The sequence below is a fragment of the Pseudorca crassidens genome, chromosome 16 (genome assembly GCF_039906515.1).
Source record: "Pseudorca crassidens isolate mPseCra1 chromosome 16, mPseCra1.hap1, whole genome shotgun sequence".
NCBI lineage: Eukaryota > Metazoa > Chordata > Mammalia > Artiodactyla > Delphinidae > Pseudorca > Pseudorca crassidens.
In genome coordinates, this window is record NC_090311.1 from 68,831,805 (window position 1) to 69,408,520 (window position 576,716).

At 37.8% G+C, this 576,716-nt stretch overlaps 3 protein-coding genes, 2 long non-coding RNA genes and 1 other non-coding gene across 17 annotated transcripts; 3 read left to right on the forward strand and 3 right to left on the reverse strand.

Annotated features, from left to right (window-relative positions):
- The first annotated feature begins 26,976 nt into the window (after positions 1 to 26,976).
- Positions 26,977 to 60,635, forward strand: LOC137208547 (uncharacterized). Its single transcript, XR_010935656.1, has 3 exons — positions 26,977 to 27,062; positions 55,889 to 56,081; positions 59,991 to 60,635. It is a non-coding gene; the product is annotated as an uncharacterized lncRNA (long non-coding RNA).
- A 6,291-nt stretch (positions 60,636 to 66,926) lies between these two features.
- Positions 66,927 to 166,189, reverse strand: REEP3 (receptor accessory protein 3). Of its 3 annotated transcripts, none has more exons than XM_067710833.1 (8): positions 166,006 to 166,168; positions 119,511 to 119,583; positions 91,339 to 91,415; positions 88,834 to 88,954; positions 88,547 to 88,660; positions 79,223 to 79,370; positions 71,125 to 71,279; positions 66,927 to 70,439 (listed from the first exon to the last, which is right to left on the reverse strand). In XM_067710833.1, the coding sequence occupies exons 1-8, from the start codon at positions 166,035 to 166,037 to the stop codon at positions 70,383 to 70,385; spliced, it is 777 nt and encodes a 258-aa protein (XP_067566934.1). In that variant the 5' UTR covers positions 166,038 to 166,168; the 3' UTR covers positions 66,927 to 70,382. The 3 variants fall into 3 exon arrangements, with proteins under 3 accessions (XP_067566934.1, XP_067566935.1, XP_067566936.1); XM_067710834.1 differs by having other exon boundaries at positions 71,134 to 71,279; positions 166,006 to 166,163; XM_067710835.1 differs by lacking the exon at positions 119,511 to 119,583 and having other exon boundaries at positions 166,006 to 166,189.
- Positions 165,721 to 471,599, forward strand: JMJD1C (jumonji domain containing 1C). 8 transcript variants are annotated; one of them, XM_067710825.1, is made up of 26 exons: positions 165,721 to 165,844; positions 294,902 to 295,066; positions 400,278 to 400,391; positions 426,333 to 426,438; positions 428,758 to 428,882; positions 430,403 to 430,546; positions 430,644 to 430,830; positions 430,945 to 432,626; positions 435,111 to 435,283; positions 435,548 to 437,757; positions 442,695 to 442,896; positions 445,617 to 445,831; positions 446,756 to 446,908; positions 448,790 to 448,879; positions 449,863 to 449,990; positions 450,176 to 450,389; positions 450,898 to 451,112; positions 452,044 to 452,322; positions 455,119 to 455,287; positions 455,996 to 456,086; positions 456,558 to 456,688; positions 457,082 to 457,204; positions 460,494 to 460,633; positions 462,177 to 462,353; positions 470,296 to 470,427; positions 470,689 to 471,599. In XM_067710825.1, the coding sequence occupies exons 4-26, from the start codon at positions 426,432 to 426,434 to the stop codon at positions 470,776 to 470,778; spliced, it is 7,077 nt and encodes a 2,358-aa protein (XP_067566926.1). In that variant the 5' UTR covers positions 165,721 to 165,844; positions 294,902 to 295,066; positions 400,278 to 400,391; positions 426,333 to 426,431; the 3' UTR covers positions 470,779 to 471,599. The 8 variants fall into 8 exon arrangements, with proteins under 8 accessions (XP_067566926.1, XP_067566927.1, XP_067566929.1 ...); XM_067710826.1 differs by lacking the exon at positions 165,721 to 165,844 and adding an exon at positions 166,302 to 166,324; XM_067710821.1 differs by lacking the exon at positions 165,721 to 165,844 and adding an exon at positions 225,499 to 225,978.
- TRNAG-UCC (transfer RNA glycine (anticodon UCC)) lies at positions 173,170 to 173,242 on the forward strand. The gene has a single exon. It is a non-coding gene; the product is annotated as a tRNA-Gly (tRNA).
- LOC137209306 (uncharacterized) lies at positions 457,374 to 470,299 on the reverse strand. The gene is made up of 4 exons (XR_010935981.1): positions 468,975 to 470,299; positions 467,439 to 468,365; positions 461,766 to 462,386; positions 457,374 to 460,857 (listed from the first exon to the last, which is right to left on the reverse strand). It is a non-coding gene; the product is annotated as an uncharacterized lncRNA (long non-coding RNA).
- Positions 471,600 to 482,111: 10,512 nt separating the features above from the next.
- Positions 482,112 to 514,355, reverse strand: NRBF2 (nuclear receptor binding factor 2). Of its 3 annotated transcripts, XM_067710832.1 has the most exons (4): positions 514,111 to 514,355; positions 489,444 to 489,528; positions 484,970 to 485,010; positions 482,112 to 483,639 (listed from the first exon to the last, which is right to left on the reverse strand). In XM_067710832.1, the coding sequence occupies exons 1-4, from the start codon at positions 514,138 to 514,140 to the stop codon at positions 482,929 to 482,931; spliced, it is 867 nt and encodes a 288-aa protein (XP_067566933.1). In that variant the 5' UTR covers positions 514,141 to 514,355; the 3' UTR covers positions 482,112 to 482,928. The 3 variants fall into 3 exon arrangements, with proteins under 3 accessions (XP_067566933.1, XP_067566930.1, XP_067566932.1); XM_067710829.1 differs by lacking the exon at positions 489,444 to 489,528 and having other exon boundaries at positions 514,111 to 514,341; XM_067710831.1 differs by lacking the exons at positions 489,444 to 489,528; positions 514,111 to 514,355 and adding an exon at positions 489,268 to 489,337.
- Between the last annotated feature and the right edge of the window lie 62,361 nt (positions 514,356 to 576,716).

Genomic DNA, 576,716 nt, shown 5'->3' on the forward strand with positions numbered 1-576,716 from the left:
CACATATATCACTCAAACTTCAGGTTACTTTTTGGTGATTTAATTCAGGCTCCTAATCATGTGACAATACCTAGATGAAAATGACAGGTTGGAGAAATAGATCCAAACCTTCGAGGTTCGAACTCTCCACTGGACTGGTCGTCATTTGGAACTTACCTGCAGGATGCTCCTCCCTAAATCACTCAGCTATAGTATTCTCCCGACGAATAAATGCTACTCTACTAGTCCCCACTATGCTCTGCAGAAAAGTGGTTTAAAACAGTGTAGCCGGAATGGATTCTGGAGAAAACATCACCCAGAGCCCTGCTACTGAAAGAAGGTGGGAAGAGGGCAGGACAGTGGCTAGCTGTCCATGGAGTATCTAGAAATACTAGGCTTTTATCAGATAGAAGCACCTTGGAGGAATTAAACTATTTCCCCGTGTTGTTAGGTTGGGGTCAGAGGCCAGAGTTGCCTTTTAGACCACTCTTCTCTGGACAAAACAACAGCAACATTTCAAAATAAGAAAAGAGGGATTCTTCTCAAAGACAGAGGTCATTTCACAGACTTGAAATCAGACCGCACTGAAGCTTCGTCTAAAAAAATAATGGTTTTTCCTGACATTTTAAACAGCACAATTTAATGGCTCAATGTTTCATTTGACATTTAGGAAGTCATCCATCTCCAAGAAGCTTATTGGCAAATCTTCTTAGTTCCTGGAATTAGCAAATGTAGTGTGCATGTGAACACGTTCTACAATAGCCCAAAAGACTCTTGAAAAAGGAAGCCCAGGACACTGAGAACTAGCTATTACCTACACTGAGCTGGATCTGCCCCTAACCTCAGGGCCTGCCAGCCCACCTTCTGTAAACCACTGATTTCTGTTAGTCAGCCTCCTCATGACCAGAAGGAAGAAAAATCACAGTCTTAACTTGGTAAACTATTGTAGTTAAGAAGATGGCTGAGGGGCTTCCCTGGTGGCGCAGTGGTTGAGAGTCAGCCTGCCGATGCAGGGGACGTGGGTTCGAGCCCCGGTCCGTGAGGATCCCACATGCCGCGGAGCGGCTGGGCCCGTGAGCCATGGGTGCTGGGCCTGCACGTCTGGAGCCTGTGCTCCGCAACAGGAGAGACCACAACAGTGAGAGGCCCGCGTACCGCAAAAAAAAAAAAAAAAAAGAAGATGGCTGAACTAGATAGAAAGAATTAAATTATTCAGTGCACACAACAGAGAAGCAGGTATTCAGGAGTGAGACTGCTTTGGGTGGAGTTGTGGCTACTCTACAGGCTACAAGCCGTGTGACCTAGGACATATGACTTAACCTCTCTGTGACTTGGTGTTCTCATTCCTAAAATTAGGATAGTAATTAACTATCTCACTGGGTTGTTAAGATGATTAAATGGGTTAATGTTTGTAATGTTCTTGGAACAACCTGGAAGAGCAAAAGCTGTGTAATTGTTAGAAAATAATAAATGACATGTAGGTAACAACTTTTTTCAGATCATTTTTGTACTGATTCTCACTGTATGTGACCCAAGCATAAGCCAATCAAAGCATCATATTCCTCCTGGCCTCTGTGATTGCTACATGGCATATCGTCCGCATAGGGTATGAGGACCAATAGGTTATGAGTCTACTTCTGGGATTCCTGGTTCTTTCCTACTGAGCTTGAATCCGAGAGGATATAGAGTCTGGAACTGCTGCCACCATCGTTCAAATTTGAAGCAAGAATCTATCTGAGAATAACAGTGAAGCAGATCCATAATAGAGAAAACGGGTTCCATTGACATTATTTGACCTGCTAGATCATGGGATGCCTGAAATCAAAACTCCCCCATACTTCTTATTTACATGAGCCAATAATTTCCCCCATTTTCTTAAATTAGGTGCTTTTTTTGTTGTTAATCATTTGCAACAGAGGTTAAACCAAATTGATACAACTTACAATATATCTCAGGGTCCAAAGTAGGTATCACGGAAAAAAAAATTATAGTCTCATCAGCATTTAAAATATCAAGTTCCAGGGCTTCCCTGGTGGCGCAGTGGTTGAGAGTCCGCCTGCCGATGCAGGGGACACGAGTTCGTGCCCCGGTCTGGGAAGATCCCACATGCCGCGGAGCGGCTGGGCCCGTGAGCCATGGCCGCTGGGCCTGCGCGTCCGGAGCCTGTGCTCCGCAATGGGAGAGGCCACAGCAGTGAGAGAGAGGCCCGCGTACCACAAAAAAAAATAAAAATAAAAATAAAAAATAAAATAAAATATCAAGTTCCAGCTTTGTTATTTTTACCAGGTCACTTAACTTTTCCTGGTCTGTTTTCTCATCTGAAAATCCAGAAATTAAACCAAATAATCTTTAACCTTCCAACTCTAAAATTTTATGACCATGCCTTAAATTAAGGTCTTCTTTGCTACCTTCAAGACTGCTTCTAAGTTCAGTTTTCCATTCACTACAAAGCCAAGAAGAATAATTCCCAAAAAATGGTTTATTTGTTTTTTGGCTATTGGGCATTTTTAAGGCAGAGAGTGGAAGGGAATGGAACAGAGTCAATCTAGTGATGACTTACATGATTTTTCAACAGCTTTGCCTCATTTCATACATCATAATTGGAATTATGTACGTACTTTCATGTAGGAAAGACACAGGTTAGATTAAAAACACCTTTAACGAAACTTGTCAGTTCAGAAGCTAGCAGAAAGTTATGGAAGTTCTCTGTAGTTAGCAATAGATAGGGAAGCACAGAGGAAATTGTCTAGCCATCATCTGCCACTATATCCATTCCTCGTCTCCCTTGCAGAACAAATTCTATGCTGTCCCTGAATGATTGCTATTTCATATAAGCATTTGTATAAATGGGGAGGAAAAAGTAAAGAAATGCAAAATATATTTACAGAATGAAAGATAATATGATAAATCCTGTTAGCTAGAGAACACTTGGGAACTACTCAGAACATAATCAATTGGAAGAGGAGAGGAAAGGACCATTTCTGAGCAAGTTAGATAGATGTTTCTTCATCCAAGAACTAAAGATCACATGCTTGATTCATAAGAAAGATCTTCAAACTATTCAACTTAATTTTAGACGTAATTCTAATGAGTTGATATCCTCATTTCTCAGGCCACCACAAAGACAGTCACTTAGTAAGGGAGTAAGGTAGTAGAAATGGATTCACCTGGCAGCCAACAGAAAGGGAGGAGGCAGAAAACCATAAAACGCCAACATAAAATGAGAACCATGGCAGGCCAAGGCAATTTACATACACCTCAGTAACACTCGCTGGAGCATATTTATTTTTACTTAACAAACACAGAAGTACTGCTTACTATGTGACAGGCACTGTTCTAAGTCTTCTACCAATATTACCTCATGTAATCATTTTAACAAACCTGTATAGTACTGAGAGGATAAATAACTTGCCCAAGGCCACTCAATTCATTACTGGCAGAACCAGGATTCAACCCAGGCAATTTCCCTCCCAGGCCCATTCACTTAACCAGCACACCACACTGCCACAGCTGCTACCACCGTACAGCAAGCTTCATTACTATTCAGTATTCACGACGACCGCCATCAATAAATGTAGAATAGATAACCAACATATTCCGTGAAATAAAGCCAAAAAGTGAAAAATTCAGTGTAAAATATTTTATTCCAAAGTAATATACCAACATGACTAATCATATGATTGTAATAATAATATTTGGCCTTTAAAAATAAAAACTTGAGGTATCTGGGAAGTCCATTACCCTGACCCTCCTCATTCCCTGTTAATGACAGGTGAGTAAAATTGCAACGTTATAGTCCAAATTCTTTACATTTAAGCAACAAACATTATCTTGAACCTCTATAAAGAAATTTGCTTACCCTACAAAGCCTCTAAACACAAAGGCAAAAACCTACAGCCAAAAGAAAGAAAGTAAGTTGCAGTCACAGAAAAAGCTGCTGGGGGTTTAAAATTCAGTCCCTACCTGGTAATGGGATTTATGATCATCAGAAGTTTTTTCCCAGATAAAATATTAAACATATCATATACAGTAATTAATTTCAATACTTAGAGTTAGGCTATGAGAATGGAGATACGATACAGAATAAGAAAAAAGTTTTGGTCCTAGTCATCTCTTTCTTTATGGAACAAATAACTTCTTGGAATTCTCTGGAACATTTTTGTTCACCTCGTCATATTTACCACCTCTTTTACCCTTGTATTAAATTTCACTCTTAAGCCACTAATTGTAGGGTTGGCTTTATTCAATATTTTAGGAGTAGCACTGTGTGTGTGTGTGTGTGTGTGAGTGTGTGAGAGAGAGAGAGAGACAGAGACAGACAGACAGAGATAGAGAGAGGAAGTTTACAATGTGTGTGGTCAAAGCAAGAACTATTTACTTCTTTTAAAGAAGTATCAATAATGTGCATGCCAAGACGGCAGCCAAAGGAAGAGGAAGCCCAGTACTGTCTATAGAAGCAAGCCAGAGAAAGTAGAGCCAAAAATAATCTGGCTGAAAGAAGGAAAGACAACAGAAACAATGAAGCTGATGAGTGTCCGACGCTGAGAACATTTAACCTTTCATAATTATCACATGTGGATTTCCTGTAAATTCTTCAAGACTCAGATTCGGCCTACATTCACACACACACGTAAATTGAGGACCTGATTATAATATAAAAGTTCTGATTGTTTCCTTAAATTCACCTCTCCTTACTTTAGCAGTTATTTTTAATTTACCTGAGAAGGTTTATACTTTCTCTATTTGTTATGTTAAATTTATATTTCCTACTATTCTCAGTCAATATTTTTGGTGTTGACTTTCATAAGCCCATAGTTTTTCTTAAACAAGTGACTACTGCAGAACTTTGAAATTTTAACCTCAAGTGCACAGGATTGAGTTAATTATATCTTTTATTTCATGGCACCTTAGAAGGGTCCATGCAAGACCCTTCTTTCAACCACCACACCTTTTCTTCCGTGATCTCCATGCCCAATACCTGCCCCAACTGTGACACCTGATGTATTTAATATATGTATTTGAATATCCACTTATCTTTGTTAAAAGCTTACTGATATTCTGTGTTAAAAATACATGTTTTTAATTTACATAAAATTTTAATTACGTAAATGGTATTATTCTACAGAACTGATCATTCCTATATTTTTTCACTATATACTGTATATTCAGTTCTATCTGCACTGCAGTATATACATCTAGTTTGGTGCTTATAATAGTAACAACCCATGGAAATCATGCAACACAAATTACTTATTCATTCTCCTGTTATGGTTCCCTAGGTTACTTCCAGCTCCACCCACTACTATGAATAATGCTGGAATCAACGTTCTCATACATCAGTCCTCAGTTTAAAAAAAAAAACACAGACTGTTTCAGAGTTCCAACACTTTGATTTCATAGCCAAGGACACTACACTGAAAGAGGCTAAGAATGTTGTAGCCTGCATCCAAAGAAGAGAATTCAAGTTACAGAAAAGCAGTTAGTCGCAAGGGCAGGATGAAGACAAGTTCAGCTCTCAGACAGCCTGCTCTGGTACGCTTAACATACAGCAATCCCCCAAATCCTAGGAGGGTGCATTCCAAGACCCCCAGTAAATGCCTAAAACTGCAGAGAGCATGGAACCCTGGATATACCATGCTTTTTTCCTATACATACATACGTATGACAAAGTTTAATTTAAAAATTAAGTACAGTAAGATATTAACAATAACGAATAATAAAATAGAACAATTATAACAACATACTATAATAAAAGTTCCGTGAATGTGGTCTCTCTCATAAAATATCTTATTGTACTGTACTCACCCTTCTTGTGATCATGTGAGGTGATAAAGTGTCTCTGTGATGAGATGAAGTGAAGTGAATGACGTAGGCATTGTGACGTAGCATTAAGCTACTACTGACCTGACGCTACATCAGAAGGATCATCTGCTTCTGGTGATCCTGGATCATCGAGCCACGATGATGTCGACAGCTGGATGTCAGGAGCAAACAATGAAGATCCCAGGCTGGACAAAGCAAGACAGCAGATTTCATCATGCTACTCAAAACAGCACACAAGGGACTTCCCTGGTGGTGCAGTGGTTAAGAATCCACCTGCCAATGCGGGGGACACGGGTTCGAGCCCTGGTCCGGGAAGATCCCACATGCCGCAGAGCAACAAAGCCAGAGCACCATAACTACTGAAGCCCATGCGACTAGAGTCCGTGCTCCGCAACGAGGGAAGCCAGCGCAATGAGAAGCCCGCGCACCACAGCAAAGGGTAGCCCCCGCTGTCTGCAACTAGAGAAAGCCTAAGTGCAGCAACAAAGACCCAATACAGCCAAAAATAAATAAATGAATAATAATAATAATAAAAAAAAAACAGCACAGGACTTCACTGGTGGCGCAGTGGTTAAGAATCCGCCTGCCAATGCAGAGGACATGGGTTCGAGCCCTGGTCCGGGAAGATCCCACATGCCGCGGAGCAACTAAGCCCGTGCTCCACAACTACTGAGCCTGTGTGCCACAACTACTGAAGCCCGTGTGCCTAGAGCCTGTGCTCCACAGCAAGAGAAGCCACCGCAATGAGAAGCCTACGCACTACAGCGAAGAGTAGCCCCCATTCACCACAACTAGAGAAAGCCTGTGCACAGCAACGAAGACCCAACCAGCCATAAATAAATAAAATAAATTTATAAAAAAAAAAAAAAGCACATAACTTAAAACTTATGCATTGTTTATTTTTGGAATTTTCCATTTAATATTTTCTGACTATGGTTGATAGGGCTGATTGAAACCATGGAAAGCAAAGCTGCAAAAAGAGGAGGACGACTATACTTACCGGGTGTATAAGATACACTCTTTAAAAATTAAATATCTTTCATCACACAGCTATTGAAAATGGGTGTCGATGTGGCTTGTTGTTAAACACATAATGCTATATCCTAAAAATCATTAAGTTGTGAATATGTTACTATATTCTACTAACTGATAAAAAGAATAAAATCACAAGCTAAGAAGAAGTATATAGGCATTGGTGCACAGTGGTACATCGCAGGCTACAGCCATGTAATTTATTTCGAACTGTAATTTTGAGAAATAACCCAAACTCTACCTCTGACCAGCTGTGTGGTTTGTTATTTTCGTTAAGGAAACTTCCAAAGGGATGTGAGTCTGGTATCTTTGGGGGAAATGTTCTGTGCTTCTGAGCTCCACCACCTGGGAATGGTCTCATTTGTCATTTTGCATCTTACACACTAGCCCCCCTACAGAACATGTGAACAGTCATTTTTGGAATCATTGGTGGGAGGCTGGGGTGATAGAATGCAAATAGCTACATCTCCCTATAAGCCTCTGTTTCCTCATCTAAAAACAAGGGAGAGTCTGGTATGTAACAGACAATGAATAAAAGGTATCATTTTTCTTTATCCTATTTTTAGCGAAATTCCATGCATTCCACTACACATGATAACAAATGTGCTTTCAGTCTTCTGTTATGACATAAAAGTGAAATATAGAAGCCTTTATTTTCTGGGTTATACTGCTTCTTACCTTGCTGATCACTCTTAAAATTCGTGTAGTAATGTGCATGATATGTGCAGAAGAGGCTTTACCATGAAGGTGGAAAAAGCCACGAATGATGGAAGTTGTGGAGTGTCCAAGTGGGGAAGGGAAGGCAGACTCTGCTTGGAAACATTTCTACATGTGTTTCTGGTAAATTGCCTGAAGAGATCTTAGGAGAAAGGGACTGGAATCTCTAAATCTTCACTAACTTATTGTGATATTTTGTTCTATTCTGAATACTTAATTTTATATTTATAATTAATTGTATACTTTATTTTTTTAACTTTTTATTTTATATTGGTGTATAGTTGATTAACAATGTTGTGATAGTTTCAGTTGTACAGCAGAGTGATTCAGTTATACATATACATGTATATATTTTTTCAAATTCATTTCCCATTTAGCTTGTTACATATTGAGCAGAGTTCCTTGTGCTATACAGTAGGTCCTTGTTGATTATCCATTTTAAATATAGCAGTGTGTACATGTCAATCCCAAACTTCCTAACTATCCCTGTCCCCCACCCTTTCCCCCATATACTTAATTTTATATTTATAATTCTGTGTCCTTTTCTAAAAGTGTTCATTCACAAATGAATTACTTTAGACTCCACAAAACCTGGATTTGCCCTTGAATGTATGTGTAACATGGTAATTTAAGAATATGAGAAAAGCAGGCAGATAAATCTCAATTCACGTAAAAGAGTTTTCTGGAGCAGAAGGGATCCCCTGAGTTGAATCTTTGGGCAAGTTACTGTTCTTCTGTCTGGACTTGGCTATCTTGTCTTAAAACATGCAGATTTAACGGGCTCCAAAAACCCCTTCCAACCTAGAAAATCCTGACTTCATGCCTGTCTTACTATACTTTCAATAATATTTTCCAATAAATAATATTTTAAAGGAAGTCCAAAGTGAATCCTCATTTTTAAGATTGTAAGTCTTCAGTACTGTGAATAATCACATCCACCCTCCCACTAGGTATTTATTTTGTAAATGTAAATGAATGAATGAAGTTCTTAAAATCAAGCTCACTAGTTACAGCATGTCACTATAGAACTAATTTGCTTTATAAGGGCAGGAACCTTTCTTCTGTTGGCTCTAGTTCAAACTGACCAAGATAAAACTACATGCTGATCTTCATTTATATCACTACTTGAAATAACCCATTCTGAAAGAGGAAGAGGCATTTTTACAGTCTCAGTGAGACCAACTAAAATCTCCATGTAAACCAAGTTGTTTTAGAAAGTATGAACAAAATAGATCTGACATTTATGAGAAATCAATGATAGTTGTTTCTCTTCTGAGCTTAGTTAGCTGACAAGCTCTGAAAGACTTTAAAGGGGAAAAAATGATAACCTAGCTTAGTCCTCAAATGCAAGGACACAAAAAATAAGGGGTTGGAAACATTCCTTTCCAGTTGTAAATTCCAAAACACACTTCTGTTTATGGGGCACAGGGGGCAGGTTGTTGGAAATATGGCAAAACAGGTATGACGAAGTCAGGATTTCCTCAATTGGAAGGGACGTTATGGAGCCACTCAAATTTACATGTTTTAAGATAAAAAACTTGAGGCCCAGACAGAGTGTGACCTGCCCAAAGCCGCATACCCAGATAAGGTAAAACTGAGGCCAGGGGCTTCCCTGGTGGCGCAGTGGTTGGGAGTCTGCCTGCCAATGCAGGGGACACGGGTTCGCGCCCTGGTCTGGGAAAGACCCCACATGCCACGGAGTGACTGGGCCCGTGAGCCACAACTACTGAGCACGCGCGTCTGGAGCCTGTGCTCCGCAACAAGAGAGGCCGCGGTAGTGAGAGGCCCGCGCACCGCGATGAAGAGTGGCCCCCGCTTGCCACAACTAGAGAAAGCCCTCGCACAGAAACGAAGACCCAACACAGCCATAAATAAATAAAATTCTTAAAAAAAAAAAAAAAAACTGAGGCCAGACCCTGTGACCACAAAGCTTGTACAGTTTCACCCCCCACTAACCCGAGACTGCAAAATCCCTTGAGTGCTTTAATACTTCAGTGCCCAACTAGGAGCTTATGGTACAAAGCATGAAGCAATGTTTGCTCTAACCAGTGTTAAATTTTATGATAAAGTTACAATAATTAAGAGAGTAGGTATTGGTGCAAAGCTAGACAGAGACCTGTGGGACACATTGGGGTGCCTAGGAATTAGACCCACACATATATAGAATCTTGATGCATGAAAGTGGTGGATTTGTAGATTAGAGGGTAACATTGGCCAATTAATAGTGCTTGAACAAATGGTTATCCATATGGAAAAAAACTGGATCACTGCTTCTTTTTAAAAAATATTTTTTTATTTATTTAGAAATGAGCAATTTTAAAAAATTGAAGTATAGTCAATTTACAAACTATTTCAAACTATGCACACACAGACACATACACAAAACAATTCCGGGTCCATGAAATGTAAACAAAAATAAAACTTTAAAATGTTTAGAAGAAAAATAAGAGAATGGGTTTGTGACATTGGGATAGGGAAGGATTTCTTAAACAAATCACGAAATCACAACCAATAAAGGAAAAGATTTAATAGTTCAACCACATTTTAAAATATATCAAAATACATAATATTTATATATATATTTGTGAAAATTTATTGGACTATTCTTTAAGATTTGTGCACTCTGTGTCTATTATACTTTAGTTTTTTTTTACGTTTACCAAAAATAGGACACTATAATAAAAATGAAGAGGCAGGTCACACTCTAGGTAAAGATATTTACAACATCTATAGTCAACAAAAGATTATTATTCAGAATATATAAATCTAGGGGAAAAGATGAATACTCAAATAGAAAAATATGAAAAAGGTATGAACAGTCAAGTCATAGAATAGGAATCCTGAATGGACAGTAAATATGAAAAGATGTTCAGTCTAACTGGTTACAAGCAAATGAAAATGAAGATCATAATGAGAAAACATTTTGCTTACATTTAATTAACAAACTTTAACAAGTCTACTAGGACCAAGTATTGGTGAAAATGTAGAGCACCAGAAACTTTTATATATTGCTGGTGAGAGTAAAAATTGGTGAAAATTACTTAGGAAATTTTTGAAATATCCATTAAATTATGCACAAACACCATAATCCAGCAATCCCTCTCTAAGTAAATACCAAAGAGAAATTCTTTTATACATTCACAGGGAGACATGTACCAAAGACACTCACAGAAGCATTGTTTATAACAACAAAAAAGTAAACAACTGAAAAGTCCAAACAACAAAAGACCAGATAAATAAGTTACAGTACACTCAAGCAATAGAATACTGTATGGCTGTGAAAATAAATGAACTAGAGCTAAATGTATCAACATGAATAAATTTCACAAAAATAATGTTAAATGGAGAAGGGGAATTTGCAGAAGGATGCTTACAGTATGATTTCCTCCCCTTATCTTCACTGAGATGTTACCAAAGCCTTTTGGGGAGATCACATCTTGAATCCTGAGAAACACTGGGCTCACCACAATTGGGACATTTGGCAGGGTGTAGTATGGGCCAGGTACTGGACCTCAGGCAGGAATATGGTCTGTATTTGCTGCTTCTAATCTCACTTTGGCTAAACTCCAGCTCACAGGAACAGGTCCAAGCAGAACCTATATATGGGGTAAACGAGTATCCTCAACTGACCCAAGACGGAAGAGAAGAGATGGAATTTCATCTGTATGTGACCCAAGAAAGCCAAGTACAGATAAGCACAGGGCCATGCTCACCCAGCCGTTTTTAGGTCAAAAAGGCAATGACAGATATGCCTCTGAGTCATGCTGATCCAGTCTGGACTTTAAGCTTGATGTACAGTTGTCATCCTGGAAACTCCCTTCACCACCAACCTGGGGAGTCCCTTCACTGGTCCCCTGAGTTGCATATCCTGTTTCTTGTATCCTGTATCTTCCTCTTGCTTCATTCACTTACTTCTTTTGGTGCTACATATCATCCCACAACTTCCTAAGAAATTATTTTTGGGAGATAAACATTTTGAGTCTGAAAATAACTTGCCCTGATACTTGATTGATACATAGTTTGGCTGGGTATAAAATTCGAGTTTAGAAATCATTTCTTTCAGAATTTTGAAGGCATTTCTCCACCATCTCCTAGTTTCCAGTGGTGTTGCTTAGTGTAAATCTCTTTCAATTCATTGTGCTGAGGCTTCATTATGCCTTTTTAATTTGGAAAACTCTTATGTTTCAGTTCTGAGAAATGTGCTTGAATCACCTTGTTGATAATTTCCTCCCCTCCATTTCCTCTCTTACTTCTTCTTTTTTTCAGATTTTGGAACTCGACTCCTGGTTATTTTTCTCATGTGTTCATTCTCTCTTTTTTGTTTGTTTTTTGTTTTTGGTCTACTTTCTGGGATAATTCCTAACTTTATCTTACACTTCTGAAGTTTTTATTTCTATTATCATGTTTTAAATTCCCATGAGCTATTTTTTCTCTTAATGTTGCCTTTTTATATATTTCTATTCTTATTTCACAGACACAATATGTTCTCCTAACTCTCACAGGATAATGCTAGTTTTCTTGAAATTATCTTTACTCTGCATAGCTGTCATTTCTTCCAAGATGCTTTTTTTCCCATGTGGTTTAGTTTCTAGTTTTTATGTTAGACACTTTTTTTTGGATGTCTGGTAATCTTTGGTTGTCTGCTCATGTTTAAAGGTGAGAGGTAAAAGTGGATTGGAAGCTCTGAGCATTTGGGTGTAGCTTCCTTATAAGTAGGGAGGGAGCTTCCATGTAGGGTGATATGGTTGGACCTTCTATGGGGAAATTTCTGATGCAGTATCTTTAGGTTTTTCCTCCTTCACACATCAGATTTCTCAGAGATGATGGTTTCATTCTTTTGCCTGCAGGGGAAGGCGTGGCTGCCAGTATTTGGGTAGCTGAGTGGGAGAAGAGAGCTAGTGGGGTTCAGCAATCAAAACATACATTTTTTTTATATCTTTATTGGAGTATAATTACTTTACAACGTTGTGTTAGTTTCTGCTGTACAACAAAGTGAATCAGTTATACATAAACATATATCCCCATATCCCCTCCCTCTTGAGCCTCCCTCCCACCTTCCCTATCCCACCCCTCTAGGTCATCACAAATATCGAGCTGATCTCCCTGTGCTATGCAGCAGCTTCCCACTAGCCATCCATTTTACCTTTGGTAGTGTATATACATCAGTGTTACTCTCTCACTTTGTCCCAGCTTCCCCTTCCCCCTCTGTGTCCTCAAGTCCATTCTCTACATCTGCATCTTTATTCCTGCCCTGCCACTAGGTTCATCAGTACTGTTTTTTTAGATTCCATATATGTGCATTAGCATCCGGTATTTGTTTTTCTCTTTCTGACTTACTTCACTCTGTGTGACAGACTCTAGGTCCATCCACCTCATTACAAATAACTCAATTTTGTTTCTTTTTATGGCTGAGTGATATTCCATTGGAAACATACATTTATTTAATCAATCCTCTTCTTTCAGGTACGGTATCTGTACTGTTAACCAACTATATCTGGTTTTCTCCAGTTCAGAAACTTATCTCCAGAGAACAAGAATTCACACTGCTGTTGTGGTGGTAATGGGAAACCTCAGGATCTGAAAGCTTCTTAACAATCCTCTTTAGCTTTTAATCAGTCCTCTTTAGTTTAGCCCCTGCTTCCCCTCACCCTACCCTACCCCTACTCCACACCATTTCACACATCCCTAATGCCACCAGTTTTGAGGTTTCTCAGAATTATGTGGTGTAAATCCAATTGGTTCTCATCTTTTCCAGTATCAGTTTAGGATTTGGCTTTTCCAGGTTTACTAAGTCAATTCCCACTCATGCATCTGCTTTTCAGCTTCTAAAAAACAAAAAAATGCCACTGCAGGGATTCCCCTTGGCATGTGAAACAAAATACTAACCAAACCTGGACCTAAAAAGAAGAGCTCAACTAGGAATTGTCTGTTATGTTTGATTTGTAGGTAGGTTCTCACTGTTCACTTGGGAGAGACAATCATATTCTCCTTGTCATTGTAGGTTTATGCCCTTAATTAGAAATTCCTTTATGTGTAGCTCAGGAGGAATGGAAATTTTATGTGTATATTCAAGCCACCATTTTTACCTGGTAGTTTATATCATAATATAATGACTGTTTAATTCCTTATGTCTTTTATTTATCTCAAGTATCACATAATTAATTAATGAAAAGTTTGAGAAAGTACATCAAAGGCATGAAGTTTAGAGAATAGACATCATTCTGCCTCTCTGTACATAGATATCTTTAAAATTTCATCTAAGTTAAGAGAAGGCAGAATTATAGAGCTTGAAACCATAAAATCCAGCCCTTTCCCCCTTATTTTCAAGAAGGGCAAACTATCCAGGGAGTTGATGTGATTTGTTCCTAAATGTTAGTAACAGACCTAGAATTATCTGTAAAATCTCCTGATGATGGGTCAAAGTTCTTTTGCTAAGCATCCAGAGAACTCAGTCTAGTGGGGTTTTATTTTGTTTTTTTTTTTATAGTAGACTAAACTATTTCCCCCAATATTCAGTTTTTCTGTTTACTGTTTCTCCTGCTGGTAACATTCAAATCATTCCAATTTCTTACAGCTTCCACCAATTACATCATAATCAAGAGGATCTAAATTTACACACATTGCTTAAAACAATCAATCAACCAGATATTTTTATGTAAAGAAAAAAAAATCTGTTCTTAAGCAAGGGACAAAATGGGAAAATCTTAATCAGTTTCTCATGGTTGGTTTATCCAAACTAACTCAGGCCTTCTCTTTCACGCAATCACTTAACTAATAACATACATCTCTCAGATACAGTTTGCCAAGAAAGACCTGAGTATTTCACCTGGTTTGGGGTATTGGTGTTAAGTCACACGCTTTCACTGTTCCTATAGATGTCTTCAATTTTGTACTCAGACTTTCATTCTCATGGGTGATATTTTACAACATCTCCTCTGCTTTTCCACATCACCTTGGGAACACACCATCTTAGGGATTCAGGAAGCATACACCCAAAAATGGATTCAATTGTGAAAGTTCATTCCATTTAAGCAATGTTGCTTCCCTGTCTTTTCTCCTTTGCAAACTAATGTGCACAATAGCTTATAAGGTAAGGACACATCCATTTTAACACTTCAAGAACTGAGGACTCATCAGGTTTTTCAAATCAAAGAAAATAATCAGTTTTCATGTCCCAAAGTTTTAAAGTTCTGCCAGTTAACTCTATGAGAATGCCTCATACACATTCTAAGAAACTGAGCTACTGGGAAAGTATTTCTGAATAAACGAATCTTCCAGATCATTTTCTCTTATTATCCTTTTTTTCCACAGAAAGTTTGAAAAATCCACTTACTCACATTCACTTCAAGAATTTAAGCAGAATTTGTACATGCTTAAGTAAAAAGGAAATAGGACAAGCATTTTAAAACTTAGCCCAGCAACACTGTCCGCCAACACACACCATTCTCTATTGATTGTGTTAATGGATCTTAAATATTAGGCAATTTGAAGTTAAATATAACGCGAGAATCTGAAACCGGAATGCAAAATGATTCACAGATCCTTGATTTGTGATTTTAAATATAAGCATGAGAGAATATTTGGTGGGGTTTTATTTTTACCTGTGCCTGGTCCAGAGCGGTCCTGCGGCAGTGAAGACAGGAGGGTAAATGGTTGGAGAGCAGCTGCCTGCCATTAAATTTATCTGCTTCTCAAAATCATTAGGAACAGCTGAGAGTGCTTCAAAACAGCCTTGTGCTTTCTCTTAGTTCAAAGTCTCTCAGGTTCAGCCAATCTCCCCAATCTCCATCTTTCTCCTGGGAATGGAGAACAATATTCCTTTCATGAGAGCTTTATGTACATTTTGAAGAAAAACAAAAACCAGGGGACAAACAGATGTGTACCTACACAGACTTGCTCCTGCCTGTGTTTTTACTCTTCTAGACCTCCATATTCCTGTAAAGGGTTAAACCAGAAATTTTCTATATCCTAGGCTCTTTATATATGCTGTCTCATTTAACCTTTGCAAACACTACAACATGGAGACCATTGTTATCCCTATTTTATCCATGAAAAAAAATCGATACTTTGAGAAATTAAGTAACTCTTCCCAAGGTCACTCAGTCAGCAGATGGTGAGCTAGAGTCAAATCCTGACAGCTTAACTCCTGAGTCCTCACACTTATCCCATGCTTGACAGAGAAAGAATCACCTCATAGCAATTGCTAGAACCGCTTCCCCCAGTGTCAATGGCCTACTTTTCATTAAACTACAAAGGTGTTCACTATGTTACTGCTGCGCACCATGTCGAGACTAATTTGGATCCTCTATGAAAAAATTATCTTGTGAAAAGTAACTTTAGTCTATAAATCATAAAGATATGAGTATTTTTCTTTATTTTGAGTAATTTTCTTTTTAAATCAACTTGATTGAGGTATAGTTTTTATGCAACAATATGTACCATGTTCTGTGTATTGGCTGGTGATTTTTGACAAATGTTATGTACCCGTGTACACTCACCCGGACAAGCTGTACAATATTTCCATCATCTCAAGAAATTCCCCTGTACTCTTTTGCAGTCAATCCCCCTGTAACCCCCAGTCAGCCTCCGGAAACCACTGATCTGCTTTTTACCATTATAGATTAGTTTTGACGGAAGCTGTTATTTCAGATAAATGGAATCACACAGTATGTACTCTTTTGTGTCTATTAGTCTGGGCATGTTTTTGAGATCCATCCTTTTTTTTTTTTTTTGTATGTATTTATCAGTAGTTAATTCCTTTCTATTGATGAATAGTATTCCATTGAATGAAGATATACAAAAATTTTCCATCCATTTACCTGCTGATAAACATCTGGATGTTTATATTTGGGCCATCATGAATAAAGTTGGTAGGGACATTCATGTGTAAGACTTGGACTGGGATTTCCTGGATCACATGATAAATGTATGAGTGTTCCAGTTGCTCCACATCCTTACCAACACTTGGTATTATATCTTTATAATTTTAGCCATTCTACTGGGTGAGTAGTGATATCTTGTTTAAATTTACATTTTCCTGATGACTAATAATAATAATAGCACTGAGCATCTTTTCTTGTTCTTATTGGCCAAACACATACCTGTTCTTTTTTTTCGTTTCTTCTTTTTAAAGTATTCTGCAAAGGTAGCAAACACCAGTAATATTTTCTTTACAAATTAAAGAAAACCGAAGGAATGTTACCCCTATATTTTGTATCTCTCTCTGAGGTTGCAAATGATTTTTCCAGTTGTGATCTGCTTTACGAGACACAGGGCTTTTCTTCTAGGTTTGGGCAGCTGTTCATGTGAAATTGTTAGAGAAAACCTATGTAAACTTTTGCCAAGAAGGAAACATAATCTATAACCAATGTTCTAACCAATGCTTCTTTTAACTATCGATTTTTATGTTACAAAAGCATGTTCTTACAGTAAGAGCAACAACATCCACTACAAAGGATACTAGGATGAGAACCAAGAAAACCCAGAGCCTTTGTCTCACTTCTGTCACTCACTAACTTTGCAACTCTGGACAAATTATTCACTCTCCATGTACAAAACTGGAATTGTAATACGTGTTTCTCCCTCCTAAGAATAACAGGAAGATAAATGTCTGCAACAGTGCCTTGGGTTGCAACATAAACATGAGGCATTAATATTTTAGGAAAGGAAGGCTAGAAATAAATACCATATTGTCCTAACATTTTTATTATTTTAATTAGTCCAAATGTTATGGTCTCTGTGGGACTTTTACTTGGCTCTGTGCAAGAGATAGGCAAAAAAGAAAAAAGCCATGTGAAAACAGAGAAATAAGAAGAGGAAACAAATGAGACAACTTCGATTAACGTATTATGCTAAAAATTACTGTGAGAAATGAAAGGGCGATTCTAAGTCAGTTAGCTACAAGACATGAAATCCCCTTCCTGAGCTATTTCAAGCCAAAGCCCTATGAGAAAGGATGAAGCTAAACAAAGAACACATGTCATTAGAAAAATGAAGTAACAGAAAGCTCAAGTAGCTAAATGATCTCCATGATTACAAATAAAAAAGGCATATTAGTTAGTAAGAGGAACCCATTGTCAAGAAAGAGTATATAAATCCCCCCAAGGGTCAGGATGCTCTCCCCTTATTCTTTTTCAGCGTTAAAGGCTAAGCATCAGTTTCTGGCTAAGCATAAGTTTCTGGTCCTTGATCTGAATCTGAAATCCCGTGGGGCCTGGTCCTGCAGATACTTAGCCTGAAGCTTAGCCACAGACTCTCAACAGCAGCTTCACCTTCTATCACTGAGGAAGCCCACCTCCAAAGGCACCAACATCAATCTTCAGCTTTCATACCTAGTTGGTGAAAACACACTTAGCACATTTTAGGGTTATCAACAGTAGCTATTGTTTATTTTCATATTTAAAAATATTAGAAGATTCAGTACCTTTAGTCTGAAAGAGGTAAATGCTAAAATGATACAAAAGTTAATGAGTGGTATGGGTAAAAAATGACTTTGTCCTTAACTTGATAGGATAAGAGAGGCTCTGTTGAAACTGGAGCAAGGGGCACTTAGGACAAACAGAAGGAAGTTCTACTTTGAACAGTGGGATTCGTAGGCAGAAGATATACCGCATATCACACAAACAGAATTTTCTGACTGTTTGTCTAAATTATCAGTTTCTTGAGGGCTCAGTCTTAATCACTGTTGTTTCCCTAGCAACGTGGCACAGTGCCAGACACGTGGAAGGTGCTTAATAAATCTTAAATAGCCCTTACTAAGCCCACTTCTCTCTTGAAGAGTCTGTAGTCTGTGACCCAGATACTAAGATTTCTTCTAGCATTGGAAGATTGCGCAATTACTTTCAAGTTCCAAGGGTAGCTGGAGGAAAGGAGAGGAACAAATAAGCGGCACCTACTTCAGTGACTTCTGCTGTATTTCTTTTCTATTTCCATAACAATAATACTTCATCTCTCACTCGTTTTTTTTTTTTTTTTTTTTTTTTTTTCGGTACGCGGGCCTCTCATTGTTGTGGCCTCTGCCGTTGCGGAGCACAGGCTCCGGACACGCAGGCTCAGCGGCCATGGCTCACGGGCCCAGCCGCTCCGCGGCATGCGGGATCTTCCCGGACCGGGACACGAACCCGTGTCCCCAGCATCGGCAGGCGGACTCTCAACCACTGCGCCCCCAGGGAAGCCCTCTCCCTCACTCTTTATGATATAGAGAATCTAGTAAATAGCAGTCCTTAGAGGAGGCAATGTACAATTTTGAATGGGCATCTCAGACATTATTTTCTTAATTTCTGAAGACAATGAAAGTTGGTCTTTAGCTTATGTTATTTAACCAACAATGCTAACTATAAACACCACTCTTACCCAAAATAATTACCTAAAAGAATTTTCATATTAGAGATATTATTCATGATTCCAACCCAAGGGTACAACATAGCAAAGACTTAAATAATTTGGGGAAAACCTGAGACAGTTTAAAATAACAAAAAAAACAGACCTACATGTTCAGAAAATAGCTCAAATATATATTATGTATACACACACAGAAATACATATGTATATTTACGGACACGTATATAGACAAATAAATTCATAATTTAAATTGAGATGAGAATGCCATAGACAGGTAAATAAAACCAACTCTAGTAGTAGCAATAGCTGATAGAACCTAAGCCAGTGGTTCTGAAAGAGTGGTCACTGGACCAGTAGCAGCACCATTACCTGAGACCCTGTTACAAATGCAGATTCTCAGACCCCACCCCACACCTACTGATTCAGATATTTGTGGGCTGGAGCCCAACCATCTGTGCTTTAACAAGCCCTCCAATTATCAAACCAACACATTGTACACCTGAAATGTACACAATGTTATGTTTCAGTTATATCTCAATTAAACAAAAAAAAAGTGAGTCCTCCAAGTGATTCTGATGCACCACAGTTTGAGAACAACTGCCCAAATCTATACGTATTACTATGTTTATTTAACCAATGAGGGAACGTGGACTCCTACATAACCCAGCTAATGGAGCCTGGGACAACAGCCTTGTGACTCTGAATGCTGTGTGCAGTGTTAGAAGAAAAAACTCAGTTTAAGAACCCGAAAATCTCTGATTCCCAAAACGGATGCTTTTTTAGCTGAGGTAGAAAAAAATTGGTTAAAACTTCTTAGGCTTCAGGGACTTCATCTGTGACACAGGGGTAATACTAATAATGTACTAACCTCAAAGAGGTTTTGGTGAGAAATAAATTAGATAATGTATGTAACCCTAATTTTAGGCAGTAAATAGTCATGACATTTGCTCATCATTATTTTCTATAGCCTTTTGATCTATGAGGAAATGTATTCTCTGTTGCTATTCCACATTTCTAGCTACAGGATATACTTGAACTTTTAAACATGATCTACTTCTAATTTTGGTTTCATGATATGTTTTTCCTCCAAGTTATAAAATTATATGAGCTACCACTCTACTCAAGACAGAAATTACTATGACCCACATTTTTGTATAGAGAAAAGAGATAGCACTGTGGAAATTTTCTAGAAAAGAATCAAGTGATTTCAATTTTACAAAAAAAAAAACTTCTCTAAGATTAGATTGATGCATATCTTATGCTTTTTAGGTCACAGAAGTAGATTTCACTTGTAAATTACCGTTCTACCTTTATTTTATAAAACTGGCATTTTTGATGTATTACTTATTGCATCCCAAGGGTTCTTTATATAATAATCTCATAAACTATGTATGTGTTCACTTTTTTAAAATAATTTTAGTTTTGTTATATGGTATTATAATGCCATTATAAGTAACTCTGAAATTACAAACATATATATTGATAAAAAAAGGAAACAATTTAAAAACTTATATTCCTACTAATCAGCAATAGGTGCTTTTAACGTTTTTGTTTTCATCTTTCCAGAATTTTTTACATGCACACAATGCACTCATACATATTTTAACAAACAGGAGCATTTGATTTGAACACTTGTAAGTATATTGTGAAAATATTTCCAGGTAATCATTTCTACTTCATCAGTTCAAATGACTCCATTGTATTTCACTGTATGGAAGGATTGGATGGATGAATAAGGTATTAACCAATCACTTATCATTAGACATTCAGATTTTTCTGGTTATTTCATTTTTATAAACAATAATTCAGTGAACACTGCATACTGATGTAATTATCCTCTCAGAATATATTTTTAGAAGCAGAGTCCCTGGATTAAGGAGAAGCACATTTTTAAGGCTTTTGATCCATATCCCAAATGGCCCTTATAGAAAGATTACACTAACTTTTACCCTCACCAGTAGCATATGAGTGCCAGTTTTCCAACATCCTCCCCTTTGAAAAAAAATTTTTATTCTAATGTATCAAAAGTATGTCAAAATAGTGCTTCCCTGGTGGTGCAGTGGTTAAGAGTCCACCTGCCAATGCAGGGGACACGGGTTCGAGCCCTGGCCCAGGAAGATCCCACATGCCATGGAGCAACTAGGCCCGTGCGCCACAACTACTGAGCCTGTGCTCTAGAGCCCGCGAGCCACAACTACTGACCCACGTGCCACAGTTACTGAAGGCTGCGTGCCTAGAGCCCATGCTCTGCAACAAGAGAAGCCACCATAGTGAGAAGCCCGCACACTGCAAAGAAGAGCAGCCCTCACTCGCCGCAACTAGCAGAAAGCCCTCATGCAGCAACAAAGACCCAATGCAGCCAAAGATAAAATAAAATAAAAAGTCAAAATAATGTTTCATTGTTATTTTAATTTGCACTTATTTGATTGTTAGTGAAATTGATCAACTTTTCATATGAGTAGCAAACACTGTGCAGCCCTCCCATATCTCTCTGTATCCACTTCTACAGCCTCTGGTTGCTTATTCCACTGCTAAGAGTGTTTCTTCGGTTACCTAGCAGTGGAAAGCTGGGCCAGGCAAGTGGGAAGTGTCAGAGAATTAATACTCCCAGGAGCAGCCTCAACCAAGTTGAGGGATAAATACCTCAGTTGCACCCCTTAGGTGGGATAACTCTGGAGAATGTTCCACACTCTCTCCCAGAGTTCCCCAACAGGACTGAGCCCCAGTTGCCCAAAGAGGAAATGGCTTGATAACTCATCCTTTATTGGCTTCCTTCCCTTCCCTGTCTCACTTCTCCACTTCCTATCAGTGTTTTCTAGGATCATCTCTTGAATTAACTACTTGAATCCATATCTTGGGGTCTTCTTCTGGGCTGGGAACCCAACCTAGACAATGTGAGTCTTTTCTCCTCTGATTTAGTCAATGATCTGATCATTCATGCATTTTCCCCATTTTGATATTGGAGTCAGAATTATCTACTTTAAATATTAAGAAGGAAGGGATATTTACAAAAGGCAACCGTGGTTTGAGAGATCACCAACCAGGAGCTTAATAAAGAATTACAGTTACCACCAAATTGTCTTAATAAACACGTTAAGATTTAAAGTATTGCAAGTTATTAAAAATAACTATTATATTCAAAGTAATTATCCTCTCTTTATATGGAGCTAAAGATTTTCTTAGTGATATAAGTGAACTAAAATGAAGGTAAAAGGAAAAAACTAGCAAACTATGGTAAGGAGAATATTTTAGCCAAGGTGTACTAAATGTATTGATTGAGTGCTATAAGCAAAACTACATTCAACAATGTAAGTATGCTCAAAATATATTGGCATCATTTTTAGGGAGAGACTAGGATTCAGTGAGAAGTCTGCTGAGTTTTAGAACGGAGAAACATTTTGGGTCAAATGACATTTTGTAGTATCTAAAATCAATATGTTGTTAATTAAAATACCAATCTCCCAAGAAGACTCTGACAGTAAACAATGTTAAACTAAACTGGATCAGAGCCCAGAAAGTCAGCCAGACTAGGAGTGCATACAAGTAGGCCAAAAAAAAAAAAAAAAAAAAAAAACCCCACAAAAACCCAAACCAAATAAAAAGCAAACTAATCATTTCGAATGGGGAGGAAAGGGCTGGGAGGGGGTACAGAAAACAAAAGAAAATGGCCAGTTTTTCATCCTGCTCTGGGGACAGGAATCAGACAAAATCTCTCCAGCAGAATCTACGTAGAGGCCATCCTTCCAGCTGCACAATTTAAGCATTTGCTAAGGTAAAACAAGGACAGTCTAGACAACCTAACTTGCCTTGTATGGACAACGAAAGTTTTTAAAGAGGACACATGGAATACAAATCCACAACAGTCAAATGTAAATGCCTCTTCAGAACTGTGACTGCCCCAGTATTTCATGCTACCCCCAGCAGAGTTCAATTTTAAAAATGTGTGACTCAGTCATTTTAATGTGTTTTATCGGGACAGATTGTAACGTTTTTCTGAATCTACAAGATACATTAAGGCTATGCATCTACATAATAGCAAAGACCCAGAAGAAATATAGAAAATTCTGTTCAGATTGAAGTCAGTGCAAACAAGCTCAAATCTGAACGCTTGGAATATATCAAAAGATAAATGCTCAGGAATTCCCTGGCGGTCCAGGAGTTAGGACTCAGCACTTTCACTGCTGTGGGCCCAGGTTTGATCCCTGGTCAGGGAACTGAGATTCTGTCAGCTGCACAGCACAGCCAAAAAAAAAAAAAAAAAAAAGATACACGCTCAACAATCCATCAGCTCTGTACCAGTCAGATTCAAAGAGCTGAGGAGATTCCCCTGAACATTTTATCTTAAACTAAAGAATTATCTACTTAAATATGTTTATTAGGTGCTCATCCAACCATTATCACAAAATAAAGACAACTTATTACATTGCCAGCCTCAATATGTACTTAATTCTCTAAGGCAGTCAGCAGCCATCAACTAAGTAAGGATAGGGGTGGCCTTGGGCAAACTCTGTTTCAGCACAACGCAACTTCGGATTAGTCAGAACAGACTTGTTTTTTCTGTGATTACAAACCACCCCCAAATCTCAGTGGATGAACCCATCACAAGTTTATTTCAACACACTCTCCATGTGAATCAAAGACTCTACTCCACCTAGCCACTGAAGGGCTTGAGGAGATGAAGACTCCACCAGCTTATAGCTGCACCATCTGAAACACGTGGCCAGAAAGAAGTGGTGGAAGGAGAGGGAGACACTGGAGAATCCCACATATGTTACTTCTGCTCATATTTCATTAGCCAGAGTTAATCCCATGGCTCCGTCCAACCACAAGGAACTTGAGAAATGCTATGTCAGTTGTGCCTGGAAGGGAAAGAGAACTGGATATTGGAGTAATTTCTACCCCACCCCTCAACGATCTGGAACTTAGGGTGATTACCTTGTGCAATATAAGGATAGAAACAGACATTGAAAGGCAAAGCTAAGGACATGTAACAAAAAGCATGAGTCATGGCTCAGAGGTCTTAAGCCAAGTTCAAGCGTCAGCGAGGAAGGAGATTCAGAGCTCTAAGCAAAGGAGGGAGCAAACATCAAAATCCTGAGAATGTATTCCAGTGGCAAAAGCCAAACTGTCATAAATCTATTTTAGTTGATTTTGTTTTGACACAAAGTAACATTTTTCTCAGGGCATCTTAAATATGTCACTTGATATCTGACATCACCCCATCTACATTTCTCAAAGTATGGTCCTTGCATCATCAGGAACAGATAAATCTGAGGAGCTTCACAGAAATACAGATTCCTAGGACCTACCCAAAACCTTACATATTAAAATTCCTGAAGATTTTAGGTCCAGCAATCTGCTTTTAAACAAGTATCCACTAGGTAATTCGAATGCATTCTAAACTTTGGGAATCTCTGTTTTAGACTTCTGCCAGGATCCAGAGCAGGTCTGAGATCTGGGTTGGGTTTGAGCCCTGGGAGAAAGTCTCCACTTGTCGTAGTTTCTCTAGTTACTCCAGTAGGGTGGAGTCTGCCCTAGTACCAGAAAGCTTCTGGTAAGGTCAAGACTGTGCCTTTAGGCTACACGGAAACTTTCCTGGGTGAGGAAAATTCAGGAGCGTGGAAAATAAGTTGATTCTGAGTTGCTGCTGAATTTGGTTTGAGAAAGACTGGTTCAACGCAGAGGAGTTTCAAGGAGGAAAGAATTTGTAGGTAGGTTTGCCAACGGATTGACAATGGTGAGGATGGTGAGGAACCCAGAGATTCTGTTGTTGAGGTTTTGGAATGTCAGGTGGAACACTGAGGAATGTCAGATGAGGGCCTTGGGATTTCCAAGCACATGCTACACGTGCTGTTCCTTAATCAGGCTGTGCTGGGCAGGCAGGGGAGAGGAGGTGAATCCTGAACCCTCTTTGCTGAGAATGTGGGAGTGGGTGCAAAATGCTGTCATAGTTATTAGAAACTGTGAGATAATAGGAAAAAAATATATGTATATATTGGTCTCTGCTCCTGGTTACTGACACAGGAACCTAAAACCCTTGTAATTTCCTAAGTCATAAAAGCACTAGGAGTATCTTTTGTTCAAATATTTGGTCTGTGACCCTGGTTCCTGACACAAAGTTCCTACAGCCCTTGAGATTTCCTAGTTGACAACCTTGTCTTTTGTTCTAAGAAGGCGACTCTTGGTAGGCTCCTGGATAGGGACCAGTCACCCGACAGACCAAGCCATGATTAGAAGCTTTGAATTTTTGACCCAACCCCTGTTCACAAGAAAGGGGAGAGGGGCTGGAAATGGAGTTAATGATCTATCATGCCTACACAGTGAAGCCTCCATAAAAATCCCCAAAGTACAGGGTTTGGATAGCTTATAGGTTGGTGAACGCGGGGAGGTGTCGGGAGAGTGGTATGCCTGGAGAGAGCATGGAAGCTCCAAGACCCTTCCCATACACCTTGCCCTATACATTTCTTACTTCTGGGTGTCATCTGTATCCTTAATCAAACCCTTTTATAATAAACTGGTAAACAAACTGTTTTCCTGAATTCTGTGAGCCACTGCAGCAAATCTGTTGAACCAAAGGAGGAGGTCGTGGGAATCTCCAACTTACAGCCAATTGGTCAGAAGCACAAGTGACAACCAAAACAAATTGGCATCTGCAGTGTGCAGGCGGGGTGGAGGGGTGGGAGGTGAGGGCAGTTAAGGACTGAGCCCTCAACCAGTAGGATCTGACTCTATCAACGGGTAGATGGTGTTAGAATTGGATTAAATCGTGGGACACGCAGCTGATTTGGTGTAGAATTGTTTGGTGGGGGGGAAAACCCCCACACAACTGGTGTCAGAAGTGGTGTGAACATGGTTAGTAGCGTAAGAGTAAAGGAGAAGCACATAAGGACTGGGTTTTGCCTAACACAGAAACTTACCCTAAAATAAAGAGAAAAATACACACTGGGTAATTATAAAATAGAGCTACTTACACGCATTATGGGAGGGATGAGTGCAAGCAAAATGAACACACCAGAAAGCTTTGAAACTTCCACAACCTAAAATTAATGGTAAATCATGGGTTAAAATTCCCTGCTCTGAAATTTTGAGAGGAAATTCTAGTATCGAAACAAAATGGAACTATGGATCTTGGAATGAAAAATAAGGATATGAAAATAAAGAAAGGTGATGTAGAATGTGTATGGAGGGAGCATCTCCAAAATGCTATGCGTCTTATAACGAATTTGTTTTACTGTCTCAGAAGAAATCGTTTTGCTTAAATGGAGGTATTTCTTACCTGCAGAATGGACAAGCTCTCTGCCAGCTCTTCAAACCTATGATCAGGGAGTGAGCTGTCTCCGGAAGTATAACATCATGGCCTACATGGTACGGGGCCTAGGGTCTAGGAGTGGGTAAGAAGTTCAGACCATGACGTAACAAGCAGAAACAAGGACTTCCCTGGTGGTGCAGTGGTTAAGACTCCACCCTTCCACTGCAGGGTGCACGGGTTCAATCCCTGGTCAGAGAACTAGGATCCTGCATGCCCCGCAGTGTGGCCAAAAAAAAGAAGAAGAAGCAGAGACGAGATACTGGGCACAGTGGCTTTTGGTAAATAAAATGAAAGAATGGTGTACCAAATGCCAACAAACAATGATATTCCTCAAGGTAGTCAATATCAGAAGCTATTAATATGCACCCCTCCCAAGTCTCAGTTGCTTAACAATAAAAATTTATATTTTTTCCGGTTTGATTGAGGTATAATTGACAAATAAAATTGTAAGATATTTAAAGTGTACTTCATGGTGATTTGATATGCATACACATTGTGAAAGGATTCCCACAGTCTGGTTAAAAATTTTCTTTCTTTCTTACATCCCTGCCCAATACAGATTGGGCAGCTCTCCTTAGGCTCTCCTCCAGACAGAGACTCAGGAATGTAGGGTACATCTATATTACAGCTCTGCTATTTCTTAGTGCTTCCATGGACTCCTCTGTTAAATCATCACTCAACCATTAAGTAAACAGAGAGAGCAAGGAGGGTCAACCAGGATGTTTTAAAGATAAATCTGGAAGTACTGTATATTACTTCCTTTCACATTCCATTGGCCAGAACCTAGTCAAGTAACACCAACCGAACTGCAAGCAAAACTGGGACGTGAGTCTTATTTATCCGGGAAGGAGAAAGGAGGTCGGTGAGTATCTAGCCAATTTCTGCCACTCACTGACTACTAATCCATAATCTGCCTCTATCTTAATTAAAATCATACAGCTTCCTAAACTTTTTAAAGCATGTTTTACAGGGTAGCTCCTAAGATATTTTATTTAAAACTGCAGGGGGACTCCCCCGGTGGTCCAGTGGGTAAGACTCCACGCTCAGAATGCAGGGGGCCTGGGTTCTGTCCCTGGTTGGGGAGCTAGATGCCACATGCTGCAATTAAAAGCTGGCTCAGCCTAAATAAATAAACATTTTATAAAATTTTTAAAAATAAAACTGCAGTAAATATTTGAATGTCTTTATTGGAATAGCTAAGATTCTCAATAAAATTTTAGAAATGCAGGGCTCTCTGGTAGTGTGTGAATTAAAAAATAAGTATTCAAAGTTCAGGTTGGCTAAGTTTAGCCATTTGGCCCTGGAGTTTGGAGGATAGCTAAGCCCTCATTCTTATGATATGACTTGGTGTGAGTCAATTTTTGAAAAAGGTATATGATAGAGAAAAATATGAAGAATGTTTGGGCTTTAAATTACAAATCTTATTTATGAACGTCTAACACTACATTTATAATCCCAGATCCATTCTAATACTGTATCTCCCTGCACATTTATAGCAGACCCAGTAGAAAATTTGTTAACAGCTGGTTTTGAACATTTCTGAAGTATCTCCTCCACATACATATATATCATCACTGTGCTTTTTCTTCACATTCTTATTTTTCACCCCAAGATTCGTCTGCATTTTGTTTAGCTATCAGCATTTCCTCTAAATATTCTAGAGCAAGAAATTTTGACCTATGATTCACCATTAATTTTTTTTTTTTTGATTCACCATTAATTTTTGTGAGTTGTGAACATTTCAAAACTTTCTGGTAAATCCATTTTGCTTTCAACTCTCTCCCTCCCTCTTTCTCCTCCCTCCTGTAGACTACGTAATAACTATTTTATAATTACCCAGCATGTACTTTTTTCTTTATTTAAAAAGATTTGCAATAGTTATGACAGCATTTTAAAGATTATACTAAGGGAGGCTATCTAAATATGAAACAGATAAATAAGTATATCTTGGGCAAAATAACTTACAGATATGAGAAAGAAAATTAGAGGATGTATATGTTTGTGGTTGAGAAAGCATGTCTGTCCAAATGTATGGGAGAGGATTGGTATGGAGAAAGGATGACTGCACAGAAGGGTATTTTCTAGTTTTTACATAAGCAACTGAGAATTCTGGAGTGACACTCAACCTCCTTGGCTGACAAGTTATCCCTGACTAGATGCCTGGAGTTGGAAACAATTGATGCCAGGTGGGTACAAGAGAAAGTTGATTTCATTTACTTTACCACCTCATTTATTTGGGGCATGAGGCAAGAGAGACAAAAAAACATATGTAACAGCCTCAAATGATCATTGTTTTTCATTTCTTTGCAAAGCTGTCTGTGGATATTGTCATTGAAAACATCAAAATCTAAGTAAGACCAGGCTTTACACACAAAAAATTAATGTAAACCATAGATTAGAACCATCACAGAATGCATTCATATTGCCATATTTCAAATAACAAGCAGAAAGAACAACTACAAAAAGAAAAAAGAATGGTTATGGAGGACCCCAACCATAAGGTCTTATATATATACAACAGTTTCTTACTAGAGTTATCTATTTTATATATATTAGTGGATATATGTCAATCCCAATCTCCCAATTCAGCCCACCACCACCACCACCCCAACCCCACTTTCCCTGCTTGGTGTCCGTACGTTTGTTCTCTACGTCTGTGTCTCTATGTCTGCCTTGCAAACTGGTTCATCTGTACCATTTTTCTAGATTCCACATATATGCATTAATATACGATATTTGTTTTTCTCTTTCTGACTTACTTCACTCTGTATGACAGACTCTAGGTCCATCCACGTCTCTACAAATGACCCAATTTTGTTCCTTTTCATGGCTGAGTAATATTCCATTGTATATATGTAGCACATCTTCTTTATCCATTCACCTGTCGATGGGCATTTAGGTTGCTTCCATGACCTGCCTATTGTAAACAGCGCTGCAATGAACATGGGGGTGCATGTGTCTTCTTGAATTATGTTTTTCTCTGGGTATATGCCCAGTAGTGGGATTGCTGGGTCATATGGTAATTCTATTTTTAGTTTTTTAAGGAACCTCCATACTGTTCTCCATAGTGACTGTATCAATTTACATTCCCACCAAGAGTGCAAGAGGATTCCCTTTTCTCCACACCCTCTCCAGCATTTGTTGTTTGTAGATTTTTCTGATGATGCCCGTTCTAACTGGTGTGAGGTGATACCTCATTGTAGTTTGATTTGCATTTCTCTAATAATTAGTGATGTTGAGCATCTTTTCATGTGCCTCTTGGCCATCTGTATGTCTATTTTGGCGAAATGTCTATTTAGGTCTTCTGCCCATTTTTTGATTGGGTTGTTTGTTTTTGTAATATTGAGCTGTGTGAGCTGTTTATATATTTTGGAGATTAATCCTTTATCCATTGATTTGTTTACAAATATTTTCTCCTATTCTGAGGGTTGTCTTTTCACCTTGTTTAAAATTTCCTTTGCTGTGCAAGAGCTTTTAGGTTTCATTAGATCCCATTTGTTTATTTTTGTTTTTATTTCCATTACTTTAGGAGTTAGGTCCAAAAAGATCTTGCTGTGATTTATGTCAAAGAGTGTTCTTCCTATGTTTTCCTCTAAGAGTTTTATAGTGTCTGGTCTTACATTTAGGTCTTTAATCCGTTTGGAGTTTATTTTTGTGTATGGTGTTAGGGAGTGTTCTAATTTCATTCTTTTACATGTAGCTTTCCAGTTTTCCCAGCACTTATTGAAGAGATTGCATTTTCTCCATTGTATATCATTGCCTCCTTTGTCATAGATCAGTTGATCATAGGTGTGTGGGTTTATTTCTAGGCTTTCTATCCTGTTCCACTGATCTATATTTCTATTTTTGTGCCAGTACTATATTGTCTTGATTACTGTAGCTTTGTAGTATAGTCTGAAGTCAGGAACTCTGATTCCTCCAGCTCCATTTTTTTCCCTCAAGACTGCTTTGGCTATCTGGGGTCTTTTGTGTCTCCATACAAATTTTAAGATTTTTTGTTCTGGTTCTGTAAAATATGCCATTGGTAATTTGATATGGAGTGCATTGAATCTGTAGATTGCTTTGGGTAGTATAGTCATTTTCACAATATTGATTCTTCCAATCCAAGAACATGGTATATCTATCCATCTGTTTGTGTCATCTTTGATTTCTTTCATCAGTGTCTTATAGTTTTCTGAGTACAGATCCTTTACCTCCTTAGGTGGTCTATTCCTGGGTATTTTATTCTTTTTGTTGCAGTGGTGAATGGGATTGTTTCGTTAATTTCTCTTTCTGATTTTTTGTTGTTGGTATATAGGAATGCCAAAGATTTCTGTGCATTAATTTTGTATCCTGCTACTTTACCACATTCATTGATTAGCTCTAGTAGTTTTCTGGTGGCATCTTTAGGATTATCTATGTATAGTATCATGCCATCAGCAAACAGTGACAGTTTTACTTGTTTTCCAAATTGTATTCCTTTTATTCCTTTTTCTTCTCTGATTGCCGTTGCTAGGACTTCCAGAATTATGTTGAATAAGAGTGGTGAGAGTGGACATCCTTGCCTTGTTCCTGATCTTAGAGGAAATGCTTTCAGTTTTTCACCATTAAGAATGATGTTTGGGCTTCCCTGGTGGCGCAGTGGTTGAGAGTCCGCCTGCCAATGCAGGGGACACGGGTTCGTGCCCCAGTCCGGGAAGATCCCACATGCCGCGGAGCGGCTGGGCCCGTGAGCCATGGCCGCTGAGCCTGTGTGTCCGGAGCCTGTGCTCTGCAACGGGAGAGGCCACAACAGTGAGAGGCCCGTGTACCGCAAAAAAAAAAAAAAAAAAAGAATGATGTTTGCTGTGGGTTTGTCATATATGGCCTTTATTATGTTGAGGTAGGTTCCCTCTATGCCCACCTTCTGGAGAGTTTTTATCATAAATGGGTGTTGAATTTTGTCAAAAGCTTTTTCTGTATCGATTGAGATGATCATATGTTTTTTATTCTTCAATTTGTTAATATGGTGTATCACATTGGTTGATTTGTGTATATTGAAGAATCCTTGCATCCCCAGGATAGACTCACTTGATCATGGTGTATGATCCTTTTAATGTGCTGTTGGATTCTGTTTGCTAGTATTTTGTTGAGGGCTTTTACATCTATATTCAACAGTGATATTGGTCTGTAATTTTCTTTTTTTGTAGTATCTTTGTCTGGTTTTGGTATCAGGGTGATGGTGGCCTCGTAGAATGAGTTTGGGAGTGTTCCTTCCTCTGCAATTTTTTGGAAGAGTTTGAGAAGGGTGGATGTTAGCTCTTCTCTATATGTTTGATAGAATTCACCTGTGAAGCCATCTGGTCCTGGACTTTTGTTTGTTGGAAGATTTTAAATCACAGTTTCAATTTCATTACTTGTGATTGGTCTGTTCATATTTTCTGTTTCTTCCTGGTTCAGTCTTGGAAGGTTATACCTTTCTAAAAATTTTTCTATTTCTTCCAGGTTGTCCATTTTATTGGCATAGAGTTGCTTGTAGTAGTGTCTTAGGATGTCTTGTACTTCTGCGGTGTCCATTGCAACTTCTCCTTTTTCATTTCTAATTTTATTGATTTGAGTCCTCTCCCTCTTCTTCTTGATGAGTTTGGCTAAAGGTTTATCAATTTTATCTTCTCAAAGAACCATCTTTTAGTCTTATTGATCTTTGCTATTGTTTTCTTTGTTTCTATTTCATTTATTTCTTCTCTGATCTTTATGATTTCTTTCCTTCTACTAACTTTGGGTTTTGTTTGTTCTTCTTTCTCTAGTTCCTTTAGGTGTAAGATTAGATTATTTGAGATTTTTCTCGTTTCTTGAGCTAGGATTGTATTGCTATAAACTTCCCTCATAGAACTGCTTTTGCTGCATCCCATAGATTTTTGGTCATCGTGTTTTCATTGTCATTTGTTTCTAGGTATTTTTTGATTTCTTGTTTGATTTCTTCAGTGATCTCTTGGTTATTAGGTAGTATATTATTTAGCCTCCATATGTTTGTATTTTTTACAGATTTTTTCCTGTAATTGATATCTAGTCTCATAGCATTGTGGTTGAAAAAGATATTTCACACTATTTCAATTTTCTTAAATTTACCGAGGCTTGATTTGTGACCCAAGATATGATCTATTCTGGAGAATGTTCCATGAGCACTTGAGAAGAAAGTGTATTCTGCTCTTTTGAGATGGAATGTCCTATAAATATCAATTAAGTCCATCTTGTTTAATGTATCATTTAAAGCTTGTGTTTCCTTATTTATTTTCATTTTGGATGATCTGTCCATTGGTGAAAGTGGGATGTTAAAGTCCCTTACTATGATTGTGTTACTGTCGATTTCCCCTTTTATGGCTGTTAGCATTTGCCTTATGTATTGAGGTGCTCCTATGTTGGGTGTATAAATATTTACAATTGTTATATCTTCTTCTTGGATTGATCCCTTGATCATTATGTAGTGTCCTTCTCTGTCTCTTGTAACATTCTTTATTTTAAAGTCTATTTTATCTGATATGAGTATTGCTACTACAGCTTTGTTTTGATTTCCATTTGCGTGGAATATCTTTTTCCATCCCATCACTTTCAGGCTGTATGTGTCCCTAGGTCTGAAGTGGTTCTCTTGTAGGCAGCATATATATGGGTCTTGTTTTTGTATCCATTCAATGAGCCTGTGTCTTTTGGTTGGAGCATTTAATCCATTCAGGTTTAAGGTAATTATCGATATGTGTCTTCCTATGACCATTTTCTTAATCGTTATGGGTTTGTTTTTGTAGGTCCTTTTCTTCTCTTGTGTTTCCCACTTAGAGAAGTTCCTTTAGCATTTGTAGAGCTGGTTTGGTGGTGCTGAATTCTCTTAGCTTTTGCTTGTCTGTAAAGCTTTTGATTTCTCCATTGAATCTGAATGAGATCCTTGCTGGCTAGAGTAATCTTGGCTGTAGGTTCTTCCCTTTCATCACTTTAAATATATCATGCCACTCCCTTCTGGCTTGTAGAGTTTCTGTTGAGAAATCAGCTGTTAACCTTATGGGAGTTCCCTTGTATGTTATTTATTGTTTTTCCCTTGTTGCTTTTGATAATTTTTCTTTGTCTTTAATTGTTGTCAATTTGATTACTATGTGTCTAGGCGTGTCTCTCCTTGGGTTTATCCTGCCTGGGATTCTCTGCACTTCCTGGACTTGGGTGGCTATTTCCTTTTCCATGTTAGGAAAGTTTTCGACTATAATCTCTTCATATATTTTCTCAGGTCCTTTCTCTCTCTCTTGTCCTTCTGGGACTCCTATAATGCAAACGTTGTTGCATTTAATGTTGTCCCAGAGGTCTCTTAGGCTGTCTTCATTTCTTTTCAAGGCTGTCTTCATTTCTCTTCATTCTTTTTTCTTTATTCTGTTCTGTGGCAGTGATTTCCACCATTCTGTCTTCCAGGTCACTTATCTGTTCTTCTGCCTCAGTTATTCTGCTATTGATTCCTTCTAGTGTAGTTTTCATTTCACTTATTGTATTGTTCATCTGTGTTTCTTTTTGTTTGTTCTTTAATTCTTCTAGGTCTTTGTTAAACATTTCTTGCATCTTCTCAATCTTTGCCTCCATTCTCTTTCCAAAGTCCTGGATCATCTTCACTATCACTATTCTGAATTCTTTTTCTGGAAGGTTGCCTATCTCCACTTCATTTACTTGTTTTTCTGGGGTTTTATCTTGTTCCTTCATCTGATACATAGTCCTCTACCTTTCCATTTTGTCTATCTTTCTGTGAATGTGGTTTTTGTTCCACAGGCTGCAGGATTGTAGTTGCTTCTTCTGTCTGACCTCTGGTGGATGAGGCTATCTAAGTGGCTTGTGCAAGCTTCCTGATGGGAGGGACTGGTGGTGGGTAGAGGTGGGTGTTGCTCTGGTGGGCAGAGCTCAGTAAAACTTTAATCCACTTGTCTGTTGATGGGTGGAGCTGAGTTCCCTCCCTGTTGGTTGTTTGGCCTGAGGCGATGCAGCACTCAAGCCTACAGGCTCTTTGGTGGGGTTAACGGTGGACTCTGGAAGGGCTCACACCAAGGAGTACTTCCCAGAACTGCTGCCAGTGTCCTTGTCCCCGTGGTGAGCCACAGCCGCCCACTGCCTCTGCAGGAGACCCTCCAACACTAGTAGGTAGGTCTGGTTCAATCTCCCATGGTATCACTGCTCCTTCCCTCTGGGTCCTCTTGTGCACACTACTTTGTGTGTGCCCTCCAAGAGTGGAGTCTCTGTTTCCGCCAGTCCTATGGAAGTCTTGCAATCAAATCGCGCTAGCCTTCAAAGTCTGATCCTCTGGGAATTCCTCCTCCTGTTGCTGGACCCCCAGGTTGGGAAGCCTGACATGGGGCTCAGAACCTTCACTCCAGTGGGTGGACTTCTGTGGTATAATTTTTCTCCAATTTGTGAGACTCCCATCCAGCGGTTATGGGATTTGATTTTATTGTGATTGTGCCCCTCCTACTGTCTCACTGCAGCTTTTCCTTTGTCTTTGGATGTGGGGTATCTTTTTTGGTGAGTTCCAGTGTCTTCCTGTTGATGATTGTTCAGCAGTTAGCTGTGATTCCGGTGCTCTGGCAAGAGGGAGTGAGCACATGTCCTTCTATTCCGCCATCTTGAACCAATCTCTGTCTGCTGCATGTTTTTCCTCCTCAAAGTCCATTCCTGTAGGGGGCTGTGCAGAGGACTTCCACCTAACACGTCGGATTAGAGTTCCCAGGGCAGAACCACTGCATGGACACCTCAGCTCATCACACCAGACACTGTGATTCAAGATGATGACGGCAGTCCATAACGTCTTATAGTAAACTGAAAAATAGGCCTACCATCTGTAGTTAATAATATTGTTAATTATGAAGCTTTGGTCACTAACAATATTTCATATAAAGCATCTTTTTTTCCCTCCGTAATGGTTTTTCATTTTACATTTTCATCTAACCTATTGTATTAATAGTAATTTAAAAGCAGATTTTTCCCCTAAAATCGGCTCACTTTATGCACCATCTTTATGCAGTAATGGAGCCCTCCTAGGCTGGAAGTGCTGCCAACAAGTCATAATGTGGACCTTGACCTCTGGCCATTTTTGGAGGGTGACCAAATCAAGACAGAAAAATCTAATATTGCCAAAGACCAGATAGGAATTTCTTGGCAAAGTCAGATGAGAAAACAGAGTTCATGAACTCCAAGGGCTGACATTTTTAACCAATGTCTTTAGTCCTTGTTTTGGGAACCTCTTTTGAATTAAAAAAAATGTAGAAAATTCTGGAATTTTGCTTCATTTTTCCATGACCAATGTAATGGAATTGTGGAAAGAGCTCTGTACTAGAGTTAGAGTCTTAAGACTCTTTACAAAAAAAAAAAATCAACTTTATATAATGGAACATTTCAATGAATCCTTTGACCCATCACTGAGTTTCAAGAATCTTAAACTCATAACCTATCTTATTTCAACTACATCCCACTGAATTCCTTCCTTCCATATAATTTTGAAGCAAATCCCAGACATAATACCATTTCATCCATAAATACTTCAGTATGTATCTCTAAAAGATGTCTTTAAAAAAAATGATAACCACAATACCATTATCATGCCTAAAACATTTGATAATAATTATTTAATACTATCAAATATACAGTGTTCAACATGACAACTGCCTCATAAATATAATAATTTTTAATAGTTTGAATCAAGATCTAAATAGATTTCACTCATTATGATCCCCTATATGTTTCTTAGGTCTTTTAAATGTTTTTCTAGGCTTTCCTTCTATCTCTCTCTTTTTTTTTTCTCTTTGGTTTATAATTCATTTGTTGAAGAAATCAGGTCATTTGTCCTGTAGACACAGATTGGATTTTGCTGATTGTAACCCTATGGTATTGTTTAACATGTTCTTCAATTCTGTTTATAAATTGGTAGTTGAATCTAACAGGTCCTCCCATGACTAATGGAAACTTAGCAGAGCCCTCCTGCTAAGTTTCTAAGATAGTTCCAAGCTTTTAATCTGGTACAACTGATAGAGTGGTAGGAAATCGATGAAATTCACTAAGGGGATAAGAGGATAAGGAGTCATGTGATGGAATAGAAACTGTAGGGATGGGATGAAGAATTTCGTTTTTGTATGTTGAGTTTGTGATGCCTTTGGGATAGCCAGATAGAAATGTTTGGCAGACACCTGGAAATATGGTCTAAAGCTCAGAAAAACCTTGCCTGTCTGGACAGGTAAATTTAAGATTCACCAGCATATAACACTAAAGTCCTGCAGGTGGGATGAGGTCCTGAAAGAGGGTAGAATAAGAAGAGAAAGGGCACTAAGATGACTCTGTCACCATGTTTAAAGGTTCTGCAAAGGAAGAGGAATCTACAAGGGATACTGAGAAGGAACAGAGAAGTATGAAATAGCATGGAAGCCAAAGGAGGAGAGAGCTTCTGAATACACAGAGACGTCCAGGAAAATAACAACTGAAAAGTAGCCAGTGGGATTTTCAACTAGGTAGTCACTAGGGATTTCATCAAAGGCGTTTCATTGGATTGGTGAGGGTAGGAGCTATCTTTCAGTGGATGCAGAGTGAATGAGAGGTGGGAAAATAGAGACAAACAAAATTACTCTTTTCAAAAAGTTTGGTAGGGTCTGGCAGCATGAAAACTCATTATTATAAATGTGTCTCATATGTAACATAAAATCAACCAACCAATAAATATTAACTGTGAGCTTATTGTGTGTATGCCATTTTGCCAAAGTACTACTAGTGTAAAAAAGATATTCATGACATACTTCATGCTATAAAGCCTACAACTGCCAAGGAGAAAGTATGCAAATTTATAAATGCATGTTTAAAAAGAAAGCTCTTCAGAAACCCTAAGAAATCAGATTAAATAAGGCATTTAAAAAACATGTTGGGCTTTACTGTCCCTTTAAAATTGTGCAAAGAATCCACTTGCATGATTCTAAAAAACAAGAAAAATATATGTTGTTAAAAAAAGAAATATAAAATAAATCTGATGCATGAAACAAAAACAATTCTGTGAGTCAATATAGATTTCTTTTGAATAACAATACAGCACAAGATTCTTGTATCTATTCATTAAAAGGTCAGGTTCAGTTCCTCTGAATAAAGAAAAGATAATCACATTATCTCACCTGCCACAGGCAGGCTAATGCATGTATATGGATTCAGTACAGTGTCTGTGAAGTATTATAATAAGCAAATTCCTTATTAGCAGTTCAACAAAGTCAGCAGTGGCTGTCATCATTACGACTTTCAACGAGGAGGCCACCTCCTCATTCCTTTTTCCCCTTCCACTGACCTTCAATGAAGACTTTTCACATTTAACAAAAGTACCCTCATAGCTCTAGAAGTGATTTTTCACCATCCTGCTTTTGATCAGCTTTCTAATCAGAGTTTACTTCAGATTCAAGTGGAGAATAAAACTGACCATTGGAGGGCTTCCCTGGGCTTCCTTGGTGGCGCAGTGGTTGAGAGTCCGCCTGCCGATGCAGCGGACACGGGTTCGTGCCCCGGTCCGGGAAGATCCCACATGCCGCAGAGCGGCTGGGCCCGTGAGCCATGGCCGCTGAGCCTGCGCATCCGGAGCCTGTGCTCCGCAACGGGAGAGGCCACAGCAGTGAGAGGCCCGCGTACCGCAAAATAAATAAATAAATAAATAAAATAAAACTGACCATTGGCTTACAGGAGTGCTCACTCTTGTTGGCATCCTGAGCTGTGGAAGAAGCCTTCTTTTGCTGCCTCTCATGGGAGCACTTTGAAATCCAGGAACCATGTCTCGATACAGGTAAATAAGAATGAAATGATGGGCAGCACAGAGCCAAAAACAAAAAAAAAAAACCGCATCAACATAAGAGGAGTCAGAATTGGATGGCATCACCTCCTTCTCTAAGGAGGGAATGTTTCAATTTACATTTAATTCTATTATCTACAGTAAGGTTACAAATAAGAGGTCAAGGATGACAAAGAAGCAGAAAGACTTACGCAACACTGGTTACACCTGTCTTTTCCTTTCCTTCCTAAGACTCAGTCCTGGCCTTGAATTGCATAGGGTGGATATAATGGATACTGTCCCATGCTTGAGCGCTGTGGCTCCCACTGAGAGGGTTCCCTATGTGTTCTGGCACACTCGGAGGAGGGTTAGGGAAGCCTTTTCCTTGTTTCCCATTCCTTAAGGAAAAGAGACCTCGCTGGATGGTTCTAAGATTGGCCTCTACCAGTGGCCCAGGGCCAGTGGCTCTGCACACAGAGACTGGGCCAACTTGGGCAGCAAGGTGGGCCCTAAATAAGCCTTTCAAATATATTCGTGCAAAGAACTGCAGATTCATCTGTGCATTATATAATAACCTTCTTTCCTCTAGTGCCTGAGACCAGATGGCTATGTAAATAAATAAATTACAACCAAGTCTGCTCCAATGTTATGACTGTAGAATTTGAGATAATTTCTTTAATCAGCCATCCAAAGAGTTGAGTCTCCTTTGTGTCCTGACCTAGAAGTAGTTATCTTTCATGATGACTTTCAGAGTCCTTTGGCGATAAGAGATTTTCAGTATCAGTGAATATAAATTTAAGTTTTATTACTGAATTTTCTGGAGAGAAGTTAATGAAAATCTCTGAGTCCCATTTATTTCACTGTGGAAATAAATGCTGATGTTTAAGAATTGTTGCAGAATTTGGGAGAAAAATATAAAGTTATATCATTGTTTTAGTTTTAAAATAGAGATTTCAGAATAAGCCAGCTTATTAGAATTCAAAAGGGAACCTCAAAACTCAAATCCCCAACCCACAACTTTTTTTCCAGACAACCAGATGCTCATCCTCCTTTCCCATTAAAAAATATCAAGTACTTAGATAGGAAACTGTTCTACTTCTATAATTATTAAGGATTCAAAGATGAATATAGCCATGAAACAAACTATAATGGCTCTCTTAAGATTGCTGATGAAAAAATATTCTGTGAGCCCAAATGATGCTATTAGAATAAGGAAATCTTACTTTTGAATTAACAATTGATGGTCCATTAAACCTTTGTATTATTGAATTAGTTGGCTCTTGAGAAAGCAGTTGAGCAATGATCAGAAACTGTAGTGCAATAAACAATGATCTATTCTAGATCAGCAGTTGTAAACTCCGGCTATACATTAAAATCATGGAGAGGGGAGCATTTAAAAAATATTGACACCCAGGCCCCACCCCAGAGATTCTGATATATTTGGTCTATTGGGGTTCCTAATATCATATATTTTCAAAACTACTCCCACCCCTCATTCCCTATTCAGGTATTTCTAATGTGCAATCAGGTTAAAAACTCCTGATCTAGATTACTTGTCTAGCTGTTTATGATACTGAACTATTGTTTATAATTGATATAAGCAATAAAGAGTGACAGGTACATTTGTAAAATATTTCCTTTATGATAATTTATTCTAAGTCACCATTCTCTGAACTTACTGGTTTAGAAAATTATAATTACTTAGCAAACATAAAATATCATCTACATAGTATTTACAACAAGTAAGAAATATAGGTATATGTATGGATGAGATATAGATGAGCCACAAGTTGACCTTTTCATTTTTCATTGAAGTTGTTTGTAAGTGCCTTGGAATGGAATCATAGAATTTTCTATCCAAATACCATATTAAGGATCAAATTTAGGTGGCTTCTCAAGGTTCATCTCATTTATGATAGGTGCTGGTTAGAACACATGTCCCTAGATTCTCATCCTAATGTTCTTTCAGATATTTCCTTGATTTTATTTTTTAGAAAGTAAACATTACTTTTGGGGAATAATAAAAGAAACCACAATCAATTATCAGAAATGTAAATAAACAGTAGAGGCAGTTTAGGTAAACCACAGCCTAAGCCTTACTTTAACATTTACCACCTGAGAGACCTAAACACTTCTGAACCTCAACTTCCTCATCAGGAAAGTAAGGACATGATAATATAATAGCATGAGGTAGAAAACAGATAAAGGCAAGTTTCTCTCCTGCTCACATAGCATTAGTTGTTTTCCAACCCTAAGACTTAAGGAAAGGAGGGTGAAACCAGACTCTCTGTTAAATGTATTAATAAACTATAAAGTCAGGTACTGAGCCTGCGCGTCTGGAGCCTGTGCTCCACAACAAGAGAGGCCGCGATAGTGAGAGGCCCACGCACCGCGATGAAGAGTGGCCCCCGCTTGCCGCAACTAGAGAAAGCCCTCGCACAGAAACGAAGACCCAACACAGTCAATAATTAATTAATTAATTTTTTAAAAAAAAGGAGAAAAAGAAAAACACCTCTAACAATCCACATGGCTCAACTGTGAAGAGCATTTGCATAATCATAACATGTAAACACGAAACACAGATCCATCCAGAGTTATGATATAATATTGGAAGGATGGGAGGATGGGAAGTAGGGATGGGGTGAAAGAGGGGTTGGAAAAGAGGGTTAGCAATGGGAGGTCAATCCTAGTGCTCGAAACAGAAACATCAAGAAGTAGCAATATCTGGACTTCCCTGGTGGCGTAGTGGTTAAGAATCCACCTGCCAATGCTAGGGGACACGGGTTTGAACCCTGGTCCAGGAAGATCCCACATCCTCGGAGCAACTAAGCCCGTGTGCCACAACTACTGAAGCCCACACGCCTAGAGCCCGTGCTCTGCAACAAGAGAAGCCACTGCGATGAGAAGCCTGCGCACCGTAACGAAGAGTAGCTTCCACTCGCCGCAATTAGAGAAAGCCTGTGTGCAGCAGTGAAGACCCAATGCAGCCAAAAAAAATAAAAATAAAGTCAGGGACTTCCCTGGTGGTGCAGCGGCTGAGAATCTGTCTGCCAATGCAGGGGACACGGGTTCAATCCCTGGTCCAGGAAGATCCCACATGCCACGGAGCAACTAGGCCCATGAGCCACGACTACTGAAGCTGCATACCTAGAGCCTGCACACCGCAACAAAGAGTAGTCCCTGCTCACTGCAAATAGAGAAAGCCCACGCATAGTGAGGAAGACCCAACGCAGCCAAAAATAAATAAAAAACAAACAACAAACAAACAAAAAAACAATAAAGTCAAACCATATACATATCTGATGAGGGGGTTAGTATCCAAAATATATAAGGAAATTATACAACTCAATTGCCAAAAAATATTCGGTTAAAAAATGGGCAGAGGACCTGAATGGACATTTTTCCAAATAAGACATGCAAATGGCCAACAGGTACATGAAAAAGTGCTCAGCATCACTAATCATCAGGGAAATGCAAATCATAAGCCATGATGAGATATCACCTCACATCTGTCAGAATGGCTATTTTCAAAAAGACGAAAAAATAACAAATGCTGAGGAGAATGTGGAGAAAAGCGAGCCCTGGTACATCGTTGGTGGGAATGTAAATTGGTGCAGCCACTATGGAAGACAGCATGGAGGTTCCTCAAAATACTAAAAATAGAACTGCCAGGACTTCCCTGGTGGTCCAGTGGTTAAGATGCTGCGATCCCAATGTAGGGGGCCTGGGTCCCATTCCTCGTCAGGGAACTAGATCCTGCATGCTGCAACTAAAAGCCCACAAGCTGCAACTAAAGATCCCACATGCTGCAACTAAAGATCCCGCATGCTGCAATGAAGATCCTGCCTGCCGCAACTAAGACCTGGTGCAGCCAAATTAAAAAAAAAAAAAAAAAAAGAACTACCTTGTGATTTGACAATCCCTCTTCTGGGTATATATCCAAATAAGATAAAATCATTATCTCAAAGAGGTATCTGCACTCCTGTGATCATTGCAGCATTATTTACAACAGCCAAGACATGAAAACAACTTACCTGATGGATGATGGATAAAGAAAATGTGGTCTATATAGACAGTGGAATATTATTCAGCCATAAAAAAGAAGACAATCCTGTCATTTGCGACAACATGGATGGACCTTGAGGGCAGAGACAAGAAACAGAAACAAGTCAGAGAAAGACTAGTACTGTATGATATCACTTATATGTGGATTCTAAAAGCATCGAACTCAGAAACAGAGTAGAATGGTGGTTGCCAGGGGCTGAGGGATGGGAAAAATATGGAGATGTTGGTCAAAGGGTACAAACTTTCAGTCTGAATAATTTCCAGGGATCTAATATATAGAATGATGACTATAATTAATGATATGGGTCATATATTTGAAAATTGCTTTGAGAGTGAAGCTTTAATGTTCTCACCATAACAACAACAAAATGTTAAGTATGTGAGGTAAAGCCTGTGTTAAATAACCTTATTGTGGTAAACACCTCCCAATATATGTGTGTATCAATTCATCACACTGTACACTTTAAACTTATGCAATGTTATAATGTCAATGATATCTCAATAAAGCTGAGGGAAAAAACAAACAATAAAGTTCTTTACAATGGCCCATTCTCTACATTTGATCTTTCCCATACATTTCAATGGCTGGCATGCTATAATAGGGTATTAAATAAGATAATATATGTGAATCATATACAGCAATGCTTAGCATATGGTATGCACTCAACAATAGCACATTAGTTGCAATGATTATGCATTACTTAGTGTTGCTCAATGAAGCAGACAGAAGTTTTTTGTTTTGAGGGGAATGTAAATTGTGTTTGCATCCTAAATAGTTTGTATTATGTGGAACATGCTTCCATGGAGTCCAAACCACATCATGTGCATAATTAGTAATATTATAAATCAATCAGGCAGTCGGCATGTATGTGTGCAAAATTGCCAAGGAAGAGGACAACATCTTTATCCTCAAAAAATGTATAACTTGGTGAAGAGGAAGGGAAAGAAGATGAGCCCTGCCAGCCAAGTGAAGTACCAGGCTGATCAACTCATTGAGCTGGTATTTGATGCTAGTCTCCTCCATGCTACCTACTCTATCGCTCAGACATGAACTGGGCAGCATTTGGAGAATTCGGAGAAATACCATCTATAGGTTTATTTGACACATCAGTGCCATTTACACTGCATCTCTGAGGAAGGGCAATTAATTTAACCAGGAAAAGAAATATTTTGATGCCCTTACCCAACAAATAAACTGATTTTCTGCCAAATGAGTGTGCTCATGGGCCAAGAGTGAACATTACAATCAGGAAACCAGCAAAGGACAAGATGACACTGGGCTCCTTTTATAGGCTTTGTGTTTGATTAATAACACTGTCAGAGATTTAAAAAGAAAAGAATTGTACTAAAATGATGTCATCTACTTACAGAAAAAAAACTACACTGTAACATACCTGGAGTAATATCAAGGTTACAGATGACAAAACAGATACAGTATTCCAGCTAAAAAAAGAAAATTCATCATCTTATTCTTCCCTTAATTACCTTACTTTTGTGATCAAAGTTTGAAGCTATTCTATTTCATGTTTGTGAAAAATTTCTGCAAACGGTTATAACTGCTTACAACTTCATTTGAGGCGGATGAAACTTTCAAATAAAAAAGTGGGGGAGGGCTTCCCTGGTGGCGCAGTGGTTGAGAGTCCGCCTGCCGATGCAGGGGACACAGGTTCGTGCGCCGGTTTGGGAAGATCCCACATGCCGCGGAGCGGCTGGGCCCATGAGCCATGGCCGCTGAGCCTGCGCGTCCGGAGCCTGTGCTCCGCAACGGGGGAGGCCACAACAGTGAGAGGCCCGCGTACCGCAAAAAAAAAAAAAAAAAAAAGTGGGGGAAAGGGACAATAAACAAGTCAGAGAATGCCCTGGTGGCCCAGTGGTTAGGACTCCGTGCTTTCACTGCTGAAGAAGCAGGTTCATCCCTGGTCGGGGAACTAGGATCCTACAAGCCATGTAGCATGGCCAAAAAAAGAAAAAAAGTCAAAAACCCAATAAAAAACAGAGATTATTAATGAAATACAATGAAGAAAGTAAACACGGACTTTGAGAGAGAATAATGGAGGGACCTGCTCTAGATGGACGCATCAGGGAAGTACCTTTTGAAAATGTGACACCTTAGCTGAAACCTAAGTGATGAGCAGCAAGTCTCATTGAAAACCAAGGAAAGAGGGCTTCCCTGGTGGCGCAGTGGTTGAGGGTCCGCCTGCCGATGCAGGGGACGCGGGTTCGTGCCCCGGTCCGGGAAGACCCCACATGCCGCGGAGCGGCTGGGCCCGTGAGCCATGGCCGCTGAGCCTGCGCGTCCGGAGCCGGTGCTCCACAACGGGAGAGGCCACACAGTGAGAGGCCCGCGTACCGTAAAAAAAAAAAAGAAAAAAGAAAGAAAGAAAACCAAGGAAAGAGTTATTTATGCAGGAAGAACTATACACGCCAAGATCCTAATGCAGAAAATAGCTTTAGTAACTGACAGAAGGACAGATGACTAGCATGAAGGAGCAAGGAAGACAGTGGCAAGAAAACTGAGGAATAGCAGAGGTATGTCACATTTAGAGCCCTTGGCCGTGGTAAGGCGTTTGAATTTTTTTTCCTAATGACAGACATCAGAGGTGTTTAAGCAGAAGATGATACTTTCTGATGTGTTTAGTGTGTGTGTGTGTGTGTGTGTGTGTGTGTATACTTGATTTCATCTTTAAGAAAAATCCAGGTTTCCTACAATACGTGTCAAATATCAGAGGGTTATCAACATTGGTGTGACTCAAATGTAAATAAGATTTCTTTCTTGCCTGATTTAATCCTTAACTATTTGTGGAATCCCAAAGTCAGGCAGATGCTATGCTATCAAATGAGAATAGAGATGTAGCACAGAGGCTGCCGCTAGAACAATCTAGGAAAAGGGCATTTGGACCTAGATCTTTTCCAGACTGGCCTGGAAACATACATCTAGACTGAGGTGACCCCATTCAAGCTTGGTGCCACATTGGGAAGCCACTCCATGGCTCCAAACCTTATGAAGTCACTCCTCCTAGGATCTTTCATTATTGGCACGGAAGGCTGTAGAGTCACAGAAACACATTACCTCAGGGTTAGAAAGAAACTTAGAGCAGCGTTTTTCAAACAAAAATCACCCGGAGCGCTTGTTAAAATGGGGATTGTGATTAAAGTGGGACATGAAATTTTGTACTTCTAACAAGCTCCCAAGTGGACATTTACACTGTGAGTACAAAATCAAGCTATTGTGTTCCGCCCCTCTTTGTCACATCCCCTCCACTGTCCAACCCTGAGTCCTTTAGGTTAAGCTCCATGAGCTTGTATCTCCTTGTGGATCTCACTAGGGATCCTCCATTGTATCAAATAGATATTGAGGGCATAGTGGGCACTCGATACATTTTTTGGTCAATGAACTGGTGAGTGGGTGATGAACACCCCTAAGAAATATTTATCAGCCTCTGATGAAAACCTTCCAATCTCAGGATTATCAACAAAGGAAGCATTTTTAGGGGACAGTTTTGACCGTTGGAAATTCCTTATGTATAGTAGCCAGCATCTGTTTCTCTATGATTGAGATCATTGGCCCTAGATCTGTCCTTTGGAGAAACACACAGCAGCCTTCTCTTTTGACACAATTGGGACTGGTAGTGGCTAAGTTAACAATAAAAAATCATTTGAAGCAAAGGGTCATGTTTTCAAAAGATACATCCATTAAACATTTTATTTTAACATAAACATACGCATGTGCATTCATTTACCAATCTTCTAAGTAAATGCAAGGCTGGGAACACAGATCCTTTGATGATCTTTATCAGTTTATATTGTCTGTCAGCATAAACCACACCTATAATAACACATCAAACACATGTGAAACATTGCTGGAATGAGAGGAAAGTGCATTGAGGGGGAGAAATAAAAACCTGGCTTGGACCAGTGTGCAAAATATGGCTCACTTCTAGCAAAGTCATTGTATTGGATGAGGTAGAGCGAAAGCTGCAGAGAGCAAAAAACACCTGGAAGCAGTGGCCACCCAGGTCTGTAGTGGAGCTCTCTCTTTACATATATTAAGTCAAGGTGATCTGTTGCCTGTATTAGTGAGGAAAGCACTCACGATGTTTTCAGACGGTCCTACCCATATCATAAGTACTAATCAAAATATAAAGATAATCCCAAAGCTCCTAAAAATCAGGTCACTATAAAGTACTGGTCAGTTTTCCTTTCATCTAATAAGACATTTCAAGATGTACCAATTCATGGAATGCTCAGACGCTTCTTAGATTTCCATTTTGAAACTCAAGTTTCATTACATTTGCTAATAAATTAATCTGTCCTAAAATGGCTCTTTTCCTTGAATTTTTAGATTATGTTTTCCTTTTATAATTCTTCAAAAAGAGTTCATCTACCCAAACACTCAGCTTAAAACTTAAAGACTGAAAAGGTATTTTCGAGTATGTATTTGCTCTTAAAAATATAGTGATATATTTTATTTAACAGGCAGCACCCACCCCAAAATACTCATCCTCACATGAAGAGTTTAACGATGGCTTATATTTGTACATTACAGTGTGCTTTCACATTCATTAGCTTGCTTAAGTCTTAAAGCAACTGTGGGAGGTCGGCGGTATCGTTTCCGTTTTGAAAAGACAAAATGAAACTCAGAGGTGGTCAGTGTATTGTAATATATATAGGGCACCTGGTGGGAAAGTGGCAAAACTAGGGCGGGCAGGAACCTGGTCTTTTCAGTTTTTTGGCCTTTTTTAAATCTCCCAGCTGTATCAACCGAGGCCAAAGAGCAATAAATGGGTTTTCTGCCCTTTTCACAACATGGCTCTGTGATGCCCAAATGTTTTGACAAGTTCAAATAATGTTATTATTTATTTTCGTAAAGACTCTTCCTCCTTCCAAAAGTGTGTTAAAGCACTCCAAGATTAAACTAAAATCAAATTATTGAGACGTCTTCTTTTTTTAATATTTTGTTTTAGCATTTTATAATATACTGGGAAGTAGTTCGAGATAATATTCACAGTGTTTTGAAACTAGGATGGAAAAATCCCTGATGTTGATTTAGCTTTGGGGATTGGCATCATTGAAGCATGTCATTGCTACTGGCTTATGGTAAGTAATCATCCCTTCATTTTGTTATAGCAGAATATACATTAAATTTAAAAGGCAATTTAGCTGAAGAAGTAGGAGAGGGGTAAGAATAACCATAGGATGGAAGTCTCAGGGCAGGGAGAATGAATAGGTAGGAAATTAGGGGGGGAAAATCGTACCACCTCAGATTTCAGAGAAATGGAATTTAGAAAGATGTCATATAAGCAAAGGGCAACAGAATTGTGTGGCTATTTTTAATGATAACTAGGAAAATTCCTACTGGGACTAACTCGGCACAGAATCCATTCCCACCTGCATAATCCAAGAAAGACTAATTACTCAGAGTGACTTCAGTCAAAAGGGTAAGAGTAAATACATGAGGAGCCACTGTGCCTTTAGCATTACATGGAGCCTGGTTATGGTACCGACATCATCAAATTGTGAACACTGGATGCTTCTTATTCCAAGATCCAAGTCTTGATGTTTTCTATTCTAAGCCGAAGGAGAGACTGATTTCTGTCGAAGACTGAAAAAGATGACCACAAATTCTTTGAGCTCCTCTCCTCAAGAGGTGGGGTCCGTTTCTCCACCCCTTAACTCTGGGCTGCCTTTGCTGGTGCTTTGGCCAACAGAATGTGGCCGAAGTGCTACTTCCAAGGCTAGGCCTGAACGGAGGTGCCCCAGCAGCCAGCCAGCACCAGCCGCCAAGGGCGTGAATAAGGCCACCCTGGACCTCCCTGCTCAGCCAGCCTGTGCTGAATGAAGCCACGTGAGCAAGCCTTGCCCATATAAATGCTAGAAATAATAAATCGTTAAGCCAAAAAAAAAAAAATTTTTAAGGGCAATTAAAAAGTAAACTGTACTACACGTTTTACTTAGGTCAGTGGATAAATAAGGACCACAAACAGGGGGAAAAAAAAGTAATTTCAGCAACGCTGAATCATACTCTGATTTGGATCGGTCTTCGGTAACAACTTTAATGAACTTTCTTAACACTCAAATTAGGAAATTCAAAATTCGGAAGGAAAAATGTAAGAGCAAACCTATGACTCATTTAGTGTAAATTTGGTTTACATTTGGTTTACATTTGGTTTACATTTATTCCACCTAAGGGAAGTTCCATTATTAATATGGTTCCATTATTAATAATGGTCAAAAGAGCTGGTCCTAGCTTCAGACCTTTTCTGTTTATAAAGCATATTCCTCATATTTTTAGTTATAAGAAAACTATACCCCCTAACTGTATATATAATCCCTGGAGAGAGAATTCAACCATCAATTCAACCATCTTATCTCACTCAAAATAAAGAGTGAGATAAGAAAGGCCTGAGAAATTCATATTTTACCAAAAGCTCTTAGGTTCCTCTCTCAGTTACTATACATGTCATTTTCTCTGTAATGTGGACATACTTGTTGAGCTTTTCATGACTCATATAACTTTCTTTTTGGTCAAGATGACCTTCTGGCCCTGCAGCCCCCAAAACAATAAGCATAAAGTCATATGCCCTTAAATCTTTTTTAAAAAGAACGCACTGTTCATGTTTGACGAAAGATCTACATCTACCGTCATTTTCACGTTGTTTCTTTGTTTATCGTACACACTCAGAGCTTGTCTTTCTTTTTTTACTTATAATGCTACAGATTGATTCCTACCCTGACTCACATCCATCATTCTACCAGTGGTTTCTATCCCCCGGGCGATTAAGGTTTGGCTTGTTTAAAAGGTTAATGCCCTGCAAAACATATCCATACATGTCTTCTCACCAAACACCATTGACTGTAGGGCAACAAAAAACTAAGATGAATATTGTAATGCGTAAACTGTAATTAAACCTACTTCAATGTTCTAAGATCACAGGTTTTCCTTATAGCGATCTGAACTAAACAGAATGAGTCTACGCCCATTTCCAAATCTAAATGAGAGTGCAAGGAAAAAGATGATGCAGATATTGGTGGCACATTATTCAGGGCCCTTTGGTTAAAACTGGGAAGGAGGGCTTCCCTGGTGGCGCAGTGGTTGAGAGTCAGCCTGCCAATGCAGGGGACACGGGTTCGTGCCCCGGTCTGGGAAGATCCCACATGCCGTGGAGCGGCTGGGCCCGTGAGCCATGGCCGCTGAGTCTGTGTGTCCGGAGCCTGTGCTCCGCAGCGGGAGAGGCCACAGCAGTGAGAGGCCCACGTACCGCAAAAAAAAAAAAAAAAACTGGGAAGGAGGTGGGCTCTCTCTGGTACTCACACCTCAGATGCTCAGTGACATGGTGCTGTCTGCTGGCTTCCTGGGATACTGCACTGCTTGTTGAATGGAAAATGGAAAGGAGAGAACTCCAAGAGTGAGAATGAGGTCCCCAGTTAGAAGACTCTTGGTTTGTTCAAGTAGAGATGACTTTGTTGAGAGTTGTGGTGGTCATGGTGGTCATGGTGGAGATGGAAAAAAGTAGAAGAACTTGAGATAGATTTTTGGAGGAGAATTGATAAAATGTACTGATGAATTAGATTTAGGGGCTGAGGAAAAGGAGAATTCAAGGACTTTCTTGAGGTTATTTGCCTGAGCTGCTGGGTGGATGGTGGTGGTGGGTAGCATTTATTAAGATGGGAGGAACAGGCTTTGAGTATTAGAGGGGTGGAAATAAAGAGTTCTGTTTTAGACATGACATATTTAAGATACCTATTAGCCTTCCAACTGGAGATTAGAGTTGGAATTTGGGTCTGGGGAGTCACATATTTTGAGCATGTAGCCCTCTTAGCACCCAAGAGGTACCCATGGTAAGATGGATCTGGCAGAGTTGAAATATCAGGAGAGAACCCTTTCTCACACATGAGTGCTTGAAGTATAGACACCACAGTTGATATATCCCATTGCTGGCTGAGCCTACTTGCCCTTAAATCACACAACCACTTTAACACTTGACTTGGAATTCTGAGGGTGGATCAGCCTCGTTTCAGAGGGTGGAGGAGGCAACTAGATGGATGGTTCAGGTTTCTCTGATTGAGGCTCTGAGTTTAAATGACCTTGGAGGATTTGGATTTTCCATATTGAATCTCTTTCAGCTATCACAGCATTTCTCTTCCTCTGGAGAAAGGTGAGGAGAGCGGTCAGGCCTCTCTCACTGCACATGTTTGATTCATGGACAATTTAAATGACTGGAATTCACACATCAGACAACGACTTCTCCAAGATCATCCCCAGTGAGCCTCACCTCCTTGTATCTATGTCTTTGGGTAGCCTCCTCCCACACTGGATCAGGGCTGAGGGCCGCTCAGAGTTACCGATAGGTGAAGATGAGTGACTTCTAAAGCTAGGTCATAATGGCACTGAAGCTTCCACTGTGTTCTCTTGGGTTGTTCACTCTGGGGGAAGCCAGTTGCCAAACTCTGAGAACACTCAAGTGGCCCTGGAGAGTTCACAGGGAAAGGAACTGAGGTCTCCCTCCAACAGCAAGCACCACCTCACCAGCCACTTGGAACTGGATCCTCCATCCTCTGTCAAGCCTTCATAAGGCTTCAGCATCTCACTACAACCTCTTGAGAGTTACCCCAAGCCAGAACCATCTATCTAAACTGTTCCAGAATCCCTGACCTATAGAGAAACTGTGAAAGATAACACACAATTATTATGTTAAGTTTTGGGGTGACTTGTTATGCAGCAATAGATAACATCCATTTTGTCCTTTAAAAAGATAGCACTGTCGTTATGAGCAACATTATGACTAGAACTTGCTATTTTGTGATGTTAAAGACATGGAAAATAAATTCACCTGTAACTTTTCCAGAAGAGAAAAAGCCGAACAATCAACACACAGACTCTCTTAAATTCCAAGCTCCATGCTAAGAACCAACACAGCAAAAGTTGTGATTATTCGTGGATAAAGAATAGCCTAAATTTGTTAAATTGGGGTGTTTTAGGAACTCAGCCTGCATGACAAAAAAGGCACAAAAATATTTTGGATCTTTTGTTTTTATGTCACAAACAGTTCCAAAGTTCAGAGGAAGGAACTCTGGTGTTTCCTTTACACCAAAGCAAACTAAGCTGTGCTATTTTATTTATCTGAGAATAGGAAGTTAGGCGATTTTGAATTCTGAATATTGGTCAGAATTATTCACAACAAATACTTCCTAGGATGTCCTTTCTAATTAAAACCTGCCAGAAAGTAAATGTTTTTGTTTTTGTTTTTCTGGAAACTTGTCCACCTTTAACAGGAATGTGAGCTAATAGAATTTATTAAATCTTAAACTCATCCAAACATCCCCCAAACTTAAAATGTTACACTCTTCTGTACTGGCCTGGCTCTCCTGTTAACAGCTAGATGTACTTTCTCACAACATAGTGTTTAAATGGCTAAATGCTGACACTCCCCTACCATTTTAATCAGTTTCTAGTTTCTTTTGCAGCCATTATCTTATTTGAATCTTAAAACCACTCTGTAGGTGGGCAGCTCATTCCATTTAACAGACAAGAAAACAGGCCCAGAGAGATTATTCACCAGCCTCATTTAGTTGAACAATTTACCAAATTACTTTACCTCTCTGAGAAATGAGTGGGTTGGACTGCTTTCTGAAGTCTCTTCCAGTCCTAAAATTCTTTTATTCCAAGCAACTTTGCTGTGACCAAGTCCGTATGTGAGATACAGAAAGCACAGACATGGAGTTAGATCATCTGGATCATTGTTCTAAGATATGCTGCCCTTGAATACTTGAAGGAATCATTTAAACTTTCCCAATCTCAGTGGCCTTGTACATAAAAGGAGGGTTAACAAGATACACCTGATAGAATGGCCAAATGAAATAAAATATGTAAGTCACTCATTGGCTCTGGGAACTTGATCTAGTTACTCTCCCCCTGTCCCAGATTCCCATGCATAAAATATGGAGAAGGGGCAGGAAGCAGGTTCACTTTTGGTAAAATACAGTGGGTGCTGTGATACGTCCCCAAGCCCCCCTTCGTGACTGCAGCACTCATTCCCCAGCCGCCTGGGGCTTGTTGGCTAACAATTTGCATCTTAGGCCCTCTAGAAAATTGCTTGCAGCTGAAAGCAACTGCCCTCGCCAAGGACACGTCCTCTTCGCAGGAAGCAGCTCATATCCAATGACTATCATTTCAGGGCTGTAAAGGACAGGCCCTCTTCCCTCAATGTGGTAAAAATATGAAGTGCTATCCCAACTCCAGAGCTCCTTATGAGATTGGCTGAGCCCGTTGTTCTACATATTGCAGTCCAGCCTCCCTATCTGCCTGGTCTTGTTTCCTTCAATCCCTTGCAGATGCTGTTCCTGAGAGCACTCGCCCCCCAGAAACTTCTTGCATGCAAATTTCTCTCTTCGAGTCTGTGTTCCGGGAATCCAACCATCCTGTTGTAACATGACGATAATGAGATAACAGATAAGAAAGTGCTTTGAAAACTGTAGTTATCAGCAGCGTTGGATACCATTTACCATAGCATAATGAGGATTAGCTAGAAAATACTGAATTGCTGTGTATTTTTTTTTTATTCCTCACACAAACTGTGTTCCTCTGCAGCCTTTCTACCGTTATGGCCCCAGGGAAGGGAAAGGGCAAAGGTCACCTTGCCCAGAAGTAGGAAATGATGTAAGAACAGAGCCTTCCAGCCAAGAAGGGAAATTCAGGGATAGTTTCAGTTTAGGGAGGGGAGAGATGAAAGGAGAGATTCGGAAAAGGAAGTTGGATGCTGGTGCCCACACTTTACCCCTTGTGTGGTGGAATCTGTGTGGGGAGGTGATAGAAACATCCAGATAGAGTCAGGCTAGGCTGAGAACCGTGGGGCTAGTGGCTGCCTCCTCTGGGAACAGGCAGCGGGAAGCTTTAAGACAGAGGGAACTCCATTAGCTTTGTGTGGCTTAGAAGCAGTGATCTAGCATCTGCAGAAAGAGCCCCATCATGCCCTGCCCATGGCTGGTGGAAAACCGGCAATGCAGAAAGTCAGGCATGACCTCGCCCTGCTTCATCCGTAGGAGGACAAGACCCTGAGGATAGGGACAGGCTAGCAGAAGCCCTGAGTTGGGAAGAAGAGGAAGGAACTCTGTAAGACCATCAAAACACAAAAACCTGCTGAAAATATGACAAACTGACTTCAGGGAGAAATCTTGATGAGATAATGCCAGCCAGGAAAAGGATTAAAAGATTGTATGGTAGTCATGGGGGCAGAAGAAAAATCATTGCCTGCCACAGCATAGAAATAAATGTTTTCTTTATAAAAGTCATTATTAAAAACATAAATTTATAAATAAATGTAAAGTGACATATGTTTTGGTTTGTGGTCTGCTTATGTTTTATATTTTAGAGACATTTACTTCACATCCTATTCCCTTTTTAACAGCATTAATGCTTTGGCCTTGCTATGTTCCAGTATATAATGCATTCCTCATTTCTAGCTCTGATAGTTTCAGTTTTCTGGAAACTCTGTCTGTCATATTTTGCCATCTGTTGTATCGATGGGAAGCTTAGTAGAACCCAGCATTAGTGATATCTAAGTTATAACTTGTTGACATTTCCATTGTAAGCTCTAAGTTTTAATTGTTTATGCATAATTATGGTTTTATCTTACATTGGGCTGAAAGATGATAGAATTTCAGATAGCCTTTGTGAATGTTGACAGATTCATTATGTACATCACAAATTTTTTCTAAGAGCAGGGGAAAAATTGTAATTTACTTTTGTAACTAAAAAATCTTGTTTCTTAAGTATAAGCTGGTAGTTAACGTGAATCAGATTATGTTTTGTTTTAAAAAATAATACTTTTGATAACTTAGATTTTAAAAATAATTACTTACGTACAGGTTGAATCATTTAAATACATTTGGAATACTAGTTGAGAATGTTATGCTTTGCTTTCTATAATTTATACCCTTTAATTGAAGGTTTAAGAGAATAATGTAATGTGTGCAATGAAACATGACCAACATGCAGATTTTTTTCTATTTGAATGAAGTAAAATAATTAGAGTGCTTATCGAATGAATGAATGAATGAATACATTCCTTATCTAAGGAATGTATTAAGTGGTTCTCTAATACATCATTAGACGAGATGTCTTTCATTTATAAATGTCTTAATATTTTCTCAAGGAACAAGGACTTCCAGTCATTAAATAAAGACTAAATAGTTAAATGTCCCAATATCCAGAATTATAACTATACGTTTCTAAGATCATTTTTGTGCGATGTTATTTGCACCCTAAAAGCTTTATCTAGTTCACATTAAGCTTTATCTAGGTTCAAATTAAGTTTCAGAAAAGTTAGAATAGTATTGGTTCTGTTTCTCTAATAGACCTGATGCAAGGGTTTTCATAATACTAATATGGATTCAATTTGGTTTCATTGTTTCTTGTATTTTAGACTTTTAAAACTTAATTACACAAGCTTTCACTATTTAGTAGCTTTTTTTGGTGTGTAGATATATTGATGCAGCTTTAATAAGGCTTAATGATTTTTAAAGGTCAGTTTTCTCTGCTATTGCTTTCAAAATCTAGTCTTGACCAAGTGATTTTTTTTTTAAACACACAGCAATTTCATCAACTACTATGGACGGTCCATACTTGACAGGTTGGGAAAAAATATTAATTTGTGATGCTAATATGTCAATTTATTGCTAATAAAAAAGTAAAAATGTTATATTGATATTTATAGAATCATAAAATAATTTTTTGTCAAGTCCTTAATATAGGGCAAATTTTGTATCTAGTTTTAGGCCATGATGTGGAAAGCAGCATATTATAATTGCCTTAAATTGTCTCTCCCAATGTAATAGAACAAATGTTAATAGTTGCATTATGATTTTTAGACTAAGTTATTTATTGTTTATTTATTATTAAGCTATTTTATTCAAAACAAAGCAGGAAAATATATTGAAAAGGGGTTATGATTACAGAGGGCTTTTTTAATGTGCTATATTTCTGAAATGTAAACATACATTTTCAATGCATACTTAAGTAACAGTACAATAAAACAAAGAAATAAAAAATTGGGGCTTCCCTGGTGACGCAGTGGTTGGGAGTCCGCCTGCCGATGCAGGGGACACGGGTTCGTGCCCCGGTCTGGGAAGATCCCACATGCCGCGGAGCGGCTGGGCCCGTGAGCCATGGCCGCTGAGCCTGCGCGTCCGGAGCCTGTGCTCCGCAACGGGAGAGGCCACGACAGTGAGAGGCCCGCGTACAGCAAAAAAAAAAAAAAAAAAATTGCAGTAAAGTTTATGTTTTCAAATTGAACAATTTGAGTGGTCTTAACATGTATTTTTGGTTGAATATAAACTTCTATGTAGTAATTCTTGAAATATAATTTTTATTTAATATATGCCTCTGAGAATTAAAAAAAATGCATAGATAAAATGTGGCCAGAATGTACTCCAAAATGTTAACAGAAGTTTTCTTAAGGTAATTATTTCCTTTTTTATACTTTTATATTTTCCAAATTTTCTATAATGAGTGTATTAATTTTTGAGTCAGAAAAAACAATAAATGCTAACAAAGAGACTGAGAGGAATGACTGTCTGATTCTATTGGTAAAATAATCTTTAATAAGAAGACTGAAAAGTAGGCCAGAGGAGACAGTGGAACCTGACATGTCATGGTATAAGGTTGGGAGAGCTCGTGAGAGATTTGGATCTGAAAGATCAGTCTAGGTACAGTGTGAAGAATGAATTAAAAGGGAATAAGTGACAGGTGCAAAGTCCACTTAGTAGGCAGTTACAAGAATTTGAAGTAAAACTTATGGAGTCTTTGCTTATATTGAGACACAAACCTTGTGTTCCTTCTCAAATCCTCTCTTTCTTCTATCTAGATCAGAGCCTCATCTGTGCCAAGCTGCTGCTCTACTTTTGAAGTTGGTTGAAGTATCATACCTTGGGCATGGGATCTGCCCTCCTGAGAGCCAACACATGACCAGAGGATAAACCCAGAAGCTGGGGGGCATTTAGTTCTCTGCTGAGTAAACCTTCACCAATGGCAAATGGAGCCAGGAGTGATGGCGGCAGGTACACTCCCCTCCCCTCTGTCATGGGCTAGTCCGAGATGTAGTTCCTCCGTAAGCCTTCCAGAGAAGTCCCGTGCCTGCTGAGTGATTTTGGGTGGTATCATTACACAACAGTAACCAGGGTGGTAATACAATGCATCTAACCAAGTCACATCTTCCCTTGCCTCATTCCCTATTCCCCCTCACTCTACCATTCTGGGCAGGTCCCTCCTAGCTAGAATACTTCATGCTCTGCTTTCTACAGTAGCTGGGCTTAGCCAGGCTTAGCAGGGCTTTACCAACATCATGACAGGAGGAGTGAGTGGAGAGGTGAACAAAAATTCAAGGGTGCAAGGGTCAGGAGTGTATTTAAGCTGACTCCTAGGTTTCTAACTTGGACAATCAAGTGGCCAGCACTTGCACAATTCCTAACATATATTAAGCCTTCGGTCAATATTTATTGAAGGAATGGATGTATGAATGGTGGTACTATTACTAAGGTAAAGACTACAGGAGGTATGTTTATTAATGTATCATATGCAGAATAATCTCAAGGAGATTTTAACAAAATATTAGCAGGGGGTGTTTTCAGTCCTTTCTTAAGAGGGCCTGATGCAGATATGTATGAATGAGTGATCAAGGTCTTGGAAAGAGTGGTGACATGTTGAGCCTAGAAAGGTATTGACAGACTGTCTGCACTTCAAATAGCTTTTGTTCTTGTTGAATCTGAATGTGAACCTAGTCTGTTTTGTCCATGATTCACAGAGCAACCAGGCACAGTGAACATAGTGCTAAGTCCCGAACCTCTATTTCTGAGCTATTTTCATGAAAACCATAGAAAAACAGAGCTAAAGAGCCTTCCAGAGATTATCTGGCCCAGTTCCCCTGGTTCGGGGATGATTTGGCAAACAGGTTTAGGAAAAGCACTGATATTTGTTTTTCTATAGAACTGACTGACACTCAACTCCCAAATAACAATATTATGTTATAGAAAAGCTGGCCAAGAAAAGCTTACAAAACTAAAAAGTAAGGGACATCTTTTATTCAACTATAATAGAGTGGGTGACCCCCTGAAGGTGCAATTTCTTTTTTGCAAAGTTTGGGATATTTTTGGCCTAAATGGAATTTATGGCTAAGCATAAATGCTAGAGTAGAAATGGCTGTAAAATAATTACTGTTCTTGGTGCTAAAGCTAAAATTACTGGCCTAAAACCATAATGAAAACTCCAGTGCCAGTCAGAGTGGAGCAGTATCTTATGTTATAAAGTCATTGAGAAATGGGAAAATCAAGTACAGTCAAACATTTGACATGTGTTCTCTTAAAATACTCATACATAGCTAACGATATTCCAGGCACTGTTCTAAGAATTTACAAATATTATTTATTTAATCCTTATAACAATCCTATTCAGGAGGCACTATTATTGCCCCTTTTCACATATGAGGAAACTGAGGCACCAAAAGGGTAAGTAATTTGCCCAAGGTCACACACTAGTGTGGTGGATTCAGGATTCAAACTCATTTCCCAACTGCCTTGCATTTGAGCTCCATGCTGTTCAGACAAATCAGCTTGTCTTTAAACACCCAGCACAACACATTGATCATATGATTAAGAGCATAGAGGAACTGAGAGGAACTGAGGAGAGTACAGATTCATGTCTCCCATTTCATGTTTATTTCAGTACATACACTTGCTGTGTAAAATGGTAAAGAGAATTAACCACACTATTTACATTTGTATTTTTCCCCTATCTCTCTCCATCCCTCCCCTTACTGGGTGAGTGTAGTTTGATTCACATATTTATATGTATGTTGGATTAAACTCCATTTGAAGGGTTAGGTTGCATCATGGAGGAGGAACCATTGAGGAATAAGCTCATGAGGTTGGGGAAGCATGAAATGTTTTTACGCTTACACTAATTGAGGGACACCTTATTTCCCCACTGCTGTTTCAGGTGTGAAACTTTTTACTCATCCATTTAACAAGCATTTTATTAGGTGCCTTTTACAAGAGAAGCACTGTTTTAGATTGGAGATTATCTGACTTTATTGATACTATGAATAGGATCGACGAAGTCCCTATCCGCACAGACCATACATTCTTAGAGGTAACACAAACAATAATCAAGTAAACAGGCAAACATTTAAGAGATTTGGTAAGAGATATGAAGGAAAATAAGCTAGGTTAATGGGTTAGAGAATATCTATGGCTATGTTGCATCTATACTAGATGAGATGATCAGGGGCTCCTCTCTTAGGTGACATTTGAGCAGAGACCTGAATGAGACAAGGGGAAGTTATACAAAGATTTGGGGTTGAAGGCAGGGGAAACAGCAAATGCAAAGATGTTGGAGCAGGAATCTGCTTGACATTTTTTGAGGAACAGTGAGAAGGCTGGGCTGGTGTGACTGGAGAGGGAATGAGCAAGGAGAAAGTGACAGAGGATGAGGTGAGAGAGACAGGAGCCAAGTCATACGGGCCATTGTTAGGACTGTCGGTTTTATCCCAAGTGTGAGGGGAGACAATTAGAGGATTTTGAGCAGGAAGAGTGAGTACATTTCATTTATATTTTATTTTTATTTATTTATTTTTGCGGTACGCGGGCCTCTCACCGTTGTGGCCTCTCCCGTTGCGGAGCACAGGCTCCGGACGCGCAGGCTCAGCAGCCATGGCTCACGGGCCCAGCCGCTCTGCGGCACGTGGGGTCTTCCCGGACCGGGGCACGAACCCGTGTCCCCTGCATCATCGGCAGGCGGACTCTCAACCACTGCGCCACCAGGGAAGCCCCTTCATTTATATTTTAAAAGGACTGGCTGCTGTGTGGAGAATGAAGTGTAGGGTGGAGGAGTGGAAGCAGGGAGAATAATTAGAGCTGACTGCGGTAGATTTGCCAAGAAATGATATTTGGGCAAGATGCTAGTGTAGGGGGTAGTGAGAAGGGATGGGGTTTGTGATATATCTATATCCATATCCACATCTATAAATTAGGGCTGACGGGAGTGGCTGATAGATTGGATGTGGAGTGGGAGGGAGAGGAATCTAGGGTGATGGGGCGAGAGCTGCATTATTATTTGGAAAATATTTCTCAGAAAAGATGATGACAGAAGACTACATGGGAGACATTTTGAGGTACAGGGGGATTAGAGCCCTGACCACAAGGGCCACCATTCTCCTCCTTCTGTCTTGAGGGACTTTCTTGGTAACATGACATGAGGCCCACAAGAGGGCACACTTCTCTCATCCAGTCAGCATCATGGATGCCTTCTGTTCCAGTCTCTTCCTCTGCTTAAAAGTCAGATCAGTCACGGCCAGAGGAAGAAAATTCTACCTTTTTTGCAGGTAGTGGAAAAACTAACTTAAAGGAGGGATCCAACTGCCATTGCCCACAAGTCTTATTTTAGTGATAAACAGAGCCTATTCTCATTAACAGTAATAATAACAATTATGGAGTTCTTCCTATGCTTTGCCCTTTGTGTTAAGCAGTTGATCTGCGCTATCTCATTAACCCTAAATCCTTACACCACCTCTATACTATAGGTACAAGCTACATTTTAGGGATGGTGAAACCGAGGCGCCAAGCACCATGTGGTAGAGTAACTTGCCACAAAGCAATGGAAGAGCTATTATTTGAACATTGTACCCTGAGCACTTAACATCCTGTATGCTTCTGATTATTCTCAGTGAAGCCCAGCAATCTTTGAGAAAGGAAACGCTAAAACGTACTCAGTTTCAGCTGGTGACTAAGGTGGGACCAAAGGGCCTATTTACGTACTTCGCTCCAAATGGGGGAGATTTGCTGTAGGTTGAAGGCTGTGAATAGACATTTTATTTTGGAGGAGACCATGTGATGACTAAGGCTGTCAGATGGAAAAGGGCCAACATCTTTTAACATCATTTTCCTATTGGTTCTGAATTTTTTTTTTCCCTTTAGGATATTTCCTCCTCTGGTTTTGTAAACTGACACAAAACATTTGTGCAATGACCTGGGGTATTATGACAGCCTTAGATCAAAATCTAAGGACAACTTGGATGAAGGACAACTTTTAAAAAAGGACACGGTCTGCCCTCGCCTTGGTTAAACAAATCGAATGGAAACGATTTGTTCAGACTGGAGCATCCAACAGACGCAAGCTCTCTGAAACAGCCCTGACGCTTTGGCAAACACCGTTGCTTAGCGAGACGTCAAAACTCCCGCGCGCAAACAAATGCAGGAGGGGCTCATACGCCAGCACTAAGCGAAGCTCAGGTTTTGGAGAAAATCTAGGGGGCACGTGGAGTTCCTCCCTCTCCTGGTTAGGGGTGGCACGAGGGGAGTGGGGAACAGGAGAAAGAGCTCCCCGGCTAGCCTAATCTGGGCTGACGCCGCTCGCTGTTCAGGGAAGGTGCAAGGGGGGCAGGGGCTAGTCGCCCCGCAGGAGAAAACCTCTGCATCTCAGTGCAGGGCCAGGGGCAAAAAGGAGGGGGAACCCCGCCCTCAGTCCCCAGCAGGATCAGCGCGCCCCTCCCCCCAGGAAACTTGCCCGCCGGTCCCTCCCTCCTTCACCACCTCCTGGGGACGTGGGTTGTAAAAGCCCACGCAGCGGGGCGAACTTGGTGGCCGGTCGGGGCGAGGCACTGGCACGGCCCCAGCACCCCTAACACCCGCCGCCCCTCTCCGTGTCCCGCCTCCAGCCTCCCTCCATCAGACCAACACCCCTCCCCCAACCCCCCAGTACAACCACCCCAAACCGCGGCCTTAGCCACCCTCCCCAAACTCCAACCCCCCCCTCGCCCCGCCCGCCGGCCGGCCCTACTCGCGCCCCCTGGGGCGTCTCCCTAGTCTGGACCCCTGTTGTCTGGGCTACAGGGAGGAGCTGCAGCCGCGGTAGCCCCGCCCTTCGGGTGCTTGGACTACCCCAGCCCCTTGAACATCTGGGTGCAGGAGTTAGCGTTCCAGATGTGGCTCCTGGGCGGCCAGATGTGCGCGCTCCCCTTCCCCGCGCCTGGCGGCCGGCGAGTCTGGGCGGACGCCTGGGAGGGGCTGGGAGTTTTCCCTCAGAGCTGACTTAAAACCTCAGCCCCCGCGGCTCCCCGCCTTAGCCTCCAAACGCTCCCGGAAGCACTGCCAAAAGGAAAAGTTTCCAACCCAGCCCCTGCCCTGTTGCCGTGCAGCCCTCGGAGCTTCTCAAACCACCAGGGAGAGTAGAGTATCTCTACGGGATTCCCCAAAGAAAAACCCTTATGTTTTGGCCGCGCAATCCCGGTCCGGGCCGTGGGACTCCAGGTGCACAGCGAGCAAACCCCAGCTGCGGAGGAAGAAGATGCAGTTGGCTTGAATTGGGGATTTGCCCTAAGGCGCTCTTTGACCGGTTATGGATTCCATTTTTGATGTTGGAGGTCGTATTCCACCTGGTACGAGCAGTTCAGAGCGGGAGAAAAGCCAAGTGAACCCGGTGACTCAACCCCTTGGAATGTGCCTGGAATAATAAGGGGGACTTGAAAGGTTTTTATGGCCGAGGGGATAGCTGGTGGAGACTAGGTTCCTGCGCCTGCAGTTGGCCGGCGGCCGAGGGGGGCAGTATTGCCTTTTGCAGTGCTGCAACGCCTGCACACAGGACAAAAATAGTCGGAGCATCTGGTTTAAATCAACCAAAAAGCATTTCTATCCGCTTAACCCACTGTCCTACGGAACCGACAGAACAGGACAAGCCAGCTATAATCCCGGTACTCCTTTAACACTCCAGTAATAGCTAAACCCAATCACATTTTACCGCTGGGATTTCTAAGTGTCCTTATGTACAACTGTTGATATTTTATAGATGTTGCAAATTAAACTTCCTTTTCTGAGGTTGTGTGTGGGCATGTGCTCAAGCATTCACATTTGCAAGCAACACTCTGAATATGTTGCCTTTTTTTTCTTTTTGGGTAACTGACATTGTTGAACCGTGCAGCCCTAGAATAGTAAAAAGAAATAAGTATCTGAGGCCAACAAACGGGTTGCTTACGCTACTAAATATATAGCCGCATTTTTCCTCCCTTAACGCCCTACTCAGAATTCCAAAGGCAAGTTGGAACAAAAGGAAAACGTGTCTCAGTGTAAAGAGAGGACTAGTGCCAAGAATTACAGTCACAGGGTAAATAACCTTGTTTTCTCTTTCATCAGTGGCCGCTACCAAACCCCGTTCTTGGAATGTGGCCAACAGTCTGTCTGGTGCAGGGTGCTGCTAATTAGAGAGAGACCATAAACCTCTCTGTCAAAGAGGGCATATGACCTTCCCTTCAAGTCTAAACAATAAAGCTGGAGAACTGCAGACTGCACTCTCCACGCTGGCTGCCCTGCGGATTCCCTAAATAGGAACAGGATGAAGGCCAGGCTTAAGAGGTTACCATAGCTCTGCTCTCACACTTTGAGGAATCGGTCACTCCACTTCCCAGTATAACTTGTTTCAATTACACTCTACATCTATTTAGAGGAGAGCAGCTTGCAGAGAGAACTCATTGTCTAATCTAAATGAGGAAGCAATTATTACTTGCTGCAGTCTAATGTGCTTTGAGGCTGTCAGGTCAAATATCAACCAAATCTCATGTAACTTTACTTTGCACCTTGGAAAATATACCATTTTGATGACAATTATTTATCCCTGCTTTTCTGAAACGCGCTTTTTTTTTTTCTTTCTATTAAGGGTTTTTTTCCTCCCCTCCTCAGATTTCAAGTCTTTTCTAATTTTAGAATTTGTTATTCCAAGGTAAAGACCACAACTTCTTCTGTACACTGCTTAATGTTAAATACTTCAAACACTATTTTTGGCTTTTTTAATGGGCATCTTCTCAGAATATAGCAAAATAGAATTCCCCAAGTCTTCCTTTCATGTCTAATTTACCTCCCTGGGAGTGCCCTGCAAGCTTTAATTTTATACAACATGTTGTAAACTATAAATAATACAGTTCCACTTTCCTAGAACATATGGAAACTGTTGCCTGCTATATATCCCAACTGTAGTTGCTTTCAGCTTAAAGATTGAATGCAGTTCATCTCCTGTGTAAAAAGGCATTTGGCCCTTTTCTGTGTTTTGTTAGTTAAAACCCCGTATGGAACAACACACGAAAATTCTTCTTGTTGTGAACAGAGCACATAAAAGGCTTTACAAGGTGTGGTTTGAAGAGAGAAGCCATGGAGCAAATGCTGGTGGGAAGGTGAGGAAGGAAGGAAGGAAGGCACTTCCTGAGTGGGTACTCCTCCCGGTTGAGCTACATCCTCTCTTCAAATCTCTCCCTGTTTTTCTTAGCCAATAATTGATAGTAAATTTGGTCTTTATTTTTCCTATTAATTTAAAAAGCATCGTTACTGAAGTGACCCTAAGAACCAAATCTATTACCTACAGATCACTCAAAAACTTCACTCCATTTTAATCTTCTGATAAATAATCTGAAATTTTTGTTAAACGCATAAACAGTAAGAATCATTTCTATGTTAGCTGTTTAAGTATTCTGTGATTGCAAAGATAACCAAGTGTAATGGAATTAACAACACAAGAATCGGAAACTACAATTATTGTGGTTGGGGGTTTGATCACTGTTGAGTGTCGGTGTCTCTACCTGTAAAATAGTGATACTTCCCCAAGTGTGGAAACAAACAAATATACAAATCTTAGTTATCACAACCTAACACAAGGAGCATCACAAGCCTTATAAGGTATAATTCTCCCTCTCCCAAATAAAGCGTGTGCTGCAACATTCCCTTTCTTTGTAAGGTAAACTAATAAAATTCAAGATTTGGAATTTTTACATATTGAATTAGTCAAACAACTTTATATTTTAGGGTAAATAGAGTTTCCTTTGGAACTTAATTTTAAGGACATTATGATGGTTAATATAGATATACATATATATGTAATATATATATATCAGCCAGATACTCTAACCTGGCTTCGACTCTTCTCACTCACCTTTTCTAAATTTCAGCATTAAACAATGCTTAGGGGACTTCCCTGGTGGTGCAGTGGTTGAGAATCTGCCTGCCAGTGCATTCGAGCCCGGGTCCGGTAAGAGCCCACATGCCACAGAGCAACTAAGCCCATGCGCCACAACTACTGAGCCTGCGCTCTAGAGCCCGCGAGCCACAACTACTGAAGCCCAGGCTCCTAGAGCCCGTGCTCTGCAACAAGAGAAGCCACCACAATGAGAAGCCTGTGCACCGCAACCAAGAGTAGCCCCTGCTCGCCGCAACTAGAGAAAGCCCATGTGCAGCAATGAAGACCCAAACAGACAAATAAAAACAAACAAACAAACAAATGCTTAGAAGAGAAAAACTTCTCTTCCAAGGCTGATGTGCAAAACCATCTGCTCTTGCTTTTTTTTTTTTTTAATAAATTGATTTATTTATTTAATCTTTGGCTATATTGGGTCTTCACTGCTCTTCACAACCTTCTCTTTTTGTATTTCCCCAAAATACAGTTGAAAAGATAAGAAACTGTGACAGTTCTATGGAACTGAAGGTTAAAAGTCACCTTGAAAAATTTGCAAGGCTACAAAAAATGTAGTAAAGTTTCAAGAAGTTCTGCCTTAAATAACATTTATGCCCTGAGTACTCCAGGTGAAAGATGATGATGGCTTAAAATAGGGGAAATGAAGGGGAGGTGATTTTAATGGTCAAATTCAGTATATATTTTGGAGAGAGCCGAAAGGACTTACTAATGTATCAGATGTAAGAGGTAAGGGAAAGAAGAGAACCAAGAATTAAAAAAAAAAAAAAACACCAAAAACCAAAACCTGCTTTGAGAGAAACCAAATAAATTATTCAACAACCTAGGAGAAATCAAAGCATAAATAATACTCCATCTGAACATTTGGTAACAATGAATTTGTTATTTTTAAAGCAAGAATTATTTTCCTTAAATTAATTGTTATGCTATCCTACTTGGACATAGGTATTGTGCAGAGCTACCATACACAGTAGACACTCAAGGAATATTTTTGAATGAAAAAATTATTTGATTTGCACATAGTGCCAAAATACCATATTTTCCTTTTTTTCCCTCTTTCCCCTTGTCCTTAATCTGGGATTGCCAGGTAAACTAAGAGTAAATGGGGTGATTTTCCTGCTTTTTTGAGCACAGTCTCTTAGTATCCTATATTTATGGACAGTTATCAATCTTGTGTGTTAAAATTTCAGTTCAAAGCATCGTCTTATAAAAATCAATTTAAAAAATGTTACTAAAACCAGACCATAAGGAGAGAGTTTCAAGAATAGAATACTGATGGGTAGGTAAAAGGCAGAATGTTTTCCAGGGAACAATGAATCAGTCTCTGACATGATTTTTTTTTTTTTTTTTTTTGCGGTACGCGGGCCTCTCACCGTTGTGGCCTCTCCCGTTGCAGAGCACAGGCTCCGGACGCGTAGGCCCAGCGGCCATGGCTCACGGGCCCAGCCGCTCCGCGGCATGTGGGATCTTCCCGGACCGGGGCACGAACCCGCGTCCCCTGCATCGGCAGGCGGACTCCCAACCAACTGCGCCACCAGGGACGCCCTCTGACATGATTTTTGTTCCATGAATTTCTTTCTGAAGAACAGTGAACCACTAAAAGGGAGAATAAAACTCTGAATAAAATGCTGCAGTTCATATATTCATTGTATTCTTTTGAATATTTAAATTTCTAACTTCTTTGGATTAACACAAGGATATGTATCCTAATAAAAGCAAAAATATAACTCCATTTGGAAATACATTAAAACATTATATATCATAATGAAGTCACACAAAGAAACTTTTTTAAACACAGGCTTTCTCTTTAAAGTTTAAATGCGAGGCAGACATCTGACTTTAAAACAGATGGAACCCCGGAACATTTCCAGGATACATAAAATTGAATTTTGTGTTATATTTTATGTCTGAGACAGCTAACAATATAAATTGATGGCTAGGGTTTCTGTACTGGTTGTTTTTTCCTACCTTCTTTTTCTAACATTCAATTTAACAGTTGTTTCTTTTGTAATCCTATGGATGAGCATTCCAGAATGTATGATTTTTTTCAGTTATACATGTATATATTTTTTCAGATTATTTTCCACTATAGGTTATTACAAGATATTGAATATAGTTCCCTGTGCTATACAGTAAATTCTTGTTACTTACCTATTTTATTTTATTATTTATTTTTGGCTGTGTTGGTCTTTGTTGCTGTGTGCGGGTTTTCTCTAGTTGTTGTGAGCGGAGGCTACTCTTCATTGCGGTGCATGGGCTTATCATCGTGGTGGCTTCACTTATTACAGAGCACGGGCTCTAGGCACGGGCTTCAGTAGTTGTGGCACATGGGCTCAGTAGTTGTGGCTCGTGGGCTCTAGAGTGCAGGCTCAGTAGTTGTGGCGCATGGGCTTAGCTGCTCCATGGCATGTGGGATCTTCCTGGACCAGGGCTTGAACCTGTGTCCCCTGAATTGGGAGGCAGATTCTTAACTACTGTGCCACCAGGGAAGGCCCTCTATTTTATGTATAGTAGTTTGTATCTGTTAATCCCATACTCCTAATGTATACCACACCCCTTTCCACTTTGGTAACCATAAGTTTGTTTTCTATGTCTCTGAGTCTGTTTCTGTTTTGTATATAGATTCATTTGTATTATTTTTCAGATCCCACATATGAGTGATACCATATAGTACTTGTCTTTCTTGGACTTAACTTCACTTAGTGTGATATTCTCTAGGTCCACCCATGTTGTTGCAAATGGCAATATTTCAAAGAATGTATATGATTTTTATAATTTGCTCTATGATTTGTATCTTAAGTGTGTACCTATGGTGTCTACTATTTAATCAAGAGACACTCAGTAATAAATAATGTAATTTCATGGAACCTAACATATATATTCTGACACAGGAAAAAAAATACAAGTTACCACTAATAAAATGAGTTTATTTTATATTAAAGTTTTGAAAAACCACATTTGTAAAATTACCGCCATACTAGGCCTAAAGATAGCCTTTACAAAGGGATTAAAAATTGCAAAACTGCTTTCTCTTAACTACTAAAGTACATAGATTTAAAAGGTGTTAGAAGAGAAAACGTTAATTCATGGTCAATGTTTAAAGAGTTAAAATACATTATATCTGTAGAAAACTACTAGAAGATTAAATCTTAAAAACATTAAGAGAATAAATGCTGTACTTTCCTTTCAGAAAGCTTTACTCTTAAGTGATGTTTACTGAGAAACATACACTGCATACCACAATAACGATCTTATCAAAATTTATCTAACTGCTTTGCATATGGATCAACTTAAACAGAAACATAGGAAATTGCTTTTCAATACATATTAACTTCTTATTTTTCCTGATAAAAGAAAATCAAAATAAAAATTTAGTTCATTCCAATTAAAAATACAAATTACTAATATTTAACAGTTGTATTATTTCTAATAACACAAAAGTTCAAGCATTCCAGAGTACAAACTGTTACTTAAAAAGAAAGAAAGAAAGAAAGAAAAACATTTATCTAACCAATGTTTTACAGAAATTTGGAATATTTACATATAACACTGTAGAAATCTTTGGTGGTGACATATGGATTAAGTTCCCTGAAAACACTTTAATAATTTTGTTCCATCAATCTGTGTACTCAAGTATTTATAATTGGTAATGCTGGCACCATCATTTTCTACCCAATTCCACATACATATAGGGAAGTGTGTGGAGGGAATCTTATGCAGGGTCTATGGGGGTTTACATAATTAATTCCTTAGCAATAAGGCTTATTTCGGGCCCATTTTTATACCAGAAAAAATATGGTGAACTAAAGAATAGATCAATTAGTACTTCCAAACAAACCCTGGAAATAGTTAATATTATGAACAAGTTGAATGACTATATAATAAAATAAAACACCAGCTACAATTTCTGGATAAACTTTAACAGCTACCAAAACAGTGCCCTAAAGGCTCGTGCAGCATCCAAAGCCCATCTGCCAAGTGGTAAGCAATGGGGGAAGCAAGGCACTGTGCTCTAGGGATTAACACACCTCTTTTAAAAGCATTAGACTTAAAAGCAGAAAAACAAAAAATGACCTGTTCCACCTTAAAAGAAACAAAAATTTACGTTTATTATACAAAATTCAAAAGAAAGCATGCTAAAACACACATAAAAGAAAAGAAGCAAATTTAAGAAATGTAAGAAAAGGAAAGAAAGGAAATGATAGACCAGCAAAATGACATTGACTGTATATAAGGATATAACAAACACATGAGGGGAAGCATTGTTCAGTGTAAAGAGACACAATTAAACAGAAGGACTTGCATTATCTCTTTGAAACTAGTGTTGTCCTCCATTAAACGTTTTGATTCTAGAAGTGTAGAGGGATAAATAATTCCTCCAACTTAGGACAGTATTCATGAGTTTACTATAATTAAAGAATAGGTTTAATACTGAAATTAGACTTGAAAAAAAATACAGTGGTGCAAATCAGCCCCCAAAGGTAATGTTTTTGATACAAAGTCACTTACTTACAATGACCTTGTCAGGCAATTTGAGATGACATTGCCTTTGTGTAGGAAAGATAAGCATGGCACAGGTAGCATTTATACTGGGAAGTCTAGTACTAGGCAAAATAAATAAAACTCTCTTCCAAGAGTTTATAACCAGAATTCATAGAAATTTTGAACACAAAGAGTCTTTCCAGAAACGAAGAGGCTAAAAATTAGTCAAGGTAAAATAGATGAAGATATTCATGGAATTAAACTTTGGGGGAAAATAAGTTGAATGAAGTTTTAGTCGGTGGTACTTATCAAGAATGTGAGATGATCTAGAAGACATTTTAAGACTTGTATCAGGAGAAATGTATGAATTATATTAAGGTACTCCTGAGTAAACATTCTGTTCTCTACCAACACTCTGAGTAGGTCCTGAATATACATTGCTAGCTGGCTTCATTTCTTAGAAGGTAGAAAGGTCAAAGATCTTACAAATCTCTCTCACTGCTTTTTCTTTTGGACAAATAGAAAACTCAAGTAAATTATCTGAACAAGTATAATAATACAAATTTGATTACTGATCACTAAAACCATCATCAGAAATATATTTACTTAAGAGTTCATAATGCATAGTTACCTATGCCACCTAAAAAACCTCAAAGTTCAGTAACTCAAATTCTCTTGGATTAAAAAAAATGGTATTTTTCTAAAATCTATTATAATAATTTCTAACATGTAAGATTAACAACATTTGTATTTTGCATTGGCAGGTATCTTCAGGAAATTATTTCAGCTAGAAGTGAAGTGATTCAAATGGTTCTAGTCAATGCCAGATTTATAAATCAGCAGCTCGTATCAGTGCCAAGCTTGTGAATGGATTGGCTGTTGGTTAATTTCATGAATTAGAAGATACCTCAGTGCTATACTGGTCTATGACTCCATTTCACAAAAGCTACCACTTTTAAAAGCTGAAAACATAACCAGTGTTAACAAAAACATGCTAAGTTCAACTGCACTATAGAGCTAAATATGGGAAGCTGGTGAGTTTTAAAATAACTTCTTATCTGTAAAGAAGGTAAGTAAAAATAGTTAAAACTGAAAAATAAGCTCTGGTTTTTATTATTAAAATTAAATGAATATAACTAATGAAACCCACAGGAAAAGAGATGATGTAATTCAAGGCATAAATTTGACATGCCAGAATATGACAAATAACAATAAACACAGTGTTAATAAAACTTAAAATAAATGTACAGTTGTAAAATAAGTAAACAATTTTCAAGTGTGCAAAACTAGTCAGGAACGAAAGTGCTATGTAGATACCTGGTTTTCAAACATTTGCCTTGAAAACTTTCAGTTGATGGTGGAAAAACTAGAAAGTATTAACAAAGTAAAAATTTGAAGACTATAAAGCGTACTTTATCTTACATTATACCCTTGTTCTATCACTGCTGGATCAGAGGCCTATTTAATTACTATCCTCATGTGATAGAGAGGATAGTAACAGAAATACAGGTAAACACAATACAATATCACAAAGTCTGGTGTATCTTGAACCATAAAAAGACTCTTTTCAAGTATACTGTGGGTTTGTGTTTCACTTTACATCACAGGCACTCAGTGTTCTGAAGAATGTGACAATAGATAACACAGTATTCTATTATTTCTGATATATCTATCTATCAATTTTTGTATAACTACCTTTAGTAGTCAAGATTTGGAAGTAATTGTTAAAGAAATAAAAGCTATTTAAATAGATGAAAGTAAACCCTATCACCACCACAATTTAAAGAATTATTTTAATGTATAAATCCTGAATATATGATGTTAGAAAAAAAGTTGATGTATTAGCATAATTTGTCTTGGGATACTTGACATGTACATGACTAAAAATAAACTTGTGGTCTCTTCTTCACTTTGTATTTCAGTGACCCATACCGCACCTGAAGAGAGAAATGTGTTATTATTATGACTTAGGTTTTGAAATAAGACAGGACTTAATAGCTCATAATCACAGTAATAATTTTTTAACTTTTCTGATATAAACAATCAATTATGCGCTAAGTGTGTACTCAATAGACAGCACTACCTATATACTCCAAAATGTAGTTGGCATTATGTTGCATATATGCACAATTAACACTGATAAAAAATGAAAACTTATTAAAACTGTTATTAACTGTTATTATTTATGCTTTGCTGGGTACATGTCAATGAACATTGCCACAATAATCTGAGGTCATTCGCTGAAATCCTCCACTGCTTTCTGGGCACAAAGACAACATATTATTATGGATAGACTTTTACTATTTAATCCTTATTTAGAGTTGGTTCAGAACAAAAGTACATACTTAATACTGCTTTTTCTTGCATATACGTAGGGCTGGCACTGGGTACTCACATCAACCGTAGGATTTTGCTGTGTGAGAATACCATTTTCTACTTAGAGTGGAAGACTAGGAATCTGCCATTTTCTAAATTTCCAGAGATCGTAATCCATCTGATCTGAATAAAGAATTTTAAATATAGCCGGTGCTCTATTATTCCGACCCTTCATCTACGGATACCCTAAATGCGAATGCAGCAGGAAACCCCTTAATAGTAATCACTGGGAAAACAACTCTATACCTGACTAACCTCTTTTCGGCCTTTCACGGTTTTCACAGATTTCATGCTTTGTGATCTTCGTAGCCCTTTGTGTGTTAACATCTCATCATCTGAATATGGCCCATCCGCTTCTTCATCTGTTTTCTCATCTCCATCTCTCAGTGGAATTCCATCACCTAAACGAGTTGTCAAAACCAGTATGTTTTGGTAAAAGGATGCCAGTCAGCACCGCCTCTTCACCCTGTCTATTGGCGGTTCTCTGCATTTGCCAGCTTGCTCTTCTCCCTGTCTCATCTGGAAGGCGTTCCCTGCCCTTTACCATCAATCTTTGCCCCTTGCACTATTCTAGAGGAGGCTCATAACTCATTTCTTCCAGGAAGTTTTCCCTGGCCATTCCTATTTTTACTATGCATTTTTCAGAATAATTAAAAATACTTTATTTTTTAGTAGGTTAACATGGTTGTCTTGTTCGAAAGTCAAAGAATATAAATAGATACACAGTGAAAAGTCTCTTCCTGCCCTTTCTCCTTTTTGTGAACTTTTTTTTTTTTAAAAATATTTATTTATTTATTTGGCTGCACCAGGTCTTAGTTGCAGCATGCAGGATCTTTAGTTGTGGCATGTGGGTGGGATCTAGTTCCCTGACCAGGGATCAAAACCGGGCCCCCTGCATTGGTAGCAAAGTCTTAACCACTGGACCATCTGGGAAGTCCTCTTTTTGTGAATTCTAAGCAACCTAAGCAACGGTGTGTTTTGGTCTGTTATTTGTACCTTTGACTTTAATTAGGAACTCAGGGTCCTTCTCACTCCCCAACGTGTCAAACCTTTTTTCAAGACCAGAAATGGTAGAGTGAACTTAAGGAATCATATAAAACCCAAAGGGGATAGAACTATGGGCAAGATAATTCACTGGGGGCAGGTGATGGAGAAGTTAAACTAACACTGTTGCAGCTGCTAAGATAAAACCCAGCCAGACAGGCTACAGTAATTGGAAACACCACAGGCTATGATGACTGATGTTAGTCAAAGAAAATAGCCAGCATCAGGAGGGTCAGTAAGAGATGGATCCTGTGGGTGTGCTAACAGGCTGCTATGTGTAGCAACGAAGACTTAACATTGGCCAATATGCAAACATCTAGGCAGTCAGGCTGGTTACTGTCAGGAAATCTGAGAGCACCCTGAGAGGCTGGGATTCAGGGACAAGAACACTCCCATTCCTGAAGCAGTGGTTCTCAAACTTTATTAGAGTTTATTAGCACAAACTTATTAGCACCTATTAGAGTCACCTGGAGAATTTACTGATCCACACATTGCTGGGCCTGGTGTGGGGCTGAGAATCTACATTCCTAGCAAGTTCCCAGGTGATGCTTATGCTACTGGTCCCGGGCCCACACTTTGAGAACTACTGCCTGGATGGCGCAAGAGAGGGGCTCAAGTCTAAGGCAACTGGAGTACTAGGTAGGTTATAAAGACAGGGGTGAGGGACTTCCCTGGCGGTCCAGTGGTTAGGACTCTGTGTTTTCACTGCCGAGGGCCTAGGTTCCATCTCTGGCTTGGGAACTAAGATCCCATAAGACATAGGGAGCGGCCAAAAAGAAAAGAAAAAAAGAAGAAAGACAGGGGTGACGTTACAAGGCCCCATTATGTTTCAAATTCTCCTTCAATAAAGGTAAGGAGCATAGATACCTTCTTCAGATGAGAAAAAAGTAGCAGGTTTTCCAGGCTCAGGAGGGGGCAAGAGATGGACTTTTTGCATGTGAAGAAAAGTATGCTGAATAATTGTTTATTAATCTGCTCTCATAGGACATGAATAACTTGAGCATCACTAAGCAAACTATGAAGAGTTATAATGGGAACATACTGTATAGCACAGGGAACTCTACCTAATGCACTGTGGTAACCTAAATGGGAGGGAAGTCCAAAACGGAAGGGATATCTATATGTGTATAGCTGATTCATTTTGATTTTGTTGTGCAGTGGAGGCTAACATAACATTGTAAAGCAACCATACTCCAATAAAAATTAATTAAAAAAAAGCTTCCTCGTCTCATAATAAGATAAACATCTTTAATTATATATTTAGGAAGTACAATTTTATACTGCCAGACTTCTAGGCTAGAAATCAGGAAGGATTTGGAAGTAGAATCAGTCATTACATAGGTCAAGATCCTTTGCTTTCCTGCAGCAGTCGGAGGAATTTTGTTCTAGGTAGACATGATAGCATGTGCAAAGGCCCCGGGGCATTGGGAAGCATAACTGTGTGGAAGAGCTGTGAGGAGGTCAGTGTGGCCAGGGGAGGGAATGGGGTCAGTAGTCCTGGGAAAACCCTCTTGGTGCAATATTAAGTGGAAAAAAATGTATGTATAGAAACAAAGTGTTGAAAAACATAAAAATGAAACCATTATATCTGTTGGAAGTGGGCTTTTAAATTTCTTAATTTTTCCTTTTTTAAAAAAAATTGCCAAATTTTTATTTAAAAAATTGTATTACTTCTATAAACGGGGAATATAAACCAGAAAAAATATTTTTAGATTGCCATTTGTAGATTTTTCTCTATTGCTGTTGCTTATATAATACCCCTAATCCCAATATAATAAAACTAAGGTAAAACATAGAATAAGGAATCAAGGAAAGAATCAGAAAGGAAGCAACTGTGATCAAAAAGTTCTCTAAGGCCACAGATGAAGCATAAGGCTACATTTCAACAAACACGGCCCTTGGATTTCAACTGCCTCTCACTTCATGTGATTAGGAATTGGACTTGCATTCAAAATGATAATTATATATACATCTTATTCTTTGCTTCCTAATTTCAACTAAAAAAAAATCTTAGTTTTCTAAATATTGTTTCAGGAAAAGTGATGGATTGATTTGTTATTCCACAAGTATTGAGATATATATATATATATATATATATATATATATATATATATATATTTTTTTTTTCCGGTACACGGGCCTCTTACTGTTGTGGCCTCTCCTGTTGCGGAGCACAGGCTCTGGATGCGCAGGCTCAGCGGCCATGGCTCACGGACCCAGCCGCTCCATGGCATGTGGGATCCTCCCGGACCGGGACACGAACCCGCATCCCCTGCATTGGCAGGCGGACTCCCAACCACTGCGCCACCAGGGAAGCCCAAGTATTGATATTTTAAAAATATTACTATGTGTGAGGCAGTGTACTAAATTATGGGGGATACTATCTTGAAAAACACACAACTGTCTTCTTCTACCCTAAGAAATATATAGTCCAGTAGAGGAGACAGAGTCTAGTGGGCATGACAATACTGTAATAAATGCTATAAATAGAAGACAAGGCCAAGGTGCTACAGGAGCACACAGTAGGGGAAGTGGGTGGTAAGAGAAGACTTCTTGTAGGAGGTGGTGGCCAAGCCGAATCCTGAAAGACTCATAATTCTATACACCGAGCACATGAAAGAGTGTGATGCCAAGTCTGGGGAGCTAATATACCACACGCTATTGAGCTTGGGCTTCAGAGAGCAAGGGGGAGGGGGCATTGAAACATTTTAATCGGAGGGCGACATGATTAGATTTTGTTTCTCTAAAGGAGTCTTCTTGTACTTTGGAGAATGAATCAGAAGTGGCTGAGACTGGAAGCAGGGAGGTTACTGCAGTACAACAGGCCAGAAATGATAAAAGAGTCCAGGGATTGAGGAGACAGGAGCCAAATTTGGGATCTGTTAGGAGATGAAGTCGACAAGCTTAATTTAGCAAGTTATTAAACTAAACTGCATCAAAAAGAGAGGAGTCAAGTCAAATATCTTCAATAAAATATTCATTTTCTATTCCACTTAAAAACCCGAAAATGAGTATGTATGAAAATTCTGCTGTGAGTGGTGGAAATAGTATTAATCAAAGTTGCCCGAGGATTTTAAAGACTTCGGAGGAGGGGGAGACCCGAGATTACGAGAAAAGCCCGAATATGGACGCCCTATCTGAACAGGAGCCCAGCAAGCTGGCTGAATGGTTTGCAGGTCTTCCAAGCCCAGGCAAGGGGAAGCTGGTGGGGTGCTGCTGGCGCCGACAAAGGTGATGCCAAGGGCGGCTGCTTTCCGTCATCAGTCTAGACTGGGCAAAATCCTCAGAATGGGGCTGTCCATGCACATTCCTGAGGGGGAGTGACTGAGGACCTAAGAATGAGGAGTCTGTGTTGCCGGGGGCCCTGAGGCCTAAGGCTGCAGCTGTTTGACCACCTTCGGCCCAGTGCTCTGTTACCATTTTAGGAAAAGTAGCAGATGCTTTTGCAAACTGACCTGGTTTTATTCATAGCTCGTACATCTTAGAATTGGTATATTTTAAGTCCCCCCTCCCCCCTTATAATAGCCAATACTGATCCAGTACTTAGCATGGACCAGGCACTGTTCTAAGCAGTTTCCATGTATTAATGTAAGTGCAGAATCATGGAAAGTTGACTTGGAAGCGGCCTTAGTTATCGTGGTGGAAGGGGCCCTGGATCCATGTGAGGAGAAATGAGTACTTGGCCACTTAACAGCTGTTAAGACCTTGAGTGAGTCTTGCCTCTCTGGGTCTCAGTTTTCCTATCTGGTAAGCTGTTGAGGCGGATGGGAGATGAATATGTTTCTACGTGAACGCCAACCCTGAGCCAGTTGAGCTGTCTGGGGCACTGTGTTGAGAGGGATTCTGAGCCAGCGTGGGAAGGGCCACAGTCCATTAGCAATGGCTGCCATGGGCACAGGAGCAGAGAGGAGGCATGTCACTTATTTGCCATCTTTGACTAAAGCATCTCTAAGGTCACCCCTGCCAAATTGTTTGAATTCATTGTTCCAGCCCAAGTGTCTCACTAAGTGCAGTCTCTTTATAAAGTAAAAAAAGAGTAAGAATTAGGTTAGGAACCTTGGATACTTCATTTCTGTCATTGAGTATGTGGTCTGTGACAAGTAATTTAATCTCCTTAAGTCTCAGTTTATTCATCTACAAAATAAGGATAAAAATATTTAACCTGCAGAGTCATCTTAAGGATTAAATAAATATGTAAAGCATCAAAAATAAGACAAAACAGAAATCTCTTTATGTGCTGGTATATTGAAACTGAACATTGAACCATTTTTAACTAATATGGGAGCAGCAGGTTCTTTGCAGAAAAAATATTTCCATTTATCAGAATGTGGTGTTCTTTCTAAGGAAGTGAACATCATGTTCAAGGTGTCTATTTTCTTACAAAAAAGCATTTGGAGGGAGCTCTTTTTCCCATAGTGACAACATGCGGACTTGAGTAACTTCATCAAAGCAAGACTTCTCTCAATCAGCTAACCTCAAACCGCTCAGAGCAAGCCATTACTAGTTTTCAAAAGGGAACCACTTTTCCAAATATTTGAATTTGCTTGTGTTCTGAGCTAACTGTATTGATTACACGAAATATTAGTAAACAGACTTTGCAATATAAATATACTTCCCACACTAAAAAATGTACCAACTTGCTTTTCTTGAGGAAGTTTGGAAGTAAATAAAATAGAAAAAAATTCATGATATAAAAAAATGAATACCTTAATTGTTTTCAAAACAAGAAGTAGGTTTGTCTTATTTCTGATTTTAAGGGTAACAGGTTGATTAAAAAAAAATCACTAAAAACCCACAACTCAGAGGTAAATGCTGTTAACATTTTAGTTAGCAGCATTTAGACTCTCTTCCAGACTCTCCTCTATGTACATGTATCTGAAAAACAACTTCACATATACTGATCCATTTCATCGTCTATCTATTGTTCCTCTATGGTATAGGATCATAACACACACATTGTTTCACTGTTATTGTTCTCCCCCGCCCCCAATCTGGATATGTTTTCATGTCAGTAAGTATAAACTGACATTATTATTTTTCACGGCTAATAGCCACCTTTTTTCTTACCCATTTCTCTTAGGAATTTGGTTTGTTCCAATATTTTGTTACTATAAACAACAACAGGATGAACATTCATACATCTTTGTACCTGTATCTTTGAACACTTGTCTGATTATTTCCTTATGACATGTTCTTAGAAGTTTCTTGCTGAGTTAAAAAGAATACATTTTGATAATTCTTGCCAGACTGTCATCCATAACGATTATTCTACTTTAAACTCTCATAAAAAGTGTATCAGAGTGTTTGTTTCCCAACTTTCTTGTTCTTTTAATTTCATGGTTTAAAATTTAACAGAAGAACTAATTAACACCTCACTATCCTAAAATATTTTAGTCACACCATTTTAAATTTAATAGATGGATACCATAAAACTAGTGTCATGGATTTTCAAATTTATAATCCTGGTTTTATTTAAATAATTGGAATACAATTCTTAACCAATTCTAAGGTATAATTATGAATAAACTGCTGATAAAGGACTCAGATTACTGGTCCAAATCAGCAAAATATATATAGCAGTCCCCATAAACAAAATCAGTATACCTCATTTTTAAAATGCATATTAAGAAAATGCCTATTAGGGACTACTTTTACATGATTAAAGTATTAAGGATGATGGTTCAAGGTTCAAAGTTTCCTCACTCTTAAAGGCATTAGTACCTTAATCAATGGCCAATACTTAATTACTACCTCTTAGATAATAGCCACCAGCTTTTTAAAGTTATTCATTCTGGGGAGAACTTAGAAGAAAGTTCACTATTTTTCCTTTGTAAGAAGGGACTGTTCTTTTCTTTCTTTCATTTTTAAAATTAATTAATTCATTATTTTTGGCTGTGTTGGGTCTTCGTTGATGCACGCGGGCTTTCCCTAGTTGTGGTGAGCAGGGGCTACTCTTCGTTGTGGTGCGCGGGCTTCTCATTGCAGTGGCTGCTCTTGTTGCAAAGCACGGGCTCTAGGAGCACTGGCTTCAGTAGTTGTGGCACATGGGCTCAGTAGTTGTGGCTCACGGGCTCTAGAGCGCAGGCCCTGTAGTTGTGGCACATGGGCTTAGTTGCTCCGTGGCATGTGGGATCTTCCCGGACCAGGGATCGAACACGTGTCCCCTGCATTGGCAGGCGGATTCTTAACCACTGTGCCACCAGGGAAGTCCCTCTTTTTTTTTTTTAACATCTTTATTGGAGTATAATTGCTTTACAATGGTGTGTTAGTTGCTGCTGTGTAACAAAGTGAATCAGCTATACATATACACATATCCCCATATTCCCTCCCTCTTGTGTCTCCCTCCCACCCTCCCAGGTGGTCACAAAGCAACAAGCTGCTTCCCACTAGCTATCTATTTTACATTTGGTAGTGTATATATGTCAATGCTACTCTCTCACTTCGGAACTGCTCTTTTCAAATTGGTTTTAATTATAAAGGATGATTTTCAGTCTCCCTCAGAAGAAAACTTCTACTTAAAAAACAAAAAAAAGAGATCAAGTAGCCCTGCACCTTATGAACCTAATAATACTTTAATAAGAAATATCCTGAAGATCTTAGTTCTCAATTAGGTCTTGAACTACAACTTTCTTATATGCAAAAAAAATGACTAAGGGACTATGTCTTTTTGTTTATGTGTATGTTTCTAAGACCACAAAAATTTACTAAAATTTTAGAACGTATCAACTATGACATGCTTACAATTTACATTAGAACAAGGTAGTTCTTAGTCTACAAGTCATGATTTCAACACATTTTTCCATGGGAGTAATCCTATTTTCAAACCTGTCATCTTTTGTCACCTGCTTAAAACTTTTTATCTTATAAGTCAATATCCTTCTTTGTTCACAGCACTTACATTAAAGAGGGTTTAATTATAAAACTCAGATGCCAGTACATAGTTTGAGTAGCAAGTTAGAGATCACAGGTCAGAACTAGTGCTGGTGGTAGAGGGTAACCACATCCACTGCTTTCAAAAATTCATGGCAGCACAAGGCGCTACTGCTACTTTCTTAACTGGATTATCTCCAGAGTCAACAAAAAGCAAGCACTAACCTTATTTAGAGAAAATTTAGAGAAGGAGACCTACATACAGTTAAGTGTGAAGCTCAAGAAAATAAGCTTAAAAATAAATGTTAAAAAAAAAAAAAAAAATGTTGTTTACCCAAATTCAGCTAGCGACCAGGTATTATTTTAGTACCCATCTTGACTCAAGATCCCAATTATGAAAGAACAATACATTAAAACAAAACAAGCACACCTGGTGATTCACCGGAGGCTGGTTTACTTTTCTTTTTTGTTTCTGGGAGAGGCTGGTATGGTCTTTGTCCCACAGGCTCATCACCTTGGATAGCTGTTAGATCATGCATACTGAAACTTCGTAAACGTTCAGTTATTGCTCCTTGGCTCTATTTAACAGAGAAGTGATAGATCCGAGAAAAGAAATGCACTTTAAAATACTTAATATGTTTCCATTTAACTTTCCTCCAACATTTTATCATGAAGCTTATTCATTTTAAAATGAAACATTCAGAAAAGTTGAAAGAATTCTACAGTGGATACCCATATATCGTTTATATTTTGCTATATCTGCTTTACCACATATTTACCATCTATCCATCCATCAATCAATTTTTAATGCATTTCAAAGCAAGTTGTAGACATCAGTACATTCCACTCCCAAACATTTCAGCTTTAAATTTAATTCAAGAATGTAAAAAAATGTATAATGACCTTATCCCCTCTGTAAACATCATCCATAATATTTCTCTCTCCTAAAAGCAGCACTTTGAGGCTTACGTTTATGATTCAGAAGAACTTTTTAAAGTAAAAGAGATGCTGTTTTTTTTTTTAAACATAAATTCTACTTTATTATAACATAGCCTATACCTAATTTTCTTTTTCTTTTTCTTTTTAACATCTTTATTGGGGTATAATTGCTTTACAATGGTGTGTTAGTTTCTGCTTTATAACAAAGTGAATCAGTTATACATATACATATGTTCCCATATCTCTTCCCTCTTGCGTCTCCCTCCCACTCTCCCTATCCCACCCCTCCAGGTGGTCACAAAGCACCGAGCTGATCTCCTTGTGCTATGCGGCTGCTTCCCACTAACTATCTACCTTACGTTTGGTAGTGTATATATGTCCATGCCTCTCTCTCGCTTTGTCACAGCTCACCCTTCCCCCTCCCCATATCCTCAAGTCCATTCTCTAGTAGGTCTATGTCTTTATTCCTGTCTTACCCCTAGGTTCTTCATGACATTTTTTTCCCCTTAAATTCCATATATATGTGTTAGCATACGGTATTTGTCTTTCTCTTTCTGACTTACTTCACACTGTATGACAGACTCTAGGTCTATCCACCTCATTACAAATAGCTCAATTTCATTTCTTTCTATGGCTGAGTAATATTCCATTGTATATATGTGCCACATCTTCTTTATCCATTCATCCGATGATGGGCACTTAGGTTGTTTCCATCTCCGGGCTATTGTAAATAGAGCTGCAATGAACATTTTGGTACATGACTAGAGATGCTGTTTTAAAGCTAAGTCAGGAGTGGTAATGGCTCTACCTAGAACACAGTAAAAAAAATTTAAGAGCCAAAGAATCTTGAGTATGAAAGATATTCAGTTAATGAATTCACCATCCGGCAAAGCATATCTACTAATACACACAATTTAACTTTAAGTCAATTTAAAGCCTTAACAATATGGTAGACATTAGGTACAAGTGGGTATTTAAATTTAACTAAAATTAAATAAGTTTAAAAATTCAGCTCCTTAATTGCACTAGCTACATTTCAAATGCTCAATAGCCACATGTGGCTAGTGGCTATTGTATTGGACAGTGCAGATACAGGACATTCCCATTACTGCAGAAAGTTCAATGCTTTTCATCATTGCACAGCTTTGAAAGGGACATTTCTGAACTTCTCAGACATAACTACATTTCCCCCCAAAGTATAAAGTTTTGTAAAGAGAAAAAAATAATTTCTAAATTTACCCACTTGAAAATTTGCATAGCATACAGATGACTCATTTCTTATTTATAGCTGGATTAAAAATATTCTTCTAAAGGTTTTTTTTTACACTTATTATTTCTTCTTCTCACACATGTGAATTTATGATTGCCTCTAGTTATAATGTAACTGTAGAAACTCATCCATAATGGTTCATCTCTAAATTTCAAAGCCTAGGGCACTATAAACATTCCAACATTACTGCTAACATGTATTTTACACTGAAGAAAAAGGTCTTGTTTCATGAGTCTTGATTTAGCTACTCCGAGTGAATGATATCCTATTCTGTCAAACCCAAACACCATTTTCATACCCCACTTAAAGCTTTGTAATTTCTACCATATTTTTTGAATTATGAAAAAGAATTATTAAATTAAAGGGTCTATATCCTCAGTAAAAATAATTGGATTCCACACATCTTTAAACATTCTTGACAAGGTTTAATTCATTATACTCTCTTTTTATCGGATACGATTTGCTTCTTAAATAGAGGATGACAGAAGACTTCAGACACACACTAAAAGGAAGTGATCAGTGCTCATCTGAAACAGATGCCTTGTTTTCTCAGAACTGTCATTTTCTCTATTCCTACCTTTGTATTTCTGTGCCCTCTCTCAGCAATTCTTGACTGTTTGCCTATTGCCAAATGAATGATAATATACGTCCATGATACCCTCTACTGTAACTCCCAAACCCTCCCACTCAAGAAAGTACATCTCAGCATGCAAATGAGTCAAAGTGCCATTGAATAAGTCTAGCTTTATAGCACCCACAAACTTTGGTATCTTTAATGATTATAATCAACTAATTACTTCGGGCATATCTCACAAATGAACTCACAAATTAATGTTAGTTCTATTGCTGTACTTTATATATTTTGCCTCCAGAGCAAGAGTTTAAGAAACTAGAGAGGGACAAATCTTCAGCTTCTTCTGTTCTCTGAGTGCACATGGTATGGGACTGATACTGAGTATGTAATAAGTAAACTAAATACTCTTTTTATGCCTCTTCTTTTTCATTACTCTTGACTGTTGGAAAGTTCTCCATAGGTTGCAGCATGTTTTAATGTAAACACTGGAGTTTATATAGAGAGTTTCAGCACCAAACTACAGGTACAGTCATGGGTATCTACATGGGTAGATTACACCATCCACTAGGCGTCTGCTTCAGGTTTACATTAAAGGTGAGCAAGGACCAACCCTGAGGTATCTGGGTGATCTATATACAGTATGTATTTTAATGTAGCTCTTGAGTAACCAACCCTCTAGCCCCAAGTATTATCAATCCCCCAAAAAGGCCTGGTACTGTAGACAAAAGCAAAAAGGGGCTGTACCCTCCTTGAAGACCCATGGCACTTCAACAGCCATTATCACTTTGAAAAATCATTTTTTTCCACTGTATATTTTCTAATGGGTCCAGAATAGAACTAATATGGGGAGAGAACTATTGCACTATTATGAACTTCAAAAATATTACATAAATTATAAGTATCTAATGTGACCACTTTAAAGGAGAGGTGTCATTATAAAATAATTGCAGCTAAAGGCAGACCTATTCCCTGTAATTTTTATATATTTAGCACAAGAATTCCATTAATAAGGGAATTATGTTTGCAATACAATGTTAAGTGGAAATACCTACCCTCCACCTCAGAATTCTAAATCATGCAAAATATGGGCACAAGTATGCAGTATGGTTATAGTTAGGGAAAAATATTAAAAAATGAAAACAGTGTGATGTTTAGGCAGATGAGCGATTTTTTTCAAAAATTTCTTCATATTACAAAATTAGTCACAGATGGTATAGCGAAGTTTTAATTGTAACATAGTATACTATAAGAATTTCTGATCCATTTCTTGATCATTTTTCCAATATCTAAATCCCTTACTCCCATAATTAAAAGAAAAAAATTGTTTCTACATTTTGAGGGCATAAACAGGGAATTATAGTCACTTGTCAATAACAATACAAAAGATATTGAGATTTTGTTTAAATTAACAATGCCTTTTCAGAAACCATGGAGGACAGAAAGCACTGGGATGACATATTCAAAGTTTTGAGAGAAAAGAAGTTTCAAATGTGTATTCACTATCCAGCAAAACTGTCCTTTAAAGAACAAATTCAGACAAAGATTTTTAAAAACTAAGAATTTGTCACTAGCAGCCCTCCCCTATAACAAATACTAAAGGAAGTCATTCTAGCTGAAAGGAAAGGACGCTGGACAGTAAATATAATAGGAACCATGTGAACAAATAAAGAGCACTGTAAAGGCTTCCCTGGTGGCGCAGTGGTTGAGAGTCCGCCTGCCGATGCAGGGGACACGGGTTTGTGCCCCGGTCCGTGAAGATCCCATATGCCGCGGAGCGGCTGGGCCCGTGAGCCGTAGCCGCTGAGCCTGCGCGTCCGGAGCCTGTGCTCCGCAACGGGAGGGGCCACAACACTGAGAGGCCCGCGGACCGCAAAAAAAAAGAAAAAAAAATGAAGACAGGTTCTAGTCTGAGGAGGAAAATACGTGTGGAAAGAGCAGTCTTAGTCAATAAGTTGGAAGGGCGTTACCATCCACAAGGTAATTCTATATCCCAGTATTTTAGATCCTATTCTCTACAGAAATGTATGTACACTGTCTGTTAAAATTGGTCCTAAAAATCAAAGAGAAGGTAACAGAAAGATTATGATGAGAAAGCAAACGTCAAAGTATTTAAAAAGCATTCTGTAGAATATTTCACATCATTAGCAGAAGTGTTCCTGCCTTCAGGTAACTCTGAGTTCTCGGGGTTTGAATTTGGAGCCCAGAACATCCATTTAAGAAACTAAGAACACTGTAAGGGCTGACTGGGTGGGAGGGCTGGGACCAAATCTAACACATTCAAGCTCTGGAAAGAATCCTTCAGCTGAGAAGCAGCTTCCCGAGCTGGCCTCACACAGAGCTCACTTATATCCAAGGGCACTAGAGAATCTGAATGTCTGCTCAAGCATCCAAGTCTACAGTTGGCATCTGTGAAAAGGGACCCTGCATGTATGACTAATTCTAACTTCTTTATACCCAAACGATTCTGCCTTTGTTTAAATACTTCATATCCTGGTTATATATTACATTAAAGTTACTATATTTTGTGTTAAATAAGGGGAATTTACCATGCTTATCAGCATCTTTGTATAAAACCTCAACCTATCCTCTTCACATTTTTAAATTAAGAATTCAAAAACATAATCAGCAATGCTTTATAATCTTACAAGCATACGAACAATCTTTTATGGAACAATTTTTATGATACTGTTCAATAATGAATAGCCATGAAGCTCTATTTCTTGTTGATCTTTGACATACTACATTATAACTGCAGATAGGGTCAGTCCCCAGTTTTTAGGGAAATGGCTTTTCCCTGTGGACATTTAACACAATCTGATCAAGCCTAGAATGGAATTGATTGCATTTGCATTAAGTGAAAAATATATTTTAGTGGTTTTAAGATTAAAGCAATATATATTTATTGAAGAATGTTTGTAACAGAGAAAAATATAAAAAAGAAAGATTATTTGTAACCCATCACCCAAACTACCTATACATATTTATGTATTCTTTTAGCCTTTTCTGACTCATCATATTTTTAGAGCAGGGTTTCTCGACTTCAGCACTAACGCTATTTTGGGCTAGATAATTCTGTGTGTGGGGGGGGGATGCCGTCCTGTGCCTTGTAGGATATTAAGCAGCATCCTTGTCCTCTACCTGAGATGCCACTGGCAGCACCCCCCCTAACTTGTGACAACCCACAACGTCTCCAGACATTGCCAAATGTCCCTTGGAAGGCAAAACTGCCCCCAGTTGAGAACCACTGTTTTAGAGCATAAGGGGTTTTAGAAGTCAGTTTTTACCCCTGCATTTTACGGGTAAGAAAATAAATACTTAGAGAGATCAGTGCAGATGACTGCCCCAAATCTCACTGCTAATTAGTGGCAGAATCAGGGCTAAAAAATGCTGACAACTCAACTGCTATAGAATTCAACTTTCATTATAATATTGTGCTTTCCTAGATTGCAGAGAAAAAAATATGATCTTTCTTCTTCATTGTCTAAAGAAGTGCTCCCTTTTTAAATGGATGATACTAAGCAGCTGAATCTCCTCAAATCGTTTCACAAACAGAAAGCCATTAAAACAGATAGCAAGATGTCAGGATTTTTGACCTAATCGTCATCATTTACAGTCAATAAGATTTCAGAAATTTTAACTTTAATACTCTCATTTCTGTGATAATTGATTTTTTATAATATCTGCCAAAGAATTCACCAGGAAGAGGCTGCCAAAGAAAATCCCAAGAGATGGTTAATACGACTAAAAGTACTTTTCTTCATCTGTCCTTCGTCTGGCAGGAGTGTTGCTCATCTGTACAAAAGCCACCCGCATTTCTCGTGTGAAAGCTATGGGATGTTGAACATCCTCAGTAAAATCCTTGAAGCTCCTTCATATGCTTGTGCTTTGCTCAGCCAAAATAAACTTGGACACTGACCTTGGTAACAGATGCTTGGTAATGAGGTCACAGAACTGAGTAACATTTTCAGAAAATTGCTTTACGGTGTAATAAATGTTCTGATTAGATTCCTATTTTCATCTTTAACATGCTCAGGCGGTTCAACCTGGGGAAACTAGTCAGGGGTACTGCTGATCTTTAAAGGTCACACTGAGAGTCCAATATTTTTAGCCTGAAAGATATTTTTAACAAACCATATATTGCAAAAAAAAAAAAAAAGTTTAATAATTCTCAAGTCTTTCTATTAGCTTTCTTGCAGTTTCTCCTTAAACTTGACCTATTTCCTATTTCAGCTTCAATTTACTCTTCAGTATGAAGTGTCTGGTTCAGTGATTCTTCCATCACACTGCCTTTCTTTGACATCTCCAGAGATGAAACTAATTTCCCCTGCTTTAAAATAGGCACAGTAAAACTTGAGGCAAATAGTGTTAACATTATGCTGTGTTCAGCATATTTAACGACTATTTCTAATGAATAAAATCCAGTATGGTTGATGCCAACATTCCTGTGCTCATGAGGAGAATGGTGAGGGTTGCCTCATACGGTGAGCTTGATAACAAAAGGATCACGAGATCACAAACAAAAGAGAGCATTCCAAAGTGAATTCAAATCACAGGATGTGTGTTTGATTGTTCTGCAGTGGTAACTTAGATGACTTTTATGATCTGTTTCCTGCCTTTGAAGTGGGGAGGTGGTTTTGATTTGTTAAATGTATAAATAAAAACAAACATTGAACAACAAAGAAGCCAGAGAAACACAGGTATAGAATTACTTTTATAGCCTTTCTACAGCAAAGTGTTTCTGTGAGACGATGCTTATTTTTATTTTATTTATTTTTTTGGTCTGCACCGTGAGGCTTGTGGGATCTTAGTTCCCCAACCAGGGATTGAACCCTGGCCCTCGGCAGTGAAAGCACGGAGTCCTAACCACTGCACCGCCAGGGAATTACCAGATAATGCTTATTTTCATAGTGGAGGGCAAGGGGTAGGCTCTAAGCAACCAAAGATGAGGTAAAATTTTCAGTTAGTGAATACAGACATTCAGCTTGACAGTAGTAGCCTGTGAGGGTAAAGACTGTATCTATTTTGTTCATTGCTGCATCCCAAGCACCTACCATATGGTAGTCATTAAATACATACATAGGGACATCCCTAGAAGTCCAATGGGTAAGACTCTGGCTCCCAATGCAGGGGGCCCGGGTTCAATCCTTGGTCAGGGAACTAGATCCCACATGCTGCAACTAAGACCGGGTACAGCCTAAATAAATAAATAAATAAATATTAAAAAACATACATACATATAGATGTTAAATACATTAAATACATATATGTTGAATAAATATATCGGATGTTAAATACTGATGGCAGCAAAGTATGTATAAAATAAAAATAAATAAGAAGGGAACCAGGATAAGATAATCTAGTTGGGGTTTCTGATTCCTCACACAGAGTTTGGAAGTAGTAAGTCAAAATAAAATAAATATCCTACAAAATAGTGACAATATGTGGGGAGGTGTCTCACAGAGTATGCAGGATTATAAACTATATTTAAGTGTTAAAGTGAAGAGAGCAAGGACTTCCCTAGTGGTGCAGTGGTTAAGAATCCGCCTGCCAAAGCAGGGGACGTGGGTTTGCACCCTGGTCCAGGAAGATCCCACATGCCGGGGTGGGGGTGGGGGCAGCAACTAGGCCCGCGCACCACAGCTACTGAGCCTGCGCACTATAGCCTGCAAGCCACAACTACTGAAGCCGGCGCGCCTAGAGCCCATGCTCCACTACAAGAGAAGCCACCGAGATGAGAAAGTCCACGTACCGCAAAGAAGAGCGGACCCCGCTCGCCCACCGCAACTAGAGAAAGCCTGCGCACAGCAACGAAGACCCAATGCAGCCAAATAAAGAAAAAAAAAAGTAAAGAGGGCAAATGGGATTTGTGTGCTTCTATGTTTCCTAAAACAATGTTCTAAAATGTCTATATTTTCTAAGCAATTTTTTTTTCTAAGCAATTTTTGATGTTGAAAGTTAATTTTTTGCCATAGAATCACGTTGAATGTTGCTTTTAAGTATGGAAAACTCAGAAAGCATCTTCTTTGGGGTGTAAATAAATACACGTACTGCATTTGTAAAGTTAAATGATGCTAAATTTTGTAACAAAAGAAAGCAAGAAGCCCTCGGTCCCCTTCTCTCCATCCCCCTGCAGGCAACCACTTTAAAACCTCTACTTTCATATACAGCAGATGAGGACTTTAGTTCTCTTCCACCTCATTTTCTCCTCCTCGCCATCCTCCCAATTGAGAAGTTAAGTCAATCACCGATGGTTACTTAGAAAGTCACACTCAGCACTTTCTGGATCTGAAACCTATTTTCCTTCCATACACTACACACCAAAACCAATTATGCTATGGTATTTAAAATAAACCACACTAATTACTACATGCAAAGAAATCCAAAAGCCATAATGCGAATTTTCACAGAAGGCATTCATTCCTTTGATAATTTGGCTTGCAAAACACAACACATGACATTAGTAATTGGCTAAGTAAAATCTTAAGTTTTAAGAACAGAAATTTTTCATGCCTTATTTTGAATAATCAGTTACCTCAAACTGGTTGAAGTATGGGTGCAGAAGTAAGCCAGAAATCCTACCAAGATATTGCCATGGAGAGAGAGAGGGAAAAAACACCAAAGACAGAGAAAGAAAGAATGGTCATCTTTACTAAAGGTGATTTACTCAAAACTATTTTAAGGTTATAAAGTAGGAAAATTATGACAAAATGACATTTTCCAGTATGTTTTACTTACTAACTAGCTCTCATTTTGTCATCAATTAAGAGTTTCAAAATATCCAACAATTATAGAAAACACATGTTAAAATGCCTTTAAAATAATCTACTTGTTTTTTTTTCTAGTATTACAAAAATAAACAGAAGGTAAATTTGTGCCAGAATTTTATAATGATCTGAAGTAAAAAGCCACCCTACTTTATTCATTGACAATGTGACACTGGATTAAAAAAAAAAAGGTAAATAAAAAATTACCTTCACTGCTGCAGTGACAGCAGCAGTAGCTGCTAAATTTAAACCTTGCCGCCCAAAGTTTACCATAGTTTCATAGCCTCGTTCCTTTGCTTGTACAATATAATCATCAATCTCCTAGAAAAAAAATCAAACCCACAAATATTAATTTTATTTAAAAAGAGTGTCAAGAAGCTGAAAACTGGGACTTCTCCCCCTTAACATAATAGTTTCACTCACTTTATAGCATATAGCATGTGATGATATACCTTTCTAATAAGTGATTTGTGGAAATAATCTGTATATCTTACCCTTTCCTTTGAAGAAAGTAGTGGATGAAGGAATTTTCTATATATTAAACTTGCTCCTTTGGTATAGGGAGAGAGCAGCCATATGACAAAAGCAATCTTAAGCTCATAGTACAGGGGGAACCTAACGAGAAAAAATCAGAAAAAAACGCCAGTGAAAATAAAGTACAGACCATGAGGAAACTGCAAAAAAACCTTTTTACAGTCACTGGGTTAAGTTTTCACATGTAAAAAGTTGTGATCAGGGAAACAACCATGTTTGAATTGACAAAATCTCATTAACTATACAGATCAGAGCAACCTGACCCCTGGAGTGATTCACACCTTCTAGTACAAGATTGCTCCGTTTAGACAAGCACAGCCAAGCTGCCAAACTGACTGTGGCAGTTCAGAGAGGGCATTAATAGCATTTATAACCATGATAGTAAGGTACACCCACCCTGTCTGCAGAGCGTAGCTGTTATGGCATTACCTGGACACACCTCCAAGCATCAGGAGTCACCTTTATAAGCACCAAGTGTACAGTGTTACACCATATACACATCTCCTTCCCTTAGAACTCCCAGAAAACGTCCCCTCCAATTTCATTTGGCCAGAACCGCAGCACTTGACAGACCTAAACTGTTCACTTGAAAGGAGAATGGAATTGCCATTGTGGTAACCTGGGAATTAGGGTAATATACCAATGCCCCTTCCCACTTGATTTTTCAGTGCCTTCTCCGTAGGCTGAATACACTTCCTCAAGCAATGACCATGGCTTTAGCCAAGTGACCTGCTTTGGGCAACAGAATGTGAGTGTGACATATGTCACATGCAAGGAGACGCTTTAAATGCCCTTTGACTCCCTCACCTCAACACCCCCAACCTCTTGCTTTCAACTTTTGCTTTTTGCCACGAGAACAGCTGCTTCTTCAGCCTTGGTCCTTGAACAAGACACTTAAAACTGAGCTGAGCCCAGTAAAGTTGCAGCCAACCATTTGTCCTCAAATAGCTTGAGCAAGAAATGAATGTTTGTTTTTCTAACCCATTGTGCTTTTAGGGTTGGTTGTTGCCACAGCAAAAGTTAACTAATACATCATGAAGAGACCAGCATCTTGTGGTACATGAAGTACTAAGATACATGACAAAAAGAAAATCTGGGCTCTTCTGATGAGACAGATGGGCAGGGGCAGTGAGGAATGACTCTTGTGTAGTCTACAAAGGGTCTCTGCAGTGCAGTTACAGAGGAGTTTCTGGACTATCATTGCTCGTGGTAAGCTTTTTCTACGTTGTTTACTTTTTAATAGTGTATATGTGCTACATCTGCAATCAGGAAAAAAAAATAGAAGTCTTTAAAGAGAGAGCATTGAAATTTAAGAGACCTAGTATGGCTTGGAATCTGTGTTCTGCCACTTAAAAACAAACAAACAACCAACCCTCCCCAAACCCCTACACCAAAACATAACAGGTAAATAAATGAGCTGTGGGACAGAGGAAGAGAAAGATCAATGCAGATACAGAGAAGTTGAAAAATAAAGGCAGGTCGTTAAGAACATTTAAGCCTGATGACTTCTGTTTTTTCCTAGCAATCCAATGTGACCTAGTGTGCTATGAGAATATGATGAGAATAGCAAAGTCAGAAAGACAGTTTAAGCAGAGAACAGTTAAATGTTTGAAACAGATGCAGGAGGGAATGGAAGTAGCCACTGACCAAAAGCAAGTAAAAGGAATCGTGACTTTCAAACTGATACCAATATGAGCAGCTGATTGATTTTTTTCAGCTCAACTGGTAGCCTGGGTAAAGAAGCAAAGAAAAGCAATTGTTGGGCTAATTTAGGATGAAGGTTTGTGCAGCAAAGGCGGTTGAAGATAGTGGCAAGGTAGTAAAAGTTTAAAGAGCTTGAAAGGAGGATTTCTCCAAGTGATGGAAAGGTATAGATGGAAATACACTACTGAAATACAGCACAAGGAGATTCAAGTTGTTCCATTAAGTATTGCTCCTCAGTAAAATGTTAAATCCTCGAGGATATAAACATGCTTTAATTTTGCCCCATACTGTTTGGAATAGAGCAGTCAAGGAGCTGGTGTTGGGGGGTGTTTCTGTGTGGATTTGACATCATCCAGTTTGAATGTTTGTAGATGAGACTTTTAAGGATGGGGAGGGAGCGCTAAAACCAGATGCTGTGGGATTCAAAAGAGGAGTCGTTTAGGAAGTAATCAAGAAAAAATAGTCTGAAGTCATCAGTGTGGAAAAAAGATAACGACAACCAAGTTTTCTCTATTCCAAGGTAGTGGGAGGTGTGTGGGAGATGGGCAGGGAGTGGCACGTGGGGAGGATGAGCCGCCTTCACCTGGAGGATTTCAAAAGGAAAGTAATGTTCTTGTGGGGAACCCACATGAAGAAAATGATACAATGGATAATTAGGTAGACTGATCAAATTCACTCAGTTAACAGCTGGAGCAGGATAAGAACTCAGGACACCTGATCAAGAGTCTATAGTCTGGCCTTTTGTCAACACTAGAACTTACCAAGCAACTGTCTGATCTGCTACTGTTTCAGTCACAGTATAGAGAGCAAAGACAATCCAGTACATCATCCATCGAACCTGTAAAACAATAAAAATATGTATGAAATAATAGACCAAAGTTATCTGCAACTCTGAAAAACTGTATATATCATACATAGTACGTTGGATTAAATGCAGAAGGCGATGGTTTAATTCTCAACAGGTTTTATGCCTGAGTTCCTCACATCACTACATCAGTAGTCTTGGGATATAAGAATCAAAGAATAACAAATCTCTAGGCTTTGATACAATATAATGTAGGAACCGAAATGAGAGAATTGAAAAAATAGGACATGTTTTTCTTAACTGGAGGAAAATTCTTTAAAAGATCTTATCTACATGCTCCCTTATGAAGATTACTAGCTATTTAATTATTATACAAATCATATAGTATATGTATGATATGACCACATTTAATCTTTATTAGTCTTTCAAATTTTGCATTCCTTATTTCTCAATATATAGAAACTATTCGGAAACCAAAGAACAATCCCGGGTTTGTTACACCCATAATGCTAGTCATCCACTTTGCAAGTCTAAGGTTAGTGTCTTCTTCCTCTTGCCCTAAATACAAGCCTGTAATCTTTCACATATCCTTTTCCTTCGACTCCAATACCACAAGAGTAGTTGCAATAGACCAAATGTTTGTGTCCCCTCAAAATTCATATGCTGAAATCCTAACCCTGAATGTGTACCAGAAGGTGGGGCCTTTGGGAGGTTTTTAGGTCATGAGGGTAGTGTCCTCATGAACGTGAATGGTGTCCTTATAAAAGAGACCCCAGAGAGCTCTCTCTGCTCTTCCACCATGTGAGGACATATCAAGAAGATGGCCTTCATAAACCAGGAAGTGGGCCCTCACCAGACATGGGGTCTGCTGGCACTTTGATCTTGGACTTCTCAGCCTCTTAAACTGTGAGAATAAATTTCTGTTGTTTATAAACCACCTAGACTATGGTATTTTTGTTATAGCACCCTGAAAGAACTAAGACAGTAGTTCAGGACATCTTCACCTCTTGCCTGGAATAGAGCATCCTAAAAGGTCCTCAAGACTCCGGTATCTCTGTACCAATCCTTTTCATGGAATGCTGCCATATTAATTTTATCTTGAACTCATTCTCACAAATGAGTGAGAATACACCTTTCCACCTTCCTAAGCACAGAGACTCTCATCTCTCATGTAGGTTGGATTTTCCTTAAGGGTTAAAATCTCTGCTTTTCAACCTAGGTGTCCATCGATAGATGAATGGATAAAGAAGATGTGGTACATATATACAAAGGAATATTACTCAGCCATAAAAAGAAACAAAATTGAGTTATTTGTAGTGAGGTGGATAGACCTAGAGTCTGTCATACAGAGGGAAGTAAGTCAGAAAGAGAAAAACAAATACCGTATGCTAACACATATATATGGAATCTAAAAAAAAAAAAAAAAAAGGTTCTGAAGAACCTAGGGGCAGGACAGGAATAAAGATGCAAACGTAGAGAATGGACTTGAGGACACGGGGAGGGGGAAGTGTAAGCTGGGACCAAGTGAGAGAGTAGCAGCGACATATATATACTACCAAACGTAAAACAGCTAGCTAGTGGGAAGCAGCCACATAGCACAGGGAGATCAGCTTGGTGCTTTGTGACCACCTAGAGGGGTGGGATAGGGAGGGTGGGAGGGAGGGAGACGCAAGAGGGAGGGGATATGGGGATATATGTATACGTATAGCTGATTCACTGTGTTATACAGCAGAAACTAACACAACATTGTAAAGCAATTATACTACAATAAAGATGTAAAAAAAAAACCCTCCACTTTCTCAATAATATAATAATGGCTAACAATAATACACAAAACCATGACAACCATAGGCCAGGGACTGTACTAAGTGTATCACATATATTAATTCACTTATCCCCACAACAACATTAGGAAGTAGGAAACATAATTATATGATTATAAGGAAACGGTGGCAGAGAGAGGTAAAATGACTTATTCAAGCTGCCTGACTCTGGAATTGGTGCTATTAACCAATTTTGCCACGTATAGAAAGAAATGTGAGGAATTGCTGAATGCGAGGTCCAAGAATAACCACTACTTCCCTTGTTCTCATCCCAATAAGATGACAAAAAAACAAAAATTAGGTCTCTATAATTAGCTAGAATTGACCTATTTAGTTTTAATACAGATGCTTGTTTGGGTATTCCATAAACAATAAGGAACTATAACTCAGGTAGCTTTAACAGTTTTCTATGTTCAGGGAGAAATCAATTAATAATAGCCATGAAAAACTTTTGAAGCAATGTGTTGTGACATATGCGTAATAATTTACCCAAGAGCTTAGAAAATTGCCTGAAGCAAATAGTAGGGCACGTTATCTCTATTTAAAATACAACGAAATTGGTTTATAAGATTATCATCTCAAATTAAAAAAGAAAGTTAGACCAAATATTCTCTTTAGTTTTTCACTTTTCATAAGTTATCTTAAATCCCTCACTGCTGCCAGTTCCAAGCTTTTGTCCCAATATGGGGATTTTCTTCCAGGGCTAAAATCCTATGTGTTTTTTCTCCCCGCCCCTTTCCATTTAAAGGAAAGTGAGGCTCTCACATGAGTTCCTTCATTTAGCTTTTCCAAATCAAACAGTAATTTAGTACTCCTACCGTTCAACTGTATTCACAAGGTTATCCCCTCAAAAAGAAATGAAGAAAAAAAGCCCCTGCAAACAAAACAACGCACTTTCACTGAGCCAGAAGGGACCTTGGTGGCGATCAAGTTTTTTGAACTACATAAGCCTTTATTGAAAAAAACTGTAAAACAATTACAAAAAAACCAGCTCTGGTTGGTCCTCCCATTCTATCCACCGTCGGACTCTTGAGGAAACTCCAAGAAACCCTACTGCTCCATGGGGCAGAGTTCGAAAATAAGTAACCTGGCAAACTCCTCTCATTTTACTGAGGGCCAAAGTAAGCGCGTTGTGCAAGGCCGCCAAGCTGGGAAATGGGCGCAGGAGGGCACAGTCTACTTTGAAGCCTGAACCAGGCAGATTTTCAAACAAGCAGCTGCCATCAGACCAATCTTTTCAGCTCTCTTTTCCCTCTCCGGCACTCAGCCTGGGGATTTCAGTGTAAACGTTACCACCTTCTTTCCCGGGAAAGTGGTGGCTTGAGTTAAATGGTCTCTCTCATAGGAACTTTAGGCAACTTTCAGAAAAATAAATGATTTAAGTCAACGCTTGTTATTTTTCATTATTTTACTATTTCACAACAGTCATTATGGTTGTGATCTTCCAAATGGATAACAACGATAAAAAATACCCCACAGGGCTTCTCTGGTGGCGCAGTGGTTGAGAGTCCGCCTGCCAATGCAGGGGACACGGGTTCGTGCCCCGGTCTGGGAGGATCCCACATGCCACGGAGCGGCTGGGCCCGTGAGCCATGGCCACTGAGCCTGCGCGTCCGGAGCCTGTGCTCCGCAACGGGAGAGGTCACAGCAGTGAGAGACCTGCGTACCGCAAAGACAAAACAAAACAAAACAAACAAACAAAAAGAAACAACCCACAAATAGTCATAATTTACCTGTTAATAGGGTTGAGTAGAGGTGAAAGGAACTGCACAGATAGCTAATGTTTGGTGATACTCCCTGAAAGACTACTTCTCAAATAGACTAGAGCTGCTACAGTCCCACAGGTTTCAAAAGCACCCTGGCTTCAGTAAAGTCAAGTGTTAATTCAGTTTTCAAATTCATTTTAAACCCCACCAAATAAATAAGTACTTTCACGTATATAATGTTTATCTCTAAAAAGAAAAAATTTATTTAGGTTGTGAGAGTATGCAATAATGCCAAAAATTAAAAAAGGGAGAAAAGAAGAAAAAGAAGGCTCTATCTTTTTAGTTAAAAAACAACAACAAACTATATACTCAATAGGGTATTCCTAGACATTTTCCTGAGGTATCGGCTACAATTTTATATAAGCAAAACTCCATGGTTCTAATTTATCTTTAATGAATATATTCTTTGACAATCTGCTCTCATAAACTTATGGATTTTTTTGTTGTCCTCATTAGAAAGATGGACCTTAAATATAGTTGAGTTGAGGTAATAATTAAATGAATTCAATGAGTGTGTGTTATTCACAGGAACAAGCACAAAGAAAGTTAACCTTGAAAAGATATTGCTTTCTTTTTTCTGTTAATGGTTGGGATTTTATACCAAACGATTACTCAGCAAAGCTTTCATTAAAACTATACCTCAAGGCTGCTCAGCCTACTGTTTAAGGTCTAGCCCAAAGGAAATAACAGAAAGAAGTCGAGGAGAGAAAGAAAAGAAGGAAGAAAGGAAGGAAGGAAGGAAGGAGGGAGGGAGGGAGGGAGGGAAGGAAGGAAGGAAGAAAGAAAAAAGAGCAAGTCACAAAATTAGAATTATAAATATGTGGAGATAAAATATTCTTTAGATCGACAGAAAACATCAATAACAAAATGCAATACTAAAACAAAAAACTAGTAGGAAAACAATCACACTGATAATCTTATGACTGTATATAACCAAATATAATAGAAATAAGTGTCATTAAAATGTTATGCAAATGAAAGACTGTAACTTAAAAGGTAACTGTAATAAACCACAATCTACCTTTAAAATTACTGGAAAAAAGAATTGATGTTCTTAAGATAGTGGGAACAAGTACTATTTCTTTCCAGTTCAGAAACAATTGGTAAAATCGACAAAACTGTTGTTTAGGTATCTTCATGAGAACAATGAGTAATAAGAAAGCTACTCAACTTTTTCTTAAAATTCTCTTTGATTCCAGGGAATTAAATTATCCAGCAAAGTGGAGCTTATACCTATAAGCACTAAGATGGACACACACACACATCCTACTTTTGATACATCTTTCATATCAAACATAATTTAGACTATTCCTAAGGACTCAGGTGGGCTCATTATATATAACACTCATTGACACAACTGTAGCAAACCCTACCTACTTCACATCATGGGAATAGAAACAGGAATATAACAGCTTCTGTCCTCAAGGAGTTAACATTTTACTGGGGAGAAAAACGGGTAAATAACAGTGATTTTAAAAATGTTCTTCTGTTTTTACTACATTAGATGCCCTAGTTCCCAGTATGAGTCAAGAGCACAAGTTTGAGGAAAGCTTATTAAAGGGACTATTTATAAAGTTGTGGGTGAGGTTCAGGAAAACCAACAAAGGATAGTAGTTCACCCTTGAGCTAGAGACAGCAGGAACTGACGTTATCCCCTTGGTGTGAAGAAGGGAGGACAGGGAAGGGTTTCATGGGATCCAGACAGGGTAACCGTAGGGGAGAGCTGTAGCCTCAGGTAGACAGTCACAGCCAACCTGCAGTGGCAGGGAGACCAGTACTCCGACTGCACGCTCACCCTGCCATCTGATCTTCTGCAGGAGCCTCTCATGAGCCAAACCCAAAGGGAAGTCAGACATAATGCAGCCTGTAAGGACTGGCCTCCTGGGCCCCAAGTGAGGCAGAGCAAGGTGGAGCGTGGGGAAGAAACTCCCCTGGAGGGGCAGGTGGTAGGTCCCAGCGCTATTCAGCCTGTCCGCTCTTGGAAACATATCAGGAATCAAAGTCATTTCTCACCCTTTCCACAGACACCTCCCCAGGGCACATGACCATCATCTCCTGTCTGGATTATCCCTATAGCGTCCTAACTGATTGCTCTGCTTTTTTGGGTCTTTTGCACACATCACTGAGTGTCTCCTTAATGAGCAGGTCATTCCTTTGCTCAAACCCCTCCGATGACCCCTCCTCAGGATTCTTACCTCAGCCTACAAGGCCCTGTGGATCTGGCACCTCAGCTGCCTCTCTGGCCTCATCTTCTCCTCTTCCTCCTTCCCTTGTTCTGCTCCAGTCACATTGGCCCTTTACTGTCCTTCCTGTGTAAGGTAATGTTCCTGCCTCAGGGCCTTAGTACATGCTATTTCCTTGTTGAAATGCTCTTCCCTCAGTTTCTCACTTGCTTCAGGTCTCTGCTCAAATATTCATCCAAGAGGCCTTTCCTGACCACTTGTTTAAAGTAACAATGTCGTTCTAACTCCCTTATCATGACTTATTTTTCTCTTTAGCACATATCACATATCATAGACACATCTAACAAATATTCAATTTTTTTCCTGCCTTTCCTTACTAGAATGTAAACTCCAAGAGGACAAAGACTTTCATTTTTTTCACTACTACATTTTTTTCACTACTAAATCCTCTGCGCCTGCAATTCATAAACATATGAATTGTTGCATGAATATGGGGCTGCTTAGTGTGCTCCTTTACGTCAGGACTGCAAAAGGCTGGACAGTAGACAAGAGGTAAAGACATGACAATTAAATATAGAGGAGTCTTTTAAGAGACCTGGTTTAAAAAGAAAAAAAGGGGAAATAAAAAATAGCAGGAGGCAAAAGGAAAGCATGTGTACAGCCTCAAGGACTGAACATTTTACTGGAGAGATAATGAGATTCAAATTATGAGAAAGCAGGAATACTTAATGGAACAAGATCTTGAATGAGACAGACAAGAATAATATTAGAAAGAAGAGTGGGATCAAGAAAGAAGCAGGGGGACTTCCCTGGTGGCACAGTGGGTAAGACTCCACACTCCCAATGCAGGGGACCCAGGTTCGATCCCTGGTCAGGGAACTAGATCCCACATGCATGCCACAACTAGGCGTTCGCATGCCACAACTAAGAAGCCCACGTGCCACAACTAACACCCGGCGCAACCAACCAACCAACCAACCAAATAAATAAATAAATGTTTAAAAAAATAAAAAGAAAGAAAGAAACAGGGATGCATCTTCCTCTGGGATAGAAGGAAAAGAATAGTGGCCATGCTGGGAAGAGGGCTGAAGTGGTTCATAGTTGAGGACCTCTATCTTTACTCTGCAGTAAGAGGGCAGGTCATCTTTTAAGGCTGGGGATGGGTGGGAAGGAGAGTGGACTTGAAAAGAGTAGTAAAGGTTTTTACAAGTTGTCTATATGGATGGAAAAAGACCTGCCTAGTGTAGAGATGGAAGAGGTTATGTGACCAAGGATGCTCTCCACTGCTCTGGGTGTCAGAGCTAGTGGGCTGCAAAGAAAGGTCTAGGATGGTGAAACCAGACAGGTGTGGAGGTGACAGCTTGCTGTCCATAAAAAGACAGAATAATGGAGTGGTGGCTGGGGAGTGGCCCAGCCAGGGCCGTGCTTCTCAGTCTAACCTCTGAGGGAGGAAGGGCCACGTGTCCTGTTCTCACCGACAGAATCTTAGCTGAGGCTTTTGAGTAGGGCTGGGTCTCCCCCACAGGCTCTCTCCCTTCCTGTGGCTGGGAGGGCAGGGGGCAGAGCAACCTTGGAATCTATTTGTTCAAGATGGGCAGGGCCCTAGTTCTTACACGGTTGCTTGAGAAGCATTTCTTGCTGAAGTCAACACTAACCTGGACCGTCATGTGAGAGAGGAAAACATTTCTGTATTCCCTCAGCCATTGCATTTTTTCCCGCATTTTGTGATTATAGCAGCTTAGCCTACCCTAATATAAAAGGCTATCCTCTAGTATCTATGGAGAGTGAGAGGGCAAGGCCATAGTAGCCACGGTTCCAGAACTAGGTGGACATTGGTCACAGTGCCATTGGCTGCCATCTGTGACACAGCTAATGCCCTGGTTGGCAGTGATGGGTGCTACTACCACAGTGATCTGGAAATGGAGAAGAGGACTTTCCTTTTAAGAAACTCTGGCTGAGATATCCCCAGGGGACTCTCAGAAGTATTGGGGAAGAAACTGGAGGATAGGCAAGATTGATATTCTCATGCAGCAGACTGGGGCAGAGTCAGAGAAATACTATTTCAAATTACTACTGTGATCCTTTGGCAAGTGTGGCTTCTATCTGGGTGAATTTGTTATCATTTGTATTGTCAGTATATGTGACTTAAGGCAATCCCCTGCTGCTTTCAGTAGGCCAAGGAATCAGATAAATAAGCTCGTTAGAAATATGCATAAAGTTTAAAATCATTATATTCTGAGTGGTAGGCCAAGATATCCAAAAAATAAAATGCATAAAAGTCGGTGGGAAGACTACATGAAAAAAGTTGTTCAATGGTCTATTCTGCCTACTTTGCTTTGTTTTCTTTCCCAGGAGTACACCTAATGCCTACTACAGTACCTGGTACAAAGTAAATGCTCAAAAATATTTATTTAAAGAATTAGTGACCTGGGCTAACTTATAAGCAAGAATATAATTTCCATTTTCCCTAAGTATTTGGTAATAAAGTTCTTTTGAAGTGGTCACAATGAAATGGCAATCACTTATCGATTTTGGGACACTTTACCCACTATATGTTTCATTACTAGAGAAATGTGATGAATGTTTTAATTAAAAATAAAAGATTACTCAAATAGAATGTTAAAATCATTTAAATATCAAAATGAATTTATTTTCTAAGAAAATGTACTCCTGTAATTAGGCAAGTTCTTCTGAAAATTATGGAGTCAACTGTGATATAAATAAAACCACAGTATCTAAAATTACATTCTGGTTTACATAGTGCATGGATCAGATTATCCTACTTAACAAGCCAGCACTTGCTTTATTACTCAAAATCCATAAGGCTTTTATAAAGACTTAGCATTTCGGAAACCCAGACAGTCACGTGATAGTGTTCTTGCTTTACTCTCTGAAAGGAATTAGGAGAGTTTAAGCCTGAGTGAATGCTGTAAAATGAATGTACTCATAGGCTAAATCTACTATCAAAAGACCATGCTCCATTTAAGAGGTATGCATTTACCTACCCCTGATGCCAAAAGAAAAGGAGGCCTCATTTCATGGGTTTTAAACATTTTTAAACAAAACAGGTTTTTATGATTTAACATTCTTAGACAAAATTTTTAATGAAATTGATTTAGATCCCAGGACAAACAAATAGAGCAAACAAAAAGTGAACGGTGACTAAAATAATCCTCATGATTTCCATCACGGAAGTTGAGACCAATGCACAGGCATGTTTATATACGGGACTATCATGTTCTGGTGGGAGGCTCGTTGCTATAGATTTGCAAGAGTTATGGAATAGTGGTTAGGGCATATTAATTAAAAAGCATTTTTCTTAAATTGTGTCTTTATATAAGTTATTCTTGCTATGCTATGAGCATTGTGATATTATGACAGCAATGATATTAACAATGATGTATGTTAAATCAGTGGTCCCCAGCCTTTTTGGCGCCAGGGACCGGTTTCGTGGAAGGCAATTTTTCCACGGATGGGGGTGGGGGATGGTTCAGGCAGTAAAGCGAGCGACGGGCAGGCGACGGGGAGAGGCAGACACCTCCTGCTGTGCGGCCAGGTTCCTAACAGGCCGTGGACCGGTACCGGTCTGCTGCCCAGGGGTTGGGGACCCCTGTGTTAGAAGATATAACTGTACTAAATGATACTTGCACGATGAAAGAAAAAGGTGATATATTAATTTGACAAATATTACTCAAGGCCTATTACAAACAAAACCCATTGACATAAAATAGTCATAAACCTAGATGTCAAGGCATTCCTACCCTCAAGAAGCTTTCATGGGAGGGATGAGTAAAAGAAGACACATAAAAGGATAATAATAAGCGATCACTGGCGCCTGTGTGTTGGATCCAGCATATAACTACTAATATTTTTTATATATTATATATTCATTTGCCTTGTATGAATGAAATTTCTTCATTTCCAAAGGAAAGCCTTCCCTAACTGCCTCTACCCCTCTCCAAAGGTCATATATAATTTTTGTGCACGCTACTTTCTCTTTGTGGCGTATCTGTGAAACGGTTTGTATAACATCTGTCTCTGCTTTTTGACCCTAACAACCAATAGGGACTGAAATTGTCTTCTTCATCATCATGTTCCCAGGACCTAGCACCCCCGTGCCTAGTAAAGCAAAAACAGGGGGAGCCTTTTACTTAACAGCTTCTTAATTTTAAGATCTGAATTGATGTAAGATTCAAACAAGTAACTCTGGACTGCAAACAGCAATTTATAACATACAGCATAGTCTATTTTGTCAAAGTTGTTTTCAAAGTTTTCAGAGATTAAACAACTTTCCAATGTCTCTTAATTTCAGATTCTTTGAATTATAAAGCAATTAATGCTTGTTTTTAAGAAAGAATGAAAAATAACACATGCCTAATGATTTCAATTATAATCACGCTAAGTAAATCCAGGGCATAAAATGCTAAAATATGCTTCACTGGAAAAAAATATCCTTGCTGAGGCTGAAAAGAAATAAACACTGCTGAATTTCAGACCACCCAAAGAGAACTTTATTTTCCGACCATCATTAGTTATTCCCTCAAGTCAGTTCACCTAAAACACTCATTCTATACCACATTTCAGAGACCACAAACAGATCTTCTAATAGAGATTTCTTTAGAAACAGTATAGAGTTGAAAAGATTTCTCCTGTTTCACTAACATTATGCAATAATTTGGTTACTTCATAATGATTTTTCCCCATTAAAAACAAAGGAACAAAATGTGAGAAATCAAATAGAAAAACTCCCTCTTTTATCCAACCCAGATGGCTCAATTATGGGATTTTTCCCAGAGCTGTGCTAAGTTAGAAGCATGCTTGAAAATAAGCTAGTTGAATTTCAATCCACCGTGAATAAGACCTTGGTTGAAATAGTTTTTTTTTTTTCTTTAAAAAGAGGGAGGGGCTTCCCTGGTGGCGCAGTGGTTGAGAGTCCACCTGCCGATGCAGGGGACACAGGTTCGTGCCCTGGTCCGGGAAGATCCCACATGCCGTGTAGCGGCTGGGCCCGTGAGCCATGGTCGCTGAGCCTGCGCGTCCGGAGCCTGTGCTCCGCAACGGTAGAGGCCACAACAGTGAGAGGTCCGCGTACCGCAAAAACAAAAAAAAAAAAAAAAAAAGAGGGAGCATGTGTTGGAGGTGAATATGTTAGACTAGGACTGATTTGGACCTCCTTGACTTTGGGGTACTTCTTCCCCCACTGACCCACTGTCTTCACTTTATAGCTTTCCAGGACTTGGATGTTTGGGAATCGGTTATACTTTCAGACGCTGAACTTGCAGCAACATGGTTTACCTGCAGTTTCCAGACGTCACTGCCGAAGACCTCACAGAATATCCTGTTGTTCTAAGGAAGAAAGCCTCACATTATACAGATGTATCTGGTGTTAAAATCAATTAAAATGGGGTAGATTGTAACTAGAAATGGATATTCTTTCACAAGATTGCCTTGGTCTTTCTCCATGTTCTTGAATCACAGAAGCCCCATGTATCTCATCCCTGACCTCAGTAGTTTGAGAAACTTGAGAGAAGGAAAAAGTGCAAAAATGTTTAAAAACTAGATGATAATTAATTTAAAAGGGGTGTTGAAAAGAAGATGTAAAAAGCAGGAATTGCTTACAGGAACTGTTCCCGGGAGCAGAATTTAGGAAGGAATGACCTCTTTGTTCAAAATAACTCTCTGCATCCACACTGGCTGAGAATTTGCACTTCACTTTTTGTATTATTTAAAGTCCTATTGATTTATGTGGGATAATAAATATCTAACAGAGACACCGTTCCACTTTTGACAGAACCACACAGAATTTCTCAGGATTTTAGCCTGGGACAGAGCCTATCCAGACAGAGAGGAGTAAACGGGGCTCAATGACCATCCTAATTGTCATGTTTCCATGCTAGATTGTCATCCTACCTTCTTTATTCCCTTAGTGTTCCCAAAGTCTTGGCCCATTACATTTCCTATTTGAGGCATTCCCAAGGGCTGGCACCACTTCTTAGGAACGTAGGTCCTCCAGTTCCTCATGCATCTTCACATGGTCAGTTCCACCTTGCTATTTCCACAAGTGAACTAACCTAGCCACTAAAAGGTATGCTCTTTTCTCCAGGTGACTGACAGGGCTATGACTGACACAGTAAACGAAAATTTTCCTTCTTTAGGTAAGATACCACTTTCTATATACAAGTTGTAGCTTTATGTTATAGGCTCAACAGCATGCTCTAACATACAATAACCATTCAAACAGTAAGAGCCAGCCTTTATACCACATGGGAAAACAGCATCTTCTCGAAAAGCAAAGACTGGTAAAAAAAAAACACCAAAAGCTCCGGCAAGAGTAAATCTGTCATGACTGAAAGTGAGTCTGGGTTATCAAATTACTTTCCTTCAAAAGCATGTGCAGCCAGCCTCACACAGAGAACTGAGGTTCACATTTGGGTGAATGGAGAGAGAGGCAAGTTACAGAGCACTGGATAGTTGGGGTAAGGAAGGGATGGACGTGTGCCAGAGTGCAGGATAGTATGAAGACCCCAAGTAAACACAGTGAGAGGAAGAAAAAAGTGGGAGGAAAGGTACAGGAAGAAAGGTGGATGATTCTCAAGAAAAACTTCACTGATGTAGAAATTTTGTGTATGGCCAGCCCTACAACATGGAAGCTAGGAGAAAGTGCAACTCAATATCCTTACCCCCTTAATAGTATTATACGGTTAATTTTGTTAAAGTATTATTTTTCTATGATATACTCCAAGTTGCTAGTCCATTTACATACAGATGTTTTCTAAAACAAACTATTTGTTATTTCATGCCCATCTTCCTACATAAACTTATACTAAAAAAAGCACAACGTGGTAATTATTCACTTTTCACAATACAGTAAGATACTTCTTAATCAATGCTTTTCGATTTGGCTGTGGATAAGAATTACTTGGGGATTAAAAAAAATTATGTAGGGCTTCCCTGGTGGCACAGTGGTTGGGAGTCCGCCTGCTGATGCGAGGGGACGCGGGTTCGTGCCCCGGTCTGGGAAGATCCCACATGCTGCGGAGCCGCTGGGCCCGTGAGCCATGGCCACTGAGCCTGCGCGTCTGGAGCCTGTGCTCCGCAACGGGAGAGGCCACAACAGTGAGAGGCCCGCATACCGAAAAAAGAAAAAAAAGAAAAATTATGTAGATTCCTAGACCCCATCATCACGTGCAGAGAGAGGGCAGCTAGGTGTTTAAAAGGCAAGCTCCAAAAGTTTTTAATATGTAAGCAGACTTGAGAACATGCACAAAATTCTTGCTACCTGAAATGCGGTCTACAGGCCAGTAGCATTGGCATCATCTGGGCACCTGCCGGAAATGCAGACTCTCAAGCCCAGGCCAGAACTACTAAATCAGAATCTGCATTTTAACAAGATCCCAGGGAGATTCCAATGCTCCTCAAAGTTTGAGAAGCACTGCAGCAGGAGGCTGTTCTGTGTTTTTTCTGAAAATATCACTTAGAAGGAGGTGGTATCATTCATGAAAAGAATGTAAGAAGAGCCTTGGGTTTGGAGAAAAGATGAACTCAGTTTTGCATGATAATGCTGTTTAGATGTAAACAGCATTGTTTAGATGTAAACAGTTTAAATGTACCCTTTTTTTCATAACACTGTTTAGGCACATCATCATTACAAAAAAAAAAAAAAACTGAAAAAAATAGAAGGAACTGAGTCTTTAGCCTACTTCTCAGAGCATTGTTTACCACTATCAGTTGAACAGACAAAAGCTTTGAGTAAACTACCCAGGGAAGGGCAGCCTACAGGCTCTTCTACCCAGAAGTTCCATGTGGAATGTCCCTGTTGTCTACTCATCCTAAGAGCCTGGAGCTATCTGCACACTGACCACTCGATGGAAACTCTCTCTCCCCAAGGTGGAAGTGCCCTTAGATTCTTCTCCTTAGGAGTAAACCTAAATCTGCCTCCTACAGAGAGAAAGTAAGAACGTTGATGAGTAGGCCGAAATTATAGTCAAACATGTCATTGGCAAAAACGTCCTTAATTGGCTCTAATAATTTATTCTGGCAATCTTCTTAAGAAGAATATAACATAATAAAACGGAATTGTTAGATCTTCACTTAAAAGATGCTATTGAAAACCTTTGGAAGTTAATATAATATTTTAAGATAAAATTACTCAACTCAATCTACTTCTATGACTTTTCAAGACCTTTTGATGAATTTTTCCATTTTACCTGCAGAGTTTGGATCTGTGGTTTAAAAAAAAAAGGAATCAGTCTATATTTATCCTGACAGACAAGAGATAGACAAAATTTCATATATTTGTATAATTCAATATATTTTAAAATTTTAGTTTTTCAAAAGGACTTCATCTTTTTACAATCTATTACATTTCTGAAGTAACATCTCTCTCATGAGCTTTTAAAATTACATGAGGTTTTCTGAAAGATTTTATTTTTCTTACTTAGCTAAAATCTTCAGGAACAGCTCTAGCTTTTATATTTTTAGGAGGACCCTTCACAGTGTGATGGCAATCTGGCTGACAATCTGATTATTACAGCTGTAGTTGATGAAGCACTATATTACTAAAATTACATAATGGGAAGATGATGTACATATCTGAACATTCCAAAGGTAGATCCTGGTGTTGTGTACAAGAGGAAACTTCTCTGCTTAAATAATGTAAACTTTAGCTGAAAAGGAAAAAATAAAGAATAGGTATATCTTACATTATTAGAAAACATCCCATTTTTATTTTATTTACTTATTTTTTAAAATTAATTTTTATTGGGGTATAGTTGCTTTACAACGTTGTGTTAGCTTCTACTGCACAGCAAAATGAATCAGCCATACATATACATATACCCCCTCCACTTAGGACACTACAGCGCATTAAGTAGAGTTCCCTGTGCTATAGTATGTTCCCATCAGTTGTCTATTTTATAAATAGTATCAATAGTGTATATGTGTCAATCCCAATCTCCCAATTCCTCCTACCCCACCCCTTTCCCCCTTCATATCCATAGATTTGTTTTTTACATCTGTGTTTCTATTTCTGCTTGGCAGTTAAGGTCATCTATACCATTTTTCTAGATTCTACATATATGTGTTGATACAGGATATTTGTTTTTCTCTTTCTGACTTACTTCACTCTGTATGACACTCTCTAGGTCCAAAAAAAATTTATTCTAAAATTTTAGAAAGAACTATGTTATGCATTCATTTAAAGCCCTCCATTATACAGTCTTAATTTTCTGTCACTTAAAGTTTAGCATTGCTTGCTTAAACCCTTTCTTGTTTATTTTGTCAATCCTTTTTCTACTCTTCTCCATACCTTAAGCTATTTCAAGTGTTTATCTTACTAGACTCATTGAAGGGAACAACTCTTAGATACTGTAATTCTCTTGGTTTCGTTTTTATTTTTATTTCTGCTTTTTTACTGCTTTATTCATCCTACTTTCTTTACAGATTCTTTTAATTCTGATATTCTTCTTGCTTTGTGAGTTGAATGTTTCATTATTCTTCCCTCCTGTTCAAAATAAAGGCGTTTAAAGCTATTACATTGAAGAATATAAATTGTAATATGTATTACTGTCATTTTTATTTTTGAATTCGTCTAGTACTGCACTTTTGAACTTCTCTTGTACTCATTATTTCTCCTTTTTGGAACTTATTGGGGGTTTTCTTCAAAGTAGTGAGGTAATGGTTTCTGAACAGATACGGGGGAGGCAGAACACTGGCTGCCTCTGAACACAGTTCTCCTGCAAAGAAGGCAGGCGGTGGCAGTCGGGTTTTTTGGTTGCTGTAGCTTTTATGATTTTAAGCTGTTCCATCACTAGGGATTAGGGTGGAGGTGGCTAGGTCTCCCTCCAATTTACTGCTTAACAACATTTCCTTTAATGGAAACAACGGTTTCTGTCCCTGTTTTTAAAAGTCTATTGCCATTGGCACTACAGTTAGTAAAATTCTTCCTAGATATTAGCAAAAGCCTGACTTAGCCTGTTAGGTTTAAATGTTACCATGAGAATTTTTTTCTTTCCGTAGGTTTTGCAAAGCATTTGCATTGGAAGCTAGAAAAGGACAAGACAGCTGTGGTTGGCTAGCTCCGTCTTAGTGTGAAAATTGTTGGAATCCTTTCAATTTACTTCCTAAAGGTCAAGGGGTACTCTAATTCATATATATATATATATATATATATATTTTTTTTTTTTTTTTTCCCGGTATTCAGGCCTCTCACTGTTGTGGCCTCTCCCGTTGTGGAGCACAGGCTCCGGAAGTGCAGGCTCAGCGGCCATGGCTCACGGGCCCAGCCGCTCCGCGGCATGTGGGATCTTCCCGGACCGGGGCATGAATCCGTGTCCCCTGCATCGGCAGGCGGACTCTCAACCACTGCGCCACCAGGGAAGCCCCCAAGTGATTTTTTTAACTGTCTCAAGTAGAAACTGTGATTTTATCACAACTTGATTTGTGAACTATAACTCAAAACAAGATATACATGTATTCATTGCATGTCAGCTAAAATTGAATTTTAAAATTGTCGAGGATTGAATAAATGATAATATGTATTACTACTTTAAACCTATCTCCTATGCGAACACATTTTAAAAACCAATGTTAATGGTAAAACAAGTCTTATTTGATATTACAGTATAAATCAACCACAAGTATACCACTCACAAAGTCAATTTGGAAACATGGGTAAAGATAGTAGAATGAGTACACACATTTAATTGCATTCCCCACCACAAATCTCTTTAAAGCAACAGTAAAGTGATTTTTCAAAAACATTTAAGTCCAGAAAAATATAGAAGAGAAGAGAGCATCAACATTTTTGGACCCAAGAAGGAAATGGCTGAGTAGTAACTGACTCAGGAGACCTGAGAAAACGGAATACTAAGTGGACAATGGGAAAAGCTGAGAAGCAGCCCAACTTCACACTGCAGAGCTTCCAAAAGGCTAAAAAATTGGTAACACAATTCTTGGCAAAAAAGGCAAAAGAAGGATGGCTGTAAGGATACCTGTAAGGAGCAGGTGGGCCCCTAGATGTCCTCCCACTTGAACTGTGTGGTGATGCCCCTCCCTCCCCTAGCAGGACCCTGAGGCTTATTCTCTGGAAAGGGTGAATCAGAGGATCGCTGGATTTGCAAATCTCTGGCACAGCTGAGAGTAGGGCTAATAGGGATTAAGTAAAAGTTTATAAAATATTGAGGGCCCCCAACCCTTATTTTCCCACCAGAATGCCAGCAACCAAGTACCTTTCAGAATGGAACAGTCTTCTCTGAAGAATCTGCCTGGCACAAAAGAAAACACCTAAAGATATAGACATTGATAATTTTTTAAGGAAATGATTGTTATGGGTTGAGATGTGTCCCCCAAAAGATATGTTGAAGTCTGTTATAGACTGAATTCTGTCCCCCTAAAATACACATGTTGAAGCCCTAACCCCCAGAGTAACTGTATTTGGAGACAGGAACTTTAAGGAGGTGATTAAGATTACATGAGGTTGTAAGAATGGGGCCCTAATTCAACAGAACTAGTGTCCTTATAAGAAAAGTAAGAGACACCAGAGACATCTCTCTCCATGCATGCACAGAGGAAAGGTCATATGAAGACACAGAGAGAAGGTCTATAAGCTTTCTCGAGGCATCACCAAAAACCAATCCTGATGGCACCTTAATCTTGGATTTGCAGCCTACAGAACTGTGAGAAAACAAATTTATGTTGTTGAAGCTATTTGGTGTGTAGCATTTAGTTATGGTAGCCTGAGAAGACTAATACAAAGTTCTAACCCTCAGAATGTGACCTCATTTGGAAATAGGGTCACTGAAGATATAGTTATATATAGTTATATATATAGATATAGTTATATATAGTTAGGATGAGGTCATACTGGGGTATGGCAGTCCCTTAACCCAATATGACTGGTGTCCTTAAAAGAGGAATAAGAGAGACTCAGAGACAAAGACACAGGAGGGGAGAACATCAAATGATAATAGAGGCAGAGACTGAAGTGGAGCAGCTGAAAGATAAGGAACACCAAGGATTGTTGGCAACCACCAGAAGCTAGAAACAGGCGAGAAAGGATTCTCAACAGGTTTCAGAGGGAATGTGGTCCACATCTAGTCACCAGAATGGTGAGACAATACATTTCTATTGTTTTAAGACACTCAGTTTGTGGCACTTCCTTATGGCAGTCCTAGGAACAAATTTTTTTTTTTTTTGCAGTACGCGGGCCTCTCACTGTTGTGGCCTCTCCCGTTGCGGAGCACAGGCTCCAGACGTGCAGGCTCAGCGGCCATGGCTCACAGGCCCAGCCGCTCCGCAGCATGTGGGATCTTCCCAGACTGGGGCACGAACCCGCGTCCCCTGCGTTGGCAGGTGGAATCTCAACCACTGCGCCACCAGGGAAGTCCCCTAGGAACAAATTTAATTGCCTAGTCAGATCACCCTGTAGTGAAGATCACATTCAGCAAGCCTCTTCATGGGTATAGGACTTCGAATCAGCTTTTCATTATAACACTCAAATATGAGCAGAGAACCAAGGATCATCCAACATCTCAGAAAATCATACATGAAAAACAGAGATTGAAACAAACAAAAAAACCAGAACTCAAAGGACAGAAACTGTAGAAAGAACATGTCTAAAAAGAAATCACTCATATCCTCAGACAAAAAAGGAAGTTATTTTAAACAAAATAAGAATAGAGCGCTATCGAAAAAGGGAACATTCAGAGAATAAAAGGAGCTCTTAGAAATTAAACACATAAGAGAAGATAAAATTGAGGAACTCTACCATAAAATAGAGCAAAAAAGATAGGAAAGAGAAGAAAAAAAGGTCAAAACATTAGAGAATCAGTCCAAGTGGCTTTCTAACTGAGTAAAAGGAATCCCAGACAGAACAAATAGTGAAAATGAAGTGGAGAAAATCATAAAGAAATAATTTTAACCAAATTTCCCAGAGCTGAAAAACAAAGGATTCCCAGATTAAAAGAGCCTACTGAGGGTTTAGCAAAATTGATTATAATTGGCTCACACCGAGGCACGTCATCATGAAATTTTAAAACAAAGGGGACATAGAAAAGATCCCACAAGCAGGTAAGAATCAGAATGCCTTCAGACATCTGCACAGCAACACAAGAAGCTAAAAGACAAAATTCTGAAGGAAATTCTGAAGGAAAATTATTTCCAGCCTATCATCTCAAAAAAAATCTACCTCTTGGGCTTCCCTGGTGGCGTAGTGGTTGAGAGTCCGCCTGTCGATGCAGGGGACACGGGTTCGTGTCCCGGTCCGGGAAGATCCCACGTGCCGTGGAGAGGCTGGGCCCATGAAGCCATCGCCGCTGAGCCTGCGCATCCGGAGCCTGTGCTCCGCAACGGGAGAGGCCACAACAGTGAGAGGCCCGTGTACCGCAAAAAAAAAAAGAAAAAGAAAAAAAAAAAATCTACCTCTCAAAAAGCCTTCTCAGGAAGAAGGCATTGCATCAAAATGAGGAAGTAAAATAAGAAAGAGGAAAACAGGAGATCAAGAAATCTAAGGATCTAAGACAAGAGTCAGTTCAGAGGGCTTCCCTGGTGGCACAGTGGTTGAGAATCTGCCTGCCAATGCAGGGGACATGGGTTCGAGCTCTGGTCTGGGAAGATCCCACATGCCGCGGAGCAACTAGGCCCGTGAGCCACAACTACTGAGCCTGTGCGTCTGGAGCTCGTGCTCCAAAACAAGAGAGGCTGTGACAGTGAGAGGCCCACGCACCACTATGAAAAGTGGCCCCCACTCGCCGCAACTAGAGAAAGCCCACGCACAGAAACGAAGACCCAACACAGCCAAAAATAAACAAACAAATAAATAAATAAATAAAATAATAATAGAAAAAGAGCCAGTCCAGAATATCTAACGGATGAGAATGCACTGAGAAGAAACTCACACAACTGTCACAGAATTTGAGTCTAAATTTGCAATGAGAACAGAGGATACCAAAGAAGTGAACAAGACAAAACAAAAAAAACAAAGACAATACCACAGAAAACAAACTATTGGGCAGAAGAAGAATGGTCGCAGTAGGATACTATAGGGATCAGATGCAAATAGTGTTTACATTGTGAAAAAAATCTTATATAACAGGTACTGATTTAAATATTTTGTGTTCATTAACTCATATAATCCTCACAACCACCTGAGGAGGTAAGTACTACTACTGTTCTCATTTTCCAGATAAGGAAATTGAGGCAAAAAAATAACTTGTTCAGGGACTTCCCTGGTAGTCTAGTGGTTAAGAATCTACCTTCCAGGGCTCCCCTGGTGGCGCAGTGGTTGAGAGTCCACCTGCCGATGCAGGGGACGCGGGTTCGTGCCCCGGTCCGGGAAGATCCCACATGCCGCGGAGCGGCTGGGCCCGTGAGCCATGGCCGCTAAGCCTGCGCGTCCGAAGCCTGTGCTCCGCAACGGGAGAGGCCACAACAGTGAGAGGTCCGCGTACCGCAAAAAGAAAGAGAGAAAAAAGAAGAAGAATCTTCCTTCCAATGCAGGGGACGTGGGTTCAATCCCTGGTCAGGGAACTGAGATCCCACATGACGCGGATCAACTAAGTTCGCGCGCTCTAGAGCCCGCGTGCCACAACTACTGAGCCTGTGTGCTCTGGAGCCTGCTCGCCACAACTAGAGAGAAGCCCGCATGCTGCAATGAAGATCCCGCATGCCGCAACTAAGACCCGATACAGCCAAATAAATAAATAAATAAAAACTTGTTTAAAGATACAGCTAGTAAGGGATAGGGCCAAGACGATAAGACAAGCAGCCTGGTTCTAGATGGTTCTTTATATTCTATTGCTTCTTTCTAACTTAGCCTCAATAGTGTAAAGACTGAATACTGATCCAACCCAAATTACAACCTAATGACACTGGGAGGCTACAGGGAAATTATGCAAGTATACAGTGACATTGGGTAACTACTGAATCATCTTTAATAGAAGGAAGTCAACTGACGAGATCCCTCTGAAAAATTAAGAAGCAGCAATATGAGCATGTATTTAGATGTGGAAATAAATACTAAAGGATCTGGATAAAAGAATTCAAAGTAGTTGCCTCTAGAGTCAGAAATAGGGATGAGGAGGGTGGGGAACTACAGTTTTTCATAATAAGCCTTGGACAACTGTTTGATTTAAAAATTATAAATAAGTACAGCTTTGATAAAAGCAAAAACTAAATTAAAAGTAGATCAGAAAAGAAAATAAACAGGAATGTGGCCCTGACAAAACTAATTTTCAAAAAATTAAAAAAAAATCCCCCTTTAATCAGTGAGTTAATCTTTACACTCCCCAAATTATTAAAACCTTTTAATCAAATGAGTATTTTTAATCCAAAATATGAAAAGATGCCTGGGGAGCACTTTTGACAATAAAGGAAAGTTCTTTACTATGTTTTTTCACTATGTTTTTTCCCTTATAATGAGTAGACAAACTTCTATCTAGTAGACAGAATTAGTAGACAACTTCAGATTTTACCAACTGACAAGAACTGTAGAACTAGCATGTAGCATATTTGACCACTTTCATATCACCCAAATATTCAGTCACAAATTAGGTCACTTTCAAAAGCCAAGTCAACAGTGTTTTAGAGGGCCTTTAAAAAAGTAATCTCCCAGGGCTTCCCTGGTGGCACAGTGGTTGAGAGCCTGCCTGCCGATATGCAGGGGATACGGGTTCGTGCCCTGGTCCGGGAAGATCCCACATGCCGCAGAGCAGCTGGGCCCATGAGCCATGGCCGCTGAGCCTGCGCGTCCACAGCCTGTGCTCCGCAATGGAAAGGGGCCACAACAGTGAGAGGCCCGCGTACCGGGGGGAAAAAAAAAAAAGTAATCTCCCAGAGTTTTCCCTGTTCTTTGTTCTTGCTCATAGTAAATCTCAGGACCAAATGTCTGATTCTGATTTGTAAGTGCTTTTAGCCAGTCTTTTTCATTGCCTCTTTCTCCAACATTCTTAGAGTAAGAACATTGTTTTCCTAGAAAAGTGACAGCAATTATACACGACTTGGAAGTAAACACTCTATTTTCAAGTCATGAGACGGTATAAGCTTGAAAAAATTTGCAAAACCATTCTAATTCTTCAGTGAGTTTACATTTCAATTACTGCAAGACTGAAAGACTTTAAGTAGGCCATATCAGCCACACTACACAGGAAATTATATCCTAGGAAAGCTCCGTTTTAAAAATAGGCAAAGGAAGAAAGGAAGGTTGCCAAAATACACAGCACTTTCCATTTGTTTTGATTTGAATACAGCATCTGTTTTATCAGGTGCAATCTACTATTTGCAGGCTTAAGGGGAATGGTAGTAGTTACGGTTCGAAGAAGTAAATTAATAAAAAATGTTTGCTTTCTGAAAATAATTTTGAAGTAGATATCAGTAGAATTTAGGTAACAACCAAACACGACAAAGTAACTGGGTTTAGGGATAAGTCAGATTGGACTGTGTACTCCTTAACCCAGTAGAATCAAAGCTGAGTAACTAGACTAATCCACTTAAGAAACGTACATGCTCTTGAAACACTATTTAATATTTCTTATATACTTAGAAGTCAACTCTTCTTTCTTCTTTTATTCACTCATTAAAAAAATATTGAGTACTTACTATGTAACATGTACTGTTCTAGGTACAGGAATATAGCAATTAACAAAGCAACAGAACTCTCTATGGAGCTTATCTGGTGGGGAAGACCAACACAAACACATATAAAAAATACAATACAGATAGTATAAAAGAGTATTAAAAATATAACAGGCGAATTTTAAGAAGGTTAATTTTACTAAGAAACTACCATATACAAAGCAAATTTGGATGGGATTACCATACAAGAGAACTTTGTGAGAACAGAGTTTTGATAAAACTTCTATAAGTCAGAGGTAAAATTGGATGACTAAGTTTAGGTGAGACTCAGCAAGAAAATGATATTCAAAATTTTTGTCGGCCAAAAAAAAAAAAAACACCAGACCATCCAGAAAAAGATTTGCTACCTTTAGTAAAACACTTTAAAAAAAATTTTTTTTTGTCGGAAGTAAATTTAGGTTGGAAATATTTAAAGAACTGCCAAGACTATACAGAACTTTCAAAAACTTCCCGTTTCGTCTTTAACCATTTTGATCACGGTTGATTTAGATGCTTATGGGTCCTGCCCTAGTACTGGTTAAGCTGCCTCATTGCTCTTCTTAGAAAATATCCATACAATTGTGGCCCCTGAAGATCTACCTTGGAATTAATCACAGGCATATTCACTGGCTGGTTGTGAAAGCTCTTTCAACTTTTTCGTGAAGATAGAATCCTCATTTACTTTTCTAATCTGGTACCATTCCTGCCTTAATGATCCACGTGACTCTGGGCAAGTTAATTCACTTCACTGAGCCTATAATATTCTAATATTCCTTACTACTTTATAGAGTTGTAGTGAGGGTCAGTGAGATATTGTAGTACGCAGAATAATGTCCCCCACCCCAAAGATGCCCACGTCTTAAGCCCTGGAACCTACGAATATGTCAGGTTGTGTGTTAAAGGAGAAATCAGGCTGCAGTTGGAATTCAGGTTTGCTAATCAGCTGACCCTCAGACTGGGAGAGGAGCCTGGATTACTCAGGTGAATCCAGTGTAGTCACCAGAGTCTGTATAAGTGGAAGAGGAAGGCAGAAGGGAGAACCAGAGAGTTGGCAGCTTGAGAAGGTCTCAGTCAAGTGTTCCTGGCTTTGAAGATGGAGGCATACAGCCATAAGCCAAGGAGTGTGGGCAGCCTATAGAAGTTAGCAAAGATAAGGAAACTGATTTTCCCCTGTAGCCTCACCAAGGAATGTAGCTGTGGATCCATTTCAGATTTTTGACCTCAGAGACTGTAAGAGAATACACTTGTGTTGGTTTAAGCCAGTGTGTGGTAATTGTTATAGTAGCAATTGGAAACAGTAATATACAAAAGTATTTTGAAATTGGGAGGAAATTATATAAATGTAAGATGTTATCTTTCTAGTATTATATCTGCTTAGTCTCTTCAGCAGACTTGATGGCAGACAACTCGGTCACCAGGAGGTCTCTAGAGCTGTATCAAATTTCCTTGTCAAAAGCAGATTCCTGCCTTTCCTGTTTCGGTGTCTATTTTTGTGATCGCTCTAGCTCTCGTTTAATTTGTGAAGCAGAGTTGATTACCATGCAATAATCAAACCAATGCCAGCCACCTGCCTTTCTAGTTTCTCTTCAATTACTCATGATTCTGATATTCCCAAAGGGATGGTTAAGAAAACTTTTTCCAATAATAGCATTTAAGTCTCAGCAGTTACATCTTGGGGTTGAATCCCTTACTGAGGATAGCTTTGAATAGGGGAACACCTGGACATTCTTAGAAGCTTTAGCTCCTTGATGTTCTTTCCAAGATAATTAAGACTTTCAGATACCCTGGTTAATATTGTTCAAAAATGCTAAAAACTTCCTTAAAAAACGGAAAAGAACAGGCTATAGATAAAAAAAGGCTTTTAAATGACCCTAAAAGTGATATAATATGCTCTGGGGCTGGAATAGGAAAGAGATACTAGAAATCTTAATGATATAAGGTTAGAAAAAAAAATTCCCTTGTTGATTTTGCTCCATCGCAGTGTCAACAACAAATTGGCCCTTGCCATTGGTACTTGCCAACAACAACAAAAAACTTTTTCCAGATTTGTAATACTGTAGCAAGATTATGTATAGATAATTCTTAACTTTGTTTATGAGTTATTCTGTAAAAGCTGTGCAAGGCAATAGGTGAAGTATATCTCCAAATAAGCATATACGCAGATATGTATGTATATCAGTACATGTCAAGTCTTATAGTTTTTTCATCAGTTTGAATAAGAATGTTAATAGATTCTCTTCCATAGGTTACTTTACCTTTAACTTATGAAGGAGAATTAAAATTTCAGGGTTAGGGGGCTTCCCTGGTGGTGCAGTGGTTAAGAATCCGCCTGCCAATGCAGGGGACACAAGTTCAAGCCCTGGTCCAGGAAGATCCCACATGCCGTGGAGCAACTAAGCCTGTGTGCTACAACTACTGAGCCTGTGCTCTAGAGCCTGAGAGCCACAACTACGGAAGCTCGTGTGCCACAACTACTGAAGCCCGTGCGGCTAGAGCCTGTGCTCCGCAACAAGAGAAGCCACCACAATGAGAAGCCCGCGCACCACAACGAAGAGTAGCCCCTGCTCTCAGCAACTAGCGAAAACCCGCGTGCAGCAGCGAAGACCCAATGCAGCCAAAAATTAAATGAATGAATAAATTAAAAAATTTCAGGGTTAGACCATTCTTATTAATCCCAAATTTATAAAATAATCTAGTAATAAAAATTTATAGACCAATCTAGTAATAAAAATTGAGTGTTGCATTAAGGGATAAAACTCACAAATCCATGTTTTTAAGTCCTTAAAAGTTAACATTAATAAAGTTAAATTGACGCATAGTAAGACATAGACTAATATTTTTATAATGGTTCTTAGACCAACACCTAAATAACACCATATTTTCTGCCCTTTTAGCATTAATTAAGACATAACGGGTCTGTTTCTTTTTATTATAATTTGTTATGAATACCTTTATATTTCTTCTTGCTAACTTACCTTTTATTTTAGGAGATGGTTATTTGTGTGCCTGCTGATAATACCCTTATATTATTAGAGCTTCATTTTCAACTTGTACTTAACTTTTTTTCCCAACAAAAACATTGCACATTTGGGAAGGAAGATAGGAGAATACCTCAAGCAGAAATAGGTACACAAAGACACACAGAGGCTTACCAGTTATTGTTTACCCTGGGTGTATAATACTCTATAGGTAAGATGGACCCAGAGCTGAGAAACATATCACCATGTACTTCAACTATATAATTAATTAGGTTCAGAAAAAGGATCTCATTTAATAATAGTATCATAAACATTTCAAATAAGGATCACTGTTTTGGCCAGTACAATTATTAAGTACTAGCCAGTTGTATACTCCCAGCTCATATTTTCGTGGTGTTTGGAAATGAAGAGCAACTCTTATTTTTATCTTTCAAAAGAGAATTCCAATTAAATTCAAATATGACACCGTAAGGCAAAGTGTTGTCTATGGACTAGCGCAAGGCTGTGAATTGTTGCTGTTTTGCTTTAAATACAAAATTGTCAGTAATTTCAGGTCTACTGAATCTAATAATAAAAAAAAGGTGGGGGCTTCCCTGGTGGCACAGTGGTTGAGAGTCCGCCTGCCGATGCAGGGGGCACGGGTTCGTGCCCTGGTTCGGGAGGATCCCACATGCCGCGGAGCGGCTGAGCCCGTGAGCCATGGCCGCTGAGCCTGCGCGTCCGTAGTCTGTGCTCCGCAATGGGAGGGGCCGCAACAGTGAGAGGCCCACGTACCACAAAAAAAAAAAAAAGAAAAAAAAAGTTGGGGCTGTATTTCGTATGTTCTTGGGGTTTCGTTTCATTTTTCTAGTAATTATTTTTAAATTTTATTTTAAAAAGTATTTGTCTATGACTTAATGGAAATTATTTAAAAAGAAAACAAAAAATCCCAAACTGGTCCTATACCACAGGTAGCTTGAGAACCACTGTTAACTGAAGAAACTTGCTTGTTTCTAAAAACTAAAGTATGTCAGTACCATAAAACAATATTTGAAGAATTTATTTATTAATACATGGCCTTTCAAGCCATTAACAATTACTTTAAATTACTAGGACTTAATGTGGTTCCATCTCTTAAGACTGGACCAATCTTAGATCCAAGAGATAAATATATATATTAAAAGGACAGAAAAATTTCAGAGCTCAACTGAATAACCTCTCTACCTCTGCTAGGTATATTCCACCATTCTAATTAATTTGTATATACTTTACTTCAAAATTAGTTTTATACAGAAGATAAAAAGTGAATATAAATGTTCAATAGGATGGGTTAGCTCTAAAGGTTTCAGAGCCTCCCCCTACTCAAAATACAAGAACAAACTACCCTGAACAAATAGAATAAAGAATATGTTCTCTGGTCATTCAATAAGTTGGATGACAAGGCTACCATCCAAGATCCCTTGTAAAGAACCATGGCTATATATCCAAGAGAACTGAAATTAGATACTCAAACAAAGCCTTGTACACAAATGTTTATAGCAGCACTATTCGTAATACTAAAAAGCTGGAAACAATGCAGTTGTATGTCAATGGATAAATGCAGAAACAAAATGTTCTATGTGCATACAGTTTTACTCAGCCATAAAAAGGAATGAAATAATGATACATGATATAATGTGGATGAATCTTGAAAACATCCTAGGTAAAAAGAAGCCAGACACAAAAGGTCACATATTACATGATTCAGTTTATATGAAATACCCAGATTCCATACAAACAAAGCAGACAGGTGGTTGCTAGGGGCTGGGGGGCAGGGGCAGTGTGACAAGTAACTGCTTAACGGGTATGTTGTTTTATTTTGGAGTGATGAAAAATCTTTTGGAAGTAGATAGAAGTAGTGTTTGCACAAGATTGTGAATGCCACCAATTGTTCACTATGAAATGGTTAGTTTTATGTTACCTGAATGTCACCTCAATTAAAAAAAGAACCACTGCTACTGATGTGCAGTTCTCAGTGTTGACTGCTTACCCCTGTTGATTAACCACTCATAAGCTATGCTTTTGCTATTCTCTGAAAATTCCCTTCATCACAAATAGTAAACTTATGCCAGGATTTATAGGTGGGGAAGCCCATTTACCATTGAACATTATGGATAAAATTGGGAGGGAGAACTTACAGAAATGTGTAAATAAATGAATGAATAATAAAGAAAGGAAGAAAATTTTAAAAATTAGTGAAATTAAAAAAAACAACAGTTAAGGAATGGGGAAGAGGAAAGTAAAAGAGAAAAGAAACATTGATGACTGAAGAGGAAATCATTACAAATACAGTATGATTCAAGAAGAAAAAAGATTGTAATTGTCAGTAGTCATGAGGTATCTGTGTATTTAAATCAATTAGAAAGGGAAAAAACAACTATGAAGGAAGAAAAAAGGTTTTGGGACCAGAGAGATATTCTTGGTGTACCTATCCATTTACAAGACTAAAAAACAGACAATTTCCCAACCTCTTATTTTACTGGGACTTAAAGTCTGAATGAATAAGAGATCCAGTTACTCATTTGGGGATCATACTTATTTAAATGCCAACTGACAGCAAACTATTTTTGAAACTCCACTTTGCAATTGTATTCAAAATTAGTTTTAAAAAAAGACTAACTTTATTACATTTATATCACATTTTTAACCCAAAACATTATTCCAGCTGTTTCTAAAATAATGGCAGTTTTTCTAGTATTGTATATAATGGATACATTCAACTAGAATTGATCACTCACAAAACTATACTTACATACTCCTTCACATTTTTTGTTTTCACAGCTTTGTATGAATAATATGCAGGATAAAGCATTCCAAACACCAACCTAAAAGTAAAAAGTACAAGAGGACTAATCAAACATAATAATGCTTTTAACAGCTCATGAAAATTTCACCTAATAGAAAAGTAGCAAGTACATGGAGAACGTATGACAGTGTAAATGTGTATGAAAACTTTGTGTATAAACTAAATCCACTGAGAAAAGCAAACTACACACACACCACATCTCTATCCATTCTAAAGTAACTCTTAAAGCATTCATAAAATGACAATCACTAATAGGACTTAATTTAATGCTCTCTGTTACAATTTTTTCACCAAATTCCATATCCAAGAAGGTGTGTGTGTGTGTCAGATATAGAGATGGAATGACACAGTTTATATGGTTTACAATTGGCATTTTCACATATCATGGAATTTTTTGTCTTCAAATATTAGTCTACAGTATTAATACCTTCATTACATTCCACATTGAGATTCACATAATTTATTTAAACAGTCCCATATTTATAGGCTTTTGGTTAATTTCCAGATTTTTGCTATTGCACATAATACTGTGAAAAACATTTCTATGCACACTGATACACACTTCCTGGTTGCGATATTGCTGCTTCAAAGAGTACACACATTTCTACTTATTACCAAAAATGCCCTCCAGAGAAGTAGTTCCACTTTGCATTCCTATACATTGCCAATCGTGTGTATCATCATTTAAAAAATGTTTGCCAGCTAAATAGGAGAAAAATAATTGCCTTATATGTTCTAATGCGCATTTCTGAGCACCAGTAAGTATGAGTTTTTCTCAAGTGTTCACTGGTTTTTTGATACATGAGTGTATGATACTCTGTTGTCTACTTTTCTTTCTTTAATCTATTTTTAAAAAAGAGTATTTTAGCATAGTTTTATTTTTACAGAAAAGTTGGGAAGATGGTATAGATAATTCCCAATACCCTACACTGAGTTACTTCTATCAATAACATCTTGCATCAGTATGGTACATTTACCATAATTAATAAATCATTATTAATATATTATTAACTAAAGTTCAAACTTTATTCAGATGTCTTTAGTTTTTACCTAGCATCCTTTTTCTGTCCCAGGATCCCATCCAGGGTAACATATTATATTTAGTTGTCTTGCCTCCTTAGGTCCTCTTGGCTGTAAGTTTCTCAGACGTTGCTCGGGAAATGATCTTGATGGTTTTTTTATACCATGTGTTTTTTGTTTTCTTTTAATTAATTAATTAGGTTGCGCTGGGCCTTAGTTACGGCTTGCAGGCTCCTTAGTTGCAGCAGATGGGCTCCTTTTAGTTGGGGCTAGCCGGCTCCTTAGTTGTGGCATGCAAACTTTTATTTGAGGCGTGCGTGTGGGATCTGGTTCCCCGACCAGGGATCGAACCCGGGCCCGCTGCATTGGGAGCACAGAGTCTTAACTGCTGTGCCACCAGGGAAGTCCCTGATGTTGACAGTTTTGAGGAATATGGGCCAACTACGCTGTAGGAAGCTACTCGACTGGCATTTGTCTGATGTTTTTCTCATGATTAGACTGAGGTGTGGGTTTGGGGGAGGAAGATCACAGAGGCTAAGTTCCATCTCATCATATTAAGGGCACATACTATTAGTATCGCTTATCACTGTTGATGTTAACCTTGACCACCAGGCTGAGGTAGTGTGTGTTAGATTTGGTAACTTTAAGCTTACTCCCACCACCTCCATGCTGTAGTCTTTGGAAGAAAGTCACTATGCACAGGGCACGCTTGAGTGGGGAGTTGCCCTCTACCTCCTTGAGAGTGGAGTAGCTATATAAATTATTTGGAATTCTTCTGCACGGGAGATTTGTCTATTCTTCTCCAGTTATTTATTTATTCAATAATGTATTTATGTCAATATGGACTCATAGGTTTATTTTACACTTTGGATATTGATCCAATAATACTTTATTTTGTTGCTCAAAAGCTTTGAACATTGGGACATCTTTCGGTTAGTTCCTGTGTCCCTTTGACATACCTCCATAATTGTGAGGGATTTTTTCTTTCTTTTTTTTTTAGCAATTTGTTACTTTCTGGCACTACACGTAATGCGCCAGGCTCATACTGTGTACTTCCGGTCGCATTCCTAGAATCAGCCACTCCTCCAAGAAGCCTCGGTTCCTTTTATTGGATGATGGTATTTAAGACCCAGATCTGGGTGCTAGGTGTGCTCATTGTTACTACAGTGTTGTTGATTTGAGGCCCTTCTTTGTGTGTTTTGTATGTTAGCCAATATTTTTCTAGGTTATTGTTATCTTTCAATTTTGTTTATGAAGTTTGCTGAAATACATACTGTATTATGTTTGCTAGGGCTGCCATAATGAAATATCACAGACTGGATGGTTTAAACAACAGATATTTATTTTCTCATAGTTCTGGAGGCTGGAAGTCCAAGATCAAGGTGTTGGCAAATTTGGTTTCTTCCTGAGGCCTTCCTCCTTGGATTGCAGACGGTCACATTCTCACTGTGTCCTCATGTGGTCATACCTTGGTCCATGTGTGTGTCCTAATCTCTTCTTCTTGTAAGAACACCAATCACATTGGATTCAGGCCCACCCTAAATACCTCATTTTAATTTAATTGCCTCTTTAAAGATCTTATCTCCAAATACAGTCACATTCTGAGATACTGTGGGTTACGACTTCAACATACAAGTTTTGACTTCAACATACAAGTTTTGCGAGGGGGACATAATTCAGCCCTTAACACATACTGTATATTTAAGAACTTTTACATTAAATAAATGTTTCCATTTATATTAAATAAGCATTCTTACACTGAGAGCAAGTAAATATTTATATCTCTATATAAGAGATAAAGAGAGATTTTTTAGTTTACTTACAGATTACTTGGGGGAGGGGGATGAGCTATAAATCCCTGGTGACTTTCTTATCCTTCACAAAGCTGAACCCTGGGTTTGGGGCTCGTGTAACCAGGTTAGAGGAATACCAAGTCTTCTCCTGTTGCAGGTTTTATCCTCACCACCTGGAAGCCACTTGATAAACATTCTCTGCCTTACCTAACGATGCTACCCTGTGAATGCTATTTCACCAGAAGCCAATACCCAGACTCTGGATATGAGATTTTTAGCTGTGCCACAGAGCCTAGGGCTTTTCAGTTTAACACAGGCACCCCACAAGGCACAGAGGCTTTCCAGCTTAGTGACTTCTAAGAAAGCGATTTACCTTAGGACCTGAGGTGTAAACAAGAATACAACTCTCAGGTCTGCTATGTGTTTATCCTCACTGCAGACCTAAGGTATAATCTCGAAGTTAGCCACCACAGTTATAGTTTACATATTCAAGTTAGCCATTTCCATCCACTTCGTATTTCCCTTGAGAATTTGGACACAATCAACATATTATCTTCCATATTCCCATGCAATCAAGTACCGCTGGATTTAAATTCAACATGAGATTCTCCATCACTCTCAGTGTATGGATCTTTGACGCCTCCTTCCCCTGCTACATCGTCCATCCAATCTGTAGCTCAGTCCTGTTGGTTCTTCCTTGGTGAGCACCCACACATCCATCCTCTTTTATTTTCAAATCACTGGCCAATGATACATTTAGGCTCTTGCCATCTCATCTGACTTACTGAATGGTTTCCCAACACAGTCTCTGGCTCCAGCGTCGGATCAATCTTCCTAATATTGATCTACTCTACTACCTTGCTTAAAGACTTCAGTAGCTGGTCTCTTCACCCCTTTGCCAACAAGCCCATGTAGGGGCTCATAAGAAGTTATTATGAAAACCACTGCCTTATATAAACCATCTGTTTCAACATGGTTTCCTCAATATGCCTCCTGTATGATATTTCTACTTCAGTCCTGCAGTGTGTGCTTTTGCCTGCAATGTCTCCTTCCCTCCTTATCCTCCCTCCACTTCTTCCATTTTTTTTCTTGCTTAATTAATTCACTTTTTTTGCTTCAAGATCCCACCCTCCTCCACAGACTTCTAAATTACTTTTATTGTGAATTGTAGAATTTGTCAGGATTAGTCATTTTGCCTTTAGCATATTCTATTTTATTTTTTTAAATACTTATTTATTTTTGGCTGCGCTGGGTCTTCGTTGCTGCACTCAGGCTTTCTCTAGTTGCAGCGAGTGGGGGCTACTCTTCGCTGTGGTGCATGGGCCTCTCATTGCAGTGGCTTCTCTTGTTGCGGAGCATGGGCTCTAGGTGCATGGGCTTCAGTAGTTGTGGCACGCGGGCTCAGTAGTTGTGGCTCGCAGGCTCCAGAGCACAGGCTCAGTAGTTGTGGCACACGGGCTTAGGTGCTCCACAGCATGAGGGATCTTCCTGGACCAGGGCTCAAACCCATGTCCCCTGCATTGGCAGGCGGACTCTTAACCACTCTGCTACTGGGGAAGTCCCTAGCATACTCTATTTTAGATCATTTGACTTTTTAATGTATATATAACCAACTTCCAAAATAGATAATTTTCTCACGTATAGTAAGGTTTGGTGCTAGTTGATGCGATACATACAGGTGTTTTGCTTTTATTTTTTAACCTCTGTATTGAATAGAAACAGTCAAATGAACAAACACAACGTCCCTAACACCTAACTTTTGTTAAGAGTAGAAAACAATAATGTATTTCATTTGGAACGATGGAAAGATTAAATGTCTTAGTGAATAGTGGGACAATTTTTAAGGACCACCACTGTTAATATTATAATTTATTACGGCTCCAATGTGAATATTACTGGATAATTTATTACTAACATCTGTAATATTTTCTAGGTTATTTTTTGGTTCATTTTCTTTAATATTGGCTTCTGCTGGAGATGTTTGCAACCTGGGAGGTCAGGCATAAAGCCAAAGCATGAGCACACACTGTATAAAATCAAATAAAGTTTATTTTAGAAGGCCACCTACAAGATAAACTTACGGTTTATAAAGGGAGTATTTTCTACAAATAAAACTGACCTATAAATTTGAATATCATTTCAGTTATAGAGGTAGGAAGAAATAGCTACTCATTTACTCTTAGTCTTATTTCTGCCTACAGACGCGAGAACTTTGCCAAAATACTCATAATACCCTTCCCTCCCACTAAGGTAAAGTTGCCTATACGAACACTGGCTGTGTTGAAAAACACTATTTAAAAAAGGAAATAAAATTTATGGGAATGTAGTAGTGAAGACGGTTCTTATATCATTTTTCATATACGGAAAATACTTGAAATACCTATTTTCTGGACAGATGGTACGACACAATCCATCCTTCACCAAAATTGTTTTAGAGAATTATATCATGTTCAAAGGCAAGTCTAAGAAGCAACGAGTAAAAGTGCTTTCAATACTAGAATTAATGTCATTAAAGCATAAAAGTTAAACATCATTTCATAAAAAATTGATTAACGCTTTTTCTGATTAAGATTTTAAAAAGAACTTGTAGAATTTTTGTAAGATGTAGAAAAGTATAAAAAAGACAATAAAAATCACAAGTAGGGGCTTCCCTGGTGGCGCAGTGGTTGGGAGTCCGCCTGCCGATGCAGGGGACACAGGTTCATGCCCCGGTCTGGGAGGATCCCACATGCCACGGAGCAGCTGGGCCCGTGAGCCATGGCCGCTGGGCCTGCGCGTCTGGAGCCTGTGCCCTGCAGCGGCAGAGGGCACAACAGTGAGAGGCCCGCGTACCGCAAAAAAAAAAAAAAAAAAATCACAAGTAATTCCATTATTGGATAAACCATCTTTCTTTTTGGTAAAGATTATTCCAAATATATGTTTATGTATATTTGTTATAATTTTTATCAAACGTTTCACAAGTCTGATATCACTCAAATTCTTTGAAAACCTTAAAAATGCATCAATAATAGTTAAATAACAACACTGATCAAGAATTAATTTACATTTAAACAAATTACAAAGCACTAATTCCAAGGATTTAAACTTCCTTTTTTATCTATTATTCTTGTCATTCTTTTAAAAAACATTATGAAAAATGAAGTTATACACAAATAGTATAGTATTAATAAAATAAATCCCCCTATCCCTATCACCTAGTTTTAAGAATCTTTAACAGTGATCCAGTCTTAACATTTTGGTATTATCTTTTCAAGTTTTTTCTATAATCATTTAAAAACATTTTAAGACATAACATTTTAAAGACTATTTTAAAAACATGTTCTAATAAATATGTTATAAAATACTAAAAACAATCAATTGACATCTGAGAGCATATAGATTTTTGTCCTGCCCTTCCACTAAATGTTAGATTATGAACATTTTCTTATATCTTTAAATATTCTTTAAGAACATCATTTAACAACTATATAGTATAATATTCCTTCATATGAATGAAAATCATACGTTCCTGTATGTGTACTATTTTAATTAATGCTATGATGAACAATCTTTCTCTGATTACTAATAACAGAAATTATTTATCAACATTTTATACTAAGCAGGATGTTAAGCACTTTCTGTATATGACTTCATTTAATTCTCACAATAACACCTAGAGATACGTGCTATTTTCATACCTATTTTACCGATGAAAAGACTGAGCCTTGGGGCTTCTCTGGTGGCGCAGTGGTTAGGAGTCTGCCTGCCAACACTGGGGACACAGGTTCGGGCCCTGGTCCGGGAGGATCCCACATGCCGCGGAGCAACTGGGCCCATGCACCACAACTGCTGAGCCTGCGCTCTGGAGCCCGCAAGCCACAACTACTGAGCCCGTGTGACACAACTACTGAAGCCCGCGCGCCTGGAGCCGGTGCTCCACAGCGGGAGGGGCCACCGCGATGAGAGGCCCGCGCACCACACCGCAGCGAAGAGTGGCCCCCACTCGCCGCAACTAGAGAGGGCCCACGCGCAGTAGCGAAGACCCAATGCAGGCAAAAATAAATAAATAAAAATTAAATAAATACATTAAAAAAAAACAAAAAAACGACGGAGCCTTACAGAAGTTAAGAAATTAATCCGGGGTCCATAACAGCTTATTGGCTAGATTCAAAGCCGGGCACTCTCACTCCAAGATCCACCCTTAAAAATCACTATTTCCCAATGACATTATCCTAGAAGGGGAATAGCTAAGTCAAACGGGCTGAGATTTTGAAGATCTTTGATACATATTGCCAAACTGCTCTTCAGGAAAGTAACATCATCTTATATTCTTACAAGGAATGTATGAAATACCCATTTAAGGACTATTTTCTTTAATAAGGTAAAAAAAAAGTCAAACAGGTGAAATAGAGTAGGAGAGTCAGTAGGCATTTTGTCCAACAGATGAACTGTGTTTTTAAGGTAATATGTGGATTAGAACAATCATGCAGTGTATAAATTGCTATGAAAAGAGAAAAACATCCCAAAATATTATAGTTAATGATATTAACATTTAATTTCAGAATTATTTTAATTCCCCCTAAATTGTCTTTAGATTACAAGTTCCTGCTCTAATAATAGAAAAGAATTTACATTGTAGTTTGTTAAAAGGAAGCGTTACAAACAGCTTATTGCTGATAATCAACTATATAATGCTAATACGTAACGTGACCATGCTCATTGGCACCTGGTGTTACTCATTCAGCAAATTCTCCTCATTCCACTGCATTCAGAATCATGCTCCCAAACAAAAAAAAATTATGGTGTTCTATTACATTAAAGGACAAACTCAATGAGACGAGAGATTAACTAAAATGGGATAACTAATATTAAAGAAACAAAGCATAGGATGAAAAGTCAGAATGATGAAAGACAGATGTACCAGACTCGTTAGGATTAGTCACAATGAACATAGATACCATGTACACTCTCAAAGAGCAACGTAAAATACAATACTCTCCAGGCCCTCATCAAAGAGTAAAAACAAACTCAACCTGTCTGTAATCCAGTTTACACTAAAGACCAAGACCAGTGAAATGTACATAAAATAGCCTGGCGTAAGGATGGCAAACATGAAGAGGTCTCTCTGCTACTCATTTCTGTGACCAAGAGAGAAATTGCTAGTCATTCACTGCAATCTTTTCTGCTGACCCTGGTCTCTGAATCCTTGTCAACACAGCACCAACATAAGCTCACAACAAAGGACGGAAGCTAAGTGGACTTATTTGCCTATTTTTTTTTTTTTTGCCATCCTTGTTCTAAATCTTTATTTCTGTAGGCGGTGTCACTCTAAATTTGGATCAAGCTCGACTACCAGATTATATTCCTAAACATGATACCTATCTTCTTTGGGGGAAAATTCACTTTAACTGAGTTGTTTTTTAATATTACATTCTTGTTTTTACTTGAAGTATATTATAAGAAACTGCCATGTGAAACCCATGGCTATAAATACTAGGGGAATAGTATTAAGGGCATTGTTTATTATATTGATATCCCTATATATGAAATTTCATGTGTGAGATTTACTTTGGAATTCAGTACAATGCAATGCTTAGCTTTCTTTGAGAAAATGATGCCCTTCCTTCTGAAGAGAATTATATTATTCCTTTCCCCCTGCCCCCACTAATTGCCAGGAAGCTCACAGGCAAAATCTGTTGTTCAATATGATGGGCCTTAAGTTTGGCATATTTATATAGTACTTGTATTCACCAGATTTTTATTTTATATTTTGATTGCTATTTTTCCTAGTCTTAATTCTCTTATTTTTCTTTACATTCTAACATATACATTTGGAAAATGATTTCTCACATAATTTGAAAGAACATAACAGAGCATAAACAAATAGTTAAAATGCACTGGGCACTGCGATTAAGCACAGAATTCAGCTCTATGGTGCCAGAGAACCAAGAAACGCATTTTTTAGTGTAGGTAGCTGTGACTGAGACCCACTGTTGGTTCCCCAGCTTAGCCACACATGAAAATATTTTGGAGAGCTTCTTTTTAAATACTATTTTTGTTGTTGTTGCTTAAAACTTTTAACATAGGTAATCTAAAAAATAAAGTAGAAAATGCAAAGTAAAAGTCTTCTCTCATTTTGAAACAGTCTATTTCCCCACAGAAGCATGGGAACAATTTCTTGGATATCTTACAATCAACTAATTTAAATATATAAAACACATTAATAGCAAAACAGTAAATACTCAAACTCCTCATTTCCTAATTATTTTATTCCTAACTACTTTGACTACATTTTGCTATGCTCTTGAAGTTATTTACACACTATCTGTATGGTGGAAATACTAAGTATTCTGTGTGTGTCTCCTCCCAGCTCCACATTTGGTGACATCACACTGGTAGCTTGAAATAGGCTATTATTGTAGGGAGTATTTACATCATGGAAATTAGCAAATGATATGAATCAGTCCCTTTGCCCCAGTTATTAAGCATTCCCAGCACACCACTGCCTATATGTGTTTTAGCCAAGGGAAACTATAGTATGTTTCTATTAGGAGAACAATGAAATACTATATGTAGAAAGAATTCACAGAATTTAGTGAAATCAAAAAGGCCGGCTATTCTGGCAATCAAGTTTATAAAAGGCTTCATGCAAGATGAAGAGAAAGAGGGCAAACGGTTTTTTGCCCTTTATCATAGTTCAATTCTGTTTGAAGATTAGGTCTCTAATATTAACACAGACTCTGGTGAATTTTTAAAATAAAAGCAGAATCTTAAATATTAGGGAATCGGACTTCCCTGGTGGTGCAGTTGTTAAGAATCCATCTGCCAATGCAAGGGACACGGGTTCGAGCCCTGGTCCGGGAAGAGCCTACATCCTGGGGAGCAACTAACCCCATGCGCCACAACTACTGAGCCTGAGCTCTAGAGCCTGCGAGCCACAACTACTGAGCCCGCATGCCACAACTACTGAAGACTGCACGTCTAGAGCCCGTGCTACACAACAGGAAAAGCCACCACAATGAGAAGCCCACACACCTCAACGAAGAGTAGCCCCTGCTCTCTGCAACTAGAGAAAGCCTGCGTGCAGCAACGAAGACCCAACGCAGCCAAAAATAAATAAATAAAATATTAGGGAATCCTGGAAATCCTATGGTATAACAGTAGTTTTCTGAATTTTTTCAAAGCAGTATTCTCCCCCCAGAGGAAATCTTTCTTAGGATCATCAAAAAATAAGAAATGAATGCAAATAAATAAGAGACAAATGCAATTAAGTTGTCCTTAGAGAATTTAGCTTCCATGATTGTAGAATCCTCTGAGGAATCCTAAACCCTTGAGAACTACTTGAAAAGCATCCTCTATAAATGGTTTAGAAGCTTGCAAATCTGTCTGTATATAGAAATCAACTGGGAATGAGAATCTTTGGAAGTGGGGTCCAAGAATTTGAATTTCTGAATTCTGCATCTTCAACAAACTAAGGTGTGACAACATTAGGTTACTTTAGTCTTGGATTAAAACTGATTATGATTAAGCAAATGTTGTCCGTATGCTAAGCTCTAACTGTATTTTTAGAAGTAATGTGACTATAGGTTATCTTGACTTTTGTCAAACTCTGTCTTTACTTAAATTCTAAAATAAATGTAAGAGATCATAAGGGAAAACAGATGTACAGAGTAAAGTGGCAAAAATTAATAAATCTTTGAAAATAATAAATTTGTGCCTGTTTAAGGCTAAATGATTACAACTGGTACAAGGTCTGGTGATAACCCATGTATCTGTGTATATTCTTTCTAAATGAATCATTATGCCACTGTTTCAGCAGCCATCATGTAGCAAAAGTTCATACATGATTACTGAAAATAATATGTAACTTTTGTCTTATACGATTTCAAGAAAAGATCTGTTGTTAAGAATCTCTACTAGTAGAGAATTCCCATTTAGTAAAACAAGTTAGGTGGCTTTAAAGAAAAGTATGAAAATTACAATCACGAGGAAAAAGTCAAACCCATGAGGAAAAACCCAAATTCTGAATTCTTTAACCAGTGATACAGGTTTAAAACTGCCAAGGAGAGAAAAGCACAGTAAAAAATTCCTTTGAAAGATTTTATACATGTTTTAATTATAGTCATCATGAGCTATAAAGCTTGGAATTTTCATGTTGTCAGAGCTAAACTTCTAATTTTACTTCAGAGCTTCTAATTTCTACTCTAAAAGGAAAGCTAAAGATAAAACTAAGGGGAAATAAATCAATTCACAGTAAATCAGACTAGTATTTCATCATCCTCTTACTCTTTCCCCTAGCCACCACCTCACCCCCCAACCACCAGGGCCTACTATGTGGTAGGCCCAGACCAAAGAAAAATGTTTAAAAATAATGTTCAACTCGGGGCTTCCCTGGTGGCGCAGTGGTTGAGAATCTGCCTGCTAATGCAGGGGACACGGGTTCGAGCCCTAGTCTGGGAGGATCCCACATGCCGCGGAGCAACTAGGCCCGTGAGCCACAACTACTGAGCCTGCGCGTCTGGAGCCTGTGATCCGCAACAAGAGAGGCCGTGATAGTGAGAGGCCCGTGCATCGCGATGAAGAGTGGCCCCCGCTTGCCACAACTAGAGATAGCCCTCGCACAGAAACGAAGACCCAACACAGCAAAAATAAATAAACAAATTAATAAACACCTACCCCCAACATCTAAAAAAAAAAAATAATAATAATGCTCAACTCAATACAGAATATGCTATAGAACTACCAACTTTTGAGGCCTTCAAGGAACTAGGCATCCTGTGGACAGGGTTCTACAGAATGCCATACATGACTAAAAGAAGACAAAGGTCCCCAAAATCTACAGCATTCCCCAGTTTACCAGGTGTAATTTTTCCATTCTGATTGTCACTACAAATAAGAAATTCATATGTGGGGTAGATATTATTGCTCTATCTCTACAGATAAGGCTCAGAGACTAACAATCTTATGAATTAAGCACCCACTAGTGTCGAAGGCAAAACAAAATAAACATAGAACTTCTAATTTCAAAACCTGTGCTCTTTGCTCTATACCAAAAACACTTTGTAATTTATACAACGTGTAACTCATAGCAAACATCTGCAATGTTAGTAGTTGAATGAAGTCAACATTCAGAAGTTATCTAAGTAACTGTGAACTGTGACCCATCATATATTAAAAAAAGATATCTGAGACCCATTTTCTAAAATTTTTTAAATTGAAGTATAGTTGATTTATAGTGTGTTAGTTTCTGGTGTACAGCAAAGTAATTCAATTTTTTAATATACATACATTATATATATATATTTTTTCCATATTCTTTTCAATTATGGTTTATTACAGGATACTGAATATAGTTCCCTGTGCTATATAGTAGGACCTTGTTTATCTACTTTATATACAGTAGTTTGTATTTGCTAATCCCAAACTCCTAATTTATCTCCCTGCCCCAATTCCTTTGGTAACCATAGATTTGTTTTCTATGTCTGTGAGTCTGTTTCTGTTTTGTAAGTAAGTTCATTTGTGTCATATTTTAGATTCCACATATGTGATAACATATTTGTCTTTCTCTGTCTGATTTACTACACTCAGTATGATAATCTGTAGGTTCATCCACACTGCTGCAAATGGCATTATGTCATTCTTTTTTATGGCTGAGTAGTATTCCATTGCACATATGTACCATATCTTTATCCATTCCTCTGTCCATGGACAGGTAGGTTTGCTTCCATGTCTTGACTATTGTAAATACTGCTGCCATGAACAAAGGGGTGCATGTATCTTTTTGAATTATAGGTTTGTCTGGATATATGCCCAGGAGTAAGATTGCTGGATCATATGGTAATTCTATTTTTAGTTTTCTAAGGAAACTCCACACTGTTCTCCATAGTGACTGCACCAATTTACATTCCCACCCACAGTGTAGGAGGGTTCCCTTTTCTCCACACTCTCTCCAGCATTTATTATTTGTAGACATTTTAATGATGGCCATTCTGACCAGTGTGAGGTAATACCTCATTGTAGTTCTGATTTGCACTTCTCTAATAGCGATGTTGAGCATCTTTTCATGTGCTGTTGGGCATCTGTATGCCTTCTTTGGAGAAATATGAGACCCATTTTTTGATTGTGTACAAAGTCTACATAGAGGAGTATTGACATGTTTAATCAACATTCACATGCTCTCCATTCCTATCAAACTGGTTAGGTGGCTATACTTGGCGTGATTACGAATTACTCATATCATCGGACCAACCCCTGACCCCTGAACGACTCTTAACTCAGAGGAACTGTTTTCTTTATTTAGCCCCTTAAGCACAGGATCTGTTAAAACCCAAACTCAGCTTTAGCCCCATCGACATTAAAGATAAGGAGAGTTCAGTTGTAATCTAAAGTTTAAAAAAGGTGCTGGTGAAGAAATATCACATACAAACCACTTCTGAATATGTTGAGAAAACTTCCTCTCTTAAAGTTCATGCCTCTATACAAACAAGTAGGAGATGAGTAAGAAAAGCCATAAATATGGGTTCTAGCCTGATCTCGAAGTGAAATTCCCTGAATTGAACTCAGATCTAAAATTTCTGCCAAGTCCTCCCACTGGGCATTCATATTTACTGTGCAGTCCATACTACGATCCTCTGTAGTCCGCTCACAAATGAGCATAACAACTCTATTGGGCTCCAACCAATCTAAAGTGAATTTAATATTTTGCTTTCAAATAATCTGTTAATTTCTCTCCAATATACAGAAACAGATATCACTGATGGCATACTTTGTGCCAGGCACTGTATATTCTAGCTCTAAGGATACAACACTGAACTCCCCATTGTTTTATTTGTTTATTTATTTATTTGGTTGCACTGGGTGTTAGTTGCAGCAGGTAGGCTCCTTAGTTACAGCTCGCGGGCTCCTTAGTTGTGGCATGTGAACTCTTAGTTGCGGCATCCGTGCGGGATCTAGTTTCCTGACCACAGATAAAACCTGGGCCGCCACATTGGGAGTGTGGAGACTTATCCACTTCACCACCAGGGAGTCCCCCCCCACCCCATTGCTTTTAATTGTAACTAAATTTGTGATGATCTGGAAATCAAAGCAGTTTATTTTCATATTTCTTAAACCACTTCCTTCATTTCATTTGTTCACATCTTTCTAATACTTCTATTATCTCCAACTAAGTAACTTTTCCTCATGCCACTCCTAGAGCTAGAATAATCTTCCTCTTTACTGTTGAGAACGCTCCCTCTTTTCATAGGCACTCTGCATGTTACTCTTTGATTAATGAGGTTTGGTCTTCTTATTTTGTAGAGCAAATAATCAATAACAGAAATTACAAAACTAACAACCAGAACATAAAAATAAAGCATTGTAAAAGCATTTAAAGATATTCTCTGTTGTCTTGAGGCGGTCAGCTGATCAGAGAATGTCTAAGTAGTTTCTTTGTACAAGAAAACCAGAGATGAGGGAACTTTATGCTGTCTTGGGCAACTCATTAACAGAAAAAGAAAGCAAACATGTGCCACAAGAACTATACCACCATCTGATTTAATTCTGACATCAGTAATTACAGCAGGGAAACAGCACGCTGACTGTTTGGCACTAGCAAGCTCTTGGGCTCTTAGGAAACATCACTCATTGTTGCAGAAATGCAGTTCTGGATGATCCTACTCCCACTCCTGAGAAGTGATACAGAATCCACCAATTCTGAAGCTGTGGCTTTTTGCTCCATAAAAAAAAAGATACAGGGCTTCCCTGGTGGCGCAGTGGTTGAGAGTCCGCCTGCCGATGCAGGGGACACGGGTTCGTGCCCCGGTCCGGGAGGATCCCACATGCTGCGGAGCGACTGGGCCCGTGGGCCATGGCCGCTGAGCCTGCGCGTCCGGAGCCTGTGTTCCGCAACGGGAGAGGCCGCAACAGTGAGAGGCCTACATACCGCAAAAAAAAAAAAAATCTTACAATACTATGGTACGTTTGCACCATTAATGAACCATTAACAATACATTAGAATTAATTAAAGTCCCTATTTTATTCAGATTTGCTTAGTTTTTACATGTATCTATTCTAGGATACCATCTGGGATTCCACTTCATTTGTGACATGACATTTAATCACCATATCTCCCCAAGCTCCTCAAAAAGTTTCTCAAACTTTATTTTTGATGACTTGATAGTTTTGAAGATTACTGGTCAAGTATTTTTTATAATGTCCCTCAATTTGTATTTGTCTTATGTTTTTGTCAGGGTTAGATTAGGGTAAGGGTTTTTGGGAGGAATATCACAAAGACGATGTATCATTTTCATGACATATCAAGGGTACATACGACATACCCTTATCACTGATAACTTATCACTGATGATGTTAACTTTACTTGGCTGTAGTAGTAGTTATCAGGTAAAGTTACTAAACAGTCCCCACCAAAACACTGTCCTGCTTCCCATACCACACCTCTTGGAAGGAAGTGACTATATACAGCCTCTGCTTAAGGAGTGGCAAGTTATATGCTCCACCTCCATGAGGGCAGAGTATTTGCATAAATTACTTGCAATTCTTCTGCATGGGAGATTTTTCTCTTCTCTTCCATTCATTGATTTATTAAATCATTATATCATTATGGACTCATGGATATTATACATTTTGGGTTCTAACACAAGAGAACTTTATTTTGTTGCTCAAATTGTTCTAGATTTGGTCATTGGGATCTCTTTCAGTTGGCTCTTGGGTCCCTTTGATATAACCCCATCATTGTTTTTATTTGTATGTTTTTCCAGCACTTTGTTATATTGTGGCACTAAAAGATGGACCAGGCTCATACTGTATACTTCTTGTCCCATTCCTAAAGTCAGCTATTTCCCCAAGGAGCGCTGGTATCTTTTACTGGAGAATGTATTTGAAACCAAGATATAGGTGTTAGGTGTGCTCATTACTATTGGAGTATTGTTGATTCCAGGCCTTTTTTTGGTCTATTTTGTATCTTAACTAATAGCAATTTTGTTTATGAATTCTGCTAATATGAATATGTTGTATATTTGTACACCTTGATATTAAATGTTTGCACTTATATTAGATAAACCTTATGCTGAGAGCAAGTAAATATTTGTATCTCTATCTTTTGTAAAGATTTTATCTTTTTTTAAAAATTTATTTATTTATGTATTTATTTTTGGCTGCATTGGGTCTTCGTTGCTGCGTGCAGGCTTTCTCTAGTTGCGGAGAGCAGGGCTACTCTTCGTTGTGGTGCACGGGCCTCTCATTGCAGGGGCTTCTCTTGTTGCAGAGCACAGGCTCTAGGTGTGTGGGCTTCAGTAGTTGTGGCACGTGGGCTCAGTAGTTGTGGCTCACAGGCTCTAGAGCGCAGGCTCAGTAGTTGTGGCACATGGGATCCTCCCGGACCAGGGCTTGAACCCGTGTCCCCTGCATTGGCAGGCGGATTCCTAACCACTGCACCACCAGGGAAGTCCTACTCTCTATATTTTTAATGCATTTATAGTCTGTTTTATTTGAGGGGGGGATGGGCTGTAAATCCCTGATGACTTTCTTATCTTCTACAAAGCTGAACCCTGGGTTTGGGCCTCATGTCATCAGGTCAGAGGAATACCAAGTCTTCTCCTGCTGGGGATTTTATCCTCACCAACTGAAAGCCACATCATTAAGTCTCTGCCTTAACGATACTACTCTGTGAATGCTATTTCACCAGAAGCCAATACCCAAACTCTGGATATAAGATTTTTAGCTGTGCCACAGAGCCTAGGGCTTTTCAAGTTAACACATGTACCCCTCAAGGCACAGAGGCTTTCCAGCTTAGTGATTTCTAAGAAAGCAATTAACCTTAGGAACTGAGCTATAAACAAGAATACAACTCTCAGGTCTACTATGTGTTCATCCTCACTGCCAATTTAAGGTATAATACTAAAGTTAGCCACCACAGTTATAGTTTACATATTCAAGTTAGTCATTTCAATCTACTTTGTATTTCCCTTGAGAATTTGGACACAATCAACATTATTATTTTCCATATTCCAATATAATCTAGTACCGCTGGATTTAAATTCAATATGAGATTCTTTTTTTAATGCTTTAAAAATGCCTGTTTTGTTCATAAATTATAATTATGATGAGTATCTTTTGTAAAACTGAAGACCTTACAGGACATTTTGCACTAAGTTGCCATGAAGAAGTCCTGTTATGTTGCCAGTCTGAAGTGGTTCAGCTCACTTGGTCTGTCCATGGGTGGCAGCAAGTTAGTATTTCTTTTCTTTCGTTTTTAAAAAAATGCTTAATTCTTCCCCTTTATTTCTATTTTTAATTGATGTATAAATGACATATAACATTATATTAGTTTCAAATGTATTGATACAACATGATTTGATATTTGTATATACTGCAAAATGATCACCACAGTAAGTCTAGTTAACATCTGTCACCATACATAGTTAGAAAAATTTTCTGTGATAACTTTTAAGACCTACTTTTTTTTTTTTTTTTTTTGTACGCGGGTCTCTCACTGTTGTGGCCTCTCCCGTTGCAGAGCACGGGCTCCAGACGTGCAGGCTCAGCGGCCATGGCTCACGGGCCCAGTCGCTCCGCGGCATGTGGGATCTTCCTGGACCAGGGCACGAACCCACGTCCCCTGCATCGGCAGGCGGACTCTCAACCACTGCGCCAACAGGGAAGCCCTTAAGACCTACTTTTAAGACCTACTCTCTTAACAGTTTTCAAATATGCAGCACAGTGTTATATAACTATGTCACCATGCTGTGTATTACATCCTATGACTTACTTATAATTGTAAGTTTTATACCTTCCAATCCCTTTACCCATCTCTATCACTGTATTGATCTTTGACGCCTCCTCCCCCTGCTACAACATGCATCCATCTGTAACCCAGTCCTGCTGGCTTTTCCTTGGTGAGCATCCACACATTCATCCTCCTCTTTTATTTTCAAACCAGTGGCTGATGACACATTTAGGTTCATGCCATCTCAATCGATTTACTGAACAGTTTCCCAACAGAGCCTCTGGCTCCACTGTCAGGTCAGTCTTCCTAATACACCTGCTGTACTACCTTGCTTAAAGACTTCAAGGTCTCTTCGCCCTCTTACCAACCAGCCTATGTAGGGGCTCATCAGAGTGTAATTTGGAAACCACTGCCTTATATAAACCATCTGTTCCAACATGGTTTCCTCAATATGCCTCTTGTACTTCTACTTGTCTTGGAGTGTGTGCTTCTTGCAATGCCTCCCTCCCTCGTCTTTCTTCTTTTCCACATGGATCATTTAGCTTCCTCTCCTTGCTTATGGGTAACTGCCATTCCAACAGTGAGAAACATTTACTTAGTTGTTCGATTCTAGTATACATGTATAGTGATTTCAGAACTGTTAACCCATACCTTCATGGGATACAACTTTATCAAGTAGAGTACAGAGCTATATACAGTTATTTTTTACTTCAGTCATACAGCTCCCAGTAATTCCCAAAGTTACTTAAATAGGCCCCCTTTTTCCTATACTCCCTTCAACAAGGTTGTTTAATATGTTTGTAATATAGTTAAGATTGTGCTGTCACGTTCTGCATCCCATCCTGTAACCCTCAACCTCGTAAATGCTTTTTAAAAATTTGCATATATTAAGATATATTTGCATATAAAATATAAATAAATAAAATATGTTATATAAAATAAAATTTTATATAAATAATTAAATATAAAAAAATTTTATATAAATAAGTAAATTAAAAATAATTTATATAAAATAAAATTTTATATAAAATAAAATATAAAAATTTATATAAAATATAAATAAAAAATAAATAAATAAAAATAAAATATATTTGCATATATTTATTGCATAAATAAAAATTTGCATATATTAAGATTCACTCTTGGGGTTCCCTGGTGGGGCAGTGGTTAAGAATCCGCCTGCCAATGCAGGGGACAGGGGTTCGAGCCCTGGTCCGGGAAGATCCCACATGCCACGGAGCAACAAAGCCTGTGTGCCACGACTACTGAGCCCGTGTGCCACAACTACTGAATCCCACGCACCTAAAGCCCGTGCTCTGCAACAAGAGAAGCCACCGCAATGAGAAGCCTGCACACCGCAATGAAGACCCAATGCAGCCAAAAATAAATAAATATAAATAAATAAATAAAAAATTTCACTCTTGGTGCTGTAAAATTGTATGGGTTTTGACAAGTGCATAATGTCATATATCCACCATCATAGAATCATACAGATACTGCCCTATAAAAAACCCTTGCGATTTACCTATCTAACACCTCCAACCCCTCGCAACCACTGCTGTTTAAAACTCTCTATAGTTTTCCCTTTTTCAGAATGTCATACAAATGGAATTATGTAGTATTTAGTTTTTCAGACTTGCCTCTTTCATTTAGTAATATGCATTTAAGTTTCATCCATGTCTTTGTGTGGCCTGATAGCTCATTCCTTTTAATCACTGTACAGTGTTTGTACGGATGTACCAGTTTGTTTACCCTAGTAAAGGACATCTTGGTTGCTTCCAGCACTTGGTCTGATATGAACGTTCTATGAACATTTGCATGTAGGTTTTTGTGTGGACTTCAGTTTTCAATTCAGTTGCATAAATATATAGAAGCACGATTGCTAGATCTTATGGTAAGACTATGTTCAGGTTTGCAATAGTCAAACTGCCTTCCAAAGTGGCTGTACCATTTTGCATTCCCATCAGCAGTTCTTGCTGTTTTGTATCCTCTCCAGCAAATGATATTGTCAGGTTTTGATTTTAGATATTTAAAGGTACCAATAGGTGCGTAGTGGTATCTCACTGTTTTAATCTGCATTTCCTAATAATGACATGTGGGATGTAGTGCATCTTTCCATATGTGCATCTGCCATCTATATATTCTCCTGGGGTGGTATCTGTTCAGTTCTTCTGCCCATTTATTTGGGTTGTTATTGTTGAGTTTTAAGAGTTCCTTGCATATATTTTTCTCTTAGTCTGTGAGTTGTCTTTTCATTCTTTTAACAGCATTCTTCACAGAGCAGAAGATTTTTAGTCCAATTTATGAATTTTTTTTTCTTTCATGGACCATGCTTTTGGCATTGTACCTAAAAATTCATCACCAAATCCAAGGTCATCTAAAGTTTCTCATATATATATATATATATATATATATATATATATATATATATATATATATTTTAGGAGTTTTGTATTTTGGTCTTTGATCCATTTTAAGGTCATTTTGGTGAAAAATGTAGTCTTCGTTTAGCTTTTTTTTTTGCACAAGGACATCTAATTGTTTAGTACCATTTGGTGAAGCAACTTACTTTTAAAAGGTTCAGGAAAGTCAAGGGTAAAAAAAAGCTGTTGTTATTGCAGTACGTGCATATGTGTATACAGAGAGAGAGAGAGAGAGAGAGAGAGAGAAATCAACTGTGACAAATTGTTAACAACAGGTGCTTCTAGGTGGAGGGTAAATAGTGTTCATTATACTCTTAAATTTTCTGTAGTGTTAACATTGTTCAATAAAAAGCAGTGAAATACTTCTACAAAGAAGGTAGGAAAGAATGAAACCCATTTTAGAAGTATTTTCATTAAATTCTTTGTTTCTCAAAAGGTTAAGTTTCATTTATATAAAAGACTGCAATTATGTAGAAAACTGGAACATCTAACAACTGGATTAGCTACCATACTCCTAGTGAAAAGAGTAAAAGATAAACAGTAGGAACTAAAGACAAAAATATTGAAAATATTTTATGCTAAATTCCTACCATAACTATGGATTCATCCATTTCCTCTTGTAGTTCAGTACGTTTTTGCTTAAATACCTCTTGAAAATATGTAACGAGATTTGTCATGCTGTCTAAAATCTGTCTTTAACTAGAATTGTCAGTCCATTTATGTTTATTGCTATTCTGATACATTTAGGTTTAAACGTAACATCTTATTTGTATTTGTCCTACCTGTTCCATTTCTCCCTTTCTCTCTCTCTGTTTTTCCTTCTACAGAATGAATGAGACCTAGTTCTTTGGTTCTCTGGTTTCTAGCTTTATGCTACTAGACTGCCTATATTGGATAGACCCTTGGTGTTGTTTCCTGTCTCATCATGCCTCGTGAAAACAGGAAAACCAAAAACTTAAGGTCATTAGGTTTCAGGAAATGCCTGTAAGTGAAAGCTAACTTTAGTGCTCGCTTTACCTTGCTAGGCTTTTGGCCTCTGAGCAAACTGTACTTCCTAGTCAGTTCAGTGGTATATTCAAAAAAAAATAACCTAGAAGGCATTTATTTTGATTCTTAGAGGAGATCACCTCCGAACATATTTCCAATCCCCAGCCATTACATATAATGGTAGTATTTTCTTTACATAATCTTGAATGGTTATAAAGTTTTTGATTGATCATGTTGTCACCCAGTATTTTATTTTCATTTTATTTATAAGAATATGCATGGTCTAAATAGCTTTCATCAATGGTATATTTTAAAATGTTATTAAATAAATATTTTATCTAGCATTTTTCTTGTTCTCAATGGGTGGGCCCATCACAGTTATATTTTTGTCCACCAGACCACTGAAAATGACTCTAAATTGCTCTCTAAATTTTCAGAGGCTTTGTTCTAAAAAGGACAATCAGAACAGTCTATAAGAAGAAAGGAAATCAGTCTCTTACGAGGCACTTCTGGGGCCAGATGACATAAGTTGAGATATGGGAGTTGCCTATATCTGATGTGAATTATGTAAATCAGTCACCTAAACTACTGCTTATACATGAGAGCTCCTAACATTATTTGATGCTTATGGTAAAAGATCTTTTCTTAAAATTGTAATCTTAAGTTCAGAGGTAGATTTTTTTTTTCCTTGAAGTGTACAGCCATTCAAGTTTCAGGCCAAATTTGAACAATGTCAATTTCTATTCAATCCTAAAAATTTAATAGTATAAAATAAAACACTAGGAAGCTCTAATTCTTCCCCCAAAGATATATAAAGAGGATGGAAATGTGGTTCAGCGTTACATAATGTTGCCACCCACTCTAGAAACAGAAATGAGTGCCTAGCAACAGGAAAGGGTCATCTCAGGAGACTGCTGATTGCTCATTGGAGCATTCTAAACACAGATGCTTTTCTATCCTTATCACTTCCAGTCCCTGCTAAACACATGCTGGTTACCTTGGATCCCAGTGCCATCTGATGAGAACCTTCCTCTTATGACAACCAATAACTGCCACTCAGGATAGCTTCTACCTTTAGGTTACATCTTTAAAAATAATAATAATAAAATTTGAAACATTAATAGAAAATAAGAATTTTGTGTGCATTTTCTTCCCCAGTAATCATATTTCTTTCAAGATATGTTAGTGTCCCTGTTGGCATTTTTCTGACTGCACCCTCCATACCCACAAGTGTTTTTTTTTATTGTTAATTAATTAATTTATTTTTGGCGGCATCGGGTTTTCATTGCTGTACGTGGGCTTTCTCTAGTTGCGGCGAGCGAGGGCTACTCTTCGTTGCGGTGCACGGGCTTCTCATTGCAGTGGCTTCTCTTGCTGCAGAGCACAGGCTCTAGGGCATGCGGGCTTCAGTAGTGGGGGCTCACGGACTTAGCTGCTCTGTGGTATGTGGGATCTTCCCGGACCAGGGCTCGAACCCGTGTCCCCTGCATTGGCAGGCAGATTCTCAACCCCTGCGCCACGAGGGAAGTCCTACACCCACAACTTTTAGCAGCAAGGCAGAATCATCTATTTCTTAATAAAGAGGTTATGCATGAGTGTGCCTAATATTACTTATGCTTATGGTAGGAGAGCTTTCTCAAAGCAGTAATCTCATGTTCAGGAATTTGTTTATATTTTTCTTAAACATATAGCCATTCAAATTTTAGATTAAATTTGAATAATCTCAATTCCTATTCAATCCTAAAGATTTACTAGTGCACAACTAGTACAAATAAAGATCCAGGAAGCTCTAGTTCTTTTCACAAAGATAAACAAAGGGGACAGAAATGTGGTTCAGCATCACATAATGTTGCCACCACTCCAGAAAGAGAAGTGAAAGCACCTTTTCCTAAGTTTCTTGGCTATTTGCATGTGTCTCCCTCCCTCTCTTTGGTATAAGGTCCCTTGTCCATTTTTCTTTGTACATTCTGAATATGAGCCAATTTTCACTTTCATATGTTATAAATGTTTTCTCCCACTCTGCCTTTTTTCACTCTCTTAATGATGTCTTTTGATGAAGAGAAGTATTTTAGTCTGTTTCAATTTATCATTATTAGACATCTCCTTTATGACTAATGCTTTTTGTGCCCTGTTTAAGATTGGTTTTCCTTATTTCAAAGTCATAAAGATATTTTTCTATATTACCTTCTAGAAACCTGCATTAACTTTTTCTCTGTAATCAGACTGGAATTGATATTTTTGAGTTAGGGGCCAAGTTGAGGGCCATGATTGTATGGATATATGGATATCCAGTTGACATGGAACCACTATTGTAGATAACAACCTTTCCTCACTGCTCTGCAGTACTACCTTTTGTCATAAAACAAGTATCCATAATAGATGTATGGGACTCTTTCTAGACCCTAAGCTCGTTCACTGGCCTATTTGTCTATCCTTTCTCCAATAGCACATTGTCTTAATTGCTGTACCTTTATAATAAATCTTTATCTGATTAACTCATCCTACTATTAATATCTGATCAAATGTGTCATCCCACTTGGTTCTTCTATTCTTTGCTCTTCTGTTTGAAGATTGCCTTGGCTATTCTTAGTCCTTTGCATTTTCATATACATTTTAGAAATAACCTGTCGACTTTCTTCTTTTCTCTAGATATACTTACTCCCTAGGTAAACTCATCCAGTTTCATCACTTTGGATATCCACAATCTGTCAAACAATCCTGTGCATTTAACAATCATTAAAATAAATCCAGAATCTGATGACTATTACCAATCTGGTCCAAGTCACCACCCATCCCTCACTGGTTTATTAAAATAGCAGACTATTTTAATAAGCTTCCATCCTTGCCCCTTTAGTTGATTCTCCATGGTAGAGAGATCTTTTAAAATAAAAATCTGGGTCTTCCCGGTGATGCAGTGGTTAATGTAGGGGACACGGGTTCGAGCCCTGGTTTGGGAAGGTCCCACATGCCGCAGACCAATTAAGCCTGCGCGCCACAACTACTGAGCCTATGCTTCAGAGCCCGTGAGCCATAAATACTGAGTCTGCAAGCTGCAACTACTGAAGCCCGCGTGCCTAGAGCCCATGCTCTGCAACAAGAGAAGCCACTGCAACGAGAAGCCTGCGCACCACAACCAAGAGTAGCCCCTGCTCGCTGCAACTAGAGAAAGCCCACACGCAGCAACAAAGACCCAATGCAGTCAAAAATAAATAAACAAATAAAAGATAAAATAAAATCAAATCTGATAATGTTGCTCCTCTGGTCAAAACTCATCTCATTCAAGAGTAAATTCCAATGTTGTTAACAATGGCCTACACAGCTGGCCACACTATTGCTCTGTCCCAGCCATCCTGACCTCCCAGGTGCTGGGCAGGGCCCCCCCTTAGGGCTTGTACTTGGTCAACTCCCTTCCTGGGAAGCTCTTCCCCAGTCTCTGCAGGGCTAATGCCTTCACCTCCTTCAAGTCTTTGCTCAAATGTCAACTCCTCCCTGAGGCCTTCCCTGATCACCATATTTAAAACTGCAAGTCACCCCTGAGACTAGATGAACACTCTAAACGAAATGCTATCCTAAACAAAATGCTTTACCTTTTAACAGAAACACAATAAGTATGACCCATAATAACGGATCAATTTAAAATGCAAAGTTTTGTTATTTTCACATGGCCAACTCTGTCTTCCTTGTGTTTGTTAAATATAAGACAGCCCTTAAGATTAATCTCACATGATAACGGCCACAGAGTGGCAGACGCCAGCCTCTTCTGCTGGCCATCCATCTCATAGTTCTTTTCTTTCTAATTTGTAATTTTTAACGTGTGGAGAAAGGACTAGGTAAATCAAATGGTCTTTGCTTTAGTGGCATTTAGCTAAACCACAGTGCATACATGTGCAAGAATTGGGAAGTTTCCTCCGAATCTTAAGAAAGTAGAGAATTCCCTGGGTCCCGTGGTTAGGCGCCACGCTTTCGCTGCTGGGGGGCGCGGTCGGGGAACCAGGATTCTGCAAGCCTCGCAGGACACCGCCCGCCCCCCCCCCCCCCCCCCCGCCAATAAAAGGTATTGTTTCCCTTATAGCAGTTTCACCAAATGTTACTTTTGAACTTTACTCTGATTGTATGAAATTTCTTCCTCCTCCTCACATCCAGTCACCGAGTTTCCTCCAAATCCCCCCCGGACCTCTCTCATGCCGACATGTCTGTCCCCACAGCCCTGACACTTACCTCAGCCTTAACTCCGACCCTTCTTATTTTTCCTGGGGACTATCTGTCCTCCTCACTGTCCTCGGGCCCTGTAGCCATATCGTTGATCCTTGAACAATGCAGGGAGGGGTTGGGGTGTGGACTCTCCGTGCGATCAAAAGTCTCTCCTATAACTTGGTCGCCCACCGGTTCCTCCATACCGGCTGTTCCCATATCCCCGGATTCAACCAGCCCTGCATCACACAGTGCTGTATTATTTACTGTTGAAAAAAATCCATTTGTAAGTGGACCCACGCAACTCAAACCCATGTTGTTCAAGGGTAAACTGTACTTAAAAGCTTTCAGCTGTTTCTCCTTGCTTTCTCAATAAGGAAACAACTCATCAGGCTGTGCAAGACCTAATTGATCTAACTCTTCTGACCTCTCCAGTCTATGCTTTTGCATCTCTGCTCCAGTGATATTGAACTCCTTGCTTTTTCCTGAGAGTCAAGTTATTTTTTTTCTGTGTGGTGGCATATTTTTCCTCTCTGATTGAGGCCTCTGAAGGCCATTTTTCTCTTAGATTTCCTTGCCTCCTCTGTAGGTGAGGAACCCCTCCCCTCTGTTCTCACAGCATCTTAAACATACTTGATGTGACACTACTAGCAGTGTGACATTGGGCAAGTTATTAACCTTCCTGCGCCTGTGTGCTTTTCTGTAATGCAACGGTAATAGGGACTACCTTGTTGTGAGCATTAAATGAGTTAAGCCATATAACAATGCTAGGCACATGGTACACAGTCCATAAATATTAGCTACTACGATTGTCCAACAATTTTATGTTCACTGACTTTCCATCTGCTGTCTGTATCTTGGCTGTTCAGTTAGGACAAAAACTGTACCAAGTTTAGCTCCACCTCCCCAAGGTCTAGAACACTCTCTGAAACATAGTAGGTGCTCAATATATATTGACAGAAAGAACAAAATAAAAAATAAACTCCTTTAGTGTACATAGCAAGGCAGGACTGAATCACTTATAGGCACAATCTAATATATGAATATAGCCTAAGCTGAGGCCAGAAAATGAAAAAAGTGACAAAGTACTAAAGAAACTTAAATTGATAAAGTACTAAATATTCAACCTAACGGTTCTATAATTTTCTTTCATGGCCTTAAAAAACTGCAATGGCCATTTAGGATTAGTAAGTTATGACAGCCTAGCATTTTCTTTCAGTGGGTTAAATGTAATCATCACTTAGTTAAACATATGTGTCAGCAATTTAAAATTCTCCATTTGACGCACAAAGGTATCTTTTAATCATAATTTATTAAATCATAAAGTCAAAAACGCCATAAAGTCAAAAAAGTAGTAACAACAACAACAAAAAGAAAGGAGTAACAGAAGTCTAAGTTCCTTCAGTAGCAGAAATCTCAATGTCAACATACATACAAAAATGACCATATTTCCCAATGTTATATTAACTTGGATTTGTGGTTGTTTTCCTCATGTCTGACTCATTCCAATTTTGTGGAGAGCATCTGCTCTCAACTTACTTAAAATGTATTTGCTTCATTAAATTATTTTCTTTTCATGGAATGTTTTTGTTATTGGTTGGTGGTCAAAGATTTTACCTTTTATGTTTTTTCCGTATTTTTTTAGTTTCCAGAGCAACACACTGAACTATACTTTAAATACCATAAAGCTTTCCTCAGGGAAGAGACACAAAAGAAAAGTTGGAGAAATTTCAGCATGTTTTAAAAACATATATACACATATCAGTTACAGAGAAACAAGACTCACAAAATGAAACTCCTCCAAATATTGTTTGCTAGAAATAGTATCATAACAAATTGTGTGCCCATATTTGTCACTCAGAAAAAGTCACTTCTAGAAAATATATTCTCTTCTTCACCCAAATGTTTAAACGTGATAAGTAAGATTGTTTCCTGAGAGATTTATTCTTTAACAATCAAGACAAGCTTTTCAGTAAGCTGAAAGTTAGCTACTTTTACTAGTAGGAATAATGATCACCTAAAAACTGACAAATGACCTATTCTTTTAACTTAGAGTAAGTTTTATTTTCTTATTGACCAAATAAAGGCAACTTAACCAAATCATCCTAGAACTTGAGTCAGTTTATGAGAAAAAGAGAGAGGGAAGAAAAAAAAGGTAGGATTTGCATACAAGGAAAAAATGGTCAGTTAAATACTTAAAGATGACACCTGCAAATTTGTTTTTCCATCATTACATGTAAGACTTTAGGTCTACTAGCACTGGAAAAAAACTGCAATGCACCAAAAACCTTCTAATGCATGAAACAGCTTTAAAAATTATTCCAAACAAAAGAAGCTTGCTATATGATCATAACATTAGAAAGATTAAGGAAAGCTGATGTTCTTTTTCATGTAGAACAGCATTGAGAGATATAATAAAATGGTTTTTATTTTTTAAAGCCACTAAGTTTTGGGGGTGGTTTGTTACGCAGCAACAGATAACTGAAAGCAGCAAGGAACTGCAGGTGGCCTTAGTGGCAGCGAGCACAGACTTGGAAGTCAGAGGAGAATTAGTACTGCCTGATGCATGTCTGGGGGGACACTGGTGGGCATAATGAAGCACAGAGGAAGGCGGGATCAACAGCACAAGGAACAGTCACAGCAAGAGGACTGCAGGGCTGCAGGTAGTGACTCTGCCTGTATGTGTAGCATCCTGTACCCTTGAATGCACCCAGGGAGATGGAAGTGAGGAGCTGAGGTCTTAACCTAAGTTAGATGAGTTAGGGTTAGTAATCTATTAGACTCGGGGGTCAAACTGTTAAAGTGACCTTACTTAAGGTCCACGAGTTGGTGGACAGCATCATTTACAATAGCCAAGATACAGAATAAATGTTCATGAGCCATAAAAAAAGATCAAATCTTGCCATATGTGACAACATGGATGGACCTTGATGGCATTATTATGCTAAGTGAAATATGATAAATACCGTATGATTTCCCTCATGTCGAATATGAGAAACAAAAAACCAAAATAAATGAACAAATGAAATAAAAAACAGACATGTAGATATAGAGCACAGTGTAGTGGTTACCAGAGGGGAAGGGAGGGGAGGGCGAAATGGGTAAAGGGCATCAGCTGTATGGTGACTAATGGAAACTAAGTTTTTGGTGGTGAGCATGCTGTAGTGTAGACAGAAGTAGAAATATAATGTTGTACACATGAAACAGAAAATGTTCTAAATCAACGTTATTTCAATTAAAAAAGAAATAATTTTTAGTAGAAATGATTTATATTATAGAAACATTACCAAAAAGAACAAAGTAGAAATCTAAGACTCACCCCCAGTTCTACTGACCAGAAATAATCAGTGATAACGTCTGATAATCCAAACATCTTTCTGTACTATTAGTAGAGAAAGAAGAGTGACAGAAAAAGTATATACAAGTGGAATATTAAAACATATGGGATTTAAAATAAAAATTCTAAATTACATGTTGCTTAAATTTAACAGACAATAAGTAAAACTGAAGGAATAAATATAATCTTAAACGTTACAAATGTCAGGGTCTACACTAATCCTTTAAGGATTATGAAAGGCTAGCGTTTCAACCCTAAATAGCACCTGTCTTTCTGCTATGAAAAATTAAATCTGCCCTGATGCTTCCTCCCATCTCCCCACCCCCACCAGATTCTCATTACCTATTTTTTTTAACTAAGACATATAACACATTCTCATATACAATATTAACGCTGTGGAAACTTTTAAAAGGCATGGAATGATTTTGATGAGTCTATGTTTAAAAATAAACATAAAGCCTCATACTGACAAATTTTACAAATGATCTTTTTAAGGCAGCATAGATGTGTACTGCTGCAAATGTGCTACTCGGCCAACCTGACAAATGTGATATTTTGCTGTTTGCTAGACTTTGTTCACATACTAGCTGGAAATATGAAATGCATTTCCAAGTGAATTTCATGAAGCACAAGAGAATGCTGTAATAAAATCCAGATATTCCTTCCACTACATTCCTTTCCTCTAATACTTCTGTAATTCAATCTGAAAAGACCAAGTTTGTCTAGAAAGATTACTTCTTCATAGGCCACTAATGTTGCTTATTGCTTAGCTTCGGACATTTTCTAGGTACTCAAACTGCCTTAAAAATCATCAAATCACTGAAAACCAAACTAAGGATATTGTACAATTTTTGTTTCCTTGTTTTAAAATGATAACAATATTTAGCATCTCAATTCTGTGATAGTTTCCTGACACTATTTCTCAAAAAAATCACCACGTGGTTTTCTATCTCATAACCTCTACTGTAATGGTTTTCAAACCTGGTTGCACACTGCAATCACTCAGGTAGCTTTAAAAAATAAGGATGTCCAGCCCCAGCCCAGATCCATTAAGTTAGAATCTTTGGGAATGGGCTCTGGGAAAGGTGTTTTAAAAGCTTTTAAACATAGTACAGGGCTTGGTAAGCTCTTATTTTAAATGAAGAATCTAAGTCATCTCTATGAAAATACTCAATCTATCATGTGTTCAGTTATAGTGAAAATAATTTTTAGATTTTTAAGAGGTGAAAGTTATCACTATCAATCACATTTCTCAAATTAAATGATGGCATCAGTTTTCAACAACCGTAAAGCTATAGAACTGCTTTTCTGGTTCAAAACTGTAATTTTAAAGTACCCCATCATACAAAACTCCTTTTTAAAGGGTGAATGTTAGGAAATTTTGTCCCTTTATTGACAAGTTTTATGATTAGTTTGAGGGATTAAATGCTAGCAAAACGTAAGACTCTGACGAAACAATAATGAAACAAGAATCTGGCTAGGAGTAAAAGGAATAAATGGTCTCTGATTTCAGAGCCCATTTGTAGGCTAAGATGCTTTTGTTTTTTAAAATGTTTTTGTTTATCTCAGCTTCTAAACCTTTTCTTGTTTATATTAGAAGTTCCATTTTATCTGATGAGTTTCCAAACATCTTTTTTAAAAAAATTATTTTATTGAAGTTTAGTTGATATACAATGTTGTGTTGATTTCTACTGTACAGCAAAGTGATTCAATATACACACATAGAATTCTTTTTCATATTCTCTTCCATTATGGTTTATCACAGGATACTGAATAGTTTCCTGTGCTGTACAGTCGGACCTTGTTGTTTTCCAGTCATCTTTAATAAGAAACGTTCCATAATAACCCACTTCCTTTATCCCACTAGTATATGCATGGGCTTTGGGCAGTACTCCTTCTCTTGTAGAAGCTGACTGATGATTCATTTTCTAATTTCCTCGTCTTAAGCCATTCTTACGAAATCCTCCAAGATTCCTCAATCAAATAGGCTAACATTCTTCACGTTTAAAAAAAAAAAGTGTTAGACTAGCTGGCAATCTTACTGATGTTTCTGGGTGACTGCTGGGGTAGTACAGGAATATGGATAACTTTTAAAGTTAAATATAGTAAACTTATTTACTTTGCATTCTCAAGCTAGAAATCTCCACAGACATAATCTGCACATCTACTAGCTAATGTCTCATAATCATGTTCCTGAGGTGCTGCGAGGCTTTGAATGTCCTCCTGTAATGACCAAGTGAGCACAGCATGTGGAATGACCAGGGAGCAAGGGGACAGCCTAGCAGGCCAAATAAATCCTGGCCATCAGTGGGTGACAGATGTCTCAGCCAGATCACCCCCACAGCAACACTGACCACACAGAAAACACACAACTAAATTTAATATTTTCCGTTTCCCTCCCCTTCTATAAGTGATGCTCAGGGTGCATAAGGAATCAGAGCTACACATTAGTATAAAATGTTAATATTAGGTGTTATCTTCCATTGATAGGTTCAAACCCACCCCAGATTCTAGAACTAATGTCATCTCCTTTTTAATAGTGGGGAATTGCTCTAAAACACATAACCTAAAAGCTAAATTATTCTTGTGTAGCTATTAGGGAATTTCAAGCAATGTAACATATTTTGACAGCGACATTTTTTTGTAAACGATCAAAATGGACAAGCAAAATCATTAAGAACACAAAGCAGTGGTTGTTAAGAAATTATTCTACATTTCAACATCAACACTATCTCTTAGGTCTGTCTTAATCTAGAAGTAGCTATGTGAAGGCACATTGATTTATACAGTTTTTTTGACACTGAATTACTTTTTATAGCAATATCCCATATACCAAATGGACAGACAAGGAAAATACTGTTATCTTAAAGTAAGTGGGAAAAAAAGAGAAAGCTCTTAAGTGGCCATCTATGTACTTACTTCTAGAACCTTGAAAATCCTTTGGATAAATAAGAAAGTTGACATCTTCACTGGACTCATACCAGCTTTGAGGGGAAAAAAAAAAAGGGACCAGAAACAGCCTGCCTGGAGGTTTCACAGAGGTTCTGGCCTTCTGTTCACATATCCTTCATGACAGGTGCAGTTCCTTCCCTCCCTCCATCTGGGGCCTGGCTTAGCACTTAAACTGGCCTCTACACCAGCAAGAAGCATATGGGCTGGGACAGAGGCGATATCTCCTTTCTGTTGGTATCTGCTCTGTGTTGTCTTAAGCTTGTCCCTTCAGTTACTGTAGATACCTTGGTCCTGACTCACTGTATGTGTTAAGCATTTTCTTTTTTTTTTGGCTGTGCCACACGTCTTGCCCTGACCAGGGACTGAACCTGCGCCCTCGGCAGTGAAATTGCGGAGTCCTAACCACTGGACCACCAGGGAATTCCCCTAAGCATTTTTAAAATGTAATAGTTGCTATAAAGAAAATATCTGACATACACTTCTAAATCGGGGAGCATAATGAAGTGAATCAGTCATCCAACTTCAAAGTAGAACACCACCAACACCATTGTCCCAGCACCCCTTCCTCTGTCAGGGTACTCTCTGAGTTAACCCCTATCCTAAAATTCATGTTTATTATTCTCTCTTTTTTGAAAAATATGTTCCATATATGTATATATCTCTAAATTATGTATTGTTTAGTTTTACCTGTGCTGGAGCCTTTAAAATGGTATCACACTAAATGCAATCATATCAGGCTGTTTTTTTTTTCAAAAAACACACTTTGTCCTAATAGTCATCCACACTGATGCTTGTAAGTGGTATCTCATTCAGTTTTACTGCTGTGTAATATTCCATTATGTAAACAGACCGGCATTTATTCACCCATTCTCTTGTCCATGTATGTTAGTATTCTTGGTAGATTTTTGCTTTAAGACTTTCCTATAAATATCCTTGCAAATGTCTCCTGGTACACGTGCCAAATTCTACCTAGTTGTGGAATTGCTTGGGTTATAGGTTACGTGAATGATTAACACTATGAGTTAGGGCCAAATTGTTTTCCAAAGCAGCTACAGCATCTTACTCTCTGACTGGCATTGCAAAAAAGGATCCTGTTGTTCTACCCATCCTTGCCAACACTTGGTATTTTCAGACTTCTTAATTTTTGCAAGCTAGAAGGTGTGAAATGGAATTTCAATGTGGTCTTAATTTACATTTTCCTGAAAACTAATGAGTTTTGTGCATCTTTTTCCATGTTTAGTTGCCACTGGTTCATTTGTACATTCTTCTTTTAGACTGTCTATTTTCTTATTGATTTTAAAGAATTCTTACACCTTCTGACTATCATACTTTGTTAAGTTACATATGTTACGGAACTGTGCAATTTTTGCCCTCATTGGGCCACAATTCTAGTACTGGCTTCTTCTATCATACCTTCCTTCCCTGCCCTCGAGCTATTGAGGAATTGAGAAAATAGCAGTATGAGTTTCTAAATGGAGTTTTAAAAATTCTATATCCTGAAAAAGATATTTAATATAATTAGATATTTCTTTTTCACATAGATTGGCAGACAAATTTATTGCCAATGTAGTGAAAATCAGTTACCACTTGTTGAGAATGTAAAGTGAAACTTGATGGGGTGGTGATACATGAGTGTACTATTTGACAAAACTCACTGAAATTATTATATGTAAATTATATCCCCAAAATGCTGATTTAAAATTAATAAAATAACAGGTGTAAATTATAACACAGGGAGGTGGTAGAGCACATTAAGGTCTGGTTCTAGAACCAACCTGCCACTTAGCTCTGCCACTTAGTACGTTACCACCTTGGGCAAGTTATTTCATATCTTTAACCCTTGCATTTCTCATCGGCAAAGTGGGGATAACAGCAGTACCTATACTGTTATATTATAAATGTTACAGTTTTCACATTTGGGCAGGTAATCCACTGGTAATTTATTTTTGAGCTTGCTGTGAAGTAAGGCTGTAGTCTCATTCTTTTTTCTGAGAGATAACCAAGTTGTCACAACACTATTTAATTATCCATCCTTGCTCACTGATTTTGAATACTACTTCTGTCATATCAGATTTCCTTATAGGCATCATTTAGTTTCTGGATTCTTGATTGTGTTTCCTTAAGTCTATTGTCAAGCACTGCACCAATACAGTACTACACTGTCTCAATCACTACAACATTATAATTAATCTTGATATATAACAGGACAAGTTTTCCTTCCCTGTTCTTTGCTGCTATCTTATTGATTCCTGAGCTTTTGTTCTTTCCTATGAACTACAGATAGTCTATCAGGTTTCATGAAACAAAACCAAAAAATCCTGTTGGAATTTCAGAGAATTCATAGATCTATTTGGGAAGAATTGATAATCATCAACTAATATTGATCCATTATTATGAGCTATCCATTTATTTAGAATTTCTTTTATCTTTCAATCACATTTTGTAACTTTATAGGTTTTTTCCCAGTGTTACAGTCTGTCTTTTAACAGAAAAATGTAATCTGTTTACATTTATTGTCTCTATTGATATTTTTGAACCCATTTCTACTATCTTTTTTTGTCCATATGTCTCCCACACCTTGTCCCCTTTATTTTGGTCTTTTATATCCCTTTAGCCTCTTTTTTTCTCTGTTGGTGTGGAGACTATAGATTATATTTATACCCTTTTAAATTACTGTATCTCTGCACATGACAGAGACCATTCCATTCTCTCCTCACCTTTACTGAGAGTGAAGGGAAAAAGAGTAAAACTAGACAAAAAGGTGAGGAAAGCATAAAAGAGAGGACAAGAGCCAGTGATGACATACTTTGAAGTGGGGGACCAAAACTGAATTCTTCAAAGGAAGAAACTGAATGCTTTCCTTCCTCGTGCAGTTCCTCCTCTTATCACATATTTAGATAGGCAGTGCCATTTTTAGGTTACAGGTTATATGATATTCAGCATTTCCTTTATACTTCCCAGTCACTCAAGGTAACCCAGGTCTCTTTTATAACTATTATAATAATTATAACTATTATAACTAAATAGTTATAATAATTATAACTATTACTCTTAAAATGGTTTACCAGCTATGTTGAACTCATCTTACTTTTAGGTGAGTTATTTTAGTTAAAGCACTATAAGAATTTGTCACCAGCAAACATTTAAGGTAATTGGGTACAGAGTTACTGGAAGACAGTACATTTAATTTCTTTTTAAAAAATTATGTATTTATTTTTGAGGTATAGTTGATGGATAATATTATATAAGATTCAGGTGTACAACACAGTGATTTATGGTTTTCAAAGGTTACACCACATTCACAATTATAAAATATTGGCTATATTCTCTGTTGTACAATATATCCTTGTAGCTTACTTATTTTATACATAGTTTGTATCTCTTAATCCCCTACCCATGGACAGTACAGTTTATTTCTTAAACTTAGAGAAGACCAATTGAAATAAAGTAGTATTTGCATCACATTTATTTACCATATAAAACAAGATGTAGAGTTTAGAAGTTCCTAAAAAATATTTAATCATAATTACAATGCATAAACTTTGTGGGAAGGGAAAGTTTATTTCTAACTTGCATATTTGAAACTTTTACTTCGCAAGAAAAAGACCAGATATCCTTTCACAATATCTTTACACAAAGCTTTCAGACCACGTTTCTCATATAGTTTTATTTAACACTTTAATATTTTTAGATTAAGATTTATACACTAGCAAGTCTCTTTTATATGGACCGAGAGGTATATCTTTAGAGAACACTTTGTCCTATACATTCATGATCCATTAAACACCTTAAAACCATTATCATTTATATTGGCAAAATTAGCCTAGGTTTACAAAGTGAAAACTGAAAGGCCCCATATTTCAGAAAATCAGAAATAGAAACTAAGGTTGATGAAAATTAATGATTAAAAAATATAATGCAAATAAACAAACATCAAATGAACAACTGGGAAGTTTGTTCAGCAACAGTGAGATTGGTCAGTGTTCCCATAGAAAACACAGGCACAAAGCAGTGAAGAACTGATCATGGCTGTAATGACACCCATCAGGCAAATATCACTAAGTTTGTTCTATTCCCATATTCTTTAAGTCAGCACTCATGGGTATCTACTGCTCATTGTTCTTGAGGGACTCTCAAATGTTAAAGAAAAAAAATCAGTTGATCCATTTTTTGTTTGTTTGTTTTTTGCGGTACGCGGGCCTCTCACTGCTGTGGCCTCTCCCACTGCGGAGCACAGGCTCCGGACGCGCAGGCTCAGCGGCCACGGCTCACGGGCCCAGCCGCTCCGCGGCATGTGGGATCCTCCCGGACTGGGGCACGGACCCGTGTCCTCTGCATCGGCAGGCGGACTCTCAACCACTGCGCCACCAGGGAAGCCCCAGTTGATCCATTTTTAATGTTTTATAGTTCTAGCGTGTAAGTCTTTGACCTCTACTTGGTCAGGTTTATTCCTAGGTATTTTATTTTACTTTTTTGGTGTGATTTTAAAAGGTACTGTTTTTTTACATTCCCTTTCTGACATTTCATTGTTAGTACAACAAAATGCAACCAATTTCTGAATGTTAATCTTGAATCCTACTACTTTGCTGATTTCATTTATTAGATTTAGTAGTTTTTGTGTGGAGTCCTTAGGGTTTTCTATATATAGTATCATGTCATCTGCATATAGTGACAATTTTACCCCTTCCCTTCCAATTAAAAAAAAAAAATTTATTTGGCTGCACCGGGTCTTAGTTGCAGCATGCAAGATCTAGTTCCCTGACCAGGGATGGAACCTGGGCCCACTGCATTGGGAGCATGGAGACTTAACCACTGGACCACCAGGGAAATCACTTTTTTTTTTTTTTTTTTTTGGCAGTACGCGGGCCTCCCACTGTTGTGGCCTCTCCCGTTGCGGAGCACAGGCTCTGGACGCGCAGGCTCAGCGGCCATGGCTCACGGGCCCAGCCGCTCCGCGGCATGTGGGATCTTCCCAGACCGGGGCATGAACCCGTGTCCCCTGCATTGGCAGGCGGACTCTCAACCACTGCGCCACCAGGGAAGCCCGGGAAATCCCTTTTGTTTGTTTTTCTAGTTTGACTGCTGTGGCTAGGACTTCCAACACTATGTTGAATAGAAGTGGCGAGAGCGGGCATCCTTGTCTTGTTCCAGATCTTACTGGGAAGGCTTTCAGCTTCTCACCATTAAGTATTATACTAGCTGTGGGTTTGTCATAAATGGCTTTTATTATGTTGAGATATGTTCTCTCTTATACCCACTTTGGTAAGAGTTTTTATCATGAATGGATGCTGAATTTTGTCAAGTGCTTTTTCTGCATCTATTGAGATGATCATGTGGTTTTTGACTTTTCTCTTGTTAATGTGGTGTATTACACTGACTTATTTGCATATGTTGAACCATCCTTGTGAACTTGGGATGAATCCCACTTGGTCATGGTATATATTCTTTTTTTTAAGTGTTATCGGATTCAGTTTGCTAATACTTTCTTGAGGATTTCTGAATCTATATTCATCAAGGATATTGGCCTGTAATTTTCTTTTTTGGTGGTATTTTTGGTTTTGGTATCAGTGTGATGGTGTCTTCATAGAATAAAGTCAGTTTATCCACTTCACAGTTTTGGTGAAAGCGCATTCCAAATTTGGGGAGCCATTAAGATTGATCACACTTTGACAATGAAAAAGTGTCACATTACTAGAAGCTTTAGCATATAATTGCTGTACATAATCACGCTGTTTTTTTAATGCCAAACAATGCTGTTTATTAATTATTCTTGATATTGTTGTAATACAAGGTTAATGTATTCATTTAAATATCTAAGTAGTTTTATTAAATACAAAATGCTTCACAGTACTTCATCTACGATTCTCCATAGGAAGGATACAAGTAATATAATCAAGATCTTTAACTAGCTTTCTACTCTCCCTTTCATGCCTCCAGTGATGGAGAACACACTGCTCTCATGAGACTGTCAGTCTCAATGTTGAACAACTCCAGGTGTTAGAAAGTTTTCCCTAACACTGAATTAAATTATCTTCCCTATAACATCTACCTATTGCTCTAGCCTTGCATTTCACAGTTAAGATAGAAAAATCAGTATTCCTTCTCCCATGTGACAACTCAAATTATATTAAGACAGCTATTTTGTTAGTTTTTTCCCCTACTTTTCTAATCCAATCCCTCAAATTATTCCTTGCCATATACTAGTTTTCCTCAAGATATATAAAAGAGATTGTTGTGTCCCCCTAAAAAAGATATGGTGACCTTATTTGGAGATTGGGTCTTTACAGAGGTAATCTAGTTAAAATGAGGTAATTAGGGTGAGCTCTAATCCAGTATGACTTGTCTCCTTATAAAAATGGGAAATTTGGACACAGAGACAGGCACAAAGGGAGAATGCCAGGTGAAGATGAAAGCAGAGATTAGGGTGATGATTTACAAGACAAGGAACACAAAGAAGGCCAATAAAACACCAGACTAGGAGAGAGATATGCAACAGATTCTCCCTCACAGACTGCAGAAGGAAGAACCCTGTTGACACAATAATTTTCTTTTGTTTAAGCTATCCACTTGGTGGTACTTTGTTGTAGCAGCCCTAGAAAACTAATACATTACTCAGAAATGTGACATGACAAAAGGTTAAGGAAATTTTCCACAGCCAAATTGCTTGGTTTTCTTTATGAGTGAGAATAATTCTTTCCTAAAATGGACATATCATTATTGAAAATATTAATGCTCTCAGCAATGATATATTTGAATATATTCTGAAATTATACTCTGAATTTCTGGCCAGCACAAGTCTATTATGTTTAGATTTTTCCTATGACTTTCGTTTTCACGATTTTTCTTTGGTAGCTCTGCTTTTGCAGAGTTGATGACACTGTTAATAGTAAAGGAAGCAACATACTTGTAACCTTTGGCTCTGTATTCAAATCCTAATCTAGGACCAGGAAAACTGTAACTTGTAAACCACATTTCATTCATAAATTTAGAAAAGAAGGACAATAAGAGTGATATGCAGAATATGTGATTATAAAAATTATTTTCAGGGCTTCCCTGGTGGCGCAGTGGTTGAGAGTCCGCCTGCCGATGCAGGGGACACGGGTTCGTGCCCCGGTCCGGGAGGATCCCACATGCTGTGGAGCCGCTAGGCCCGTGAGCCATGGCTGCTGAGCCTGCGCGGCCGGAGCCTGTGCTCTGCAACGGGAGAGGCCACAACAGTGAGAGGCCCGCGTACCGCAAAAAAAAAAAAAAAATTATTTTCAAAGTGTACCGTAACAGCGATTTTCATCAATGTGGGGAATTTCTCTGTAAATACTGAAATAGAAATTAATTTTGAAATAAGTAATAAAAAATTATGACAGATTGATCTGCAACAGTATTTTATACAGAAAATTCTTAAGCGATATCCTAAGATGCTTATGAATTTCCATATATTATTATGGGTTATAATTTCTCCCATAGAAGCAGCAAAGAGTAAACGACAAAGCCATTTTCCGATGGGGATGCTGAGCAGACTGTATGTGGTAGAGGACCATTCCAAGAGAGCCAGGCAACACCTGGAGACACTTTTGGCTCTTAAACCTGTGCGGGTGCTACTGGCGTCTTGCGAAGAGAGGCCAGGGATGCTGCTACACTGTCTACAATGCACAGGACAGCCCCCACAAGAAAGAATTATCCAGTCCAAAATGTCAATAGTGCTAGGTTAAGAAACGCTGACATATTTAAAGGATCTTCAAATGAAATAAAAAATACTTTGAATATAGATATGAACAGCTGTATAATATTCCAACATTAGCTAGTCTGCTCTTCAAATAATCTTTAGCCATGGTTAAATAATTTCATTCCAACTGCTACTGCTGTCTCTGTCCACAGTATCTTAGTGAGTACGCCATCTCACCAGATTTTTAGTCATAGTGGGCTCTGTAATTCCAACATGACTGAAGCTGGTAAATTTACTTTAGTAATAGAGGTAAATACGCTTAAACCCTTAACAGACAGTTTTGTAAAAATAAAGACACTTATAACAATAATTTTTATTTTAACCTTTCAATTAACTTCAAAAAATGCTATGAAAGGGGTAGTTTAGGGCAAATGCATAATCAATGACATACAAATAAGCTCATGTTCTGCTAACAGAGACTCAGCAGTAATCTTTTTCCATGTGATGACCAAAACAGTAATATCGTATTTATTTAAGACATTTAAGTTACCCACTTATGCTATTATTATTGTAATGTACTGTTTAAACATTTAAATCTATACTGAAAGAACAGAATATAAAAATCTCTACCCTAAAAGGGTTAAAAAAATCTACTGGAAAAAGAAATAGCTAATATAGCAGCAGTGACAAAAAATGGACAAAAGCAAATTGTTTCTGAAATGAAGGCTAATAAAGGAATCTTGTTGGAAGTTCTGGCCTATGCAATGAAAACAAGACCCAATAGTTTAGGATGTGTTTTCTGTCTTAAGCAAAAATGACCTCTTTCAGGACCTTCACAACAAATTACATGTTTAAGATTTTTAACTTGTCCAATTTCCTTGAAAAAATCATGGCTCCTATTTTCCTTATTTCCCATGGTCTAAGAGCAGCAAGTATCCTATTCCTAGGCACAACTCATGAACATTTACATGATGGAGCTCATCAAAACTGGTAAATAAAGTTAAAATCTACCTTAACCTAACTGAAAGAAACTATTTTAGCCATCATTGAGATTTTACAACCATTTAAAAATATTTAAAGCATATATGAAGGAAGAAAAATATCACTAGTAAATTGTGACTGCACTCAAAGTTCCCAAGGATTTAAAAATTACTCAAGATCTTTTTCATTAATCCTGTCATAATCTTAACCAACACGTACACGAAGTGTAGAAACAGGTTGCTTTTGTAACAATACAAAATGTAACAATACATTTCAGAGATGATTGCTGGCTTGGGCTAAGGTAACATAAGTAAAGGTGGTGAGAACTGCGTGGATGCTGGGTATATTTTGAAGGTAGAGTCAACAAGATTTACTGTAGTATTTAATGCAGGGAACAAGAGAAAAAGAAGAATCAAGGATGATGCCAAGGTTTTTGGCTTGAACTACTGAAGGACTGAGTTGTCATTAATTGAGCTGGGGCAGGCTGCCAAAGTCAGATCAAAAAGGAAATTCAGGAGTTCAGTTTTGGATATCTTAAGTTCAAGATGACTTCTAGATGTTTCCGAGTAGAGTTAAGTAAGCATTTAAAAATGTATATGATCATGAGTTCAGCAGAGGTCTGGGTTGCAGATATAAATTAGCAAGAGTCCTCATAGGTGTGTAGATAGAAGAGAAAAAAGGTTTAAGAACTGAGCCCCTGGACACATCAACTTTAGTAATTCAGGGCATGTGGAGGAGTGTGGCAAGGGAGACTGGGCAGGGAGTGGCCAGTGAGTTACAAAGAAAACAAAAAAAGCAAGGTTTCTGGGAATCCAAGTGAAGCTAGTACTACAAGGAGAGAATGAGCAATTGTATGAAAAGCTGCTGCTAAGTCAGATGAGGGCCAGTTTGGCCACGTGGAGGTCACTGCTGACTTACAGAAAGGTAATTTTAGTGGAGTGGTTGGTGGCAAAGCCCAAACGGTAGGGGTTCGAGAGTGACCCAAAGGAGAGGAAGTGGAGAAACTGTGTATAGACTATTCTTTTGAGGAGTTTTCTGCTTTAAAGAGAGGGAGAGAAATGGGTAAATGAGATGAAAAGTATAGTAGGCTGAAAGAGGTTTTTTTTTGTTTTTTTTTAAGATGGGAGCAATAGGGGCTTCCCTGGTGTCACAGTGCTTGAGAGTCTGCCTGCCGATGCAGGGGACACGGGTTCGTGCCCCGGTCTGGGAAGATCCCACATGCCGCAGAGCGGCTGGGCCCGTGAGCCATGGCCGCTGAGCCTGCGCCTCCGGAGCCTGTGCTCCGCAACGGGAGAGGCCACAACAGTGAGAGGCCCGCGCAATAAAAAAAAAAAAAAAAAAAAAAAAGATGGGAGCAATAATAGCATGTTTGCATGCTGACAAGAAAGATCTAGCAGAGAGGGAAAACAGATGAAGTCGGAAAGAAAGGGGAAAACTGCTGGAGTATGGTTTTTTAGGTATGTTAATTTAGACTCTAAAGATACCCATTAACTATAATGGAAGAGGATCAATTAAAGAAAGAAGACTTAGGTTTTACTAGTACTGCCAGATAATAAAATTATGGTAAAAGGAAAATTAAAATGTGTTTAAGATGTAAAAAGGGAAATGCAGATTTATGGAATTTAAAAGGAATTCTCCAAATTTATCTAATTCTGTATGAGAAAGTAGTGCTAATCAAATATCTGGAGTAAATACTTTAGAAGTGAAAAAGAAATCACAAAGTAAAAAATGAACAAGTTGAACTGTGAACTGTGTTTAAACTGTAAACTCTCTATATAAGTAAAAGTAAAATATCTAAAGAGAAGTACGGTTAGATTGAGAAACATACTTGCATCAAATAGGATTTAAGGTTAATTTCTTTATTATGTAAGGAGCTCAGACAAACAAGTAAATTATTAGCTAACCAAGAGATAAATGGGTAAAGTGCATAAAGATTATTTGCACAATATGTGATATAATAAATATTAGAACAAATATTAAACCTTGCAAATAAGAAACAAAATGCAAAAGAAAACAGTGAAATCTGTTATATTCATTAGGAAAGTATAAAAAAGATTAAAGCCTCCCAGTCTGGCTACACTGTCATAAAGACAGTACTCATACATTGTTGGTGGCAGTGAAAAATACTAATATCCTTCTGGACAGCAATGTGGAAATCGGTATCAATGGTCATAAAAATATTTATAGCCTTTGACTCAGAAATAGTCCTCTTGGATATTATCCTAAGGAAATACTAAAAAGTATATATGAATGATGTCCATTGCAGCACTATAATTACATTGTAGCATTACCTATGATGAGATATTAGAAATGATCTAAAAGGAAAATTAAAACATAGAAGAATGGCTATGAAAATTATGAATACTGCCCTGATCAAATAGAAGATATAAGATTTCAGAGCAACACAGACGATGCTTACCATATAACAATTAATGGCAGTGTAAAAAATATTTTACTATACTCTTAATTACAAGTATGTCACCTACACAAAGAGACAGAAAGAAAAATGTAAATTGAAAATAGTTTAAACATTCAGTATGCTGGGACTAGAGTGAAATACGTTCTTCCTTGTTCTAATAACAACTACTAACAGTTACTGAATACTTACCATCTACCTGATGATGGAGAATGGACATTATTGTATGCGAGCACATTTAATCTTATGGGGTAGGCTACAGTCAATACTAAATGGCAGAGCTGATATTTGAATTCAGGCAATCAGTCTTTAGTCCTGATCTTCACCACAATCTATGCTGTATACACAAATTAAGAAAAGGTAGAAAATGGGGTTTCCCTCAACTTCTAAGAATCATGTTTTAAAAGGTAAGGTTATGGGTATCACATATTGTATCACATATACTATCATTTGGTAGTCTCAGATTACTATCCCTTAATAATTGCTAACTAACCTTTCCATTTTGCCTGTAAAATTAAGGTAAGTTGATTTTAAACAGACTGGAAAAAAAATGAAAATCCTCTCATAGCATCACAGAATGCTACAGCTGTACAAAAGAGTTTGGAGGGTCTTCACTGGCAGTCCAGTGGTTAAGACTTGGCCTTCCGATGCAGGGATGCGGGTTCGATCGCAGCCAGAAAACCAAAACATAAAACATAAGCAATATTGTAACAAATTCAATAAAAACTTTAAAAATTGTCCACGTCAAAAAAATCTTAAAAAGAAAAAGATTTTGGAGACTACCAGATCCCTCTACCTCTACAGAGTAAGAAACGGAGGTCTACTATCAGTGACAGGTTGACTCAAGGTCATTCAGCTGGTTAATACAACCAAAGCTAGTTCTAAATTCCAGGTTCTCAATGATAACAATAATGAGAATCATAGTCCAATGATACTTCTTGCTATACCATCTTACTCCTCTTCCTTGTTAAAAAAAAAAAAAATCTATGTACATATTACGTTTTAAGGGCACAACAAATGCCAAGCACCACATTTGGTGTGCTTTAAACTAATTTAATCTTTACAACAGTTTCAAGGAGGTAAATATTATAACCATTTTGAGACAAGAACAATGAAGCTCAGGTTTAGTATGTTGCCCAGGACCATGCAGTTATTAACTGGCATCCAGGTCTGATAACCAAGTCACTGCTCTTCCCAGAAATGGTCTGCCACAGGGCTTGGGGAGAAAGTGCTCATGCACACAGGGAGCTCTGGTTAAAGAGGGTCCTTATGTTCCCCGCACATGCCACCAGAGGTTCATGTTGAGAGAACTGTCTGATCTTTCTTCAGGCTGAGGATTAGCTGGCTGTTCCAGTAGATTAGAAAGAATGTAGTTAATCTATCTGCTGGTGTGAAAAAGGTTTCCAAGTTTGTGTAAACCCTGGGGGTTGATCCTTTGTGCTGTTATGGGTGATCAAGGGAGTAGAAAACATTCAGTGCTTAGAGAGTAGGGGCAAAATATAATGATGGTTATATTCCCTGACAAGTGTGCTTTTTTTTTTTTTTTTTTTTTTTTGCGGTACGCGGGCCTCTCACTGTTGTGGCCTCTCCCTTTGTGGAGCACAGGCTCAGGACACGCAGGCTCAGCGGCCATGGCTCACAGGCCCAGCCACTCCGCGGCATATGGGATCTTCCCGGACTGGGCCACGAACTCGTGTCCCCTGTATTGGCAGGCAGACTCTCAACCACTGCGCCACCAGGGAAGCCCCAAGTGCTCTTTTTTAATATGCTAGTTGTTCAAGGGCTCATGAAATACATTTCCAGACACCTGATAAACACCTTCCCATGACCTTTTCTCCCTCACTATTTTGCTCCCTTTCCTTTTCCTCACACTTTCAATTCTGTAGGTTCTAGCATTGCGGGTTTTAATCCTCTCTCTCCAGTTAGGGAACCCCTTAAGTGGTCTCCCCATTTTCAGAGTCTCTCCATTCACAACCATCTCACACAGGGAGAGAATCTTCTAAAGCAAGGCCATTGCTGCCTAATAATAGCTATCAATTCTTCATGACATTCCTTGAAAACAGGCCCCAGCCTACCTTTCCAGCTTTCTCTCTCCTCAGTCTCTTAAGTCCTAGGTAACTAATCTGGGCTTTCCCTCCTCTGTTCTTTGGCTCACAGTGATCCCTTTATCTGGAATCCTCTCCATTTTCATCTCTGGCTGTCCAATTTCGGTCTGTCCTTTAAGGCCCATCTCAAATGTAATCTCCCTTGCTTTTTCTGATTCTCCAACCAGATATATTCCCTTCCTTGTCTAAACTCTATAGCTCTGGGTGTAACTCTTAGAAGACTTGACCTGTACTGCAGGTATCGGTGTATTCCAACTGGCAGTTCCATTAAGATCAGTTATGTGTTAATAACCTCTGTGTTCTAGATAGCACCTAGAAAAGACACTCATACTCATAGTTAATGATCAAAATCAAAAATCTGATTTTCAGTAATGAAAACTAAAAGTGCTTCACAATTTTCTGTCAGTTAAAGAACTGGTTAAAGGAACCCAGAGAATAAAAAAAAAGATGTCTTAATGGGATACTTGATTTCCTAGGTGCTGACACAACAATTGATAGACATCTTCTAGGTCTGGAAAGGTATGTCTGTGTGATGAAAATGTAGGCTCAAAGAAGGCCCCCAAAGGCTAAAAAAAAAACCAAAACAACTTAAGACATCTTTGCTATGCTTTCATTTTTTGAGTTTTAGTTTTGTACAGATGAACATGGGACACTCTGAAGCTTTAAAGCTAAAAACTATACCGAGGAAGAAAAAACTGATTAAGACAATCAAATAACACATTTTGAATACTACTGTAAATCAGGTTAAACAGGGCTACTAAGCGATTAATTCACTCTCCAAAAAACACACAAAAAAACCAAAAAACCCAACAGAAAAATTAGCTCCTTTTCCCCATTGAGAAATAAATTAAAAATCTGGTAATTTTTCCACATTATAAAGCTAATCAGAGAAGCCTACCACCTCATAAAAACATTTCATAAAGGTACAGAGATAATACTACTCCTACAGACATCATGATTAATGAATCCACGGGCCCCTGGCTGTAACTACGTCATTGTTTACTTCGTGACTTTTGTTTTCGAGGAGGAGGTTAAGTCAGGGAGGATGGGAGGAAATTAAATTGAAACCCAACAAATACCTTTACAGAGTAAACACCACCACTCAACTAATTTTTTTCTTACGGGCCTGTAGCACTTGTTGGTAAAAACACAATGAACCGATAATTTGAACAAAGGCAACAGGCACCTGCAGCCTCTCAATCCCTTTGCAAATATTTCCACTAAGATAGGGCCAAATTCTGGGGTCTGGACGAACAGGCGAGTGTCACCATTCAATAATGAGCTCCTTTCTCGATAAGCTGTAAACCTCGAGGCACCTGAGACCCTTCCCAAGGATCTGAGCTGGGAGCGGTCTCGGATTTTTAGACAAATCTCTCCTCCTACCACACGTGATCAGCCACCCTGGAAGACCCGCAACGCACGATACAAAGGCTCGGCGCTGCCACGGCATCCTCAGGAGGACCGCGGAGCCTCCCGCGCTCAGTTTCTGAGGAGCTTGCGCAGGGCGCCGCCGCCAGGCGCGCCGCTCCCGGGCCCGCAGGGCGGTGCCGCGCAGCGCGGGGAGCGGGAGCGGGGAGCGCGCGCCGCCTGCCCTGCGCGCCTGCCCACCCAGCGCCGGGGAGCAGGGCAGACGAGCTCTACGCAGCCCGGCCGCGCCGCAGCCGCCGGGCCCTCCGCCGACGCAGGGAGCCCCGCAGCGACGTGGACTAGGGTGAGGAGGCCGAGGGCTCCCAGACCCCGGGCAGGCCCGAGGCCAGGCCAGCCCACCCCGCCCAGGCCCCGGCCTTGCCTTCTCCTCCTGGCTCCTAGCCCCCCCCACCCTTCCCCCGGGCCTCGCGTGGGGGGTTCGGGGGCGCAGTGAGCGGCACTTACACCACGGCTCTGGAGATGATCCAGGACACCATCTTCCCGGGGGCTTGGACCCCACCTCGGGGGCGGGTGGGCGCCAAGCGTGGCGGACCAGGCCGCCAACGGCAGGCCGCGCGCTCGCCGGCTCCTCGCGCTCCCCGGGGCCGCGCTGGCGCCCTCGGGAGCTGGGCCCCGTGTCTGCGCGCGGCGGCCCGAGCTGCGCTGCGGTCGGTCCCCCGCCCGTCCCCGCCCGCCGGCGAAGCCGCCGCCGAGCCAGCCAGCCCCGCCCCTGCGCTCCGCTGATAGGCGGCGGCGGCGGCGGCGGCGCGTTGGCCGAGGCCAGGTCTGGGTTGCCGGGCTCCGGGGGCTGGGCTGGCGGGACCCCGGCCCGCGCCGGATGGCGTTGTGGCTCGGATATCTGGGCTCTCACTTCCCTCTTCCTGCCCCTTCTGTCCCTGGGAAGTCCACCTGGCGTGGCGGGGGGGGGGCGTGGGGGGGGCGTGGGGGGGTGGGAGGCGGAGGCTGAGGAAGGGGACGTGTGGATAGGGGTTGTGAGTGCCTGTGTGAAAAGCAAAATAGTAGCAGCAACTCTGTGTCCGATAGAATCCTCTAGACCAGGCCCTAGATTCTGGAGAGGAGAGATTTTGAGATGTGTTTAGCCACATCCGGTGTTCTCACTGTTCACTGAGGCCCTGGACGTCCTCAAAGTACCGCATTTTAAGGCAAACGTCGGGAGGATCTTTGCACAGGCCTGTGTGTATCAGGAGTCTTCTGGTGCGTGGTGCAGTGCAGGGAGGGGCAGAAGGAGGAAAGCATTGGATTTCAAGTTTGCAGTAGTGGGTGTATAGATACCACTGTTCTGGGCCTCTTAAGGCAACTTTCCATCACAACATCTGCAAAGCCTGTTTTACAAACACACCTCTGACCTGCTAGATACTCAAAGTAAAAGTTGGGCCTAGGATTCCTGACCTGTCATGCTATTTACAGCTGTCTATTTTTGGGGAGGTTGGATTACTGCTTACACCTTACAGCTCTTTCAGGTATGATAATTTAAGGAGACAGAATTTAAAATCTGATTTTTTTTGGTGGCAGTACCAAGTCGAGAAAGTGATCTTAAAGTTTAATTATCATCTTATTTTTTTTTCTGTTAAGACGATGATAAAAGATAATTCTAGTATTCAGATGGTGCGAAGAATAAAGGATGAAATGGGCGCTTTAAGCCTTTAATTGAAAGTTGAAAGCCCCAGGAAATATAACAACTTATTTTGTGACCATACTCTAATTTATTCTTTTTGTTCCTCAGTTTCCTCATAATAAAAAGAGGCTGATAATACTACAGCTTACCTCCTGCCTTCCAGGGATGACATAAAGCATGCTAAATACATGTTTAGAAAGTTCTCCCACTTGCTTGGGAGAAAATCAAAAGCAAATATAAGATTGTCTTGAATTCTTTTAAGGTCCCAGATTCAATACATTTAATAATATTTTCATTATTTAAGGAATGAAATCAGAAACTGCTTTCTGCTCTTGGGTTAGGTTCTTTTGCTTATTTACCCATATTTAGAAAGTATATTTTAATTTCAGGGATCTCACTAGTGAAAATTTGCATTTGTTCAGAATCTTATTTTTGGCCATTATTCAACATTATTTGGGGATCACATGTGCCACATAAGCACCAGTTTTCTGGAAAATTCTCTTGCCCAGTAAAACTCAAAGTTACTTGAATGGCATTCAGATTCCTCCGTAAACAGGTCCTGAAATGTTTTTTACAGCCTTAATTTTTACTGCCCTCCCAACCTCTAAAGTACCCTTTCCCTACCATTTTTCTCTGAACCAAGCTGTATTTTCACCCTCAGTGCCTATGCCCAGACTTCATTTTTTATTTAATGATTTGCGTCCCATTCTCTACCTGTCAGAGTTTTTCAGTGTGCTCTGCCATGAAGATGTCCTTGATTTTCATAGTTATTCATAATTTTCTCTAGGTCCCCAGAATTTATTACTTGAATATCTATTTAATACCTGTGTCATTCTGCTTTATATAATGGTTATGTTTTACCTATGCCTAATCTACTGGATGGTAAAATGTTTAAGGACAGGTATGGTATATTAGTTATTTGTGTTTTCCTAGTGTCTAGAATAGGGTAATTGCCCAGTAAAAGTTTGAATAATGTTTTTTAGTACAGTCACTCTCTTAAGTATGAAGACTTTATGAAATTTCAGCCTTGAACAGTGGAAGTCTCTTAAAGCTGTCTTTCTTGCCTTCTTATTTTGGAGGGGTCATCATTCTGAATATTATTTCACTGCATCACAATACACTAATGCTTTCAGGGGTTGTTGAGATATATAGGACTGCTCACTGCTCTCTGAAATGTCTGTAGGCTGCTGTGTGTTAAATTTCATCCTGTATGCTTGTTATATCTTCAACCTCCTCCATATTCATGTCACTTTTTGCTGCTCTCAATCTGCAACAGCCCCCTTCTTCACATCTCAATATGCCGTGTGTTGGAAACCACCTACCCTGTGCTACAGACAATTTGTGGAGTCAACCTTTTACAACTCAGAGCCTAGGTAGTGTTTATTCCCGTTTTGTACACTGGAAACTGAGGTTTAGAGAGCTCACTGAATGGCCAAATAACGCATAGGTGATAGAACTGGAACTCTAATCCACGCTTCCCGAGTGCTCTTTACATTATACTGTGATAGTTGAATTGTGTTTAAGGCAGTGGGTCCAGATGGGGGTTCCCTCTAGGAGGAAGTTGGGAGGCATTTTTGGGGGGTTGTTGGAGTGATTGGGGCTAACCACTAGCATTTGATGGGTGGGGGCCAGGGATGCTATATATATATATATATATATATATATATATATATGTATATATACTCTTTGTAAATGCATGGGCTGTCCTGGACAAAGAATGTTCCCATGTCCTGCAAGGTTTAGGAATATCCTGCCTGACATTTGTGTAATACGTGTAATTATATGAACCTGGAACCTCCATTTTACATATAAACCATGGTTTTAACTGAGACTGAATTTTCCAGTGTCTGTTTCCATGCAACTGCTGTGCGAAAGAAAGATTTGTTTCGTTCACAACTTAATCAAGAGTTGTTTACAGTTTTGGAGAATTGTATCACAAACTACTTTGCATTCATAGCTGTCATGGTTAGCTACTAATTACTCTTGTATGTCTTCTAGTTCAGTTTTGTTTCAAGATTAATATATTGAAATACATATTATCTTATTTTAAATGATTTTCATTTCGCTTTTCCATTCATATTTTATTTAGGATACGTGGGTTTGTTTGAAGTCTGTAGGGAGATTGTTTTAAATTTCATTTCAGGGTGATAAAGCAGAAGATAGAAAATATTTTATGAAAGGGGGACATCAAGCCTGATACGGTTGAGAACTCTTAGCCTAAACAAAGAGTAATTTCATCTGAGGAGAAGTCTCACATGGAAAGTACCCAGATTTTAGTAGTGGGTGTATAGTTGAGATTTAGTAGTACGTGGCCATTAGGTAAGTGCTTCATGGTGTAAGACAAGGCTCTGGAGACAGTGGGAGAAAAGGAAATACATTACCTGCTGCCTTTTAAAGCGTGGTCTCTTTTGGTGTACTTGAGATCATTTCTTGTTTACAAGATGGAAAATTGTTTCTTTAAATACTAAACTTAATTGATTTTTAAAAAACATATTACTAGTATTCATTTGAGCACTTCCGTCATTGTATTCTACAAAGACTTTTCTTTGGGTATTGAGTTTAATCATGGTGGGATGCAGCATATTTAGGGCAAAGGACATCAGGAGACCTATTTTAATTGCCAGTAATGTGATATGTGGCAGGTCGATCTGTTTCCTGTTAAATGGGGATGATAATGTTATGATGATCCAATGCAAGGGGTTTTAAAAACTAAGGGTAATTAGACTATTAAAAAGAATTGGTTTCTCTTCTGCATTTTCACTTAGAGTTCCTGGGAGATATGTGGATTATGTGTCTTCTACATGTTAAAGGAGTTTATTTATTAGGAAAAAAAAGAGAGTGGGAAAGTATCTAGGAGAGCAGATAGTGAGAGAATTACAGGGTACAGAGATAGTATCTAATCTATATAATTAATGAGTATGCTATTGAAACTAAATACTAGGTCACCTGCACGTTTCTGTTGGAGGAGTATTTTCAAGTGCTTGAAAATATTTTTATTTATAGAAAGGCTAAAATGACTAAATGAGTCTACCTTTCATAGTTGTTTAGAAAATAGTGTGAGGGAGAGGATCTTAAAGAGAATGACTTAAAAGACAAAACCTGTTGTTTTTCCGTCTGCTGCCAGATGAATGTTTTTTGTCTTAGCCAGTTTGCTTTATGGTATTATGGTTACAACAGAGGTCAAATTTGGCAGATGACATTGAAATCAAATTATAAGAAATAATATTGAAAATAAAGTAATTGGATTGCATTAGAATAGAAAGATTAGATTCTTTTTTTTTTTAACATCTTTGTTGGAGTATAATTGCTTTACAATGGTGTGTCAGTTTCTGCTGTATAACATCAGCTATACATATACATATATCCTCATATCTCCTCCCTCTTGCGTCTCCCTCCCACCCTCCCTATCCCCCGCCTCTAGGTGGTCACAAAGCACGGAGTTGATCTCCCTGTGCCATGCGGCTGCTTCCCACTAGCTATCCATTTTACATTTAGTAGTATATGTAAGTCCATGCCACTCTCTCACTTTGTCCCAGCCTACCCTTCCCCCTCCCCGTGTCCTCAAGTCCATTCTCTACATCTGGGTCTTTATTCCTGTCCTGCCCCTAGGTGAAAGATTAGATTGTGAATTAAGTATTTGATAGTTATTAGCTAACATTCCATGAAAAAAGCAAAATATGTCTGTGATGGCTGGATCTAGGGAACACATATCTGAGGTTCTTATACATTTGAGGTAGCAGCTTTGCTTACAATGATTATGGATTTAGACATATTTGAGGCACTTTTACTATTCATTTAAATCATAGTTCCCAGTTTTGAAATCAAGGTAGATCTATGATTTCGGGTATTATTCAGGTGCATATGGGGGTTGTTATGATGTCATTTACAGAGAGCTGAAATATTTGATAATTCTGTTATGTCTAGTAAGCAGAACTTTAAACAATTTTTGTTGATGTTTTTGAGTGGTAGTTGAAAGCACCCGGAATAAAATTCAAAAGGGTGAACAATGAAAAGTTAGTCTGTTAGTCTTCTTCTATCACCTGTCTCCAGCTATCCAGTTCCTTTAGAGGCGTATCTCTGTTGCCAGGTTTTGTTTTGTTTTGTTTTTTGGCCAAGAGTAAAGACTAGAACGAGACCCAATTGTATATAGGTATTTAGTCTAAGATAAAGGTAGAATATTACATCAGTTGGGACATGATAGATTTATTTAGTAAATGATTTTATGGTAGCCAGGTAGCCATTTAATAAAATCTGAAGAAAAAGTAGTTCTGGATGGATAAGAACTGTAAATGTAAAAACTAAAAGTACCATGAAAGTATAAAAAGAAAACGTGAAGGTAATAAAATCATGATAATAATGGAAAGCCCTCTCAAAGCATGCCATAAAATCAGAAGCCAAAAAGGCAAATTTCATAGACTTGATTGCATAAGAATTTAAAAACCCTATGCCTTCAAAAAACAGTATAAATAAGATTTCAAGACAAATGACAAATTGGGGAAAAACATTCGTAAAACCCAACAAAGGTTAATATTCTTAATATACAAAGCACTCATTAAAAAAAGCATTAATTAAAAATGTGTCTCAAAATCCAGAATCTCTGGTTTCCAGTCGGGGATGTAAGAAGCAGCTTAGGAGTTGCAACTCTAACAACAAGTAAAAAGCTGAACAAACTAAAAAATCAACAATTCTTCTTAGATGCTTCAGAGAAGTAAGGTCATAGGTCATAGGATAAACTGCTGTCTCCCAAATTTGAGAAACAGGCAGATATGGAGAATCACAACTCACTGGAGTGGAAACCTCTGCAAGAACCAGTGCCAGGGTAGGAAAACCTAAACTGTAATTGAATCTGGAGGCTCAGGGTGGACAACTCTGAGAGTTAAAAACTGCAAGAGAATCCAGTCATAGGAGCTCTACCCGATCTTCACAGTTAGTATTGAAGAAAAATTCCCCCTGCTGGAAGCAGGGAAACGAAAAAGAAACCATTTTGAAATATACCAGTGCATGTGCTCTTCTTAACAAAGTATGCCCTCGGGAGAAGCTCTTTCACCAGAGCCTAACCTAACTGGCGGAAGGGAAATACCCCACACCAGCCAGCTCTAGTCTTCCACCGGGGCGGGGGGAGGGGAGGAGGGAAAAACTCAATTTGAGCCCCTCTAGCCATACATGTAGGGGAAGGGAAATACATAACTCCTGCCCCCTCCAGCCATCCTGTCCCATCTAAGGGAGGTGGGGACTGAGAAGCATTGGTGAAGTTTACAGTCCAGAGGTTTAGGGTCACTGGAAGACTGAGACCTAATCATAGGACTATAGAATGCTCCCCCTTCCCCACCATACCACTACTTTACCACAGTTCCTTTTACCCAGTGCTTCATGTCTGTCTTTCAACAAAAAATTACAAGGCATCTAAAAGGCAAAAAATCCATTTGAAGCGACTGAGCAGTCATCAGAACCAGAGTCAGATGTGGAAGGAATGTTGGAATTATCAGACCAGGAATTTAAAGAAGAACTATGATTAATATACTAAGGGTTTTAATGGGGAAACTAGACAACATGCAAGCATAGATGGACAGCGTAAGCAGAGAGGTAGAAATTCTAAGAAAGGATAAAAAAGGAGTGTCCCTTCTAACCATTGCTTTTCAGCATCATACTGGAAGTCCAACTTAATGCAATAAGATAAGAAAAGGGAAAAAATTATACTGAATGGGAAGAAATAAAACTGTCTTTGTTTGCAGTGTTATTTCTACATGATTGTGTAAAACATCAGGAGTAATTGACAAAAAGATTCTTGGATTATAAGTGATGATAGCAAAGTTGCAGGATACAAGATTAATATAAAAAAGTTAATTGCTTTCCTATATGCTATCTGTGAACAAGTAGAATTTGAAATTGAAAGCACAATATCATTAACTTTAGTGTCCCCCAGATGAAAAACTTAGGTATAAACCTAACAAAATTAAGATGTATTTGAGGAAAACAATATAACTCTGATTAATTCCCTGGTGGTCCAGTGGTTAGGACTCTGCACTTCCACTGCTGGGGGCCCGGGTTCAATCCCTGGTCAGGGAACTAAGATCCTGCAAGCCCCACAGGGTGGCAAAAAAACAGAAACAATAACAAAACCCCAAAACTCTGAACGAAATCAAAGACTAAGTGGAGAGATATTCCATGCTCATGGTTAGGAAGACTCAATAGTGTCAAGATGTCAGTTCTTCCCAACTTGGTCTGTAGGTTCAGTGCAATCCAAATCAAAATTCCAGCAGGTAATTTTGTAGATATTGACAAACTGATTCTAAAGTTTGTATGCTGAGGCAAAAGACTCAGTAGTCAACTCAGTATTGAAGAAAAATAAAGTCAGAACTGACACTACCCGACTTTAAGACTTGCTATAAAGCTACATTAATCAAGACAGTATGGTATTGGTGAAAGAATAGACAAGTACATCAGTGGAATAGAATAGAGAGCCCAGAAATAAAAGCATACAAATATAGTCAACTGAACTTTGACACAAAGAAGCAAAGGGAATACATTGGAGCAGAGATATTCTTGTCAACGAATAGTGCTGGTACAACTGGACATCCACGTGCAAAGATGGATCTAGACATAGACCTTATGGCCTTCCATAAAAATTAACTGAAAGTGTATCATAGACCTAAATGTAAAATGCAAAACTCTGAAACTTCTAGAAGATAACATAGGGGAAAACTTAAGTGGCCTTGAATATGGCAATGATTTTTTTAGGTATAACACCAAAGGCATTATCCATGAAATAAATAATTGATAAGCTGAACTTCATTAAAATTAAAAGCTTTGCAGATGAATAGGCAGAGGACAGAGGATTTTTAGGGCAGTGAAACTATTCTGTATGTTGTTACAGTGGTATAAATATGTCGTTATACTTTTGTCCAAATCTATACAATATACAATAGAGTGGATTCTAATGTAATCTGTGGACTTTGGGTGATAATGATACGTCAATGTAGGTTCATCAGTTCTAACAAATGTAACGCTCTGGTGGGGATGTTAATAGTGGGGAGGTTGTTATGTGTGTGGGGACAGAAGGTATATGGGAACTCTTTGTCCTTTACCTTCAATTTTTTTTTTTTTTTGCTGTACGCAGGCCTCTCACTGTTGTGGCCTCTCCCGTTGCGGAGCACAGGCTCAGCGGCCAGTGCTCATGGGCCCAGCCGCTCCGCGGCATGTGGGATCTTCCCGGACTGGGGCATGAACCTGTGTCCCCTGCATCGGCAGGCGGACTCTCAACCACTGCGCCACCAGGGAAGCCCCTCCCCTCAATTTTTGTGAACCGAAAACTGCTCTAGAAAATGAAGCTTATTAATGAAAAAAAAATCTTGGTAGAAAAAAAATGCACAAATATCAACACATAATTTATAAAAGTGGTGCAAATGGCCAGGAGAAACTGTAATCCTAACTGATTTACGAATACACTTGGTCCAAATTCAGAACTGGGTCTTGTTCAAGAAGCATCGTTCAATCCCAAAAGTTACTAAAAAGGAGTTCCATTTTTTCTTCAAAGAGCATTAAAGGGAATTTAATTCATAAACCAGATTATTCTTGCAAGGTCTTTTCTCCTCCCCATTTCTCTTACTGCCCTGGGGCTTCTTACAGGTCACACTCTAAAGCTTTTTCCTCAGATCCCAGCTAACAAGATCACTTCCCCCCAACATTTCTTACTTGTTGCCTTTATTATGTTGGTCAACTTAGTATCAGCAAGTCATTCCTTTTTAAGAAAGAAGGAAGTGGAAGGAGGAGGGCTGTGGACATTCACATGTTAATCAAATTTTCCATGTCATACTAAGAAAATGTTTTCAGTTTCACTGATTATTAGGAAAATCCAGATAAAAATTTTCTTTCTTATTGCCAAAGTGTCAGATAGAGTATTATTGCTTAGCTGTTGGTGAGAGTGTGTGGTACTCCTAAGTCCCTATTGAAATTTTTTTGGGAGAAATAGTACATGTTTATATGTATGTTATATTTACATATTTGTAGGTGACAGGCCTTTAAGTCCCCGTTCTAAGAATTTATCCCCGGCCTTTTAGTTCAGTCTGTGTGAGTATGGGCCCATCAAGTATGTATTTAAAAGGTTTATTTTCATCCTCTTTCTGTTACGTTTTCAAAAGTGACTCCAATGTATATATCTCAAAATTGTTTGTGCAACCTGTGTTCAAAACCTATGATGGTTCTTAAAGGAATAGGTTCCAGTTTCTATTCCAGACCAACTAAATCAGAATCTCTGGGTATGGCCTAGGGATCTTTTTAAACAAGCTAACATAATTAGATATAAAATTAACTATATGGTTAAATAATTAGAGCCATTCTTTCGGGCTCTCAAGTTTGTGAACTTCTGCTCTGATCAAGCTCCAATCCCATCCACCCTAACCCTGGAAGGACTTGAGTGGAATACTTGTCAAGCCTTAATTCTTTGAATTTCAGTTCTCCTTACCTTACCTTGAAATTCCTTTACATAATTTACCACCCTCCTTTTTTAAAAAAAAAATATTTTATTCCTGGTTCTAAGAAATCATGTACCCCTTGCTAAAAATCACTCGAAGAAGCTCTTCATCTTTCTTTCACAACTCCTTCCAGATACTCTGTGGTCTTTCTTCCTTCTCTCCTTCCCTAACACCTTCCCTTCTTTACTGCATCCTATTTTTGAGACTTATCCTGTTGTTACTTGTGACTGTAGTTCATAGATTTCCACCACTATGTAATATCCATCATATGTAGTATATACAATATATTTTTCATTCCAAATAAGGATATTTTGGATGTTTGAAAAACTTTTTTTGCTCCAGCTGCTTATGTTAAGGTTTATCTAAGGTGTGTGATATGTAAAGCATCACATTTAAAGCATAATAAATATCATATTTTAAAAATTGTAGATATGTTTATGATTGTCATCCTTCCTACTAGGTTTTAAGCTTCTTGAAAGCAGGAGTTGTGTCTAACACATCTCATCGTGCGTTACCAACCTTACATATAATAATAAATATTTGCTTAACTGAGTTGAATTTTGTTCTTTACTGTTCATGCAGCACCCTCTTAAAAACCCAGTTTTCTATAAGCCTCAAATTTCACAAGAGAGAACTATTGATAAGCAAAATACTTAGCCATGTTGTAATACGTGAAAATCGCATTAAAAATTTCAGCAACTTGATCAAAATAAATATGAATTAGCAGGATAATGTCAAGAATTCTTAGTTCTTATTTGACAGTTTTAAATTGGTACATTCTTGAAGTCTTTTAAAATATTAAGCTATCACTTTAGTTTCTCTTTCTAGAGATGGAAGTAATAACCTCTAGTTAATTGTGTAATATTTAACTAGTGTTTACAAGCAGCTTTCATTTCTCCGGTCTAGAATAATAGGAATAATGTTAAAAATTCTAACAGAAAAAGAGAAAACTGGTTATATTTTTAAACATTAAGGAATGTTTAGCTTTATGATTAATTTTATTATAGGACTTGTACTATTCTTTTAATTTTTATTTTATATTGGAGCATAGTTGATTAACAATGTTGTGTTAGTTTCAGGTGTACAGCAATGGCCTTGTACTATTATATTAAAAAAAAAACTGTTGCTAATAGGGTCATATTGGTACTATGTTGAAAAGTTTCTTGAAGGCAGCGCTCTCATGCTTTTTATTCACCTGTCCTGGGCCTGGCACATTGGCTTCAGTTCACGATAAGCACTGTACTAAGGAGCCTGGTTTTATGATCCCAGCTCTAGCTCGTTAAATGATTAGACCTGAGCAAGTCAGTTTACCTCACTGGACTTCCGTTTCCTCATCTGCAAAATAAAGGTAAAACTTCAGACTGCTTGTTGTTGTTTTTTTAACATCTTTATTGGTGTATAATTGCTTTACAATGGTGTGTTAGTTTCTGCTTTATAACAAAGTGAATCAGCTATAGGTATACATATATCCCCATATCTCTTCCTTCTTGCGTCTCCCTCCCACCCTCCATATCCCACCCCTCTAGGTGGTCACAAAGCACAGAGCTGATCTCCCTGTGCCATGCGGCTGCTGCCCACTAGCTAGCTGTTTTACCTTTGGTAGGGTATATATGTCAATTCCACTCTCTCACTTCATCCCAGCTTATCCTTCCCCCCTCCCCTTGTCCGCAATTCCATTCTCTACGTCTGTGTCTTTATTCCTGTCCTGCCTCTAGGTTCTTCAGAACCTTTTTTTTTTTTTTTTTTTTAGATTCTATATATATGTGTTAGCATATGGTATTTGTTTTTCTCTTTCTGACCTACTTCAGACTCTAGGTCCATCCACCTCACTACAAATAACTCAATCTTGTTTCTTTTTATGGCTGAGTAATATTCCATTGTATATATGTGCCACATCTTCTTTATCCATTCATCTGTCGATGGACACTTAGGTTGCTTCCATGTCCTGGCTAGTGTTGTGGTCAGAAAAGATACTTGATACGATTTCAATTTTCTTAAATTTACCAAGGCTTGATTTGTGACCCAAGATATGGTCTGTCATGGAGAATGTTCCATGAGCCCTTGAGAAGAAAGTGTATTCTGTTGTTTTTGGATGGAATGTCCTATAAACATCAATTAAGTCCATCTTGTTTAATGTATCATTTAAAGCTTGTGTTTTCTTATTTATTTTCATTTTGGATGATCTGTCCATTGGTGAAAGTGGAGTGTTAAAAGTCTCCTACTATGATTTTGTTACTGTTGATTTCCCCTTTTATGGCTGTTACCATTTGCCTTATGTATTGAGGTGCTCCTATGTTGCGTGCATAAATATTTACAATTGTTATATCTTCTTGCATTGATCCCTTGATCATTATGTAGTGTCCTTCTTCATCTCTTGTAATAGTCTTTATTTTAAAGTCTATTTTTTCTGATATGAGAATTGCTACTCCAGCTTCCTTTTGATTTCCATTTGCATGGAATATCTTTTTCCATCCCCTCACTTTCAGTCTGTGTGATTCCATTGCTGTCTGAAGAAGGGGGCAGGAGGTCTTTGCACCTGCTAGTGTTGGAGGATCTCCTGCAGAGGCGGGGGGTGGCTGTGTCTCACTGCGGGGACAAGGACCCTGGCAGCAGAAGTTCTGGGAAGTACTCGTTGGCGTGAGCCCTCCTGGAGTCCGCCATTAGCCCCACCAAAGAGCCAGACTACTTGTTTTTATAGGGTTATTAAGGTAATCCTTTAGACTGCTTGTCTTCATAGGATTATTAAGAGAATTAAACAAGGTGTATGAAATCCCTTTATAAGCTGAACACTGTGATGGGGATATGAGATATTATTTTTAGATTAGTAAAAATCCAGCACAAATATTCAAGACCACCTTTTAACACTGAATTTGGGAGAAGCGTACTGTCATGTATGGGAAAAAGAATATTTGCAGATAACCACGGCCCAGGGTAATGTGCCAGGCAAAAACGTTTATTGATTTTGAAGAAGTTCATAGGAAAGGGAGAGATTGCTCTGTTTGGGGGAAAGGACTCAGATGCTTCGAAAGATGATACTTTGGTAGGGTCTTATACTAGTAGAAAAGAGAGAAGAGAACACAGGCAAGGAGTCTTGAAAGTTCAGTGCAATGCTGGAAATCAAGTAGAAATACTGTATTAGAGAAGCGGAGCCTGGAGTGTATGTCTGTCAGTGCCATACTATCTATAGGCTATGAGGAACCCTTCCAAGGACTTTAAGCAGGGGAGTATTGTTAGATGGGCCTTTGTGATCCTTAATCAGGATGAGCGATGGATTTGAGGAAATACTGGAGGCAGGGTGATCAGTCCCAAGGCTATTATGTTAATCTGGGGGGAAAATGATCAGGGATTTAACCAAAGGCTCTTAACTTGGGGTCTACAAATTAGGTGTTCCTGGATAGAATTCAGGAGGCCGTGAACTTAGAAGGTGAAAAATTGCACTTTTCCCCACTACACCTTTCCTGAAAGTTAGCATATCCTTCAGCTATGAATGTAGGAAACAAACGACGGGAATATTTGTAGTACTTTTAACTTTTTGTCAATAGAAATAACAAATATTTTCATATCCCATTAAAATCGTTGCAGGTGTCTTGAAATATTACTTACACCACACGTCGTTACTCTGAAACTATGGTAGTTATTAGGTCTGCTCTGAGGTCTTATTATTGAATGAGTTGATAAGGAAGCACATATAGTGTTACCAAATCACATTTTCTTTTACTGTTTTGATAACTGTATTTCAATACAATTGGTTTTTTTGTAATCCCATACTTAAGAAATTTCTTAAAAAACTAAAACGTTATTTTGATTCCAAGTTTGATTAGACTACTAAAGGGGCTTATGATACAAAAAGATTAAGAACTCTTGGTAAACCGAGGCAGTGGCTCTTCCAGAATGTACTGGTACTTTGTGATTTTTGGCAAGTCACATTAACAAGTTTGAGTCACTTTACTTCTCTAGAATAAAGTAGTTGAACTAAATGATCCATGAGATCTCTTCCAGCTCTAAAATTCTGCTCTTGACTTGACCCCCTCCAAACCAACATTTCCATAGGCTGTCCCATCTCACTAAACTACGCCACTCTCCAGTCAGTACATCAAGTGAAAAATGTAGGACTTATCCTTGATTTCTTTTTTTTCTCACCTGTCCTCACCTGTCTTCTCCAAGTTCTCTCAGTTCTACTTCCTAACCTTCTGAATCTCTGTACCTTTCTCTCTCCACCACCTCTCTCAGCTGGACTACTGCAAGCCCTCTAATGGATCTTCCTATTTCTGTTCTTCACCTGCTATAGTCTGTAACCTGCATAGCAACCAGAGGGGCCATTTTAGTACACAAATGATAGGACTTTGTAAAGCTTAAAACCCCCTCCAATGACTTTCCTTGCACTTGGATTAAAAACCCTGGGTGAGCTGGCCCCTGCTTGTCTTTCCAGCTTCATCTGCTGTCACTCTCCTCCTGGCCCCCTAAGCTTCAGCCACACTGGCCTTTTTTCTGTTCCTATAAACATGTCATCCTACTTTCTGTCTTAAGGTCTTTGTATTTATTGTTCCCTACTCCAAAATGAGCAACTTTCCCCTCCGTATTGGATTCTTAATGCCATTCAGATTCCAGGGAGCCTCCTTCATGGATCACCCAATCTAACATAGTCACCTAATCACTCCTACATCATCCTATTCCGGTCCTCTACAGTAGTACTCACCACTGCTGCTGTTCTTGTTTTCTGTCTCCTCTACTTAGAACGTAAAGTCTGTTAGAGCAGGAACATTGTCCTGTTTTGCACTTGTTATATTCCCAGCACCTAAAAATAGATGTTGATTGAAATATTTTGTATTATTTCATTACATTAAGTCTTAGTCCGTGAATATTTCGGACTACACTAATTACTATGAGAATATTCAAACTGGTTGCATTTTAAAACTCACAGGGGCTAGTGTTAGCTTGAAGAGCGGAAAAAGTGTCCAGAGCAAGTAAAATGGGGAATGAGAAAGAGTTCATAGTTATTGACGATTTGATAATGTCATTATATAGGAAATAAAAATAATACTAAAGATTCCAAGGAAGTGAATCATAAGTTGTTTCATTCAGAGAGTTGGGGATGGGGCGGTTGTGAGTCAGCTGTATAACATCCTTTAGGATTTTCATTGGTTAACTCTAGCTAAAAAAGTACAAAAGTAAATAATGACTTTATACCTTGGGTATGATTTTTTTTAATTTAATTTAATTTATTTATTTTTTATACAGCAGGTTCTTATTAGTTATCTGTTTTATACATATTAGTGTATATATGTCAATCCCAATCTTCCAATTCATATTAATAGTTTTTTTTTTGCCGCACCACACGGCTTGCGGGCTCTTAGTTCCCTAAACAGGGATATAACCCAGGCCCTAGGCAGTGAAAGCACAGAGTCCTAACCACTGGACCACCAGGAAATTACGGATATTAAAATTTTTGTTCACAAGCTGCCCATAGCATTTTATGGAGTGTGTGCCAACCAAAATCAGCTATAATATTATGGTCATTTTAGAAAGTCATGGTAGAGTATGGCTTGTAGCAGCTCAAGTGGAACTAGCAAGGAAGCAGAAAAGGGAAAAGAGAGCACTTATGAGACACAAGCATGTGAACTCTGGTGGAGTTAGGTACTTCTTAGTCCATCAGTATGATCCAGATCCCAGAGATGGGGGCCGGGATAGAGACCCAGTGATCATACCCTGAGCAGCTTCCAGGAGGTGGTCAGTAGTTGAAGAAGCAGAGCTAGGCAATTGGACAGAGGGTAAGTCAGTCAGCAAGTAGTGAGGAGAATCAGAAAACAATTGCAGGAAACCAGGTAAATTAAAGAATTGTCCAGGGCTTCCCTGGTGGCGCAGTGGTTGAGAGTCCGCCTGCCGATGCAGGGGATGCGGGTTCGTGCCCTGGTCTGGGAAGATCTCACATGCCGCGGAGCGGCTGGGCCCGTGAGCCATGGCCACTGGGCCTGCGCGTCCAGAGCTTGTGCTCCGCAACGGGAGAGGCCGCAACAGTGAGAGGCCCACGTACCGGGAAAAAAAAAAAAAAAAATTGTCCAGGATTCATAGCAAAGAATAAAAGTTGAGTCAACTTCAGCTGCCTTTATTCAGCTCATCCTAGTAATTGAGAGCTAATCTCAAAGTTTCCTAGGCCTGCCAATGGTAATAAAAAGCAGCTGGTGGGTTATGAGTGTGAGATTTGGAGGGAGGAAGATACTGGAGTAAGGGTGGAGCAGACATATTTCTGGGGTAGAAGCGTTTGTTAGGCAAAGAATCAGACGTTGTTAGATCCATCTTAGATCGTTGAGGTCATTTAGTCCATCGTTTCCCCAGATTTTCACACAAGATATCTCTTAAATTGTTTTCTCATTTTGAATCCCATATTACAAAAATATTTTTCCTCAAAACCTTCGATTATTAATGATTTGCCTCCCCATTTTTTTACCAAAGACTGTAATTAGAGCAGCACATGCTATGCATACTGAATTGACGTTAAGTTCAACTAAAGGAAAAAAAAACAAACTACAATTTTAGCTACCTTGTATGGCATTTACAGTTAAATGGTTTAATTGGTTGTTTCATGTAGATTTTTCAAATATTAAAAATAACCTATGGCTTTAAGAGGTTGAGAGCTTTGGAGCTTGGCCATTGAAGCCCTAAATTTATTTCTCAGGCCCTTTGACTTGAAATCTTTGTCACTTAAGAGTATGTCATTTTGCATAGGGTACTTAGCTCTAAGACTTAGTTTCCCCATTTGCAAAATGAGTATAATAATAGTATCTACTTCAGGAAGTTATTTTGAGGATCACGTGAGATAATGCTTTTAAGCACTGGCATATTGCCTGTTACATAGTACAGCTTCAATAATTATTAGCCATTATTCTATTTTTATAATTGTTATTGCTATTTGGAGCTATGCAGCTCATATTCCTGGGATTGTAGATTTTGGTTTCAAAGTTTGATCTTTTTATCCCCAGGAATTGATTCCCTCTCCTTTAACCCCAGGAAAGATGGAATTGAGAAAAGAATTTATTATATTGGCAGCTGTGACTGGAGGGGGAATGAAGAGCTGGCAGGTTTGTAAAACCTCTAGCCTTTTCAAAACAACGGCTGTGCTCCATTCACTGAGCACAGAGCGAGGGGAAACAAGCCTCAGCTTCAAAAATAAGTGGATTATGGAGGTGCCGTAATGAGCTGCTGCTGATGTTTTAGAGGTTATCTTATGTTGAAGTAAGGAGACAGAAGGGGTGAGATTTGCAAATTGGCAAAATTTGTAAAAATGATGCTCGCCTTAAGTGTGTTTCATGCACTCCATTTTATTGCAACACACTTCATAATTGGAATCTATGAAAATGAATGTACATAAAGTAAAGTATATTTCCTTGGTAGCTGTTGGCATGTTATTTTAACATGGGAAGAAAAATGTTTCCCTTAGAAGTTGTATTTCAGTCTTACTCATTTTAGAAAAGATTATTAAATGGTGAATTAGCTAGATTTTAAATACTGAAATGAAGTCTTTACCCTCTCTCTACCTCCTTCCCTCTCTCCCTCTCTTTTCCTCCCCATAGCACCACGAGTTTGTTCTCAGGTGGTGATTTTGCTGGAGAATTAATAAAATAATCGCCTGGCAGAAATAGTGGTACTATTCTTAATAAAATGATTTTTTTTATCGTGAAAAGAATCTTATATTTAACACCTTTTAAGAGTAAGTACAGGGAGAAAGAACTGAAAAATCTAACATGGTAATACGGTTTTTTAACTTTAAAATCAAAGCACAATTAACATCAGTACCTTTGGTTTAGTCCTGCAATGAATCAATTTTTGTCTTCTGCAGTACCTGTGTAGCTGGTGTAAAACTTACTGATGCTGATTGTACGATTAAATTGCTTGCCTTTCTGATTCTTAAAACGAAAATAATATAAACTCTCCTCATAGTATCCAATAAGGTGGCATTGAAGGGAGCTGATAATATGAGCATTCGTGTAACCTGATTAAGGTACAAGGTCCAGCAGGTCCAGGAGCTCAGACCTGCATTCAGGCTCTGGCCCTACCTATTATGACTGGGGTTCTTGGGCAGGTTACTCAGTTTTTGAATCTTCTGGTCTTCATCAGTAAAATGGGAATTATGAAATCAATCTCATAGGGATGTAATAGTTCATATGTGCTATAATTCTAAAGTGCTGTTCAGAGGGGGAAAACATTATTTATTTAGTGCAGTATGTTGATTAGGTTTGGTGGTTCTCTACCAAGTCACCTTTGATAGTTAAATATTCATTTGTTATGGACAGTTCTAACACATGAATTATATGACTATCCTCTTACTGGGTTACTCATATTTACCCCTAGTTAAGCCATAAAATGTGCCTAATTAAAGGCTGATCTACTTAATGGGAATATGTTTAAATAGACTCGGTACAAAGTAAATTACTAAATATTAAGTAGTAGAGTTTATTGGGGTGATAGCATTATCCCAATCTTTTTTTTTTTAATCAGAGCAAATTTTAAAAAACTTAGATACAAGGGACGTATAATGTTATATCAGTTTCAGTTGTACAGCATGATTCCATATTTGTATATCTTGTGAAATGGCCACCACAATAAGTCTAGCTAACATCCACCATGACACATATTTACAGTTTTTTTTTCTTGTGACGAGAACTTTTCAAATTTACTCTCTTAGCAGCTTTCAAATGTACATACATTACAGTATTAACTATAGTCACCATGCTTTACATTACATACCCATGACATTTATTTCTCTTTTTTAAGTTGAAGTATAATTGACATACAAAATTATGCTAGTTTCAGGTGTACAATATAATGGTTTGATATTTGTATATATTGTAAAATGATCACCACAGTAAGTCTAGTTAACATTCATCAGCATACATGGTTACAGAACTTTTCTTTCGTGATGAGAACTTTTAAGATTTTTTTCTCTTAGGAACTTTAAAATATACAATACAGTATTAACTAGCATTGTCATGCTGTGCATTACATCCCTGTGACATTTATTTTATAACTGGAAATTTGTACCTTTTGACTCCCTTCTTCCATTTCACCCACCCTCCACTCCCACACCCTCCTGCCTCTGTTCTCTTTATCTGTGAGCTTGTTTTTTTTAAAAAAATAGATTTCACATATAAATGAGATCATATGGTATTTGTCTTTTTTTGTCATATTTATTTCACTTGGCGTATGCCCTTAAGGTCCATCCATGTTGTTGCAAATGGAAAGATTTCTTGTCTTTTCTTTTAAACGGCTGAATGATATTCCATTTTATACACACACACACACACACACACACACACACGCACACACACACACACACACCCCCACAATTTCTTTATCCACTTACCCATCGATGGACACTTGGGTGATTTCTGTATTTTGGCTATTGTATGTCATGCTGCAGCAAATGCGAGGATGTGTACATTATTTTTAGCGAGTTTTTTCATTTTCTTCAGATAAATAACCAGAAGTGGAATTGCTGGATCATATGGTAGTTCTGTTTTCAATTTTGTAGGGACCCTCCATGTTGTTTTCCATAGTGGCTGCACCAGGTTACATTCTTATCAACAGTGCACAAGGGTTCCCTTTTCTCCACATCATTGCCATCACTTGGTAGTTCTTGTCCTTCTGATAATAGCTATGTTAATAGGTGTGAGATGGTATCTCATTGTGGCTTTGATTTGCATTTCCCTGATGACTAGTGAAGTTGAGCATCTTTTCATGTTGGCCTTCTGTATATCTTTTGAAAAAATGTTGATTTAGATCCTTTGCCCATTTTTTAATGGTATTATTTTTTGCAAATGGTATTTGTTGCATGAGTTCTTTATATATTTTGGAGATTTACCCCTTATCAGTTATGTGATTTTCATTTTGTTGATGGTTTCCTTTGCTGTGCAGAAGCTTTCTAGTTTGATGTAGTCCCACTTGCTGATTTTTGCTTTTGTTGCCTTTGCTTTTGAGGTCATATTTACTTTATTGTCTGTGTTTTCTACTAGGAGTTTTATGGTTTCAGATCTTTCAAGTCTTTAGTCTATTTCAAGTTATTTTTGTATATCGTGTAAGATAGTGGTCCAATTTCATTCTTTTGCATGTGGCTATCCAGTTTTCCCAACACCGTTTATTGAAGAGAGTGTCTTTTCCCCATTGTGTATTTTTGGCATAATTAATTGTCATAAATTAATTTGTGATAAATTAATTGACCATATATGCTTGGTTTTATTTCTAGGCTCTCTATTGTGTTCCATTGATCTCTGTGTCTGTTTTTTTTTTTTTTTTTTAACATCTTTATTGGGGTATAATTGCTTTACAATGGTGTGTTAGTTTCTGCTTTATAACAAAGTGAATCAGTCATACATAAACATATGTTCCCATATGTCTTCCCTCTTGCGTCTCCCTCCCTCCCACCCTCCCTATCCCACCCCTCCAGGCTGTCACAAAGCACCGAGCCAATATCCCTGTGCCATGCGGCTGCTTCCCACTAGCTATCTACCTTACTACGTTTGTTAGTGTGTATATGTCCATGAGCTGTGTCTGTTTTTATGACAATACCATACTGTTTTGATTACTTTGAAATCAGGGAGTGTGATGCCTCCAGCTTTGTTCTTCTTAAGATTGCTTTGGCTATATGGGGTCTTATTTGGTTCCATACGAATTTTAGGACTTTATTTTATTTCTGTGAAAAATGCCATTGGAATTTTGATAGGGATTCCATTGAATCTGTAGATTGCTTTGGGTAATATGGACATTTAACAACATTAATTCTTTTTTTTTTTTTTTTTTTTTTTTGCTGTACGTGGGCCTCTCACTGTTGTGTCCTCTCCCATTGCGGGGCACAGGCTCCGGATGCGCAGGCTCAGCGGCCATGGCTCACGGGCCCAGCCGCTACGCGGCATGTGGGATCTTCCCAGATCGGGGCACGAACCCGTGTCCCCTGCATCGGCAGGCGGACTCTCAACCACTGCGCCACCAGGGAAGCCCAACATTAATTCTTTCACTCTCTGAGCACAGAGTATCTTTCCACTTATTTGTATCTTACTCAGTTTCTTTCGTTAATGTTTTATAGTTTTCAGTGTACAGGTCTTTAACCTCCTTGATTAAATTTATTCCTGGGTATTTTATTCTTTTTGGTGCAGTTGTAAACGAGATTGTTTTCTTAATTTCTCTTTCTGATAATTTGTTGTCATTCTTTAGAAATGCAACAGATTTCTGTATGTTGATTTTGTCCTGCAACTGTACTGGATTCGTTTGTTAGTTCTAACAGTTTTCTAGTGGAGTCTTTTTCTGTTTATAATATCATGTCATCTGCAAATAGTGACAGTTTAACTTTTCCTTTCCAATTTGGATGTCTTCTATTTCTTTTTCTTGCCTAATTGCTCTTGCTAAGACTCCCAATACTACATTGAATAGAAGTCCCCTTCAATCTTGTATCTATTTATAAATTTTCTTTTTAAATACTTTAATGATATATAGTTGAGAAGTTTGAATTTATTTTTAATTGATTTTACTCTGAATTTGTTTTTAATTGATTGAGTTTTTTCCTTAGTATTTTGGTGTGCAACCTGTCTTTCAGCCATGGCTGAAAAGATATTCTTCAGTATTTTCTGAGTTGTTTTCCATGATATCTTTGCTATAGAGACTATTATAAATCTGTCTTTTTCAATTGACAAGAAATCCATAATCTACATTAGTGCATCGAGCTTCAATCAGTCTTGCCTATAAATTTTACACAAGTTTAGAAGTTCGGTTGTCTGATTTTTGTAGATTAAAACTAAAAAATTAATAGCTTAAGACTTATAGAGAATTTGAATAATACCGTGTCTCTTTTTTTATCTGTTTTATTCAGGTGTTGTGTGATAGCTTGGCAACAGCTTTTTCCAGGAGTGTGTTGTTGTGTGGGTTTTTTTTTTTTAATCACTTTATTGTTCATAGTTATCTGCGCTTGATACTTTAAAATAATATGACTCCTATTAAGAAAGCATATTGTGCTAGTGCTTCATTATTGAACAGATAGCTAAAACAAACACAGGTTTTGAATTAATGTCAATGTATGATAAATTTCCAGTTTCTTAAGATCTCTAACAAATGATTTGAAGTTATTTAGTTCTACACTGTTAACTAGGGATGTTCTTTGATATACTTAATCTTTATTTTAATAAGAGTCAATGTCTCACTCTTTTCCATACAGAATGTCTGTTTTCTTTTGTTTTTTTTTATCAAAGTATAGTTGCTTTACAGTGTTGTGCCTGTCTCTGCTGTACAGCAAAGTGACTCTTTTATACACATATATACATTCCTTTTTAAAAGTTCTTTTCCATTATGGTTTATCCCAGGAGATTGGATATAGTTCCCTGTACTATACAGTAGGACCTTGTTGTTTACCATTTTAAATGTAATAGTTTGCATCTACCAACCCCAAATTCCTAGTCCATCCCTCTCCCTCCCACCCGTCTACCTTGGCAACCACAAGTCTGATGTGTCTGTAAATCTGCTTCTGTTTTGTAGATAGATTCATTTGTGCCATACTTGAGATTCCACATATAAGTGATATCATATGGTGCCTTTCTGACTTACTTCACTTAGTATGATAATCTCTGGTTGCATCCATTTGCTGCAAATGGCATTATTTCATTCTTTTCATGGCTGAGTAATATTCCTTTGTATATATGTACCACATCTTCTTTATCCATTCCTCTTTCGATGGACATTTAGGTTATTTCCATGTCTTGGCTGTTGTGAATAGTGCTACTATGAACACAGGGGTAAATGTATCTTTTTGAATTATAGTTTTGTCCTGGTATATGCCTGGGATTGGGATTGCTGGATCATATGGTAATTCTATTTTTAGTTTTCTGAGGAACCTCTGTACTGTTTTCCATAGTGGCTGCACCAACTTACATTCCCACCAACAGTGTAGAAGGGTTCCCTTTTCGCCACACCCTCTCCAGCATTCCTTATTTGTAGACTTTTTTAACGATGGCCTAGCATGTCTATTTTGTTATAAGGCATTATTAATTAATCAAACAAAGAATTGAAGCTTACTTTATAATAATTTAGAATTTTTAGCCTGGGAGGATGTGAAAATTGTGAGGAGCAGACAAAGTGTCCAAACAAGTGTGTCAGTTTGTTTGTTGAGCCAGGCAGTCCCACACTTTTAACTTCACTAACTCCCCAGGACATCACCCTGATGTTTATGGTGATGACCTTAGCTAATTAAGCAAAGGCAAAATTAAACAAAATTTACATTCTTTAGGAAGGCTAAAAAATGTTACATATTTTGGAAGTGGAAGATTTGGAAGTAAAAGATTACTTTTGCTAGTGGTTAGAATAAAACTAATTTTAATGCTAATCAGATAAGGGAACTTTTTCAAATATTTGAAGCTCTCTGAAGCCCCCTGCTTCTTGTGGATGAGAGATTAAAGACAGTGGAGTGGTCATTATTGTGATGATACAGATTGTCGATGAGCCATCTCTTATACAGACTACATGGTTGGCCCCATCCTCAAACTACTGCTCTTGGTCTCCTTTCTCTCTTTTTTTTTATTAGATTAGTGACTTGCTATATTTTCAGAGTCATTTTATTTACTTACTTGAGGTATAACTGCCAGTATCTGACTCTTCTATAGTGTGTGCTTGTGATGTTTTTATCGTGAAGACCGTATCACTCACTCTTTCATACCTATCGCTCTCTCTTCACAATGTGCCCCTTCTAATCCCAGTATTGACAATGTACTTTTAAAGGTCATTAGGCAATATAGTTTAATGATTAAAAGTGAGGATTTTAAGATGAGTGACACAGTTTGGGTTCTGTCCTCATCACTTGCTGACTCTGTGTGACCTTTGGTCAGATACTTTGCAATCTAGGGGTGATAAGACCTCTCCTATGGGCTTGTCAGAAATTAAATTAGCTAGTGTTTGTGTAATATGCTTAGTATAGGGCCTGGCAAAAAATAGTTACTATTTTTTTTTTTATTATTGTCAAACTCAGTGACAACTTAACACCATTACTTGATTGTCCAGTTTCCTCAACTAGTTTGTAAACTTGTTGAGAAAAGGAAGACGGTGTAGTTTTTTTATGTGTATCTGTCACTCTTCCTATTCTGATACTTTGTATGCAAAGATATCATTCTTGTATTATTTGTTTCAGTTTTTTGAGACCTTGATGGCCCAGGAGTTAGTAATTTTTATAATTTTGTTTAGGCACAAAATTAGAATTTCACATACGAGGGAGCCTTGTGTGTAGGAATGAGTCACTCCTCTTCTTCCCAACAAGTATATACAACACTGCTCTTCTTCCCAACAAGTATATACAACACTGCTATGTTTACTTTACTTCACTATATAGGCAAAGTTAGGTGCCATTGTTTTACTTCCAAATTTGGGGAATTGCAAATGGTTGGGAGATAAGCTTTACACATCTTAAGGCCCACTGTGCTCAGTAAATACTTACTGACTGATATTTCACCAAGGTGAAGAACAACTTGACTGTACCTTCGTAGAGAACAACTCATAGTGATTGGTTGCTTTGACATTTAACAAAGGTTTCTGGATTACTTTCTTTTTGTTCTCTGAAGGCTTCACTTTTTTGAATCCATATCATGTGAAAGTTACATTTAGAATCAATTAAAAATTTTTTTTTTTCTCTGAGCTTTTGTCCTGAGCTTTTTCTAAAGTATGCTACTTACTTACTCTTTTGTAGGTACTTAGGAATTTTTACTTAGGTTGTTACTCCAGTGATGTTCTCCTGGTTTACAAAGAAAACTTGTATGGCTTTAGAGCAGAAAATTGACTTATTTCATTTATAGTGATTTAACTTTTAAAAACCATCCATTTATTGACTTTAAAAATAACAGCTTTGTTAAGATAAAATTCACATTTCATGTAATTTACCCTTACATTAAAGTGTCCAGTTCTGTGGTTTTTAGCATATGTACAGAGCTGTGCAGCTTTCATCACAATTAGTTTTAAATCATCCTAATCATCCCCTAAAGAAAATCCATACATTTTAGCAGTCACTTCTCATTCATAGAAATGGAATCATACAATACATGGTCTTTTTTTTTTTTTTTTGGAATATGGATATGTAGTCTTTTTTGACTGACTTCTTTCATTTAGCAAAATATTTTCAAAGTTCCATCATTTGTACCACATATCAGTACTTAATTCATTTTTATTGTTGAATAAAATTCTATTGTATGGCTAGACAACATTTTATTTAATCCATTCATCAATTGATGGACATTTGGATTGTTTCTACTTTTTGGCCATTATCAATAATGCTGCTATAAAAATACATGTACAGCTTTTTGCATGGAAATATGTTTTCATTTCTCTTGAGATAATTTTTTTAATGAAATAAGTTCTAAAGGAAAAAAATTATGTACTATTTTTAGAAAAATCTTTTGTAGATATTTAAAAATTCTATCTCTTTTATTCCCATATATTAGTTAGCTTTTGCTAGGTTTGCTGTGCTAACAAATAACTTCAAAATCTCAGTAGTTTACAACAATATGGGTTTGTTTTCTGCTCATGTTACATGTTAGTTGCAGTTGGCTGGGGCTCTTCTTCGCCCATCTTCTCATTCCAGGATTCAGGCTGAAGGAACAAACTCTATTTGGGACATACCATTTTTATAACTGAAGGAAAAAGAAACAAAACTGGTAAAACATGCATGTAAAGCATTTGCTCGGAACTGGCATACATCACACTTCTCACATTATATTGGCTTAGTTAGGCAAGTCATATAGCAAACCTGACAGTCAGGGAAGTATAATCTGACTGTAGTAGGCAATGCAAGTCACATGGCATTAGGTGGGGATAAATAGCCTTCTTACATGTAATGAGGCACAGATGATTTGAAACAGAAATTCAGGTTATCACACCTCAGAAGGAAATAATGAAACTTAGGGAGGAAAGATGAGAAAGATGGAGGTGAAGCTGGTGTAGCTCCATGTCTTTTGAATTCAAGGAAATATCCCAGAACTTCACAAGTAAAGGGAATGTCTAGCACTAAGGTCACGGGATAACCAACTTCAACCAGTAGTATCTAAAAGTGAGCCAGAGACCCATGCAAGAGCATGAGAGTGGAGGTGAGGCAGAGATCCCATCACGACGAGTGTTACGAGATAACTTACCAGAGAATAATAGAAGACTCACTCCTGGGTGTAGTCTTTTTTTTTTTTTTTTTTTTTTTGCAGTTCGCGGGCCCCTCACTGTGTGGCCTCGCCCATTGCGGAGCACAGGCTCTGGACAATGCAGGCTCTGTGGCCATGGCTCACAGGCCCAGCCGCTCCACGGCACGTGGGATCCTCCCGGACCGCGGCACGAACCCGTGTCCCCTGCATCGGCAGGCGGACTCTCAACCACTGCACCACCAGGGAAGCCAGAAATTAGGTTTTTTATTCTGTAGAGTTTCCCTCAGTCTAGATTTTGCTAATTAAATACCTGTTGTGTCATTTAACTTGTTCCTCTGCCCCGGCATTTCCTACAGATTTACAGTTAGATTTAGAGATTTGAGCAAGTTCAGGTTTGAGGTTTTTTGCACAGCTGCCTCATAAATTTTATCGTGTATGTCCATTAAGGGGCACATAACGTCTGTTGGTAGCCATTGATGGTCACTGTATAGATCCATTAATTCACTAGGAATTGCTAAGTGGTGATATTCCTTTTTTTAAAGTCCATTCTTTCTCATGTTTAACAATTAATATTTTTTAAGTAGAGAAATTTTCCTTGTCAACTATTTGTTACCCCAAAATAAAGTTTAAAAAGGAAAGGAAGTATAAATGCTCAATTATATCCCTTTATTTATCAGTTTTCAACCTAATGAGTTGGTTCCTTAGGATCCTCCAAAGATGTTGAGTGAATTAATTTTAGTATCCTTTGATGAATTCGAATTTGATGATTTAAAAATATTTAATGTTTTAGTCCATTACTCTACTTGTAGATATTCAAACTGGTGAAAGGCTCTTCAAGTTGGCTCTTACGTCCTCTTGACATGACCTTAGTCATCCTTGATTGCTTCCTTGCTTTTTGGTGTGATAAGACATTCCAGGATCATCTTGTAAATGTCCTGACCCAGACCTGGAATCAGCCATTTGCTCTAAGAACCTTGGTATTTAGAGGCTACAATCTGAGTGCTTGGGGTGCTCATTGGTACTTGGTTTTTCAGTGAACAGATCCAGGAAATACGTTTTTGTTTCTGGTTTTGAATACCTAGGTACTGTGTTTGGCACTTGGAGAAATAGATATAAAACACGGTCCCTGCTTTGTAGATAATTAAAGCATGGTGTTATAAATACTAGAATGTGTTGGGCTTTTGGTATAGAAGCTCATAGGAGGTCACCTTACATAGAGGGAAGATGGGCATCAAGGAAGGCTTCTTTGAGGTGATGGCACTTGACCTCAGCTTTGAGGAATAAAGTGAAGTGAAGGTACTCTTGGGAATTGTCTCTTTAGGACATGTATGTGGTATGCCTTTGTCTTTGCACCAGTATGAGCCTCAGTCTCCTCATCTTTAAATTTATGACATTTATCAACATATATTTTGCCTTTCTTCAGGCTTGCTCTGTCAGTAATAATACCACAGGAAACATCATTGTGTGTATACTCTTGTGCATTTGACTATGTATTTTGAGAGGGCAAGATTCCTAGAAAGAAAATTGCCGTGTGCAAGAGTAGGTACATTTTAAACTTCGTTATAGATACTGCCAAATTGTCATCAGAAAAGGTTGTAACAATTTACAACTTTTACCAATGGGAGGCTAGTGACTGTTCTTCACATCCACGATAGTGTGTCTTTTAAAACTAAATTATTTTCATTAATTTAGTATCATATTTTTTAAAACTAAATTATTTTCATTTATTTAGTATCATATTGTGTTGCTTCCTTCCCAGAATATCAGGAAGTTAATTTAAATATGTTTACCTCTTGCAAGTATGGTGTTAAGATTACATTTAAAATTTAAGATATTTTCAGCACTAGAAACTTATTTTATAATGGAACTTTGTAGTTCTTTACTGTGGATTAATAATTATCTGTATTTTGAAAAGTATCAGTAATTGAAAGTCAGCATACCAAGAAATCATGTACCCTGCTTCTGACCAGCTGCAGGAAGAAAAGACCTTCTGATGTCACACTTCTCTCTCTCTCTCTTTTTTTTTTTTTTCTTTTTTTGAAATGTGATCTGGAGATGTGGATTAGAAAGAAAACATTCCTAAGGTAGTTTGTGAGCCTTCTAATTTTATCAGACTTTTTCTACTTTTCTGACTTTATTATCTCCATTTATAGTAGCCACTTGTGTGGTCTGTGAAAATGGATAAACCATAAATTAATTTATACATGAAAGCAGAACATTTATGCTCTCTCCTTTATGTGCTGTTGAACTTATCATTTTAATAATTTGTACTTTCTGAAATTATGTTTTGTTCCTGTCTACTTAAAAATAGCCTGTGATTCTTACGTAGGTGTCAATCTACATTTTAATATTATCTACTTAAATTTTCCTGCTATAAATGTATAATTTTATCAGGTTAGCATACGCAGAGAATTTTCTTAAATTATGAATGGTGTTGAAAAAAGAAGATAAGGGAAAGAATAAATAAAGAAAAGCAGGGAGAGAAATTGAAAGAGAAATCCAGACAATTTTAAATCATGTTCCTTTTTCCCCCCTTTAAACAGAAAGCTAACCACTTATCTGACACTTCTCTTGAAGATACAGCTGTTACACAGAAAGTTAGTTGCCCTTTCTGTGTGCTGCCATCTGTCTAGTCATCCATCTATTTAATATCTTCTCGTAGATTTCTCACTTAATATCAAAGGTCTGTATGTCTACTGTGCTGTAAACTTTGGGAGAGCCGAGACCGTGTCTTTCCTGTTCACTTTTGGATCATCGTAGTAAACAATAGTGCCTGGCATGTGGTAGGGCCTTGACAAGTATTTGTTGAATAAATGAATAGATTTAATTTTTTTGTTAAATTGAGAAAAACATTAATTCATTCATATTACACTTTTACTTAACAGTTACTCTGTGCTAGGCATCATGTCAATTGCTGTGCAATATTGAAAGGTCCCCAGTCCCTGCTTTCAAAGTGCTCTGGTCCACTTGTGGAAATAAAACATGGATAGTGATGTTTTCCTGAATACGAGTTCTCCTAATTTGAAATATGAGGAAATTTGGATATATCTGTAATACTTTTTTGTCAATTGTGAGAATTTTATTCCTAGGATAAGATGTCACTCCTCTTCTCACTGTTCTACATTGAGCTGTCACAGGTTCAGAAGAAGAAAGAAGATGTTGGCCTTGAGAAGGAGTGACGGGATATCTTTTCTCTGATTTTCTCTTCTTTTTTTTCTGCTACTATTTTTTTCTGTTTGAATAAAGATTTATGAGGTGAAATGGAGGTTGGAAGAAAAATCTGCATTCTCTGACGACAGCCTCAATCCAGGGGACTTTGAAAGAACAGGTATAGAAGGGAGAGCACAGAAAGTATTTCAGGAAGAACCACAGGTACTTTCCTCTGTGTTTTAATAGTCTTCATAGTAACATTTTCCTTTTAACAACAACAAAAACAATAAATACCTAAAATTTACTGAGCCCTGACTCTGTGCTTGCCACTGTGCTAGTTGTTTTATGTGAATTATTTCATTTAATCCTCATGAAGCTAGTGTTTTTATTATCCCTTTTGTGGTTGTACCTCTATTCCTGGATTTTAGTTTTTAAAATCTGTGCAGCAAAGAAGAGGTAATTCTGAGAAGTTCTTTTTAAAAGAACCCATTATGTCAAATGCTAACTCATCCCTCCAGTGGATGAGGGTAGAGGAGAACAGAGCAGCATGAACCCTCACTTGCCCTAGTGTCACGAGAATTCTCTGTCATGAGGATTCTCTGGGCCTTATAGTAAGGGAACCAGGAAAACTGAGGAGACGCTTATCCTTCCTTTTTTTCTCATATTTCCCCTGTGAGACTGACTACTGTAGGAAATATGTCCTTATTATCTCTGAATCAAAGGTCAATGGAAACTAAATATACAGTATGCACTCTAGTCAATTTTAGATGATAGTTGGAATGGATATTTTCCTTATCTACTTTTGTGATTTTTTAAGAGAATATAAAAATGTTTGTCATTGCTTTCATTGGTTTGATCAAGATCTTATATTTTTAACCCTCTTTATTTTTTTTTAAAATCCTAAATTCTTCAACTACAGATTCTCCTATCACAAAGGCCACAACTGAAGTTCAAATAAGTTCTGTGTTTGTCCTGAGGAGAGAGGGACTAAATGCTAGGAGAAAGGTGTTGTTCATCTGGGAAAGTTACATACACTAAAAGTTATATATTCAAAAATCGTTCAATGAGGATAGCAGTATTATCTCAAAAGATAAGAGTTCTATTGCTTCCCTGTTTTGAAACAATGTTTCTTAGAGTCCTTTGTAGGGAAGCACATTGCAGGTAGTGAGTGTGAATTGTTGGCTTTGGAGACTTGAGATCCAATCCTGATTCTGTACTTACTAGCAGTGTTATTTAGTCACATTGTTCTTTCTTAGCCTCAGTTTCTTCCCCTTAAAAATTGGAGATTATAATACCTCTTAAGGATATTGTTAGGATAAACGAGGTAGTTTGTGCTTATCACAGGTTTCATAAATCTCAAGTGTTGCCAAGTGTGAGGTATTCTTTTGTTGAAGTGCTGTGCTGGTAATTGGCAACATAACAGTGTGTCTGGTTTAAAGGGAAGATATGATTAAAAATTTCAGTCCTTATGCCTAAGGGGCAAATTTAAAATGAGACAGTGTTTAAAAAAATGTATTAATGAATTACATCCTTTTGTTTTGTGCAGAGAATCGAGTGAGTGTAAAATAAGACACCAGTGGCAGCCTTATTTGCAAGTATTATCAAGATACTAAAATGTATTGTAGGCAGGCAGTTAATTCACCTTTTTTTGTGAAGTTTTCAAGGAAATAGCCAAAAAAAAAAAAGCGGGGACGTGGAAACCTGGTTGTTATTATAACCCCTTGTTTGTTAGAAGTAGAAGAACTTTTCTCACAATCTAGAGCAATTGGGGGCGATTTTGTTCCCGCAAAGAATTAATGTGTTTCAAAATGTCGGTAGTGCTCAAGCTACCCCTGATTTAGACTTAGGGATCAGCTTATTTGAGAAGCTAACATTATGTTATGTTTTGTGGTGAATACTTTGTAGAAATGACTGGATTTTTAAAATATTTTATGCTTCACCTGTAACTGAAAATAGTATTTTATCCTCTTTAAATTGGTATTTTCATGGGGGAATTAAAATAATAAATTTCTTAAATGATTACTTCATTGTCTTCGTGATGAATAATAAACAGTCTAGTTGACCCATTTTTTAAAGACTATTTGGATTGTTTTATATTTCTTTTACATAAGATTTTATGGTTATTACAGTTTAAGATGAGTTCCTTTATAAAGATAGTTATTTAGACTAGAGATGTTGAGATTTTACAAAATGATCATACCTGGATTAGATCAACTCTATATGGTAATTAGGAATTTAATTTTTAAAAAATTAGGAAGCATTTTACTGGTTTTAAAGAATAAATGAATGGGCCATTACTGACATTTCTTGGAAATAGCTAATATTTATTGAGTGCTTCCTTTGTGCAACTCTGTTCTAAGTATGCAACATTATATTCACTCATATCATCCTCACAGCAATTTCTTTACATAGGAACTATTATTATTTCCATTTTACAGATGAGGAAACTGAGGCACAGAGAGATCATGTTACTTGCCCAGGGTCGCACAGCTAGTAAATGTTGGAGCTGGGATTAGAATTCAGTTTAGTTGGAGTTTGCTCTCTTAACCACTATGTTACTTTATACTGACTCTCAATAAAGAAGTTAAACTATTTTCTGATTAATTACATCTCTGTAGACTTGATGAATATATATAGCTAAAAGTAAATTGAAAGATACATAATTTTAAAATATTCTTGTGGCATTGGCATGTACTGTGTAATATAAGTTCATATGCTTAGATTAGGATGTGAAAGAATGGAAATCTGAGTTTACCTCCATCTCCATGCAGCTTCTGGTGTGCAGTTGTTCGTCCAAAGGAAACCTACTATTCTCTCTCTAATTTAGATTTTTCTTCTCCACATAACTTCCTTCCAACTTCTGTTTGTCTCTTCCTCCTCTCATGTGTTTTACTACTTTGGTTGGGGGGTTTTGTTTGTCCCCTGATTTCTACCTTCTTTCCATCCCCCAAATGATCTTAATAAACTAGAGATTAATTTATTTCTAAAAGTAATATTTCTGTTACTAAGTGAGGTCATGGAAGAGGTCCAAAAGCATGCTGGGTGGCAGGAGAAGACAACAAAAATATACAGTTAACAAACCATAAATGGATGGTCTGTAATTGACTGTGGTTTACTTCAGAAATATCTTTTGTTAAATGAAGCTTCTAAGTGAACTCTCAAAGCCACGGAATTAAGAAGGCTATTTGTTTAGTTTGAGTACTGCTCATATTTTTATAAATAAATTAGTAAATAAATAAATAAACAAATTCGGTTAATTTTAAAAGGAAATAAGTGTCTGCTATTTTATTTTATTTTATTTTAATTTTTTATTTTTTTTGAAAGGTGTCTGCTATTTTAAAACATAAATATCCAGTAGATATGTTCGTTGTAATTAATACGATCCTGGACATATTCTAGCAGTATAATGCCCAAGTGAAAGTTTCTCAAATCCAACTTTAAAATTAAGGTATCTTTAGTTTTTTTGAAATCTGAAAACATGAATTATCTGAAATAACATTAAAAACTATTCTATAGTGTTTACCAACCATTAGTCTAGGAAAAGACTTCCCATTATTTCTAACTACGTGTAATCAAGGAAATCCTATCTAGTTCCTGAGGAAAAACACTTAGTTAATTTCTCAGTGAGTCTATTGAAGCTTCATAAAACATATGAAGATTCAGTGTACAGTAATGTTTAAAATAATTCTATCAGCATATGAATAGCATTCGGAAAATTTGTAAATACGAGCCTTAGTTGTTCTGATGAGTCTACAGTGTATTTATATCAGTTTCTCTAGCATACACATATGAGTTACAGACTGGATGATGAAAATGCTTACAGCCCCCCTTCCCTTCTGATAATTAATTTCCTGTATTACAGAACGAGAGTAGGGAAAGAGCTGCTGTTGAGACTCACAAAAAACATTTTCTGGTATACTGGTAGCTAGGGTCCTGGGCTTTCTTGTTTGCCATCCATCCATTTTTTAAGTGATGTATCACGAAGGTAACCAAAAAAGCTTTGAACCGGACTCCTCTCTAACAGAAAGGGTACCTCTATCTGTAGGCATACAGACTACCTGTGGTGAATCATTATTAGTCTATAATAATATTTTAAAATTGTTAATAGCAATAAAAATTGTTAATAACAGTTGTTAATTGTTAATAATAAGCAGTGAGTGGAGCTTGAGTGCATCCACCCGTAATCATTGTGTTCACAGTTTTCGGTGTTCCCAGTTTAGAGTGCCAGGCCTTAGCACTCTAAGGCCTTACAGAGGCTGTAAGACAGCCTGGCTGTAAGACTACATTTTAGGCTGTTTCTGAAGGATTCATTACTACCCCTGTGGAATATATCTTGCAGACCCCCAAAGGTCTGAAATTAGGGTCTGAAATTGCTTCAGAAGATGGGCTCTGTATGTCTTCTGCTTCTCGATTAAATCTGGATTGTTCTTAACTGGATTAGAACCTTTTATACTAGCCATAGAACAATGCTGTTTGATTGGATAGCCTCTAGAATAAAACTCACTGTACTTTAAAAAATACTGTTTTTTAAGGTGATTTTTTAAATTGTCAAAGTAACAGATATTCATTCTTTTATAGTAGTTTTCCAAAATCCTGTATTTGGAAAATCCAGAGAAGTAGGAAGCACTTCAAACCAACCAACCAACCAACCAACCGACTTCTGGTAATTCTACTACCCAAAGGAAGCCACTGATACTATTTAGTCCTCTCAAAAATCTCTTCCCACTTTTTGGTTACTGGGATCCTCATAGTCTTATTCTCCCAAAGTAGAAACCTGGGGCTCATCTTTGATTAGTTACATTTAGTAAATAAATCCTGCTAGTTCTGTGTCTACTGTGGCTCTTGATTTTGTCCAGTCCCTCAACTCCTGACTTACTCCTTTTCACAGTGCTTGTCTTAGATGTTAAACTAGTCTTCTCTATCTGGTTTTTCTGTTTCTGTTGTCTTTCCTCTTTTATTCTTTACAATATTAGTAGATTTATTTCTCTAAGAACCAAGTCTGATCCTATCACTTAGCTTAAAAACATTTTGTGTCTCTGCATAAAGTGTGGACAATATATTGTAGCATATATGAAGTGTTAGAAGATTATGAAACATTTCACAGTGGCCTCATCCATAGCAGTCCCTCAGTAGGCACTTTATATGTGACTTATATCATGTAACTTGCTTATGCCTTAAATACAACGCATATTTCCAAACACCAGTGTCATGTTTTATGCTATTTTTTTCTGCCTTGAAATACTTTTTTCTTTTTACCTTACCTCCCACAAAAATGCTTCTTAACTTTAAAAATATAACTTAGACATCATCTTCCCTGGGAAGCATTTTTATTTATTTTTATTCATTTTTTAAAATTTAATTTTTTAAAAAAATTGTTTTACTGCAGTATAGTTGATTTACAGTGTTGTGTTAGTTTATGGTGTACAGCAAAAGTGATTCAGTTATACATATATATAATAGTTAGCATTTGCTTATCCCAAACTCCCAATTCATCCCTCCCCCACCCCCCAAGCCACGGCAACCACAAGTCTGTTCTCTATGTCTGTGAGTCTGTTTCTGTTTCGTAGATAAGTTCATTTGTCTCATATTTTTAGATTCCACAGGTAAGTGATATCATGTGGTATTTATCTTTCTGTTTCTGATTTCACTTAGTATGATAATCTCTAGGTCCATCCATGTTGCTGCAAATGGCATTATTTCATTCTTTGTTATGGCTGAGCAGTATTTCATTATATATTCCATTTTATACACACACACACACACACACACTCTCCACATCTTCTTTATTCATTCATCTTTTGATGGACATTTAGGTTGTTTCCATCTCTTGGCTGTTGTAAATAGTGCTGCTATGAACATAGGGGTACATGTATCCTTTCAAATTATAATTTTGTCCAGATACATGCCCTGGAGTGGGATTGCTGGATCATACGGTAGTTCTATTTTTAGTTTTCTGAGGAACTGAGATACTGTTTTCCATAGTGGCTGCACCAACTTATATTCCCACCAACAGCGCAGGAGGGTTCCCTTTTCTCCACACTCTCTCCAGCATTTGTTATTTGTAGACTTTTTAATGATGGCCATTCTGACTGCTGTGAGGTGGTACTTTATAGTAGTTTTGATTTGGTCCCATTTGTTTATTTTTGTTTTTATTTCTATTGCCTTGGGAGACTGACCTAAGAAAACATTGGTACAATTTATGTCAGAGAGTGTTCTGCCTGTGTTCTCTTCTAGGAGTTTTATCATGTCATGTCTTATATTTAAGTCTTTAAGCCATTTTGAGTTTGTTTTGCCTGTGGTGTGAGGGTGTGTTCTAACTTCATTGACTGACATGTGGCTGTCTAGCTTTCCCAACACCACTGGCTGAAGAGACGCTCTTTTTCTCCACTGTATATTCCTCCCTCTTGTCGAAGATTGACCGTATGGGTGTGTGTTTATTTCTGGGCTCTCTCTTCTGTTCCACTGATCCATATGGCTGTTTTTGTATGAGTATGGCACTGTTTTGATTACTGTAGCTTTGTAGTATTGTCTGAAGTCTGGAAGGGTTATGCCTCCTGCTTTGTTCTTTTTCCTCAGTATTGCTTTGGCAGTTCTGGGTCTTTTGTTGTTCCATATAAAAGTTCTGTGAAAAATGTCATGGGTAATTTGATAGGAATCACATGAAATCTGCAGATCACTTTGGATAGTATGGCCATTTTAACGATATTAATTCTTTCAATCCAGGAGCATGGATAACTTTCCATTTCTTTGAATCATCTTCAGTTCGCTTTATTAATATTTTATAGTTCTCAGCATATATATCTTTCATCTCCTTGGTCAGGTTTATTCCTAAGTATTTGTGTTTTTTGATGTGATTTTAAAACGGTTTGGTTTCTTACTTTTCTGATATTTTATTGTTAGTGTAAAGAAATGCAACTGATTTCTGTATGTTAATCTTGTATCCTGCTACCTTGCTAAATTCATTTATCAGTTCTAGTAGTTTTTTTGCAGTCTTTAGGGTTTCCTATATATACTATCATGTCATCTGCATGTAACAACAATTTTCCCTCTTCTTTTCCAGTTTGGATACCTTTTATTTCTTGTCTGATTGCTGTGGCTACGACTTCTAATACTGTGTTGAACAGAAGTGGTGAGAGTGGGCATCCTTGTCTTATTCCAGATTTTAGTGGGAAGGCTTTCAGCTTCTCACCGTTGAGTATTATACTGGCCGTACATTTGTCACGAATAGCTTTTATTATGTTGAGATATGTTCCCTCTATGCCCACTTTGGTAAGATTTTTTTCTCATGAATGGATGTTGAATTTATCAAATGCTTTTTCTGCATCTATTGAGATGGTAATGTGATTTTTGTCCTTTCTTCTGTTGATGTGCTGTATCACACTGATTGATTTGTGTTGAATCATCATTATGACCCTGGGATGAATCCAACTTGGTTGTGGTGTATAATCTTTTTTATATGTTGTTGGATTCGGTATGCTAATTTTTCTTTTTTTTTTTCTTTTTGCGGTACGCGGGCCTCTCACTGTTGTGGCCTCTCCCATTGCGGAGCAACAGGCTCCGGACACGCAGGCTCAGCCGCCATGGCTCATGGGTGCAGGCACTCTGCGACATGTGGGATCCTCCCAGACCGGGACACGAAACTGTGCCCCTGCATCGGCAGGTGGACTCTCAACCATTGCACCACCAGGGAAGCCCCGGTTTGCTAATATTTTGTTGAGGATTTTTGCATCTATATTCATCAAAGATACTGGTCTGTAAGTTTCTTTTTTGGTAGTGTCTTTGGTTTTGGTATCAGGGTGATGGTGGCTTCATAGAATGTCTTTGGGAGTGTTCCCTCCTCTTCAATCTTTTGGAAAAGTTTTGGAAGTGTCAGTATAAGTTCATCTTTGTATGTTTGGTAGAATTCCTCTGGGAAGCATTTTTAAACTGTTCCAGATATAATTACTTACTCTGGTGTTCCAGAGGGAACTAATTATACTGCTTTAAAACACTTCCCATGTTGTATTATACTTAGTTATATATATCATGTACATTTCTGCTTCTCTAGTTAGTTAAGGGAGGTATAGATACCCTGTAATTTGGAATCACAAGATGATTTTTAACTGTCAGAAGGTAATTGTAGGGAAGCAGATTTTGTTTCTCACCTGTGACTTTCTCTATTGCTTATTTTATTATGTTGCCTTTACAGTTCTTCTACCTGCAGTACACCTAGAGTATTCACGTTGAATCTCTATGTGCAGTCAGCCCTCTGTAGCTAAGGTTCCACGTCCATGGATTCAACCAACTGCGGATCAAAAATATTCAGAAAAAAAAATTCCAGAAAGTTCCAGAAAGCAATACTTGAATATGCTGCACTGCAACTATTTACATAGGATTTACATTGTATTAGGTATTATAAGTAATCTAGAGATGACTTAAAATATGTGGGAGGACATGTATAGGTTATATGCAAATATGATGACATTTTCTATGAGGGATTTGACTTGAGTATCTATGGATTTTGGTACCTGTGGGGTTCTGGAATCAGTCCCCCATGGATACAAAGGGATGACTGTTCATCCATGCTTTGTGCCGAAGATATCCAAAAGATTTTGAAGAAGATTTTAGGGGAGTGAGGAGGAATGTTGTTTTGGAATAAAAAAAAAGTCTAAGACACCCTCCCCCTAAAATTTTGCTTTGGGTTTCTTGGTGCTACCTTCACTGCTGTCATCGTTCAGAATTGTCAGTTTGTGAAGGTGGCCCTGTTAAAATTACACAGTACATCTTTTCAGTGTTAATAGTTCACAGTACTTCACAGTGACCTATTAGCATTTAGGAATTGGTCCAAAGAATTCTGAATGTATTATCACTATGTTTATTTCTATAGAATTGAGCAAGATGACACAACTTAGAAGTTAGTGAGAAAGACAAAAAGCAATTGATATGAGTAAATAGGTATCATAGCTTTTGAAGGTGCTAGATCGCCAGTTCATTTTCTGAGAAACTGTAAATGGAACGAGTCAAGAATTTACACTGTTTTTCCTGTGTAAACTGCATGTCAGCGTATCTAAATAGTTATTTAGGGAAAGTCCTTTTTAGAAGAATTCCAGATAATAAGTGCAGATGGAATGATAGAATTAGCATATCACTTTTGGGCAGCCCTTAAATAAATAATGGAGAATGATCATTGGGTGAATCAGGCCGGCAACACTTGAATATAGTAATCAATCGAAACATTACTTTAAGTGGGATAACCAGATATTACGTTTTTTCTAATGTGATGGATTAGGAAAGTACATGTATCATCTCTGGAGTATGCTTGTCAAAAATTTGAAAATGAATCACGTCTCTAGATCTTACTACAGTTTACTGGAAATATGGGGAATGGAGGAATAAGTTAACACTGTAAGGAAATAGCTAAATTTAGGATATGAGAAATTCTACAGGACAAATGACTTGTTACAGATTAAATGAGATTTGAAGAGATATAGCCATCAGATAAAGTGTGTGGTTCTTGTTTCATTCCTGGTTTAGACAAATCAGTAGTAAAAGTTTCATTTTTGAGATGATTGAAATTTGAATATGTACTATGTATTAGAGGATATTGAGGAATTATTGCTAATTTTGTCAGATGAGATAATGGAATTATAGTGTCAATTTAAAGAAAAGTCTTTAACTGATAGTGATACATTCTTGACTAGTATGGGTGAAAAGATATGATGTCTATGACTTGCTCTAACTCCAAGCCCCAAGCCCCTCCTCCCCCAAAGAAAAAGAGAGAGAGAAATGGTAGGACAGGAGAAATGAGACTGTTAACTTGCATGGCCTTTCATTCTACAATTATCTCCTTACTTACATATGTATTTGAAAAATTTCAGAACCAAAGATTTAAAACAATTAGCCTAAAATATGTGTATCATAAAGATTTCTAGCAGCCAACATAGAAAGAAAACTAGGTCAGTAACATAATTCATAGTGTCTATGCAATAAAAACAAAGCAACTTGGGGAAAAAGCACAATTATTCCAAACATTTATTAAGACCAAAAAGAAGTTTTCCTTGACAGTGTTCTTGAGGACACTATGTAAGGTAGTGTGAAAAGCATTTTAAACCACATCCCTCCAGTAAATAGAATCAATTTTTTGTAGCATTCCTCAAAATGGCCAGTGAAATCCCATCCATGATTAATTCCAGTGAAACCAGCTTTATGGGGAGCCAATATGATACATTCGAGGAACCTCACTTCCCAGTAGAATTCATTAGAGGTCTCATTCCCATCCCTACCACTCCTCCCCTCCATTTCTGTAATGATTTCTTCCCCTAACCCTGTTTCAGATTAGTTAATATAACATAAATTTCCTTATAGCTGTTACTGTTGGCCAAACAAATTTGATTGAATTTTGTTTTCTATGGTTTGTTTCCAAAACAAGTATTGTTTAAAATGTAAAAATGTTGTCTTAAAATAAACATTTAAAATACCATAGTCGGCCCTCACTCCCTCTTGTGAGAGCACCGGAATCACAACTAACTGCTGAACAGTCATCGACAGGAAGACACTGGAACTCACCAAAAAAGATGCCCCACATCGAAAGACAAAGGAGAAGCCACAATGAGATGGTAGGATGGGCGCAATCACAATCAAATCAAATCCCATAACTCCTGGGTGGGTGACTCACAAACTGGAGAACACTTACACCACAGAAGTCCACCCACTGGAGTGAAGGTTCTGAGCCCCACGTCAGGCTTCCCAACCTGGGGGTCCGGCAACTGGAGGAGGAATTCCTAGAGAATCAGACTTTGAAGGCTAGCGGGATTTGATTGCAGGACTTTGACAGGACTGGGGGAAACAGACTCAACTCCTGGAGGGCACACACAAAGTAGTGTGTGCATCGGGACCCAGGGGAAGGAGCAGTGACCCCATAGGAGACTGAACCAGACCTACCTGTTAGTGTTGGAGGGTCTCCTGCAGAGGTGGGGGGTGGCTGTGGCTCAATGTGAGGACAAGGACACTGGCAGCAGTTCTGAGAAGTACTCCTTGGCGCGAGACCTCCTAGAGTCCACCATTAGCCCCACCAAAGAGCCTGAGTAGGCTCCAGTGTTGGGTCACCTCAGGCCAAACAGCCAACAGGGAGGGAACCCAGCCCAACCCATCAGCAGACAAATGGATTAAAGTTTTACTGAGCTCTGCTCACCAGAGCAACAGCCAGATCTACACACCACCAGTCCCTCCCATCAGGAAACTTCTGCAACCTCTTAGATAGCCTTATCCCCCAGAGGGCAGACAGCAGAAGCAAGAAGAACTAAAATCCTGCAGCCTGTGGAACAAAAACCACATTCACAGAAAGATAGACAAGATGAAAAGGCAGAGGGCTATGTACCAGATGAAGGAACAAGATAAAACCCCAGGAAAACAACTAAATGAAGTGGAGATAGGAAACCTTCCAGAAAAAGAATTCAGAATAATGATAGTGAAGATGATCCAGGACCTTGGAAAAAGAATGGAGGCAAAGCTCGAGAAGATGTAAGAAATGTTTAACAAAGAAGTAGAAGAATTAAAGAACAAACACCTAGAAGAATTAAAGAACAAACAAACAGGGATGAACAATACAATAACTGAAATGAAAAATACACTAGAAGGAATCAACAGCAGAATAACTGTGGCAGAAGAATGGATAAGTGACCTGGAAGACAGACAGGTGGAATTCACTGCCACGGAACAGAATAAAGAAAAGAGAATGAAAAGAAATGAAGACAGCCTGAGAGACCTCTGGGACAACATTAAACGCAACAACATTCGCATTAGAGGGGCCCCAGAAGGAGAAGAGAGAGAGAAAGGACCCGAGAAAATATATGAAGACATTATAGTCGAAAACTTCCCTAACATGGGACAGGAAATAGCCACCCAAGTGCAGGAAGCGCAGAGAGTCCCATACAGGATAAACCCAAGGAGAAACATGCTGAGACACATAGTAATCAAATTGGCAAAAATTAAAGACAAAGAAAAATTATTGAAAGCAGCAAGGGGAAAATGGCAAATAACATACAAAGGAACTCCCATAAGGTTAAGAGCTGATTTCTCAGCAGAAACTCTACAAGTCAGCAGGGAGTGGCATGATGTATTTAAAGTGATGAAAGGGAAGAACCTACAACCAAGATTACTCTACCCAGCAAAGATCTCATTCAGATTTGACGGAGAAATCAAAGGCTTTACAGACCAGCAAAAGCTAAGAGAATTCAGCACCACCAAACCAGCTCTACAGCAAATGCTAAAGGAACTTCTCTAAGTGGCAAACACAAGAGGAGAAAAGGACCTACAAAAACAAACCTATAACAACTAAGAAAATGGTAATAGGTACATACATATCAGTAATTACCTTAAATGTGAATGGATTAAATGCTCCAACCAAAAGACACAGGCTCACTGAATGGATGCAAAAACAAGACCTATATATATGCTGTCTACAAGAGACCCACTTCAGACCTAGAGACACATACAGAGTGAAAGTGAGGGGATGGAAAAAGATACTCCATTCAATTGGAAATCAAAAGAAAGGTGGAGTAGCAATACTCATATCAGATAAAATAGACTTTAAAATAAAGAATGTTACAAGAGACAAGGAAGGACACTACATAATGATCAAGGGATCAATCCAAGAAGAAGATATAACAATTATAAACATATATGCACCCAACATAGGAGCACCTCAATATATAAGGCAACTGCTAACAGATATAAAATAGGAAATTGACAGTAGCACAATAATAGTGGGGGACTTTAACACCTCACTTACACCAATGGACAGATCATCCAATCAGAAAATTAATAAGGAAACATAAGCTTTAAATGACCCAATAGACCAGGTAGATTTAATTGATATTTATAGGACATTCCATCCAAAAACAACAGATTACACTTTCTTCTCAAGTGCACACGGAACTTCACCAGGATAGATCACATCTTGGGTCACAAATCAAGCCTCAGGAAATTTAAGAAAATTGAAATCATATCAAGCGTCTTTTCTGACCACAACGCTATGAGATTAGAAATAAATTACAGGGAAAAAAACGTAAAAAACACAAGCACACGGAGGCTAAACAGTACGTTACTAAATAACCAAGAGATTGCTGAGGAAATCAAAACATACCTCGAGACAAATGCCAATGAAAACACGATGATCCAAAACCTGTGGGATGCAGCAATAGCAGTGCTAAGAGGGAAGTTTATAGCAATACAAGCCTACCTCAAGAAACAAGAAAAATCTCAAATAAACAATCTAACGTTACACCTAAAGGAACTAGAGAAAGAATAACAAACAAAACCCAACATTAGTAGAGGAAAGAAGCCATACAGATCAGAGCAGAAATAAATGAAATAGAAACAAAGAAAACAATAGCAAAGATCAATGAAACTAAAGCTGGTTGTTTGGGAAGATAAAGATTGATAAACCTTTAGCCAGACTCATCAAGAAAATAGGGAGATGACTCAAATCAATAAAATCAGAAATGAAAAAGGAGACGTTACAACAGACACCGCAGAAATACAAAGCATCCTAAGAGGCTACTACAAGCAATTCTATGCCAGTAAAATGGACAACCTGGAAGAAATGGACAAATTCTTAGAAAGGTATAACCTTCCAAGACTGAACCAGGAAGAAATAGAAAATATGAACAGACCAGTCACAAGTAGTGAAATCGAAACTGTGATTAAAAATCTTCCAATAAACAAAAGTCCAGGACCAGATGGCTTCACAGGTGAATTCTATCAAACATTTAGAGAAGAGCTAACCCCTCTTCTCAAACTCTTCTAAAAAATTGCAGAGGAAGGAACACTCCCGAACTCGTTCTCTGAGGCCACCATCACCCTGATACCAAAACCAGACAAAGATACTACAAAAAAAGAAAATTACAGACCAATATCACTGATGAATATAATGCAAAAATCTTCAACAAAATGCTAGGAAACAGAATCCAACAACACGTTAAAAGGATCATACACCATGATCAAGTGGGATTTATCCCAAGGATGCGAGGATTCTTCAATATATGCAAATCAATCAATGTGATACAGCATATTAACAAATTGAAGAATAAAAACCATATGATCATCTCAATCAATGCAGAAAAAGCTTTTGACAAAGTTCAACACCCATTTATGATAAAAACTCTCCAGAAAGTGGGCATAGAGGGAACCTACCTCAACGTAATAAAGGCCATATACAACAAAGCCACAGCAAACATCACTCTCAATGGTGAAAAACTGAAAGCATTTCCTCTAAGATCAGTAACAACACAAGGATACCATGTTCTTGGATTGGAAGAATCAATATTGTGAAAATGACTATACTACCCAAAGCAATCTACAGATTCAGTGCAATCCTTATCAAATTACCCATGGGAATTTTTGCAGAACTAGAACAAAAAATCTTAAAATTTGTATGGAGACGCAAAAGACCCCGAATAGCCAAAGCAGTCTTGAGGGAAAAAAATGGAGCTGGAGGAATCAGACTCCCTAACTTCAGACTATACTGCAAAGCTACAGTAATCAAGACAATATGGTACTGGCACAAAAGCAGAAATATAGATCAATGGAACAGGATAGAAAGCCCAGAGATAAACCCACGCACCTACGGTCAACTAATCTATGACAAAGGAGGCAAGGCTATACAATGGAGAAAAGACAGTCTCTTCAATAAGTGGTGCTGGGAAAACTGGACAGCTACATGTAAAAGAATGAAATTAGAACACTTCCTGACACCATACACAAAAAGCAACTCAAAATGGTTTAGAGACCTAAATGTAAGACCGGACACTATAAAACTGTTAGAGGAAAACATAGGAAGAACACTCTCTGACATAGATCACAGCAAGATCTTTTTTGATCCACCTCCTAGAGTAATGGAAATAAAAACAAAAATAAACAAATGGGACCTAATGAAACTTAAAGCTTTTGCACGGCAAAGGAAACCATAAACAAGAGGAAAAAACAACCCTCAGAATGGGAGAAAATATTTGCAAACGAATCAGTGGACAAAGGATTAATCTCCAAAATATATAAACAGCTCATGCAGCTCAATATTAAAAAAAAACCCAATCCCAAAATAGGCAGAAGACCTAAATAGACATTTCTCCAAAGAAGAGATACAGGTGGCCAAGAAGCACATGAAAAGCTGCTCAACATGACTAATTATTATTGAAATGCAAATCAAGACTACAATGAGGAATCACCTCACACCAGTTAAATTGGGCATCACCAGAAAATCTACAAACAAAAAGTGCTGGAGAGGGTGTGGAGAAAAGGGAACCCTCTTGCAGTGTTGGTGGGAATGTAAATTAATACAGCCACTGTGGAGAACAGTATGGAGGTTCCTTAAAAAACTAAAAATAGAATTACCATATGACCCAGCAATCCCACTACTGGGCATGTACCCAGAGAAAACCATAATTCAGAAAGACACATGCACCCCAATGTTCATTGCAGCACTATTTACAATAGCCAGGTCATGGAAGCAACCTAAATGCCCATCGACAGACAAATGGATAAAGAAGTTGTGGTACATATATACAATGGAATATTACTGAGCCATAAAAAGGAACAAAATTGGGTCATTTGTAGAGACGTGGATGGATCTAGAGACTGTTCCACAGAGTGAAGTAAGTCAGAAAGAGAAAAACAAATATCATATATTAATGCATATATGTGGAACCTAGAAAAATGGTACGGATGAACCAGTTTGCAGGGCAGAAATCGAGACACAGCTGTAGAGAACAAATGAATGGACACCAAGGGGGGAAAGTGGCAGTGGGAGTGGTGGTGTGATGAATTGGGTGATTGGGATTGACATGTATACACTGATGTGTATAAAGTGGGTAACTAATAAGAACCTGCTGTGTAAAATAATAAATACAATTCTAAAAACAAAAATTGTTTATGACATAGAGCTAGAAAACATCTTAAGTCACCTAATATTTTTCCTTGACTTTAAAGAAGAGCATAAATTATTTTATTTTTGAAAATTCTGAAGGGTATTTCACAATTTCCTTCAGTAGCCCATTTTAGTATCTAAACATACCGTTTTGAACTTAAAAAAGATCAAACTCTTCTGTTTTAGCAACTTGAGACTTAGGTCAATTACCCCTAGGCTAATAAAAATGCTAATCTTTTAAAAATTTTGAAACAAAGGGTGATAAAGAATAACTGTCTTAATCCTGGTCTGGGATATAAATTTTGTATAACAAAATTTACAATATTTTAGGAAGAAATCAGCATTTCTGATAAAATGTTTTATAATCATATGTTCAATCTAATGGAATTAAACATTTTGAGAAACTAGCTCTCTATTGATTATCAGGCAAAAGTTTAATAGTTTAACAAAATATTCTCTTTTTGTATTAGTGTAAGCAGTCTGTTTTTGTTGTTGCTGTTGTTTTTACTGGATGTCTCTAATTGGACTGAATCTTTTAGTTGACTTGTTTTAGGTCTCTTGTGGCAATTTTGAAATAAAACTTCATACGTGCTCATAATTTTAAAAAAAATACCATACTCATCTACTTCCTTAGAGCTTTTTTTTTCCTTAGAGCTTTTGCTGTTAACTCCTCTCCCTCTCCCCAACCACTCTAAGTTTTTTTTTTTTTTTTTTTTTTTTTTGCAGTACGTGGGCCTCTCACCGTTGTGGCCTCTCCCGCTGCGGAGCACAGGCTCCGGACGCGCAGGCCCAGCGGCCGTGGCTCACGGGCCCAGCCGCTCCGCGGCATGTGGGATCTTCCCAGAACGGGGCACGAACCCGCGTCCCCTGCATTGGCAGGCGGACCCTGAACCACTGCGCCACCAGGGAAGCCCCACTCTAAGTTTTTGAGTAACTAGATCAACTGTATGAAGCATCCTGCAGACAGTTCTCCATAAACATTGTTTTGTGTGGAGCTTTTCCCGGGTAATGGGCAGGAGTGAATTGAGATTTTATTTGCTGGCAACTTGCTGAAATGCAGGTCCTCTGTGTTACTGATTAAATCTGAACCATTATTCAGTGAAAGTTGTGTTAAGGTTCACATTCTTTGGTGAAAGTTGAAGTGCCTAACAAGAACAGGACATTTACTGTAATTTGAGATGAGCCATTATTAAAGCCAAGATTCTCCAGAAAATAATTTCAATTACTGGATTACTTTTCTATTGCTGTGTAATAAATTGCCAGAGTTAGCAGCTTAAAACAACACAGACTTATCATCTCACAGTTTCCGTGGATCAGGAGTCTGGGCACAGTTTAAGCCGAGTCCTCTGCTCGGGGACTCACAAGGCTGCAAATCAAAAGTGTTGGCTGGGGCTGAGATGTCATTGACACTGGGTCTTCTTCCACGTTCACATGGTTGTTGCCTGAATTCATTTCCTTCCAACCGTAGAACACAGGTTGACTTGCATTTTCAAGGCTGGCAAGAAAGTCTCTGACGTCTAGACCCTTGTTTAAAGGGCTCACCTTCTCAGGTAGGCCCACCAGGGGAAAATCTCCTTTTTGATTAATTTAAAGCCACCAATTAGGGACCTAAATTACATCTGCAAAGTATTTTCACCTTTGCCATTTAAAACAACATAATCATGGGAGTGATATCCCATCACCTTTGCCATATTTCATTGGTCAGGAACAAGTTGCGAGTCCTACCCACACTCAGGGAGAGATGATTGTACAAAAGCATGAAGCTTATTTTGTTTGTTATTATGCAGACAATATTAATGGAACTTGAAGTAGAAGAGGAAAATAGTCACCCATAATCCTGCCAGCCGATGACTAAAAATGTTTTCCTTTGGCTGTGTGCATGCATAAATTTTATAAAGAACCTATAGAGCAAAGATCCAATTTTCTGTTGCTCTCTACTTAGGAAAGGCATTTGTTTTGTTATTTACCTAATATTTATACTTGCCACTTTTAAAGAATGAAATTGTTTTAGGTGACTATGTATATTACTGGTTGTCTTAGGTTAATCAAGGTATAATTCACAAACAGTAAAAATCATTGTTCTCTGTGTATAGTTTTGTGTTTTGATAAGCACATGTATTTATGTAACCAGCATCACAATAAAGACATAAAATATAATCTTGTGCCCATTGGTAGACAAGCCCTCCCCCCCTGCATCCCAGACCTTGACAATTACTGGTGTATTTTCTATCCCTGTAGTTTTGCATTTTCAAGAATGTTGTATAAATGGTATCATATACTTCAGAGCCTTTTGGGCTTTTCCTTTCACTTAGTACAATGCATTTGAGGTTGTGTAGTAAAGGAATAGCATTCCTCTGACATAGTAAAAAATACATATTTTGTCTTTGTCCCTGGTTCCTGGTCTAGAACCCCTAAAAACCCTTGAAAGGAACATTTTCTGTTATTCATAATAAGCCTTTTCCAACCATGTCTGACTTGAACTCTTGGTGGGTCCCTAGATAGCTTCAGAATGGTGGCTAGTTGCCAGAGGAATCAACAATGTGATTAGAGGTTGGAACTTTCAGCTCCATCCCTGGACCTCCGAGGAGGGAGAGGGTTTGGAGATTGAGTTCAGTCACCAGTGGCCTATGATTTAATTAATTATGCCTATTTAGTAGAACCTACATAAAGACCCTGAAACAGTGGGGTTCGGAGAGCGTCAGATTTGGGAAACACATCCACTTGCTAAGAGGGTGGCACACTCCCAACTCTGTGGAGACAGAAGCTCCTGTGCTCAAGAACCATCTGGACCTTGCCCTGTGTGCCTTTTTATATGACTGTTCACTTGTATCCTTTATAATAAACTGGTAATAGTAAAGTTTTCTCTGGAGTTTTGTGAGCCATTCTAGGAAATTAATGTACCTGAAAGGGGGTGGGGTTTATGGGAGCCCCCCCCCCCCCGCCCTCGACCTTGTAGCCAAGTTGAACAGAAGTATGGGTAACCTGGGGACCCAGTACTTGCAACTGGCATCTGGAGTGGATGTCTTGTGAGACTGAGCCCAAAAGCCTGAGGAGTCTAATACTGACTGAGTAGTTAATTGTCAGAATTGAAGTGAATTGTAGGACACCTAATTGGTGTCTGGAGAGCTGGAGAATTAGTTGGTGTGAGGAAAAAATGCACACATGTGGTGTCAGAAGTGTTTTGAGTAAAAGTCGCTCAGTTGTACCTAAAGGTGCCTAAGGTTTGGCCTTGCCCAGCTCCTGGGAGGTAACCTTTAAGCCCTTGGAACGTCCTGCTTAATAAGGGTGTCTTTGTTTACTTGGGGGCATTTGGCCACCCCAGACTGCCTATCCTGACAATGTGGCTGATAATTGCGTGGACGCCTTGGGCTGTGTGGTATCAGTTTGACCTATAGACGAGCTGAGACTAAAGTCAGCCATGCAGATGGTTAGCCCTACCTATGTTTCAGACCTCGGATAAAAATGCTGGACACTGAGCCTCGGGTGAACTTACTTGATTGCTTATACTCCATGCACATTATCACAAGTTCTTGTTGGGGGAAGTAAGCGCTGTGTACACAACTCCACTGGGAGGGGACAGCTGGAAGCTTGGTGTCTTCTGGACCCTGCCGTATGCCCCTCTTCCCCTTATTGATTTTAATCTGTATCCTTTTGCTATATTAAACTGCAACCCTGAGTAAAATGGCTTTTCTGAGTTTTATAAGTCTAGTGAATCATTGAACATGAGGGTGGAGTTGGGGACCCCTGAATTGCGGAGGTTCATTCATATTATTTCATGTATATGAAATATTGAATTATTTCAGTGTTGAGTAGCACTCCAAAGTTTGTTCATTCCCCAGCTGAGCCGGTTGCATCTAGCTTTTGGCAATTACAAATAAAACTTCTATAAACATCTGAGAACAGGTTTTTGTGTGAACATAGGTTTTGATTTTACTTGGGTAAAAATACCTAAAAGTGGGATTGCTGGGTTATATGAAAAGTTTAACTTGATGAGAAACTTCCAAGCTGTTTCACGAAGTGGCTCTACCATTCTGTACTCGTCCCAGCTACTACTGTATGAGAGTTCTAATTGCTTCTCATTCTCCTCAGTATTTGATAGTGCCAGTTTTCTTTTTCTTTTAGCCATCTTAATAGGTATGAAATGGTATCGCATTATAGTTTTTCTTTCCATTTCACTAATAACTAGTGATGTTGAGTATCTTCACGTACTTATTTTCCATTTGTATATCTTACTCGTTGAAGTATCTGTTCAAATTTTTTGCCCATTGAAAAATTTTAAAAATTATTGTTTTGAGAGTTCTCTAAATTTTCTGGATACCAATCCTTTATCACATATGTGTTTTGCAAATATTTTCTCCTAGTGTGTGACCTTTGGAGAGGAATTTTTAATTTCAACAGTGTTTAATTTTTAATTTTATGGGTTTTATGGATTTTAAGAAATCTTTGTCTAACTCAATATCATGAGAATTTTCTGTTTTCTTCTAAAAGTTTTTTAGCTTTTCAAATATTTTACATTTAGGTTTTTTATTTATTTTGAATTGATTTTAGTATATGGTATGAGAGATGGATCAAGGTTCTTTTTTTGGTGTATGAATGTCTAATCGTTCTAGCACTATTTGTTGAAGGGATTATCCTTTCTCCATTGAATTACTTTTTTACGTTTGTCTATCAATTGACTATATATGTATGAGTCTGTTTATGGACTCTCCATTTTGTTCTATTCATCTATATGTTTACTCTTCTGCTTATGTCATGCTGAGTTGATTAATGAAGATTTACAGTATAGTCCTGAGGTAAGATACTATGAGTCTTTTAGTTTTGTATTTTCAAAATTGTTGTGAAAAAAACCTGTTTTGGTTGTTCCGGTTTCTTTTTCTCTTTTTTTAATTTTTTAAAAAGTTATTTTTATTTGTTTATTTTTGGCTGCATTGGGTCTTGTTGCTGTGTGCGGACTTTCTCTCTAGTTGCAGTGAGCGGGGGTTATGTTGTGGTGCATGGGCTTCTCTTGCGGTGGCTTCTCTTGTTGTGGAGCACGGGCTCTAGGCACGCGGGCTGCAGTAGTTGTGGCTCGCAGGCTCTAGAGTGCGGGCTCAGTAGTTGTGGTGCACGGGCTTAGTTGCTCCGCGGCATGTGGGATCTTCCCGGACCAGAGCTCGAACCTGTGTCCCTGCATTGGCAGGTGGATTCTTAACCACTGCACCACCAGGGAAGCCCCTGTTCCAGTTTCTTTACCTTAACTTACTGATTTTAGAATCAACTCGTTGATTGCCAGCATCAAAAAATTTGCTGGTATTTTAATTGAGATTACTTTGAATTTGTAGATAAACTTGGGGCTGATTGAGTCTTCTAATACATGTTTATGGTATATCTCTTCACTTATTTAGGTCTTCTTTCATTCATCAGTACTTTGGAGTTTTCAGCATGGAGAGCTTGTACATATTTTATTACATTTACACACATTTTTATTTGTTTGGGTGCTATTGTAAATGGTACTGGTTTTAAATTTAGATTTCTAACTTTTTGTTTCTAGTGTATGGAGACATAGTTGATGTTTGCATATTGATCTTGTATCCTGCAACCTTGCTAAACTCATTTATTAAAGTTCTAGAAGCTTTTTTGAAGGTTCTTTATGATTTTCTATGTAGACAATCATGCCATTTGCAAATAGAGGCAGGCTTATTTCTTCTTTTTCCAGTCTGTATGCCTTTTATTTCTTTTCTTTTATTGTACTTTCTAGGACTTTGAGTATGTTGTTATTGAATAGGAATGGTGACAGCTGATGTCCTTTCCTTGTTCTGAATCTTTGGAGGAAAACATTTAGTCTTTTACTGTTAAATATGATGTTAGCAGTAATTTTTTAGTAGATGCATTTTATCAGGTTGTTTAAGTGCCCTTCTCTTCCTGATTGAGAATTTTGTCAGGAATGAGGGTTGGATTTTCTCAAATGTGTATTTTTTGCATTTGTTGATGCTATCATATTTTTCTTCTTTAGTCTGTTGATCTGTTGAATTATACTGATTGATCTTTTAATGTGGAATCAACCTGCATTCCTGGAATAAACCTGCATTGGTTGTGGTGTTATCCTTTTTATAAATTACTGAATTTGATTTGCTAATATTTTGTTGAGGATTTTTGCATGTATGAGGGATAATGAGTTTTCTTTTCTCGTAATTTCTTTGTCTGATTTTGGTATCCAGGTTAATGCTTACCTCATAAAATGAATTTGAGACTTTCCCTCCTGTTCTATTTGTGTAGACTTTTTTCCCACTTTTTTTTTTTTTTCCTGTTTAGTTTCAGCTTTGGTAATTTCTTTTGACCTGCCTTCAAGGTTATTGATTCTTTCCTCAGCTGTGTTAAGCCTGATGAGCCAGCCAAAGGCTTTTAAAATTTGTTACTGCAGTTCTTGTTTTCAGCATTTCAATTTCAAAAATAGATGTTTTTGTATAATTTATAGAACAGGTAATGGTAACCAAACATGCAGGCACTGCCTTGGTGATCAGGGAAGTCACCCCCATGGCTAGGCTTATAAATTTTGATTGAATGCCAGCTATCATTGGCAAGGTAAGAGAGATTTAAGTATACAGTATTTATGCCAAGAAGTAGGCATGACTCTTATTCCATTAAGCTGTTAACATGGGGGGTTGAATCAGTCTTGCTTGAAGTTGATGAGGTTTTATGTTTTTTTGTTGTTGTTGCTCTGGTTACCTTCAGTGTATCGTCAACTGTAAACACTTCTATCATCACCTCATGCTTAAGGTGAGAGTTGATTTGCTGGAAAGTTTAACTCAATATTTTTACTCTGCCTCTATGTTTAAGCCTTACTTGTATATCTGAGAAGCTCTCTCTGTACTCTTTTGTTCCTTCTCTACTAGTAGAATGCGGTTACTTATTACTGGGAGCTCTTTTGCCTTGTGGTAGGCTAGGGCCCTGGGAACTCTAGCTTTGTGGTGGTGGGCATCAGGCCTTACTTTTTTGTCCTAGATCAGCGTTAGTTTTAGACAGGCTCTGTTTCCTTCTCTTCTCAGTAATCCTGCTTTTCTCCTGATAATAGTAGACCTTTATTGTTTGGGGCCAGGATGATTTCCTGTCCCTCTCTCAGGGGTAGATATTAGCCTCTAATTTGAGGGAATTATAAAAATTTGAATCATAAAACTACCAGAAGAAAATACAGAATATCTATGTATTTTCTAAGCATGGCTTAAGGCCAAAACAAAGATTTTAGCATATTTGTGTAAAAACTTAAAACTAGTGAATATCAAAAACAAAGTGCAAGTGGGGAAAGAAACATCCATGAAAATTTAGCTGTGAAAAGCAAATGAAACAATTGACTTTAAGATAATTTTTGTAATTAGAATAATTGAAAAATGGATTTTTAGCCATTATAAATAAAGAAGAATATAAAGGCATGCAAGCCAGAGGTTTCTAATATAGAGGTTACTTGTAATGCAGAGTATCTCAAAAATTCCTCCATTTGGAGTTAATTCTGCTAGGTTATTTTAATATGATAGTTTTAAGAGCAAATTTGGAGAGAAGAGGAAAGAAGTGATTCTACAAGGGTGTTTAAAAAACTGTTGTGTAATTGGGAAATCTTTTGGTCTGTATTATTAAGTTTGTATGTATTAAATGATTGATATGTATATCTTCTGTGAGAGCTTTGAGATAGAAACTTTCTGGCTAAAAACATTTGTTTTCCTAAGCAAAATTACTTTTGTCAATCCTTTAACATTTTTCAGGTTTGAACCTAGCATGTATCAGGAGAGTGTACTTTGCTGCTTGCTGGATTATTCAGAAGCTTTAGAAGCAAATTTTTAGGAACTTCATTGATTATATTAGCCTCTACTTTTTCTGTATGATTCCTAGAGAAGCAGAGGGGTTTGCCCAAAGTGTACAGTAGTTAGCAGTAGAAGTAACTTAGACTTCTGTGACTCTTGCTCTTTCATTAAATTACATTATGTGACTGATAATTTTAAGTTTGCTATATTTGAGATATACATCTTAAAATACCCGTTTGTAAATGGCTCTAAGGCATGGAGATTGACCAGTTTTAACCTAAGTGTATTTGCATACTTTGTGAAAAGAGAAGTTGGCTAGTTTTCTGAATATTTCTCTTGGCCATTTAATCTTAGATAATATCAAAATGTGCCTTGAAGTAGCAGAATGTTTTGGGGATGTTGATTTGGATTTTAAGTTTGTAGTTAAAGTTTTTTCCAGGTCTCTTTTTTATGTGTGTCAATTTTGATTTTTGAAGAAAACATCTAGGGGCCTCCAAATACTGAGCTTCTGTGAACATAGGCCTTGGAATTGGAACAGTATTTTATACACGCTTTAATTGAATAAATAAATTATATGTAATAGTGAAGCACACGTGGAGCCAGAAGACAATGCTTTCCTTTATATAGAGTAATTTATTTTTATTGGATATTTATGTTTTGTAGTATGTTATAAATCTCATTATATGTAATCATGTGGCTTTTTCTAGAATATGCCAAAGAAAAGAATGACTAAAGATTTCCCATATTTCACTGCTAGGTCTTGTTTTGTTTTGGTTTTGTTTCTTTGAAGACAGATGCCATTAATTTAAGAAATGTGTCTCAGAGCAATGTGTACTTGACCGTGAAGTTTCGTCTGTGGGGAGGAACTTCAGTGGAGTAAGCATGCTGAGATTTTGAGTCAGTATTACTTTATTTACTTATTTATTTGGCTGCGTTGGGTCTTCGTTGCTGTGCGCGGGCTTTCTCTAGTTGCGGTGGGTGGGGGCTTCTCTTGTTGCGGAGCACGGGCTCTAGGTGTGCCGGCTTCAGTAGTTGTGGTGCAAGGGCTTAGTTGCTCTGCGGCATGTGGGATATTCCCGGGCCACTTTTTAGCTTAGGTTTTACTTTGACTTTCCCTCATTTGTAGCTTTAAATACAAGTATAGACGCTCTTTTACTTAATTAACTTCCATGGATATAAACAGAGCCATTCTTTGGGATTTTTAGCTTTGCCACTACTGACACGTGGTAATAGTGAAGGCTTGTGAGAATAATACATACCTTTAGGAACCTGACCTGTTGATAAATGAAGGAGCTAATGTAACAATTGAAGATGCGAAGTGCAAACTGCCATCTAGCATATGCATATTTTAATGGTAGTTAATAGTGGAAGCATTTGTGTGAGGGGTGACAAACAAGAAGTCCTATGGGACACACCAGGAAGACTCTTGCTGTATGCTCAATGGCAACTTTTCATTTATTCTTTTTCTTATAGTTGCTCATTCTATAATGAGAAATTTTCAGTGCTATTATGTTCATTCTTTCTAAATTAAAAAAAATTATCATTGAAAATCAGATTTGAAGTCTCATTTTTAATAGAAAAATGTTGAAAAGAAGTGGTAGGTTCCTGCACATCCAGAATTTAAATTGGAAACTAGGTAACAAATGTGGAGGCCCAGTAGAGATTTCTTTATTTCTCCTTTCTTCCTTTCTTTTCACCTTCTTTTCGTCTTTCTCCCTCTTGCTCCTTCCACGTGGCATCAAGAAGACAGAAAGTTATGTTTGTATGTTACCTTCATCAAAGACATTATTTGAGACTGTTCTCTTTGGAATACTAAGAATAGACTGGTGTTTTGCATATATACTTATAGGATCGTTTGGGGGTTTGCGTTAAATTGGTAATTTGGTAACAGTGAAAGTTTTTCTTGTGAATTGTAACCCTTTCTCTGTATCTCTTCTTTAGAAAGTATCCTCAGGAACCACCTTGCTTTTCTGGTGAAGCTCAAGTTTCATGAAGGCTTTACATTGTACTTCCATGATGAAATGAGATAATGTACGTAAGACATTGTTTTAAAGGCGATGAATAACCCTATAGAAAGAACATGAACTCTTGTTTATGACCCTCAATTGAGAGATTCTAAGTTCCTCTTAGTTGGGTTGGATTTAGAAAAAGGTACATTTTTTGCGATGTTCATTCGTTAATTCAGTAACATGTATTGAGTATTTATTCTGCTCAGGTCTTAGTGGGTGCTGGGAGTATTGTTATGAACAAGATAAATTGTCCTCGCTTTTATGGAGCTTATAGTCTGCCAAGGGAGACAAATATAAAACAGTCTTTTACACAATAAATGTTATAAATACAATTGTGATAAGTACTAAGACAAATGGGAAAAGTTTTGAAAATCCATAATTGGGGATTTGATAATCTTGGAATCAGATAGCTTCCTTAAGGAAGTGACATTTGAGTTACTTTATCATTATCATAAATGTGGTTGAGGAATTCAGTTTAAGTGCTTAGGGAAATACTTAGATAAATATTAGTTAAGGTTTAATAATAAGCATGATAACAAATTTATATTCCATTCTACTCTTGGTCTTCCATTTGCAGAATTCAGTTGAAACTCTTGGCTTTCTTCATTTTAACATTGGCTTCCACAGTTCCTAGATATACTCATATAGTCTGAGCTCATAACCCAATCCAGTCTTTACATTTGGCAGTAAATAAAAGCCTCCAAGTTATAATAGATTTGAAAATTATTTGTTAAAATGCACTAAACTTACCTTATATTCCATTCCAGGAATACTTCCTTAAATATTAAACAAACCAAGGCATTTCTATTGTCTATCTTTCCAGATAGACTGAACTTCTTAAGGACAGAGGCCCTATCTCCAAAACCTTGCAGGATGTGAGACACATAGTTAAGTGTAAAATAAACAAATCCGTTATGAATAATCTGTGTTAAATAAGGAGGAAACAACTTGGCTACTGACCTTCCTGTTTCTTTTAAGTTACTTTTTAGCATAATACAGAGGCTTTGAATCAGAAGGTCTGGTTTTGAATTCCAGTTCCTTAATGTGTATTCCTAGGCAAATAACTAATTAAACTTCTGTAAACCTCATCTTCTTCATCTTTAAAATAAAGATTTATTTACATGCGATTACATGTGTAAAGTACTTCGCATAGTGTCTGGCACATAGTAAGTGTTTCACAAATGGTGGCTAATATTATTACAAGATACAGATCTTCCTTGGCTTACGATGGGGTTACCTCTAGATAAACCCATCAGAAGTTGAAAATATCCTAAGTTGAAAATGCATTTAATACACCTAATCTTCAGAACATCATAGCTTAGCCTTGCCTACCTTCAGCATGCTTAATATACTTACATTAGCCTACAGTTGGGCAAAATCATGGAACACATAGCATATTTTATAATAAAGTGCTGCATATCTCATGTAATTGATTGAATCCTTTACTGAAGTGAAAAACAGAATGGTTGTAAGTGTATATCAGCTGTTAACCATTGTGATTGCATGGCTTGACTAGGAGCTGCAGCTTGCTGCCATTGCCCCGCATCAAGAGGGAGTATGGTACTACCCTTACTAGCCTGGGAAAAGATTAAAATTCAGAATTCAAAGTAAGGTTTCTCCTGAATGCATATTGTTTTCACATTGTCCTAAAGTTGAAAAATTCTACGTTGATCCATCTTTAAGTTGGGGACTGTCTGTACATGCACTAAACCTTTTTACATATTTGTTTTATCTGTGATGTTTAAAATATATACCTATAGTGATGCAGGATACTGGTATGTGTTAGAGCAGATAATTGGCCCTTTCTATAGTTAAACCAAGTGAAAAAGTAAAAAATAACTAGTTGGTTGTTTATGAAACTAAATTTGATGAACTACTCATTATTGATAATTAAGTGGGTAATGGTGGCACTTATCATTGTAATGAATACATTGTCTTCCTTTATAAGTCAGGTTTTTTAATAAATCAAGTAGATTTTATAAATAAATTTTTGTAGACTTTTCAAAAACAAAACGATCCCCCATTTTATCTTGTATATAGATTAAGATAATTGGATGTACGAAATTTGCCTGAATTGATGTGTATGTGTGTGTGTGTATATATTTAATGTACATATTTGGGTTTGGGGATGGAAAGAGTAGAAGATCTAGTCTATATATCTAAATTTTCAGCTTCTGTAAACTTAGTTATTTTAAGTACTTCTGTGTCACTGTCTTCATCTATATAGTGAAGTACTATAACTTACAACTATAGTATTATAACTTCTTTTCTTTATAGTTACTAATCCTGGCATTTTCTGAGGATCTTTATGAAAGTAAAGGATGTAAGGGAACTAACTGAACAAACAAATATTTTAAGGTTTCAAGTCTGACTTTAAATTTATTTTTATTCCATGTTATTTACAGTTATGAGTTGCTGGCAAAAATAATGTAACTACAGTTGACTGTTGAACAACTCGGGGGTTAGGGGCACTGATCCCCAGTGCAGTAGAAGATCTGAGTATGACTTTACAGTTGGCTCTCAGTGTGAGAGGTTCTGCATCTGTGGATTCAACCAGCTGGATGGGGTAGTACTATAGTAGTACTTAAACGGAAAAAAACCTGCATGTAAGTGGACCCACGGTTCAATCCCATGTTGTTCAAGGGTCAACTGTACTCCCTGAAACAAAGCAAAAAAATGCCAGCAAACAAACAAAAATCCTTTAAGGCCGTTTTATTTTACATTTTAAAAAATGCACTTCAAGTTTCTCCAAAAGCAAAACATCCACACATTAGTGATTTGTTGTTGTTGTCATTGAACCCTAGGTACTGGTTGTAGTCAAGGGATTCCTAGACTGCTATCTGGAATATAGTTCTAAGAATATAAGATGTTTGAAGATATATGGCCTTCTGAAAAACTTTTTGTTTTTTTATTTGAAATGTTTTGATTGATTTGGTTGATTGACATGCTTTTCAGAGTACTTGAAAGGACAGCATTCTACATATAGAGAGGGTTCCTAGGGTCCATTTAGAGGAGCTTGCCTACAAAATTAAAATCAGCTGGCAGTTTTATTAAGGCAACAGGACAACCTATACTCTAAAAATATAATTTAGTGAATGGTATTTATGTGATAATATGTGCATATTATATGTGCATCTCTTTTCTCAAACGACTTTATATTTTCTCACTTGCTCCCAGACTATCACTGAGATTAGGAAGCAGGCAATTTCAGTTGTAGCAATTGTGTCATACCAGAGATCACAAAGCAAGTCATTGATAAATTGGTATCTGAATTTAGATCTTACTTTTTTTCTTTCCACGTGTTAGATTATTTTCACCAGGTTATTTTACTGGCTCCTTAATCCACGTTGAGACTTTAGAAATCTTAGTCTGTAGTTCTCAAGGTGATTTGCTAAGTATTATACAGTGTGTGCTAAAAGAGTGGACTTGGAAATAAGATGGCACAAGTAAAATTAAATTTTTCTCTCAACTTGCAAGTATGCATTTCTAGATATGGTTTTCCTTTGTTATCTATTACAGTTCTACATTTGGTCTTTAGAGTAGCAAAATTAGACAATGATGATTAAAATCTGTCTTGCAATTTTGGTTTTTAACCTGTTAGCTGCGGCCATGTATTTTCCATTTCAAACAGCTCAGCTTGGGTGTTGTAAGAAAGCAGATAAAAGCCTTATGTTTATTTTAAATATTCAAATTTCTAGTGTAAATTCCTTTTAAAAAGGTAACTTTTTTTTTATGGAGGCTTAGAAAAATCTTTAAGAAACCGAAATTTAGAAAAAGTTTTTATTGGACTAGAAGAATTTTGGGAGTTTATGTAATCAGTAGTGGCCGTGAAAAAAACCCACAACTGGGATTTTGAAAACTACTTTTTAAAAAACACTGTAATGTATGCCTGAAATCGAACTTCTCACCGAGATCTATAGAGGTTTGATCTAGAAGAATTGAAGGGTTAGATCAAAGAAGGAGTAATTGTTCTAAGTTGGAGATCTGTACGTGTATGGGTTACAAAGTCCTGTTGTGATTGGACGGGAAGAAAACATAATTTATTTTCCTGAACTATGATTGGCCAAAATCCTTTTCTTTCCACGGTATTTTCTAACAACTGAATCTGGAGCCTTTCTCTGTTTTTATTATCTGATCAGTGAGTTTGGCGTATGTACTAGTACTAAAAGTACTCAAATTGGTGCAGAGACTGTGAATTTTAAGAATGTTGACAAAAAGCCCTCAACCGGATGTTTGGCTTTCTTACAATAAAGCAGTATCGCGGTGTAAATCTCTGAATAGCTCAAACCCAGAATGAGTATCTCCCCAAAACAGGAAGAATGAAAGGATGACAGTGTTATCTTCATTTTCATTTAAAGTCGTGGACTGTGTTTCTGTCGTGACCGAGTTCTGTGGGCTTAGTTTTCATTTGAAAGTGTTGCTCTGCTTTGCAGCCTGGACTACGGGACTGTTAATTCAGGCAAAATTGCGGCTAACTAAGACTGCAGGCGCCATGTGTTCTGAAAAACATCACTCTGGAGATGCGGCTTTTAACCTTGAGTTTGTTTTGTGACCCAGAGTGGAACCAGCACACTTCACTTTCACCTCACCCCCAACTCCCCCACTTCTCAGGGAGCGACGAGTAGAGAGGTGGACGTCAAACACTACGTTTCTGAAGGACTGCACTCCTTTCTCCCGCCCCACTCTGTTTTTTTATCCTGGCTGGTCCCGCAGACGCTGCTGCAGCGTCGGGCACTACTTTCCGTCTGCGGTGGTTCCTCCGACCCTCTCCCGCGGCTCCCTCCCCCAGCCCGCGCCGGCGGAAGGAGACGCGCGGCGCTCCTTCAATCACGCTAGTGGATGGGGAGGCGGAGTAGTACTGGCCGCGGCGCGGTGGCGGTAGCGGCCGGCGCTGCCTCGGGGCCTGAGACGGCCGTGTGGAAATTTCTGTCCGTTTCTTTCTTTTATTTGTGGAACTGCAGCCAGAGGCTGCAAGTCGGGAAGACCAGGGGAGCGCTGAGGACTGTGAGAGACCGAGGTCGCTGTGCCCTTCTGGGCAGAGCGTCCAGTGCGCCCCCGAGCCTGCGCTCGCTTGCGGGGCCGCCGCCTTCCCTAGGTCAGCTGTCCTCGGCATGGGCGGCCGGTAGGAGCGGGGTTTCGGTGATTTCCTGGCAGCTGAGGAGGCAGCGGCCACTTCGGCAGCGACGGCTATGGCGGTGGAGACGCGGCCGGAGCTGGTGGGGAAACGGTTCCTGTGCCTGGCGGTCGGCGAAGAGGCGCAGCCGGAGCGCGGGGAGAGCGGACGCTGCTGCCGGGGCTGGCGAGCGGGGGTTATCCGAGCGGTGTCACATAGGGACAGCCACAATCCCGACTTGGCGGTAAGAGAGCGAACTCCCCTCAGTCTTTCGCCCGCGGCCGCAGCCCCACCCCTGGTCTCGCAGCCGCACCTTGTGGGGTTACCTCTGGCACCTGGCTCAGCCAGGCCAACTGGCGGTCACGCCCCTCTCCTGCGCTCTGGGCCGGTTTGCCCACGTGCCCTGCCAGGATCGCCTCCTCCCCGCGAGGAACTTCCTCTGCGGGGGCGGTGACCCCCTCGGGACTCCCCGGCGCCCGCCCGGGCCCTTTGGCCGCTATCCGGGAGGGATGCGGCCGCGGAGACCTTACGGAAAGGCGGGGTTGCCAGCCGGGTGCTGCGTGGGCGGTTGGGGGTGGGGGCGGACCCCTCGCTCGTGGCGGTAGGGGCCCAGCCTCACCTGCCTCTCTGTGCGAAAGTCTTAACGGTGCAGGCGTTGGAGACTGAAAACTTATCCCGTAAGATTGCTGAAGGGGAGGGAGAAAAGGAAAGAGACAGAGCTTTGGTTTTCCAGTCTGTCCTGGGATTCTTGTGTGTTTTCGAGGCAAAGGCCCTGGCAGTGGCGGGGGCCCTGATTCAACCTTTTCCTACAGTAGATGCTTGGATTTCTAACAGAAAACGATGAAAATGAAAACTTTTGGTTTGGAGGGCCATGGAAATTATTATCTCCCTCCCTCTCTCCCTTCTTTTCTTCCGTTTGTTTTTTCCATAGTGTTGTGTTTTTTTGTTAGAAGGGAATAGTGCGTTAAAGTCATCCATTCCTGGATTTTATATGATTTTAAATGAAGCAAGAAATATTGTAAGTTAAAACGTTTAAGATTCTGCAGAACCCTAAAGTGTCTTTTTCTTTGCTTGCTTTTCCTCACTTGTGAGCACTGCCAGTGTTTTCTTTCACTAGTGTAGGAGTGTGCAAGATTCTGAGACAGGATATGCTGTTAGTGTTCCAATAACGTTTTCACTGGGGGACATGTTGGAGTTAAGGAGCCAAGGAGAGGCGAGACACTGACTAGGCTTTGAAAGGTTGATTTATGAATACATAATCCATGAAATTTATTGGTAATACTGTGGGGTATTTAATTTTTCCGTGGATATTTAAAATTTGGGAACTTTCTTTTTGTTTATATGCAGGTTTACAATTCCGAATTTACGTGTACATATGTATCTTAATACTTTTGTTGGAGTTTTTGCGTGTTTCTGTTAACTCCGGTTTCATGAACGTAGTCAGTGATATGGTTTCTTGCGGAGTGTGTTAATGTCAACTTGATACTGCAAAATATATTTGCAGAATAGAAGTAATTTTGGAGATTCTGGTTGGTTATTCTCGTTGAAAAGAAGAAAAAGAGAATCTTCCTTAAAAAAAAATCCAAACATTTCTTAATGGTTCTACAAATTGTGGCAATTCAGTGTTTGTGTAAAAAGCATGTGCTTATTTTATTTTTCCTCCTTTTACTCTGATATGTAATTGTCTTGGCTTTATGTGGAAGATAGATTATGGGTCAGCTTTTTTTTTTTTTTTTTTTTTTTCCGGTAAGTGGGCCTCTGACTGTTGTGGCCTCTCCCGTTGCGGAGCACAGGCTTCGGACGCGCAGGCTCAGCGGCTATGGCTCACGGGCGCAGCCGCTCCCCGGCATGTGGGATCTTCCCGGACCGGGGCACAAACCCGCGTCCCCTGCATCGGCAGGCGGACTCTCAACCACTGCGCCACCAGGGAAGCCCTTGGGTCAGCATTTTTTAATTGTTTCAAAACAAACATAGAATGATATTTTGTGTTTTCCTAAAAATTTTGTGTTTTGTTTTAGTAGATACGTGAAAATTGGGAAGTATAGTGTTAAATTACGAATGTCATTGGCGACGGTCAAGTTATCGAAGTTAAATATATTAAAAATTTTTTTGTATGGGAATTTAAATTATATGAGGAGGGGGGTTTACACATACCATGTTTGAAAAGGCAAGATGATAAATTGGGTATTTAAAAATGAAAAGTGTACGTGGATGGAGGGAATCAACTGGAAAGAAGAGGAAGGAGTTTCCTCAGATGATGGAAACGTTTTGCATCTTGATTGTTGATTACACGGGTGCATACATATGTCAAAACTCATTGAATTGTGCACTTAATATCTGTGCATTTCCTATATGTAAATTTTACCTCAGAAATGTGTTTTGAACTATTAACTATGTGAACCTTTGACAGTTTTCCTGTAACAGTCTTAATTTCAAAAATTTATGTTGTTACAGTGTAATCTGAGTTTTTTAGCCTGGAACCTACAGATTTAGCGTTACTTCCAAACTTTCTTATATTTCTTTTTTTGCATTCATATTTTCTAAGTTAAACTTGGGACAGTTTAGCATCACCAAAATGCAATTCGCGTTGTAGACTTTTGTTACTGCAGAATAAATCAAGCCCAAAGGAGCGCTTTTTAAAAAAAATTAATTAATTAATTAATTTTTGGCTGTGTTGGGTCTTTGTTGCTGCTCGTGGGCTTTCTGTAGTTGTGGTGAGCGGGGGCTACTCTTTGTTGCGGTGCGCGGGCTTCTCATTGTCTTGGCTTCTCTTGTTGTGGAGCATGGGTTCTAGGAGCACAGGCTTCAGTAGTTGTGGCACGTGGGCTCAGTAGTTGTGGTTCGCAGGCTCTAGAGCTCAGGCTCAGTAGTTGTGGCGCACGGGCTTAGTTGCTCCGCGGCATGTGGGATCTTCCCGGACCAGGACTCGAACCCGTGTCCCCTGCATTGGCAGGCAGATTCTTAACCACTGCACCACCAGGGAAGCCCCCCAAAGGAGCTTGATCAATTACTTTTGTGTATTTTTTTTGGTTACAAATATATGTAATTTAAAAACTGCAAGTTCATTAGGAATCTCAGATATGTATGTATTTATGGCACATGATTTGGAAGGATAATTATCAGAACTTGAAAGTAGTTTAGGGGATGCTTGGTCTCAAAAGTTAGTCAGTTATTCTTATTTTTGGTCTTATGTATGAGGAATTTCCACATGCATTAATTTCCTATACTACTGTTAACTAATTATCACAACCTTGGTGGTTTAAACAATACGAATTGATTATTATAATGGTTCTGGAGATGATAAGTCTAACTTCTGGGTCTCCATGGGCTAAAATCAAGGTGCGATTAGAATTGTGTTCTTTACTGGAGGCTCTAGGTCTCACTTTTAGAAGCAGCCCACATTCATTGGCTCGTGGTCCTCTTCCTCCTTAAAAACCAGCAGTTTGTCTCTGTTTTTCTCTAGTCACATCTCCCTCTTGACTCTCCTGCTTCCCCTTACACTTTTAAGGGCCCTTGTGATCATATTGGGCCCACACAGATAATCCAGGATAATCTCCCCATCTGCTAATTAACAACCTTAATATCATCTGAACCCTGATTCTCCTTTGGCATGGAATTTAACATAGTTACAGGTTTCATGTATTAGGACATGAGCATCTTTGAGGTGGCATTATTCTGCCCACCACACCATGGTAGCAAAAATATTCTTTTACAATATGACCATGATTTGATACAAATAAATTAAGGCTAAAATTATTGTACTTTTTCCTGCTGTGAGTTTTAGCAATATCACTATGTGATCTCTTAAGTAAATGAGCTTAATTTGTAGAAGCTGTACTCAGCTGTGCTTGTATAATTTCACCTATTTTGTTGGTGACTTTTAAAAAATGGCTTGAAAAATCTTCTGGGATATCTTGGAATTACATTAACCAACAAAAGACTTTATCTGAACCCTTTTAATTAAGGAAGACCAAGTTGTTGATTAAATTGAAATACATAAAATACATTGTGAGCCCTCAGCATGTTTTCTTTTTTGTAGCTCCATTGTTTAGAAAGGTTCTTGAGTTGTTATACATGTTGAATGTTTATTACTGCCCTACTTTTTCAGGAACTTTCTAGAAGATTGATAGTATTATGGAAGGAAAGCTGACAGTTGAGACAAGTATGGTTGCATAATATTCAACCTTGAATAATATTGTCATGCTAATTATAGAGCAAAAATTGATTTACTCTTTGCTCATTTTACTACCCTTGCACAACTTAACAGCCCTTTATTTATTTACTTATTTATTTATTCATCCATTCAGTCACTTACCCACCTACCTTCCCTTGAAGCTTAATGTGATTGCATCATTGTTTCACGCTAATCCTATCCAAAGTGTGAATATTTTTAAAAAATATATCAGGTTTTCATAAAACATTCCAGGTTACTGTGACATTTTGCAGTGTCATTGAAAATCATTTTTAATCTGGTTAGAGACCTCCCCACTGGGATTCCTCATTTTGGATGCAGTCATCTATTTTCCTTTCCCACAAAAGTTTCCACTTTTCCACACTCCTCTTTTTTTCTTTTATCTTGGACTTTAGTCTTCCAGATTAAAATCTAAGAGTGTGCTGTTTGTGTTTGAGTCTGCTTCTTGAGAATAAAATTCCCAGAATTTTGCACTCGACTTTGTGCTGTGTTGCATAAGAGGTTAGATATTTGCTGAGTGAATGAGAAGTTGAAGTACATTATACCCGATAGATCTTCATACCAAGGACCCAGTCCTGTTTCAAATGAAATAGAAACTGCTCTGGAGCTCCTGAGAATGGACACTTAACAGATTCACACTTGGGATGTCTGGATCTTGGGTCAGTTATTTTTTTCCTCTGTAGAATAATGTTTCCATCATTTCTATTTTTACACAAGAATCCTTTTGAGTCAATCTCCTTTATATTAATATATTGCTTGAAACAAATACAGAGTCAGGGAAGAAGTAAAGTCATAATAAAGGAAGGAAAATATTAACTGAAGTATTCAAAAATTCAGGAAGGGATGCTAAGAACTGAATTACATCTTGATTGCAACATAAAAGAAGAACACAGATACAACAACAAAGGCAACACACACACAAATAAAAACTTCCGTTTCTTGGTGAAAGAAGCTAACTCTTTTTTAATGTCAGTAGAGAAATATGAAGATATTTTGTGTACATTGAAAAAAAGCGGTTTTACAATCATGGAACATTTTTCTATAGCGCTTATAAAACTTTACTCCTGGCTACCATTAATACTAAATTTGATAACATCTTGAGTTCTTTGGGGACTCATTATTGGATAGAAAGGAGCAAATGCACACAGTTTCTGAATGCTCATACCAAGTTGCTTTATGAGTGATATAATATAATTTTAAATCTCTTTCACAAGAACAGTGTTCTCAGCAAATGTTTTATTTGAAGTACAATGAATCAATGTGAAGTTACTTGAAAATAGTTGTTATCTAATAGTCCCTTGTCAAAAACTCAGATTGAAAGTTTCTTGTAGAGAAATGAAAAGTATGGCAATTATTGTTACCTATTTTTTAACTTGAAAATTACTCTCTAATAAAAAGCATTCTACAATTAAAAAAAAAAAGTACCAGGTATTAGGACTTCCCTGTTGGCCCAGTGGTTGGGACATGGCCTTCCAATGCAGGGGGTGCAGATTCAATCCCTGGTTGGGGAGCTGGGATCCCACATGCCTCATGGCCAAAGGACCAAGAACATGGAATGGAGTCAATGTTGTAACAAATTCAGTAAAGACTTACAAATGGCCCACGTTGGGCTTCCCTGGTGGCGCAGTGGTTGAGAGTCCGATGCAGGGGACGCGGGTTCGTGCCCCGGTCTGGGAAGATCCCACATGCTGCGGAGCGGCTGGGCCCGTGAGCCATGGCTGCTAAGCCTGCACGTCCGGAGCCTGTGCTCCGCAACGGGAGAGGCCACAACAGTGAGAGGCCCACATACCGCAAAAAAAAAAAAGGCCCACATCAAAAAAAAAAAACAACAACCTTAAAAGAAATGTTATCAGGTTTTTTCAGTACCCAAAAGGAACAAAAAATCATAGTATTGTGTTTTATAGACCAAACATGTAAATTTGTTTGTATTTGGGGGAATTTTCTAAAGCTCACTTAGTGAGGAGTAGCTAACTTTGTAATATAGATTTTAAGCTGTTCTAAACTGTGTACTACCTGTAGATTAAAGTTACTTTGCAAATCTTATATGTCCTATGTAAGTATCTTAAATATGAAAACTGTGTTTTTCTGCTTAGCTGTCTCTTCATTTAAGTTTCATATTGAATTGGTGGTATTTGATTCTTTAAGTTTTGTTAGGATAATTCTTTAGGTAAGTCTAAAATGTATATCGTAATATTGCTAATACTAATTTCTGGTCTAGGCGCACAGTGTTGAATGAGTTAATGAATGTATTTTATTTCATTGCTCAGTATGACCTGGATAAGTTAACCATAGGGAAAATTGGTTTAGCTGGTAGGTAGAAAAACTTTTATGTCTGATTTGAGTACATACAGGTTCCGCTGCCACCCCCCCCGCCCCGCCCTTGAATTTATATTGTGATTGGTCCTAAAGACTTATGTACAGGAAAATAAGTATGTAAACTGTAGCTGTGGTGGTACGTAACTTGTGCAGTTGTAACCACTAGCTGGTTTTAAAAGTAGACAGCCAACCAGTAAATGGTGTGAAGTGTATGTTTCTGTGTAAAACTAAATAAAGGATCTTTTGTTTTTTCCCTTTTAAACAGTCATAGATATATCCTGGCACGTATTGTGATGCCATTAATTTAAAATAGAGAATGTGGGCTTCCCTGGTGGCGCAGTGGTTGAGAGTCCGCCTGCTGATGCAGGGGACACGGGTTTGTGCCCTGGTCCGGGAGGATCCCACATGCCGTGGAGCGGCTGGGCCCATGAGCCATGGCCGCTGAGCCTGCATGTCTGGAGCCTGTGCTCCACAACGGGAGAGGCCACAACAGTGCGAGGCCTGCGTACCGCAAAAAAAAAAAAAAAAAGATAGGAGCAAGTGTACATGGTTTCATTCCTCCCACTCATATGTGATCAACCTGAGCATCACTGAAAGAAAACCACACATTATGAATCTACTGGCAATATATGGTAGGAAGTACACCAATGAAATATTTGTACTAAAAATGAAACCAATGAAGTATTTGTACTAAAAATTATTGAACTTGAGTATAATCAAGCTTCTACATTCAACCACTAATTTGCAGGACATATGAGGGTAGAGGAGCATGTTAAACACCACCATGAGGATACAGTCAACTAGATCCAGGATGTGGGAAATTCTAGAACTAGAGCTGTGCTGTTGAATATTGTGGCAAGTTAAATTGATTAAAATTGAATATCAGTTCCTCATTCACTGTAGCCAATTTCAGGTTCTCAGTTGCTACATCTAGCTAGTGACTATGGTTTTAGACAGCACAAATAAGAAAATTTCCATCATTGCAGAAAGATCTATTGGATGCCACTATTCTAGAGTAAGCTTTAAAAGAACAGGCAACTTATCATACAGACTAGTAGAAGGGGAAAAAAATGGAGTGATAAAAATAAAAGAAGGCAGGAAGAGAGACAAACATAACAAAGGTGAGACAAACAGAAATCACAAAATAAGAGATTTAATTTAAACCCAGATATATCAGTAATTACATTAAATGTAATTGACTAAACATTTCTATTAAAAGGAAGGTTATAAAACTGGGAGGAGAGAACCCACAAAACACACTTACTGGGACTTCCCTGGTAGCACAGTGGATAGGAATCTGCCTGCCAATGCAGAGGACACGGGTTCGATCCCTGGTCTGGGAGGATCCCACATGCTGCGGAGCAACTGAGCCCATGCACCACAACTACTGAGCCTGCATTCTAGAGCCCGTGAGCCACAACTACTGAGCCCACGTGCCGCAACTCCTGAAGCCTGTGTGCGTATGGCCCGTGCTCCGCAACAAGAGAAGCCACCGCAGTGAGAAGCCTGCACACCGCAACGAAGAGTAGTCCCTGTTTGCTGCAACTAGAGAAAGCCCACGCGCAGCAATGAAGACCCAACGCAGCGAAAAAAAAAAACAACCCACGCTTATTTGCTGTTTATAACAAATCTATCTAAAACATAAGAATACTTACAGGTGGTTGTAAAAAGATGGGGAAAAAACTTCCATGCAAATACTAATTAAAGATAGTTGACATGGCTATGCTAAAGACAGTGTTTCAGAAAAGAAGCGTTATTTGGGATAAAGAGGCTTTGTTTACCATGGTAAGAGTTTATTCAGCAAGAAGATATAATTTCAGTTTTCTAAGTATCTGTGACATGACTTAAAATACATAAAGCTGGAATTGATAGAACTATTAGAGAAAATAGACAGATGTATAACCATAGTGCGAAGTTAAATAGCTGATAGAACTGGCAGTAAAATAACAGTAATAGAACATTTAGAATAATAAGTACTTGGCTTTGGCCATCTCACAAGGCAGTTGTGTGAATGAGGTAGTATATTTAATAAATATACCGTCATTCAATATGAGTAGGTATTTAACATGAATAAATACTGAAATACTTTTATTCAAAAAATATTTGAGCACCTTCTAATGACTGGTACTGTTTAAGACATGTGTTTTGTAAGTTGTGCAGCCTTAATCAAATGTAAGATGTTGTCAGGTACAGTTACCAATTTTAAGTGCTTAATGAATGATAAGCAGTAATATCTGTATGGATTCATAGAAGTGAGTGATACAGATTTGAAGGATGCATTCGTTGAGGAAACAGGATATTTTGGGCCCTGAAGAGTGACTGGCATAATACATTGGGTTGGCCAGAAAGTTCCTTCGGTTTTAAAGTAAAAATAGAAGACACATTTTTCATTTTCAGCAAGAAATTTATTGAACAACGTATTCACCATTTTGTTCCACTACCTTCTGCCATTTTTCAGACAACTTCATAATTTTCATCTTACCAAAACTTTTTAATCTTTTTGAGCAAAGAACTGGTCCAGGTGCCTTTTCCAGTCTTCCAGGGAATTGAAATTTTTTCCATTAAGAGAATTTTGTGAAGACGGAAATAAATGGAAATCCGAAGGTACAATGTCCGGTGAATACGGCGGATGACTCAGAACTTCCCAGCCAAGCTGTAAACAGTTTTTGCCTGGTCATCAGAGAAACATATGGTCTTGTATTACCCTGATGAAAGATTATGTGTTTTCTGTTGACTAATTCTGTACGCTTTTCGTTGAGTGCTGCTTTCAGTTGGTCTAATTGGGAGCAGTACTTGCTGGAAATAATCGTTTGGTTTTCCGAAAGGAGCTCATAATAGAGAACTCCTTTCTAATCCCACCATATACGTAACATCACCTTCTTTGGATGAAGACTGGCCTTTGGTTTGGTTGCTGGTGGTTCATTTTGCTTGCCCCACAGTCTCTTCCATTCCCCATTATTGTACAGTTATCCACTTTTCATCGCTGGTCACAATTTGTTTTAAAAACGGTACATTTTTGTTGTGTTTCAGTAGAGAATTGCATGCAGATATACGGTCAAGAAGGTTTTTTTTCGCTTAACTTACGTGGAACCCAAACATCAAAGCAATTAACATAGTCATGCTGGTGCAAATGATTTTCAGTGCTTGATTGGGATATTTTGAGTATGTTGGCTGTCTCCCACATGGTATAACGTTGATTGTTCTCGTTGATTGTTCTCAGTTAATGTCTCGATTTGATCGCTATCAACTTCAACTGGTCTACCCGCCCGTGGAGCATTGTCCAGCGAGAAATCTCCAGCACGAAACTTCGCAAACTGCTTTTGACACGTTCGATCAGTCACAGCACCTTCTCCATACACTGCACAAATCTTTTTTTGCGTTTCAGTTGCGTTTTTACCTTTCTTGAAATAATAAAGCATAATGCCAAAAATGCTGCTGTTTTCTTCCATCTTCAGTATTAAAATGGCTATACAAAAATTCACCAATTTACAAAGTGAGAGAGTGGCATGGACATATATACACTACCAAATGTAAAATAGGTAGCTAGTGGGAAGCAGCCGCATAGCACAGGGAGATCAGCTCAGTGCTTTGTGATGATGACCTAGACGGATAGGATAGGGAGGGTGGGAGGGAGGGAGATGTAAGAGGGAAGAGATATGGGGGTATATGTATATGTATAGCTGATTCACTTTGTTATAAAGCAGAAACTAACACACCGTTGTAAAGCAATTATACTCCAAGAAAGATGTTAAAAAAAAAATTCACCAATTGTGATTTTTTTAAATTCACGCTGATATGACAGCTGTCATGGTACATGCTACAAAATTGTTTTGAATGAAGTTAAAGACACCTAAGCGCTACTAGAGCCATCTTAACGAGGAAACTGAAAAACATTATAGCCAACCCAATAATAATATTAGAAGAGGTATAAAATGGTTTTGGTAGAAAGAATGGCATGAGGAAAAGCAAACCACTTGGCTTCAGAGAGGGTTCATATTGGAATAACAATAAGAAAAATAATGTGAAAATTAGGGCCAAATTGTAATATCAGATTGAGAAATTTATGCTATGTCTAGAGTGGTTGGCTGAAATGAATATCCTAGTACTTGTGTCATTTCCCAATTTTATGAATACAGTTGTCCCTAGGTATCCATGGGGGCTTGGTTTCAGGGCCCCCTCAGATACCAAAATCCAAGGGTGCTCAAGTCCCTTTCTTAAAATGGCATAGTACAGTTGGCCCTTCGAATCTGAATATGTAGAGCCATAACTGTATTTTTGAAGGTAGAATGAAGGACCTTTAATTTTGGTCGCTGAAACAGCAGACTAATTTCCATACAGATTGTACCTGTTTACAGCTGCAGTTTATGGAAGCACCAGTTTTCCCACACAAGTCTCAACACTATTGGATATTGTCAGTCATAATTTTTGCCTAATTCGCTCCCCAAAAAAGGTACCTTGCTTTAATTCCTGTTTATGTGTTTTTGAGTCTCATGTATTTATTGGCCTTATTTTAAAAATATATAAATAGCTTGCTCGTAGTTTGGCCTTTTTCTTTTTTTAATTATTTATGTATTTTATTTTTGGCTGCGTTGGGTTTTCGTTGCTGCATGCGGGCTTTCTCTAGTTGCAGCGAGCGGGGGGCTACTCTTCATTGCTGTGCGCAGGCTTCTCATTGAGGTGGCTTCTCATTGCGGAGCACAGGCTCTAGGTGCAGGGCCTTCAGTAGCTGTGGCTCAAAGGCTCTAGAGCACAGGCTCAGTAGTTGTGGCTCATGGGCTTAGTTGCTTCGCGGCATGTGAGATCTTCCCGGACCAGAGCTCGAACCCGTGTCTCCTGCATTGGCAGGCGGATTCTTAACCACTGTGCCACCAGGGAAGCCCTGGCATTGGGATTTTGATAGAGGTTATATTGAATCTGTAGCTCTCTTTGAGTAGAATTAATATTATTAACAATATTAAGTTTTCTAATCTATGAATACAATATTTCTTTCCATTTATTTGTGTTTTTAATTTTTTTCAGCAACATTTTGTTGTTTTCAGTGTAGAAGTATTTTGCCTCCCTGGTTATGTTAATTCCTAAGTATTAAATATTTTTAATGCTATTGTAAATGGAATTTTCTTAATTTCCTTTTAGGTTGCTTATTGTTAGTGTATAGAAATGCAACTGATTTTCATGTGTTGATTTTGTATACTGCAACTGCTGAATTTTTTTCTAACAGTTATTTTCCCCTGTGTTTGTGAAATGTTTAGAATTTTCTGCATATAAGATCATATCTGCAAGTAGATATTCTTTCCCATGTGGATGTCTTTTTAGCTTCCTGTCTAATTTTCTATTTAGAACTTCCAACACCATATTAAATAGGCATGGCAAGAGCAAGCATCTTTGTCTTGTTAATCTTAAAATGTTTGTAGTTTTTTACTGTTGAATATGATGTTAACTGTGGAATTTTCATATATGGCCTTTATTATGTTGAGGTAGTTCTTTCTATTCCTAGTTTGTCGTGCACTTTGTATCATGAAATGGTGTAGAATTTTGTCAAATGCTTTTTCTGCATCAATTGAGATGATCATTTTTTCCTCCCTTTCATTCTTTTTTTTTTCTCCCTTTCATTCTTTTAATATGGTATATTACATTGATTTTTGTATGTTGAACCATCTTTGCATTCCAGGAGTAAATCCTGCTTGGTTATGTATATTACTATTTTTAGTGTATTTAATTAAAAAAAATTTTGTAACTCCTTTCATTTTCTCCCCTTCTCACACATATATTCTAGTATAATTTTGCTTGGAATTGTGTACGTCTTTATAGACAAATTCAGGAAGAAAGAACACCTTTCCACTGAGTCTGAATTGCAAATAGCATGGAATATCCCTCCAGCTATTAAAGTTTTTTTTTTAAGTTCTACAGTTATTTTCCTCATTTAGGTCATGTGCTTTTTTTAGGTTTATTCTTAGACACTTTATATTTTGATTTTTTTTTTTTTGCGGTACGCTGGCCTCTCACTGTTGTGGCCTCTCCCGTTGCGGAACACAGGCTCCGGATGCGCAGGCTCAGCGGCCATGGCTCACGGGCCCAGCCACTCCGCGGCATGTGGGATCTTCCCGGACCGGGGCACGAACCCGTGTCCCCTGCATCGGCAGGCGGACTCTCAACCACTGCGCCACCAGGGAAGCCCTATATTTTGATTTTTAAATGCGTGTGGACATACCCTGAATCATTAATACAGACCTTTATAAGTCACTGATTTCTTTCCCCAAACATGATTTTTGGACTAAAAGTAATGTTCCTATTCTTTTCCCTGTGTATATTTTTAGCTCATGTAATTGTTTTCTAGTTTTTTCACTAATGGGCTTAACAAAGTTACAGTAAAGGTTAGTGTCATAAAGAAAAAGTGAAATGATAATGTTACTAGTGTCTTAAATCTTTTGCTTAAATTCTCAGGAGGCTGTTGAAGATGTTATTTCTTTAACCTGTCTTTCATTTTATAATTGTAATCAGTGGAAATATAAAGTTTATTTTATAGAGCTTTACTTTTAGGTTAAGTATGTAGCAGTTTATCTTCAGATAAAATTATAACAAATTACCATATTCACAAATACAGATAAAAATATTTTGGTGGCAGTTACTATACAAAAAAGTACATATCAGAATTCTTAATTTTAAAGTGTATTTAAATTACTTCCCTAAGGTATCAATTCTTTTAAAACACTACTGTTTCAAAATGCTATATTTATGACATAAAATTATAATCCACTAAAAACGGTGTGTGTGTGTATATATATATATATATATACACACACACCCCGTCTAAAGTGTTCTTTTTTTTTTTTTCTGGCGGTACGCGGGCCTCTCACTGCTGTGGCCTCTCCTGCTGCGGAGCACAGTCTCCGGACGCGCAGGCCCAGCAGCAACGGCCCACGGGCCCAGCCGGTCCGCGGCACGCGGGATCCTCCCTGACCAGGGCACGAACCAGCGTCCTCTGCATCGGCAGGCGGACTCTCAACCACTGCGCCACCAAGGAAGCCCCTAAAGTGTTCTTTTTTATCTCTTCTGCAATATCTCTTTTTTATCTCTTGATTTCTCACCTGTGTTAACCTTTTAGAGAACTGTTCTATTTTTACTTCTCAAGAACGGTACTGTAGTGAAGGTTAAAATTTGGAGAATAGGAAACTGACCTTATGTGCACTGTCATTTTTTTAATGTGCTTTCTTCAGCTTTTGATATTTTGAACCTTGGTATAGCTCAGGAAATAGTAGATCAAAATTATCTATTTTAAACAACAAATGGCTGTACTTTCTGGATTCTTGACTGAGTCACTTACCTGTGAAATTTTAAAACGTGTGAGGAAAGTGTTCAGTTTTACTAAATTCCAAAAATGCAGAAAGGGTTGAAGGGATAACAGGTGCATTTGGTACTAATTTTTTGTCTAGTCTTTCTTTTTTATTATTTTTTACATAGAGAAAAAATAATCCAGGTTTTGGCAAAACTTTTACTTAAACTTTGTTCTGAGGAAGTTTTTTTTTTTTTTAATTAATTAATTAATTATTGTCCACATTGGTTCTTTGTTGCTGCGCATGGACTTTCTCTGGTTGTGGCGAGCGGGGGCTACTCTTTTTTGTAGTACATGGGCTTATTGCGGTGGCTTCTCTTATTGCGGAGCACAGGCTCTAGGCATGTGGGCTTCAGTAGTTGTGGTATGTGGGCTCAGTAGTTGTGGCTTGTGGGCTCTAGAGTGCAGGCTCAGTAGTTGTGGTGCACGGTCTTAGTTGCTCCGTGGCATTGTGGGATTTTCCCGGACTAGGGATGGAACCCGTGTCCCCTGCATTGGCAGGCCGATTCTTAACCACTGCGCCACCAGGGAAGCCCTGTTTTGTTTTTTAAAGCAGTTGTGACTCTGGCAAAATTAACAATCAATGGACATATTTAAAAATCTTGAACTCTTTGATCTTAGTATCTCATCTTCTAAATGAAAATGATCTTTTTTCTATTGTAATAAAACAGTAAGTTTTTTTTAGATTAGTTTTTTTTCCCTTCCACCTTCTCCCATACTTCAGAGTTATGGATAGTGTACTTATACTGCTGATTCTTTTTAGTTATAATATTAATGGCACAGAGCCATAGAAAGTAAGATTTAATCTCTTCAGAGCATAAGCTATTACCTTTATTATTTCTGTCCTTTTAAGTAATATGGAATATTATGATTCATGTTAGAGTTAGAAGGAAAATGTACAGGCTCAATGAAATTCGACTGCTCACCTAGGAGTACAAAGGAAATGAAAGAGGTCGGAAATACGTTGATTTTGATTACAGGAAAAAAAGGGGGGGTGTAATCTAAATCCAGTACTATTTTGTACCCTTTAAAATTATATTTATTTTTTCTTCCTCTGTTCTACAGTCTTCTAGATACTATAGGCTGTTTTCTGGTGAAAAAGAGGAGGTTTCTAAGAAGTTTTTTTTTTTTTTGAGAAGCTTTTTAGAAGTAATGTGGGAACATGAGGAAGAACTGAGTTGAGGTCAGGGAAGCTATAAACCTTTGAGCGTTTTTGTGATGTGCTGTGCTCTGTGGGAGGCACTCAAAACGGTCAAGCTTGAGAAACTTGCTTCTTAACAATGTGACTATTAACACTTAGCGTACCCTATTTTTGTTGAGTCTATTGGGAAGATTTTTATTTAAAAGTTGATTGTATCAAAAAAAAAGTTGATTGTGTCTTGTGTTTATTTATAAAATGCTTATATTTTGTTCCTAGAGTTATACCAATTCCTTACAAATAACCAAAACACAAATATAGCAATAACAGAAAAACTTTGTTGCAAATGAAGAAATTTCACGTTAATTAGAAGGAAATTGGAATCTCTCCTTTGTAAAGAAAGTAGTCTTTGTTGTATCTTTGACATATAAGTTGTTTGGTATTATTCTCAGTTTCTTGACTTCTGTTACCTCTTGAATCCACTCTACCAGCCTTTTGCCCTGTTACTCTAGGGAAACTGCTGTGATCAAAGTCACAAATGACCTGCTCCTTTCTAAATCAAATGTCATTTCTCACTTCTCACTCCTCATCTTACTTTGACCTATCGGCAGTATTTAATATGGCTAATCACCCTCTCTTCCATTAAATATTTTGTTCACTTTGCTTCTAGGATATTATGCTCACCTGATTTTTCTCCTACCTCTCTTGCCTCTCCTTTGAAGTTTCCTGTCCTAATTTTCCTTGTTTCTACTGCCTGTTAAGTGGTCAGTTCTTGGACCTCTTTTCTATCTAAACTTTTGTCCTTGGAAGATATACCATCTATATGCTGATGATTCCCACATTTATATCCTTAGTTTGGACCTTTCCCCCAAACCCCACACTCATAGACTCATATTGAAGCACTCCCTTCATGTCTCCATTTGGGTGCCTAATGGGCATCTCAAATGTAACATGTCCACAACTGAGCTCCTGTTACTATCCCCCTAAGCCTGCATTGCTCTGTGTTTTCACCATCCAGTGAATGGCAGCTCCATCTTTCCAGTTCAGTTCCTTTGAAGTCATCCTTGACAACTTACTCTCGCATCCCATATCCAAAGTATCTGCAGAATATTTTTGGTGCTGCCTTCAGAATACAACCGGAATTCCAGTACGTCTCACCTCTTCCATTATCATCCATCTAGTACAGGCCATCATGATCTTTTGCCTAGATTTTCCAGCAGTTTCTAACTAGTTATGAGTAATAAATAGGTGCCTAACTTGCTTTCTATTTCTTCTTACCCATAAAAGTACCTACAGCAGGTAGTCAGATTATGTCACTCCCATAATCGAATGCTTCCAAAGTCAACCACACTGATTTAGAGTTAAGAACCGAAGGCCTTAAGTGGCCCGAGAGGCTCTACATTATGTTGTTCCTCATCAGGCCACTTTGACCTCATCATCTATTACTCTCTGATTTATGTATTCTTTTCCAGCCACATTATTGGCCTCTTTGCTGTTCCTTGAATATTCCAGGTGTTATCCTCGCTTGTGGCCTTTGCACTTGTTTCTCTGCCCAGAATGCTCTTCCCCAGGATATCCACATGACTCGCTCCCCCAGGTAGGTCTCTTCCAGTGTCAGTATGCTTGCTCATTGTGGTCTTCTCTGGCCACCTTATCTAAAATTGACTCCCTCCCTCCCTTCCTTCTTCCTTTAACATTTTCTGTTTGCTACCCTACTCTACTTGACTTGTCTGTAATTTCATTTGACTAAACATTTTATTTATTTTTCTGCATTAGAATTAAGCTTCATGAAATGGGTTTTTGCCTACTTTGGTAACTGCTATTTTCCCATCACCTAGAACATCGCTTAGCAGCTAATGGGGATTTAAAAAATATTTGTTTAGCTAAAATACAATGAAATGTCCTAGAATTTTCTGAAATTTAGCTCTTATTCCTGGAGTTATATTAGTTTATAATGAAAAACCTAATAAAGTCAGTAAAAGAGAACTTTCTAATATGCAAATATGAAATCAGAACACTCTCTGTGTCATTTTTTGTTAGGTGTTGCCTCTCAGTAAATTTATTGAATGAATACACACCAAGTATCTATTATGTGGTTAGCGTTGTAGGCTAATTGAAAATTTAAGAAATAAACTCACTCTCAAGGAATTTATATTTCTAGTGGAGGGGGATGACTAACATTCAACTGTTGATTTATACTGTAGTATACAGTTGTGGTATAATAAGAAATATATATGTGATTTATGTCACTGGTTCCTGGCACTGAGCTTCTAAAATCCTTGGAATTTCCTGAGTGATAAAGGTGATGGGAGCATCTTTTGTTCTAATGAGGTGACTCCTCATAAGTCCCTAGATAGCTTTAGGTTGGAAGCTGGTCACTGAAAAGACTAAGCTTTGATTAGAAGCTTGGAACTTTCAGCCCCAACCCCGAGCTTTTGGGGAGGTGAGAGGGGTTGAAGTTTGAGGTAATCACCAGTGGCCACAATCATGCTTTTATAATGAAACCTCCATTAAAAACTCCTAAGCTGGAATTTGGAGATCTTCTGGGTTGGCCAATACATCAAGGTGCTGGGAAGGTGATACACCCAGGGAAAGTATGAAAAACTCCGTCTCGGGCTTCCCTCGTGGCGCAGTGGTTGGGGGTCTGCCTGCTGGTGCAGGGGACACGGGTTCGTGCCTCGGTCTGGGAGGATCCCATGTGCCGCGGAGCGGCTGGGCCCGTGGGCTGTGGCCGCTGGGCCCGTGCGTCCGGAGCCTGTGCTCCGCAACGGGAGAGGCCACGGCGGTGAGAGGCCCGCGTATAGCAAAAAAAAAAAAAAAACAAACTCCATCTCCCGCTCACCTTGCCCTATTAATCTCTTTCATCTGGCTGTTCATCAGTTGTATCCATAAACCAGTTGTAAGTAGGCTTTCCAGAGTTCTGTGAGTAGTTCTAGGAAATTAGTGAACCGGATAAAGGGGGTCATGGGAACCCTGATTTACAGTTGGTCAGTCAGAAGTACTGGTAACTCATACATTTGACTGGTGACTGAAGTGATGGCAGTCTTGTGTGACGGAAACCTTCAACCTGTGGAGTTTGATGCTAACTCCCTATAGTTAGTGTCAGAATCTAATTGAATTGTAGGATACCCACTTAGTATTGGATTGTTGGAGAAGTCATTTTGGAAAATATACCACCTAATTGATGTCAGGAGGGAAAAAGCCAGCCAACAATTAAGGATTAATTATGTGGTGATGTTAAGTGCTGTAGAAATTAAGAGATGGGGCATTATGAGAGTGTGCTACTATTATACTTTTTATGATAGAAAGGCTTCATGGAGGAGCTGGATTATAAAAAGGGTAGTCATTGAATGAAGAGACTACATTCCAGAGAAGGGAATAGTATGAATATTGCCTTGGGGACAAGAAAAACTTTGGCATGGAAATAGAAATACTTAACAAATTTTTATGCCATCTTTTTCTTTAAAGCCGTCCCTTCATTTTCTAGTTGGTTATATTTTACACTACAGAGCATCTAATATTGCATGCACACTAACATATGCCTAACATTCTAATGAGTCGCTAGAAGTTACAGGGAATATAATGAACCAAGTCTTTTTTCTTTTTTAAGAAATTTTAAATTGAATGGCCCTTTGGAGTCAAGTAAAAATCCAAAAGAACAAATATGTATGGAGAATACACACACACATACACACATACCCAAAACTGTCTGTATTTTGCATGTGCATATAATGTAATTAACTGTGTTGTAAGTTAATTGGTATCCTAGTTTTATTAAGAATCGCGTATCCAATTGTTATATGCCCAATTTGAGGATTGAATTAGGAGGAACTTTTATGGCCGGTCCAAACATTATTTACTTTTTTCTCCCTGGCAATGTAGGACTCTTATTTCTGAACTCGTTGATTCAGATTTTTAACCGATAATGGGAAAACCTAGCTTTGTACTAGATCAGCCTCCGTGAATCTTTGGGCAGTAGTTTTGGTTGCTTGTCCGCATCATTTTACCAAGTATGACTGTTTCTTCTTGATCTCACCAGTTATCATTGTGTATGAGTATCATCTTAGTTATATATATATATAGCCCCAGAATAGTGTTTAGCAAATAATAGGTGCTGCATATATATTCTTAAATGTATAAAATATTGGGTAAAATTTATTTGCTCACCTCTCCCATGCTTCAAGAACACCAACAGTGTAACAGTGAGAAGAGGAATGAGAGAAACAGAACAACAGAGATTTATCGAAGGTGACTAAATCCATAAAATAACTGAGGCCAAAGAACTGGAAGAGATTCAGTAATGAGAATAAAGTTGAGTGTAGTAATTCTAAAGGGGCAAAAGTCAGATTTTTCTCCACTATCACCGTATATTGGAGTTAACTTTTTGAGTCACCAGCTGGCTGCTATGTGATTTTATTGAAAATAGGGTGATGCTTGAAACAGGAAAACTGAAAAGAGAGCTTTTAAGTGAAACTTAAGAATAGAGATAGGAGAGAATGCAAAATGAGAAGATTGAGGGAAGGACTGAAAATTAGGCCAATAGGAAGGGAAGAATGATTGGTTCATAGTGGTAATATTTCTACTTACATAGCCCTTGCCCTGTACCAGCCATTATCTTAATGTTAAACAGTTTACATGTATTGACATTTTATCCTCATAGAAACTTTTTGAGTTAATCGCTGCTGTTAGTACCATTTTACAAATGTGGCAGCTGGGGAGTATATAGGCTTAGGAAATTGCACATAGATATTGTAAGTGATGACTAGGTCACCCAGGTGCTGTGACTGCAGAATCCACATTTTTCGTGTTATGCTGCCTCTCAGGCACAGCTCTTCCAACGAGGTACTTCCTGACTGTAGGCACTTTTCCTTCTATCTGGATGAGTTAGGTGACTTGGGGAAGGTCTTATTCATAATTACTACCTGTGTGTGTGTGTGTGTGTGTGTGTGTGTGTGTGTGTGTGTGTGTGTGTCTCTGTGAAAAATGATTTGACTTTTCTTGGTTTTCTCATGTATATAAGAGGGAATATATTACCTAAAAGGGTTATTACAGGGATTAAACTATGTAAAGCACTTGTCATAGTGCCTTTTATGTTGCCTTTACTAAACCTGATTGTTCATGTAACTGTTTGGGGGACTGCTGTGGACAGTGTAGTAAAGGACAGTAATTAAAGGCTCAGTCTTCAAGGAAGATATCTGGAATCAAAAGATCTAGGAATAGAGTGGTAAAAATCTGGTGGTTCTTTTCTTACTGAGAGTTAGTTGGTCACTGGGTTACTAAATCGTAGTCTGTACAAACTGTGTGAAAGCAGCATCTACTGTTGTTTGGTGGATACTCAGAAAATGCATTTTAATTTTAATAATAAAGTAGAAACTTTTACAGAAAAAATGTAAGTTGAATCATATGAGGTATTACAAAGGCAAATGTGATTGCTTGGATGATTATTTGTCTGCTTATACTTTCTTACTGGTTTAAATAACACTGCTTTAATTAGTAGTAGACATCTTTAAGATCTTATTGATAAATTTTGATACTTTATCTGTAATGTGCCCACATTTCTGTTTGTCTGTACTGTATAGATTAATATTGCTTTCTTATTTCACTGTCACCTTAAGTGAAATCATTGCATTTCATTCCCTTCCTTTGCTTATGTCTAGCTGGAAGTAATACTATCCTTCTTGTGATTTGTGGAAAAACAACAAACTTCTTATTTATGTTTAATTTGGCTACTCCTTAAGTATTTTTAATGCTCTTTAACACCCCCATCTCCCCCATTTTTTCTCTAAAAGCCTGAAATTTCAGTGGTTTATTGAGGTTGCTTGTTTTTCCTATTTCTTTTTTTTTCTTATTGAAGTATAGTTGATTTACAATATAGTGTTAGTTTCAAAATTATATTTCATTGTAGGTTATTACAAGCTGTTGGGTATAATTCCCTGTGCTATACAGTAAATCCTTCTTGCTTATCTATTTTATGTATAGCAGTTTATATCTGTTTATCCCATACTCCTAATTTAGTCTTCCCCCTCCCCCTCCCTCTCCCCTTTGGTAATCATAAGTTTGTTTTCCCTGTCTGTGAGTCTGTTTCTGTTTTTTATATAATTTTTAGAGTCCACATATAAGTGATATCATACAATATTTGTTTTTCTTTGGGTGACATTGCACTAAGCATAATGTTCTTTAGGTCCACCATGTTGCTATACATGGCAATATTTCATTCCTTTTTATGGCTGATTAATATTCTATTGTGTATATATACCCAATTTTCTTAATTCAGTCATCTGTTGATGGGCAGTTGGGTTGTTTCCATGTTTTGGCTATTGTACGTAGTGCTGCTGTGAACATTGGGGTGCATATATCTTTTCAAATTACAGTTTTCATTTTTCCCATATTTATACCCAGGAGTGGAATTGCTGAATTACATAGTAATTTTATTTTTAGTTTTTTTAAGGGACTTCCATACTATTTGCCATAGTGGCTGCACCAGTTTACATTCCCACCAACAATGTAGGAGGGTTCCCTTTTCTGCACATCCTCTCCTGCATTTATTATTGGTAGACTCTTTGATGATAGTCATTCTGGCCAGTGTGAGGTGATACTTCATTGTGGTTTTGATCTGCATTTCTCTAATAATTAGCAGAGTTTAACATCTTTTCATGTACCTGTTAGCGATCTGTATGTCTTCTTTCGAAAAATGTCTATTTACGTCTTCTGCCCATTTTCTGATTAAGTTGTTTGATTTTTTTGATACTGAGTTGTATGAGCTTTCTTGTATATTTTGGATAGTAACATCTTGTCAGTCACATCATTTGCAAATATTTTCTCCCATTCTGCAGGTTGTTTTTTGTTTTGTTGATGGTTTCCTTTGCTGTGCAAACACTTTTAAGTTTGATTAGGTCCCATTTGTTTATTTTTGCTTTTATTTCTTTTGCCTTGGGAGACTGATGTAAGAAGGTATTGCTATGATTTATGTCACAGAATGTTTCACGTGTGTTCTTTTATACGAGTTTTATGGTGTTGTGTCTTAGATTTAGATCTTTAAACCATTTTGAGTTTATTTTTGTGTATGGTGTGAGGGAATACACTAATTTCATTGTTTTACATGTAGCTGTACAGATTTCCCAGCACCCTTTGTTGAAGAGACTGTCTTTTCTCCATTGTATATTCTTGCCTCCTTTGTCAAAGATTAACTGACCGTAGGTATGTGGGTTTATTTCTGGGCTCTCTATTCTGTTGCATTGATATATGTGTCTTTTTTGTGCTGATACCATGCTGTTTTGATTACTATAGTTTTTTAGTGTAGTCCAAAGTCTGAGAGGGTTATCCCTCCAGCTTTGTTCTTTTTTCTCAGAATTGCTCTGGCAAGTCTGGGTCTTCTGTGGTTCCACATAAAACTTAAGATTTGTTCTAGTTCTGTGAGAAATGTCATGGGTAGTTTGATTGGGATTGCATTAAATCTTTAGATTGCTTTGGGTAGTATGACCATTTTAACAATATTAATTTTTTCAATCTAAGAGCAAGGGATATTTTTCTGTTTCTTTGAATCATCTTTAATTTCCTTTATCAGTGTTGTATAGTTTTTAGAGTATATGTATTTCACCTCCTTGGTTAAGTTTATTCCTAGTTTTTTTTTTTCCTTTGACAGTTTTATTATTTATTTATTTATTGTTTGTTTGTTTGACCATGCCTTGCAGCTTGCAGGATCTTAGTTCCCTGACCAGGGATTGAACCCATGCCCCCTGCAGGGGAAGCACAGAGTCCTAACACCTGGATGCCAGGGAATTCCCTGATGTGATTTTAAATGGAGTTGCTTTTTTTTTTTTTAACTTTCTATTTCTGATATTTCATTACTAGTGTGTAGAAATGCAATAGATTGCTGTATATTTATCTTGTATTTTGCTACCTTGCTAAAATCATTTATGCTAATAGTTTTTGTGTGGAAACTTGAGGGTTCTCAGTGTAGAAGATCATGTCATCTGCAAATGGTGACAGTTTTACCTCTTCCCTTCCAGTTTGGATACCTTTTATTTATTTTTCCTGTCTGACTGCTGTGGCTGGGACTACCAAAAGTATGTTGAATAGAAGTGGTGAGAGTGGGCATCCTTGTCTTGTTCCTGAATTTAGCAGGAAGGTATTCAGTTTTTCATTTGAGTATTATGCTGGCTTGTCATAAATGGCTTTTATTGGGACTTCTCTGGTGGTGCAGTGGTTAAGAATCTGCCTGCCAATGCAAGGGACATGGGTTAAATCCCTGGTCCGGGAAGATCCCACATGCCATGGAGCAGCTAAGCCCGTGCACTGCAACTACTGAGCCTGCTCTCTGGAGCCTGCGAGCTACAACTACTGAAGTCCACATGCCTAGAGCCCATGCTCCGCAACAAGAGAAGCCACTGCAACGAGAAGCCCGCACACTGCCACGAAGAGTAGCCTCCGCTCACCACAACTAGAGAAAGCCTGCGTGCAGGATTGAAGACCCAAAGCAGCCAAAAAAATAATAAATAAATAGTTTTTATTATGTTGAGATGTGTTCCCTCTATACCACTTACAGTTTTTATCATGAATGGATGTTGAATTTAGTCAAACGCCTTTTTGTGTGTGTTGTGAGATGATCATTTGGTTTTTGTGTTTCCTTTAGTTAATGTTGGTGTATTACATTGATCGATTTGCCTATGTTGAACCATCCTTGCGACGTGTCCATTGACGTTTAAAGTAATTATTGACAGGTGTGTACTTATCACCATTCTAATCCTTGTTTTACAGGTTTTTGTGATAGTTCTTTGTTCATTTCTTTTGTTGTTTTTCATTTTGTGGTTTGATGATTTTCTTTTGTAGTGTGCTTAAATTTCTTTCTTTTTGGTTTCTGTGAATCTGTTGTATGTTTTTGATTTGTGGTTACCTTGGAGTTCACATATATATCTGCTTTAAACTGATAGTCATTCAGGTTCAAACACATTCTAAAAGATGTACATTTTTTTACTCCCCTTCCCCACATTTTGTGATTTTGAAGTCCTGTTTTACATCTTTATGTTTATCCTTTTACTGTTCATTGTAGGTATGATTGTTTTTACATTTTTTTACTTGTTTTTTAAATCAGTGTACTGCCTTTTTTTTTTTTCCCGGCTGCATTGGGTCTTCATTGCTACGCACGGGCTTTCTCTAGTTGTGGCAAGCGGGGGGCTACTCTTTGTTGTGGTGCATGGGCTTCTCATTGCTGTGACTTCTCTTGCTGTGGAGCACGGTCTCAGCAGCTGCAAGGCATGTGGGATCTTCCTGGACCAGGGATCAAACCCATGTCCTCTGCATTGGCGGGTGGGTTCTTAACCACTGTGGCACCACGGAAGTCCCTGTACTGCCTTATTTAACTGATGGTCAAACCTTAGTGTACATTTGCCTTTCCTATTGTGATTTTTTTCTCTCCTATAGATTTTTTGCCTCTTTTCCATTTAGAGAAGACCCTTTAGTATTTCTTTTAGGGTGGGTTGCTGAATTCTTTTAGTTTTTGCTTGTCTGAAAAATTCTTTCTATTCTAGATGATAATCTTGCCAGGTAGAATATCCTAGGTTGCATGTTTTTCCCTTTCAGGACTTTGAATACATCATGCTGTTCCCTTCTGGCCTGCAGAGTTTCTGTAGAGAAATCAGCTGATAGCCTTGTAGTGGTTTCCTTGTAAAAGACTCCTGGTTTTTTCTCTTGCTGGCTTTAGAATCCTTTCTTTTGCCATTTTAAGTACAGTATGTCTTGGTGTGAGTCTGTTTGGGTTCATTGGGACCCTCTTTGTTTTCTGTACCTGTATATCTGTTTTCTTCTTTAGATTTAGGATGTTTTCAGCCGTAATTTATTAAAATACATTTTTGATCCTCTTCTCTCACTTTTCTCTTTCTATATCCCCTATTATGTGTTGGTTTGCACATTTTATATTATCCTATAGATGTCATACATTGCTTTCACTTTTCCCCCTTCTCTTTTTGTCTGCTGTTCTGATTGGATGTTTCCATTATTCTGTTTCCCAGATCACTTATTCATTCTTTGCTTCAATTTTGTCAGCATTTCATTGCTCTTAGATTGCTTTTTATCTCAGATATTTAATCACCTATTTTTGATTGGTTCATCTTTATAGTTTTTAGTTCCTTATTACATTGATTTGCATTCGTATCAATAATCTTTAATTTTCAGTTTTATTACCACCTTTTTGAAGTAGGAGTCTGATAGACTCGTGAGTTCTGTTTCATTATTTGTTCTTTCAGGGGATTTCTCTTGCTTTTTTAATCAGGAGTAGTTCCTCTGCCTTTTCATCTTTCTTAACTTTCTCTGTCTCTATAAATCGAGGAGAAGCAGTTATCTTTTGTGGTCTTGAAGGGGGTGTTTTTATGTGGGAGTGTCCCTGTGTAGACTGTCCAGTATTTTTGGTGTACATGTTTCCTCAGGATGTGTTGGCCATGATTACTTTGATAGGGTGTTTGGTTGGTGTCGGAGGATCTAAAGCCTGTTCAGGGTATGAGGTGGGACTTCTCTGTTACCTGGCTGTTGTGGCCCTGTCCAGGTGGTTTATTTTCCCAAGTTGTCAGAGTAGAAGCCCTGAAGTTTGGGCTTGATCAGCTTCTGTTCCCTTTCATTTCATGCCCTGTCCCACAGGAGGGGATTACTGAAGCAAGTGCATCCCATGCACTCACAGAGGACCAGTGTGCCACCTGAGTAGGAGTCTCCATCTCCACACAGGCACAGCCCAAAATCACATCTCTTCTCCTGTCGTATTCGTCCCAGATCTACTGCAGGGTTGTGGCATGGAGTGTGTGGAGCTGGAGGTGGAGCATTTACTGTGCTGGGGCTGGGGCTTGAGGTGTTGTGGCTGCAGGAATTGAGGTGGCCACACTGCTGCCAGAGGTCTGGGCTGCCTCTGTGACAGTCTTTTCCCAGGACCTGTCTGCCCTAGGTCCAGTACCAAGCTGTGGGGTGGAGTGGGAGGGGCCAGAGTATCTGCAGAGCTGGGATAGGAACCGTAGCATGTTCCTGGGGTGCTGACTGAGTGAGTGCTGACAATGGCTGCTGCTGTTGTCCTACCCAGACTACATCCAAGCAGGGCACCCCCCTCCATCTGTCTCTGTACTATAGCTAAATAGACTTTTTGCCCAGGACCCAGGTAGCCCAGATCTCGTGCCAAGCTGTTGTGTGGAGTGAGCGGGGCTGGGACATTTGCCCCATTGGGAACAGGGAGTGTGGTGAGGCAGCAGACAGCTGTGAAAAGCTCTCTTCGCCCTGATTGTTAGCAGGCCAGCACATATGCACTTCTCGAAAGTAGAGTCTGTGCTTCTCCAGCCCTTCTGTCTGTCACAGGTGTTCTCTCAGCACCCACGGGGGCCTGTCTCCTCATTGCAGGACCCTGAGGCTGGGATGCCCATCTGTGGCTTCAACCTCTTGCTCCCCAGGATGAGGGTCTGCCTTGCGGACCTTCTCTTCCTTTCAGATCCCTTTCGAGGGTGGGAGTCCCGACACTATGCTTTTTTTCTGTCCTACCCAGTTACGTGGAAATCTTTCTTCCAGCTTTGTTTGTGTAGGAGTTCTGCCAGTTTCTGGTCAGTTTTTTTGTGAGAAGTGTTCCACATATAGTTGTAGTTTTGATGTGTTTCTCCGGGGAGGTGAGCTTCATGTCCTCCTACTCCGCCATTTTCATCTCTCTCTCTTTCCTCTTTCATAAATAATAATTATCTCACAAAGCTGTGTTTTCATAGAGGACTATAAAAGTATTCAGGAGATACAGATAAAAATATCTAAAAGTTTTGGCTTTGAATCTAGAACTTAAGATTTTTACCAGATTGGGTGTCTGTTTAGAGGGTACTTAAGCATTTTGATACCACTCTTCAAGTCATTCTCACTCTGTATTAGAGAGTCACTAAGAAGGGCTTTGTGAGTCAGTAAAATATTCCAAAACTTAGAACTCCATATGAATCCTCAGGAATTAGAAATTTCTCCTCCTCCAGGTTTTTTTGTTCTCCATTTTTTTTGACATTTACTGTTTTGTTTTTTTTTTTTTTTTTAAGATGTTGGGTGTAGGAGTTTATTTATTTTTGCTGTGTTGGGTCTTTGTTTCTGTGCGAGGGCTTTCTCAAGTTGTGGCAAGCGGGGGCCACTCTTCATCGTGGTGCGTGGGCCTCTCACTATCGCGGCCTTTCTTTTTGCGGAGCACAGGCTCCAGATGCGCAGGCTCGGTAGTTGTGGCTCACGGGCCTAGTTGCTCTGAGGCGTGCGGGATCCTCCCAGACCAGGGCTCGAACCCGTGTCCCCTGCATTATCAGGCAGATTCTCAACCACTGCGCCACCAGGGAAGCACTACTGTTTATTTTTTATCCTGTAAACTCTCCATATTAAAGTTTGATTTTGTCTCTCTTCTATTTATTTGATTTAGTCGGCTATTCCCTCCCAGTTATTCAGGTTTTCAGTCTATTAAAATGTTTCCTTTCTCAAAAAAAATTAATAATAAATCAAAGGTAGCAGCTATTAAGTAGGGATTTTGTCCATTTTAGTGAATGAAAGTGAACCTGACCAAAATAGCAATGTGTTATATATTGGTACTTATAAAGAAACAACAAATATATTAATATATGAAAGGCACTATGGTAGATAATAAGTGTAAGGTATAAATGTTGAATGATTAAAGGTACTGGTCAGGAAATGATTTATACCCCTTGCAAATACTTGAATCAAATGTTCGCAAGTAAATTTTTTTTTTTTAATAAATTTTATTTATTTATTTTTGGCTGCGTTGGTTCTTCATTGCTGCGTGAGGGCTTCTCATTGCAGTAGCTTCTCTTGTTGCAGAGCATGGGCTCTAGGCACGCGGGCTTCAGTAGTTGTGGCTTGCGGGCTCTAGAGCGCAGGCTCAGTAGTTGTGGCGCACGGGCTTAGCTGCTCTGTGGCATGTGGGATCTTCCCGGACCAGGGCTCAAACCTGTGTCCCCTGCATCGGCAGGCAGATTCTTAACCACTACGCCACCAGGGAAGCCTGGAAGTAAATATTTTTGTCCAGGCTGAGTGTGTCACAGAGGATATGAGATTTTAATTGACATTTCAAAGATTATGGTATTGGTATAGGGAGCAGTGTGAGCAGGATGTTTTAGGCAAAAGGGATTATGAGAGCCAGAGGCAAAGGTAAGAGAGAGGAAGGGCTTTTTAATACTAGAAGTAGAGTAGTTGGTCTCTGTGAAGAGGTAGTATAGCTTTGAAGATTCGAACGGTGAATTTATGGAGCTTCTTGAATGCTAACCTAAGGAATTTAGACTGTTAGAAAAAGGGAACTCTCAAGGGATTGCACAGAGGTCTACAATTATTATAGTGTGTGTTTTAGGGAAAGGAATCTGGAGATGTTGAGTTTTAAAAGGGGGTCAGAAAACAAAATAGAAAACCCTAGTTGTTACACTGCAGTTCAGATTGCTTAAGCAGAAATAATCAACAATCTTTTTGACAGCATTCAGTTTGTAGTCTCTGGGCTTGGTTTACATGGACTTGAATGGGCATGTATGATTAGGTTACAGTATTTTCCCTCTCTTATATTGTTCATTTCTTAGAAATGCAAATGCTTCATATGCTGCTTTTCCCAGTCTTTTCTCAGTGTGAACACAAATACGTGTACACACATTTCTATTTTGTATTGTCTTGTACTGCATTTGAATTGGGTGAACATTTGTTTTTCAGTCCTTCAGGTTTACCTTTCTCATCCCTTTTCCTACTATTCTTAAATAATCCTCTTTAAGATACAATTAAGAAAATTTATTTTCAGTGAAAAAAGATGAAAATTTTTTGGTTTGTGCTTTTTTTCGATCTAAGAATGTTCAGCAGCATTGTTGAGCTATACCTGAGATACAATAAACTGTACATATTTAAATGACATGTATAAAGATACATGATTCCAAGATAAAACTAACATAATCAAGAAAACAAACACATCTTGTGTTTCATATACATCTGTATATACTCATACACAGAGTGGAATATTATTATTCAGCCTTAAAAACAAATGAAATTTTTCCATTTGCAGCAATGTGGATGGACCTAGAGAATATTATGCTTAGTGAAATAAGTCAGACAAAGATTAATACTGTATATCATTTATATGTGAAATCTAAAAAATAAAACAAAGGAATGTATATAGCACAACAGAAATAGACTCAGATTTAGAAAACAAACTGTTGATTAACAATGAGGAGAGGGATAGGGAGAGGGACAAGATAAGGTTATGGAATTAAAAGATACAAACTTCTATGTATAAAATAGATAAGTAACAGGGGTGTATGTAGTACAACACAGGGAATTATAGCCATTATCTTGTAATAACTTTTAATAGGAGTGTAATCTGTAAAAATACTGAATCACTGTGCTGTACACCCGAAACTAATATAATATTGTTATGTTAACTATACTTCAATTAAAAAAAAAGAAAAAAAAAAACCACCTCAGAATCCCCAAAATTTCTTTGGAATCTCTTTGTAAATCTCGACTCCCACCCCACAATCTCAGGAAACTACTCACTGCTTTTTGTCACTATAGACAAGTTTGCATTTTCCAGAATTTTACTCAAATATAATCATATAGTATATGTTTTGTTTTGTCTGGCTTCTTTTGTTAGCATAATTCTTTTGAGATACATCCATATTGTTACAGGGATCATTAGTTCATTTAAAGTTGCTATGGAAATATGCTTTCATTTTTCCTGGAAAAAAATACCTAGCATTAGAATGTCTGGGTCATACGATAGTTATATGTTTAACTCTTTAAGACAGCGCCAGACTTTTCTATGTACCAACACTCTTGTTATCCTTGGCTTTTAAAAACCTAAACTTGAAATATATTTTATCTAGATTTTTAATTGTCACAGCGATGGTAATGATGGTGGTATGAATTATATATAGGAAGCAGAAACTTCCACATGGTGTTGATATTTTGATTATTTGTTTGCATATGTGTCCTTCAGGTAGAGGTAGCTTGCATTGTTTGTAACACAGCTCCTGGTAGTGTCTGATACATTAGTATATAGAAAATATTGAGTGGCTTTAGCAAGGCTTTAAAAAATGTTATGTAGACAGACGTTCCCTTGAGCCATCAAAGAAAAATGAGACTAAAAGACAAATGGTTTTCTCTCTTGTAAAACCTTCAGTACAGATCTTAATAAATTTGTATGTTATGCTCTTGGCAGTGGAAGATCATGGAGAGATTTCTGAACAACCGTTTAGAGCTTTTTAAGTGTTGTTAACGGGAGATTAATTGGAAAACTGTGCAGTATAGATTAGATATTTTGTCAGGATGCATGTTACAGGTATCCTTTAGTATGGTAATTTTGTGTGGTCGGCAAACCAGTAGCATCAGCATTACCTGGAAACTTGTTACCTTTCTGTGATGATATTCTTGTAAAATATTTAATGTAGTCTCAATCTTAGGCTTTCTTTGGAGTTAAATTGTAAACCTATATAAAGCAATGAAGCTTATTAGAGCAAAATAATCATAATAGTTGAGTTCATTGAAAAATAAAAACTTGTCTGTATTACACAGGAAAGTGATGTGGTTCTTATTTGACAATAACCTGGCTTCTTTCAGCTGACTTACTGAAGTATTGGATTGTTTAAGACCCAACTTTTCTTAGTGATAGTCTGGGTAGAAGTAAGTTCTCTATTTTTCATTGTTTGGAAGGAAGTAATTTATGTCTATAATATGATGGAAGTTCCTTAGTATATGGTGTAATCACAGGTAAAGTTTTATGATCCATCTATTTTCTAGTAGCTTTAGCATATTTTTATATGAGAGAAGATCCTATGCCATATAAAAATGTTGACATTAAAAAAAAATGTTGACATTAAGTTTTTTTTAAAAAGCTTCCAATAGTCACTTGATCATTTAAACATCGGTCACTAATTTTCTGAGGGCCTTTTGACAAAGTGTTTCAATCTAAGATTTAAAACTGTCCATTCATTATTGGGCAGGCTTATATAAAACGGCACATTCTTTATATTTATCATCATTTTGTAGCTTCAGTATTTTTATCAAAAATTTGGCAGCAGTTTGAGTAATTAACACTAGTGTGGTACTTTGAAAGGAAAAGTAACTTTTAAATTTGGCTTTAATATTTCTGCTCTTAAAAAACGGAAGACCCAGTAAAGGAGTACCTCATCTATATATGTGCATTGAGAATGCTTCTTATGACATTTAACTATTATTCTTTGGTGATCTGTTGTGTTTCATTACTCTATTAAATAATTGATCAAGTTCCCAAAGTTGTAGCATATAGAATGTGTTTAAGATGACTTGGGTCAAAAGTTTTTCAGAGTAGGTGACATCAGTCTCTATGATCATAGAGAAATCTGAATGTTTCTATGACAAATTTAGTTTCAACATTATATCTTTTTATAAACTCAGTCATCTACTAATGTGAATTTGTTGCAAAATGAATCGCTCAATTAAGTGACCTACTATTACAACTTTCATATTTGTAAAAAAATAATAACTATAAATATTTATTGTTATGTTAAAATTATCCCTAAAATTTCATTTGGACATATAGCACCTCTGTGGAGTGTGAAACTAAAAAATCAATTATGTGTTTTTTACCAAATTGAATGTAGAGTTTTATATACATATTTCATGAATATAATAAACATTTTAGAATAAAATGCAAATAGAATTTTACAATAATTTTAAATGTATGAACTCTGTGATAAGAAAGGGATAGACTTTGCTACAAGTTATTATTACAAAGCTAAGGTTATGTTTCATTACTTATGTAAAATAGTGTTCTGTGTTTAGCTTCTTATAGTGCTAGGAGAATTGTGTAGTTCTATTGATTGGTTCCATGCATTGGAAATCTGACCTTAAACAGATGTTTGAGAAATTGCCAGCTCAGCATGATCAGCCAAGTAGACAGTTTGCCCCCTGTTGCTTGACAGGCCTTTAGTGGTTTAGTAACATGCCAAGGAAATTTTAAACTTTTTTTCATAATATCAAAAGCTTTCTAAAATATTAAGAACACATTGGAAAATATTGACAAAATGAGGTATGTTATTTTTCCCCAATCATGGATTACAGTTCAGGTAATTTTAAAATGTGTTTGTTTATTTCAGGAAAAAAACAAAACAAGAAAATCCTATCTGTTGAGTGAATAAGATTTTACTTTTTTTATTTAAAAATTTGCCTATGAAATTAATTGTCATTAAGGATTAAAGCATGTTTCTTTTGCGTTGGTCATATTATTCCTTGTGCAGTTTAAACATTGTACATTTCTCTTATTTTAGTGTTCTTATTTGATTGTTAGTATCTTTCAAAAAATACAGAATTTTTAAATAGAGATTAAATGTGTCACTGAATAGTTATCGTATCTGGAACTCCTGACTAGGAGCAGGATGCTGCATAAATGTGTGTTAAGCCTGTTGTCTGAAGGACAGCCTTTTTTAGAGTGTGTAAGAGATCCAGCTGTGTAGTGTGGGGGTTTGGCATGAACACTCTAAGCTCTGTTTTCTTCAGTTACATCCTTTGAGTGTGTAGGAAGGGGGAAAAGGAATACCATAATGTTTGGGAATCAAGTGTTGAATTGATAGTACCAGCAGTTGCCAGACTGGATCTTTTCCTTGCAGGTGCTGCTGTTCCATACGGCATTATAGTTGTTTTTCGTTGTGTCAGATTTGGAAAAAAGATTTTATTTTAAGGAAAGTTTAAGAAATATAATCTTACATGTAGTTCTGTTTTTTGGTTTTGTAACAATTGTGTATGCCTTAAGATTATATACTGAACTAGTTCTTTAAAATAAAGGATTACAATTTGTGATGAGTTGGTATACACTTATATTTCACCTTAAAAAAATAAAAAGGCTTTTTAAAAAGTCATCAGGTATTCTAAGAATAACTATGCTAAACCAAAACTTTAAAAAACAAAACATCTGTGCTCTAGTTTTTCTGAATCCACATGAACCACACTTAATGGCCAATACCAATTGCACTGCAAGTGAAAGCCAATTTTTTGTTTATATATAAAAGCTTTAAAGAAAACAATATAGATAATTATTTCTCCAGTAATGTTATCAAATTACAGTAACTTTTCATATTGGTGCTTTCTGATAAAAGTCACATATGAAATTTTATTAGGTGGGGAAAGTTATTAGTAAACTGGTAGCTTTTAAAAATATGTATATGGATAGGACACTAAAACTTATAGGTAAAATTCTAATGAAGCTTGTCTTCATTATGCCTGTGATATTATACATACTGATACTAAAGTTTTGGTGAAGTCACTTTATATGTAGAAAAATTACGTTTTTAAGTGAGATATGGTAAGTAACCATATTCTTACTCATACCCATACTGCTACATTTACTCATTTTCAAAACCAGTAAAATGGAGTTGTGTCTTAAAAAGAGGGGATTAGGTTGCAGTGTGGGCAGCAGCAGGGGAAAATGCATCTAATCAAATTCACTCCTAAAGCCTTTTGGGGAAAACTAAGCTGTTGTTTTTCAATTCATCCAACACAGCTGGCTTTTTTTCTTTCATTGTCGGAATAATTTCTTTTTGTATATTCGATAAAGTGTTTTTCTTTTCATTCGTATCTTTCTTGTATCTCTAAATACTAGAATCATACTCATCTTTTGGGGAGGGTGGTCATATAAGAGCCTTGCAGAAGCTGTGAGGAAGGTTTGAGCACCTAACCTTAGGTGATCTGGTTAGCCTTGAGATCTTTAAACTGAAATTCCTAAATCAGAAAATACAACACACGGTCATGTGCTTTTTTTTTTTTTGATTAATTGATGATTTATGGCTGCATTGGGTCTTCGTTGCTGTGCGCAGGCTTTCTTTTTAGTTGCAGCGAGCAGGGGCACCTTTTCGTTGTGGTGCGCAGACCTCATTTAAGATGGCTTCTCTTGTTGTGGAGCACGGGCTCTAGGTGCGTGGGCTTCAGTAGTTGTGGCATGCGGGCTCTAGAGTGCAGGCTCAATAGTTGTGGTGCACGGGCTTAGTTGCTCCACGGCATGTGGGATCTTCATGGACCAGGGCTCGAACCCGTGTCCCCTGCATTGGCAGGCAGATTTTTAACCACTGCACCACCAGGGAGGCCCTCGTGTGCTTCTTAAAATTAAAACAAAGAACTCTTCACTAAGTAAGTTCAGTAGGTAAGGTTTCCTTAATTATTAATAATTTTAGAACATATAGTATTCTGCGTACATTTTAAGAAGTCTAAATATCTTTGTAAAAGTGTGAACTTTTCAGTCTTTCAGTATTTATTGATCACTCTTTACTCAGGTTCTCTCTCAGATTTGGATAGAATCAGTCAATCTTTTTTTTTCTTCATTGATTTGGGATTTATCGGTTTTGTAATTTTGAAATTCTCTAATTTTCATCACAGATATTTGTGACTGTCTTCCATTCACCTTTTAATCTGACTTGAGGGACAAAAGTTAAATGCTTGCAAAAGTTAAAAGAATTGCTTTATTTAGATTTCTTAGCATTTCTCATCTCTCTGTCTCATGTGCGTACACACAGACACATACACACATACAACACATATACAGAGCCTCTGCCATTATCTTACCTCCTGATTTCTTTCTTTGTCTCCTAGCAAAACAGAAAAAAAAAAAAAAAGTTCAACCTAAGGCAGCTGTGAAGGGCCTTTTTCCCCCCAGAAAGGAGTTTAACCAACTATTTTACTAAATTAGTCTAACTATTTTCTCCTTTCCAATAGTTGCCACTGTTTACATAAAAATTTCCTGCAATATGAGGTTGTGTCTCTTCTGTTACTCTCTCCTCAGGAAAACCATGCTTAAAAATCTATACATATTAAGCTAGAATATGTCATATTTTTAAGATGTTATTAAACAGAGGTAAGTTTATTTCATCACTATGTATTTAAGGTGGCAAAACACAAATAAAATAATATATTTTGGTATTTAGCACCAGACCTGTTAAGTACAAATAATTCTGTGACATCAGAATATTGAAGAGTGCTTGTCTTTGACCTATTTTTGCATTATCTCTTTAAGATAAATACATAAACACATGTATTGAAAGATGAGAGTAAGTATTTGGAAATGATATGTCTTTTAGTCTGTCTGATTAAAATGGTTTAATTCTTAAGATAGCTCTGAACTAGTCAGTCTTTCAATAATTATTTAGCAACTATTTTGTGATTATTGTTTTGATGTTTCTGCTCTGTGTTGTGGTCTTATCCTTATTTCTTTTAATTAAACCATGTCGTACAGAATATATTCTGTTCTTCTTACTGAACCCAGTTTGGGTCTGCTCACCTGCTGTTCAGCAAGCCAATCTACTGACACTGGGTCATGGTAAAGGAAAGTTCCGTGTTTATTGCAGGGCACCAAGCAAGCAGAAACAAGCAGCTCATGCTCACAAGACCTGAACTCCCCAATGGCTTTCAGGGAAGGGTCTTTTAAGGCAACATTTAGAATGAGGGTTGCAGCCTGTGGACTTTATTCCGATTGGTTTATGGTGAGAGAGCAGGGTGTTGTTTTGGGAATCTTAACCATCAACCTTCTGGTTCTAACCAGTCTGGGTCAAATTGTTTTGTATATCCCTTGAGGAGGAACTAAGATTCTGTTTTACCTCTGAACTGTTGTTTCAGCTATCATCATTTTTCTTGCTTGACAGCTTTTACTTTGTTTCTTCATTTGTCTCTTTCCTAATTAGTAACTGCTTAAGACTGCTCTTTGGAACTCGGGGAATACCTAGGAGACTAAGACCTTTTTTTTTTTCTTTTTCTTTTTTTTACAAACAAGAAACAGGGATCACGGAGGGGCTTTTGTACCTGGGTGGGGGGCCCTGAAGGGTCCTGCTTGGTTTCATTTCCCCTTTTTCTTTGATACTCCTCAATCCTGAGGGGAGCAGGGTCAGGAGAAGAAAGGGGATAAAGTTTTGGATAGAGAGGTTAATCATAATCTCGGCAGGGTAACTCAGCTTTTGGAAGACTCAGTTTCATTCTTTGATCTTTAGAAAATACATTTTTATCTATTCATGTGACTACCACCAAGATCAAAATACAGAATAGAATGTCTCCAAGACATTACACTTACCTTAGTACCCCTTCCTGATGCTGAAACTCAGCCTCTGTGCGCTGGTGCCAAATTGAATCTCAGAGAGGGGTTTTGTGTGAAGTAGAAAAGAAAAGCTTTATTGCTTTGCCATGCAAAGGGAGGACACAGTGGGCTATTGCCCTCAAAACGTTGTGTCCCAGCCTGAGGGATTTGGTGATGAATTTTATAGCAATGGTTCAAGGGGTGGGGTTGCTGATAAGGATCAGGGTATGTGCAGGGCCAACCTTCATTCCTTTAATCTGGCCTCAGGTGGTCGCCTGGTGAGCTTCTGTCATTCTCACGGTTATCAAAAGTAGTTAATATCTTCCATTTGTTGGGTGTTTTAGTTTTACAGAAGAGCTCAAAGATACTGTTATGTGTATCTCTTGAGGTGGAACCAGGACCCTGCCCCAAGGCTGCACTATTGTTTCTTGACTGCTTCTCCCTTGTCTTTGCATCTTTAGCAACTTTTTGAACCTGCCCTTTGGAACTCAGGGAAGGTCATGGAGGCTGAAGCCTATTCCCTACAAACAAGAAATGTGGGGCACAGAAAGGCTTCCATGCCTCGGAGCCCCACAGGGTCCTGCTTGGTTTCACTCCCAGTTTATACTGCTTCTCTATTCTGCTTATCTGATTTCTATCCCAATAGATAGTGTTTTGGTGATATATTAATGCAGCCCTAGGAAACTAAGTCATTCATTAATGTTATTGGATCTACCAGAAATTTATTCTTTTTATTGCCATGAAATATTTCATTGTGCGAATACATCACTATTGAGCTCTTCTCCAAATACAGGTATTTGGGTTGTTCCCAGGTTTTTTGGCTTTTGTATAAAGTTGTATTCACTTGGAAATTTTGGCTATTCTCATGGGTGTGTAATAGTATCTAACTGTAATTTTAATTTGCATTTCATTGGTGAGTAATTTGTTGAGTACCTTTTCATATGCTTATTGGCTGTTTGGATATATATCCTTGTTTTTCAAGTCCCTGATCAAGTCTTATGCAACTGGATTGTTGTTTTTTTCTTTTTGATTAGTAGGAGGTCTTTATGTATTCTGTATATGAGTCATTGACAGCAGGATTTGGGACTAGAGTGAGACAAGTGAGGTACTTAGGGTACAAATTTAAAGAGGCATCCACTCTTGGAGTTGAGTTCCCTCTGCTGCTGGATTGCTTTTCCCCTAAAGCATTCCTGTGGTTCAAAGCATTCCTGTGGTTCACTTTCTAATTCAAGACTCTATTCAAATGTTGCCTCATTAGAAAGGCTATGATATCTAAAATAGCACCCCATTCCGCTGTCATTCTATCATCCTAGATACCTCTGTTTTTTTTCATAGTACTTATCACCAACTGACATATACTTATGTGTATACTTTTTTATTTTTGGTTGCCCTCCAGAAGAAAATATGCTCTGGAAGAGTTGGGGCTTTCTTTTTTTCCCCTGCTGTTTTACCAACTTACTAGAGCAGTGTTTGGCCTCAATAAATATTTATTAAATATTAATAAAATAATGAAGTTGAGAGGAGCAAGTATCTGAAAAAAAGGTGAGTTGCATTTTAGACATGTTAAATATGTATATGGGATTGATACAGATAAGAGATTGAACTAGGTCAGGGATCAGCAAACATTTCCTTTAAAGGACCAAATAGTAAACATTTTATGCTTTGTGGACCTTATGGACTATGTCACAGCCAGTCAACTCTGATATCAAAGTGAGAAAGCATCTGTGGACAATGCGTACATTAATGAGGGTGGCTGTGTTTCAGTAAAAACTTACAAACAAAAACAGGTGATTGGGGACTTCCCTGGTGGTGCAGTGGTTAGGAATCCGCCTGATAATACAGGGTAAAACAGGTTCGAGCCCTGGTTTGCGGCATCCCACATGCCACAGAGCAACTAAGCCCGTGCGCCACAACTACTGAGCCTGCGTGCCACAACTGCTGAAGCCTGCACGCCTAAAGCCCGTGCTCCGCCATAAGAGAAACCATCACAGTGAGAAGCTTGCATACCACAACGAAGAGTAGCCCCTGCTCACTGCAGCTAGAGAAAGCCCTTGTGCAGCAATGAAGACCCAACACAGCCAAAAATATAAATAAATAAATAAATAAATAAAACAGGTGATTGGCTTATGGGCCGTATTTGCTGACCCTTGGAATATGTAATAGAGACCTATGAATGTGAGATGTAGGAGCTTGATCTTGACTCAGAAGGTAGTCATGCATATTTTACATTATTAAAGTGAGATGATGAAAGGAACTGTTATAAGAAAATTAGTCTGGTGGTATTAGGTAAGCTGGAGAAAAAAATGCGATTGGAGGTGTTACTGACCTCAGGTTCAGCTGCTCGCAAGCCAATACTTGAGAGAAAAGCATTGGTAGGAAAGGAAACGTTGCTTTATTCAGGAGGCCCACAGCCCGGGGAGATGGCAAACTCATGTTCAGAAACCAACTCTGAAGATTCAGCTCAACAATGAAAGTTTTTAAAGGAAGAATCACGGGTTGGGGGGGCGGTGTGCAGGGAGGGGGGGATCAGAGTCTTAGTTGTCTTCCACTGTGTGCAGACTTTTTTTTTTTTTTTTTTTTTTTGGCGGTACACGGGCCTCTCACTGTTGTGGCCTCTCCTGTTGCAGAGCACAGGCTCTGGGCACGCAGGCTCAGCGACCACGTGGGATCTTCCCAGACCGGGGCACGAACCCGTGTCCCCTGCATCGGCAGGCGGACTCTCAACTACTGCGCCAGCAGCGAAGCCCTGTGTGCAGGCTTTTTTCTGATTAGTTAGTGGTGAGGTAACAGGGTGGTGTTCCAGGAATCTTGTGCTCAGTCTGAAGTTACCATCCTCCACCTGGGTGGGGGCCTTAGTTCCTGCAGAAGAGCTCAAAGGTATCTGTTATGTATATTCCTTGAGGAGGAATCAGGACTCTGCTTTATTGCTGCGCTAGTTTCTTTACTGCTCCTCCTTTGTTTCTGCATTGCCTCTCTTCCCTGATTAGCAATTGTTTGAATCTGCCCTTTGGAACTCAGGGAAGGTCAAGGAGGCTGAATGAAGCCTATTTCCTACTGACGGGAAACCGGGACATGGAAAGGATTTGTACCCAGGAGGGCCCCACAGGGTCTTGCTCTGTTTCAGAGGCAGGGAAAACAGTTATGAAACAGGCTTATATAAAGCTTACTTTATGTGAGGCACTGTACTTCCTTTGCCTCTCTCTCTTTTTTTTTTTATCAGATTATGTTCCTGAATTCCATGTCTTGGTTTATTCTCTTGTATTGGTGGAATATATCCTCCAGTAATTTCTTTAAAAAGACTGCCTGTTTGGACATTTTTTAATGGCTTGTTCATCTGAAAGTATTTGTATTCTGCCCTCAAACTTGACTCACATCTGACTGGATATAAAATTCTGGATTAGAGAGTTCTGAAAGCATTGATATAATATCTTCCAGATGCTGATGTTGCTTTTGAAAAGTCATATCATTCTGCTTTTTGATTCTTTCACAAGAAAGAAGTGTGTAGGATCTTCTCTTTTGTTTGTGCTTGGAAATTTCACAGTAACATTTCTAGATGTACATGCCTTTTCATCTGTGTGCGTAGCTCTTCAGGAGTTGCTTTTCAATATGGGAATTTACGAGTTTCAGTTCTGGGAAATTTTCTTGAATTGTTTACTTAATTCCCTCTTTTCTGAATTCTTTTTTTCTTTTCTGGAACTTTTGTGTTGGGATGTGGGACCATACTGGTCCTCTTTTTACCATATATTTTCTTTGCCTATGTTCTTTTTGTTCTATGAGTAGGAGGAATTTTCAACTTTATAGTCTAAACTTTTTCTTGTGTTTTTCATTTCTGCTCTCTTAATTCATTTTCCTTAAACTTTTTTGTTCTCTGAATGGTTATTTTTAAATAACCATTTAAAATTTTTGTTTCTCTCTGTGTTTTAATTATGTTGTTTCTGTTATATTATTGAGACTATTAATATTAGTTTTTGCGTGATTTTTTGCTTCTTTGTTTTCTTCTCCCTTCAGAGTCTTGTTTTCTTCTAGTCTCTTTTTTCTCTGTGTAATTTAGTCTCTAGGTTTTATATTTGATGTTTTCCCCGCATGAAATACTTGATGATTCTTTTTGACTACTCATACTTAATAGCATAACAATTAAAAAGCACTATGGGAGCTCTGAGCATGTGGGCAGGGTTTGTTGACCGTAGTCCTGCCTGTTTGGAGATCAGGCCATGTCCTTGGGGAATACCTAATGTCTGTTTATTTGGGTGTCTTTTATCTTAAACTGGTCAGGTTTCCCATAGAAGTAATAAACCAGTCTTTTCCCTAGCTCTCAAAAGTTAAACCCTTTGAGGTAAAAAAGAGTGGGAGTGGGAGGGATGGGGTTGGTTTTCAACGTATTTAATTATGTATACTGTAACTTCATCGTCCTATTTCAGTAATAATCTCATATTATTTTATAAATAATACAAAGTAGTATGGTCCTTGATCCAGAGACCCTCTGATAACTTTTTTCTAAAAACTCTTTTTCTGCCAAAGTGGGAGAGGAGACAGTTGCTAAGCTAGAGCCAGGGAGAGATCTGTGGGTCTGACTGTTGCTGAAATAGACTAATGTAATTCTTCCTATTAGCCCTACTTTACTCTCAACCAATTTTTGACCCTTTGTGGGCTTCTCTGCTCTAAACTGGAGTGTTTATCGTTTATCAGCTTTCCCAAATTCTGGCTTTAGCTTAAGCTAAGCCTCTTTTATTTCATGAAGTCAGCTATGACTACTATTGCTGTTGTTTTAATATTAGTTGATTCTACCATTTTCCAATCTATTGAAATTGTTTTGAAACTTCATGTTATCATCCAACATGTTAATTATTATTCTTAAATTTGAATCCTATTGAGTCATCTGTCTTGATTAAGGTATGAGGATAGAGGCCTGTGGATTACTTTTGAAGACATTTAATTTTACTCTAGTTCTTGGTAAATACTGTAAATTATGGTGATTTATCCAGCTATGAGTACATATAGTGTTATACTAGCCTACCTAAAAAGAAGAAATTTACTGATAAAGAAGAAGTTGAGGATCACTTATAGCGAAAAAACAAAAATGCTCCAGGAGTAACCTTTTTATTTTTTTAGTGCTTACAAGCCATCTTCAAACAATAGTCTTTGTACTTTGGATACAGATTGACATTAATGGATTTTCAAAAGCGTTTTAAACTAAAAGGCTACATGCTTTTTTGATACATAATTCTCTGCAATTTTTTTCTTTCAGTATCAGTGCATTTTAGAAATTGCTTTCTTACGATGTTTTACAGATTATACACATTAGAGGTGCATGCCTAATACAGGCTCTGTAGACAAAAACTAATTTAAAAAGTGGCTAGGTATTCTCTTACAGTCTTCTTTACTCATTTCAACTTCATTTACTTTTTAACTATGTTTCTTCTACCTTTTCCAGTTTTCTACTCAATTCTCCTTGGTGGAGAAGATGGATGCAAAAGAGAAGGTGTGAGTAGTTCTTTATTCTCTCTGCATCTGTTAACATTACATCATCTTTTCCATGCAATATTCTTGTTTCTTCCTAGTTCATCCTCTTACTTTTATGCAGCCAATGGACCTGTTTGGTTTTCCTTTGTATTATTTATAAAATTTAGCTTATTCTAACTTATATTATTATTATAAAGTTTATGATATTAATTTATAAACACTTAGTTACATTTCCCTCCTTCCATTATTTATATATGTCCTTCTAAAATCTGGCATCTGAAAACTATATGTAGTCATACTGTTTCACTCACTCATCACCTTCATTAATTCAATTCACTGAAATTATTTAAGTTCCTAAAGTGTATCAGGCCCTGAGAAATAAAATATTGGTAAGATACTACTTTTACTAGTAGAGTTCATATTTTCATAGGGAATATCTTCTACCATTTCTCGTTAGAATTATCTACATCTGTATTATTAAAAACTAACTTTTGCTCTTTGGTCTCTCATCCACATTGTCGAATAATACTTACTTTTGGAGCTGTATGGTACTAGAATAGTAGACTCAAGTTTGAGTTCTGGCTCTGCCAAATGCTGACTGTGTAATGTTGGATAACTCAATCTTTCTGGGTCTTAGAGTTCTCACTTGTAAAATGTACCTAATATCTACTTGATAGGGTTGAATTGAGAGGATTTAGATGTTAAAAATTAATTGAGAAAATATACATACATATATTATATGAACTTTTTATGTTTAAAAAGCTTTATGATGGTATTATTTTTGTAAGGATTGCTATCTAGATGTTTATTGCAATCCTTTTGAAGTAAGATTCTAAATCTCCTTGGGAGCAAGAATTATGTTGTACCGATCCTTATCCATTGCAACTGGTAAATAGCAATGACTTACAGTCATTGCCTAAATTTGTTGGTTATTTCTTTTCACCCATTTCATTGTTGATATTTCTTTTTATCCATATGTACTGCCTCTGTGTCACTTTAAAATTTAATGTTAAGAAAAAATTCTCCATATGGCCCATTTCTGTTATATACTTATAAGTATTATTACTTCTGTTTATTCTCCTTCCCAAATTGCCATGTTATCACGCTTACGTTTGTGGATTTCTGGATGTCTGGCATCTCTGCTGCTCAGTAATCCTTCTTCTTTACCTGTTTTTGAAAGATAAATAGACATGTTGCTGTATTCCAGTAACAAATTCCTTTCTTTTCATATAGAGAGATTATTTTTACATTTTATGTTAAAATATTAAATAAACGTTAAAAGTTAATGTGTTTAACCACTGGATTATAAAAAAGCCAAGGTTAAAAATACGTGTCTGTGTCCTCTCCCCTCCCCCTTCTCACTCTTGTTTTTGAATGAGATTGGCCAATTTCTCTGATGGTTCTTTTTAAAATTAAATTCACTGTTTTTCTCAATAACTTCATTTTACATATCCTTTCGCTTTCTGACATTTCAGTGCAATGCAATCGTGATCGTGGTGACAAATCTCTAGCCAAACATTTTCTTTTTAGTTTTTATGAAGTACATCGTACTTTAAGGTCAAGGACAAAAAGAAGCCGCCAACATGTGTCAGTTACTTTTTTGAGTTCTTTTCTTACATTATCATGTTTAGTCCTTAAAACAGCCATCTGAAGTATTCATTATTACCTCTATTTTGCTAATTTGAAAACTGAGGCTCAAAGAAATTTTACCATTCAAGGTCTCATTGTTCTTGCTGCCAAAGAATATGCTCTCTGTGCTGTAATATATGACCTGAAAAGTAATGATGCAGAACATTGAACATCATTCCGTATCTTCAGTGAAATCACTTACATAACTTCATCATCCAAATTGAAGTTCTTTGGTATCTTTCTTAGATTATAAATAATAATTCTCAGTACTCTTTATTCATTGTTGGTCTGGTTACATTATACTTACCTAGAATGTACGTTGTATGCGTATTTCTGAACTTTTAAAAAGTTCATACAGCTTGGTTAGGTAATGTACATTTGGAAGTAGTAGGACAACTTGTATTACCCTGGGCCAATCTGTTGGGTTTCCTAGTGACACTTGTATTTCCAGCTCTTTGACATTTGACCCGTTTTCTCTAAAGAGTTAAAGCACGGCTCCAGAGATTAGTCTGTCCATCTCCCTTTCTCTTGACATTTCTTTAGGTTTCAAACATTGTATTTCATTCCTATTTTTAATCATTGCAGTAAAACTTTATCTTCTGCTTCTTTTCTACCGTGAGATCAGAATGAGCCTGGTATGTTTTAGGAACAGAAAGAAAATCATAGTACCAAGCTGTAGAGTAAGGGACTAGTAGTTGTAGCAGGTTGAGAAGAGTGCAGAAACTAGATCTTTAGGGTTTTTGTCAACTAGCATAAGTTTAGACTTTATTCTTGTCTCACGAGAAGCTAATAGAGGGCTTTAAAGTAAGGGGAATGATTTGGTATCTTTTTTGAGGTTTTTTTTTGCGGTACGTGGGCCTCTCACTGTTGTGGCCTCTCCCGTTGCAGAGCACAGGCTCCGGACGTGCAGGCTCAGTGGCCATGGCTCACGGGCCCAGCCGCTCTGCGGCATGTGGGATCTTCCCAGACCGGGGCACGAACCTGTGTCCCCCGCATCGGCAGGTGGACTCTCAACCACTGCGCCACCAGGGAAGCCCTTTTTTTTTTTTTTTTTTTGAGGTTTTAGTATCTTATTCTAGAACAAATGAAAAACCCTAAAATATACCCATTAATGGCTGCTAAAATGTAAATTGAGTGATACAACAACAGAAGTCTAATTTATAGTGTGGTCACTGTGTGATTATAGGTACAGAGATTCTTCCCAGCTTACAGCTGGGGCTCTTGGAAGCTATTTCATACTGTGGAGCAACACGACGGGGAATTAAGCCCTGAAATCTTGGAGTTATCACATCTACTTTTTCCATCCTGATGGGAATAGGTAATTAAGGTATTCCTAAAAACATTCTTTTCAGATGAGTTTTATACATTCAGTCATAATGTTATTCATTTGCTCAATACAAAGCAATAAATATTTTTTAAAGACAGGAGGGAAGGGAAATGTATTTTAAAGAGAATGTAAAAAGTGTTTTTTGTAAATCTACCCAATTATTTTGTTCTCATTGTTTATTTTTTTATTTTTATTTTTTTAATTTTTTTTTGCGGTACGCGGGCCTGTCACTGTTGTGGCCTCTCCCGCTGCGGAGCACAGCCTCTGGACGCGCAGGCTCAGCGGCCAGGGCTCACGGGCCCAGCCGCTCCGCGGCATGTGGGATCTTCCCAGACCAGGGCACGAACCCGTGTCCCCTGCATCGGCAGACGGACTCTCAACCACTGTGCCACCAGGGAAGCCCTCATTGTTTATTTTAGATGCTCCCTGGTGGTCTAGTGGTTAGGATTTGATGCTCTTATTGTTTATTTTAGTGGTAATCCATTACTAGGTTTTTAATTAAGGATTCTAGTTTTTAGTAGTATATTAAAATCAATTGGTTTTATTTTCATTTGTTTCTTGAGAGACTGTCCATCTATTTGTAGATGTTTTTGTTAGGAGGACGATAACCTTTTCTCTGTTAGGGGAGGGGTGAAGAAGCTAATTTTAGAGGATAGTACTTTTTTTTCCCTAATATTTATGTATGTATTTATTTATTTTGCCTGCTCTGGTCTTAGCTGTGGCACACCGGTCTTCGTTGTGGCATGTAAGCTCTTTTAGTTGTGGCATACAAACTTCTTAGTTGCAGCCTGCACGTGGGATCTAGTTCCCTGACCAGGGATTGAACCCAGGCCCCCTGCATTGGGAGCACAAAGTCCTACCCACTGGACCACCAGGGAAGTCACAGAGGATAGTACTTTTATATTGTCTTCTGTTTGTGTTGTTGTGATGGTAGTTTTACCTGAGTAAGTAAATTATTTGAATTCACTACCTAAAAAAGATAGGATTATGTAAATATGTGAATATATAGAGTATGTCATGATAGATTTTCTCATTAGTAACTTCAGATATTATTTCTTATTCCAGAAATTTGCAGATCATAAGCAACCTATAAACCTTAGAGATTTAATGCATTTACTCTATTCTCACTTCTGTAGAAGTGAGTTTTACAGATTGAATTTCTTAACCCTACTATACTAGAGAGGTTTAGCTTTTTTTACTTGGAATCTTCCTCAGCCACTATAAGTCTGTGTTTTAGAATTTAAAAGTTTCATCTAATAAAAAATAATTCTTAGTCTCCTATAAAAATTCTTATTTTAATCATCAGAGTATTCAGTGATGTGAACTCTGCTTGTTAGGCCCAGCATATTTGTTTTGTTTCCTGAAAGGTGCATTAAATTTAGAAGGCTGACTTATAACTTAAATTGCATTTGTTGAGGAATTGTTTTCATAACTAATATATCTACGTTAAAAAGCATATTAAATGAAAAGTTTCAGTATCAATTATCAGAGTTTTCACTGTGTACCTAAATGTATTTATGGCCCTGTGATCATGTAGCATCATTCTCTATTTTAAGAATGAAGCTTGCTTCTGATGTTTTTACATTTAATATAATGGATTTAGAGATATCCTGTAAATATGTAGAAAGTTGTTTTCTGTAAGAAATTTCCCAATTTAACTTTTAGATAAATTAATTTATTGAAATCTTGAAGCTAAGGAAAAACAGGAAAATTGGATAACAAAAGGATATATTTTTCCAAAATAAATATGTTTACATAATGTTGAATATTATAAAAATATTTTATTCATTATTACTACCAGTTTTCCAAACTTGAAAATACTCTACATCTTGACTTAATAAAATTTACATTATCGATGCTTTTTTTTTTTTTTTTTTTGGCGGTACGCGGGCCTCTCACTGTTGTGGCCGCTCCTATTGCGGAGCACAGGCTCTGGACGCGCAGGCTCAGCGGCCATGGCTCACGGGCCTAGCCGCTCCGGGGCATGTGGGATCTTACCGGACCAGGGCACGAACCTGTGCCCCTGCATCGGCAGACAGATTCTCAACCACTGCGCCACCAGGGAAGCCCCATCGATGCATTTTTTAAAAAATAAGTGAATGATATTTATTTATGGCTGCGTTGGGTCTTCATTTCTGCACAGGGGCTTTCTCTAGTTGCGGTGAGCAGGGGCTACTCTTGGTTGCGGTTCATGGGCTTCACGGTGCCGTGGCTTCTCTTGTTGCAGAGCATGGGCTCTAGGCGCGCGGGCTTCAGTAGTTGTGGTGCACAGACTTAGTTATGCTGCGGCATGTGGAATCTTCCCAGACCAGAGATCGAACCCATGTGCCCTGCATTGGCAGGCAGATTCTTAACCACTGTGCCACCAGGGAAGTCCCCATCAGTACATTTTTAATGGTTACTTTACAAAATGTTCTTGTGTTACATACACAGTATTGTTACATAAGGGAGACAAGATTATATAGAAATCCTTGCTTTGATCACTTGTATTTATATTTCATTGGGCAAGTTACTTAATTCTCTAACACTGCTTCCTCAATTACAATAAGTTTAACAGTATTTACGTAACTTATAGTGATGTGCTAATGATGAAATGAGAGAATTCATGAAATAGTCAGCACTGATTTGGGGCAATAGGTACTCCACACTGGTTTTGTTTTGTTTAAGACAATATGACATTTGTTTTAATGCCTCCGTTCTGATAAATGTTGACTAGGCTGATTTTTTTTTTTAAATCTTTTCGTTTTGGCAGACTTTCATAACAGCCTTTTCACATCCCTCCCACTCCTACCACTATATAGTAATTTAAGCCATTTTTAGCTATGCTGTCTCAATGTGCATTTAGCCAGTAAGACTAGGAAATGGTTTAAAGGAAGGATAACTGAGATGAAGGGTAAGATAAGAATAATTACTTAAAGGTAATTTTCTTCCATTAACTTTTTTTTTTGCGGTACGCGGGCCTCTCACTGTTGTGGCCTCTCCCGCTGCGGAGCCCAGGCTCCGGACGCGCAGGCTCAGCGGCCATGGCTCTCAGGCCCAGCCGCTCCGCGGCACGTGGGATCCTCCCGGACCGGGGCACGAACCCACGTCCCCTGCATCAGCAGGCGGACTCCCAGCCACTGCGCCACCAGGGAAGCCCCATTAAGTTTTTTTAAATTAATTTTTATTGAAGTATAGTTGCTTTATAGTGTTGTATTTGTTTCTTGCTGTACAGCAAAGTGAATCAGTCATAGGTGTACCTATATCTACTCTTTTTAAAATTTCCTTCCCATTTAGGTCATACCTGTTTTATACATAGTAGTGTATATATGTCAGCCCCAACCTCCCAATTCATCCCACCCCGCCTTCCCTCTTCCATTAACTTTTTTATTTTTCAAAAACCTTCAGTGTTATTTCAAAAGTGGTATTTATGTTCATTCTTGGAATGAACATTATTGCACCACTCTTGGATAATTTTCATTAGCATTTTTGCAAATTGCTTTTCTACCTTCACATATTTTATAGTGAAATTGTAATATAATAGAACAGCAATGAAAAGTTGTAGGCCCTGGGTTGGGTTGATCGATTGGTCCAGCTTGAATATGTCAGAGTGAGCTGGAAATATAGGAGGTAGTGTTCTAGGAGTGAAGTGTTTGAAATCGAGGATATGGAGAAAGTATATAACCAGGGAGAGGGGAGGGGCGTGGTTGAGGTAGGATGGATGATCAAGGAAGGAGTATGGTCTGTGCAGTGGGGAATAAAGAGAGTCCTAGTCCAACTCTAAGCCCAGTAGTAAAATGAATCCGGGAAGGAAAACAGTCATAATATGAGAGGTTACCAGCAAAAAACAGTGTTTTTGAAGAAGAGCCATACTTCATTTAGAGGAACAGGGCAAAGGATACAAAATTCAGAGAACAGGTTGAGGATATGCTGGATTTTTGCTGGTATTATTCCAGAGATCATTGTGGTAGGTTTTCAGGAGTTATGTTTTAGAATGCTGTTGGGCAGAATTAATGTTCAAGAGTAACCAAGGAGGGCTCCCCTGGTGGCGCAGTGGTTAAGAAGCCTCCTGCCAATGCAAGGGACACGGGGTTCGAGCCCTGGTCTGGGAAGATCCCACATGCTGCAAAGCAACTAAGCCCGTGCACCACAACTGCTGAGCCTGCGTTTTAGAACCCACGAGCCACAACTACTGAGCCCACGTGCTGCAGCTACTAAAGCCGCGTGCCTAGAGCCCATGCTCTGCAAGAAGGGAAGCCACAGCAATGAGAAGCCCGCTCATCACAACAAAGAGTAGCCCCTGCTAGCCACAACTAGAGAAAGCCTGCGTGCGACAGTGAAGACCCACTGCAGCCAAAAATAAATAAACAATTAAATAATTTAAAAAAAAAGAATAACCAAGTAAAGTATTTTGTGTTCATACTTTCCTTTGCTAGAATTGGAGCTCTCTTTTTATATTGGCATTATTTCAGAGATATTTGTAATTGGTGGTGCTACATTTCAGTCTCAGCAATAGGAGATGATGCAACAAAGGATTTTATGTTTTGACAAAAGGAGTGGCAAAGTTTTTGGATGGGGATTGGGAGCTGGGGAGAGAACCTGTGTATTGAATAGCTAAAATAGTTCAGTGGATAGGCAGTTTGTTTTTTTGTTTTTTGTTTTTTGTTTTTTTGCGGTGCATGGGGCTCTCACTGTTGTGGCCTCTCCCGTTGTGGAGCACGGGCTCCGGACGCGACACGCAGGCACAGCAGCCGTGGCTCACGGGCCTAGCCGCTCCGCGGCATGTGGGATCCTCCTGGATCAGGGCACGAACCCGTGTCCCCTGCATCGGCAGGCGGACTCTCAACCACTGCGCCACCAGGGAAGCCCTGGATAGGCAGTTTTAATTAAAAAGTTAACGTAGGTTCATAGAAATCTCCCTTCTAAGAATGGTATCACTGTGAAGTATAATAGAAGACATCCTAGACGCTTCATCAGTGTTTCTATTTTCAGTTTTAGTCACAACCCTTAGTATGTGAAGAACCTTTGGATACCTCTGTGATAACAGTTTTGTCATATGTTAAAATAATATTCATCTTTTTTTCTTCATGGGATTATAGTGAAAATAGAATGACACAATGTATTTGAAAACTTCTCTTGTATTGCAGTTACATGTAATAGGCACTTACAGAGTTTCCACTGAGTGTAAAACACAATGAATCAGTAAATAATGATTCAGCCACTATCTGTAATCAAAAGATCAATAATAAAATTTCTAATTTTGTCTGAAAGGTTTACCTTGAAGCTTCATTACTTTGATGACTAAAGTAAATGTTGGGTTAACTTTTGAAAATAGTCTGGCCTAAATATTTTTTCTGACTGTATATTAATTTTTTAGTAGGTTTATTGAAATATTTTTATGTGGTAATATTTACCTATTTTAAGTATACAATTTAACATAACTGTTCCCTCATGTCCCTTGGCCGTAAGTCCCCACTCCTGACCCCTGATCTCTCTTCTGTCAAAATAGTTCTGACTACCCTAGACTTTAACATAAACAGGCTCACACAATATATAGACTTTTGCGTTTGCCTTATTTTTTTTAGCTTTTTTCCCCCTTTATTTTGTTCATCCATTGACCATGTGATACACAAATATTTAAGTTGATTCCGCTTTTTGAAATTTATGGATAATGCTTTTCTGGACATGTGGATACAAATCTTTGTGTTGAGTATCTTTAGTAGATGCCTTGGAGTAGAATTGCTGGTGTGTATGGCAATTATGTAACATAATTATATAATTATTTTAATAGCCAAATTTTGGGGCATAGCACCTGGGGAATTAGATTGCTTGCTTATGTTTGTGTTTGAACAGACAAAATCTTCTATTGAAGATTTTGGTTGTGCCCCTTAATCTACTTCCTTGATGGTCATTAATTCAAACACATGCTATGGTTAAAGAGGAGCTCAACCCTGCCTTCTTCTTGACAGATTTTTAAATTTTAGCTATGCTCTCATGTAAAATATCCCCTCTCCAGGTTTCAGCAGAGCTCCCCAGTCTTTATCAAAACTCAACTGCAGTAAAAATTAGGGTAGATTACTTAGTATACTCCATCTTCCAGATAGTCTAAACCTGCACTGTTCAGTAAGGTAGCCCTAGCCACATGTGACTGTGGAGCACTTACAACGTAGCTTGTGTGACCTGAGATCTGATGTAAGTGTAAAATACACACAAATATTGAGGACTTAGTATAAATAAGCCTAAAATATTGCATGAATTGTTTTTGTTGATTGCACATTGAAATGATATTTTCATATATATGTATATATTTGAAAATATATTAGTAGAATTTACCTGTTTTTCTTCACTTTGTAAATGTGTCTAACAAAATTTAAAATTACATATTGGATCACGTTTGTAGTTCATGTTGATTCTCTAGAATAGCACAGCTCTAAACTTACCTTCAGATGAATCTACAGATTAATTATTTATACTCCGTTGTTTAGCCTGTCATAGAAAGTGATACTAAAGTGTACATAGGCCACTCGTAGGACTCCAAATTAAATGACTGCATTTATTGTATCAGTGATAATAATGCAATCATGGACATGTTTTTATATCACATAGTGAATACTGGCTTATTTAACTCATTATCTTTTGCTTGGCTCCTAGAAAGCTTTAGCTCCTCTGACAACCATAAATGCCATTAGGTAACGAACATTTGTGTACTCAGTCATACCTCTGGATTTATTGTGAAACACATACAATCTAGAATATGTACAGATATCCTCGTATCTTATAGTCTAAGAAAATATATAATTTCTCTTTCATTTTGAATGCAGTTCAGTTTGATGTATCTTTTGGGGAACATATTTTTTTTTCTATGGAGCACATGTTTGGGAACCTTTCCCTATAGAGAAAATAAGTAATTGTGGGAAAAGTTTATAGGATAGCCTGCCATATTCTCGCATAATACAGGACTTACTTATTTTTTAACAGAATAGTCTTGGTTGATCGTGTCACATGTGAAATCTGTAATTACAGAAACCATTACATTTATTAATTTATTTTTTGATTGTATATTACATACATATCCTTTCATTTATAACTCCTCACATGATAGCTTACTATCATTTTGAAAATATATTAGTAAAATTCATGTTTCTCTTCAGTTTTAAAATTCAGCTAACAGACATTTTTAAATTCTTAAGGATTTTGTAGTTTTTAAGAAAAAGACTTAAAAAGAAAACTGCATCAATTGGAATTAATTAAAATCTTTAGATTTATTTATAAATAAGTCTCATTAAAATGCTAAGTGAAGTGAACACATATAAATCATTTTTAAATGTTTGAGTCATAATTTAGTGTTTTAGTGTGCAACCAAATAATTCTGGATACAAAGACTGTTACCCTCTCACTCTGAAAATGAAGAAAACGATACATTGTACTACAGAAAGAGGTAGAGCTGGTCTGTCTAATATGGTAGCCACCAACTACATGTGGCTGTTGAGCCCTTGAAATGTGGCTAGTCCCAGTTGAAATGTGCTATAAATATAATATACAAACTAGATTTTAAAGACTTAGTATGAGTAAAAGAATGTAAAAATCTCAACTTAAAATGTTGCTTACTTGTTGAAATTATAACCTTTAGATATTTTAGCTTAAAATATATTTTAAAATTTCACCTGTCTTGTTTTTCCTTTTTTTATGTGGCTACTAGAAAGTTTAAATTTTCATTAGTTTCATTAGTTAAAATACAATTCTAAAAAATATTCAAGCAATGCAAAAGAAGGCAGACAAAGAGGAATAGAACAAAAATAATAATAATTATTATTTTTAACACAAGTCAATCTTTATTGAAAACTGCAGTATTAATACATAACAATTCTTGTTACAATAAATGTGCTTTTAAGAATTTTAAATCTGAGGGCTTCCCTGGTGGCGCAGTGGTTGAGAATCCGCCTGCCGATGCAGGGGACACGGGTTCGTGCCCCGGTCCGGGAAGATCCCACATGCTGTGGAGCGGCTGGGCCCGTGAGCCATGGCCGCTCATCCTGCGCGTCCGGAGCGTGTGCTCCGCAACGGGAGAGGCCACAACAGTGAGAGGCCCGCGTACTGCAAAAAAAAAAAAAAAAAAAAAAAAAAAGAATTTTAAATCTGAGCTCATCTACTCATCAGATTGCATAAAAAATTAAAATAGTACGAATTTACACATAATGGAATTGGCTCAGGATGGGTGTTCCATTCCTTTGTATTGATTGACACCTTAAGTTCAATGCAGAGGTGAGGGGGACCTTTAACACTGGAAGACAATGCTGACTTAAGTTTTAAAAAAGTACTATGAGAATGGTCTAAAAAAAAAACAAAACAGTATTCCAAAATCGTTTAAAAAAAAACCAAAAAACAATTTCCTAGTCAGTAACAGTGGCTCCCTGGGGTCTCCCTTGAGTGGCCATCACAGTAACCCCGCCAAGAGCACATGAGAGCTGGCCTCAGGTCCAGCCCAATTAGTCTACGGACCATTGGTCTGCACGAGGACCTACAGGAGACTCCAACAGGGCTCAGGAGGCCAAGCCAAGACACTTGTCATCTCCAACACACCAATCCTGGGAGCACAGCATCCCCTGAAGCTCACTGCAGGCTCCCTGCACAGAGATGCCAGCCTCTGCTCCATCTCCCTGTCCCAAGTGACTTGACATTTGATCCCGGGGATTCAAATAAGATTACCCCAGAGGTTTTCTGTTCAAGTGAATAGGGTGGAGGTGATAAACAGAAAACTAGTAGTAAATTGATAGACTCAACCATATTAATAAGTACAATAAATGCTAATGACTTAAAACAGTCCAATTAAAAGACAGAGAATGTCAGAATGGATAAAAGAGAAGTAAGATCCAAGCATATACGGTCCACCAGAAATTCACTTTAGATACAAAGACACAGATAGGTTGAAAGTAATGAACAGGAAAAGATAAAATGTGTAGAGTAGCCATATGAGAGTTGATGTGGCTAAGGTACTCTTCAAGAAAGAGTATTAACAGAAAAAAAGTGGGACAGTTCTGACATAACAGTGACAAATATATGTGTACCTAATAGCATGGCTTCAAAATACATAAGCAGAATTTTACAGAATGACAGATTTTGTATAGAAAATTTCACATAGTTGGAGGTTTTAATACCCTTCCTCCAGCAGTTGGTAGAACAACTACATAAAAAGCTAGCAAAGACATTAAAGATCCGAAAAGCTATCAATCACCTTGATTTAATTAATACATATGGAACACCTAAATAAATTTAAAAGCATGGCTATAATACAAGAGTATATTCTTGGAACGTAGTGGAATTAAATTAGAAATCAATAACAGTATGATGTCTGGGGAAAACATCTTAAATGTTTAATATTAAACAGTACGCTTCTGGAAAATTGGTAGGTCAAAGAAGAAATCATAAGGGAAATTAGAAGTCATTTTGAACCGAATGATAATGAAAATATAGCACATCAGAATGTTAGTGCCTGAGAATGAATGTTGGTTTAGAGAGAAATTTATAAGTTTAAATACTTACATAAAGAAAAGAAGGAAAGTAAAATCAGTGACCTAAGGTTCCACCTTAAGAGAGAAAAAGAAGAGCAAATGAAACCCAAACTAAGAACAAGACAGGAAATAAAATGAGTAGAGCATTAAAATAGAAAATAAAAGGTAAAAAAGTGAATACACTGAGAATTTCTACCTTATCAGATTGTCCTTCATTCCCTTCTCTTCCTGTATTGACAACATATCCATTTGGTGAACTTGTGGAGGAGTACGCACTCCCAGACATTGTTTATTGGAATACAAAATGGTGCAACCTCCTATAGTAGGGAATTTAGCAATTTCTAGCTAAATTCATATTCATTTACTCTTTTTTTTAGAAGATGTTGGGGGTAGGAGTTTATTTATTTATTTTTGCTCTGTTGGGTCTTCATTTCTGTGCGAGGGCTTTCTCTAGTTGTGGCAAGCGGGGGCCACTCTTCATGGCGGTGCGTGGGCCTCTCACTATCGCAGCCTCTCTTGTTGCGGAGCACGGGCTCCAGACACGCAGGCTCAGTAGTTGTGGCTCACGGGCCCAGTTGCTCTGCAGCGTGTGGGATCCTCCCAGACCAGGGCTCGAACCCATGTCCCCTGCATTAGCAGGCAGATTCTCAACCACTGCGCCACCAGGGAAGCCCTTCATTTACTCTTTGATCCAGTAAATCTTATTTCTAGGAATATATCCCAAACATAGAATGGCATAAATACAAAATGACATGTGCACAAGGCTGTAGTCATAGCAGCCCCATTTATAATAACAAAAGACTGAAATAACCCATCAATAGAGTTGTGACTGAGTAAAACGTTCATCTACCCAATGAAATATTTTATAGGTATACAAGCAAATAAGCAATATCTTCTGTGACATGATGGCCAGTATACGTATTATGAAATAAAAATAATAAAGTATAGAAAAATTCATAAAGTATGTTATTTAACTAAATATATATATATTGTATATGTGCATTTCTGTTTGATTTTTTTTAACCTAGGGATTAACCAAAAACTAATCCATCATAGGGAACAAGGATGGAAGGAATAGCTAGAGTTCTGTGAATATATTTGTTTTTTAGGTATGACTTTGAAACCATGTAAATGTTTTATGTAATTTTAAAACAAGTTTAAATCTTTAAAAAATAAGATCCTAGGGCTTCCCTGGTGGCGCAGTGGTTGAGAGTCAGCCTGCCAATGCAGGGGACGCGGGTTCGTGCCCCGGTCTGGGAAGATTCCACATGCCGCGGAGCGGCTGGGCCCGTGAGCCATGGCTGCTGAGCCTGCGCGTCCGGAGCCTGTGCTCCGCAACGGGAGAGGCCACAACAGTGAGAGGCCCGCGTACCGGAAAAAAAAAAAAAAAAAAGATCCTAAAAGTGAAAGCAAAATGAAGCAAAGAAGCGTAAGTGGTATCACCATAGGAAGGAACTATTTTAAGTGACTTTATAACACAGTAACTTGATTATACATGCCTAGTAGGTTATACCCTAAGGACAAAAGAGCAACATAAGAACAATGTTTTCATTAATCACAGTGTTGGTATTCTTATTCCTAGATTGTTGTATATGTATTGTGCAGCAAAGTAAATGGATTTGTGTTGGTGTCATTGTTTAACAGGATCTTCAATATGGGAGAAATGAGATAGGGATATAAGATTGATGTTGTTTAAAAAAAATGTAGAATTTTATTTGGAAGTATCAAGACATACTAACTCTGACCAGTATATCTGACCAGCTCAGGAGTGGTGAGCACTCCTAGAACCCAGATTGTTGTCTCTGAAAGCTGTTTCTTATTGACAAGTATATATGGATATATGGTTGATTTCAGGTCTGAGGCAGGAGTTGGACAAGATGACCCTGGGGTATTTTGTTATTCTGGAAGCAAGGAAGCTATCAAAGACTACTAAGGTCATGTCTTCTAGACATGAAATTAGTTTCTAGATAGAAACTAATTGAAGAGGCTCTCACTGGCCAAAGGTGGGAAATTTGAAAGCAATAGGAATAAAAACTGCAGTGATTTGAAGCATTACTACATTTGTTTAAATCCAAGAGTTTTTAATAATGATCTCTCCCCTAAAAACCTCTCATTATTTACCATTCTGGGACGTTAGGATACTAACTCATTACAGCCTGTTTTCCATGGCCTTCCATATCTGTGAGTTCTGTATCTGTGGAGTCAACCAACCATGAATTGAAAATACTTGGGGGGGAAGGGGGTGGATTTTAGAAAGTGAAACTTGAAATTGCCCAGCACTGATAACTATTTGCATAGCGTTTACATTGTATGTACAGTTATTTACATGGCATTTACAATGTATTAGATATTATACATAATCTAAAGATGATTTAACGTACATGGGAGGGGCATAGGTTATACACAAATACTGCGCCATTTTAAATAAAGGACTTAAACATCGTGGATTTTGGTGTCCATGAGTGCGAGCTGAGGGCGGGGGTGGTGGTCCTGGAACCAGTCCCCTGCAGATATTGTGAGGGGCAACTGTATTTGAAAAACTCATAAAAATCAAGCATTTACTTTTCCTTTCCTAAACAAACTACCTCTTGGATACTGAAGATTTGATGAGGGGAATTTTCACTTATTAGACATATTCCAGATAGTAAATGAAGGAATGATAAAATTTGTGTATCACTATTATGCAACTGTCAGTTAAGTAGTGGATTTAGGCAATATTTGTCATTGGCTGCTATTACCACAGAAAGATATATGGTAATACATATATGCCTCAATGAAGAACACGGTACAGTGTGTGAGGTTGTCTTCTCTATCAGTTCGGAATTTAAGACTCTAGATTGAACAATTACAGAAAATACAGGGACAGAGGAACATGTTTAAAAATGCTATAGAAGTGTATAATCAGCAAAATACAGGTAACTGAAGACTGGAACGAATGACTTGACTTCTTTAACAAGAAAATTGCAGGAGGAAAAGAGATGGTAGAACCTATATAGATAAAAAGATGTAAGAATCATGTCAACCAGTTGCAATTCGTGGAACTTGTTTGGGTCTTAGTTTGAACAAACTGAAAAGGGAAAAAAAAGACTATCCTGGGAAACTTGAATGATGACTGATAATGAATAATTTTGCAGAATGAACAATTTTTTTAGTATAAAGAAGATTGGCCATGAGGTGAAATTGTTGAAACTAGATGATGGACACATGGGCATCCATTGTTATTTCTCTATATAATGAAAAGTTAAGGGCTTCCCTGGTGGCGCAGTGGTTAAGAATCTGCCTGCTAATGCAGGGGACACGGGTTCGAGCCCTGGTCTGGGAATATCCCACATGCCGTGGAGCAACTAGGCCCGTGAGCCACAACTACTGAGCCTGCGTGTCTGGAGCCTGTGCTCCGCAACAAGAGAGGCCGTTATAGTGAGAGGCCCGCGCACCGCGATGAAGAGTGGCCCCCGCCTGCCACAACTAGAGAAAGCCCTCGCACAGAAACGAAGACCCAACACAGCCAAAAGTAAATAAATAAACAAATGTGGGGTTAAAAAAAAAAGTTAAAACTAAAAAAGAACAATTAGATTTTTCAAGATATCTTTTCTTGTATCCAAAACCTGTCAGTAATCTAGCATACTAAATAGTTGAAGAATTATTTATGAATTTAAGTGTTTGTGTCTTTCACTCTCTTGTGGTGGAGAACCATAGATTAAAAGATGAGATCAGTTAAATAGTGGTGATTTTCATTTGAAGGGCTCTGCGGATATTTATTAAATTCGAGCATTATAGTTGACCTAATCAGAATTAAGAGAGCAAAACAGTTTTTGTTGATAGGGTTTGATAGAAGGAAAAATTCATTCCATGAGTTTGATTGTTGAAAAAATGCATACATTTAAATCCAGTCTTGTAAAATCTTTCTTCAACTGAGAAAAACAGAAATACAGTTAAGTGTACCAACTGTTGGTTTCCTTGTTTTGGCTGAACAAAGGGAAAGTTCTTAGGTGTAGCACAGGCATACCTAATAACTCTGTGCTCCAGTGACCCCTTGTGCCTATGATGAAAAGGTATCATTAGTTTCTCTTTAAAAAATTGGGGTATCCCCTTCTAAGAGCTCCTGGAAACAAAACATTTGCAAGTTTATAAATAAGTTCCATATCTTAAACTTGCTGGGACCTGACATTTATGTCCTTTTCATTTTAGGGCATGTTCTTCTCTTTCAGCTAAAGTTGCTACGTTACCAGTTATATGGCATTTGGGGAGTGTGTGTGTGTTTAATTTCAGGTTGTTAGTGCTTCCATAGCTCTTTCCTCACCCTCACTTCTACTTCCACATTTGCCTTTTCAAAGCAAAAAATGGGAAGGGTGGAGTTGGCTATGTCAGAGGACTTACATTCTTTCTTTCTCTTTCTCAAGGAAAAAGGATCCTGGGATCAACCCATACCATGATAATGTATAATTGCAGAAATTTCTGGTCCGTCAGAATATATGATTGCCATCCCATTATTTTATTGTTTACCCCAAAAGGCATATGAAGCTTTATAGTAGAGTACCAATAAGTATAATACTATTACATCATTCCTTTGGCAGAAGGCAGTGGCATAGTTTTCCATCACGCTCATTCCTCCTTCTTTACCTTTTCAGTTAAATTTTCTACTTACAATTTTTTTTTTTTAATTAGAGTAAAATTAACTTTTTTTGGTGAACAGTTCTTTGAGTTAGGACAATGGCATTGTAGGGTAACCTTTACCACAATCAACATGTGTAACAGTTGAATCACTCTCCCATAGAATTTCCTTTTGTTACCACTCCTTTGTAGTCAAACCTTCAAATCCTCCACCCCCTTTAACCCTGGACAATTAATAATCAATTCTCAGTTCTTGTTTTGTCTTTTCCCGAATGTCATGTGAATAGAACCATATAATAGATAACCTTTTGAGGCAGGCTTCTTTCAGTTATCCTGATGCATTTGAGATTTATCCATATTGTTGCCTGTATCAGTAGTTTCTTCCTCTTTATTGCTGAGAAATATTTCATTATATGGATATACCATAGTTTGTTCATCCATTCCCTGTTTGTGTTGTTTGTAACTTTTGTCTATTAAAAGTAAAACTGCTCTAAACATTCATATACAGGCTGTTGTGTAAGTACAAGTTTTATTTCACAAGGCTGAAATTTTAGCCATACTGTTAGGTATGCAGTAATATCTCATTGTGCTTTTTATTTGCATTTCTCCAATGACTAATGATTTTGAGTATCTTTTCATTAGCTTATTTGCCACCTGTATATCTTCTTCGGTGAAGTATCTGTTCAAATCTTTTCCTATGTTTTTCGATTGCTTTGTTTTCTTTCTCTTGAATTTTGGCAGTTCTTTATATATCCTGGATACAAGTCTTTTGTCAGATAAACAATTTATAATTTTTTTTTTTGGTCCTGTCTGTGGCTTTTCATTTTCTTAACATTGTCTTTCCCAGAGCAAAAACTTTAAATTTCGATGACATCTAAGTAATTACATTTTTTCTTTTATGTTTTGTGCTTTTGAAGTCATTTCTAAGAATTATTTGCCACAAAGACTTTCTTCCAAAAAGTTTTAGGTTTTACGTTTAACTTTATAACCTGTTTTGGCCTAAGTTTTGTATATGGTGTTAAGTATGGATTGAAGGGTTTCGGGGGGGGGTTTGTTTTGTTTGCATAGGGGTGTCCAGTTATCCCAGCATCATTTGTTGAAAAGCTTATCTCCTTTGAATTGCATTTGTACATTTGTCAAAAATCAGTTGTCAGTTCTATATGGATCTGTTTCTGGACTTTATTCTCATACATTGATTTGTGTGTCTTTTGTCACTACCACACTGTCTTGATTAATGTAGCTTTGTAATGCATCTTGAAACCAATTAGTGTGAGTCATCCAACTTTTTTCTTCTTTCTTGAAGTTGTTTGGTCTATTCTATATCTTTTTGCCTCTCATATAAATTTAAGAGTCTGCAAAAATCCTGCTGCGATTTTTATTGGAATTGCATTGAGTTTATAGATCAATTGGGGGGAAATTTTACTTTAAGAATATTGAGTCTTTAAAGTAACAAACACAGTGTATCTGTCCTTTTATTTAGACCTTCATTTTTTTAAAATGCGTGTTTTGTAATTTTGTCATACACGTCCTAAACTTATTTTGATCAATTTCTGCTACTTTTTATTATCTTAAAATACTGCTAACTGCTTTGATGCGAATGAGGAGTGTATGGCATTATATATTCTCTTCCCACCCAAGACTCCAGAAACCAAGGTGCTTCTCTCAGGTTTCTGGGCTCTGGTGCTTAGTCTCAGCTTCAGTCAGAGATCAGACTCTGTCAAACTGGATTGCTGGCCCACCATGATAGAAAGAGTCCATTATTTATTTATGGTTGACTTCTGTTAGGGATAAAGGTATATTTGGTCAGAATGCACATACAGTCTCAAAGGTGCAAGTTGTTTGTTTTTGTGAGAGGAGGGATATTCCTCATGTTTATTTTCTCATAAATTTAAAAATTCATACTTTTATCTGCCAGATGGAACTATCCTTTATAGTTGAAGTAAGGTAAAGTCTTAATGGTAACTATGTGCTTTTTAGACATGACTCAGCAAATTCATAATAAAACCTATTGCTAGCCACAGTATCCTTGAGGCAGAAAGAAAAGTACAATTATAAATTTATTGCTAAAAAATTAATTGGGGGGGGCTCCCAAAGTACAACAAATTGTCTTTACAGTTTTTACATAGATCCACTAGTAGATTTTCTAGCCCTATGAGGTAGATGGCCTAAAACTAGGTCCCTGGAAATAAGCAAAGGTATATTCCATATTTTGATCATTGCTTGGTAGGTTATCCTCTTTACGTTTACAGAAAACACCACACAGGGCTCTCTATTCTCGAAAACACATGAAAGAGAATTTGGCAGCCCAGGAAATTTAAACGGTTTCAGACTCAATTTAAGATCAAAGGATCTGAGGCCAAGGAAGTCCAGATGATCTCCACAAAGTAAGTGTCAAGGATCTGTGGTGATAATTGTGTCTTGGAATACAGCATATATGGGTGAGACACCTAATAATAATTGTGCAATGACCCTTTGTAATGACACCTGCTATCCTTTAATACAGGTATCAGCCAAGTATATGATAGGGATGAAACATAATGAGGTCATTCTCCTATGCCTAGAGTAATTCTTGTATCTAAAATGTTTGACAAGGATAGTAAGCCCTAGTTTTCAATTCAAAAAATAAAAATAAAAAGACTTGGAATCTTACGGTTTTCTTTCTGCAATAGAAAAAATAAATATCTACCTCAAAATGAGTGCACAGTTTTAGTATGAGTGTACTTATTCTGATAGTGAATATTCTGGTACCATTATTTAAAAATTCTGTTAGTTTTAGTTATAATTTCAGATGACTTAACTGCTTAAGTGCTGTTGATGTCTCAAAAGCTAGGTGGCTGAAATTTCTTTCCCCAGTGCTCTTCATAACACTCTACACTGGCACTGTCTTGAGACCTTAGGTTGGTAGGAAAAGCCTTGTATAATTGTCCAAATACAAATTCTGATATTGAATACTGTGTTAGTTAACTGGAAGTGTAGAAGTATTAAAGGACTGATTAACTTTAAGTAATACACTAGTAGTGAATTTTGACAGTGACTAAAAACAGTTGTTTCATTCTGATGGTCTAACTTTTTTTAAAAAATCATTGAGTAATGTTTTATTGTATGGATGTACCACAACTTGTTTATCTGTTCACCTATTGAAAGACATTTTGGTTACTTCCAAATTTTGGCAATTATGAATAAAGCTGGTGTATAAATGTTATAGAATATGTGTTAAATACATTAGCCATTTGCATGAGAGTTTTCTAAAATACATTTCTGCATCATCTTAGATGATTCTGGATATAAATTTAGACTTTTTCTGCATCACTCATTAAACGTATTTATTACAAGCTAGTAGTAGAGGGGACAAACATTAAATATACACAGACATATTTTATCTGTGTCAAATGGTACAAAGTATATGGTGCTATGAAAGTAAATGATAGAGGGTTTTTAAAAAAATGTTTTGCATATATTTTTCAATTAAACAAATGCCCATTTAATATAAATTATAATACAGTGATACTATTTTCTGACCAATTTTGAGTCCCAGGGTGCAAGATTTTCTAAAGTCTTCATGAAACTTTTTTATAGTTTTTAGAATGCTATGGAAGCATGTCTTCAGAGGCTCTCTCCCTGTTTTGCTTTTATAATCTGCTTTAGACTTGGAAACTAGATAATGTAGTTTATTATTATTATTATCTTTATACTAGTGTTAGTAAGGTCTGACACAAGATGAGAGAGTTTACCTTTGCGTAAAGTGCATTTGCCTGTAGGGAATGGAATTTGTAACATCTTCCTTGGCTCGTTAGGAGCCTTTTAGCTCGTTTTTTAGTTCTGTCGTATTTCAGATGGATAGCAGTGCTATTGTCCTACATAAAAATAATATATTTAGAACACAGTACATTTTTGCTCAGATATATTTGTTTCTGCCTTTCAAGGTACAGTTTCCTCTATTACTTAGTTTTCTTCATTGATAAAATAAGTAGCATGTTTCTCGATCCCAATTAATTAAATATTTTATTAACATACACATGAACAGTTAGATCGAGAAACAGAAGTGTATTTTAATTTTACAACTCAGTTACCAATGCCCTAGTGCTGAGTTCTTTATAAATAGTATAAAGAAAGGACATTCACCACTGCTTTACATTGTTATAGCAAGTCTTCATTTCTGTGGTAACTTTCTTAAAAATCTATTTCAGAAGGTAAATGGAGGAAATTAACAGTACAAAAAAAAAAAGTAAAAGCAGAAGTAGTTTTCAGTACTGTGAAAATAAGGAATAAAAGTACTTGATTTTTTAATTCAAATTATCAGAGAAATATATTTTACCTCTGGCCAACTCTTTGAGAAGTTACTTAACTGGAAAACCAAATCTGAAAAGAAGAGTATCAGTGATGATTTTGAGCTGCCTCAGCTACCTGAAAGGTTAACTGCCTATTACACTGTCTTCTGGAGCCCAGTTAAAGAAAGACCACATGGTTATAGACAAGAACATAGTATAGTCTCTGTTATAGATAGGGGGAGGAAAGACCCAGTTTTTTATTAAGTTCTTTTACAAGAAGGAAGGAACAAAGCATCTTGTAGCTGCAAGAGAAAGCTATGAAAGGGGTCACTGGATTTGGAGTTGGTAGCAGTAATAGCGGCAGAAAAGTTTTAAGAATGGCTTGCCAGTTGGGTGATGAAGACTGCCAGCATAAATTTTCAAAACTGTGGAGCTCTAGGACTGAGCTTAAGAGGCTAATAATCAATTGCTAAGGAAAAAAAAAATAAAAAACTAACATACTTAGTAGACGATTGATACTCGTGTTGGAAGATTTTCAGCCTACTTTTAAAAGTACTCCTAGAATTGTAATGATATATTATGGGAGCTTCTGCATTTGACCTTTTTTCTATAAAAACATTAATAGTTAATTCAGTTTCTAATCATGTCTCAAAAGACCAAAACCAGAATCTGAGTCTTCTCTAAACAAATTATGTTGGGGATTTATTAACAAGCATTTGTAGTATTCAGGACTTTGCATTTAACTTAGGTTTTTCTTTGTTATATATTTAGTTGCTCTCCCTCTCCTTTAAACTCTTGAGTTACATCCTAATGCCTTCAGTTTTGTAAACTATTCCCAGGAATCCCTTTTAACCCATAGAAGAGCTCTCTTCATTAATTCATTCCTGTGGTTTAAAAGCATCCCCAGAGTTTGTGCTCCTGGAAAGCTTTTTCCTCCTTGTTTGGTAAAGCTCCTTCTCTCTCTTCCTCATCTTTTATATTGTCTAGAAACTACTGTGGTCTCTAAAATGCCTGCTTATGCTAAAAAAGAGCTGAACTGATGGTGTTTGTCCTTTTTAGCCATTTTCAGTTGTGTGTCATTTGAATAATTGTCCAAAAGCCGTAAATTGCTTAACTTCTCTATGCCTTAGTTTTCTCTTTTGTAAAACCTTACCCAACACATTGTAAGCCCTCAAATTTTAGCTGCTGCTATCATTACTAATGTTATAGACTTGGTTTTTGTGTCCCCCCAAATTCATATGTCCTAACTCCCAATGTGAAGGTATTTGGAGATGGGGTCTTTGGGAGATAATTAGAGTTAGGTGAAGTCATGAGGCTGGGACCCTCATGATTGGATTAGTGCCCTAATAAGAAGAGACCGTCTGTGCTCCCACAAAGAAGAGGTCATGTGAGCACACAGTGAGAAGGCAGCTTGTCTACAACCAAGGAGAGAGTCCTCCTCATAAGCAGACCTTGCTCTATTCAGTCTTCCAGCCTCTGGAACTGTGAGAAAATAAGTTTTTGTTGTTTATGGTATTTTGTTAAGGCAGCACAAGCAGACTAAGACAGTCATCATCATCAATGATATTATGTTAAATACTATGCATAATTTATCCAAAAGATAGTAGTATATATACTGAATTATATAATGTAATAAGGAACTTTGAAGATGATGGGAATATAATTCTTTTTCATTAGATGTAAAGAAGGTAAGTGTAACTTAAGCATCTTTGAATAGTTTGCATTTCTTGATGCATCTTGTTATTCACCAAGTAGTAGGTAAGTAATGCATAGAGAAGAGGAGTAAGCAATATAGATACTGAAAGCACGCTTAGTCTCTTTTATTAAACAATATAGATACTGAAAGCAAGCTTGGTCTCCTTTATTTTACTATTTGCTATCTTTGTTTGACCCTTTTTCTCATTTTGCCCCCTAGGGCTCTAACTTGCAGACTCATTGTGGAAAATCTTAAGGCCATTTTAAGTGTGTCATTCTTCTACCTTTACGCCACAAAGGAGTCAGCTACCCAGACATCCCTCTCTATTCAAGTGATTTATCACTTGCTGTGTGCATCACCTTGTAGGGACTATGCTGCTGTGTAACTGTGAAGCCTCTTAGAAGCTATCTTATTGTTTTCACTGATTCCATCATTTACTAGGTGTTTGACCTTAAGCAACTAATTTCTCTGTATCTCAGTTTCTGCTTTTGAAAAAGTTGATCCTAATAGTGCCTACTTACAGGGTATATGTAATGATTAAATAGCTTAATATATGGACATAGCAGGCACTATTGAAGTGTTAGCTGTTTTTGTTGTTACTGGTATTGCTTTTATTTCCATTATCAATAATACTTGTTAACTCTGATAGAGGTTTGAATGCCCCTTGGGAAATGAATGATTATCTGTGATCCACAGACTATTTTAGAATTTTCAGAACCTAGATTTATATATCACAATGTGTATTGTAATTTTTACTTGTGATTGTCATTACAGTAATATACTGTTTTAGTGTGAATATGTATTGGACTCCTCTGTAGAATTGTCCTTATGATTTTAATTTTAGTTCACCATAGCAAATTTAATATAACTACACAGAATATTATACTTGTTTATTAAAATGTTGGATTTTATCATACCTACTAGGATGGCTGTAATAAAAAAAAGAGGAAATAGCAGAAGCCACTTAACATTGTTTCAAACTGCTTATACCTTGGATTATGTCAGACTATTTCTCAGGTTTAATTCTAAATTTACAGTTCATTATTTTCTAAGATCAACCTATTTCTTTAAAATAATTCTTAGATTTATTGATTATTGCTCAACATACCCTTTGTTTAAGCTTGGGCTAGTTCATGAGTGCCTATTAATTTTGACCCTTTTTAATGTTAATAAAAGTGTAAACTTTTGAAGTAACCTAAAATTATGGTTACATTTGTTTACGTTTTTTGTAAAATAAAATTTAAAAGAGACCTAGCTTCCTTATTTTATATAATTTACATGAAATTATTTTCTCTAATGTCTCTTTTGTCTTAACTAATAAATGAAGTCACCAAATGATTTTAATTTTTTCACAATTTCTTCCAATAATCTAGAAAACTTATTTTAAATACGACTCTAAGCCAGTAATAATAAAAACATTACTTTGTTGATTTATCGTATTCCTCTATTTCATTACTTACTTTTATATAAAATATCTGCTTACAAAATATCTTTTGAAATAAATATGTTTTATTCATTAGAGAGGAAGGTAAACTAACCTAATCTGCTATAATTACCATTTTAATTTGATAATTTAATTTTTAACATGTATGAATTAATAAGCCATAGTTAAACATTTCTGATTTTATAAAGGCATAGGGCATTTTTTAAATGTTTTGAGTAAGACATTTACTGTATTACACTTTAAACCCCATTAATTTACTATCTAGTTACCTACCTCCTTGAGTATTTGGGCAGAGATGACCAGGTTTTGGCCCCCCCTTGATTTCTTTTTTTGTTTGTTTATAAAAGCTATTTGAAAAGGTTATGTATGTTATTTATATATATTCTTTTTCATATTCTTTTCCATATGGTTTATCACAGGATATTGAATATAGTTCCTTGTGCTGTATAGTAGGACCTTATTGTTTATCCATCCTATATATAATATCCAGTTTGCATCTGCTAATCTCCCTCCTCTCCTTCTCCCTTGATTTCTTATTACCAAATTATTTATATCAATTTGTAGACAGGTAATTTGTGTGAAAAAACTAGTCTGTTTTTCCACCTACTGCTATTTTATAGAAAACTATTAAGTACCCCATAATAGAAGATTTTATGGACAAAGAAATTGGGAAAAATCTCACGGTATAAACTCCCTTATTATTAATAATGCATAATGAACACTGGCATGTTAAAAGACTTGAGAAGACCTCTGGTAAAATTAGACATTTGTTACTTTAACTTATTAGTTCCTGAGCTTTGTGCATGACTTATTTGGCTTCCCTAATGCTTATTTATATACAAAGAAATGATGATTCTATAATATAGATTATATTTTGAGAAATGTTAGTGTAGTCTAACGCTTTTATTTTTAACATTAAAGATTCTTAGAGTCTAAGTAGTTTTAGCCTGTGGTGGCTGGTTGGTTTTGGCAGAATCAGGCCTGGGAACTCTTCGTAGTTCTCACATGACATTATGTAGATCCCCACCCTTCCTTTGCAGTAAATAAAAAGATGAGGCCTGCATTGCACTAAATTGATATAATATCAACATTATTATTATTGAAACCATGGTAAAAATAACTAAATTTGTCTTACATCATTTGATTTTTACAGCAGAAACAGTTGTGTGACTTTAATTTTCTTTATAAATGTCATTGAATAGAATATATTGTGAAAGAATAGGGGCTTTTCCTAGTTACTGGTCATTGTTTTATTTTGTAGAAAAATAAGAGATTGACACACACACACAACTGTCTAACTGTTTATCTACCTACTTACCTGTCTGTCTACAGTCAAATCTCAAATTCTTCACTATTGTTGATAGTATGGAGGTAAATTGGCTGCATAGCAAAGAAGCAGCAGAATGTCTAGTTTTAGTTTCCTTTTGTCCCCAAGGTCCTAGCAGATTTCCTAAAACTGCCCATGACACTGTCCATGCAAGATAAACTATGAGTTTAGAAAGTTCACTTCAAGCTGAAAGTTTTAATTTTATATCAAGGGCTTTGCATTTACATTGAATATGTCCTTTTAGATAAAGAGACGTTTATAAACCTTGGTTCTTTAGGTTCTTGGCTGAAATATTTTGTCAACAAGACCATATTACTGTCCAGGAGGGGAAAGCAAAGATAGTGCTAAGGTTTTCCTGAGCCTTATCTCAGCTTCAGTTTCCTGGAGTTTCCCAAAACCCATTTACACCACAATTGAGTAATTGAGAATCTTGAAAGATTTAAAGTAGTGGAGAAAGTGGTATAGTTTGAAATATTTGCATAACGCCATTTGGACCTCAGCTCAACCCCTAAGGATGCATTTTTAGAAGAAGCCAACAGAGCTTCTTCTGTGCCTTTATGTGGATAACCATGAACAGAGATTAAATCCTTGAACAATGTATTTCTCTTTCCCAATTCTAATAGGTAAGCATATCTAACTAGCTTCCTAATGAGCAGTAGCACAGATATCTCAAAATCAAACATATGTTTTAGCAGTTTGCCTCCATGTTTAAAAGTCGATGACTGCAAGAGGCAGGAGATACGTAATATTTGTTAAGCACTTTGTATGTATGCAGCACTGCAGTGAACACTAAAACAGTTCTGCCCTCAGCGAGCTTGTACTTATATACTAATATAAACTGGGGAAAAAAACTGCTTGTAAATGTTCAAATGTTTGAATCGAAGTGGGGGTTATAAACATCCTCTAAGAACTTGAACAAGGCCAGAAGAACAAACAGAATTTAAATAAGTGGAAACTGAAACACTTCAGGTGTAAGGGAGCAAAAGATGGGTGGTAAAAAAAAAGAACAAGACGGCCTCCAGCATAACTCATAATGTAATAGGGAGCACAGCTCTATGAATGAAAAGGATGACAGTGGGGAAAGAAGAGTTGAATGATTGAATGACTTAGCATAGAAGCGTCAGCTTCAGTTTTCCAAATACAACACGCGTGTCTTGTTCCTGTTTTGGTGGAAAAGCTTTTGGTCTTTCATCATTGAGTATGATTCAGCTGTGAGTTTTCCATTATTATCTTCATTAAGTTAAGGTAGTTTCCTTCTATTCCTAGTTTGACTATTTTTATAATGATAGGGTGTTGAGTTTGTCAAATGCTTTTTCTTTGTCAGTTAAGATGATTATATAGTTTTCTTCATTCTGTTAATGAGGTATATAACATTGATTGATTTTTCATATGTTGAACCATCCTTGCACTGCCTCCTGTCTTTGTAATTAAAGTTTTATTGGAGCAAAGCCAAACTCATTTGTTTACATATTGTCTGTGGCTACTTCGATACTACGAAGTCAGAAATTAGTAGTTATGACAGAGGCCATATGATTTGCAAAGCGTAAAATATTTACTATTTGGTCCTCAGAAAACATTTCCTGACTTCTGCTTCTAGAATCATCAGTATCAACATAGTTCTTTAGTATTTTTTTAGTAGATATTCGCTGGTCTGTACTGACCAATATTGTGTAAATTGCTTTTCTTAATAAACTTACAGTTTATCTTCCTGCCATACAATAGGTAAGGGTTATAATTTGGTTAAGGAAATGTTAGATAAATAATGATTTTTAAGAGAAATATTAATTCGAATAATGAATTTGTTAATGGCTTTTCTAATTTAACTTCATGGCTTATATTTTAAAATATCACATTCTGTGTTGTTTATGGAGTTTATGTTTTCTTTTCCATAGGTGTATGTGGAATTTGATCATCTTGAGTGGGATAAACGAGAGTGGGTTAAAGTTTATGAAGATTTTTCAACCTTCTTGGTGGAATACCACTTAATCTGGGCCAGAAGGAACAACCCTAGCCAGACTCAGGGATCAAAGAGCAAACAGATTCAGTGGCCTGCATTGGTAAGATCTATATTCCTATTTCATTAAGCATTTTCAGTTGTTTGTTTTAAAAGAATAAGAGCTAAATATAAGTTTAGATTTATCTTAGTGATTATAGGTTAATATTCCTGAGGAGGCTCGGAAGTATCTGGCAGATATTTCAAAATATTGCTTTCATTTTGTTAAAGAATTCTGTGTGTCTTTTTGTTAGTACTCTTTCAGCATATTTAGTCCATAAATAGTTTATTCTGTTCAACTAGGGGAAACATGAATTGACAACTGCTGAGAGATACTTGATTGATTTGTATGCAGTGTGAAAGAACTGTGTTGAATGAGACTTTGTAGGTGAACGATAAGAGGGTACTTTTTATAAATCATTCAGTAGCATATAATTTTCCTTAGTTCGTTAAATTTTGTCAAAATTGAGTGAGTCATTGTGGATAATAGCAGATATTTAATGTGAAATTCCGGTTGACCCTTGAACAACATGGACTTGAACTGTGGGGTCCACTTATACATGGATTTTTTTCAATAAATATATACCCCTGTACTGTACTATTTACAGCTGGTTGAATCTGCAGATGGGGGACTGCAGATATGGAGGGCCAACTATAAAATTATATACACGTATTTTCAACTGCACGGAGGGTCAGGTCATAACCCCCATGTTGTTTAAGGGTCAACTGTGGATGTTAAGGTAATAAGTAAAATTATTTCATATCAGGAGGTATTCCATTTAAGAAAATAGTAGATTTCAATAAATTCTCAATTAGTTTGCAGAGTTTTATAAAAGAAACATACTAACAACAATATCATTAATTCTGTGGGAAAAAAGCCACATCTCTTTAACCATTGTTATCCCTGTTTTCTGGCAGGGTGTTCGGCATTTAATATTTATTCAGTTTGTTTGAATGAAATAATTTTCTTACATTAATATCAAAGAAATATGTTAAAGCCATTGAAACGTTATTTCATGTATTTGGTATATATATTATCAGGGTAGGTACTTCAGATTTTTTCAACATAAATTAACTACTTACAAGGATAGTTTTACTTGCTGAGAATTGTAGTGCTTAAAAATTTTCTCTTTTAGTTAGTTAACCCTTTAAAAGTCTGAGGAGTTAAGTGGTTAAAAAGCAAAGACAGAGAGGGAAGGAGAGAGATGATGAAATGAATTAATGGCATTTTAAAAAGAAAATATAATATGGAAAGATGAAAGGTGATACTTATGAGTTATAGTTTTGATAGGATAGTTTGAATACTCTAGGAAAATAAAGAAGATAATTTTATCCATAATAGATTTTAAAAAAATATTTGTTGAATGAATATGTTGGATTGTTAATATGAAGTTTTTTAAAATCGTGACTAGCATGCTTTTTCATTCTGTAAACCTTAACTCAAAAATTGGAAAAAATCTGTAATTATCACATATATGTGAATTTTGTATGAAAAGTCTCAAAAGCAGGAAGCAGTGATATCAGTAATACCAAAAAATATGCCTTAGTGTCATAGTTAAAGAATAAACAGAACTTTAGAAAAATCTTTGCCCTTTATGAGAGAGAGTTAAAATTAAGGTGAATTCCTAATGTATATTTGTAAATTACTGATTTGGGAGAAAATTTCTATTAGGAAATACTGTTTAATAATTTTTATCATAATTTTAGAAATTTGTTTCTGTTGAAAATCTTTTAACCTCACAGAACTACTTGAATAAGAACCAAACTTCTTTTTAAAATTCAACTTTTTTTTTAATATAAAAACAAGTACATATTATTAAAAACTTGGAAAGTGCTAAATGGTATAAACTAGAAAATCATAATCATTCTATTTTGGCTTCCAAGGAATATCTAACTTAATTCTTTGACATATTTTCTTATATTTCTCTGCCTTTTTTTTTCAAGCACAGAATTAAATAATTTTTTTGAATTGTGATGCAATGTGCTTAACATAGAATTTTCCATTTTACTTACGTTTAAGTGTGAAGTTCAGTGGCGTTAAGTACATTCACATTGTTGTACAATCTACAGAAATTATTCCATCTTACAAAACTGAAACTCTGTACCAATTAAACATCAAGTCCCCATTCCCCCCTTTTCCCAGCCCCTAGCAGCCACCATTTTACTTTCTGTCTCCATGATTTTGACTACTCTGTACCTATATAAGTGGAATCATACAGTATTGTCCTTTTGTGACTGGCTTATTTCACTTAGCACAGTGTCTGCAGTGTTCATCCATGTTGTAGACTGTGTTAGAATTTCCTTCCTTTATATTATAAGGCTGAATGATATTTCATTGTATGTATGTACCACATCATATTCAGTCGTTTGTCTGTTGGTGTACACTTGTGTTGCTTCCACCTCTTGGCTATTGTGAGGAATACTGCTGTGCTCTTGGGGGTACATATATCTCTTTGAGACCACGCTTTCACTTCTTTGGAGTAAATATTCAGAAGTGTAATTGCTGGATTATATGATACTTCTATCTCTTAATTTTTTTGTGGATACTGTCAGAGCAGCCATACTATTTTACATTCTAGCCAACACTTGCTTTTTTTTTCAGTTTTTTGATAATAGTCATCCTAATGGATATGAGGTGCTATCTCCTTGTTGTTGTGCTTTGCATTTCCCTAATGATTAGTGATGTTGAACATCTTTTCAAGTGCTTATTGGCCATTTGTATATCTTTTCTGGAAAAATGATTCTTCAAATTCTTTGACCATTTTTTTTTTTTTTTTTTTTTTTGCGGTACGCGGGCCTCTCACTGCTGTGGCCTCTCCCGTTGCGGAGCACAGGCTCTGGACGCGCAGGCCCAGCGGCCATGGCTCACGGGCCCAGCCGCTCCGCGGCATGTGGGATCCTCCCAGACCAGGGCACAAACCCGTGTCCCCTGCATCGGCAGGCAGACTCTCAACCACTGCGCCACCAGGGAAGCCCTCTTTGACCATTTTTGAATTGGGTTGTTTGTTTTTATGTTGCGTTTTAGGAGTTCTCTGTAGTATTCTGGATATTAATCCCTTATCAGATTTGATCTGCAAAACATTTTCTATCATTCTGTGGGTTGTCTTTTTACTTTGGTGATAATGTCTTTCCATGCACAAAATTTTAAATTTTTCAGTAAGTTAAATTTGTCTATTTTTTTCTTTTATTATCTTTGCCTTTGGTGTCATATCCAAGAAATCACTGCCAAATCCAGAGTCATGAAGTTTTTGTCATATGTTTTCTTCTGAGAGTTTGATTGTTTTAGGCCTTACATGTATGCTGTTGATCCATCTTGAGTTAATTTTTGTATAGGGCATTATATAATATAATATCAACTCCATTCCTCTGTATGTGAATATCCAGTTTCCCAGCACCATTTGTTAAAAAGACTGTCCTTTCTCCACTGAATGTTCTTGACACTATTGTCATAACTTCTTTTGCTGTATATGTAAGATTTTATTTCTGGGCTCTTTATTCTGTTCTGTTGGTCTCTATGTCTCTCTGTATGCCAGTACCACACTGTTTTGATTTCTGAAGCTTTGTAGGAAGTTTTGAAATCACGAAGTATAAGTTCCTCAACTTTTTTTATTTTCAAGATCGTTTTGGCTGTTTGGTGTCCCTTGAGAATTCCATATGAGTTTCAGGATGGATCTTTCTATATCTGCAAGAAACATGGGGATTTTTATAGGAATTGCATTGAATGTATAGATCGCTTTGGATAGTATTGATCTCTTAACAATAGTAAGCCTTCCAGTCCATGAACACATATCTTTCCATTTATTTATGTCTCTTTTAAATTTTGTTAGCAGTGTTTTATAGTTTCCAGTGTACCAGTGTTTCACTTCTGTGGTTAATTCCTAGGTAATTAATTCTTTTCTATGCTGTTGTATATGGAATTGTTTTGTTAATTTTATTTTCAGATTGTTCATTATTATAGTATAGAAATGCAGTTGACTTCCATGTGCTGATTTTATATCCTTCTGCTTAGCTAACATCCCACTCAATTGTGAAAAAACTGGAAGCTTTTCCGGAAGAGAAGGATGACACTTAGACAAGGGGGAAAAAAAGCATCTAAATTGAAAAAGAAGTAGTAAAATTATTTGTTTGCAGATGGTATGACCTTGTGTGGTCACACACACACATACACACACGCATATACACACATTAAAGCTAATAAGGCAATTCAGAAAAGCAGCAGGATACAAAATCTGTGCTTCTTTTAATCATAGTTTTAGCTGAAGCTGCATTAAAATTGTAGATCCTGGGTTTTTTTTACTTAATGTTTTATCCTATACATTTGTCCTCAATTTTTAAAGGCTGCATAATATTTGATCCTATAATGATCCATTTCCCTAAGGTTTGGTATTGTAGTTGTTTCTAATTTTTTGTGATTATAAATATCATTATAAATATGTAAATCTTTGTGTGAATCTGATTATTTTTAAAATTTAGATTCACGGTAGTAGAGTCACAAGGGTATGAACTTGAAAACAAGAAAAATCTAAAAATATGCTAATACTCTCCACAAATTATTTGAAAGTTGTGCTTACTACTATTGTCCCCAGTGTATGAGTGTTTTCATCTCACCCTGACCTTAACCCCCCAACTCCCCCCAACCCTGCCTGTAAGCATTGATTACTTATTTTCAGAACATCTTGTAAAACCCAAACAAACATTGGAAAAGGAGGATTTTTACAGTTTAAGAAGTGCAGAATTGAATGTTATTATTTTTATATCTGCTAATTTGATATTTTAAAATACTATTTTATTGTTTTAATTTGCATTTCTTTAATGGGATGAGTACTTTCTCATATTTATTAGGAACTTGTATTTTTGTGAACTTTTTTTCAGTTACTTATTAGGGTTTTGTGTTTTTCTAATATTATGAACTTTTAAAATATTATTACAGATACTGTAACTCTTTGTCGTATTTGTTTCGTGGTTTGCTCAGCTAGTTTTATGAGAGAAAGTCTTTTTGAATTGTATGTTTGTATTTAAAGAAAGTCTGTCTTATGTGATATCTTCCTTAATTCAGATAGTCAGGAAGTGTCTTCCTTTCTTCCTATTTCCTTTGTTTGTTTCAGGGGGGTGTAAAAATTAATAGAACAAACAATTAAAATCAGAATGCATGGTATACTCTAGAAAATAATCATTTTAACTTTCATAAGACTTTGCAAATATTCATTTATTATAATACATGTGACTAAGAGTCTTGTTTATCTGTTCAGTAAAATGAGGCTTATTTAAGGAAATCTACAAGCAGCAGTTATGAAACTCAGAATTTTTAAATTCATATAGCATAATGAAATACTATACATACAAATTTGAGTTATTTTAGGGATACATATGAGGTAGTAATAGGCTGAAACACAGTAGAAAGTTAGTCTTGTTTTTAATTCTTTACAGATTTTTGTAGAGAATTAAATGTTTGTAATTCTGTGCACCTGATAGTTGCTTTCCTGTTCCTTTGTACTTAAACATATGTTTGTATTATCTTCTTTCCAGTTGTTTCACACCTTGTATGGTATCTGTTAAATATTACATGTTGGTTATATTATCTACTCTCCCTCTTATTCTAAGAAATCAGTGGAAACCAGCAATATACCTGCTGGTTTTTGGAATCATGACAGGACAAAAAAACCCCTTTTATCTCATTAACCTATTCTAAAGTTTACTTTAAAAGTTTAAAGATAAATAAAACTGCAATAAAATGTGGGATAGTATAATACCCAGGTTACTTCTCTGGAATTATCTCCTCATCTTTCTTCCCAGGATATCAATAGCAGAACATGTATTGGAGCACCACATATGTAAAATGCTGAAGTGGTGTCTTTTTTTTTTTTTGGCTTGGTCCTGTAAGATCATGGTACCACCTGAGGCCATTTTGATGATGGAGGCCAAGGTAACTTACATTTTTATGTAAGTTACTTAATATGTTGTAAAATTTTATTTTTTAATGAAGCAAAATACTCATGAAATCACATTTATCTGCACCAGGGAAAGAAAGTGTTGCATTCATAATTGAAATCAACGAATCGCCTACCTAACTGGGTTAGGGCCCTGGCTCCATCTCCTTTAGGAAAACTTTCTGTGGGGAGTGGGGCTTCGACCCTAACCCAGCTGGGCTGTAACACTGCTGCATTTTCTAAGGGGCTGAGTTTTCTACTCCTTTTCTGCTGACCCAGCCTTCCAGATCACCCCATCCAGAATTAATTTTACCATCTTTTGCTCCTGTAGAACATTGTTTTTGTATCTTTATTTTAACAACTAGTACATTCTGCTTTGTATTATACCTATTTGTTTACATGTCTGTCTTTCTCTACTAGATTGTAAGTTCTTTGAGGACAGGATCACGTCTTAGTCATCTCTATCACCCTAGGACTCTAGCACAGTGCCTTACCCATCTTAGACAGTGAGGAAATGCTTATTTTAAAGTGATAGATTTACTCTATCCCAGCTAGTGAAAAAGAACCCCACTGGGAGTTACAGCAAGTTTCCAGGCTATTACTTTATTATGCTAAGATCAAAGGACAAGAGAGCATCATCAGCCAGTTGTGGTAAAAATGTGTTTGTTAAGTTATCAGTTTTACATGACAAGTAGTCAAAAACAAACAATAAAAATGTTTATAATAGATGCCCTCTTTCTAATCAAATACAAATGTGATTCCTTAAGTTGTCATGGGGGGAAATGAACTTATATTTTCATTTTCAACTAAATATGCCAATCTACAGTAATTTATCTGAATTTCTGGAATGACTTTTAGGAAGCTCTGACTTCTTCTTCCCAATGCAACTTTTCCTTCGCTAGATAAGTTATTCTGGTTTGACCAGGAATTGCGATCAGATCAAAAGCATGTGAACTGGGCTTCCCTGGTGGCGCAGTGGCTGGGAGTCTGCCTGCCGATGCAGGAGACACGGGTTCATGCCCCGGTCCAGGAAGATCCCACGTGCCGCAAAGCGGCTGGGCCCGTGAGCCATGGCCGCTGAGCCTGCGCATCCGGAGCCTGTGGTCCGCAACGGGAGAGGCCACAACAGTGAGAGGCCCGTGTACCGCAAAAAAAAAAAAAAAAAAACATGTGAACCTTCATCAATATATTTCCTTTAGGCTTTTTGCCTAGTGAAAATACTTTTTAGTTGCTCTCTGTTCTGAAAGAAACCCTCTCAAAGTAGAACAGAATTCGCCTCTCTTTGGGACAAACTTACATTTATGTCTCTTACATTGCCAAACTTGGTTAGATTATGACTTCAGCCAAATTTTACTGAAATGTGAAGATATGCCACATTCCAGATATGAAATGAGCTTTCACATAAATTCATTTACAGAGTTTTTACATATCGACAATTGAGTTTTCAGAATTAGAATTTAAGTTTTACAGTTCTTTGTACTTCAGTAAATAATGAAATGGTAGTAAAGATAATAAGCCTTCAGGATTATTATTTCTCAGGAAGGTGAAGCACTTTAAGAGATCAAATTATACATCGTAAAGTATTAAATTTTTTAAATGACAAAGTCTAATACTGGAAAGGATTCCAGTGAATGAGCATGTCTTCCATTTCTTGTGGGTCATAAAATGACATTATTTGGGGGAAAGTATTATTTTGTAAGGACCATAAAGAAGTTTCTACTCTGTGATTCATTAATTCTACTCTTAGGAAATTATCCTTATAAAATAACTCTTAAGAAAGTAAAAATTATAGTCAGTTCACCCAGTGTTTATCAGATACTTAATATGAGCCAGATAGTCCTGCAGATAGAAAAATTAAAGGTATAATGTTACATGCAGGAAGTTGTTCATTAAGTCCTACTAAGGAAGAAGAAAAGAAACAACTTTGATGTCTGAAAATTTGTGAATGGTGTTGAATTAATTTTCTGAGAGGTTATGCAGCTTTAAAAATTATAATTATGAATACTTTAGAGAAACATGGACAAATTAAATTTAAGTAAAACACAAATCTTGATTACAGTGGTGTTAAAATTATGTACTTAGGAAGTATTATAAAATAATTAAAATTATTCCTTTAGAATGGAAGGCATATGCTTGATTATAATGTCGTTTCAATTAAAAACAACTAGGGCTTCCCTGGTGGCGCAGTGGTTGAGAGTCCGCCTGCTGATGCAGGGGACACGGGTTCGTGCCCCGGTCCAGGAGGATCCCACATGCCGCGGAGCGGCTGGGCCCGTGAGCCATGGCCACTGAGCCTGCGCGTCCGGAGCCTGTGCTCCGCGACAGGCGAGGCCACAGCGGTGAGAGGCCCGCGTACAGCAAAAAAATAAAAATTAAAAAAAAAAGAAAACAACTGTTATTTCCCAAGATGTTGGAAATTCTGATGTAATTAGTTTGTCCTGCAGTTTTTACTTTGGAAATAGTTTTCTTCAAATGAATTAGTTTAGTGGTTTGTTTTAGGCTACTGTTGATATACTTTGACATATGCTTTTTATGTTAATACAGCATTTTTTTTTTCATTTTAACATCTTTATTGGAGTATAATTGCTTTACAATGGTATGTTAGTTTCAGCTTCACAACAAAATGAATTAGTTATATATATACATATGTTCCCATATCTCTTCCCGCTTGCGTCTCCCTCCCTCCCACCCTCCCTATCCCACCCCTCCAGGCAGTCACAAAGCACCGAGCTGATCTCCCTGTGCTATGCGGCTGCTTCCCACTAGCTATCTACCTTACGTTTGGTAGTGTATATATGTCCATGTCTCTCTCTTGCTTTGTCACTGTTTACCCTTCCCCCTCCCCATAGCCTCAAGTCCATTCTCTAGTAGTAAGTCTGTGTCTTTATTCCTGTTTCACTCCTAGGTTTTTCATGACATTTTTTTTTCTTAAATTCCATATATATGTGTTAGCATACGGTATTTGTCTCTCTCTTTCTGACTTACTTCACTCTGTATGACAGACTCTAGGTCTATCCACCACATTACAAATAGCTCAATTTCGTTTCTTTTTATGGCTGAGTAATATTCCATTGTATATATGTGCCACATCTTCTTTATCCATTCATCCGATGATGGACACTTAGGTTGTTTCCATCTCTGGGCTATTGTAAATAGAGCTGCAGTGAACATTTTGGTACATGACTCTTTTTGAATTATGGTTTTCTCAGGGTATATGCCCAGTAGTGGGATTGCTGGGTCATATGGTAGTTCTATTTGTAGTTTTTTAAGGAACCTCCATACTGTTCTCCACAGTGGCTGTATCAATTTACATTCCCACCAACAGTGTAAGAGGGTTCCCTTTTCTCCACACCCTCTCCAGCATTTATTGTTTCTAGATTTTTTGATGATGGCCATTCTGACTGGTGTGAGATGATATCTCATTGTAGTTTTGATTTGCATTTCTTTAATGATTAGTGATGTTGAGCATTCTTTCATGTGTTTGTTGGCACTCTGTATATCTTCTTTGGAGAAATGTCTATTTAGGTCTTCTGCCCATTTTTGGAATAGGTTGTTTGTTTTTTTGTTATTAAGCTGCATGAGCTGCTTATAAATTTTGGAGATTAATCCTTTGTCAGTTGCTTCATTTGCAAATATTTTCTCCCATTCTGAGGGTTGTCTTTTGGTCTTCTTTATGGTTTCCTTTGCTGCACAAAAGCTTTTAAGTTTCATTAGGTCCCATTTGTTTACTTTTGTTTTTATTTCCATTTCTCTTGGAGGTGGGTCAAAAAGGACCTTGCTTAATACAGCATTTTTAATATCTATTCTTAATAGTACAAAGAATTAAGAGTTTCTAATAAAAATGACAGTTGAAACAATGACCAAGTAAAATATAATAAAGATTATTTAAGATTTGTTTTTAATTCAGTCTGAATTACTGTTTACTCATAGATTTACATGGCATGATATGACCTTAGAGATCTTCTAGTCACAGATTCAGAGAATGTAATTGCTGAAAAAGACAACAGAAGCCTAGCAGTCATCTAGGAAGGCAATGTCATATATTAAGAACATAAGCCTTGATGTTGGATTTCCTGGTTCAGGTCTCTACTCTGCCCTTTACTCTTAATATCTGGAAGAAATTAAATCATTTATTCTCCCTGTGTCTCACTGTCTTCATAATAGTAGTGCCTACCATGTAGAGTTGTAAAGGTTAAGCAGCAAAATATATAAATAAAAACCTCAGAACAGCAAGGTCCTACTGTATAACAGGGAACTATATTCAATATCCTGTGGAATAATGGAAAAGAATATTAAAAAGAAAAAAGAATGTCTATATGTATATAACTGAGTCAGTTTGCTGCACAGCAGGGATTGGCACAACATTGTAAATCAACTCTACTTCAATTAAAAATTAAATAAAAAAAAAACTTTTGTATAGCACAGCAATGAGTTTAACCAAACTGTACAGTTTTTAGGTGTAATCCCCACAAGACTGCCTCTCTTATAAGTTTGAGGGTTTCCCAGACCTATTCTTCAGTTTGATAATTCACTACAAGGACTCATAAAGCTCACTGAAAACTGGGATACTTGTGCCTGTGATTTATTGCAGAGCCAGGATGCAAATTAAAATCAACAAGGGAAGAGATGCCTAGGGCACAAAGTACAGGAGGGTCTGTCTACACATGGACCATGATATTCATAGATAGCATTATCTCCTTCTGGCCACAAAGTGTGATAATTGCAGAGTATTGCCAACCAGAGCCTTTGCTGGCCATAGTTTTCATTGGAGCTCAAGCACATACTGTCTGCATATCTGAGCTTTAGTCTCTGTTTCTTTCTGGAGATCAGACTAGTACCTTTAGTTATCACTTACTCTGGAAGTTGAAACTGATATTGAAATATCCAAAGTCCCCATCATAAATTAATTGTTGGACAGTCCAGTGGCCAAAGTCCTGAAGCAAACAAAGACACTTATCACAGGGGTCTAAAGATCACCTCCCAGTAGCTGAAATCCAGGCCAGACCTCTCTTTGGGTAGGTAGGGTTGCTGCTTCACTAGACAGGCCACTCCCATAGCCTTTAGCCTATGCTGTCTTACGGCAATACAGTCATATTTGTCTAGACATCTGCATTTAGTATAGCATTTATATGATAGTCACAGTAATAATAATAGTATGAACATACCCTACATTTGGAAGTGCCAGTGTGGAGTAGGGATAGATTTAAAGAAGCTGCTAATCTGATTTGTAAAGCCATTACATACATTTTCATATTCTTGTAGTAATTTATTATTTATTTCCCCTCATGATCTACCACTATTTGTACCTTATGATAAACTTGTACAGAACTATTTAGTATAGAAATTAGCTGATGGTTAGCTAAATCTTGTTATTTCCCAGACCATTCTTTTTCTATCAGTATTACATTCTGAGAAAGCTCAATTTTCTGATACATTTAATTATCAGTATTATTATAAGACTTACATAAGGTAATTGAATCTTACAGTGACAGTGTTATGTCATATCGTAGTATGGTCATGAGATAGTTCAGTTTCACTAAAGAACAATGTCAGTATTGCAGAGGAATTTGCTATGCTCCTAACAATTGAATCTTGCCCATATATCAGATATTATTATGGACAGGCTTAGTTAACAATTGGCCCTTACTCATTTTTTTCTGGATTCTAAGTCAGTTTAGAACAAAGTCAATCACCCTGTCTTAGTTCACAAGCTTGTACTAAGACTGTTTTCCATTGTGTGGTGTTAAGAAGTAAGGCCCACTTCTCTACTACAGGCAGTACACAAGGAGTATTGAGAATTATATTAATTATATTAATATTATAACGGTAATACAGGATATGTCTTATTTTGATCAGTCATAGGGGGAAGGGCAGTCATAGTGCATTGGTATAAATTACAGGTGCCCCAGAAGAACTTCCATAGGTTTAGAGGTATGTAGGAATCCCATGGGTGTGCTATGTGAGCCTTAGCAGCTAAGATGGAGGGCCATTTTCCCAAGGCTATTTTGACCTCAACCTGTCAAAAGGACCTTTTGGGTCAGGGTACAAGTCCTTTCCCAGTGCTGGTGCCTAGCATTATTTGTTGAGTCTGCCTGACCCATTTCACTAAAACCTCATTATTTTCATAGGCTGATTGCCATCCCTTGCCTTCCTCCTGGAAGAGACATCCCTCTAATCTCCTTATTCTAGTTAGTAAATCTTTTTCTTCCTAAGCTTGGCCAGGTGTCAGGATCTGCCTCAGTATCTCCCTGACTTTCTTTTTAACTGTTACAGATGACAAGAATCAAGAGATTATATAGTTAGCTCATTTAAAAAATTTTACATTTCTTTATCCAGTGAGCCAGATCTCTACAAGTTGGATCCATCATTTCTAAATTTCACTGGTAACTTTCACCTCTCCTAACTGATCATTGTACAGCTACAGTTCCATACCATGGGTGGCCAAAGGGCCACCTGGGAGTCGAAAGGTTTGTCCTCCACCATCCTGTCATTCTTTTCCCAAACTACATATTTGAGGTGGTTAGCATTTGTTGCATAAATCCCACTTCTGACACCAACTCACTAAGCTCAGCCAATTGTACAGTTTGAGCAAACAGTCTCCGCAAGACAGCCCTTCTGACACCATTGCAAATTCAAGGCTTTTGAAAACCACCCCCAGTTTCAATTAATTAGCTGGAGGAACTCACAGAACTCACTGAAAACTGTTACGCTCAAGCCCATAGTTTGGTACAGAGAAAAGATACAAATTGAAATCAGTCAAAGGTACAGACTCCCATAGGAGTCTAGACGTGGAGCTCCTGATCATCTTCTTTTTGTGGAGTCGTGGACAGTGTTATCTCTTCCTGGCCACAGTGTATGACAGTATGCATAGATTATTGTCAAACAGGAAAAGCTAAGTCAAACCTTTGGTTTTGATTGTTTTTACTGGGGCTTGATCACAAACTGTTCACATGGCTGACTTTTAGTCTCTAGCCCCTCCCAGACTGTCAGACTAATATCTTTAGTTATCACTTCCTTTGGAGGTCACAGGTGATAATGTATGGCTCAGAGCCCCATCATAGGTCACAGTCACTTATTCTTTGGATATAATTTATTAAAAATCTGTATATCCTAAAATTATTTTGGAATCTTTTTCTTGATTATTTGACCTTTCTATTATAAGTATTTCCCATATCTCTTTGTCTTTTTTGTTATGCTTGGAATTGCTGGGGATTTTTATTTTGTTGCTGTTATAATTCATAGCAGCCAAAAGCAGCTAGCCATGTAAAATAAAGGTAGAGATTGTTGGTTGCGTTCTCTTCTTGTCCAGAAATATGGTTGCCTGTCTACCATGTGTTCTCATTTGAGAAATTATTTTCAGTTCTTGTGGGGAAAAACTCTGCTTTGGTGTTGAGTTTTAAATGCTTGCCTCTTTACAAAAGTAGCTTCTCTTTCACTGTATAAATACTTTTTTGTTTTAATTTATAAATGGTTACAAGTAACTTAAAATGAAGCAGCATTATATATATGTCACATGATAATTTCATTCAGTAAATATTTTTTAACATTTACTGTGTGCTAAGCATTATGTAAGTACTGTAAATCCAACAAGTATGGTCCTTGCTGTCTGACACAATTATTTAAATGCAACTGTGAAGAGTTCTATGAAAAATACAGATCTCCCTTGATACTGTTGTAAAGTATATTTATACTTCCATTTGAAAAAATATGATGTAAGTTTTCTTACATGTAATAATATAAGTAATATAACATCGTTAGGTTTTTGAGGGCTTACCAAGTTCCAGGAATTTTTCCCAGTGTTTTTGTATCATCCCTTTGAGACTGATATTTTTATTATCCCTGTTTTACAGATACGCAAACTTGAGACATGGTATAGTTAAGTAAGTTACTGAGGAAAGAAGTAACTGTATTGAAAAGTTTAAATAATTATGTAAGATTAAAAGTGATAATCTTTTCTCATTCTCTTTCATGTATTTCCCATAGGTATCCCTAGTTAACAGATCGTTATATGTCCTTTTAGAATTCCCCACTTTTCCTCCCTTCTCAGTAAATATGCAAATATTCCCCAAAAGTCTTGTTTTAAAACTAAATAGATAACTTACTATGCATGTACTGCTTTATGAATTAAACGTGATTTTGATATCTTAAGGTTGTAAAGTTGAAATGGATATGTGAACCATGAAAGATGGGCAAACCATTGTAGCATCTTGTAAACTGGGTAAACCCAAAGATAATTGTGCTAATCTTGGGGCTCCCCTAGGGATTTCAAAGAATATAAGAATGATTTCCAAGGTCTTTTCTATTCTTCAGGAGGATTTGAAGGTAAGGTGTATCAAAGTAATCCACTTTCACAGTGGAGAAAAGCAGGGCTAACCTTTTTGGGTGAAAAAATAATTACAGATTAAGAAATGTTTTTATCATTTTGAATGTCTGTCTCCTACTTTTAATTGAGTAATGCCAGGAAATCTCTGGTATTCTGTCCCCACCCCACCCAGTATTCCGACATATAGTGTGTTTGTGGACAAAGTTTATCTTTTATAATCTATGAAGTAGTGGTCGATAATATATATGTAGTGGTGGTAGATACGGGTTTGGATGAAGTCTTTTGCAGTCCTTTTCTTACTATGATGCAGCACTGCTATGTACTGATAGATTGTGTAACCCTAATACTGTTACAATTTTAAATTTAAAATAAATGCTATTTAAGTTTAGTTTTTCCTCTCCTCATTGGAGTACAAGGAGTCCATTTAAATATAGCATATCTGAAGAACATTTGAGTAATTTTGGAACACCAGATGAATTTTATTTTGGAAAAACAGTGATGCATGTAGTCTGCTATTTCAGCTTAATTATGGTGTTACGGAGCTTTAAATCAGCTTGTCTTAAAACTTCATCATTGTGTACTCCAAATAAAGCTGGATCTGCTTAACTCCTGACTTGGTACCCCTCTCGTCATTACATATTATCTAAAATTAATGCACGTGAGCAAACAGTGTCTTTTTTGAATAAGTACCTAGAGAAGACAACACAGAACACAGAACAAAAACTTCTACAAAGTCTTTGCGTCTTTCTCTTAAACCAAGAGCTACTCTCATACAACTGTCCCTCAAAAAATTTTTTTGCCTACTGCTCAACCTTTGACCTTTCTTTGTTCATCCACAAACTGCCTGAATCTTTCTCTTTCAAGAGAAGCTTTATACCCTTTCTTATGTAAATAAATTCCTCACGTAAATAAAAAACCTCTGTTTCAGGGTTTTTATAAAGGGTATGAAGGCATTAGGGAATCCTTGTGATAATGGAACAGTTCTGTATAATGGCTATGGTGGTGGTTACATGAATCTTGCACATAGGATAAAATTGAATAGATTGCGTGCACACACACAACTATGTAAACAACATAGTTGACAACTATGAGTGCATGTAAAACTGGTGAAATGAGATTTGTAGTTTGTACCAATATCAGTTTCCTGGTTTTGACATTATGCTATAGTTCTATAAGATGTTACTGTTAAAAGAAACTAGGTGACCTTTTTGCAACTTTTTTCCCTCCTTTCCTGTGAAGGTGTAATTATTGCAAAAGAAAAAAACAGTAGGTCATAACACATGTAAGAGAAATTTGACAAACACTTGCTTTTTACTTTTTTTTTTAAACAAAGTCTCCATTCTCCTCAACAAAGTGCTGTTAGGCATTTATTTTTTAATTAAAGTAGATTAAATTTTTAAAAAGTAATATAAAGGTTATTGATTAACACAAATAGCCAAAAGATTAGGAAATGATAAAAGTTGTAGAATAAACTAAAGAAATGGAAAATTCAAATATAAAATACTCTGAACAATAAAGGTAAAAGAAAGTAAATGTAAAAGTTAACTAAAATAGTAAACTTATTTTCAGAAATAGAAGAAAGTGAAAGTATATACAAGTTCATATAAAAGTCCCTGTTTAGCATGTTCATCTCAATTGTAATAAAAACATAACATCATTAATTTCAGAGATCTAAAAAGTGATATAAAAATGAAAAAATGGTTAAAAGAAATGGTTAATATAAGGAGGATCCAGCTAGTTGGACACAGTAAATAATATAATACAATTAGAAATTTAAAAATTAGAGAAAAGATGTCAAAACAATGAAAAAACATGAACAATTTGAGGTCAAGGAAATTAAACATGTAAAATTTCATTGGCGTTACAGAAAAAAAGACATCCGGTGACCACCTTTCTATTATCTCTCAGTAATATGAGGGAAGTTCATTGATGGGACAGTGAATTCATAATGACCTTCTTTAAATCATTTATTGAAGTTGTGGCTAACTTGTACTTATGTTTACAGTTAAGTGCCTGATTACTATAAAAATGATAATTTGGTAACGGTTTTAAAAAGACTTCCGAATGTTCTTTGGTTCTCAAAAAGTGTCAATCAGTTATTATGAATACATTTTCCAAATGAAAATCTAATTTTCACCTGCTTTGCTTAGAATCCTTCAGTGTCTTCTCATCTTAAGAAAAAGACTAAACATCCATTTATAAGACTTTGCGTGATCTTGCCCTTCTAGCCGTATGAACCACCCACACACCCCACCCCCTGTTGCCCCATTGTTCTTCATAGCCCATCCCTGTAATTTTCTTTGAATTCTTAAAAAATACCATATTTTCTCCTGCCTTGGCACATTCTGTTCTCTCAGCTTAGAACACTTTCCCAGTTAATTTATACCTCAAATATTACACGTCACTTCTTCGTGGAAGTCCTCTCTAAACTCATGGTCTAAATTGAGGAAAGTACTTAGTAAATTTTCCTAATTTCATTTATCACAGTTACAATTTTACATATTTTATGTGATTATTTGATGAATGTCAGCCTGCTGGTAGATTGTATACCCCATGGAGGCAGGACCGTGCTTGTTTTTGTTCAGCATTGCAATCCCTCTCCTTCGTCAGTGAAACACTGAATTAGACTTACACTTCATCACACTCTCCTCTTTATTTTTGACTGTTTTATTGCTTTGTCTCTGTGCTGTGTTTCCTCTGACCTGTCTTCTAGTTTATTTACTCTTTTCAGTGGTATTTAATAAGCTTTTATTCATCCATTGCTTTTTCAAAAATTTTCAACAAATCTATTTTCTTATACCTAGAAGTTTTTTTGTTCTTTTCCAATTCTGCTTGCCCTTTTTATAAAAAAATTAAAAATTCTGTTTTCTGTACATATTTCTAAAGTTGTCTTTTATTTCTTTAAACATACATTACTTGTAATTATTCTGTTAACCTGTGTCTGTTAATTCTCACGTCTTAAAGTTTTTCCTGTTTTGCTGTCTCTGCTGGTTCTCAGCCATGCTACCCTGTGTTTAGTTAATTTTTAACTCTCCACTCCCCCTTTCCAGGCGAAGATGGTTGGGGGATTTTTGTGAGAATATTGTTAGGCCTAGAATGAAGGTAGATTTCTCCAGAGAGGATTCGCTATTCAGTCTGCCATATATCTGGGGTGACACCATCATGATGGTCTTAGATCACTTTAAATTCAAAGCTTAAAGTTTTTTGTATTACTAAGGTAATGTGAATGAATCCATGTGAGGGCTGATTTGTGGTTACAACTTCAAAGGAATTTTTAAAAATTGTATTTGCTCACTACCAACCCAGCTTTCTTTGCAGACCCAAGAAAGTGGAAAGAATTGGGTAGGTTTACTCTTATCTCAGGTGTGATTTGTTAGCCCTTTGTGGTTCCAGGTTAGTGTGGGTGAGTCACATACCTCCCACAATGCTATATTCTCTCTATACCTAACTGCTTATGCTTAGCACTTCCAAAAACTACCATACAGTTTAATGTCTCTGTTCTTTTGTTCATGGTTTTTTTGCTAGCCTTCTCTCTGAGCAGACTATGCCTTTTGCATTCTGTTACTGTTTCCCCAAAATCTCTATAAACTTCAGCTCAGGTGTGCCCCCATTCAGCAAATGCTCTCAGGGTAACGGTCTCTATGCAGGTCCTGTTTTTTAATATGACGATTTAGAAGTAAGTGAAATTAATGTTTTCTAGGAATTGCAGACCTAAAGTTAGTGTTGTACTAATTTAATCCATGTTTTCCAATTATTCACATGTAGATTGTAATTGGTCATGAGTTTTAAAATTGTTTGCTCATATAGATCCCTTCAATTCATGTCATGTGTTGGTACTACTTCTACGCTAAACTTATATGACTTTGAAAATGAAAAAAGTTGTTTTAAAAAATTGTTGATATATTTATTAATCATAAGTAAAATGGTAGAATGACTTCCAAGTTAATAGTAAGGTTTTAAAATACATGAAAAACAAACATAAGAAAGCACTTAGTATGTACTTTTCAAAGTTACAGGAAAGAGTTAAGTGTTCATTTGTGAAATAACATTGAAACAAGTGGGGAGATCTTTTCAGATAAATAATAAGTAAAAATATTTTTATTCCTTTTGCCTAATTTTATGGGTAGAAATTTTTGACATTACGGGATGCTTAGGATGTAGAAATAATAAGTACTTTCCTCTTTAGTTATAAGCTGGATTGCTTGTAACATTAAGGGTTTTTAAAACCCTAAATTTCTAAATAATATGTTTATTTAGAGACTGTTTACTTACCATCAATTCTTACTGCCTGAAATCTGTGAATTATTCTTTCAGTGAATTTAGGATGTTATTAAATCTATTACCCTTCCCTCATACCTCCCACAATGCTATATTCTCTCTATACCTAACTGCTTATGCTTAGCACTTCCAAAAAATACCATACAGTTTGACATCTCTATTCTTTTGTTCATGCTTTTTCCTTACCTATAAAGTCTTTTCACCTATTTCTGCTTATTAAATCCCTACAAATCCAGAGTAACTCATATACTGCCTTCATTTTAAGAATTCCGTTGACTGCAATCAGAGAATCCTCTTTGTAAGTACATATAAGACTTTTATAAAAACATTCAACATTTCTGTGAGTCCTTGCATTCTAGTCATTGCTGTATGTGCTTGCCTTCCCTACTTTTCTTTGAGCACTTTGAGGGTAAGAATTGATGATGCTTTATTTTTATTTTTGATTTCTCTTTCCCCAAGAGATTGCCTTAGAGGTATCTCTATCCCCAAGGTACTAGAGCATAGTATCTTGAACATCATTCACATATAGCATGTGACAACACAAAAACATTATTGATAACTTTTTACTTCATACCAGGCACTTTTAAAAGTATCGTCTAATAAAATCTTTACAACATTCTTATCATCTACACTTTGCAGGTGAGGTAACTGAAGCTTATGAGGCAAGCAACTTGTCTGTGGATCTACAGCTTGGGATTGGCAGACCTGGGACTAAAGCATAGGCTATCCCCACCCAAGGTCCTTATATTTAACCTTGTAAACTATTTGTAGAAATGTATCATACTTATGGATTATATAAAGCGTCTTGTTAGTCATGTTGTGAACTCTGGACTAGTCTTAAACAACTAGTACATCTCCATAGTCTCATGGTGTGAGGAGATGACACAAATTCTCATCACTGACGCAAAGCTTTAGCATATGTCTAAAGACATATTAGCATATGTCTCTTATTCTTTTTTTTTTTTTTTTTTTTTTTTGCGCTACGCGGGCCTCTCACTGTTGTGGCCTCTCCCGTTGCGGAGCACAGGCTCCGGACGCGCAGGCTCAGCGGCCGTGGCTCACGGGCCCAGCCGCTTGCGGCATGTGGGATCTTCCCGGACCGGGGCACGAACCCGTGTCCGCTGCATTGGCAGGCGGACTCTCAACCACTGTGCCACCAGGGAAGCCCTAGCATATGTCTCTTGATGAAATACTGAGACTTTTTTTGGTACCTTGATGACACTTGAATGTTTTCTTAACATTATCATTGGTAAGCAGTCTTTGGGTTGCTTTGCTTTAAAAATGGATTATACTTAGTAGGCTTTGGGTCTTAATTTTCTTTTTGATAAACCTTTAAATATTTGTTTTTACTACACTGAGTTCAGGATAAATGCCTTGGGCTCATATTAACAAATACAGTTTTCTTTTGAAAGTTTTTTTTCTTTTTAAACAAAAAGATATAAATTTGAAGGTGACAAGAATCCAGGCTACATTATAGCTTAGAGAATAAAATGTTTTCTGTTTCCATCCCCTGTTTGAATATGCAAACAGAAAAAGGATTGCATGGCACAGTTTCTGGGTTTTTAATGTTCCTAGGACTTTCTTATGCTGCTTTATACCAGGAGGAGTTGAGAAGTGGTTACGTTATTGTCCATTTACCGAATATATTTTCTCTATTCAGTTGTATGTTTTTAGCCCCTCCACCTAAATAGCTACTATGCTGAAAATGGAGGTTCTTGACTTAAATTAGGTAACTTGTTCATTTGCATATTAATTATGGGCAGGTTAAGCCTTAGAGTTGCCATACTTTAAAGAGGCCATTTGGGATCTCACTGAGGTTAATGTTTTACTGGAGATAGGCAAGCAGCCTCAGCTAACTCCCAGTAATTCTCGTTTCTCATTTACAGTTGTGTAAATCATTAACATTTTCTTAATATAGTTTCACATCAGCACTGCTGACAACCTTGAAACCTAAATCTGTGAGTGTGTGTATAACACTTAAATGTAGGACTTTTATTTAGCCTTATATCTGGCATTTTGTCTTTGTTCTTAATTTAAAGGTAATAATAATTTAAAATAACTTAATATCTCATTAGGTGAAAACAAGATATAGGGTTATAAATATAGTCTTATACTATTTTTTTTCAAAATAAGTATAAGATAGGTGAGAAAAATCAATACATATGTTTGTATCTACTTATATGCACTTAAAGGAACTCTACAGTAATCCTGGTTACCTTCATGTATATGTTTCAGATGGGGGTATTTGTTGGGAGTATAGATACAGGAAAGGAGAGAAAAAGGGATGCAATTTCTTCTGAATATTGTCTTATGTATTTTGAGAACCATTGGAATGTATGGTCTATTAAAAAATTTTTTCAATCTGTTTACTCATTGACCTCTATGCCTTTCCATGACTGCAGTTAAGGAAACTCATTTCCTTTGTCTCTGATTGAATGTTCATGTATGAAAAAAAAAAGAATCAGAGATTAGATTGTAAAATGTATCTATATAATATATACTTGTATAAAAATTTGTTTTTCATTTTTTACCTTTATTCCATACTGTGGAATAGTAAAAGTTTGTTGAAAATGGCACCCTTCAGGGGCCAACTTTACTTTTAACGTGAAAATACAGTTGGTATGCCATATCATGTAGGAGCACCTAGATCCAGACATTTTTAAACTCCTTCTTTTCCCCAAAACTGAAGTTCTCATTAGCCAATGAAAATTTTAATACTTTAAAAAATTTATCTACTTTTGTTTGTTTGTTTGTTTGTTTTGGCTGTGTTGGGTCTTTGTTGCTGCATCCAGGCTTTCTCTAGTTGAGGCGAGTGGGGGCTACTCTTCATCGCGGTATGCAGGCTTCTCACTGCAGGGAATTCACTTGTTGCAGAGCAGTCTCTAGGCACGTGGGCTTCAGTAGTTGTGAAACGTGGGCTCAGTAGTTGTGGCTCGCGGGCTCTGGAGCTCAGGCTCAGTAGTTGTGGTGCACAGCCTTAGTTGCTCTTCAGCATGTGGGAACTTCCCGGACCAGGGCTTGAACTCATGTCCCCTGCATTGGCAGGCAGATTCTTAACCACTGCGCCCCCAGGGAAGCCCTGAATTTTAAACTAGTTTTTAAAATGACATTTTAATTGAGCCAAATTATGGTATGAAGGAGAAAGGGTAATACACTGTGACACTGACTGATACTGTAAGGTAATTTAAAATAGTAGCAAAGTAGGAGGAAATACAAACAGACTATTGTTTATCATAGGCTAAGTGCCTTCTCTTAATTGATTTTTCTTTTAGCCTTATTTTAGTTGTTTTTTTTCCTTTCCAGCTACTCAGAGAAATTTTATAAGTGGTATCTAATCCTACTTTAAAAATTGCTTTTATTTCCTGATTATAAAAGTTACAAATGTTCATTCCAGGATTTTTGACAGACACAGAGAGTTGTAAGGACTAAAATATAGAAGTCATGCTTAATATTTGGCCAGAAATAACCACTGTTAAGAATTGGATCCACTTTCTTTCAGGCTGCCTGTACTTTTTTTCTGTCTTCTTTATGTAAAACATCAATAGCTTTACTTTTATAAGTGCTTAAGTACAATTTCTGAAAAAATTAGTTTTTGAAAAAACATGCATACAGTAACATTCATTTATTTATCCTCACGTACAGTTCGTGAGTTTTGGTAAATTTATAGGCTCATGTAAGTGCCACCACAATCGGGATACAGAATGGTTCCCTCACGCTCAGAAATTTGTGCTGCCCCTTTGTACTCCAGACCACTGGCAACCACTGAAGTGTTCTTTGTTTATAGTTTTCACACTTTACAGAATGTCATATACTATAAATGTATTCACACCGTATGTAACCTTTTGAGGCTGGCTTCTTTCATTTAGCATAATGCTTGGAGATTCATCCATGCTGTTCCATGTATCAGTAGTTTGTTGCTTTTATTAATGAGGAGTATTCCATTGTAACATAGTTTGTTGATGCAGTTACTCATTGAAAGATAAATTCAGTTGTTTCTAGTTTGGGGTGATAATGAATAATGCTCCTAAAAACATACATCTACATGTTTTTGTATTAATATAAACTTTACTTCACTTAGGCAGATACCTAAGAGGAAGACCGCTGGGTCATTATGGTAAGATGGTATTTGATTTCTTAAATAACTGCCAAACTGTTGTCCAGAGTAGCTGAAATGTTTTGAGAGTTCAGTTGCTCTTTATCTTCACTTGATACTGTCGAGTTGGTTTTTGGTTTATTTTAGACATCCTATTAAGTGTGTAATGGTACATCATTGTGGTTTACTTTGTTTTTCCCTTATAGTAATGGGTGTTGAGCTTTATTCATGACCTATTTACTATCTGTTTTCATTAGAGAACTCACTGATCAAATCATTTGCCCATTAAAATTTTTTTTAATATTTGAATTTTGAGAGTTGTTTTTATAAAAACTTTGAATATAAGTCCTTTTTCAGATATGTGATGTGCAAATATTTTCTCCCAGTCTGTAGCAACAGTTTTTTAAAATTGAAGTATAGTTGATTTACAGTGTTGTGTTAGTTTCAGGTGTACAGCAAAGTGATTCAGTTATATTTATGTATACATATTTTCAGATTATTTTCCATTATAGGTTATTTCAAGATATTGAATATAGTTACCTCTGCAAGTAGAGCAAAGATGTGAAGTGTATATATATTGACAAAATCTTTATTCTTATATGTTATCTAAGTTAAAATTTGTAACTTGTAAATATATATTCCTTTTCTCTACTCCAATCATGAAATCAGCCTAGAATGTATTTTCTTCATTCCTCTACTACCTTCTCATCCTGTGTATGCAAGACTTACTTCTTTTTTTTTAATGCGGTACGTGGGCCTCTCACTGTTGGTGGCCTCTCCCGTTGCGGAGCACAGGCTCCGGACGCGCAGGCTCAGCGGCCATGGCTCACGGGCCCAGCTGCTCCACGGCGTGTGGGATCTTCCCGGACCGGGGCACGAACCCGTGTCCCCTGCATTGGCAGGCGGACTCTCAACTACTGCGCCACCAGGGAAGCCCAAGAGTTACTTCTTAATATGTTTAGTTGTCATTTTTTCTAATCATTCTCACTTTTCTTGATTTTATGTTTAATTTTGAGAAAAGATTTAGAGAAAAATATAAGGATAAAGCTGGTACATAGTTCTGCCTACAGTACAAAATTTCCCGAGATATCTATACTTCCTTTAGTGCAATTGGCCTGCTTCACCATATATTATATATATATATACACATATATATATATATATGTGTATATATATATAAAATAAAAATAGAGTAGGGTTTGGCAAACTTTTTCAGTACAGGGACAGATAATAAATATTTTAGGCTTTGCTGGCCACATGATTTCTGTCACAACTCTAGGCAACATGTAAAGGAATGAAAAGTGATTGTGTTACAATAAAACTTTATTTATAAAAACAGTCCTTGGACATAGATGCTTGGGTCCAGCCCCCAAAGGTTCTAATTTAAGAGATCTGAAATGAGAACTGAGCATCAAGGTAAAAGCTGCACAGGTGGCTCTAATGTGGAGTTAGGTTTGAGAACCACTTATTTAAAAGAAACTGTAATACGAAATTAAGTTAAACAGATAACTTGAGAACTTAAAAGTGATAGAAATGTTTCTATCAATTCAGTTTGATCAAATGTAGTTAAGCCAAATGGACTTTTGGGGGAAATTCAATATAAATTTCAAAGCTCTGTGTCTTTCCTTTAGCCTAATTGGCAGACATGACAGTTTCTTTCTGTGCCTTAAGTCTTGTCTTCTTATTCAGGAAAACACAAAATTACAGCAGGTTTTCATAGGAGCCAGCTAACAGTAGACAGTTGCATTACTGTATCCGACCATCCTTGTTCTAGGTTAATTATCAGACCAAAGCAAAAATTGATTTAAGACTTGGTAGTGACCTTAAATATAAGGTCATAGAAAAATATCTAGGAAGGTCAGAAAATACTGTGTTCCTTGAACTATTTAGTTGGTATTCCATGTAATACAAATGAGCAGACAAACATAATATTTTTCTTTTAAAAAATTTAATATATATTTCCTTTAAAAAATAAAAACACTGATTACATTTGATAATCTGCCTGTGAAATATATGGCAGACCCCAAAATGTCACATGCGCTTATATTAGTTTTTTATTATGCTGAAAATTATCTTCTTTGCTGAAGATAAAACGCTTTTTTGAGAACTGCCTCCTTTTACCTTCAGTATCAGAGAACCCTAATGGCTTTCTTTTGTACTGCAGCATCCTACGTAATTCTTTCCCCCAGTCTTCATGATCAGATTTACAATGGACACCTACTGTATATAGTGCTAAACTGTGAATAGCCGGTAAATTTGGAGTAATGTGAGTGGTGCACATGTAAGTTTTAGTTTTTCTCTGGAATGAAGCCTCAGCCATATAAAGAGAAGCAGCAGTGAGAGATGAAGAGAATCGTTACGGTTCTTAACAACTTCCTAGGTATAGGTATAACCTTGTGAGACCCTAATCTCTTTTTGCTCTTTAGATTCTGAGATACCTGTGTAATCTTATAATTATTTTATCCTCAAGCTGTTTTTCTGTTATTTGTAATCAAAAGTACTCTGTATTGTTTACATTTCGAAATTTGTGATATTATAAGCATTTCTGCTATGCAAACACATTACCATTCCCCAAGTGACTAGCCAGATGAAACAAACTGGTTCTTAAGACGCCTGAATCAAATACACAAAAAAGGTCACAATACTTCAAAATGAAGGTGACTGATATTACAGTCTTTTGAGTTCAAAAGATCAAGAGAATTGAATGACTTTAAATTAGCCCAATTTTTTAAGACTCAGATCAGAGTTACCTCCTATCCAGGTTAGGTCAGGTCTCCTTACTTTGTTACCCCAATGGCACTCTTGGCATCTCTTTAATATTGCAGCTGTCTCAGGATATGGAAATTATTTCTATGTTTTCTGTAGTCTCTTTAAAAAATAACCAGTTGTTTATTCAGATTTCACCAGTTTTACATGTGCTCTGTGTATGTGTTATATGCAGTTCCATCACTGTTTAGATTTATGTGACCATCACCACAGTCAAGATACAGAGCAATTGCATCACAAGGATCCCTCAGGCTACCCTTTTGTAGCCATGGCCGCCTCACTCCCCAGCCCCTGACCACCACTAATCTTTTTCCATCTTTATATGTTTATTATTTCAAAAATATTGTATAAATGGAATCATACTGTATCCATCTCAAAGGGATGGGCTTTTTCACTAAGCACAGTTTCTTTAAGTTTCCTTCAAGTTTTTGTGGGCATCAATAAATTTCTGTTTATGGTTGAGTAACATTTCCAAGGCAAGGATGTACCACAGTTTGTTTAATCATTCACCTGTTGAAGAACATTTGGGTTATTTCCAGTTTTTTGCTATTACGAATAAATCTGCTGTGAACATTCATCAATAGGTTTTTGTATTAACGTTAGTTATCTTTTTTTTGTCGGACAAATGCCTGAAAGTTTATTTTGCTGGGTCATATGGCAAGTACATGTTTAGATGTTTAGTTTTATAAGAAACTGCCATTTTCTTTTCCAGAGTTGGGTATACCAGTTTACATTTTCATCAGTAATGTTTGAATGATCCAGTTTCTCTGTGTCCTTGCCAGCATTTGGGGTCATCACTATTTGTTTATATTAGTCATTTTGGTATGTGTGAAATAATATCTTACTGTGGTTTTAGTCTATATTTCTCTAATGGCTAATGGTGTTGAACATTTCATGTGCCATTTCACTTGCCATCTGTATATCCTCTTTGGTAAAATGCCTGACCATGACTTTTGTCCATTTTGCAGTTGGATTGTGTTTGGTGGGGTTTTTTTGTTTGTTTTGTTGTTAACTGCCATACGCTTTTTTTCTTCATTCTTCCACCTGGAAGTGATTGTATATGCTGTGAGATAGTTCTGAAATTTCACTTTCTTTTTTATTTGGGTAGTCAGTTGTCTCAGCAAGGAGTCAGTCCTTTTTCTGTCAGTCTTTAATGCCTGCTTTTGTCATTTGTTTCCATATATGTTTAGCTTATTTGGAGGGTTTCTCTTTTCTACCCTTTTCCCCCCATATTCCTATTCTAGTATCAAGCAGTGTAATTAATAAGGCTTTATTTATTTGAGGTGGTTTTTTTGTTCTTCTTCGGGTTTTTTGGTTTCCTTTTTTAAAATTTTAATTTCCTTTTTTTTTTTTTCATGTGTTTTTTACAGTGGCTTTATACTATGACTTGAAATCGGGTGGGGCAAGCCAAGCCAACCATGTTGTTGTTCTTCAGGAGTATAGTGCTACTTCTTATCCTTTTGCTCTCCCATATATATTTATTTGTTTGTTTATTTTTGGCTGCGTTGGGTCTTCATTGCTGTGCGTGGGCTTTCTCTAGTTGCAGTGAGCGGGGGCTTCTCTTCGTTGTGGTGCACAGGCTTCTAATTGCAGTGGCTTCTCTTGTTGCAGAGCGCAGGCTGTAGGTGCACAGGCTTCAGTAGTTGTGGCACACGGGCTCAGTAGTTATGGCTTGCGGGCTCCAGGCACACAGGCTCAGTAGTTGTGGCACACGAGCTTAGTTGTTCCACGGGCATGTGGAATCTTCCTGCACCAGGGATCGAACCTGTGTCCCCAGGCGGATTCTTAACCACTGTGCCACCAGGGAAGTCCCTCCCATATATATTTAGAATCTCGTCAGATGGAGAAGGTAATTTGAATCAACTCTACTATTGAGAGCCACTGGAAAAGCTAAATCACAATTAAAATAAATAATCTTTGAAGACATCAGACAGTCTCCAAAACTGTGAAGAATTATAGGGCTAAAGCTCTGGGGGGAAAAAAACAAAGCTAGTATACTGAGACTGACATTTGGACTTTCTTTTCCCCTAATGGTGTACAGATTCCAGAAAAGGCCACCAAGAGTCTGAGAAGCTAAGCAGTTGTTTTGTCACACTTAATGGACTAGAGAGGTAAAAGTTGCAGTTTGCGACCTCCAAGGAGAGAGCTCTTTGTTTTTATGTTAAAACCTCAAGGGGCTAGACTCTAAATCAGTGTTTCTCAATTTCAGCACTGTTGACACTTTGGATGAGATAATTCTTTGTTGTGGGAAGCTGTCCTGTGCTTTGAAGGGTGTTTAGCCACATCCCTGTTCTGTATTCAGTAGATGTCTGTAACAACCTCTACCCTTATATTCATTGTGATGATTGAAAATGTTTCCATATATTGCCAAATGTCCCCGGTGAACAAAATTACCCCCATTTAAGAAACACTAAATGGTATACCGGAATAGACCAGACTTTATAGGAATTGAAGCCCAGTTTTCAATGTCTCCATCACTGGATTAAGATTATCTGAGATTTACTAGTATCCTTTGCTTTAAGGTGCCTGTTAAAAGCAAACGTTAGTTTACTCCTGAAAAAATAACATTATCAAAAGCCTCAAATTATCGCTTCACTTTCTCACATATAGTACCTGACAAAACCAATTAGAAGATCTATGTACAGCCCAAAAGGGTACAGGGACACCTGATGAAAAACCAAGTAAAACAGTGTATGGTAGAAACAGATGAACAAAGTATCCACATAATGGAATAATTGAGACTCCAACTATAAAACAAATATATATTCAGGAAAATTAAAAACAAAATTGAATCAAGGAGACTTAAGAAATACCACGGTTAGCAGCAGATTAACTGTTAAATTCCACAATAATCACTGTGGATGTTTTTATTACAATTACATAAGTTTAAGAAGTATTAACATCTTTATTGACATTCCATTTAAGTTTGTAATGTTTTCTGCATGTACGTAGGTATTCTTCAATGTCTTGCAATGATTTAAAAAATTTTTTTAAAATCTGTTTTTCTTGTTTTACTTCATTTATTGGACTGTCATTGAAGTGGTGAATAGATGTGATTGTAGACTTATTTGTCAGTATTAAAGTTCGTCTCTGCTGGTTAAAGAAGTTTTCCTGTTTTGTCCGATTCTTTTTATCATGAATAGATACTGAATTTTGTGGAATATTGCATCTGATGATGATCATGTTTTTCTCTACCTTTGTACTATATTGAAAAACATTTATAAAGCTTTTTAATGGTAATCATCCCCTAGATTTTTTTAGTTAAACCAAATTAGTTCTGAAGTATTTGTATCTTTTATATATTGCTAACCTTGGATTGCAGATAACTTTTTGCAGGATTTTTTACAGCTGTATTCCTGAGTGAGATTGGCCTGCGATTTTTTTGTTATACATTGTTTTCTTTTTGTCTGAAGGTTATGCAGAACTTTTAAGATAAGCTATGAGATATTCTCACCTTTTATTCTGGATGGTGTTTTTAAGATTGGAATTGAGTTTCTTGAAAGTGTAGTAGAACTTAACTATAAAGCTTCTTTCAGTCTGGTGTCTTCTTTGGGGGCAGATGATTACCCACTAATTCAATTATTTTTAACATGTGGGAATATGAAGTTTTCATTTTGTCTTTGGTAAGTGGTGTTTCTCTAGTGATGAGTTCATTTTATCTATTTTTAAAATGTGTTTGCTTCCGATTGTTAATAAAATTCTTTTTTCCTTTGAATGTTTATAAGACCTAAAGTCTGTAATAGGCATTTTATTTCAAAATGTTGTTCATGTGACTTCTCCCTCTCCCTCACCAATTTACTTTGTCAGAGGTTTGTCACTGTTATTAGTCTTTCTAAAGAACCAACTTTGGGGCTTTATTTATGCTCTCCATTGTAATTTTTTTCCTCTTTCATTTTGTTTTTAATGTTTTGTTATTTCTTTTCTTTTTTGTAAATATTTATTTGTTTATTTTTGGCTGCATTGGGTCTTCGTTGCTGTGCGCGGGCTTTCTCTAGTTGCGGCGAGCGGGGACTACTCTTCGTTGCAGTGCACGGGCTTCTTACTGTGGTGGCTTCTCTTGTTGTGGAGCACAGGCTCTAGGCGTGCAGGCTTTAGTAGTTGTGGCACGTGGGCTCAGTAGTTGTGGCTTGTGGGCTCTGGAGCACAGGCTCAGTATTGTGGCGCATGGGCTTAGTAGTTCCACGGCATGTGGGATCTTTCCAGACCAGGGCTCGAGCCACTGTCCTGTGCATTGGCAGGCAGATTCTTAACCACTGCGCCACCAAGGAAGTCCCTATTTCTTTCCTTATATGAGTTTATTATTTTCTTTGTTCTTGGATCTTACATTGAATGTTGAGCTTATTGAGTTGTGGTGTTTCTGAAGTTTACTTTAAGTGATGCTTGAATCAATGCCCACACACTTGGTACATATTTTCATTATTAGTATAAAATATTTTTTGAATTCCATTACAGTTTTTCTTTGATCCATGAATAAAAATAGAAATGAGTTATGAAAATTTTTTATCTATGCATTTTTCAGTTAAACTTTTTCTAACTGACTACTAAATTAATTTTATTATGGTCAGAGGGAATGGCCTTTATAATATCGATAAGTACATTGAAATATATTTCAAAACTTGTCGAGGCCTTAGCATATGGTCAGGTTTTATAAGTGTTTTATGTATTCTTGGGGATAAAATGTGTATTTTTATAATTAGGCACAGTATCTTACATACACCCACTAAATCCAGCTCATGAATTCTCCTGTTCTAATCTTTATCCCAACAGGCATTTTATGGTCTATTTGATTCATCAATTTTTACAAATGATATATTGCAGTCTTGCACTATGATTGTGAATTGATTATCAAGTTCTCCTTGTTTTACTATCAGTTTCTTAAATTAAAATTTGAAGCTAAGGTTATCATTTGAACAAGGTTAGAATTGTTACTGAAGTTATTTCTAACATTTTCAGTTTTCAGTTTTATCTTTTGCCCTCTTTCGAATTGATTTTTTCCCCCTCCTTTTGTTGTTCTTGTTTCATTATTTTTCCTTCTTTTTCGGGCAGTCTGTTTTAGATTTAATTACACATTTTCCATTGACTATGCCCAGTATTCCTTTTGGTAATTTTCACTTCCTATTTGAAATAATATTCCAGCCAGTTATTCTTTAGAGACTTTTGTGAGGAATATCATCAGCTTTTATTGTTTTACTGTTTCTTTATATCATCTTATTTTCACAGATTACTGTTTTTAGAATTCTAGGTTGATGATTATTTTTCTATTAGCACATAGGGGATGTCACTCTACTGAACTTAAGGTTGGAGCTAGATGGTTTTTCTTTTTCTTTTTGGATATTTTTATGAACTCCTCTTTAATTTTTCTAAACATTTATTCAGTTTCACTGTGTTGTATTTCAGATTGGATTTTGTTATATCCATTATGTTTACAATTGGTTGGGCTTTCCACATCTAAGGCTTAGTGTTTTAAGAACACTTACGTTAAATTCTTGGCCATGATCGCGCCACCAGGGAAGCCCTGCCTGTTTTATATATATACTTTTTGCAGTACGCGGGCCTCTCACCGCTGCGGCCTCTCCCACTGTGGAGCACAGGCTTCGGACGTGCAGGTCCAGCGGCCATGGCTCACGGGCCCAGCCGCTCCGTGGCACGCGGGATCCTCCCAGACCGGGGCACGAACCCGTGTCCCCTGCGTCGGCAGGCGGACTCTCAACCACTGCGCCACCAGGGAAGCCCTGTTTTATATTTTGAGTCTTAAAATTATCTTAACTCTTTGCCACTTAAATTCTGATGCTGTGTGTGTCTGTGTCTGTGTGTGTGTGTTGAGATTCACTTATGATGCTTTGTTTTATTATGTTTTTGGGTGTTTTAAAAAAATTAGTAGCTGCTCATTTTTCTTGGATATTTATCTTTGGGAATTCATTGATACTTCTGAATTGAATCAGTATTTGTTTTTTCCAAGTGGGACTTAAATATGAAACCTTAAAGTGTTTGGACCATATATATAGTTCATATAAAGTCATTACAAAATTCTTCATGAACATGGTTGTGATTTAAATTCTTGAAGAAAAACCCCCAAAGGGAGTAATTGAAAGAATACTGAACCTGGGTACAAAACAGTGCAACAATTAGAGCTGATTTTTAACAGAAAACTATGAAGGCTCAAAGGAAATGGGATGAGAGCTTTAATGTACTAAAAGAAAAATATCGCGAGTAAAGAATTGTATATCCAGTGAAAATACCTTCAGAAATGAAGCAAAGTAAATAAATTTCAGATATAGTAAAACAGATCTGCCACTGAGAGAACCAATCAAGTAAAGGCTTTAGGCTGAAGGAAAATGAAAGCAGATAAAAGCAGATAAGTGCAGGAAGGAATGAAGAATGCCACAGGAGTTGTAGGTAAATATATTTTATAAAATACAAATTTTAGGTAAATAAAAATATTAAATATAAGTAAATTCTTAAATATTACATTTTATTTTATTTTATATTTTTTTGCGGTACGTGGACCTCTCTCTGTTGTGGCCTCTCCTGTTGAGGAGCACAGGCTCTGGATGCGCAGGCTCAGCGGCCATGGCTCACGGGCCTAGCCGCTTCACGGCATGTGGGATCTTCCCGGACCGGGGCAGGAACCCGTGTCTCCTGCATCGGCAGGCGGACTCTCAACCACTGCACCACCAGGGAAGCCCTAAATATTACATTTTAAAAACAGTATTTACTGTGGTCTGTAGAGTTTAAATTACACAAACAAAATATATGATAATGATAGCACAATAGGTAACAGGTTAGGATAATAGAATTAAACTGCTGTAAGTTATATTATTTGTGAAATTATTAAAATGTGCCTATTAAAGTAGGTAATAGTTATTAAGGAATTTTATTGTAATCTTTAGAGTAACCACCAAAATAATTACTTTGAAATGTATAACTAAAAATTGAATAAAGTAGAAAAATGGAATAATAAAATTTGATTAATCCAAAATGCATTTGAAAACAAGTAAAGAAACAGAGCAGATGCAATAAATAAATAACAAATAATCAGATGGTAGACCTAAAGCCATCTATATATACCAGTCATTGCATTAACTTGAAATGGACTAAGTAATTCAATTAAAATTCAGTGATAGGGCTTCCCTGGTGGCGCAGTGGTTGAGAGTCCGCCTGCCGATGCAGGGGACACGGGTTCGTGCCTCGGTCCGGGAAGATCCCACATGCTGCGGAGCGGCTGGGCCCGTGAGCCATGGCCGCTGAGCCTGCACGTCCAGAGCCTGTGCTCCGCAACTGGAGAGGTCACAACAGTGAGAGGACCACGTACCACAAAAAAAAAAAAAAAAAAAAAAAAAATTCAGTGATAGGCAGACTAAATAAAAAACAAAACCCAACTATGTGGTGTTTATAAGAGGCATACTCTAAATATAAAAATGTTTGAAAATAATAAAATGGAAAAAGGTAAACTACGCAAAGTCTTCACTAAAATAAAGTTGATTTAACTTTATGGATATTATACAAATACTCAAGAATTATTACTAGAGATTTAGAGAAATATTGTATAATGATAAAATGGTCAATTTAATAAGATACAACAACACTAAATTTGTATGCATTAAGATTAGCTTCAAACCAGTTAATGCAGAATTATAAAAACTGAAAAGATGTAGATAGAAATCTATAGTCATTTTAACTTCACTTCCATAAACTGATGGTATAAAGGGACAAAAAAGAGTAATAATATAGTAATTGAAGACCTTTTTAAATTAACTTGACCTACTTAAAATACATAGAATATTCTCTACCCTACTCCCCCAAAATGTAGAATATACATTATTGTCACTTAGGAAGGTAATTCATATGCTGGACCATGAAGCAGATAGTACAAATTATCTCACAAATCTTATAGAATTAAATTAATACAGAATAAGTTTTATGGTCACAGTGAAATTAAACTAGAAATTGATATAAGAGATGACTGGAAAATCCCCCAAATATTTTAAAATTGAGCGACACATTTTACAGTAATCTCTGGTTCAAATAAGAAATCACAATTTACCTTAGAAAATACTTCGAAGTGAATAAAATGAAAATACATTTCACAAGTGGTAGACAATTAAAGCAATCTTAGGGAGAAATTATAGCTCTCAATATATATATTGGGAAAGAAGGTTGAAAACCATTTTCTGTTGCAAGGTGCTTGAAACACAAACAGCAGATTAATAAGCCCAGTGAATGTAGAATGAAGGATATAATAAAAATAGAAGTCAAACAGGAAACAAATGTACAAAATAAAAAAAATAAAGGCCCCAAATTAGTTGGTGCTAGAGACAATGAAGATATTCAGAAGGCATTAGCAGGCTATTATGTACAACTTAATGACAATGTATTTGAAAATTTAAGTGAAGTGGATAAAATTTCTTTGAAATCAGATATTAATAAAATATATACAAAGTTAAAGTAGAAAATTTGAATTCTCCTTTATGAAGAAATTTAGCCCACAAAACTTTCCATTTGATAATTCAGACCCAGCTGGCTATATCGGTGAATTTTCCTACAGGTTTAAGAAGAAATATCATAAACCCTTACGAGAATGGAAAAACTGGAAAAATCCTTTCCAACTCCTTTTATGAGCCAGCATCACACTGATAACAAAACCTGAGTAGGATGTTATAGGAAAGGAAAATTGCAGACCAATATATGGCATGCACATGGATGCAAAAACCATGAAAAGAACATAGCTAATAGAATCCAGTGATATATTAAAAAATATAATGCAACATGTACAGATGGGTTTATTTCAGGAATTCAGAGCTAGTTTAATATTTGAAAAACTAGTGTAATTAACAAAAGAATGGAGAAGAACTAATCAGTAGAAATAGAAAATTTGTTTCTTAAAACTGAACGCCTGTGTATGATTTATAAAATTTTGCAACTCAGGAATAAAGGGAACTTGCTTATTCTGATAAAGAGTATCTACACAAAATCTTCAGCTGCTAACATATTTAACAGTGAAATAGTGAATGCTTTTTTCACTGACACTGGGAACAAGACAAGAATGTCCAATGTCATCATTTTTTTCAATTTTTTTTTTACTGTACAGGCTGTTAGAGATTATGTGATTGATATGTTCGAAGTTACAATGCTAATGTGAGTAGCACAGTTGGAGGTAAAACCAAGGCCTTCTAATTCTCATTGTTCTTGTGATTTTTAAGTCTGCTGTTACATAAAGTGGATTGATATTGTGTAGTATGGTGGGTACTGGTATGCTTATGAGCATTAATAGAAAAACAACTTATTAACATTATAACTTTACATCTTATATATTTGAATTTTCAAAGAAGCCAGTATGTGTATTCTTAAGTAAACTCTGTTTTATCATTATTTCAAAGATTACAAGCATTTTTAAATTATAAAATTTACTTTCTTGTAATGTGAAATGACTAAATGGAGAGTTTAAAAGGGGACCTGAAAAAGGTTAAATTCAACTGCCTCATTAAAGAAATTAGGAAACTCTCCTCCTCTTATCTTTCCTGTGCACTCCTCTGCTTTGTTGTTCTTCTTGCATGAGAAAGTTATCATAGGTGTAGGGTAATTATTCTTAGGGATTTAGAACAGGCAAAGAGGGTGCCAAAATCACAGTAGTTAAATATGCCCAGATGCACCTTTCTCTTCGGAACATTAGGGTAGGAGTTTCTCTTAGTAGCTTCTCTTACCCATTGATTTTAAGAATTACTCATTTAAAGCTCCTATACAAATTAGGACATACACATATTAGATTTATATGACTTCTCCCTTCCTCCCTCCCTCCCTTCCGTGGGTGTGGTTGGGGGCTGAAGTATGTTCTTACCAAAGTGCCTCCAGAAAGCAGAGAGGTGTTTGGGGTTTTTGTTTGTTTGTTTGTTGTTTTTTTTTCCCCTCGCCCTAGAGAAATAAACCGAAATAATAGGAGGGATGATACTATGGGCCTGACAGAGAAGTGTAAAATAAGTTACAGTGGAATCACCAGCACCATTGTGCTTGGTGTACTATTCAGACAGACTAAAAGCATATGGTAGGAACTCTGGACCCAACTTCCAAGAGGAAGAAGTTAAGAATGGAAGTATTGGAGTGGTAGCAGAGGATGAGGCCTAATTAGCTGTCCTTTCCCCTTATTCCAACTTGTTGCAAAAAAGACACATCTTTTCATTTGACCGCTGTATCTTTAGCTATAAATATAACAGTTTTCTCAGACAAACAGACAATAATGGTATTCTCCTATGCTAAAGTAGAAACATAGAGTAGAGAAAATAGTTCATCTTCTTGAAATATGAGGGAACAGGAAAATATGGTGGATAAATTTTATGTGTTTAGAGGTTTTGAATAGCAAGCAAAACTTTAAGCAACTAAATTTAATTTTCTTCTGTGTACCAAATAGGCACCTGTTCATTGTAGATCTTCTTACCAGGGTTCTTTGTTACAGTAATGAAACCAGCTAAGACCAACTAAGACAGTTTTAAGCAGAAAACGCACTTGAATAAAGAACTTAGGCATACAGCGTCCCCAGCAAAACATGAGAACCATTCTTGGAGGCTATGCTAGAATTAGTATAGCATGCAAAATCAAACCACAAGAATTGTTCTGTGTTATACAGAGTCACTATAGCAATACCATTGATGCTTACAGTAGCCATATATCTTGGTTTTCCTTGGTAATTATTAATAGTTCATTTCACTCTCAGAAGTGTCCTGATTTGGACAGTAAATTACATGGGCACGCTTCCGATTTTGCAACATCACTGCCTCTGGAAAGCAGATAAAGATGCTCCTAATACCAGCACACTTTTTAGCGTCGAGTTCACTTGTCCCTTCCTTCTTCCTACTGGCTTCAGATTCAAATTCTGGGACAGATTTGTCTGATGTATAGCACTCAGCTGCTAAGGAGTCTGGAAATGTATCTGCATTTTACAATTTCTGTAAGTGAGAGACTGCCTGGAAGCTAGGGGTTTCCCCAAATATAAGAATTGCGTAAGCTGGGGAGTTAAAAGAATAACAGATATTGAGTGCATTATGTTTTAGTGAGTCTTCCATTTTATTCTTTTCCTTCGGTATATACAGTACCATCCTATTCCTGTCGGGCTGGCTAGATTTATTAGGCAGTCATGAAAGTAATTTATGTAACTGATCAGAGACTAATAATGACAGTATAGACTAGTTTTTTGTTCTTTTACATTTGCTTTTTTCCTTTAAGCAAGGATTCTCTATTGAGATGAAGGAAATACATTTGCCCATTCTCAAATCTTCAGTATGTAAAAAATAACTACTTCAAAAGATAGAGGATTAAGCTTAATAAAAAGATGGGGACTTCCCTGATGGGTGAATTGGTTAAGAATCCACCTGCCAGTGCAGGGGACCCAGGTTCAATCCCTGGTCCGGGCAGATCCCACATGCCACGGAGCAGCTAAGGCTGTGCACTGCAACTACTGAGCCTGCGCTCTAGAGCTCGTGAGCCACAACTACTGAGCCCGAGTGCCACAACTACTGAAGCCCACTCATCCTAGAGCCTGCATGCTGCAACTACTGGCCTGCGTGCCCCAACTACTGAAGCCCACACACCTAGAGCCCGTACTCTGCAACAAGAGAAGGCACTGCCATGAGAAGCCCACGCACCACAACGAAGAGTAGCCTGCGCTCTCCAGAGCTAGAGAAAGCCTGAGTGCAGCAACAAAGACCCAATGCAGCCAAAAAAATAAATAAATAAAAGTAAATAAATAAAAAGCTGGAAAGTTGAAAGATATTTGACTCTTCAAAATTTTGAAGTTTATGCAGTCCATGTAGCATATGTAGTCAGGCATCGAGCTTCACTAAATGGTGTCACTCCATCTGGGTCTCTCTTGGTGGTACATACTTAAAATTATTTGAATAACCTTTAAAAAAAAAAAAAGCTTGAAATCCAGATCATATTCAGATCTGTTCTGAAGAGCTCCAGATAAACTCTTCAGAAATAGTATTTCTGTTGTTATCTTTGGTCTTGAATTTTTGCCTTATAGAAAGAACATAAGTTGTGAGCTAACATGGATTTTAGTCTCAGCCATCTTTTATAAACCTTACGAGTTTATAAATGTTTCTGTTTTACTTGTCCCAATTTTAACTTCAAGTTGCTATGAGTAAGTAAGATAATGAATGTGGAGGGTTTTTTGTTTGTTTTATTTTGTTTTTTCAGATTACCAGATACTTTGTAAATGTGAAGTGTTCCCTTAGTCTGCTAATAAGACCTACAGAATGTCACTAAGTGTACCTTCCTTCTGGGAGAATAAGGCACATGTGCCTGGCCCATCTGGTTGTTGTTCCTTATGTGGCTGTGAAGAATGAGGGAATCCACATGAAGACACCTCAGGGAACAGTATTGCCACTATAAGGGGATTGCTATAAAGAGCAATGGTGGATTTATGACTTTACAAAGCATCTTACTGTGAAGCATTTGAAAATTGAGAGGGTTAGGCTTAGAAATTAGCTTTTCCTGGCCAAGATCCTCTTTATTTGCATTCTTCTGTTCTGATATTCTTCTTACGTGGGGTTCTCAAGTTCTCCTAATAACACGATTTGTGTGAAACCAAGGAGCCATGATAACACCTTGAGGATGGCATTGAAACATATGGTGAGTGCTGAGAACCTTTATAATAGTTGTCCTTTGTATTCTAAACATTTTCAGATTGAATTTTTCATTCTTCTTCTTTTTTACGCGTGCCTTAGATTTTATTAAGGTATCCCAGGAAATAGCTCTTGGGATGGAGATGTGGAAACCAATGGAAAATTAAATAATGTATGATTCGTACTGAAACCTGGGTATGTAGTTTTTAAATTAATATTGCTTTCTTTATTTTATATAGCACATTACACAGGATTTAGTCCTTGACTCTTTATCTCCTTATTTATTAGGATATCCATTTATCCATGAATATATGGATAATTAAAAGAAAGCCTCTTAAAAACCTTGGACATTCTTTCCAACTTTCTCAAGACCTATTTCCTAGTTTCATAGGCACATTATTCCAAAGCTTGCTCTCTGTCTTCCTAACATGCCTCTACTCTCCTCTCCCCCAGGAAACTTGTTCTTTCCTCCAAATTTCTTATCTGGGAAGAACAATAATTCAGAACTGTTAAATTCCTAGGTGAGGTTTGAAATATAACCAAATTAAACATAACTAAGATTTAAAAATTTTAGAGACATATGTACAATAGCATAGTATGTTACCAGATCTTAAAAATGAAGTTGAAAGCCATAATACAGCACCCTGTAACTTGGTAAGTACGTAGTTACATAAACCCGGATGCCTAGATTTTATTTCACCCTTCTATGATTAATAAATATGTTAAGATGGTTTCTGATATTTCTGTTGGAATTCTTTTAAAAAACAAGTGTGATGGTTCAAATTGCATATCACAGTGAAAATGCCAGCTTTTAAGAAGAATTGTAATTGGAATCCAGTTTCCTTTTAATTGAATATTAAGTGGAATATTTAGCTTTATACAGAACAAAGATCCTTCTTGCATTGCATTGTTCCCACTCGAGATTATCACCTCTTTTGAATACTGTATCCAGGTTGGTTATGTTACAGATTTTATTATCAAGGTCGAAGCTACCTAGAATGACAGTTTCTGATATCAACATTCGGAGGCACTTTGTCAGACTGCTGTGTCTGACCTTATCCCCTGTGAGGTAGTGTCTCCATTTTTCTAGGTCAGTTCTTTTTTGTGAAGGAGTGGAACTTCCTAGCTAGGGAACAAGATTTAAAAACCAAAAAAATCACAATTTAAAATAAAATTGCCTGAAGATACTCTTAGCATATGTAATTTTAGATTTTATTAACCTGTGTTCATTACTGTTTTAATTCAAAGAACATAAGATTAGTACAACTTGATTTATTAAAGTGAAGGCCAAGTTAGATGTATTTTACTAAATATAAGATGAATAGTCTCAATTTAAGAAAAACAACAACTTGTTTGAACACAAATTTATATCAGGAAGGAATAGCAAAGACCATGTTGTGTTTCTCCTTTATTGATCAAAACTTTTGATGCCAATAAACCAGATTTAATAGTACTGGAAAAGTGGTACATGCCAGAGGGTAATAGAATATGTCTATTACCTTTGGGTCAGCATTTAATGTATTCTGTGACAGTAGTCTTGTATGAGTACAGTCTTTTGAAGGTTATTTAAGGGTGCCATGAGTCATTTAAGTTCCTTCTTTGCATTTTATCAGTACACAAAATAGTCTCTGCTTTTAATACATTTTATTTCTTTAGTTGTCTTGAGAAACAGCTTTGTGATTTTATTTTGGCGTTTGGCTTTAGGAAACCGTCTATCCTTATAAATTAATTCTGTTGAAAAAAGTCAAGTAGTTAAATATCCAAAATTGAACTGAAAATCACGTCAAGGTGAAGTGATCCTTGTACTTCATTTGCAGGGATTGGAAAAAAATCTCTTAAGACAAAATAGCAAGTGTTCAAACGAAGAGATTGTTAAAAGGCATTCCTCATTTTTGTAGCAGGATAATTGTGTGGTTAATGCTTTTAGGTTTTGCCTCATAATTGTCAGTGGATCATAACTGGATAGGAAAGATTTGCAGGGCAGTCAGTGAGCTCACCACAGGATGGTAGTAGCATTTTTACTCAGATTTTTCCTTTGGGAGAAATTTCTAGTAGCAATATTTTACCTTCCTCATATGCAAGAACGGGAGTATGCGTGTTGTGTCTTACCTTTAAAAAATCTGATTCCTTATTTTTAAAAATTCATACCTTTTAAGGTCAATAGTTTTTCATCATTTATAGATAGAAAATATTAAGAATCCTAAATCTTGTGGAATGCAATTAAAATATAACGTTTCTACATATTGTCTATTTAAATTTCTTAAATATAACCAAAATCAATGCCTCAGAGCATTTAGCAAAGTTAAAGTACATAAACTGTATTAAACATTTTGATACAATTTTATTTATTAGACATTTATTAGATTGTTTTAGATGCTAATAAGCACTGTTATGCACTTGGAATAGAAAGATGCAAAGATATTTATCAGTGTTCTCAAGAAATATACAGTCTAGGAGGGAAAACATTTAGTTTTAAATGAAAATTATTCCCATATTTATGCATTTATATATATGTATGTTGACTTTCAGTTTTGTAAACAAAATTATATCTAATATGAATCAGCTATGACATTAAGCCCTCACTGATAAAACTTTGGAAATAAGGCCAACACTTCACATGTGTCCACAAATATAATATTATTTAAGTCATCTACGAAAATGTCTGTATATCTGTTTGTTATAACATTGGGCCAGAATCTTTTTTTCCTAAAAATGTTTTGCTTTTCTTTTGGCTGTGCTGCGTGGCTTATGGAATCTTAGTTCCCCAACCAGGGATTGAACCCGGGCCCTTGGCAGTGAAAGTGCAGAATCCTAACCACTGGATTGCCAAGGAATTCCTGGAATATTTTGTTTTTTTCATTATGAAAAATTTCAAATATACACAAAATCGAGAGTTACCAACTTACTGCCAGTTTTTTTACTAGTACCCTCAAATTGTTCTGTTTGTTGATGTTTGCCTAGATATCTCAGCATTTTAAACTTTCTCTGATTAAATTTATATGCAGTGATTACTCAATACAAAATACAACTCTGAAAATCTGTATTCTTCCTAAAATTCTTTATTTTTCTCTGAAGCAGTTACTACCACTTGACATGTTTGTTTCTTGCCATTTCCTCTCCACACATACACCCATACATATTAGGACTGTGCTCTCCATAGGTAGGGATTTTGTTAATACTGTTGTATCCGCTTTGCCCATACCAGTGCCTGGGACATACCAGGCTCTCCAGAAACATTTGTTGAATGAATGAATTTGTCTGAATCTGAATCTTCCTTTCCACTGGGCTTCTCTGTTTATATCTTGCCGTCAGTATAAAATAATTTTGTGGTTTTGATGTGTATAAATCTGGTCTCCATCGCCACTGGAAGCTCCTTGGGGTGTGGGCCCTATTTTGTACTACCTCCCCCACAGAGTCTTAGCATGCTCTTGATTCAGATAGGACCTGAATTTGAGTTTCGGCTCAGCCATTTACTTAGTTTTGTGAAATATGGTAACTTTACTAAACCTTGATTTCTCCATCTGTTACATGCTAAAATGACATTGTTATGAGGATAAACTACATAGTGTTGAGTTCATACAAGATAGGTTATTTGAAAATTGAAAGGATGTATAACGTGGTCCATGGTATGTAATAAGCTTAATAAAATTTAGCCATTTTCATTATTTAGGTGATGAAAGTATTGTTTAATTCTTTTTTGTTTTGTTCTTGTTTTTTGGCTGTGTTGAGTCTTTGTTGCTGCATGCCGGCTTTCTCTAGTTGCATTGAGTGGGGGCTATTCTTTGTTGAAGCGCAGGCTTCTCATTGCAGTGGTATCTCTTGTTGCAGAGACGGGCTCTAGACACACAGGCTTCAGTAATTGCAGCATGTAGGCTCAATAGTTGCGGCACGCAGGCCCTGGAGTGCGCGGGCTTCAGTAGTTGCGGTGCACAGGCTCTAGGGTGCATAGGCTTCAGTAGTTGTGGTGTGCGGGCTCAGTAGTTGTGGCTCACAGGCTCTAGAGTGCAGGCTCAGTAGTTGTGGTACATGGGCTTAGTTGCTCCGTGGCATGTGGGATCTTCCTGGACCAGGGATCGAACTCATGTCTCCTGCATTGGCAGGAGGATTCTTAACAACTGTGTCACCAGGGAAGTCCAAAAGTGTTGTTTAATGTTTGATTTGTTTCTATTATTATTTGTAGTAATTTTTAAAAAGAAAAAACAGGTCTCTGTACCTGTCATCTTATTTTATGTCACATCTAAGTATGCCAAGAGTATATGAGAGATTGTTCTTAGTCTTCTGTTATTAACCTTTCTTATGGTGCTCTCATCAGTGTAATTTCTGTTTTCTGATTAACATTGTTTACCAACTTGTGCTTCCAGACATATCAGTGTTATCTCTAGGCTTAATTAGTTTGTTGTAGCCATCAAGCTTTCCCTGGGTTTTGGATTAGGCACCTACTCTTCATGACTATGAATGAAATTTCTTTGACTTTTCTCTCCTACTTACTCTCTCAGCCCAGCCCTAGGTTTTACCCAGGCAGCCATTTCTGTCCCATTCTCTCCTCTCTATTCCTTGCCCAGTATTATCTAATTTTCATATATATGTGAATTTTTCAAACATAGGTTTTTCAGAACCCTTCTTCTCGACTAGAAATCTCATACCAGTATTTATGACTGGTTATGGAAACATTTAATATAATCTTTTCTCCCAGCTGTGCTGTGACAGACTTTGACATTTTTAACAGTTCCAATAAATATAAAATGTCAGGAAACATTAATCTATTCTGACTTTAAATCCTTGTGATTTGTAGTTTAAAATCTAGCAACTTTCAAATCTTCATACTAAGTAGTGGTAGTTCTCTCCCTCTATGTTATTTTCCCTGTCATGCTCCCAGAATCCTGCAAGTTGGCAAATACCTCCTAAGTAAGAGCTTGGAGAGAGGTTCATTTTTGTAGAAATTATAATTTTCCAGAGGAAAAAATACTCCAACTCGAGGGTCCTTCACTAAAACAACCAGCAGTTTACCTAATTGTCCTTCAGTGAAGCTGACGTATACTCATGTTTGAATCAGATTTTTCATTCCTTTTTTATATAAATTAATAGCCAAGGAATGCTCAACATTTGAGGAGAATCTCCCAACATGAGAGAAAAGTCATATAGGAAAAAAACTGACACCAAGAAATTGCAAGGAACAGTTTTGAAAACATTAGGGAGAAAACTCCTCTAATATGCTCAGAGATGAGAAAATATTTCATCATTAAAAAGAATGTACTGGTGCAGATTCCTGAAAAGATGTTCAGTTAGCATGACTGTTGGCTCCCTCACCCAGAATCAGTTTCAGTAAAGGGAAAATTGAAGGATCAGAACATATAGAGGGAAACTCCTAAGGTGCTGGAAAAGGGACTATTTTGAAATGGTGTGTAGGATGGGAGCTTTATTTGGGGGCTCTGTAGGCATCCTGCTTTGGCTATGGGAAGGAAAAATAGGAAAAGAACTGTTGGAGTTCTGCTCTTGATTCTTGCCTTTGAACCAAAGTTGCCTAATTTCTCCATGGCTGCAGTGTGTCAGAATTCTGGTCCAGGTATCCTTAGGAAGTCAAATCAGGATTGTGCCCTTTGCTTCTTAGGGGATGACAAATATGAAGTACTGCTTCACAACCGCATACCCAGCAGATTCCTAGTACTGATAAATTATAGTCTAAGATCTCCCTTTCATGATATTTTTTTTCCTGTGAATAAAGAGTGAAAACTCCCTTTCCAAGGAATTGTTTTTTGAGAAAAGAACATACATTGAGTGTAGTTTTCTGCTGCTGTCTGGAACTCTCCACCTTAGGTCTTTTCTGCCTCAGTAATCTGAGCCCACTAGGGTTGACAGAGACTGTTGTCTGGCATTCTTCCATATACATTTCTTGAGTGAATTTTCATAGACGAAAATGAGCACACAGGCCAAAATAATAACCTTCCAAAGAAAAGAAAAATAGTGTACTGATCACAGATTCTGTTTGTAATAGAAATACAAAAATAGACAAATGAAGAATGTGAAATTATTGTAATATATATGCTTAAAGATTTCAAGGAAGAAAGATATTAACAGTACAGAACAAGAAAATATAAAAGAGAAAAACAATATAAAAAACATAATAGCTGAAATGAATACAAAAATAGGATAAATAACAGTGAATTTGTTGGAAGAACAAAACAGTTAATTGGAAGATTAGAGTCTGGTGATCTCACAGTAAAAAGGAGGAAAAGATAACAAAATAGAATACAGAAAAGAAAAATTGAGAGATACTGAAGACATAAATAAAGGTACCAACATTCAGATGAAAAAAATCTCAGGAAAGGAGAAAAAAAGTAGAGGAGAAAATATTTGAAGGAATAAAGAGGATTCGTTTTCCTGAATTAGAGAGAGAGGGAGGGAGGGAAGGATGACTATCTTCAGATAAAAAGGACCCGCAAAAAAGTCAAGGGAGAGATAAGGAAAAACCCACAACACACATTAAAGTTAAATGTAAAACTACCGAACGGAAAGAAAAATCTAAAACTTTTCTAGAGATGGGAAAAGAAAGAAGTCCCAATAAGTGAAGAATTAGATTACATCACGTTTTTTCAACAGCAGTTCTGAATATGAATATAAAACACATTCGTATCCTCAAACGTTTGAAGAAAAAGAACTTAGAATTTTTCATCTAGCCAAACTGTCATTCAAATATAAAGGCATAATAAAAAATATTAGTATGCATATTAGTCTCAAAAGGTCTGCTATATAAATTATCACATTAAAAAAGCTTTAGATGGGGCTTCCCTGGTGGCGCAGTGGTTAAGAATCCACCTGCCAATCCAGGGGACACAGGTTCGAGCCCTGGTCTGGGAAGATCCCACATGCCGTGGAGCAGCTAAGCACATGCACCACAACTACTGAGCCTGCGCTCTAGAGCCCATGAGCCACGACTACTGAGCCTGCGCGCCTAGAGCCCGTGCTCCACAACAAGAGAAGCCACCACAATGAGAAGCCCACTCACCGCAAGTAGAGAAAGGCTGTGCGCAGCAATGAAGACCCAATGCAGCCAAAAATAAATAAAAATTTTTTTAAAAAGTTTCAGATGAAACATTGAACAGACAAAAATTTAAAAATTGTGAAAGAGATATATGAAGTAAAGGTAATAAAATACCTTGGTAAAGTTTTTTGTTTCTTCTTTAAAAAAAATGTAGCTAAGACCAAAGAATAGAGAAAATATGTCCATACTAATTCAGAATTAAAAGTCTAGGTCAACACTTTTCAAAGTATGTTGAAGGAACTTTTAAAAAGAAATTTCAGTGTTTCAGACCTAACTTTTATACATTTAAAGAAATCATAAATATTGATGTCCCAGCAATGTCAAAGTGGTATAAAAATTTTTAGACATATATTCTCAGCTCCTGTACTTTGTAGACAAGTAAGAGACACTTCAGTTAGGCAAACTGTTGATAGAAACAGATGCAATAATGGCAGAAATGAAGGAAATGGCAGACAAAGACATTAAAACTATTATAAATATGCTCAGTGTGTACAAGGATTTATGGGAAACACAAACATAGGAGAAATATAAGGTACAAGCCATATGAACATTTAGTGATGAAAAATACAGTAAGTGAAATGAAAAATTCACTGGATGGGCTGAAGAACATATTAGATGAAGTGAAAGAAAAGATCAGTGACCATAAGGTAAATAGTAACTATGCAAAATGAGGCTCAAAGAGAAAAACGTGGGGGGGCGGGAGAGGAGAGGCCCAGTAAAGTGTTGGTGGCTTGTGGAATTCATCCATAATTGGAGTTCCAGCAAAGAGGCAGCCAACAAAAATACTTAAAATTATGTCCAGAAACTTTCAATATTGGGAAGAACATTATAAATAGGCAAATTCAAGAAGCTCAAAGAATCACAAACAAGATAAACACACCAAAAAGAAAACAAACAGTTACATACCAAGGTATGTCATAATCAAATCCCTGATAAAGAGAAAATGCTGGGCTTCCCTGGTGGCGCAGTGGTTGAGAGTCCGCCTGCCGATGCAGGGGACGCGGGTTCGTGCCCCGGTCCGGGAAGATCCCACATGCTGCAGAGTGGCTGGGCCCGTGAGGCATGGCCACTGAGCCTGCACATCTGGAGCCTGTGCTCCGCAACAGGAGAGGCCACAACAGTGAGAGGCCCACATACCACAAAAAAAAAAAAAAAAAAAAAAAAAAAAAGATGCTTAAAGTACCAAATGAATAAAGGCACATAATGTTCAGGTGAACAAATGTAAGACTGACAGCAGACTTCTTGCTGGACACTGTTCAGTCCAAAAGGCAATGGAATGGCATCTTTAAAGTACTGAAAGAAAGCTCAACGTAGAATTATTTGTGCAGAAAGCAGAACCTTCTGAGTAAAGAGAAATAAGGCTTTTCTAAGCAAACAGACGCTGAGTGAATTTATCACTAGCAGACATGAATTACAAGAAGTATTAAGGGGCTTTTGGCAGAGGAACAATGATTACACAAGAAAACATGAATCTACACAAAAGGAATGAAGCCTGCCATAAATGATTAATTTGTTGGAAAACATGAGATTTTTAAAAGCTTTTCAGGTGTGTGTTTTTTGGTTTGGGGGGGGCAGGGTGTTTAGTTTCTTTAAAATGGCTGTTGAATTTTTTTGTTCACTAAATTTATTTTAAAAATCATAAAACGTTTCTTACAAAAGAGGATTACATTATGCACACTGAATAAATGCCAGGGATATATGGACTATTGTTCCTATTTAGATTATTACAGAATATTGAGCAGAGTTCCCTGTGCTATATATATAATAGCTCCAGCCATTGACTGTTTACAGCAAAAATCTCTTAGTTTACTAACAGGTAAAATTAAGGTGTATATTAACATTAGTACAAAGGACAGGAGGGTGGAATGGAAGTATACTGTTGAAAAAATTCTACTTTATAAATGAAGTGGTATATTATTTGAAGGTAGACTATAATATCTTAATGATACTTATTGTCAACCCTAGAGCAGTCACTGGAAATAGTGAAGAGATGTACTAAGTAAGTCATTAGTGAAGATAAAAACACATACTAAAAGAAATAATCCCAAGAGGGGGAAAAGACAGCAAATGGACAAGTACAAATCAAATAGCCAGATGGTAGATTTAAACCTAAACAAATCAATATTTACAAAAAATATAATCTGCCCAAACACCCCAATTAAATGGCAAAAACTGTTAAATGAGAGCTAAAGCAAATCCCAGCTAAATGCCGTCTAGGAGCAAACCACATTAATTATAAAAGACACTCATAGGTTAAGAAGTGAAAGTATGGAGGAAAAAAGGGTCTACAAGTACCAATTAAAGCAAAAGTAGAGTGGATATGTTAATATCAGGAAAAGTGCACTTCAGAACAAGAAATAGGTAGACTACAGACTCAAAGTTTTTCTAGCTATAAATTAGGGATCAATAACGGATACCTGAAAAACCTGCCAATATATGGAGATAAAATGTGCTTCTAAATTAGTGAATCAAAAATCCAAGTCACGGCTTCCCTGGTGGCACAGTGGTTGAGAGTCCGCCTGCCGATGCAGGGGACATGGGTTCGTGCCCCAGTCCAGGAGGATCCCACATGCCACGGAGCGGCTGGGCCTGTGAGCCATGGTCGCTGAGCCTGCGCATCCGGAGCCTGTGCTCCACAATGGGAGAGGCCACAGTGGTGAGAGGCCCGTGTACCGCAAAAAAAAAAAAAAAAAAAAAGCCAAGTCACAGGAAATTAAGAAAATATTTTGAATTGAGTGAAAATGAAAACAGTAAAATCTGTGAGATGCAGCTAAAACAGTGCTTAGTAGGAAGTTTATAGCTTGAAATGCTTATATGAGAAAGGAAGAAAGTACCAAAATCAATGATCTAAGAACCTTGAGAATCTAAACAAAGAAAAGCAAATTCAATCCACAGTAGGGGGACTTCCCTGGTGGTCCAGTGGTTAAGAATCTGCCTTCAAATGCAGGGGACACGGGTTCGATCCCTGGGCGGGGAACTATGATCCCACATGCCGTGGGGCAACTAAGCCCACATGCAGCAACCATTGAGCCTGCATACCGCAAGAAAGAGCCCACGTGCTGCAGTGAACGATCCCGCATGCTGCAACGAAGATCCTGCGTGCTGCAAGTAAGACCTGACACAACCAAATAAACAAACAAACAAACTTGAAAAATTGATTTAAAAAAAAACCCACAGTAGGAAAGGAAATAAAGGCATAGGCAGAAATCAATGAACTTAAAAAAAAATAGAGTATCAACAAAATCAAAAGCTGATTCTTTGAAAAGATCAATAAAATTGATAAGCCTCAAGCCTGATTAAGAAGGTAGAATAGGAGATTGGTTGAAGATCGTGGAGTAGAAGGAGGTGTGCTCACTCCCTCTTGTGAGAGCATCGAAATCACAACTAACTGCTGAACAGTCATGCACAGGAAGACACTGGAACTCACCAAAAAAGATAACCCACATCCAAAGACAAAAGAGAAGCCACAGTGAGACGGTAAGAGGGGCGCAGTCACAATAACATCAAATACCATAACAGCTGGGTGGGTAACTCACAAACTGGAGAACACTTATACCACAGATGTCCACCTACTGGAGTGAAGGTTCTGAGCCCCCCTCAGGCTTCCCAACCTGGGGGTCCGGCACCTGGAGGAGGAATTCCCAGAGAATCATACTTCGAAGGCTAGAGGGATTTGATTGCAGGACTTCGACAGGACTGGGAGAAGCAGGAACTCTACTCTTGGAGAGCACACACAAAGTAGTGTGAGCATCGGGACCCAGGGGAAGGAGCAGTGACCCCATAGGAGACTGAACCACACCCACTTGCTAGTGTTGGAGGGTCTCCTGCAGAGGCAGGGGCTGGCTGTGGCTCACCGTGAGGACAAGGACACTGGAAGCATCAGTTCTGGGAAGTACTCCTTGGCGGGAGCCGTATCAGAGTCTGCCATTAGCCCCATCAAAGAGCCAGGTAGGCTCCAGTGTTGGGTCGCCTCAGGCCAAACAACCAACAGGGAGGGAACCCAGCCCCACCCATCTGCAGACAAGCGGATTAAAGTTTTACTGAGCTCTGCCCACCAGAGCAACACCCAGCTCTACTCACCACCAGTCCCTCCCATCAGGAAACCTGCACAATCCTCTTAGATTTCCTCACCCACCACAGGGGAGACAGCAGAAGCAAGAAGAACTACAATCCTGCAGCCTGTGGAACAGAAACCACATTCACAGAAAGACAAGGTGAAAAGACAGAGGGCTATGTACCAGATGAAGGAACAAAATAAACCCCCAGAAAAACAACTACATGAAGTGGAGATAGGCAACCTTCCAGAAAAAAAATTAAGAATAATGATAGTGAAAATTATGCAGGACCTCGGAAAAAGAATGGAGGCAAAGATGGAGAAGATATACGAAATGTTTAACAAAGACTTAGAAGAATTAAAGAACAAACAAACAGAGATGAATAATACAATAACTGAAATGAAAACCACACTACAAGGAATCAATAGCAGAATAGCTGAGGCAGAAGAACGGATAAGTGACCTGCAAGACAGAATGGTGGAATTCACTGCTGCAGAACAGAATAAAGAAAAAAGAATGAAAAGAAATGAAGACGGCCTAAGAGACCTCTGGGACAACATTAAATGCAACAACATTCGCATTATAGGGGTCCTAGAAGGAGAAGAGAGAAAGGACCCGAGAAAATATTTGCAGAGACTATTGTTGAAAACTGCCCTAACGTGGGAAAGGAAATAGCCACCCAAGGCAAGGAAGCAGAGCGAATGCCAGGCAGGATAAACCCAAGGAGAAACATGCCGAGACACATAGTAATCAAATTGACAAAAATTAAAGGCAAAGGAAAATTATTGAAAGCAACAAGGGGAGAAAGACAAATAACATACAAGGGAACGCCCATAAGGTCAGCAGCTGATTTCTCAGCAGAAACTCTACAACCAGAAGGGAGTGGCAGGATATATTTAAAGTGATGAAAGGGAAGAACGTACAACCAGGATTACTCTACCTGGCAAGGATCTCATTCAGATTTGACAGAGAAATCAAAAGCTTTACAGACAAGCCAAAGCTTAGAGAATTCAGCACTACCAGACAAGCTCTACAACAAATGCTAAGGGAACTTCTCCAAGTGGGAAACACAGGAGAAGAAAAGGACCATCAAAAACAACCCCCCCCCCAAAAAAAAAAACAAACCCAAAACAATTAGGAAAATGGTCATAGGAACATACATATTGATAATTACCTTAAACGTGAATGGATTAAATGCTGCAACGAAAAGACACAGGCTCGCTGAATGGATACAAAATCAAGACCCATATATATGCTGTCTACAAGAGACCCTCTTCAGACCTAGGGACAGATACAGACTGAAAGTGAGGGGATGGAGAAAGATATTCCATGCAAATGCAAATCAAAAGAAAGGAGTAGCAATCTTCATATCAGATAAAATAGACTTTAAAATAAAGAATGTTACAAGAGACAAGGAAGGACACTACATAATGATCAAGGGATCAATCCAAGAAGAAGATATAACAATTATAAATATATATGCACCCAACAGAGGAGCACGTCAATACATAAGGCAACTGCTAACATCTATAAAAGAGGAAATCGACAGTAACACAGTAGGACTGGGGGACTTTAACACCTCACTTACACCAATGGACAGATGATCCAGACAGAAAATAAGGAAACACAAGCTTTAAATGACCCAATAGACCACATAGATTTAATTGATATTTAAAGGACATTCCATCCCAAAACAACAGATTACACTTTCTTCTCAAGGGCACATGGAACATTCTCCAGGATAGATCATATCTTGGGTCACAAATCAAGCCTTGGTAAATTTAAGAAAATTGAAATCATATCAAGCATCTTTTCTGACCACAGCGCTATGAGATTAGAAATAAATTACAGGGGATAAAACGTAAAAATCAGAAACACGTGGAGGCTAAACAATGCGTTAATAAATAATCAAGAGATTGTTTAAGAAATCGAAGAGGAAATCAAAAAATACCTAGAGACAAATGACCACAAAAATACGACGATCCAAAACCTATGGGATGCAGCAAAAGCAGTTCTGAGAGGGATGTTTATGGCAATACAAGCCTACCTGAAGAAACAGGAAAAATCACAAACAATCTAACCTTACACCTAAAGGAACTAGAGAAAGAAGAAGAAACAAAACCCAATGTTAGCAAAAGGAAAGAAATCATAAAGATCAGAGTAGGAATAAATGAAGTAGAAACAAAAGACAATAGCAAAGATCTGTAAAACTAAAAGCTGGTTCATTGAGAAGATAAACAAAATTGATGAACCATAAGCCAGACACATCAAGAAAAAGAGGGAGAGGACTCAAATCACTAAAATTAGAAATGAAAAAGGAGAAGTTACAAAGGACACCGCAGAAATACAAAGCATCCTAAGAGACTACTACAAGCAACTCTATGTCAATAAAATGGACAACCTGCAAGAAATGGACACATTCTTAGAAAGTTATATAACATTCCAAGACTGAACCAGGGAGAATTGAAAATATGAACAGACCAATCCCAAGTAATGAAATTGAAACTGTGATTTTAAATCTTCCCACAAACAAAAGTCCAGGACCAGCTGGCTTCACAGGTGAATTCTATCAATCATTTAGAGAAGAGCTAAGACCCATCCTTCTCAAACTCTTCCAAAAAATTGCAGAGGAAGGAACACTCCCAAACTCATTCTATGAGGCCACCCTCACCCTGATACCAAAACCAGACAAAGAACTACAAAAAAGAAAATTACAGACCAATATCACTTATGAATATAGAATGGAAAATCCTCAACAAAATACTAGCAAACAGAATCCATCAACACATTAGAGGGATCATACAGCATGATCAAGTGGGATTTATCCCAGGGATGTAAGGATTCTTCAGTATACACAAATCAATCAATGTGATACACCATATTAACAAATTGAAGAATAAAACCCAAATGATCATCTCAATAGATGCAGAAAAAGCTTTAGACAAAATTCAACACTCATTTATGATAAAAATTCTCTAGAAAGTGGGCATAGAGGGAAGCTACCTCAACATTATAAAGGCCATATACGACAAACCCACAGCAAACATCACTCTTAATGGTGAAAAACTGAAAGCATTTCTTCTAAGATCAGGCACAAGACGAGGATGTCCACTCTCACCACTATTTTTCAACATAGGTTTGCAAGTCCTAGCCACAGCAATCAGAGAAGAAAAGGAAGTAAAAGCAATCCAAATTGGGAAAGAAGTAAAACTGTCACTGTTTGCAGATGACCTGATACTATACCTAGAGAATCCTAAAGATGCCACCAGAAAACTACTAGAGCTAATCAATGAATGTGGTAAAGTTGCAGGATACAAGGTTAGTGCACAGAAATCTCTTGCATTCTTATACACCAATGATGAAAATCTGAAAGAGAAAATAAGGAAACACTCCCACTTACCATTGCAACAAAAAGAATAATATATCTAGGAATAAACCTACCTAGGGAGACAAAAGACCTGTATGCAGAAAACTATAGGACACTGATGAAAGGAATTAAAGATAATAGCAACAGATGGAGAGATGAACCATGTTCTTGGATTGGAAGAATCAATATTGTGAAAATGACTGTAGTAACCAAAGCAATCTACAGATTCAATGCAATCTCTGTCAAATTACCAATGGCATTTTTTACTAGAACAAAAAATCTTAAAATTTGTATGGAGACACAAAAGACCCCAAATAGCCAAAGCAGTCTTGAGGGAAAAAAACGGAGCTGGAGGAATCAGACTCCCTGACTTCAGACTATACTACAAAGCTGCAGTAATCAAGAGAGTATGGTAATGGCACAGAAACAGAAACATAGATCAATGGAACAGGATAGAAAGCCCAGAGATAAACCCACACACGTATGGTCACCTTATCTTTGATAAAGGATGCAAGAATATACAGTGGAGAAAAGATAGCCTCTTCAGTAGTGATGCTGGGAAAACTGGACAGCTGCACGCAAAAGAATGAAATTAGAACACTCCCTAACACCATACAGAAAAATAAACTCAAAATGGATTAAAGACCTATACATAAGGCCAGACACTATAAACTCTTAGAGGAAAACATAGGAAGAACACTCTTTGACATAAATCACAGCAAGATCCTTTTTGACACACCTCCTAGAGAAATGGACATAAAAACAAGAATAAACAAGTGGGATCTAATGAAACTTAAAAGCTTTTGCACAGCAAAGGCAACTATAAGCAGGACGAAATGACAACCCTCAGAATGGGAGAAGATATTTGCAAATGAAGCAGCTGACAAAGGAGTAATCTCCAAAATTGACAAGCAGCTCATGCAGCTCAATATCAAAAAATAGACATTTCTCCAAAAACTACATACAGATTGCCAAGAAGCACATGAAAAGCTGCTCAGCATCACTAATTATTAGAGAAATGCAAATGAAAACTACAATGAGGTATCACCTCACACCAGTTAGAATGGGCATCATCAGAAAATCTACAAACAAGAAATGCTGGAGAGGATGTGGTGAAAAGGGTACCCTCTTGCACTGTTGGTGGGAATGTAAATTGATACAGCCACTGTGGAGAACAGTATGGAGCTTCCTTAAAAAAGTAAAAGTAGAATTACTGTATGACCCAGGAATCCCACTACTGGGCATATACCCGAAGAAAATCATAATTCAAAAAGACACATGCACCCCAATGTTCATTGCAGCACTGTTTACAATAGCCAGGTCATGGAAGCAACCTAAATGCCCCTTGACAGATGAGTGGATAAAGATGTGGTACATATATACAATGGAATATACTCAGCCATGAGAAGGAACGAAAATGGGTCATTTGTAGAGACGTGGGTGTATCTTGTGAGTGTTATACAGATTGAAGTAAGTCAGAGAGAAACAAATATTGTATATTAACGCATATATGTGGAACGTAGAAAAGTGCTACACGTGAACCGGTTTGCAGAGCAGAAATTGAGACACAGATGTAGAAAACAAATGTATGGACACCAAGGGGGGAAAGTGGTGGTGGGGTGTAGTGGTGGGATGAATTGGGAAATTCGGATTCACATATATACACTAAGATGTATAAAATGGATAACTAATAAGACTGCTGTATAAAAAAATATTCAGAAAAATGGTAGATATATTATGTATAAGGAATGAAAAAAAGAATATCACTAGAGACCTATGTCATTAGAAGGATTAAGAGAATATAATAAATAACTTCATGCTAAAAAATTTGATTACTTATTTGAAATGGGCAAATTTCTTGAAGACAAAAACTCAAAAGCTCACTCAAAAAGAAGGAGATTACTTGAATTAGCTCTTTGTGTATTAAACAAATTTAAGTAATATTTCATTTGTTTCTTTTTGGCTGCGTTGGGTCTTCATTGCTGTGTGCGGGCTTTCTCTAGTTGCAGCGAGTGAGGGCTACTCTTTGTGGCAGTGCACAGGCTTCTCATTCTGGTGGCTTGTCTTGTTATGGAGCTTGGGCTCTAGTCGTGCAGTCTTCAGTAGTTGTGGCACACGGGGTTAGTTTCTCTTCGGCACGTGAGATCTTCCCCGACCAGGGGTCGAACCCTTGTCCACTGCATTGGCAGGCGGATTCTTTACTGCTGCGCCACCAGCGAAGTCCCGAAGTTTAATTTATAATGAGAGACTTTTGCACAAAGTAAACTATTTTCAATAGATGGTTTCACTGGTGAATTATATCAAACGTATTTAAGAAAAAAATATTACCAGACCTATGCATACTCTTTCAGAAAATAGATCATTTTATGAGTCCAGCATTACCCAGATACAAAAACCAAAGACATTGTAAGAAAACAAAATCACACACCCATGTAATATCCAAATTCACTCCCATTTTTATATATCAGGACTAATCGACTAGAAAATGTAATTAAATAGGAGATACAATTTATAATAATGTAGATGATCAGAGACAATTAAGTTCTTTAGAATATATTTAACCAAAAATGTGCAAGACCTCTATAAAATAAATCATAAAGCTTTCAAAATTTTTATACAGTGTTTCCAGGAACATTTAGTATAATAATGTCAATTCTGCACCAAATTCATTTATAGATATAATTTAAATTTGGTCGAAAAAATAGTGGGTTTTTTTTTTTTTTTCTGACAGTTGATAAAGTAACTGTAAATTTTATTTCTAACAATGAACACTAAAAATGAGATACTTTTTGCAAGAAGATCCAGGTGTAGATGGTCATTGTTTTCTATCGAATAAGAGGACATCTGTGAAGCTTGAGTAATTAAAACAGTGTGACATTTGACATAAGAATAGACAAATTGATTGGTACAGTAAAATATCTATCTCCCCCCAAAACAGAACTGAGCATGCTGTGGAATTTGGTTTATCACAGAGGTAAAATGTTAGATCAGTTGGAAAAGGAGGGGAGTTTTCTGTATTCAGCTGGGGAAAAAATGATATCCTATGGAAAAAGCTGAAATTGAATCTTTCCCAAATAGGTACAGTCGTTGGATGGGTTCACAAGGACCTGATGAGTACACATTTCAGTTTCATAAACAGATTTAAAACTCTGCAAATATAGTGGTGAATATGTAGGCTATGAAGTAGGGAACATTTTTTAAAACAAGACTTAGAATTCCTTGTTTAAGGAATTGATAAACCTGTCTTTTATGGTTAATTTTTTTAATCTAAAGATATCTTAAAGTAATTGAGTATATCACGTAATTTCTATAAATTAATAAGTAATGCACAAGAAGGCTAATGGAGGATGGGGAAGGAGGGGAGATAAATAAATGAGCAGACATTGCATAAAAATGTAAATACTGAATAATAATCACATTAAGAGGTATTCATCATCTTTAGTGATCAGGAAGATGCACATTAAGAGATAAATTATTTTACAAAACATTTTTAGCAGAAATATTTAAATGTGACAAATAATAGGTGTTTGAAAGAATGCACATCCTTGGGGTCTCTTTAACTTTCCTGGTGGGTGTGTAAAACGATGGAACAATTTTATAAAATAGTTTGGTATTCCAAAATTGTCTGTTCATACAGCTTTTGTGAATGAGTCCTTGTGTTTGTTACATTAAAAATGATATAACATTTAATAAATGTTTATAGTTAACTTTATGAGCCAAAGATAAGGCACACTACCAAAATCTGATTTTTGTTTTAATATTGTCAAAAGAGCTCATTTCCAGAAACAAACCCAGCCCCATGCACACTCCCCAACCCTATGGTCCTAAATAATTTTATATTCATTTTTTTCTTTAGTCTCTATTTAATCTGTTATATTTCTTTTTTAAATGCATTGTGCTCAGAGGCTTTAAATAACTTTTTTCTTTGTTATATACTCAACAGGTGGTAAAATGAGTATTCAAACACTGTGTCAGTTTTAGCGCCAGAAGTTTCTTTGTACTCATTGCGTGTTCCAAACTATCATAACAGTATACTTATGCTGATAGGAAGAGAGAGGGAGATGGATTTAAAAGCACTTAGAAAACATTCATCATTTTTATCATACTGATTTTAGGAGATAGTATTCTTGGCTTTCCTTTGTACAGTTTTGAGTTTCTAGGTTTTCGATTTTGTAAGTCATTCTGAAATGTTATGAGGCAGAAAAGTTGGTGTGAAAAAGTATTACAACTTTTTAAAAAACATTTTTGACATGACAGAATATACATGGGGCAAAATCCATGTAGAGTCTAGTTGCCTTAGTAACTATAGCTAAGGAATGACTAGTGCCTAGAGAGAATATAAAGATCAGTTGTCATTTCCAATTGAATCAAGAAATTTTTTTGGCTATCAACATTCCAGAGACAATCCAGGGTAGACTGCAATTCATGTAAGATTAATAATAAAGATGATGATGATGGTAAAAATGTTGAAGTCGATTACAGGTAACATCAGGTATGCCAGGTACGATTCTAAGTGCATTCATTCATTCAACAGATGCTCATTCATTACTACTTCCTATGTTTAAGGCATCTGTGTTCTAGATGTTGGGGATTCAGCGTTGAAAGAAAAATAAAAGCTTTCAACCCTCATGAAGCTTGCATTCTAGTAGGGAGGCAGATAACAAGCGTAAAAGTAGATGCATAATATGTCAGATGGTCTAAAGTGCTATGGAGAAAGGAAAAGAAACAGGTGTTATCAAGTGGAGTTTTTTGTTTGTTTTTAATTAATTTGCTTATTAGATAGCTATGGGAGAGGAACTAGCAATTGGGAAATAGCCTACGAATCCTAAATTTCGTTAGGTGCTATTTTTATTTTTGTGTTTTTTTAAAATAAATTACTCTATTTAAACTAAAAATAAAAAAAACAGTCATTCACTTGTCTGTTCTCTGATCTATGAACTTGTTTTTGTTTTTAGAGTCCACATGTAAGAGAGATCACATGATATTTATCTTTCTTTGTCTGACTTACTTCACTTAGCTTAATGCCCTTGAGGTTTAACCATGTTGCAAATGTCAAGAATTTTTTTTTTTCCGGTATGCGGGCCTCTCACTGTTGTGTCCTCTCCCGTTGCGGAGCACAGGCTCCAGACGCGCAGGCTCAGCGGCCATGGCTCAGCGGCCATGGCTCACGGGCCCAGCCGCTCCGCGGCATGCGGGATCTTCCCGGACCAGGGCACGAACCCGTGTCCCCTGCATCGGCAGGCGGACTCTCAACCACTGCGCCACCAGGGAAGCCCAAATGGCAAGAATTTATTCTTTTTTTTTTATAGTGGAATAATATTTCTTTATGTATCGGTAAATACTTAGGTTGTTTCCATATCTTGGCTATTGTACATAATGCTGCAATGAATGTAGGGGAGCACATATCTTTTCAAATTAGTGTTTTCATTTTCTTCAGTTAAATACCCAGAAGTGGAATTGCTGGATCATATGGTAGTTCTGTTTTTAATATTTTGAGGACTCTCCATAGTGTTTTCTATAGTGACTGCACTAATTTACATTCCCACCAACAGTGCAGAAGGGTTCCCTTTCTCCACATTCTCACCAACACTTGTTATTTCTTGTCTTTCTGATACTAGCCGTTCTAACAGGTATGGGGTGATACCTCATTGTGGTTTTGATTTATTTGCATTTCCCTGATTAGTGATGTTGAGCATCTTTTCATGTGCCTATTGGCCATCTGCATGTCTTCTTTGTAAAAATGTCTATTCAGATCCTCTGCTCATTTTTTTTTTATCGATATATTTTTTTTGCTACTGAGTTGTATGAGTTCTTTATATAGTTTGGGTACCAGCCCCTTATCACATGTATGATTTGCAGTTGTTTTCTTCCATTCAGTAGGTTGTCTTTTTCATTTTATTGATGATTTCCTTTGCTGTGAGGAAGCTGTTTAGTTTGATGTAGTCCCACTTGTATCATTTTTGCTTTTGTTACTTTTGCTTTTTGTGTCAGTTTTCGAAAATCATCACCAAGACCTACATTAAGGAGCTTACTGCCTATGTTTTTTCCTAGGAGTTTTATGGTTTCAGGTCTTATGTTCAGGTCTTTTTAATCCATTTTGAGTTAATTTTTTTGTATGGTGTAAGATACCTTTCCAGTTTCATTCTTCTAGCATGTGCCTGTCCACTTTTCCCAGCACCATTTATTGAAGAGACTTCTCTTTCCTCATTGTAAATTCTTGGCTACCTTATTATAAACTAATTGACCATATATGCATGAGTTTATTTCTGGTCTTCGTATTATGTTTATTATGTTCCATTGATCTATTTGTTTTTTTATGCCACTACCATGCTGTTTTAATTGCTGTCGCTTTGTTCTTCTTTCTCCAGATTGCTTTGGCTTTTCAGGGTCTTTTGTGATTCTATACAAATTTTAGGATTGTTTGTTCTATTTCTGTGAAAAATACCATTGGAATTCTGATAGAAATTGCCTTGAATCTGGATATTGCTTTGGGTAATGTGTACTTTTTTTTTTTTTTTTTTTTTGTGGTACGCGGGCCTCTCACTGTTGTGGCCTCTCCCGCTGCGGAGCACAGGCTCCGGACGCGCAGGCTCAGCAGCCATGGTTCACGGGCGCAGCCGCTCCGCGGCACGTGGGATCCTCCCGGACCGGGGCACGAACCCGCGTCCCCTGCATCGGCAGGCGGACTCCCAACCACCGCGCCACCAGGGAAGCCCAATTTTTAACAACATTAATTCTTACAACCCGAGAGCATAGAACATCTTTACTTTTATGTTTGTGTGTTTTTCAATTTTTTTCATTAATGTTTTGTAGTTTTCAATATACAGATCTTATACTTCCTTAGTTAAGCTTATTCTTTTTGATTCTGTTGTAAATAGGATTGTTTAATTTCTTTTTCTGATGGTTCATTATTAGTGTTAAGGAACACAAACAGGTTTTTGTGTCTTGATTTTGTATCTTGCAATTTTACTGAATTCATTTATTAGTTCTAACAGTTTTTTCATGGAGGCCTTAGGGTATAAGGACTATATATAATATAATGTCGTCTGCAAATAGTAACAGTTTTACTTCTTCTTTTCCAGTTTGGATGCCTTTTGTTTCTTTTACTTGCCTAATTGCTCTTGCCTAAAATCTAGTCCTTGCCTAAAAGCTAGGACTTCCAATACTATGTTAAATAAAAGTGGCATATGTGGGCATCTTCGTCTTGTTCCTAATCTTTAAAGAAGAGCTTTCAGATTTTCACCCTTGAATATTATGTTAGCTATTGACTTGTCACATATGGCCTTTATTATGTTGAGATATATTCCCTTTATACCTGCTTAGTTGAGAGTTTTTATCATACATGGATGTTGAATTTTGTCAAATGTTTTTACTGTATCTCTTGAGATAATCATATGACTTCTATCCTTCATTTTTAACATGGTGTGTTATATCGGCTGATTTGTGGATGTTTAAACATCCTTGCATCCCTTGAATAAATCCAACTTGATCATGGGGTATGATCCTTTTAATGTATTGTTGGATTTAGTTTGCTAATATTTTGTTGACGATTTTTGCACCTGTGTTCATCAGGGATATTGGTGTGTAATTGTGTGTGTGTGTGTGTTTGTGTGTGTGTGTGTGAGAGAGAGAGAGAGAGAGAGATCGATCCTTGTCTGGTTTCAGTATCAGGGCAATGCTAGCCCCCTAAAATGGGTTTGGAAAAATTCCCCTCTCTTCTGTTTTTTGGAAGAGTTTGAGAAGGATTGGTATTAATTTTCTTTAAATGTTTAGTAAAATTCACCAGTGCAGCCCTCTGGTCCTGGACTTTACTATTGGGGGAGAATTTTTTTTAAAGGAGGTGACTGTTTATAGCAGAAGAATTAAGTATAAGGAGAATGAGAGAAGAGAGAAAATCCGGGAATTCAGAGTAGTATTACACATCATACAAGGCATTTATAAGACTCTTAATGGTAAATTTTCTACTTTATGTTTCCATGTCTTACAACTTTTAAAATATATATCTTATGAACTTTGTCTTTTTAAAATCTTGTACTTTTTTTTTTTTTTTTGCGGTACGTGGGCCTCTGACCGTTGTGGCCTCTCCCGCTGAGGAGCACAGGCTCCGGACTCGCAGGCCCAGCAGCCATGGCTCACGGGCCCAGCCGCTCCGCGGCATGTGGGAGCCTCCCGGACTGGGGCACGAACCCGTGTCCCCTGCATCGGCAGGCGGACTCTCAACCACTGCGCCACCAGGGAAGCCCTAAAATCTTGTACTTTTCATGTATCTATTTCAGTTCTTGTTAGAAGATATTTTTATTTAGAATTTTCATAGGTTTTTTTTGTTTTTAAGACTCTTTTGGCTCAGGTTAGATTAACTCTATTCACATTTCTTACAATTTTGATAGTTTAATATTTAGATTACCTGGAGTAAATCAGTGAGAGATTGGGAGTATTCATCTTTCTGAGCAATTTTGCTTGCTTTTTATTTTGTTGTAGAATTAAAGTTAACATGGCTTTTAGTAGATGTATGGCTTAATAGTTCAGGTTTATTCTGAAAATGGAAAGAAAAATGATGTACTAAAAGCATAGTAAGGGACTTCCCTGGCAGTCCAGTGGTTAAGACTCTGAGCTTCCAATGCTGGAGGCACAGGTTCTATCCCTGGTCGGCAAACTAAGATCCCACGTGCTGCACAGCGCGGCCAAAAAAAATAAAATAAAAGCATAGTAAATAAGGAGAATAACCTAACGTTTCCCTACATTTATCCTGTGCAGCTTTATCTTAACACTTTGCATATCTTCTATATTTGAAAGAAAAGTGCTCCTTATGTACGTCTCCCTGTCTAACTCTTCTCCTTCTCAGTAGGCAATCACTGTCTGAATTTGTTGTTTCTTATTCTCATATGTGCTTCAATACTGTTATTATACATATAGGCATTCATAAACAATATGTGGTATTGTTTTGCATGTTTTAAACTTGATATGTATATATAATATGCTTTTTATTTCATTTAAGTTTGTTAAATGAGTGCAGATTAATTTTTGTTAATGAGTGCAATATGCTCTTTTCATTTAACTTTGTTTTTCTGGTTTAGTAGTTTTAGTTCATTTATTTTAACTGATGTATGGTATTCAATTATATGATTCTGTCAAGTATATTTATCCGTACTCCTATGAATAACTTTTAGGTTGTTTCTTATTTTTTTCTACTAAAAGCCATGTTGTAGTGAATGTTTTTGTACATATCTCCATGGGGTACAGTGACACCTTTTTGAAGGTGTATTTTTAGAACTAGAAATACTGCATTTAGGGGACACTTACTCACTTTATTAGATATTGCCTAATTGCTCTCCAGGGCCATTGTCTCCATATATTTTCCCATCAGCTTTTTGAGATTTCCTGTTTTTTCATGTCTTCATGAACATTTAGTATGTCAGTCTTTGTAATTGTAGCTAATTTCATAAAATAGTATCTCAATGTTGTTTTCATTTGTTCTTCTTTGATAACCAGGAAAATTGAGCATCTTTTCATATATTTCTTGACCCTTTTGGCTTCTTTTTTCAGTCCCTTGTTCAATATTTGTAGTCCATTTTTCAATAGAAGCTTGTCTCTTTTAAAAGGTTGTTTTGGGGCTTCCCTGGTGGCGGAGTGGTTGAGAGTCCGCCTGCTGATGCAGGGGACGCGGGTTCGTGCCCCGGTCCGGGAAGATCCCACATACCGCGGAGCGGCTGAGCCCGTGAGCCATGGCCGCTGAGCCTGCGCGTCCGGGGCCTGTGCTCCACAATGGGAGAGGCCACAGCAGTGAGAGGCCCGCGTACCGCAAAATAAATAAATAAATAAATGGTTGTTTTGTAGGATTTCTTTATATGTTCTAGATACTAATCCTTTACTGGTTATATGTTACGTACAGCGTCTCCCAATAGCTCACTTTTTCACATGTGTTAGTAAGTTTTAATGAGTAAAAATTTTATATTTTAGAGAAGTCAATCATTTTGAAGTTAAATAAGACAACTTCTATTTTGGGTTCCCATTGCCTTAGGCCTTGCTTACCTGTCTCAAAGGCCAAATGGATCAAAATCAGGGACACTACCCTATTACCTATTGGAGGCATTATAATTGGAAATCTCTAACGTTTTACCAATAAGTGATATTAGCTCTAGATTTTGCATAGATACCATTTATTAGGTTAAAGAATTTCTTGCTTCTTATATTGCTTAAAGAATGTTTTTTTCCTTGCTCGTAAATGATTATTTCATCAAGTGCTTTTTCTGCATATATTTTCTCCTGTAATACGTTCTTTTTTTTTTTTCCTGTAATATGTTAATATGGTGAAGTACATTCATAGAACAGCCTTTGAATTCTTGGGGGAAGCCCACTTTGAGAATTTCTAGATTAATTTAACAGAAGAGTTTTTTTATTTATCTGATTTATTATGTTGCTAGTTCAGGAAATGTAAACCTATCTTTTGAATTATAAAATAAATGCACTATAAAAGTGATATATAAAACGTGTTTACATAAAATTTTATTTTACTTAAATTTACATAATAAATTACTTACTCTTTATCTGCCACCCAGGTTAAAAAGTAGAACATTGTAAGTGTTCCTCAGTGTTCCCCTTCCCAGTTGCCCTTCCTCCTCCTTGCCTATCCCAAAACAGGTAACCAGTGTCCTGACTTTGCTTTTTTTTTTTATAGCTTTATAACGGAAGTATGTATCCATAAACAGTTATTGTTTACTTTTCAAAAACTGAGTAACAAAAACAGACTTAACTCTGTATGGAGAGTGTATTATTACCACCGTTGGATGAAGGCTTCCGGTAGAAAAGGTAGAAAATACAAGTAGAACAGTTTCTGGGTCACTGTGTGGCTTCACAGTTTCTTTTGGGGGAGGTCATAAAGACTCATTCATAAAGTGAATAGTGATGAGTGACGGTGAATCCTCTTTACTGACATTGAGGCATCTAGCAGACCTTTATTGTACACTGGATACCAGATGCCTCACCAAAGTACAGTTAGAGGGAATGGGCTACTGTCTCCTTCGTAATTCTAAATTCACTGTGGTTTACCTCATGTTCTCAGGAGTAAGTCAAAGCAGAACAGTTCTGAAGTATGAAATGCATGTTCTCAGTTGATATATATGAAGCACAACAGAGAGCATGAGTTTCATTACCACATGATCAAAACAAGCCAGTTATATATTAGGCTTAAATTCAGGGATTCTGTCCTCAGGCTACAAAAAAAATTACAGAGGCAGAGAAGAACTTATTGATAATAGACTTCAATATACCTATTTCTCAAATCACAGTGTTATATTGTAGATTGGTTACCCTTTAGGTCTGTTACACAGCTGTAACCCTTGGACTCTTCCTTTACTGTATTCATAGAGGTTGCTTTCTTCCCTGTTACGTGTTGACTCATTTGTTTCCTATATCCTTGTCTTTCTCTTTCTTTACTCTGTCATTTTGGTGGAGCATATCTTGAATTGCTCCTTGAGATACGGTGTTTGAAAGATATATTTTTTGGTCTTCCTTGATAATAGCTTGAACATTTAATTCTAGCTTAGAAATAACTTTTTTATCACTATTTTGAAGATGCACCATTATATTTAAAAGCTTCCAAGGTAGCTGTTGAGAAGCCTTGAGGACATTCTGTTTCCTGGATCCACTGTATGTCACCTTTTTTTCCTGGAATCTTTATAGTTTATCCCCAAAGATTGTGAAATTTTGCTGTGATGTTTCTGTGTGTGAGTCTCCTTTCATCCATTGGGTTTCAGGCCCTTTTAATGTGCCAGCTTACTCCTCAGCCCTAAGACATTTTCTTAGTTTTGTTTGTTTTGTTTTCCACCCTTTGATTATAACTTTGCCTCCATTTTTTCTGTTCTCTCCTAAAATGGATATTGGTTCTTCATTTGTCTTCTGGTTCTCTAATTTTCTCTCCTATTTTCTATTTCTCTGTGTTTTTGTTCTACTTTCAGTTTCTAATTTCCTAGTAAGTAAATTGCCTCAACTTTCCTTTTAAGATTTTTACTGACTTCTTCATAGCATCTTGTTTTGTTTCATGGGTGAAATATCTTATTCTGAGAATATAAATTTTGTTGTCATTTCTCAGATTGGTTACTTTCCCCAGGGAAGACATCAGCCTCCCATCTGTCAGGTAAGGATCTGTCTGTAAGGATTCTAGATACCAAACAGGGAAGAAGCCTGACTGCTCTTAGATATTAGTATATATACAGTCACTTAATTTTCCTATTTTCATTTGAATGTGATGATGAAAGCTTCTTCCCCTTTTACTCCTATCCTTCTGAAATATTTTTCATTTGAAAGAATTTCTCTGGTTTAGTTTTTAGTAGGGTTTCAAAAGGGACTAAAATTAAACACATGTATGTAACTTGCCATCTTAACCCCAGAAACCTAAACCTACTTTTTAATTGTCCTACTTTTTAAAAAAGTTTATTTTGGCTGCACTGGGTCTTAGTTGCAGCATGTGAGATCTTCATTGCGGCATGCAGGCTCTTGGTTGCGGCATGCATACGGGATCCTGTTCCCAGACTAGGGATCAAACCTGGGCCCCCTTGTGTTGGGAGCACGGAGTCTTACCCACTGGACCACCAGGGAAGTCCCTATGGACTTATTTATTTATTTATTGGCTGTGTTGGGTCTTCGTTGCTGCACGCGGGCTTTCTCTAGTTGCGGTGAGCAGGGTTGCTGTTCATTGTGTTATGCAGACTTCTCGTTGTAGTGGGTTCTCTTGTTGTGGAGCACAGGCTCTAGGCGCACAGACTTCAATAGCTGTGGCATGTGAGTTCCGTAGTTGTGGCTTGCAGGCTCCAGAGCACAGGCTCAGTAGTTGTGGCACAAGGGCTTAGTTGTTCTGCAACATGTGGGATCTTCCTGGACCAGGGATTGAATCCGCTTCCCCTGCATTGGCAGGCAGATTCTTAACCACTCTGCCACCAGGGAAGTACCCCTAATTTTTTTTTTTTTTTTTTTTTTTTTTTTTGCGATACATGGGCCTCTCACCATTGTGGCCTCTCCCGCTGCGGAGCACAGGCTCCGGACGCGCAGGCTCAGTGGCCATGGCTCACGGGCCCAGCCGCTCCGTGGCATGTGGGATATTCCTGGGCCGGGGCACCAACCTGTGTCCCCTGCATCAGTAGGCGGACTCTCAACCACTGCGACACCAGGGAATCCCCCCTACTTATTTTTAAATGTATGTTATTTACGATGCAGCATTGAAATATTCTGAAATAGGTAATATCTAGGTGTTCCATGCATGCTTTTTTAAATAAATCATTGAGTAACAAGTATTAACTATTTTGTGAATGTCAACATTCACGCTTCTTTTTTGGAATAGGAATGAGATGAAATGAAAGGACATATAAGGAAAATTCAAATGAATCTTCCAAATTATTTACGGTGAATGGCAACCACTTAAAATATTGAAATAAAGAAATTTTGTAAAGTGTAAGTTCCATTAACTCGGGGATGTGTAAGCCAAGAAAAAAGAAAAGGAAAATGATTGACCAGACTTAATCATGATCCTAAAAACATGTTACAGAGTACTTATGTTTCATACATTTGGTGGGTGGTTTTACTACCGTATCTGTTTATTGTGGTGTTTACTTGAATGTTTGGAAAACAAAAAAATGTCTTTCTGTTATCTCGATAATATATCTGACGTTATTATTAGGTTATAGATGGTTAAAATTCTTCTGCAGGCTTAATGGTGGAGATACGTAAAGTCACTGCACTTGAATACATACTTTCTAAATATTTTGGACTCTTAAGATTAAAAGAATCATGGAATAGGTAAGTCGGGGTATACCTTTTAAAAAGAGTATTCTAGTATCATCTCATACGCAGCTAGTCCCTACAAAGTTTGGGGATGTAAACTGCAGAAAAAGATCCAAAAAATATTCTGAAAGTCAAGGGAAAATTTCATCATTGTGTCACATTATTTTTTTATTATGTATTTTACTATTTACTGTTGAGACACCTAACAGTTTTTATTTAGCACTATATTTTTCTTTAAACTAGGTATTTTACTCACGTAATCATATTTCTTCTATTCAGACTCATTTAGGATAATGAGATTGAAGAATGGTCAATAAAATTTTAATAACTATGAAATAAGTAAACCAATTTTATTGGGTATACTCCTAGCAAACTCACCCCCTGTGTTTTTTTTCTCATTTCTCATTGTCTCTTTTTTTCCTTCGAACTTTATTTTATTTATTTTTTTATACAGCAGTTCTTATTAGTTATCCACTTTATACACATCAGTGTATACATGTCAATCCCAATCGCCCAATTCATCACACCACTATCCCCACCCCCCACCCCCTCAGCTTTCCCCGCTTGGTGTCCATGTGTTTGTTCTCTACATCTGTGTCCCAACTTATGCCCTGCAAACCGGTTCATCTGTACCATTTTTCTAGGTTCCACATACATGTGTTAATATACGATATTTGTTTTTCTCTTTCTGACTTACTTCACTCTGTATGATAGTCTCTAGATCCATCCACGTTTCAAGAGATGACCCAATTTCTTTCCTTTTTACGGCTGAGTAATATTCCATTGTATATATGTACCACAACTTCTTTATCCATTCATCTGTCGATGGGCATTTAGGTTGCTTCCGTGACCTGCCTGTTGTAAATAGTGCTGCAATGAACACTGTGGTGCCAGTCTCATTTCAATTCTCACGTGTCTTTTTGAATTATGGTTTTCTCTGGGTATATGCCCAGTAGTGGGATTGCTGGATCATATGGTAATTCTGTTTTTAGTTTTATAAGGAACCTCCATACTGTTCTCCACAGTGACTGTATCAATTTACATTCCCTCCAACAGTGCAAGAGGGTTCCCTTTTCTCCACACCCTCTCCAGCATGTGTTGTGTGTAGATTTTCTGATGATTCCCATTCTAACTGGTGTGAGTTGATACGTCATTGTAGTTTTGATTTGCATTTCTCTAATAATTAGTGATGTTGAGTAGCTTTTCATGTGCTTCTTGGCCATCTGTATGTCTTCTTTGGAGAAATGTCTATTTAGGTCTTCTGCCCATCTTTGGATTGGGTTGCTTGTTTCTTTAATATTGAGCTGCATAAGTTATTTATATATTTTGGAGATTAATCCTTTGTCTGTTGATTCGTTTGCAAATATTTTCTCTCATTCCGAGGGTTGTCTTTTCATCTTGTTTATGGATTCCTTTGATGTGCAAAAGCTTTCAAGTTTCGTTAGGTCCCATTTGTTTATTTTTGTTTTTATTTCCATTACTCTAGGAGGTGAATCAAAACAGATCTTGCTGTGCTTTATGTCAACGAGTGTTCTTCCTATGTTTCCTCTAAGAGTTTCATAGTGTCTGGTCTTACATTTAGGTCTCGAATCCATTTTAAGTTTATTTTTGTGTATGGTGTTAGGAGGTGTTCTAATTTCATTCTTTTACATGTAGCTGTCCAGGTTTCCCAGCACCACTTACTGAAGAGACTGTCTTTTCTCCATTGTATATCCTTGCCTCCTTTGTCATAGATTAGTTGACCGTAGGTGCTTAGGTTTATCTTTGGGCTTTCTATCTTGTTCCATTGATCTGTGTTTCTGTTTTTGTGCCAGTACCATATTGTCTTGATATCTGTAGCTTTGTAGTATAGTCTGAAGTCAGGGAGTCTGATTCCTCCAGCTCCGTTGTTTTCCCTCAAGACTGCATTGGCCATTCGGGGTCTTTTCTGACTCCATACAAATTTTAAGATTTTTTGTTCTAGTTCCGTAAAAAGTGCCATTGGTAATTTGATTGGGATTGCACTGAATTTGTAGATTGCTTTGGGTAGTATAGTCATTTTTACAATATTGATTCTTCTAATCCAAGAACATGGTATATCTCTCCATCTGTTGCTATCATCTTTGATTTCTTTCATCGGTGTCTTACAGTTTTTCTGCATACAGCTCTTTTGTCTCCCTAAGTAGGTATATTCCTAGGTATTTTATTCTTTTTGTTGCAGTGGTAAATGGGAGTGTTTCCATAATTTCTCTTTCAGATTTTTCATCATTAGTGTATAGGAATGCAAGAGATTTCTGCGCATTAATTTTGTATCCTGCAACTTTACCACATTCATTGTTTAGCTCTAGTAGTTTTCTGGTGGCATTTTTAGGATTCTCTAGGTATAGTATCATGTCATCTACAAACAGTGACAGTTTCACTTCTTCTTTTCCAATTTGTATTCCTTTTATTTCTTTCTCCTTTTTGACTGCTGTGGCTAGGACTTCCAAAACTATGTTGAATAATAGTGGTGGGAGTGGACATCCTTTTCTTGTTCCTGATCTTAGAGAAAATGCTTTCAGTTTTTCACCATTGAAAATGATGTTTGCTGTGGGTTTGTCGTATATGGCCTTTATTATTGTTGAGGTAGGTTCCCTCTATGCCCACCTTCTGGAGAGTTTTTATCATAAATGGGTGTTGAATTTTGTCTAAAGCTTTTTCTGCATCTAATGAGATGGTCATATGGTTTTTCTTCTTCAATTTGTTAATATGGTGTATCACATTGATTGATTTACGTATATTGAAGAATCCTTGCATCCCTGGGATAAATCCCACTTGATCATGGTGTATGATCCTTTTAATCTGCTGTTGGATTCTGTTTGCTAGTATTTTGTTGAGGATTTTCCATTCTATATTCATCAGTGATATTGGTCTGTAATTTTCTTTTTTTGTAGTATCTTTGTCTGGTTTTGGTATCAGGGTGATGGTGGCCTCATAGAACGAGTTTGGGAGTGTTCCTTCCTTTGCAAATTTTTGGAAGAGTTTGAGAAGGATGGGTCTTAGCTCTTCTCTAAATGTTTGATAGAATTCACCTTTGAAACCATCTGGTCCTGGCATTTTGTTTGTTGGAAGATTTTTAATCACAGTTTCAATATCATTACTTGTTATTGGTCTGTTCATATTTTCAGTTTCTTCCTGGTTCAGTCTTGGAAGGGTATACCTTTCTAAGAATTTGTCCATTTCTTCCAGGTTGTCCATTTTATTGTCATAGAGTTGCTTGTAGTAGTCTCTTAGGATGCTTTGTATATCTGCGGTGTCTGTTGTAACTTCTCCTTTTTCATTTCTAATTTTAGTGATTTGAGTCCTCTCCCTCTTTTTCTTGTTGAGTCTGGCTAATGGTTTATCAATTTTGTTCATCTTCTCAAAGAACCAGCTTTTAGTTTTATTGATCTTTCCTATTGTTTTCTTTGTTTCTATTTCATTTATTTCTGCTCTGATCTTTATGATTTCTTTCCTTCTGCTAACTTTGGGTTTTGTTTGTTCTTCTTTCTCTAGTTCCTTTAGGTGTAAGGTTAGATTGTTTATTAGAGATTTTTCTTGGTTCTTAAGGTAGGCTTGTATAGCCGTAAACTTCCCTCTTAGAACTGCTTTTGCTGCATCCCATAGGTTTTGGATCGTCGTGTTTTCATTGTCATTTGTCTCTAGGTATTTTTTGATTTCCTCTTTGATTTCTTCAGTGATCTCTTGGTTATTTAGTAACGTATTGTTTAGCCTCCATGTGTTTGTGTTTTTTACGTTTTTTTCCCTGTAATTCATTTCTAATCTCATAACGTTGTGGTCAGAAAAGATGCTTGATATGATTTCAATTTTCTTAAATTTCTGGAGGCTTGATTTATGGCCTAAGGTGTGATCTACCCTGGAGAATGTTCCATGCGCACTTGAGAAGAAAGTGTATTCTGCTGTTTTTGGATGGAATGTCCTATAAATATCAATTAAATCTATCTGGTCTATTGTGTCATTTAATGCTTCTGTTTCCTTATTTATTTTCATTTTGGGTGATCTGTCCATTGGTGTAAGTGAGGTGCTAAAGTCCCCCAGTACTACTGTGTTACTGTCGATTTCCTGTTTTATAGCTGTTAACAGTTGCCTTATGTATTGACATGCTCCTCTGTTGGGTACATATATATTTATAATTGTTACATCTTCTTGGATTGATCCCTTGATCATTATGTAGTGTCCTTCCTTGTCTGTTTAACATTCTTTATACTGAAGTCTATTTTATCTGATATGAGTATTGCTACTCCAGCTTTCTTTTGATTTCCATTTGCATGGACTGTCTTTTTCCATCCCTTCACTTTCAGTGTGATGTGTCTCTAGGTCTGAAGTGGGTCTGTTGTAGACAGCATATATATGGGTCTTGATTTTGTATCCATTCAGCAAGCCTGTGTCTTTTGTTTGGAGCATTTAATCCATTCACATTTATGGTAATTATTGATATGTATGCTCCTATGACCATTTTCTTAATTGTTTTGGGGTTTTTTTTTTGTAGGTTCTTTTCTTGTGTTTCTCAGTTAGAGAAATTCCTTTAGCCTTTGTTGTAGACCTGGTTTGTTGGTGCTGAATTCTCTTAGCTTTTGCTTGTCTGTAAAGATTTTGATTTCTCCATCAAATCTGAATGAGATCCTTGCTGGGTAGAGTAATCTTGGTTGTAGGTTCTTCCCTTTCATCACTTTAAGTATATCATGCCACTCCCTTCTGGTTTGTAGAGTTTCTGCTGAGAAATCTCTGTTAACCTTATTGGAGTTCCCTTGTATGTTATTTGTTGTTTTTCCCTTGCTGCTTTCAATAATTTTTCTTTGTCTTTAATTTTTTCCAATTTGATTATTGTGTGTCTCTCCCTGGGTTTTTCCTGTATGGGACTTGCTGCGCTTCTTGGAATTGGGTGGCTATTTCCTTTCCCATGTTATGGAAGTTTTTGACTATAATCTCTTCAAATATTTTTTCTGGTCCTTTCTCTCTTTTCCTTCTGGTACCCCTATAATGCGAATGTTGTTGCGTTTACTGTTGTCCCAGAGGTCTCTTATGCTGTCTTCATGTCTTTTCATTCTCTTTTCTTTATTCTGTTCCATGGCAGTGAGTTCCACCTGTCTGTCTTCCAAGTCACTTATCCGTTCTTCTGCCACAGTTATTCTCCTGTTGATTCCTTCTAGTGTATTTTTCATTTCAGTTATTGTATTGTTCATCTTTGTTTGTTCTTTAATTCTTTTAGGTCTTTGTTAAACATTTGTTGCATCTTCTCGATCTTGCCTCCATTCTTTTTCCGTAGTCCTGGATCATCTTCACTATCATTATTCTGAATTCTTTTTCTGGAAGGTTGCCTATCTCTACTTCATGTAGTTGTTTTTCTGGGGTTTTATTTTGTTCCTTCATCTGGTACATAGCCCTCTCTGCCTTTTCATCTGTCTGTCTTTCTGTGAATGTGGTTTTTGTTCCACAGGCTGCAGGACTGTAGTTTTTCTGGTTTCTGCTGTCTGCCCTCTGGTGGATGAGACTATCTATTTGTTATCTCCTGAATTAAACTTACAACGTATGTAGTGTCCATCACCTGAAAATGTGTCGCTTTGCATATCAAAGTTCAGCTACTCAGATAGCCTTAGTCTACTTGGAGAAAAATAAAAGGCAAGAGGAAGCAAAGTGTTGTCTGACTAAGTCCTTTTTTCTTTCTACCACATAACATTCTACCCAGAAAAAGGAGGCTAGCATTGTTTAGTGTGAATTTTTCTCAGGATATGATGACTTAACCTGAGATTTTGCTCAGAAGACAAAATCCTGTGGTGACAGCATATACATTGCTCACTTTTTTTTTCTATATGGGTTCCCTGCAGTTTCAGTAGAACTTTTTTTGTGAAGTATGTTAAGTGATGAAACACCTGCTGTATTAGTTTGCTAGGGCTGCCATAACAGAGTACCAGAGATTGAGTGACTTAAGCAATAGAAATTAATTTTCTCACAGTTCTGGAGGCTAGAAGTCCAAGATAAAGTTGTCAGCAGAGTTGCTTCCTTCTGAGGGCTGTGAGAGAAGGATGTGTTCCCAGCCTTGCTCCTTGACTTATAGATGACTGTCTTCTCCCTGTGTCTTCTCATCATCTCCCCTCTTCATCTGTGTGCAGATTTCCTCTTATGGCCACCACTCATACTGGATTATGTCCCATCCTAAGGACCTCATTTTAACTTAATTACCTGTGTAAAAATCCTTTCTCCAGATATGGTCACATTCAGATGTACTGGGAATTAGGACTCCAACGTAAGAATTTTTAGAGGGGATACAGTTCAGCCCATAACACATGCTATTACAAAAATTTGTCTTTAAAATAGAGGATTTATCTGCCTATGAAATGAAATAATTTATTGAAATGCACTTAATATTATTATAAACAATGAGGACTTAGTTTCCCTATTATCAGAAACATGACTTTGAAAGGGAGACAGTAATGAAATCTCAGCACTAGTCCAGGAACAGCTAACTAATCATCCAGTTAGAGGCAAATTGAGGATCACTTTTTGGTTATAAAAACCCTGACCAGGGCTTCCCTGGTGGCACAGTAGTAGAGAGTCCACCTGCCTATGCAGGGGACACAGGTTCGTGCCCCAGTCCGGGAATATCCCGCATGCCGCGGAGCGGCTGGGCCCATGAGCCATGGCTGCTGAGCCTGCGCGTCCAGAGCCTGTGCTCCGCAACGGGAGAGGCCACAACAGTGAGAGGCCCGCGTACCGCAAAAAACAAACAAACAGACAAACAAAAAACTTGACCATAAGCTAGATTTCACTTTTCAAATGCTGAAATAGATGATGTTCACGCTTACCTTTACCCATATCCGTTTGTCTATAGGTAACCCTAGTAATTCTTTAGTTGGGTATGCTAAGCAGCTAATGTTAATTTGTTAATTGGAGTAAAGAAAAAGCTATTATTTGAGAATTTGGATAGAGGTTTCTTAACATGTTTGAATGTTAACTTTGGCTGTAGCTTAACCTTTTTTTTTTTTGCCTGTTTTAAGTGAATAGCTAGGTCAATATAAAAATGTCTTAAAAAGACATCTATTTGAAAATAAAAGTTATTTCTGTCTATATACCAATTTTATATGTTTCACAGTGAAGTACAGTATCATGTCCTATCAAATATCCTCTGCTAGTGGACTTTCCATATAGATTAAAAGTGAGCGAAAGCATCTGCTGTCCGTGGTCTGAGATTTGGTACCTTAACCCAGTCTAGTGCTCAGTGTTTTTGCTATACAGACTGTTACCGTAGTTGGTATTCTTATGGCAGATGCTACGAACAATAAAAGTTGCTTTTGCAGTATAGGCAAAAGAACCTTACCCTTAGAATTATTCCTGCCAATCTAAGAAGTAAGAGTTTACTTTTTAACATGGATACTCAAATAAAGCATGATACTTTTATTTATACTTAAGTACTTTTCCATTTTGAAGTTTAACACACAGCTGTGTGGGTGTTTTTGTTTTTGTTTTTGCGTTTTAAATTCCTGGCTCTGAATCCTAAATCCTCATTCCCTCAGATGTAGCCAGCAATCTGGGCATGCCTATGTCTGAAAAGAGACAGCCTTATGCCCAAACTTCTGTTACCAACTCCTTCTGATATCCAATATGAGTTATTTTGATTGCATTCCCGATAATGGCAGAGGCAGTAGCTAACTATTATTCATATTTGATGATTTCCAAAAGTTTGAATTTTTTGTCAATGTGGACTTTTTGTCCCTTTTGAGTTCATAGCAATTAAGAGATTTTATTTATACCACCTATATGAAGGATAGTCTAATAGAACGATGCTGCCAGGAATACAAAGATGAGTAAGGCAAGTTTCTTGTTCAGACAAGTACATTAATTACTGTAATTCCAGGTTAGAGTAAGATTAGTGCCGTAAGAGTATTGTTTCTCATATTAGTATGTATCAGAAACAGTGGCTTCTCAGCGATATCCTTGCTCTTCCCTCTGAAACTGTTCTGTTGATATCAGAAAAACTCTTAGTAAAAAATTAGAGTATTTTATAATATAATCTAATAATAAACAGAATCTTGGTAATTTTTTTTTTTTTTTTTTTTTTTTTGCGGTACGCGGGCCTCTCGCTGCTGTGGCCTCTCCCGTTGCGGAGCACAGGCTCCGGACGTGCAGGCTCAGCGGCCATGGCTCATGGGCTCAGCCGCTCCGTGGCATGTGGGATCTTCCCAGACTGGGGCACAAACCTGTGTCCCCTGCATCGGCAGGTGGACTCTCAACCACTGCGCCACCAGGGAAGACCAGAATCTTGGTAATTTTTGACTCAATAAAGTCACATAACAGGTTCTTATTGACTGCTTTTTTGTGTACAGCATTGTTTTCTACTGTGAAAAATCATGAAGAAATATATATTTTTAAAAGAACCTGCTTTTAAATCGTTTATATTTTATAACTCTTAGATGCATGAAATGAAATGTCTCATGTACTTCCAAAACAACATAACAGTTTGGGCAAATAACATGATATGAATCAAATGTGCAAGCCGTAGCTGAGAATGTGATTTAGCATTGGGATTGATAAAAATCATGAGCAAAGTATAATCAGAGAGCCCTTCATGAAAGAAATTTTTAATTATACCTTGGTATAGGTAAGAAGCTTGGGTTTTACTCTATAAAAAATTTCTTGAGAGTGTATCTCAAACTGTGTTCTGTAGAAAACCTAGTGTTGTAAAAAATAGTCTCTCATTCATAAGTTAGAGGAATATGTACCTCTCCCCACCCGACGATTCACAATAAAGTCAGGTTAATGGATAAAGAATCTTAGGCCCAAAGATTTTTAAATCATCAGACTAAGAGTTGTTCAGTCAGTGATTGAGGAAATTATATTAAAATATGCTCAGTGAATGTTACAACATAAAATTTTTTCCCTGTGGCTTTCTTTGCGTTTTAATAAAGTTCCTACATATGTTTGTAAAGTCTAGGAGGAAGATGGATCTTTATCATTCTAGTTGCTAAGGAGTAGTAATTTTTTGAATGTGACTTAAATCTAGAGGCTGTAATTGTGGCTACTAATTCCAAATGAGACTTGACCAGACAAATGGCATTACTAAGTGCAGCTAATTCTAGAGATTTCACTAACTGTTGTCTGGGTCTAGGACTAGAAGTCAGACTGCAACAGTAACAACTTGATAAACATTTAAATAATGAATTAGGGAGTTCCCTGGCAGTCCAGTGGTTAGGACTCTGCGCTTTCACTGCCGAGGGCATGGGGAAGGCACGGGTTCAACCCCTGGTCAGGGAACTAAGATTCTGTAAGCCACGCAGCACAGCCAAAAAAAATGAAATAATGAATTCAAGTTTTGATACTCATATGTGATTTATAATTGAAGTAAAAATGTAGTTACAATATGTTGTGAAGATTGCTTTTCACTTTTTCTCCACTCTTAGCTATCTGTGAAGATAAACATACAACTTGCTGTCTCTTTTAAGAGGTTCTCAAGGAAGAGAAAGCTATGATGCGACATCATTTTTCAAATACTAGGTTAACAAAGATCAATATTTTTGATAACATCTTTTTGAAAAGAGTGTGGGGAAACTGCTACTCTTTCATTGCTGGTATGAGTATGTTTAGGTATAAACTTGATGGAGTACAGTTCTAATTATATACTCAACTCAGACATTTTTAATCTAGGAATTTATCCTACAGTCTACATGCATTTGTGGGAAATGACTTAAGTACAAGGCTTATTCTTGTGTGTAATAGCATGGAAACAGCATAAATAGCTATTAAATCAATTATGATATATCCGTTCAGTGGAATAGAATGTAGCCATGCATTAAAAAGAATGATGTCGCTCTTTATATACTACAGGGAATGGATTCGTTTCAGAATAGAGCGAAGTTTTTTTCAAGTGAAGTTACAAAGTATAGAGAATTTTTTTTAAAAAAACCATTTGTTTTGTACGTGGTCTCTATATTATGTGTACATATACGCATGCTTGAATATGCATACAGTATCTCTGGAAAAAAATAAGAATTTGTTCAGACTTGTTGCCTCTGGGCTAAGAAATCAGATGTGCTTAATGGAATAAAAGGGTAACTGGTGTTTCCCTGCATATATTTTAATTTTGTACCTGTGTTTCTGAGAGACAGTGATTCTCAAGCATTTTCCCTTGTTGCCTTTCCTGTAGTATATGCTTTAGTAGGTATTGAGGAAATCTGCTGAGGCCTTTAAGTGGAATGTGCAGTGTTTATAGATAGTTCTTTCTTAATTATTTTTCTCTTAGGTCTCAACTTTCACCCTAAAAGCAATGTTAATTTCTTTTAGATGATCTGCCTTTAAGATTCAGAGAAGGAAATAGTTAGCACAGATATTTGTTCATGTAAGAAAGATGGTTTTATAAAAGTATCCTTCCTTTGACAGATCATTTTCCTTTTTTCAGCTTCTCCAAACTATAATATTTCCTAAAGTGGCAAATTTGAAAGATGTGCAATATTCTTTTTATGTCTAAACAAGAGGTAGCCTTCCTTTCCCTTTGGTACGCATACAATAAATACATCATTGGTAGTTTTATTGTGCTTTTGTTGACTATGCTGACTTACTATTTTAGAGAGTAGTTTGTGACTCTGAAACCAAACATGTAGCGCTATATGTGAGATAGAGTCCCTGACGTTGGCCTCATGAGTACTATAATTAACAGCTCTCTGACCAGACTGAATTAACATATTACCTTAGATATTCAGTTGGATGTTATATTCACTGAAGTGTGATAACTGCCTAATGGAGTAGTCATTTAAGTAATATGTTTGTTTTAATGTATTATATACTTCGTTTCTTTAGAAAATGCAGATTATCAGCAATTCTAATTACATATACCCCTTAACTCAGACATTCCACTTCTAGGACTTTATCTTACAGTCTACATGTATTTGTTAGAAATAACTTAAATAAAGGATCATCGTCATATTATAAGTGATATAATTTGAAGACTTACTCATCTACAGAAAACTGAATCAAAAAGACTGGGTTCCATGAGAAACTTTCTCTTTATTTATTGAAGAGATGATTTTGCTGACAGTCTTGAAATTTGAAAATAGGATAACGGGGAAATTCCCTGGCTAGGACTCTGCGCTTTTACCGCCGAGGACCTGGGTTCAATTCTTGGTTCGGGAACCAAGAATCTTGTAAGCCATGCAGTGCAGCCAAAGGAAGGAAGGGAGGGAGAGGGGGAGGGAGGAAGGAAGGAAGGAAAGAAAGAAAGAAGATCGCATAAGGGCATTCATGTAGAGCTTCTTGGAATTCACAGAAATTGATACTATTTGGTTATCTGCGATTGTTTTATTTTTACATTTTTGCTGAAGAGAAGGTTATAAATTAATACTATTTTGTACAAAAACTATGGGTAGTAATAATAGGGTGCATATTTATTCCTAGGGCATTCGAAAGAGAGGTGAGCTCTGTTCTGTTGTGAAGTATCCATTTTAGAACGGACTTGCCAATATACTATAATAGGAAATCTAGTTTTAGTGTTTAAAGATACAAAAATTCAAATAGCATCTTGATTTCTAAACGTTTTGCATAATTGCTAGAATGGTTTTTAACACTATAGACTGTTCGTAATGTTTACTAAACATATAAATTTTTTAAAAAATAAATTTATTTATTTATTTGTTGCTGCATTGGGTCTCCGTTGCTGCGTGTAGGCTTTCTCTAGGCGAGCAAGTGGGAGCTACTTTTCATTGCTGTGCGCGGGCTTCTCATTGCGGTAGCTTCTCTTGTTGTGGAGCATGGGCTCTAGGCACGCAGGCTTCAGTAGTTGTGGCACGTGGGCTCAGTAGTTGTGGCTCGCGGGCTCTAGAGTGCAGGCTCAGTAGCTGGGACGCACGGCTTAGTTGCTCCGTGGCGTGTGGGATCTTCCCGGACCAGGGGTCAAACCCGTGCCCCCTGCATTGGCAGGCGGATTCTTAACCACTGTGCCACGAGGGAAGTCCCACAAGTGTACTTTTTTCACATAATATATAGTTTTTTTTCCAAAATTACTAATATGGCTTTAACTTTTCTGAGAGGATAACTTTGTGCCATGTTCATAGCTAAAGTTCTAGTTCTAACCAACCAAACTGTTTTTCCCACTAAATTCAGGAATGACTTAAAAACCCAGTGATACTTACATTTTTATATCAGAGGCAGATCATTCATAAATGAGAAAGTTGGGTAAGCTTCATTCAGTCATGAGTTACAGTGCTGTTGGCTTTGATTTCAATGTTAATGAATCAACAATATATATTAAATAAGGTGTCTTTAAGCAGAAACACACATAAAAGAAAGTTATATATTGATAAGTTGATGAAAATGTTGTTATCAAAGTCTCCAGGAATCTACTTTTGTATTTCCACTAATAGCACTGGCTCAGTATTTGGTAATTCAGGTTTGTGGTGACTGTATAGAATATAACTACTGCAAATAACAACAGTCAACTCTAGTTACAACTGTACTTATTGACTAAAACATTTAACAGTTTGTCCTCTGACACATTGGAAGTAAATTGTAGGGTTTTTTGCATGTAAGGAAGCTTGCTCATGAAATTTTCAAAATTAAGTTTACATTTTATGAAAGCTACCTCTTTCTTGATCAGTAGGCTAACTAGTGAGCCTTTATGGAATCCGAGCAAGAAAGGAACCCATGAGGAAAGAACTCATGAGCTTGAAGCACTTAATTTCATATTCAGGTTTTCAGTTTATAATACTTACAGCTTCCCTCAGAATTTTTTGAATTGCTAAACTTTTAGAAGATTTCTTACTGTTCTAGGAAGAATCCCTAACAGCGAATTTCCCTTTTAATCTTGATGATCTCGAGATGGTTGTGGCACTGTCTTACATAGTAACCTCATAAAAAACTGCATGCTGGCTTTAACAGTTTAGTTCTGTATTTTCAATAGCACCTTTTAAAAATTAATTTCCTAAGAGCTGTCGGAAGGTGTTTTCCCTAGGGACCATCAGTTTTAGAACTTCTTTACAAATATTTAATGATCGTCTTTGTTTCACAAATTCTATGTTAGATACTATGGAAAATACAGAGATGAATATGAAAAGATCTTCGCCCTAGAGCTCAAGATTTTGTGGAGATAAATACATGTATAAATAAATAATGGAATAGGGACTTCGCTGGCTGTCCAGTGGTTAAGACTCTGCACATCCACTGCAGGGGGCACGGGTTCAATGCCTGGTTGGGGAGCAAAGATACCGCATGCTGTGTGGCCAATAAATAAATAATCGATTAAAGCTGTTTTATTGTGTTGTTGGTTATATGGGGTAGGAAAACAACGTGGTTATATGAGGTAGGAAAATATTAATTTTGACTGGGAATATCTGAAGAGTCATAGAAAAATCTGTGTTTGAACTATGCCTTGAAAGGATTGAGTGAATTTTAACGGATGGATATGGGGAAATATCTTGAGCTAAATCAGAGGAGAATAAATGAGAAAGAACAGAGAATGTTTCAGCATCTAAGATATGCATAATTAGGGAAAGGAAGTAGTGGAAAATGAGGCAGAAAGGGAAGTTCATCTGCAAGGTGAAGAAGATTGGACACCTTTCTATATGTAATATTAAAGTGATTTGAGCAAGGGAATGATTCAGTCAAATTTGTTTTAGGATCATTTTGGAAGAGTCACATTAAATGCCAGAAGGCCAATTAAGAAATCGAAACGAACTGAATTAGTACAGTGAGAAAGGTCAGAACAAAAAAGTACCTATATGGGGTAGTTTTCTGCATGTAGATAGTATTTAAAGCCAATAAGATGCTCAGTTAGAGTTTAAGTAATAGATTTAATCTTGAGCCACATCCACATGTAAGGGATGAGAAGAAGTGGAGCCATCTGGGAAGATTGAAATGGTATCAGAGAGGTAGGAGAAAAAGCATCAGAATATGCTATTTTCAGTCAAGGGAAGAGTAAGTTTCTAAAACTTTAGTATGAAATACTTCTGAGTTAAGTAGGGTTGAGAATTGAAATGAGACTGGCACCACAGTGTTCATTGCCGCAGTGTTTACAATAGCCGGGACGTGGAAGCAACCTAAGTTTCCATCGATAGATGAATGGATAAAGATGATGTGGTACATATATACAATGGAATATTATTCAGCCATGAAAAGAAACAAAATTGAGTTATTTGTAGTGAGGTGGATGGACCTAGAGTCTGTCATACAGAGTGAAGTAAGTCAGAAAGAGAAAAACAGATACCGTATGCTAACACATATATATGGAATCTTTAAAAAAAAAAATGGTTCTGAAGAACCTAGGGGCAGGACAGGAATAAAGATAGCAGATGTAGAGTGTGGACTTGAGGACACGGGGAGGGGGAAGGGTAAGCTGCGACGAAGTGAGAGAGTGGCATGGTCTTATATATACTACCATATGTAAAATAGATAGGTAGTGGGAAGCAGCGGCGTAGCACAGGGAGATCAGCTCCATGGTTTGTGAACACCTGGAGGGGTGCGATTCGGAGGGTGGGAGGGAGACGCAAGAGGGAGAGGATATGGGGATATATGTATACGTATAGCTGATTCACTTTGTTATACAGCAGAAACTAACACAACGTTGTAAAGCAATTATACTCCAATAAAGATGTTAAAAAAAAAAAAAGAAGAAAGAAAAGAGACTGGAATTTAGCAGTAAGAGGGCCATTACCTTGAGAGAGCAATTTCAAGAGAGTGCAGAAATAAAAAGGTAGATTATGTTGGATTGTAAAACTAGGATGAATTGAAGATTTTATCTCGAGGCCGTATTTTAATGAAAAGGAGTGCATTGATTATGTAAAGTGTTTTCCAAAAAGCAGGACAAACATATGTTAAGTATTGTCATCTGTGCTATAGCACCTGAGAGAGTTGTAACAGTGACCATAAGTGGTAACTAGAAGAAACAGGAGAGGTCTTCACTTCAGAATATGGCTAGGAAAGCAGTGATTATTGTTTGTCCGCCCCACAGGACTGAAAGCTCTGTGAAAGCAGGAGATGTTTGGTTCTACACTGTACTTTACCCCCAGATATTTGTTGGTTGATGCAGTGGCTGGGTGGATGACTATAATAGGGTGGCCAGGTTTTATTTCACTTAGGTTTGGTGGCAAGGAGAGCATTTCAGTAAAAGGTCAAGGGAGTCCTTTATTCTTTGGTATTGGTTCTAAAATAACAGTAGCAGAAGTGATTATTCTTGGTTAGGGGGATTGGCATGTGTGATCATGCTGGAAAAAATACTTGGCTGGGTTGGAGGTGGATTTTGGCTCTGAAGAAGAGATTAAGAATTGTAGGTGGTCTTATATCATGTTAATAATGGTGGACTGTGAAGCAGGTTTGGCATTAGAATATTTATAGAACATTAGTATGATGTGATGACATTTGTCCTGTCTTAATTACTCCCATAGACTTAAATAGATCCTAGTGGTCATTTAGTCTGTGGGAATGACCACTAGGATGACTTTAAAACAATTTTTTTTTAAACAAGCTTGTGGGAATGGAATTAAAATATAGAGTGGAAATATAAATATTTTATGTCTGTATGTATTTCCCTTCTATCCCACTCTCCCTCCCCCACAAAAATAGAAAGAGAAAAGAAACAGAAATGTTGAGTTAAAAGCTTGGTCTTTTAAGTAGACTTTAATATAGAGAAAAGGGTGGCAAAAGTACTGTAAAAGTTATAATTCTGATCAGGTTTTTCTTACTAACTAACTAATAGTATTTGGAAATGGTCGCACAGATGAATAACTGATATATATATAGTATTCCTTCTCAAGATTAGTTCTCTCTCCCGAAAAAGAAAACTTCACATTGATTCTCTACCTTGTCAAAATTATTTTCATGAGCTCATTAATTAAATTCCCATAGCCAGTCTTCATTTATTTGTTTTGTCTTTTGATTGAAAAATGAATTCCAATATAAATTATTTTATATTAATAGCAAAATTGTCAGCATTTTTTAACATTGTATATGTTAATCTTTTTCCATAAGCATCTCAGGGGAATCATGCATATTAGAGATGGACAAGTCCTATTGAGTCTTGGTCTATAGTAGAACCCCAGGAGCTTTTTCTTAACCAGTTTTACATGTTTCCTGGTGTTTTCAGAAATTTCAGAAATTTTTATAAGTTTCCCAAGTTCCCCAGCAGTCTAGTTTGTGCCTCTAGACCTTTCTTTAAGGGTATTTACCCACTGTTGGCCTGCAGTTGCTTTTACTGCTTCCTAGAACATTCATGTAATTTATATATTTTCAAAGTATTATCTCTTTATCTGAAAAAGGCTACATTGTACATATTTGATTTTTTTGTATCTTTCATCTTTCCTCTTAGATATTTTTTCTGTGATTTTAATACATTTTTTATAATTTTTAAAATTTTGTAAGTAGCAGACAGCCATCTTAGAATTTTTGCTCTGTAATCAGGTTTTTGAATAATGAATGATATTTCTAAAAATGCCATAATTTAAAAATATTTGTGACATCTGTGCATTTATATTCGTATAATAACTTACTGTAATAAATACAATTGTAGTGAAAGCTTTGTTTTTAAAAATGTGGTTTTTTTTAAAGAGTCCACCAGTAACCCATTAACTTTAATATCAACTGCTGTAATACTTACTTTAGAAATAAGGAATTTGTACAGTCCCTTGGAGCTTTATTGCAACAGGATTTAACTTATAAATACATACTTTTAAACTATAAATAAATATGTAAGTACCATCCATCAAATAGTACTAGTCATTATTCATGAAAAACAAGTCACTGCTCATTGTCTTAATTTATAAGACTGCAGATCACTGTTGCCATCGCTAAAAAGAGAAAAGAAATATTCCCAACGGTTTTTACTATCCATCAGTCATTTTTTGCTGTTTTAATTAACATTTCCAGTCATGAGTTTATATTCATGTTTTTTTACTTCAGATCATAATAATTTTTATCATGTGCCTAGCAAAATGAATAATTATAAATTAAATTACTAGTTTTCCAAGAGAGAAAATTTTTAGTTTTCTCTTATGAAATTTCTTATAAGAATAAACCATAGAAAAACCTTTTTACACGACTACCAAAAGAATTTACTGAGGAGAAGTACAGTGATTTAAACTTCACTAGTTCTGAGTTTACTGGTGCTGTGCGAGAAATTACCATGATAAAGTTGTACCTTTCATTTGTGCTAATTGGAAGAATAAAGTTTCCCAGAGTCTGTGCAACAGAAAGAACCACAGATTATATTAAAATACTGGAATTACAAAGTTATTAAATCAGTTTAAATATATATAATAACAAATAAGGAGATTAAGAGAATGAGAAGACAGGCCATAGTCTAGGAGAAAAGTATTTGCATAAGACATATCTGATTAAAGACTGTGTTTTTGAACCCAAGTTCATGTGCCCTATGCACATGAAACTTCAGAGTTTGGAGCAGAGGAAGGTTTATTGCAGGGCAAAAGAAGGAGAACGGGCTGCTCAAGCTCAAAGGACCTGATGAACTCCCCTATGGCTTTCAGAGAAGAGTTTTTAAAGGCAACATTTGGGCTGAGGGCTCCTGGGTGTGTGACTTTTTTTGATTGATTGGTAGTGAGGTAACAGGGTGATGTTTCAGGAATCTTAGTCATCAGCCTTCTTGTTCCAACCAGTCTGGGGTCTACATGCTTGCTGTCAACATGTAGTCACCATCCTCCATTTGGGCAGGGATCTTAGCTCCTGCAGAACTACTCCAAGATATGCATCAGACTGTAATGTATATCCCTTGAGGAGGAACTAGGACTCTGTTTCATGGCTGAACTATTGTTTCTTGACTGCTTTTCCTTTGTTTCTGCGTTCCCTCACTTCCCTAATCAGTAACTGCTTTAATCTGTTCTTTGGAACTCAGGAAGGCCTAGGAGACTAAAGCCTTATTCTAAAACAAAAAAACAGAGAGCACAGAAAGGCTTTTGTACCCAGGAGGGCCCCACAGGGTCTTGATCAGTTTCAGTACCACCCTTTTCTTTGACACTCCTCAATCCTGAGGGTAACAGGTGAGGGGCAAAAGAGGCAGTGAAGATAGAGAGAGAGGTTAACCATAAGCTCAGCAGGGGAACTCAGTATTAGGGGGACTCGGTTTCAACTTTTGTCCAAAATATACAAAGAACTCCTAAAACTTAACAATGAGAAAACAAACAACTGGTTAAAAAATGAGCAAAAGACATCTCACCAGAGAAGGCTTACAGATGACAGATATGCATGTGAAAAAATGTTCAATATCAGATGTCATTAGAGAATTGCAAATTTAGACAAGGAGATAACCACTGCACACCTAGTAGAATGGAAAAAATCCAAAATTCTAATATTGGAAGTATTAATAAGTATTAATACTTACTTCTAATAAGTAATATTGGAAGTACTAGTAAAATGCTGGCAAGAATATGGAGCAACAGGAACTCTTATTCATTGCTGGTGGGAATGCATAATGATACAGCCACTTTGGAATACTGTTTGGCAGTTTCTTACAAAACTGAGCACATTCTTATAATGCAATCCGGCAGTCGTGCTCCTTGGTATTTTACAAATGAGTTGAAAACTTATGTTCATACAAAAACCTGCACATAGGTGTTTATGGCAGCTTTATTTATAGTAACCAAAACTTGGAAGCAACCAAGATGTCCTTCAAAGGGTGAATGGATAAACTGGCACATCCAGACAATGGAATGTTATTCATCACTAAAAAGAAATGAGCTATGAAGCCATGAAAAGACATGGAAGAATTTTCAGTGCATATTACTAAGTGAAAGAAGCCAATCTGAAGAGGCCATGTACTGTATGACCCCAACTATATTACACTCTTGAGTAGGCAAAACCATGGAGACCGTAAAAAAATCAGTGGGGTGGGGAGGAGGGGAGGGATGAATATGCAGAGCACAAAGAATTTTTAGGGCAGCAAAACTGTTCTGTGTGATACTCTAATGATGGTCACATGTCATACATTTGTCCAAACCCATAGAATGTACAACACCAAGAGTGAACCCTAATGTAAACGTTGGACTTCGGTGATGATGATGTGTCAGTTGTGGGTTCATTGATTATAACAAAACAAATGTATCGCTGTTTCAGAATGCTCATAATAGGGGAGGTTGTGCATGTGTGGGAATAGGGGCTATATGGGAACTCTGAATTTTTCACTCAATTTTGCTGTGAACCTACAAGGGCTTTAAGAAATAAAGTTTATTTAAAACTTTTAAAATAAAGAAGGGGAAAGATAGGAGGTTGACTAGTACACTCAGGGTAGGGTGCAGTTGGGGTAAAAAGATTGTGACACTCACTTCTGAGTCTTACCAAGTTCTTTTGTCTATTTATGCCACACAGCTTTCACTGCTAATAACATAACTATAAGAACCAGAGTTGAATGTGAGCCAGGGAACTCAGCCAGGGAAGGGGCCAGGTAGACTCAATACTTGCCTACTTTTGCAGGAGTATCTAAGCCTGGCTGCAAGTATAATTCACCAAAGACTTGCTGAGCAGCTTTTCCTTTCATCTTTTACATTTTTGGCAAAAGACACATAAGACCATAATGGGTGTCACCAGTGAATGCCCATTTTAGAGGTGACATAGCTATCAATATGTAGGTGACATGATCTGGGCTTAATGAATAGATTACATTACTTGGTGTTTCCATGTATTCTCTTTCTGTATATTCTCTTTGTGTCTAATGTGCCACACAGGATGCTTGCACTCTTTACTAATCATATCTTAGGAATTCATACATCTCATTTTTTCCTGTTATCTAGAACAGAATTAGATGTTATCCAAAAAGTACAACATGCACACATTTTCAGCATGTTATTATGCCATATAGTCCTCCCCATAAAGAAAATTCTTAAGTAACAATGATTTTACCTGGTAATACTCTTTTTTTAAATTAATTTTTATTAAAGTATAGTTGCTTTTCAATGTGGTGTTGGTTTCTACTGTACAGCAAAATGAATCAGCTATATGTATATATATATCCCCTCTTTTTTGGATTTCCTTCCCATTTAAGTCACCACAGAGCATTGAGTAAGTTCCCTGTGCTATACAGTAGGTTATCATTAGTTATCTGTTTCATACATAGTATCAGTAGTGTATATATGTCACTACCAGTCTTCCAATTCCTCCCACCCCCACCCCCTTTCCCCCTTGGTATCCATACATTTGTTCTCTATGTCTGTGTCTTGGCTTCTGCTTTGCAAATAAGATTATCTATACCATTTTTCTAGATTCCACGTATATGCGTTAATATACAATATTTGTTTTTCTCTTTCTGACTTACTTCACTCTGTATGACAGTCTCTAGGTCCATAGCTGGTAATACTCTTGATAAACATTGAACACTCTTGCTGTTCACGTTATAGCATCCTACATAAACGAATACCCCCTGCAAACGAAGCAAATGACAGAGGATTTATCTCCAAAATTTGCAAGTAGCTCATGCCACTCAGTATCAAAAAGACAAACAACTCAATCCAAAAATGGGCAGAAGACCTAAATAGACATTTCTCCAAAGAAGACATACAGATTGCCAACAAACACATGAAAAGATGCTCAACACCACTAATCATATGAGAAATGCAAATCAAAACTACAATGAGGTATCACCTCACACCAGTCAGAATGGTCATCATCAAAAAATCTACAAACAATAAATGCTGGAGAGGGTGTGGAGAAAAGGGAACCCTCTTGCACTGTTGGGGGGAATGTAAATTGATACAGCCACTATGGAGAACAGTATGGAGGTTCCTTAAAAAACTAAAAATAGAACTACCATATGACCCAGCAATCCCACTCCTGGGCATAAACCCTGAGAAAACCATAATTCAAAAAGAGTCATGTACCAAAATGTTCATTGCAGCTCTGTTTACAATAGCCAGGACGTGGAAGCAACCTAAGTGTCCATTGGCAGATGAATGGATAAAGAAGATGTGGCACATATATACAATAAAATATTACTCAGCCATAAAAAAAAATGAAATTGAGTTATTTGTAGTGAGGTGGATGGACCTAGAGTCTGTCATACAGAGTGAAGTAAGTCAGAAAGAGAAAAACAAATACCGTATGCTAACATATGTACATGGAATCTAAAAAAAAAAAAAAAAATGGTTCTGAAGAGCCTAGGGGCAGGACAGGGATAAAGATGCAGACGTAGAGAATGGACTTGAGGATACGGGGAGGGGGAAGGGTAAGCTGGGACGAAGTGAGTGAGTAGCATTGACATATAAACACTACCAGATGTAAAATAGATAGCTAGTGGGAAGCAGCTGCATAGCACAGGGAGATCAGCTCAGTGCTTTGTGTCCACCTAGAGGGGTGGGATAGGGAGGGTGGGAGGGAGACTCAAGAGGGAGGAGACACGGGGATATATGTATATGTATAGCTGATTCACTTTGTTATAAAGCAGAAACTAACACACCATTGTAAAGCAAGTATACTCCAGTAAAGATGTTTAAAAAAAAAACATCAGTAAGTTGATTACCAGATATGTTTTTACTAAAAATAAAATAAATGAATACCCTCTGCATGTAGGAATGCTTTCTGAGATATTACTACTTCATAAGGCAGCTCATCCCATTACTGCATAGCTAAAATTGTTATAAAGCTTTTCCTGACATTGACCCAAAATCTAGCTGTACACAACTTCCGTATATTAACCTAGTTTATCTTCTAGGTGCTGTTTCTTAAATCTTTTGGGTCAGGGACTCCTTTGAAAATCTGATAGAAGCTATCGAGAATGCTTTTCCCAGGGGAAAAAAAATTCTCACATTCATAAATTTTTAACAAATAATTTCAAGGATTTTCTGGACTCCTTGAAGGCTTTTTTAAAAAACCCAGGTTGAGATCCTCTGCTCTAGAGCAAGATATGTCAAGTTTTTCCTATATATTAAAGTATAATAAAGACTTAGGCTAAACATTCCCAGTTCCTTTAAGCAGTCCTAACATGACTTAATTTTAGACAGACCTTTGCTATCCACGTCACCTACTTTTATTTATATTTTAACGTCTATATCTTTCGAATGGGATGCCTTTAATTTTCATTTGAAATCATCTCAATCTGTTGGGACTGTTATTCATATATTTGGAACACTCTATAATAGCAGTTGTAGCATTCGCATCACACAGTACATTCTTGCCTTATATGCAGTTTCTCTTTAGCTTCATCTTTGCATCATCCAAAATCTCTGGGACAATGCTTAACACATTGTAGATATTCCAGTGAATATTTGTAGAATGAATAAAACTTCCTAATGCTTTTTTTGCATCAAAAGCTGCCAAGCAAGTTTTACCACATATTATACTGATGCATGCCTGTGAGGGATGGGGTGGGAGAGTGTGTTGTACCATACTTAAGTAGTAGCTTTTTGGAACCTAAACTGGGGATTTAACATTACTGTTTTTAAATTTCCTTGTACAAGAGCAGTTAGTTCCTTTATTATCTAGATAAGATGCCAAGAAAAACAAAATAGTGGTAACTCTTACTTTCTGTATGTAATATGCACAGTGGATATATACCACATCATAGGGGCTGCACAAACATTTGCTAACTGGATGAATAATTAATGGTCATGAACTTGTAATAGCTAAAGTATGTAATTTGAGAGCTTGATTCACTATTAGTGAATGTTTTATGCTTCATGTATCTTTTTTTATATTGAAGTATAGTTGATTTACAATGCTGTGTTAATTTCTGCTACACAGCAAAGTGATTTAGCCATACATACACATTCTTTTTTATATCCTTTTCCATTATGGTTCATCAAAGAACACTGAATATAGTTCCCTGTGCTATACAGTAGGACCTTGTTGTCCATCCATTCCATACATACCACAAGTCTGTTCTCTATTTCTGTGAGTCTGTTTCGTAGATAGGTTCATTTGTGTCATATTTTAGGTTCTACATGTAAGTGATACCATTCTAAAGATGAGCACCTTTAATTATAACTTCATGTATGCTTTGTAGATGTCAGGATAGGACACGTAACCTTAGTGTCCCCATTTTCTCCCCCCATCCCCCAAATTGCTGTAATTGATCATACATGATAGGAGACTGTAATGTAATTTTGGGCCTTCACCTCCTTGGGTCACAATCTTAAGCCAACTCATTCTTGGTTCATAGTTCATGTGACCTGGGAAATTTTTTTGCTGCTTCATAGGCAATTTTAATCAGCTTGGAAATCTTTTTTGTTGATGATTAACTATGCTTTTGGCTCTTCATATCTTCTCTTGAGGAACTTCCTCTATGTTCCTCCTACTGAGTAGAAGGTAAGGAACAGCAATGATTGGAATTCTCATCTTTTTTAAGCATCAAGAGAAACTACCTTTGTGGTTATATTGTTTACTATTTTGGCTCTGTTCCCTCCTTCCATTTAATCTAGGGATGCAACAGTGCCACTTTCTGAGCCTGCTGCTTTAACTGCATGATATTTTTAGGAATCCAAGGCATCTTTAAATAGGTATCTCTCTGCATAATACAAGAGCTTATCTTCCACTAGCCCTAGGTTACTTGAATTTGAGAACCTGGTGTGTGAAATTGATTGCTACATGGTTCTCACATCTCCACATTGAGAGTGAGCAGCTTTCCAGTGTAAGCTGTTGATAAGCTATTTAAAGACCCTGTGCTTCCTGAGAGAGGAGGAGGTTGAGTTAGCAAAGTGACAAGGAGACTGGTTTGTCAAGAGAATATCTAAGACCTGAACTGGGGCACTCTGTCCTGAGATTTGATCACTCTAGACTAGGTGTTTTCAACCAGCATTCATGGATCCTTGAAGCAGTGGTTCTCAAAGCTGACCGAACCTCAGAGTTAAGTCAGATAGCATTTTAAAACTGAGGATTCCTAGGCTGGTTCAGTATTCTTTTATTTGATGGTCAGTGAGGTACAGACGCAAGAGGAGACACAGGAGAGGCACATGAAAACGAAGTTTGTTATACTCAGAGGTCCTAGAGAGAGAAAGTCACTATGCCACAAGGGAGTGGGCTCAACCAAGCAGGTGGGGAGCCAAGAGAGAGCACAAGGACCTGTAGGCTAGTGTTCTTCTTGGGGGCGTCAGGTTGGATTACCCAAGTAAAAGTAAAAGAGCCAAGAAGATTTCATTGGTGCCTTTGAATGTTATTAGGTCATGGTCAGAGGAGGGCAGGAAAGGGAACTTGTGGCAGAGGCCAACCTTATCAACCTGGTGTACCTGGTCACCTGGGCCAGGGTGCTTATAACCTACTTGTGGAGATGTTGAGGCAGTGGGGAAAATATTTTAAAAATGAAGTTTTAAAAATATTTACAAAAAAAAATATTTACAATGAAGTGCCCCATCCTGAGTTTTTGATTCAGTAGATCATCAGGGTTAAAGCTTAGAAATGTATATTCTTAGAAGATTTTCCAGATGATCTTGGAAACCCCTGAAATTGTGGTGCAAAATTTTATGTGTCATGTTTCTGGGGGGCTATAGCTTTCATCAGACTCTGGGAGTACACTGACCCCAAAGAGTTTAAGAACACTTGCTATGAGCCACTGGTTCTCAAACTTCAAGGTGCTCCAGAATTACCCAAGGACTTGTTAAAACACAGATTTCTAGGCCCTACCTCTCAGAAATTCTGATTCTGGTAGGGGTGAAGCCTGAGAATTTGCATTTTAAACTAGTTACTTGATACTGTTGATGCAGCTGGACAGAGGTCTGTCCTTTGAGAACCACTGTTTTAAGGACTTGGCTAACAACACTGTGCCTTCAGCATTAAGCTCTGGAAGTAAAGTAAACCTTTCAGGATTCTTTACCAATTAATGTAGTAATAAACTTAATGAAGCTTATCAAAGCTCAATCTAGTACACTACTGTAAGAGAATGGTAAAGAAAACTCCCTCCTTGCTGGCAAAGCAAGTGGCAGTGGAAAGTACACAGGCATTTTTAGTTGACCCATTGATAAATCTGTTTCATAAGCAATTGCTTCTTTTTAAAAAAAATTTTTATTGAAGTATAGTTGATATTATATGTTACCACACAGATTTTAAAGGTTATACTCCATTTATAGTTATTATAAAATATTGGCTGTATTTCCTGTATTGTACAGTATATCCTTGTAGCTTATTTTATACATAACAGTTTGTATCTTTAATCCCCTCCCCCTTCCCTCTCCCCACTGGTAACCACTAGTTTGTTCTCTGTATCTGTGAGTTTGCTTCTTTTTTGTTACATTCAGTAGTTTGTTGTGTTTTAGCAGTTGCTTCCTTATGTAGCATTTCTCCCCATCAGAGTAGAAAAATTCATAGTTCCATGACCATTTAAATGACTTGATTTTTTTTTTTTAAGCTAAATCATGTAACCTTTTGAGTATGCTCATGTTATCCAAGGCCAAGTAGAATACAGCTCGAAGTTTGACCTAAATGTGTTGGGAAGAAGGAAAGATGATCCTAAGGATTCCTGAAATCAGGAAAAACTGTTCTACTTTAAAAAGCTCTTAAAAACAGGTGGTCAGTGGTCAATGCAGAGAAGTTTTCAGATCCCTAAGGAGAAAACAACTGTTTGAAAAGCTATAAAACACTGCTAAATCCACAGGAGTCCCAAAGAAGTTTATTTGTCCAGACTGCTTACAGGCTGTCTGAAACTTTGAAGGAAACTAAGATCCTGGAAGGAATCTATTATCCATGAAGAGTCTAATTGTGAAACTTTCCTCTCTCTCTACAGAGATAAACTTAAGCAAGGCTTCTGGGCATCACTAATGGACCTTAGCTTTTTCCCTCCCCACTTAGCCTTAGGACTTTTGTTGCCTCATCCCCTTAGAGGGAGATGTCCTCAATGAAACAGGAACTGACCTAAATTAAGAAAACAGAGCTTTCCAGGGGAGGGATTTCTTTTAAAGGAAGTGTAGCAAAATTATATTAGTGGTTATTGACCTGAAATTAGGTTATGGGTATTCGTTTTCTCTGGGGTTTTTTGTTTTGTTTTTGTGGGTTTTCTTCCAATATAAACTTTCATTTGTCCTGTAATATGTTAGAAGGGAAGGAAAGTTCATTTTCAATGAATCATAATTTGTTAGTAATTCAAAGAAAACACTTTAGTGCCAAAGTCTTTATGTGAAATTCTCTCTTCCATTGTAGCCTTTTAACTTGGTATTGTAGTTAGTACTTTGTTATTTCAGGCCTGTCAAAATGTTGGCATAAGTTATAATACTTAACGAAATATGCTTGAAACTTTGATAACTTTGGTATTACCATATTTTGAATCTAAATACTACTTAGCATATGGATCATTATCACCTAAAATGTATTAATTTAAAAAATAACCAAAATAGCTACTCTATTATACTTAATGGAAGTCGTGAATCCTCCTTGTTAGTTGAAAAATTCCGCTTCCAGATTGTTGCTGACATCATCATAGTTTTTGACAAAAAAGCAGATAATGGAGAAATAATTGTAGAGGCTTTGTTGACTTGTGCTTCACAAGTAACAGATGTTTGCCAGACAGAAATGAACAAAACCAATAAAGAAATAGATATCCTATTCAAGTTTCCAAGAGTACAAGCAGTGAAATGATTAATAAAAATTGGAAGAAATATTTTAAAATATTTTATTTAGCTTAACTTTGAATTTCTTCTGTGATTTTGATTATTAGCATTTTAACACATGCTTTGTATTTATGGTTGAGTAGATTTAATTTTGTAATATTTTTTATTCTCACAAAATTACATTTACTTTTTTTTTTTTTGCGGTACGCGGGCCTCTCACTGTTGTGGCCTCTCCCGTTGTGGAGCACAGGCTCCGGACGCGCAGGCTCAGCGGCCATGGCTCAGCGGCCATGGCTCACGGGCCCAGCCGCTCCGCGGCATGTGGGATCTTCCCAGACCGGGGCACGAACCCGTGTCCCCTGCATTGGCAGGCGGACTCTCAACCACTGCGCCACCAGGGAAGCCCTACATTTACTTTTTCAACGTAAGAGATGAAGGATCTGTGGATTACAGAAATTCTGTGCCCCAAAAGTCTCCCATGTAGTTATTTCTGCCAAGCAGAACAAGTCTTGGTTAACTTAATTTATTCTAAAATGGGAGATGTTACTTTTTACTTTTAATTCTGCCACCTTATGTCAGTAATACATGAACATTCAGCAGTACCCTTTTTATGCTTTCTTATATGCAAAAGCAGCAGTAGCAGTGTTTATGAAAAGTTTGGTTTAATTTTGTTTATCTTCGCTTTGCTCTTAAACATTAAATTGCTTAATGAATACAGTATTAGATCTTAGAATTGGAAAAAATCTTTGATATTTCATAAACAACCCCTTGCCAAAGCCAGAAATGGGATCCATCAGGGACAAGCTTGCCAAGTTAGTTTTCATCCAGATTCTTCTTGAGTGCTTCTTGTTATTGGAAGCTCACTACTTCATGAGTAAGTGTCCCTTGGTTTGATGGTGTTTAATTATTAAAAATTTGTACATTCTTTGTGCTGAGCTAGAATTGGCCTTCATGGAAATTTTACTTACAAGCTTCTTCCTTTTCAAATTACCCAACCCTTTAAATAATTGTACATAGTTAATTATTGTTTGCTCTCCTCTTCTCCATTCCTTCAAATGATCCTAATAATTCATGATTTTTAAGTGTCGACACATCACAGTTTGTAATCGTTCCTCTTCTATTATGATGTCCCAAGTTGATCAAGATATTCAGAGATGGTATGACCAGTGCAAAATCTAAGGGGACCAGTACCTCCCTTGGTCTGGGTACTTTGTGTCAAAATTTGATTTGTCACCGCTCTGTCCTCTCTTTTTAAAAAATACATGACTTTGGGCTTCCCTGGTGGCGCAGTGGTTGAGGGTCCACCTGCCGATGCAGGAGACACGGGTTCGTTTCCCGGTCCAGGAAGATCCCACATGCCGCAGAGCAGCTAGGCCCGTGAGCCATGGCCGCTGAGCCTGCGCGTACAGAGCCTGTTCTCCGCAATGGGAGAGGCCACAACAGTGAGAGGCCCACTTACCGCAAAAACAAACAAACAAACATGACTTCTATTGGCTTAGTGTCTTGAAATCCTCCCGGATTCTTTCATATGAATTTCTAGGAAGCTAGATCTCCCTTACATTCTACCTATGTAGTTGATTTTTTCAACCTAAAAATAGAACCTAACCTTTTGATTATTAACTTTGGGAGTAATCTAGTTCTTAATTGCATTTTTTGTGAGATATATTTTGGAATCATTCTGTCATTTATTAATTTGCAAATAAAGACAGCCTTCAAGTGATAGTGTGTAAGACCAAAGATGAAGAGATGCTATATTATAGGTTAAAAGCAGTACTATTATTCAGTACTATTTAACTAGGTACAAATGTACCAAGAACTGTCATCTAGCCCATATTTCATTGACTTACGTATTGCAAATTTTCTTGGTGAAAGTAACCTTTGTTTTTATTAAAAGACAAATTATTCTCAATGAGTATATTTGTCTCTTAGTAACTATCACTGTGTGGAGTTTTTTGTTTGTTTGTTTTTTCATGATTCTAATTATCCATCTTAGAGTTTTTCTGGAGTTCATTTACTAGCATGTAGTTTTTTTTCTAAATTGCCCCTTTCCTCCTTTATAAATATTAATAGATACCTCTCTCTAATACCTTGATAATGTCATGGTTTTTTTCAAAGATTGCCAGTAATGGCTCTGAGTTTATATCTGTCAATTTAATATTCTAACATGTAATTTATTTGAACCCTCTAAACTTGGAATTTTGGTTGTTTAACAAAAGCAGGAAGATTTTCCTATTATTTTTCTAATAGTAGAGAAGTGAAGAAGGCCTAAATATCCAACACTGAGAAAAAGCAGAGTAAACTTAATGTTCATTTGCTTGATTATTAAGTATTTGTTAGATAGCTATTTTAAATGATGGCAATGTAATAACATGAAAAGAGTACTAAGTGGGGAATTCCCTGGCGGTCCAGTGGTTAGGACTCTCTGCTTTCACTGCAGGGGCCTGGGTTCAGTCCCTGGTTGGGGAACTAAGATCCTGCAAGCTACATGGCACAGCCGCCCCCGCCCCCCAAAAGAAATACTAAGTGAAATGAGCAACTTATAAATTATATGTGCCTTAAAACTTGGTAACAAATATACATACGTGTGGAAAAAGCAATTACATGCTTAACTGGCTGAGTTCATGGTTAGAACCATGGGATCCTTTTTTTCACCCATTTCTTTTGTTTTCCAAATTATTCTCTAATGTAATTATGTTATTTATAAGGAAAACTAGTTGTTTCTTGAAACAAAGCAAAAAGGATCCTATATCTGTTTTTTATGGTTTAGTTTATTTTTAATCCCTAGTTTACACTTTCTACATTAAAAATATTTTTTCTTGATAGAAATAATAGTGACAAAATAGGAATTAAATTAAACTTGCTTTTTCTTTTAACTCTTAGTGTTTTATTGTCTTCTCAAATGGTGTTTTTCAGAATATAGCTTTAGAAACTCTTATGTTGAATGGTTTACCTAATCCTGGTTGTTTCTTCTTTCTGATAGGTGACAAGTGTCAGTAAATCATATTAAAAATAGATAAGTTTATTATGCTCTACCTCTTTTCCTTGGTAGTATATAATCTTGCATTTTCTTCTAGACTAGTTTCAGTTTCCTCCATTTTAAGTTCAAAGTTTGAAGTTTTATTCAGCAGATAGCAAAACACTTTGCTCTCTGCTGCCTCATGGCAACAAGCATGAAAACAATATGGTTGTTTCACACCATCTTACAATGTAAAAATCATTCATTCAGCTATGAATTAGGAAATCCAGTTTCTAGTCCCAGGGCTTCTACAAAGAAGTATTTTGATGAAAAAAATCACTTAATCTCTCTGAATGTCCATTTCTTCCTCTGTAAAAATGAGATTAATCTCTAAAGTTCCATTTCTATTTTAACAACTATCTTTCTTGTATTAAATTTTCTGATTCTCATTTTACTGCCTCGGATTTGAAAATCCACCTTCATTTTACAGTAAATTCCCGTACTTACCTGATGCTATTTTGGGACTTTTTAAAGTATCCATTGATTATTATTTATGTATGTTCTAGTTTCCCATTGTTGTATTAATTAGAGCATTGAAATTTGATGTATCTTTTAGGGCTAGTTTCCTATCATTGATTTGTATTTTTCTTTTCTTTATATTTGCTTTTCCATAAATTTGATTTGTCTACTTCCAAAAAATCTTACTGGTATTTTTATCAAAGTCATATTAAAGTTATGGAATAATTTATTTAAAAATTACATATTAGGGCTTCCCTGGTAGTGCAGTGGTTGAGAATCCGCCTGCTGATGCAGGGGATACGGGTTCGTGCCCCGGTCCAGGAAGATCCCACATGCCGCGGAGCGGCTGGGCCCGTGAGCCATGGCCGCTGAGCCTGCGCATCCAGAGCCCGTGCTCCACACGGGAGAGGCCATAACAGTGAGAGGCCCGTGTACCGCAAAAAAAAAAAAAAAAAACCCAAAACCAAAAAAAATTACATATTATTGACAGAGGTTTAAAGGAAAAACTATCAAGTATTCAGAATATTATAATATGAGCAAGGGAACCAAAGTAAATCATCAAGCATGATTACTGTATTAATGAATTTTGAGGTAACTACTTCTGAAGTTGTGATAATATTTCTAGTGGTTTTGAAAGAAGCGTGAATAACTTAGGAAAGAAGGTTAAATATTTAATTCTCGACATATTTGGCTTTATGTGGCGACAGGGTACAAGTATGGCTGTGTCCTAGTAACAGTATAAAATACAGGTTAGAAGGTGAAAATTTAGGTCTAAAAATATAGTTTGGAATTATTTGTGGAAAGAAAAATTGGTTATCTCAATGGCACACACCTGTGAAGTGGTAGAGAAAGAAAAGTACAGTCAGCCCTCCCTATTTGCGGATTCTGCATCTGAGGATGCAATCAACCGTGGAAAATTTCAGAAGAAGAAATTCCAGAAAATTCTCAAAAACAAAACTTGAATTTGCCTTGCACCTGGCAACTGTCTACATAGTATTTATATTAAGATTATAAGTAATCTAGAGATGATTTAAAGTTTATGGGAAGATGTGGGTAGGTTATATGCAAATACTATGCTATTTTATATGAGAGACTTGAGCCTTCAAGGATTTTGATGTCTTCCTGGGCCCTGGAACCAATCCCTCACAGATACAGAGGGATGACTTTAAGTGAAACCTCATAATATTGGGAGGAAGAAAAACTGATCAGGGAGATTCTGAAAGAGAAGTCCTAGATATGACAAACTGATAAAACTACTCGAGTTAAGAGTATGTGCTTTATTAGTACTCAGAAAGACTAGAAGGAAAAAATAAAAGAAAGGACACTGAATTCAGCCATAATGCTTATTCAGTCACAGAGACTATTTGTGTAGTGTTTTTGTGTTATCAACAATGATTTTTCTTAGTCAACTGTATGTCATAGAACCTATGATGTGATATTTACCAAGTTAAAAAATGAACACATTCAGTTGTTGCACAACTTTCCTCTTAATGACTGGGGCAGTTATCAAGGATATAGGTAACAAAGGAGGGAAAAGTGCATTAATTGAAGACATCCCATGCATATTGGTTGAATGAATGTCCTGCATGCTTAAGGGAGAGAAGAGAGTTTAAAAATCAAGATTATGTCTGTATCATCTGGAGATCCTCTTGGAACTTCATGGTCTATTGAAGGTACGAAACTGCTACACAACCTTTGCAGTGCTTGGAAGATCTACATGGATTTATTAATGTGAAGAAGTTAATCATTTGGGCACTACCATGATGCGAGAGTTTCATTAGAGTTTCATTACACGTTTCATTATATATTTTCATAGATTTATAGGGCAATAGGGCATAATGAAAAGTATTTTCCTGAATCTAGTCAGCCTTCAAATAAGGCCATATCAAATCCAAATCCTCTTTTAACTACTATTGTTTCTCTTGTTTTCCTATCCTTATGTCTAAAAAAGAAATACTTAAAATGCTAATAAGCCACTGAAACTTAGAGGTTTTTGGTTTTTTGTAAAGTCTGTATACTTGGAGAAATCCACTTGTTTGTTTAGGCTTCCATATCTATAAAGATGAGGGATTTATTTCTTTGATAGCCCAAGATAAATGGGACTAAAATGCTAGTTTAACTCTTAATTACATGTAAAAAGGTTCTACAGTTATTGGAAGGAACAGATTTTCTTCAGACAGCCATACAGTGTTGCCTTCCTTTTAAGCCTCTGTTTACTTTCTCACCTCTGTTGACTTATTCAGCTTGTAACCTAGAAACCAGCTAAAAAGGAAGGAAGTCAGAGATGTGTATTTCTGGGCAGTAACTGGAGTAGTTTCCTCTTCCTCTAGCCTGGTTAGGCTGCCAGAAAAGACCTTTTACCCAACCAAAAAAAAGAAAGAAAAAAAAATTTTAACAGTAGCTCTTCAACTTCCTTCCTTAATTCATTAAGGAAGGTATAAGCCATAAGAAGAACCAGTTTAAAGGACTGAAATGCTCCTCGCCTCAAATTGGTGCTTTTCGCTGTCTGGAAGGTGATATTTAATACCATCCCTTATGAGTTGTAAGAACAAGAGAGAATTAAGGAGACTTGATGTAAAAGCTGAGCAACTTAACGCTTGCTACCAAGTGGTTTCTCTGTATTGTTACTTCACTATTTTTATTTGTGTTAGAAATTTGCCAGCGTACCAGACCAAACTCACACTCATATATTTATAAAAATATTTATCAAGGCCAATTTAAATATTAAAAAGATATTTATGGTTTTCAACTAGTTGCACTTGTACCCTTTATTTGCATTAAGAATCAACTATGTAGTATTTATATCAATGGAGAAGCATCTAACTTTAATGTAGCTCTGATGTAGTATGAAATAAAAGTGAATGGTTTTTCAGTATTGACATTATTTTGATTTTATAAAAATTATTGAATTATGTACCATTAGCAATATATAAATATTGTGGCATTTGGATTGTTAGCTAAGTGTAGGTCTTAATGCTGTTTGATTCTGTAGGGGACTAATAGTACTTGAGGAACAAAGACATGTTTTTAAGTTAATAACAACACATATAGTCAAACTTGAATTTATGTGAGATTGTAAGATGAATCTTGTGAAGTATTTAACTCATTCTCTAATGTACAGTAAATTGTAGAAAAGTAGTATGATGTATATTTAAAATTTGATAGTCTATAATGTAATAATCTGAATCAAACATTTGAGGTTGTTTGTGGCTCAGAATAAGGCTGCCATATTACTCGTTGTTCTTCTGGAAACTTACATTGAATTCTTTTAATTCCATATATGTTTTATGTTCACGTCTTAAGTAATTAATTATGAATGAATTATTGGGATGCTGTATTTTATATTTTGGCTGCGTTGGGTCTTCATTGCTGTGTGCTGGCTTTCTCTGGTTGTGGTGCACGGGGTTAGTTGCTCCACGGCATGTGGGATCTTCCCAGACCAGGGCTCGAACCCGTGTCCCCTGCATTGGCAGGTGGATTCTTAACCACTGTGCCACCAGGGAAGTCCCTTTACTAACATTCATTGAATAATCATTACCCCTCTCTTTCATCCTTAAAACAGGATTGATTGAGATTTTAAGTGCAATCCATAATAGACTAAATTTAAAATATCTGCTTTTCAGTAGTTAACCTGATGTTTTCTTTGAAATGAAATTGATACATCTGGAATAGATTTAAAGGGACAGGGCATTGGCTGGTGGCTGGAAGTTTTTCTTTTAACATAATTTGATAAAATGGTTGTGTGTGCGGTGTTTAAAAAAATCAGTGTAAAATTTTAAATTTGTTGAAATTGAGATACCTAACATTGGGACAAATTTATAATAAAAGACCATTCACAAACATCATTAAAAAATAGGTGAATGAAGATGGTGTTTCAGAGACACTAGTCTGCCACCTTCTTGGTCTGCCGGCTTTCCGAATAAAGTCGTATTCATTGTCTCAAAAAAAAAAGGTGAATGTTTTCTTGCACTTGCAGATATCTGACATTCTTTGTATTCAGTGTGTTTATTATACATACAGCACACATCTCAATTCAGACTAATCACATGTCAGGTGCTCAGTAGCCATGTGTGGCCATTATAGGTTTTTATAACTGTAAACTATTTAAATTATTTTTATAAACAATGAAAATGTTTCAGGAATATTTTTTAATCTGCCAAAATAAACATTACCGGTTCGTTTTTCCTTTGAGTAAAGTGTCAGTGAGATTGTTGGTTATGTCATTTGATTTAACTTAATTACTCCAGAAATGTTAAACTGTTTTCTTCCCTGCGTTTTTAGAAATGTCAGTATATTTCTAAGGAGAAATGATTAAACTAAAAATAAACTATTTACTTGAAAACACACTTGAAAGTATTTTTGATGGTTTAAAGTTATGCTTTATTTTTTCCAGCTTGAGAGATATTTACACATTACTTGTTTTCTGCACTATCTCCCCTTGGTAAATCTGGAAAGCAAAAACTTTGTATTTGCATTTGCTTTATGAAGGAGACAGTAAACTTGAGCTCTCAGTCTCGCCACTAGTCTGTCTTTGTCTGTTGTTAAAATTATGAGCCAGTCTCTATGGCGCAGCCAAATGAGTAATCACCAGTAATGTGACTCGTGCTGGAAGTGACTCCATCAGCACCTGTGACGGAGGATTAGTTACAGTTTACAGAGCACCGCCTCTTCCCTTCTCTCAGTGTGCCCTAAGCCAAGTAGTCGTTCTCATTTGGGTGTCTGCACTGTTGGAAGCTACTGCAGTGTGTTTCCACGCAGAGTACAGTGGGAAAAGGCTTTCTCTAGCTGATGGATGGCTGTTCTCTCTATTTGGAGTATCTTACTGGTTATGTAAGCGACCTCGGGAGAAATTATCCTGACCCAGATCGGAGGATGCAGTAGTGCTTCAGCTGCAGGATTTCTTAGTCGTTAACACCACAGTGCTGATGACAAAGAGCGAGTTGTAATCCTCATCACTGCCAGGACCGAGCCGGAGCAGACAGAAAATCGTCATTTGCTCGTCGGAGACTTGTTAGGTTACAGCCTCTGCTTCGTTCTGTGGTCTTGGCTTTTCTTACTATACAGTGACGACGCTGCAAGTAAGCTTAGAAATGCTTGGTTTGAGAGACATTTGCCTGTGATTTTTTAAGACTTAAGAAGTATTTAGGTTAGATTAAAAAAAAATACTGCTCAAGAACAAAATGGAAATGTCAGCAATACTTCTTGACCTTTAAAGCCTTGTCGTGGATATATGAGATTTAAAGATACTTTAAAATTCTCAAGAACAAAGTACGGTTTGTATTTTTCTGCTTCCTTTTTCTTTTGTCTTAATTTACATTTGGTTTTGCTTCTCAGCCTTAGGAATTAAGGTCACTGTCTTTTATAGATCCAGCCTTAGCGTTCTTAGTTTTAAGAATTTTTAACGATTTCATTTGTTTAGGAAGAGATTTATTGTGTGTGCAGTAATTTCATAACACTGTAAAGATAAAAAAAAAGACCTCAGTTGTTTAAAGTATTATAGCAGAAATGTTTTAGATTAGGGTTTTAGAATATAATGTGTTAAGGGAAGTAGGGGTGTTTGTTTTGTGAGGGTTTTCTTCTGTGGTGTATTCTTTTCCCCACCCCCAACTTGTTTTCTAACAGTATCGTGTTTTTCAATAGACCTGCTTGGGTGGGAATTTGGACTTTGTTCTTTCGAGTCACTCCAGTCTTTTTTTTTTTTTTTTAAGACTAAACCTTGACTTCTGAAATGTATCCTAGATTGTTTTCTGCTTTAGTATTCCTTTAGGGAGATTTATATCAGATTTTTGTAGTTAATGAGCCTGATTTTTTTCACTTGGAAAAGGAATTGTTAAATGTTAACTGGAGATTGTTAGAAACTCAGACTGTAGACATAAACTCCATGAATTTCCAATTAAATGTTAAATGATGAGCTTTAACATGGTTTGTTTGAGCAGCTGAGTTACGTTTGAGAACTGCAGCTGATTTATTTTAAAAATGTATTTTCGAGGAGGGCTCATCTGTTCGCCTCTTCCTCATGTGAATGGAATGTGGTGCAGCATGGAGCCCCAAACAGGATACAGTTGTTCTAAGCATTCTTCCTATAGCGTGGTAGGCCCTACTAGAAATGCAGACTCTCAACTAAGTATTTATTTTGGCTTTATACTATTTTTAAAGTACAGTTAACAAAGACAAAGGACCTTAAAAGAACTCCCAATCCATTAATAAAATTGAAAAAGTGTTTTGTTTAATTGGTAGTTTTAATTTGGATTTTCAAAGGCTTTTTTCAGCATTAGAATAATAGTCTTTTTTGATTAGGGCCATATTCTACTGTGACTTTCATCAGATGGTAGCTCCTTGCTTCCCCTTAGGCTGTGGAAGTTCCTCATAGAATGGTATATCTTTAGAGTCTTGAATTACTTAGCTATGCATGAGTTCTAGTTACTTTACATTCCAGTGCACCTAGACCCATGAAATACTTACTACATAAAAATCTGTAGGATCCATTCGCTTTTATTTAAATATTTTTTATTTTTAAGCTAATAATGTCTTTGAAATGGTTATGTTTGACTTGGATACAAAAGTTAATAATGGTTACATCATTGACTTGCCACTTTAGGGAATCAGGATGTATTTTTAACTCTTAGCTTTATATGTTGTTTGTCTTTAATTTTTCCATAAAGTACGAACAGTTGCATATTTTTAGGGTTGCTTGTTTAATATATATTAAAACATTTCTTTAACAAGTACTATAAAAGTATTTATCGGCACTTGGTGGGAACATATTTTTAGTTTAAAAGTAATTGCACATTTTAAAATTTGCAGGTCGTGGCCCTGTTTACTAATATTTAAGAAGCATGGTATACTTTTGACTTCCATTTGTACATGGTTATTATAAGTCTTCATGTATCAGAAATAGACCATTATAAACCAGTCTTTTAACATTTCTGATAGCTAAATTCTACCAGTGGCTTTCAGTTTAGATACCCTAAAATGAGAAATTCTTTATTTTAGCCTAGAAACTAAACCTTTGTTTTTTCTAACTCAGTAATTTAAATTATGATAAATTGGCCCGTTGAAATTTACCCTTAGAACTCTGACCTACCTTAAAAAGCTGAGTTCTGAGAGGTTCTCTTCACAAGAATGTTTTTCATATTATAAAATGACTAGTTCTCATAGGAAATGCAAACCACCTGTATTATTTGCGTAAGAAAGAGGCACTCAAGACTGGAGAAGTTTGCTTTTTTTCCAGATCCTACTTAATTGAATTGTATCTTTAGCCACTTAGATAATACCTTTTGTAGACCTTTTTGTTAACCTTCCCAAGTTGATCCGACTCGGTACTGTTTAAAAAGAAATAGAGCATTTGATAAAGTTCAAGGATTAAATGTTCTCCTGAGAAGGTGCCAGTGTTTTCTAGTTTACTAAAAACTAAACAAAGATATAATATGAAAATGTTACATATTACACTAAGGAATTTAGTTATGGTAAATGGAAAATGTTAGATGGCAACAGTAGCAGGAGATAGCTAAATAATGGGGGAATGTCTGTTTTGAAAATGTAATTTCTCACCCCAGTAAAAATACTTTTGATACATATGTAGTACTTAAAAGGTTAGACCTAGGACATGGGAGGGGAGGATATTACTGTGACTAGGTTTTCTAATCATAAATACTGAAAATAGGTGGAGGTGTAAGAGAATTTTTTTCATGTTAATTTGTGAAAGAAGATATCATTTATTAGTTCATGGTGTGGATAGTGTAGAAATAAGGCATGTTTAAAATATTTATTCCTCTGTGTTCTTAGCTTTTTCAAAACACAGACTCCTCAATGAATCGAATTGAAAGCTTTAAAAAGAATTTCTTAAATAGAGAAATTAACTGCTTAAGAGCCATTCTGAATTAAAAATCTTGAAGAGTTTTTCCCCAGAGTGTTTATTAGTTATGATTAGTAAGATGTTAGATTTATTTCAGACATAAATAGGAGAAGGGGGAAATACAGCGGTTTTGGATCTCCTGGGGTTACTGTCTGTGCCGAAAGCTTTGGTTTGCATCCAAATGGTCGCAGAAGTTGCCTGTAGCAAGAAAGATTTCCCCATGTGATATAGGTAGTTTAGCAACTTAGTTCCTTGTTTATTTCATTTTCCAAACTTAGATTCTTTTATAGTAAAGCCACTATGTTTTTAAGATGGTGGCATATTTTTAAAGTTTTAAAGCAGTATCATGGATATAATGTATTTGGTTTTTATTCAGACTGCGTCTATTCGAAAGTGATTCTGATAGTCATAAGAAAAATGCATATATAGTACCTTTATTTCCTTCCTCTTCCTCTCCTGCCTCGCTCACTCCCACCCCCACCCCAAGATATGAGTAAATTTCTTTATGTAAAAGTTGAGTCTCCTTTAAAACAATCAAATGACCATGGATTTACTCCCTCCCGCCCCGCCCCGCCCGTGTTTTGTTTTGTTTTTTAATAGTGGAAATCTGGAGAGACTTTACTGAAAGGTCGGTTTTGTGTAATACTTCTTACCTCCTCCTTTTCCTACACCCTTCCCCCATGCTGCTCTTACTGAAGCAGCTGGATTTTTATTTGTGCTTGGGGCAGGGGCGGGGATGAGTAGTACACGGGGTGGAGTTAAAAGACCAGATGCATCCTGATCATTTAAAATCCTTCTTGATGTGAATGAGCTAGGGAAAAAAATTACACATGTAAATCGTAACTACTCTGTTTTATAAAGAATAATACTCACAATATTTTAAAGAGTTGGGGTAATATGCTCTCCTACCCAGTTTACTTTTTCAGAAGCAATTTCTCTTTTTTTATATTAGAAATTTTTATACACATGTATATTTGATTATATCCCTCTTTTAAAATAAACTGGGACTTATACTGGAATTTTTTCATATCATTTCTTAAAATCTTCATTTCTTTTAAATAAATAGAAAGTACTCTATTATATGGATAAAAGCATCACTTTAGATTATAATATGAAAACTGATAGCAATTGGTATCCTAAAACCATTATGATAATGACTTTAATAGGTTGTATTTATATATACCCCTTCACATTTTGAGGATAAAATCCAGAAAATAACCATTAGAATTTTTTTTTTTCTCTTACCAGACTTTCAAACCCCTGGTTGAAAAAAGTATACCCAGTTCAATCACTGCAGTAGAATTCCTTGTAGATAAACAACTGGATTTTTTAACTGAAGATAGTGCCTTTCAGCCCTACCAGGTAAGAAATTTTAGGTTGCTTTAAAAAATTAACTATTCACTAAACTTCGCTGATATTCAGATATTCTTTAGAATATTCAGTTCTAGCTAACATCAAGGTGTATAATAAACCCAGTGCATCTGATAAATTTTGATTATAGGATAAATGATTCATTTATCCAGTCAAGAAATATATACCGAGAACTTACTATGAGCCAGCCAGCATCCTGTCGCATGCACAAGTAAGCAAAATAAAAGTCCCTGCCATTCTAAAAAATGTTCATTGTTAGAAAATAACTGGTTAGATATTAGTATAAATTATCTTTGTCTCCAGCTCTAAAGGTTAAGAATTGAGTCATTAATGTAATTAAATGAGATTAGTGTTTACTATATACATTCATATCAGTTTAGCATAATAGTAGTTCATTTTCTTTTTAAGTGGGAATTTTTCTTTAGGTTGTCATTAATTGAATTGTTCAGTTTCTAAATTTTAATTCCCAGTTGTTGCAATTTAAATACAAATACACTTAATTGGAAAAAACGTTCTCTAGTAGGTTTTTAGATTTAAATCATGTAAAGAAACTCATATCAAAAGTAGTAAGCTAAATGTTTTTTAAAATCTCTAGTTAAGTTCTATCAGTTAATTTTTTAAGATTGAAGTAAAAATGCAGAGAAGTTTGTTTTCTTTGTATATTTGGATTTTAGGTTGAATTAAATCAGTATATTTTACAGGTTTTTTTTTTTACTTAAATGTTTAAGATAATATAATAAGTGCCTTGAAAGAAAGTATGAGTGAACTAGTTTGACTTTCTTTTTTTAATAGAGCTGAAAGTCCAAACTCCTATTTCATTTCAGAATAGTTACTGTTTTTCAAAAGTAAAATATAGAGGCATTGTTTCCATGGAAAGAACAAGAGCTTGAGTTAATGAGCAGTGGTTTGCTGTGTGTGAAGTTATAATACTTAGGGAATTAGTAGTGATGTGCCGCTTTTATTAGATCTACCAAAAGTAGATGATAGTTCTCTCGATTAAATGTTATTTCTTAGTTTGAAGTCTACATGGGTATGTTTTTGTCTCTTCACATTATTTTTCACAGTTCATTAAATGGCCTCATTTTTGTACTGTTACCTTTTGCTCTTTGTTTGCAGTATTTACAGCTAAAAATTCATAGCAGTTCCAGTTTAATATTGGAGGTGTTAGAGCTTTTCCCTCGGGTTTTATTTTGTTTTGGTTTTGGTTGTAAATGCCATTTAGCTTGCTATATAGCCTTATTTGTCTCATTTCTAACAGTCTTTTAGTGGGAATTAGCCTAGGTGAGTATAGGTAAAAATCAAAGGAACCTTCTGCCTCAGTATTTTAATTCTGTGGCTGCTGATTAGCACTGTAGAAGCTTGGATTTGATTTAGAGAACTGAAATCATTATGTAGAAATTACTTTTAAAAATAAACTCTTGCCAGGTGGCCTAAAACTCTACAACATGTTTATTAAAATTATAGTGATTGAAAGAATTAGAAATAAAGGCTTAAGAGCTAAAGTCTTATTTGACTTGGTGATGTGTATGATTGTCTTTGTTAGCTATTTATATTTTCCCTGCTAGTATAGGTAAGTTGACCTCTGGCCTAGAAGGATATGATCTTCCAAAGGTGATGTGATTCACTTGACATTTTAACCATTTGCGCTTCACAAGTAATGTGAATTCTCAGTTGTAAGAGATCAGAAGGAATTACACTAACAGCACTTGGTTTAGGATCCAGCATACCTTAATTTTAGTGTTTCTTAAGAGTTTTAGAAGTAATAAATGGTATACAGTAAAGCTTTTTTGTATACATTTTAATTTTTATATTTAATGTTTTTTAACCAGGTTAAAAATATAAAAAGTTTCTCCAGTATGTAAATTATTGACAGCTACTGTAATTTTTTGAATGAAAATTTACTCCAGAGACTGAAGATGGCTTAGTCTAGGTTTTCAAAGTTATTTATTTAAATGAATTTATAAAATATAGACATACTCTACATAAAGAAAATACTTTTAGAGTTCATGTAATTAGAGTGGCTTTATCCCACAATGCTTTTCTCTAACCAGTTGTCCAAACAGTACATTAAATTCCTTGGCATGTTAAACATGGCAGCTGTTCCTGGCATAGATTTTGTAAATAGTGCCTTGATAAATCTTAACCTTAGGGTAACCATATGTAAGTCGAAGGGCGTTTGGGGAAAATTGAACAAGTTTTTAAAATGGTCTCCCTGTTTTTTCTCATTTCTTTAAATTTCATGAGGCAGTTTCTTCTGAATCTGGGTGTTAATTGTCCTTTGTAGACTTCTTATGTGGGATGGGGAAGAAAGTCTTCTTTGGAAATGGCCTTTCTGTATAGAGTACACCTAAGTTTTGTTTGAAAAATTCCCACAAGTGATGCTTCATTGTGAATCTGTTTAAATAGTTTTATACTGGGAATTCCCATTCACCATCTTTCTCCTTGAGTGCTCAGCATTTTATTCTGTAGTAGTACGCTCCCTTTAGTTACCTTTATAGTGGTGCAGCCCTATATTTTTTTTTTTTTGGTATGCGGGCCTCTCACTGTTGTGGCCCTCTCCCGTTGTGGAGCGCAGGCTCAGCGGCCATGGCTCACGGGCCCAGCCGCTCCGCGGCATGTGGGATCTTCACGGACCGGGGCACGAACCCGTGTACCCTGCATCGGCAGGAGGACTCGCAACCACTGCGCCACCAGGGAAGCCCCCTATTTTTTAATATGTCACAATAACATATATTGTAAGGTAATGGTTAGGAAACACATGACTCAGAATTAATACAGATCCTTTCCCTTTTAGGTCACTGGTTTGCACTTATCTCTCTGAATGACTTCAGTGTATTGAGTATCAGATGGCATGTATTAAGTTAATTGATTTGTTCTTTTTTAAAAATATTTATTTATCTATCTATCTACACTGGGTCTTAGTTGCGGCTCACGGGATCTTTTAGTTGTGGCATGTGGGATCTAGTTACCTGACCAGGGATTGAACCCAGACCACCTGCATTGGGAGCATGGAGTCTTAATCGCTGGACCACCAAAGGAAGTCGCAGTTTGGTCGTTTTTTTAAGTTACGTGCGGTTGGTGGATCCGGGTGCAACCATCATAGATTATAGTTTTCAGTATTTTGGAAGGCAAGTTGAATGAGGAGAGAAATCAAATCAACATTTTATAGACAATATAATGAATGCATATTAATACATTGCTGATGCAGCGTACCATGGTATTGTTAATTCTGTTTTTCCTTCCTTTTGCACACAAATGAGTTTCTGCTTCCTCCTTTCAGATTTCCTGATCATGCCTGGCTGCAATTAACTTTCTTTGAAGTAAAGGGGGAAGGGAAAAAGAGAGGAAGTAGGAGGGAGCTCTTCAGATTCTATGTCTCTCAGCTGGCTGGGAAGGAGGAGGAAAAAACAAATTATTTGTTCTTAAAGATGCTTTTTATAGTTTTCGTTTTTTTTTTAATTACTATGATTTCTGTGGTATGGTTGCTTTACTTTGGAGGATGAGTACAGAAGTTTTAAAAAACTTTCCACTAAAATTTGAAGTTTTGATCAAGTTCATGTAAAAAAGTTTGATAATGAAATATGAACATTGAACTTTTAGCATGATTTTGAAATCATCTTGTCCTGGATTTTGGCTTCTGGCCATGCACACACCTGCAGTTTCAGGTTGGTTGCCTCATAGAAGATGTAGAAGAGATTATTTCTTACCTGAAAATCGTACATGACTCATATCAATTAATCTGGGTTGGTCTGGCTTGTTAGTCCACTGTTTTCTAGGGATCACAATCCTTTTTGCTTTTAAATGTAATAAAGGAATAATACAAAGGGCACTAGTTGAAAACCATTAAAGGTTTGAAGCAGAATGTGCTGGCTTAAAATTATACCCAATGTCTATCTTATTGTATATTAAAATTCACTGTATTGGGTTGGCCAAAAAGTTTGGGTTTTTCTGTTTTCTTACGGAAAACCCACACGAACTTTTTGGCCAACACAATAGTAAAGAGGTATTTTCCCTACAATAAGGTAGAATCATCCTAGACCTGAAGGAATGAACCTATTTGAAGTTCTTGGTCATTATAATGTGCTAAAAGTTCAGAGATAAGACTACTAATACTTCAGTTTCTATCATTGCAAAATACAGACATTGAACTACTTTACTAAGTCCTTGATATAGTACTATTGTGCTGTGAATTGCTGGTTGAAGGGAATGCGTGGAGCAAACCTGAGTATTTTCTTAGTTCCTAGACTAAAGATTGATTAAGGACTTTAACAGAGAAGAGTCTTATATTATTTAATGCAAGTGTCTGAACTGTGTTGGGTCTGTTTATCATTGCTATATGCTCCTTCAGTGAGAAAGTTGTTTTTTCAGTTGGAGTCTATTTTGAACCACATTCCATCATTGATTACATAAATTTATTGTCTGCAGTTTGAGAATATCCCTAAGTTAGTTGTTGCTCAACACATCTGGTTTACTAAAAATAGTTTAAGGAGTGGAGTGTAGCAGAGACATATATGTTTTTCCTTCTAAATTTTTGTTATTTGGAATTGCTTCACTACCAGGATGAGATGAGTTTGAGTGAGGTGAAATTTAGCCTTCAGTCAGCCTAGATGAACAATCAACTAGTTGTTTGGTTGTTACCTGCTCAATGTTATATTTTGTTGAGTGAAGTATTTGACATAAGTGAGCCACTGAAAAGTTTGAAAATCTTGTTGGTAATAATTTGGCTTATAAGCAGATTTATTCCCCAGAGAACTATGTCGATATTGCTAATAGTTTAGAGAGGAAGTAAACAGAACTTCATTGTTAGTATTGCTGTGGTGGGTAGAGAAAAGACAACTTTTTTGCCCTTTTCTTTACTCTCGTTTCAATTTGTAGTATAGATATATCACTTTAGAGCATTTTTAAACTAACATTCCTGTAGAGGAAATGAGAATTTGACCTGGTACAGGATTTATGTAGTTAGGTAAATGTTTCTGTCCCAGAATTACTCTCAGATTTGTTCTTTCTGGTGTCAAATTACTGCTCCCTCATTAATTTTACTAAAAGAAAAAAATAAATTGACTTTCAGAAACTGCCTAGAAAACTGTTGTTTTATTTTTATGATAGAAATTGGTGGGTTTTTGTTTGTTGTTTTGTAATGATAACTGAACTTGGTATTGAGAGATAGGTACTTATAAGAAATAACGGAAGTACACCTCCTATTAGGATATGGGAGTGGAGTGTGCTCACACCCCACCCTGGAGACTGAGAGCTTCTGCTCCTGAGTTGAGGTGGGGAGAGATGGGCTCAGAACAGAAGCTCCACTTACTGTTAACTCACTTGATTTTTTTTTTTTTCCCAGAAAGGAGTGTTTAAATGGCAGTTTTATGCTCAGACTCTACTTCCCTTTGACTTACCCTTGAAATTTTTAAATGTCTGGTGTTAGAAACATCCCAACTGACTTCATTCATTTAGCAGTTATTTAAATTATGTGGTTTCCCTATTCATAGCATCCTGCTTAGGTGCTTGATGGTTTTAAAAAGTTGATAAAGGGACTTCCTCGGTGGTCCAGTGGTTAAGACTCTGCTTCGACTGCAGCGGGCACAGGCTCAATCCCTGGTCAGGGAACTAAGATCCTGCATGGGAACTAAGATTCCCACAGGCCGCACTGTGTGGCCAAAAAAATAAATTAAAAAAATAAAAGTATAAGTCATAGTCCTTATTAGTTTCCAAAGAGTTTATAATCCATGATAACAACTTAGATTTTTAAAAATGTCCTTGAAATAGGTTTGATTTAAGGAGCCAAAAATGCATAGTAAAGACTTAAGGAATACAAAAGAAAGAAGCTAGCAGAGATTGAAATGGTATAAAGAAGTATCATGAAGAGGGTAAAACTTGAATGGGATTCTTCTGAATGGAGATGGAAGTGAAAGATAGGGAGAGTGAGGTAGACATTTAGCAGAAAGGATTGCGTGATCAATGATGAGGTAGATTTAGGGGTCAGTAGAATATCAGTCTAGCTAGAGAAGAGAGTTTGGTTTTGAATATAGACATCATACCAGAGAAGTAAGTATTGTGGGGTCAGATAAAAGAGGAAAAGGATTGCTAAGTACGGTTACTAAGTGACTTTTATCTTGTAGGCCCTATGAATCGTTGGAAGCTTTGAAGCAAGAGAATAACAAAAACAAAATTTTCTACATAACAGTGACATCTGGTTATTGTACTATATCAGAAGGAGCTAATTGATGGCATCTTTTGTCTTAGATAATCAGCCTAGCTATGAATTTTGAAGTCAATTCATGCAGATACGGTTTCAAATCCTAGCTTTGCCGTTTGCTAGCTATGTGACATTGGGAAAGTCTAAAGCATGCTCAATAATTGGTTTCCTCATCTATAAGATTAATATACTATGCATCTCAGAGTTAGAAAGATTAAGTGAATGACACATTTAAAATGAGCTTATTACTACATAGAAACTGCTCAATAGAAGGTCACTGCTATTTAGACATGCTCTAAATCTCCCTTTTTATAGATGGAGTCTTAAACCTTTGTGGTAGATATTTGAAACTCCTTTCTCTTCTTACCATATGCAGCCATTGGACATTTCTCTGCCACCATCTGCGCCTCTTTTAACAATCTGTTTTATTTGTCTTCTCTGGAACTCTCACCATTCCTTCTGCAGCTGGTGCTAGATAAACTTTTTCGGTGTTGGTACAAGCCATGGTCACTGTGTAACAGAACATGTCTTTGTAGTAGTATTTCTTCTTCCCTCTCCCCCTTTTTAAAAAGTATATTTAGATAAGATTCCTCAGTGACTTCTTAAACTCCTGTTTTAAGAAAATGATATTAGAAAAGATGCAGAACCCTATTGTGGGATTACTCTCCACAACACATCCTTACCTTTTTTCCCCGTGGGGAAAGGCATAAGCTCTACTTGCTGTGATAGTTATTTTTATCTCAAGAAGTATAAGTGATATGCAGCAAATTACAGAATTGTTTTTCTTTGTTTGGCTCTGGAGGGAGGCCATGAGGATGTAGTACTACAGTTTGGAAGTCCTCTTAGCATTGAATAAGAGTTGGTCTAAATGACCTTTGAAGTTCCTTTCCAACATTTAAAGCCATAATTCTGTGAACTTGCTCAGTGTGGGAAAACAAATATTTCTGATGAACATTAACCTGATCAAGTTAGTCCCTGGCTAATGATATTAGTCTCAGGGATAAAAGACATTCAACCTAAATCTAGGTTTATCTGAAAAGAGAGAACTATTAAGCCAGGCAGTGCCAGATGCAAATCGAAATTATGCAAAACTGGAATAACAGGATTGTTTGGATTAATAGTACCTACTGAGAGCTTTCTTTCTATTCTGTATTTTTCTGTATCTGTTTCTGAATTATATTTTGACAGAGTTGAGCACGTTCTCAGTTAGTCCATGAGTTTTTGTGTGCATTTCACTTTGCCTTCATATTAGCATTTGATTGAAATTAGAGGTGCCTTGTTGCCATAATGTCAGTAAAAATGAGAACTGTGAGATTGTAGGATATACACTGTGCCAAGAGTATAAAAAATACAGGATCATAGCCATAGCTGTGAACTGATTGCTGGTGGAATATTGGCTTGGTAGGATCAGCATCTGTGGGCAGGCATTGGCCTGGGGGGTGGTCTAGGAGATGAGGCCAGAGCAGGAAGCTGCTATTGTGTAGTGCTTGGCTTTATTCCATTTCTAGTCAAAAGTGACAGCTTGCAGTAGTGGAGCCAAGCTGAAGCCTAGAAAGTAGAATGGACTACAAGAAAAGCAGAACCAGAAGCTAAAACAGAATCATTGTTACTTCCTTATTTAAGTAGGCTTTTTAAAAATTTTAAATTGGTACATCATGTTTTAATATTCAGTAATTTTGCTCTGCATCTTGTTTAAATACTGTTATCTCCCCCCTGCCTGCATGATTCTTTATTGCCATAATTTCAAAAAAAGTTGTGAAACGTGCTTAAGGTCCTACAAATCGGGTATGCCGATGTGTATTGTCTGCTGCTATTAAAAAGGGAGTTCTTCATTTGTAAAAATTGGTTGCAAAACTTGGTGTGTTGAAAATATATTCATGAAGTTCAGGAACATGTTATTTTGACTGAAATTTGGCTCACGTATGAGCTGTTCTGCAATATTCAGATTAAAAACATTTATAAGTCACAGTCTGCGATAGTTCTCTCCTGGTCACAAATCTGCTATGATCATATGCTGAAAAATCTGCCAGTCCCTTTTTAATTTTTTGTGGCTGCTGTTATGAATTTAAAATATGTGAAATTATGCTTGTAGACATCAGATTCCAAAGATTCTAAGCCATCACTTAGTTATCATTGAGAAAGATTTCTGCCAATTTCTTTCTGCCAATCAAAATAGGTTGATACTATTTACTTATTCCTTTTGCCCAACCGGGAATTCTTACTAAAGCACAGCCCTTTTATTTAAAAATCCCAAAGTCAAAATTTTATTTCTCAGTGTGCTGTTAATATTTTACATTTATAAGGTTCAACATTTTCCAAAATATTTCCAAGTGCATTATTTTAGTTAATTCTTATGTTTACTTTATGAGGAAAACAGATTATATTATTATCTTAATTACATATAATGCTTTCAGGGTACATATATGAATTTATTTAATTCACACAAGTCTTTGAGAAGTCTAACTTACAATGGCTAGGTGGCAGAAATGGAAACCCATTTAAACTAGATTTAATTTTTAAAAGGGAGTGGTGGGCCTGTTAAAAAGATACAACAGGAAATGTCATGGACATCCACTGCAGAAAAGTACAGCTGAACCTTACTTGGAATGGAGTTAGGAACTAGAAGGTCAGGAACTCAAGTTACATATTTCTTCTCACCCCCTTCCTCAGTCTTCTTTCTGCAGACAGGTTTTTCTGCTTAATCATAGGTTTTGCTTCTCATAATACTAGTTTCCACGTGACTTTTGTGTGTCAGTGTCAATTCGCCCACCAGCTCTCCCTCCTTCGCAGGACCTTTTAAGTCTAATATTTGTGTTAATTGGTAAACTAGGGGTGGGAGTGTAGGAGGATGAGAGGCTGAAAAGAGAAGAAGGAAGAAATATGAGGAAGGGAGAGAATATGTGATAGCAATTTTTACAGGCAAAGAAAGCGAGGTTTAGGGAAGTTGTGATTTGGCATCTAGGTTCACACAGCTAGTGGTAGCCTAAACAGAACTTGAACCAAAAACTTTAGATTCCAAGATGTTTTTTCTGCTATGCCACCCTGCCTTTGTGCGCTATCAAACAGGAAACATCTCTTATTTGCACATCATTCTTTTGTTTGGCACTTTGTTATTTTTCTTAGGGTTGACATCTTTTCTAAATATAAGATTAAATTTTTCCTTAATTTTATTGCCTGCACAATCTCCCTAGACTTTTCAAATACTGGCATCAAGCTGTACCCCAAATCTGTGCATCATTTTCAGACTCACTTGTTCCCTAGGCAAGAATCCAAACAGATTAAGATGTTTTGCTCTCTCCCACTTTTCTCAGCTGCCTAGTTTTCTCTGTTTTGCTCAAAGATTTGTTCAAAGTTAAAATTGAAAAGCAATACTTTAAAACAAAGCCCTTTTAGCCTCTTGTTAAAAGGACTGTCTCTAAAATCCAAGTCTTTCTGGGCTTCAGACTAAAGGCAAAACAGCACTAGCCCTTAGTCAATAAAATAACGTTTGGGGGCTCTTTATTCATATGTTTGAGGGCCTGCTGTGTTGTATTCAAGCATACAAATACACTACTCAGAGAGTTTATAATCTAATGGTGGAAGCACATGGAAAAATACAAATGTAAATGTAGGCAAAAGATAGTACGTAGCGGACACCAGAGAGGTATAAGGAATCTTCCCTGGTTGTGGGAGAAGTAGAGGATGTCCCTGTCCTTAGAATAGGTGACCCCCTAAATTGTCTCAGGATGAATATAAATTAGCTAAGCCACTAAGACAGCAGGGCTGGTTAAGTGCATGAGATGCAGTGAATAAGCAGAATGGGTGTTGGATGGTCCACTTACATAAACTCTAACCCACCTACCTTTCCTGTGAAGATGGAATGGTGACTAGTCAGAGACATTTTAACAGTTTTTTAGTTGAGTCAACCATGTGATTGACTTCAACCCTCACTGTCCATTTGGAGTAGAGGAATAACGGGCATTTGTTTAAAAGAAGGTAACAGTAAAACCATTTTAACCATTTACGTGTACAATTCAGTGGCATTAAGTACATTCACAGTGTTGTACAGCCATCACCACTGTCCATTTTCAGAACTTTTTCATCATCCCAAATAGAAACTCTTCATTCATTAAACAATAACTCCCCATTTCCCAGTACCCTATTCTTCCCAGCCCCTGGTAACTTCTCTGTTCTTGGTCTATACTTTGTTTGCCTATTCTAAATACCTAATATAAATGGAATCCTACAATATTTGTCCTTTTTGTGACTGACTTATTTCACTTAATAGTATGTCTTTAAGATTCACCTGTGTAGCATGTGTCAGCAGTTCATTCCTTTTTATGGCTGAATAATATTCCATTGTATGTATTTGTCGCATTTTGTTTATCCATTCATATGTTGATGGACATTTGGGTTGTTTCCACCTCTTAACTGTTGTGAATAATGCTGTTGTGAATAATGGTGTACAAATATTTGAGTCCTACCTTTCACTTCTTACGGGAGTATACCTAAGAATGGGATTGCTAGAGCATATGGAAATCTATGTTTTACTTTTTAAGGAACAGCCAAACAGTTTTCCACAGGCTCTGCACCATTTTACATTCCCACCAGCAGGGTTCCAGTTTCTCTATATCTGTGAGCACACTTGTTATTTTTCATTTCCTTAATAGTAGCTATTCATTGCCTATGCTTTTAGTATCATATCTGAGAAATTATTACCAACTCCAACATCATGAAAAATGTCCCGAGAGTTTTGTAGTTTTAATTCTTACGTTTAAGTCATTGACCTGTTTTAAATTAATGTTTTAGATAGTATAAGGTAAAAATCCAATTTAATTCTTCTGTTTGTGGATATCCAAGTTTCCAAGCCCCATTTGTCCTTTCCGCATTGAATAGTCTTGTCACCCTTGTTGGAAATCAGTTGACCATTTACTCTAAAATTTATTTCTGGGCTGTATTTTATTCTTTTATTGTATATGTCTATTTTGATTACTTGAGGTATGTGTCTTCTCCACTTTTCTACAACTGCATAATTTGTCCAAATGATGGTTAACCCTAAAGATAAATCACTTTAAAATATACTGTTCTGCTTAACTGTTGACATTTTCTGAAGCACTTGTCAGTGTTTGGAGTATAATTCCTGTCATTAAATTATTAGACGTAGACCTGCCTTTTAGAGAAGCTATGTTTTTAAGATGCAAGGGAAAAAGTTCAGTGATTGTTGAAATGTAACATACAGTCATTCATTTACTGATTTGTGCCAGTTACTTTGCTAGCTACTGGGAATTTAAAGACAGATAAAATACTTGGTTCTCTTTCATGCCAGGGGGAGAGATTTAAATATAATTATGGCAATGTGCTAAAAGTTCTAAAGTAGAGGTATGTTTATAGTGTTCTGTACTGTGGAATCAACTGATGTAGTAATACCAGCGATTTGCCTGTTTCTCTTTTTTTGGTTTTACTTTTTCTTAGAAGGCAAGGGTTTAGAAGATGGGAAAGAGATAAGGAAAGCTAATAATGTTTCACAATAGGGTACCGTGTTAGGATTCTCCAGGGAAACAAAACCATAGGGTATGTGTGTGTATACAAGTATGTGTGTAGAGAGAAAGGGGATGGGGGAGGAGTTTTAAGGAATTGACTCATGCAGTTGTGGGGGCTAGGGATTCTGAAATACACAGGACACACCCACAGTGGAAATTTTGGCAGGAGTTGACGTTGACTCTGAAGGCAAAATGCTTTCCTCTTTGGAGGACCTCATTCTTTTTTCTTAAGGCCTTCACCTGATAGAATGAAGCCCATGCACACTGTAGAGGGTAATCTCCTTTACTCATAGTCTTCTTCTGATTGAAAAACACCTTCACAGCAACACCTAGACTGACGTTTGACCAAACAACTGGGTACCATAGTCTACCCAAATTGATAAGTAAAATTAACGGTCACAGGTACTATTTGGTTCTTTGTTTTATAGTGAACTGTAGGATGGTGGGCATTCCAGGCTTTCCAACAGTTAAATGCCTTTAGCACCGCTTCCTAGTTATTATGTTAGTGGGAAAAAACATCTCCACACAGTTCCAGTGCCCTCCGCCACTTTATTTAGAGCTATTGGAATATAAATTAAGACACCTAGAAAAGTGGAAGCCTTCAAAGCAGTCTTGTCAAGTCAACTTAGAAGTGGTCAGCAAGCAGTGGCCTGCCAGATTCTCTGAGCACCCTAAAGGTGAAGAGGCATCATTCCTTTCTCAGTGTTACAAAGCTCTGCCTCCTCTTGAGTCTTGATACTGTGAGGTTTTTGTCCTGGCTAATCGTAATCCTCTACCAGTTCAGTCTCATTCCAGACCAAATTCTTATATCACTCACATTCTTGGAGATCTTTAGACCTAGTTATTTGATAAAGGTTATTAATTTTAAATGGTTAATATCTTTCCATCGTATTTGTACTTATATAGGGATACCTATATATTGCAAGTCTATAAGTATGTAAAATAATAAGGCATTTAAAAATTATATTTATTCAGTGCTTCTCTAGATGTTCTTTGCCTGGAAGTCAGGTACTCTACATAGAAATGACATGTTATTGTTTCCCGTTAATAACCCTTCTCCCCTCTGCCATTTATAGAGTAGCCATTTGGGGAAATAGAAAATTCTGTATAACGTGAATGAGTAAGGCCTGGATATATAAGGCCTCCTCGTGTAGAGTCTTCAAGCTTAAAGGCCTTTAAGACATTGTACAGTCTTACAAAAATGCAGTATCTGAAGGACCTCAGAGGGATGAGGTTTTATGTTGTCTCTCCCACATTCACTCCTATTTTCAAGGAATTAAGTTCCATCATATATTAACAATTCATTCCAATGCTTAACAAAGCCCATTGTTGAGAAATTTTCTTAAAATTTATTGCATTTATGTTATATCAGTTAGGCACACTTGTATCAGTTGGAAGAGTCTAACTGGCATGTTGTTAATGTTGCAAAGGATTGTGATGCCCTGTTCTGGCCAAGGGTGTGTAGTTAATTAATGATGTTCCCTACCAGCACTGTAAAGGAGCAGGCTGAACTACTAATTAGTTTTTATTGATCTTGATCACTACAAGGTATCTCTTTCCCATTCTGTCTTGTTCCACATTATAGGTATAAGTACAGCTTTGTACTTAAATTTTTTATGAGTTCAGTTTGAATGATGGCACAGCTTGGTAGCTCTGCCTTTGGCCCCAAACTCCAAGGACTTAACAGTGTCTGATTAGTGCAAATATTATTAAAATCAAAAATAGTTTACAAATTAATCAAATGAAAAAATATAGAGAGAAGAATGAAAATCAGCACACAACAGTTTAAAGAATAAGTTGCCAAATTTACTGAGATTCTGTTTTAAGATATCTAGTCATACACGTAAGTACACATATATAAAATTTATATTCTTAGGGAATTTTGGCTCTTTGAAGGGAGGCAAAAGTTTACATCTATTAAAATATCAGAATTTGGTAGTAGAATAGGCCAACTTGGACTCAGATCCCAACTCTGCTGCTTACTGTCTGAAATATTAAGCAAGACGTATAAGCACTTAACAATTTTTTATTTTTTTATCTTTAAAGTTAGCTATGTGATGCCTGTTTCATGATGGTGTTGCCATTGTCTATGAGATAATGTGTAGGAAAAAACTTTGTACCCTATAAAATTTTTGTGATAAATAGAATAAATATGATAGGAGTTCAGAAAATAAATAGGTCTGGTTGGGTAAATCTCAGTTCATGATACGTGTAGCTTCATGAAGCCTATTCAAAGTGATTGTTTTTTAAACCTTCAGCACAAAATAGATGTCATTCACAGACCTTACCACCTCACCAGTGGTCACATAATTGGCAGTGGTCACATAATTGGTGAATTTCCTACATTCTGCTACTTTTCTCTTCATTTGATTTCCAGCCAAGATATCTCTCCTGTGATACATTATTTCAGTCATTCTTAACCACCACCTTAACCCTCTTATGATTTTTGTCTTACTGTCACATCTACCTTTTAATTTCTTATCTTGGAATAGTCCTATTTATTTTCTCCACTTTTACCCCATGAAAATGTGCTGCCCATTATTGGTGGCCAACTAGTCATGTGGCTATTTAAATTTAAATTAAGCAAAAGTAAATTTATTTATTTATTTATTCCTCTCCCTCTTTCCCTCCCTCCCTCTCTCTCCCCCCTCCCCTCCTCCCCAACCCCCCCCCCCCCCCCAGTAGTCCCTGCATTGGGAGCGTGGGGTCTTCGCCATTAGACTGGCAGGGTAGTCCCAAGCAAAAGTAAATTTAAAAATTCAGTTCCACTCCCACAAAACTAATGTTAGTGTTGTTAAGATCACTAATAATCTCTTAAATATCAAACATATTATTCCAGTCCCCATTCCTATCCTACTGGACCGTTGCATTTAACACTGAGGATCACTGTCTTGGATATTCTTTTATTCTTAACTGCTTCTGTGACATCTCTTTTCAGGTTTCCCTGAAAAGGTTTCTGCAGATTTAATGGTGGGTGGTTTTCCACAGTCTTCCTTTTTGATGTCTTCTCTTTTCACTACTCATCCTAAGCAGTGTCATATTTCCAGTTGCTTTCACTATCATTTAAAAACCCTGTCTTCTGAATCTGTAACTCTAGTCCAGACTTCCTTGCTACACTGTCATTCATTTAACATCTTGATTTAGCATCTTCTATATGCCTGGCATTGTTTAGACAAAAATTCGTGTCCCCTTGGAGCTTAAATTCTAGAAGAGGCACAGTAGATAATAAATATAGTAATAATTAAGTGGTACAGTATGATAGATGGTTTAATTACTGCTAGGCCAAAAGGAAAAGTAAAGCAGAGTAAGAGCAATTAGGCATGGAGAAGGGAGAGGCAGGCTAGAGTATTGTGGTCCCTGTGGATGTCATTGAGAAGGTGAAACCCATATTTTCTACTGCCGACTGTGTTAACTCAAACCTTGTCTTTCTTCCTAATCATTCTGTATCCTGGCTAATGGTGTAACTGTATCTACCCCGTTTTGTTACTCAGATCAACAGCCGGGAGTGTTTTAGGTTCCTCTCTTGCCCTTGTTGACCTCCAAAAATAGCTTAACATTGCATATGTCCGTCCCCTCCTCCTCATCTCTGTTGTAAGGCTTCCATCCTCGTTTGGCTAGACTATTAGAGAGCTCTCCAAGTAGGGTCTCTCTGCTCACCCAGTCCCTTGTCCTCATTCAATCTATGTCATTGTACTTAGAGTTCTCCACACAGGCCATACTGTTTCATATATCTACGTCTATGTATGTCTGCACATGTATTTCACCCTGTCTTAAAAGCCCTTCTTTTCTGCTCTACCATAGCCTGGTAGGTGCCCTTGCATTTTTGAAGTTTCAACTCAAGAATCTAGGTACCCATCCATGCTTTCCTCAAGTCCCAACTCAGATATCCTTTTCTGTGATCCTTTCCTGATATATCTAACTAGATTATCTTTCCCCACCTTTTTTTTCTCACCACTGTATTATATGTAAAACTCTGTATAATCTGTATTGCAGTGATTTGTGTATTAGTCCCCGTTCCTACAGGCTACAAGATCCTCAAGGGCAGAAACTCTTATATGTATTTCCAGTCTCCTAGCATAGTAATTTTATAGTTGGTATTCAAAAATCTTGTTGAATGAAATATATTTCTAATATGTTTAACTCAAAGGAGGAGCTCTTAGCCCCACACTTAGAGACTGTTTCAAACATAATTCCAACAAATTATCTAATCTGGTTTCCTCTACCATAGCAAATGAAAGGTCAAAATCAGAATTTTAAAAAGTATGATGATGGTAGTTTGGGAGCTTGATAGCACAAGAGGTTACAAAAGAAACTAAAACGTAGTTACAACTCAACTTTTGTCTTTCTGGGACAGTTTGGTGTAGAGGCAATAATCCTTTATATCAATCGATAATTATGACTATATCATAACATAGTAATCAATAATGATATCTGTGAGTATTGAAAAAAACCAAAATTGTGTTTAATATGTTATTTAATGAAAGAACTCTAGAAATATTTTCAGAATTAGTAGGATTTTGATAAATTTTCTTATTTCTGTAAGTTATTTTAAAAACTTGCTCTCTTTTGGATATAAACTGTAATAAGCATTTGGCATGTCTCAGTATATGTTCTCTTTTTTCTAATTAGATTTTCTAAGTAAGTTAAACTTACCCTTTTAGGAATAGCAAAGCAGTGATTGGAAATCTTGGTAAAGTACATTATGCATACTATCTTCCTTAACAGCCCTAGGTAATTAAGATGTTCTAGTATTTTGATACTTTTGAGTTGTAGTTTTAACTCCCTCCTTTTCTCTGAATAACTTAACACATTTGTCATGTATTTGCATTTGCTCTAGACTCAATGAGAGGAACAGATACTTTACTTGGGGTCATATGATAAAAGACTAAGTCACTTGGAAGATCCAAGTCTGTCAAGTTACAGGATTTGTTGATTATTTCAACTTGGACTAGATTGTATTCATTCTTTCTGAGAAAAGAGAAGTATGGTATAATAGTTCTCAAGTTTATAGGTGTATCATTTCCATAGCAGTATATTGGAAATAGTGAAAATAGTGAAAATCAGCCCCAGAACGTGTATGGCATGGTATTAATTTTGAAATTATATCCCTTGCATTTTATATTTTAAAAATAAATGTTCACTCTATGATCAGAATAGTCGTTGACTAGGGATTACTTTTAGTAGATTACTTTCCAAAAAATATTATGCAAGCATATAATTTTATTTCCTTCTTAGGTTGAGCTCCTTCTCTCCCTCTTCACAAGGTAGGGTGAGACTGCCATAGGTGGAGGGCTCATCAAGAGCAAGGAAGTTGCTTTTTTGTTGTTTTATTTTCTTAAACTTCGGCTGTTCTGAAAGAATATTTTCAGTTGCTCCTTTGGAAAACATTAACAGATCCCAGGCCTTCCTGAGTTTGTTCAGTTTGTAAGTTTGAGGAAACTGTAGTTAGTAAATTGTGGTTGGCAGATGCTGTAAGCAGGTGACTCAATAGGTTGAACTCATGATGACTCAACTGTGTAAAAACCATGCTTTTAAATAGCTTGAAAGAAAAATTGCCTTCCAGACTTTTGAACTGCCATGAAAAGTTCAAAACTATTATTAAAGATACCACGAAGAATATTAACATGTGGCTTTAGAAGGAAACACATTTCCCTTCAAGTGGTTTTAAAAGTTTTACTTAATTGTTGTTCTGATTTTTGCTCTGTGGTAATTCTGACAGGCAAGGACACTTAGCGAGTTGTAGTTTAAAATGCAGAAATATTACAAGTCTGCATAAAGAGTATTCAGGAGAATATTTTTAAAAGGTCAATTTCATTCAGTTGGGAGATTAGCAGAGAAACCCAAATGGTTGTTGTTTTTAATTAATATAGTAAAAGTAATCTAGTTAGCTTTTTCTTTAACCTTGGTATAACTGAACAAATAAAAACCATGCAACATAAGTAGTCGCTTTCTTATGAATTGATGTAATAGGATGTTTATATTAATATAGTATATCCCATTCCAAAATCCCATCTGAGATCTGATAAGTTACTTATATCTGATAAATTATAGAGTTTTTGTTGTTTATGATGTCCTTTCCAAATTTTGGAATACTATATTCCTGTGAACTGACTTTATCTTAGCAAACATCATTTTCCATATTTAACAATAAAATAATTTGGTTAATTGGGTTTCCTTTCACTTTCTGTGGTCATGTCACTAATATCATAAGTAAAATATTGAAAACCCAGTAGAGAGTATTCAGATTTTTAATTCTGCCAGTGCCTGGGTTGGAAAACGGTTTTGTGGGAAGGGCTTTGACATTATGCAGACACTTGCTAATTTACCTTCCAGCCATGTGATTTGGGGTCAAATTACTTAATCTTTGAATGTTTCTTCATCTATAATATGGAGAGAATAATATCAGACTAGCAAAGGGTTTGTTAGGATTAGATGAGGTTAACATTTGTGAAGTGTTAACCTCTTCTGTCAATTAAAGTTTAAGTTTTTTTATTGTTTACACTGTCAAGTAAATATGCTTATTAAATGGATACTTTTTAAAGGCTGAAAATAGATTCGTTTCATTCATCATATGCAGTCAATTTAGGATATATTTAAGCTGTGTTGAAACGGGAGGATACCACTCATCTGAATTAACCAAAATCAACCAGGAATTATGAAATTATATATACGCAGGACTTACTTATCTATTGCTTTTAATTATGTACAAAATTGTAATATGTTTGTCTTTAAAAATTACATATGTGGAGAAGTTTTAAAATTACTCTTTTTTGTTTCTGTGTCATTAGCTTCTTTCTGTGTCACTAAGTTTGTGCTTACATAATCATTTTACTGACTGTTGTAGTCTATTGTGTGAGTATATGATCAACTAAAAAACTTTTCTATTTTAAAACAGAGAGACCTTTCTTGTATATGCATTAATTTGTTTTGTTATTCATTTATTTGTTTAGATTAGTCAAAAGTTCAGTGTTGGGTAGAAGAGTATGTATTTTAAGATATTAAAACTATGAAAAACCTAATGTACAATGAAAAAGATTTTGAGAAAAATAGCTTTGGAGTAGATTGTTCAAAGCTTATGCAAAATTTTAATGAGAGTACTACCACAAACAGTAATAATCCTATAAAAATAGTAGACTTTAAAAAGACATTTCTAATAAAGTTAGGCAAATATAGAAAGGGGGAGAGAAAGGGGGACATTTGCTTGATATTAAGAATATGTAAGGAAGGATTGAGATTGCTGGATTATGGAGTCAAAAGCAAAATAAAAGAAAATTGGGGCAGTCTAATCAATATGAACTTCTAAGTCAGCATGCAGTTACATTAAACAAAGAATTAAGTGGAATGGATGGCTATCATGTCTAGTGCTTTGTTCAGCTTTATTTATTTAATTTATTTATTTTTTTTGCGGTACGTGGGCCTCTCACTGTTGTGGCCTCTCCCGTTGCGGAGCACAGGCTCCGGACGCGCAGGCTCAGTGGCCATGGCTCACGGGCCCAGCCGCTCCGCGGCATGTGGGATCTTCCCGGACCGGGGCACAAACCCGTGTCTCCTGCATCAGCAGGCAGACTCTCAACCACTGCGCCACCAGGGAAGCCCTCAGCTTTATTTTTATACTTAGTATTCAGCTGCTCATACTAGGTAGTGCAAAAATAAATAAATAAATGGTATATGAACCAGCAGTACTACTGTGTTACACTGATATCATTCACCTATTTTCTACAAGTTCTTGTGAGCTAAAATGAGTTGCAGAAACATTCATTGTTTAAAAGAATAGGATGTATAGTCAAACTGACTTTCAGAAAAGGTTTTTTCCTCTCCCATGAATGATGTCATAAATTTTTTAACTTTTCCAATCTGATTAACAGAAAAACTGGAATACATTTAAATTTGGTGGTTCTTGAAGAACGGTGAGACAGAGCTTTTTTTTTCCTCCAGAGTTTTAGTTTAGTGTGAATAAGTATAAAAGTGTCCAGTACTCTTGACTCTAAAATATTGATGTTTGGTTTATATACAGGGAATCAGATCCTAAATAAATTATAATAATTTAAAATTCTATCTAAAACTTAAAATTTTAGCAATAATGAGAAATCTGGAAATTTTTAGGTTTTATCATATAATGTGTTGTGAAGAATCAAGTCACCAAAATTGACAGTACAAGTTTAGAATTATGTTAGGAACATTTAGAGACAACATAGCATTAATCTTATGTAATAGAGAATATCAGGTAAAATATTTGAAATATATTGATCATTTCTCCCAGTAATATTTGGAGACAATTTTGTGGCAGGATGTGGTTGTGCGTTTTCTTCCTCTTCAACCCTAATTGGTTTCTTTTTCAGAGTGTCACAAGGTCAGCCCTTGGAGGAAGTAGAGAAGCAAAGAAATTACTCTGTATTTGTCTCCCTGTTTGGATCCTCCCCTCCCCCCGTTTTTGTTTGTTTGTTTTGTTTGTTTGCTTTTTAAATGAATATCTGTTTTCCTTAGGAGATAGTATAAATGAGATTATGTTAAATTACCTTATCATGGAGAAAATACTCAGTTTTCAGTCTTAACTTCAGATATAAGAACCATAGGATTAATGTTGGAACATAGTCTTTAGAAAATTTCTTCTTTTTTAATGCATGTTCCTATTTTTACCCTACTATGGAGTCCAGAGAGGTGGATAGTACCAACCTCTGTATATGAGTATAATTCTCATTGACCCAAAGGAGTAAATCTTATCTTTCAAAGTGGGTAATTTTTCTACACTAAAATCAAGTCATTATTATATTTGGAGAGCTAAACATGGTACAGGAATGTATCAGGGAAACTGATGAAAAGCCTTAAAAAATTAAAGCCTGTGAAAACCTTAAAAAGTGATTTATCTTAAAATATTTTTTCTCTAATAATGAAAAGGATTTGGTAATTGGTGTATTTTCCTATGCTTATGAATATGCAGCCATTTATGGAAATAAAGTTTGCAATTTGCCAATGAATTGCATTGCATTGATTAGAAGTTTTTGATCTTGCTTTGTAATAGTATTTTATTTGTTCTTTCAAATCATGGGTAGGCAGTGACCACAGGCCAAATCAAACCAGCCTCCCATTTTTTATAAGGCCTTTTACATTTTTAAACAGTTGAAAAAAACTCAAAAGAAGAATAATGTCATGACACCTGAACAATCTGTGAAATTCAGATAATGCCGATAAACAAACTTTATTGGAACACAGCCATGCCCATTCATTTATATATTTTTTATGGTATTGTTTGGCTGCTTTTGGCAACTACAGTAGCAGAGTTGAGCTGTTGTGAGAGAGATGTTATGACCTGCAAAGCCTAATGTTTTTACTCTTCGGCCTTTTAGAGGAACAGTTTGCCAACTCTTGCTTTAAATCTTGAAAATATATGGAAACCCTCAGTGGTAGTTGCATTTAATTAAACTGCAGATGGTTTAGACAACTGTGCTTTTTGAAGACCTCTGTGGTAACTCTCAGACTTAATAAGTTTCCTATCTTAGTAAAGCCTTATTAACAAAGTGGGTTCTTTAATAAGTTATACAAGAATTGGCATAATAGCAATTGGCGTCACTCTTGACCTATATGGACCTAACATTCATGTTTTTCACTGTTGGCTAGCAACCCCAGGGATTTAAAGGACAGGCAGTCGTTTGTAGTTTTGCTGAAGCATGAATTTAAATTATGACTGTGCCAGAGTGGTGTGGCAAAGCATGTTCAGTCACCCAGCCTGACATTTCAAGATACAGATAGTTTCTTTTATGATAGCTCTTATAAAAATAAAATCAACTGTTATTTTTATAGGGGAATTTATGTAATATAATTGCATTTAAATGGTCACCACAGAGGTCAAGGGCTTTATTGCAGGAGGAAGAAAATTCTAAGACATACTTAGTATCAGTTTGAAAGCAGGCATTAGGTCATTCTCCATCAGATATTGTCCAAAGGGAGAGAAACTGCTCCAGTTTTATATTTCTTGTATCCTAAAAGTCATCAGTTAAGACTTTAGAGCAAATCCCTTAAAATTATTAAGCCAGTCAACTCAGTCATCTTGATAGAAACTAACAACTAGTATATTATTACATATTTCATGCCTCTGCTGGCTCTTCAGTCAGTATTTAAATCCGGAGGATGTGTAACAAAGAAAATATGTGTTGAAATAGTAAGGAGCACTTGATTATGGTAAGGCAGATTGTTCTTCATTATCTTAGAAAATGTGTTACATATACTTTGAGCACTGTAATAATATTGCTATTTATTAAACCTAGTCAGGAATATCTGAATATTTTAGTACTAAGATCTTATTTTTTATGTTATTGTACTTGTTACTGTTTCCCTTTGAACTGCGATGAAGTAGAGAATTGCTTGAAAATTAGGTTAGTACAGTAATCTTACTGTCACAGTACAGATTCCAACCTGATTTTAACTTTTATATTGATATTTTGAGGAATGCTGCTTTTTGATTTCATCATATTCTTCTGTACATACGAGAAAAAGTCTGTATTTTGATCATCTCCGATGATCAGTTTTTAATTCAGGGTGGTGTTTAACCTAGAAACACAGCATTTGGGAATTTGTAGGTCATGACTAAGTCATGTTGCCAAAGTGATTTGTCTTCTCTTCTATGCTTTCTGATTATAAGATTGCATGAGTTTAACATCCTCTTTTCTGTTTGATGAGTCTTAGACTATTTTGATATGCGAAATTTCACATAGCCAATGTGAGGTTGTAGAACGATAACTTCCACCTAATGTTAATGTCTTTTGACCCATTCTGACTTAAGATAATGTTACCTTTTACCTCTTCCATATAACATAAAGAAATGTGTCAAATTTTGAAAGGCAGTGACAGTAAATAGTCTATTATTTATGCCTCTTCATTGTGCTTCAAGAGAAGCAGAGAATAGATGAAAAGAGACTGAGCTTTAGAGTCGCAGAACTAGATTCAAATGCTAGGTCTCTCCATCATATCCTGACTTTAACCATGGACCTCTCTGTGTATAGCATGTAAAAGGGGTATGATAATCTGAGCTTTACAAAAATTGATAGTACAGAAAGCACCCAATGTGGTATCTGTCATAGTAAACGCACAATTATGTTAGCTAGTTTTCTTTATTATTCTTTACATTAAGGTTCCACTAATGTTCAATTAAAGCTAATCTTTGTCTTTGCGAAAGGAGAAAAAGCACAGCACACAAGTGAACAATAAATATAGTCCAGAACTTCACTTAAGGCATCGTTTAGCACGTTTCCATGTTTTCTATGTTTCTCGTACAACAGATCTTGCTGAACTGATTTTTTCCCCATTAGTCATTTGCTGGAGGTTATAACTAGCAGTGTAATTGATAAATTGGATGGAGTTTATGGAGAAGAGAAGATTCACAGAGAGTGCTTATTCCTTCACTACATGGGTGATTTGGGGGGGGGATTAATGAATACATATAATTTTAATTATACAATATGAAATTGGGGGGGATTATACTACAGTTAATGAAAAGTACGGTGCAGGTAAATTGTTTTTAATCTCATACAAGCTCAAGGCATAGTTTGTTTGTTAGTTGCATTCTGTGAAAGATAGTAAGCATTCGTAACTAGTTTTTAATTAACAGATGCTCTTCTCTGTGAGTCTGCCTTATAGCTTTGTATCTGATTTTTTACACTATCACAACATTATTCAGGTAAATAAATAGGGGAAAAAACCTCATTTGGCTACCTGCTAACAGCTCTTACAGGATTTGATCGTTTAGCCTTTTGTGAGCCTCTTTAAAATGGGAACGATGACCACAACTCAACAGAAATACCTCTAACTTACAAAGCACTATGTGTAGAGGAAGGCTTCAGCAACAATATGATTATCATAATCAGGCATTGTATTGGGGTAATTTTCATGGGTTTTAATTAATTTCGTGTAATGCATGTCATTCAGTACCATGGTTAATTTAGAATTGAATGTGTTAAGAAGACTAGTTTCTGTAAAATTTAAAAAATCATATTATAAAAACGTACTTATTAATATGAAAAGAGATATTATTAACCCTGCTTTATAGAGAGGAAATTGATACATAGAAATTTTAACTTACGTAAGGTTATTTCAGTGAGTAGACTGATATTATCAGCTTTTAATGGTATGCTTTCTTTCCCTAGAAATGAGCGGGTCATTGGTGAGAAGATACTTGTTGTCTAATGATCTTGGAAATGTAGCTCATTATTTTAACCTGTTGAATAAATAAAATAGAAATGTTGAGCAAATTTTACATCTCAGTAGCTTTAGTTATAAAATTTCAACACAGGGAACTGGTTTTATAAATCATACCTGTACTTGTCTACAACGTATTGGCAGTGCTGCTTTTACTCCTCCCCACGCCCACCCCGAATATAAAGGCTTGGGAGCAATACACTATAGTAAATTTGATATAAGTCAGCTTGTGACACCCCTGTGATTGTAGATTGTAGTTTTCTAGACAAGTACCCATCTTCTTCGAGCCAGTTAAATGTCTAGAATAAGAGTAAGAAGAGCAACTGTGAGAAAGGTGGGTGTTGAGACTAGAGAAGACTCAGGTTGTGGAAACATAAAACCAGAATTCAAATGTTTGAAGGACTGTCAGGTAAGAAAGTGATTAGGCTTCTGTTTGACTCCAAAGAGTTAAGCTTGGACCTGTGTATGGAAGTTAAAGTGAGAAAGATTTTAAAAGAACTTGGCATCTGTCAGAACTGTCTGGAAATGGTAATGGTTTTCCTTGGGAAATAGAAAGTTTCCTGTGTTTTGTCTGTCATGGACTAGACTGTCACCTGATGTGCATCAAGAGGGTTAGAGTCTGACCATGTATTTTCTGTTACTCAAATAATGAGATTAAGTGTGCATTAAAGTGGAGTGGAGAAAAGGGATTGCTAGGAAGTTTCTTTACGAAAAGGAAGACAAAATGACAGATTTTAACTACTTTTAACTACTTTTTGTATAACACTTTTCCACTCTAGTATTTCCTTCTACTATAAAGCAGCATTTCTTTGTATTTTCCAAGGAGAACATAGTTGATAAGTTTAAAGGCCTTTACTTCTGTTTGTTGGTGTTCACTAAGTATAAACAAAATATCAGAGTGTTTACTGCAATATTATTCCAAGAATACAGAGTAGTTCCTTAAAGCAGTGATAAGATGAGAAGGAAAGTGCTTTACTTGGATAAACTTTAGAAAAGAATGAAGTATGACCTGCTTGGTTTAGGGATTCTTTGTACTCTTCAGCCACTTTCTGGCTTTTCTGTATTGCCAAATTATTTTTATTCACCAGATAAAATCCCCTTCATGTAGCTCCTTTCTGTTCACTGGTTTCCATGATCTGCTAGTCCACTTTTAAAAGGGCCGCCAAATTGACAGTGCTGCTTTGTTGTTCTTCCCAGCTCTACTCTAGGGCTCCTGCCGCTGATCTCAAATGCAGGAGCAGCAGAGGTGCTTTGAGAGAGAACAGAATGTCAGAGAGTCCAGCGGGGGACCAGCAGATTGTGGGAAACCATGTGACTGTGTGATTCACATCTCCAAGGAGAGAGAACCGGTTGTTTCTGTGTCTAGATCCACCCTGTTATGAGGATAATACCATCAATAATGTAATTTAAATTGCCTGGATGCTTTGACACTGGCTTGAAAAAATAAAACTTTTAGCAGTGAAGTTACTGGTCAGATGAGTTTGAGTAGAACTGAATTTGATGACATTTAAATCAAATCAATTTAAATCAAAAGACAGTGGATAATGACTTGTAGTTTAAAACTAATGTTTTAGGTATTATGGGGAGAGGGTAACTCATCTATGTATCTATATATTGTCACTAAAATATTCACCTTGATTTGTTTGCTACCAACCTTAGATGACCTGAAGCTATTTGGTTTGTATATTGCTTCTAACAGTGAAACCCTTTAAAAGGTGATTTGTATAAGGCTTGCAGTAGGAAAACTTGTATAAGGCTTGCAGTTAGAAAACAAACAGTTCAAACAAAACGGTTTGAAATGAGTAAATTTCAAATTTTGTCTTAAGGCATTTTTGTCTTATCATGGATTAATTTCTTAGGCTCTGTTGTTATGTTACTGCTAATGAACTATAACTTATGAATTTGCGTTTTTGTATACATTTAGATCAAGGAATTTTCTTCAGTCCTTAGAACGTTCAGGAGGGAATGATGGTAACATTAATGTTAGGACAGTGTAACATGGACCTTTCTTTTAATCTATAATTCTAGGACGACATAGACAGCCTAAACCCAGTTCTCAGGGACAACCCGCAACTTCAGGAAGAAGTGAAAGTCTGGGTAAAGGAACAAAAGGTTCAGGAGATTTTTATGCAAGGTAACTGTTTTGAAGTTATGCATTAATATATGTATATTTTTTGGGAACTGGGCAATTTCTCATGTTTGATTTTGGTTGTTCAGTTATATGCAATACAAATAGAAGACCCAGTCTAATATTTTGAGTTATATACAGGCCAGGGAAAATAATAGCAAAATCAGAAAAATTTCAATAGGAAATTGGTAACTTCACCAGTTATTGAGCTAATTTCACCACTAATTTGAGCTGAATGCCTGAAATGAAATTATAACCACACAGGTGTTTTGTTAATAGGAAAATTTCCATACTGCAGAATGCTTTAGGTGTGTCCTTCCTGGAGAAGGAAGCATTGTTTGCTGTGGAGGGTTGCCCAAAGCCACAGTTGATTTCCTTTGAAGAATGCTGTTGGTATCTGATAAAAGTGGCCTATTTCAGTTTGCCTTCCTCAGCAATGACCACAATACTAGTCTTAGTTTTGTTTCCTTTTTTTTTAAAAAGTAAGTTATAGGTTTGTCTTCAAACCAGTGAGATTTTATGATTCTTAGTGATTTCTTTTCCTGTCAGTAAAATCATATATTGAAAATGTAAGCTTCTTGTGAAATTGAACTGAAACCGCAACAATATGACATGGATACATGGAGTATCGATATTTGTTTGAATGTTTCTAAAAGGAATTTTGTTGAATTCCCATGTTTATCTGAACCTCAACTTCCATGCCATTTAATTTAAGCATTAATAGAGATAATCTCAGTTGTGGCTGCCTTTCTTTGTATGGGTTTTTATAGCAGCAGATCATCTACTTATTAAATTCTTCCTAGGCTAGATATTTTTTAAACTTTTAATCTGGAGAATTTGAAGCATACAGAGAAATAGTCACATGGAAGTTCACCGGAAATATTCTATCCCCGGTTCCAACAACTGTAAAATAAAACCTTGGTAGGTTCTGCCCCACCCGTACTCTCATTTATTTCTGTCAATTTTCAGACATTGCTGTGTTCTATTTTTAAACAAAGCCACCATACCATTATTATGCTGAAAAATTAATAGTTCCTTAATACCAAATACTGAATACTCAGGTTCAAGTTTCCATTTGTCTCATAAATGTCTTCATTGATTTTTCATAGGATTGATTTTTATTTTACTTATTTATTTTTAACCTGGGATCCAAAAAATGTCCACAGATTGATTAGTGGATATGACCCATCTATCTCTTTTTTCTTCCTTTCCTTTCAATTTATTTATTGAAGAAGCCAGGCTAATATTTTTTTAAAGTAACTTTTTTTTCCTTGTCATATTCTTAGAGGTGAAATCATTAAGGCAGTAATCCTTTCCATCCTAAGCAGAATTACGTGAGACTGACTCCAGATTCTGTGTGGTGGTAGAACAAGACAGTTAAGATGGTGTGCTGACGGGAATTGAAAATTGGTCATATTTGGAGTTACTCTATAAGCTATTTCTATATTACATTCAGAAAAAGTAATTTGGAGTCTTTTTCTTCCATAGTTAAAAATTCTAAGACTATAGTTTGTATAATAGATTACAGGTATGAATGTGTTTGATTTACAGGTAATATGGAATACTTTCTACAGATGTGTTATTTGATTTATATTTTAGACTGATATTAGAATAGATTTTTTTTAAAACAGTCAAACATTAAATCATTGATTGATATGTTAAATGTCTTAACTGTAGAAGAAAAGGCATCAATCTAGGAATCCGAAAAATAAATTCAGTTCTAGCTCTTTCACTTAAAAATTTATTTAACCTATCAATCTCACTTTCTTAATTTTTATAAACAGGGAAATATCTGAGAGTTTTTGAATAAGATTCAAAAAAATTGAATAAGCATCTGCAAATTGTGAAAGCATTTTGTAAATTGTTAATGTATAACACTATCATATTAATAAGGTGCACCAGAGCCCCCCCTCCACAGTTCTTATTAAACTTTCAAGTATTTGATACCATTTTAGTACCTGTGAATTGAAGAAATTTTTATCTCCATTCTCTTTTGTTTTAAGACATATTTAAATATATATAGATATATGTCTTTTATTATTACCTATTTTCTAAAGGATATCTGTATACATATATAGATATCATTTAAAAAAGTGAGTTTAATCCAAAAGTACACCAATATGGCATTTTAGTATTGTATTTATAAATTCAGATAACAGTCTCTGCATGTTTTAAGACTTTGGCAGCTTTTCCTGTCACCGGAATCAAAATTTTTAGTTGCTTATGGTAAAGTTTTGGCAACTAGAAGGTTCATACATCAAGTTCCAAATTACTTTTCCGTTTCATCCATGAACTCAATCATGTATGATGTGTGTTTTTTTTAAGGTCCTTATTCCTTGAATGGATACAGAGTGAGAGTATATAGACAAGACTCTGCCACCCAGTGGTTTACTGGCATAATTACTCATCATGATCTCTTCACTCGCACCATGATCGTTATGAATGATCAGGTAAATAGTCCAATTTTTGAAAAGAGATGGTTACAATTCACATATTCCATGCCTCTCCTCTGCCCCCGCCCCGCAATGGATCAATAGGTTGACAGCAAATAATTTTCATCTCTAGGTGCAGTCATGTAATCCTAATAAGTACAAATGTGTCTGATGTTACATAGAGTTCACTTGAGGTCACAGCAAGATAGTGATGCCAAATTTATTTCAACACTGATAAAATCAGTCCCTGAAATGGAGGCATCAAACTCTTATTTGTTTAGTCTTTTTTTTTTTTTATCAGTAGGTCAGCTAAAACTTTCTTAAAGTCTCAGCTTTTCTGCCCCTCCAGTAATAAAAATATTTCCCAAATGGTTTCTTTTCACGAATGAAAACTTAAATGCACACTGAAGTTCTTTTTACATCAAATTCCAGAGTTGGGATGCTCCCTTAAGTTTTATAGCGAATATGGTGAACGTTAAGAATTTCATAGGGAGTTTGGTTTTTTTTTTTTTGTTTTTCTGTTTTTTTTTGCGTTACGCAGGCCTCTCACTGTTGTGGCCTCTCCTGTTGCAGAGCACAGGCTCCGGACGCGCAGGCTTAGCGGCCATGGCTCACGGGCCCAGCTGCTCTGTGGCATGTGGGATCTTCCCGGACCGGGGCACGAACCCGTGTCCCCTGCATTGGCAGGTGGACTCTCAACCACTGTGCCACAAGGGAAGCCTTCATAGGGAGTTTTAAGTTAACAGTCTGAAAGTCTTAATTTCAAATCTTTTAAAGCTGTACTGTATTTACCCCCAGAAAATAGATATTTACACCTTCCTACCTGAGTGGATTGTGGAGGGTGTCTGAATAAATGAGAACCCCCTCTATAAACAATGCAGATGCTTTGGTTAAAATTCTAGTCGAAATGCTAAATAAACTATATCATTTAATTTAAATTTTTTCCTTAAAAGCTAACAAACTTTGACCTCTCAGTGAAGCACAAAATTGCCTTTAGTTTTAAAAATAGTTCTTTCTTTAACCTGTCTTTAAAACTATTATTCATTTATATGATTTTTGTCCTTTTCTGCTTCCCATGCTCTACCTTCTTTTTTTTTGGCCGCACCATGCTGCTTTCGGGATCTTAGTTCCCTGACCAGGGATTGAACCTAGGCCCCAGCAGTGAAAGCGCCAAGTCCCAACCACTGGACCGCCAGGGAATTCCTGTCATGCTCTACCTTCTTGTTTTATTTTACAGCTGTTTTTGAAAATTACTTTTTATTTTTGAAATACATTTTATGACTTGTCAATATACTCTTGAATAACTCTAATCCTTGTTTTGCAAGGTATACTTGCAATAGATGTATTTGCTTTTTAATTTTTAGTTAGCATGTAAAACAGTAGCCTTATCTTTAATGGTTAAAGTTGATTTATTGTAAGTCTGACAGTATCTCAAGCTGATTTCTAAACATCTCTACTCAGTAAAGAAATTGTACCTAATATCACATTGGCTAGCTGATTGGATTTAATTTTTGTTCTTGTTTTGTGTCATGGATTAGGTACTAGAACCACAGAATGTCGATCCTTCTATGGTTCAAATGACCTTTCTAGATGATGTTGTTCACTCTTTGTTAAAAGGTGAAAATATTGGCATTACATCACGGCGAAGGTCTCGTGCCAGTCAAAATAGCAACACTGTTCACGTATGTATGTTGTTAGTGATGGATTATGGTAAAATATTTTCCCTTAAATTACTTAGGATCGGGTAGTGAACAATCATTGTTAATTGGTTATTTTTAGGGTCATTATACACGTGCCCAAGCAAATAGTCCCAGACCAGCAATGAACTCCCAAGCTGCTGTACCAAAACAGAATTCACACCAGCAACAAAGAAATATTCGTCCAAATAAGAGGAAGGGCTCAGATAGCAGTATACCAGATGAAGAGAAGATGAAGGAGGAAAAATATGATTATATAGCACGAGGAGGTAGGACCCACCTTTTTTAAGGGCATGAGAACATATAAAACAAAAATGCATTTAAAATATACTTATTTAATATTAATTTGAAAGATAAAACTGTTCTTTTCTTAAATCTTATAGAAAATGCTAAAGGTAAAAACAAACAGGTGATGAACAAAAGAAGGAAACCTGAGGAGGATGAAAAGAAACTAAATATGAAAAGACTACGAACTGACAATGTTTCAGACTTTTCTGAGAGCAGTGACTCAGAAAATTCAAATAAGAGAATAATAAATAATTCCTCAGAGCAGAAGCCAGAGCATGAGTTGAAAAATAAAAACACTTCAAAGATAAATGGAGAAGGAAAATCCCAGAATAATGAGAAGGCAGGAGAAGAGACACTAAAAGATAGCCAGCCTCCCTGGGATCCAATACAGGAAGATAAAAAACACGAAGAAACAGAGAAACAGAAGTCTGTTGACTCTCAGATTCAAGAAAAAATGATTATCCGTTCATCAGAACAGGCCACACTTTCTGATCATGATTCTAATGATTTACTTCTTCAGGAACGCAATACGGAGAAAACACACACAGTGGAATTATTACCAAAGGAGAAGTTTGTATCCAGACCACCCACACCAAAATGTGTTATTGACATTACGAATGACACTAATACGGAAAAGGTGGCTCAGGAAAACTCAAGTACCTTTGGCCTTCAGACACTTCAGAAAATGGATCCTAACATTAGTGATTCAAAACATTCAGTCACAAATACAAAATACTTGGAAACAGCAAACCAAGATTCTGACCAGAGCTGGGTCAGTGATGTAGTTAAAGTAGATTTAACCCAGTCAAATGTTAGGAATGCTTCTTCAGGAAATGAAAACCTGAATACGGAAAAAGAGAGAAATCAGTATGTCTCTTACATATCTTCTCTTAGTGCAGTTTCTGTCACAGAAGATAAGCTGCATAAGCGAAGTCCACCCCCAGAAACTATAAAATCTAAACTTAATACTTCAGTAGATGCTCACAAGACAAAATCCAATTCCTCACCTGAAGTTGTTAAACCTAAAATTAACCATTCCCCTGATTCTGTAAAGTCTAAGCCCACTTTTGCAAACAGCCAAACTGCTGGTGAAAGAAGACTGGCAAATAAGGTAGACCATGAGTTATCAAGATGCAGCTTTCATCCGGTTCCTACTAGAGGCAGTACATTAGAAACTACAAAAAGCCCTCTTATCATTGATAAAAATGAGCATTTCACAGTTTACAGAGATCCTGCACTTGTCGGGTCAGATACAGGAGCTAATCACATTTCACCTTTCTTAAGCCAGCATCCTTTTCCTCTTCATTCTTCATCCCATAGAACGTGTTTAAATCCAGGTACCCATCACCCTGCCTTAAGTCCTGCACCCCACTTACTGGCTGGATCATCCAGTCAAACTCCATTACCTACCATTAATACTCATCCTCTGACTAGTGGTCCACACCATTCTGTTCATCACCCTCACCTACTTTCTGCTGTGTTACCTGGAGTGCCTACTGCCTCCTTACTCGGTGGCCACCCACGACTGGAGACTGCTCATGCCAGCAGCTTGAGCCACTTAGCACTAGCACACCAGCAACAGCAACAGTTGTTACAGCACCAGTCACCTCATCTTCTTGGACAAGCCCACCCATCTGCTTCATATAATCAGCTTGGACTTTATCCAATTATTTGGCAATATCCAAATGGAACACATGCATACTCAGGACTTGGTCTGCCTTCTTCTAAGTGGGTTCACCCAGAAAATGCAGTTAATGCTGAATCTTCGTTAAGGAGGGTAAGTTAAGCTGTGGTTTACCTCATGTCATATATTTATTAATCAACATATGTACAAGTGCTTTTTTCAGTATCCCATTAATTTTTTAGATTTCTTATTATAAAATATGCTAGAATTTTTGAAACAGTTATTTTTCTAATTATGATGAAACTTTTGATGCTTAGTAACTTTAGAACTGTAAAGCTAAAATCTCAGAAAAGCCTATTTATTTTTTTAAAAAGCCAATTTAAAGAAGTAAACCTCTTAAGTTATTTCTTATATACTTAGTCTTCATAACTAATTATATATCCATAATTATTTTGCTCAGGTAAATTCCTAGAAGTGAAACTTCTGGATATAAAATTTATGTAAAATTGGAAGGCTCTTGATATGTATAATCAAGTTATTCTTAAAAGACAAATTGTTATGTTTCCCAGTTAGATACATTACATTGATGTATACTACAAGCTATGACTCTCTAAGCCCCCAGTTCTCTTAAGGGTGCCGAGGCTGGAGAATCCTGATATTTGGGAGTGAAGTTGGGGCTGAGAGTCTCTCTGCCTGACAAAGTATTGCTGAAGGTGGGGGACAGGGCTCTTTCTTCTTCCTTCATGCGCTGTGTGGTTTTTCCAGCCAGATTAATTTCCATGCTAAGAAATGGTTGTTGAGGGCATTACCAGCCCCATTCTGAAAACTGGGGATTGGGTGTCACCGTTAAACTCTAGGAGGCAACTTAATCCTTGGCGTGGACCAGGATGCTCTTCAGGTTTTCCCCAGAATCTTTCAAAACACATTTTATTTATTTTATTGTGGTAAAAGCCACAACATTAAATTTATTTAACCACTCTAAAGTGTACAGTTTAGTAGTGTTAAGTATATTCACATTGTTACGCAACAGATATCTAGAACTCTTTCATCTTGCAAAACTGAAACTGCCCATGAAACACTAATTCCCCTTCCCCCTAAGTTCTTGGCACCTACCTTTCTACTTTCTGTCTCTATGATTGTCTGCTTTAGATACTTCATTTCAGTGGACTCATACAGTATTTCATGTAGCATAATGTCCTCAAAGTTCATCCATGTTGTAGCATGTAACAGGATTTCCTTTTTTTTTAGCTGAGTAATATTCTGTTGTATGTATATAGGTATATACAGGTACCCTTGTAATCTGTATAACTTCAGATTTCTGGATCTCGTAGAATTGAGACCTTATTTTAAACATATATTTGAATGATCCTATGTACATGTATATATATATATTTTTTTCTTGTGTGAGGTTTATGTATATTTTTAATCTAAGAAATTTTATAGCAGCATATCTTTGGTGTGATATCATATTGCTTTCACATTATCATTTTGAGATGTAAAATGTATTCCCTTTGGTAAAACCAAAGGACTGTATTTTCCCAATATCTGATTCAACACAGTATAACTCAACAAAGCATTTTCTGGAAGAATTTCAGTGAGTCATAGTATAGAAACAGTTCTTAAGCAAGTAATTAGATAGTTGTAAGTCTCAACATAGAGATCAATGTCACCAGATACTCACTATGAGAAAGGCAGCATGTTGATATTAAAAAAATTAATTTTGTTGTACCTCCACACCTCCAAGTTTAATGGTCCATCTATAGCTTATAGTGAAATGGAGTACAAATGGGCCTTGAAAATGTAATTTTCTGCCAAATCTAAATAAATTATGACATTGGGAAAATTATTATTATTTATTATTATTGTTTTTTTTGCGGTACGCAGGCCTCTCACTGTTGTGGCCTTTCCCGTTGCGGAGCACAGGCTCCAGACGTGCAGGCTCAGCGGCCATGGCTCACGGACCCAGCCGCTTCGCGGCATGTGGGATCTTCCCAGACCAGGCACGAACCCGTGTCCCCTGCATCGGCAGGCGGACTCTCAACCACTGTGCCACCAGGAAAGCCTGGGACAAATTATTTTTGACAAGAAAAATTGGCAAATAAACTTGATGAAATCTGGTGAAATGTATTTTAGCAACATGTTTTCTGTTTTTTTCTATTAGCAGCATATAGTCTTTTGGTGTTAGAATCTTAGGAAATCTTAAAAGCTAGGTTCTGTGTACATCATTTGTAAGTTAAAGGCAATGATTTCAAGATCTGCAATCAGTAAATAAATTTCTGGAAATAACTTTTTTTTTTTTTTGGCAACACCGCACAGCATGCTGGATATTAATTCCCCAACCAGGGATCAAACCCATGCCCCCTGCAGTGGAAGTGCAGAGTCCTAACCACTGGACTGCCAGGGAATTCCCTGGAAATAACTATTTTAATGCTGATTGATTTTTTTCATCATATGGAAAAATCCATATAACTCTGTTAGTTACTTATTTGTCTGGATATTTCTCATAAAATAATAAATATACTGCTATATTAGTATGTCACATACTTCATAAATATACTACTATTAAAGTCCTGCTGTGATACTGTGTTTAGCTTTTTCTAGTAACTGAAGGATGATTTTAAAAAATTTTTTTGATAGAATTCTCCCAGTCCTTGGTTACATCAGCCTACCCCTGTGACCTCAGCAGATGGTATTGGATTACTTAGTCACATTCCTGTCAGACCTTCCAGTGCAGAGCCTCATCGGCCTCTTAAAATTACAGCACATTCCAGTCCACCATTGACAAAATGTTTAGTAGATCATCATAAAGAGTAAGTTCACCAATGCTTAAAACTTGTCTTTTATAATTTTTCTTAATTCAGTTTATAAATAGATAATTTTAACAAATGTCTTAAAACTGGGCTGAGTAATAAGTACTATTCTTCTGTTTTTATATTCCTTTAATTTTCTTAATAATATTATAGCACATGCAAAGTTGTGTTTCACTTTTATGATAGAATAGTAACGCATAGAAGCTATATTTGTATTATACGAGAAAAACTGTGTACAGAAACCTTTGTGTATTTTCTTTGCAGAGAATTGGAGAGGAAAGCTTTTATTGAACCATTGCGTTCTGTTGCATCCACATCAGCCAAAAATGACCTGGATCTAAATAGGTCACAGACGGGAAAAGATGGTCACTTGCATAGGCATTTTGTGGATCCTGTATTGAATCAATTACAGAGACCACCCCAGGAGACTGGAGAGAGATTAAACAAATATAAGGAGGAGCACCGTCGAATCCTTCAAGAAAGTATTGATGTTGCTCCCTATACAACTAAAATCAAGGGGCTTGAGGGTGAGAGAGATAATTATTCCAGAGTAGCATCATCATCCTCTAGCCCTAAAAGCCATGTCATCAAACAAGACAAAGATGTAGAATGTTCAGTATCAGATCTTTATAAGATGAAGCATTCAGTGCCTCAGAGTTTGCCTCAAAGTAACTATTTCACTACATTGTCTAATAGTGTAGTCAATGAACCACCAAGGTCATACCCATCCAAAGAGGTTTCAAATATTTACACTGAAAAACAGAGTAATACCCTTGGAGCAGCAGCAGCTAACCCTCAGACTCTGACTTCGTTTATATCATCTCTTTCAAAGCCTCCACCTTTGATTAAACACCAACCGGAAAGTGAAGGTTTAGTAGGCAAGGCACCAGAACATATTCCCCATCAAATTGCTTCTTACTCAGTAACAACTTTCAGAAATGATTGTAGGAGTCCTACTCATTTGACAGTTTCTTCTACAAATACACTCCGGAGTATGCCTGCTTTACATAGAGCACCCGTATTTCACCCACCAATCCATCATAGCCTGGAGAGAAAGGAAAGCAGCTACAGTAGCCTTTCCCCTCCAACATTAACTCCAGTGATGCCTGTAAATGCTGGTGGGAAGGTTCAAGAATCACAAAAGCCTCCAACTCTGATTCCTGAGCCTAAAGACACTCAGGCAAATTTTAAGAGTTCTTCTGAACAGAGTTTGACAGAAATGTGGAAATCTAATAATAACCTCAGCAAAGAGAAAGCTGAATGGCATGTGGAGAAAAGCAGCGGAAAGTCACAGGCTGCTATGGCATCTGTCATTGTACGTCCACCTTCTAGTGCAAAACTTGATAGCATGCCAGCAGTGCAGTTAGCTTCCAAAGATCGAGTTAGTGAAAGATCTTCAATTGGGGCAAATCAAACAGATTGCCTCAAATCAGCAGAAGCTGGAGAGAGTGGAAGAATCATTCTGCCAAGTGTGAATTCAGACAGTGCTCACATAAAATCCGAAAAAAACTTTCAGGCTGTCTCACAGGGCAGTGTTCCCAGTTCAGTCATGTCTGCTGTAAATACAATGTGTAATACCAAAACGGATATATTCACATCTGCTGCCACTACCACCAGTGTTTCCAGCTGGGGTGGTTCAGAAATAGTTTACTCTTTATCAAATACCATTTTGGCCTCTAAATCTTTAGAATGTACCTCTTCGAAAAGTGTCAGTCATTCAGTGGCTCAAACACAAGAATGCAGGGTCAGCACGACAGCTCCAGTTACACCAGCCAGTAGTAAGACAGGAAGTGCTGTTCAATCCAGCTCTGGGTTCTCAGGCACAACTGATTTTATCCATTTAAAAAAGCACAAGGCAGCACTGGCTGCAGCTCAGTATAAAAGTAGTAATGTCAGTGAGCCTGAGCCTAATGCTGTGAAAAATCAGACATCTTCAGCCTCCCCTCTCTTGGATAGCACTGTAGTCTGTAGTACAATTAACAAAGCAAACTCTGTAGGAAATGGGCAAGCATCCCAGACAAGTCAACCAAACTACCATACTAAACTGAAAAAGGCCTGGCTTACAAGACATTCAGAAGAAGATAAAAATACTAATAAAATGGAAAATTCAGGGAATTCTGTATCAGAAATTATTAAGCCATGTTCTGTCAATTTAATAGCCTCTACATCGAATGATCTACAAAATAGTGTAGATAGTAAGATCATAGTTGATAAATTTGTAAAAGATGATAAAGTCAATAGGAGAAAAGCCAAACGAACTTATGAATCTGGCTCTGAAAGTGGAGATTCAGACGAAAGTGAAAGCAAATCAGAGCAAAGGACTAAAAGGCAACCTAAGCCAACTTACAAAAAGAAGCAAAATGATCTTCAGAAGAGAAAAGGTGAAATAGAAGAAGATTTAAAACCCAATGGGGTTCTCAGCAGGAGTGCCAAAGAAAAAAGTAAATTGAAGTTGCAGAGCAACAATAATAGTGGTAAGTAAATTAATTACTTTTTTATCTCAAGTAAAATGGGCTGTAAGTTCTTGCAATAATGATGGTGTTCTCTAAAACTTAGAGAGCTTAAAGGCATCTTTGACTTCATTTGTATGCCCTGGTGTAATGTATGTGCTCATTGACTTCATTTCTACAAGTACCCTATAAGAGGAAATGAGAGAAGACCTATCAATATTTCTCCATTTTCAAGAGACTTGTAGAAATATGGTTTTACATAGCACTCAGGTTGGCAAAACCCCAGTGTGTAATTTAGTAGTTACTCAGAATTTTGACCATTTCTAAAAATTGTCAAAAGGCAGTTATAGCTATACACTAAAAGTGGATTTCTAATACAGGCATACCTTGTTTTATTGTGCTTTCCAGATATTGTCTTTTTTTTTTAAACAAATTGAAGGTTTGCGGCAACCCTGTGTCAGGAAAGTCTGTCGGCACCATTTTTCCAACAGCATTTGCTCACTTCACGTCTCTGTCGTATTTTGGTAATTCAGACTTTTCCGTCGTTACGGTATAATATTTCTTTTGGTGGTCTGTAATCAGTGGCCTTTGATGTTACTATTGAAAAAAGATTACGACTCATGCTATTGAAAAAAGACTACAACTCACTGAAGGCTGAGATGTTGGTTAGCCTTTTTCAGCAATAAACCATTTTTAAATTAAAGTACATGCATAGTTTTTTAGACATAATGCTGTTGCACACTTAATAGACTGCATTATAGTGTAAACCTAACTTTTATGTGCACTGGGAAACAAGAAAATTTGTGTACTTTATGGTGGTGGTCTGAAACTGAACCCACGCTATCTCCGAGGTATGCCTGTATTAGGTATTTACCTGTAACAAGATAATAGTTGAAAAAGAATTCCTATTCACAAAACCTTCCTTGAAGTCCCACTTTTAGAAGAGAACTACTTCAAAGTAGTGTGGATGTAGCCCATATTTCACCCTTTGTCATCTGGAGAAAAATTGAAAACTTAAAAAAAAAAGAAAGAAAGAAAAAACAATGAAATTACCTTCTATTTAACTAATAATGCTACTCATTCAAGCAGTCCTTAACAGCGGGTAAAAGTTAAATAAACGGGATTGGTGGTTTTGTTTGTTCATTTCTATATTCAAGAAGAACTTACATAATAAGTAAAAGTTTCAAAACTGATATTTATATTTCATTTGTGGCTACAACAGGGCAGAATAAGTGATACTTGCCAGTAATATTCACTATAAAATATTTCTGTATGTTTTTACTCTAGAAGTAGTTTTTCTCAGTTTGCTTATTTTTTTTTAGGTATGTTGCACAAGGCAGAAAGCAGTTAATAGTTTCACTATATCCATGTATTCATCCACATACAATATATGAAATATCTGTGACAATGTGGACATTCAAGACGTACTGTAACAAGCATTTGGATGCTTGAAGGCTCTTATTTGGGCCTTTTTACTGAATGAGGTTTTTCCCACATGCCTGTGTGGAAACCAGAGGCAAAGTGAAGGAGAGAAAAACAGGAGGATGGAATCGTAGAAAAGGACAGTCAGAAAGTGAAAGAACAAAGGAAAACAAGCTCAACTAGAGACAGGCTGACAGACTGAAATGCAAACATAGTAAGAAGAAAGAAAGAGGGAGATTGACAACGAAGGATACAGGATACGTGCCATTTATTTGAGTGTTGGATTGCATACTGTGTTGTAATGTGTTCTGCTTACTTCCCCAGTGAATTCAAGAAGCTTAGTGTGGTCAATAATTGTTTCTCTTTTGTTTCACAAAACATTTCTTTTGGTGTCGAGTATTCAAATACTGGAGTTAAACTTACAGAAAACAGAAATAGGACTCTTCCAGCTTTTAACACTTAGAATATTCTTGAGAAGTTAAATTTATAAAATTAACTCTTAATGAAGTACATATTCTGTTTTCGTTTTGAGACTGGGTATGTACATGTTCCCAAGTAGGTTTTAAGACAAAGACTGGAATCAGCACTTCCCCCTCCAGGTTGTAATGCTTAGTCAAATCTCCCCTACATAGTGAATAACACTTAGCATCAGACAGGCTATTTTAAGTCCCATTTACTCCCAAGTCCAAAGTAATATTAAGTGACTATTAAATGCCATCTATTAATTATGGGCAGAGTTGACTTGCTTTTGTTCTGGGCTATTTAGAAAAGTTCTCTAAATTGGGAGTTCATAAGTTCTAAACCTGAGTGGATTATCTCCCTCATGGATTAAATATGATCTTTATCCTTTTAATGTTCATTGGGGTTGTCATCAGTCATAGTCAATCGAAAAGAGTTAAGTCTGCACTTAGAGAATGTAATATGATTGCATAGACTATTATACATGTATAATTATTACACAAATACGCATATCATAGTTTTTAATACATTCTAAAGCCAGGTACAATAGAATTTGCTTTATCTGCTGTTGTAGAAAATCTTCATATCTGCTGCCTTTTGTTACTGATAATTAAAAGTTGGATGCTTTTTCGCGACTAGTTTTTTACATCATTTTATGTACTGAAATTTCCCATCAGATTTAAATGTAAGTCCTGTGACACACAAAATCAGTGGTTTAACTGTTAGCAGAGTTCATTTCTGTATCTCAAAAAATATCAGAGGTTAAAGGTTAGCATGTATTTTTCTCTTATTTTCTTCCTCAGTTTTCTGTTGCTAGAGCAGCTGCTTTGAGGATTTACTGATAGAGAACTAAGGTTGAAAATGTTCTTCTGGTATAAAGGAAGAAGAAATATCCATTGAGTTAGGTATTTTTCGTTGACTAAGTGTCTAAATCTCAAACTTTTAGATTTTAGATGTTACCAGTAAATTATATATATAGAATTGAAAAATGGAGTTTTATTTTATTTATTGTACAAATAATATTACAGTAAAATTCGTAAAAGAGGTTAGGCATAGTCATGTTTGGCCTAGTCTAGAAGCAAAAAACATAATATCAAAAACAGTCTACATGACCTGGACCTTCATATCTTTATAATTTATTCATTCATTTAAAAAAAAAGGTCTAAGTGTCCATTTCATGTCACAGAACTGAGAGTTGCTTTGAAATGCCTGGTTCTTTCTTTATAATACTATTTAGATTGTTCACAGTAGTATGGTTATCCATACTCTTGGAACTGTTCCATTGTCTGCAATGTAAAAGCATATTGGTTAATGGTCGTTTTCTAGTCTAAGTAGAAAGATTTCATTTAGTTTATTCTAGTGTAACAGATAAAAAAGTAAATAAATGATTGGAAGTAATATAACAAATAAAGATTTATCAGCAATGTACTACTGTTGTTCATTCTGACTTCAAGAAGCTCTGAATTTTTTATACAGTCCATAGGAGAAACGTGTCTTACACACAGTGGAGGAAATAACAAACATTTTACACAAGCCTTCTGGAAACATTTTTATTCCATAAGTGGTATGTGTGCCCACATACATGTTTCTCTAGTGGATTAAGCCAAATGGCTCCTTGCCCTAAATTAGAGAAAGAAGAGGGGAGAACATGTAATTGTAAAAGAATCAGGCAGCAGTCATAGAAGTGCTTAATAACTGGAACCTATTTCAAATGGGCCACCCTGGAATTTAAACACAGCACTTCCTGTGTTAAGATGTATGTGATCTTGCTGTGATTGTACTATGTATGCTGTCAACAGGTAAGTTGACAGTGAGAGCTCAGAACAAGAGTTCTGCTGTATCTTCTGCAAGAATTATATAACCTCAGGAGAACATTTGAACTGCCTCTGATCGGCAAAATGGGTATGATTAGTAAACACAAGGGTAGGAAACACAATTTATTCATTCAACATGATAGAAATAACAAACTATGTAAATCTCAGGTCTGGCATATAGCTACATAAGTATGGGCAGTGTAAGTACACTGATAGGTGTCAACAAATACTTGCTTGTCCCAACGTGCTTTTAAGTGAATATATTTTTAAAAATTGAATAGGCTACAGTTAACGTATGTACAATATAATGTTTTGAGTTCTTGCTGCTCTATAGATGACTGATTACTCGAGCCCATGTTATTACAACAATTAAGTTCAAGTTAATGAACGTGATGGAGCAATGATGCAGAGTATAGTACATAAATTAATTTTTTTCCTGCAAGTATTAAATTGTGTAGTGCGTTTGAGTTTTGTTTTTCTTTAGACTTCTCTGATGCCTTTTTTCTTTATACCATCAATAAAGACAGGCAGGTTAATATTGGCTTTTTTCTTTTACATCCTTCAAACCCTTTGATTTTTCTAAAAGATACTGCTTCTATCAAATATTGATACCAAATGGAGGGCATTATAATAAGGGAGAGATATTAGGAGAAAAATCTTAGCTCCTCTTCCCACAAATATAGTGTGATAAAATCGAAATTTGTCTCGATCCACATTTACCTTTGGAGAATCAGATTAAGTATTTCAAAACAATATAAATATATTGAAACTAGCCTGTAGTTTCTAGAAGTATTAACTTTTGGTCTTTAGGTCCTTCCTGTGCATCTTAAAAGAGCCTCCTCCTACATATAACAAATTTCTGTGTAGAAGAGCTGCATTTTTATCTATAGATTTACAAAGAAAATGAATAATTATCATGTTTGCTACTGTACAAATATGAATATTGAGTATGTGAAGATTTCAGTCAGCTGGAAAATTTACTTACATCTGCATTTCCATTATGCTGACATTAAGAGTTCATTTGGTTAGTAGAATAGTAAATAGAAATGCTGCTGTGGACTTTTTAGTTATTAATGAGTACCTTGAACTATAATATAATCCCTTTTCTACAATCTCAATATATGATCACAGTTGTATAATTGACTTGAACTGGTTTTTTTTTTGCCTTTATTCTCAGTGATCTTTAACTGATTTGAATATTATCTCAAGGAGTTTACCTTTCTAAAAAGTTATAATCTTGCTAATACCTTCCTACTCCTTTTACAGCTGGCATCCCTCGTTCAGTATTAAAAGACTGGCGTAAAGTCAAGAAGCTGAAGCAAACTGGGGAATCCTTTTTACAGGATGACTCCTGCTGTGAGATAGGGCCTAATTTGCAAAAGTGCCGAGAATGTAGACTTATTCGGAGTAAGAAGGGAGAAGAACTCACTCACTCACCAGTGTTTTGTAGATTTTACTACTTTAGACGGTAAGTTGAAAATAGGTAATTGGGGGAAAATACGGTGATAGGATATTGGAAATTGTACTGTCATTCTGAGGGTTTTTTGGAGGTGGGAATGAGGCTTTGAGCCTCTGTGTTTCTGAAGCATTATAAAAAGACACTAAACTTTTTGTGTGCCAAATTTAACAATAGGTTTAACTGTTAGACTAAATTCATATTCACACTGCTACTTGTTTTCATATGACCTTTCTCTTCTAAGAGATTTATTATTCCTTAATGAGAAAATGTTAGTATTTTTTCTAAATTATAGGAAACAGCAGTTTAAGTTTTTTTTTTATTTATGTAAAACAAAACAATGTCACATTTATATCTGTGCATTAGCCACAATAAAAGTCTATATATCTGGGTAAACAATCTAGGCATTAAACTAAAGTCAGTATGTTGCATTACAGATACCCATACTTAGGGTTTTGTTTTGTTTTTTTTTTAATTTATTTATTTTTGGCTGCATTGAGTCTTTGTTGCTGTGTGCCGGCCTTCTCTAGTTGTGGTGAGCAGGGGTTAATCTTCATTGCAGTGCGCAGGCTTCTCATTGCGGTGGCTTCTCTTGTTGCAGAGCACAGGCTCTAAGCGTGCGGGCTTAAGTAGTTATGGCTCGCGGGCTCTAGAGCACAGGCTCAGTAGTTGTGGCGCACGGGCTTAGTTGCTCTGCAGCACGTGGGATCTTCCCGGACCAGGGCTCGAACCCGTGTCCCCTGCGTTGGCAGGTGGATTCTTGATCACTGCACCACCAGGGAAGCCCATTTTGGGTTTTTTTAAAATTTTGTTTTTATTTTTATTGGAGTATAGATACCTATACTTCTGTTAAACATATGTAGCTATAAAAATATGAGTTATAAAATGACAAGAAGGATTTGTTAGTAGCACGTCACATTTCACAGGTTTTGTGGTGAATATAAAAACAACTTAATAGTTGTTATGGGCTTCTCCGGTAACCCAGCCAGTAGAAACTAGTTAATTTCTCAGATTCTAGAATCAGTCATTCCTGGATTTTGGTTCCAGCTCTGTCCTTAGTTCCTGTGTGACTTTATTAACTGTAGTAGGACTACAGCTAAGCCTGTCTCATCTGCATAATATGAATGATAGTGGTACCTACCTCACAGAGATTTCATGACGATGAAATGAGAACAAAGTACACAGAGTTCTTAGCATAGTACCAAGCATGTATATGGAATGCACCTGTGATGCTGCCTGCAATTATTTTTCTAATCATCATCATCTTCTTCCTAAGAAGTTACGAGGCACTTTGCTGTGACAAATAAATGTACTATGCTGGTGGCCCAGTAGAGACCCCAAAAATATGTATTGGCAGAAACAGAACATTCTTCTTTACTTCATGGTTTTTCTAGCCAACAATCCCCAAAGGACAAACAACTTCAAAGAATAGCTATAGAAGGTAGTCCACATGGAAGTACAGAAAAGGTGGAAAAGGAAGCAGAAGGAAAGTAGGTTTGAAGAGATAAGAAAACCTTTGGGAAAGTTTTAAGGAAGGAAAGGTAGACATAATACAAAGCTGAAATAAGATGATGGGTTGTCATGAAAGGAGAAATTTTTTTTTAAGAAAAAGAGGGAAAGGTAATAAAGGTATAGGAAGAAGTGGTAAAAGGAATGTTGTTGGTATTGTCCATTTGAAAAATACAGGCTGATTTGTAATGTACTTCTGATATCCCCTCTTTGAGAGTAAAGAGTAAGTTCAAAGACAGTTGAGAAATAACCGTCAGCCTGTAGGAGAATGGCAATTTTTCCTTCCATTTACCTTAAACTTCTCTGAATTGAGTGGTTACATGAATTGGATATCAGAAGTAAGAGAAGGAAGTAAGCACAGTAATTGAGTTCCTAATATACTATTAAGAATTTCAATCTTGTTCCTCCAAATCATGTCAATGAAGTGTCATTTTAATTAGTGAGGAAGATGGGTTTTTTTTGTTTTTTATTTATTTTTGGCTGCATTGGGTCTTCATTGCTACGCACAGGCTTTCTCTAGTTGTGGCGAGCGGGGGCTACTCTTCGTTGCGGTGTGCAGGCTTCTCATTGCGGTGGCTTCTCTTGTCGCGGAGCACAGGCTCTAGGCGCACAGGCTTCAGTAGTTGGTGGCACACGGGCTTCATTGCTCCGCGGCATGTGGGATCATCCTGGACCAGGGCTTGAACCGATGTCTCCTGCATTGGCATGCAGATTCTTAACCACTGCGCCACCAGGGAAGCCCAAGAAAATGTATTTTTTAATTTAGCATTTTCTTTTTTTAAATCTTAGTGAGTCTTAAGGTGATTTATGGTATTTTCAACTTTAGAGGGTGCTGGCTTAGATTATGTATAAAATAACTGCATTGCTCAAGGCAGCATTCGGCCAACATTTTAACTCTTTTCCTCATGAAACACTTGGACAGTTTCCATTTGACTGGAGTTAAATAGTTAAGTATAAGTGATAGGTTATTTCAAGAAATAAGATTTTACCTAAAATTGGTGCCACTGCATTGCCATTTGTGTAGCACTATGGGAGTCAAAAGTTGGTTAAATTTTATTAATAAAGTTTGTATATATAAACAACCACTCTATTTTCATGTTTTTTAATTGTAAATTTATATATTTATAATGTAATATAAAAATATAAATTAATTATACGTTTACAGCTTTTAAAACCTGGACTTCTGTCTTGTTATCTAATGCTTTTATGTTTTAATGTTTCAGATTGTCTTTTAGTAAAAATGGAGTGGTTAGAATAGATGGTTTCTCTTCTCCTGACCAATATGATGATGAAGCTATGAGTCTATGGACACATGAAAATTATGAAGATGATGAAGTAGACATAGAAACTTCAAAATACATCTTGGATATAATAGGTGATAAGTTCTGTCAGTTAGTAACATCTGAAAAAACAGCTTTGTCCTGGGTGAAAAAGGATGGTAAGGAAGTTAAATACTTAGAACATGCAACTATTCACATTTTATTTTAAGAATTTCTCTTTGGAATATGTTTTATCTGTGGGAGAAGTCCTTAATCTTACCTAGGCTTGTTTACTTTTAATTTTGATAATGACACTTTTATGTGCAAATGTACCTATATGTAATTAAGGTAACATATTTTCCAACTGAGGTTGAATTGGATTAGCAATTTGTGAAATTACAATAGCATTTTGGTATTTCTGCCATTATGACATAACTGAGCACGATAGACACTTTGGATGTGAAATTGGGAAACTTCAGCATTTGCCATATAAAGACATAATCCATCCCAATTATTTAAGCTTTTTATCTCGTGTGATTCATCACAGTCTTTGGAGTTAGATAGACTTACATTTGTATCTCAACTTTATTCCTTGTTTAACTGTATGAAATGGGAATGATAACTACCTCGTAGGTTTGTTTTTAAAGTAGTTATGTTATATTTACTAAGTAAAGCACCTAACATACTAGGTGCTCAAAATGTTAGCTTCTTTTCCTTCCCATCCCTTAAGTCAGTAGTTTGTCCCCCAGGGGACATTTTGCAATGACTCAAGACATTTTTGGTTGCATAACTGAAAGGTGTTGGGGGTATAGAGAATTAGCATCTATAGGTGGAGCCCCAGATGCCACTGTGCAGGGTAGCCACCCACAAAAGAGAATTATTCATCCAAATATCAAGGGCGCCAGGATTGAGAAACCCTCCATTAGATGTAAGTCTTCTGAAGAGAATTACTAGTTACATCAAGAAATCTGCTATTGATTGTTAATTAATAAATCCTTCAAAGTTTTTGGTTCGCCTTTAAATTTTTGTTTTTGTGCATTTCAGTGAAAATTGTATGGAAGAGAGCATGTTTGCCTTTAACTTTTTATTTCCCTGTATTTCAGCCAAAATTGCCTGGAAAAGAGCAGTGAGAGGAGTCCGGGAGATGTGTGATGCGTGTGAAGCAACATTGTTTAACATTCATTGGGTTTGTCAAAAATGTGGATTTGTGGTCTGCTTAGATTGTTACAAGGCAAAGGAAAGGAAGAGTTCTAGAGGTTAGTTGTAACTTCATATAAATTGAAATTTTTTTTTAGGACCACTCATCTGGAAAATTAGATGAATTAGGTGAGTTTTTTCCCTACCTTCCTTAATTATGAATATATTACATTAAGGAAGTTTTATGAAGCTTATGTTTAAAAAAGGAGGAGTTAACCACAGTTTATTAAAATAGCCAGATTTTCTACAATAAAACTGCATCTACATCTTTTTAGCCTGATTAGTAGATCCACTCTCTCATCTCAATCAGATTAATGCGGCCCAAATTTAGGTTAGGCTTTGCAGCTTTCAGATTCCACTGTGTCACAGCCTGAAGTGTCTTATAGAACCTGTTAATTTATTTATTTTGGCTGTGTTGGGTCTTCGTTTCTGTGCGAGGGCTTTCTCTAGTTGTGGCAAGCGGGGGCCACTCTTCATCGCGGTGCATGGGCCCTTCCCTATCGCGGCCTCTCTTGTTGCGGAGCACAGGCTCCAGACGCGCAGGCTCAGTAGTTGTGGCTCACAGGCCTAGTTGCTCCGCGGCATGTGGAATCCTCCCAGACCAGGGCTCGAACCCGTGTCCCCTGCATTAGCAGGCAGATTCTCAACCACTCCGCCACCAGGGAAGCCCCAGAAGCTGTTAATTATACAGTCAAGCACATAAGTCACAATTGCATACTTAACTAGGGTGAATTGATTTTTCTAAAAATTGGTCCATAAAGTTTAAATCCAAATGTTCAAGAATATGCTACCGCTAGCACCATTTATCCACTAGTTAGAAAATGAAGAAGTCTTTATTATATATGAAAACATCCTTTGAAATGATTATTTCTAATTTGTAGAGAAGTAAAATGGCACAAGACAGTGTTCTTCATGTTAATACATTTGGAAGATAATAGTTTAAAAAGAAAGTACCTAACTGTACCTTTTGTCATGGTACAAGTGTTTTAGAAGAAGTTCATCCAAGGCAGTTAAGGAAGTAGCTTACGTAAATACTGGTAACCTGAAGGTTTGGGGGGTAAAGTCTTAATGAGAGGATTCAAACTGTGGAAGTATTAGAAGTAAAATCATGTTTAGTGATAGGCTATTTATTCAGTATCTAAAAACAGTGAATGTCATTTTCATTCCAGGCAGCTCTTTTTCAAAGTTGTATGTCAGATAGATGAACCATGATTTAGCCATCAGTATCTTTTCCAGTTTTAGGCTAGATTTGAATTTTATTTCTTCTGAAACTTTTCATGAAATAGTTCTGGATTTTTTTATGCTGAATTTAATGACCTTTTTGATACTTACTGAAGCTCTTACAGCCACATCATAGATAAGTAGTTATCTATATCATTAAATTTATAGAAGAAGATGTCCTTTGAGATCAAGGTATTGAATATTTTTCCTTTGTATGATATGCCTCATGCTATGCCTTAATACATCGACTCTTCCAGGTATGGAGCCTTATTGCAGTAATAGCAATTAAATACTGTCTTATCAAGTTGAGGCTTTTCACATGTCTTGTGACAGTTCGTGTCTTTGACCCATTAGAAAAAAATGAGTTGGCAGTAGCCTCAAACTTGTGAGTCTAATGTGCTAAGATCAGGCAAAAGCCCTGTTTGGCACAAATAGTTAAGAGTAAAAAATTAGCTACAGGGAAGATTGAGGTGACTAATACATTAATGAGACTAAAGAATGGTCATTTTAGAAAAGGCTAGTAACATTGTATCTGTTTTGTATCATGTTTTTATAAAATTCTCAGAAGAGTGGAACTGTTTTTTTTTTTTTAAGAAGCAAACATATGAAACCTACCATTGACATTTTACATAATTGCTAAACTCTTTATATGTAAGCCATCAATTTTATAATTCTAAAACCATGACTAATATAAAAGTACGTATGTTACTATCTTACAGATAAAGAACTGTATGCTTGGATGAAGTGTGTGAAGGGACAGCCTCATGATCACAAACATTTAATGCCAACTCAAATTATACCTGGTTCTGGTAAGTATAAATATACATTATTTTTTGGCTGCATTGGGTCTTCGTTGCTGTGTGCAGGCTTTCTCTAGTTGTGGCGAGTGGGGGCTACTCCGGGTTACAGTGCACAGGCTTCTCATTGCAGTGGCTTCTCTTGTTGCACAGCACGGGCTCTAGGCACGCAGGCTTCAGTACTTGTGGCACTCGGGCTCAGTAGTTTGTGGCTCACGGGCTCTAGAGCGCAGGCTCAGTAGTTGTGGCACTTGGGCTTAGTTGTTCCGCGACATGTGGGATCTTCCCGGGCCAGGGCTCGAATCCGTGTCCCCTGCACTGGCGGGCGGATTCTTATCCACTGAGCCACCAGGGAAGCCCTAAATATACATTATTGACTTAGTATTGTAACAGGTCTTTGTTGTTCCAGATTACTTAGAAGTATGTCAATAGTAGTAGAAAGAAGTGGTAAGGTTTATGTAATCTTGAATTGTTATTGCTCTGTTCTTAGAATCCTCTGTGTAATAAAGTTAGCAGGATAAGCCCAGACCCAGTGATGAAGAAAGCCTTAGAGGAGCCATTTTAGAAGGGGAAAACTGGGAATTCTCTGGCAGTCCAGTGGTTAGGACTCCACGCTTCCACTGCAGGGGGCACAGGTTTGACCTCTAGACGGGGAACTAAGATCCCACAAGCCACACCATGCAGCCAGAGAAAGGGGGGTCGTGGGGCGGGGAGACCAGAGTGTAATGAAAAAGCATATTAGATGTATTTATTACAGGTTATTCTACTTTTTTTTTTGTTTTTTTGAGCATAATGATTTTTAATTATAGAGGTAAAAGAAAAGAATAGAGAACATGAATTTGGTTGATTGATCAAACCTGAAATAGATGGAAGGGATGAAGGAAAAAATGGAAGAAAAGTTGAAAAGGCACAGAAAACCTCCACAAGAAAAAGAAAAAATTTTTATAATCTTAACAACTAGTGATGATCTTTTTATTAACCATTATATTTTGTAGTTTTGACAGATCTTCTAGATGCGATGCACACTCTTAGAGAAAAATATGGTATTAAATCCCATTGTCATTGTACTAACAAACAGAATATACAAGTTGGAAATTTTTCTGCTATGAATGGTGTGTCTCAAGTGAGTAAAAATCTCTATTCAAATAAAATTCATGGTTAATCAGCTTTGATATTTGAAATCCAATTTAGGACTTGTGTTTTATAAATTATGTTTCCTGTGTTACTGTATAAATGTAACCTCTATTTTTTAACTCTGAATAATTGAAGAAATAGTATTTTAAAAATTCAACTGTTCTACCTTTGTAGGTTTTACAGAATGTTCTTAATCACAGTAATAAAATTTCTCTGTGCATGCCTGAGTCTCAGCAGCAAAATACCCCTCAGAAGCCAGAGGGTAATGGCAACAGCAGCCCAGAGAGTGATGTAAGCACAGACAGCAAGTTAACTCCTCCAGAATCCCAGTCGCCACTGCACTGGTTAGCAGATCTTGCAGAGCAAAAGGCCAGAGAGGAAAAAAAAGGTAAACCTAGTTTATTATCTAATAGAGAATTGTAATCAACAGTGTAGTATTATACATTAACGTACTACTGTTCACTTAGAACAGTTTACTTTTGTCTTTTGCTCTCATTGTGGCTTAGGTTTTAACATTTGTCTTTTCTTACTAGGAACTCGACTTCCTGTGATCTTATCAAAGTTAGTTACAGAATCATCTGTAGATGAGCGTATCAGTAAAGCCACCAGGGCGATAGATTTGTAACTTTACACTTTCTCCCCGTCTTAGCTATAGCATTTTTCCTTTGTGACAGGTACAAACTCACCTACATGTCTAAAACACTGAGGAAGGCCTTTTCATATTCAAACTATTTGACTCCTGAAGGATCTAACCCATCCTCTGGTCTGTGTTCAGGTGAATAAATGACTAGTGCTACAGTTTTCATCTCTCACTGTAAAATGTAGGATGCCAGCTTTGTCTGTACTTTAGCAGCATGTTTAATTTTATGTGAATTTTGTAAAATGTTTTATTTCAGAAAACAAAGAATTTGCCCTTGAAAAGCAAATTAAAGAAGAGAGAGAACAAGACAACCCTGATTCTCCCAATAGCAGAACATCACCTCCTGTGTCCCAGAATAATGAACAAGGCTCAACATTACGAGATTTGCTGACCACAACAGCTGGCAAGCTACGTGTGGGTTCTACAGATGCTGGCATTGCCTTTGCACCAGTTTATTCAATGGGAACCCCCGTGAGTGAGATGCCAGATTTTTGGATTTCATATGGGCCTTAAATTTAGATTTGGGGTCTTGGCTGTGAACTACACAATAAATAGATGCACATGAAATCAAATATACCAAATTACTAAGCATGTTCCTATTTGCATTATAATTCTCATAACTTAAAAGCCAGAAAAAAAAAAAAAAAAGCCAGAGATTTTGTTCTTTTCCCAGGTGAAAAGGGTTGCAGAGGGGCATTTTGATTCCAAAAGAGTCCTAACATACTCCTTCAGAATTTGGTATCTAGTTGGGGGAGGGGGGGGCGGGCAGGGAATGACGTGGATGTGAATGTTTTGTTACTTAAAATATTTAGACATCAATTTTTGCTTTAATTATTCACCAAAAAAATTAAAAAAAAATAAAAACAAAAATTGCATAGGTAGACACAAATTTTTAGTGGCTTTTAAAAGTATTCGGGAGAGTATACCTATTTGTTCCCTCTGCCCCAATCCTAAAACGATATAAAAAGGAAGACCACACTTCTAGTTTCTGCAGATCCGGCGGTTTCTCACATGGAGACCACCCTACTTCTGCTTCCCACTGTCAGGAATAGTGTAGGGACTAGAGATCCATATCTATTGACATGATTCTTTTTTTGCCTCTCACCGCTGTGGCCTCTCCCGTGCGGAGCACAGGCTCCAGACGCGCAGGCTCAGCAGCCATGGCTCACGGGCCCAGCCGCTCCGCGGCACGTGGGATTCTCCCAGACCGGGGCACGAACCCTGTCCCCTGCACCGGCAGGCAGACTCCCAACCACTGCGCCACCAGGGAAGCCACAATGACATGATTCTTGAAGCCAGATATATTGTTTGTGTTGGTTGCTTGCTATGTAATAGTAAATAAAAACAAAAGTTTCCAAATGTAATCATTTCCCCTGAAAGTATAATTTTTTTTCCTTATTAGAGTGGTAAAAGTGGAAGGACTATGCCAAACATTCTTGATGATATAATTGCTTCAGTTGTTGAAAACAAAATTCCACCAAATAAAGCCTCTAAGATAAATGTAAAACCAGAGCTCAAAGAAGAACCTAAAGAAAACAGAAAACCTGCCATGGATGAAAACAATAAATTGTACAGTGATATACCACATTCTTGGATCTGTGAGAAGCATATTCTGTGGCTTAAGGATTATAAAAATATTAATAATTGGAAGCTTTTCAAAGAGTGTTGGAAACATGGACAAGTGAGTATTTTAAGCTGATTTAGTATGCTCTGAGTGGAACTAAAGCTGGTTGAATAGGAAAAATGGTTTTCTCCTTAGGATTAGAAAGGGGAAAGATAATACTTGACACATTTGAGTTGGAAGATATCAAAAACACCAAAAAAGTTACCAGAATGATTGTTTCTGAATCCTTATTTTTTTGGCCAGATTTATATGAATTAACAGGGAAGCATTGATTATTTGATGTTATAATTTCAATTTGTTAGCAGACTTTTAATAAAGCCATATATTCACAAAGTTTGGTATCACCTTCCTTTTTTTACATTTGTATTTTAGTTAACAGATTCATTTCTGCTATCACAGTGTTAATAGTAAAAGCAGTTTTCTTGAACTGATGAGAAGTGTAGATGCTTTTGCCTTTAATATTTACCTATAGAACATTTATTTATAAGTTAGTTCATAAAATCTTGAACGACAAACTCCATTATTTAACTTGGCTCAAATAAAAATGATTTTCTGTTTGACCAGAGTTTTGATATAATAATGTTTGATACATACTTCAGATGGTAATTTACATTAATGCACAAATTAGGATTTTGCATGACTTAATATTATCTTGTTTTTTTCTTGCATTCTGGAAAACATCATTGCTATTTTACTTCCCTTTTTTTATTCAACAGAGAGTTATTGAGCACCTAATAAAATCTAGTGTTTGTGCTGGCCATTAAGGATATAAAAATGAGTACATCATGTAAAAATGAGTAAGAACCATTTTAGTACAATGGTTCTTAATCTTTTTAGGTCTCTAGTCCTTTGTAAAATCCAATGACAGCTTGGTTCCTCACCCTAGGAAAAATACACGCCCATGCAATTGCATATACACGGTATTTAGCATATATTTTTTTGGTTGGCTCTCCCTTGAAGCCCTGATGCCATTGCTGCGTCACAATTCAGACGACTTAAATTTGTATAGGCTTAAACAGTCTTATAAATACATCACATGTTCTCAGAACTTTAAGGTACTGTGGAAACCTAAAAGAGTGAATGAATAAGCTAGAGTACTAATTCAAAAGGGCTAGTATGAATTGATGTCTCAGGGGTTAAGTGAAGGTTTTATAGATGGACAAGAGGTTGGAAATAAAAAGGATCAGGTGTTTGGGGAACTGTTCAGTAGCTTTGTTTATCTGACATAAGTAAGAGTTCTGTGGGGTAATGATGGGGAAATGAGGTGGTTACAGTTATGATTATGAGGGGCCTTTATATCTTGCTGAAGAGTTTGAACTTGTTCCTGTAGATGACAGTTTTAATTGAAGAATCAAAGAACTCAGATTGACTTTTTAAATTGAAGTATATTTGATGTACAATATTATGTAATTTACAGATGTACAATATAGTGATCCACATTTTTTAAAGGTTATACCCTATTTATAGTTACTATAGAATATTGGCTGTATTCCCTGTGTTGTACAGATCGACATTTTAAAATAACTGACAGCAAAGCAGATTGGAAGTTGAATTGGAGGCGAATAAGACCAGAGGCAAGGAGCCAAATTAGCAAGGCTTTCAGTATTTCAGGAAGATGATAATGATGATAGTAGCCTAAGAATTCTGCTTTAGAATATTCTGATTTATTAATTAACGTGCCTCTATAATTTTTTTTAATTTTTATTTTTCCCAAGCTGCTGGTTACCAAAATAAGGAGTGGCACAGGGCTGGATGGGAGTATTCCTGGATAGGCATAATAAGGGCTAGGAGTTAATATGTGAATTGTCAGCAGTAGTTAATTATCTAATAGCTGAAACTGTTTTAATAGTTGGATATATTATTAGCCCATTGAAAGGAAGTTTAATGTTGCAGTTACCCAAGTGGTTAACCAAACTTCTTTAAGGTGGTTTTTGCTGTTGTTTATTCCTTTTCTTTTGAGATACCTTTTTGTGATAACCCTAGCTTGAGGTTATTCTGCACTTATCATTCCTCAAATTTTATTATCTTGTGAGTTTTAAGAGTACTTAAAAATAACATCTTTTACAAGAGACTCTTACGTCATAACTTTCTGTGTTCTCTTTTACCTTTCATTTATAATAAAGGAATTAAAAAAAAAAGAAACCTAAGAATAATGCATCAGATTGCCTTTAGAGGTCTTTTTTTACATCGGCATTGGAGTTTTAAAACCACAAATCTTCAATTGTTGGTTTTTGGGTTAGAGAGCCGTGAGGGAATTTGAATTCATGTGATTTCAAAGGAGAGATTCACTTTCAGGGAATTTGGTCATTCGACTTGAAATTTATTGTTGTTGCACTTGGTTGTTTAATATTTTTGTCATGATCCTTGTAGAGGTAAAGAATGTGTTTTAGGTGATATAAAATCGGAATGTATATAAATTATGTTTTAATCCCAAGGATTCTGTATTTTATTTAAAAATCTTATTTACATATATTGCATATATACAAATATATAAGCTTATGTTTTGTCTATAAAAAGGAGTCTGTAAATAAAACATATTTATATTGCCTAGAAATTTTTTAGTATAGCCTTTCAGACTCTTTCCTGAAAAACACTACATATTTTTTGTTTTCAAAATGGCAGTGTACTCTGCCATGTACATGGCATTCTCTTATCAGCTTTTCTCTTTGAAAATATATTGTGAACATCTTTCCAGGTCAGGGACTATTTTTGAAAGCCTCTTTTATTCTCACAATTTGTCATTAGTCCTAAAATTCAACATGTTAACCGTCTGTTGTGTGTGTGTGTAAAATCAAATTTTGGAAGTGTGCATATACCTTTTAACTTTTCTTTATCTGTCTGTTTATTTATAAGCCTGCAGTGGTTTCTGGTGTGCATAAGAAAATGAACATTAGCTTGTGGAAGGCGGACTCAATTAGTCTTGATTTTGGAGACCACCAGGCTGATCTCCTGAACTGCAAAGACAGCATTATTTCAAATGCCAATGTTAAGGAATTCTGGGACGGTTTTGAAGAAGTTTCAAGTATGTTGTTTTTTGTTTCTTTGTTTTACTGTTTTCTTAAACATTTCCCCCCCAAATGATAAATTGTTTAATCTTTAAAATGTCTGTATTACTTTGTTGTCCACTAAAAAGGAACAAGTACTTGGAAGTAGGAGACTGGGTCCTATTCCTGGCTCTACCCCTCATTTTCTGTAACCATAAAGAAGTCATTTAGGAATTCCCTGGTGGTCCAGTGGTTAGGACTCAGCACTTTCACTGCCGAGGCCCGGGTTCATTCCCTGTTCAGGGAACTAAGATCTCACAAGCAAGCCACACGGTGCAGCCAAAAAAAAAAAAAAAAAGTCATTTATACTATGTTTCCATATGTCATATTCAATATATTAATATTCTTGGGGAATATTTTTGGCAACCCCCACAACATTTGAAACTTGAATAACATACTTTGTGTAAAACATTTTGAAAAAGTAAAAGTAAAAATGTGAGACTGTAATTTTAATAACAATTGTAAAGAGGCTTTTTTTAAAGAATTTTATGGTGATATTACAGATATCTGTGTTCATAAGGAACAAACATCTTAATACTACATGAATACATAAGAAAAGTCCATAAGCAAGCATTCTTTACCTACTGTACAATAATAGAGGTATTCATTCATTTCACATTTCTTCCTTCCTCTAAACATTAATAAAAAGACAGATTATCTTTTAATAATCAATTGCATTCTTACAGAACGGCAAAAAACGAAAGGTGGAGAAACAGTTGTTTTAAAACTGAAAGATTGCCCTTCAGGAGAAGACTTCAAGACTATGATGCCAGCAAGGTATGTATGTCTGTTTATACTTGTTATTTTGACTCTTGGCTTTGAGGTTGAGCTGAGATTATCCCCAGAAGTGGGATAATGATCTACAAATGTGAGCTTTAGGCAGTATCCTCCTCAATTAAAAATAAGTAATAAAAAAAGAAAGAACTGAATCTCTGTAGTCTGAGCAGGGGGAAGTTTTCGTTAGGGCAGTAAAGAAGAGGATGCTGTCAGAGGAGGCCCCATTTGGGACCTCTCTTCTCTTTGGTGCTTTCAATTTGCTGTGTTCAAGGAAAGAGAATTGCGGTTTTAGTCAGTATCACTTCTATTCTTTGCTTATCCATGTATTATGCATTCATTTAAACTTTGAAGTCAAGGAAAGTGTTAACTGTTAAAGGCCTTAAGGAAAGTTTAGCAACTTGAACATTTATATATTTGAAAGTACTTAAGAATGTAAACCTTTATTCAAAAGAAGTCAATGCTATTCTTCAGATATGAAGACCTTTTAAAAAGCCTGCCATTGCCAGAATATTGTAATCCAGAAGGAAAATTCAATTTGGCCTCTCATTTGCCAGGATTTTTTGTACGCCCTGATCTAGGACCCAGGTTGTGCAGTGCTTATGGTAAGTATATATTTGCATTTCTATCAACTTGGAGTATATGGAAGTTTAACTTCCTTCCAAAGATAAATTATCTAATCATTTTTAGATTCAGCTAAATCCGTTCCTTTAATAATCCATTGAAATCTTTTTCTGAGTCAAGCAGTGTATATTAGGTATTAATAGCCAATATATAGTTAAGTACCTGCTCATTCCTTATAAAATATAGTTACATTTTCTATTAATTTGATTTTTACGGTACATTTCATGGATTGTGATATTTTGTGAGCAGGTTTTGGAATAAGGAGACTAAAACTCAAATTACAATTAACAGATTTTCCTCATAGAGCTGATTTTGGAAGGAATATCTAGGATATATAAAGTGTTATGCTAAATAAAACTTCATTTTATACACAGGTGTAGCTGCTGCTAAAGATCATGATATAGGAACAACAAATCTACATGTTGAAGTTTCTGACGTTGTAAATATTTTAGTATATGTTGGCATAGCGAAAGGAAATGGCATTCTCTCAAAAGCAGGTAAAGAGACTTAAAGAATAGTGGTCTTTGGAATAACAGTTGAATAACCACACACAATAATATTATCCAGAATGTCAGCCTCTGAGTTAACATCAAAGATTCCCCAAAAAATTGCAGTGGATATTGGGATATTTTAATATTTATTTGGAGCTGTGATTAATTTACCTGGTTTTTTTTTTTAACACAAAAGGAATTTTAATTTTAAAAGTGAATTTTTTTAATTTGCTCATTTCCTATTATTAAATATTGGGTTTATGAAAATAAACTGGTAAGCTCACTTATAAACATTTAGTGAAGAACAGAAATTAGGTCCTTGAGCTCTGAAGATGATTAAGGCATGTTTGTGTCTAAAGCATTCTTTTTTCCCCTCTAGTACCAGAGAGAAGGGGCCTTTTCTCCCAAGTAGAAATAACTGTTCAATCCAGTGCATAGGTTTTAGAGTCTGTCCTCTAGGTTTCTTTCTAAAACCTTGTTCCATCTATCATTCCCTTCTTTATAGACATAGGTCCTTCAACTTTCTTTCTCCACTGGCTTCTTTTCTCAGAGTAGGAGCAAACTTCAGACTTTTCCTCCTTCCTTTAAAAGCCGCCTTCAGACCTTGTCTTCCTTGCCACCATCCTATTGCTCCTGCCCTCATAACATTATTTGCTGTGTCTATCACCTCCCTTTCATATTTCAGCTCAATGCAGGTTGGCCCCTGCCTGCCGCCCCACTGAGATTACTGTAGTGTTGCTATTGCTGTGGCTTTCACTGATAGTCATATTTCAATACAATGGTTTCTTTGTGGTCCTCTTATTATTTGTACCCTCTGTAGTAAACGACACCTCTTCTTCAAATAGTTTCCTTGGCTTCAGTAACACTACTCCCCTCATTCTTCATATGGTGGAGTTTCAGACTTTTCTAGAGTTATAGACTTTATCCTCTCCCTTTTCTGGTTTACATGCACTTCCTGTGAAATTCTATACATGATTTCCGACAGTTAGCTCAACAATTCTATCTGGAGCCCAGAATATATCTGCAGCTTAGTGGCTAGGTGCTCAGGACATGGGGGTTTATTATAATATTCACTCAGTTTTTGTGTCTGTTTGACAGCTTCTATAATACACAACCTAAATTCCTCCAAAACTGTAGAAACTCATAGTTTCTCAGCTTCTTTAACTGACTCTATTGATTGTAATTGATAAAAACTCTTGTCTCCCCTACTCCCAAGGATTTGAGAGTCAGGCACACTTGAGTTGTAGTCTCAGCTCTAGGACAGAAATATGTGTGACCTTTGATATCGGATTACTTCTCCTTTCAAAGCCTATGGTGCCACACAGTTACAGTTGCCCCTTCGTATCTGCGGGTTCTGCACCTGTGGGGTCAACCAGTCAAGGACAGAAAAAACACAGCAAAAAGAAAATACTCCAGTAAGTTTCAAAAAGCAAAACTTGAATTTGCTATGTGCTGGCTTTCAAAAAGCAAAAGGAGTTTGCTGTAGCCAGCAACTGTTTACATAGCACTCACATTGTATTTACAATTATTTACCTAGCATTTACATTGTATTAGATATTATAGCACTTAGTCTACAATACAGAGGTTACATCTGCTTTTCTCCCCTACTTTTCTTTCATCTCCTTAAATGCTAGAACTTCCTTATTCATCTTTGTTCTGCTCATCTCCCTCCCCCTGCTCACCTCCCATCCCTCATTCATAGCATAATGTTTGATCTTTTGAGAAAAAGTCATCAGCTTTTAATTTTAATTCTTGGACTTTAATTCTTGGACTGTCTTTCTTTAAAGTTTTTGCCAATTTTTTAGATGGTCACAAAAAAAGGAATGTTTTAGTGTTATAATAATGCTTAAAACACATCAAGAAAACCGACCTACATAAAGCACATGCTTTTTCCTCTGCATACAGTGGCTCTCCTACCTCCTGTCTCCCTAGCAAATTCCTGTATTCATCCCTCAAAATGTAGCTCAGATTGTCACCTCCCCCTAGAGGTCTTCATTTAAAGAATAAACTTTCTCTGCTCCAGCAACCATTTTCTTCCTTGTGATTTCACTGTCACAAATTAGGAAATATCTGATGTATTCTTTCTAGCAGCCTTTTTAGAATTCACAGAGCAGTAACAATTTTCTTTTTATCTTTTTCATTAAAAGATAACATTCGAGGACTGACCCAGTCTTTGTGTACCCTTTTGTACTCGTATGATTGTGCTTAACCACTATGTGATATTCTTGTTTATTTGCCTACACTTATTAATATCATCTTTTATTCTGTGAAGTCTTAACTGGGTCTTTTCTTAACTCTAATCCCCAAGATTCTAGGACAGTGCTTGGCATATTGTAAACACCTAATGTATAACTTCAAGAAATCTTTGCAGCTCACTTTAAAGATAAAAAAGATATAACTGTCACAAATGAGGGAACATTTGCTATGTTCTTTGTATTAGGCAATAGATTTCCTTTTCTCTTAAAACATTTCTTTAAAATGTTCATTGTGGGGTGGGGGTGGGATGAATTGGCAGATTGGGATGGACATCTATACACTAATATGTATAAAATGGATAACTAATAAGAACCTGCTGTATTAAAAATAAAATACTAAAATGTTCATTGTAGTAAAATCAGGCATTTGAAAACGACATTCCTGTCCTTCACTCAGAGGTAACTACAGTTAACATTTCTTCTGTGCATATATATGTGCAGTTTTTAATTTGTCAATAGTTCAGAAGAATGGCCTGATGCCTCCTCAGTCATAGCACCCGAAGCTTTTGCATTTGTTTACAGATTAACCAATAATAGTAAATGAGATCTCCCAGAAATTAGTCGGAAGACATTTTGCTCTGCCATTCATTAGTCATGGCAATGAATAAATCCCTTCTCCTCACTGAACCATTTTGCTGAGCTGTAAAGTAGAGGTTATGATCCTTGCCTACCATACAGGGGTCACGATAGTCCTTTTTATGAAATGCTGTGAGTACAAAACATTGTTATGACCACACCCTTGGGACAGGATGAAACTTGGTTATGTTTGAGTTAAAAGTCCTTGCGTTTTCATCTCCCATCCTTTGGTTTACAGAAAACAAATGAACTGGGAAAGTTACTGTTGATTCTGTTCCCAGTTACCCCGGCTCATTGTTCTCTGCTCTTATAGTTGTAACAGTTTTCATGTAGAACTGGGTTTATCTTCTCTTTAAGAGTCCCAGTCTAGTCAGGCACTATGCTACTATGATAGATCAATTGTAGGAGATGTGGCTTTCTGGTGGAGTCTTTACTGACCAGTTTGAATATATTCTGTGTTTCAGGAATACTTAAGAAATTTGAAGAAGAAGATTTAGATGACATTTTAAGAAAACGATTGAAGGACTCAAGTGAAATACCTGGTGCTCTGTGGCATATTTATGCTGGGAAAGATGTTGACAAGATAAGGGAATTTCTTCAGAAGGTATAATTTAGGTTACAGACAGTTTTATCTCTTCACCTTGAGCAGAGACTTAAATTTTAATGTAACTTCATGGGCATTCAGCAGTATAAGATGATTGAGTAATTTTTACTTAGGAGGATGGAATTTTTTGCTGTTGAAAATCAAAAGCTCCTTTCTCTTGAGGAATTTGAATGGCAGCTTCTTCTCAGTTGGTAGTACTCCTTCATCCCCTTAGAGTAAAGAACCTGTTAATGAGTCAGATGTTACCCTTGATGAAAAGTAGTGATTGGAATTATAGAATATAAAACCTGTCATAGAAACACGTAAAGAAGGCAGAATTTTTATTGTATTGGTATTTTTGGCTGTTGACCTAGACAGTAATTCTGCTCTCTCATATCTGTGATACTTATTTGAATAGACTGAAATTGAGTAATTGTATACTTGTTAAAAAAGTGACACATTAATCTGAAATTGGTTCAAACCCTTTTCTCAAATATTTTCTGAATTTTGTAATTATAGGGATTTCTTTTAATGGACCATAATTGCTGTTTTTCTTATTATACTTCATCTTCTTTCTGAATGGACTTAAGGTCTGTCTTTGGTCAGTGTGAGGCAAGGGAGCTATGGCCCTGTAACTATTATTTTATCCCAGAACTACCTAACAGTCTTTTAATTTAAAATGTTATAAACTATGCTTTTTAAAGCAGAACATTTCATTGGTTCGTTAGAGGGTCCCTTGAAAGTGATTTGTCAAGGGTTAGAAGGTTAGCAATATAAAGGTTATTTATCTGTGTACCTACCTTAAAAAAAGAGCAGCAAAAAGAAATGTTTATGGGGACTTTCCTGGTGGTCCAGTGGTTAAGACTCCACACTCCCAATGCAGGGGGCCCAGATTCAATACCTGGCCAGGGAACTGGATCCCGCATGCCGCAACTAAGAGATGCTGCAACGAAGATCCCAAGTGCCACAACTAAGACCCCATGCGGCTGAATGAATGAATGAATGTTTATGATGTCCACACATTCAAATGGTTTGGCTTTTGGAAAAAAGTTACTAAACTAAGCTTTTCCCCGTCTTTGTGCTATACTCTTAAAATAATTGTAAGGAACCAAATGGATGAAAGCTTCATAGTAGAGAGAATTCCCTGTTGTACCAGTGGTTAGGGCTCTGTGCTTCCGACTGCAGGGGGCACGAGTCTGATCCCTCGTCAGGGAACTAAGATCCCACATGTTGCACAGTGCAGCCCCCTAAAAAAAGGACTGAAAAAGAAATAAATAATAGTTAATAAAACTATTTTTTTTTTAAAAGAGAACTTCATAGTGGAAGAAGGTAAGGGAGTATGATTTACTTTATTAATAGCGTATCAGTGTGCAATATTGTTTTCATGTCCTTTGGCTTTTCCAATTGTAGAATATCATTTTCTTTAACTTAAGCTCAGTCATCGTTTCAGAAGGTTCTGAGAACAGACTGTTATTGTAAAGAAAACTGAAATTTAACGGAACAGGATTTACCATTTTCTTTACTTAAATTGGGGTATATATTTTCATTTTAATCTATATTTCAGATTTCAAAAGAACAAGGCCTTGAAGTTCTACCAGAACATGATCCAATTCGTGACCAGAGTTGGTATGTGAACAAAAAGCTTCGCCAAAGACTGCTTGAGGAATATGGAGTCAAAGCCTGCACTCTTATTCAGTTCCTTGGTGATGCCATCGTCTTACCAGCAGGAGCACTTCATCAGGTATATAAAAGGTTGCTTCTAACACACTTGTTACTGAAAGAACCAGAAAGAAATTGTTCTGAGTATAAATATAAATGAAGGAAGATGTAAGAAAGAATGACCTACACCAGTATGCCTTCATTAAGAAATTACTGAAACAGCTTTTCAGTGCTTGATGAGATCTGACGTAATTAAATGCTTTGAGACCTTTAAATATATAAACATGAGCCAGATTTCCATTTTTGTATTGCTACTGTTTGGTGGATTGAAATCTAATTTCAAAGACTTTTAAGGAAAAAAAGAGTTACTGTATATTCAGTTCTCAATAGCTGAGACTTAACAGTGGGAGGGGGGAGTATCAGGACTTAGAGATGATACATTTTCTAAGGCACCAAATATGAGTAGAATGAGTTATTAGGTAGACCATTCCATAATTCAGGCTTTCACTGTACTTCCTGCCTCTTTTTAGTTTGCTAACGTAGCAATAGCACGTCGAAAGAAAGGTGCTGCGTAATTTTCATAGCTACTGATTCACAAAACTTTAAAACTGAAATACACATCTAGTCTTCGTTTCTGTGGCTTGACTGTGTGGCACCTAGAAGAATGGCATAGAATAGATGGTGATATGGAGGGTTTGGATTAAAAGCATATAGTGGGTTCCTATAAGTAGACTGAAGCTACCGCAGAGCAGTTTAGCGCTCATAGTAACAGAGTGCAAAGGAAACCCGAGAATCCAGAAAACTAGTTTGCCTCAGAGTTGGTTCCCCACCTTTGCCACCACCTGGTTATTGAGATGTATCTGATGTGTTTACTTTTACCAAGCAAAGTTTCCTACATTTTATATAACTGTATGCAATTACTGCCTGTGTAATATTTGTGACACTATTATAATAGCCACAAATATTTCTTAAGTGAGAATAGTTGCTTAGTTTTTAAGATGTCAAGTTAGGGTTAGATTTATCATTCCTAGATCTCAAACAGCATTTATTGTAAAATATAATTAAGTGTATTAATTAAATGAATGTATTATTTATGTTAAATTGTTTTATTTTCTCATGGACTTATATCATCATTTCAGAGATGTGTCATTTATGATTCATGTTTAACTGGGATTCACCCCACATACTATTCTTTGGCCTTCTAGCCTCTTATCAGAAAATAGCTAATCTGTATTCACATGTAAAATGCCCTCAAAGGAGCAGTCTTGTTTAAGAGAATAGCACAGTAAATGTTTTTCTAACTAGGTGTAATTATTTGATAATACAAAACAGGTTCCCTTGAAAATCCTTGCTCACATACTCAGTTTATCCAGTATCCATTTTCTTAAAAGTCATACTGGACAGTGCATTTTTTAGGTATCATTTGCATCATAATGTACCTTTTAGTGTACAGTTCTGTAAGTTTTGACAAATATGTAGTTAGGCAACAACACAATCAAAATAAAGAACATTGCCATCACTTCAGAAAATTCCCTGTTACTCCCGCCCCCCCACTCCCCACATACTTTTGTTTTTAATTTTTATTGGAGTAGAGTTGATTTATAATGATGTATTAGTTTCAGGTGTACAGCAGAGTGAATCAGTTATACATATACATGTATCCACTTTTTTTAGATTCTTTTCCCATACAGGCCATTACAGAGTATTGAGTAGAGTTCCCTGTGCTATACAATAGGTCCTTATTAGTTATCTATTTTATATGTTAGTAGTGTGTATGTGTCAATCCCAGTCTTCCCTCCCTTTCGCCCCTGGTAACCAACCATAAGTTTGTTTTCTACATCTGCGACTCTATTTTTGTTTTGTACATAAGTTCATTTGTACCATTTTCTTAGACTCCACATATAAGCGATATCATATATTTGTCTTTCTCTTACTTCACTCAGTATGACAATCTCTAGGTCCATCCATGTTGCTGCAAATGGCATTATTTCGTTCCTTTTTATGGCTGAGTAATATTCCATTGTGTGTGTGTGTGTGTGTGTGTGTGTGTGTGTGTGTGTACACACACACAAACACACCACATCTTCTTTATCCATCCCTCTGTCAATGGGCATTTAGGTTGCTACATGTCCTGGCTATTGTAAATAGTGCTGCAGTGAACATTGGGGTGCATGTATCTTTTCAAATTACAGTTTTCTCTAGATATATGCCTAGGAGTGGGATTGCTGGATCATATGGTAGTTCTATTTTTAGTTTCTTAAGGAACCTGCATACTGTTCTCCATAGTAGCTATACCAATTTACATTCCCACCAACAGTGTAGGAGGGTTCCCTTTTCTCCACACCCTCTCCAGCATTTATTGTTTGTAAACTTTTTGATGATGGTCATTCTGACCGGTGTGACCTCATTGTGGTTTTGATTTGCATTTCTCTAATAACTAGTGATGGTGAGCATCTTTTCATGTGCCTTTTGGCCATCTGCATGTCTTCTTTGGAAAAATGTCTATTTAGATCTTCTGCCCATTTTTTGATTGGGTTGTGGTTTTTTTTTTTTTTGATATTGAGCTGCATGAGCTGTTTGTATACTTTGGAGATTAATCCCTTGTTGGTTGCTTCATTGGCAAATATTTTCTCCCATTCTGAGGGTTGTCTTTTCATTTTCTTGGTTTTCTTTGCTGTGCAAAAGCTTTTTAATTAGGTTCCATTTATTTTTATTTTCATTAATCTAGGAGGTGGATCAAAAAAGATCTTGCTGCTATTCATGTCAGAGAGTGTTCTGCCTGTTTTCCTCTAAGAGTTTTACAGTATCTGGTCTTACATTTAGGTCTTCAGAGGTTATTTTTGTGTGTGGTGTTAGGGTGTGTTCTAATTTCATCATGTATACAGCTGTCCAATTTCCCCAACACCACTTATTAAAGAGAGTGTCTTTTCTCCCTTGGACACTCTTGCCTCCTTTGTCATAGTTTAGATGTGTGTGGGTTATCTCTGGACTTTCCATCCTGTTCCACTGATCTACCCCCCACTTTTTAGTCAACCTCTTCTCCTACCTGATATTGCTACAACCACTTATCTATTTTCTTTCTCTATAGTCCTGCCTTTATATGAATGTCATATGATTGGACAGTATGTAGCCTTTGAGTCTGACTTTTCTTATTCAGTATAATGTATTTGAGTTTCATCCATGTTATTGTGTACATCAGTAGTTTCTTTTTATTTCTGGGTAGTTTTTCATTGTTGTTTTCAGTTTGGGGCAATAATCCACTATAAGCCACATTTACGTACAGGTTTTTGTATGAATATTGGTTTTCATTTCAGTTGGGTAAATACCGAGTAGTGGGACCACCTGGTCACATGATAAGTGTGTGAATAACTTTATAAGATACTGCCAGGCTAGTGGTTGTACCATGTTCCATTCCCCGAAGCAGTATATGTGAGTTCCATCTCCTCTGCTTACTGTCAGTTTTGTTTTTAAGCATTTGAATCTCACTATGGCTTTAATTTACATTTTCTTAATAACTAAATATGTTGAACATCTTTTCTCGTGTTTATTTGCCATCTGTAAATCTGTTTTGGTAAATGTGTTCAAATATTTGTCCATTTTTTTCAACATGGATAGGCTGGGATATATTAAAATTAAGAATTCCTGTTCATTAAAAAAAGCACCATTAAGAGAGTGAAAACGTAACCCAAGAGTGGGAGAAGTATTTGCAATACATTTATATATACATTTTTGTAATTGGGTTCTTTTTTTCTTACTATGTTGAATGTCTTTAAGTCCTTTGTCTGATATGTGCTTTTGCACATATATTCTCCCAACCTGTGGGTTGTCCTTCCATTTTCTTAATGGTGTCTTCCAAAGAGCAGTTCTTAAATTCTGATGAAGTTCAGTTGATCAGGTTTTTTTTAATGTATTATATACTTTTATTGTATCTGAAAAATTTTGCCGAGCCCAAGATCAAAAAGACTTTCTCTTAAATTTTCTTCTAGAAGTTTTATAGTTGATAGTCTTACATATAGGTCTGTTATCCATTTTTAGGTTAATTTTTGTATATAGTGCAGAGTGTGGACTGAAGTTCAGTTTTTTTGCATATGGACATGCAGTTGTTCCAGTACTGTTTGTCAAGAAAACAATCTTAAAATACTTTCTTTTGAAAATGTAATGCATTCATATGATTTTTAATTCAAACAGTACACAGTGGTTCACAGTGAAAATTAAGTCATTTTCTCACCTTTGCCCTCAGTTCCTCTACTCCAGAGGCAATCACTATTACCACAGAGAGAGTCTGCATGTAAATGTCTCTCTACTGCTTATACTTTCTTGGGGAAAGACAGGGAAGAGAATAGCTTTTTTTTCTCAAAATAGTGGGCAAAGTAATCCTGTTAAAAAGCTTAGTTCACAAGTCACTCTGCTTTAGCCTCACTTAAACAGTATGTACTTGTATCATATTCTGTACTTAAACACACTCTTAAGATGCTATACTTAAATAGACTGAAACAGCATCTAGACTGGCAAATTCTATTCTGATCTCTGCCACTAAATTGTTGAGTGTTCCAAAGTAAAAACCTTCTCTGCTGCATATTTTGGCACAGAATTGCAAGAATTTCTACCTTCCTTCCCTCACGTGATATGATAATGACAGCACAGTTATTTGTACTCTGTTTAAAGGGTGTTGTCCATGACTCACAAGTGGTGGTAATGTGGTTTTGAGAGAGAATTAAAAGGAAGTATGAACTCTGTTAACAATGTTAACTTGGATTTAAGACGCATTATTATTTACAATTTACGTAGTCCATAGAGGTCCTGAAAACTTTTCATTGATGGCTTCAACACTTCCAGTAAACCACAGGTAGCCCTTTAAATAATCCCAGAGTCTCAGTGCTTCTCTCACACTTTAGCATACATCAGAATTCCTGGAGGGCTTGATACAACACAGATTGCTAGACCCCATGCCCAGAGTTTCTGATTCAGTGGGTCTGAGGAGGGACCTGGAATTGTACATTTCTAACAAGTTCCCAGGTGACACTGACGTTACTGTTCAGGAACCACGCTTTGAGAACCACACAGATAGGAAGCCCTTGAAAAACCCAAGGCATGTAACAAAAAACTTCCGTCCAAACGATAGTGCAGGACTTGACTGGCCAGCAATGCTAGGGAAGAATCAACATACCTTTCTTTGATTTGTCAGCAGTGAGCACTTCGAGAAGCCTGGGGCGGGAGGAGAGACGGCCACGGGACAACTCTGTGCAGCGGCATTCAGATGTATATCTCGGCAAGTTGAGGGACAATATCATAGCCACAGCCCTCTTTATTTTCTAAGAACTACTCTAGAACTGCAGGCTTAAAAATCTTCTGTTGGCAAATGTGGCTGAGTCTGTGAAACCCTGTGTATACCCTTAGATAAAGCAGGTGAATCTTGACCTCCAGGATTCACTTTCTCAGCTCTAGTGTCCCGAGGTTTAGAGTAGCTTTCAGTTTTAAACAGCAACAGTTTTTTTAAATTAACAAAATCTTTACTGATAATTTTGTCCTCAACTACTTAACTGATTGTATTTGGTCATTCAAAGTAAGTTAATAATATTGCTAAGTTGTAAATTCTCTACATTCTTATGACTAAAAGGACTCAGACAAAATCACAGTGTCAAGATAATAACTTTCCTACTCTGAAAACAAAAGTTACATTTTCTTAACATTACCTATATATGATTACAACTGATCTTGAAGGCAAGTATGAATAAGACAGTCTGCCAAGGAAGTGAAAAGTAAATGACTCAAAGATGGCACAAAAAGGGGTAAGTGGAATGGGAAGTTCAGATATGTTTCACCTTAAAACTGAACCTTGCCTTTTCAAACTAACCCTTAAGTCTTTAAGCAGTCTATATCAAGTTGAGGTCATTAGGAAACAAAATAACATCTTGTAACCACTAATGAAAGTCACTGTTCTAAAAGTGATTTTAAAACAACCATAAGAATCAACTTTTTCAGAGCTCTGGAATCTAATTCAGAACTTACATGGACCAGCGGACTGCTTAATGAAGAAGAGGACATCTGAGTTTTGGCCTTCAAGGAAATCTCTGACAAGTCACTGGCTGACCACCTGAGATAACCGAACAGAGACATCAGTGAGCACGCCAGAGGAGAATAGTCTTTGCAAAATTAGTTTGGAAAGGTCACAAAACAAATGGATGACTACAGTCCCTATCAATCAACAGCAGCAGACTGTGAGGCAGGGGAGAACCTGATTCTAGTTACCACAGGATAATGTTTAGATGTCCAGTTTCCAACAAAAAGTCACAAAGCATACACAGAAACAGGAAAGTAGGGCCCATTCATAGGGAAAAAATACCTCAACAGAAACTGTCCCTGAGGAAGGCCAGACATCAGACTTACTAGATAGACTTCTAAGTCAGTTATCTTAAATATGCTCAAAGGGCTAAAGGACTATGGAAAAAAGAAATAAAACCAGGCAAATGATGTTTGAATGCAATTAGAATATCAGTGAAATTATTTTTTAAAAAATAGTTACATATGCTAAAAGTTACATGCTAGAACTTCAGAAGGACTTAATCCCCACAGCATGTTCAGATGAATGTAAGGTGAGACAGGGCATTTGGAGCCTGTGTATGCTGGTATGACTGCGTTCATGTAGGACTGTAAAGCATCTGTTAGACAAGATATCACAGGAGCTGGGTTCCTGTTGACTTGCCATTTATTGGCTGATTTATCTTGGAACAGGCGCTGAACTGCTTATCCATAGTTTCCTGCTCTGTGAAATAGAGCATCTGTTCTACAGACACATAATGAAGATCCAATGAGACTGTACAGCAGTGCTGAAAATGTGAGGCATCCACTATGTTCATCCTCCACAGGAATCAACAACCTAATGATTAAAGGAAAAAAATGTTTATATGCTACCGAGTTATCAGTAAAGGCACAGTGCTTCAGTTAAAGACATCTGCAGCTGTTCAGGTGGTCACTATGCCCAGAGGAGCAATTCCAGCCCCTTTGGAATTTCATCACTCTATCATCAGATGTTTTCCACAGTCTCTATTCCCCACTTGTTATCTCCCTCTGCTCACTTCTCCCAACGAAATTTACTTGCATACTTTAAAAATTAGAATAAATGCAAATGTTTAGTTTTCCAGTTATTTCTCCTTTCCCAGGAATTTTATGATATCTTTTAATATCACTAGAGGACAGCAAAGAAACAAAATCCAGATTGGATAAGCTTGGTCCTTTCTCTCTCATTATCCTGAGTGTTGATAGAAAGCAGTTCTAAGAAACTGTAAAGTGCAGTTAGTCTGTACATATGCTGAACAAATAACAGGTAAGATTATTGACTGGCTTCTTGTGAACACCATTTAGTCACGAGAGGGAGAACTAGCAGAAAAACAGTTGTACTGACGCCACAAGAGACTGAAGGGTATCATCTTTAACTGGTTGATTTGAAAGAAAAGGCACAAAGGGAAAAAAAGCACAAACAAAATCCTCGGAGAATTCTACAACTGCTGTGGTCAGTAGATCTGTCTGGAACTACAGTTTTCATCACAGTTCCTCATAAATAATCAAACTAAGTTTCATTTCCTTTAATCTACTCTCTGGTGTAAAAGTTAACAGTGAAATGACCAAATGCAGAAAGTCAAAGGAGCAACAACAGACATCCGGGTTGACTGCACTGATTGGTGAAACAGGTACCTTCCAGTTAGCATTTTGTTGTTGTTGTTGCTTTTAAGTAACACCCCCAAATCCACGTTGACAACATTGATAATTAGGATCTGATTATCAGCCTCTCTGAAGGATTCCTGGAAAAGTTCTTTTCTTTGCATCGTTTAAAAATATTCCATTTACATGAAGCTTTTCAGTGATAAACTTTCTCATAAAGTGTGGTGTTCCACTTTGAAATGCATTTGATGTTTTGGAGAAAATAAGTTCTCTGGTGAATTGTCTCTTGTTCCAGCAGACAACTTTGCTTCTCTTTATTCCCACCTCCTAAAACTTATATTCTTCTGTTTCTGTTTGGGGAATAGGTACAGAATTTTCACAGCTGTATTCAGGTAACTGAAGACTTTGTGTCTCCAGAACATCTAGTACAGTCATTTCATTTAACACAAGAACTGAGACTTCTGAAGGAAGAAATCAATTATGATGATAAGCTACAGGTAAGAGATGAGTTTTCTAACTAGCTCCTGTTCTGCAGGCTTTTTATATTCAGAATTATAAAACATGCATAACAGCTTAGGCCATCACTGCCTAGTTTGTCACATTAGGATAACAACCAAAGATTAGCGCCAGTATTTAATTATATGACTAATTTTAACTTTTGGCTTAACAGTTTTGTTTTTTTTTTAAATTCTGATGCAGTTTTCATTTGTTAATTTATCTCCTGCTGAAGTGATCAGAAATACCAACATCTCTTTCAGGTTAAAAATATCTTGTATCATGCAGTCAAGGAAATGGTGAGAGCTTTGAAGATACATGAAGATCAAGTAGAGGCTATGGAAGAAAATTAGGTGTGGTCCAGTTTGATGTTTTTAGGCCATTGAACTGGAATTACTTACTCTTGAACAATGATATGTATGTACACTGACTTAAGCTTCATAAAACCATCAGTGCCAAGAAATTCTCTTTGTAGTAATTACTTGTTACTGACACCACAGCAGTATAGCATAAGTCACAGCTCCTGTGATTCAGTGATATTAAAACAAGCTTAATTTTAAAGCAGCAATTCATAGCTGTTTCTGTATTATAGTGTATATGATGTTTGTGAAAATGCCAGATTTAAAATGATGTATTTATTTTTGGAAAAAAAATACAAAATTCTATGCTATATTGTTGATCAAGTGTAAATGTGACTATGTACAGTTTACTAAAATAACTGATATTTTTCACTACATTGAGACAGTTACTGTGAGAATAGGACACAAAACACCAGCTATTGCCTGCATTTGGGAAATTGCTGAATCGCACAGCATACATGTCATAATTAGAAAATTACTGCCAAATGACTGTAAAATTTGTAAAATATAAAGTATATAAAGTAGATACTAAATACAGACACTTCAATATTTTGTTGAAGCTATTGACTGTACAATTAAACATTTTCAAAAGGTGTAATTTATTTAAAATTGTCTCATTTTGGTAAAATTTATGTGAACTTTTAAAGCTAAATATTAAACTTAATATGCTATGTAAATATATACATATATACATTTAATGATGTATTTTTTTAAAACATTGGCTTGCTTTTATTTGTTAAAGTGCAAGTGTTACATATGGCTTTGTAAAGTTGAGAGGGGTTTTACATTTTCCATTAAAAGGACTTTATCAAAAATTGGCTAGTCTAAGAGTTCTCCCTCTTGATATGCCTATTACTGGGGGCTTCGTCATCATCAAGGTGACTACCAGCATTTTCTTGTGATACAGTGTCCTCTCCTGGAACACTTCCCTCTTGTCTTTGATTCTTGTAAGCTTTTTAAGCTTTCTTCAGATGTTATAGGTCGTCACAAGTAAGTGCCTCCACTTTCTTGTCCTATGGCCCAGCTAATGAATACAGGCAACGCCAACATTTGTTATTTGTGAATAAATACATTTAGTTGAAAGAGGAACTCATACATTAAAGTCATGATCATGAGAGTATGTGATCATAACAATATCAAATAAGTGCTCTTCGCCACAGAGATGCTGTGGCAGGGAGAGGAGAAGGAGAGAGGGAGGCAGGTGGCAGAGAAGAGCCTGCAGCCAGCCAGCCTGGGTTGAATATGAGTTCTGTTACTTACTGTGTGACCCTGGTAAGCTGCTTTAATTTGGAGTCTTGGCTTTAACAGCTGACTCCCCATTACCAGTTGGTTGCTTGAGGCTCACATAGTCCTACCCTAACCTTACCTTTTGAATTTTACTGGAAATATGTAGCCCTCCACTGACACCTGCAGGATGTTGAAGGGATGGCCTTTGCTTATCTATCTATCTGAAAGCACATAGCTTAAAAGAAAAAACTGGTAGCCTAAGTTGTGACCTTGTAAGCTGCTTGGTTTTTATCCTGTTGCTTGTGTCCACCATTTTTTAGTTCCATGTAGGCTGTTATGCCACCCTCTACTCCAGGCAAGGTGCAGCCAGGAATGTGAGCAATTAATTACATTTCACATTAATACTCTACCTGGCACAAGGGTTAATGGGATGGATAATAACTACTTGGCCAGTGGTTTTAAAGGGGGGGCGGGGCTGGTGAGTACGTGCATCTTTTGTAAGATTTTGACTTTTTAATACCATTTTTCCACAAGTGCCTCAACTCATTAAATGGTATGTTTTGCTTAAACGTTTTTGTATATTCCATCGGATTTAATTTTGATGTGAAATTAATTTCAAGCCCATGATACTAATTCTGGAGTAGACCATCTCCTTCTGGTCCCCTAAAGTCTGCCAGGGGCCCGAAGTCTTTGGTGGTTTTCTTCCAAAATGTTTTTGCTTCTCTTGCTGTTGTTTGAGCCACTTTTAAACCATCCTGCAACCCCTATAGAATAGCTGAAGCTAAGGCAGATCAAGCCTGGCAGTGTGGCTTTCAGAGAAAACTCATCTGATGAGAGTATGCTATCTATTGTCTGAATCCCATGCTAGTGAAGGGGTTGGGGGCGGGGGAGTGGAAGAGAGGACCGTAATGCTTGCATCAATCATTAAAGACATCCTTTGACTTTTTATAAGGCTGGGGAGCTGTTATTGGTCCAATTTCTGATGGACAAATTCCTCTGACCATTAACTTTGTCCCCTCCATCCGGTTGGCTCAGACGCTCCTCACATATGAAAGCATCTGAATACGTCCATTTCTTCCAGACAGTGAAGTAGTATTAAACGTGTAGAATAATTTGAAAAACTTCAAGATCAAGGAGACTTTATAAAGGAAAACTTGTGCTGAATATTTGGGTCCCTCCTATTAAATTTATTCTAATATCATTTGAACCTGAATATGAATTCCTTTTCCTGATTAATAAATTACTACATGCATGGCAGAATTTCTCTTCCGCCATGCATTTTGGGATTGTAGCACCCATAGAAATCATCGTCTAGTTCTCTGTTACTTCGCTTTGGTAGATAGGGTATGGGTTTAACGTTATCTAGGTAAGAATAGTGAGCTTCAGAAGAAAAGTGTACTCATGTACACATACTATAGATACAGCATGTTCTATTTCTAGATGCCAATCTGTCAAAGCCCAGACCAGATCAGGATTTTCAGCCATAGAAGAGGGGAAAGAAAATGACAATTAAAATCCTACAGCTATTCAGTATACAAAACACAATGAATTGGGGTGTGTAACAAGTAGCCAAGATACAAAGGTATATGCCACCAACCCTGTCACCAACATTCAGACTCAAACCTTTCCAAAGTCCAAAATTTAAGACATTCCTGGCTATCCAATAATTAGGTTAACCTTGATGGTTATGTCTTGAAACCACATAGAAGGTACAGGAACTGAGTACTGTACTGAGTAAAGTACTTTGGTTATCACAGTAATCAGTCTGGCTCTTTGAATGAAAGCAAAGTGACTTTCAAACAAAAATGAAATGTTAGTAAGCTCTGGGTCACTGGCTGCATACAAAGTGGCTTCCCTTTCTTGATTGGGGAAATTTCTACAGCTGACTTAAGCTGTTCAGTCAGTTCTCTGTATATGAGCCAAGCAGCTGCAGCTAAGACTGGAGAATTGTCTGTGTTTTCTGTGCTTTATCTATAAAAAGGATCTCAGCCCTGGGGTCAGTGGTGGGTATTGCAAGGATCTGTGTTGTACGTGTAGGTCAGAGCTGGACTCCATTTTGCAAGGTGGTATATTCTGAGGGACACATTAGGAGTTCAACACTGTTTTCCTGCCCCCTAGATCTTGAATCTAGATTTGACAAGTGAAAGATATGGATAGCTGGGTCAGTGAACAAATGGAAACGAGTAAGTGCAAAATGAGATGGGAACCGACTGCTTTCCCAGGAGAGCTCCTGCATTCTCTGCCAGCACAGTGAGGATAGTAACGGATTCACAGGTCCTATCAAACTATTGCAGAACACAGTACAAAAAGCAAAGAATCAAAGGTAAGTCATACAGGTTTAGTAAGTGGAAGAAGTTCATGATAAAGGGCATGCAGGGATCACTGCCCCCCGGCCACACGTGCCTCACAGAGCATGAGAGGTATAATACGTGTGGACATTTTAGGATATAATTTATTATGTGTTTGGCACTGGTAATTTGATAAATTATTCCATTAGGAACCTCAGGAGTGTGCCATCAATGCTAAAAACTATGTAACAAGTACAGTGGATCATTGCACAACACAGGCTTAGGGGCTCTGACGCCCGCACAGTCGAAAAACCACATATAACATTCTAGTCGGCCCTCTGTATCCAGTTTTGTGTCCAAGGACTCAAGCAATGTGGATCATGTATGTTGTACTATAGAATTTACTGGAAAAAGTCCACGTAAGTAGTCACACAGTTCAAACCCCTGTTCAAGGGTCAACTAAGGTGTAAAACACATGGAAAAGGTGTAATATATATTGCCTGGGGTTAAGGAAGGCTTCAGAGAGGTGGCAGTATTTGTACAATCCTTAAAGGAACAGAAAAAATGGGACAGAACGAATGTTGGGGACATATTAATTTGCCTTCAGCCCTTTTCCATAGACACATTAGCTGTTTGAGACTTCGAACATACTTCCAACAGTGACTTGACAAAATCATTTACTCTTAAACTCTTGTTCTAAAAGAGGAGAGGGGTAGGAGCTGCTTCTGGGACTGCCGTTATAAAAGGTGAAGGATTCGGTTCAATAGAGACCTTCCAGGATATGTTATAGGCAAGGAAGTGTAGTCTCATCTCCCCCGTATTCTGCAGTGAAGAGTAGATTATTTTCATATCAAACACCTGGAGACAGTATGATCACTTGAGGTACTTTTCTTAACTGAAATTTTAGCCAACCTAACATTTATTATGTCCAGTCGTTCCTTTGGAAACTGGTAACCATATGTGGCATACAGGGGAAGTTTTCACCAAAATTTTCTAATAACTATAACTTATTCTTTTTGCAGAAACAAATGTTGAACAACACTTCATTAGCAAACTTTTTCCAGATAGGGGAAAAGCCAGCCTACAACCTTTTCCAGCCTATAACCTTTTAGGAAAGGAGACAGAATCCCATTATACTTAATTCCTAAAAATCACAGCACTGTGCAAAAAGTCCAGTAAAACCCACGGGACTTAAAGCTGGGGGGGAAATGGGATTTGCGCATAACATTGAAAACCTTTATCAGAAACATTTTTTAAAAGGCAGTAGTGGTTTGACATAGGTTAAATATTTAAGAAACAGATTACAAGTGTGGCACTTTACCTTGACGAAGACTGGAGGTTTGCTTTGGAAGTGGGCGTCCGAAGGGTTGCAGCTTGTGACTGAGATATTGTGAAGTGGTGGAAGGAGGGTTATCTGAAATTAGAGGGAAAGCTGTAACACCAGATCTGGATGGGTATGGCTTAATACCACCAGGATAGTTCAGCTGCCATACTTAAGTTTTCTCTGCAGTCAAAATTGCCTCTTAGGCAAACATAAAGTTCACATTACACTCAAATTGTTCCCTATATATTAATCATGCTGGGGTATATCTGCATTTTCGAAACAGCTGAACTGACTGTACAACAAAAGACTATTCAGATCAAAGCTTTCTAAAGCCAATGAACCCATAGGATTTCAGAAAGTTCTAGGACTAGTATTAAAAAGTTGGAACATCCGTTTAATTGGTTATCAATGACTTAGTTACCCTGTCACACACCCTCCCAGAGGAGAAATGAAAGTAGAAATTAAGCCCATTTAAATTGAGCCTGGTGACAAATGATTATGTATTCTAAAAGAAATGTACAAGCTCCAGAAATTGTACAGTCATGGGAAATTGCTGTTCATCCTGGTTACTGGGTCTTTGAGGCACTACATAGGACATACTGATGTACTGTACTCTGCTTTCACGTATGCTACCTGAGTTAGGGAGTCCACATTTTGGTCTCAGCATTCCATTCACATCTTTCCAACCATTAGCAGTTCCACTACTGTCAACTAAACACTGGGGAGAAGGGTTTATTAAAAGTTAGGGATGACCACTGAGTCACCCTGAAACTGATTTTTAAAACCTCAGGAATTTAAAAAATTGCTTCATCTATTTTTTCCTGATTTATCAAGATACGTGAGTACCAACAGTATAAAGAACTGAGGGTAAAAGCGGGTGACCACTCTATTGGTTTACCTCCCACAAATCTTTATGCGTTTTTCCACTTTACGGAGCATAGATCACGTGTTATATAAAAACTGGTATTATGTTAGTTGGGAAAAAAATTTCATTGTAACATTTAAACTAAATATTTCTAATAGCTTTATAATCCCACAAACAGATTTATTATCGCGTAACCATGGAATGGCAATGCCGTTTTTCAGCTGGGCGGAAAAATTGAGCCATTGAGCCAAAGTCCAAATCGCTGTCTTGAGTTGTGATCCCATTCATTCTCTTGCCAGTTTTGCAGTAAATGAGTTATGTTTAAAAATTTAAACAAATTCCTCGAGTACTATATTCAACCTTAAAGACCAAAGAAAGCAAAGGTCCTTCTAGAATTTACCACAATACTCAAAAGTGTTGGGTATTTAAATAAATGAAAATTGGTTTGTGACCTTACTGCTGCCTCTACAGAACTTTTAGTTTTTACTCTTGAAACTAAGGAATTTTGTGGTAGTGGTTAGCATCTGTTTCAAATACCTGGGCCCCTCCCTGGACAGCCATTTCCTCATAAGAACAGGGAAATAATCTGATCTAAAGCCAATAAAACAACCTACTGGTGGCAACAGAGGCCCTGGGACTTCATTATACTCTCAGTACTGAGACTTCTTTAGAGAATTAACTTCCAGGGAAGATAGGCCTGAAAGTCATCTGGTTCCTCAAATCAAGAATCCCCTTTCTCAGACCACAACCTCCCTTTCTTCTTTCTAGAAGCTATCTTTTACCTCTGGGAACCCCCAATGAGGCAGGCATTAGTCCCTCAATCCTACCCTACTCACTAATCACCTAAACTAATTGTATCCTTTGTCTTCCTGGACTCTGTTAACCTTCAAGATATTTGTATCTTGACTCCTTCACCTCTTTTCCTTTTGACATACCCAGGAAACACTACCCTTTTTTCCCCAATTTAATGTCTACCATAGAGAAACGAAGGACCACAAAAACTGGCCCCAGCCTGACCAAGACTTTTTTGGCTACTGAGCCAAATATTTTCCATTCCTCAAGACCGGGGCCTGACCCTGGCCCCCTCACTTTCAGGAAATGGGGGGAAGGACAATCCATATGCACCTCCCCCAAATCTCCTCATGTGTGTCTTGCCATGATCTGATTCTGACCAAGCTTACTCAGTTCTTCCTCCCCATTTCTGACTCCATGCCTTTGTTCTTTACCTAGGAAGCCATTTCCCCATCCTCTGACCACATCACTACTTTCATGAAGGCTACGCTACTTATTTTATAGTTTTAGTGGCAGAAGGAAAGATGGATATTTATTATCTGGTGCCTGTATTTCAGATGACACTGATTTAAATATTTTTGCCTATACATAGCTATAAAACCACTCTTGACTATGAGAGTATTTACTGAGAATATTTACTAGAGACCAACTAAGGATTTTTAAACTCTGCAGCCCACCACAAACTCCTTCAAGTGAACAAGAACCAGAAAGTTTCTCACCGTCCACTAGATGGCACTGTTGGTCTGCGGTGACTCTTAGAAGGACAGGCTTCCAACTGGAACAAAATAGACAAATTCTTAAAACAGTCATGCCACTTACTCTGGCAGAGGTCTCCAATTAGGCTACACTGGGATTATGACAAAATATGATAAAGATCACTGTGTAGAATGATTCGATAAATAACAGCTATTATTACTAGACTCTTCAAATAGGTTATAAACACCCTATAGCAGACTGCCTTACACTTTTTTTTTTTTTTTTTAGTATTCTTTTAAAACAACAAAACTTTAATCACAACTCCACAGATGAAAAGGGATAACACAGAAAATGGACATTAGGGTTTTCTGCAAGTGCTTGTAAGGACAAGCTCAACTTTCATCAGGTGGTCTCCAACTTCTCCTTGGGAAGAAGAGTAGCTGGGGTGCAGTGGTATAGTATGCACCTGAAGAGAAATCTGAAGGACTAGGCCCCTTGGCCACAGTAGGAAAACTAGACAACTCAACTGGGCCAGTGTGGCCCAATAGAAACAGCACAGGACTGCTAGTCAGACCTCTCTTCTCTTGGCTCTGCTCCCAATCTGGTATAAAACTTCATGTAACTCCTAACCTTCTGGGCCTCAATTTCTTTCTTTTTTTTTTTAATAAAATAATAGGTTTAAATTAAAGGTCCTAAGAATTATAGCATCCAAAACATATCAAAACAAAAAGTTACCAGCCAAAGCAATCTTGAGAAAAAAGAACAAAGCTGGAGGTATCATGCACCCTGACTTCTGGACTACACTACAAAAAACTACAGTAATTGAAACAGTATGGTGCTGGCACAAAAACAGACGCAGAGATCAATGCAACAAACTAGCTCAGAAATCAACCCATACACATATGGTACTGGCACAAAAACAGACAGAGATCAATGCAACAAAATAGCTCAGAAATCAACCCATACACATATGGCCAATTAATCTACAACAAAGGAGCAAGAATATACAGTGGAGAAAAGACAGTCTCTTCATTAAGTGGTGCTGGGAAAACTGGACAGCTACATGCAAAAGAATGAAATTAGAACATTTTCTCACACCATGTAAAAAAACTCAAAAGACCTAAATGTAAGACCAGAAGTCATAAAATTTCTAGAAGAAAACAGGCAGAAAACACTCTTCGACATAAATCATAGCAACCGTTTTTTTTTTTTTGGATGTCTCCTCAGGCAAAGGAAACAAAAAGCAAAAGGAAACAAATGAGACCTAATTGAATTTAAAAGCTTTTGCACAGCAAAGGAAACCACTGACACAACAAAAAGACAACCTACTGAATGGGAGAAAATACTTGCAAATGTTATGACCAATTAGGATTATTAATATCTGAAATATATAAACAGCTCAATATTTTTTTTTGTTTGTTTTTTTCTTTCTGTGGTACCCGGGCCTCTCACTGCTGTAGCCTCTCCCGTTGCGGCCATGGCTCATGGGCCCAGCCGCTCCGCGGCATGTGGGATCCTCCCGGACCGGGGCACGAACCCATGTCCCCTGCATCGGCAGGTGGACTCTCAACCACTGCGCCACCAGGGAAGCCCAACAGCTCAATATTTTAAAAAAAAAAAAGGGACTGAAGACCTGAATGGACATTTTTCTAAAGAAGACAGATGAACTTCCCTGGTGGCGCAGTGGTTAAGAATCCACCTGCCAATGCAGGGGACACGGGTTCGATCCCTGGTCTGGGAAGATCCCACATGCCGTGGAGCAACTAAGCCCGTGCACCACAACTACTGAGCCTGAGCCCGAGTGCTGCAACTACTGAAGCCCATGCACCTAGAGCCTGTGCTCCAGAATAAGAGAAGCCACTGCAATGAGAAGCCTGCGCACAACAAAGACCCAACGCAGACAAAAAATAAATTAAAAAAAATAAAAATAAGACATATGGCTGACACATGAAAAGATGTTCAACACTGCTATTCAGAGAAATGCAAATCAAAACCAAATGTCACCTCATGCCTATCAGAATGGCTATAAAATGGAATATTACTCAGCCATAAAAAAGTAAATTTTCTGCCATTTGCACTAATATGGATGGACCAGTAGGGTACTATGCTTGGTGAAATACATCAGAGAAAGACAAATACTGTATGTTACCGCTTAAAAAAAAAAAAATGAATATAACAAAACTGAAACAGACTCACAGATACAGAGAACAGACTACTGGTTACCACTGGGGAGAGGGAAGTGGGGAGGGGCAAGATAGGGACAGGGGATTAAGAGGTACAAACTACTATGAATAAAATAAGCTACAATGATATATTGTACAGCACAGGGAATACAGCCATTATTTTATAATAACTTTAAATGGAGTATAATCTATAAAAATGTCAATTACTATATTTATTGTACACATGAAACTAATACTGTAAATCAACTACACTTCAATTAAAAGAACAAAAAAGTGCTTAGAAAGTGTTAAAAGCTGAAAGATAATGTATTTAACATTTTGAATTGACTTACCTAGAGACAAAATATTTGCATTGTTTCAATAACCCTGTGTTAAAACACTAGGGATAGACAAGGGCTTGAAGAACTATTTTGAAAATATCTTCTTATTCCCCCTTAAGCATGGTTTCCAAAGTATGGATTTACATGTGGTTACCATGGCAGTATAGCTAAAACTGTTACTACATACTAATTTTCTGAAAGAAATGTTTGTTTTGTCAACATTCTGTGAAAAGGTAAAAGAACTCAGGACTATGCTTTCTAATGCCCAAATAGTTTATCTGGGTTCAAAAGCAAGAGGCCATCACGGAGTAAGGAAGGACAAGAGTCTACTCCCCTTCCAGTACATGCATCATTCACTTTGCTTTAGCGGAAGCAAGCTTTCCTTCAAACCCCTTTCAGGGCCTTAAGCTAGACAGAGAAGAGAGGAGAACATCTTAAAAACAAACCTCAGCTAGGAGATGAGGCATGTGCCCTGTGGAACAATTAAACACGTGTTTTTGTTTTAAGGACCTACTCCATGGAGACACTGCTAGGCTGCTGCAAATGTACCAAGTCATCTGGTCAAAAGGCACATACATTCTATTGACAGACTCAAATCCAAAACCTAAAAACAAGATCAAACAAGAGGACTAAAGAGTGTGAATAAAAGCTTCAAAGACAATTGAAAAGTAAAATTAGTCCATTTAACATGAATTTAGCTAGTGGAAATGCATAGAACAGGGTCCTGCAAAATACATGTCAAACTGCTAAAACTAACGAGAGGGAAGGGGGAGGGGAGACAGCAGAGGAAGAACGGGAGGGTGCCTTACAAAGTGTTCATGTCAAAACATAACAAAGCTCATTTTTAAAAGTGAAATGGCTATGCTAATAATAGTTTATTATTGGCACAATCTTTCAAATCTCAAGTTTCATAAGGAAGGTTAGGCAAGCAAAGTATTCTCAGAGTCTAGGGTACTACAACACTGAGATGAACAATTAACAGAGATTAGAACTCTTATGATATTTTAAGAAACTAGTTTAATTTGGGTTTCATCTGCACCAAGATGAGATACAGGAAAAAAGTGACTTCTGCATGGTCATCCATCTCATCGTACTTCTGCTAGTTTCATCACTAGACGTGTGAGCCCAACCCTACCCCCTCAACCCAATTGTCCCCGATTCCCTCAGGACAGGCGGTATGCTGTTCGTCCATATTTTTGCCTCCCCCACAATAAACTAAGTCTACGCTTTAAACACACCGAGTGGCTTATACCCAGAAGTTTCACTTAGGTCTTCGCCTTCCCCTTCCCCTCCTGGAACATCACTGGACTCTGCATAGAGGAGAGTGTTCATGTAGTGCTTTGCAGCCTCTGCTCTGAAAAGCGGGCACGTGCCCCAGAATGGCCGCTGCCGGCCAGCCCGAGCCTTTCCGTGTGTGCCAGCCCAAGGAGGCTGGGAACACATTTAAACCTCACGAGCTCCCTTGTTCTCTTCCACCTTGGTTGCAGGGGTAACTGACTACAAAACGCTGAAAAAAACCTTTAACATACCAAAGTAATCTGACAGAATGTCTTCAAATTCATATTCAAAACTTCCAACACAGAAGCCGTACAAAACTTGCTCTTTATCTACCAACCACATTCAACGAAGGTATAAAATACAATTACTTTATTGATTTCTTACAATCAATACTGCCAACCAGCATTACTTCCACTCATGCATCATTAAAAACAAAAGGATATTTCCTTGGTATTTTCAAATGATGCATTATACAATAAACAAAAAAAGTTAGAACTTAAAATGCACCCTGATTAATTATGTAAACTGGTAATTTTTTAAAAAGCATAACTAATAATTTGGTTCCTTTCTTCATAAAATGGAAATTTAAGTATTTCTCCTGATAGTCTTGAGGTTATCATTAACGTTACGAGTAGTGCAAAGTGTGGCACACAGTTTCTTCTAGAAAGGTGTGTCTTACACACCTTATTAAACAAAGGAAATGTGCATAACAAGATGCATACAGTCAATGCATGAATAGAAAGCATGTTTCAAATACAAGGTAGCCCCTCAGGCAACCATTATTATTTAGGTTTTGCATTATCATTTATGGCATTATAGATTAATTACACATAACATACTTTTATACATTTTAACCCTGAAGAAAAATAATTGTTGCTTGAAAAAAATTATTCCAGGTAGCCATTTGGTTTGTATCAGGAGAAAGTGAACCTCCAAGAGTTTAGTATCTGCCAAGTCTGGAATCATTAGCTCGAGTCAGTAAATCCGATGCGCGATATACTTCACAGTGACTGTTTCCGAGTCTTGTCAATGCCTCTTCTCCGCAGGACGCTGGATTCAGCATCTCCGGGACACCCTTGCATGTGGTTTTCCCTTTTTTTTTTTTTTTTTGCTGGATTAACTGTATTACCGTATTATTTCCTCTTTTTCACCTCTTCTATGGCCTTCCATTTTAATTATTCATAAGTCCTTTCAGAATATCTTCAGAGAGTTCCATGAGGGGAAGTTCTGGAGATGGAAAATCCAAGGGAGGAAGATTGGGTATTGGAATATCCTTGGCTTTCCCAGTATTTGATGCAAACCTCTGCCAGGTTGAAGAGGCTGTAGCAGTTTCTGCATGTGGTGGCAAGCTCCATAACTCTGACTTTTCTACAAAATCAGCATCTACATCAAGCTCCTTTTCTATCGGGCCTTTTAGAAGTCTGGCCTTTTCAGCCTTTAGCTGTTTATTTTCTCTCCTTAATCTTTCATTCTCAGCCACAAGGAATTCCACATGCCTCTTCAAATCTGCAATTTTGGTTGCCTGCTCCTCTATAATTGTTTTATCATCTTTTGGGGCTTTGCTTCCAATGCACAGCTCTGTTGGCTCGCTCTTCTGCTGAAGTAAAAATAGTAGTGTGTCTGGATCCCTGTCAAAGACCCCCTGAATTTCAGGCAAGTGTTTCTCTGTGGAAGGGCTATAATTCTGAGAGAGTAGGGGGCTCTGGCTGTCTGCGTCCTCAGCAGAGGGTCTGTGAGATGCCTGTAGCTGGGCAGCGGCATCCTTGTCTGTGCTCTGCTGGGCTTTCAATCTTTCCTCCCGCTTTGCCCTCTTCCATCTCTCCTGGATGAGGAGAAGCTGTTTCATGTGACTATCCCTTTGCAGTTCCAGTGATAAATGAGCCTATTACACAGAAGGAAAGGTACAATTTTAACATTTTAAGTCGCTTCAGTAATGTCTGGTAAATACTATTTCAGTATCTTCTTTTCTGAATAACCCAATAGCACTTAAAATTTTTTATTTATACTGTTTGCAATTCAATAGAACCTCAAACACTTTTCAAAGTAACTAAATATTTCTAGGTAAGTTAACATTTTCATTCATAAACAAAATACCATTCAAGAAGTCAGAAGAAGTCCTATTCCAGTTCCAATCGACATGATGAATCAGACCATTTTTGAATGTGCCTTTCCCATCTGCAATGCTATTTGTACTCAGCTTAAAATCAGAAAACTTTCCTATTTAGACTTTAATTCTACAACTAGCTAAAGTCTCGACGCAGGTCTACATTACATGGCTAACACAAGCAGTTCTGGACAGTCAAAGGGAAGTGCACAGAATGGAACACAACTTTTAAGCTCTCTTCGTTCAGTCTGAGGAACTGGTATGTTTTCCCTGCCACTGATATCCCCTCAGATCTCCTTAATTCAATTAAACAAACATTTACCAAGTAACTCCTGTGGACCTGCCACTTTTATAATCAGGAAATCACCTTTGGATAAAGATGTAGCTTTGTGTAAAGGTATTTTAAAAACCTAGGCAGGCCCTCCCCAGACACAGAAGACAATTTAAAGCCATTGGTGAAACAAATTTAAAAGTACCAGAACTGCTTAGGAATTCAGGAAAAGACAGGTCTGGATTTAAATTATTTTTGACAAGCAAAGGCAAGGCCAACTGGTTTCCCCTGGGCCAGGCCTGCTTACTTACTGTGAGCTCATGGTCAAATGAGCTAATGATCAGGAAAGGTACTAACAGGTCTCTAAAGGACACGCCTGGCAATCTAAGGTCTGTGAGAAACCCCTAGAAAAAAGGACAGCAGTTTCTGCATGCCATCAACAGCAGTTCACTTAGTTTTATTTTTTATTTTATACTTGAGTATAGTTGATTGACAAAGTTGAGTTAGTCTCAGGTGGATAGCAAAGTGATTCAGTTATACATGAATCTATCCTTTTTCAGATTCTTTTCCCATTTAGATTATTACAGAGTACTGAGTTCCCTGTGCTATACAGTAGGTTTTTGTTGATTATCTATTTTATATATGTATAATATGTATATGTTAATCCCAACAGTTCATTTAGTTTTAATTTCCTTTCTGAAGTACTCATCTCTTCCCTATTTTATGTATTTCTGACTGCAGTGTTTTGGGAGGAGCACAGTGCTTTATTTTATACACAATTCAAGTCTCCACAAGAAAATCCTTCTAACCCTTGTTGAAAATATTGAAGTGTCTTACCTGCTCAGACTGTGTCAGCTTCATAGCTTCAGAAAGATACGCTGGTTAAAAAAAAGAGAGAGACACATTATGTGTCGTCATTTTGTTATTAAAACGTCAAACAAAGAGTTTTAATACTCCTCATATGACAAAGAGAACTGGTCTTAGAAGCAATTCTGCTACATAGTTATCCTATTCCCGAAAAGGATTTTTTAAAAAAAGGATTCTTAACTTCTCCATAAAAAATATCAGTGGTAATCAAATGTACATATTCCATACACCTTGGAGGGGCTGGTTCTTTTAAATCAATGTAGATTTCACAGTTAAGGAATAAAGATGGCATAATCAGAAAAATAGAATTAGGTAGGATTAAAATTAAACAAGAACCTATCAAAATCCTATTACTCAAATTATGCTCACAAAAATATCAAGATATTGACTATCAATGACTTTTTACCCACATGAATACCTAAACTATCATTTTGATCTCCTATAGAACTACTTTTATTGAATTGTTTCTGAGCTATACTATCAGCCTACTGTGAATCTGGTGTAGTTAAAAGCCCAAAGAACTCATTGACATATTTATAATAAGTAGCTGCAGGCAGTATTAGGACATTTATGAAAATGTCACTGTAAAAATCCATAACTTTCCTCTCTAAGCTGACTGCTAGAACGCTGAAGGCCATGTTCCCCTTCAAGAACCCATGATGCATTTTGTGAACTACCAGTCCTCCCCCATTTTATCTTTCTATGGATTTTATATTTTGTTGTATTCCTCTGTAAGCCCTTTTATATCTTGCTGGAACAAGATAGGGTATAAATAACAAGTATTATTAATAATAGGTCATGTCCAATTAATCCCCATTTTTTTATCTCTTGCTCACTATAAACTTTTTGGCATCTCTCATACATTAACTTCCTTCTTGCTTTTTCTCCAATACTACAGGCACTGCTTTCTGTCTAATCTTAATCCAAATATTTTAATGATTTCCTGAGTTCATCACTTAGAACTGTTGTCTGCCAGGTTCTATCACAGTCTTCAAGACAGACTAATTGGATGCTCCCTCCACATCAGAAAATAGAGTTGGTTATATGGCCTATGCTCCAGCCATACCTACATTTTCCCCTCAACTTTTTGTCTTATTAAGTCTGTATAACTGCATACAGACGACTTCTTTTCCTTTTGTTCATGTGTAAGTCTGTTGAGACATTCTATCTCTTACTGTGATTGTGTGGATTTCCCCAGACATCCCTCCCATTATTCTGTGTACATTTGCCTCCCTGTCTGAAATACAGTTTGCTTTAAATCCAGTTTCTTAACACACAGAACAGTTTCACAAAACCAAGCTTAACCCAAATGCAGTGCCTCCCTTTGTAGAACCTTGAAACTATAACATGACAGAAGAAGATACCCAAGGACACTGAGTTCCCAAAGCTCAGAGAATTCAAAAAGAGTCACACTGTCATTTAAATTATTTCCCAATCTTAAAATCTGGGTCTTAAAAGAAAAGTTATTTTAAAAGAAAAAAAAATTTTTAATCTGACTGCATGGTAATGAGTTTACCCCAGAGCCACAACAGGAACAAATGCCCAAGACAGAAATGTAGGCAGGGAATACTTATCTCAGAAATATTTAGCAATGTGGTTAAACTGTTTTCTTCAATTATGATACAAGGCTAATATCTGAAGTAAATACTAAGTAAATGATGAAGAAAAGGAATTAAGAAAATCTGAAGAATCTATCACTTCTTAAAATAATAACATTTACTATCAAATACATATAAACAATGTACTCTGAGGTCTGCTCATCTTCTGAAAAGTTCATTTTGAGTTCTAAGCATTGTTAATGCCTATGATTAACTTTCCATTTAAGCTTTTGCTCTTTTTCCTGTCTGTGAAAGAAACGAAATCCACTTAGAAACTGGATTGCATTAAGACTGGTAAGGGAGGACTTCCCTGGTGGTGCAGTGGTTAAGAATCCGCCTGCCAATGCAGGGGACACGGGTTCAAGTCTTGGTCCAGGAGGATCCCACATGCCACAGAGCAGCTAAGCCCGTGCGCCACAGCTACTGAGCCCGAGCGCCACAACTACTGAAGCCCACGTGCCTAGAGCCCATGCTCCGCAACAAGAGAAGCCACCGCGATGAGAAGCCCACGCACTGCAACAAAGAGTAGCCCCCATTCGCTGCAATTAGAGAAAGCCCGTGTGCAGCAACAAAGACCCAACGCAGCCAAAAATAAAATAAATTTATTTAAAAAAAAAAAGACTGATAAGGGAGAGTTACAGAAAACCAGTTACAGCTGCTAATCAAGGGTTTAAAGCAATAGGGTTTAAAGCAATAATGCTGAATTCTTGGTAGTTTATGGCTTAACTTTTTTTCAATATAGAGCGGTAAAAATGCGTACACCTCCTCCCCACCTCCTGCCAGATGTAGACAGCTTTCTCCTTCTGGGTTGGGTGTCTCAGTTTATCAAGTAACCTCTTTATTTCTACATATTTACAAAACACTATCAGAACACTACAAAGTGTAGAGGATATGAGTCCTTAGCTGTGTAGTCTCGGGTAAACTGTCTCAGAATCTCCTCTGATCTTGAACAGAGGCCCCTTATTTTGCCCTTAAATTCTCTCATTTCAGGCTTTCATCCCACCAGTCTTTCTCAGATGATGACTTTTCCCTGTTTTGTCTCTAAAATGATTTCCAAATACTAAGTTCCTTCCTCTCAGGATACATTTACATCCATACCTCCCAAAACACCTCTGTTCGAGCCCTAGATGTAAGTCAATTTAGAAAACACTGAGCTCATTCTAACCACATTAATTTTCTAACTAGCACTACATTCACAACTCTACTCTGAAACACAACACAAGGCTATTTTTAACCAAGTCTAAACTCCAAATCAAATCCGCTGGGTGGGATTAACTAATCACACTTAAAGTTGTATCTCCATAATTAGAGCTAATGGGATCCAACAGACTGCCTTTATCTTTTCTTTAGATACAGAGAAAGGGAGAGAAGAATTTAAAAGCCCAACATTAATTTTAAGTCTTCAAATAAAGACAGGGATGCAGGCTAGGAATGAAAGAAACTTCTCTCTCTTTTATGTATTCAGAATATCCTACCAATCCAGAGACACTGCTTTGGGAAAGCAAATGTTCTCCTTACTTGCTGCAAGTAATAAATCCTTCCTTCTCGGCGAGGGGCGGGGGCAGAGTATCCTACCAATCAACACACAACCTAATGCTGATCAGTCTGTTATTTATGTGTAACCATGACCACTCTGGATTATTTAACTAAATGTAGCATTTCACTGCAGCATTCATGTTTTTTTTAAAAATAGTATAGTACACTTTTTTTTTATAGTGACTACAAATTTAACAATTTGATTCATAACAAAATGTGGCTTATGAAAGATTTAAAGAGCACTAGCTGCCAAGTTTAATGCTGTCTAAAGCTCCCATAAAATTCACCATAAAATCCACAGAGATTTATGGGATATATACAATGCATTCAGCCCTACAGCTGAAGGGGTACACTTCAGTAGCAAAACTAACTCTTCAAAAATAAGACATGAAATTTTCTCTGAAAATTACTGACTTGTAGGCAAAAATCACTGACACAGAAGGACTTATCAGGAGGGGCAGCCTCTGCCAGGAAAAAGCAGGACTTGGATCATGGTACTGGCCTAGAGGGGAGGAAAGCGCCTTCCTCCAGCGGAAAGAGTACGGGGCTCGCTCTAAGACAGGCAGCCACTCCACTGTAGGATGAAGCACCCCCGCCCCGAAGCTTTTAGGCTACTCAGCTAACAGAAACCAGTCTGTACAAACAGACCCTGAAGATCTATTTCTGAGTTCAACATATGCTAGCTTGTATGACTGGGATAAAATTAGGTGTTTGGTAAGAATCCAGTAATTCTAAACTTCATACCTAAAAGAAGGTCATCAGCAGCATGGTACTATAGGCATGAATGTATAGACGAAACATTCAGAAGGGAAGCTAAAGAAAGGCCACAGGAAAGAGTTTCAATGGATTTTGTATTATCAGCATCTTAGAAAACAGAAACTCAGTGAAAATTAATGGCTGGAATTAAATTAGTTATTCCTTTCAAAACCCAGAAAAGCTAAATATTTGAAATCCAGACTCCTTCTCTATAACAACTAAGATGAACTGACAGACACTTCTTGGAATCACTTCTGTCTTTGGGGATCTTCAGGCTCAGGAAGCTGTGTCCAGGAATCATTTATGAATACGGCATATGCAATCTTCTTGATTTAGAAAGACTGGGTTAGGAGGAGCTGGAAAATCTAACACACTCACTTGAAAAATAATCCAAGCTGTGTTCCAGTGGGTCAGTAGTATCAACCTGGTACATGCAGGGCAACAACACATCATTACTCTTGTGACTTTCATTCTAAATAACGTGTTGAGAGATACTGGAAAAAAGAAACTGCCCTGCAGTTTTAGACTCAGTATTTCTTAAAAAGAATACTCACCTGCAGCCTTTTTGTGACAAGAAATAGCCTCTTCGTATTTCCCTGCAGCTACTAAACGATCTGCTCGTCTGCTCTGTTGATGAGCCTAGAAGACAAACATTCCTGAGTTCCTCTTACTTAAAAAAAAAAAAAAAAAAAAACTTTTAAGAAGATATAATGCTGTTTGTTGCCACACATCAAACCATTATGGCTGTATCTAAAACTGGGGAAACCTAATGGGTAGTATCTGAAAGGACTGGCAACTTCTCTCAACTCCACTAATAAACAATCGAGGTTAACACTAGGCACCAACTCCTTCAGGGAACATTCTTCAGAGATAAGCCAAGGGCCATCATCAAATTGTTACTCAAAATGTATATTTTCTTGGTTTTTAACTCATTCTTCCTTTTCAACATTAAAGTTGCTATTTATGTTTTCAAGATAAAAAGTTTGTACATTATACAGTTGAGGAATTAATGATACCAATATTTAATGTTATGGTGGAGATCTTTTCAGATACAACTCACCAAAACAACAAACTCAAAGTACTGAAAGCAAATGGATTAAATAAATAGTCATTGGTCTCCTTACATCTGTGTTACATTTCAGAACTATTACAATTTTGTGAATGTGTTTCATCTCTTACATAAGGAGGTCCATAGACTCACAGTGGTCACATATCTTACATAAGGTTATACAGTTAGCAGACAAGGAGAAAGCAATGGTCAGCTGAAGTCTTCTAACTAGTGTGATGTTTTCCTCACTAACAAACTCACAGATAATTTAGCAAAGCTGCTTAAAGTGAAAAAGCACTATACACCTATGTTCACAGCAGCATTATTCAGAATAATCAAAAGGTGGAAGCAACCTAAGCACCCATCAATAGATGAATGAACAAAATGTGGTACATACACACAATGTAAAATTACTCAGCCTGAAGAGGGAGGAAACTGACACATGCTACAGCGTGAACTTTGAGAACTTTAAACTAATAATGAAATATATAATGAGCCACTTGCAAAAAGACAAATACTGTATGATCCCACTTAATGAGGTATCTAAAGTAGTCAAACTCACAGAAACTGAAAGTAGAAAGGATAGTTGCCAGAGACTCGGGGGAGAGAAAAGTGGGGAGTTGCTGTTCAATGGGTGTAGAGTTTCAGATTTACAAGATGAAAAAGTTCTGGAGATCTGCTGCATAACAATGTGAATATTCTTAACACTACTGAACTGTACACTTAAAAATTATAGATGGCAAATTTGGGAGTTCCCTGATGGTCTAGTGGTTGGGATTCGGCACTTTCACTGCCATGGCCCAGGTTCAATCCCTGGTCGGGGAACTGAACTTCCTGCAAGCCACATGATGCGACCCAAAATTATTTTTAATTAAAAATTTAAAGACAGAAAATTTTATGTGTACTTTACCTCAGTTTCTTTTTAAAAAGCAAAAATCAAATCTGTGTGTCAGGTGTGAAATGATTTGTGTTGAATGCTTTTCAAAAAATGTGCCACTGATGCCTCATAAAAATATTTCAGAAAATCACTTTTGTAACTGAGATTAGAAATATTTGCAAGTTTACAAATCATGCTCAGTGTAAAACAGAGGTGAAGACAAAAGTAGGGAACAGTACACTTCTAGCAATGCATGCTGTTTACATTTTCCCCGTTTCTATTTTTGTAAGGAAGAGGCAAGCAACATTCTTAAAAGAAAGATTATTCCTTTCAATTGTTTCAGAGGCTTTTTATTCTTCAAATAGTAATTAAACAAACTTTTTCTCTAAGTCTCAATTTATTCCTAAAAATAATAATGGATAACCAGAAATGACTAAGGGCTTAAAATATAATTTTAACCATGGAGTCCTGGATTTGAATAAAAAACATGTTCTTAACACAGGAGTATTATATAGTATCCAGAAACGATACAGATCTTCTGGGGAGAGAATGTACATAATCAAGAAAGGTAAGTTATGATCAACATGATTCCTCTAAGGAATGTATTCTGAGCATATAGCTAAAGCAAGTGACAATCAACAAGGTTCTAGGCACAGGGAAAAAAAAATAATGAAAGAATCTGCATATGCCTTTACCTTTCTAAGCTTTGAAAGAAGCCCTATTTAAGAGACAACCTTCTCTGAAATCCCAAAGTACTTCCTAACTAGGATGGCACAGTGCAGACATAGCCCTACCAAGAACCTGGGCACTGGGCTCAAGTTCTGTAATCCCACTAAACCAGCCAAGTTATCTCATCCTTCAGGGCCTGTTCCCTCACCTGTAAAATGATGGAGTTAGATGTGTGCTTCTCAAGTTTTAATGGAATCCAAATCACTGGGTAATCTGGTTAAAATGCACACTGATTCAGAAGGGCTTGAGATTCTACCCAGGTGAAGCTGAAGCTACTGGCTCTTGGACACACTTTGAGAAGCCAGGATGAGATGCTCTCTGAGGTTACCTTATTCTAACACTGCCTCTAGTCTCTCTGTCCAATGACATTAATCATTTTCTACCTTGTACTATATTTACGAAGCTCCCTAGTTAAACTTCAAGTTCCACAATAGTAGAATAAATTTTTTTCTTTTTCATATTCTTTTCCATTAGTTTATTACAGGATATTGAATATACAGTAGGTCCTTGTTGGTTACCTATTTTATGTATACTAGTGTGTGTCTGCTAATCCCAACCTTCCCCACCCTCTTTCCCCTTTGGTAACCATAAATTTGTTTTCTATGTCCGTGAGTCTGTTTCTGTTTTGTTAATAGGTTCATCATTTGTATCATATTTTAGATTCCACATATAAGTGATACCATATGGTATTTGTCTTCCTCTGACTTACTTCACTTAAGTATGATAATCTTGAGGTACATCCACGTTGCTGCAAATGGCATTATTTCACTTTTTTATAGCTGAGTAATATTCCATGTGTATATATAATACCACATCCTTATCCATTCATGTGTCGATGGACATGTAAGTTGTTTCCATGTCTCGGCTACTGTGAATAGTGCTGCTATGAACATAGGGGTGCATATATCTTTTTGAATTGGAGTTTTGCCCAGATATATGCCCAGAAGTGGGATTGCTGGATCATATGTTAACTCTATTTTTAGTTCAAGAAACCTCCATACTGTTTTCCATAGTAGCTGCACCAACTTACATTCCTACCAACAGTGCAGAAGGATTCCCTTTTCTCTACATCCTCTCCAGCATTTGTTATTTGTATACTTTTTAATGATGGCCATTCTGACTGGTGTTAGGTGGTACCTCATTATGGTTTTGATTTGCATTTTTCTAATAATTAGTGATGTTGAGCATCTTTACATGTGCCTATTGGCCGTCTATATGTCTTCTTTGGAGAACTGTCTATTTGGGTCTTCTGCCCATTTTTTGATTGGGTTGTTTAGTTTTTTGTTATTGAGTTGCATCAGCTGTTTAATTATTTTGGAAATTAAGCCCTTCTAAGTCGCATAGTTTGTAAGTATTTTCTCTCATTCTGTAGGCTGTCTTTTCATCTTGTTTATGACGTCCTTAGCTACGCAAAAGCTTCTGTGTGATTAAGTCCCATTTGTTTATTTTTGCTTTTATTTCTATTGCCTTGGGAGACTGCCCTAGGAAAACACTGCCACTTCAGCGAATGTTTTGCCTATGTTCTCTTCTAGGAGTTTTGTGGTGTCACGTCTTATGTTTAAGTCTTAAAGCTATTTTGAGTTTATTTTTGTCTATGGTGTGAGAATAAACTTTTTCTTGAACACCAAAGAAACAAAAAGTTCTCAAGTGGTAGGAACAGGACCTCATGGCTCTTCCAACTCCCCAAAAACTTCCCCATGTAAAATCCAATCTCTGATCACGCTGCCAACTCAGGAGTTACATTTCATTTTAAAACACACACCTACTTTAGGTTATCTGGCACCACAGCAATCAAATTCCCTATTAAAAAATACAGGTCCTACACCAAGTTCTTGTTAGACACCCAGCACATGCCAACTGCCTAGGTTCAAATCTCAGCTTGAACACTTATTAGACACCTGAACTTGGCTTTCTTAACTTCCTGCCCAAGTTTTCTCATCTTTAAAATGAGAATGTTGTGAAAATTAAATGAGTTAAAAGACAGTAAAAGCAGCAGAGGTTATCTACCACCATAAAGCTTACAATGTGATTGGGGAGATTAGACTAAACTGCATTCTTTTCCAACTAAAGATACTGTATGAAGCTTATTTTTGTAGTAATTCTTATTTTTAAAACAATCTTTAAAGGTCTCTAATATTAAAATTGATCTCTTTAAATACTGTTCTTGGCAGAATCACAGCATTAAAAGTATTAAATCCATATGCTTCTTTGGTGATTCAAAATAAAACAGGAACAAGAAGCAACTGAAATGGGAATGTTCGTTAGGGATTCTAAAAGTTTGGGCACTGATATTTTATAATTCTGAAAACATGTTTCTCTTCTGCCAATTACTTCAAGATGCACTAAAATTTTATGGGGAAGGTTTTATCTCAATACTTCGTTCAAAAATGATAAAAGACAACAAATGCTGGAGAGGGTGTGGAGAAAAGGGAACCCTTTTGCACTGCTGGTGGGAATGTAAATTGATACAGCCACTATGGAGAACAGTACAGACGTTCCTTAAAAAACTAAAAATAGATTTACCGTATGACCCAGCAATCCCACCACTGGGCATATACCCAGAGAAAACAGTAATTCAAAAAGACACATGCACCCCAATGTTCACTGCAGCACTATTTACTATTTACCCAGGTCATGGAAGCAACCTAAATACCCATCGACAGACGAATGGATAAAGAAGATGTGGGATAAAGAAGATGTGATACATACATACAATGGAATATTAGCCATAAAAAGGAACGAAATTGGGTCATTTGTAGAGACGTGGATGGACCTAGAGACTGCCATACAGAGTGAAGTCAGAAAGAGAAAAACAAATATCGTATATTAACGCATATATGTGGAATCCAGAAAAACGGTACAGATGAACTGGTTTGCAAGGCATAAATAGAGACAGACGTAGCGAACAAACGTATGGATGCCAAGGGGGCAAAGTGGGGGTGGGGGATGAATTGGGAGATTGGGAGTGACATATATACACTAATATGTATAAAATATATAACTAATAAGAACCTGCTGTATAGCACAGGGATCTCCACTTCGCTGTACAGTAGAAACTAACACAACACTGTAAAACAACTACACCTCAACAACAACAACAAAAAGATAAAAGACAATATAGGTCTTTATGAGTGATATCACAATTCAAATAATGTTTAAGCCAAGAATATATCTATTTTGGGTACTAACCCAAACAAATAAAGTAAATTTTATTTATTTTCTTCTTAAAGTTTATCAGGAAACTTAGGACAGAAAAGGTTAACTTAACACTCTTCATGAATTTTAACTCCAGGAGCACCTAAATATATAAGGCAAATATTAAGAGACCTAAAAGAAGAAACAGACAGCAATGTAATTACAGGAGCCTTTAAAACCCCATTTACATCAATAGATAGATCATCCAGACCAAAACAACAGTAGGGAAACACAGGCCCTAAATGACATATTAGACAAGATGGAACAAATATATACAGAACATTCCATCCAAAAGCAACAAAATACACATTCTTCAAGTGTTCATGGAACATTCTCCAGGACAGATCGTATGTCAGACCACAAAACAAGTCTTAACAACGTGGCCCAGGTTCAATCCCTGGTTGGGGAACTAACCAACTGCAAAAACAAAAAACACACAGAAACCAAAAATGAAAAGATGTTCCAACTGGTAACACAGAAATACAAAGGATAATAAGAAACTATTATGAACAATTATATGCCAACAAATTGGGCAACCTAGAAGAAATAGATAAATTCCTAGAAACACAAAACTGTCTAAGACCAAATTACGAAAAAACAGAAAATCTGAACAAACCAATCACAGACATATCTCGGAGATATTGCAAGCTCAGTTCCAGGCCACCGCAATAAAGTGAATACTGGAATAAAATGAGTCACACAAATTTTTTGGTTTCCCAATACATGTGAAAGTTATGTTGGGACTTCCCTGGTAGTCCAATGGTTAAGACCCCGAGCTCCCAACGCAGGGGGCCCATGTTCGATCCCTGGTCAGGGAACTAGATCCTACATGCTGCAACTAAGAGCCCGCATACTGCAGCTAAAAAAGGTCCCACAAGCTGCAACTAAAAGATCCCACACGTGGAAACAAAGATCCCACGTGCCACAACTAAGACCCAGCGCAGCCAAATAAATAAATATTTTTAAGATAAATAAATAAAAGTTACGTTTACACTACACTGTTGTCTATTAAGTGTGCAATAACATTATTTCTAAAAAAAACAATGTAGGGCTTCCCTGGTGGCGCAGTGGTTGAGAGTCCACCTGCCAACGCAGGGGACACGGGTTCGTGCCCCGGTCCGGGAAGATCCCACATGCCGCGGAGCGGGTGGGCCCGTGAGCCATGGCTGCTGAGCCTGCACGTCCGGAGCCTGTGCTCTGCAACGGAAGAGGCCACAGCAGTGAGAGGCCCGCATACCGCAAAAAAAAAAAAAAAAAAAAAAATCAATGTACATTCCTTAATTTGAAAATAATGCAGTTGGAACAATGGTGCCAATAGACACAGGGTAGTCATAAACCTTCAATTTGTTAAAAAAAAAAAAAGCAACATCTGCAAAGTGCAATAAAGCAAAGCACAATAAAATGAGGTACACCTGTACTGGTATGGAGACTGAATTAGTAATCACAAACTTCACAACAAACAAAAATCCAGGACCAGACGGCTTCACTGGTGAATCCTACCAAAAATTCAAAGACTACCAATCCTCCTCAAAGTCTTCCAAAAAACATAAGAATAGGGAACACTTCCAAACTTATTTTACAAGGCCAGCATTACCCTGATACCAAAACAGACAAAGACACCAAATGGAAAAAAACAAAGCTAGAGGCCGATATCCCTGATGAACACAGATACAAAAATCCTCAGCAAAATACTAGCAAATCAAGTGGGATTTATTCCAGGGATACAAAGATGGTTCAACAAATCAAACTTATCCAAAAACCAATGTGATGCCACATTAACAAAATGAGGAATAAAAATCACATGAGCAAGGGGAGCAACCAAGATGGCGGAGTAGAAGGACGTGCTCTCACTCCCTCTTGCGAGAACATCAGAATCACAACTACCTGCTGGACAATCAGCGACAGGAAGACACTGGAACTCACCAAAAAAGATACCCCACATTCAAAGACAAAGGAGAAGCCACAGTGAGACGGTAGGAGGGGCGCAATCACAGTAAAATCAAATCCCATAACTGGTGTGTGGGTGACTCACAGACTGGCGAACACTTATGCCACAGAAGTCCACTCACTGGAGTGAAGGTTCTGAGCCCCACGTCAGGCTTCCCAACCTGGGGGTCCGGCAACAGGAGGAGGAATTCCTAGAGAATCAGACTTTGACGCCTAGCAGGAATTGATTGCAGGACTTCAACAGGACTGGGGAAACAGAGACTCCACTCTTGGAGGGCACACACAAAGTAGTGTGAGCATCGGGACCCAGGGGAAGCAGCAGTGACCCCCAAGGAGACTGAACCAGACCTACCTGCTAGTGTTGGAGGGTCTCCTGCAGAGGTGGGGGGTGGCTGTGGCTCATCGTGGGAACAAGGACACTGGCAGCAGAAGTTCTGGGAAGTACTCCTTGGCGGGAGCCCTCCCAGAGTCTGTCATCAGCCCCACCAAAGAGCCCAGGTAGGCTCCAGTGCTGGGTTGTCAGGCCATACAACCAACAGGGAGGGAACCCAGCCCTACCCATCAACAGTCAAGTGGATTAAAGTTTTACTGAGCTCTGCCCACAAGAGCAACAGTCAGCTCTACCCACCACCAGTCCTCCCATCAAGCCTCTTAGATAGCCTCATCCACCAGAGGGCAGACAGCAGAAGAAAGAAGAAGTACAATCCTGCAGCCTGTGGAACAAAAACCACATTCACAGAAAGACAGACAAAATGAAAAGGCAAAAGGCTATATACCAGATGAAGGAACAAGATAAAACCCCAGAAAAACAACTAAATGAAGTGCAGATAGGCAACCTTCAAGAAAAAGAACTCAGAATAATAATAGTGAAGATAATCCAGGACCTCAGAAAAATAATGGAGGCAAAGATTTTAGAAGATGCAAGAAATGTTTAACAAAGACCTAGAAGAATTAAAGAACAAACAAAGATGAACAATACAAAACTGAAATGAAAACTACACTAAAAGGAATCAATAGCAGAATAACTGAGGCAGAAGAACGGATAAGTGACCTGCAAGACAGAATGGTGGAATTCACTGCTGCGGAATAGACTAAAGAAAAAACAAGGAAAAGAAATGAAGACAGCCTAAGAGACCTCTGGGACAACATTAAACGCAACATTCGCATCATAGGGGTCCCAGAAGGAGAAGAGAGAGAGAAAGAACCTGAGAAAATATTTGAACAGATTATAGTCAAAAACTTCCCTAACATGGGAAAGGACATAGCCACCCAAGTCCAGGAAGTGCAGCGAGTCCCATACAGGATAAACCCAAGGAGAAACACGCTGAGACACACAGTAATCAAACTGGCAAAAATTAAAGGCAAAGAAAAATTATTGAAAGCAGCAAGGCAAAAACAACAAATAACATACAAGGGAACTCCCATAAGGTTAACAGCTGATTTCTCAGCAGAAACTCTACAAGCCAGAAGGCAGTGGCATGATATATTTAAAGTGATGAAAGGGAAGAACCTACAACCAAGATTACTTCTACCCAGCAAGAATCTCATTCAGATTCGATAGAGAAATCAAAAGCTTTACAGACAAGCAAAAGCTAAGGGGATTCAGCAGCACCAAACCAGCTCTACAACAAATGCTAAAGGAACTTCTCTAAGTGGGAAACACAAGAGAAGAAAAGGACCTACAAAAACAAACCCATAACAATTAAGAAAATGGTCATAGGAAGACACATATCGATAATTACCTTAAACCTGAATGGATTAAATGCTCCAACCAAAAGACACAGGCTCACTGAATGGATACAAAAACAAGACCCATATATACGCTGTCTACAAGAGATCCACTTCAGACCTAGGGACACATACCGACTGAAAGTGAGGGGATGGAAAAAGATATTCCATGCAAATGGAAATCTAAAGAAAGCTGGAGTAGTAATACGCATATCAGATAAAATAGACTTTAAAATAAAGAATGTTACAAGAGACAAGGAAGGACACTACATAATGATCAAGGGATCAATCCAAGAAGAAGATATGACAATTATAAACATATATGCACCCAACATAGGAGCACCTCAATACATAAGGCAACTGCTAACAGCTGCAAGAGAGGAAATCGACAGTAACACAATAATAGTGGGGGTCTTTTAACACCTCATTTACACCAATGGACAGATCATCCAAAATAAAAATAAATAAATAAACAGAAGCTTTAATGACACAATAGACCAGATAGACCTAACTGATATTTATAGGACATTCCAACCAAAAACAGCAGATTACACTTTCTTCTCAAGTGCGCACGAAACATTCTCCAGGATAGATCACATCTTGGGTCACAAATCAAGCCTCAGTAAATTTAAGAAAACTGAAATCATATCAGGCGTCTTTTCCGACCACAGCGCTATGAGATTAGAATGAATTACAGGGAAAAAAACGTAAAAAACACAAACACATGGAGGCTAAACAATACGTTACGAAATAACCAAGAGATCACTGAAGAAATCAAAGAGGAAATCAAAAAATATCTAGAGACAAATGACAATGAAAACACGACAATCCAAAACCTACTGGATGCAGCAAAAGCAATTCTAACAGGGAAGTTTATAGCTATACAAGCCTACCTAAAGAAACAAGAAATATCTCAAGGAAACAATCTAACCTTACACCTAAAGGAACGAGAGAAAGAAGAACAAAAAAAACCCGAAGTTAGCAGAAGGAAAGACATCATAAAGATCAGAGCAGAAATAAATGAAATAGAAACAAAGAAAACAATAGCAAAGACCAATAAAACTAAAAGCTGGTTCTCTGAGAAGACAAAACTGATAAACAATTAGTCAGACTCATCAAGAAAAAGAGGGAGAGGACTCAAATCAATAAAATTAGAAATGAAAAAGAAGAAGTTACAACAGGCACCGCAGAAATACAAAGCATCCTAAGAGACTACTACAAGCAACTGTATGCCATAAAATGGACAACCTAGAAGAAATGGACAAATTCTTAGAAAGGTATAACCTTCCAAGACTGAACCAGGAAGAAACACGAAATATGAACAGACCAATCACAAGTAATGAAATTGAAACTGTGATTAAAAATCTTCCAACAGGGCTTCCCTGGTGGCGCAGTGGTTAAGAATCCGCCTGCCAATGCAGGGGACACGGGTTCAAGCCCCGGTCCGGGAAGATCCCACATGCCATGGAGCAACTAAGCCCGTGCACCACAACTACTGAGTCTGCACTCTAGAGCCTGCAAGCCACAACTACTGAGCCCGCATGCCACAACAACTGAAGCCCACGTGCCTAGAGTCCGTGCTCCGCAACGAGAGAAGCCACCGCAATGAGAAGCCTGCGCACCATAACCAAGAGTAGCCCCCGCTCGCCACAACTACAGAGAGCCGTGCGGAGCAAAGAAGACCCAACACAGACAAAAACAAAATCAATTAAAAAATAAAAATCTTCCAACAAACAAAAGTCCAGCACCACATAGCTTCACAGGTGAATTATATCAAACATTTACAGAAGAGCTAACACCCATCCTTCTCAAACTCTTCCAAAAAACTGCAGAGGAAGGAACATTCCCAAACTCATTCTATGAGGCCACCATCACCCTGATACCAAAACCAGACAAAGATACTACAACAAAAGAAAATTACAGACCAATATCACTGATGAATATAGATGCAAAAATCCTCAACAAAATACTAGCAAACAGAATCCAACAGCACATTAAAAGGATCATACACCACGATCAAGTGGGATTTATCCCAGGGATGCAAGAATTCTTCAATATATGCAAATCAATGTGACACACCATATTAACAAATTGAAGAAGAAAAACCATATGATCATCTCAATCAATGCAGAAAAAGCTTTTGACAAAATTCAACACCCATTTATGATAAAAACTCTCCAGAAAGTGGGCACAGAGAGAACCTACCTCAACATAATAAAGGCCATGTACAACAAACCCACAGCAAACATCATTCTCAGTGGTGAAAAAATGGAAGCATTTCCTCTAAGATCAGGAATGAGACAAGGATGTCCACTCTCACAATTATTATTCAACATAGTTTTGGAAGTCCTAGCCATGGCAATCAGAGAAGAAAAAGAAACAAAAGGAATACAAATTGGAAAAGAAGTAAAACTGTGACTGTTTGCAGATGACATGATACTATACATAGAGAATCCTAAAAATGCCACCAGAAAACTACTAGAGCTAAACAATGAAATTGGTAAAGTTGCAGGATACAAAATTAATGCACAAAAATCTCTTGCATTCCTATACACTAATGATGAAAAATCTGAAAGAGAAATTAAGGAAACACTCCCATTTACCACTGCAACAAAAAGAATAAAATACCTAGAAATAAACTGACCTAAGGAGACAAAAGACCTGTATGCAGAAAACTGTAAGACACTGATGAAAGAAATTAAAGATGATACCAGCAGATGAAGAAATATACCATGTTCCTGGATCGGAAGAATCAATATTGTGAAAATGACTATACTACCCAAAGCAATCTACAGATTCAATGCAATCCCTATCAAATTACCAATGGCATTTTTTACGGAACCAGAACAAAAAAATCTTCAAGTATGGAGACACAAAAGACCCCAAATAGTCAAAGCAATCTTGAGGGAAAAAAACAGAGCTGGAGGAATCAGACTCCCTGTCTTCAGACTACACTACAAAGCTACAGTAATGAAGACAATATGGTACTGGCACAAAAACAGAAACACAGATCAATGGAACAAGATAGAAAGCCCAGAGATAAACCCATGCACCTATGGTCAACTAATCTATGACAAAGGAGGCAAAGATATACAATGGAGAAAAGACAGTCTCTTCAATAAGTGGTGCTGGGAAAACTGGACAGCTACATGTAAAAAAATGAAATTAGAACACTCCCTGACACCATACACAAAAAGAAACTCAAAATGGTTTAGAGACCTAAGTGTAAGACCAGACACTATAAAACTCTTAGAGGAAAACATAGGAAGAACACTCTCTGACATAGATCACAGCAAGATCTTTTTTGATCCACCTCCTAGAGTAATAGAAATAAAAATAAAAACAAACAAATGGGACCTAATGAAACTTGAAAGCTTTTGCACAGCAAAGGAAACCATAAACAAGACGAAAAAACAATCCTCAGAATGGGAGAAAATATTTGCAAACGAATCAACAAAGGATTAATCTCCAAAATATATAAACAGCTCATGCAGCTCAATATTAAAGAAACAAACAACCCAATCCAAAAATGGACAGAAGACCTAAATAGACATTTCTCCAAAGAAAAGATAGAGATGGCCAAGAAGCACATGAAAAGCTGCTCAACTTCACTAATCATTAGAGAAATGCAAATGAAAACTACAATGAGTTATCACCTTACACCAGTTAGAATGGGCATCATCAGAAAATCTACAAACAACAAATGCTGGAGAAGGTGTGGAGAGAAGGGAACCCTCTTGCACTGTTGGTGGCAATGTAAACTGATATAGCCACTATGGAGAACAGTATGGAGGTTCCTTAAAAAACTAAAAATAGAATTACTATATGATCCAGCAATCTGACTACTGGGCATATACCCAGAGAAAACCATAATTCAAAAAGACACATGCACCCCAATGTTTACTGCAGCACTATTTACAACAGTCAGGTCACGGGATCAACCTAAATGCCCATCGACAGACAAATGGATAAAGAAGTTGTGGTACATATATACAATGGAATATTACTCAGCCATAAAAAGGAACGAAATTGAGTCATTTGTTGAGACGTGGATGGATCTAGAGACTGTCATACAGTGTAAAGTTAAGTCAGAAAGAGAAAAACAAATATCAAAAACAAGTATACTAACGCATATATGTGGAACCCAGAAAAATGGTACAGACGAACCAGTTTGCAGGGCAGAAGTTGAGACACAGATTTAGAGAACGTATGGACACCAAGGGGGAAAACCCCAGTGGGGTGGGGATGGTGGTGTGCTGAATTGGGCGATTGGGACTGACATGTATACACTGATGTGTATAAAATTGATGACTAATAAGAAACTGCAGTATAAAAAAACAAACAAAAAACACAACTAATACAAAACTTTCTTTGGGTTATTTGTATGGAAATATGTTAATATAAATGTTCAGACATTACATGAAATTTCTAAAAATCTTATATGTTCTGGTATAATGTTATAAGTCATAATTCTAGTTATTACTTTAAAATGTATATCTCTAAATTTCCTTGTCAATTGCATTATTATGAACTTTCATCAAAATCTTTAACCGTGGTCATTTTTAAGTCTTCTGTCATTTACAGACAGTTCTGGGTGTACTCTGATGCTTTTGCAAAAAATGTTCCTATAAAAGGGTTTCATCTTCAAGGAATTCATGGAAAAAACTCTGACAAGTACAGGTTTCTGGTAACTGACTATACTGTTGAACTGAATGAATAATCATTTTCAGAACTCTAATGGAAAACTGATGAATTCATAAAAGTGCTAACAAAAGATCAAGATAAAAAAAATTAATTACATGGGACTGAGTGAACTGGTGAGGATGATTATAATTTTTGTGACTTTGTTTGAATGAAAAAAAAATCCCACAAGGACTCAGAGGCAAAAAATATATACATCAATTTTCACTGCAAAGTAAAGGAGCTGTTACAGTGCAGGATTACTGGACTGAATGTCAATATTATGACATAGTATGAGTGTGTTTCGTGTTTGGTAAATGCAGTCACTGTTGCTTTTGTTGTGGTCATCCATTTACAATGCTTGGTGTCAGTTTATTTATCTCTTGTAAAAATAAAATACAGTGTGTGTGTGTGTGTGTCTGTGAAAAAACACATGTAATGATCTTAATCTAGGAAATAGATTGATTCATTTCTCATCATGGGAATCCTAAGATATGAGCAATTATCTTGAATAGTTAAGGTGGGGAAATTACTTCTGTAATGTTTGGCACTTCTGTAAAACATGCATGCACACACACACTCATTCACTCACACACTTTTGCAACATGATTTCTCCATTCCAGTGAATAACATAGTGTAAATTTTTCTGAACTTTATTTATTTTGTCACTCATAGGGTGATTCAGTTGTATCAGAACATTTGTAGACCATAACAATATTTTATATTTTTCAGCCAACAGATTACTAATCAGAAGATAAAGAAAATGGATTTACTTTAAACTCATAAGAGAGCAAGAAGTTCTAAAAGAATCATGCATAATTTTGGAAAGTTGATTCTCCTCCATCAACAAGAAACAGGAAATAATCAAACCAGTATCTGTAGACACAGAAAATATACATATCAGAACCAAGGTACCAAGTTTGAAACATAGCTTATTCATGAATTGCTTAGCTTAGGTTCATTTCTTGAAAGAGTTAATTCAACAACCAAGTTGTTAAAAATCACCAGGTACTTGAACATTGAGGAAATTTGGCTCAGTAAATATTAAATAATGTAAATTTTAAAAAAATCATATGAGCATTTCAACAGGAGAAAAAGCGTTTGACAAAATTCAACAACCACTCATGATGAAAACTCTCAACAAAATGGGTATAGAGGGAACACAACTCAACATTATAAAAACCACATATGACAGGCCCACGGCTAACATAATACTCAACAGTGAAAAGCTCAAAGCTTTTGTTCTAAGATCTGGAACAAGACAAGGATGCCCACTCTCACTGCTTGTAGTCAGCATAGTATTGGAAGTGCTTCCTAGCCACAGCAATTAGGTGAGAAGAAATAAAAGGCATCCAAATAAAGAAGAAAGAAGTAAAACTGTTCACTGTTTGCAGATAACAAGATATTATATACAGAAAGCCCTAAAGACTCCACCAAAAACCTTAGAATAAATGAATCTAGTATAAAGCTGCAAGATACAAAATCAATATACAGCAATCTGTTGCATTTCTATACCCTAATAAATTTTCAGAGAGAAGTTAAGCAAACAATCCCATTTATAACTGCATCAAAAGGAATACTTAGGAGTAAATTTAACCGAAGAGGTTAAAGACCTGTACACAAACACTATTAAGTCATTGATGAAATGGATTCAAAGAAGTAATAGTTAAAATGTCCATACTAACTAAAGCAATAATACAGATTCAATGCAATCTCTATCAAAATTCCAATGGCACTTTTCACAGAATGAACAATCCTAAAAGTTACATAGAAACACAAAGCTCCCAAATAGCCAAAGCAATCTTCAGAAAGAACAAAGCTAGAGGCATCATGCTCTTTCTCTTCAAACTATCTTACAAAGCTATAGTAATCAAAACCGTATGATAGCATTAAAAGCTCAAAGATCAATGGAACAGAACATAGAGCCCAGAAATAAACCCATGCATAAATGTTTAATTAACAAATGCCAAACAAGCCAAGAATATACAACCAGCAAAGGACAGTCTCTTCAATAAATGATGTTGGGAAAACTGGACAGCCACATGCAAAAGAATGAAATTGGACTACTATCTTACACAACTACTATCTTAATTCCAAAATGAATTAAGGAACATAAGACCTGAAACCATAAAACGCCTCAAAGAAAATACAGGCAGAAAGTTCTATGATATAAGTCTTGGTGATAATTTTTTAATTGACACCAAAAGCAAAAGCAAAAAAAGCAAAAATAAACAAGTGGGATTACATCAAACTGTAACGCTTATGCCAAGAAAAGGATATCATCAACAAAATGAAAAGGCAACCTACCATATAGGAGAAAATATTTGCAAATCATATACCTGATAAGGGGTTAGTATCCAAAACAACAGAAAGAACTCACACAATAGCAAAAAAAAAAAAGCAAAAAACCTGATTAAACAACAGGCAGAGGATCTGAATAGACTTTTTTGTGTTTTCATTTTCTTCAGAGATATACCCAGAAGTGGAACTGCAGGATAGTACAGTAGTTTTTTTTCTGGGGGGCTGCACCGTGTGGCATGCAGAACTTCCCAGACCAGGGATTGAACCTGCGCCCCCTGCAGTGGAAGCAGAGTCTTAACCCCTGGACCACCAGGGAAGTCCTGATATTTCTATTTTTAATTTTTCAAGGGCCCTCTATACTGTTTTCCACAGTGCTTGCACCAATATACATTCCCACCAACAGCGCACATGGGTTCCCTTTTCTCCACATCCTTGCCAACACTTGTTACTTGTTATTTCCTATCTTTTTGATAACAGCCATTCTAACAGCTGAGAGGTGATACCTCATTGTGGTTTTGATTTATTTGCATTTCCCTGATTAGTGATGTTGAGCATCTTTTCAAGTACCTGTTGGCCATTTGCATGCCTTCTTTGGAAAAATGTCTATTCAGATCCTCTGCCTGATGTTTAATCAGATTTTTTGCTTTTTTTTTTTTGCTATTTAGTTGTGTGAGTTCTTTCTGTTGTTTTGGATACTAGTCTCTTATCAGCTACATGCTTTGCAAATATTTTCTCCTATCTGGTAGGCTGCCTTTTCATTTTGTTGATGATTTCCTCTGTTGGGCATAAGCTTTTTAGTTTGATGTAGCCCCAAAGGATTATACTGTCTCAATATCCTTTGTTGCTTCAGTTCTTATTTTCTTTGTTTTTCTATCAGCAATTGTGGTAGCAGCTTCTGATATGGCTCCCAATGACCCCTGCCTCCTGGTATTCACAACCTTATGTAATCTCCCCTCCTCAAATGTGGGTTGGAACTAGTGACATGCATCTAAGAAACAGAATACCGCCAAGGTGATGGGGTGTCACTTCCGTGACGAGGTTACAAAAGATTGTCACTTCCACCTTGGTACATTCTCTCTCCCTTGCTTACTTTAATGAAGCCAAGAGTCATGCTGTCAGCTGCCCCAAGGAAAGACTCACACGGAAGGGAATGAGGTGGCCTGCCAACAGCCAGCAAGGATCTGAAGTGCTCAATCCAAAACCGCTCAAGGAACGAAACCTTGCCATCACCCCTGTGAGTGAGCTTGGAAGCAGCTCCTGCCCCAGTAGAGCCTTCAAATGGAACCACACCCCCAGCTGACCCTCAACTTGACTGTAGCCTTGTGAAAGACCCTGAAGCAAAGAACCCAGCTAAGTCATGCCTTTATCCTAACACACAGAAACTGTGAGAAAACAAACGTGTGCTGTTTTAAGCTGCTAAATTTTGGAATAATTTACCTCAATAGGTAACTAATATTTTAATAGTATGCCATCTGTCTTTTATTGTAAGCTGCCTCAAACTTTACTTGGAAATAGATGTTTAAATACGGAAAGCAGTAAGTAAGTGGTCAATCCATACAGAGCTGTGATAACCTATCACTGAATATTGGCAGTATTTTGTGATACCACAATCTCATATTAAAGCACTTTCTGGCATTTAGGGTTTACAATAAACTGCCTTAATTGTGTTTTGAGAATTCTTTGGAAATTCTCATGGAAATTTGTACCTCTGATCCAGGTAGGATGGAGTAGCTGGCACTGGTTTACCCTCCAACTGTAAACAACTACAAAGCTGGGCGAAATATATAAAAACAACAGTTTACAGACACAGAACAAAAAGTAACAGAAGGCTACGTTTTAAGAAAAGGGAAATGCACAAGGTGAAACCTGCATTCACCCTGGCTTTCTTTCTGAGTGCATTTTCAAAAATGGAGTGCAAGGAAATAAAGCCCAAGCAGAAGGCAGTACCTCACTGGGCAAAGGAGATGGAGACTGGAACCAAAAAGGCTAGATTTTAAGGAGCCCAGGGTTGGAGGGAAGTGCAGTGAAGACACTCTAAAAATATGCATCAAAAATCCTCTCAGGTCCTCACCTAACATATAAGCTGCACATGAACAGGGCGCAATTCCAGGAAGCCTAGCAGAACCTCTTAGCAAAGAATTCAGAAGCCACACAGTGTTGGGGAGATAGGTTGCAGTTTGGGCCTAGACAGAGGATAACTTTGGTGAATACTTGGGGCTTTGAGTTGAGACCTCAAAGTCTAGCCCTAGGAGTAAGGACTACATTCTAGGCAATACGGGTAAAGCTGAAATAGACCCACCCTGATAAAGCCTAAAATCAAGCCTAGACTGGATCAAGGTGATCTGCTAGTATTTTAATTGCCAGCCAAAACTTAACATTTTTGGAGGAAGATAACAAATTCAGAATCTCTACAACACATCATCCACAATGTGTAATACACAATAAAGTTACTAGGCATGTCAAGCAGGAAAATGTCACTGATAACAAAGAGAAAAAGACAACAGAAACAGACCCAGAGATTATCCATGTATTGGAATAGCAAGGAACTCAAAATAACTATGCTTAAGATGGTAAAGAAAGAAAGAGAACACAATAGATGAAAAGAAAACTAGAGAATGGGATAAAACTTCTGTAAGAATAGGGACTTTGTCCTATTCACTGTCAAATCCTTGATGTCCAGAACAGTACCTGATAGACAGCAACTGCTCACAATGTTGGGTGGATCAATGAACAGTTAGCTGGATAGAAGGATGGGAGAGGTTATGCTCAGGGTTGGTAACAAAACCAAAGATTCTTTTTTTTTTTCTCCCGCTGCGGAGCACAGGCTCCGGACGCGCAGGCCCAGCGGCCATGGCTCACGGGCCCAGCCGCCCCGCGGCATGTGGGATCTTCCCGGACCGGGGCACGAACCCGCATCCCCTGCATTGGCAGGCGGACTCCCAACCACTGTGCCACCAGGGAAGCCCCCAAAGATTCTTAAATGCCAAGAGAACATTACTGTATTTCACAGTAAATATCAGAATAAATCTCTGCATCAAAATCTCAGATAAACAACTATACATATGTATATACATCTATACAGAGCCACAGAAAACTAGTTACTGGTACATTTACTTCATTCACTATTTCATCCATCCAATCTTGAGGACATTTTAACCAGCAGTTTCCTACTCCCTGAGTAAAAATGAAAGCACAATACTACAAAATGTTCTAAAACCTTTATAAAAAGTACAAAAGCTTCAGATTTAGTAATGTCTTACTCCATGTGCCCTGTACAAATTCCTCCCTTGCTGAATTCTCTCCAGAAACAGTCAACACTTTCCACATGCCCCACCCCTCTCTGTGAAATGCTCTTCTTCCTAGGCAATCAATAAGATTCTCCTGGAAGCTGCCAATATTTTTATATTACCTCGTCCCCTAAACACCAAAAGAACCGTTCCAACAGATTTTCAAACTCAGGACCAGAGGTTACGTCAAGAAAGCTTTAAGTGGCTATAACTAATGTGATACTCAGGAGTTTGCCAGGTGGAAAATGTAGATCTGGAGAGAGAAGGAGTAAAGCAATAAAGTTTGAAGAGGCAGAGTGGGAAAATCTGATTATCTTTGAGTCCCAGGTCCCACAAGTTCTTAGACCCATCTACATTGTAGTCCTGCCCTTCCTGCACCTTTCTTTTGATTCCAATAAATTATCCCTTTTGATTTAAGATAATTTGAAGTGGGTTTCTATCACCTGCAACCAACAAAATCCTGAGTACAGCTAGATTACCAAGTGACTTCCCTCACCAAGAACTACATGCTGAACTGCCTCAAAACTACACGTTCAATACTGTCTTCTTTCCCAAAGGAAAAGAGTATTAAGTTCTTTTACTTTCTATTTAGTTATTTCTGTGTCCTTGGGGAAAACTGTATGTAAAGATGAAAAGAAAAGGAACACCATACCAAACACAATAAGGTGGCAGAGGAAAACCTAATGTACTCTTGAACCTTGTGGTAGTGCTTCAATGGAGAACAAAGGAGAAAAGTCACTCACTCCCCATTTCCGAATCAACTGACTGTGAGTCTCCTAAAGGCAAGTAGTATCTCCTAACTGTACGTACTGAATCAACTAAGTAACATGATGCAACTGTATTTAGGATAACTGCTCAAGTGTTAGAGAGATCCAGGAAAACCTTTTTTAAGTCAATTTCCGTAAGAGTCCACTTTAGCTTTTTTTTTTTTACAACTGCTACCATCTGCTGTGAAGATAAATTACAAGATGCAACCCAGTAATGACTCCTGAAATCAATCTATGGGTCACAACCAGAATTTAAAAAGCTCTAATAGTAAATATTAGAGTGCATCATATATAACACTATACACACACACACAGCATATGATGCTTCAGGTTTTTACTTTTTTGTCTTGTTTTCGGTGAAATTTATGAGTGTCCCTGCATTTTGCACAATTCCAGGAGGCACATCCATAGTGTAGCAAGCTCTGCAGTAATATACACTTAGGTATGTGTGTACTAGTCATTATGTAAAAATTTCTCACTGTGGATCACAGTCAAAACAAATGGGCAAACACTGATCTATCGGAAAGATTAGATATTTGATTTAGAATCTTGCTTTCAAATCCAACTATCACCACTCACTCTGCAGTTCAAAGTTTTCATCTGTAAAATGGGGAAATATCTCATACAGCTACAAAGAAAACAAAACAAATAATATATGTCAGTGCCTGATGCCAACTCCAGCACTCTGTAATTATTGGATATGTCTTAGTGCTCTACTGCCTTACCCCAGAGTGCTTCCATTAAGGCTAGCCTAGCCTAGCCTGTGACAAGATGAAATTTTCCTTGACATTTTTCAGGGCAACAAGATTTTATTTTTATTGCCAATATAACTAACATGGAATAGTTACAAAGACCCCCAATATGTACAAGGCCATTCTTTGGACTATATCTGATTCCTTTCCTTAGATGAGAAGAGTTGAGCACTCTGAATAGCAGCTCAGTTTCTCAACAAACATATATATTCTCAGCACTCTTAAAAGGGCCAAACACATAGAATACAATTGTGGTCACACAGTCACATGGACCCTGTCCTCAGTTTGCAGAGTAGGTAAGCAAAGCATGAGCAACACAGTCATGTGTAAATTAAAGTCTGACATCACTTCCCAGATAGGCTGCAAACAAAACAAAGAACTAGAAATTATCTCACACAAGTTTTGACATTTGCTACTAGCACTTGCATTGCCAAAATTAAATGTATGGAAAGAAAGGCCTAAATATATACTAAGTAATTTTATATGTTAGAATTTTTCCATATTAAAAATTGACAAAAAGAAAAAAAAACTGATGCAACAAAACTTATTCAGAGTCCAAAGACTAGCTATTCCCCCCCACCAATGTAAATATGATTTATCCTATTTTTCTTTTGACCAACTTCAAAAACCAGAATATCTGTACTATATATTAAAATGACTATTTCACACTGGTCTCTTCCATATCTTAAAAATCACTGTGAGGCAATAAGCCTACAAGCCCTTACTGCAAACCTAACTTAGAGCACAGGTACTAAATACTGACACAGCATGTATAATTCAATATAGATAAGGACCACAATGAAATGAAATTTATAGTACGTTAATACAGAAGCATTGCTAGAAAGAAGTCATGATATTAAAATAAGGTGTGGGGCTTCCCTGGTGGCGCAGTGGTTAAGAATCCGTCTGCCAATGCAGGGGACCCGGGTTCGAGCCCTGGTCCGGGAAGATCCCACATGCCGCGGAGCAACTAAGCCCTTGCGCCACGACTACTAAGCCTGAGCTCTAGAGCCCACGAGCCCAACTACTGAAGCCCGCGCTCTGCAACAAGAGAATCCACCACAAGGAGAAGCCCACGCACCGCAACGAAGAGTAGCCCCCACCTGCCGCAACTAGAGAAAGCCTGCACTGAGCAACGAAGACCCAACGCAGCCAAGAATAAATAAATTTTTAAAATAATAATAAATAAATAAATAAAATAAGGTGTGGTCCATAATGTATTTGAGTCACTGATCTAATTACTAAATTTGTCTAGGCTTATTTATCTGTAAAACTGGGAAGCAATTCTTACTAATTCCAAGGATGCTCTGAGGACACAAGATTATAAATCTAGGTACTATAATAAGTCCTTATGCAATCATACACTACACTATGATGTCATTAGAAAAAGGTAGTATATGCTAATGGGATGTTCAAAAGCACTCAAAACCACAGCATTGAAAAGTATTTCTCATGTTGAGTCAACTGTATCCTGGATTGAACATCTGCTGACATAAAAGAATCTGATAGTCTTCAAAAAATTCAGTCTTCTAACGAAAACACTAATCTGAAAAGATACATTCAACCCAATGTTCACAGCAGCATTATCTACAATTGCCAAGATATAGAAGTAACCTACGTGTCCATTAACAGATGAGTGGATAAAGACGTGGTGCGTGTGTATGTACATATAGATACATGTGCACACACACACAGCCACACACACCAGAATACTACTCAGACGTAAAAGAAGCATGAAATTTTGCCCTTTGCAACAACATGGATGGACCTGGAGGGTATAATACTAAGTGAAATAAGTCAGAGAAAGACAAATAGTGTACAACATCACTTATATGTGAAATCAAAAAAATAAAACCAGTGAATATAACAAAAAAACAGACTCACATATATAGAGAACGAGTGGTTACCTGTGGGGAGAGGGAAGGGGGAAGGGCAAGATAGGAGTAGGGGACTAAGGGAGTACAAACTATGTATGAAATAAATAAGCTACAACGATATATAGTACAACAGAGGAGGAAAAAACCTCAGTCTCTAAAACTGAGTGACGACAAATTCAAAGGCCTGTCACTGGTACTCAGCAGCACAGTTAAAACGATTCAAGTAAATGTTAATCTCTGTTCCACTGTTCCATCAAACAGTTAGGCTAGAACTCAGATCTTTCAAATCTCAAATGGTTTAAGAATTCAAGATGCCAAATTTCTGATACATAAATTTTATGGCTGGATTATGGAATTATGCTAGACTCCTTAACAAGACTACTGAAAATTCTCCTCTATAAAAAGATACCATTGCCACCATTTAACTAATTTTCCCTAAACTGGTCATTCTGCTGCTCCACCTACAACTGTCACCCAGTTCCAGTCTTTTCATAAGCTACCACACACTAGTGGGGCAGTTGGCTGGGGTTATGCTGCAGCAAGCAGCCAAATAAAGTGAAGTTAACTGGAACCGAACCAATGGTCATTTTGCAAGGACACTTGAACTTTGAAGCACTTTGTAAAGTGCTGGTTACTTCTAATAATATGCCGGTGAAGTTTCAGTATTGAGCCATCCATTATATTTCATTGCCAACTACATGTCACCTTAAAAACAAGAAGACTGCAAGACATTTCCCTGGCTTTAAAAAAAGAAAAAAATCACAGATCTAGTCCAATTCTTTTTAAGTGTAAACAATGGGGGCAGGGCATAACTTAATAAAACTGCACGGTAGTCATAGTGGTTAACCTGGCACCAGTCATCTGAGAACCACAGCTTTAGGTCCTAGAGTCTTAAACTTTTTAAGCTCACCAAGTTACACCTCACTATGTACCAGGTACTGTTCTAGGCCCTTTACACCTATGTACTCTCAATCCTGACAACAAACCACGAAGAATGAGGTCAACTAATTTGCCCAAGGTCACACAGTTATTAAGTGACAAAGTCAGAATTCAAATCCAAGCAGTTTAGGTCCCGAATCTATACTCTTAAACCACCAGGCTCTACTGCTTCTCTACAGAATGGTTTAAATCCAGTCCCACACAAGGGTTCTCAGAGTTCTAACGTGAGAAACTAATAATTTTCCACACAAACTTTTTTTCCAATCCCATCATCGCAGCTGAACAGCAAAAAGTTCCTCTTGTCTGTCTGCAACTTTAAGTAATCTAACTTTTGCATCCAAAACAGACGCCTTCTCTGGGAAACCAAAAGATGCCGCGGCCAGGTGGAACGGAACTCGTGTTTCTCATTGTTGTTTTAATCGCTACACCTGAGGTGCCTAAAAACATAATGAGCAACGCTGTTTCTGAGAAAGGCAAACATCTACCATATTTTCATGATGCCTAATGAGCTGAAACTGAGCTAAAAACAGGGATGGCCCCGTCTTTTTTTCCCAGCTGTCTCTAATTTATTTGAGAAGGGGAAGTCTCTGTTTATGCATCTGAATACAGGTGAGAAATGAGTGAAGGGAAACGGGGGTCAGACACGTTATGCTCCATCTCTCCACAGTGGGGAGGCTCAGACTTCAGACCCTGTGTTGGAAGTTACACCCAGTATTACACACCATTTCTGCCCAGGCCGGCTTCAGTGCCTCTCCAGGCTGCAGAGAGGTGGTTACGTGGCGCTTAGAGGCATTTCCTCCGGCCTGGAGAGGTGGCACCCCCGCTGGTGGGAGCCCCTCGCCTCGAGCCCTGAGGCAGGTGGCGCCTGGGGTAGGCGGGAAATGGGAGGCGGGAGCTTCCCAGGGATCCCCGAGGGGCCGTCTGCGGTGGCTTGGCCGGAGCCGCTATAGGGCCGCGCCTTGCCTGCGCCCCCAGCCTTCAGGACGACCCGCGCCAAACCCACCCCCCGGCCTCGAGGGTCAGCTGCACGCCGAGACCGGGCTTCTGAGGCAAAGGAGCCCGCGGGCGGACGCAACCCTCTGTGGGCCACTCACCAGGTTGAGGGGTCCTTCCATTACTTCCATAGACCCCGGGGTAAGCGGCGGCCTGAGGAAGGGGAGCGACGGAGCCCGGGCACATGGAGGGTAACAGCTGGCGAGCTCGACGCAGCGGCGGCAACTGTGGCCCCACTCCGCGCCCCGGGAGCCAGCGGCGGGCGCAGAGGGAGCAACAACCGCACCACTTCCTCCTCCGGCGCGGCGCCGCGGGCCCGCCCCCCGCGCCGCGGCCACGCACGCGTCACGACGTCACACGCGGCAGGTTCAAGGTGGGAGGGAGGACAGGGAGTGGGTGGGGCTCAGGGAAGGCGGGGCACGGACAGACGTACACTTTCTCGCGGTCCATCTTTCCTCTCGCGAGAAGCATGTCTTCAGCTTCCGCATACGTCATGTGAGGAGGTACAGCCTTGTTGCTGGAATTTAAGTAAAAGTGGCTGACTTTTGCTATTGGTCTCTCCCATTTCCTTCCAGCGTAACTCTTCCCAGATTCATTCTGCTTTGCCACATCCTCCCTTGCTTTCAAGTCCCCACCTTTATTCTTGCACCTGATTTTTTTCCCAGAAATGAGATTGGAGTAATGCTAAACCATGCGCTGGACTAGACCCTGCTGGAGGGAGACAAATGATTCAGGGCTGCGCCCTCAAGTTGCTAACAAACTAATGAAGAAAATAACCATATATAATCACAATTATAAAATAACCATATATAATCACTGGTTCGGTTCCAGTCACAAATAACCATATATAATCCTTGATTCATTTAACAATTATGTGCTAAACCACTATAGTGAGTTCTTTCTGTCAAGGAATTCACTGGTAAAAAATAATTGTGATTTATGCTGTAAAGGAAACAGCTGTGATAGAGGCACCATGAATTGTGCAACTTGAAGGAAATAAATTCTTTCAAAAGCCTTGCGAGCTTGGGAATTCCCTGGCAGTGCAGTGGTTAGAACTCCACGCTTTCACTGCGGAGGGCCCAGGTTCCATCTCTGGTGGGGGAACTAAGATCCTGCAAGCCGTAGCCGGGAAAACAAAAAAAAAGCCCTGTGAGCTTGGAAGAGGACCCCAAGCTTTAGGTGAGACCCCAGCCTTGGCCTACACCTTGATTGCAGCCTTATGAGATCCTGAGCAGAGGACCCATCAAAGCCATTCCCAAATTCCTAACCCATGGAAATTGTGAGGTAATAAATGTGTGTTGCTTTAAGCCACTAAGTTTGACAATTTATTATATGGCAAAGAAAACTATTAAGACCCCTTCAAGGGGATGAAATCCAGTGGCAGAGCTTTCTTGATAAACTATAACCATAAGCAGTGAATCCATGTCACTGCAGTACTCCTACAGTGGCTGGCTGTGCAGTGGGCAGGTTTAATATCTCTAAGGGGAACTTTAGCGACAGCTGGACAAGGAAGGAGACTATGTGTTTGAGAGCAACTTCATCCAGATCAGCAAAAGGCAAGACCTGATAGATGTACACAACCATGTCCAAATGGTGACATGGACATTGCATCTGCCAGCCGTATTCTCTGCCACTTGCTGTCATGCTGTTGGCCTGACCAGCCACAGGCTATGAAGACTGTGCTGTTTATGGCCAGATCATCAAAGGAAAAGGTTTCAGGCCTACAAAGACTTCAGAGCTATCCAAGCTGCTTCTCTTGAAGTGCGGGGAACAGCAGCTATGCCTGAAGCTTGCCAGTGGCCGTTTTTTTCTACCTGCAGGTTTGTATCTTTTCAGACACATGGAAGACTCCTTAGCCTATTAGGAAAAGCCCATTTATTTCCTGAGACTATCAATAAAGGGTTGTAGAGATCTCCAGGCCATCCGAGCTGGAGACACAGGTGGACATGCCTATTACTGAAGCAGAGATGAGAAAAGCTCAGCAGTACATCTCTGCTGCAACTCAGCAAGATGGAGCCAGTGGGTTTGGGGGAACATTTTAAAGCTGCAAAGCTTTCAGTGCTTTCTGTGGCTCACCTGGAAAGTGAATTTCATGTAAAAGAACCCAATCCTCAATGGGCCACTGAAACAGGAGGGAAAGGGGCAGGGCACAACCTTTAAAAGAATGACATAGCCCGAGGACACGATGTAAACTGATTAGAACCAAATAGGTCCAAGATGGCAGACTAGTCGACTTCCACTAGACCTTGAACCTCAGTATATGCTCATTGTAGCACATCAGCAAGCTAAATGACACAGCCACAGGCGCCATGACAGTTCCAAGGCCAATCATAAGGTCAAAAAGTGGGCGGTGGCCCAATTCCTGGCAATCCTCACCCCTTCTCCAAAACAGCTGGAATACTCCTCCCACTCATTAGCCTATGAAATTACCCATCCCTATAAAAACTGACAACCCCATACCCTGGGGCCACTCTCATATTCTGAGATAGCCCACACTCTGTCTGTGGAGTGTGTTTCTCTCTAAATAAATCCACTTCTTACCTATCACTTTGTCTCCCTCTGAATTCTTTCTGTGCTGAGATATAAAGAACCTGAGCTTCATTAAGTCCTGAGACCAGGTGTGATCTCAGTTAAAATATGGTGGGTTCAAGTCCCAGCGCATGGGTTCAAGTCTCAGTCTGAGTTGCACAGTTTCACCACTTAGGTACTTGCCACATTGGAGAGGTTAGCGTGCTTTTCCAGAGTATACCTCAATGTCCGATTTCAGACATTCCTTAGATATTTGCTGCTCTAACTGAAACCAAGCAGGACCCTGTGGGGATCCCAGGTACAAATCCTTTCCGTGTCCCCCATTTCTCTCTCTTTTTTTTTTTTTTGCCACGCCATGTGGCATGCAGGATCTTACGTCCCCGACCAGGGATTGAACCCATGCCCCCGGCAGTGGAAGCGCTGAGTCCTAACCACTGGACCTCCAGGGAATTCCCCCCCACCAACCCCCGTTTCTTGTTTGTAGGAAATAGGCATCATTCAGCCTCCTTGACCTTCCCTGAGTTCCAAAGGGCAGGTTCAAACAGTTGCTAATCAGGGAAGAGAGGGAATACAGAAACAAGGGAGGGGCCATCAAGAAACAATAGTGCAGCCTTGGGGCAGGGTCCTGCTTCCTCCTCAAGGAATATATAATATCTTTGAGCTCTTCTGCAGAGCTAAGGCCCCCACCTAGGTGGAGAATGGCAACTTCAGGCTGAGAGCAAGATTCCTGGAGCACCACCCTGTTACCTCACCACCAACCAATCAGAAGAAAGGCACACACCCTGCAGCCCTCACCCCAAATTTTGCCTATAAAAACTTTTCCCCAAAAGCTACTAGGGAGTTTAGGGTTTTTGAGTACAAGCCACTCATTATCCTTTTTTTTTTTTTAAATACATTTATTTATTTTTGGCTGCATTGGGTCTTCGTTGCTGTGCACAGGCTTTCTCTAGTTGCAGCAAGCAGGGGTTACTCTTTGTTGCAGTGCAAGGGCTTCTCATTGTGGTGGCTTCTCTTGTTGTGGAGCACGGGCTCTAGGCACACGGGCTTCAGGAGTTGTGGTGCACGGGCTCAGCAGTTGTGGCTTGCAGGCTCTAGAACTCAGGCTCAGTAGTTGTGGTGCACGGGCTTAGTTGCTCCCGGACCAGGGTTCAAACCTGTGTCCCCTGCGTTGGCAGGCGGATTCTTAACCACTGCACCACCAGGGAAGTCCCCCACCCATTCTCCATTCTCCTTGCTTGGCCCTGCAATAAACCTTTCTCTACTCCAAACTGCAATGTTTATTTGGCCTCACTGTGCCTCAGGCACACAAACTTTCTTTGGTAGCATAATCTTATATGCATCTACAGCATCAGATTCTCCAGTCTCTTATTGAACACTTACTACCTCAAAGTGATCTGTTGTGATCCATTTTTTTTACATTAGAGAGTTCTTTCTTTGTTTGAACTGTAATCTGCCTTCCCATTGAGACAGGAAGGGGGCAGGGAACAACCTTTAAAAGAATGACAGCCATTGAGGACATGGCATGAACTGGTTAGAAACAACTAGGTCCAAGATTATGGACAAGTGACTTCCAGTACACCCGTGAGCACCATAACAGTTCTAAGGCTAACCTAAAAGGTTCAAAAGTGGGGTGTGGCCCAACTCCTGGAAATCCCCACCCCTTCCCCAAAATAGTTGGAATAATCTTCCCACTCATTAGCCTATGAAATTACCCATGCCTATAAAAACTGACAACCCGTACCCTGGGGCCTCTTGTCTTCTGAGATGGCCCACGCTCTGTCTATGGAGTGTGTATGTCCCTGAATAAACCTGCTTTCACTTTACTGTGGCTCACTCTTGAATTTACCTGCACGAAGCCAAGGACCCACACTTGGCGGCCCTTCCCAGGGACTCACCTGAGACCTGGCACATGACCATCCTCACGTGCCCCACCTTTGTTTTCCTGAAACACCATGACTGCCATGCCCTGCGTTTGTATTCATCACTATAACATGGGTGTGTGAACATACGCAGAATCTGTTGCCTGCTATCAAAATGTAAAATGTGCATGCCCTTGACTGAGCAATCCCTACAGAAATGCTAGAACAAGTATAGAAAATAAAAGTATGTGAAGGGACTTCCCTGGTGGTCCAGTGGGTAAGACTCTACACTCCCAATGCAGGGGGCCCAGGTTCAATCCCTGGTCGGGGAGCTAGATCCCACGTGCATGCCACAACAAAGAGTTAGCATGCCACAACTAGGAGTCTGCATGCTGCAACTAAGAGTCCATGTGCTTCAGCCCGCATGCCGCAGCGAAGATCCCACGTGCCGCAGACCCAGAGCAGCCTGATTAATTCATTAATTAATTTTTTTAAAGTTTGTGAAGACACTCACTGGGGGTATTATAATAGTGCTCTCCCTAGTCCCAGAACAGTTCAAACAAAACTAGAAAGATCATTTGACAGAGGTGCTATAGAGGGGATTCCTGCATCAAGGGGATCTTGGCTTGACCTCAGAAGTTTTTCTGGTTATAAGTCTTTGATGTGCTCAGTTATAGGAAGAGGGGGGAACAGACCCTTCTGGTCTGTTCTGTTTTCTCTGCCTCTATTATTTCTCTCCCCTTAAGCAGAGGGGCTCCATGGAGAAGGGGATTAGCACAAGGTCAGCATCAAGAACCATCACATAGTCCTTGAGGTGTGTGTGGCCCCTCCTCTGACTTTACTGTGGGAAGAAGAATCCAGTGTACCTCCCACACCTTCTGTGTTTATAGACTGTCCAGTGAATTCACCCCAAGCACACTGTCTTTGTCACAAAACCTATAGGGTCTGCCAAAGGGGCAATAACAGTGTAAGCAGATAGTGTTGGGGTTGTGGGGGGAATCCCTGGAGAAAGAGAACCAGGCCTGGCTTTCTTGATATGAGAGAAGCCATTTTTGGCCAAAACCATGACCCTGCCCCAGGACTGCTCCTCCTTTTTTTCTGCATTCCCTCCCTTCCCTGATTAGCCACTGTTTGAATCTGCCCTTTGGAACTCAGAGAAGGTCAAGGAGGCTGAATGAAGCTTACTTCCTACGAACAAGAAACTTGGAAAGGATTTGTACCCAGTAGCGCCCCACAGGGTCCTGCTCTGTTTATACAAGAGTAGTGAGAGAGTGCAAAAATATGTCTAAATCTGAAGAACCAATCTCTTTTCCTACATACAAAATAAAAATTTAAGTGATAAAAATAATGGTTAAACTTCAGAGAAAACCAGTTTGCTGGCATAGTTAGCATGTTAAGTGGATAACACTCTTTCCTGTACTTACTAGGTGTAAGGACTCATCTTGCTTTGTCATTCCTTCATATGAAAGGAACTGCCAAATCCTTCCCCATTTCCAACTTCATCATAAACAAAAGGGAAAGACTGCCTTTAACTTTAAATGGAAACTACCTATAGTTTTAATTGTTTGTTTTTAAGACTGAGCATGGTGTGGAACAGAGGGTAAAAAAGTTGATTCATTTGTTTCTTGAAGATTTAAATTTCTTCTTTTCTTGAAACTATATCCCATTTCCCAATAGCAATGGTTTAACTTTGTATAAGACTTTGCAGGTTTCCAAGCACTTACATGTACAGGCGGGCCCCATTCAATTCCAACAGGTTCAAATTAGTGGCTTGCCCAGTGTCATAAAATTAGTAAACAGCCGAGCTAGGTCTTGAATCTAGGTCTGTCTGGCCATAAGCCCAGTACTCTTTCCACTACAAGCAGCTAAATATCTACTGGAGTGACATCTAAGGTTCGTAATAGCAGAAATAGACTGTTAGGGTAACCCACTGTAATTACATAGGTTATTTTGGGTTTTCCGAAGTTCACAGTCCTGGGTACCAAGAGGTTCGAGCTAAAAAGAGAGTTGCTATTGTTAGTGGCTCTGTTCTCCTCTGGGGTAATTGCCAAGAACTATTCACAAACCAGACTGGGCAGGAACCGGCCATGTGAGGGAGGGGGAGGGTAGCCACAAGGTTGCAGTCTCTAACTCCTTGGACTCTGAGCCAAGCTGTCCAGTTGCTTCAGCCTGAGCCAGGATGAAGAGAGCCAAGTTAGGCCGGAGTCAGGCATTCTACTCAACAAAGTTCAACAGAGGGGAGGCCAAGGAAAGTAGAATTTCAGGGCAGGTTTCTTACCAGTAAGCAGACACCAGGGAAAAGTCTGTCAAATAAAGGCAGAAAGGCAATGATTCAACCAACTTTGCATTAGGTGTTTCTCAACTAAGGGAGCGGAAGAGAGCTCTCCAGAATCCCAAATGTCCTTGGACCGTGCATCTTCTGGTACACCAGGAGGGTTGCCTTGCTTCCATCTATAAAAAATAATTCACTTGTTGATCTGTGCTGGGTCAGGTATGAAGGAAACAGTTTTCACCTATATTTTCTTTTCAGCCATGTCAGAACACTGAGGCATCTCTAATCAAGTCCCTTTAGCTATTATAATCACCATCTCCAATTACACAGACCTCAAACTTCCAGCTCTACCTCTTGCTCTGACCCTCTGATGCAAAATGCTGGTCCACTGGACTTTATTTCAAACAGAGTAGTCACATATTGGGAAAGGATCAAAGGAATCTTGAGATATTAGAAGATGGAGTTCAATTACTTTTAAATAAATGTAAATGAGAGAAGACTTAGAAACTGAATGGTAGGAAGGAAATGATTGAAGTCATAGGCAGAAGTTCAGAGACTGTTCTTCCTTAAGTTTTCTAGGAGAGATTTGCCTCCAGCTTCCTTTAAAAACATTTTCTTCAGTTGCCAAGATTCTCAAGTCCATTGTTAGCCTATTCAGTCCCTCTGTGTTCCATGCTCCCTGCTGCAATTCCACCTAAGCAACACAAGCACGGGAGACCTCTGACTGACAATTCTGGGAAGACATGTGAGGGCTTCAGGGAAAGAAGGGTTCATAGCAAAGCAGCACAGAAAAAGTAAACATTTTACCACTAATTGAATCTTTTACCTCTCACTTTCACTGTATTCTTTACTTCTGAAATGGTCTTTTTTGCAGGTCTTTATATTTTTTCCACCCTTCAGGGAACTGAAAAACCCTTGAGGGGAAATCTGTCTTGAAACTATGTAAGCTTGAGTTTCCAAAATAAACAAACGAAAAGAAAGAAGGGTGGAGAGAAGGGAGAGAGGGTGGGAGGGAGAGAAGGAGGAACAAGGGGAGAGAGAGAGAGAGAGAAGGAAAGGAGGAAAAAGAAGGAAAGAAAAAGGAAGGGAGGAGGGGAGGGAGGGAAGGAAGGAAGGAATGAAGGAAGGAGGGAGGAAAGGAGGGAGGGAGGGAGGGAAGGAGAAAGAAAAAGGAAAAAGAGAACGAGGGAGGGAGGGAGCGGGGAGTTGGGGGGAGCGGGGGAGAGAGAGAGAGAAAGAAAGGAGAGAAAATTTGACAGACACCTTATACACTTTATCCTGACCTGTTTACATCACATGCTGTTGACATTTGGGCCAGAAGCAACTGTGAGAAGAATGGTGCAACCTCAGATGTTAGGACACCAGGGCTGCAGCCAAAGAATTCTTACAGCACACATGGAGGCTGGCCAGACTTCAGCTTTATTCCATGCTGAATTCTCCCTTGCCAGCTCTAAAATCCACAGGGCTCTAATTGACTCTTCCACGGCTTCACTGCCATGTTGATCACACTCTTCCAGTTTACATTTTGGGGAAAGGGAGAAGAGTAATTGGAGAAATAGACCAATTAAAGAATTTGGCCACAATACTGAAATAATTTACATGATATGGAAATAAAGAACTTTCTTGAATTCTTCAATTATCACAAAGCAAATATCCTACTTAATTAAGTCATAATTATTGGCTGCATTTTAATCAAGTTTATTTTGTAACTGTATAAATAACTAAAGCCTTTTTTGCATTTTTATACCTCTTATAATGAAAAATTTCAAGTATATCAAAAAGTATAATAGTATAATGAACACCAATATATCCAAACCCTATATTCAGTGTTAACATTTTCCCATATTTTCTCCATCTATTTGTCTGCTAGAAATTTTTAAGTGAATCTTAACTAATATTTTACTTTCCTCTAATTACTTTAGTATTCATCTCTAAAAAATGAGAACATTTTTCTCTACTATAATACCTTAAGTTGTACATAACAAAATTAACATTAATTCCTTAATATCAGCCTATACCATAGTCAAACTTTCCCAACTGTTTTCAAAATGCCAAGGTTGTAGCAAGTCAAGAGCCAATCAAAGTCCACAACTTACATGGAATTGCTGTCTCTAAGTCTCTTAATTTGCTTTTAATCTAGAGAAATCCTGACTCTTCATTTGTTTTCATGATGTTTACTTGTGGAAGAAACTTGGACAGCTGTCCACTCTTCCAGTATATTTTTAATCATTGATTATTCTGTCTTTTAAAATCATTGAATAAAGATATAATATTAAACGTACTTTCTTCAATATTCACTGACAATCAGTCTTTTTTTGTTATCTTTTTATTTTTTATTTTGTTTTATTTTGGGCTGCCTTGGGTCTTCGTTCCTGCATGCAGGCTTTCTCTAGGTGTGGCAAGCAGGGTCTACTCTTGGTTGCGGTGTGAGAGCTGCTTATTGCAGTGGCTTCTCTTGTTGTGAAGCGCGGGCTCTAGGTGTCTGGGCTTCAGTAGTTGCAGCACGTGGACTCAGTAGTTGTGGCTCACAGGCTCTAGAGCTCAGGCTCATTAGTTGTGGCACACAGGCTTGGTTGCTCTGTGGCATGTGGGACCTTCCCAGACCAGGGATCAAACCTGTGTCTCCTGCATTGGCAGGCAGATTCCTAACCACTGTGCCACCAGAGAAGTCCTGACAATAAGTCTTAAAGTAAGTAAAACAAGGAATATCAAATTTTGACCTTATAACAATGAATCCTGTGCCATCTATTTTAGTTGGCACTCTTTTCATTGCAAATAGCAGAAACCAACTTGGACCAGATTAAATTACATGGGGAATTGAATTGAAATTTATTAGTTATGAATTGTATTTTCCTTCCTATAATAAAAAAACCACAGAATAAAAATAGCTTAAGTAAGGTGGAAGTCTGTAAAGGAAGTGTAGAGGAAGGCAGTCCAGGTCTGGCATGGCAGATTAATAGCAGGGGCCCACACTATCTCTCTGTGGCAGGGAAAAGAGGGGGTCATGTCCAAGTGAAACAGGAGGGAAGGGGGCAAGGAACAAACTTTAAAGGAATGACAGAGCCTGAGACAGCAGAAGCAAGAAGAACTACAATTCTGCAGCCTGTGGAAGGAAAACCACATCACAGAAAGATAGACAAAATAAAAGACAGAGGCCTATGTACCAGATGAAGGAAAAAGATAAAACCCCAGAAAAACTACTAAATGAAGTGGAGATAGGCAACTGAAGAAGAATTAAGTATAGTGATAGTGAAGATGGTCCAGAACCTTGGAAAAAGAATGGAGGCAAAGATCGAGAAGATGCAAGAAGTGTTTAACAAAGACCTGGAAGAATTAAAGAACAAACACCTAGAAAAATTAAAGAACAAACAAACAGAGATGCATAGTACAATAACTGAAATGAAAAATACACTAGAAGGATTCAATAATAGAATAACTGAGGCAGAAGAATGGATAAGTGACCTGGAAGACAGAATGGTGGAATTCACTGTCGCAGAACAGAATAAAGAAAAAAGAATGAAAAGAAATGAAGACAGCCTAAGAGACCTCTGGGACAACATTAAACGCAACAACATTCACATTATAGGGGTCCCAGAAGAAGAAGAGATAGAGAAAGGACCCGAGAAAATATGTGAAGAGATTATAGTTGAAAACGTCCCTAACGTGGGAAAGGAAATAGCCACCCAAATCCAGGAAGCTCAGAGAGTCTCAGGCAGGATAAACCCAAGGAGAAAAACGCCAAGACACATAGTAATCAAATTGATAACAATTAAAGACAAAGAAAAATTATTGAAAGCAGCAAGGGAAAAACAACAAATAACATACAAGGGAACTCCCATAAGGTTAACAGCTGATTTCTCAGCAGAAACTCTACAAGCCAGAAGGGAGTGGCATGATATATTTAAAGTGATGAAAGGGAAGAACCTACAACCAAGATTACTCTACTTGGCAAGGACCTCATTCATTCAATGGAGAAATCAAAAGCTTTACAGACAAGCAAAAGCTAAGAGGATTCAGCACCACCAAACCAGCTCTGCAACAAATGCTAAAGGAACTTCTCTAAGTGGGAAACACAAGAGAAGAAAAGGACCTACAAAAACAAACCCATAACAATTAAGAAAATGGTCATAGGAACATACAGATGGATAATTACCTTAAAAGTGAATGGATTAAATGTTCCAGCCAAAAGACACAGGCTCGCTGAATGGATACAAAAACAAGACCCATATATATGCTGTCTACAAGAGACCCACTTCAGACCTGGGGACACATACAGACTGAAAGTGAGGGGATGGAAAAAGATATTCCATGCAAATGGAAATCAAGAGAAGGCTGGAGTAGCAATACTAATATCAGATAAAATAGACTTTAAAATAAAGAATGTTACAAGAGACAAGGAAGGACACTACATAATGATCAAGGGATCAATCCAAGAAGAAGATATAGCAATTAAAAATATATATGCACCCAACATAGGAGCACCTCAATACATAAGGCAACTGCTAACAGCTATAGAAGAGGAAATCGACAGTAACACAATAATAGTGCAGAACTTTAACACCTCACTTACACCAATGGAAAGATCATACAAACAGAAAATAAATAAGGAAACACAAGCTTTAAATAACACAATAGAGCAGATAGATTTAATTGGTATTTATAACACATTCTACCCCAAAATAGCAGACTACACTTTCTTCTCAAGTGCACATGGATCATTCTCCAGGACAGATCACATCTTGGGTCACAAATCAAGCCTCAGTAAATTTAAGAAAATTGAAATCATATCAAGCATCTTCTCCGACCACAACACTATGAGATTAGAAATCAATTACAGGGGAAAAAATGTAAAAAACACAAACACATGGAGGCTAAAAATAAGTTACTAAATAACCAAGAGATCACTGAAGAAATCAAAGAGGAAATCAAAAAATACCTAGAGACAAATTACAAGAAAACACGATGATCCAAAACCTATGGGATGCAGCAAAAGCAGTTCTAACAGGGAAGTTTATAGCAATACAAGCCTACCTTAAGAAACAAGAAAAATCTCAAATAAACAATCTAACCTTACACCTAAAGGAACGAGAGAAAGAAGAACAAACAAAACCCGAAGTTAGCAGAAGGAAAGACATCATAAAGATCAGAGCAGAAATAAATGAAATAGAAACAAAGAAAACAATAGCAAAGACCAATAAAACTAAAAGCTGGTTCTTTGAGAAGATAAACAAAATTGATAAATCTTTAACCAGACTCATCAAGGAAAAGAGTGAGAGGACTCAAATCAATAAAATTAGAAATGAAAAAGGAGAAGTTACAATGGACACCATAGAAATACAAAGCATCATAAGAGACTACTACAAGCAACTCTATGCAAGAAATGGACAAATTCTTAGAAAGGTATAACCTCCCAAGACTGAACCAGGAAGAAATAGAAAATATGAACAGACAAATCGCAAGTAAAGAAATTGAAACTGTGATTAAAAATCTTCCAACAAACAAAAGTCCAGGACCAGATGGCTTCACAGGTGAATTCTATCAAACATTTAGAGAAGAGCTAACACCCATCCTTCTCAAACTCTTCCAAAACAACTGCAGAGGAAGGAACACTCCCAAACTCATTTTATGAGGCCACCATCACCCTGATACCAAAACCAGACAAAGATACTACAACAAAAGAAAATTACAGACCAATATCACTGATGAATATAGATGCAAAAATCCTCAACAAAATACTAGCAAACAGAATCCAACAGCACATTAAAAGGATCATACACCATGATCAAGTGGGATTTATCCCAGTGATGCAAGGATCCTACAGTATATGAAAATTAACCAATGTGATACACCATATTAACAAATTGAAGAAGAAAAACCATATGATCATCTCAATAGATGCGGAAAAAACTTTTGAAAAATTCAACACCCATTTATGATAAAAAAACTCTCCAGAAAGTGGGCATAGAGGGAACCTACCTCAACATAATAAAGGCCATATAAAACAAACCCACAGCAAACATCACTCTCAATGGTGAAAAACTGAAAGCATTTCCTCTAAGATCAGGAAAAACACAAGGATGTCCACTCTCACCATTATTATTCAACATAGTTTTGGAAGTCCTAGCCATGGTAATCAGAGAAGAAAAAGAAATAAAATACAAATTGGAAAAGAAGGAGTGTCATCTGCCACTGTTTGCAGATGACATGATACTATACATAGAGAATCCTAAAGATACCACCAGAAAACTACTAGAGCTAATCAATGAATTTGGTAAAGTTGCAGGATACAAAATTAATGCACAGAAATCTCTTGCATTCCTATACACTAATGATGAAAAATCTGAAAGAGAAATTAAGGAAACAATCCCATTCACCACTGCAACAAAAAGAATAAAATACGTAGGAATGAACCTACCTAAGGAGGTAAAAGACCGGTACTCAGAAAACTATAAGACACTGATGAAAGAAATCAAAGATGACACAAACAGATGGGGAGGTATACCATGTTCTTGGATTGGAGCAATCAATATTGTGAAAATGATTATACTACCCAAAGCAATCTACACATTCAGTGTAATCCCTATCAAATTACCAATGGCATTTTTTACAGAACTAGAACAAAAAATCTTAAAATTTTTATGGAGACACAAAAGACCCCAAATAGCCAAAGCAGTCTTGAGGGAAAAAAATGGAGCTGGAGGAATCAGACTCCCTGACTTCAGACTATACTACAAAGCTACAGTAATCAAGACAATGTGGTACTGAAACAAAAGCAGAAATATACATCAATGGAACAGGATAGTAAGCTCAGAGATAAACCATGCACCTATGGTCTACTAATCTATGACAAATGAGGCAAGAATACACAGTAGAGAAAAGACAGTCTCTTCAATAACTGGTGCTGGGAAAACTGGACAGCTACATGTAAAAGAATGAAATTAGAACACTCCCTAACACCATACACAAAAATAAACTCAAAATGGATTAGAGTCCTAAATGTAAAACCAGACACTATAAAACTCTTAGAGGAAAACATAGGAAGAACACTATCTGACATAAATCACAGCAAGAACTTTTTTGATCCACCTCCTAGAGTAATGGAAATGAAAACAAAAATAAACAAATGGGACCTAATGAAACTTAAAAGCTTTTGATAAGCAAAGGAAACTACAAATAAGACGAAAAGACAACCCTCAGAATGGGAGAAAATATTTGCAAACGAATCAACGGACAAAGGATTAATCTCCAAAATATATAAACAGCTCATGCAGCTCAATATTAAAAAACAAACAACCCAACCCAAAAAAGGGCAGAAGACCTAAACAGACATTTCTCCAAAGAAAACATAGAGATGGCCAAGAAGCATATGAAAAGCTGCTCAACATCACTAATTATTAGAGAAATGCAAATCAAAACTACAACGAGGTATCCCCTCACACCAGTTAGAATGGGCATCATCAGAAAATCTGCAAACACCCAATGCTGGAGAGTGTGTGGAAAAAGGAAACCCTCTTGCACTGTTGGTGGGAATGTAAATTGATACAGCCACTATGGAGAACAGTATGGAGGTTCCTTAAAAAACTAAAAATAGAATTACCATATGACCCAGCAATCCCACTACTGGGCACATACCCAGAGAAAACCATAATTCGAAAAGACACGTGCACCCCAGTGTTCGTTGCACCACTATTTATAATACCCAGCTCATGGAAGTAACCTAAATGCCCATCGACAGATGAATGGATAAAGAAGATGTGGTATATTTATAGAATGGAATATTACTCAGCCATAAAAAGGAATGAAATTGGGTCATTTGTTGAGACGTGGATGGATCTAGAGACTGTCATACAGAGTGAAGTAAGCCAGAAAGAGAAAAACAAATATCTTATATCAACACATATATGTGGAACCTAGAAAAATGGTACAGATGAACTGGTTTGCAGGGCAGAAATAGAGACACAGATGTAAAGAACAAATGTATGGACACCAAGGGAGGAAAGCGGTGGTGGTGGTGGTGGTGGTGGGATGAATTGGGAGATTGGGATTGACATCTATACACTGATATGTATAAAATAGATAACTAATAAGAACCTGCTGTATAAAAAATTAAATTAATAAATTTAAAAAAAAAGAAATGCTATAAAAGATGTATCATGTGTGACCTGCCCATACATCTATTCTATCCTCAAGAGGGCCCAGAAGACAAAAAGGTATTGGGGAGTAGAGTACCAGCATCTCGAAAAAGCAATTTCATGAGTGATTTCCATAAATCAATGATGCAATTGGATGCAGTTTAAATGGGATCCTTGATTTTAATGGAAAAGGAAAGATACCAGAGTAGAAGGAGTTGATTTCAGGCACTTAACAAAAGCAAGATAATCATGGTAGTTACAGCAGACTGCAGGGCCGGAGTGGTAATCAAGAGTCTGACCTGATTTGGTGGAGACTAATTGATTTTGTTGCCCACCAACATCAACTCTCTCTGTTCTCTCTAATGAAGACTGCATTTTCAGCCTCCTTTTGGCTCTGTGTGGTTATGTGACTAGCTTGTGGCCAGTGAGATGTGTGAAGAAAGAAGAGAAGTAGGCAATTTCCAGGGTGTGTCTTTTTTTTTTTTTTTTCGCGATACGCGGGCCTCTCACTGTTGTGGCCTCTCCTGTTGTGGAGCACAGGCTACAAATGCACAGGCTCAGCGGCCATAGCTCACAGGCCCAGCCGCTCTGCGGCATGTGGGAATCTTCCCAGACCGGGGCACGAACCCGTGTCCCCTGCATCGGCAGGGGGACTCTCAACCACTGCGCCACCAGGGAAGCCCCAGGGTGTGTCTTTTATTTATTCATTTATTTATTTTTAAATAAATTTATTTATTTATTTAGTAAAAGAAGAAAAAGAATGACAGAGCCCAAGGACAAGACATAAACTGATTAGAACCAAATAGGCCCAAGATGGCGGACGAGTTGACTTCCACTAGACCTTGAGCCTCAGTATATGCTCATTGTAACACATCAGCAAGTTAAATGACACATCCACCAGCACCATGACAGTTCTGAGGCTGACTATCAAAGATCAAAGAGTGGGTGGTGGCCCAATGCCTGGAAATCTCTGCCCCTTCCCCAAAATTGCTGGAATACTCCTCCCATTCATTAGCCTATGAAATTACCCACCCCTATAAAAACTGACAACCCCATACCCTACTGCCTTTCTCACTTTCCGAGATGGTGCACACTCTGTGGAGTATGTCTCTCTCTAAATAATCCACAGGCTTCCCTGGTGGCGCAGTGGTTAAAAATCTGCCTGCTAATGCAGGGGGCATGGGTTTGAGCCCTTGTCCAGGAAGATCCCACATGCCTCAGAGCAACTAAGCCCGTGTGCCACAACTACTGAGCCTGCGCTCTAGAGCCTGCATGCCACAACGAATGGAGCCCACGTGCCTAGAGCCCACGCTCTACAACCAAAGAAGCCACCACAATCAGCAGCCCACGCACTGCAACAAAGAGTAGCCCCCACTTGCCACAACTAGAGAAAGCCCGTGTGCAGCAATATAGACCCAATGCAGCCAAAAATAAATAAATTTATTTTAAAAAAAGCACTTATCCTAAAAATAAATAAATAAATAAATAATCCACTTCTTACCTATCACTTTGTCTCTCACTGAATTCCTTCTGGGATGAGATGTCAAGAACCTGAGCTTCATTAAGTCCTGAAACCAGATGGGTGATCACACTTAAAAGACCGTGTGTTTTGACAGGGTGTGAGTCCCGGCCACTTGGGTTCAAGTCCTAATCTGGGTTTAGGCTGGGTTCGAGTCCTGGCACATGGGTTTGAGTCCCAATCTGAGGTACATGGTTTCACCAGGACTTGAGTGAGTCCCTAGAACTGGCCACCAAGTGTGGATCTTTGGCTTCTTGCAAGAAAGAATTCAAGAGCAAGCCATAGTAAAGTGAAAGCAGTTTATTTAGAGAGATACACATTCCATAGACAGAATGTGGTCTGTCTCAGAGAGTGAGAGTGGCCCTGGGAGAAACACATCCCATAGACAGACTGCTATCAGTTACTCTCCTACCTCTTTCTTTGCTTCTATAATCAGTGTACTTGGAAGGAGTAGTACATCCTTAGGGACCATTCTCGTTAACAGCTTATACCTCTCCTCCTTTTATATGGACCTCAGGGCACAATTCGTCGTTGTTGTTGTTGTTGTTCTTTGTTTTTCAGCGCTAAAATTCAAAACAAGTGGCCAAATGCATTTTGTATTTGTCTAGTTTTTACTTGAGCATAAATGAAATCTTTCCACACATGCTGATGGAAACCAATTTTTTTTAACATCTTTATTGGAGTATAATTTTTTACAACGTTGTGTTAGTTTCTACTGTATAACAAAATGAATCAGCTATATGTATACATATATCCTCATATCCCCTCCCTCTGGCATCTCCCTCCCACCCTCCCTATCCCACCCCTCTAGGTGCTCACAAAGCACCGAACTGATCTCCCTGTACTATGCAGCTGCTTCTCACTGGCTAGCTATTTTACATTTGGTAGTGTATATATGTCAATGCTACTCTCTCACTTCGTCCCAGCTTACCCTTTCCCCACTCTGTGTCCTAAGTCCATTCTCTACATCTGCATCTTTATTCCTGTCCTGCCCCTAGGTTCATCAAAACCTTTTTTTTTTTTTAGATTCCATGTATATGTGTTAGCATACGGTATTTGTTTTTCTCTTTCTGACTTATTTCACTCTGTATGACAGACTCTAGGTCCACCCACCTCACTACAGATAACTCAGTTTCATTTATTTTTATGGCTGAGCAATATTCCATTGTATATATGTGCCACATCTCGTTTATCCATTCATCTGTCGATGGACACTTAGGTTGCTTCCATGTCCTGGCCATTGGAAATAGTGCTGCAGTGAACATTGTGGTACATGACTCTCTTTGAATTATGGTTTTCTCAGGGTATATGCCCAGTAGTGGGATTGCTGGGTCATATGTCAGTTCTATTTTTAGTTTTTTAAGGAACCTCCATACTGTTCTCCATAGTGGCTGTATCAGTTTACATTCCCACCAACAGTGCAAGAGGGTTCCCTTTTCTCCACACCCTCTCCAGCATTTATTGTTTGTAGATTTTTTGATGATGGCCATTCTGACCGGTGTGAAGTGAAACCTCATTGTAGTTTTGATTTGCATTTCTCTAATAATTAGTGATGTTGAGCATCCTTTCATGTGTTTGTTGGCAGTCTGTATATCTTCTTTGGAGAAATGTCTATTTTAGGTCTTCTGCCCATTTTTGGATTGGGTTGTTTGTCTTTTTGATATTGAGCTGCATGAGCTGCTTGTATATTTTGGAGATTAATCCTTTGTCAGTTGCTTCATTTGCAAATATTTTCTCCCATTCTGAGGGTTATCTTTTCGTCTTGTTTATGGTTTCCTTTGCTGTGTGAAAGCTTCTAAGTTTCATTAGGTCCCATTTGTTTATTTTTGGTTTTATTTCCATTTCTCTAGGAGGTGGGTCACAAAGGATCTTTCTGTGATTTATGTCATAGAGTGTTCTGCCTTTGTTTTCCTCTAAGAGTTTGATAGTGTCTGGTCTTACATTTCAGTCTTTAATCCATTTTGAGTTTAGTTTTGTGTATGGTGTTAGGGTGTGTTCTAATTTCATTCTTTTACATGTAGCTGTCCAGTTTTCCCAGCACCACATATTGAAGAGGCTGTCTTTTCTCCATTGTATATTCTTGCCTCCTTTATCAAAAATAAGGTGACCATATGTGCGTGGGTTTATCTCTGTGCTTTCTATCGTGTTCCATTGACGTATATTTCTGTTTTTGTGCCAGTACCATACTGTCTTGATTACTGTAGCTTTGTAGTATAGTCTGAAGTCAGGGCGCCTGATTCCTCCAGCTCCATTTTTCTTTCTCAAGATTGCTTTGGCTATTCGGGGTCTTTTGTGTTTCCATACAAATTGTGAAATCTTTTGTTCTAGTTCTGTGGAAAATGCCATTGGTGGGATGGCACTGAATCTGTAGATAGGGATAACATTGAATCTGTAGATCAGTGCACAATTTTGAATTAATTATAATCTTTGATTCACGTCCAACTTTCATCAATCTTCCATGTATGGCACTTTTATTTATTTGTAGCTAATTAATTTATAATATAATTAATGCCCATGAACCTATCACGACTCCAAAACAAAACTAATATGAACATTCTTGTACATGTTTTCTGGAGCACACACGCAGTCATTTCTGCTGAGCATGTTTCTAGAATTGCTGGGTCATGTGTTATGCGAATATTCAGCTTTAGTAGATATTTTCCGTTTTCCAAAATGCTGAAAAGCTAACTTATACTACCACCAGCAGTGAATGAAAATGCGACTTGCTCTAAATTGTTGTCAATACTTTGTATTTGTTGTCTTTTTAATTTTAACCATCCTATGGGTATGTAGCTTGTCTTACTCTTTAACTCCTTAAAAGTTGCCTTGGTGGAGTGGTTAATAATCCACCTGCCAATGCAGGGGACATGTGTTCTCTCCCTGGTTTGGGAAGATACCACATGCTGCAGAGCAACTAAGCCCATGTGCCACAGCTACGGAGCCTGCACTCTAGAGCCTGTGAGCCACAACTACTGAGCCCGTGCGCCAAAACTACTGAAGGCTGCACGCGTAGAGCCCATGCTCCACAACAAGAGAAGCCACCGCAATGAGAAGCCCGCGCACCACAACGAAGAGTAGACTCCACTCGCTAGAGAAAGCCTGTGCGCAGTAACAAAGACCCAACGCAGCCAAAAAAAAAACCAAAAAGACAAAAAAAGTTAACTTGTGCTCTCATTACTTTATACCAGTAAAGGAAATACTCTTGAAGATGTCACTATTATTTTCTTGATCACCAAGTCTAATGACTTTTTCTTCAATCCTTGACCTTCATCTCTTAGTAACATATGACACCACTGACCACCACTTTCTTCTTGAAACTGTATTCCTTTGACTTCCATGATATTGCATTATCCTAGAAGGTACATCTTTATTCACAATTCAAAAATCCAGTATACCCTGAAAAGAAAGTTTTATATTACCCATTTCGTGGCAAAACCTATCCTGAACTATCATGAGACTAATCATAGTCCTTCTTTATCCCACTTAGTGGTATATTCACATAATTCATTGATGATTTATTAATGTGTTATTTATTATGATACTGCCCCAGTCCCTGTTCTATAATACAGAGTGTAGGCACCATATTAGCTTTCTAAATCCAAAAAATTGTGAATTCTGACTCAGAGTTGTGCGTAAAATTTTGAGGGCTATAGTAGAAAAGGCATAGCCCTTGGAGTCAGATAAACCTGGGTGTGAATAAACAATTTACTCAACCTCTTGAAACTTCAGCGTTTTTTGTTTTTTTACTTTCTTCTCTAAAACAGGGATTGAAATAGCTAGCTGATAAGGCTGTGAACATCTTTACTTGTATGATTCACACATCTAAAACTCGATATATTGAAAACTGAGCTCACCATCCTCCCTTCCCCCTGACCATCTGCTTCTTTGTTTTCTAACTCAGAGCATGGCACCAACTTCCCACCCATCTGCTCAACTCAGAAACCTAAGCGTCATCCTCAGTTTTTTCCTCCTTTCCCAGTCCATTAGCAAGTGCTGTCAATTCTATCGATACATCCTGAGACTTGCTCAATTCTGTATACTTCTCTCCATTCCCACCACCATCTTGCCTACCTGATTGGAACAGCCCCCTCAGTTGCCTTTCTATCTCCAGTGTTGCTACTTTTCAGTTCACTCTCCACACAATAGCCAACGTAATTAATGCAAATTAAGCCACTTTCCTGCTTACAGCATTCCACTGGCTTCCTATTGCTCTAAGATAAAGTCCTAATTCTATCATGACTCCAAGGCCTTCCAAGGTTATCTAATTACCCTCTAGAATCATCTGGAAACTACCTTTAGTTTCCTAATGTGCCATATTCTCTCTTATAACCTGGTTTTTGGCCATGCTTTACCTGCAGTCTGAGGCACACTTCTGCTGCACTCTACCTGGCTACTTCTATGGAAACTTCAGATCTCACTTTGAATGAGACTGGTTTTTGAAAAGCTAATCTGTTTTGGACTGAATTGTGTTCTTCCAAAATTCAGATATTGGAGCCCTAACCCTCAATGTGGCTCTGTTTGGAGATAGGATCCTTAAGGAGGTAAATAAGGTAAAATGAAGTCATGTGGGTGCACCCGGATTCAATATGACTGCTGTCCTTATAAAAGGAAGAAATTTGGACACAGATATGTACAGAAGGAAGACCACGTGAAGACAGAGGAAAAGCAGGCCATCTACAAGTCAAGGAGAGAGGCCTCATAATGGGGGAGCTCTAATCCAATAGTGAAATAGGAGGGAAGGGGGGCATTTAAAAGAATGGCATAGCCATAGGACATGACAAAAACCGGTTAGAACCAACTAGGTCCAAGATGGTGGAAGATTTGACTTCCAGTGGACCCTGAGCCTCCATATACACTCACTGTAATACATCGGCAGCTAAATGACACACCCACCAGTGCCATGACAGTTCTGAGGCTAACCATAAAAGGTCAAAAAGTGGGGTGTGGCCCAATTCCTGGAAATCCCTGCCCCCTCCCCTGAAATAGTTGGAATAACCCTCCTACTCATTAGCCTATGAAATTACCCAGCCCATAAAAACCAACCACCCCATATTCTGAGCTCTGTTTACTTCTGAGATGGCCCACACTCTGCCTGTGGAGTGTGTTTCTCCCAAGGCCATTCTCACCTTTTGAGACACATTTTGGAATGTGTGTCTCTCTAAATAAGTCCACTTCTTACCTATCACTTTGTCTCTCACTGAATTCTTTCTGTGTTGAGACACAAAGAACCTGAGCTTCATTAAGTCCTGAGGAAGGGGGCAGGGCACAACCTTTAAAAGAATGACATAGCTGTTGAAGACACAACATCAACTGGTTAGAACCAACGAGGTCCAAGATGGAGGACGAGTGACTTCCAGCAGACCTTGAGCCTCAATATACACTTATTTAATACATCAGCTAAATGACACACCCACAGGTGCCACGACATTTCTGAGGCCGACCATAAAAGGTCAGCAAGTGTGCGGTGGCCCAGTTCCTGGAAATCTCCACCCCTTCCCCAAAACAGTTGGAATACTCCTCCCACTCATTAGCCTATGAAATTACCCAGCCCATAAAAACTAACCACCCCATATTCTGGGGCCTCTCACTGTCTGAGGTGGCCCACACTCTGTCTGTGGAGTGTGTATCTCCCTTGACTAAATCTGCTTTCACTTTACTACGGCTCACTCTTGAATTCTTTCCTGTGAGAAGCCAAGGACCCACACTAGGCGGCCATCCCAGGTACTCAGATGTGACCTGGGATGTGACCATCCTCTCGCACCCCACTTTCTTTCCTGCAACACAGGTGTGTGATCTCAATTAAAAGACCGTGGGTCCAAGTCCCAATCTGTGTTGTGTGGTTTCAATAGGACTAGTGTCCTTTTAAGAAGAGGAAGAGACACCAGGGGTACACACACAAAGAAAAGGACATGTGAGGACACAGCAAGAAAGCAGCCATCTGCAAGCCAAGGAGACAGGCCTTAGGAGAATCCAGTTCTGCCTACGTTGATCTTGGACTTCCAACCTCCAGAACTGTGAGACACTAAATTTCTGTTGAAGAAATCTCTGTTGTTCAAGTCTGTGGTATTTTGTTATGGCAGCCCTAGCAGACTAATATATAATCCTCCTTGTCTTCTCATATCATGCTATAATTCTTCCATTAGAATCTTCATCACATGATATTGTAACTATTTTATTTTCCATGTCTCCTTTTAGAGTGGAAGCTACTCCTAAAAGCAGGGATTTGTCTTTCTTGTTCATCACTGCAGCCCGAGCTCCTCACATATTAGCTAGCACATTGCAGGCACTTGATAAATATTTTTGAATGAATAAATTAATAAAATGACATTTGTAAATATTCTTGCATGGTTAACAAAAGATATTAATACTCAGTAATTGTGATTTTTATCTTTTTATTTCTCCTGTTCCTAATTGCCTCTCCTCATCACAAACTCCTTTTCCCTTCCAGTAAATGTAACTGTAGCTTGAGACTACTATTTAAATTTAGACATGCCCAAGCACACCTGAAGATCTTATAGGACAGACCCACCATTTCTGTGTATGAGGGGCTATGCATTTTCCTGGGAAACTACACATGACTCACTTGACTTTGAAGTAACAAGCCTTGGTAGTCTGTGGAGAGAAGTGACCCAAAGTGTAGGGAAGTATCTGCTACTAGGACAGCCTACCAACCTGGTTCCATTCTAACACAGGCTAGCTCCAAAAAGGGGTGTATTCGTTTGCTAGGGCTGTCATAACAAAGTACTACAGACTGGGTGACTTAGAAATTTATTTTCTTTGAATTCTGAAGGCTAGAAGTGCAAAATCAAGGTGTTGGCAGGACTGGTTTCTTCTGAGGCCTTGCTCCTTGACCTCACGTGGCCTTCCTTCTGTATATATCTGTGTCTGAATTTCTTTAAAAGGACAAGAGTCATATTGGATTAGGGTCCACCCACAGACCTCATTTTACCTTAATTACCTCTTTAAAGACCTCCTATCCAAATACAGTAATATTCTGAAGTACTAGGGGTTAGAACTTCAATATATGAATTTTAGGGGGACACAGTTCAGTCCATAACAGGGAGCTAGGCATTCACTCCCACATCCCAACCAAATGTTGCAGTTGTGGCACCACACCAGGGACAGGATCCACAGAAACAGCATATTGTCCAACAGAGGTGACAGGACCAACGGAGGTGACAGGACCACCTGAGTGAGGTGAAATGGCAAAGGTTTCCAGCAAAGCAAAGGGGAAATGGAAGTTTTCAAGAACTCCCAGAGGGACTTCCCTGGTGGCACAATGGTTAAGGCTCTGTGCTCCCAATGCAGGGGGCCTGGGTTTGGTGCCTGGTCAGGGAACTAGATCCCACATGCATGCCACAACTAAGAGTTTGCATGCCGCAACTAAGAGTTCACATGCCACAACTAAGGAGCCTGCCTGCCACAACTAAAATAATTGTGGAAATTATTAATTGTGTAAATTGTGCAAATAATTGCAACCAAATAAATAAATAAAATTAAAAAGGAAAAAAAAAAAAAAAGAACTCCCAGAAACACTTGAGGTAAACTTTGAAGAGAAAGTTGGGTCCTGTTCTGCTGGGAAAGAGCAGCTGTGATGTGTTACATTGGCATTTTCCAAGACAATATCCTGAGCCTTCTCCTTTCAACTCCCTCTAGACAATGCACAAACTTTGATGATCACCTCTTCAAAGGCTCTACTTAAAATTATTCCTGTATCCTCAACCTATTTCCTGACCTCGTATTCCATCTGTACTTCAGACACAACATAGTTGATCATTTCTAATGCCTGGCTTTCCTATTTCAGTTCATGATTCCACCATTCTTTCATCTTTGACCCTCCCTTTTCCTCACTTCCAAAATTCAAAAAAGTTACCAATCACAGAGATTTTACCTTTACAATTTTTCTCAAGGATGATTTCTTTTATTCATAATTCCTCACCTACAAAATGGCTTCAAAACTTTTCTTGATATTCCAACTAATCCCTCATTTTTGTTGTTAATAATAATTATGATATAAATGATGTTGATGATGATGATGATTTGGCCTTGGCCACAATTAGCCCCACCCCCTCAGCTTCAATAAAATAAACAGCTTTAGTCATGACTGGGCTCACAGCAGGACCCGAGAAAAATTGATGAATATTTCTATAGATAGGTATTGAGGCACTATATCGTGATGAAAATGAATAGCAGGCACTTCTCTGGTGGTCCAGTGGTTAAGACTCCACTTCCACTGCAGGGAGCATGGGTTTGATTCCTGGTTGAGGAACTAGAATCCTACATGCCGTGCAGTGAAGGAAGGAAGAAAAGGAAGGAAGGAAGGAAGAAAGGGAGTGAGGGAGGAAGGGAGAAAGGGAGGAAGGAAGAAAATGAATAACAGCCATACACATTATCATGTATGAATTTCAACTAAGCTTGAGTAAAAAAGCAAGTCACAAAAGAACTTGTGTGATACAGTTCTGTTTATTGACCCAGTCATAAACAAGAACAAACAATGTGCTTTTTAGGGTACATTTTTGGTAAAACTGGAGAGGAAACAAAGGAATGATAAACTCAAAGTGTAGAACAGGGACTGTTTCTAGGGTGGGAAGGAGGGAGACATGATGGGAGGCATGCACAAGGGGTCATAACAGTGAGGGCAATTTATCTGTATCTAAGCAGCGTGGTGGGTAGGTGGGTGCTTACTGTTGTACTGTTTCCCATTTTACCACCTTTGAAATCAGGTGATCACTGTCAGCCAAGTGGCAGGTGTGATAAATCTGTATTACTTTAGAAATACTTTAATAGGTATGAAGACTCATCATCCTGCTGGGTCATTCCTTGTCCTGAACAGGAATGCAAACCTTTTCCCATTTTCAACTTCATAGTGTATGAAATGTAGGACTGACTTTAACTTTAAACAGAAACTAACTATAGATGTAGTTGTTTTTGTTTGTTTGTTTGTTCGGCTGCACAGTGTCATACGCTTGTGGGATCTTAGTTCCCCAACCAGGGATTGAACCCGGGCCCTCGGCAGTGAGAGTGCGGAGTCCTAACCACTGGACCGCCAGGGAACTCCCAAGTTGTTAAGACTGAGCATGGTGTTGAGTGGATTCTAAGTATCATCTTGATTCAAGTGCAAAATCTTTGACCCTAGATGCCATCTTAATCACCTCTATTTCCCCCATAGTTGTTCACCTAATACTTTCTGTGCAGTGGAGTGTCAGAAATTCTTAGACAAATGAATAAATTTTAATATAACAATGATGTTAAACAGTTAAATGAAAGCTGTGTATTTAATGGTCTATACCTGCACTTTCACGTTAAGATGGTTCAAGTCAGAATACATCCGCTCCCAGGGTACCTCATGGTGTGCCAAAGATCCCCAGAACGGGGAGATAGCGCACCACTCACAGTTCTGTGTTGTCGGTCTGGCTTGTGAACAAGTCATTGGAAACATTATTTTATTAAACCACAGACTGTAAAAAACTGGTTTGCTCCAACCTCTACACAAACCACAATAAAATTAATACTCAATATCAAACTCCAAAATATTCTCTAAATATTCAGAAACAATGGAATGGATTTGTTTTTGTAACTCTAGCAGAATTAGTAACTTTGCTTTTTTTTTGTGCCATTTTGTTTAGTTATTTTCTGTTTAATAGAAGTTAAATGAGATTTGTTTTGGGCAACAAGCAATAATCAAGGCATCCCCAGAACAGAGCTAAACAAGACCAGAGCATTCGGGGCTTAGAGTGTAAAATTTTACAGTTACCTCCAAAGGAAATTACTCATACACCCCCAGAGATACAGACAAGACTGAGAACAGAAGGCATATATCACACAACTTGAAATGTGTATCCCCTTCCTGGATGTATGTGTATGTTGCAATATGAGTTAATTCGTTTTGTAAATCTCCCAATTGTCTTTTTTTTACTTTTTAAAAAAAATTTATTTTATTTATTTATTTTTGGTTGCAATAGGGTCTTCGTTGCTGTGAGGGCTTTCTCTAGTTGCGGCGAGTGGGGGCTACTCTTCGTTGTGGTGCACAGGCTTCTCACCGTGATGGCTTCTCTTGTGGAGCATGGGCTCCAGGCATGCAGGCTTCACTAGTTGTAGAATGAGGGCTCAGTAGTTGTGGCTCACAGGCTCTAGAGCACAGGCTCAGTAGTTGTGGCACACGGGCTTAGTTGCTCTGTGGCATGTGGGATCTTCCTGGACCAGGGCTCGAACCCATGTTCTCTGCATTGGCAGGTGGATTCTTAACCACTGTGCCACCAGGGAAGCCCTCCCAATTAACTTTTGAATAGCGTGATTCAATTTGTTGGATGTGAATATTTAAGCTATGCCCCAACTTTAAGCCAGTTTTTATCATGTCTTCATCATTTAATATGATGAGGCTCCAACCTCTCTCTCTCATCCATAAGGAGTCCTTTAGAACTACTGATTGTCCCGTTTTGTTCCATATTGAATGAACACAACATATTAAGCACTTTATAAAACATACCTGGGACCTCTGTTCCCTGTTGCTCACCAGCCTTGCCTTGAGGGACAACCAAGGTCAAAATATTATTTTCAAAGCAGCATTTCTCCAAACTCCATCTCTGAAGAAACTCAAGTTCTTTCCAAATAGTTCTAGGAGTCCCCAGTGTCTCAGGTGTGTCATGTGCACTGAGTCCTTTTATCTCCTGTTTGGGATAAGATGCTGGAGGGCGAATAAGGAATTATAGGGATTATATGGCAGCTATTATTTATTGAGTGGTTGCTATGTGTCAAGGCTACACAAGCCACAAGGTAAAGGGTAACCTGGACGATGGCAGTAAACATTCCCCTTTCCTTGTAGAAACTCTGGAGGAGGGGAAGCTTATCACACATGGACCTCTGATGAAAACTTGGCCTTAAGACCTTCAAAACCTTGAAAAAACTAGAAGCCAGAAAACATTATCATTTCAAAGTTTTGAGTGATTCTCTAGGTTGGAAGTTGTAGAAACCTGAATTCACTTCTGTGGCCAAATACCTCCTGATCTGGAACCCTTTCCAACAGCTTGTTAGTCCTAAAATGAGAGGTAAAGAACCTTTGCTGACACAGAGACATTTTAAGGGACTTCATTTCTATGGCTGCAAAATTGCTTTGGGGGTGACAATGGTTTTAAAATATTTTCTGTGGGGAAGGGTGAGTTGCATCTGGGAGACTGGGACTTCCACCAGGTCAGCCAACTATTTTCCTACTATCCTTCCCAAGTACCTTCTCTTGTTTACTTTCCAAAGTAATAGCTTCTTCCTTTCTCCCCTCTTCAGAACTCCTGCACACCATACCTTACTCTTACTCTTTTTTTTTTTTTGATGGCTTAGGTGCATTTTATTGGTTTTCTTTACCTCACCCTTACTCGTAATTGACCTTGCTTCAAACTTCACCAGAAAAATAAAATAGTGAGTCATTTGGGAATGATTCCTTTAAATCTCTTTAACCATTTGCAATTTGCCTGTAGCTGTTCCTCCTTTGCTTTCCTTCTCTGTGTCCACAGATCCTAAACTACCACATCACGATCTTCATCTAATCCTAATCAAGCCCCCATCCCACCCCATGTTGAAAGACCTGCCTTAAACCAGAGTCCAAATGGACATATATACACTACCAAACGTAAGGTAGATAGCTAGTGGGAAGCAGCCGCATAGCACAGGGAGATCAGCTCGGTGCTTTGTGACCGCCTGGAGGGGTGGGATAGGGAGGGTGGGAGGGAGGGAGATGCAAGCGGGAAGAGATATGGGAATATATGTATATATATAACTGATTCATTTTGTTGTGAAGCTGAAACTAACATACCATTGTAAAGCAATTATACTCCAATAAAGATGTTAAAAAAAAAAAACAAACAAACCTTATCAGTTCTGACTTTGCCCTCCCCACTCTGAGACACAAAGACTGTGAAGGTGGTGCTCTCTCTTAACACAGTATGAATAAATTTATCTTATCAACCAGCTCTGGCTCCCCTCTCCCCTCAGGCACTTAGCTCCTTTCTCTTCTGCATTATTATTATTTTTTAAATATTTATTTAGGCTGTGCCGGGTCTTAGTTGTGGCACGCAGGATCTTCAGTTGCTGCATGTGGACTTCTTAGTTGCGGCATGTGAACTCTTAGTTGCGGAATGCAGGATCCAGTTCCCCAACCAGGGCCCCTTGCACTGGGAGCTCGGAGTCTTACCCACTGGACCAGCAGGGAAGTCCCTCTTCTGCATTATTTTTCTCTTTCTCTCTACTGGGTCAGTATACAAATTTACCCTAACAGAGCCCATCCTTAAACAACACTCCCTTTACCCTTTAGCTTTCAGCCACTTTGTTGCTTCCCATCACAGCAACGTTAAAAAAAAATGATGTTTTAAATAGGTAATACATTCACATGCTTCAAAAATTCCAAAGGCTGATTCCCTTTGCTGGAGGCATCTTTTATGTAGTTGGAGAGATATACACATGGAACCATACAGCAATAGCGCCATATTATACACACTATTCTCTACCTTTCACTAAACAACACATCCTGGAAATCTTTCTGTATCTGTATAGAAAGATCATAGCCAAATTTTTGGTAGTTCTTCCCCTCACTCTCCTCTCTTTAATCCACTCTAATAAGGTGGCTTCTGTTACTTCGGATGAAATGACTATCCTCAAGGTCACCCAAGATCTCCACTTGTTAAATCCAAAGCCTGCATTTCAATCCTCATCTTATTACACTTCTTGGCAGCATCTGACACAGCAAACACTCCCTCCCTCTTGAAACACTTCATTGCCTTGCAGAGGAGAATTTGCTGGGAAGCGAATGAAGTATAGGCCACAGGGCTCCTCACCGTTACCTCCCCCTCCCAAGGACCTACAAGGAGTTCTAGCCATGTATCCACAGGGTCATGTCATTTTGTGAAACTTGCAAAATATTTTCACCAAAATCAGTCAAGACCACTGTGTCTTTTCACTCTGATCTCCACTTCATCACACTTTTCCCTGCGTCTTGGCATCCAGCTCAGGGAAGCCAAGTTGCAAATACATTTAGTTTGGATTTAGTCATACTGTACGCAGATACAGTAGGGGGTCCCCGGAGAAAAAGAACTAGGCATGGCTTTCTTGACATAAGAGAAATCATTTTAGGCCCAAGCCATTTTGTCATCTAAGCCTGGCTCCAATGCTTACCCTGGAACAGGTCTCAGTAATTAATGATCTTAAGGGAACAAAAGAATGCAGTAACAAAGCAGTCAAGGAACAACAGTTCAGTGATAAAAGAGTCCTAGTTCCTCCTCAAGGCATATACATGACAACCTGATACAGAACTTCGAGTTCTGCAGGAACTACGGCCCCTACCCAGGTGGAGGATGGAATGATGATGTTGACCTTTTCTGACCCTCGTGACTTCAATCAACTAAAGCCTGGACTCTGTCAATCTTCGCCCCAATTCTGTGCTGAATTCTATTATACTCAAGGCCTTCATGAATATGCATGTGCCCTTAGCTTAAAACTTCCCCAATTTAGCTGTTCAGGGAGACACTGCTTTGGGAAAGACCCCCAGTGTTCTCCTTATTTGCTGCAAGTAGTAAATCCTTCCTTCCTCCTTTCTTGGCTTGGTCTTTTGGCTCGACACTGACCAAGAGGCAAACCCAGTTTTTGGGTAACAATACCAGTGTAGTGGTACCAGTATGGAAGGAGTTCCAGGGATAAATACTCCATCAGCTCATTATGCCACCTCATCCAGAGTAGTGACATGAAGATGCAGGACCTGAGGTCATATCATGACACCCGGCTCTATAGGCACGTAGGATCAATGTCTGAAACATACAGAGCCAGAAGCTAATCTGTGAGAAAGTCTTTCAATTTTCAGACATGTATATCTGTAAGCAGGAATCAGATTGTCACTGATGACTTATCAAATTAGAAGTCCTCTTCTATCAGGAATATACTTGACCATGCAGCATAAGTTACCAAACTCAGGTTCAGCTGCTTGCAGCTCTAAGGCCAATGATCGAGAGCTAAGTATCAATAGAAAGGAAAGATGCTTTAGTCAGAAAAGCCAGCAACCTGGGGAGAAGGTGGACTCATGTCCTAAGACAAACTCAAAGATTCTGCTCAGCCATGACAGTTTTTAAATGGAAAAAGGTGGCTGAGGGGGAGGGTGCCGGGGAATCATCAAGGCAGGAGGTTGGCTTCTGCATCATTCTCCATTGCATGCAGGCTGGCTAACTCTCTCTTCAGATGTCATCTTGCCTGTGAAATCTGCCTGCAGGGTTGTTAAGGGAGCAACCCTTAGTAATTGGTAGAGAGCTGGTCATTATTTAACTACTTCATTCTTCATTCTTACTTCTTTTTATCTAGGAAAAGAATCAACAGCATAAGCAAGGTTTGGTGTGCATTCAGGAGAGCATAAGTCAGGAGTTAGCTTAAATGGCCTAGTGACCTCATTCCTACACTTACGTTCTTTCAAAGTTAGAGGGGAACAGAAATGGACAAACAGGAAAGGGGCAAAAGAGCTGCTTTCAATTCCCTACTGTCAACATCATTCCATTTCTATGGGATTAGAGGTGAAGGTCCATCTTCTATAACTTCTTCATGCTGACTTAAGGTGCCATATTCTTAGAGTAGAAGATGTCAACATGGGTCTGTAGCATCTCTTTGCTGACAATTTTAGTTGCCCACTTACAGATATGTGCAGAACAAGCTACAATTATTTTGATGCCCACAAAGATATTTATTATTATGAGCAATAATGTTAATTCCATTCTCTTGAGGCCAGTTCTTGGAACTGTGTTAGCCACAGATTCAGTGCTGCTCAAGATAGAGCAGTTTTGTCACGGCTGCAGGCTGGTCATCATGCAGTTAGCTCTCTTCTCTGGTGATAGTTATAGTATCTGTAAAACAACTCAGGAATATGCATCAGACACTGAGTCTGTGACTGTATTGTCCTAGCCATGAACTGCTTGGTTTTGTACTTCGGGGGCCCTGTAGGGTTCTCCTCTGTTCCATATACATTTTAAAAAAGGACTGTGCTTGGGCTTCCCTGGTGGCGCAGTGGTTGAGAGTCCGCCTGCCGATGCAGGGGACGCGGGTTCGTGCCCCGGTCTGGGAAGATCCCACATGCCGCAGAGCGGCTGGGCCCGTGAGCCATGGCTGCTAAGCCTGCGCGTCCGGAGCCTGTGCTCCACAACGGGAGAGGCCACAACAGTGAGAGGCCCGCGTACCGCAAAAAAAAAAAAAAAAAAGAAAAAAAAAAAGAAAAACAAACAAAAAAAAAGGACTGTGCTTTTAAAAATGGGAATCATGCAAAATAGAATTTATCAGAATTCCTGTGTTTGTAGGGCAGGAACTTGAACAGTCCTACTGTGAATACACACGCGTGAAGCTGTGTGTTTTATGCATCCTGACATTATTGGACTGCATTTTACTATACTTGCCACATCTTCTCCTTCAAAATCTGGTGGTTCCATAAGAAATGGCACCAAAATTGACACCAGGAAAGTCAAGTGATCTGAAGAAACCAGCGTTCCAGACACAAAACTCCTACCCTTTTTCATCAAGAAATCAATGTATCAGGGCTTCCCTGGCGGCGCAGTGGTTGAGAGTCTGCCTGCCAATACAGGGGACGCGGGTTCGAGCCCTGGTCTGGGAGGATCCCACATGCCGCGGAGCAACTAGGCCCGTGCACCACAACTACTGAGCCTGCGCATCTGGAGCCTGTGCTCCGCAACAAGAGAGGCCGCGATAGTGAGGGGCCCATGCACCACGATGAAGAGTGGCCCCCGCTTGCCGCAACTAGAGAGAGCCCTCGCACAGAAACGAAGACCCAACACAGCCATAAATAAATAAATTAAAAAAAAAAGAAATCAATGTATCAGAATAAAAGGAATTTGATTTCACAACTACCTTGCTCTATACACTGTAGCAGCAATTTAAATCACATTGGGGGACTTCCCTGGCAGTCCAGTGGTTAAGACTCTGTGCTTCCACCGCAGGGGATGTGGATTCAATCCCTGGTGGGGGGAATAAGATCCTGTATTGCGTGAGGCACAGCTAAAAAAAACGCCCCAAACAAATAAACAAAAAAAAAACCACATTGGAATTGCTCTTGTGTATGCCTAATTTCCTAATTTTAGATTTTTTTGATGGGGGGTACTAATGATCATTTCACTATTTAACTATGATGATGAGGAGGTATCCTTATGGAAGCCAAAAACATAAACTGAAAGAAAGAAAACAGGTAAAAATTTTAAAATGCCAAAAATATTTCTTATTACATCACAACAGAAACTAAAGGCTCTTGTAATCAAAATCATGAAGATTAGGGAAAGATTCATGATAGTCAACAGAAGAGACTAAAGTGATTATGGGAATCAAAACACTTCTAAACAACAAACAGTAAACAGAAGAAGGAAGATGGTAGAAAAACTATGTAGATTCAATAGAACACAAAGAAGGTCAGAAGGTACCTCACTTTGATGAATTCATTGATTTTGATAACTGCCATAACCTTTCATTGTGGTCTGTTTAAGGAGCAATAATTTCATTCAATACTGAATAATCAAAGAGTTCATTTTTTCCACCAAATTTTGATCAATAATATTAACAGAGAATTAAACAGAACAGATCATGGGAAAACATATACTTCTCAAACAGATATATACATTTAAAAAATATTTTTAAATGGTCAAACTGCTATGAGAACCTGGGTAGCCTATTCTAAAACTAAAGGTTGCATTTATCATTTTGTTTGTAAACTGTTTTCAACAAGACAGACATTACATCAGACGGGTTTTTGGACTGGATAAATATATTAAGAAGTTTCAAAAGTCAAGTACATTCCACATAGCACGAGAAGGCCATGTTTACTTGAAATATATGGAAGTCCAATAAAAATGCACTAGACCAATTTCTTGAAAAGTAAACAGGAAAAACATTCTGAATTATTTTGAAATGCCATAAAGTGTAGCAGCAGCTATTAAATTTTTAAATAAAAATGGCTTCCAGGGCTTCCCTGGTGGTGCAGTGGTTGAGAGTCTGCCTGCCGATGCAGGGGACACGGGTTCGTGCCCCGGTCCGGGCAGATCCCACATGCCGTGGAGCGGCTGGGCCCGTGAGCCATGGCTGCTGAGCCTGCGCGTCTGGAGCCTGTGCTCTGCAACGGGAGAGGCCACAACAGTCAGAGGCCCGAGTACCGCAAAAAAAAAAAAAAAAACGCTTCCACAGGTCACAGTGAAAAAATTGTGTTCTTTAAACAAAGGCAATTTCATGGAAATCATTGAACTAATTGCTAAATTCTATTCTATTTTTGCATAAGGACTTGGGAAAATGTCAAAATAAAAACAATGTGACTTATCTGAAATCATATTAAAAATTAATCAAAATAATGAAAAGGTATTCAAAATTAAGTAGCGAATCAAACAAGCCAGATATCCAATACCATTCCATTACTTAGAGTCTATATTGGAGTGATGAACGCTGATCAGATGGTGATTATTGTTTTTTCTTTTTTTTTGGCCGCATGGGGCAGCACGTGGGGTCTTAGTTCCCCAACCAGGGATTGAACCTGCGCCCCCTGCAGTGGAAGTGCGGAGTCTTAACCACTGGACCTCTGGGGAAGTCCCTGATTATTGTATTCTACATTAACAATAGAAACACCCATGAACAATTTTTAACTTTTCTCTAACTGAAAACCATCTATTTGTGCCTTTATTCAACAACTGCAATTTTCCACTGAACAGTATTCATGGTCAGTTATGCTATTATGTAACTGTTAGGAAAGGTGAGAGCAAAGGGCTACCAGCATTCTTTTAAAACATAAAGTATGTGGAATTTTTGTAATTTTGGTGGAGAAAAATCTGCCTTGATAGTACCTGAAGTTATTGACTACTTCAGTATTTTGTAACAGTTAGGAAGATGACAGAAAACCTTTTGGGTTCCTCTCACATATGGAGCATTTGAAACAAACATCCTTGGATTTTTCTTTAAGAAATCTAAGTGTAATGAGATGATCTGCCTGTTTTAAGGCTGTTCTAAGCCTTGCAATATGGATACGACAATGTTTCAAGGATTCCAACACATATTTTTCAAAGACTCAGAAAGCCTAGCACAACCAGATGCAAAGAGTTTATTCAAAAATTTGGTGAAATTAGACTATGTTTTAATTGCAATTTGGAAAAGTGTTTTGGAATATTTCAAAAAACAAGTGAGAAATTACAGACTTTTGATTTGAATTTACATAAAGGATATTATGTCATTTAAAATTTATTTATGCATTAAATAATGGAGTCAAAATTCAGAAGAAAAGATAATGGAATGCAAAACAAAAGTGATGGATTAATTATTCTGATACTGAGAAGCAAAGTGTAACAAAAAGCCTGCAGATCATACTAAAAGCAGTAACACATAAGGAGGAAGAGCTACACTTTGACTAGAAGGAATGAATAAACTTGCGGATTGTTTGGAAATTCCACTAATAAAGAGAAGTGAATCATATAAGTTCATTGGGAAAAGATTTAAATTTCTTACTAATTTTCACTGGAAAACTGATGCTGATGAAACTAACATAAAACTTCTTATATGACACTACAACAAGGACGTTGATGACAACTGGTTAATGAGTATTGTCAATTCAAAAAACATTTAAGGTAGCTATTGCAGAAGAAAACTTAAAATGCTCTAATATCTTACAGCTTGTGAAACAAACTTGATAGATGTTTTCCAAAGTTGACATCAGTCCTAAAAATGTACATGACATTATGAATTGTGACTTGTGAAGCTGAAACTTTAAAAAATTTGTAATAGCAATAATAACAAAATGAACCCAATAAAAAATACTATAAAAATTATGTGTGAGGTAGATTGTCTCATCTATTAATTTCATTTTAGAGTCATAAATGCTATTATATTTGTTATGAACAGAGGCTATTGGGTTTGATAAGATTAAATACTGAGCTAATCCAGGGTAGCTTCCCAGTCTCTTCCTATCACATCACTTTGTTTTGTTTTCATCATAGCAGTTATCACTAGCTAACAGTTTTGTGTTAATTAATTGGTTTGATTATTCTCTGCCTACCTGCTCTAAAATGCAATTCTTGTGAGAGTAGTGACCTTATCTGTCTTATTTAATGTTTTATCCTCAGTGTCTAGAACAGTGTCAGGCACAGAGTTGGCCTCAATCAGTGGTAATCAAATGGATGGGTGGGTGGATGGATGGATGGATAAATGAATGAATGAATGAATGAAGAGGATGGTGATAGTGTCTGTTTCCTATTCACCCCTCATATTGAATTTGAATCTCTCTCGTTTAAGAAGTGATGATCAGAAACTGACAGAAAGGCTAAGTGAAATTCTGAGCATGGGCTGAAAGCCTTCTATGGGAGATTTTGGCAGATTCTGGATGCAGACAGAGCTGTGTGGGGCTCAGGTGAGAAGATGTGGCACAGAATTGGGAGGAGACATTCTCCTTCACTCCGCATCACTCCCAGTGTTCCTATGTAACTCTGAGGACTCGTGGCTTTGGTGGCTTCCAAAAAGCTTTGGCAAGGCTTCTGTAATTTTAGGAGAAGCCAGTGATGCTGGCAAGTTGGAGCTGGAGAAGGAAGGGATGGAACACCATATGGTACCTAGAACTGCCATCTGGGTTGTAGGCACTTGGGAGGCTCCCCGTTGGGGATTTCCAGAAATTACTTGTGTTGTGGGCAGGTAAGTTCTGCCTGAGCAGATAGGGACTGAATGGTAAGTTCTGCTTGAGCAGATAGCAGATATTTAGAGTCATGGCCATTTGCACACCAAAATTAATTTTGATCTCTTGTTGAGTTTACAGGCTGATGGGGCAAGCAAGGTACAGATTACATACATATTACCCCTCATTTTACGTCATCTAGATCTTTGACATAATCTATATATATAGTTCTGTAAGAATCAGTATTGAGCTACATGATAACTGTGTTGTCTCTTTCTCTTGTCCTTAATTTGGAGCCACCATACATAGTTGTAAATATCAAGGACCCCCAGCTGAGGGATTCTAGGGAGTTGAAATCCAGTCCTTGCTTCACTTGCCAAACCTTATGCCCTAGCATAGGCTTCTTCTGCCTGGAGAAGAAGTACTTTTTCTTTTTTTGCGGTACGTGGGCCTCTCACTGTTGTGGCCTCTCCCACTGTGGAGCACAGGCTCCGGACGCGCAGGCTCAGCGGCCATGGCTCATGGGCCCAGCCGCTCCGCAGCATGTGGGATCTTCCTGGACCGGGACACGAACCCGTGTCCCCTGCATCGGCAGGTGGCCTCTCAACCACTGCACCACCAGGGAAGCCCCAGAAGTACTTTTTCTTAATCGACACACAAATACTGTCTGCTCACTGAGACTTGGGACTGCGGTCCACCTAAAAGGACATTTTTTATTTGCATGAAATATGTGTATATGAAAAAGGACATTTTTTATTTGCATGAAATATGTGTATATGAACTAGTGGAATCTCTGCAGAGGAAATGACATGAACCAGGGCAGAGAAGTGGGGGTAAATGCAAGGTCTGTGAGCTGTGGGGAGGGGTGGAGACAGTGGAAAATGGCTGCAGAGGATCTATGTTGAAACGTAGTGAGATTTTTGCAGCAGACTAGTCCCAGAAGAGGGAAATTATAGAAACTACTACGTCAAGGCTCAGTGAGGAAGGAGGTAAATATTTTTTAAAAGTCCCCGTTGGGGAGGGTGAGGAAAAAGACACTTCCCTATAATGCTGGTTCGATATAAACGGTATAACCTCTTTGGGGGAACTTTGGCAGTTTCTACCAAAATTACAAGTGCACATGCCCTTTGACCCAGAATCATTTTCTTTTTCTTATTAGTCATCCATTTTATACCCATCAGTGTATACATGTCAATCCCAATCTCCCAATTCATCACACCACCACCACCACCACCCCGCGGCTTTCCCCCCTTGGTGTCCATAGGTTTGTTCTCTACATCTGTGTCTCAATTTCTGCCCTGCAAACCGCTTCATCTGTACCATTTTTCTAGGTTCCACATATATGCGTTAATATACGATATTTGTTTTTCTCTTTCTGACTTACTTCATTCTGTATGACAGTCTCTAGTTCCACCCACATCTCTATAAATGACGCAGTTTCATTCCTTTTTATGGCTGAGTAATATTCCATTATATACATGTACCACTTCTTCTTTATCCATTCATCTGTCAATGGACACTTAGGTTGCTTCCATGACCGGGCTATTGTAAACAGTGCTGCAATGAACATTGGCGTGCATGTGTCCTTTTGAATTATGAATTATTATTATTGAATTATTATTTGAATTATTATTTGAATTATTTGAATTATTCAAATTATTATTCGAATTATTATTCAAATTATTATTTGAATTATTATTTGAATTATTATTATTTGAATTATTATTCAAATAATAATATATATTATTTAATATATATTATTATTTAATAATATATATTATTATTATTTGAATAATATATTATTATTATTTGAATTATTATTTGAATTATTAATAATATATATTATTATTATTTGAATTATTATTATTTGAATTATTATTATTATTTGAATTATTATTTGAATTATTATTATTTCTCTGGGTATGTGCCCAGTAGTGGGATTGCTGGATCATATGACAATTCTATTTTTAGTTTTTTAAGGGACCTCCATACTGTTCTTCATATCGGCTGTATCAACTTACACTCCCACCAACAGTGCAAGAGGTTTCCCTTTTCGCCACACCCTCTCCAGCATTTGTTGTTTCTAGAATTTCTGATGATGCCCATTCTAACTGGTGTGAGGGGATACCTCATTGTACTTTTGATTTGCACTTCTCTAATAATTAGTGATGTTGAACAGCTTTTCATGTGTTCCTTGGCCATCTGTATGTCTTCTTTGGAGAAATGTCCATTTAGGTCTTCTGCCCATTTTTGGATTGGGTTGTTTGTTTTTTTAATATTGAGTTGCATGAGCTGTTTATATATTTTGGAGATTAATCCTTTGTCCCTTGATGCATTTGCAAATATTCTGTCCCATTCTGAGGGTTGTCTTTTCAACCTGTTTGTAGTTTCCTTTGCTTTGAAAAAGCTTTTAAGTTTCATTAGGTCCCATTTGTTTATTTTTGTTTTTATTTCCACTACTCTAGGAGGTGGATCAAAAAAGATGTTGCTGTGATTTATGTCAAAGAGTGTTCTTCCTACGTTTTCCTTTAAGAGTTTTATAGTGTCCGGTCTTACATTTAGGTCTCTAAACCATTTTGAATTTCTTTTTTGTTTATGGTGTTAGGGAGTGTTCTAATTTCATTCTTTTATATGTAGCTGTCCAGTTTTCCCAGCACCAGTTATTGAGAGATTGTCTTTTCTCCATTGTATATCCTGGACTCCTTTGTCATAGATTAGTTGACCATAGGTACATGGGTTTATCTCTGGGCTTTAAATACTGTTCCATTGATGTATATTTCTGCTTTTGTGCCAGTACCATATTGTCTTGATTACTGTAGTTTTGTAGCATAGTCTGAAGTCAGGGAATCTGATTCCTCCAGCTCTGTTTTAAGTGGAAAAAGCAAGGTAAAGAATACATTGTTTAGAATGATGATGCAGGTGTAGAAATCAAGGGAAAGAAGTGTGTGTGTGTGTGTGTGTGTGTGTGTGTGTATTTATATGTATAAAATAAAGGATACATAAAAAACCATAATGGTTGCTTCTGAGTCAGGAAACTGGTTGCTAAGAGACAGCAGTGTAAGGAAAACTTTTTATAGTGTGTCTTATTCTTCTACCGCCGATTTGAACTCATGTGTATTATGTATTTAAGAAAAAAATTTAAATTGAGATATGCTTTAGACTACTTAAAGGAAAAAAATAGCATCCATGATCCTAGATGCTCTAATCATGTAAGATACTTTTTAAGAGAAAAAAGTTTTGATTAGTTTATTTCTTTAAAAATTAGGCCTTTGTTACTTCTGCCTTTATGAGTCTTCTGGATTCCTGTTTTCATATTAACTATTCCAGCAATGGTCACTTAGTTCCACTTTAATTCAAAATTCTTAACAGCATCTGCACTTAATCAACCATCCAAAAACATTTGATTGTGCTTATTTTTCAAATGGATTTTAATGAATTGTATCATTCAAGCCCCAGACTGAAACACATTATGTAAGGACTTCAAAATTATTCACATCATTTAATTCTGTCTATTTTATGTAGGTGCTCAATAAAGATTGAGCAATAATACCATCCCCATGTGTATTAATAAATGTTCCTCCTGACTTTGGTGGAACGAACAAGTCTATTCATTTTTTTCCTCCTTGAAAAAGAAATTGAAAACTGCCAAATGCACATTTTCCCCAGTTGCAAGTCTACGTCCAACCACACCCTGTCTGGACATAAAAATGCAGCCTCATACTCAAGTTTGTTATTGTTAAGTACTTCCAGACACTGGTAAGCAACTTCTTCCTGTCCCCTGATCTCTATCCCCAAAAAAGAGAAAAAGAAATTTAGCCAGAAAGCTCAAGTATTTTTAATCAATAATTGGGACAATAAAGCAGATGTTCCTGAAGTAATACCCTTGATCAATAAATATTCTAATCCCTTTGCAACAAAGGAAAAGGAAAATTTCTCTTAAAATAGTGTGATACCTCCACAGAAAGCCCTTTATATTCCATTATAAAGGAGTGCTAGACACAGCCTGCATTTTTGTAATAAATATTGCTTGAAATATTTAAACTTCTCTCGGCCATGGAATTTTGTGTCAAAAATAGTTGTTCTTGTTATAGTTGTAGCTATGTGTTAACAGATCAGTACATTTGTTATAAGTGCATGTTGTTGCCCACCCAGACTGTGCAAGTCCAGGATCCTAAAGCAGTAAAGCAGTGTCTCCACCAGTCTGCTACTTATTGGAAAGAATAATGGGAGGTCAATGGGCCAAAGAAATATGATGGGTCATCTCTCCTAAGTCCCAAATCTGGGGCTTTTGGTTAAGCCAAAGGGGAGTTTTCAGTGGTCTTAAAATAAATTTTTTTTTTTTTTTTTTGGCCACGCGGCTTGCAGGATCTTAGTTCCCAGACCAGGGATTGAAGCTGTGCTCCCTGCAGTGGAAGCACACAGTTCTAACCACTGGACCTCCAAGGAATTCCGTAAAATAACTTTTTAAAGTTTACTAATCCATAGGTACAGGTATTGTAGCATTAAGCAGTAGGAAATCACAATAAGGCATCAGAATAAATGCAGCAAAGACTTTTTTGCATTCTTTGACCACTATCAACCATAATGGAGGTTTTCAATGATTTTCTTTTTTAGCCAAGGACACTCATTCTTATCTATTATATCAGGAATATCACTTAACATGCTCTTAAGGAGCTAATGTAGCACATTAAGCATCATGAAAAATTACGCTGGCATGTGCTGAGGATCTGTTCTCCCAGTGTTCAGTACCAGAGTCCCAATTCCCGACCGCTCCCCCCCTCCCTCCAGGTCTCCTCAATAAACACTCCATAAACAGAGTATTTGCTCCCATGTAGTTTATGCATATGTCCTCTAGGTGTCTTCAGTGACCAGCTTTTGAGGAGATTTTCGTGCACATGGGCCAGCTGGCAAGGGAAGAGCTCAGCTTGCAAGAGTAAGTTCTCAATGAAGTACTGTATTCTGGATTCCACATCTGTCTCTTGTGCAGTAAATACTTCTAGACATTTAAAAAACGTTTCAAGTTCATCTTTTCTAACTAATAAAAAAACCTTTTTGCATTCATCTTAGGTAAATACTGGCCTCATAATGCTACAATGTGACTACTCAGGAAATATTCTCCCAATGTAAGTGGTTTAAATTAGGTTGTTTAAAAAAACCCCAAAACAACCTTCAGGGAATTCCCCGGTGGTTCAGTGGTTAGAGGACTCTGAGCTTCCACTGCAGGGGGCCCAGGTTCGACCCCTGGTTGGGGAACTAAGATCTCACAAGCCACGCTGTGTGGCCAAAACAAAAAAACCCTCAGTGGCTAAAGCAAGCACATTTCTTGGGGAAGGGGGTTAGGAGATAAAATGTGTAATTACTGTCTGTTTTCCTTTGCTATTACAGGTTTGCACTTAGGGAAAATTCTAAAAATATATTGAGTGGGAAGATGGTGTTCTTGAAACCCAAGGAAAGAGTCTGAAGAGGGGGCTGCGATCTGGGATTTGACACTGATAAATGTGGGTGGGGTCAATGTACCTTGGGCTGGGAAGTTTTTGTTATAAGCCAGAAGATCTGTTGACTCTGTTTCCAAGGCTCCATGCCACCTAGTATAAGATATTGAGGGCCAAGCAGAGGTTTGCAACATCTAAAAATGTCACTTTCAAGTAAGTGTTCTTCAAATATTTTTCCAAAGATTTTTACATTCAAACAAGTAAGCTGGGAAATTAATTTGCAATGATAGTGAGAAGACAACTATACAGTATTCCATGGAGTCGCTTCCTCTTATTGCTTTGTCCTTAGAGCTACAGATTATCAAAACCTTTCTGTTTTTAAGCTTTTTATTTGGAAATAGTTTCAAACTTACAAAAAGTTGCAAAAGTTAAGAGAGTTACAGGGAACACTCTTAGACCTTTCATCCAGATTCATCTACATAACGTTTATGCCATTTGCTTTGTCATTTGTGCTCAGTATCTGTCTCTGTCTCTGTTTCTCTCAGTCTCTGCCTCCTTGATTTTTTCTTGAAATGTTTAAAGGTAACTTACAAATATCATGGCCCTTTACACCTAAATTCTTCAGTGTGTATTTCATAAGAATGACTAAAATATGGTCATTTATGTTTTAAATTCACATATCCATATTCAAATTTTATCTGTAATCTAGTAATGTCATTTTATAGTATTTTTTTCCTTTCCTGTGGATCTAGTCTAGGGTTAGGTATTATACTTAGTTGTCAAGTCTCTTTAACCTCAATTAATCGGGAACAAATCCCACAACATTTCTTTGTCCCTTATGATACCTATAATTTTTTAAAAATATACTTGACCCCCTTTAAAAAATGAATACAACATTCCTCATTTTGTGTTCATCTGATGTTTCCTTTTGATTAGACTGAGGTTGTACATTCTCAGCTGGATTACTGCACAGGTGGTGTGTCCTCTCTGGACATCACTTCTGAAAGCACACGATGTCCATCTGTCTCTTGTTGGTGATACTAATTTTGGTACCTTGGTCAAGGCGTTGCCTGGTTTTCCCATTATATGATTACTTTTTTTGGTTTTTTTTTGGCTGCATCGTGCAGCTTGTGGGATCTTAGTTCCCTGAACAGGGATCAAACCTAGGCCCTCAGCAGTGAAAGCGTGGAGTCCTAACCACTGGACCACCAGGGAATCCCCTACAATAACTTTTCTTCTCTCTCTTGCAACTGATATGACTATGCAAATGTCCCTATCTCATCAAAATTTCCTCCAAGACTTAACATTCATTGACAATTCTTTCTTAGCTTGATTTTAACCATGATAGTTGCACAATGATAATTGTCTAACTCCAGCACCACGTCTAAATCTATTTGGTCTCTGCATTCTACTGTAAGCAAGAGACTTCACTTTTCATATTTATCTATCTATCTATCTATCTATCTATCTATCTATCTATCTATCTATCATCAGCTATCTATCTGTCATTATAATCACCACTATCATCTCTATGTGTTTTTGAAATGGGTACATTAATTCCTATTCACTGGTTTAAAATTCATGATTGAGGGACTCCCCTGGTGGCACAGTGGTTAAGAATCTGCCCGCCAATGCAGGGGACACGGGTTTGATCCCTGGCCCGGGAAGATCCCACCTGCCGCAGAGCAACTAAGCCCATGTGCCACAACTACTGAGCCTGCGCTCTAGAGCCCATGAGCCACAACTACTGAGCCCACGCACCACAACTACTGAAGCCAGTGTGCCCCAGAGCCTGTGTGCTGCAAATACTGAGCCCACGTGCCACAACTACTGAGGCCTGCACGCTCTAGGGCCCACGTACCACAACTACTGAGCCCGCATGCTGCAACTACTTTTTCTAATGCCAATGCAGGGGACATGGGTTCGAGCCCTGGTCTAAGAAGATCCCACATGCCACGGAGCAACAAAGCCTGCGTGCTGCAACTACTCCAGAGCCCGCGAGCCACAACTACTGAGCCCGTGTGCCACAACTACTGAAGCCTGCGCGCCTAGAGCCCGTGCTCCACAACAGGAGAAGTCACCGCAGTGAGAAGCCCGCGCACTGCAACGAAGAGTAGCCCCTGCTCGCCACAACTAGAGAAAGCCCACGTACAGCAACGAAGACCCAACGCAGCCAAAAAATAAATTAATTAAAAAAAAAAAGACAAGCAGCCAGCTGCCTTGCACTGTAGGATTTTAAACACCATGTCCTGTGTGACTCAGGGTCCTTCAATGTGTTTTCTGTTATGACGTGGGACAGGAAGAAGACAACAGGAGACTGCAACAAGGAAGCCAGGAACCTGTGGTGAGAGAGAACTGGTACTTGAAGGTGGTTCCAAGAATGGACCCAACTGGGTGTGGTCTCTGCAAATCAGTTTTAGAACTGTTCTTAGATAAGCATGCACCTCAGTCTAAGTTGGAGTTTTGGGTATCAGGTCATAGAAGAATTTCTTGAAAAGAAAAGGCTATTTCATTACTGAAGGTGAATAATAGTAGTTTTATCTCCCTGAACTTTTAAAATGAAAATAGACTGCTTTTAGTTTAGAATAGTTTGGGGAAAACCTCTCTAAAGGTTGATAGCTGATAGAAGTATCCCCAAGTCCTTTCAGCCCTTAAGATTCTGTCATCCTATGAATGAAGAGATAACGATATCAATTACTGAGTTAGTTTTGCAATTGTATTATTAAAGTGCAGACATTCCCTTCACAAAGAATTACTGCCAGACTTCCATCTATAACTACTCAAGTCTTTTGACCTTTCTGTTCTTACATGCCTTCTGATTCCCTAGCTACTCTCTGTGCTGCAGTGAGACATCAGGGCGGGGTCGCTGCAACTCTGATTCTACCAGTTCTAGACTCAGCACAAGGTAGGTCCTAGAAGTATTCTTCTTTTGATGCTCACCCCCTTTCTGTGCACCCACCTCCTTTTCTTCTCAATTCAACTCTTTCCTGTTTTTCTGATGCCTTTTCTTCCTCTCACTCCCCAGGTACCAACTTGCTTCTACCATGACTAATGAACAGGGTTCCCCAGTGTGGTATTCATTCATTCTTAAATTTCACAGGACTTGCCTTGATACTGAAGATCTGCATCCCAGATTCCACAGACAGAAAACTTTCTTTCAACTTCTTCAGGACGGGGCTCCTTTTGCCTTCAAGAGACACATAAAGTACTTGGTGAGTTTGCGACAATGCATGAGAACTAAAGACCACCCCATCAAGCTCTACCAAGTGTCTTGTAGAAACAGTTTTCATTCATTCATTCATTCACTCATTCTTTCATCCATCATCCTTCCATTATTTATTGAGCACATACTATATGCAAGGCAGAAGATGGACAATAAGTAGTAAACAAGTAAATGAGTTAAAAATAAGGTAATAGAAGTCTATGATAAATCTTATGAAGGAGATAAATAGGGTGATAATATAAAGTATAACTGGGGTAAAGGTTTCATTTCTTAGTCTTTACAGAAGGAAAAAAAAAAAAAAAGGTGAAGGTGGTGATCATAGACCAGAAAGGAGGGTCTCCATCATCTGACTCTGCTCTATCAGTTATTTTGTACCATTCTTTCAATGCATTCTTCTAATCAGACATGTCTCATTTTCCTAAGAAAGCCCCCTTTACCTCCCTCCCTGTGCCACTGCACTTTTTTTTTTTTTTTTGCGGTATGCGGGCCTCTCACTGTTGTGGCCTCTCCCGTTGCGGAGCACAGGCTCCAGACGCGCAGGCTCAGCGGCCATGGCTCATGGGCCCAGCCGCTCCGCGGCATGTGGGATCCTCCTGGACTGGGGCACGAACCCGTGTCCCCTGCATCGGCAGGTGGACTCTCAACCACTGTGCCACCAGGGAAGCCCAGCCACTGCACTTCTTGATCTCTTGTCCTTGCTTCTTACCCAGGTTGTCATTCTAGATCCTATTCCTCCATTTGTTTGCTCATTCATTGGCAAAGTCCTCCATGACTGGTCCAGTTCTTTCTTCCTTCACTTAATTCTATAGCACTTAAAAGTTTACCACACAATTTAAATTATATATTGTCTTCATGTATTTAATATCTCATCTACTTTATTTTTGTCCCTCTGACCTATTGTTAGGTCTTAAAGTCAGGGACAGTATCTCATATTTGCTTTTATGCTCAGCAATCGTTGGACACAGAATGAGTGTTAATACCTGTATATAAGTGTTATGCTTATCGGTTAATACTGATTGGTTGAGGAGACTAGTGGGCTGTTGCAGGCTTGTGGAAGAGCTATTTTATAGCCAGCAGGGCTTTGCTGTACGCTTCAAATTACGCCATGTAGGTGGGTGCCCTTCTACACGTAAGGCTGGCACTATGCTGACTTACCCAGTCTACCCTTTTTTTGGAAGAAAAAGCCTTCTTCCGAAATGCAGCACCTGCCAATGACTTCTTCACTCACTTCCTGACAGGGTGTAGACCAAAACTCCATACAAACCACAATTTGTTTTATTTAATTGTATCGCCAGTCTTCACTGTTCCTCCCTCTATGAGATAATTCAGATCTCTAGAGCACAGTTGGCTTACATAAAAATGCAGCTATTACTTCTCATGAAGTTGGGAGAGGAGGAGAGAATTGCTTACTACTTTGTTTTACTGTGGAAAGAAGTGACATTATCTGAAATAAGAGCCTATACAAGCAAAGCTATACTTTCCCAAGTGTTATGTTAGATCATAACACTGGGGTAATATAGATATAGATATCGGTGACTAAATCAGACATCAACTATTTGAAAGACAGAATTTTAAGTGGCATGAGCTGATGAACCATTTGTCAAACCTGAGTACATTCTTTATTCAGTGGAAGTATTATTTGCATTATATTTTAAGGGTAAGTTGGAAAACAATACCTATATAAAAATTGTATTGTATCAGCTTTTCCTAATTGTTCACTCATTCACTGACATAGCCTTCCATGATTGCTCCAATTCCTTATTCCTTCCCTTAATTCTCTAGCATTTGAAATTTATCACTGTTTTAATTTATATATTGTCATATTTTGTTTGATATAAATTGTCTTAAATTTGATATAGTCTTAATTTATTTGATATCGCCTCATAGAAAATCCATTTATTTGTGGGATTTTATATAGTTTCATTCTTTGTCCAAGTGAGAATACTTTGGTTCTGTGTTTCTGAACACAGCTGTGTTAGACAATAATGCAAAGCGTAGGGGAACACATGTCCTGCTCTACTGAGGCCCTGCTCAGTTAAATTTCCTTATAATCAATGTTTAGTCACTGCACATTGATTCTGTACTTGTTGTTGGACAACTGATGTTTCATCTCATTTTACAGAAAACAAAACAAGGTAAAGGTAAATGATTAACTGCCAGGGTGGTAAGAAGGAAAAGTTACAGATTTCCTGTAGTTACTATTGAAAACATTCTGAAGTAGTGCCTGCTGTATTAGAGGTTTGTTTGCTTCCTTCTTAAAAAAGAGCTTGGTTATGAATGGACCCAAAAGTGGAAGAGGCTCCTGCAAAACCAGTGTTTCCAGCATGGAATTTGTGAGTGGGCAGGAAATGCTTAATTGCTATTTACCTGCCGAATGCTGCCTTTGACACACATGATGAGCCAGCGTCATTTGACTGTCACCTCCTCAGGAGGCAGGATTCTTCAGCCCACACTCTGCTCAGCGCTGACTTCTTCTCTGTGCATGCTTTGTGTGTGTTTTTTGCTCAGACTGTGCATTTTGAGGGAAGCACCAACCCAAGACAGGCTCCTCAGTTTTGTCATTGTAGGGAGACTGGCAGAGCCTCCCACACAGTGAAGTGCTCAAAGGGATGCAGGGATGCCGATTCCTTTGAAGAAGCATTTCTTAAACAAAAGGGATTCCCCTATGTGCTGGTGTGCCTGAAAATTCTTTCTTTCCCACAATATCAGGCAAAACTCACCGAAGGATGGCTGTTTATTTGTACTTATTAGGCCATATGTTGCTAAATAAATAAATAGCAAGCCAGCCAGTCAGTCTTGGATGTCTAGGGTCTGGCTTCAACTCATTTAAAAATTCAAGTTGCAAAGATGCCAATTGCAGATTTATCAACAGACTAAATGTGTTTTAGAAATAAAATAGACCAGCACCCAATATGATAGCTCTGGCTAGGGCACGGATTATTATTAATTAATTCAGATATACCACGGGTCAAATTTTATTCTCTGCAACATGACAGAACTGCATAATCAAAGCAAGAAATAGCAGGTAGGATGCATGACACCTGCTTTCTACATACTGAATATCTTCTGTAACCCTCAGTAGAACTGTACCTCTGACAAACCACACTGCCGATGCCTTCCTACTAAGAATGGACCTGAACCACCAGGTCAGTATCAAAATAAATTCATTCTCATCGCGGCTTCCCGGGAAGGGGGCAGCCCCCGGCCAGGCCAGACCTCTGCGGCCTCTGGGATCTGGATGAGACTACTCTGCCCTCACAACAATCCTGCAGCCCGACCTGTAACCCCAAGTCCAGGTGGGAACTAAATCAGCTGTCACAGCCGTGTGATGCCCAGGAAAAGCCCTGATTCTCGCGGCGCTGCTCGGCGTGTTGGCCCACGTTCTGCTGGCTCCCCTCTCCACACAGAGGCTCCGCTGGGCAGACTGAAACAATAAGAGGCCCAAGCCAGGTCCCACAGCAGCTCCCACCCGCTGTGCAAGGTGCTGGGTGAGAGTCCCCAAGGGCCTGGGCGGAAGTTCTGGCTGCCCCGGCAGGCCCAAATGTGAGCTCTGGATCAGCTCTGCAACTTTTTTTTTTTTTTTTTTGTGGTACGTGGGCCTCTCACTATTGTGGCCTGCTCCCATTGAGGAGCACAGGCTCTGGACGTGCAGGCTCAACGGCCATGGCCCACGGGCCTAGCCGCTCCGCAGCATGTGGGATCTTCCCGGACCGGGGCACGAACCTGTGTCCCCTGCATCGGCAGGCGGACTCTCAACCACTGCGCCACCAGGGAAGCCCGGCTCTGCAACTCTTTATCTTACTTCTCTACTTGTTTCCGCCACCCCCTCCTTTGGGCCACACCTTCTTCACCTTGACATCCAACTCACCTGCAAACTCAAAATTTCCTTGCTGACGCAGCTCCCATCACAATAGCTTTAGGCTCCCAAGCAGTCTAACAAATTGGTGGTGTGCTTTCTTCCATTCTCAGAAAATTCTATTTCCTGCTGAGTCCCTTGCTTTTTTCTTTTTTCTTCTGATGGATTCTTCTGGCCCATAGGTGCTTTTTTTTACAAGTGATTGTAGATATCCAATGGGCCAGTGCACTGGCGGCCCTGTTGTTCACTTATTAGCTTTTAAAAACATCTACCTACTTTTGAGACATAAAGACCTCCTTTAGCCTTATCCTAAGCAATGCTATCCATGAAATCACAGGTTTTATGTTTTCTAACATAATTTTTAGTATGTAACTGCCAAAATAAAAAATAAATAAAATTATAAAAATGAAAAAAAAAGTGCTAATTCATGAAGGTTCTGTAGGACACCTTCACCTCCCTTCCCACATCCCACCCTGAGGGCCCAGGTAATTGGAGGTGTCTTCCACACCCTGGACCAGCCTGGTATCAGATAAAAGGAAATCAATGTTCTATTCTCACAGTTCCGTTCCTCCTCCGCCATTTTGGGCCGGATTGCTGATTTAGGTCCACAAAAAGGATCATTTGTGGAATTGTTATTGGCGGACCAGAGGAAGGGAGACGGAGCCGAGACATCCTGGTGTCATGTGACAATCCACTAGCTCAGGAAGGAGGCATTACGCCCAAGGGTAGTGAGCGAACTGCAACTCCCGCAGGAGTTCAGAACCAGAATGTACTGTGAATTCCCCTGGGTCAAACTAAAGGCAGAAGGATGGGGAGAATTGTGAGAAAAGCAAGATGGCACCTTTATCTAAATATAGTACAGCATAGAGGCAGTGAGTGATACTAACATTAAGGTAGTTTTCAGAGTTCTGATCAGGGCAAGCCATTTCTGAATTTCAGTTTGTGCTGAACACCTCAATATGTGAGAGGTTGGATCAATCTCCCTGTCTCTGCATTTTTTACACCACCTTTCACCAGAGAACCCAGGTGCTCTGACTGCACCCAGTTGGATGGCTTGCCCCCTCCCAAAAACCTGGCAGGGGCCCAGGCTAAACATGCCAGCAGTGTCTGAGCACGAGAGGCTCTACCCCTGCACAGGTTCTGCCCCTCTTCTCCTCCCCTCATCAGCTAAAAGCATCTGGGCCCCTTATGGGATCAATTAAACAATTGGGTCAGCTTCTGATAATGAGATCATGGGCTCCAATAAGAAAAGGAGACTGAGATTAGCTCTTAAACACTATTCATAGCCCTGTCTGGTGGCCTCTGCACTTTCATTGATTGCTGACTGATGCTGGAAGGAAAACTTTGAGCAGGGACGACACGCCTGCCTGGGCCACAGATGAGGTATGTTCCTTTCAACATACTGTCCAAAGGCTGGCGGGAAGGAAGCATAGCTAGCCACCTGGCACTAGAGGCACTATCCCTGCTTGGAGTGTTCCCTCCATGGCTCAGGGTACAACCTGGCATCATGTTCTCTGCTTCATTCATGATTTTTGCCATATGAGTACACAGGCTGCGCTGCTGTATACTTGCCTTATCCTAAGCAATGATATACATGAACTCACAGGTTTGATGTTTTCTAACATACTTTTAAATATGTAACTGCTAAAGCAAAAAATAAAATAAAGTATAAAAATGAAATTAAAAGTGCTAATTAAGCACCTAAAATTATTTGGAGTAGCACATTTTAGGAAAACTGGAGTTGGGTATGTTGGCCTTGGAGGATAGGATAGATTATCTTGTGTCAACGTGAGCAGGGTGACATTGAGTTGATTCCAGATTGTTCTAACATGAGACTCAAGATTCCATTCTTCATGAGAAGAAGAAGAAGAAGGAGAAGGAGAAGGAGAAGGAGAAGGAGAAGGAGGGGGAGGGGGAAGAAAGTAGCGGGAGGAGAAAGAAAAAGAGAAGTAGAAGTTTGGTAGTTAGGAGGCTAGGTATTGTAGAAGATGGTTTTCAGTTAATGAGGTTAAGGTAAGAAGAAATTTTGATTATCACAGAGACCAATACTTTGGGCTTGTAGCATTAACCCTGACCAACCATATTTCAAGTGTCCGGCAATGTAGTAGGCAGACCAGGCTAGACAATCCTGAAGTAACATGAATCTCCAAAGTCCCAGTAGCTTAATATACACTAGTTTACTTCTCCCTCACAATACACCTGCTGTAGGTGAAGTGGGTCCTCTGAGGCATCTTCCTTCCAAGGGTGACTCAGAGATCTTATCTTGTAAATTCATGACCTCAGCACATGATTGCCAGGTGGCTACAGTGGAGGAACAGGACATCGAGAGTCTCATAGGGGCATCTCACTGCCCGAGCCCCAAAGTGACCTGCGTGGGTCACACGGCCCTGCTTGGCAGCAAGAGGGGCCGGCATGTGTTTCCTCTGGGAGTACAGGAAAATGAGGAGAATGGCATGAGTGCTAGAAATCTCTACTGTAAGTAAGAACAATACAACTTTGGACCGACAGTCTTTCTTGGCACTCAACAGTTATGTGTCTCTTCATATATAACACCTGCATAAGGAGGCCCACTTTGAGGCTTTGCTGTGAAGTTAGGCGAGATATCACATATAAAGTGCCCAGAATTTTGTCATCAGTAAAGGCCACTGGGGTCCCTGGGAAAAATAAGATGGAATCTAGGTGTTAAGATAAAGGCTAGCCTCTTCTTTTGTGCTTAGTCTAGTTTCACTTGCCTTTAGGGGCACGTGTGCAGAGGCCTTGCACCTTCCATGTTGGATTAGAGTTCCCAGCACAGAACCGCTGTGCCCGACACTTCAGCTTGGTGGACCGTTTGCAGAGATGCTGCACCGGCTCTGCAATCTGGAGCAGAGCATGTCTTACTCTCAAGGCATTCAAGTAAGGAGATGGGAGAGGAAAGTCTCAAATCCATCTCCCTGAAGGCGAAGAGCTCAGGTGATTTACGGGATAAAGCTGAGGCATGGGGAACATGGGGAAAGGTGACTGGAGATAACTAAAAGACAAGGTAAACATCATTAGGATGGAGTTTTTTGCCCTCTGATGTCAAAGGTCATGGATCTCGGGACATTTCGCATATGCCCAGCTGGAGGGTCGGTGGTCCCAACCCGCTTGAACTCAAACTTGACAGAGCTGACCCCAAGTTCCTGAAAAACAACTCGGGCAGACATCTTATTGTCTAGGCTATGAGATGCTTGGAGGACATGCATGTTTTGCAAAAACAATTAAAACAAGCTTGATCAATGAAAGCAGGTTACAGTTCATTATTTACTAAGGGAGCTACAGCTTAATGGCTCCAACTGACGACCACCCTCAAATTTCATACCTGTCACCCAACGAATGAAAGTTCTCATTTTCTTCCCTCCTTGGCAAGACTGAAGGAGCCAGTATTAGGTTCTAAGTTCTATTTAAAATGCAACAACAATGCTTATAACTTTTTAAAAAACTGTGGAAAAACACATAATATTAAATTTACCATCTCAACTATTTTCAAGTGTATACCTCAGCAGGGTTAAATATATTCACATTGTTGTGCAACCGATCTCCAGAATTTTTTCATCTTTCAAAACTGATACTGTATACCCATTGAACAACTACCTCCCATTCCCCGTTGCCCCGGCCGGCCCCTGGAAGCCACATTCTACTTTCAGTTTCTATTACTTGACTGCATTAGATACCTTGTATAACTGGAACAGCAGCAAATTTTAGTTAAAAACAATGATTAGAAAAAACAACAAACAACCATGGATAACGAATTGGCCCCTCTCATTGCAAACACAGTTTTTGAAGCTGAGAAAGGGAATTACAGGATCTGTGACACTGATACACTTGATGGATCTAATGTCTCCCCTGGTGGCCATAAAGCAATTAACAAAACACAACTGTGGAAGTTGAGATCCTTATATTTCCTCATAAAATTTACTTCTTGTGCTTAATCTGTTACTCTCAGTAGTGAAGTTTGAGAGTCATCAATATGACAGTACAGCAATATTGCCTCATCAGTCATGATTTACTTAATGTTTTCTGAATTTAGTAATATTTGATTAAAATTTAATGTGAACATATCATATCATGCCATATATATTATTGCATCCATTAATCAGGTAACTATAGTAATGAAATGCCGGAAGGTTGGATGAAAAAAGAGCCAAAGTCTTGATATATGTTTGACATAATTCTGTGAGTGATTAACCAAAAAAGGAAAAAAGTCACTGTACAAAGCTTCATTAACATATATTACTTTTACAATCATCTATGTATCACCAGATATTTTTAACCTTTGTTAAGCTTGATTTTTTAATTTACTTAAGGACACTAAATATTAATAACCATGAAAGATAGACATTGTTCCATTGAATCACAAGTTGACAGAATGATTTATAGTTTATTCTAAATTTTTTTGTATAACGATGTGTGTTAAAACATTATCTAAGTTATTTAATCAGTTTGTCATGGGGAAATGGCACATATTTAACACGTGGCTGTGCAAAATACTAATTTAAATATCATGTTTTTGTCATTTTCAACTTCCATGTCATTGACCATAGCCAGTAATCAGTATGATGATACATAATTTATGTCTAACACAGGCTGTTTTTCATGTGCAAAAATTCTCCTTTTCCTATTAAACACTGAATTAGTCATAATTCATTTCTTTTCATACTGTCATTTAAATCAATCAACTAATAAAGGACCAACTGGTGTATAAACACCTATCTGCAAGATAGTTTAATTTTGACTCAATAGAGGAATGTTGATTATAAAACACAATTATCGTCCTAGTTGTTCCCTTTTTAAAATCCTGTCGAATTGCACTCCATTCACTCATTCATTCATCACATTTTTTATTGAAAACTCATGACAAGCATTGGGCTAGCTTCTGGGATACAAAAATAAAATGGTATGGTCTCCGGTTCCTAGTCACTAACCATCTAGTGCTGAGTGGAAGCTTACACAAATGCAAGCAGGGGTGAGCTCCAAAGTGGAGTCTCAACAAAGTGCAGTGGGACACAGAGAAAACTGTTAAGAGTCACAGCCTGGGGTGTGTGGAAAGGACTCTCAGGGCAGCAGCTGCCTTGAGTGGAGACCGAAGGTGTGAATACCAGTTCCCCAATCACACATATGGGGATGGGAATGTGGGTGAGGGGTGAGGCTGGGCGGATTCTAGAAAGCATGAACAGAATGTGCAAAGGCTGAGAGACATGTAAAAGCATTTTCAGGAAGAAAAGAAATTCACAAACCTTTATCTTGTTTACATATATTGTTTTATCTTTACATATATTAAAAAGACAGAGAGAAGGGTTCCCTGGTGGCGCAGTGGTTGAGAGTCCGCCTGCCGGTGCAGGGGACATGGGTTCGAGCCCTGGTCCGGGAGGATCCCACATGCCGCGGAGTGGCTAGGCCCGTGAGCCATGGCCGCTGGGCCTGCGCATCCAGAGCCTTGCTCCGCAACGGGAGAGGCCACTACAGTGAGAAGCCCGCGTACCACACACACACAAAAATTCATAGTAATTATAGACAGAATCAGGGGGTCTAGGACTATGATACACGCTGTAGCTGAATTCAACCTTAGTAAGGAATGCACCATAAGAAAGTAGAGGTTAAGAAGGGCTTTCAAGAAAATGGACATTTGGATTAGCTGGGTTTTGGAAATGGAATCATTTCTAGGATAAATTGGTTCAGAGTGAAGAGTAATAGAGATAGAAAGAAAGAAAAGTGATACCCGGAAGGAAAGCTCAAACCTGCCTGTCATCTGTATCCGAAATGCTTGACCCTGTCCTTGGGAGTGGGAAGTTGCTCCCAGTTGGAAATGAATGCTGTTCGTGGATGGATGAGTCCGGTCCATGGTGAGGTCAAACATCATTTTCAGTGACTTGTTGCATCGTTCATGGTTAATGTTGATTTATTACTCGATCATTGTGTTATGTAAATAGGCGGCAGTCTTTGTGTGTGTGTCTTGGTGCGATGCTGGTTTAATTGAGTTTGGGGATGGGAGGGAGGAGGTGGGAGGTTCCAGGGTTAATACTGTTAGCTTCTTCCTCAGTAGCAAACTCTTCTCATGATGGATGAAAGAGCCAAACTCTTAATGGAATTCCACGTGGAAAGGAGGGGTTCTATTATTATAATAATTTTATGACAGTAACAGAGAAGGGCCTATAAACTAAAGAAAGTTAGTTATAAGTGTTACCATGAATCAAAAACTGCAACAAAGCATATGCAAATTTGCTGACTCCTTAACCAAACTTAAATTTTATTATTTTACTGAAGAGTGAGCTTATTTAGTTAAACACAGACACACACAGATACATAGACACAGACAGACAGCCCCCCACAGACATTCCAAATTAGAAGCCAACTTATACATTTTCCAAAATGACTGAAGTTTACGCCAGATAAAAATGAGAAACCCCATTTTCATTATAAGATTTCTGCAGTGAAAATGGAATCGTTTCATAAGCAGAAAAATTTAATTAAATCCAAATTGAACCAGTATTCTATTTAAGTATCTAGTTCATTATCTAGAAGCTTCAATTGGGGATTTGAAACTCAAAGTGGAAACAACTTTTATATCCCCGAAGAAAACACTCACCTCTAGGATTTGCTTGGTACTAAGAACTACAAGTGATGAGAAAAAGACTCACTACCCTAAGATTTTAAGATTCTGAAAGGATACCTGAGTTTCTAACAACCAAGTAACCTTTACTACCAACTGCCCTTGCCCCTGTGGAGCTGCTGATACGGAGTGTGGGAGGTGAGTAGGACAAAGCCTCTTCAACTGTGATCAGAGAGCTGTTCACAGATAGGTATTCCCCAAGTTTGCTGTAGAGAAAGCACAACCCACACATCATCATTATTCATTCTTCCAGCTTAAGAGGCTTGTTTTTCGCAGATGTGCCCCTCCTGTTTGGCATTTGTTAACTGTGGACTGCTGTTCAGTTGAAGAAAATGCATCATCGAAATATAAACTGAGATTTCGAGCTGATTCATGAACACCTTTTGTCAAGTGAAACATAAAAAGAAGTATCATTGCTGAGAGTGAGGTACGCAGCCAGGCAAAATTCTACAGTATGCCAGACCAGGCATAAAAGAGGAATACAGCCGGAGGAATCAAGGGAGCCTTTTACTCAGGAAAAGTAAAATATGAAGGATAAGAACTGTCCTAGAGAAAATTAATAGACAATATGCTGTAGCTTCCATTTTCCTGTGTACACACTCTGTATTTCTCTTAAAGCTTTTCCCATAGAGATAGGTGCATTATTTTTAAAGCAACTCCCCGGTTCATTCTTGGAAGCAAATTAACCTTTCTCCTACGCTTTGATTCAGACATTTGCTTTAGGGAATGTTGTATCTACTGAGGCAGTAGAAGAAGGGGAGTTACTGACTCAGTCAAAATGACAGGAGGGAATCTTGTAATTACAGGGGATGTAGTCATTCATTTAACAAATATTGAGCGCCTATTGTTAACTAGGCAGTGTGTGCAATAAATGTTTGTGGAATTGATCTCTTGCCACTTCCACAGCACTTCAAACTTCCTGTGTCAGATGGTTAAAATAAATGTGACTCCAGCAAATTTGGACTAAAGATTCAGAGTGCAGGATCTTGTGACTACTAGAAATCGTGAAGATGGTAACAACACCTCAAGGAATATAATATTTTTATCAGGCTGAACGTTTGCTCAGAGTTGACCTATTAGCTATCATCAGACAAAGTGGGGTCATTCTAATAAAGAACACATATTTTCTCTCTTATGTCTTTTACTGTTTCCACAGTGAATCATCATCATCTAAGTTCACATTTGCATTTCACCAACAGGTAGGAAACAAACACTGCTACCTCATTTTCTAACCAGTGTTTTATAGAAACGGTCTAGTTTGGTCAAAGTTCTGGGTTGGAGTTCCAGCTACTTCTCAATTCTGTGACCCTGGACAAGTCACTTGTTTGAACCTAAGTTTCCTCAAAAAAAAAAAAAAAAAAAGAGATTAATACACATGAAATGAGATAATGATTATAAATTACTTTTAAAACTGTAGAGCCCTATGAAAATGTACAGTACAGTAAGTTAAAAAAAAAAAAAGCGTAGCTCAAGGCCAACTAAGCCAAAGGCAGAGAACAACTTGGTTAGGTAAAATTTACTTTGTTTAACTGAACTTAATCCTATTCCTCTAAAATAGAATCTTCTGGATGCTAAATTCCTAGATGAAATTAATTACTGGTTAGTGCCTGAAAATCTACCTCAAAATGTAGTGGTTATCCCTGTCAAAATGCAAGTACACCCAAGCTGACTATTAGTCACTTACACCTTAGTATAATTGAGAAAAGGTTAAGAAATTCTTTTTTTTTTTTTTTGGTACTTGGGTCTCTCACTGTTGTGGCCTCTCCCATTGTGGAGCACGGGCTCCGGACGCGCAGGCTCAGCGGCCATGGCTCATGGGCCCAGCTGCTCCGCGGCATGTGGGATCTTCCCGGACCAGGGCACGAACCTGTGTCCCCTGCATCGGCAGGCGGACTCTCAACCACTGCGCCACCAGGGAAGCCCAAGAAGTTCATTTTAAGAAGGAAAGATGAAGTATGTGAGCACTGCCTTTCTGAAGAAGGCTGAACACCACTAATAGGAGGCTGAGGTGTTAGAAAACATGTCCACATTCTCTTAAACTGTAATTCTGAAGTCTTCAAGCCATAAGATTTAAAAAAAATAATTCATTTGGCAAAAAAACCTGCCCTGAATAAATGTGAGCCTGTCTAGAGTCCTTATTTCTCCCACTCAGTGTAACTGAGTGTTCATATGCTTTGCTGAAGAATATTAATGGGTTTGATTTTGCAGTGGTTTTTCCCAGGCCCTGCTGGGGATGTTATGTAGCATACAGTATATGCACAAAATCCAAAAAAGTTTAAATTCTGAAAAACATCTGTTCCCGATGATTTCAGTGAACCTATACAAATATTTTGCACTGCCCAGTTTACTTCCACATTATTGTCTAACCCAGCTGAGTCCTTTTACAAGCTTGCCTATTAGCAAGAGAAATAAGCCAAACTGCACATAAATTAATGCCCTAAGTGGAGACCTAAAGAACATAGGATTAGCTTCAGAACTGCCCCACATTAACTACTTGCACCTATTTGTTCTCCTGGCCGTTTCATTAGACACTCTCAGCTTTCTAGATTCTCTTCTACCTGTGTGCTCCAATTCACAGTATTTTTACTTTCTGAACTTTGGTTTATCTCTGGATTCTGTTTATCTCTGTCACTGTGTCTGCCTGGATTGACAGCTTCATAATGACAATGTCACTGGAGGGATCATGGGCCTCTAATCCTGATGCAGTGAAATAGGAAGTGACCCTCACTGGGAGCTGCCTGCCCTGCAGTTAGTCCTCGAACACCACTAATCAGCATGTAAGGTCACTGAAGTAAGTACTTAGTGGTCTAAGGCTTTGCTTCTCAAGGTATGATCCCTGGGCCAGAGTAGGCGTCACCTAGGAGTTTGTGAGAGATGCAGAATCTCAGGCCCCGCCCCAGACCTTCTGAGTCTGCATTTCCATGAGATCCTACACTGTGTTCACTCACAGAAAAGTCTCTGAAGCTCTGCCCTAGACCAGTGTTCGCACCATGCCTAGCATGATTGCAGACTGCTCCGTGTGGAAGTCAATTTCTACTGAGAAGGTTATAAAATTTAAAACTGGCAGCTTAAATTAAATTTCTGCATTTATTTTTATGAGAAATTCTGTCTCGTTGCCTTTCTCTCAGGATCATCAGGCAAATAATACTTTTAAGAAAATTTGTCTCTTCTAAGAGTCCTGTTTTCAATATAAACTACTCCTTTGCTCATTTTTGAACAGAATCTACTTCTTGTGAGGTTACACACACTTGTAGAATTTGATGAGGATCAATGATTAGTTTACCTTTTAATACTCAAGACTCCAAAACTTTCATGTATATAAAACATCCTATCTGTTCTTAAAAAAGGTTTCAGGAGGCAGAAGTCCCTCCCTTTCTCCTGCTTTGGAATTACAGTTTGCCTAGAGGTGATCATAAGGAGTATTTTAAAATAATAATTTACGGTAGAAAATTGACACTTTCCTTGATTTACAAAGCACATTAATAAAAAAAACCTCTCACCTTAAAAATAATATATTTTCTCGGGCTTCCCTGGTGGCGCAGTGGTTGAGAGTACCCCTGCTGATGCAGGGGACACGGGTTCGTGCCCCGGTCCAGGAAGATCCCACATGCCGCGGAGCAGCTAGGCCCGTGAGCCATGGCCGCTAAGCCTGCACGTCCGGAGCCTGTGCTCCACAACGGGAGAGGCCACAACAGTGAGAGGCCCACGTACTGCAAAAAATAATAATATTTTCCCAAAACTGTTAGTTTTTAAATCCCTAAATTAATTTTTTTTTTCACAGCACTTACTATAGACCCTTTTGCTAAGTCACAGGTTGCTGCTCAGATGGCATATTTTGTAAGCAAACCACCAAATCCCAATTCATCAACTGTTCATTCTAACTTATGGATAAGGTCTTGGGCTTGGTGGAAGCACAAAGGTACAAAAGCTCCAGTGCCTTCCCTCATGGAACTGACAGTACTGAATGACTGTGTTATGAAGAGAATATAATAATTGCTATAAAAGCATAAGCAGGCCACCAGGCAACTCTGGGGAAGGTTTGGGTTTGGGGGGTGGGGCACATCTAGAAAGCCTTTACTAAATATGAACTTTTACCACACAAACTCTTTCTTTTTTTTAAAAAAAATCTGCAAATAGATGCTGAACAGAAGTATAAATTTTACAGTAGTTTCACTGCCTGAAATAACTACAAAAACAAGAGTAAAGAAATGTGACTAACAAAGAATGATTAGGGGGACTTCCCTGGTGGCGCAGTGGTTAAGAATCTGCCTGCCAATGCAGGGGACCTGGGTTCGAGCCCCGGTCTGGGAAGATCCCACGTGCCGCAGAGCAACTAAGCCCATGTGCCACAACTACTGAGCCTGCGCTCTAGAGCCTGCGAGCCACAACTACTGACCCTGCGTGCCACAACTACTGAGCCTGCGCTCTAGAGCCCCTGCTCCACAACAAGAGAAGCCACCGCAATGAGAAGCCTGCACACTGCAACAAAGAGTAGCCCCCTCTCGCCACAACTAGAGAAAGTCTGCGCGCAGAAACAAAGACCCAACGCGGCCAAAAATAAATTTATTAAAAAAAGAAAAAAAAAGAATGATTAGGAACCCAGTTTTCTGCCTGGTTATGACATGCTAGCATGTTCTCCCCACCTCCATTTCCCCATGCACAACCTTCTCTTCAACTACTTTGGACACTGCTCATCTTTGTGGCACCCATGTGTCTTTGTGCGCCCAAGCTGAGTGTGACTAGGAATTTAGCATTCCTCACCTGACCTGGTCATTTCTTCACTTTCCAATGATTTTTTTTCCCCTTCAATATTTCTTCTTTTCTCTCTTCTTGCACTTTTTTTTTTAAATGATTCTCCACTTATCTTTTATAATGAAAAAAATAATAAAATCCAACAACCTGCCTATATAGTTGCTATTTTTTCTTGTTTTGTCGTCTACCTTGTGCTTATCCCTTCCAAGATGACCACTGGAAAGGAAGAGAGAGAGAGAGAAAAGAACTGTTCGCTGGTTGCTTTATTTCCGTGACACAAAAGATCCCAACACCTGATCTGCCCAATCACTTTCCTGACTAGCTCGAGCAGTTGGGACACCATGAAGACAAAGTTCTGCTCTCTGGGGACTCCCTCCTGGCCCCTCTGCTGCATTTGGAAGCTGGAGGTTCCCTGTAGCATGGTGCCAGTGTTGGTCTTCAAAGATGGGGGTTTAACCTTCAAGAAGGAAGGAGATGAAAAGAAAGGAAGTGCGGGCGTGGGAGAACTCTGAAGACCCACAGGAGGAGGCCAAAGGCCATCGACCTACAACAACTTCAAATGGGCCAACTTTGAAAACAAGACTTTTCATTGTCTTTCACAGTTACTGAAGACATATGATATACACTACATTTATTATATAAAGCAACATAATATCTTTGCTCCCCAGAAGTTTGGTCCCTCTAGCATGTATCAAGGAATCAGGAAACCTGACCTCAGGCTTCATATGTGCCACTGCCTGGCCGACGTTAACTTCCCTGTTCACTTCTCTTGTTTATATCTTTTACATGCAAGTGATGACTCCTGAGGATAATATATCTAGAAGGTTTTTTAACCCTCTGGCCAAAGCAGTCTCCTTAAACCCAATGCAATATAGGACTATGTTTGACAGTGAAATATGAAAATCTGATAATAGAAGGGAAGCAGAACTCACCAGTGAGGCTGCTTCCAGTTTATCATGGAATTCTTGAATGACTGGTATTTATACAAGCATCTTGTTTTTATTATTCATAGAGAAACAGACCCATTAAAATACTTGTTGAGGCTAATCCTAAAATGTAGTCGTTTACATGACACAGGAAAATACATTTATAAAACTGTAAAATAAAATACCTAAATTATTCCATTTTTAAACACGTTAAATGAAAACAGATTTGGGAATGTAAAATTTATATTCCCACGAAGCATGAGAAATCCAAAGTCTAAACCGTTTAACTAGAAATTGAGGATCAAAATAAAACAGATGTCACCAAAAACTCAACCTATTTGTTTTTGGCTATGCAGTATAATTACATATTTATACACTTCAGAATCTTGCCTGACAATTGAACATTCAGAGCAGAAGCATAGAAACCAGACTGGAGCTAATAGAGAGTTCCTTTCTACTTGCAAAAGCTTGCTGGGTCAGGCAGTGTGGGAAATTTTACAAGACTCACACTCTCTTCTTATTCTAAGGAGAAGTAAATGGCTTGAGTGCCCTTGGGCATTCTTTGGGAGGAGTGTGGTCCCGGACTTTCAAAAATAGGGCTTTTTCACCATGAACTCATTTGTTAATCCTCTTCCAGTCTGTAAATACATGCCTTCCCCTGTTTCCCTGAATAAATGCTGAGCTAAAAAGCTGTTTAAAGGGAGGTGCTCCACTCATAAAAGGGAAAAAAAAATTTACTGAGGTACTAGTAAACATAGAGAGGTTGTGGGGCTCCTAGGCGAGTTACTAACCCTTTTTCTGCATCTCCGTTTCTCCATCCATGAAATGGGGATAATAGTACACGTCCTGGGACTTCCCTGGTAGTCCAGTGGTTAAAACTCTGTGCTCCCAATGCAGGGGACCCGGGTTCAATCTCTGGTCAGGGGACTAGATCCCGCATGCCGCAACTAAGACCCGGTACAGACAAATAAATAAATAAAAAATAATAATAACACATGCCCTTCTACCTCACAAATAATTTCCTGCTAGGGACCAAGGGATCTCCTAGGAAAGAAAGGAGGGCCCTTCCAAAATGAATGCTTGTGTGTTCATTCATTCCACAAAAAACTACTGTATTGAGGGCCTTCTATATGGGAGGTGCTTGGACAGTTCTAGAGACGTAACAGTGAGAAGATACAGTAGACTCTCTCTGAGCAAAGCAGAGACAAGGCAGAATGTCCTTTGGCCTGTATGGACCTGTGCCTGATTCCTAGGGAAAGGGGCTGTGATTTAAAAGTAACTATGGGGCTTCCCTGGTGGTGCCGTGGTTAAGAATCCACCTGCCAATGCAGGGCACATGGGTTCGAGCCCTGGTCCGGGAAGATCCCACCTGCCTCGGAGCAACTAAGCCTGTGCGCCACAACTACTGAGCCTGTGCTCTACAGCCTGCAAGCCACAACTACTGAGCCCACGTGCCACAACTACTGAAGCCCACGCCCCTAGAGCCCATGCTCCACAACAAGAGAAGCCACCGCAACAAGAAGCTCACGCACCGCAACAAAGAGTAGCCCCTGCTCGCCACAACTAGAGAAAAGCCCGTGCGCAGCAAAGACCCAAAGCAGCCAAAAATCAATCAATCATACCCTAGAAATAGTCTATTTAAAAAAAAAAGTAACTATGATTGTCTTAAAAGTATCCCCATGGTCAATGGGAGCCTTACTATAGGATTCATGTGACAGAGTATGACCCCAACTTCAGGGGCATTAGTGCCCCACCAATAGCAGAGATAGCAGCTCTCAGCTGGGCCTCTGGGACTTTCAGGAGCTTCACCCATGGCCACAGGAACTGAAGCAAGAGAGAGTTGTCTTAGTTTGGGCTGCTGCAACAAACACTGTAGACTGGTGGGCTTGAAACAACAGACATTTCTCTCTCACAGTTCTGGACTC

What these genes read in the sequence shown, in the direction of transcription:
- JMJD1C (XM_067710821.1), top strand. Translation starts at nt 225,811, where the DNA reads ATGGCGGTGGAGACGCGGCCGGAGCTGGTGGGGAAACGGTTCCTGTGC. An exon ending in TTAGTAGATCATCATAAAGA is followed by an intron (nt 435,284 to 435,547) that starts GTAAGTTCACCA and finishes TTTTCTTTGCAG; the next exon opens with AGAATTGGAGAGGAAAGCTT. An exon ending in GGCCAGAGAGGAAAAAAAAG is followed by an intron (nt 450,390 to 450,897) that starts GTAAACCTAGTT and finishes GTTTTATTTCAG; the next exon opens with AAAACAAAGAATTTGCCCTT.
- NRBF2 (XM_067710832.1), bottom strand. Translation starts at nt 514,140, where the DNA reads ATGGAAGTAATGGAAGGACCCCTCAACCTG. An exon ending in TTGTCACAAAAAGGCTGCAG is followed by an intron (nt 485,011 to 489,443) that starts GTGAGTATTCTT and finishes TTTTTTAACCAG; the next exon opens with CGTATCTTTCTGAAGCTATG. An exon ending in AGCTGACACAGTCTGAGCAG is followed by an intron (nt 483,640 to 484,969) that starts GTAAGACACTTC and finishes TCTGTGTAATAG; the next exon opens with GCTCATTTATCACTGGAACT.
- REEP3 (XM_067710833.1), bottom strand. Translation starts at nt 166,037, where the DNA reads ATGGTGTCCTGGATCATCTCCAGAGCCGTGGT. An exon ending in CAAAAAATGTGAAGGAGTAT is followed by an intron (nt 91,416 to 119,510) that starts GTAAGTATAGTT and finishes ATTGTTTTACAG; the next exon opens with GTTCGATGGATGATGTACTG. An exon ending in GCCGAAAAGAGGTTAGTCAG is followed by an intron (nt 70,440 to 71,124) that starts GTATAGAGTTGT and finishes TTCTCTCTTCAG; the next exon opens with GTGCGGTATGGGTCACTGAA.